This window comes from Prinia subflava, chromosome 4 (assembly GCF_021018805.1).
Source record: "Prinia subflava isolate CZ2003 ecotype Zambia chromosome 4, Cam_Psub_1.2, whole genome shotgun sequence".
Lineage (NCBI taxonomy): Eukaryota > Metazoa > Chordata > Aves > Passeriformes > Cisticolidae > Prinia > Prinia subflava.
The window spans coordinates 13,424,877-13,998,664 of record NC_086250.1 but is presented as its reverse complement, the minus strand read 5'-3'; the positions used below and the strand labels follow the sequence as shown (position 1 = coordinate 13,998,664).

The 573,788-nt window shown below is 43.2% G+C and overlaps 14 protein-coding genes and 1 long non-coding RNA gene across 31 annotated transcripts in view; 8 read left to right on the top strand and 7 right to left on the bottom strand.

Annotated features, from left to right (window-relative positions):
• Positions 1 to 182,942, bottom strand: part of LOC134549715 (transmembrane protein 178B) — a 273,157-nt gene extending 90,215 nt beyond the window's left edge. The window contains exons 1-2 of one of the 3 annotated variants that reach the window (XM_063395585.1): positions 182,413 to 182,942; positions 127,431 to 127,544 (exon numbers count right to left, since the gene is read on the bottom strand). In XM_063395585.1, coding sequence (XP_063251655.1) covers positions 127,431 to 127,544; positions 182,413 to 182,794 — 496 coding nt within the window. In that variant the 5' untranslated portion in view covers positions 182,795 to 182,942. Of the gene's footprint in view, positions 1 to 127,430; positions 127,545 to 180,793; positions 180,884 to 182,412 lie in introns of those variants that run through there. The other 2 variants (XM_063395588.1, XM_063395587.1) reach the window with 2 other exon arrangements.
• Positions 182,943 to 198,196: 15,254 nt separating this feature from the next.
• On the top strand, positions 198,197 to 203,158 carry MRPS33 (mitochondrial ribosomal protein S33). 2 transcript variants are annotated; one of them, XM_063395584.1, is made up of 3 exons: positions 198,197 to 198,337; positions 200,562 to 200,828; positions 202,821 to 203,158. In XM_063395584.1, exons 2-3 carry the CDS (start codon positions 200,614 to 200,616, stop codon positions 202,924 to 202,926), a joined length of 321 nt encoding a protein of 106 aa, XP_063251654.1. In that variant the 5' UTR covers positions 198,197 to 198,337; positions 200,562 to 200,613; the 3' UTR covers positions 202,927 to 203,158. The 2 variants fall into 2 exon arrangements, with proteins under 2 accessions (XP_063251654.1, XP_063251653.1); XM_063395583.1 differs by lacking the exon at positions 198,197 to 198,337 and adding an exon at positions 198,378 to 198,595.
• Positions 203,159 to 215,773: 12,615 nt separating this feature from the next.
• On the top strand, positions 215,774 to 298,842 carry BRAF (B-Raf proto-oncogene, serine/threonine kinase). Its single transcript, XM_063395571.1, has 19 exons — positions 215,774 to 216,140; positions 231,865 to 231,966; positions 242,945 to 243,208; positions 257,129 to 257,232; positions 257,935 to 258,037; positions 259,330 to 259,478; positions 260,533 to 260,652; positions 268,580 to 268,739; positions 270,351 to 270,387; positions 274,605 to 274,741; positions 275,446 to 275,563; positions 276,263 to 276,347; positions 277,825 to 278,001; positions 279,152 to 279,198; positions 279,774 to 279,892; positions 280,639 to 280,770; positions 283,387 to 283,521; positions 284,356 to 284,509; positions 290,106 to 298,842. Exons 1-19 carry the CDS (start codon positions 216,009 to 216,011, stop codon positions 290,126 to 290,128), a joined length of 2,298 nt encoding a protein of 765 aa, XP_063251641.1. The 5' UTR covers positions 215,774 to 216,008; the 3' UTR covers positions 290,129 to 298,842.
• A 540-nt stretch (positions 298,843 to 299,382) lies between these two features.
• On the bottom strand, positions 299,383 to 300,559 carry NDUFB2 (NADH:ubiquinone oxidoreductase subunit B2). Its single transcript, XM_063395582.1, has 4 exons — positions 300,400 to 300,559; positions 300,171 to 300,315; positions 300,010 to 300,094; positions 299,383 to 299,464 (listed from the first exon to the last, which is right to left on the bottom strand). Exons 1-3 carry the CDS (start codon positions 300,471 to 300,473, stop codon positions 300,020 to 300,022), a joined length of 294 nt encoding a protein of 97 aa, XP_063251652.1. The 5' UTR covers positions 300,474 to 300,559; the 3' UTR covers positions 299,383 to 299,464; positions 300,010 to 300,019.
• On the top strand, positions 300,539 to 317,564 carry LOC134549711 (trichohyalin-like). Of its 9 annotated transcripts, none has more exons than XR_010080159.1 (12): positions 300,704 to 301,428; positions 302,424 to 302,515; positions 302,696 to 302,867; positions 303,988 to 304,216; positions 304,756 to 305,330; positions 306,216 to 306,357; positions 307,465 to 307,703; positions 309,277 to 309,440; positions 309,866 to 310,115; positions 310,923 to 311,195; positions 316,597 to 317,286; positions 317,435 to 317,564. XR_010080159.1 is itself a non-coding variant. In XM_063395576.1 (11 exons), exons 2-11 carry the CDS (start codon positions 301,357 to 301,359, stop codon positions 311,145 to 311,147), a joined length of 2,160 nt encoding a protein of 719 aa, XP_063251646.1. In that variant the 5' UTR covers positions 300,539 to 300,618; positions 301,142 to 301,356; the 3' UTR covers positions 311,148 to 311,839. The 9 variants fall into 9 exon arrangements, 7 of the variants coding, with proteins under 7 accessions (XP_063251646.1, XP_063251644.1, XP_063251643.1 ...); XR_010080158.1 differs by having other exon boundaries at positions 316,597 to 316,758; positions 317,155 to 317,485; XM_063395576.1 differs by lacking the exons at positions 316,597 to 317,286; positions 317,435 to 317,564 and adding an exon at positions 300,539 to 300,618 and having other exon boundaries at positions 301,142 to 301,428; positions 310,923 to 311,839.
• On the bottom strand, positions 313,160 to 321,829 carry ADCK2 (aarF domain containing kinase 2). Its single transcript, XM_063395580.1, has 8 exons — positions 320,669 to 321,829; positions 319,889 to 320,035; positions 318,230 to 318,358; positions 317,492 to 317,587; positions 315,620 to 315,799; positions 314,690 to 314,818; positions 314,525 to 314,578; positions 313,160 to 313,953 (listed from the first exon to the last, which is right to left on the bottom strand). The coding sequence occupies exons 1-8, from the start codon at positions 321,827 to 321,829 to the stop codon at positions 313,810 to 313,812; spliced, it is 2,040 nt and encodes a 679-aa protein (XP_063251650.1). The 3' UTR covers positions 313,160 to 313,809.
• Positions 321,830 to 322,467: 638 nt separating this feature from the next.
• On the top strand, positions 322,468 to 379,710 carry DENND2A (DENN domain containing 2A). Its single transcript, XM_063395570.1, has 20 exons — positions 322,468 to 322,626; positions 345,110 to 345,208; positions 346,811 to 348,022; positions 349,028 to 349,155; positions 352,382 to 352,503; positions 354,846 to 355,043; positions 356,959 to 357,052; positions 358,328 to 358,378; positions 361,347 to 361,534; positions 362,231 to 362,340; positions 362,550 to 362,619; positions 363,271 to 363,348; positions 363,856 to 363,996; positions 366,258 to 366,406; positions 373,483 to 373,660; positions 374,439 to 374,480; positions 375,794 to 375,911; positions 377,096 to 377,335; positions 378,160 to 378,246; positions 379,018 to 379,710. The coding sequence occupies exons 2-20, from the start codon at positions 345,138 to 345,140 to the stop codon at positions 379,047 to 379,049; spliced, it is 3,309 nt and encodes a 1,102-aa protein (XP_063251640.1). The 5' UTR covers positions 322,468 to 322,626; positions 345,110 to 345,137; the 3' UTR covers positions 379,050 to 379,710.
• Positions 379,711 to 380,127: 417 nt separating this feature from the next.
• LOC134549706 (uncharacterized) lies at positions 380,128 to 384,310 on the bottom strand. Of its 2 annotated transcripts, XM_063395568.1 has the most exons (4): positions 384,115 to 384,310; positions 383,509 to 384,008; positions 382,420 to 382,546; positions 380,128 to 381,626 (listed from the first exon to the last, which is right to left on the bottom strand). In XM_063395568.1, exons 1-4 carry the CDS (start codon positions 384,209 to 384,211, stop codon positions 381,595 to 381,597), a joined length of 756 nt encoding a protein of 251 aa, XP_063251638.1. In that variant the 5' UTR covers positions 384,212 to 384,310; the 3' UTR covers positions 380,128 to 381,594. The 2 variants fall into 2 exon arrangements, with proteins under 2 accessions (XP_063251638.1, XP_063251639.1); XM_063395569.1 differs by having other exon boundaries at positions 383,509 to 384,272.
• Positions 384,311 to 384,646: 336 nt separating this feature from the next.
• Positions 384,647 to 409,329, bottom strand: LOC134549705 (uncharacterized). Of its 2 annotated transcripts, none has more exons than XM_063395566.1 (19): positions 409,207 to 409,329; positions 407,490 to 407,593; positions 406,850 to 406,964; positions 405,371 to 405,545; positions 404,616 to 404,727; positions 403,546 to 403,652; positions 402,619 to 402,745; positions 401,947 to 402,067; positions 401,588 to 401,673; positions 400,356 to 400,480; positions 399,132 to 399,191; positions 395,268 to 395,334; positions 394,058 to 394,152; positions 392,380 to 392,508; positions 390,798 to 390,912; positions 389,898 to 390,035; positions 389,058 to 389,224; positions 388,546 to 388,634; positions 384,647 to 385,606 (listed from the first exon to the last, which is right to left on the bottom strand). In XM_063395566.1, exons 2-19 carry the CDS (start codon positions 407,581 to 407,583, stop codon positions 385,411 to 385,413), a joined length of 2,118 nt encoding a protein of 705 aa, XP_063251636.1. In that variant the 5' UTR covers positions 407,584 to 407,593; positions 409,207 to 409,329; the 3' UTR covers positions 384,647 to 385,410. The 2 variants fall into 2 exon arrangements, with proteins under 2 accessions (XP_063251636.1, XP_063251637.1); XM_063395567.1 differs by having other exon boundaries at positions 384,648 to 385,606; positions 407,509 to 407,593; positions 409,207 to 409,276.
• On the top strand, positions 393,343 to 412,391 carry LOC134549708 (uncharacterized). Its single transcript, XR_010080157.1, has 3 exons — positions 393,343 to 393,593; positions 402,585 to 402,759; positions 411,795 to 412,391. It is a non-coding gene; the product is annotated as an uncharacterized LOC134549708 (long non-coding RNA).
• Positions 412,392 to 413,289: 898 nt separating this feature from the next.
• MKRN1 (makorin ring finger protein 1) lies at positions 413,290 to 434,003 on the top strand. 2 transcript variants are annotated; one of them, XM_063395560.1, is made up of 9 exons: positions 413,290 to 413,508; positions 420,398 to 420,526; positions 424,941 to 425,167; positions 427,753 to 427,893; positions 429,655 to 429,881; positions 430,366 to 430,580; positions 431,286 to 431,396; positions 431,838 to 431,952; positions 432,394 to 434,003. In XM_063395560.1, exons 1-9 carry the CDS (start codon positions 413,339 to 413,341, stop codon positions 432,604 to 432,606), a joined length of 1,548 nt encoding a protein of 515 aa, XP_063251630.1. In that variant the 5' UTR covers positions 413,290 to 413,338; the 3' UTR covers positions 432,607 to 434,003. The 2 variants fall into 2 exon arrangements, with proteins under 2 accessions (XP_063251630.1, XP_063251629.1); XM_063395559.1 differs by having other exon boundaries at positions 413,291 to 413,508; positions 431,838 to 431,976.
• Positions 434,004 to 438,318: 4,315 nt separating this feature from the next.
• On the bottom strand, positions 438,319 to 443,487 carry RAB19 (RAB19, member RAS oncogene family). Its single transcript, XM_063395565.1, has 3 exons — positions 443,153 to 443,487; positions 442,122 to 442,305; positions 438,319 to 440,111 (listed from the first exon to the last, which is right to left on the bottom strand). Exons 1-3 carry the CDS (start codon positions 443,345 to 443,347, stop codon positions 439,846 to 439,848), a joined length of 645 nt encoding a protein of 214 aa, XP_063251635.1. The 5' UTR covers positions 443,348 to 443,487; the 3' UTR covers positions 438,319 to 439,845.
• Positions 443,488 to 443,544: 57 nt separating this feature from the next.
• On the top strand, positions 443,545 to 474,575 carry SLC37A3 (solute carrier family 37 member 3). 2 transcript variants are annotated; one of them, XM_063395564.1, is made up of 15 exons: positions 443,545 to 443,632; positions 446,908 to 447,082; positions 447,185 to 447,299; positions 458,812 to 458,904; positions 459,345 to 459,428; positions 460,602 to 460,747; positions 461,377 to 461,473; positions 462,512 to 462,596; positions 463,636 to 463,820; positions 465,484 to 465,625; positions 466,847 to 466,948; positions 468,551 to 468,598; positions 469,415 to 469,566; positions 471,257 to 471,322; positions 472,112 to 474,575. In XM_063395564.1, the coding sequence occupies exons 2-15, from the start codon at positions 446,982 to 446,984 to the stop codon at positions 472,202 to 472,204; spliced, it is 1,509 nt and encodes a 502-aa protein (XP_063251634.1). In that variant the 5' UTR covers positions 443,545 to 443,632; positions 446,908 to 446,981; the 3' UTR covers positions 472,205 to 474,575. The 2 variants fall into 2 exon arrangements, with proteins under 2 accessions (XP_063251634.1, XP_063251633.1); XM_063395563.1 differs by lacking the exon at positions 443,545 to 443,632 and adding an exon at positions 443,692 to 444,058.
• LOC134549702 (uncharacterized) lies at positions 449,494 to 455,178 on the bottom strand. The gene is made up of 2 exons (XM_063395562.1): positions 455,081 to 455,178; positions 449,494 to 451,688 (listed from the first exon to the last, which is right to left on the bottom strand). Exon 2 carries the CDS (start codon positions 451,674 to 451,676, stop codon positions 450,165 to 450,167), a length of 1,512 nt encoding a protein of 503 aa, XP_063251632.1. The 5' UTR covers positions 451,677 to 451,688; positions 455,081 to 455,178; the 3' UTR covers positions 449,494 to 450,164.
• A 27,240-nt stretch (positions 474,576 to 501,815) lies between the features above and the next one.
• Positions 501,816 to 563,203, top strand: KDM7A (lysine demethylase 7A). Of its 2 annotated transcripts, none has more exons than XM_063395558.1 (20): positions 501,816 to 502,001; positions 527,518 to 527,603; positions 533,527 to 533,644; positions 534,467 to 534,627; positions 536,264 to 536,405; positions 536,662 to 536,848; positions 537,712 to 537,874; positions 540,534 to 540,621; positions 541,351 to 541,457; positions 544,088 to 544,179; positions 547,157 to 547,246; positions 548,150 to 548,359; positions 548,956 to 549,080; positions 549,588 to 549,745; positions 552,918 to 553,015; positions 555,279 to 555,424; positions 555,557 to 555,765; positions 556,104 to 556,189; positions 557,299 to 557,575; positions 558,200 to 563,203. In XM_063395558.1, exons 1-20 carry the CDS (start codon positions 501,886 to 501,888, stop codon positions 558,292 to 558,294), a joined length of 2,754 nt encoding a protein of 917 aa, XP_063251628.1. In that variant the 5' UTR covers positions 501,816 to 501,885; the 3' UTR covers positions 558,295 to 563,203. The 2 variants fall into 2 exon arrangements, with proteins under 2 accessions (XP_063251628.1, XP_063251627.1); XM_063395557.1 differs by having other exon boundaries at positions 555,276 to 555,424.
• Positions 563,204 to 573,788: the final 10,585 nt, after the last annotated feature.

The window sequence follows — 573,788 nt, the reverse complement described above, 5'->3', positions numbered from 1 at the left end:
TTCTCCACCATCTAGCAAACCAAACCTTTAGAAATGCAGCTACAAGGTGAAAGTAAGGAATGTATTACATTGCTTATTCCATAACCTATAGTACAGAAATTAGTTTTTAATGCTTTGCCTATATGTTTACTTGTTTCAATGATTCACTATGTGGGCACAGATGCCAACATCACTTGAGGGTGAAAATACAGTATTATCTTTCCACACATTTTTTAGAAACACCTTCTTCATCCCTTTTCCTTTTGAGTGTTGACTAAAAGCTACCAGTGAATATCTTCTCTTTGGGAGATTTTTCATATCTAGCACTGCTACAGGTACTGCTGCTGCAAGTAAAAGGCAGAGAATTCAATCCTGACTGAAAAGCAATGTGAATCATCAAGCAAGGAATACAGGTATCATGTTCGTGTAGGTTGGGAACAACAAACTTCTTGACTGACAACACTGGAGGAGGGACAAAGAATGGAGAAATCCAAATCCCATGTTGGAAGCTGAAATGGTAAAGCTGAAAGCCACAAGCTTTGTGAATCATGATGAAAAGAGAAACATTAGCATTTTAGACAATGTCCTTAAAATACACACAGTTTCTTATAAACCAACGTGCATTTCCTAAAAGCATTTTTGTTTTCTGCTGAGAATATTAACTCTATAGGCTTCCTGAAGATAAAGAAAGGCAGAGAAGCTGATTAAGAGTAATTTATTTCCAAGCAACATGTGATGGAAGGTTCTCTCTGTCAGTTTGCAAATGCCCCTGCCCTTCCTTTCACCCTGTTATCTGTCCATCTGTATTTGTTATGAGCAACAAAGTAATTCATGCTGGTTATCACATCGTGGAAGAAGTTTCACACCCCAGCAGCTGCAAACATAACATGTTCTGATTCAGCTTTGCTTTTTAAAAGTTGCAATATGCTTTTTTGACTTCTGACTTCCCTTTCCTGAAATTGCAGATCATCTTTCTAAAGCAAGGTCTCAGTCTTCCTGTTGATATCTATCTTCCTTTCCACAGAATTTTACAATACCTCCAAAAAACTAGAGATTGTTTTCCTCACAATACGTACAGGAAGGACTGTATGAGACTCTTCTGAAAGATGGGGAAACCAAGTCAAGAATAGTCAACACGCCCCCAGCTACATGAAAAGTTTGTGGAGAATGTATAATTAAATCTGTATTAGCAGGATTTCTGGACACCCCTTGAACCACACAGCACTTATTTTGCTTCAGATGTGCTTGTTCTCAAGTGTTTGCCAGCAAATCAAACTACAGTGCTTGTTGTCAGGACCTCAGAAAGTGCAATATTGCTGCAAACAGCATTTCAGATAGTCCATCTTACGTGTCCTCCTTCCTCCTCCCAACAGAGGAACGTCTGAATGGACTAAGCACCCTGAGGTCTATATCAAGAACATCTAGAACAGCTTAGAAAACATTCTGGGTATAACACAGTTCTTTCCTAAGGTGTCCCAACAAATGGGAAAATCAAAAAGGAAATCACAAATGCATTTCTGTGCCCGTCTAGGAACAGATGTCAGGATATAGTAATGTCACAAGTAGAAATAGACTGGGATGGCATAATTCTTTAGCATAATCCTTCATTGCAGGTCACTGTGATCTATACTGTCCTGTACTAAATTCCCTCTGATTTGTCTTTACCAGAGATAGAGAACATTTCTACTTGACATTCTACTTGAAAAGAGTCAAAATCTCTCCTTTTTCTTCCTTTTCCAAACAAATGTATGTATTGGAAATTGTTCAAGAACTGCACACAGCCCTAGAGCAGAATTTACCAGATTCCACTGAGCTTTGTTTAAATTACTTCTCTTATAAAGAATCAACAGCACAGAGATATCTTCCTCTGACATAATCCCTTCTCTTATCTCACCCTGAAACTTCAGTGGGGGCCAAGATAGAATTGGACAGACATGTCTTTTATTGAATGTCAGCCCCAGCAACTCCCAGGTACAATGAACCAGTGAGTGCTAATGCAGGTGATTTTGAGTGGCATCTTCTGGCTCTCACTATTCTCTCTGCAGAGCTTAAAACTGTATTTTGGATGAGGCTGGCAAATAGAGGGTGAGGGTTTTAATCTTTTCTTTGCGCTTCAGGTATGAAGAGATAAAAAAAGAAATACGTATTAGTCTACCTGGGACTCTGCTAAAATCTCTGAGTGCCTTTCACTGAATCATGTGGCAACCCAGTCTTCAGTTTAAAGATTACTCTAATGCAATCTCAGTGAGTACAACCCACTTCAACCAAAGTAACAGTAGATTATATTTACATGTGAGTATCTGCACCAGAGAGACTCAGAAATACACGTCACAAACGTACACTAAAACACAACTTTCTCAAAGCTGAGAGAGAGAACAGCAGAAGAGCCTCACCAATGCTTTCTGAAGGGAAATGAGCTCCATCAAGGATGAAGTGAGCCTTCATATCTCAAGAGGTACAATGGTCTTTATAAGACAAATGCATAATTTCTCCTAAACCACAAAATCCCATCACCTTCTGTTGACTAAAGATTGTTATTTGAGTGATAAATTGTTAAGAGTTTGATTGCCAGCAATGTCTGAATCCATCGATATGGAAAAGCTGATTGGAAGCTTTGCAGGCTGGCTGTGGTTTGTGCTAGTTAACGTGTCCCTCAGGATGAGGTGTATGGAGCGTGGACATCATGAGATTGATTTTCCTTGTCAGGACAGGCCACCTATATGGATTCCTCCACTGGAGTTCTTAAGTGTTCTTACAGTTATTTAAAACAGAAACAATCACAAAAGGAAGGTGCCAGCTCCGCACTGCTGGCACTTCAGTCTGCCTCCCTTCATAGGAAATCCCACCATTTCAGAGTCAGCTGAAGAGTTCATCAAGGGAGGAATGAAGTCATGTCTTCTGCAAAGGCTGACACCTTCAGGGATTTATGCTGGCAAATAGTAAACCCCAAATGACACTGCAAATTCTTATCTCTGGTTAACTGTCATAAAGAGGAAAGGGGCTCTCCCAGACCAGGTCACATACTGGTGTTACTGTCTGAAAGAAATTCCTCCACTGTCTGGGGACAATTACAGGAGCCTAAGAAATTCTGTGCTGGCTGAAAGCACAGTCTGGAGCTCAAATAACAAGTTCTGATTTTTATTCTTGCCTTTTCCTTATGTAGAGCAGAGAAGAGGCAAAAGAAAACCCCTAGACGATAAGGGAGGGATTTAAGGAGGCACTAGAGAAGGAGGGAAACAAGGCTTGTTTAAGTGCAAGGCAGATGAGAAAAAGTGTCTCATGAGGGTGAAAAGCTGGATTTTTCTTCAAGAAACTTTAGGATATGGATATTAGAGAGTTCAGTCCATAAAGGGGACATTTGTACAGCAGGAATTTAACACGTCTGAAGCCATTCTACTGTAGAAGGCACATGACTGCTGTCCTGGGAGAAAGATGGCTGTGAATACCATCCCATAGAAGAGTTCAGCCTTTTGCTCCAACCCTACCTTCCCTTACACTCAAAAAGAAACTTTGGCCAGAGAAGAAAAAGGATTTTTTTGCTATTTGTGTTGCTACTCAGCTCTAAGTGACAACAGAACTAGGAAGAAAAGAAAAGCTTTGCAAGCCTTACAACCCTTGCTATAGTGGGCCAGAGTAGCTGAGCCTACACCAAAGCATCGTTCAACTCAACATCACTCTACTCTACTCTGTCATACCCTATTCTACCTTACAGACTCCACACCATTCCCTCTCCTTCCCTGGTTCCAGTGAGGAGATTTTATTGGATAGTACCTGAAGCTGATAATTTATATTTCTTCAGTGATGTTCACGGGCTGATCTTAGAGAGTCTTTCTCTCTCCAGATTTACTATCTGTGATTTCAGCACTGCAACATATCATCATCTAGAAATATTTCCAAGCTTTGGTCCCAGCAGAGTACACTTGCAATTTTCCCAGTCAAACCTTTCATCCCTCTTTTCCCTCTTTCCTCAGAAACAGGGAAGTCTGAGGCACCTGTAATTTTGGCCACTCTTCTTATTCATAGCTTTAATCCTACCTGCTCCTGCTAGGTGAGGCCACACAAAGTAAGTATTTCTCAGTTGTGACCAAACTAAGAGGCTTTTCATTACACAGCTTCCATGGATTATGCAGGTGTTGAAAATTCTGAGGCATTTGAAATAAAATGACTTCTGCTCAATTTCAGTGAGGACTCCGGGACTTTATGACATCAAAGCTGTGCCTTTTTCATTTTCTTTCTTTCCTGTATTTTTGAAAAATCCAAGTAATACACACTTCTTCATGCTGGTCATCTCTTATTGGGAGTGACCTCCACCTGGAGCGACCAAAGTACAAGTATGGTCTTGATGAGGAGAAAGGACAACACAGTCCCTCAGCATCACATCAGCCTGACCAGAGGGATCCTTCCTGCAGGATGTGAGGTTCCCTCTCCCTGGTCCCAGCACCTCCACCCCTGGTGGGAGTGGGAGAGGCCAGGTGGAAAGCCCATTTCTAAATGGAACTTTCCCTGCATTCTCCAATGGTCTGGAAGAAATCTGTGATGGGCTCAGGGTTCAGGACAAAGGTGACTCCCTTCACTGTAAAGTGCTTTCAGTGCTGGTGAGAAATGCTGCTCTGGCACCTCCCAAACGGAATACTCTGTTTGTGCCCCCACAAGGTGCAGTGCACAGGAGCAATGCAAAGCAGGGCAGCAGGGCCAGCTTCACCACACAGCCCTGCTGCCAGGCTGTCACAGGCACCTAGAGATGCCTTGGGGGCAAGAGAGCATCAGTGAAGAGCCCAGTGACCTCTGCTGTCCCTGAAATCAGTAGCAGGGTTGGGTGCTCCAAAGCTTTCCTCTGAAAATCAGACTTTCTCCTGTCTCCCAAGGGGGCCATGGAAGCCAGTTTACCCCTTTTCTTCATAGGCATTCAAATAATAATGACATACAGTAACATTTGTATGAACATAATCTGGACAAAGACAGCCCTATAACCTATTTTCTATATTAGTTTATTATTTAGTTTAGAGAATTATCCTTCTGCTGTGAGCAGACTCTGACCTGTTACAGTCTGCTTTTTATATGCTGGTCACCATCAAAGTATCTACATATCCACTAATCACATGGAATTTTATTAAGATTTAATCTTCAGTTATTATCTCTTGAATCACTTCTTGTAAAGGTGGATAAGGCTCTTCAGGGCCAGAAAGAAGCAGAAGAAAACCAGAACCACTTTTTTTCTTTCCTATTTCTTTCAGTGAGGAAAGAAGAGTGAACAGAAACAAATGGATAGTTGACAAGAGCAATGAGAAAAATTAAAGAAAAGCTTGCATTAAAGATGAGAAATGGAGTGTGAGAAGAAGCAAAAAGATAGTTTTATGTAGAACCCCAGTATCAGACAGTGCTAAGTGTCTTTTGTAAAAAGCAGATTTACCCTAAGCTTGTCCCAAAGATAAATGAAGTTGGATATGTGCAGAAATGGAGCTGGAGGGGCAATACAGAAAGAGAGAGACTTGGTAACAGCACCTTTTTTTTATCTTCTTCCCTCTGCATTTGACTTCCCAGCACCAAAGCCTTGCTCACAATCAGGAGCAACTAAAATATTATGCTAAATGTTTTCCTTCTTTTTCACCCCCTGCCCCAACCACTGCCTGAGCCTGAGCACAAACGCAGCACAAAGCATTCAGAGCAACACGTTTGATAAATAACCAGCATGAAAAAGGCTGGAGGTGGAGGGATGGCATCTCTGCTTTATCAGTGCCCCAGCACTCTGCTCAAACACACTCATTCCACAGATCCCAGCATTAAACATTTCATTCAGGAACTCTGAAAGATGTATTCTTCTTTTTAAAAAGACTATTTAATGCAAGCGAGACTGGGCTGAGGTGTAGGAAGAAAGGAAGGAGGATGGAGCAGAAGGAGGGAATAAGTAGAGAAAGACATTTAGAGCTGTGAAAAAACACTGTCCTTTATGGAGAAATTTTGATTTTGAAGTTTACTCTTCTATTAACATTTAAATTGAAAGGCGTTTCTTCCAAGCTCCACATATGAAACCAGAAAATCTGCATTTAAATAGATACCATTTAAATGTGGGGGAAAATATATATCAGCATTGAATGCTTTCCCATTTGCCTGAAAAGAACTTTTCTTATAGATGATTATTAATTTTTTTCTTTTTTCTTTATGTGTGCTAAAAAGAGAAATTGGAAGTACATTAAAATTCTGCTTGGCACAAAGAAGAAGTGGGGGATGGTTGCTTGATTGACCAGACCCCTGATTCTGAGCTCAGATTTCCTCCAGGAGGGCTGCTGGAGCCTGCAGGAGACAGTCCAGCCTGCTGCCACGGTCAGGACCAAGAGGGGCCTCTCCTGCCTGGTCCTTGAGCTGTGGCACCCAGGACCATGGGGCTCCAACTCATACCACAATGCCCATCTCACTGGGGATGTCACCAGGTCCCCATTCCCAGCTGGAGAATCAAACTCTCTGTAGTTTTGTTAGACACCTCTGTGGCTTCAGGACACTATCTACAAAACAGGGACACACACCGCAAAAACCACGGAAAGTCAGGCTTTCTGTGTCTCCATTCTCATAAAGTGGAAAATTCTCACCTCACTAGGTCATTTTGAAGATTAATACATTAAAGACTGCCAGCTAGGTTCTCTGCAGTGGTGGAGAGATTAGAGGCCCTAAAAAGGCCTTGGACAGATAAAAACCTGCAGTATGGGTATTTTTTTCAGTGATGATTTTGTTCTGATAAAATCCAAAAAAAAGCACAGAGATGTAAATAAGCAAAACAGTAGCTGTCACCTAAATACAGGCATCTATAAACTTGAGGAGAGCAACTAGAAATCATGACTCTTACGGGGCCAGGCTGGTATCATGGAATAAAGAAACCACAATCTCCCACTTTGACACTGGGTTTTCATCAGACCCAATTTTTGCAGCATGATCCCATCTCTAGCCACTGGATTGGTGAAAACAAACATCTGTTGTCACTCAACACCCAAGTGAATTTGGCCCACTTGCCCCCATTGCCTCTCCATCTCCCTCTCCCAGCTTGCTGGAATCTCACAAAGAACAGCCTCATTCTCCATGGGGTCTGCAGCTGATTTTTCTCCCATGCAGATGGCAACCACTTCCTGAAAATATATATGTGACAAGAAGAAATATTTAGTAGAGAAAGCAGGTGCCTGGAAAATGGATTCCCATTTGTCCTTCCCTGCCCCTCTCCAAAACCCAATCATTTCTGTGTTAATAAGCTCACTGACTATAATGTGACACTAACCTTTCACAATTGATGCCAGTGACATTTTGACAGTTCCACATATGGGCCTGCCAAAAGCAGAAGGAAAATAAATTTGCAATTTGGTAAAATGCTGGGTGAGCAGCCAAAGCAGCTTGGGGAAGGAGAAGAAAACTGCCAGAGAGCCAAACAAAAGCCCACTGCACAGATGTTACACACAGCAAAAAGGAAAAGCACAACCACAGCTGGAGTACCCCAGCAAATATGTGCTTGGAAAAAAAGCCTTGGGCACCTATTAAGCCCAGTCTAGCTTGAGATGCCTCCCAATAAATTCTTTTCACATGGCAAATTTAGAAGTCTTTCCTAGCAGAAGGAAATGGGACACGGCCTTCAATCTATACAAACTATCTAGTTAACATCAGATATCACAGGACTCAGCAGTTGCTCTAAGAAGGAATCTTCAATATTTCCACCAATCTGATCAGCTGTAGGGAAACAACTATTTTCTAACACTGTTTTGTTGAGTGTCTTTGAATTTACTTTTCAAAGTATCACTGCACAAAACATCACTGTCAGTTCACAGACTGACTCAGCTCCTTGGTGTCTGTATCACACCCCATCTTCAAATTACATATATTGAATCTCATAACATTTGGCAAAAAAATAACTTCCAGAAAGAGGTCTAATCATCATGTGACAAGAAGAAGGAAAGAAGAACGTTGCACTCAGCAGTTTCTTCAGGTGGTTAATTAACCCCCAATTTGGAGATGCAATGTATTCTTTCAGCTGAATAGGTCCAGTTTCTGCAGCCAAGCAGTTACTGATAAGTGGTGAGGTAAGTGATGTTGTGATCACCCCCCTTCCTTCTGATTCCCATTTCAGCAACACTGAAATAACTTTTCTCCTGAAATTAGAGGACTATGGATTTTATGGTGGTGCACTGATGCCTCGGTGGAAAATGTGAAGGTCTGTTTGCTGTATTTGTGTATGTAAATAGTCATGTGTTGGAATGGTATAGTTGATGTACAAGGCTAACCAGAGAAGCAAAATTACTACTAAAAGATAATAGTTTATTGAATTTTCTTTAGGACATTGTACGTTTTCTCAGAACACCAGACAAAGAGGCATCCCAAAAGTCTAGACAAGCATACTGCAGCTTTCAACTGAGAGGAAATAGAGCATAATCTTTCCATATTCAGAAACACAGAGCCAAACGTGGAGCCCAAAGGAGCTCTAACAAACCCAAAGATACTCCCTAAGCAAGGGCAGGGGGATCCACTGGTGAGCAGTTGCTGGTGGAGGTGGGCTGATGCTGTGGAAGCACAACTTCAGAAAGCTGAGTCTAGGCACAGGGTGAGGACAGTAAGCTCAATGAAAATGTCAGATACATTATCTTCAAAACATTTTCCCTGAAGCATTATTGTGTTGAAGAAGTAACTGCAGGGCAGCTGCTGTATGGACCCCTATATTAACCATGCTCATAGGGAGTGTGAACTCTAAGACCTTTTCAAAGTAATGTCATTCGATAGGCAGGGGACTGCAGCCAAGGCTGGAGCACACGTGGGTGTTTGATGTGACTGCAGGACACAGGTGAGTGCTTCCAGTGTGACATTTATATGGGGTTACTACACCTGATGGGATTGGGAGAATGATGGAGGTCAGAAATGCAGAGTGTCCAGCAGTTGTGACAGAGAGCATGCTGGATTTCACTATGGTGAGCTTGATCTGAAGTCATTTACCTGCGAAACAGCATGGAGCTGCTTCCAAAGCTAGTATACATAGCTCTGACTGATTCTGGCAATACATTCCTTCACCTAAAATAGCTGGTAGGATACAGCTTGGCATGTGAGACTATCTGGCCTCATCAAATTAAAAAAAAAAAAAAGTGGAAACTCAGTCATTATTTGGCCACAGCCCTGCAAGCAGGTAGGGTTTCCACACATGGCATGGGACAGAGTGAGCCCTTACCTTGTTCTAGCAATGGTGCTGACACAGAACAGTCTGCAGGTGCTTAGCCAAAGTTTTCTCCTAAAGTCAGCTTGTTTTTTCAGTTTTGCAGAGGGCCTCCCTGTCCCAGCACCAGTTCCCACTCCCCAGAGAGCTTCATCTCCTTCCCTGACTTCCTGTGCTGCTATTCACGTTTTTTCAGGAAAGACCTATCCTTGCACAGGCTTCCCTGACGGCAGCACCAGTGGAAGCACTGATTAGCAGCAGATTTTTCTTTGGCTCATATCAGCAGTCCTGCTGCTGATATAATTTCACAAGCCCACACCAAGCTGGGGCAACTGTGGGAGATTTTCTGAGAAATGACCTCATGCTAATAGAAATTGTCCAGTCTGAACAGCCTCCATGCACTGACTGACAGGGTAGGAGGCTGAACATTCTTGGAGCTGTATGTGGTCTCACAGGACCTGTTCCCTTTTCATGGCAAGCACCCCTTGATCTTTGCTGAGGAGAGCAGTGAGTGGTGCTAATGCTGCAGCGCCCTGCTGGCAGTGCTCGGTCTGGCAGAGTTGTGTGAGGCCATGAGACGTGGCTTGAGGTCTCTGAAGGGACTGATACTTGCAAGACAAACAGGATGGAAGGGCCCACATTCCTGAGGATACCAGTATATATTCTATCTAATTATCTAAGATCACCTAAACCCAATAAACAATTGTCACAGTGAGGGTGGCTGTGACAAGTCTTTTGAGTTCCCCGACTTCAGGGCAGACGCAGCACAGAGAAAGGAGAGGGTACAATGGAGTGCCCAAAAAGAAAATTTACTTTAATGAGAAATAAAATACGGATGATGCCCAAAAGCCAAGAACAGTATAGGGACAAACTCCAAAGACCATGTAGCAATGTATCTGCGTAACAGGCCATTTTGATGCACCAGCCAAACTGTTTGTGAATAATCTTATCAAACCACCTGCAGTTTTGTTATTAGAGCCCTCAGGAATTCGTCAAGGTTACTGAGAAAAACAAGGCTAAAAATAAGAAAAGAAGAGCCTAAAAACTGACTACCAAAAATGATAAACCTAGGTAAAGGAGGCACAATGCGATGATGGGCGCTTGACCAATTAGATGTCCTGAAAGAGATGTGCCTGTGTCATGAATAAGGGACTTAGCCAACCCAGAGATGTGTGCCCACGTGGACTGTGGACTTAGAATCTATAACTGGCATGTAATCTAAACAATAAATGGCTTCTGGTGAAATAATATTGATTCGGCTATTCAGTTGCCCATTTTCCCCTGCAAGACCAGAAACAAGGGAGGAGTAACAATATATAGACTTGAGGGTGAATCATTCAAGAAACATTACCAAATATGGAACACAAGCAACCAAAAGGAGAACTGAACTCAGATTTATTAACACAGTAACCCCAAAGGCTCCTGGGAGGATATCTCCAGCTCACCCTGATTAGAATAATGCCTCCCAGGGCTTGAAGCCAAGGCCTGGCCTGCCACAAGTGAAGTCTGGCTGACCTTGCATCCCATCCAGGCCAACTCCCACAAACAATTCTCCCTCAACACCATCAACAGACCCTGGTGGTGTTTTCTCACATCATGTATTTTTTAACTATCATCCCAAATGGTGGTTATTGTTGTTGTCATATACTCAACACTCCCAAAACCAAAAGTCCCTGTGCACCTCTGTCTCTGAAGTGTGCAGAATGCACAGCAACGTGAGGACAAATGTGACCATCCCCCATCTACCTCATCAATCAGCCAGGAGCAGGGCTGATTATGTGTTTGGAGACAGGCACGAAGAGAGACAGGGAAAGTGGTGACAGTTATAAATGTTTTGCCACCTGAATGTGACATTAATGTATGTATGCAGTGTGTTCACAACGTTAGGTATTTGTGCACAACCGTAATAAATACCATGTTTGACAGCAGTTTCACAAAACCACTCAATGAGCAAGAGGAACATGCCATGAGACAGAGTTTCTAGTTTTACTGTGAAAAAAAGAGATATCCCTGTATTAGTCAAATCCTTGACTTAGTGGAAATCTAGAGCAATTCCAATGAGTTCCATATAAAGTTTAATTACTCAAAACCATATTGAAATGACCAGATAGATAAGTCATAAAAGCCTGCTCCATAAAACACATTTAATTTCTGTTCCCCAGAAGAGAGCCTTAGTTAAGCTTCTGAGTTAGAAAGACCACTGTAGGATGCATGACATTGCAACATCTTCATCTCTTTTTTTGGGGGGAAGGCACACTTGTCCTGTTTCTTCCACTGGATGATGATCTGATGGCTGCATTCCAAAGTCAGAAATTCATCATACTACATGACTTGCCTATAAGTTCACCTTAAAGGCCAATTCTGTGATACTGATGTAGTCAGAGGTATTTTTTAAAACAAGTTGGAAGCTGACTGGAAAACTACCCTGGCAATTTCCTCACACTGCCCAGGAGCTGTGGTGCTGCATGTGGACACATGTGGGCCTGGCTGGGTGCTGTCCTCTCTGAGGGACAGCCTCACATCTCCTTGTCAGCAGAGCACTCCAAAAGCAGTGACACATGTCTGTGCATTTATCTTCTTGATTCTGCCTTTCTATTCTTTTTGAGGTGTTACAGGAGAGGAAAAATTAGGTATCACTTAAAAATGTTGGTATACTCCATATAAAAACCCCAAAAGGTCTCATATGGGCATTTTCTTACAATAAAGCTTCTGATTTTTCATTTCAGACAGCCTTTTTTAAAATTGCACCTACCTTTAAAAGGAAAAAGATTTAAGTGTTAAGACAATCAAAGCAACTCAATTCAGCCAAAACTCCATTGGCTGCTTCAAAACAAACTGTTGTTCATTTCACTGAAAAACTTATAAAAGCCACCTGCAGCCCTGCCACCATGCTATTTTATTCATTTTGCCTTTCCAGCCAGAAAGCCCTTTTATTTCAATAGCCCTGTCCATCAGTGCAGCACCTGAGCAGTAGCAGAGGGCTAATAATATCCCTGGCAAGAAAGCTAAACTGGGAAGCCAAGCTTTGACAGCAGTGGTAAAACCAGAATTGATTCTCAAATATTTTGTTTTTGAGATGACATATGGTTCCATTTTCATGCCTCCACACGAGTGACTCAATTGATTTGGGATCTGAAATCCTTGTAGCACATTTTCTCACTTTTAAGAAGCTTCTTGGTTCATCTGTACTGGCTGGTTTGCTCACTTCCTAATGGGTCTCCCTAGATCTGATACAGCATTTGAAGCTATGCTGGGTACATATGTGAAGGAGGGGAAACAAATGGAGGCAAGGGCCCATTGTGCATTGCTAACAGTCACACATTTCCAAAAATCTGTGGTTAGGAGATCTCTAATTCACTTAACCTCTTTGATCTCATCATGCAGTATGAGATGCTGAAAGGGAAAGAAAAGATTGCAGGCAGCTCTGCTACGTTTGCACATCAAAACACACGCCTCAACCTAGTACAGAGCAGCAGACAGATATAGTAAACACACTCGTGAGAGATGGAAAAAACAGCTTTTGATTGGGAAAGAAGAGCTTTCTTCCTGGTTGTGTAGAGCTTGTGTATGTACAGTAAGAAAAGAAAACCAGAAAACTCAAATTCTTTCAGGAAGCTCTGCAGATGGAGGCCAGGATTCGCTTCCATTGCACTCCACCAGACTACAGGCAGGATTTATCTCCCTTTTTCCTTTGGTAATTAGCAGCACAGCACAAGGCAGGTAGTTGTGCCTCAGACAACAACGACCTGCACTGTAAAAGAGCCTATTCTGCCAAATGCTCAGGCACCAAAAGATGAGATGCATTTTATCAGGATCCAGAACCCCATTCCCTTTTCCTTTAACTGAGACCTGTCTGTCCAGAAAGCCGAGACACTAGTCCAGTGCATGCCAATATCTGTATTTTAAGAAAATAGAACACTTTTCCCTCCACAGCTGCCAACCTGCCCCCTCCAGCCATCTCCCCACCTTCCCTTCTATCTGTTCCTCCATCCCCATCTCCAGTGCAAACCTTCCTTTTCTCAACCTGCCCTTCTCTGTCTTCATTTTGCATTGTCTTTCTCCTTTCTTAACACACACCTCCCTTTCCTTCCTAACATCCCCCTATAATTTTCTCCCATCTCCTTTCTCTCTCTCACAAGGCTGACACCTCTTAACACCCTCCCTGTGACTTTCAAGACATGTGAAAAGCTGTAGTCGGGTATTAGATTCCTTATCAGGTCAAAAGAAAATATTAGGGAAGTCAGTGGACAGATGCAATGATTATGGTTCAGTGTGGACAAGAATGACATCAGTCTCTATGGTCTCAGATGGGATTTAAATTGTTGGTAAAATGCATCATCATTGATTTTCCACTTCCTCCTTTTGTGGCATCTCTCCAGGGCTAAGGTAAGAGAGTTTGGGTGCCTTATCTCTGCATTTCTTATCTCAATGCAGTTTCTTTCTCTTATATATGAAGTCAGCTATGAATATCCAGAATTTGTGCCGTTAGATACTGTCCTCTACTATCTTTATTGCTAAGTTACTGATACTCTGAACTGTAACAGCACTTGATGCTCTGCTTAGCAATTATTTTACTGTGCTTGCTTCTATTTTTTGTTTTTTAAATCACACCTAGTAAGGTATAAAAGAGCCCAAGAGAACCCTACTTTCTGATATTTCTGGTGGCTTGATATCCCAAAGTACTAATTTTATATCACTCCTCCTAATTTACTCCTTTTAGGACATGTTCACAGTGTTCCTGTGGTGTCACACACCCAAAGCACACCCGTGACTTTGGCTTTTCACCTCTGAACAGTGTTTTCATCCAGGGCCCTACACATGAGCCTCTCACTCAACAAGGGGTGCAGAGGATGCTCAGATGAGTCTCAGTGTCTCTGTGCAGGCTCTGTTCTCCCAGAGGCAGTGCTCCAGCCACAGGGAGCCATCCCCAAGGCACGGGGGTCTTCTGGTCCTGGCATGTCCCTGCCAATGGGATCTCCTCCTCCAGGGAAGGAACATCCCTGGTGCCTGCAGACCACTGTCCTGCTGTGTTGAACATGCCACAAGGGAAACACAGCAACAGCTTAGGCTCCTTTATCTGCAAATCCAAGTGACCCGAGTCTGGCACAGACCCTGATCACCAGAGCATCTAGACATCATTAACAACTTAGCTTAATTACATCCTAATTTCTTTACAAAGAACCTATGAGAAGAATTCAATTAATTTTAACTATATATAAGTTTAATGTGTCTCTATCATTCCATTACAATCATCTGGGACATGACAAAGATAAACATAGATGTTAACATTCTCTAAAGTAGGAGATACTTAATTAATTTTAACAAAAATTAATTATAAAGTTATTTATAAAATTCATAAAATTCATTTTGTACTCACAGAATGTACAGTCTGTACATTTGGAATAGGTTTGTTCTGTCTCAAACAAAACAGAGATTCTCAGCCCCTTTTGATCTAATCTGGTTTTACGATGGAGCATAATCAGCAATTCTTATTAAAAAGAGCTTTGGAACCCTCAAATAAAAAACCCATCTAAGTGTACAGTCCTGTTAATGTTTTCAGTGAACATTTTTATTATCATGTGAAGAGCAAAATAATGTTTGGCTCAGGCAGGAGTCTGTTTGTCTGAACCAGGAACTCATCTTTTTGGGAGTAACAGTGGGAAACACACCATGTCCTTAAAATGAAGTTCCTTTAATATCAAGCTCTGCTCTGGCCCAAACAAAGTCACCCCATTCCCAGGACAGGATTTGAAGCTCTACAGGCACATCATTAAGTAGGTGTTTTCAAGCAAAGAATTCTACAGGATAAATCAGAAGATGCATCACTCTGTGGAATAGGATGCGTCCTGAGTGGAGACTTTGGATTCATTTATTAAGAAGGCAGCTCAGCTTCGGAATTGGCAGGTCAGGGTTTGCTGGCCATTAAAGCTGCCCAGTTTGCTGGCTGTTAATTTTAAACATGACTGCATACGCTGCCAGGTTTCCTGGCCACAGAGCTGTCACTTGTAGAAACCCTCGGAGACTGGGGCTGGCGTCTTGAGGGTCCCACTCAGGGACAGCCATTCCCCACATTTGGGGCAGAGTCTGACTACTCTCACCTGCAAATACATTTATGAGGACATTTTTCAAGCTGTGGGCTTGTTTTTTAGTCCATCCCCTGCCCCCACAGATGATTTGGAAAAAGCCTAAGGGATTTGCTCCAGAGGAGCCAGACTTCTCTCTCTGGCACACGGCAAACACAGTTGTACCACTGGGCTTGGTGCACTGAGAAGCTCCAACCCTGAATCTCCTTCAATCCTCCCCAGACAGGCTCTGGGGTCAGAGGGGAGGTGCAGCCGTGCCAGCTGCCATCCCTATCATCAGGGCCATTAGCAGGTTGCCATGGAAGTTTCCTCCCCCTGGAGAAGGTGTCAGGGGAGACAGGAAATTAAAGAGGAGGAAGGGAAAATGCAGAAGACTGGTGGAAAAACACTGTCTGTTGAAACTCCCCCCAGAGCATTATTTCCTTGGCTAGAGCAGACCACACACTTTGTAGGCAGGAGTGTGTATTTTGTCTCCAGAGAAATGCTCGCCTTGGCATGACTAATACAACAAGCAAAGGCAGCACAGCAGAAATGTCACCAATGTCTCTCCCACACAGGACCTGTGATTACCATAAGTGAGTATTCTTAACCTGCTGCACCTTTAATGGATAGCTAAGAAAAGATTGGAAGGAGGAGAAAATTATGCTGAATTCTAGCATCTTCCTGGCTTCTCGGTAAAAAAAAAGAACTGGAAGCATCAGACAAGTCCAATTCCCTTTCTACTACTGATTCCCAGCTTAAAGAAACAGAGCAAATCCCTCACAAAACTGTATCTCCTGACTGGGAAGAGAGTGCGAACAAGACTGAGGGAGAGGTTTAATACCCAGCCCGCACCGACTGCTGCACCAGTGGGAAAAACAGCTGAGGAAAGAGACTGGGAACGAAAAGTCTTTAAATGGTTTTTGCTCTCCAGAGTCACAGGGGGTGAGAATCCATAGTCTAGGTAAATCTGGATGTAAAACAAGCAGGGACCCAGCTGGAATCAGTTTAGTGATATAAAGACACATAGTCTTAATTAAGAGAATTGTGATTTGCCAATGAAATCCCAGCAGGGCGTCTGTCTGCCTGATCAAAGACTCGACTTTCTGATGGAATCTTAAGTGCATGAGCCATGAAATTGCTTTTTGAAAAGGGAACATGCAGCACAAAGAGGCAGAGCGAGAGGGGAGGAGGTAGAGGGGAGAATGGAGGGAGGAAGGGAGGGATGGGGAGCAGATTGGAGCTCCAAGGGATGCTACTTGGAGCCTTCATTACCTCTCTCCAAACAAAGCTAGAGAGGGGCAGGCTGGGGAAAAAATTATGTCAAACTACCAGCAGAGTCAGCACCTAAAATCATTACCCAGCCCACTGAATAAAGACACATTCCTAACTTGTTTTTCTTTCATTTGTGTTTTGGGGTTAGTTTTTTGTTTGTTTTTTTGTTTTGCAGCAACACAACACATTTCCCTCCATTTTCTTGCAGAAGAATGAAACAATAAGAATATTTGTTCTGAAAGATATCAAGCTTTCCAGTATACATGGAAGATATTTTGGATCAAGTCCCAAAGCAGGAAAATCCTGCATGATCTGGAATTATAGTGCTGTGGAGCCCTAAAACACTGAAAGATCCATAAATCAAGACACAAAGCTGACAGAAGAGACGCAATCTACCAGTTTCATTTATCATGTCTGTACCACATAAGCATTCCCACAGCACTCCATAAACTTTCCAAATTCCATCCTCTCACGTAGCAGACTCAGTACACAGCTACATGGAATTAACCCTGAAAAGCCTCACCTCTGTTTATGAAAGTCTAGCAAGGTGTCCAGGGGATATGACATTTACAAACATCTTACACAAGTCTTCTCTGACATTTAAATGTGTATTTTTTTAAAGAAAAGCTCTCTCATCACCAGACTAAAATCCAATGTAGTGATTGCAGAAACTATTATATCAGAAAAAGTGAACTGTCACCTTGTCATACCATCTTCCTCAAAAATGACTGAAGCAAGGGCTTTATGCACCTGCTGTGCAGGGCAGGGCTCCATTTAATGGAAGAATAGTCCCAAGCAAGCACACTGGGCTGTATTACTGGTCAGGCAACAGCATGAACCTAATAAATCTCAATTGCCACACCGATGCCATGCCAGGATCTAAAGTAAAAGAGAAAATAAGGAATCAAGCCCTATGACTTTCTAGCTGCGTTCAAAATACCTGGAAGAAAGCAATGGACTTGGTAAAATAAAAAAATAAAATAAAGATGAAAGCAGTGAGAGAAAACACTCCATTTTCAAGCATCTCCAATCATTTGGGTAGCAAAAAGACTTCAGGTTTCTGACAAGTGGCTGCAGAGCACAGACAGCAGCTCTGATCCTAGCCTGGTGGAAGGAACATGGTGCCTCCACTGCTCCCCTGTTCACTTGGTCCTTAATGATGCTGTTAGACCTACAGGGAAAACAAATCTCAGCATCATTCCCCGAGTCAGCTCTAAAGCTCTGCTTAAGGACTGTACAGCCCTCAAGAAAAGCTGCAGGTTGAACAAATAAATAAGTGGATTAGAGAACTCAAACATTTACCTTAATTACCCTGTTTAGACTGTGGGTGTCTCCCTTCATGCCCCACTCAGAAAGCATGAGTCACCCCATTAACTGAGTAAGGTATGGTCAGCTAAGCAGCAGCTGCCAAACACCCACTTTTTGAGCCATATGGGAGCTGCCACAAACCAGAAGTGGACCTCCTGGTCATGGGTGCTTTGCTTGCACTGGTGGAAGAACTTCTGAAATTTGCATTGGTGACAGAAATATTTTCCTTGCTGCTTTTTGCCCAACAGCTGCTATCACAAGGCCCTTCTCGGCACAGCTTCAGCACTGTGGGATGAAAGAGCCTCCTTCACCACAGCTGTGGCCACCAGCTCCCTTTCACTCAACCAGCTTTTCTCACTTCTCAATCTTTTCAGAGTCCAGGGAAGTGAATTTTCTCTCTTGCCTTTTTTCCCTCTCACCTGCCACTCTTACTGTGTGCCAGCTGTTCCTGTACTTGAAAATTTTGAAGAGCAAATTGATATAAGAAATACAGCTCAAAGTATAAAAGAAGGTGTTTTCCAGGAGCATATAACAAAAAAAAAAAAGTTGGTTCTAAGGAGGATTAACAGTCATTTCACATCTGTACCTTCTTCAAAACACTTTCACTATTAGAACAGGCTTCACAGCAAAGCAGCAGTTTACAAGCTTGCGTTTTCGAAGCAGGTTCTGTGCTGCGCTTGAGGGGCTAATTAGAAGCACCAAAATACACTATTAATTTGTGCATCCTTAGTCATAAACTGCTGGCTCTGCTGTTCATCCCCAAGCATGCTTAAGATCTAGAGGAAAATATCCCAATATAACACCACCAAGTTCTCAGTTACTCACACTTCATTTTCCGAGCCAAAGAGCAGCGAGTGGCCACTCATGGTCAGGAGAAAATCTAAGCTTCTGGTTGCCTTGACAAGCAGAATTCTTTGTGCCTGGGACTTCATGTTTTCTCAAGGCTTCTGACTCAGGAGCAGGAGTGCCCAGAACCAGCTGTTGAGCCATCACTTACATCTGCATGTGTGTGTATGTGTATATGGGAACGGCACAGATATTGCTGTTTGATGCTAAAATATGCACACTGCACAGTCTTTGAAAGTTTCTTTGAAAGGCTTCCTTTAGGATACTCTTCTGTATTTCCTTGGAAAACGGAAGAGCCCAGAGTCTTGTAATGCCACACCAAGTGGAGGTCAGGAGGAGGACAGTTTTCTAGTCATAGCAAATTATGAATACCAAGGAGAGGTGAGTCCTGCTCCTGGACTTCAGCCCTCCACCCAGGAAAGTGCACATCCATCCTTCTTTTCTTCCCTCCATCCCATAGTATGAGTCTTGTCACCTTTTCAGATGCTACAGGTACATCACACCAAATGAAAACAGCAGGAATGAGGTGCTCCTGCTCTTCACAGACCATGGATTTTTCTGCTCTGCTTGTGATGTATTTCTGAGCACTTCTGCTTCCTCAGAAGAACTCTGTGAGTTCAGACAGCAATTTTTCCTTTAAAGAATAAGGGTTACTTCTAGAGAAGGTGTGATCAACAGTCACTCCCTGCGTGCAGGTTCCAGCTCTCTTGCAGTTCATACTTGTTTTGCTCATCAAGAGATTCCCTCTCCCTCCACTTTCTTATAAAATGAAAAAGCCCTAATCCCTCCCTCCCCACAAACACTTCTTAAAATCAGTGCTCATTGTAGTTGGTACTGAGATCTCAAAGGGCATTAATTGCTTTGGGCTTCACCTCAGAGCTGCTGAATACTGGTAATAACTGGTTTGCCTGGGCTTAAATAGCCCAGTGCAATTTAGTGCCTAAATAGCTGATAATTACAGCCCAAAAACAGCAAGGAGCATGCAGTCTTCCTGCCACAGCCGTCTGTCTATCTGGTTTGCTAGGCATCTGTCCACCTGTCTCTAGGCAATTGTTCCTATTTGTACTTGACTTTCTTCTCCATCTCGGTCATGTATTTTACTTTTCAGTCTCTCTATTTTATGGGATTTTTTTTCAGAGTTCTGACATCTTTGATCTCTTGTCGACAAAGAACACAGCTACAAGTTCAGAGATCCAAACATTGCATAACCCCCCCAGAAGCAGGGGTGATGTGCACACTCAGGATGTGTCAGGTGAAACGTCAGAAACAATTAGAGGAGGAGAGAGACTTTCCAGCCCCCAGGGGAGCCATCCTGTCTGCATTCTGCGCTTCACCTCCTGACTCTGCGGGAATTGGAGCATCCATCCAGAGACACTAATGGGAAAAGATACAAACATGCAGGGAAGATGTTAAAGGTTTGGGAGGATAAAGGGGTGTGTGTCCTGCAAGGGAAACCAGTGGGATCCTCATCTACCTTCCTCTTTAGCTGTGACAAGATGCAGTCACCCCTGTGCATCTGAGAAAAATGTGCCCCCAGCAGAGACAGTTTTCAAATAACCTCACTGTGTTACTGTGACCATCTGCTCCCCCATCCTTGCCAGACTCCCAGGGACCAAGAGGATCACCATACTGACCAGGGAGTCAGGCACTGAAATAGAAGCACAGTGCTACAAGCCAGAAGGGTGATGCAGAAATTTGGGTCATGCTGTAGCTCAGTGCTCTGGAAACACAGAAGGATAAAAAGAGCACAGAAGTCTACTGGTAATGTGGGCCAAACCCCAGGGTTGGCATATTGGTTTGCAGACCATGGTGGAAATCTGTGGAGCCTCTGTTGTCTCCAGAGCCTGCTAGGTACAGCGGAGAGAAGAAAGGGTTGCCATGCCTGCCACTCTGTCACACCATCTGAAGAGTCAGAGGCCACCTGGACTCCTGGGATTTGTGGTTTGCGCAACCCAGAGCTCCCCTGCTAGGACTGCCACGTGCTGAGGGCTTTTCTAGTAAAGGAGTTTACAGAACCTTTCCTCCCCACCTGGTTGCCTGAACAGTGTAGATGGGCAGCAGAAGGAGCCCTGGACACTGCTGTACACATCTTCCCACAACTCTAAAAAAGTTGTCATTTGAATCCTCTGAAAATTTAGGAAACTCCTGCCTTTGCCTCCCTCTCTCATGCACAGATTCTAAGCAAGTTGCTGTTGGGTCCTGGAAGGAGCAGCCTATCTCTGCCCTGAGGAATGATCTCACTCAGCTCCTCTCTTTCTCCTGTCAAATGTACAAAATGGTTTTCCTGCACTCTCTTCTTCCCTCTCTTTTCCTCCAAAAAGCTGATCCAGCAAACAGTCCTTTTCCTTCCTGACAAATAGCACCATTGCCTCTTGTGTTGTGCACCCTGCCAGATGGCAGGGGAAACAACTATCTGCACAAGGAAGAGTTCTGGCTCTCTGTGCACAGGAAACAGCCAAAAGGAAAGGGAAAAACACTTGCAGATGATTTGCCTCCTGACACAGACTGGTACCAATCCAGGAGACTGATAGTTAAGCCTCTTGCACTTGTCCTTCACTTCATTTTTTCTGTGCTTTGATCTGTGGGAATAAATGACTGCCAACCGCCAGAGGCTGGAGAAAAGTAAAAGTCCAGGCTCTTACAGATGCTGGCCTAGTGTTAGAGCTCCATGTCTTGGCTGCTGTTTTCCAGCCCATGGCTGTTCTCAAAAAAATGGATGGGGTAAGAGAAAGCCCTTCCAACTCCGACTTGATAGGCTTTCTCTCTAAGTCATGCATCCCTATCCAGAGGTGGGATAGAGGTTGCATTTGCCTGGATGATTGTTGCAACGTCACAGACAGTAATTCCTTGTTTGCTAACTTCAATCAGGATATCTGGGACATGAGAGATGTTTAATCATGTTTTTGTCGCACAACACTGTGGTTCTTTACTGAGGCTGTGATGACATGGATCATGTCTTCCAAGTCTTCCAGGGAAAACAGCCCCAGAGCCACCTGTATCTTCATCCAGCCTGACCTAAAGACTTCACCTCAGATTCAGACCTCAATCTGCACCTTGAGGGAACATGGATTTAACCTAATGCTGACGAATGCACATACAGCAGCACTACTGCTCTGGTCTAAGCAATCTCAATTATATCAATTATATCCTCCACTGTTCTGGTTTAATCAGCTCTCAGTCAGCCTATGGAAAATATTCCATATTTGAAAACTACCTTTAAAATGTGCGTGGTGTGTGTGTTCATACATGACTTTCCCCTGTTGTTATTGAAAGAAATTCAGTTTGAAAGGCTCCTTCAATTGACACTGTACCTAGGAGGACAAGGACAGGTTGCTTGGGAAGTGCAGATCTCTGTATTCCTAGGCCATCTGGAGAAGAAAACTGCCTGGCATCTTAAAATTTTGAATGATTCAACCTTTAATAGCAGTGAATGCAAAACAAAGCGAGCCTGACGCCATTTTCTCCAGTGATGTGCCATGGCTTATTAGGAAGGGGTTATAAGCTGCTTTCCAGTGAACTTGTTCTCAGACAGATAAGCTGACTAGTGGGAAATCAATCACTATGAATTTTGATAGCAGCGCCTGCTGAAGTAATTACTTCAAACATCAATAATGCTGCTCACCTGCCTGTGCAGTTTTCAGTCATGCTGAAGGTTAGATTAATGCCACAGAGCTCCTGGGGACTTTTGTTTGTTTTGTTTATGTTTTCCTTATCTTTTTCCATCTACTTCCTTAAATATTTTTATTAAACAGTGGTTTAATTGAAATGTCACTCTGTCCATTCCTCTCTTTCTCTGTCTTCTCGCCCAAGTTATCAACAAGAGTTTGCTCGTATCAGTGAAATTGTCTCTGCAATTCTGTGCTTATGGGAGCTGCTGCTGATCCCTCCTGGCAGACTGACTGAGCGTTGAAAGCTCACGTCACATCTCTCATCAGCTGTTTGTGCCTGTGTTTGAGTTAATATGTATTTAGAGAGAAGGTCAAAAACACTTTGGTGCCAAATGCTCTTAGAATCATGGAATAGTTTAGGTTGAGAAAGACCTCTAAGATCACTGAGCCCAACTCTTAGGCTAGCACCATCAAGCCCACCATTAAACCACGTCCTTAAGTGCCACCTTTACATAGCTCCAGGATTTGTGCCTCCATGGTTTCCCTGGGCAGCCTATGGCAGTGTTTGACAACTATTTTGGTAAAGACATTTTTCTTATATCCAATCCTAACCTCCCCTGGAACAACTTGAGACCATTTCCTCTTGTCCTAACACGTGTTCCTTGGGAGAAGAGCCCAGGCTCTGTGTTCCTTTCAGGCAGTGGTAGAGAGCAATAAGGCCCCCGTGAGCCTGCTACCTTTGGCCTCATCCCATCGATTCAGCCTGTCCAGATCTTTCTGCCCCCAGCCTTTCTACCCCCCAGCAGATCAACACACCCGTCCATCTTGCTGTCACCTGACTGAGGGAGCACTCATCCAGATAACTGATCATGATATTACACAGGCCTGGCCCCAGCTGAGCCCTGGGGAACACCGCTAGTGACCGGCCACCAGGTGGATGTAGCACCATTCACCACAACTCTCTAGGCCTGATCATCCAGACAGTTTTTACCCCCCCAAAATGTGCACCTGACCAAGCCATGAGCAGCTAATTTCTCCAGGAGAGGTTGTGGGAAGTGGCACCAAAAACTTTAATTGAAGTCTAGTAATCTACATCCACAGCCTTTTCTTCATTCACTAAATGAAGATTCTCACCCTGGCCTGCGTACAATGTGATTTTAGTTCCCACACAGATAAGCTTGTCAGTTCAGGTTTTGCCACACAGATTGAGTGTGCTGATAATTCATAACTTAAAGCATATCTTACTGAAGTGTTAAGGTGATAAAATATCACCTAATATGTCCCTGTCTCAAAATGAATTCCCTTTGGAAGCAACAAAAGAATGGTTGGTAAAACATGTGTGTGCATCTTTGTATGTTCAGCATATGGCAAATTAAAGAGGGTATTAGTCCACAGAGAAACTAATTATTTCATCCAGTTACTAAACACCATGATAAAATTATAACATTATCCAAATTGTGTATCATTTTAATTTTAAATACAATGAATGATCTGAGTTTTGGACTACTGTGCTTCACAGACTGCAACCTCCTCCATTTGCCACATCTTGAAAGCCCCTGGATATCTCCTGCTGCCTTATGCTAAATATCCTCCAGCTCTCCCACTGCTCCCACTTTTATATCCGAATTTCACGCAGCCCCAGAAGTTCTGCTCTCTCTGCTGGAGCAGCAATATATTTATTACCATATTATTATTGTATTTCAGCTTGCAGCTATAGCAAATTCCATCCTGCTGTAACCCCTACCTCCATCTACCATTAGACAGCCTGGGATTCCCACAGACTTGGCAAATTTGATAGATTTGTTTATCAGCTCATCAGAACTGATGCGTGCATGCACTTACTGCCTGACTGAAAGCGAAAGCTGGCAGAGATGTGCCGGGGGTACTTTTCTCACTTTCCTCTCCTTATCTTTCTCTATCCAGTGTGGAGAGCAAACAATAGTGATACTCCAGGAAGCTTTAATTTGCATCTGGGTTTCATTCCAATAAACAGCCCACTCCTCTCCAATTAAACATTCTGGAAACTCCTTTTACTGTCCATTATACTGAGCTAATATAGCCAATATTCCAGCTTATATAGACGTCCTTTGTTTATTGCAGTGATTGAATACACATCACAGATTTCAGCAGAGAAAGTCCTCCACAGACTCAATTTCAGATCCAAAAAGTGTCCTGCTGATGATTACACATATAAATCCAAGCAAGGAAGGAATGAAAACCGCGTGCTTTCCTGTCTGAATGACAATTTCCACTCCCAGCAGAGGATGACATCCATCACTTTAGTACCACTTAGCCGAACACCACAGACACAGTAGGAAGGGAAGAGCTGGGCAGGGAAGAATATTCAAAACAATGAGTAATCAGGATTTTTTCATGTAGGCTTCTTGCTTATCTCATAGCTGAAGGTAGCCAAAAACAAAAATAAAAGCTGCACCTTTATCTAAATTCTAGTCCCATTATCCTAATACAGCTTTTACTGAAGTCAGGTAACTGAGAACTGCATTTGGTCTGCATTGTCCATAATGACAAATCAATCTTTGCTGACCTTCTGTGAGAATATCCATTCATTTTATTAACAGGAAAGTGCTCTTAGTTAACCTGACACTGTTTATCCCATTGCTATCAAAACTCCTCCAAAATTAACTGTTGGGAGAAATGAGGACACCTCTGCAAAGAGGAACTTAAGTAGAAGAAAGAAGCTTTGGGTGGCTGAGAAGGGGATTTCAACACTACCCAGACGGGTAACAGCAGGTCACCAGAATGGTTCCTAACTCTGGATTTTAACAAAAATTTTACACAACTCCAAAAGACATTTGGGATCTTTAAAAAATTCTCCTCTGTCTTTGAAGTAGCAGGAAAATTGCATAATAAAAGATCTGAGATTTCTGGTATTTGTTTAGTACTTCACATAAACATGTTTAGAAGAGATCTATGAAAATGAATGAAGAGGGGGTAATTAAACCTCCAAACAATGCCATTTATTCATTTTGATCAAGAATGAAGAAGTCGATAAAGGCTTTCAGCTAAACCTGGTGAACCTGCGAATGAGCACAAAGACAAGAAATGAAACTTGGTGCTGAAAAATGTAAGGTGCCAGGAGGAATGATTTGAACTCACTGCACACATTACTGACTTCTAAATTATCTAGGAACTCTATGGACAGTTCAGAGTATGACAAAGGCAGTCTTCAGGACAAATTAAATATCAAGTTGCATGAAGAAAAGAGGAAAGAAGAACATTGAAATATGATGGTTTCTTTATAGTAATCCATGATATTCATGTAGGGAAAGAATTTAGTTTAAAAATTGGAAGGGTATGCCTGGAAGGAAAAAAATGAGGGAGTCAGTTACAGAAAGAGCAACTGTTACAAGTCTGGAAACACTGAGGGGAAAAAAGGCTATAATGACTGTTCAGAAGAGCAAACCCCATTCCGTAGGGAAGAATTGCATGAATACAAGAAATGGTGAAGAAAAGTTAAATTAAGAGATTCTATTTCTTTCTTCTTCCTATGAGAAGATAAATTAATCATTGGATTGAAAAATGACAGTTGCCTGGAAACCAACTATCACAACCAGATTACAATCAATAAGGGCAACAAAAGTTCAGCACCTGCAAGCAATACTTACCCATACCCACATGCATACAAAGTACACAGTTACCAACAAATACTCTTAAGGCTTCAAGAGAAGGTATTTGAAGAAAATCTGAGAGAAATTGAGAAGGGACCAAGATTAGAGAGGTAACACGACTGAAATGTAGAAGTACTTTGTATAAGAAGAGTTAATTAAAGAGTCAAAATACTGGTATCACAGTGAAAAGCTTACAAGACTGGATAAGGAAACAATGCTTGGTTTGATGGCAAATAAAGCAGCAATTAGAACTTAAAGCAACATATGGCAAAATGTAAGGCAGCAGTTACAGGTGGCAGTCAATATCAATGAAAATGGTAGGGTGTAAGTAACTGATGAGGGAAGCTGAACAAATTAGGGGAAAATGCCTGCCTGACAGAGGTAAGAATAACAAAATCATAGAATCATTAAGGCTGGAAACAACCTCCAAGGATACTGACTCCATCCCTTGACTGAATCCCTCCATACCAACTACACCACAGCTCTAAGTCCAGTTGTTTCACGAACACTTCTAGGGTTGATGATTGCAACACCTTCCTGTGCAGTCTGTTCCAATGCCTAACCATCCTAGCAGTGAATACTTTTTCCTGATGTCCAATCTAAAACTTCCCTGGTGCAGCTTGAAGCTATTTCCTCTTGTTCTGTCACTAGTTGCAAGGGAGAAGAGGCTGGCCTCAGTATTCCTTGGTCCTGGTTGGCCATCCTATTGCTGAACCAGGCCAGGATGCCTTCTTGGCCATCTGGGCACAAACTAGCTCTTATGCAGCCACTGCCACCAGCACTCGCAGATCCTTTTCCTTTGGGAAGCTTTCCAGCCACTCTTCCCCCAGCCTGGAGCACCCCAGGGCGTTGTTGTGACCCAAGGGCAGGACTTGGCCCCTGGCCTTGTTGAATCTCACACACTTGGCCTTGGCCCATGGATCCAGCCTCTCCTGATCTCTCTGCAGGGCCTTCCTACCCTCCAGCAGATCAGCACTCCCACCCAACTTGATGTCATCTGCAAACTGACTGGGTGAGCACTTGATCCCCTCATTCAGGTCATCGATAGAGATGTTAAACAGGACTGGCCCCAACACTGAGCCCAGTGACTGGCCACCAACAGGATATAACTCCATTCTCCATCATCTCACTCTAGGCCCAGCCATCCAGCCAGGTTTTCACCCCCAAAGAGTGCACCTGACCAAGCCACAGGCTGCCTGTTTCTCCAGGAGATTGCTGAGGGTATCTGAAAACACTCTTGCAACAAAAGAAATCTGCGGGTAAGTGGAAGTATGATACTGGATAAAAGTGGCAAAATTGTTAATGCTGAGTAACAAAATATCACATAACCATTACTGTGGCTGTTTAACAAACTATGTATATATTTAATATTTACTGATTTGGCAATAATTAATTACAACCATATTGGGAACCAGGGACAAGTTCTATAGGCCAAACGTGCAATACCCATAATTCTTGAAAGTCTGGCTTTCAAACATCCCTCAGCACCATTATGTTAATTTTTAATACACTGTAGAATGTTGAGGAATTTGGTAGGACTGGGGGAATCTTAATGTTGAGTCAACAGTCAAAAAGGGCAGAGGAAGAAGGGAGGGTTCTCAGCCTGACAATACTCCCAGGAAAGATCACAGAAATGCTGAGTCAGTGTTAAATATGTAAAACAGTATCAATAAAATTTATGCCAAGAAACACAGGATTATGGGGACGAAGTATTTTTAAAGCAATAGAGTTTCATACTCTAATTAAAGTACCAACCCCGTTGACAAAGGTAAGTGAATATCCTACAGAAATTTTGGCTTTTGTAGAGTTTGTGACTTTTTATCTCATAGTACTGTGATTTAAATTGCATTATACCTTGACAATAAAGTGTCTATTCAATGAATTGAGGGCTGTCTGAGGAATCTCAAAAAGGAACAAAGAACAGAATCATCATTCAGTAGGAGGATTTGGTGTGAGGTTCTGCATATATCATGAGTAAACGGAACGTGGTTTTACATCTCATCACCTATGTAGAAATAAATGCAAAATACTTGAGGTGAACTTTGCAAAGACTGGTAGAAAAGAAGAAATATTAAATAAAGTGGATCCCTTCTAAATTATACCTGTTCAAACAGAATACATTTTAGTTCAGCCAAACAGAGAGTAATATGTTAAGGACCAAGGAATGCAGATGATATCTACAAAGCAAGACACTGCAACTGGGAAAGCAAGGACCTTGAAGAAGATTAAGGTTCACTGTGGATAAGCAGAACTATAGAAAAATGGGTGAATGCAAGCCTGTAAAGTGAAACACCTTCAAATGAGAAATGAGGCACAAATTACACTGCAAATGTTTAACTACTGGAACAAACTACCAAGAGAGACAGTAACTTCTCCATCTCTCAGACTCCTCACATCAAGAGTTGATGCCTTTTTGGAAAATGTGCTTCCACAAAATACAAATTATCAGTCTCCATACAAATGGAAGTTGATGAAGTTAAATAGCCTGTGTTCTATAAAAGGTCCTACCATTACAATGTCTTGTATCTTCTGACCTTAAGGTCTTTGGCTTTGCAAAAGGAGGCTTTTTAAAGAACCAAAAAGACAGCAACATAAAAAATGCAAATAGCAGATATTTTCAAACCCAGAACACGGAAAGTTTTTTCCCCACCCTTTGCTGACTGACTATGTTATAAGCTGCTGCATTCTTGGTTTCAGCAAGGATGCTACCTTGCTGGTCTCTTTCTGGGCTTCCAAAAAATATGTTGGTCCTGTGCAAATCCTGACCCTCTGTAGCCTGCCGTGACTCAGGGCTGAGGTAAACTGAGCTTCCTTGCCACATCATAACAGAATTTGGGTTTGGTTGTTTTGTTTGGGCAAGAAAGGAGCACAGTGGGAAGGCACAGGAGAAGGACTGCCACTCTCATGACTGAGCCTGTGCCCTCACAGCTCTCTGGCCTTTGGAAAGGTGCTGAGACTGTGGGCCACCTAATGAAGTGGGAAACAGGAGCCATGGGGCTACTGGGAGAGCACATCTGTCCCACAGAAGACAGCTCAGGATGATGCCAGGCAGTCCCAGATCTAGAGGAACTAATGGACCCTGGCCAGTTGGGGTTGTACATCTCAGAGAAACTTTCCCAAACAGATCTGCTGATGTTCAAGGTTCCTGCAGGGGGTTCTCTGACCAATTTGGCCAAAGAGGTTCAGACTGAATTAAGAGGAAGAACTAGCTCTAACTTGTCCTCTCTTAGTGTTAGAATGTAAACTGTTTCCTTAGAAAACTACTAGAGTAGAAAAAATCCTACCTGCACTAAGCCCCCCAAAAATATAGTGGCCCAAGAGGGAGTAGAGTGGAGAACTGTAAATGCCTAGAAACAAGCTCCGTCAACATACAGTAAATACAATCATTCAAAACCAAATTAAGCTATTTATATGCAGTTTTGACACATGGAATTCAAGGTATAAGGCACTGAGACATGCAGACCTTTGGCATACATGCCAAAAGGATGTCTTGTTTGCCCTCACACCTGATGAGAGAGATAACAGAGCTACCTGTTGCTAGCTGTGAGAGCAAAGAGAAGGCAGTATGAAGAGGAGTGGCCAAGAGGGAGAGCTGGACTGCAGTGAGTGTCTGAGGCTGGTGTGGTTTGTCATGACAACTTGCACTGCCATATCCTGTCCCACTAGGTCCACTGGTATTGCACTCAGCAGCAGCAGACAGACAGAATTGAGGAGTCCTATCTCATGGTGTTAGTGGTGAAGTGAACCAAGCCATTCCCAGGACTCCATCCTGCCAAATCAGGGGCTGTTTCCAGCATGAAAAGAGTACTGTGAGAAGACACTGGAGAAATGTAATCATGTCTTTGAGTCTGAATCTTCCCATCAAAGTAAGCAGTTTGTCAACCACAGTAAGAATAATACCCAGGCTTTGTCTTAGGACCAAATTAACTTGTTCTGGTTTAGAATATTGTGCGTATATATATATATATACAAACATATGTATATATTTATACACATTTATATTATTGTCAGTGTGTACATATAAATAAATATACATGTAACAGTAGGACCTTGGTAATGCAGAACACCAGAAAAAGAACCTCTAATTTCTGGACAAGAAAGAAAAGTCCATGAAAAGAACCACATATTGGTAAGAAAGAGAAATGTGAAAGAGAAAAAGGGAGTAAGGGAAAAAGGGAGACACTGGTTATGTGTCAGAGAGCCTGAGAAAAGGAAGGAAGAATATGTAAGGAAAAAAGGTTTGGAAAGGGCTTTTGGCTGAAGCAGAACATGGGGAAATAGAGGCAAAAGAAAAGTACAGAAGGGGCCAAACATAATGAAATGCTAGAGACGTAAAATAACAAACATCAGAAGGGAACTCACAGATTAAAAGATAAGAAGGGAAGAGGACATTTTTCCCTCCATGCTCCCTGGTTATGCTTCTCCATCTCAAGTCTTTTATTCTATCTCATGCACTTTCTTTATTCTTACCAGTCCCTCATAGATGTTAGAAGCATTAATCTACACAGATTCCCTCACTGTACCCCTGGCCCTCCACTTCCCTCCATCCCCAGCACACAAGGATAATAAGAGAGAAGACCTCTCACCTCTGCTTCTCCCCACCGTGAGTTTTTGTCAGCTTACAAACCACTGCCAGGTACGTGATGCAAAGACAGGACAATTTATCATCAAACAGAAAGTCTCATTCTGACACACCCAAAGTTTGTTTCCATCAGAATATGTTCCCCTGGGGATGGAGTTTTACAAATCATTTGCAGTATAATACTAATTTTTGCATTTTACTTCAAGCTGACATGCTGTCTGTTAGGTAACTGTTTTTCCTAACAGGACTATTTCACTGCAAAAAAACCCAAAAAAACCTCTTAATAAGCATTTCTTTTGTACTCTGCCATGTTCCTGCTATCGTTCTCTTTCAGTCCCCCTCATATACTCACTCCATCTGCCATCCTCATCCTTTTCCCTGATTGTTGTAACCCACTTTCACCTTTCTTATTCCTACCTTTCTTATTTTTCTGCACTACTCTTTTTCCCTTCTTCTGTCCTACCTCTTTGCCCTGATTTTCCCGTTCTATACTTTCTTTTCGTTTTTCCTTATTTTTCTATTTTGCCAGTTTTGCTTACTCCCTTCTCCTGTCCCATTCCCCTGCACCCAGGAAATAATGTTCTAGGTACTTGTGCAGCCACAGAGCCATAAGAAGAGTCAGCCAGCCTATTTAGAAACCCAGCCAGTCAGCCCCATAGAGCCGTCAGCATCACATGCTGTTCTGTAAGCTGGTAATTTCAGCTCCCAGAGACATAAGGAAACCAGAATAAAACCCAGAACCCTCTGGAAGCAGGGTTTAGCATCTTTGGGAACTTAACTCTAGAATCTGACTGGGCCTGCGCAGTGCTACAGGCTTTGAGATGGATGTGCAGAGACTGCCCTTGAACTTCAGTAGTTGTCTTGTCTAACTCTGCTATATGGTGCTGTAAACAGTGGGAAGAGATGGGGGAACAGTTCCAAAGAGTTAATTATTCCATAATTCAGTTATTCCAATACATAGTTGTCTCGGGGTGTCTGTCAAGAAAGCCTCAAAACTAGCCTAAATTAATAGCCTAACTTTTAGACAATAAAAGCTATGTAACATGAAACACCTAAGACAGGGGAGAAAACAGAAAGGGAAGTCTGCATGAGGGTAGAAAACTGGTAGAAAGTAGAGGAAAATCAAGAAAGACGAGAAAGCTACCTTGCTTACTAGTGGACAGACTGAAAAAAAAGTCTTTGCTAAATCAGCAGTACATCGAGGGCCAGAGCTGCAGACAAGCTGAAGAGCTCCCATTGATTTCTCCCACATTTCAGCTGCTCAGCATCTCTAGAAGGCAGAACCCTAACACCTCTCCTGAGCTGGGGACTAATCTAAGAGACTTGCCTTTCACAGCTGCTGCTCTGGCCATGTCACCCCCAAAATGCTGACTTCATTACATTTTGCACGGAGCTGCTACTGTGGAGAACAGCGCAGTGAAAGAACAGAGAATGAATGCTAACGTGTCTCACAGAAAACTGGTCAATACTGAGAAATCTGTCTCAGGCTATTTCCCTCACACCCTTTTCCACAGTATAATTTAATCTCCTGACAGCACGGCCTGTCAAGCCCTGGAAGGGAGTGCATGTGGACACACAGGCTGCTGCGTCTGGCTGCTGAGGCAGCGGCAGCTCAGCTCTGTGGAGATGTACACGGCAAACTGCCTCTTGCCAAGACTGGGAAGCACACGGGCCTTTTCAGGGGGATAAAATCCCTGCTGCTTCTGCAGCTGGTGGGAATCGGCCATGTCGTGTGTTTATCCACTCTGTATGAAGACACGGGATTGAAATCATCAAACATGGAGTGCAGTGAGGCTCAGCCAGTGGTACTGTCTGCTCAGGTTCCTGTTCAAACTTCTCTGCAAGGCAGGTTACACAAAGAGCATGTAGAAGAATGGGTGAAAGGTAGGAGATGGAAATTTCAATGAAATTAAGCAAGGAGGAGGCAAACATAAACCTGCAGCATAGGCTAATAACAACTCTGTGAATAATCAAAGCTTTCTATGTGCAAGACATCCCAAACAAAAAATTGGTGGGTTTTATAGACGGCTTAGTCCCCAACCAGCACCCAGGATCTTCACTTGCTTTTTGGAATTAAGGAACCTAATACACTATAGAAGTAATGCAGTGTTAAAAGTGTTAACTCTGACTTAGACACAGCATAACTGCATGCTGACTGTATCAAGACTTCTGGTTATGCACAAATGTTTGTGGCCTACAGCCTCCAAAACTCCAGATCTTGGCTTGAGGATGGCTGGGAGGAGGGGTCAATGGAGAAAACTCTTTCAGCTGTTTCGGTCTACAGAGTATCTGCTGCACAGTACCTGGAGTGTTAAGAATCAAACCTCTTGTGAAGCAAAAAATGTATCTACAGAAAAAAAAAAAAAGCAAGCAATTTCCAGAATGCTTTCATAGACAAAAAAGGATATCAAATGGAATCTATAGTATAGAGTATTTTTTTACATTTCTGAATTGTTTAATGGGTTTTGGTTTTTTGTTTGTTTTCTGGTTTTTTGTGGGGTTTGTTTTGTTTTGTTTTTGTTTTTTTGTGGGTTTTTTTGGGGTTTTTTGTTGTTGTTGTTTTTTTGTTTGTTTGTTTTTGTTTTTGTTTTTGTTTTTGTTTACTTCGCTTGTGTAAAGCAGCTTCAAAATAGTCTGTGAGCTAGTAAATCAATTCCTTTGTCCAGGAATGCTTTTGGTTTTGTTCCCATGCTTAGTCTCTAAACTATGCTGCCTTTTCACTGGTCTCTGACAGGTGAGAACATTGTAACTTTTGAGCTGAGATTAGGACATCCTAACCCTCAGTCCTGGAGTTCATTTTCTTTGTTGGCCCTGGTCAACCTAAAATTGAAGAGCAGTCACATATATTATTGATAAGGAATTCTGGAAACCTGATTTTCCCTAATGAGAAGGTAGTTTCCACTTTCTAATACAAGCTAGTGTGTAGAACTGTGCTATTCCTACCTTAGCCTTCGTGATCAAAGACATAGGACTTTTCTGTAATTGTATATTAGCCTCATCCTGGGACTATTATCTTCTCACATTTTTTCCTGCCATAAAATAACTTGCACTGAAGAGGCTTCGGAAAACAAAACAATTGCACTGTTTAAGAGTCATGGATGCCTCTGCTCTATGGCCACATATCATCTATTAAGTTAACATGTAACCTTATATGTTACTGTTAACATTTGGAAGATTCATTTGGCATTTCTTTCTTTTACTTCAGTATTAATACGTTTAAATAGGAAATGTTAGTCTTGGTTAGGAAGAACCCGGGTTTGAAGGAAATGCGGTGTCTGGAAAATTCCCCAAAGGAAGGAATAAAGCTGGGACATTAAAGATTTGCCTAACAAGTAGGGGGCATGCACAGAAGCCAAGATACACACAGAGTCACAGAATAGATTGAGTAAGAAAAGACCTCTGAGATCATCAAGTCCAACCATTAACCCAGCACTGACAAGTCCACTGCTAAATCATGTCCCTAAGTACCACATCTACACGGCTTTTAAATACCTCAAGGGTTCCACCACTTCACTGGACATCTGTTCAAGTGCCTGACAACTCTTTGAGTGAAGAAATTTTTCCTAATATCCAATCTAAATCTCCCATGGTGCAACCTGAGGCTATTTGCTCTTGTCCTATCCCTTGTTACTTGTGAGAAGAGACCAATCCTCATCTCACTAGACCCTCCTTTCAGGCAGTTGTAGAGAGCAGCAGGGTCTTCTCTGAGCCTCCTTTTCTACAGGCTAAACAACCCGAGTTCCCTCAGCTCCTCCTAATACAATTTAAAATACATCTATTCCAATTTATATTGTATTTAACTTAATATGTATCTCAGAGGAAGTGATGAATACAAACAATAGCAGTGATTTCACCATTAAATATGGATTTCTGAAAAAAAAAAAAAACCAAACCAGGCACCACCTATGAGAAAGTATGAGCAGGAAGATGGAAAAAGAGATAGTGTTTGGGCTGGATCATTGCTGGGCGAAAGGAGACAAACCAGTGTGTGTATGGAATTTGGTGTTATGTGGCAAATTTTCCCCCTATTTTACCTTTTCTCTCTCCATTTTAAGATGAAGGGTAATGCTCCTCAAAGCTGTTATCAGTGGAGAGGTTGAGTAGACCAAAACCCCTTTGACTCTGGTTCCCACTGTACTTTTCCTTCCAATAAGAACCACTGGTGGTGGGGCATTTCTCAAGCCTCTTGTCACACATGTACTGACGTTGCTGAACAAGACCCCTGCCCACCCCTCATTCAGACCAAGGAGAGGAATGTGAGGAGACAGAAAGGGAAGGGATGACACTGAAAGTGGAGCAGAGATGGGAAGAAGGCATAGATAGAAAACAGGCCAGTAGAGTGACAAAGCTTTTATTCTCAGTTTTAGAGAACCTCACCTTCAGGAAATTAGGTAATTTGTGGCTTTTCAACAGAATGATTAAGGAAAGGCAAGATCTATTACCTAATATAATTTATTTTATACAGAAAACTGAAAAAGCTAAATAGGACAGCTAAATAGAAAAATCAAAAAGATATGTGCACAAGGTGTCCTTTGTACAGCTGGATCACAGAGGACACTAGTCCTGGAGCCCACTGCACAATATCATTATTATGGCTAAACTAAAAGAGGAGATATTTAGATTAGATTATCAGGAAGACTTTTTTTACTGTGAGAGTAGTGAGGCACTGAAATGTGTTGCCCAAAAAAGTTGTGGCTGTTTCATCCCTGGAAGTGCTCAAGGCCAGATTGGCTGGGGGCCTCAGTGAAAGGTGTCCCTGCCCACAGCAGAGGTGTTTGAACTAATTAATTTTTAAGATCCCCTCCAGCCCAAACCATCCTATGACTCTGATTGTGAGACACAGACCTCAAAATGCTCTACAGATAAGGTGCCCACCTAAAACTTACATAGGAAGTGCAAAAGGCAGGCAATCAGTGGTGGAGTATAAGAGAAATTCTCCAGATGGGATACAAGTGAGTGCACATCTATCTGCGTGAATTTTTTCTACCACATGTACTTAAGCAAATATTTAGGAACAATGGGATGAAAATTAGCATAATAAATAACAGAATGATTTCCATGGAAGCTGCTCTGATTCTGAAGACTGACTGACCCAGGCAAAAGCTCCCTTGCTTCCACATGAACATTTAAACGTGACTGAAGATTGTATTTGAGGAAACAATAGTGAATTATATTATCTAGGAAAGGGACATGCGAGGATCACTACACCTTAGAGAGGAACCTCTAAGCTCTTGCTAGTTCAGCTCCGGTTGGCACCATCTCCCTCTCCTCCTCCTTTCATACACAGGCTCATGAATGATGCTATTAATCAGCATCAAGTCCCCAGAGCACCTCCTGCTCTGGAATGCCACTGATGAGCAGATGGGATTTTTGGCAAGAAATGACCTGGCACGAAAACGAACAGAGGAGAAGAGTACTAGAGGGGAGGGGCAGCGGCCTGGAGCTCCTCATTTAAAAGAATGGAGGAAAAGAGATTTATCTTCTCTGCTGATACCACATTCCAATGTACAGTCATATAAGGAATCATCAGAAGCCACCTGTGCACATCAACACAGGCCAATTTCCTTCCTTAACGGTCTGGTATATCTATGTTTGTGTGGGTGTATCTAATGGGTAATGCTAGCAGCTACCTACAGTGGTTCAGTGCAGGTTAACTAAAAAATCTTGACTCAGCATCTTGGCTGTGCTCTGCAGCTCACACTGATGTCCAGATGCTGTGCTAAGAACCTACCTGGCCATTTTAAATGAGCAGGGCCACAACTGTCTGAACTGCAGCAATGTCAGCCTAGAAGAAAGGCCTGAACTAAAGTCTTTTGAAGCCTGCTCTTCATTGCTCTTCCAAATATCTTTTTGCTCAGCAAATAACAGACAGGCTTCCCCCTGACACCCATGAAATTCACATACAGGAGGTGTGAGCTCATATTCTTCAGTCAAAAAATGGGCAAAACATCTCAGGAAGTTTTTCCACATTAAGCACTACAGGAAATAGCATCCCTGTGAATGAAAAGAAGATCCAGATCTTACAGGTCAGGGAACACTCTGTTTTAATTCTCTAAATCTCACTGGTGGTAGTGGAAGCTGGGGAGATATGTCCCACGTTACAGTCTGCACCTTTAGAGTGCTACAATGCTGAAAATCACTGTTACATGTCTTGGATTAGAATATGAATATAATACTTAAAACAGAAAAAAAGACTACTTATTTCTGACATATTTTCCTTTCCATTCACCTTTTTTATCTTGTATCTTAAATCTTCTTGCATTTACTGAATTAAAAACACACAGCAGAACGCAGAGTTGTTCTGTCAACAAAGCAGTGTGTGTGCAGCCTAGTAGACAAGCACCTGCTCAGGGATCATTAGTAAATGGAGAGGGAAATTCTTCCCTGTCCCACGCTCTCACTTCTCACACACTTTGAAGAGACACGTGGTGCATCATCCGATGATGCACATGCACAGAAATGCTTCTTTCTACAGCTCATGCCATACAAGGCTCAAGAAACACTTTACAAACACTAACAAATGAAGCCCTGTTTCTGTAACATCAGGGTTATCACCTCTCTTGAATCTATCAAAAGTCTCTCAGCTTTACTTGTTCTACTCTATTTTATGTGAAGCCCTAACTCTCAGAAGTCAAAAGATGTGCAAGATCCATAGCTATATAATTGGGCGGCAGCTGGCAAAACTCAAGTCTTATGATTCAGAAATCTGAAAGTAATTGAAAAAGTTTCCACTTGAGGGGAAAATAAAGTCTTGCTTCTTAAGTAAATTCTCTTATTGCATGGCTGGCTTCTGATTTCTAATTCTTGGGCTGGTAAATTGGAGCACTTCTCCATTAATGGACAAGTACTCTTATCCCTAGCTGGCAGATCGGAAAATTACAAGGTGGCACTAAACCTGGCTACAGTATAAGTGAGTATTCAATGCAGCTAAATTCCTGTTACATACTGCAGCATTGAGCTGCACCTGTAAAAAGGGCAAAGGATGCATTTAAGAACAAAACATGAGCAAAGTCTGAAGCAAAATCCAACTGTCTTACTCTTAGCCCAGTGTTTCAACATCTAAGCATGCTTGTCTAAATTTAGAACTCAGGAAAAAACCCTCCCATTTTTAAATAAAAATCTGCAAGCCTCTCTGCAGAGATATTTGAGGAAAGAAAAACCTAGTAAAAACCACTGGAGTCACTCATACCTAATTAGGGACCTGAAGAGAAAAAGGAGTACATTTTTAAAAGATTTTGAATGTATTGCCTCCTGTTTTGATTGCAATAAATTAGGGATGATTTCCTAGCCCTAGCAACGGCAAGAACAACAGCAGCACTTCTAGACCCATTTGATGCAAACCAGCTCAAAAGACAGCAGACAACAACAGGATTAAGGACATTCCCAGGAGCTAAGGAGTTAAGCAGATTTCACTCCTATTCATTACACATCCTTAGGAAGTCATTACAGAGCCGTCTCTAGCATAGCTGGGACCCAGAGAGCTTTTGTTTGGCTTGCAGTGTGTGACCACTGAACAGAGTGATGGAGCTGTCTCATGCAGTGAGGAGCTTGCACATCATTCCCAGTGAGTACATTCCCAGGCTACTGACTTTTCACAGACAATACTTTGCTGTACAAACAAAACAAGAATCATGCATTCTCCTCTGACTTATCCTGCTGTCCCCCTCTGTTCCACTTTCCCCCTGGATGTGACTGAAGACTGGACACCTGGAGGAATAGAGCAAATGATTTACACCACCCAAATGTGAAGGAAAAGAAACAGCAAAATCAAAAATTAGGCAAATGCAAAAAGTAAATAAGCTCTCCCCTAAAAAGCTTCAAAAATAAAGAACCCTTTGCAGGCAGTTTAATTTCAACACCTGTCTAAAGGGAACAAGAGGAATGGATGGCGTTAAGGTCCATAAAGTAGGTTATAAACAGTTCCACAAGCACAACACCATATATTGCAACACTCAATTTTATAGAGGCCTTCCAATGAAAACAAAACCACTCGGTAGTTGGGGCTCTCTCACATGCCTACAAAAAGTCAGGAAAGAAGAGATGATACCAAGAATTGACAAACTGCAGAGGACAAAGAAAGCACCAGAGAAAAGGAGCTAATAAACATTTTATTTTAAAATATTCTTTTGTTCCAAAAATAATTTGGTGGGTCACTTCAATTTATTTCCAGGTTAAACAAACTGAGTAAGGCTTCTGTAAGCTCTCTTCAAGGCATAGCTGTTAAGTAATGGAAAACACTCCCTTGAGTAATAAGTAATCAAGCCAGGAAACAGGGAGGGATTTTAGGAAAAAATACCCTACACAAATTAGTAGCCATCTCTTAGATGTCTTCTGTCCTCTTTGTAACCCTGGGGAAGAGAAGGGGTGAAAGAGATAAAGAAAATAGAAACAAAATTAGAATAATGCTTTGCCCTTCCTTGCATCTGTCAGGATGAGAGTGAAAGCTTTTCTTGGAAGGTGAAGGTCAGGGGAGACAGATACAACACACAGGCGTGCATGTCCAGCAAACCTTCCCACGATGGAGGAGCTTGGCCTTGTGTACCCTGCATTGATCTGCTAGCACTTCCACACATAAAAATTGATCGGATTGAATCTATCCATGCTCACCCAAGGGATTCTGCCTCTAAGCCACTTCTGTTTGCTCCCAGACCAGCAGATCATGTGAGCAAACTTGTCAGAGCCACGTGGGCACTATGACAGAGCTCACTGCCATTGTGCCTTTTGAACTGGATGATGACAGCTCTCACCTCCTCACAAACCAGAGCTGACTCCGTGAGAAAAAGCACTGAGCTTACACCAGGTAAGGGGGACCTTCCTGATCTGTAAGAACCTTCACATATGAGCACAGAGTACCCCTCCCAAACAACCTATAGCTTCCTGGGATGTGACCATTATCACCAACAGCACACATACGGCCAACTGGAACATGTGGAGCTGGTTAATGAGGTGGCACAAGTCATCCATGCATGTAAAGAATAAAATCTGTCCTGAAAAGGAACTGTTTCACAATCTGAATCCCTTTCTGAGAAGGTAAGTTTATCTTTCCCACTTTCCACAATGGGAAACAATTATTTCTTCTTTTCTGTCTTTTTTTCAACGTCTCTTTTTTTCCCACAGTGGCTATTGTGTGTATTGTGAGCCACATTCCTGTCTACTGTAAAATCCTCTGAGTGCAAAACAGAAGGCTGCAGCAGAAGTACAACTGGCACTGAGTGCCAATTCCCTCATTTCCTCCTCTCTTTCTTTTTCTCCATAAGTTAAGCTCTTGCTCTCTGCTTCCACACATGCACAGAGCCTGGCACAGCACCCTTCTGTATGAAAGTAACATTTAGTTAAAGCAGCCTGAATTCTGAGTGAATTCCTACTCCAGCCTTTACCCTAACACTATTCTCTTGTCCTAAATCATGTAGCTTTCATGTAGCTTTTCCCTAGGTAGTTCCAAAATAACAACACTCCCTAACAGTACCATATGGCTGACAAGGGACAGCCAGCCATAGGTCACACTCAGACAAATTCCAGCAAAGGCTTATTCTCTGCAAAGAAACATTTGAGCACCTTTTATTAACACTGCTGTTTGCACTGAGCTATGAAGTCACCACCTCAAATAACAGGAAACATTTGCCAAGGAGACAAAGGAAAAAGCTAACAGCCTAGTTAAGTCCAAATCTCCTCTGTTTTATACTGGGTTCTGGTTTTGAAGTCTTCACTACCCTTTATAAACTACTTAGCTTTATATACCTAGAGGCCATACTACTAAGATTTCCTTTATTTACTTCTGACCACTTGGCTCAGTATTCCCAAATGCACTCTTGTAGGAAGAGGCAACTATGCAATTACAAACACATCCTTTTGTTGTTATTTCATCTTTCACAGATCCCAGTTCTCAATATCATATAGAAGGTAAATCATCATCCAGGAGTCCATATGAACAGACCCAAGAAGCTTATTCACTCCAGACCTTGTTTATCTCCTGTTCTGATGATTAACACTGTGAGCAAGGAGGGACTGATGCAATCTGGGTTAAAACCAATATTCATTAAGTGACAGTAATGACCCTCACGCCTCCAACAGAAGCAGACAGATGCTGTGGGTCAGGCTGTTGCTTTCCTCCCATCTTTTATTTCAAATGAGATAATGCTGTTAAAAAGCACTGTGCTATCAGCCTTAGAGGCAGAAGTTCACCATGTGCATAGACAGGCAACTCAGGAAAGCAGCAGCGGTGATCAAACATCTGAAAAACCTAACCAAGGGGGTCAGAGTTTGAGGGAAATTCAGGGTGTTTAGTCTCCAGGAAGCTGAAAAGAGGTACAGCAGTCTTGAGATGTATGAAAGGAAACTGTGGAAAGGCATGGAATAAGCGGCTCTCCTTCCTCGCAGGGAAGAGGTCAAGAAACAAGTTTAAATTGATTGTACTGAGAAAGACACAGGTTAGACCTTAGAAAACTGTCTCCAGTGGGGGTTCACCATGGCAGCAGACAGCCTAGGCTGACTGCAGAACTTCCAGGGCAGAACAAGCCAGTCAAACATCTGGCAGAACAGGTGTGAGTGTAGCTGGTTCTGCCTCCACTCAAGGCAATCCTGCCTGGCCAGCAGAGATGTGATTCAGGCCTTTTTCCAGTGACTCTCAGATGTCAGCATTATAACCTTTGCACTGCCAGTGTGTTTGTACTCTCGACTGGCGATGCCAACACCAAAGTTTACGGGCTGTCTCCCTGCCCATGCCATTCAGTGGATGGCTGTACTACTCAAAGTGCCAGCAGAAATGCTATGCAGTGCCATTGCACTTTAGTCTCGCTAGCATCAGTCTATCTGCAAAGGAGCTGAGATCAACTAGTGCAGAGTATTTCAAGTGATCATTAAAAAAAAAGACTGAAACAAACCAGAAGTAAAAGAAATCACTTCCAAAAATCTAAATAAACAATATCCACATTACAGTACTCCATGTCTTTCTGTGTTTTAAAGACCTGGTACAGACATGTCCATCAAAGAGACCAGAAACTAGCTCATGATGTAATAAGGGAGTGTTAAAGGACACCCAGGCCTCAGAGGCATGCACAGCACATGCACAGCTGAGAAACTTGCCATGAACTTCTCCACATATGTCTATGGCTTTATGATAATCCTGGCTACCCCAGATATCTCTGAACTGCACTTGGTGGCTATGGACCATAGCCCTTCCCTTTTGATTATGTCCCTTGTGCCTAAAATATGAGGCGGGAGTACCTAAAAGCCAGCAGCTTAACCTTATCCTAGTTATTTGGTTGCAAAAACTTGACGCCCCATCCTCTACAGAAGTAGTTGGAGAGATTGGGCAGTGGAAAAACTGGTACACCTACCCCTGCATTGTGGAGTGTGCAATGGAAGAAAATTAGGAGGACACCAAAAAACCAATTTATTATAGTTCCCATTTGATTCTAGAAAAGCTACATCAGTCTCAACAAACTGAAAAATGCCTCTGTTTTTACCAGTGTCACCACTGTCTCTGCTGTGATTGCCACTGGGACTCAATGCTCCTACAAGCAGAGTGGAATAATCTCTGTGATCTCTAGTCCAAATTCCTCTGGCTCTCAGACACCAGGTTCTGCCTTCTGAGCACAATGTGTTGGGAGAAGCAGGAGAAAAACAGAAAGATATTGGTGTCAGTGACAATGGTCTCCTTGCTGCAAATGATGAAAAATAAAGGTGGCATTGACACATCATGACTACGGTGATGATTATATTGCCTGGAGTTAAACAGGTGAGGGAATAAATCAGTCTTCTGTCACTGACAGGATGACAAAAGGAGTTTGTAAAGGATGTAAGTAGCACTCAATTTTCCATTTTGACTATTTCTCCTCTAAGTTCCCCCATCTCTGCAGTTGTGAATGCAAAGTGGTAACCATTGAAGGATACGCTGACCAAGCTAATTTGCTTGACTTGCTCCCAAATCCCTCATTCATCCACTATATCTTAAAAGGCAACTACTAAGCCACTGGTCTAACTAAGACATTATTGCTATTAAAGCAGGGTCTTTGGCATTGTGGTGCAAATTAGCATAACGGCATCACACCCTGTGGGGGCATTAAAACAACTGCTTTTATCATTTCAGTTTAGGTCTTCAGAGACTGAAGCCTCTGATTGTGAAATTGCTCTCAAAAGCCTCATTGAAGTCATCCTACTGTATCTTATTAGGATGAACCCAACTCCAAAGACCACATCCGTGATTTTCTTTAGATAATACTGAAAAGATCCAGCATGTCTTAGCTCTCATAAAACATCAACACATTTACAGCTACCTTGGTTTTCCAGTTATGTAAATACCTTTTACCTTTTATCACAAAATGATAATCTGGTTAGTTACGGTGACTTGCTCAGGGAAAAAGACAGTATAAAAGTGGTTGGTCCTGCACTTTGTAAACTGCCTAAAATGCAAACTGAAATTATTCTTGTAAACAACTGCAAGAGTAAGTTATAAATCAGCAATTTTTCAGTTGCTGAATAGCCATATGTTATGCCCGCACATGCCGTCATTAATTTTTTGCAAAGAAGAGGAATTCCCTCACCCTCATGCATGAATGTCAGCATCCCTGGTACCCCATGTTCCCTGCTTATAGAAGGAACCAACGCTATGGAAATGCCCTAACCACACCATACAACTGGGGCAGGAGTTCCAGCCCCTGCTCTTTCTGGTCCCCTTTAATTACCTGCAAGTAGACCTCGTGGTCTGTGAATAAACCAAACAGTGCAGAGACATCAGTTAGCTCTGTCTAGCTCTGTGTAGATCCAGGCAGGAGGGGTAACCACGACCCAACACATGGTCCTGCTTCCAGACCAAGAATATATGTGTATGCTCAGCATCCATTTATGTACACAGCTCAAAACAAGGTTTCTGCTGCCCTGTCAATTGTGTGGAGGACCCTCCTTTTCCACGCAGAACATGTTTCTGCTGGTGGAGCAGCCAAGAAATGTTTAAACACAGAAGTTCACTTTTCTGGGTGACACCAGTCCTAACTGCCTTCCCAAGACTCACTACACCATTTTAGGCCACTCTTCCAGCCTGGGAAGTCCTGCCCAGAGGTTGGATATCCACCAAGCACCTTCCTGTTTTCCTGGGTCTATGCAGCTCCAAGTACTGGCTCATCCCTGAGTAAGAGGTACTGGGCAGGACAGACCAACAAGCTTGGTCAAAGCACCCAAGCTAGTTCTGTAGTAGGTTTGCTTTTGAGAGTGGAAACTAATACAGTCTGTGGTTTTCCATACCTGAAATTGTCATTTAATCAAGTATCAGGGAGTTTTCAGTATACATTCAACATTGATAGATACATCAGTGCAATTAAAAGAGCAAGGTTTCAGTATTCTTCTCACGACTATTTCAGCTGTATGCACCTCAAAACAGCTGGTTCTTTTTCAGGCCAGACCAATACAAAAGAGAATCAGACCCTTCAGTGAAGGGATTTCTCTTGAAGTCTGGTCCTTGGATCTTGCTGAGTTTAAGCAGTTCAGAATAGCAGTCATTCCATTTCTGACTCTGGCCTGGGGACTCCCTTTGCACTGCAGTGCTCCACTTCTCAGTGCTGGAGTGAATATTGCTTCTGTTTCTGGCTTTTCAGTGAGTCTCCAAAATGAGTGAATTCCAGCTGTAACACTACTGTACAGGGTGGCAAACTCCGGCACACAGATTCTCCAGAGACGTGCCACAAACCATGTGTGTCTTGCTGAGCATCAGCTGTTTGTTTGTAAAGAGCTCCCTGATCATAGTTCCCCACCTAAAAATACATTACATACCCAATTAAAATTACTTTTTTCCTCAGTAGGCAGTTGCTGCTGCTGTCACAGGGAAATAATGTGTTTTTCAACATCTGGGGGTGTTTGTGCAAGATGGCAAATTGGAAGGAGAAGTGCACAAGCAACTCTTTTTATATTAAAATATGGTTTGCAGTTGTGAAGGAGACTGAAAAGACCTGTAGTGCAGTAGCTGAGAAGGGGTTGATGTTATGAATTGCACCTTGTCCAAGACAAATAACAAGTCCTGCAGTAGTCCAGCTGAAGTGAGCCACAACAGGATGTGTATTACATGTGTTGCCATTTCCACTCTGATTTGAGTGTCTGGATGAGAATATAACACTGGGTGCTTTCTGTGATGGTAGGTAGGTGATACAGTCACTTTCATGCTGCTTTCTGTGCTCTCCTCTTGCCTTCTGTTTATATAACTGAAATAAAATGTTTTCCTGTTTTGACTGTGCCAAAGAAACCATGAGCAGCTCTGTTTTGCACGCTCATCTTGCAACTCCAAGAACCAACCCCCAAAAGAGCCAAGGCAGAGAGGCAGTATGTCCTGCCCCTTCCTTCTGCCATCCTGAAGACACCCTGATCCCACCTGAGAAGCTTCCTTAAGGTTCTATAGCACAGAACAGCAGCAGGCCCACTGCCCAACACTGTTAACACACCTCTGCGACCTAAAATCCACAATGAAAACAGCAAATACTGGCCTGTGGTGTCAGCTCTCCAGCTACTGTGATGACAGCTCAGAATGAGCTGGCACCACACACAGCCTTGATATGAAGGTAGAATAAAATATGAGGCGGGAAGGGAGAATATCAAAAGGAAACATGAGAGGATGCTATGCAAGGCAAGGTTCTTTGAAAATATGCTGAAAGACTGAGGGTGAAATAAGAAAAGTTTTCAGCTTCCCACTGTGAGACTTCTCTGTTGTGTCCTGTGATGGGAGCTCAGTAGGGACTGACCCAAGCTGGGTAATTTCCATCCTATCACCTGCACAGCTCTCTCCTAGAGCCTGGAAAATGATCCTTATGATAGCCTTGAAAAAATAATGACAAACAACTGCAGCTCAGATGAAGCAGCAAAATTCTGAATTCCTGCAAAGTGTGGTGGGCAGCACTAACAGGGAAAAGGGATTTGCAAAAAGAAGGCAAACAGAGAAGACCACGGGTAGAGAGCTGAATGTGGCAGGTGACTCAGGTAGAAGTAGTGAAGGAAGGCATGTGGCATCTAAAAACGAAGAAAAAAAAAGAACTGGGTAGGAGGCAGGAGGAAAAGGGCAAGGCTGATGCAGCCACACAGATTGATTCATTCCAGTGGCAGCTACAGTGGCACAAACCTGAGCTGTAATGGAGCAGTGAGTCAGCCCCTTATAATTAGCCCTAATTGGCAACCTAGTGAAAGCAGGAGGGTAGAGAAATAGCAGAGCAAATTCTGTCCTAAATGCACTGATGCAAATCCATAATGCATAGTTCTAAAATTCATCTTATCAAAGTTTTGTTCAGAAAGACTAAATAAACCCAGTACTATATAGGCAAAGGGCTTTTTGAACAGCATAGAAAATCCTAAAAGTTTACCATTTTCCTTTTGCAGTGCAGTCATTTTCAGATCCTCAAGATTAATATCATGGGGGTTTCCATATTTCTAGTAGTTTTTCAGGAGACATCACAAGCAGAAAGGAAGTTATTTCTGATGGCACAACACAGCCACTAAAAAACAGCCTCTAACTATTTTTCATTCAATACAACCTATTTAGATGACAAATTAAATGTATCAATACAAGTTGAGAACTATATTTCTTTGAAGACAGAGTTTAGTGTGGAATTTTCATCAACAGCTATTTACAGAAAAGCCATGGTCCTGTGAGTCAGGACACTGGCCTCTGGGAATTCACATTTTAACTGAATACAGTAAGTTTGATAATTTAATTCTCAGCCAAAAAAACACCATCAATAAATTTCACAAACACACATCCTTATCCAATGTGAATGGCAACTTCTCCTCAAGATCCAGGAGTGGAGCACAGAAACAGTTACTGCAAGTAAAATTGCTTGGGAGGTTTAATGTATTTGCAATAGGGCCTTTCATCTGTCTACCATATGGTAGCATATCAGTGGTATCACCTCTGCTTCTGTGCTAGTTTAATGAGAACTAAATACAGTCATGATATATTTGCCATAAAGTAGAAGCCTTTCATCCCTAACTGGTGACAAGGGCACTCAATGTCTGTGAACCCTCAGGGAAATTTAACTACAGTCCATGTTCTACTATGAGAAGTAATGGGAGACAGGTTGGATTATGCCAGAGAGAGACTCTTCAGGCCTCCAAGTGTTGGCTGTATGTGGAGCCCAGTGGGTCTGAAGCTTCTAAAACCAGCTGGATCCACAGCTTTTCCATGTGGAATAACTCTCCTGATGGTGCTCCCTTCCCCACTACACAAGAATACCCCAGAGACCCAGGTGGCTGCACTCCAGGTGGAGGTGATGGGGCCCACACACAGCATCGTGCCTCACTTAATAACCCCTCTGGGTTCAGGCTGCCCCTACATCCAAATCATGGATAGCCAGCAAGCCAGGAAACACTTTTCTACATGTTCATGTGGCAATAGAGGCCAGGCAAGGCTCTCTCAGCCACTGAACCCACAAGGTAAAATGGGAGCCTTCCAAACTGCTCCACCCATGCCGACAGACCACAAATGACACCCGCCAACTGCAAAGCTAAGTCCAAACTTCTCTTAGAAGTGGAAGACCGGAGTAACATGACACTGAAGGAAAGGAGGAATTTATCCTGTGGAAACGGGAAAAAGTCAGCACAGAACAACGCGTTTGTTGGTGTCAAGCTGATCAGCACCAGAAAGGTAACTGTTCCATAGCTGCTTCAAAAGGCATTTATCGCAGTTATGAGTAAAACTCAGTAGCCTATCTTTGGATGAGTTTTTTACATTAAAAAAAAAATTTAAAAAAAAAAAGCCCCTCACCCTCATTCTAGAGAAAAGAAATGAACAAGAGAAACAGCAAAAAAGGCAAGTGAAGGTGCAAGGATAGAGCAGGGACTTACTGTTTCACTGACACACTTTCCATTTGGAAGGAAAAAAAGGTGGAGAGAAACTTTTTTAAAGAGTCTTCTGTCAATTATTCTTTCTGACTTAGAGCCTTCAAAAATCAAAAATCAAAAATCAAATGGGCTCAACGGTGCAGGACACCTGCTGAGCCAGAGACCATCATGCCAAACTGACCTCCAAATGCATAGGCTATTTACAAACTAATGGAGGCAGCAAGCAATTCCACTGCTGCAAGGGCTCTTTCCAGCAAGAGGCAGATCAGGAGACATCACAGGCTGATTTAATAGATCATCGAAGGCCAGTGATTGAATTTTCACATCAGACATCAATCTCGCTCCTAGGTCAGTCTTTATTACATAGAAACAGTTATAGAAGGACCTCTGTGAAAAAGCCAGAGAAAGACCTGCATTTCAAAGGATTGAGTGAGTCAAGGTGGAAAAATTATATCTGTGATTCACCAGAGAAGAAAACTGCTCATTTCAGTCAGGAGGAATTACTGACTAACTTAAGCAGGAGAGGCAGGAGATTGGGGTGGCAAGGGGATTAGTGTTTAACTGCTCTTTGGATTTTTATTGATGTATCAATAATTTCCTTTTACTTTACTAAAGGCTCATCGGTGTCTTTGGAAGGACTTACAATGGGATCTACTGCTGGACAAAAGGTAAACCTAATTCCATCTCAAACCAGTCTTCCTTCTTTCTAATTTTCCTCATTAAAACAAGAACAGATGTCAGCAACAAATTCATGTCTGTCTCTTGAAAATTACTTATTTCCTGCTTGGGCCCCAAGCCTGGGAGATAACAAATGTTCTCCACTGCTACCGGACAGTAAAGCTCAGAGGAAGGTCTTGGGGAGGATTAGACACCAAATGTCACTAGTCCTGATTATCTCTCCCCCACCAACTGCCACAGAGAGCTTCTGAGAAAAGATTGGGACTGGGATATTCCCAGCAGTGGGTAGGGAAAGGCAGAATAGCAATGCAAAGATGAAGATCTCAAACAGATCAAGGAAATCTTTCCTCAACCCTAATTTTGTTAGGGCTGGAGCTAGTCCCATCAAAACTGGTGAAAGAGGAAAATTACAATCATTTTAGGGAATGGTAAAAACAGCAAAATTTTGAAGACGTCTTTCTCTGACCTTCTATATTTCACCTTTGTGTACAGCAATTTTCTTCTCTCCTTGGTCTTTTAGAGCTAGGGCCTACAGAATGATTTAAACAATGTGTATTAATGCATCACTCACACTGTGTGCCATGAGTTATTGAAATAGTCTCTCACAGATGTGCAACTGTGGAGAGCAAAACAGGTATGGAGGTAGCATTTGGCTGAAGCCATGGGTGTGGAGCCTGGGCCTGGCTGTCAGCAAAGTGCAGCTTCAGGAGGGCTGCAGGCTGAGACTAGAGGTCCTTTTCTATGGGATGCTGTATGCTAAAGAAATGATGGCAGAGAGTGGTATCTGAGGGACCCTGGTCACAAGTCAGTAACTAGGTCTCTGCACCAAGAGCAAACCTGGAGTATTCCGTGGCAAAAGAGTAAACATAGAGAGGTCTAACAGTAGAGAAGCCTAAAAAACCCCCAAACCTATTTACAGAAGACTGAAAAGTCACTTTGCCGTTTTTTGTGTTGTTTTGCAACTCCTAGTTCCTCCTAACCCTGACAGGACAAAACAGAAGTATACACAAAAAACACGTGACTAAAAAAAACCAACCCAAACAACCTGAAACAAACTGAACACTTCTAGAAAATTTCTAGTTGGAAATCTAGAGAAAAGGATGAACCTGTTCTGCCTCCCTCCCTCCTCTTTCCCCAAACACATCCGACAAGAAGACACAGGTAACAGACATTGTCAGTTCCTGATCCACACATTCATTTTTGATGGAGAGAAATTAGAAATTCAGTTCTCACCCACCTCCACCCACCCACTGGAGCTGAAAACGATAGTTCAAATTAAAATGATGATATTTCCCTTTTAGTCTCCAGGGGAGAGGAGAGTTTTGGGGGTGGGAAGAGCAATTTTACATAGTCTTTTCATTATTTTTACTTTTTTCCTTTATCTTTCTTCTTTTTTTTTTTCTTTTGGTCCAAGTGTGAGACAAAAAAAAAAAAGTGTTGTATTTGTTTTGTTGAGTTATGAAAGGTGTGAAAATAACCATTCCATGAGATAAGTAAAGAGCTGCTTCCCCCCCTTCCATCAAAGCTACTACACCCACAGCCCACGAAGAGCAGAAACCAGTGAAAACTGGGATATGGGAGCACGAAGAGCAGGAATACCCTGTTTTTAATTCAGAAGTCGTCTCTGGCAGTCTTTTGCCTCTCTCTTGTCTCTGCTGGTCACCATGACAACAGCAGCCCAGCAGAAGCATCCTTCTCCTGCCGGCTCAAACGCAGATGAATTCAACCAGGGGTCAAAAGCAGCCCGGCTTTCAGGGAGGCAAGAAAATGTGCAGTCTTCCTTCCTTTCCACTGCCAGCCTCTTTTGTGATTGTTTTTTTCTCTTTTGTGCACTGGGGTGGGAGCTAACCTGTCACGCTTGTTTTTCCTCAGAAAACAACAGCAAGAAAAGTGTTTTCTTTTCAGTCGTCTCTCCATCAGACAGGCTGATCAGCCATACTGCATGTGGGTAGGGAAATTCGGGACACAGACATGCCAGCAGAAAGCCAGGCTGGGATAGAGGCCTCCAGCCCAGATGGTTGGACACACATGTCACGAGACATGCTGTGGGGGGCTGCTCAAGCAGCCTCCACACTGGATTGATGAATTAAAGCAGGGGCTGCACTGCTGAGCAATTTTAATAATTGCTGCATTGTTGGTTGTTGCCTTGTTCCTTCAATATCTTGTTTGAAAACCCAGGAAGCTCAACTGATATCATCCAAACTGACAAGAGAAATTTGTTACTCTCTACTCTCTCTCTGCATTTCTTCTACTGAAAATGTTTCAGATACCTGGTTAAAAAAGAAAAGCATCACCGGAAAACCTACTCCATGGACAACTCAGTTGTGCAGCAGAGAGCAGAGACCTTAATTGAGCAATAGTCCCACACTACTTGGACAATACTCAGAAAGAAAGCATCAGCCAAAATCAGAATCAGTTTGCTGAAAGAAATGAACCATTTTCACTAAATATTTTATCTGGAGCTAAAAATTCTCTCAATTATTTTTCTGATTTCTCTGGGTTTGACAATAAGCTTTGTGTAAGGCTACAGAGACATAAAGATAAATTGTTACATGGCTCAGTATTTCCTGAACACATCTGTTACCACAGGGTCCTGATGAATAAAAATACAAGGGAACAACATTAGTCCTACATGCAAAATACGTCACCCTGTGCTGAGTGGTGTTCAACATCTTGCTTAACCTGAAAGAGTCCTGGAAGAGAGGAGGGTAGCTAAAATGCACCCTTGCTTCTCCACCCCTTCCTTCTCACTTTGTCTTTTATAAACTCACCAGCCCTCTCAATTTCTACCACAGCCTCTTGCAAATTTTAGACGAGGTTAGCACCAGGAGATATGTCTAGGTCTGCCCTGGCTCCAAGGTCAAGCTGTTTGCTGTCCCACCCTCAATCCTTGCTTCTGTTGCAGGGGTGAGCAGGAGGAGCTGGTGTTGCTGCTGGGAGTCAGGAGCATTCGGGCCAACAAAGTGTCACCCATCTGCGTGATGGGGAACCACCCCTGGGCAGCAGGAGACTAAAAAATGAGACAAACACTTGAACACTGTCACCACACATGATGCTGTGTGAGGCCCTGCTGCCAAGTATGGTATCTGACTGTGTCCTGGGGTCTGGTTCCTTGCTGGAGAGCAAAGCATTGAAATGCTTCTGAAATGTCTTGTGTCCTCTCTCCAGGCTGGGAGGTGCCACCTGCTGCCTCTCTCCATCCTCTCATTACCTTCAGATGTGCCTCAGAGAGGACACTGCTCTCCAATGTCAGAAAGAGAAGAAAACTCTCAGAAGTACAAATATGGTCTTTAGGTGGCTGTGGGCCCTTCCCACTCTTACTCCATTCCCACTCATTCCACCCGCTCCGAAACTTGTTTTCACATGTCAGAACCACTCCTACTCTGCCTCCACAGGTCCCATGGAGTCTTCCTCAGCTTCCACCTGCCTCCCCCTTGCTTCCTTTCCATCTCCGCTCACTCGACCCACTCCTGTTCCACTTCCATGCCTCATTCCGCTGCTGGCATGGCGAAGGGTTGACAGCCTTAATGCTGAGCTATTACAGACTCCCCCCACTCCCTTCCCTTCTCTCTTCCAACCTTGCACCTATTTATATTAATGATAAACTTCCATCTCCCCTTCAGTACTCCCCTGATGGCCTAAAAAACATAACTACTAATTTTGATTACCCATCTGCTCTCTCTTTCACAAGCAACCCTCATGGCAGAGACTGCAAGAATATTTTGGGAAAATAGCCAATTAAAAAAGCCAATATTTCCTTAGCCCAGAGGTCACCACTGCATGAAGCCCTAGGGTTACCTTTACAGCATTAGACAGACAGCCCCAGAGCTAGCGTGGGGTTTAGGTTTGGGTAAGCACAGAGATGCTTCTTGAGAAAGTAAAACAGCTTTGTTTCCTCAAGATAACCAATATCAAACAAAGCGAAGGTGGGGTGAAAGGGAACACAAAGGATGAGAAAGACTGTGATCAGGACTTTATTCCTTCCGTATACAGCTACATTGAGGTACACTTTCTCACATCTGTGGATTTTGACTGACATCCAGCACACCAGTTAATAACCTCCAGAACAGCAAAGCCTTGGATATTTGGTCAGTAAAGCTTTCACTCAGAGGCATCCTCAAGCTATATTGGAAACAGATGTAAATTTACCTTGAGAGGTTTTATTGTAAGAGACACTTGAGATGTCCTGAGTGGGTCTACTGAAAGATAGGAATGCACACAAACACACACACTGCCACCTCCTACTTTTAAATAATCACAGTGGTACGGTGGAGGTATAAATCATCCTGCTGTTGAAGGGAGAGGTGCACTGACTGGAATGAGGTTGACCCAGGAGATGAATTTAGAATTAGAAGCCAAGAATAATATGTCCATTCTTCTGATTTTCGAAGTAGAAAACAAGGTGGAGAGTGAAGAGAGAGAGAGAGAGACTGGAAGAGGAGTACATAATTGCCTAATTAACAGGATTTTCTCCACTGATTATAATCACTTTCAAATTAAAGAGAGTTTAACTGCATCATAACTTTTTTTTTTTTTTTTTTTTTTTTTTTTTTTTTTTTTTTTTTTTTAATTAGAGAAATGCCAGCAGTGTCCAGAAGACCACTGCAAGGTTGGAGCTCCAGAGACAGAGCTCTCATTAGTGACCTGGGGCCAAATTTTCACAGCTGGCCTAACCTGGCATGACTCCAGTGAAGTCAGCAGATTAAATACAACCTCAAGACTCATTCGTCTACTGTACTGTAGAAGAGTGGAAATGCAAATCTTATCTGGGTTGTTTGGCAGTATCCAAGAATGTTCAATCAAACTGCAGAAAGGATTTCAGCAATTATTTTGAAAAAGATGCTCAGTAAGCCATATACTATCATGCTGTGAGATGGGAGAACAGGACATGCTCTGCAAGGCAACAGCTCAAACTCCATGAAATGAAAATTTCATGCTATGCTCTGAACTGCAGAATTTTCATGCATGTTTCTTTAGTGCTGTAGACTGATATTTGGGCATCCAAACTTTGGACTGCTTGCATATTTAGCCATCATTTATTTGTGTAAGTGAAACATGCTATAAATTTGCATTCATTACCTTTCAAGCTTAGTTTGCTATTTTTTTTTCCTTTTCAACCACAAACAGGCAATGGCAACAAACTCTTCAAAAGCATTGTCTTTGTGAAATTTCACCTTAGTTATGGCAAAGTTAAAAAATATTGCAAAAAAACAGCAGGATGTTGCACCAAATCTCTGAACATTTCTATCGAAGAGCACCCTTGGAGACACAGGATAACAAAAGTATGTAAAACACTTTTCTTGCCCTGGTTATTTTTTTTTCCTTCTGATAGCTGCAGAAAGATCCAGTGATAGCTCTTTTCCAACTGAGGAGAGGCACTGGGCACTTTAAATTATAATTTTTATGAGTGAAATGGTCTTTGATCACTTACATGTGGAATGACCTTATACTGCCAAATGAAGAGCCATCTTTAACTAACGAACGGATGGCTCCCTACAGAGAACATAATGCCATACCCTGCACTACACCGGATCTTCCTCTTCCTTTGAGGAACTGTCACAAACATTAGCAACTTCCCAGCAGAAAAGAAAATGACCTTAGGAAACTACACTTACATTTCTCTATATTTTACGATAAAAATACACCTGTATGCATAATTTATACAATAAATCCACAATATTCTTATATTTGAAAAACAAGAATACACAAAGACACACAAAGCATAGTGTAAATATGCAAATTTTACACACAAATTTTTACCTATAACTCAGCCATCTACAAGCACAGACTTGGGCATATCTAACATGCATTCCCACTTCTGAAACATACACCTTATTTTAGCAAGCGGTAAATAATGACAACAAAGGTTCACCGTGCTTATTCAGTAATACATTTTCACTCCTGCTTATTCCCCTGTGCACACACCTGTAGTACACTGTTGTGATCCCACAGATGTGAGTTAGCAACACACTGTGTGAGCCACAGCACATGCAGAAGGAACATTTCATTCCTATAATGCCATGCAAGGGTCCTGCACCCTGTGCTAAAACACGCACGGGCAAATAATCCCCAGGGAATCAAAGAAGGGCATTACAAATAAGAAACTTCTTCAGGTTACCTAACCATTCTCTGTTAGTATAGCATAACTCCCTTGAGATCACTTCTTATTTACATTGTAGATGACAAAGGCACACCTGACTGTACACAGAGCTGCAAAGCATTTCTGAGGAGCACTGAGGGCCCAAACACAGCAAAAACCCAAGCATACATATCAGTCTTCACGGAAGGCAACATACAGAAGTACAGCATGCATTGTCTCACATACAGCATTTCCCCTCAGAATAAAGAGATATGATGAATGTCTGACCCTGGTCTCCCTGGGGAGCTGAAATGACATCTCTAGCTGCCTGTTTATCACCTCCAGTCCTTGACAGTACTGGCAAGGCCATCCATATTGCTGACACTTTCCTCCGCCCTCACCTCACTGCCACCCTCGCTTGCTATGGCTGGGTAGTCCTGCTAATGTTGCCATTTACAAGAACAGCTGAGACAGTAGTGCTGATAAAGCATTCCTAAATTGCCATTATCGATTCAACAGGCGTACAGAAGGCTGGGGGGTGCTCACAATTTGTCTGTGTACTTGAAGGAGGGAGAGTTGCAGAGCGCAGAGCTGCCTCCCTCTGTGCCGATATGCCCGGCTCCCTGTGTCTCCCGAGCACACACCATCCCCAGGCTGGCCCTGGATGCTGAACACGTCTGCCAAACCCATCAGCAACTTGGCCCTTTGCCATAAATCAATAACTTCTCTTTAGAATTCTACCTTCCAAAAATATTTACTGTACATAATTTAATATAATACTCTCCTGGATAAAGAGCTGACATGTTTAATTACTGGCTTGAATGTTTTTCTTCTAGAGAATACTGTACATCCAGCCAGGAACATGGACAAACAAAGCAAATTTTTAATCTGTTGTGAGCTTGGGGAGGGAGAAATTTCAGCCTAGAGACTCTCCTCTGACAGTGTCCACCCCTCTTAGGGTGAGCTTGGGTTTGGCCTGAGGAGGGAGAAGCATCCTGGCCACACAGCTGGAACAGGCTCTGCCTTGCCAACACCTGAAGGATTTTCAGGAAGGCAAGAGGGGCTGAAAAAGCAGCTCATCTCTTAATCAGCTCAGCAGATCACTGTTGCCATTGATTTGATGGTATGACCACTTACCTGGAGAGACTTCTTGACTGAAAAGCACTGGCAGAGTTGTATATCACCCACTACTGCTTTGTAGTTTCAAATATCCAGGACCCCTGTTGATGGGCCAGCCTAATCACACAGAAGAAATCCACCATTTTTTCCTCACAAAAAACTCACTGTAGTTCTGCTTGAAAACATTTTTTACATTTAAACCCTCATTTTCCCTTTATCTTCCAACTGAGTATGTACATACTGCCATTTGTCAAACGTGGCATCCTTGTCAAATGCAATGCCTCCCCTCCCACACTCAAGATGCAAACCTAGAGACTACCACCAGCAACTGTGGCTTGGGTTTAGCCCTTCTGCAGTCTCCTTAAGAACAAGCAACCCAGCTGAGGAGCTTGAATTTCAAGATCAGGTTCTTTAATCACTTATCCCATGCTGCCTGCTCTAAATTGCATAATCTCAGTGAATCCACTTTGAAGGTGTGGTGGGAACCAGGTATGGACTGCTGAATACAGGCACAGGAAGAGAAGGTGGCTTGTGAGAACACTTGTAGGAGCCTCAACACACACAGTTCACACATACTTCTGCAGACTTTGACTTCTGAATATCCAAAAGCTCCAAAACTTTAGGAAACTCAGCAGTGCACACAGATATAAATTATCCCACACTCACTTTCATGGGAATGAAAATATCCCATTTTGCTTATGCTTGCTGACAAGTTCCTAGTGACCTCTGCCAACTGCTTCCCTTTGATGATCAGATGAAGTTACAGCTCTGCATCAAAAGCCAAAAGCAAAGCCAACTTTGTCCTAGTATGTTAAGAGAAGATGTCCTTTTTTTCCTGCATGATACATGTCAGCAAAGTTTACTTGGGAAATATGTATATCCCACTTCTCTCACATTTTCACAAGGAGGTCCAAGTGATCAAGGTCTGGCTTGATCACAGCTTCTCTTCATGTATAATTTTGTTATTAATATTGCTGTTGCTACTGTGCATTTCTTATTCCATTGCTGCTGTCTTTCAGTAAATTGTTATCTCAATCCATAGTCTGTGCCTTTGTCCCTCTCTTGCCAAAGGAGGTGGGGGGAAGAGGAGTGACTTATTTGGAGTTTAATTTCCGGCTGATGTTAATCCACCACAATCCCTTATCTGAAACAGAACCCAAATTTCATCTTGTTCTCAAAGGAATCCTTTGAACTAACTCTCAGTGACTTCTGATCACAGTTAAAGCTTGGTGATCATTTCCAAATGCAAATCAAAACATACTTCTAAAGCAGCAGACATGTACTTTGAGCAGAAAGGTATAAATTTAGACCCCAAATGTTTTCACGGTAGGAGCTTTATCAGATTTGCTGACAAATTTGCTTCCTCTCTCAACAACGCAGGTATATTCTCAACAAAGACTGATTTTTTGGTTGGTTGGTTGATTAAGGGGTTTTGGCACCAAGGCTGGACTTGGTTGGTCAGATTGGTCACTGGCTTGAACACAGCCTAAAGCAAATTGGGAGTACAAGTGCCCCTGCCTTCCTTCCTTGCCTCTGAGGAAAGCAGAGTGGCCTGGCACAGTGCTGTGGTGGATCTCACACCTTGTGTGCAGAGCTGATGTGGCTGCGTTGGGTGTAACGTTGTCACGCGTGACATCCCGTGGTGACGACAACACGCATGGCCACAGCTTGCAAAGCCTTGAACAGGATTCACTGCACAGCTCTGGAAATGCAAGGAATATGAAAGAATTTGGAAGCTCTTCTGCTGAAAACAATCTGAAACCTTCAGAACAGCATAGCTGCGGAATGGATAGAGAAGTTTATGTTACATGCACGATCCAGTCATGCACCATGCAATTTCTCTACATGTAATAACAGATCACTCTTGACAGTGCACCTCAGTCTTCATCTGCTGCGCTTTCTGCTTTCCTTGTCCCCAGACAGCCTCACGCAGAGGCTGCCTATCATGCCAAATTTACTGCTAGTGACAAACATCTCACATATAAAAATAGCCCTGAACCAAATATCTTTTTTATGGCCGATTCCACAGGGCTAAGAGAATACAAATTAAGAACAAACATTTGGATTTCACAGCTGAAGTTAAAAATCCTCCTAATCTGTGCACTGTATAACTCTGGTATTCTTATAAGCTACATTCAGACCTGTAGTGTCCAGATCACCTCTAATGACCAGTTCTAGAGAGAAACCACAGATTTTTTTCTTTTTGCTTGTGACTTAACAACAGTCACTGAAAGCAGAGCGGGGGTTTTGCTGTATTAAGAGGTCTGAATCAGACACTACATCAGCTTATGAAACAGATTTAAGATGCAGCCAGTGTATTTACCACTATATTTGTGTATCCTTGTCTCTGGGCCCTCTGGACTTTACTCTTCCAGAGGGCTTTACTCTTCCATAACACACTGCATACCAGCTCCCTGCTTTTCACACAGGCTAACTCCTACTCTCCCCAGGAATAGCTTATCAGAGTCTCCAGCATTGTTTAGCTGGCTATAAACCAGCAAGCAAGTTCTGTCTCCATGGTGAATGATTCTTTGTCATCTTTTCCTCAAAGCTTTCTAATTAGACATCCTGTAATTTGCAGCTTTTCTATAACATATTTGCAGTGGGGTGGGCGGCTGTGTGCGTAGAGAATAAAAATTAAACCATGGCAGTGAATTGGCAGTCTGTAAATAAATGCAATAAATAAACAAATTTTTAATTTTTTTGTTAATGAGACAGGGAATGCATCTTCCTTTCAGGCAAGCAGCTGGTCATTTTAGTCCTTCATCCTTAAATCCCCAAACCAATCTGTCATAACAAACAACAACACCAGTTTTCACCTATTCTCAACAGTATGGGATGACACATCCCATTTTGAAGGTCCATTCCATAATCTGGGGCTGAAGCAAAGAAAGTGAGACCACAATAAAATAATGTGCCATTTAATAAAACATTCACCTCCAATTTGGAGTTTCTTCTCTGTCTGATCAAAATTTGTTAGCATTTACCAGTCATCTAGCTGGCTTTTCCTTTGTGAAACGTGCTGCTGATTTCATCTGGTTCCCTTTGGACAGGCATTTACCTCACAAAAGCAATCTTTACAGTGGGTATTACTTATCAGGCCACAGAAACATGCCAAAAAAAAAAAAAAAAAAAAAAGGGAGCTATAAAAAAACCCCATGCTGAAAGGAGTGCAGGCAGGGGTAGTGGGACAGAGGAGAAAAAGGAAAAAACAGATCTAGTGATTCAAATGACTGCTTTTCCCACCAAAGATCTACACAGCTTAAATTCTTATGGCTGTGTCCCAGCCCTTCTCATGACCACTTGGCCACCCAGAACTGGAGTCCTGGATACAGTGCAGTCTCCTCTGAGAAGGCTCCTGGGCTGCAGCAAGGGAGTGAGGACTGCACTGTCTGGCAGACCTCCCTGGGAATCTCCAAGCATGGAGCTACTTCAAAACCTAACCTCCCCCATAGTGCATACTCGATCCTGACAGAACAATACTTCCTACTACCAATACTTTCTATTGGAGTATTCACTCCTTATTCAAGCAATGAATAAGCTCTCTACTGCCTTCTGACCTTCTAAAATAAATATTCATTTAAAAAATGTGGTTTTGCATGGTACATAGGCTTGCATGTACATCATACATGCTCTCTCAAGGGTTTTTGATATTGCTAGGAATACTGCAAAGAAAAACTGAAATTCTATGTATCTCACTCGTTCCCTGGCTGAACTTGTAAACCACTGCTTCTAATAATGCAATCAACTCCACAGAAATATATTGCATTGTCACAAAGACAGGCTTACGATTTCAATTTAGGAATAATTAGATGGAACAGATGTGAATGTCAAGAGTATCTGTGTCTGCAAATTCTTCCAATAATGCGTCTGATGACCACAAAATGTTTTATGAGGTTCAAGCCTCATCCACAGCTAATGGTTCCCAGTTAATAGAAGCAGTCAAAGGGCAAGGAAAGGAGAGGGGGCGTTCATGAATATTTATGAAGCAAAATAAGCAGCCAAGATATTCCCTTTTAACAGGCTTCATTACTTTTTTCACTCTCCTGAAGAAGTAAGAGTATTAAAATCCAGGCATTTGAGTGTTTCTCATCCACCATTCACAATCAGACTAATAAAATCATTTGACCATACATATATTTATATCTAAAAATGGAAACAAGAAAAATCAGATACAGTCTATTTTTTTAAACTATTTTGTTGCTTGAGGACAGGACCAGATTGACAGACAGCCTTCTTCTGTGCTTTGTTCTACAAGCTGCTGAGTGTCTCCTGAAAACACTGGAGCCTTCTCAGAGCTGTGAACAGAAGATGAGAGTCGAGCTTTCCTGAAAGACGTTCAGCAGTCGGCAGGATTACTTTCTTCATCCTCAAACCTGAGGCAGTCTGGGAAGGCTTCACCAACATGGTTTGTGTCTGTGCCCTCAGGCAGCATGGCTAACTTGTAACAGAAGGCTAATTTTCTATCAGCCTTGGTTACTCCTTAGCAGTTCTGGGGAGAAAACTGATGGGAATGGGCCTGTATGTCTATAGGCATGTAAAAACTTAGGGGGATCAAGGCCTAACAATCCTTATGACGTTTGCCTATCATTAGCAATGATTTACTACTCCAGGCAGGTTGGAATTGCCTGGAACCATACCAGCCTGCTTGTCTGAAGCAGTAGGCTAACACCAACAAGCAGTTCTACAGCTGGACTCTCTTAATCTGCTACAGTCCCTGAATGCCACAGGTTATGGGAGGACTCCCTTCACCTAGGTATGCTGCCAGGCAGCCATCAGCTTAGTGGAAGGCAGAAAGTGATGGATATAGGAGTAGATGGGCCCTCTGTGTGCTGGGTTTATTCACAGCACTGTCATAGTTCACCACAGACTGCTGGCAGAAACTGCAAACACATCAAACCAAGCATGAAGCTCTGAGTTCCTGCCCAGGGCTGTAGAACCCACACTGTCAGAGAAGTGTGCTTGCAGAAAGCACACTCCATGTACCACCACAAGATACAAAAATGTACCAAAATTCAAACCATGGCAGACAGAGGTGGGTTATGATTGTAACTGCAGTGGGTCTTGTCCTCTCTGCTGGTCCCAGCTGCACACTCAACACAGAAATGGCACTGCAAAAACAAAGTTTTGCAAAACCTCAAAGAATACTACTCAGACACACTAATCAGGACAACCTAATTGATACAGAGAACATTCCCTCAGGCTGAAGTTAATCCCAAGACCCTGGGATTAGATAAAGGCTCCAACCAGTCCTTCTCTGCCTCCCAAGCAGAGATCCTGAAAACCTGTGGGAGAGTGAGGGTAACACAAGCTCCGTATGCCCAGCTGTGTCCTTGCAAGCTCTAAGAGAGAACATTTAACAGTATTAAAAGCCTCTGTATCTTGAGCCTTGAAAATAAGTCTTAAGTTGGGTCTGATTCCAGGCTTTTAAATTTGAGAGTGTGCTGAGTTGGGTCTCAAACTAAGCCCCTTGATAGCAACCATATAAAATCCCCATATCCTGGCCTGACACTGTTGGTTAGTCCTACCAACCCTGTTCTATGAAAAAAGAAAAAAAGGAGGACAGAAAAGGGGACAAACACCATAGCATCTTCTCTCTGGTGTCTTTCAGTGTCTTGATTTCCATGATGAGGTCTAAGTGGGAATATTTATGCACATTTCCCCAGAGACTGCTGCCTAGACTGGTGTGTCAGTGATGCAGAAGGTTTGAGATGGCATCTTGAGAAGACACTGATTTTTTCAGAGCTTAGCAGCACATGCACACAGTCCACTGACACAGCCTGGGCAGCTCCTCCACACACCAAGCCTCCAGAAGTTCCCAAAACCATGGTTCCCATGGACACACTGCTCAGGTCAAGGCAGAGCTCCTCACTGACTTCTTTATCCTCCAAGCTCTTCAACCTTTCAGGGGGCTGAAACATGGTTTGCTTGGCTTTCTTTCCTATGGGTACTTCTAACTACAAAAAAAAATTAGATTCTTCTCATCAAAAACCTCTAGAAGTAATATAAACTTCTATGAGAAAATAAAAGTCTAAAAATTTTGGTTTGGATCAATTGCTTGTCTACATGTTCTAGATTTTGGCTAATGGTTTGTAAACAGAGATATAATCTTGTAAGAAAATGCTGAAAAACAAGAAAAAAGCACATAGTTTAGGCCAAAATTAAATTTCACATCAAGAAACCTCGTGGTAGGTAATTTTTCTACCCATCTCTACCCAAAATTGTATGCATCAGATATGCCATTTTGGCACTCCTTCCACATAAGGATAAAATGGTACATCTTTTTAGCACTTTCCAGGAGCAGCTTCTCAAGCAGCTTTCAACATCTACAGCCATATACCCTACTGTTCACACCTTCTGTTTGGAAATCTTTCAGTCTTGATTGCTTTCAAATTATCAATGTCTACACCTTGTCACAAATGTACCCAGTCTTTCTAACAGCCCTTGACCTCTTATCCTTACCTGTACATGTAAAACCATGTTAATTCAGGAGATTTTTAGCAAAGAGTAGACAGTTAATGGACATTCTAGAATTAAGTATGGATCAACCCATCTGTGGCATTTTAGCCCCCTGCTGTTAAATGTGCAATGCCTCAGCAAGACACATACTCTGAAAAATCTCATAGAAGCCTGTATGGTAGAACCAACTGTCCTTCTTGCAGTAGGAAAATGTTCCTTCTTTCTTTAAAACTCCCTTCACTACATTGTATTTGCTAAATGTATTTTTTTGTGTTTGAAACAATGAATTTTATCTTTGTCTTGCATTAGCATAATAAGCATGAGACTCCTATGATATCCGTGCAGTTATTTTTAATTTATTCAAACAGAAAGGCAACTAGGTTTTCATTCTGCACTTATTCTCATACACAAGAGATATTTTTCCACATATTCATCGCTCCTGAAAGCCAGTGCAATCCTGATAATCAGATTATATCACTTATTTGTCTAACATACAACTTTTTACCAAGATGAGAGGAATAAGCAACAACCTTTGGTTCAGTATAAATTGGGATAGATTTGGCATTCACGGCTCACATCTGTTACACTACAGTCAATACTGCAATATTGCAAAATGTACTTAAGTCATTAATGGATTCTGAAATATATATACACACACACTCTAAACTAGAGTCCATCCATAAAGTATTGTTCCCAATGCCTGGAAATATTTGGGGTCAAGGGAAGTTGAAGGCTATTAGTCACTTCTAAGCTCTTGATTCCAGTCTGCTCCCTCTGACACCTAGCTGCAAACAGTGGTGGCTTCTCAAGTACTCGTGCAATTTTCTGTTCGGGTCTCAAAACTGCCTAGAACCTTTTAATGTCCTTAATAAAGGTAAAAGTTTTGCTATATGTATTCAAATGGATGCTTTATAAATTTTCAACATACAAAGAAAAACTTAAATTTGCATTTAGACTTGCAGGGGCACAACATTTGGGTTTCATGTACTGAGTGCACTGGAGCTTATTAGGAAACAAATTCCTTCCCAGATTATTAGGATACTGGATGTCACACTGCTACAGTTTCATTTCTGAAGGATTTTTACAAATTCTGTTAGGCTCAAGCCTAACAGAATTGTTTCCATAGGGCTATATGTTAATTTAAAAAAGGAACAGAACAGTGGAGGAATTTTAAATACAAACTAACAGTCTGCTTTAGTGATTGCATCTGTGTGTTGGGGTTTAAAATATAAAATTGAAACTGAGCAGAAAGTTACTATATAGGCAAAAATGAAAACCACTAACACCTCATCAACAGAGAAAACTTGCATAGTGGTCAAAAAATATGAGTATTGAGAAATGAAAACTATCATTTTAATCTTCAGTTGTAATCTCCTAAGGTTATTTTAAGTATCAAAGTAAGTACATTTGTTTCATTATTACTTTTAAATACAAAGACAAATTATTTGCTGGAACAGCTCTGTGGTATAATAACTGCCCCATGATTTTTCCCTGATCAAACTCTTTTAACTGCTCTGTTTGTAAGGAAGTTACATCCTTGTTTTGACAGAGCCCGTTCTTGTCTTTAGCATGAAATTCTATGTGTTTTTGTGGGATTTTCTCTAGGACACAATTGAAGAAAACCTATTTGGAGATCCAGAAACTGTCTGTGGGAAACCTAAGGTCAAAAGTTTCTACTGGAGCTTTCTAGATGATGTATCAAAGATACAAATAGATGTTGGAGTTTCCTTTGAGAACACCTTAACTTTACTTTCCCATTAGCTCCTTTAGAAATCTGAGACATCTAGACAGAAGTGCAGGAGAAGCATTTCCCTCACAAATCCTTTTATAAGCCTGACGTGACACCTTTTGGCTCCAGAAGCTCAGAAGTGCCACTGCCAATAGCTGTTGTACTTCATGAAGAGGGTCCTGGCACCCGGAAGGGCTTCACAGCCCAGTGCAGAGGAGAGTGGCTGACCACAGTCACCATCTGTGACTTCTCCTAACCAGACAGGCATGGGGACTGAAGTAGAGATTGCTCCCAGCAGGAAGGAGAGCTACATGACTTATGAAGAATCTCACATTAACCATTAGACAGCTGTGTAACACAAATCACAGCGCACACTGGTGACCTCTCAAGCCACCAGCTTCCCTTTTCAAAGAGGTCAGCTGTGAACCTGGCACAAACCCAGACCCACGGCAGGGTGCTGGATGCTCTTCAGTGCCCTTTGGACCAAGGCACAGCATGAAGACAGGACCTGCTGCACACTGGGAGGAGGCACAGGCACAGTGTATCTCTGTTCCTCTAGTTTCAACTGTCCTGTAAGGTTGAGGTGTGCACAGGGACATTCTTGAAGCAGGGTATATTTAGTGAGATGATATCTTTTGTTTAGACTAACTGATACAGTTGGAAGAAACAGAGAGACCAGCTTTGATCTTGAAGAACCTTTTTGTTTTGCTTTCCAGCTATGCCAGTTGAGCTAATATACCATATTCTCTTCCTATAAAACTTGGCCTTACTAATGTGTTTTAGACAATCATGACTACAGAAATCCTACCACTGTTTACTTTAACCACTCTGAAATGGCCCAGGGTTCTTCCTCTTTGGTCTGAGAAGTTAATTCTTTCTTCAGCCTCCACAGACTGTGTGGGTGCATTCCTCCCCTACCCAAGTTGTTGGTGTTAGTGATAAAACCATACAGCACGCAAATTACTCCAGCATGTATTATCTTCCTTATAACCAAAATAAATAGCATTGTTCCCACATTTTTGAACATAGGCTTGCAGAAGGAAGGCAACATACCAAAGACCTCCCATTAACACAGCAAGTCATCTACCAACATGTTAATCCCACATGATCTCACAACCCACTGTCACAGCAGTCATCCTTGCCTTCCCCAGCCATCCATCCCCTTCATTGTCCCCTGATGGCAGGAGACAAGACTGCGAAGCAAACACAGATGCATTTAGCATATCTTAGGGTCACCAAACACCAAAATAATGGAGCCAGAAAGAATGGTACCTATAGCCATTTGGTGCTGTATGGATTACATGCCATCTCATCAGACATATCTGACTATTATGGTGCCATTATCCATGACGTCAATATTTGCCTGTGTCATGGTTAAATCCCAGCCAGCAGCTAAGCCCCATGCAGCCATTTACTCACTCCCTCTACTAGTGGGATTGGGAAGAGAATAGGAAGGATAAAAGCTGGAAAACACATGGGTTGAGATAAAAACATTTTAATAGGGAAAGCAAAAGTCGCACACACAAGTAATTAGTTCCTTGCTTTGCTTCCCATGGGCAGGCAGGAGTTCAGTCATCTCCAGGACAGCAGGGGTCCATCACATGTAATGGTGACTTGGGAAGACAAACACCATCACTCCCAATATCCCTCCCGCCCTCCTCCTTCTTCTCCTCCACTTTATATATTGAGCATAATGCCATATGGTATGGAATATCCCTTTGGTCAGTTTGGGTCACCTGTGCCAGCTGTGTCATCTCCCACCCTCCAACTTCCTCACCAGTGTGACCCTATGAAAAGCAGAAAAGGCCTTGGCTCTGGGTAAGCACTACTCAGCAATACCCAAAACATCTCTACATTATCAACCCTGAAGCACAAATCCAAAACAGATCCCCACACCAACCACTGGGAAGAAAATTACCTCTACCCCAGCCAAAACCTGCACGGGCTGTGACAATTAGTGGTGTTTAGTTATCCAGCCACATAATTAGAATAAGCTTCAGTGCATGCAAAATGAACCTGCTTACTTATTAATAGCCATGTCAGGTCATTGTACACATCAGAGACTCCTCATTAAGTCTGAGTCCATTTCAATTTCTCTGTCCTCCACTAAAGTTTTTTTTCCACAGTACTGACAGCAGCTACTCAAGGGACCTCACTGCAATCTTGAGGATAACAGTGCCACACCTACGCAATTACACCACTGAGTAGCAGCGGGAGGCTCACAGGATGCAACGTCTGCACACCAGAGCCATCGCTCACATATCTGTTAGAAGTGCAGGTCTGCCCACATTTAGAGCTGAACACAAACCACATCCTTGTTTGTGCCTGTCTCTCTACAGAACTGCAAGTTGTGCTTTCACCTGCTGCAATACACCAGATACATATGCATGTACATGCACAGTGGAATGGGAAAAAATTTTATTAATATTATTTCACATTTAATGCCTTAGCAAAAGTTCACACACTTGATGTATGAGGACATATAAGCATTCATGTGATAGCTTGATCAATCAACAGATCAATAGCTCAACTGATCACCTGTCACCATTAATTCTTTCAGGATTATATCTCAAGACAAAAGACACAGTTCTTTCAAATACCTTACAAAAAAGCAGAGGTATCAGCTGTTTCTCTGGACTATATCAGTATTAACAATCACAGGCTCCTTCTAAGCTTCTTCTTGTCTTCTGCACCTTTCAGTTTCTAGCAGCATTCAGTTGCTGTGTAGAAATAGGTGCATTTACATTGTTTGCTACAAATCAAGGATTTGAATGAAGTCACAGTTAGGTCCATGAATGATGCTTAACCCATGTTTCATTGTTTGTTATTGTAGGTCCTCTGATAAACTGAGTTCTTCAGCTAGATTATTGGACCCAAAAGCAATCACTGGTGCTTCCTCAACTGCCTCACATCACTCCAAACATGAGTCAGTCCGGCAGTCACAGGAACAGAGTCTGGAGTCTCAGGTCCTCCCCTTTTTTATGCAATTACTTGACACTGAACTTGGAAAACTATCCAGCCTTGCTCTGTCCCAATCACTCAGCTTACAGAATGGATGTGCTGTAGCACACTAGGCATGGCAGGCATTGCTAACCAGCATCAGTGAAGCTGCACATGAAAGCCTCACGTCTGGCTTGCAGGAGAAACTGAACAAGGGTCTTGCAAGTGCTCCAGGCACTAATCCTTCCAACATCAAGCAGACAAGAGGTTACCTACAGTGCTATCTGACCCAAAGGAGGCAGCACAGAGACAGAGTACAAGCCATATGTGCTGCCTGTGGCACAGAAAAGTCAAAGCTCCTACAGTCTTCTGTACCTATAAAGGGTCTTGGCTCTGGGAAACAGCAACATATGGAAGACAAAGCAAAAAGGACAATTTGAAGATCCCTTTCCAAAGGCAAGTCATGCTCTGGGGAAGCTCACAGAGTCAAGAAACCGGAGGATCTGCGGAGGGCAAGGGGTCAAAGCAGCAGGAGCTGTTATCACAGACAGTGATATATGATCCTTGATGCATGGTGAATGAAGAGTGCTTGGAGCAGAGGTTGGCACTTCTCCAGTGCCAGAAGAAAATTGAAACATGAAGAAGTGATGACAGGTCCATCCATCATATTTGGATTTCTAACCACCCCGTTCAGAGTGGAAGGTCCCTGCTAAAAGAGGCATAGCATGTTTCAAGTGAAAACATTCAATGACAAGGATCCTTACAACATAAACTGCTGATTCTTTAAGTTGGGATCTCATCTTGACACTAAGATCAGGCAGACAAGACACCACAGGAAAGAGTTAAAGTAGCGTGGTTCATTTCTAGGAAAGTTATCTTATGAACAGAGAACAGAAGGCATCCTCTCCAATGAAACTCTCCTACTGCCAAAACAGAGATAGGTTAGGTTTCTCAGGAATTAATTTAATCTGAATAAACTTAATGCAGAATTGACCAGATGCTTGAGTCAGCATAAATTGTTGCAGCTCTTCTGATTTCTGGATGCCAAAACTCAGCACAGGGTACACCCAAAGTGCCACACATTCATCATTACCAACAAAACACATCACTGCTCACGGAAGTAAAGGGTTTAGAGGTGCTTCAAGACCCACCCAGCTACAGTACATTTATCTTTCCTTTCCTGCTGTTCGGTTGTTCTCTGTGTCCTTGAAATTAATGTGCAGATTTGTTAAGCTATTGTTGTAGTAACGAACATTACTTTTACTTCCTTCTGGAAAAAGTTACACTTCTTTCATTTATCTCACAACACACACAGACACTCAGAGTGTATGCAATCAGTTTGTAAATGTCATGTGACCTAGCTGGCTGAAAGGTGCTCTATGAGTATCATAAATCATTCTTTATCGGCCTTGGCTCTTTTTATAAATATCACATCTTGGCTTTGTATGTCTTAAATGCTTTGGATCATTTCTTTTGTTTAGGTGGTAAAAACAGCGATAAGAATTTGTTTATGAACAGGAAAAAAAAGACAGGTATTAATATTTCTGTACTGTGGCTGAAAGCACAGTCCCAACTGGGGCTGAATATTCAATCTTTTATAAAAAAGCCATCAACAACCTTTTTCACTGGGCTACCTGGGATGTTGTTTAAAGCTCAACACACATGAGAAATTCCATGTAAATTATCCACCTGAGGGTATCAACATGGACCCATGATTATAATAGCAACATATTGACATAAAAAGGCTAATTAACTGCTTCCTTTCTGCCAGTTGCACACGGTGCACATCGTGCTCAGCACCTTCTGGGCTCCTGCAGACACACCACCAAACACCCTCCTTCCATAGAGCTCAGCACAACAACTGCTTAAAGGTCTGCACAGAAGCACAGAGGAACAGCAGTGTGAGGGGATGGGTGCTCCACAAGCAAAGGTGTAGAGAGTTCAAAGGGTATCCCTTTCCTTCATGTGGAGCAAAGCTCTCTTCATGCATGCATCATTTCTGGAAAATCAGAATCGGCTTCATGTTTTTATTCCTCAGTACAAAGTGCCACTGAACTGCTGTAGTCCTGTGCAGCGTGTTAGGGGCTGATAAGAATAACAGTGTGTGGGGAATTTAGTCCTTCATTTCTCACAGAGGAAGGCAGACTTTCTGGTATTTTCTCACTGAAAGACAACCCCAAAGAAGGCTGTGAACTCACAGCTTCTGGAAGTTAAAGTCAGGCAATTCATCCAGGAAGCTGCGCATTCTGATTAGAGGATCTTAAGGTGTTAAGTAAAAACCAGTATCCTTCCATGAAGCAACTGAAATAAACTGTTCTCAAGCCATATATGGGTTGATTGCCTTGTATAGTGATTTGCACCCCCTCACTGTGAGTATCAAAAGCAGGTGTAAAATGCCCGCAGTGGAGACACAGGGGATGCTGATTAAGGGCATTTTATACACACATTGTCCTGAACTTAGTAGGTATGAAAGCATACTACAAGGTAAAGAGGAAAAAAATTCAGTCCCCAGAACCCAAAATACACATCCTTTGTGGCTATAAAGCCCTTTACACTTGCGATTGTCCAGATATTAATGCTTATTCTTGCAATGCACTAGAGAAAAGTCCCTAACAAAATCTGTTCTAAGTCCCAGAAAGATCTGGACTACCTGAAGCCCATTTTCAGGCTTTCCTGTTCATTCCCAGTTTTGCAGTTTATAGTCTCTACAGTGTTCTTTGGCTTGCCTTTTTACTATGTTATGCAGCACAGAAGTTGAGCACCCCTTCAGTGTTTTCCCTCTAACAGTTCTGCATCCACAGCATCACCTTCCACCCAGAGATCCTTTATGTAGCCATGAAGGCGACATAAGAATGAGCAGCTGCACAGGTCAGGTCAGTGGCAGTGGGACAGTAAGCCTTTCATTCGGGGTCACCAGTAAGAATCCAAATCATCTCAACATAAAATCAAAGTTCTTCCCTTTAATGACTTCTTGGTCAACTCAAAAAGGATTTAGCAGTTTCACAACAGACTGAAATGTCATAGAAAATAAATAATACAATACATAAACAGAAAACAGTGCACTCATGTGACACCAACACTACCACACAAAAACAAAACCAGGTCTGAAAAACAAACTACTAACTTCTCACCTTTTATCTTCTAGGTGAGGATGCAGGTGCTCTGGTGGGAGGCAGAAACATGCATTTCTGTTGCCTCTGTTGTCCTTGTTCAGAAGTAAAGCACAGGACTCAGTGTCTGAGAATGTAAAGCCTATACTAAAGGCTTTACCACACAACAGGGGAAGAAATTATGGAAATGCAAGGCACCAGCAAGAGAGATTATATGCTTATTCTTTCCCCAGTTGCAGTCCAAGGAGAAGCAGAAAATGCTTCTCCGTAACATCAGGTCCTGCTGACTTAGCATTCAGATAGATGGACACAGTTCTAGGGTAAAGCTCTTTATGTGTCAGAGAGCACCAGAACCAAAAAGAGTAATTTGTAAGCAGCCAGCACCCCTGCAATGCTAGCTCATTTCACATTTTTATATTCTCCACACTCATCATAGAGATAACACTTTCCCCTCTGGCTAGAAATTAAAACATCTTTTTTCTCTTATTTCACTGGCTCTGAGAGCATGAGAAAGATAATGCTGTGGCAAATACACAGTGAAAATGCTAAGAGTTAACAAAAAAACCTGGCTAGGAATGGGAGATAAGGTTAAGGGCAGTGACCTTCTTTTTGCTCCTAAAAATGTAGAACAAAGGTTAGCTGTTCTACTAACCCTGCTCACTGTTATTTTTTGAGTCCTCATGGCCCAAAGAAGGCCCTGAAGCAAAAAAATTGCCTCAAATCTCATGGCCTATTTGAGGTGCATTCTTTGAGAATCTCTTTCTTTCATCAGATACAAAGCAGCCAATGAATGAAGACAGCTGTCCCCAAAGAAATGCGAGCACCCAGCCACACACTGGGTTCAAGGTGCTTGGGGCACTCTGGCAGCCATCGGCAAAAATTAGGGAATTTATTTCTCCTGTTACATCCCATCTCACTAACCACTGCATGCTCAGTTGGACTGCTGCAAAGAAGAGGGCCAGAGCTTAATTTCATTAGCCAGCACTGACTAAAATTCCAATAAAATAGGACAGGAGAATAATGCTGTAAGGCATACTGATCTGTCACTATCCTAACACAACCCACATTGTAGTTGACCGTAAAAAAGAAAAAATATCTCACACAGCAACTCCCCCTAGGCCTCCAGACTAATTCTGACTGCTGTGGCCATTCTGAATTGATTTTTTTATCTTATTAAAAAAGCAGCAGTGATATCTGCTTCCTCTGTGTCAGAACTCTGCTTGATATTGGAGACTTGCTTTCAAACTCCAAACAGCTTTTGTGCAAGAAGCTTGCTTGCCTCTTTTCTTCTTCGATGTCTGTCTTTAAATGAAATTGTAAGGTTGGCAGGACTGGATTGAAAAAAAGAACCATTAAAACTTGATAATTTTCTGGAAGAAGAAACAATTTAAGCCAAAATGACACTCAGATCAGAAAAAAAAATCCACTTTGATAAGCTGGTAATTAAACAGAAGCTGGTGAGACAGTGTGATCAGTCAACCATGCTGGCCAAGATGTAACTGTCAAGTAGGACAGCACGTTTTAAAGGCAAATTTTACTCATTAGCCTCTTAGAAGATGCCACAGGTACTCCAGTACTCCACTAGAGAGGAGAGGTCATGTACAGAAAAACAGGAAGGGTCCTGGTCTTACAAGAGAACCCCAAACACAAGGACCAATCCAATAGAACAAAAAAGCTGAAGCAGAGAAATTTTTTTAGTACTTTATTGATTTTTTCACATGTCTGGTGATGTGTGAGCTGAAGGATAAGTGACTTGGAATCCCTTAGACAGTGCATTAAGTATTTCAAATGTCCCAGGGCAATTAGCCAGAGCAATCACAAAGCTGAAGACTTGGGAAAGGATGGATTTACATGATATATTTTGTGAGGATCAGAACTGGCCCCAAAGACTTAGGACTTTTGGAAGTGATTATGTGCCAGAGGAGTGGAAGGAAGGACAGTACAGAAATCTATGCGGAGGAATGGGTCTGAAATCACATCAGCTCAGCCTATGGAAACTGAGCAAAGGCAGGTGGGACCGTTCACAAGATTTAGGCCTGTGAAAAGAACCAACTCACATGAATTAAGCTGTCAAACCTTGCAGAGCTTTTCCAACAAACTAGGTTTGCTAATGCTGCTGAAGCTGTTGCTACCAGTCCCTTTGTCTCCTTCCTCAGTGCCAGTCCCCAACATGAACAAGATACATGTGGGGAGCCTCTAGTCCAGGGCTGAATCCCCTGCTCGGGAAGGGGGCTCCTCTGGTCTCCACACAGGCCCTCATATCTGCCAGAGAGGAGAGTGGGACTAAGAGGTGCCACTCATTGGTGTTGTTTTGGCATGTTCAACCATGAAAGACGCAGCCACAGAGACCTAGTGGCACAATTGACAAAGAATACTGAAATCCAGCCTTACTCCATTTTTCCCTCTTTCCCTGCATGTCCAGCCCTTCCATGCCCAAAAGAGGTTTGGCATGCAAATCACTCATTAGTATGCACACCAGGGATTCCTCAGTCCTGGTAGATTTGAATGAAAAATAAATGCATGGCAACTGCAATGCCTGTGACATTACACGTGCAGTATGTGCCTGTCCAGATATCTCAGTTGTAACCTATCAGACTGAGAGAGAGATCAGGATTTTTTTAAAGTCAAAGAATTTTAAATGGCTCAAGCTAAAAATATAAAAATCCTATTCCTTGTAATAACATTAAGGCTTAAAAAGTCTATGTATGCAACGTAGACCTTCACAACTGGTCTATCCCCTATTTAACACAAAACACCAAGGGTACAGGAATGGTTTTCCATAATGCCCAAACAACAGAAAAATACAAAAAATCCACAGCAATCATTAACAAGATTAACCAATGATATTTGACATCACTAGAAATTGATATTGCCTCCAGTGGATACTGGATTAGACTTTTGGAGATCACTGATGGATTACAGGGAGTGAAAAATAGAGGGGGAACAGGAAAAAAAACCAAAAACCAAAAAAACAAAACAAAAGCAAACCAACAACAACAAGAAAAACCAAATGTGTAAGGTACTTCAAGGCTACAAGGTTCAAGTCAAGTTTCAGACCCTTCCAAATGCACAAGGATTTGAATCTCTAAAATTTAGCTGCAAATTCATAATCTAAACTTCTCCAAAACCTCCAAGAATTTTTTAATTTAAGGTTATTATTTAGTCAAATGAACATCAAAACTGATAGTTTCCTTCTTGCTCTAAATAGTCTGAAACATTAACCACCAATATTTTCATTATCACAAGGACAGTTTCTTTCAGAGCAGGGAGAGTTTCTCACTCTTTGCTCTTAGATAAGCCATGGAGTTTCTTGAGTGTTGGCTACTAAACAATTGATTATTATCCTGTGGGCTTTTGCCCTTCCCTTCTTTTATGTAGGCTCACTGTGTGCCTGCACACATGATAGGATGTATATTTTGCAGCGTGCTGTTTTAGCACATGGCTCAGCATGCAGAGCACACACTCTGCAGTCTGACTGTCAGTGTTCCCAGCATCAGGACATAGATAAATAGCTCTCAGGATAGGGCTTATTAGGCTCCACCAAATAGCCAAGAGGAGCAACAGATTCCATGAAGTGAAAGCATTCACCAGGTGGAAAATACTCGTCACTGGGTTTGGGCAAGGATACATGTTGCTCTTAAAATACTTCCTAGTAGCAATTAAAAAAAAAAAAAAAAAAAAAAAAAAAAAAAAAAAAAAAAAAGGTAGAAAACCACATTTGAATTAGTTCTCTCAGGCTTCATCTTCACTGAAGGGAAGGTGCATTCTGCAGCACACCATCAATTCCTGGGATCCACTTAAGTGGGGAAACCACTGCAGCCCTGTCATTCCCATCTGCCTGGGTTTAGTGTCCAAGGAAACTGGAACAAGCTGGGAAATGACATCTGCTCAAGCCCTACCCTGACAGACAGTTTTAACACCAAGAAAGTTCTTAGTGAAAACAGCTGTGAAGAACTCCCAATCCTACTGTTTAGATAAAAGGGGCCATATCCTATCATTTTTATATTGAGCTCTTTGTCTGTATCCCAGAGGCCTGAAAGTGGCCAAACTGCACATCTTCATTCCTAAGATGCACAGACAAACACTTGAGTTCACTGAGAACATTGGGAAGCAGAAGTGGAAAACAGAGGTGATGACCAGGCATTAGGGTACACCGTGGCAGTACAGCTCAGAGCTGCTTCCTGATGGAAAGCTATTTCCATGTCTTGATTTATACAGAGGAGTTCCCTGATACTTACACTGAATTTGAGAATCTCTCATGCTCCAGTAAGTAAATTTGCACGGCACAGAACTAACTCAGTACAAGAATTGTTCTACAGAATATTTTTTGTGTGTTTGTTGTTGTTTTGTTTTAAACTGTCTCAGGATTACTCTAACTAGACTGAGGGGGAACTTCTGCATCCAATAGTTCTCTGGACAGCCCATGTTTGCAGGGCAAGTGAGAGGCTAGAAATTTCATGCTGGAAGCATCTTCAGCACCAGGGACATGGGAGCTCAAGGAATTTGCCTTCAGAAAAAGCTCTACCCAAATAGAGCCAGAACAGAGAGCTGGCTCCTGAAGTGAGGAATGAGTAACAGCTTGGAGAGAGTGGAAGGAAACAGTGTCAGGTCAGCAAGTGAAAGCTGTGAGGAGACTGTAAAGTGACACAAAAGCTGCCAGGCCAGAGGCCATGTCATCATCACCTTCTGCCACACCCCTGCAGAGGGGCACTGCTGGTGCCCCGGCAGAGATGGCACCCTGCGTCCCCAGGGACAGGAACAGAGTGAGAGGGAGCCACCCCGCCTGCCCTCCTCCCTGCCCCAGTCCAGGGGGTGGTGTCAGGACCGCAAGCAGCCCTCTGACACCAGAGCTCAGTGAAGCGCTGCATTCCCAGAGGAGCCTTCGCCCTGCTGCTGCCAGTGCAGAGACAAGTTCATAACATGTTTGCTGAGACAGGGAACCATGGTTTCTACACTAACGCTGTCCCTGCTTTGGGCTTTTTGTCTTTTTACAGCTGATGCCTCCCCTTGCTGAGACTAGAAGTCCTGTATTTACATAAAAATGGTTTCATTTCAGAAAATATTAAGTGTGTTTAAATATTAAACAGTCAATAAATGCCAAAAAAGACAAATATTCATATAAGATGTAAATAGAAAAAAGGTTTCAAGTCAGTAAAAGCCTATGAGACATGAGATCTCACTCAGAAAAGGGCACAGGCCTGACAGCACCAGAACAGATGTCCCATCCCAGAAGAATTGTTTCAACTTCTGTTGGCACTTTAGGACTTCTTTATGGTTTTTGTTTTGATTGCAGCCCCAACTCCAAGTTTACCTTCTTTTAGGAAATAAAATAGTATTGGAATGGCACACATACAGAATGCATTTTAGCCTCCCAAGTCCTGAGGGGATTTAGAAATAGCACAGAAGTCATCCCAAGCCAAAATCTTTGAATGTCCAGTGTTTTGTGGATGCACAGGATGCAGCAGAGGAGCACTGAACTGGCCAGGTTTTGCCCCATCCCTGCCACTCCAGGTATGATGTGGCATGGCAAGAGGGCGCCTGCAGGCTGTGCTCAGCCTCTGCTACCTTGCAATGGATGCAGTCCATACCAGGCAGCACTGAATACTCACAGACCATGTGAAAGTGTTGCTGAGCACAGTATTCATTGCTGAAAGAAAAAGCAACACTTTCTCTATTGCTTTGCCTGTAGTGGCACCCTCACAGTGCCCACTTTCCACTGTTGCACTTATCAACATGGCAAAGCTACCAAGACCCTTTAAACTGCAACCAAGATTATTCATGCCTTACCTAGCACTCACCTGCAGCCTGGTTTCCTTGAGAAAGTATGGGAAGCCTAAAAGGGAAAGGTGCTATATAGAGAAGTTTCATGCCAGAGAGAACACATTATATAAAGGCAGTCCTCTCAGAAGAGGAATATGGCTAGCACACAACCTGAAAAAATTGCTGGAGATCCACAGCAAGACACAGGTCACAGCAGTTGGAACACAATGTTGGGGTTAGGAGCAGGTAAAAGGCATACAGGTGTGACTGAAACCCCAGAGGACTTAGGCTCAGGTTCTTGCATAGCAAATCCTCCTAAGGCTTGATTTCCACATCAGTGAGGTCTGCATGATTGTACATAGTTATGCTGAAGAGTGTATGAGTCACAACACCTGCAGAAGGTTCCTAGAGGTTCTCTCTTAGGTGTCTGTAAGGCACATATTTAAACTGCATTTCCTAAATCATAAACAAACACATAAGGCTTCCTGATTTACATTCAAGGTAGGTTTTTTTTTAACATGAAAGTCACCTTGAAAGCTGCAGTGCAAAGAGAGAACTCGTTTTATCTCTAGCATCACAGTCCTGCCTCTGCCTGCCATAGCAAAAGATCCTCATCACAGGATAAACTCATTTTAAACTCTTATTCAAAATTGACCTGCCACAGATTTTGAATATACAGCCATGACTCAAGAGCACCTGTCTGGCCACATCAAAGAGCTGTCTGGGTAGGAAAGTGATGGATCCCTGGGCGCTTTGCTTACTTTTGAAGTAACTTTTGAGAAGCAATATGGTTTTGGAGATAGGATGGTGGCTCTAGCAATCAGAAGACCTGGATTCTATTTCTGGCTCTGTCACTGACCTGATGAATGACTCAAGACAAATTACTTCCACGTATCTGCCAAGTTTCAGAGAGCAAGTGTGAGACTCACACTATCCCATTTTCCCCCAAGCTGTCCCTTCACAGTCCCAGCTTCCCACACCTTTGCAGCACAGTCACGACCTCTGTTATGCCTCATGATACCTTACACAAGCTTAGTAACCATCTCTTGACATGCCAGCCTGCTGTGCCTAGGGTGCAGAACCCCAGAGCGGAAGGGAAGGTTCAGTCCTCAAGTTAGTTTTAGCAAAAGCACTACTTCATCTCTCTCTCCATGAATTAAAGGCAGATACATCCAGGGAGGATTTATTCCTGGAACACAACTCATGGACTATCATCAGCTGTGCACATTCAGTGTTCTGCATACATCTCACAGAGATGTGGGAAGTCAAGAGGTCCATTTCCAATTACGTACCTCTATTTTTCCTTCTGCCACCTACATTGACATGAAAAATCCTTTGGCACAGGGATAACATTTTCATTTTCCATGGTCTGCACAGAAAAAAGAGGCTCCCGCCCTCCCAAGAACACCAAGTTCTTCCATACCTTCATGAGTACAGACTCATTTTCCCACCTGGTAGATCCTTCCTGCACAAAACCATCTCTGTAACCACTCAAGTACATCACTAGTGATCCCATTTCCAAGGGCTGGGACTGGTTATTTGCTGAAGGACATTTGAAAAGTATTTTACTGTTGGGGACTTATGCATCTTCTAACACATGTCTCAGTAAGAATATATCAGTAAGAAGGGAGTGCCATAATCTTTGACTGAAAAATCCTACTTGTGAACCACCTATTATCATTATCGTTAAATACTATGATTATTTCATCAGTTACTCCAACAGAGGAAAATGTGCACTATTACTAGGAATCACTATCACTAGGGAATTCTCTGCCCCACCTGATATCTGACTCTTGCCTGTAAACAAAGACTGCCTACCAAATATTAATTTTTGTTTACCTTTCAAACTTGAGAGGTAGAACTGTAATGTAGCCATTTCTTGATTTTTTTTGCACCAAAAAGTGCTACGAGGAAACATAACTAACTGTACAATTTAAATTAGACTTCCATGCATAAACGCATTAATGCTGCTTTTCATTCGGTACCACTAGAAATCAGCAGAATTCCTAGTGGTAGAAGGGGAATGGAGATTCTCTCTTGTTCCAAGGGCAGGAAGAGCCCACAGCAAGCAGCAAACGACCAGCCCTTCCTGAAAGCAATTTTAGTCTCTGTATACATGATGTAACACCGAAAGTGATACCTCTCCTTGTTAAAAATACACTTCAGTTCAAGTTACTTTATGCAAATTGTCCCCACAGCCCCTGGATGGTAACAAGAGAGGAAAACACACAGCATCAAGTCATCAGCACTATAAATGGCAAATACACAGGGGAAGAGAGGGGATAACAGAACAGATAACAGGTGGCAGGAAAAGAGAATCTCAAAGGGAACATCAACTGTCAGTGGAAAAACCCTCACAAGGTATCTGCTACCAGTACTTTTGTTCTACATGTAATAACAGAAATGCCAGCAAAGCAGAGGATATCACTGAATGGTCACCTTACATAGACAGTGATGACAGTGAGCCTGAACAGTCTAAAAACTACACGATAAAGAGACAGAATAGGGAAACAGAAGGAAAGAGGCATCTGACAGAAGAAATACTGGAGTTAAGAGATAACAAGTTCAACATCACAGAGGAAGCCTGTTTCAGAGGCAGGAGTTTGAGATCAAGGCAGTGCCCTCACCTGGACAGTGCCCCGACACAAGAAAAGCTGATTGTCTCTGAGTGTCCTTCAGCAGTGAGGAAGTAGGAAACTTGAACAGGCTGAGGAAAAGAGTTCACCTGGCTTGGCCCAAAAATGTCTGCATCCAGAAGGCAAATAGAGTGAGAATTTTCTTTCCTTTTAAGGAAGAACATAACTAAGCAAAACTCAAGAGTAAATACTTTGACAGGAAAGAGCCAAAGCCCTATAACTGAGAGGCTGGATTAACCACTCATACAGACTTCTCTTAAATCCTTGTTATGTGATTCTTACCTCTGAGAGGATATTAACTTTTTTCCACAGTTTTTATCAACCTAAATAGTATTTAGTATTTGAAAACTGGGAAACATGTAGTTCCTTTACCATGGCTTTAAAGTAGGGTCCACAAGAATACAGAACAGAGTACAGTACATTCATCCCACTAATCTTCATTCACAAGGAATCAAATAGCAAGAAAACACTCTATCCCAAGCTTTATTCCTCAGAATTGCTATGGGAGGACTGCTCAGTCCATGCTCCTGCCAGCCCAAGGAGCCAGGAGTTCCTCAAGGTTGGAGCTTGAGGTCCTCCCCAAGCTTACTCTGTGCAGGGAGAGGTTTGTGCCTCTGCCTGTGCAGTGTGTACCAGCATGGTTCCCACAGCTCGGTTTTACTGCTTCCTAATTCATGATCTTCTATTTTCGCAATGCTGCCAATCCCAACTCATTGCAGACTATCCTCAGCGGATTTGCAGATTTATCTGGAGAAGCTTCAGGCTCCTCAGTGTATGAATCCTAAACCCTGACCTTGGGCATGCAAAAAATTCCAATGGTAACTCTGTCAATATTCCAGGTCAATAACATAGCAGAGGTTGTGGTCTTCTGCAGAGCACAGCCACGGAGAAGTGAGCAAAGGCTTCCCTGGCTGGGTTATTTTGGAGGGTCTGGATATGCTTAACCCCCTACAAAGACCTGTAACCAGGTTAGCTGTGCATGCCAATGAGAAAAGGGAAGAGCAGCCTCCAAGATGTCAGAGCACTGTAGATCTTCCCCCAGAAAGGCAGCACTCCCCTCCAACAAGCTCAGGGCTTAAGATTCCTTACTTAGAGGCAAGTAAAACACAAGCACTGAAGAGATAGGCATGACAGAAAGGAGAATGGAGGATTACATGGCTCTAGCAAAGCCACAGGGAACCCATCCACATGAAAGTGAAATGAACAATTCACCAAAAAAATGTGCTGTGGATATAGGGTCTTGTTGTCATCCCCTTCACTGCTAGCTATTGATTTTACAGTATTTGTGAGATTTATTCCCTTTTATTTTCACCAGGGGAAATTAGGCTGTCAGGATCTGTTAACCCGAAACAAGCCATTATCCCTCTCATGATTATCACCTTCCAGGGCTGCCTGCAAAAGGCTCCCAGGCTCTGTATGACAGGCAATGAGGCTGCTGGCTTTTACACACCCCTCACAGCCACCCTGCCTGACCCACTCAGGGTGCAGCCCCATCCAGCTGACCAGCTGCAGAGGACAAAGCCAGAAACCTGTGCCTGAACTGACACACGTCCACCTTCTCCACTGGCACCCAAGGCCTTGCAAATGTGCCCTATAGTTCAGACAACCCCATGGAAAAGCATCCCTTTCTCATGCCCTTGTAGCAGACCAGGAGACCCCCAGGGCAAGCATGGACCAAAGACATGAGTACAGGCATGGCTTAAGACAATACTGGCACTCACACTCAAATGGAATATGGGTTTCTCCATTTACTTTTTTACAGGGTCTGTATCTGGTCACTTTATGAGAAAGAAGCAGAATATCAAAAGAGATACTCTCAAAGCCACAGGGATATAAAGCATCCAAAACCAGAGAAATTAGTTGGCTTAACACCAGAAAAGTGCTCTCACCAAATTTTGTTTGAGAAGTGTACAGACTCATTTAGTGGCAGTTTCTGAGGAGACTGGGGACTTGAGTCTGCATCTGACCCCAGCTGAGGCACTGCTGTGGAGAACAGCCATCCTCAGGGGCTGTGGTAATTCTCCTACTAAAATCTCTGCTCTACACATTCAGCTCAAGATTTTCAAAACCCCTTAAAGTGAGCAAATAAAAATTAGTCACCCTTGGACCAAGGCCCTGTGCTGTTCCCCAGTGGTGACAATTTCCATAACAAGCTGCATCTCTCAAATTCCAGCCTGCCCAGCACCAGTCACACTAAACAGGAGTTGTGAAGTACAGACCTGGAAATAGGATTCATGCCCTCTTGACTTCTAAGCTGAGTGCATTTCCCCAGGCAACAAGGGCATTTTGACTGGTGGAATAGCAGGCACTATGGGACACACTTTTCTTACCTTAAGTTTTTCAAGCCACATGAAAAACAGCCTGTGCTTTTAAAGCTCTTTTGAGGCCCACCCAGTTGACTGCAGAGTGAAGTTAATTCACTCACGTACAGTGCCTCATTTCTAAGAGGCACACTTAAGCCCAGGAAAAACACTCCACAGTACAGGCTCAGTATGTGATTTTCAGTGTTAATAGTGTGGTAAAATCAAACCCAATTTCCTTTGGAAAAAGGCCACACATCATTCTCCAGTGAGGAGCATTACTGCCTTAAATCACAACTTTCAAACATCTGCCATTACTGCTGAAAAACAGCTTAAGAAAATCATCACCACCTAAAAGGCATACCCTCCTCTTTTATTTTTCTCAGGAATTAATAACTAACTTTGCTCTTATTTGAAAGAATGGGATAGGAAAAAAAAAGAAAAAAATGAAGACTCTTTATTTCAGACCAGAAAGCAAGTATAACAAATCTTTGCCAAATGGAGAATGCCTCTCAGGCTCGCTCTAAAACTGGATTTCCAAATTTCAAGTACCTTGATAATCCTTAATGCAATACTAATTGCACCAGTTCCAGCTAAAAATACTCATTCTCTAGCATTTCTATCACTTAAAACTCCCAGTGGATATGGGAATATGAATGTGGGAAGTACACCAAGGCAGATGTGCATTGGTCATTGCTAAGTGAACAACAGCCAGCTTCCTCCTAACAGCAGGTTACCAGAGCTGGCACTGCAAGCAAGAGCCCAGCTTGGGACTCAACCATGGCAGCCAGGCCATAACTCCTTGGGAAAGGCTGAGCTGCACCATCTGGGGCTGGCTCATACCTTGCCACGGGGGCATCTGCATTCCTCTGATGTTCAGCCTCACTCTGCAGAGACACACACGCAAGAAGCAAAAATAGAGACTGTACATCCTGTGGATGTGGTTGGAGTTTTCCCTCCCGACAGCAAATGGAGATCAGCCCTCTAAGATCTGACCAAAGGCAGGTATGTTGCCAAGCAAGCCACCAAGATAGCATGGTTCCATGCCTGTGATACCAAGGGACAGAGAGACAGGAGTGAAAACAAACCTCATAGAGCAAGTTCTGATCATGTATTTGAGGCTCTATGAGATGTGAGCATTACAGCCATGCTCATGGATTGGAATTTGACTGCTCCTGCAAAGAAAATGGTGTCCTGGAGTCACTTGTAACGAGGCAATCCCAGAGCAGGCCTGATGGCACACAGAGTGTGTAAAAGCCCAGTGGGAACCCAAGGGCCAGCCAGCACCCCAAAGCCACTTTGTCTTCAGGATGTTTGAGCTAGGCCTAATATGTTGTGGAGCTTGTAAAGTGCTCTGGGGAGAAAGGAAAGGAACAGTCTCTGACACACCATTCCTCATTTAATTCCCTCAGGAGTGGGATGGTGCCAGAGCTGGCCAGAGTAATTAAGCACACCATCTGGGCCTCTGAATCTCATGTATGAATAGACTAAGCCTGTATCCAGTTAACCCTTCTGCAACCAGTCACACGCTGAGAGAAGTTACACATTAGCATGAACAAAAATTTGGAGTAGGCACAAGGGGTGCAGCTGCAGAGCCTTACACAGGTGCACTCAGCACCGCCAGGCTGAATTAGACACTCTTCAATCCAGCCATGGGAAGGAGTAAATGATCCAAGGATAGACAGAGCACCATCTGAAAATGATCAGCCACAACACTAAAAACAATGGTTGTGATCTTTCAGACTTGTCAGTGAAGGCAGTCAACCCTTTTCAGAGAGTGAAATTTTAAAAACCAACAAAAGTGACCCTGTCAGCAAGAGATGGGGACTAGCCAGATCACAGCTGCCTCTACTGAAGGATTTCCCAGGTTCAAATGTTGCAAGCCAGGAGAAGAGCCAGTGTCCAGATGGTGCACTGAAGATCAAAAGCAGCAGAAATCCTCACAAGGAAAACTCTGAGTAAAGGCAGCAAATGGGCCTCCTTGGACAGAGATCATCACCAAAAAAAAAAAAAACCCAAAAAAAAAGAAAAAAAAAACCCAAAAAACCAAAAAAGACCAACAAAAAAACCACCACACCTTGGGGGCTTCCGAAGACACTTTGAAAACTCTCACAGTATTTTGTTTCACTGTAGTCAGAGAAATAAAATTTGGTTTAATTATCTTAGGCAGAAATTAGGTTATTGCACATCATCTCTCAGTTTATTTTATTCTACTGACTTCCAATCCTCAAAAGTTCTAAATGGCCAAACTCCAGGCAGCCACAGAAGGAGCAGCATATCATCACCCAGGGAAGAGAGGTGGTCATCAGGAAAACCCCAGCTAGAGAGAAGATCAGAAGTGCTGAAAGATTTGTTTACTAAAACAAATACATTTGGCCACTGTGAGATTTTCCCAATGACTGGAAAGAAAGTAGAGCAGGCAGTCAGAGATATTGTATGTCTCAGATTATGCAGAGATTCATGACTGAGGATATGACATTGGTCATGTTAAGAGACTATGGAAAGACTAAATAATAGACAGGTAACATCCAGGATTGAGGAGAAAAGGATTAAGCTCTGGCATAAAACTAGAGAGTCCAATCTGTGATGTGAACTGACCTTCAATGTGCAAATACTGCAGTTCATTCCAGCAGTAACAGGCCAACCCAGTTTAAAAAACCACCCGTTTTAGCCCTGCCTGAACCAGAATAGTTTTAAGGCTTAAGGAACAACCCTTGCTGCAACTTCAAAAATGCTTCACTGAAAAGCACCTTGGCTCTACACAAAAACACAAGTATCCCTGTGGGAAATGAGACACATGATAAGCACAAAGAGTTCTGAACCAGCTGAGAAAGTTCATTGCCCTCTCTGCCCACCTTCAGACACGCAGCAATGGACAGGCAGAGAAAAGCAAACTGGCCAGTTCATAAACACACTCATGACATCTCCAGGCTATGTCATGCGACTTTCTGGCTAATCAAATATTCCTCAGTGATTCTGGAGAAGGTGTTGTAATAAAATACAGGATTTATGTTCTGATACCACACCATGCATTCAAGCAGCTTTGGAAGGCCAGGGAGCAGCTTCCTCCAAGGATCTCAAGGAACACAGCCACCATATGCCAAGGAAGGAGAGCAAGAGTACCATCTTGTTTCCTTTTACTGCCAGGGCATGCAAAAAATGCATTCCTTTATTTCAAGAAGCCATGAAGCTGCACCTTACTCCTTTACAGTCTTGTTCCTTAATATGTGCTCTGCAGTCTTTTACACGCTTGAGTGCCTTGATGAGAGCAAAGACGGAAAACATGGAGCCATGAGCAAGGGAACCAATAAATGATGTGCAGTGGCAGACTCTGCTATGGTTGCAAGGCAGAAGTACACCCCAATGGATAAAGCAAAAAAAGGCAGAAATGTACGTTCTCCATTTTGCTACTGGCTTCCAAAGTGGTTATGGATCATCTCATCATCTTCACTTGTTAAAGGGGAATAATGCTAACTTACCACAGGGAAGAATAAAGATGAGCTATCTCATGTCTTTGGAGAGTGCTTTGAGAAGTAGAAATGCAAGGTATTATAAAACACCATGCCATTGTTTTCCACAAAGGATCATACAGATGAATTTGAATGGGAATAAGTATCCCTGTACATTGTCTTCATGTGGTGCATCCAAAGAATGCAAGGATCTGTTTAGATCTGTTTTATTTCAGTAACATGAGAAGGGAGATTTAGTGGTAGCACAGGAGGAACAAATGAAATCCCAAGGCCTTTCTTCATTGCCAGATCTTCCTCTGAAAGTCCTATTTATTGCATTTTCCCTGCAGCAACAAAACCACAGCAGCGGTAGCTATTACTGTTTCCATATACAAACCATATTAGACAGAATTTACAATATTAGCTGTCAAATAATATCCTTCCCTCTACCACCCACTCCTTAATATACAGCCACTGATGTGAGAAAATGAAAATTTGGGTATTGGGAAGGGGGGCATGTCTTTCAGGCAGGGATATTATCTGCAGGGCATGCCAGGAAGAAACTCAGAATTGAAAAGGAAAGATAAAAGGGCAAAATATGAAGTATTTTCTGTGGAGATGACTGTGCTTGAATTTTTCTAAGGTACATGCTGTTACACTGCTACCAACTGCCTCTTTCAAGCGATGTGAAAAGCTGTGATCTTCATCTGTATTCCTGCAAGAAACTGATTGTTCAAACAATGCACAATTAAAGCAATTTTTTTTGTTTTTCAACAAAACTTAATAATACATTTTACTTTTACATTAGTGCTTTCACCTTGAGATCTCAAAATAATTTTGACTTTCATTATCATCATCACAGTACAGCAAAAAGCTGCAGTCCCTTTTTATCAACAGGATGGCTGAGGCACGAAGATTTGTGCGAGCAGGTTGTGGTCACAGAGGATGGTTGCAGGATTAGGAGTGGAATCCAAGAGGCCTGACTCACAGAGCCTAGAAAAAGTAAGACCTCATCCCTCATTCTCCGTGTGTGTTTAGCCTAAATCAATCCCATCCCCCAGCCCTGTCTGCTGTCACAAAAATGCCAGCTCCAGAGCAAGCACAGCTCACCTCGGACACGCACCTCAAAACAAGCACGAGACATCTGCCCTCCCTTGTGCACAAACACTTGCTGAGAACTTCCCTGGGACAAGTGAGACTCAAACAGCTCCACCGTCACCCGCAGCAAGGAGAGGGACAGGAACACCTCCGGCCTCCCAACAAAGATATCCTGTACCACACATCAAAAGGGAGACCAAGCTGAACTGATGGCCCCAGCAATCCTGGTGAAGATCTTACATGTACAGCACCATTCTAAAGCCGTTTATTTAAAATGGAACCCAGGTTGGTACCACACATACCCATTCACAAGGCCCTGCAGAATGCCACCAGGTCAAAATGGTGGCACTGTCAAGTCCCCTTTGCAGTGATGTACAGGACCATAGATGGCACAAGGCAGCAAGGGATCAGAATCTATCTATCCCCCAGCCATTTGCCCTGAATATAAATCTGCTAAATCTGCTGTCAGCCACTGAGAATCCTCTCACCTCTAAAGCTAGCAAAAGAAAAAAAAAAAAAAGTCTGGCCAGTGACTTGCAGTCCCTCTTTGCAGTCCTGTACATGTCCATCCTTTCACAAACACCAGATCACATGGACATACTTGGGAAGGGAAAAGCTGATAGCTTCAAAATGCAAAGCTTCTGTACATGAACACACACAGTGAAAGCACACCTCTGGTTGTGCTGACAGCTTTGACACTCTCCCAAATTGCTTCTGCAAATGCAATTGTTCATCTTCTGTCAAAACACAAGGAAATAAGTTTGCTCTTTGGTGGCAGTTTCTTAATGGGGAAGAGGAATTAGCATCAGCCTTCAATACAGAATGAAAGTCCACTTCATCATCACAGTCAGTTCCAGCCAGGACTGTGGGGTCTAAGCATCCACCTGCTCTCAACCAGTGATAAGGAACAAAGGAGGGAGGGAAGGACAGAACTATGTCTAGTGGACATTATTTCAAGGAACTCTCCCACTATGCTGGGATCATATCACTGCTGGTATTTCTACAGTAGACTGGACTACTGTTCTACTGTGGGAATAAAATAGAAAGTTTGGAGAACTAAAAGAGACAATCTAATATTTTGGATTTTAACCACACATCCAGATAACAGCAGTGGCAAGATTACTTTCATCTCAGGAATATTAAATTGGAAAGAACTTTGAGCACTAGATTCACATTAATGAAAGGTCAATATGTGATACTCCCTGTGTTCAAAACGTACAAATGTACACAGAAATAAGTGTTGTTAAAACTAAGGGAAGCTAACTTTTCTTTTTACTGATAATTCTTAACTGCCCTTAAAATAATTCCAAAAATAGATGCCAAGTTTTAAAAGGAAATTTTCACCTAGAAATTAGGTTTTCATTTAGAAATTAGAAATTTTCTTCAATATTTCTGTAGGGGGGAAAAAAGAAAACAAACCTCTTTAATTTACAAAGCAATGCTTACAGGAGTTTCTGTAACTAACTAACATATGATGCTATTAAACTTGCTTAATTTGCTAACCAAGGTGTCTGCTTATGGAGGTGCTTTGGGAGGTTGAGGGGGATGGGGGTTTGTTTGTCTGGGGTTTTTTTTGTATTTTGTTTTTTGAAGTTTTTTCCCTCAATCTGCAGGATGCTGTGGTGTGGGCAGAAGCAGCACCTTTAGTCACTGGAAAGTTGCTGCCTGTCCAAAAAGCCTTTGCATGAGCCAACCATCAGAGGGAAGTACTTTGCTTTAGGAATGAGCAGAATATGGCACTTTTCCCTGTTGAACTTCACCTGATTGGTGATTGCCAAGTCCCCTAATTTGTAAACGCCTCCCCTGCAGCACCTTCCTGATCTCCAGGGAGTCAGCAGCTCCTCCCAGTTTTGTATGCTTTGCAAACTTGCTCAGTATCTCTTCCAGTCTTGCATCCAAGTCGTGAATGAAGAGGTTGAAGAGCACAGGGCTGAGGATGGAGCCCTGCAGAGCCTCACTGGTGACAGGTCCCCAGTCTGATGTCACCTCAGTCACAGTAACCCCTGGTGTCTGACCCGTGAGCCAGTGCTCACCCATTCCATGGTGTTTATCCAGCTGGGTGCTCACACAGATCATCCAGCCACACAACAGGAGGGAGAACATGGCACAGCCTGGCCCAACCAGGTACTTACTCCCTCAGGCAACAAACCAAAATCTTCCCTCCATGCTGGAGACAACACCAGTATTTCTTTCACTCGAAGGAGAAGTGTCACAGGGGGAAGAGGATCCAGTATTAGCGTGCTCATCTCTGCAAAACAGGTAGGGATACCTGCCAGAGACACAGGAACTGGGGCCACAGGAAATTAAGCCATAAGGTGCAGTTATAAGCATGAGTATTGTGAGTATTACCTCACAGCATGAGTATTGCCCCAGCAATATAGTCCTAGGTCCCTCAGTTTTAAGTAGCTCTATTTCACATTTTCCTGAAAAGATTTTTTTTTACCTCTGTCCATTTCCCACAGTTACACAGCACTTTACATTGTAAGAAGCCAGCATAACAAGTGACACCAGCCCTCTTCCAGAAAGCATCCCTGATGTTTTTTACTCTATGTAGAGTCCCTGAATATCATAGTAATAAGTGCTTTGTAAAGGGCAATAAATAGAATCTACAGATTTTGACACCTGCTAGTGTAACAGGCACTTTTCAAAGATGAGGAACATCAAAATGTTCAGCAAATTGCCAGTGTCTCAAAACCTAATTCCCTAAAACAGAACCTGATGTAAGAAAGGCATATACTTTTGAGACCTATCATCACTCGCAAATCCCTTCTTTTGACCCAGGCAAAGATACTGAGCTAATGGATGTTTTATAAAATACATTTTCACTAAAAGGCTTTTTTGTGATAATTCCAAAGCCATTACAGGTGCAAAGCCCCTTACAGAAATTACTAGCCTAGACTGAAAGACTCAGTTCTTAAAGTGAATCATTAGTTAATTTTTTTAAGCATCACTCTCTATTTGTGTACTAACAAAAATGAAATTAAATGCTCTATAAGATATTCAAAGGCTAGGCTTGTAAAACCATACAATGAAGACATTTTGACTTAAGCAATGCTCAACATTGCTAAATGACAACAAAGTATTCATCCATAAAACATCAATAACATCTTGGGACAAACAAGCAGTGACATTTTCTCAGTCACAAAGTAGAATAATCTAACTTGGAACTAAATACTATGTAGTCAACACAACAAAGCAAAGCACCACCCACAAATTTTGCAGCTCTTGTAATTGCTTTCATCATTGTTCTGTCAGGCATCTCATGGGACAGTTTCAGAAACAGGACCAAAATTAAGGAATATTTAAAGCTGGCCTGTGTGTAGGAAAATTCTTCCCTAGAGTACCAGGTGATTCTGATATGCCAGCTGAAATAAACAACTTCCACTCCTCAGTGCAGAGGGAAAAAAAATGACAAAAAAGCATCTATATATTTACCCCTTTACTGCATCAACTGCAGACCACTGGTGCAGTGACTCCTGATGTTGCCACTGAAATTCAGGTAACCAGCCATCACGAGGACACCTCCTGACAGTCCACAAGCTGTGGCTGCATGGTTGCCTGTACACTCAGGTGGAAACTGATGACTCATTTTCATAATTTTCATCACAGATAGGAAGAACAGTGATTTCCTTTGAAAAAACCCAGGGTGTGAAACTGGAGAACAAATATGATCTGGTTCAATTCAAGCCCCAGGAAACAAATAGCTAAGGAGTTCATAAACTGCATTCTGCCCATGGAATAAACACCTTCTTTTAAGAGGGGAAAAGTACCTTTCATCACAGCTCAGAACCCCAAAGGTGACATATAAAGGGATAAGAACCTCAGTTTTGAGTTTTTTTATGCAATGAATAATTTTTTCATGAACTATGATTTTTTTTAAATGCATTTACATTTTACAAGGTATTTTCCTGCTGATTTCTTACATGTGAGGACTGGTAATTTTCTGGAAGACGTTACAATGACTTGAGAAAGTGTGAAAGGTTATTTATCATAAGTCTAAAGCCAGGGAAACTCTAAAAGTCATTAATGAATGGGATTGCAATCAGGCTATTAAAAAGTTTGGGGAATTAGGCAGTTGCAGTTATGCATGTGGGTTCAGTTGTGTGAAGAAGGTGGATTGTTTATTTTCTTACTTTCTAATATCAGCATTTGGAGGAGAGTAACACATTTCTAAAGATTCTGCCTCTTCAGTTGTATAAATCAGTTATAACCTGCTGCTGGCCCACTGGATCATGTACCTGCTCCTGACACAGGCTGAACTCTGGGCATGCACCAGTGTCCTTCAAGAAGATCAGCAGTTATATTTCTCATCTTTTCAGAACTGCTTTGAACTATCACAGGCAAGCTTGAACATTCTATTGACAGTAGACCCAAAAGGTTTGTAGGACAGTCAAAAAGCAGCACTGCGCAGGAGGGACACAGAATTGCCAACATCAAGAGATGCCAAAAGGCTAATATCACCCAAGATAACAGATATTACATTTTCTGCTGCAAAATTTGACCAGGTGATAAAAAATAGTATCTATGCTGCAACATAAGATTTAGGCTATCACTGGTTTCCAAAATCTTTATAATTGCTTCTTCATGAATGCCTGCATTTTGTCTGCAATGCAGGAAGCACTTTCTCAAGCCTTAAACCAATGGAAGGAAGCTTTTTGATTTGGATCTGTCTTGCTTTCCTAGCACTACAACCTAAGGCATTTGCAAAGCACAAGTTTAAATAACCTATATTTTTTCTGAGCTGCAGTTTGCTAATGAACTTGCTTTCCCAACCAAAGATCTTACACACAGTTCAACATTTAGTAGAGGCAGCAAGTCCATGAGCACAACTCTCTAAAAATCACATCTCTCTGATGAACTACAGACATGCAACACAACAGAAAGAAACATTTTGGGACATACAACAGGACAGAGCTTCTTTAAAGATTTTTTGCTTTGTAGGTAAAATGTATATTTCGAGCAGCAATTGAGAAAGTTTGGGTTTGGGGAGTGAGAAGTAGTGGGTACCAGAGCAATGAAGAAAGCTGGGAATGAGATGAAAGCTCTTTGGATATGGTGAAACAAAGGGCCAAGAGAGAAAAAAAGAGTTTTAGGAAGTCCCTTTATTTATATACATTCTGCTCTTCCTTGGCCCTCTCTCCCCATCCCCATCCTCCAGGACACAGCACATTTTTTAGTTCAACCTGAGACCCCTGACTTTCTGCTTCCAACCCACTTCTACCACAAAGTCTCCTCCCCCAACCCTTTTCCCCACACAAATCTCTTTTCACTCTCTCCTGCTAGAAGGGGCTTGAGAGGAGGAAATGGCAGGGCTGACCATGAGAGGAGGAAAGGGCAGGGCTGGTCATCATTGCACTCTTGCATATTGGGCAGAGAAAGGGCAGGATCAGGGAGGGCAGAGTCTCCAGGGGGCAGGGATTCTGCTCCACTCATGCCAGGAGTGAAGCAGTAGCAGAGGTGAGTGCTGTGATTTTTTGCTATTATAAGACATCTCAGAGCAGTTGTCATCCCAACTCCGCCTGTCCTGTTCCTGGCTTCCCAAACAGCCTGCCTGAACCAGCACAGCTCTGCTTATTGTAGTGGCCTCTCAGAGCAAAGGATCTGCTCTGCTTTGGGGCTGCTGGAGCAGACTGCCAGGAAGGGGACCAGCCTGGTGACAGAGGGCCAGAAGATGTCACTGGAATGAAGTATGGCAAGGCAGGGGCTGGAATTGCAAAGCCAGGAGGAACTTCTAAAAGGCCTTGCAAAGCAGAGGCAGGATGGAAGAGTTCCTTACCATTTCTCAAGAAAATCAGGCCAGCTGCCATCTCAGCCAGCCTGTCCTCTCCCTGGGTCACCTCTGGACAGCCTGGTTCACTATGGATTCATCACACTGGCTGTGAGGGAAATGCTGCTTCTGCAAAGCACCCCATGCTGCTGAGTGGGCCTAATGCCAAGCACAGATTGTCAGGTAAATTCCAACCACTGCGCTCAAGGAGTAACGTATCCTGAAAGAATGCCAAACCAGAGGTATCTCCTCAATGGGGACTACACAGCACAGGAGATAAATGGACAACATACTGAAACAGAATAAATCCAACAAACTGCAGCTGGACTACAAGGAACCTAATGGAAAACAGCTATTTACTGCTCTGATTGAGCCCAGCCAAACAGTTCCACAGTGCTGTGAAGCAAACCTGCCTGAGAAAAAGATACATAAACAGAGCTTGCTGTGAGGAATAAAAAGGCAAGAAAGGGTAGAAAGAATTCAGATAACTTTTCCAGAAGCTCTTCCAAGTTTTTTGTGTGTCCAGGGAGAACATATCAAGTGCCGTATTCCAGAACTGGGGGCTAGGGATCAACTGCCATCTTATCACAGAGTAGCTGGCACCAGCCATGCTGTCACATTAGTTCTTAACTGCTCCTTGTGGCTCTACAATTGGTTTATGAGATTCTGTGAAATGTCTAAACAATATGGGACTCAGTTTCCTTAGCTCCAAAATACAGCAGTTGTTTTTCTTCATTGGGGCTCTGAATTTCTGTCACTCTGTAGCCTGCTCTCCCAGCTTTATCCCATAAATACATGTGGCAGCCTAAGCCCTAGCTGCTACCCTCTGATGAAGGTTTAGACTTCTGTTCATGCTGCTACTGCCAGAACAGGAGGAGAGGGTGGAAAAAATCAGAGAAAGCAGATGTTCTCAAAGTGATCCAGTCTGTGAGATACTCCCACTGCTCATGGCCCCTGGGTGACCATCTTCATGAAAGGAGAACAGAAGTAGTGGAAGAGGAGAAGGAAACCAAAGATGAAGAGAAGACTTAAGACAGGTGTCAAGAGACATAAGAACCATAAAGAGATGAGGAAGATGGAACACAGGATAAAGAAAGACCGAAAACAACAAAACAAACAAACAAACAAAAAATGTAACAGAGAAGGGGGCGTTACCTGCTGAATTGAAGGTAAGAGTGTTGGCCATCCTACTTCATGTCAGTGCATTTACCATAAGCATCTATGAAGTGTGTGAGGGTCATTTTTAATATAGATGGTATTCCCCTTAAAGGGATACCTCTCTCAAAGGACTAAAAGGACTAAGCACAACACAAAGAGGATTCACAGTTTCAGTAAATCTGGATGCCCCTGAGCTAATCACATAACTTTTGTACTTCAACCTTTGCATCCTTTGCTGGAAATGAAGAAAATCTCATTATCCTCACAAGGGATTATTGAGTCCAAATTCAATCTTTTTTTTCCCCAGGAACATGGAGGCCAGTTCTTGGCTTTAAACTTGTTTCAGAACAGCAAAAATGAATTGACCTGTACTAGAAATCGAGAGACCTACTTTTTCCAGACTTAATACAGTCATACCATTAGATGGCCTGAAAATTAAACAGATTAGCCTTAGGTAGTACTAACAGATGGCATGGCAGGGCACACACATGGCAGAGCAGCAAGGCACCACTTGGACATCTCCCTGCTCTGCTGTTAAACTTGTGGTGCTCCAAAGTTGTATTCAGCAATGGGCATTGGCCCCAGTTTGCTCCACTGGCAAAGTCATCTTTGCTTGGGAACAGAACACAGACTGAAGCCCTGCACTTGTCAAGCAAAATAACACATCTCAAAAGCCAGCCTGGGACTCCTTGTTATGGTTCCTGCTAAAGGGACTGTAAAGTGAAATCAGTTCATACCAGAAGCAGCAAAGAAACTCAAAGAGACAAGGAACAATTAAAAATGCCTGTCAGAAAGAAGCAGAGAAGGAAAGAATAGCTTAAGTCATCATTAAAGTGTTGCAAAAACACAAAGAAAGGAGCATAAATCCCCATCAAAAGGGGACTGCAGACAATTTCCCAAAACACCTGTTGAGAAGATGATGTCTGTATGTTGCTGGGGCAGTCCTGGAACCAAGAGTGCTGAAGGAAGGGAGCACCTCCCCTCTAGCCAGGATGGCCTGGTGGCCCAGCAGTACAAGAAACAAAACTCAAAGCAAGCTTTGCCACCTCTCAGCTTCCCTCTGGAAACCCTGCCCTCCTCTCTACCTGTACCCCAGCAGAATAACAGAGCACAACAAGCCCTGCCAGGGGCAGATTCGTTACCAGCCTTCAGGCCCAGCAAGCTGATAGGTTTTCACTTTACTATGAAGCAGCAAAGCTGTGAGCATGGGGCACACAGGCAGTCCCCGTGAGTGAAGTGCACCGATTTTCCCTTCGAAAGAGGCTTTGCCTGCAGCAGAGCAAGTGCACTGCCATCTCGTGGTGCCTTGGAATGACTTATGCCAGGTAAAACGCCGGGCTAACAACAAAAGCCCGAAATGGGGCTCATCGTTGTATTTGTGCTGGGGTCGGAGCGGTCACACCCAGGACCGAGAGCAAAACTCCAGTGGGGGTGAACAGTAACACAAAATCCTTGCCTTTCCCATAAGCAGTGGCTCGAGCGTCCAAAAAGAACTGGTTCCCAAAAGATCTTATTCCTCCCTTTCAGACAATTCACCAGACATGTACCCAAGCAAACAGCTTCCATTTCACACAGAGATCCCCACAGGGACCAGGACAAATGACACGAATTTGGGCAACAACTTGAGGTGGAAATACTTGAAAACATAGGGCAGGCAGTGTTTATCCCAGATAGCAAGTGATGCTCTTCTCACTGCCCACCTGCCATAAAACCTTGTGCTGCAGTGTGGCACAGCATTAAAGGCATTTCTAATCAGTTCTGATTAAAGCCCGGGATCACATGCACAATCCAAAGCCCTAAAACTGCACATATACTGTGGAGAAACCTTTTCTTTTTTAAGGCCAGCACCTTTCTCATCTGAGATTGTGAAAATCCAGGGAGTTAATAGTAATCAGCAGCAAATGGGGAACAAAGACCTCGTGTCTAAATAGCTCATCAGTACATAGAAAGACAGCTATGCAAAAGCAAAAGGAAGCAGACTTGTACATCTTAGTAAACTTCATCCAGCAAAAGTAGTTTTAGAATACAGTGGTTCCAAAGATTTCACAGAACAACTTTTCCTCCTCAAGATGAACACTGAATGAATGGGTGCACATATGCTTTGGTTATGCATTGTTATTTCAAGCCAGTGGAATGGTACTAAATTCCAAATTAACACGGTCTTAGAGCCATTTTCCCTCCGTACAGAAACCTGTATTCTGTTTCACAATTAGCAAATGGAGCTCATTGCTGCCCCTGAGGTGAAAGCTTCACAAACCTTTACAGCCATGTGCAGTTCTGCTGCTGTGAAAACACACCTGCCTGCTCAGCACCAACCCTTCCAGCCTCTGCCTCCCTGTGGGCCAGCAGACCCCCCTACCAGAGAGCAAAGGTAACATGAACTCCAGTTAATGGAGTTAACCTTCACATTACCAGTGAAGGTAAAAACCAGCTCTCAAAAGCAGGAAAAGTTTTCTGTGCTTATCTGCGACTTGTTTATTATTCCTCCAGAAAACAAACAAACAAAAGATGAACTCTGTCCCCACCTTTCCTCCTTTACCTGCATATGCCTAAATAATATTTCCTAGGTAGATGCTACTTTCCCCTCGTGCCCCATGCTCAGCCCAAACATGGCTCCAAGAAGGCTTTAGGGACAGGAAGAGCGAGCCCACCTGACTCTACAAAAGGATGTATGAATGCACTGATTTTCTCTTGACCTCTTCATACAGGTTCTTCACTCAACTCTTTCATTAATGCACCGATATAGTTATTGTTTCATTGTCAAATATCCACATGCTAGTAAAACAATCAAAATCCGTAACTCAGATTTGAAAAATCTCAGAAGGACAATAAACATGAAATAACAGGCAGAACAGGTATACGCTTAAAAAGGAAAATCCTAAACTAACATTTTAAACTACCTTCTAAAGAAGCCATAAATATTTTTTGTCCCTTTTATAAAAGAGGCAGAGACAAGAGAAAGTGAGAAAGAATCCTAAAATGGATGGAGGAATGTGATTGACCAAATTTCCTCAGTGCATGCAGGAACTCACCTGCACTTCCATACACACTGTGTGAGGGATCTCCACATGATCTTGAGCTTATCAGATGGAAAAATCCTACACCAGCTCTCACATCAATAGATTTCTAGGGTAAGGATTCCCTACATTTTGGGAATTCTGCTGGGAAGAAATGCAAAGTCTCATGTGCCTCAAGTGTGCAAACTATCAGTAACAGGTTAGGAAAAAACCCCATACAGCCTCTGAGCCTCAACAGGTTTGCAGCCAGAGGAGGGAGAAGAGGAAGCTGTAATGACTTTTATTACAGTTTTTCTCCTCCTTACTCAAAGCTATAAATAGAACACCAAAGAGAGGATGATGATGGTGCCAAAGACTGCCAAGCTACTTACAACAGTTTTAGAAAGTGCCTAAATCAGGTTCAGGGCTTCAGCACCTCTCAGCAGTAGCTTAAAAATATATACAGTGCAGTAAATACAGAATATAGAGCAAATCCTCTTCTGGATGCACAATTTGATCTTTTATTGCACACTGTCCCTCCACTTATATTTGCATACACATTTGCCATATTAACAAATACAGATATGTACACAAATGTTTAATAGACACACATACACGTAACGCTGACACTATTTCAAAGCTTTAGTGACAAACACTGTAGACAGCAAGAATACTATGAAGTTAAATCAGGTAGAGCTTGTTTCAGTATCGCTCACCAGAGAAAAATAGTTCAGATGACTGCCAACAGAAAACAGCCAGTACAGAATATCTCCAGGTTTTGTCAGGAGCTTATCATAAGCACAACTCAGATGTATGGACCAAGTCTCCTGGTGACCTACAAGACATAGATTAGCTACTAATAACCCAGACACATGCAACATCTACGGAGTGGAGTTCCTGTTCTGCAACCTTCAACAGCCTCTGTGCTCATGGCACAGAGGAAGGATGTAATGCTGGACTGAAGGCAGTGCCTTGCCCTAAAAGGCTCTATGGCTTTGCCCCTTGTCAAGGTTGGAGGATATGGACTGGAAAACACCTCAAGTAAATATGTCCCTTCATATTTAATAGTCAAAAAGGGAAGTGTGGAACAGACATAGCTTCAAGAAGAAGATTAAATTAATTTGTCCGCCTGGCAGAGGTTACACAGATGGCTAAACTGATTTGTGTGTGTGTGTGTGTGTCCTACTGGCTTATAGGTATGAAAGTAAATGTCTTGGTTTAGGGGGAGTAAGTGGCTGTAATCCTTTACTGAAAGTGGTTCTGTTATGTGGGCTCAACATTTCACTTAATTTCAAACTGTCACATTCAGGTACAGGTCTTCATGTCTCTTCCCTTGTTCATCTGATTAGACATCCCAGGGAGAAACTGTGTGCAGAGATGGCAAAACACCAATTCAGACACCCACATGTATGAGCACACCTGCCTTGGCACAGCAGAGCCACTTCCCCTACTCCCACCCCACTGCCCCATTGCACATCACATGGGCTGTGGGCCTCTCCAATAATCTGGGCTAGAAAACTGATTCAGAAGAAAAAAAGCATTTTTTTTTTTCCCCTCTGTGGGTCCTTATGAAGGGGAATCAGATATCTGATCCAGGTGACTGTTCAGGCACCCAAAGTTTGGCCTGACAGCAGTGAGGAGATGGCAGAGAGGAAGGAAAAGTAGCAGGAAGCAGCACACTACAGATAGGAATATGCACATCACAGGAGTTCAAGTCACAACATCACAAACTGCAGTGTCTCTGCTCCATATGAAGTAGACTTCATAGACTACTTCCAAAACTTTATACTATCATATATTCTCTGTGTGCTCCATGATAAAAAAGGTCTTTTTAGAACAATACAAAGAGCTTTCTAAAGTGCTGCTAGAACTGTGTTACTCATATTTTCAGCACAAGCACCAGGTGCCTTAGTTACAACCACCCCAACCACAGAGCGCTCAGAGGGAGCTGTTAAAACTGGGGGAAAAGAAAATAAAAAAGGGACATAAAAATAGCTCTCATATCTAAAAATATCTTAAGTCTTATCTCAGACTTTCTGAAAGCTGTAGGAGAGAGTTTTTCCCACAGGAAAAAGAGGATGACTTCCCACACAAAACTCCCACCCCCAGCTTTGCATGGCTGCAAGTTACCTGACTTTCACCACATCCCATCATTTTGTCCAAAGGATCAAGCACAAAATGATGACCATTCTAGGCCATGTTTAACTACCTGGCAGAAAAAAAAATAACATAGTAGGAGAGGAAGCATTACTCTGCCAAGCTGATTATTTTTTATTTAGTGTTAATATTTAATTTTTTTAAGATGCTGGAATACTCTCAGAAAAAATAAATTACTGAACAGAAGCCAGCTGACACACGTATTTAATTGGTATCACATGACTTCTCAGTTTAATATCACCTCTACATCTGTGAGGGGACATTCATGTGCATCTAATCTACACCTGCTGCCAAGAAACGTTGCAAGAGTAATTTTCTCTGTTTATGTAGGTCCTATGTTGTGTTATCCTTTACCGCTCCAAAACAAGCAGAGGGAGCATCTGCTATCAGAAAAAAGACCACAAAACCAAACCAATTCCCAGGGCAGAGGAGACATTATCCAACATTGTGCAGGTGTTTCAAATCAGGTAATAAAGCCAGGTTAATTTTACACCTACTGGAAACAAAGAATTATGGAAAAATATTTTAAGTGACAGTCATATGATGTGTCTCCGTCACACATATACTTCATGGCATAAGGGCAAAGGATGGGAATGTTATATATATCCCTCAAGAAAGTTGACAAATATCAGAAAATATTTTTTAAAAAGCAAAACAAAAAGCAAAGTGAAATCTTAGTTTTCAGGCCAAAAATCTGGCTCCACTTATTAGCTCTTTCATAGTCATTTATACAGGTTTTTCCAAGTTCCCCTTACATCCAAAAGCCAGAATTTCACTAGGGCCCACAAAAGTTCTTCAGAGCTTTTCTCTTCAGCTGTCCAGCCATAATCCAAAATTCAGTCTCCAGTGTTTTTACCACCACTGTGTATTACATTCATCTAGGAAAGAAATCAGACTGAAGAATATGCTAGCAGTTTACCACTGGGATTAAGCTGACTCTTATTTTTGTTCTTTCAAGACTGTGTTACTTTTGGGGGAAAAACAAGCCAGCACTGCTGCCTCTGTTGGTTTTTCCTCCTTTGAACGGTTGACAAACACAGCTCTATTTCCCTGTTCTTCCAAAGCCTTAAACGCCAATGCAATTCCAGGTTGGTTTCTGCTCTGTCCATACACAAGTATTACTATCTGTCTGTTCCTCATACTTCCTGAAGTAACTGTGACAGTAGAAGAGCAATGAGAACTTCAATTAAAAAAAAATGCAGGTTTTTAATAGAGCAACTGATAGAAACACCAAGATGCAGGCAGGCACATAACCCCTTCCCCAAGAGAGACACGACCTCTTCCTAAAAACATCATCTCTTCTTGCCAGAGTTGATGCAATTATATCCTGAAACCATCATGCCTAAAATAACAGTATCACAAGTATTTGGGTGCTGTTCGTAGATCATACTCAGATCATGCTCACATTAGGACTGCCTATAGTTAAGCACTTGTTTCTGCCTTCACATTTACAGCTAGATTTTTCCAGCTTCCCTTTAGGGAAGTTTTCAGTGAAATGGCAGATCCTGCAGTGAAACATGAAAGCAGCAAAACTTGGATCTCTTCTTGGTGTGCCACTGGAAGCTTTCACAGAGGATGCTTCCCACTGTCACACTTCATGTGCTGCCTCTACACGATGGACTGTGTTTGTTTCTCACAGGGCCATAACTGAAGAGCTGCAGCTTTCTGCCATGCCCTGGCAGCCTTTGAGACCACAGAGCTTCCCCCTGCACACAGGACAAGGCTCATCACACCACTCGCCCGTTTCATAAGCACAGCTACAACTTCAACTGGAAGCTAGTGCAGTCCTGGAAACTAGAGAGTATTGAAGTCCTTCAGTCTTTGAGTTCCCTCAGCAGAAAAAAAGTGCATTATCACCAAATACTGTTTCTATTCAACAAAGTAAGAACAGACTTTTGATATGTTATTTTTACAAGTCTGCCACTATGAAAAAAATCTTAAGGAAAGGTAAATTGTTTAGGCACTTAGATATTTAAATAATTAGAGCAAATTTAGCTCTCCAGCTCCAGTTCTGACCAACATCCTAGAGAGCTGTGCTTATGTACCTGACAGCAGAATTTGGTCTCTACTATTCAGAAGCAGGCCTAGATCAAAACACAGAGTTAAGAGACAGGGTTTGAACCTAAGGCATGCTCTTAGAGACAGATTTCTTTGGCAATAATGTCAGAGAAATGTCAAATATCAGAAAATTTAACTGAACCAACTTCATAAATATTTAATAATATTAATACTAGAGATTTATTTCTAATCAACTAGCTCTGCTCAGAAAATAACTACAGTTTACAGACTTCCCCATATATATTCAGTCAGCAGACTGGAATTGTGCTTCAGGTTAAACTTCTTTTCATTCTACTCAGCCTTCCCCAGTTATGTTCATCTGCACTTCTGCATTATTTACAGGACCTTCATTTACATAGTATTTAAGTACCTTGTAATAACATCAATCAGGGAAGCAGCATTTATCCCAATTTTACAGAAAACATCTGAGGTGCTGCAGCTATGTGGATTGCACACAGCCACATCAGCAGGCATCAGTGATGAAATCTGCAACTCAAGACTAAAATCAAGCCTGCACACTGCCTCTCCTTCCAGCTCATTTCTAGGAGGTAATTCTTTATGATCCTGGTTCCCTGGTATCCTGATTGTCAGCAAGGTATGTTATCAGCATAGTTTAAAACAAGTGGATCTGATAGCACCAATATCTGTCCAGCTTATCAAGTGGTTGCAATTGACACCCATTACCTCAGGGTGGAACAGAAGCTAAAGCTCCTCATCCTTGAAAACTAAATACAATTACAGAACCAGCAGCTGGACCCTATGGCCAACACAATATTTCTGCTACACCACTCTCTCCATTCAACAAAGGTCACAGCCTATCCAACTGAAAAAGAAGGAACAGAAACCCACTTTCAGAATGTCCAGATTGCTGTACTGGTTTGCTGGACTGATGGAAGACAAAGGGAGGAGTCAGAGACTGACTTGCCAGTGCCAAACAAATGGGTTGGCAGAGGAATCAACCTTTTCTAATCCCATCATAAGGAATGGGCCAGGGACACAAGGAGTTGCAGTAGAAGTGGCTTCTGGGGATGAAAGAGATAAAATAACCCCAGAGCAGCTTCTAGGACTACTCTAACTCCTGCCAGGCTACCAAATCATTTTTCTCTGCTATTTTCTGGTTGAAGATTGTGTGCTGCACTCTTCCAAGTCACCAGTGACTTTGGTAGGAGTGGAGCTGGTCGCTGGCACTGCGCTGCCTACTTCCAGCAGTGGCAAACACAAGGACCACAGATGGCTGTGACAGCTCCAACAGGGACGTGGCAGTGCATGGTACCTCTCTTGCTGAGTGCTAATGAGCAGGAGAGGGAGCTGGGCTGCAGCACAGCAAAACGAGATTTTGTCCAGAGAATCCCCCAGGGCCCACAGGTGTCAGTGCTGAAGGAAGTAGCTCAGAGGCATGAACCCAACTCCTTATGCTGCCAGATGTTGCCTAAACAGAGATGTAATATGCAGCATGCAGGTTTTGGGGTTTTTTTAGTGAAGAGAACCGACTAATCAAGCAACCCTCTCCTAGGTGCTTCCTATGAGCACTTGCAGTGCTTGCTGTGCTGCCCTTTTTGGCATGGATAAGACCCCCTTTTAAACACTGCATGATACAAGCAGGGAGGTGATGGGCATGCTAGCAGCTCAGCTGTGAGAGAGAACCAGCAGAGAAGCAGGAACTGCTCCAGCACACAAGGCATGGGAGACAAGAGGGCTATCTCTCCTCAGAAATCATATTCATTTCCTTACCACTTTTTAAGCAGACTTGCATGAAGCAGGGTAATTGCTGTTTCACACGACTTTCAGTAATGTCAGATAAAAAGAGATAATAAACACATTTTCTTCCTCTCCTCTTTATTCCTGACTCACTCTTCCTTGCTGTCTCCTGCACTTTGACACTCCATCCTTTGCAACCAATTTTCACTCCCTTCACTGATTATTTTTAGCTTGTGCTACTGAACCTGTCCTTCCTTTTCTTTTTTGCACTATCCTTTCCCCTCTATCTCACTCTACATAGTCACTGGCTTCTTTTCTGTCCTTTGCTATCCTTCCCTCCTCTAATCTCTGCTTTACCCCTACACTGCACAGAAGTACAAGTCCTTTCCTCTCTCATGCTTCTACTGGCCCTTCTAGGAGCTATTTTTAAAAATGAAGGATGTACTCAATCATTTGAGCAGATGAAGAAAACCTAGGACCCTTTTGGCAGGTGCAGCTCTTGGGCAGAAGCTACCTCCTCTCATTCAGTAATGTGCTGAACGCTGCAGAGTGACCCAGATGTGGGAGACACTTCAAGGCCTGCCACTCTCCCACTATTTCATGTACATCCGTAATACCGTAAGACATCAGTTAATCCACCTGACTAGAAATCAGGGTCTTTACGGTGTTCTGGTAAAACTCTCCTTTGAAGCAAAAAGCAAGAATTTCATTCCTCTTTCAGAACATTTCTTGCTTTGCATTATTAATAACATTTGGCATGCTATAGCCCTTAGGTAACTAATCCTTACAACCACTTCTCGCCTCCAGCCTGTCAGGTAGGGAAGTGTTATCATTTCAATTTTAGCATTACAGACACCCAGAAATAGCAACTGAGCTGGTAAAAACCACTGGAAGAGCAAAGTCAGAGCCAGGGAAGAAGCCAGAAATGCCTATTTCCCAAAATCATTATTCTATCCTACTCTCTGGGGAAGAAGGTGGCACTAATAGCATCTTATTAGCATATGTGTTGGAAAGCTCAGTGGGAGGTATGGTTTGCTATACTCCCCTGGGGAAAGGCAAGAAGGTGACCTAGAAGAGGGATTTAAAGGCTCTGACAGGCCTGATATATGGCAATCTAGAAACAGCCTAATTGGAGAAGAAGGCTTAAGGGTAAATCCATCCCAGGGATACGGAGAAGCTGAAACTCACTATTAAACTCAGAAATAGAAACACTGGAGCATCATGCAGAGGAGGCAGAGGCAGCAGGGGACAGCCTTGCTCGGTTCCAAGTGTCTGGGAGCTCCTCAGTGCTGGCACGGTGCCTCAGGGAGGCATTTCTGCTGCCCTACGTGCAAGGTGAGGCTTCCACTGTGCTTGTCACTCCACTGTATCACGTGGCATGAACAGAATTTGTGTTGCTCAGGGGATCCCACACTGTACCCCACCATAAAATAAACACGTCATTCCACATTCAGGATAGTGCTGTATTATCTTGACCACCTCAGAACAAAAACCCTGAAAAAGGTACAAAAATAAATCTGAAATAAAATCTGTGCAGCCCCTGTCAGATCTTTAGAGCATCTGGTTGCTTATACATGCTATTACAGCTTGCTGAAAAGTATGTAAAAAAATTATGTTTTAAAGTGGGAAGCCTTTTAACTCAAAATTACTCAGAAATTATAAAAAAATTCTGTTGAAGCCTCTTTTAAAATAGATAATTAGATTTTTGACAAAAAACACGTGGAAAACATTCTCTTTCCTTGAGGAAAAAAAGGTTTTGTTGGAGAAAAAAATGCTGAAGACTTTTCAGTATCTATCTGAAGTTTGGGTGATTTTGGGAATCGGTAATTATAAAAGAGCAAGACACAAAAGAGTTTTGCCTGAACACTATAAAAGTATTGCTGGGAAATGCTAACAAGCTCTTTTTTTTTTCCAGGGCTTTTAATGAAAAAAACGCTCTCCATTCACTCTTATTATTCATAGCTGGAACAGTCATAACTTGATTCATTTAAACAAGCAGCTCCAGTTCATGCTTTCTCTTGTACATGATGTTATACTACCCACTTGTTTTATTCATGCAAACAAGTTCTGTTCTAGTACACTAACACAAAAATGAATAAACCGAATTCCGCCTTGCACATCAAAGCAACTATGAGCTAATCTATTTCTGATAACTTTCCTTCATATCTTCTGGCAAAAAGCACCCACCTTGTATTTCAGAACAAAGGTTTGATTTAAAGGATTTTGCAATTGGATTGTATTTTAAGTAAATTCAACAGGAAAACTAAAGCAGGTGGAGAACACTGCTGCTCTTTCCACAGATACTCTTCTGTCTACAGATTCCCTCTTTACAGCTCTTTTATTCCCTATCTCAATGCTAACCTGTGTGGAACTGAGGAACAATACCCTGGTATCAGATTGTTTTATGAATAATAAGGGTTTGTTTAAAAAAAGGTAATCTTGGAGGTGCATTTCACATAAAATCAGCTTAAATATGGAATTTAGAAAGCTGGGGCAGGAGGTTTTTTTGTGGTTTTTTTTGAAGTGTATTTATTAATAATTTTTTTTCTTCTCTTTGCTAATGTAGTGCTTCTGGAAGTTGCCAGATTGCAAGCTCTAGAGGCATAAGTCCTATTTATTCACAAAATAGGTCAAAAATAGTCACTGAAGCAAACACTTTCCCACACAGACATCTCAGCCAAGAATGCACTGGAGTTTGTGCAGATTCAGTGGTGCCAGTCTTCTGTGCTCAGCTGCTAGCAAAGATTTACTCTGCTTAATTGTGCTATGGACATTTCCCTCCTGTGAACTATATTTAAATGTCAAATCTTTAAAGAGGCATCACATTTTAAAAGCTTTTCATTAATTTTTGACCTGATTTACCTTGAGGTTTGACTTCCCCTATGAACATAAAGGTACCAGCCTTCTGCCCTTCAGAAATTCCAAAGCTGTCAGCAATTTCTGAGTTGCTGGGGTTTTTTACAAAAGAGGTGTACATAGAAAAAAAAAGATATCCTACTGCTCTTTCTGGCCCACACACCTTTAAAAATCAGAAGAAACAATATGGTCATCTAGGAACCCAAGTTTCTCTGTAAGAATTCTTAAGCATTAATAGCCTCCTCTGCAGTTGAAAACAAAGACAACCTTCTTTAGGAGATTCCATCAGTCCTCAAAACAAAACTGCTCTGCTCACCCAGCATTCCGCACATACCTGCTCAGTCTCTTTTATACACATATACTGACATTCAGTAACTATAAACTTGGCTTGGCTGTGAAATCACAGCAAGAAACATTGAAATGCATGAGGAAAGAATGCAGTTCTGTGTTTTAAAAAGCCTATCTGAAAGAAATATTCATAACAAAGAAATTGAAAGGGAAGTGATAACACACCAGAAATTGGCGCCTTCCTACAAGGAGTATGTGTGTCAAAACGGGACGCACCTTCTCTACAAAGATCATGTCAGTAACAAACAGCCTCATCTGTACCATGACAAAAATGCAAGGCCTTTCTGCCTTCTGTGAGACAACTTGGGCTTCAGCAAGCCGGCAGGGAGTGAGGCAGGGATTACAGAGCAGCACCAGACCACACTGTGCTGTTCTCCTCTCCTCCTTGGTGAGCTGTCAGTTTTTGAAGACTGGTGAAAAGCCAGAAAGATCTCTTATGTCATTATAAAGGCCCAGAAACAATTTACAAGGAACAGGCTTGAATAGGGCACATAATTTCATCTTTTAAAGTAATTCCATGAGCATGTCTTTTTCAACAGCACTAATCAGAGCACCTGCCCAAAACTTTCAGACAGATGAGATGCTTTCTAGTTGCAAACAAGTAAAAAGATGGATGGTGCCCTTCATGACACGACACCTTCATTCCTTAAGTAGTTCCTCCAGTACTGCTGACTCATAATTTAAAAGCCTCAAAGTGCAGCCATTCCAGGATCCTGCACCCAAGTACTCATGAGCCAAATCCAATATGCATGGCATAGTCATGCCCTTACCTGTTTCTACCAGCCAAACTGTATTTTACGAGATTTTAAAAGCAACAGGGAAGGAAAATAAATCTGTTTTTCATGAAACATTTTTAATATAATATACCCACACATGGCAGGTGCCTCATACCTGCCACTCAGGTGGTAAGAGTTCTATTACCAGTTCTCTTTCCCAGCTTGCTAAAAAACACTGCATAAAGTCACTCTTTTCTCCTGAAATCTGCTGATGAGAGGGCTAAAGCTGCAACATCATATAAAAATTCAGCTCCAGTCTGCTCTTTACATTTCAAGGAAAGACTCAGGAACCCTCTTCAGAACCCAGCTGCTGGGGTTTATTTATCTCAAGCAAAGGTATCCCAAGCCTACTCCCTCTCTCTCTCTCTATTAAAACTCTCCCCCTTTCACAAGCCAATAGAAACCAGATAACCTCCCCCAGTAGTGTAAACACTTGCAAAAAGTACAGGATGATGATGAAAAACATTGCCAAGTAACTGTTGTGTAGTTGAGCATGGGTGAAAATTTGCTGTACTGAAATCCCCAGTTTATTTACAGAGCAGAAAGAGCTCCCGGGCTGGCAGCTTGCAAGCACAGTTAAAATGAACAAGAACTCATCTCAGCTGTGACCAGGAGGGAGCTCACCTGCCAGACTGAGACCAGCAGAGTCCCCTGATTGATTCAGCTCTTGGCCTCTCTTCTCAGACTGCTACAAGGTGCCAACTGCATAGGTAGCTGTGTGAAACAGTTGGGAAACTCACGGAAAGAGCAGGGAGAGCGCCTGTCTCTCCACACGGAGGCACTTACTCTTCCTGTGTGAGCACAGGATAAAATTCACGTGTGTTCTCATCAACAGTGTTTTCTTAATGGGTATCTTGAGATATCAATCTCAAGATACCCATTAAGGGCACTACAGCTTGAGTAGGCATAGGGAAATTGTACAATGTGTCAGCACATGTGATGAGAGTTACAGATACCACCCAGCTCTCAGAATATTCACTTGCATTGGGTTCCCCAGTTCTCAGTGCAGAAAACAGTGTTTTTAGTTAGCATTAATAACAACCAAATGTTTATATTCATATCTTGCATACATGGGACTTACTGGCAACATGAGTTTGCCCTCAGTCCCATTTATATATACAAGTGTGTGTGCTAAAGCTATAAGGGAAAGAGTAAGCAAGGGTCACTGCAAAGAGACAGGTTCTGTCAGGAATGAAAACACAAGGCTGTAGTCCTTGGAGCAGGGGGCACATTTATTATCTATACTTCATCTTGGGCAATCAGATCATGTGGAAGGAAAAAGTTGGTGCCTTTGAGTTCTTGCTTGAAGCAGCAGAATAGCAGCAACAAAGTCCTGTAATGAGCAGAGCACTGAGGACCAAACATCAAGAATGCTCTTGGTATGGCTGTCATCTCTCACACTAGACAGGATTTCAGACTCAAGAGGATCTGCTATAGCAGAAGTGCAAGAAGAGAGGCAGCCTCATTCCGCATGGAACAGGATAAGTAAGTTCAGTGGGAAAAACAAAACCCTTATCCGGAAGATGGGACATGAACTGTGAGGAGAAAAACCTAAGTTACTATTCTTAGCTATCAGCATGGTTCTGTTCTCGCTGCCCTGTGAGAAACCATATGAAAATACTGGTAGGATAAAAAGGGAGTACTGAAGAACAAACGAAAGAGAAGTTCTCCTGCAGAATATTTATGGCATAGCAAAAGGTAGACAACTGCGACATAAGGAGATCACTGGGAACTGGACAAAGGTTTATCCAGACATTTTAAGGCTCTTGTCACTACCAGAGAGGCAACATAAGCCTGTGCCCAGAACCCCTGAGACTGTAGCTAAAAATTTCTGCCTGAATAGACTAGAAATGCCTCAGCCAGACTGTTTTTTAAGAACACTCAACCCCCACACAGACTCCCAAAATTGAACTGATATGTGTAGATAAGGAGCTATACTTCTAAATTTATCTCTAGCCACTTAACTAATTCCAAATAAAACACCTTTGATATTTTGTGCAAGCAGTCTGTTTAAATCAAGTGGCCTGAAGAAACTCCTGACTACAAGATTAATCCCGTGGGCACTCCCTGGCTACCAGTTGTTGGTTTTTATGCTTATGCATTCTTCATGGAATGTTAATGTAAAACAAGATCTGTCTTCATTTAACCAAAGGGTTAACAAAAATCTCAATAATTAAATTAGCAGCAATCAGCTAAGGAGCTCCCCAGTGCCAAGTCTAGCACACATCAATTCCTTTTCTCTTTCAGGATAATAGACCAGGCAAGAAAACTTCCAACTGCCCCCTGCAGGGCTGTGGCAGGCACAAATGTGTATGAGCACTGCACTTCTCTCTCCTTCCATCCACAGCTTGACTCCAGCTCCATGTGGCAGATACATCATTACATAAAATGGGCCAACTCTATTCTGATTTTCCTGCTTTCTCCAGGGCTGAATCTGGCCTAACAGGACAACAGCAACAAGTGGTTAAGAAAGTGAGACTTAAGGTGTTTTAAAGGATCCAAATACATACTTGTCCCAAAAAAACAGAAGATACATGTGAGGTCAGGAAAGCACCTAAAAAAGCTTTTGAAATCCTCCCAACCTCTCTGAAAAACACTTTCTTTCCAGCATTCCCAACAAATGAAATTGCTGGAGAAGGCTCTCTCCAATGGTCACTGTTCTTTCTAACCAAGAAGAGCATCCCTCCCCTCTTCATATCTTAAAATGATACTTAAGACCCTTGAGGTGGCAATAACCACAAGGCTAGAGCAGCCACAGAAGCTTCTCCTACACTCTTCAGATGATGGATAATCTGTCTTGTTCAGATTCTCATTAAAGGCATGTCATAAATTGGGAAACAGAGCTTTCAAGAGAGTCACATCCATGATGGAGAGACATTCCTGACAAGAACAGAGCACAGCACTTAGTGAATAACATCACCAAGATGTTCTTGGTCAACAATTAAGGGAATCGTGCTGCATCCTGAGCAATCATGCTGCCAGTCAAATATGCCAGAGTAGGATGCAGTCCCAGAGGAGCAGGGCAGATGCTTCTGTCCCTGGAGAAGGAAACACTTGGGGCTTTTTCCAACCAGAGATCCATTGCTCACTGCTGCTGAGGGCTTCCCAAAGACATACTGCATCAGCACATTCACCCACCAACTAGGTTCTGCTATTGCCCAAAATAGTCTGGTTTATTCACGAGCAGCCACAGCTAGAACCAGGGGCAAAGCTTGTGCCATTATGTCATAATCCTGGCAGTAAAAAGCATCCACGGTGATTATGAAAATAATTTGGGTTTGTGATGCACATTTATAAAGCACTGTACATGCTATTTGTAATGCACTAGTGAGTGTATGTTTGTTACTGAAATTATGAAGGTGAACAATTCTTTGCTGAATTCAGCATTTAAAACCTGATATAAATTTAATATCAAATGTTTATACTACAGGGATTTTGAAATTTGGAAGAATCAACAGCAATGATCAATACTAGCTGACAACATCCACCTTACCACATACTTAAAGCATGTTGAGAAAGTGAAGCCTTAAATTTGTCCCTGAGGGAGTGTGAGGTGACACATGACACAGTAACAGTCAATTAACTCAGTCTTTGTCATCAATATTTTTAATGTACACTGAAAAATACAAGCTTTTTTAATATTAACTGTATCAAAACAGTAGTGCAAGCACATAAAGAGTGAATTATCTGTGCATTACTATTAATAAATAAATTCTATGTACTGTTAATAAATACCCTAATAGCATTCAGCTATAATGCTGATATTCCTCAGATACTAGAACTGTGTGACAGCTGTGTCCGAACTTTATTGTGATCCAGCTAGAATAATAACTAACTAGTTATGTTCTTCTCTTTTGTAAGAAGAATGTAACAAGATAGCCCTGTGATAAAACTAAAACAAGGTTAAGGAAACAACATCAAAAGATTATAAAAGTAATTCTGGAATGCAGATAGCCCCCTCATTGCTAGGTTTTGCAGCAAGCACATTTCAAAAGCTCTCTACAGTCAACACGCCTCTAAAACTGAGGTTCATTAACCCAGACAAATTTTCCTAACTAAGAAATAATTTGAACAAAATTAGAATTCAAACCCTGGCTTGCTGTACCACCTGCTCTGTTGTGACACTGCAGTAGTGGAGTTTCTGCAGCTCTAAAGATAGAGTTGTGCAGTCAGAGCCTGAGAGCTGCCAAAGCAGCACAGGAAGCACCTGAGCAGCCCCAGGCAGGAGCGTGGACAGAGCAACTGCTGCCCACAGGATCCTGAGCCTGACAGCAAGGGAATGGGGCTGGCATTGCGTTGTGTGCCAGCACTTTTACACTTTTGTGTAAAAGTTTGTTACAAGAGTTTTTACAATTACATTCCTCATTCTGAATGAGATCTAATCAAATTGCTGAAGAACAAGCCTGCCACAGGAACTCAGCTGTTAAAAAAAAAAAAAACACACATAAGTCAAACTCTGCTGATTTTGGCTGGGATTGAGTTAATTTTCTCCATAGTAGCTATTATGATGCTTTGTTTTGGATTTGTGCTGGAAACAGCATTGATAACATGAGGATGTTTTAGTTACTGCTAAAAGGAGCTAAAATTGCTCTCCTTTTTTATTCCTCACTATACCTCACCAGTGAGTGGGCTGAGGGTGCACAAGAAGCTGGGAGGGCAGACAGACAGGACAGCTGACCCCAAGTGACCAAAGTCCTGTTCCCTCTCAGAGAAACCAGGGGCTCATGTTGGGCAAATGCACCGACAGAACGTCCTGAAAAATGCCCCAGCCCACATGGCAGTTATTAGCAGGTGTTATTGGCAAGGTGGAATCTGCCCTTCTACAGCAGAAATGGACATGGAGAGAGGACAGGATGGAAACAGAGCAAAGATGAGGTGTACAGACATGTTTCATCCACATAATATTAGTTCAAAAGAACTGCCTTATTACTGTTTCTAGTAGCAAATTGCTGACCCTGTGCCCCTCAGGAGAGACTTCCTTCAGTTCAAAAAATATCCTTATCTGATGGATAAATACCCAATACTCAAAATTTGGGTGATAAAACCAGTGAAAGCACAGGAACAGGGCTGTCAGGAAGCAGTAACAGAATTTAATAACCATATTGTCTCTTATAGGAAGCATCCATAATGACTTTTTAAGGGAAGGATTTTAGAGTCTGGCTGCTGTGACTTTTGCATGGTAACTTCTAAATCTTATTGAGCAGTTAGATAGGAATTTGTTTGTTTGTTTAATTGCTATGGGTTAGAAGTCAATAGTAGAAAAAAACTGAGCAATAGTTCATGCTAGAGCTTAGAGAAAAGACAACAGATGAGTATGGTTTCTTTGTAAATGCATAAATTTGAAAATTCAACTCATTGGAAGTATATGCTATTTTGTGTAATTACAATCCTCAATCTTCTTGTGAAAGACAAGCTGTTTTTCCTATGTTTGGTCTACAGGGAGTTCTGAAAATAAGCAGTCATCTTTTTCTAAAAATTCTAGATTATCCCAGCTTTCTCTAACATGCTCTCAAAAAAATAACTCGAGAATAACATTTTTGTACTCAATGATGACACTGTCAAACATTTTTCTAGGCACATAAAACATCTGTGCAAACTCAAGCCAGTAAAGTCTATGTTGCCTGAGTAAACAAGCCTTTGCCTGCAGTACAGTCATGTTCCATTTGTAGCTAAAGTGGAGTTCTGTATTACTCAGTTTGAAACAGGCCTCTGCTAGTAATCGTGGTGACCCGAAAGAGGCTGTTTCAGACTGAAAATGGGGAAAGGGGACAGTATTATATTGCATGGCCCAATAGGAAGTACGGAGTCGTGGCAAAGAGCTGATACCAGGCAGGCTGCTACCTGGAGTAGTAATTACACACTCCAGCAGCAGCTGCTCTCACCAAATGTTGTTCCCTGTCTCCCCACAAGCCTCACTACAGACCACCACAATACTGTAGATTCTTAGAATCATAGAACAGTTTGGGCTGGAAGACTGAAACTACCTTTGAAGGCCATTGAATCCAATCACCCTTCCACTACATCAGGTTGCTCAGAGCTCAAGCTCAACCCAGCCTTGAGAGTTTCCAGAGATAAGGCATCACCACGTTCTCTGGGCAAATCTGTGCCAGTGTTTTACCACTCACACTGTAAAAATCGGCCTTATAACTACACATAGTCTAAATTGACACTCCTGTAAAAGTTTGAAACCGTTGTCCCTCATGTCACCACAACAGGACCTGCTAAAAGGTTGTCACCTTCCTTATAAGCCCCCTTTAGGTACTCAAAGGCTGCAATAAGGTCTCTCCAAAGCCTTCTCCTCTCCAAGCTGAACAACCCCAGTTATCTCAGTCTTCACAGCTAAGGTGTTCCATGTCTTTAATATCTCTGTGGCCCTCTGGACTCACTCCAACAAGTCCTTCCTGTGCAGAGGAACCTGGAGCTGGATGCACTACTTCAGGCTGTCCCCATATCCCTCTGTGAGAGAGTCTAGCAAGCAAATACAGAAGGGGCCATGTGCTTCTGGTTGAACATTGTCTGCCCAGCTCCAGCTGGTAGTTTAAATGGTTTGTACCAAGGATTATGTTGAGATTTGTGCCCATTCAGCTCACTGAGAAGTCATCTTTGCCACCTCTCATCTCCCTCAGATCAAAGGAATCTCAATCCCTCCTCTATCTCTTTACAGTCACCATGGACAAAGGCAAGGAAGTGAATCCTCAATATGACATACTATTGTGCAAATAACTAAAATTCCTCTCATGTAGAGGTACCTGGCACTATCTTCATTATTATAAAAAAAAAAAAGAGGCAAAAAAATCAGCTGGGAAAAGTTCCCACAGGTACATAGAGAAAGAACAGGGATATGCATATCTCAATTTCAAGTTAGAAAGAATAAAATATTCATGCATTTGAGAAGGATGGGCAGGGGGGATAAAAGTAGGAAAGGTGAAAAAAACATTCAAAATACTTTTTGAAAGGTAGGAGGGAAAGGGAATTCTAACTAATGAATGACCCACTCTCCCAGATTGATACTCAGGCTCATGCTGCAAGATCATAATTTCAAATAACATTCCTGAAGGACTCAAGGTTTTGCAATGCAATATACAAATGTAGCTGTAATTATGACTGCTCGTCTCAAGGCAAACTTAGCATTCAGGAGATTCTTTGACTTATGTTGCCATTTGCCACAAGCCTCCCAAAGCTAGCTCCACCACTGGAATTGCTCAGAAAGTTTGCATCCATCATGTTTTGTGCTGGTTCATCTGCTCTGGGAACAAAACATGGAATTTTCAAGATTCATTTGTAGCTTTCAGGGTCATTTGGGATCCCAAGTAGCCCAATTCCTTTTAGAAATCAATACATTATGATAATTTATTTCAGAATCATAGTTCTCTTGCTTTTGGAACACCAGTATTCGTTGTATATGTGGAGGAATCTTTCCACAGCAAAAAGTACCCAGTACTATGGTGCAATTTTGCACACACCCTTTTCTCCATGAGTTGGTTCCCAACCAAAATTCTTTCCTCCACTGAGAAAGCAACATCTTCACTGGAAATCTCAGACCTAACTAGCACAGAAATAACAAATACAACCAAACCTGCCAGAGAGACACCTTTGCTGGATAACTGCCTATACTAGCAGGTAATGTTGCACATAACCACAACAAGATGCTGACCATCTTACTTGGTCTCCTGAGGAATGCTGAGCATTTCCCACTGACCATCAGGCCCTTTAAAGCATACTTAATGTCAGATACCTCAAATTCAGGTACCCCAATTCATTTCCCTCTGAAAAAGTCACCCTTTTATAAGTAACTATCTCATTGATGTCACAGCTGTGCTCAGAACTGCTTTCTATCAAAGCTGAGAGGCACAGCTTTCTCTGTTTGTTTTTCAATGGCTGCCTAAAGGTCATATTCTTCTCCACAGCTACTAATTCTGCATGTGCAACAGAGGGTATAAAATATGTTTATGAGGTTTTGGTCTCTTCTTCGTAAATATAGTCTGAATTTCTAGTACATGCACCAGCTCTTAGCACTGAAGAGCTCAAGGACATGGGAAAAATAACATCCTGCTCTCTTCCTACTTCAAGGCCCAGGGCTCACCAAAATGCAATGACTTAGAAATGGATGGAAAGCAATGCCACTGCCACAGACAAAAGGATTTACAAAAGAATTAATAAATGGCTATCACTTCTCTTGCCTCGGGACTTTTCTGGGTAAATTATTACTCTTTAAATCAGTGCACTGTGAGTAAGCTGCCTGACTCCCATTAACATCAGTAGCAATGGCATAGCATAAGCTTTATGTGCCAGTTCTGAGGACTAATCACAAAGTTGTATCTGTAGGGCACACGCTTTGAACTCAGCAAATCTGCAACTTTCCTCTGTCAGACTCTTCTTTGAAGAAAAAAATCACAAGGAAGTGGGTGGGCTGCCAGCTAAGCCACTTCTTAACCCACCAGAACTTCCCCCATAACTCCAACAAAACACTAAAGCAACAAGTAGCTCTCTTGCTGCATTTCCAGTAATGTTAGACAAGGTAGAGGAGCAAGCAGGGATAATTTTTTTTGAGCAGGAAGAAAAAAAGGATAAAAGAAATCACATAGAATTAATGCAGTAAATGCACCATCAAGATAAGACTGGGGGTTTTTTAATACAGGATGAAAGCTGGAACACTTGAGAATAATTTCCATGTATGGATTTGGAAGTCTAAAAATAACACCTAATTTAACACAGAAAAAAGACAGTAACTGACCCTAAAATAGATGGTGATGAATACATTCAACATCAAATTTTCTCTATTTTCTCTTCCCTTCTGTGCTTGCTGGCACCTTTTCCACAGCCCACCCCTTATCATTTCCCTAAAGAGGGAGAAGAGGCAATCATTTCTGAGCAGTCTCAGAGCAGCTTTAGCAGAGCAGGACAGCCACGACGGATAAGGCTTCACAGGAGAGCGGTTCCGTCAACTCGGGTCTTGTTATTGTTTGCCTGAGGTGCTGGGATTTTGTCTCAAGTCATGCTACAGTGACAAACATCCAGCTCTTTTGGTTTCCATGTGATGTTGCTCCAGCTTTCAGACCTCCCCTTTCTGCAGCTGTTCTCCCCTTAGCAGCAGTACATCTCCCTGGCACAGGCTTTTGGTTTAGTAAAACGCCCAAAATGACCCACACAGAGGCACCATCAGGGAAAAGGGGATACAGGAATAAAGCCAGCCCTGAAACTTCAGTCTTCCCATCCCAGGGGTAGGAGAACGGCCCAAGGCTCCTCCACACCACTGCAGCTGCACCTTCAGCCCATGGAAAGCCAAAACCACTGACTCTATGCTATTCTCCCTCTATTTCTCCCTCTTCAAAACTGAACAAGACCTCCTCCACAAAGCTCTTGCTCTCCAGTAAAATCTACTGGTGAAAAAAGTTCTTGGGATCATCTCTGTCAGGGCCAATTACAATACATTTGCATTAGGGGCCAAAGTGCTTCTAGACAGCTTTTAGATGAGAAGCACACAAATGCAGCACACAGACACCAAACCAGTAGCTGGCCAAAGCTGAGAACCTGAAGAACAGGGCTGTGAGTAGAACTCATACCTTACTTTCCAATGCTCAACTCCTCCAGCAAAGCACGGCACTGAAGCAAGGCACATTCTGACCTGAGCACAGCCCTGGGAGCCAAACTGCACGGCTGCAGCTGCCATGGTGCTGCATTTTGGGAATGGCAGGACAATACTGCAGGAGAAGGCTCAAGAGACAGCAGCAAAGCTGTCTAAAGTCAAGAGAGAGCTCTGCACCAGGAAGAGATCAGCTCTTGCTAGAGCAACTGTTTGTACACGGTGATTATGCACAGTGGTGTGGCTGTAAATGGGAAACATGCCCAGTAATTGCCTGCAGTATGCCTGGGTTTAGCTGGTGCTCTCAGGTCTCTTGCCTTCACAAGCAATATATCAGTTTGGCCTTCCCCCACACACACTCCCAAATAATGAGAAAACTCAACTCATTGCAGGAGCCAATGTTCTGTTCCTTTTGCCTGGCCCACCAGAGCAGCTATGTCCAAACACATCTCACTTACTGATGAAGCCAGAATTGTAGGAAGAGAAACAAAACCCAGTGAATTCAGGACAAATGAAATATCTGTTTTCTGCTCCTTCATAAAAAATACCCACAAGGATTCAACTGTCAGCTATTGATATTTACTAACAGCAGTATTTCACTTACACTACTTACTGTCCTGTGCCATTTGCTGCATATCCATCCCTGACATTCACATTCAGGTGGGTCTAAGACGGGTACATACAGTACTGTCCACAATAAAGTTTTTACAATTTGGTGCTCCAACTAGTCAGAACAATTACCAAAACAACTATTTTCTTGACCATTCTATGTACTGACTGACAGACATTTTAAAAATACTTCACCAAGACCTCTTTGTTGATAGTTGAATGCAACAGTGGGCAAGATTTTCATTACACAGCACCCAGACAATGAATCTCACTGCCCACAAACCATACCTGTAAGACTAGTTGGGGTAAATGCACCGGTGTGACAATATCCCACATAGTTGATCGAATGTTCTAATGACACCCAAATGAACTCATCATCCCAGGCACCTGTAAGTCAGGAAACCAGATGTGCTGTACTACTGAACAGCTACGTGTGATCTGGTACCACTGAACCCCATGGATGTTGACTAACACCAACATGTTGATAGCCTCATCTTCACATCACCTGCAGCTCTGCCCTGGATGCTGTGGCCTCAGACATGTGCCCACGGCTCTGTGGCACTGCAGCCAGGGTCATGGACTGGCCAATAACAAAATAACAAACCTAGCCCAAGCCAAATAGTTTGAATTTTCCACACTTATGCCTCAAGGCACATTTACCTGTTGTGTAATACTCAGGTCTGTACAAACAGACCCCATGGCTCTGATGGGGTCAGTATAAATAATGTGTGGGCAAGAGCTCTCTTCTATGTGTCTTGGTACTTTGGTTTTGGGAGCTGCCTGCTAGCTATCAGCTGGCAGGTGTTAAGGAAAAGTAAAAACACACTCTTAATAGCTGGTTTTGTTTTATCATTCAGTTGAAATTAAGAGATTGATCTCTATTGATCTGTGGAAAGGCTCCATCTTTCTGTTGCTTATCAGCGTTGTGCCAAGAGCTTGACACACACAAACACAAACAGAAGTAAATTTCAAAAAGTAGTGAGTGAAGAATGGCAAACTCATGCCAGTCTCATTCACCATCAGACTTTGCTGCAAAAGGAAAGTGACAGAGGCAACAGCTTCTGGTTATTGTCTCAGCACTGCCAGAGATGTCAGGAATTTGTTTGATTTTCACATAAATCTAATGCATCCACATCACTGAATTATAAACAGAGGAGAGAAATTCTCTCTATACACAGAAGAGCATCTAGGCATCACATTTTTATTTCCCCCAGCAACTTTTCCATTATGCTCTGTTTTCTCTTTTAGCTTCTCCCCAGGTATTTACACATATCACCTTAGCTCCCTTATTCCTATTCTTAAAGGCACCACTGAATGCTCATCCAATTGCATTCTCAGCTTTCGGAAAAACAAACCAAAAAACACACGCAGCCTCCCAGGCATACAAAGAGCTCCTCTCTGCACTCACCACTCCCCAAGGCTACAAGATTCCTGCTCCTACACCAGGGAGTGCTTTCTCTACTCATGCCTACAGCACAGGAATAAAAGACTTGGAAAGCAGCAGTATCCTTCCAACTGCCAACCATACCACTAAACAGCCACCACCAGATGTTTTTCCCTTTCTATCAATATCAAAATGAAGGCAGCTGTCAAAGCAGATGGCGTTCTGTCCCAAACTAGCTCCCCTCAATCCCGCTAAAATGAGATTGCTGTGCGGACCAGAACCCTCTGCAGATAACTTGGGCCACATCCTATCCATGTCCTCCTTGACTGATCTTCCTTCTGCCATCTTCTTAGACAGATTTGCAATTCCTACAGGCCATCACTGCATGGAGATTGCCTCTCCACAGCCCCTCTCTCAGCTAATGCATCTTCTGAGGACTGCACCAGCAGGTTTAGGAGCCTCCCAGACCTTACTACCAGGCCTTTGCCCTACAACAATACTGATTATAATTTCTCTAAGCACTTCTTTGGTACAGTAACAGATCAGCTCATCTGCTCTATGAGGAAAGGACAGCGAAACACTCATCATGAATCCAACAAGCCAGTGACAAATGGCCTCTCTTCACTGGCTTGTAAAATACTTAGGCTCCCCTAGTTATGATAAAAACCACAAATAACCTTACCTTGCACTTGTCATATGACTGTCAAAAAGTGGGGATTCCTTTACCCCTGGGACTCTGCTCTTGCTTGCATAGAGGATTGGTTCCCATTGAAAGCCAATGCCAGAACTGTTAATCAGGGAATCCTATGAACTAGCAGCCAAAGAGATACATCAAATGATCTAATCCATCCATGCATCACACAGATTTTCAAAGTGCTCCTGCCTGTGCAACCCTTCATCTTGTCAAAAAGCTTCACCTAGCAGAGCTGTCAATTCATCTCTTCAGAGAACTACTGATTCCTCACAGAAAACTGAGCAGACACACTGAAATACTAATCCTACTGCTATATCAAGGAGGGTTTTTTTGCATTTCTCTGCCTGGTTCCTTGTTACAAAAGCCTTTCATTCTCAGTTCCTTCCACATGAAATATCTGGTCCTCTGTGGAAGGGATGACACCACGGACTTTACTACTTCATCAGCTAAAGTCAGTACAGAGGAGTGGTGCCCCAGCAAAGGGTTAAGTATCACTTGTTTAATGACTAAAAATCCTGCTTTCATGTAAAGACCTAAACACCCATGAAATACAGCAGAAATAACCAACATGTAGGTCCTGTTACACTGGGTTCCATGAGAGATGAAGATATTCCTGAAACAAGCCAAAGACCAGTTCAGCCCAGGTTTACGTAGAACACATCACAGGTAGCTCTAATGCACCCTCTGGCAGCAGATGGTAACCACAGCCAGTAATCATGGTCAGGACTATCCTGGTCAATTAATCATTTCCTGACCCATGCCATTTTGGGAAGAGAAGCAGAGCTGGCTGTGGCCAATCTACCTGTCAAAGAAGATTTGTCACCCATAAAAGGTTCTGCCCAAGCCATATCAGGAAGGCCATTTTTAAAACATATGCCTATAGGTATCCTTTCAGTGGGCTTTTTTTCCAGATTCTCTGTAACAGGACTGATAATTACCATTTCTCAAAATGTACTGATTTGATTATTTTTCAAAGGAAATGATGGTTAAGATTACTTGCAGATAAAACTGAGTACCATTATGTCATTTGTGCTGTATCAATTGCTGTAAAATCAGCAAGGACATTGGTGTAGAATGCAACTTAGACATGGCAGAAAAACCCCAGCACCTACACACACTGTAATGGACAACCTTTGATCCTTGTTCCTCACTCTCATATCTCCAAGGACCTGGGATTTAGCAGGTTCTGAGGAACCCCCACTTTGTTGTATCTAATCCACTAGCAGCTTTTGAAGGTGGTTTTGCTATTTTTCTAGCCAAAAATGTGTACTTGGAAAATGTCTATTTCAATTCTGGCTTTGGCCACTGAATTCTGAAAATCTTAACTTTTTTAATATCTTTAGAAAAGAACTATTAGTGATATTTGCTTTTGCAAGGCTTTTCTAGGAGATAGGCTGCCTAGTCCCTGGCACTACAGGACACAGCATTGTCTAGCACTTGGAGCAGTGGGAATCTAAGGACCTGAGTTCTGTTTCTGGCTCTCCCACTCACTCTGACATTTAGCAAGTCACTTTATTTCTCTGTAACTCTTTCTGCGAAATGGGTGTGCTTGGGTTGTGTTCCTCCTTTGGCACTCTGTTTAACTCCAAAGGCTACGAAGGGAAAACCATTTCCTAAGTGTTTCAAGACACTCGAATGGAAGGTGCACTACACGCCATCAGCAACAGCATTAACAGAAAAGTTTAACTGTGGGATCTGTCCATTTTCATTGAAATGCCAAAAAGTCCCAGATCTCAAGGAGCCTTTTCTTTTCTTCATATTTTCCTCAATATTTAGCACCCAGATGCTGATTTTGCACCATTTTCATCTTAGAACATCTGTTCTTGTTTCAGTAGAATTATTATTTTGGTATGAATATAAGCCAAACCAAACTCTTAATCCCCAGCCTATAGCTCCCTTCTGAATAGGATCTTTCTCTGTAAGGATTCATGTCTCTACTGACTTCCTCAGTGGAAGAAAAAAGATTAAGCCTTGCCTTGGCAGTTTAACACTTTTCTTCCATTGGCAATACCATCAGGCATGAGAGTAACTTCTAAGGAAAGCATTACATCATGCTCAAATACATGATAATAACATGCTGCAAAATGGATTCTACAAGGAAGATTGATTTAGTGTGTGCCTCTGATGATGAGTAAAGACCAGCTGGTACTGAACTAATGCATTGCTGAAGATTGTATCAGATTAAGCCAGTAATTCAGCCACCTCCATGTCCTCTCCCATAAAATTTTAATAACCCCAATCTTATGGGAGGAAAGAAAAGACAGGGGCCCTACTGAATTATTTATAACCTTAGTTACGTACGGCAAAGGAGCCCCTCTTAGGTGAGCAACTGATATTCTTCCATTGATTTTCTTCTCTGAGAATATCTAGGTGGGAATCAAGTTCGGGGGGAAGGAAAAAACCACAAAACACACAAGGATGCAAAAGGCAAGCCAGAAAAGACTAAGTTGATGAAGGCAGAGAGGAGAGAGAATTTGTATTTATTAAAGAGATATTGATCAGTTGCACACACCAGTGGCAGACAGACTCAAATTATCTGTCATAACTCCAGTGATGCAGAGGGACATGCAGGCTCAAGCTCCATTAAGTATAACCTACATCCAGAGCAGCCAGATGAGATCTGCGAGACTGAACTCTGAATTCCCACAGGAGATACCTGCAGTTGATTTATATTCCTGATTTCTTATTCCCCCACCAACTGTGCAATCAGTTCCTGAAGGTGGGTTGGGAATAATTGAACAGCTAAACTGTGATTCACCCAGCCAATTAAGGAGTCTTGGGATGGGCCCTAGACAAATCCTTCAGCTTCACCTGGTCTTCTTGGACCGGAATTAGATTCAGCTCTGACAACACGGCCAAAACCACAATGACCCAGTTAACACTAAGAATCTGAAGATGTAAAGCTGCATTATGTTTTCTGCACATTAATATTGACACATTTTTTTATTTTTTAAAAGCAGGAGGATGTCCTGGATTGTACATGAGGATGAGGTTTATTCTGTAATTCAATGACCAAAAAGCATCACGGCAAAACAGTAATTAAAATGGCAACCACTTCCTAGTAGCTATTGACATATAAAACTCACCTTCGTCTTTCAGACTGTAGCTTGTGTCAGGTCAGAGCCAGGTTGCTTGATTCAAAGTTTCTTTCCCTCTCTCTCATGCTGGCTGCTATGATGTTTCCTTGGGGATGGTGCATGGCTTTGTGAACAAATCACACTAAGCTCATTTCCAAAATGTTCCACTTATGTCTATCTTCTTGCACTAAAGTAAGGAAGCACTTAACTCCTCATTAGTAGCTCTGTATGTGGCATGTAATCACCTTGAAATATTTAACTGCCAGGATTTCATCTCACTAACATTGTGGGGTGGGGCATCGGACCGAGGTATAAACAAACTGGGACATAAATCATCATAAACCAGGCACTAAATTGGTATATAAATCAAAAATTATACAAGTCAAATGGATGAGACCCATTAGAACCTCCTGTTTGTTCTTGCCTCTTCTTTCACCCTAAGAATGCACAAGGCATCATTCTTGATTAGCCAAGAGACAGAAAAACGCCCATCTCTCCCCCCTTGTGTCTCTCAAGAGGGAGAGAGGGAAACAGAGAGCTCTGTATGCATATTAATAAAGCTATATTTTGACTGTCTGAATGACTGGAAATCATTAGCAGTGGTATGTTTTACCTGCCAACATCTCCACATGGCAACAGGCAAAAAGTAATATTTCTTTGCAAAAAAATCACTAGTGGGACTGGAAGGGGTTTGCTCTCAATTTTCCTGCACTCAGAACAGCTCTGTAAATACCTTAAGACTCTCTTCAACAACAAAGATAAAATGTCTTCTTTTTTCCTGTGTAAGTGTGAGGCAATGCAAAACATCACCTTAGCCACAGTGAATCTAAGTGCTTGCACTTACAAATGTAACAAAACAAAAAACCCCAAAACCTATCAACATGAAGGTTACCAAGCCAAGTAAGCCAAATCTAGGAAATACAGAAATGGGGCCCTTTGAAAGGATCAGTGTGAAAGCTGAGAACACAAGAAACTCCTCAGCAAAGAGCAAGCAGAAGAGAGATCAGTCAGTTGGCCACACCTCCTCTTCCCTCTCACACAAGCACTTCCCTCCTCACTTACCCTAAAACTCCTTGGTGATGGGAAGACAGTCCAAGAAATTTCTTTAGAGGTGGTCCCTAGCTGTGTTTTCTTCATTTACTCCGACCCAGCGAGAGCTGGGTGGCCATTTGAGGTTTGGTTACATAGTCTGGATCTCTTAGAATTGCTCTGAAAGTCAGTGGGAGCTGTGCTCTGGAAATACGTAAAACTCGAGCTTGCCTTATATCCAACTGGATACCCAAAAAACCCAAAAAGTCATCTTTGGTTGTCAGGCCTAAAATGCAAGTTATAGCCAACCACAAGAGGTTATTAGATATTAACAAATTTATATTTGCATGCCTTTCTTCAAGACAATGACTAGAAACATGACAAAATCCATGAAGTGGTTAACTCCATCATAGGATCAAGAGTTGTGTAATCTGCAATTAAAAAGGCCAACAACCATACATTGAGCAATAAAAAGAAATCAAACAGAGGCATCATTGAATGGAAACAGAATATGTCAAATGTATGGAACAAGGCAAGAGTGTGTGATTACAGTTATTAAAGACTCAATAATGAGTGTGCTTAGAGGAGATAAATTAAGGCCGAGTATGCAGCCCAAGCTGGGTCATCTAACTTTACATGCTTCTATTTGCAACCTTAAAAATGCTCATTTGATTTTAAGTGAACTTTAAGCAAACAAACTGCAAACACAGAAATTTTAGTGTGGGAGTTTTTTACTGATACAGAAGAGTGGCTAGAGGGTCATCAGCAGAATCAGACTACCCTGATTCACCTGTGATCTCTATCAAGTGAGCTGCTGGCTAAGAGTGGAGGATGAGATCTCCCTGCTGCAGGTGTTTCCCAGCTGCACTAGCAGTAGATGTACAGTGAGACTTCTGGCTTGTGCAGTTTGAACAGGGCTTTGGAGGGGATCCTGTGCTTTTCTGTTTGTTCCCCTCTTCAACGCAAACAACAGATCATTTTTGCGCCTTCTCTCCAAAATTGTTCCACTCCAACCTTTTTCCGAATTGCAATGCTTAGTAATCCCTCATCTCACCTCTCCAGCACTGTTTTACCCCTTTCCTTGTCCTAATTTTCTCCCTTCCCAAATATTGTCCATATTTGCTATTCAGACACCCCTGTCAGGTCAGAACTGGAGAGTCTACTGATCCTCCCTTACTCCACCTCTGCTCTCCTGCCTGTAAGAAGCAAATAAAAAGTAGTATGCAGTTGGGAAGGTTATTCATCAGTGTAAGTATTAAGGTCACAGGCATATTAGCAGATCCTAAGATGAAGCCTAGCAAAAGCAATAAAATCCCTTACAGATCTCAAAATAGGTCTTAGGCTTCAATGCCAAAAAAAAAAAAGTATTATCTTAGCTTGAAATAGCAGGATATGAAGAAAACCCTACAGCAGAGAGAGAGGGAAATGAGAAGGTCTGTCACTACCACCTGGTCATTAGCTGTGGGAACAATGACTGCAATGAAGATCCAACAACACAAGACCTCCAGGCATGTGAGCACCTGCTGCCTGACTAACCTCTGGGATGGCTGCCCCGTGTGCTGTCATAACCAATGCACTGAGGAATGACATCATACTGTCAGCCAAATGGCACTGACCAGCAGGATGGGGCTGTACTTCAGAGTGCACTTCCATCTGGGGGCCCAGGTAGCTAATTAAAACTGAAGCAGGATTTCCTCGTAGAGGCACATACAGGAGAGAGTGAAAGAAAGGAGCAAGAAAAGTGGGATGCTGCCTATTTACTTCAAACACTGCTTTCAGTAGTACCCATGAAAAAAACAAAAGCAAACATTTTCTGGGGTCAGCCACTATTAAAAATGCAACAATTAAATATTTATTGTTGCTTATAACAGCAGATGGGGCCATGTCCATAAGCCTGCTGGTGTTACCAAGGCATTATCAAGCTATCAACTGAGCTTCTGTGCAATTCTCAACTTCATGTTCCATGGAATGAAAAGGCTTGGGATGTCCATAGATTAGAAGTCTACACATTACAGAAACTTGAAGTACAGACATTTCCCTGAGCATTAATTGTTACTGGATAATTTTCCAGTAGTTTTACTGGTTATATTAAAATATTACCACTCTGTACACCCTGTAGAAATTACTCATTTCCTCCAATACTTGCTCTTCTCATAATGTGCCAGGCTATTATTACTTTTGACTTTAGAATTCAGTTTTTATGCAAATGGCTTTTAGACCACCACATACACAGGAGTGCTGCAGCTCCAGAGTGCAGATGAATGTTACCATTCCAATACAAAGTGTTATGATTGTTGTTCTGACAATGCAGCTCTCTGCACAGATACTTTAAATTTAGAGCCCATGTCCTGTAGTCCTGCAGTATAAATGTGGGGGTAGAAGACAGGTAAAGGACATCCCACAGGCAAGGAGTATTTTCAAAAAGCCCAGGAAATTCTTAAACACTTGGGAAGCATCAGCTACCTGTTTATGAACAGGTTCACTCTAAAGCAGTCTGGTGACACAATTTCTTAGCTGTGCAGAAAAAAATCAGTTTCCATAGCAATTCCAGCCACTTCCTGCCCAGATGCAGCACTCTTCACATTCCTGGACACAAAACACAGCCGCTGTGGAAGACAGGCTGAGGAGGCAATGGCAAGCTGGAGAAGTACACACAAATTCCCTCTTTTGTGGCAGTGTTAAATCCAAAGTAAAAAAATCAGGTTTGTGACATACAGGGAGGAAGGAAAAATAAAAGGCTTCTAGGCCAAACTATCTACCTCACACAATAGGCTCTGTGAATCAGCAAAACAAGAGCTTTTAGAGACAAGGAAGAATTTTTTCTCTCTCTTCTGATGTAGAGACTTTTATGCATTATAACATAAGCCACTGGGAGCTCTGCCAAAGGCTGCAAGTGCCATGCAGAAATTGTCCCATTTTCAGCTACCAAGGCAGGAGAAAGGGAAAAGGGAGTCTTGTACTTGTTCTCTGAGTGAAAAACAAACCTCACTCTTCAAGAACACACACCAACAACTTGCTTGTTTGCAGCACTTTAAAGCCACAGTAGTGTCTTCATCTGCTGTGGAGAAAAGATGGCTCTTTTACATGAAACAGTTAATTCTCAGAGTGCAGCATAAGATGAATATAGAGCCTGGGTTGCCTATAGCCAAATAAAAATACAGAATAAAACAAACACACCCACACAAAGCCAAATAGGGATGAAAGCAAAATGACCTTACTACAGTCCTTCTGGTAGTTAAAAAAAACCAAACCAAAAACAAAAACATGTGTTTGTTGTTCTTCTAAGAGTAACATAGTAGACTGAACACTCCCTTGGCTTTGAGTGCCATATCCCTCAGTGGCTTTAAGGAACAGCTCTGTGGGCTCCTGGAAGATGCTGAACTGAATACAGCCCATCCCCTCGTCACTTTGGAGGTACTGCCATTTTCATTACAAACACAGTCTGCTTTGCCATAATGTACTAGATAACAGTTTCCTGAAGATTTTGGGACAAGCGAAAAAAATTAACATCAACATAGCCTCCCTTTTATTGTCAGCTTCCTTAAAGCACAAGCACCCAGTTGAAATGCTTATTCTATCATCTGAAAACACCTCTCACCCTTCCCAATTCCTCCACCATATTCTACAGCTCAAATCCCTGCCATGAGCACATTCCCATGTTTTGTGAACAAATCTGTAGCACAATGAAAGTGAACCTACAGGAACAGAATAAAATACATGGAACAATGTGTGAATAAATATGGACCTGCTCACATTTTCTTGGCTTTTTACTGTAATAATGTCTCCATTTCTAAGAGCATCAATGATGTTGGTCTCCTTTTTTCATTAAAAAAAAAAACCTACCATGGATCAGGTTTTGTACTCAAAGCCAGGGCCAAAGTGTGACAAGGTGAATGCCTAACAGTGACTCTGTCATATCAGTATGTCAGCATCTTCCATAAAGACAGTTACTTGTGCTCAAAGTTGTTGGACACAGCTTTCCTCTGCTTTCTCTTCCCCTCTCAGCTCATAAAAAGATTTGTTTTGTCTAATTAGATGAACATTCATCTCTTGACAGGCAAGAGCTGACAATACTACCATCATCCTTCCCTCCATGCCTGTTTAACCAGAGATAGTTGAGAGGAAGTGATTGCAGAAAAGACAAGTCCTATTTCCCCAGCTCATACTGCCATAGGCAATCAATATGGAGCAAAGATTCCATCTTGAAAATGTCAAAGAGAATGAAAAAAAGATAAAATCAAAAAGGGTAAAGTCAGCTCCAACCATTCCTCTAGGACCAGCTGCTCTCTTGTGTTCTTCTAGCACAGCTAACAGCATTGCTAGAAGAGTATCTGCTTTGTGTGCTGAATGGGGCCATGGGGTCCTCAGCCTCAAATGAGTTGTCTCTCACCCACTCCCACAATTCAAGAGAAACTGCTGGAACATCAGTCCTGCCACCCAGCAATCTGAAAAAAGCAGTTTGCAGTCCACGGTGGGAACCCTCTCTCCTCTGACCCCCAACCCACTGAATACGCAAAACAACAGATTTCTTTCACAGGCACCACAGTTGGCTGTCCATACACAAGAAAAAGAAAACACACAACTGAAATGCAAAACAGCAAATTATAACAGTGGCTTCAGCCTGGAAGAGGTATTTGGGTTTACTAGGGTAACCAACTATTCTGCTTTCCCCTTTCCATTTCCTCTGAAGTTCTCCAAGATGCCATGTGTTTCTCCAGGAAACACTTTTTCCCTCCCTGTCTCTTGCTACAGATCTGAAAAATAATCCATGGCAAGAGAAAGAAGATAGCCAGGCCCAGGTCCTTCTTTTGCTGCTTGTCACAACATTCACTAAAAGGAATAGGAAAATTTTCTGAGAAAAATAACGCCAGGTTGACTTGGGAATATCAGATTGACCAGTGCTGAAATAAAGTAGCTGTGCCCCAGGTGAAACTAGTCCAGAGGCATGGAACAGGGTCAGTTGCTAAGGCAGGGGCTAAAATCACACAGATTTTCTGAAGATTTACCCTACGTGGTCCAGTGTCTAAGCTGCACCTTTGGAGACTGACAAATGCCCAACACACAAAGCTCAGGAACTTGCTGATCCTACCAAGGAATGCACACAACCTTAGATGACCAGGTGTATCACCCTTTATTTGAGCCATTGTTGAGATAAAGATTAATTTTAGAAAAAAAAAACTTTAACAGTGAGATTCCCAGTAGATGGTTGCAGAAAAGTCATTGTTACCCACAAAACAAAACCACACATACACAAAAAGCATAAACCAAAACCCCTTCCTACTGCCCTATGAGCCCTAAGAGAAGATATCTTGGGTGGTGGGTGCACTTTTATTTATGCTCATAGATGAGCATTTTTACATTTAACAAGAAACTAACACAAGCAGAAGACAGGTGCCAGGAGAAACCCGAAGGGAACTGAACCTTCTGATCCTCTGATTTCTAATTAGCATGACACAGTATTTTGCAAGACCAGCCTCTTACAACCTGCAGAGAGGTATAAGTTCAATTATTCCTTTTCTTTGTCATGTCACAATAAAAATATGTATTTATCCACAAAGACACATTAAAAAAATCAACAGGCATTTAGCAAGACCCTCTAGAATGTTCTTGATTCTTTACCAGAGTAGACTAGGAAGGCCTACAAGCACCAATGAATCTCAAACCATGCTGGACCTCACCCCTGCAGGAAATTAATTATAACATTGAACCGTCTCCTCCTTAGAGCTTAAAAGGACCCTCTAAAAGGAAGGCAAGAGCCACGCAAGGGAGTAGTGAAACACACAGAGCTGTGGGAGGTGTCTCAACCACAATCAGTATTGCCTCAACCCTGCCACCTTCAAGGAGATTTAACTGCTTCCACCAAAATAGAGCTGCTCAGGATATTCATCAGTCCCCATGAAAATGTAGTAACAAGAGCAGTCGCAGTGGCATCCTGCCTTGTGAAATACTACCTCTTGTGTTTTATCAGTGAAATCTCTTTTCCATCTCCAGATGAGAAAGAGACAAGATTTCAGGTCAGCCAATACATCCCAAGGCAATTCCATCCCTGTCAGATCTTGTCACTTCAGCAAATGTTACAAGTTGGTGACCACTGGCTACAATTATCACTGAGGGCTAAGCTCCTTCCTTGTGCCTTAAAGGGTGCAGCAATTCTCTTTCAAGATCTTCAAAGGAGAGTGATGCCACACTCACACAGAAGCTGCTGGCAGTGGGACATATTCTGCAATAAAAGCCAGCAATGAATTCTCCTGGAAGCAGGAAACTCAGCAGCAGTAGCGGCATGAGAATGTGCTCACGTACAGAGCATTCCACTGAATTAAAAAATAGGGCATTGATTTTGTTATTCATTTCTGTATTTAACTCAATATTAATCTCTGCATACAAATGCCTTTTCCCCACCACCACATTCACGTGGCTCGGCAGAATTTCCAGTCAGCAGCAGAAACAGAGATGTAGGTCCTAAGAGCAAATCGATCCGTCTGCTACAAAGACAAACCGTATGTGAGATGAGGGCTCTGAGGGGCCTCACTCAAAGCCTGTGCTCTCGTTTACCAGGGAGCACTGCCCCCTGCACACGAGGAGAAGGGTGAAGAAAGGCAGCAACACTTACGCAAGGCGTGCCACTCGTCCTGCCGGATGGTCTTGGTGATGTTGTAGGTAAGGTTCTTGGGGATGGTGGCTGAGGAGTAGTGGTACTTGATGTAGGAGCACCGCTCAATTGCTCCTAGAAAAGGCAAAATGCAGAAAAGGGTGGTTAAAGGAATGTAATGTCCTGCCAGCTATAGGCCAGATGGGTTTGACAGCCCAAAGCAAAGCAATCCCTACCATCCCTGCCCGCTGTGACAACCAGCACTCTGTCTGGTCCATGACATGTTAGCTGAGATCCAAACCTATGATATAGGAAGTCTATCTCCCACACATTCCAGGCACCTTCCAGACTGGCCTGGAGTAGCTGCCAGTCCTTCTTTCACCATAAGATATCTGTGTGGCAAATCACCCCTCCTTTCATGTCTTCTCTGAACTATGAGCTAGCAACTGCCATGCAGTCAGTGTATAGAAACTATAAATTCAGGTCTTAGCTTTTTGTGTCATCATAGTCATGAATCAATGTCCATACTGCAGGAAATGCACAAAGCAAACACCTTTGATCTTTCCTTAAATAATAAAAAACAACACAAAAATTATACATATAGATAGTGAACAATTTCCTGACCCTTTCCACCCCACAGAGGAAGGACATGTGACAGGCTACACTGTCTCTTGAAGGTACCCAGACACTTTTACAGCAGGCTCAGAGACAGAATTCATTGGCATCTCTGAACAATAATGCTCAGATGGCAACACCAATGGTTGAAATGGGCAATTTTTTTTTCTCTGTATTTTCCTCAGGATTTCACCATGTTTCATGGAAAAAAGCACCATGTGCTGCTTCTGATGTCTTCTGATCACATCATTACACCTCCTTTTACAAATACTTTCCTTCCTGTACAATGATTGCCCCTCCAGGATCTGATCTCCTGGCATCTCTCTGCATAGTTAGTGTCCATAGAAGACATAAGAAGTCCATAGAAGTGTCTGGTGTAGTCTGATGCTTTCCATGAATTACAGCCTAGCCAAATTCCACATCTGATCAGAAACCTGTAACAGTATAACTGTTCTTGTATTGATGAAAGCCAGACTGGTTTCCTACATTGCTTTTGCCAGCATTCTCAACTAATACTATCTTTATTAGACCTTCTCACTAAGTTGTCAGAGTCAAAGCTCATGGAAGTAATTTTCCCACTAACATTATGTTATTTTGGCTCAGACCTCTGCTAACTAAATAGGTATCCTTAATGTGGCTGGCCACATTGTTTGCTACTAGCTACCCCTAGTCAGACGCAGATATGCTGGAAATGCTTTTATGTATTAAAAATACATTAAGATGAGCACTCAATAGAATAAATTAAATGAAGCAATGAATTATATAAATAATAAAGAGCACTATACACAAGGAGGCAGGTAGAGGACACTTACTGCCAGCCTGAACTGAAAAGGCAGAACCATTAGCCTTATATCGACAGTTCCACAGGGTAAAATATGGTTTTGAACCACTACAAATTTCTACTAAGGGTTTTAAGATACTACTTGGCATGAACTTAGATCATAGACCATGAATTCACAGCATGAAGAAGAAAACCTGTGAAACAAGTTATTAATTACATTACAGACTACCAGCATCTTCCAGAGTTAGTGCAGTATAAACATCTGAGGTCCTCATTGTTTGCTTCTCTTAAGTATTCTTCACATTCTGCCTTTGACAGCAATTAGATTAGACAAAGCCAAATATTATAGGGGGAAAAGGCAAAATATTTACATATGTATCCGCCTGCCCTGACAGCGTGATGGGCTTCTGTGTGAGTCTGCACCATCTGGGCACCAAACGTACGCCCAGAATTAAAGTTTCAAACTAAGAATAGTATTTAAATAAAAAGACAGATAGTGTGCAAAGAGCTTTTAAAAAATCCCCAAATCACAACCTTGCCTTCTTATAGGTTTTCCTATTCCCTTTTGCTCAGTTGCTTTCATAGATTAGAAGCATCAGCAAGAAAACAACAAATGCTTATTTGTCCAAAATTAATCTTTAAGTTACCAGATATCTGCCCAAACAAGAGATTTATATAGAATAGTAGAAAAGGACACTGAGCCAAGATACAAAATAAAAGCTTACAGAAGGAAGGGAGAAAAAAAATCCTGTTCTATTTGCAGGTTTTCTGGAACCAAAAAAGGCTAATTTCTAATAAGGTCCATCAGATATCTAATTCTGCAAAGACTTCTGGTGGTAATGCAGCAAGCTGTTCAATATCACTTTTATCACCAAAGTGTAAAGCAGAAAGATTATTGGCTGAATTCAGGTCATCCCTTGACCATATCCATAATTTTGGGTTTATGTTTACTTGCCCCTGCCTCTAATGGGACTTAAGCATACAAAAATAGCTTTGGGACCACTGTCAACCAGGGTGGGCAAATAGGCCATGGCACAGCACTTGGCACAGCAGTTCACAGAGGGCACTGAAGGCCTGCCAGCTCTACCAGGGAGCAATGGTATCCACTCAGCAGAAGCAGGCAGTATCATACTGAGAAACTCAAGATTTTCATGGCCCAAGATGACAATGTTTGGGATTGCTTGGCATTTAAATCATAAACCACTTATTTAAACCCACTCTCACAAGTGTAGGAGAGTGACTTTGCTGAGTTAATGCCACTACATCAGCCTATATCTAACTAGAGACAAGAATAAGATTTCAAACTTAAGAAAAAGGCTTTTGATTGCCTGGATCTGGCAATAAAAATTAGGAGAAGGGTGAGTTTATGAGTAATGATTTCATGCTTCTGATGTTTCTCTACTTGTTCCACGCAGAAGAGAGTAACGTTCAAGATGCACAAAGATCCAAGTCCTGGAGGTCCTTGTGAGCAAGAGCAGCAAGGATCAGAACTCCTGCTCTGCTAGAAAGCCTTCTCAGAAAAATGCTACAAAATCCTTGTCTTCAGAAGAATTACTAGCTATACTCACTCTAGTCTTTGGGGTAGGAACCAAAGCAAGCTTTCCTTTCCATATCCTCAACAGGGTAACTGCAATTTATGAGCATCTCCAGTCTTCAGCACAAACTCAGACCAAATGCAACTGCAGCTTTGCTCTGCACTTTGCTCTAATAACTGGAAACAGTATTTATAGAGCAAAGCAGTGAGTAGGGTTTTTTTTTAGCTAGGAGCCACCACAGCAAGAGTTATAGCTGGCCACAAGAAACACAAAAACCACCACAAAGCTGCTCCAGGGACAGATGCAGTACATCCTATATTTTTCTGACCAAAGGGAAATGCTTGCTTGAAAACCTAAAGAGAAGTAGCTGACATCTTCCAATAGAATGCTAAGAAAAGGATCAGCAGAAGGACATGACTAGAACCATGCAGAGCAAACCTCTGCCTCACCATCACAAGCACAGGTGCTCAGGGGATTCAGCAGCTGTTAACTGTGGCTGCCAACCCCCTGTTCCTGCAAAGGTCAGATGACAAACAAATTGGAGATAAGGAAACTAGAGACAGCTTCATCCCAAGCAGCTAAGCATTCACAGCATCAAACTTGCACCTCCTCTTACTGACTCACTTAGCTGGCTCAGTTTCCTTCCCATATCTGCTGATCATTGCGCCATACTATTACCTTATCATTCCATAATACTTCCTCTTCTACCCATTACAAGAAAAACTTTTAACCTAGACCACAGCACAAATATCACTTGAAAACACTGATGTTTTTTCTATTCAGTTCTCAGAACTTTACCAAATAATATCCTGATGTTAGTCCAGCTGCTAAAGAAACTCAGTTACCACTGCATTAATGAAGCTGTAAACACTATCCCAGTAAAGGCCTCAAACTCTTTGGTAATGCAGGGAGTGACCGAACCATTACCTCACTCTAAACAGAAGAGGGTTGAGGTCAATTAAGGTCATAGTGCTGGTGTCCAGACTCGATTTGTCTGACAGGTAAACACACAACTTTTTCAGAACTTTTGGACCAGTATATGTTCATCACCATCGTGCTCCCACCACTCCCCTAAATATAATATTTCAACTCTTTCAAACACCAAGCAACAGTTTTTACCATGGTAGATTGAAAGAATAGAATGGTAATTCAAAATGCCACCAAGGTATTGGTTACTTCTGTCCTAAATTTTGGACCTCAGAAGTACCCAGAGGAATTTGTCCTGGTCAGTTGACTTCTGCAAAGATGGTTGCCAAGTTTCACGAATTTACGATGCCCGTGTGACTGCATAGTTTAGTATCTGTATAATATAGACCAACACATCTGAGAGCTGGCAACAGCTTGACTTTGTCTTTCATCAAACTGGTAACCTGTGAGAGCAGTTAGGTGACTGTAGTATCACTTCAGATCCAGCCCAAGATGGCACAGAGTTATTTGCATGGGTTATCTGAGTACTCCCCTCCTGTCCTGAGGACTAGAATATTTCACACTTCCCTCCCATCTCAGCTTTCAGGGCTGCAGATTGTGGAACCATCCTTAAAGATTGGCTACAGATTAACCCAATGCCTGTGAATAAGTTACTTCTGGTGGCCAGAGGAGTTCCAGATAGAGAAAAATTTTTCTCCCACAATAAGATTCTTTGCAGCAGTCCCTGGGTTCGAGCAGTCAGCAATCTCAGATGCAGGGAGTCAGCAGCTCACCCATTCTGGATGAACTATGGTGTTCATCCAGATTCAAAATTCATTCCAGACTCCATAAGCTATGACTGAGAGTCATCCTGCATTCTGTAACACGCAGAGATCTGAACCAGAGGGTACCCATTCTTCTCTTATAGTATGCATATTGGTTTCTAAGAAGATCCAGCTGTAAAACTAGTGTTTGTTTTACTACAGTTCCTGTCAAAGCTTTTGATATTATGAGCTTCCCAAAAGATTGGTGTGGATATTCCGAGCCTTTGCTACCTCCAGGCAGCTTTTCCTTCTTCTGTGTTGCAGACACCTCTGGATGAACTGTTTTGTAGCAAGCAATTGCACAAAATTCACCCTTTGTGCTAGTTCTAATTTTCACAGATCTGTTTGAGAATTACTACACAAATATTTGCTAGTAAAAGGAATCCTAGCCTCTGGCTTGCAAACTGCACTTACTACATATATTTGCTCTTCATTATGAGAAACTGCCTTCAGTATGAGAGATTGCCTTCATCCCATGGTTTGGTTACTGTTCCCTCATCGAGTGACTATCCCCATAGCAAAGAAAAATGTAGATTGGTCATTTAGCCTCTAATTGTTTCACATTATCTTCAGAAATCTGTAAAGCAGAGGAACCCACAGTTCATAGTGGGTTGTTTTTCTTAGTACAGCATTTCAGTAAGGATTCCAGAGGCTATAATCACAGTTAGGACCAACATTTGGTTACAAAAAGCAATTCCATGAGGCATATGTATCTATTATTGTCTTAAAAGTCTTCTCTCACCTGGAAAAGTACCCTGTTCATTCGTGTTAGCATTTTTGCATCCTTCATACTAGCCCTGGTGATTCAGGCTGGTGCAATTTCAGAATTATCACCCTCAGAAGTATGTGCTGCCCTCAGTTACTTTAATCATTCCTTATGAGTCATCAAAACTCATCTGGAGGTACCTTAATATAGGCAAGACTCTTGCAGATACAGCATGAATTAACTGGTCAAATTAAACCTTGGATGAGGATAGGAGAAATTAAGTTCTACTTTGACCAGCTGCTATGACATAACTGTAATCAGATTGCAATCAGATTGCAATCAGATATGCTGACTAGATAATGAACTCAGGATGACTTTTTTAATGAAATCAGATACTTACTAGAAAATATTGTAACACCTTTAACAGGATAATTTTGTTATTTCTACTTGTTACAACCACAAAAGTACTGGTTACATATTTTTTTCCAGATCTATAAATAGATTAATACTAAAAATGTAGGAACACTGTTCTTCTGCCTTAACTGTAGTATTATTTATGTTAAAATGGTTCTCTAGATGTCCAATGCCCTGCTCAAAAGAGGCATAACTTCAAAGCTAAAATCAGATCTAAAGATAGTTCATGTTGCTTAGGACCTTGTCCAGTCAAGATTTAAATAGCTCCAAGAATGGAGGTGCACATCCTTGAGCACCTATTCCAACATCTGACCACCCCTAATACCTAATCAAAAACTCCATTGGTGCCACGTGAATATTTTGAATAATAGAATAGCTCAGAGTAAAGGGCTAAAAATCTAGGAAGAATATGCAAAGGAACACCACCTTAATCAACATGTTTGGTGAATATTCATTAACTTATATGCATAAATAGAAGCAAATGTTCTAATTGACTGAGCTCAACATAGATTTTCAGTTGCAGCATGGGCAAAACTATTAGAACAAGAGATGATGTCTTTTCCTAACTGGCCTGGCATCACCCTGCACTGAGGTTCAGCTGGATCTGCCAGTAGGGCTTGTTGCTACCTGTCCTAGATAGTGCAGCACCTCCTGGTGCTCATTGTTGCTTGCTGTGAGCTGCCAGGAAATTGGGCTGATGTGTCCCTTCAGGTGATGAGCTGGAGTTTGTCTGTTGGGTTTAAGTCTCAGTTGCCAGCCTCTGCAAGTGGACAGAGGTGCACAGTCAGGTTCTACTCACCTTCTGGACATCTGAGTAAAATCAGAGAGGGATCTGATCCAGTGCCCCGTCCCCATTCACAGACAGACCCAAGGGTTACGTATTGGGAGAGACAATGAACGTGTCTAGAGGAACATGTGATGTAGATCAGGAGGGCACTTTTGAAAATGCCGCGTGATCATGTCTAGTTATCGTGCTTTGGTTCAGAACACAACGTGCGAAGAGGTGATGCCCATTCTTCACAAATAAAGCTAAATCAGAAGATGTGCTGATGGAAATTCAACTAACTGTACAAGAGCAGAGCCAGTTTGAAGTAACATCCCCTTCTTGTAAATACAAGGTGAACACTAGGTCCTAAGCACAAAATGTTTCTTTTAAATTCAACCCCACCATACCACACCAGGAAAAAAAACAACCAAAATTTCAGGTCACCAGAAAGATTTTGTACAGCCACAGCTGCAAAACTGTATTGATCTGTAACTAACTTTGAAGTTGCCTTTAAAGAATAATTTTAAAACTGTATTTCAATTGAAAGCCTGAAAAACATACTTTGAAAATTCCACAGCATTTTTCTAAATTCCATAGGTTTTTTCAGCTGAAACAATCAGCAGAATTAGATGAAGTTTGATAAGTGGTTCTGCTCCCTTATATACTTTTTGATTCAGGAACAATCTTCTACATGAAAACGAACACCAATTTCCTAAATGTATTTAAGTGTAACTATAAATGTACTTACAAGCACATTATGCACCTATAGACTCCCTGTGGGGTAAAACGCAGAAAGTCTGCAGTGCAGCCTGTTAGGCTGCCAGTGGCAAATGGATATTTTAATATTCCATCTTATTTAAACTTGCTTTTTACATGTAGGTGCCTTTACTGACCACCAAAGACACAATGAACACAGAACTTCAGGAAAACATACTGAGAAGATTGCAGCACCCTCTGCTTTACCTGAAGGGAAAAAGCTTGCCTGTACCCACTGAGTTGGGAGCCACTGTAAGGATGAGACAGAAAATAAATATTTTGTCCACAAAATGGCATGTACCCAGCAAATACATTAACAGAATGCACAGTTTAAAGATTTTCTTTAGGAAAAAGAGTAAACATTTTTTTAAGAGTGAGAAGCAGCACCACGATGCTCTTTTTCCCTTCCATTTTTCTTCTAAGCTCATCTCACTTAACATCCAAATAAAGACTCTCTCAGAGCCTCTAGTTTAGTGAAACTTGCTAGGCAATGCTCAGCTGGTAAAGCAGTTTTGTAAAAACAACAGGGAGAGGGTTGAAAGGATCCAACAGTGTGCTAAACATACAGAAATGGGGTAATAGAAAACAGCATAACATTCCCATTTTTTCCAAGTCATCTGGGATGAAAATCTGCCAGCTCCCCTTCAGTACTGACCCACTAGATCTCTAAAGATACAGAAAAGTCAGACCCAACACACATGAAATGGAAGTCACCCCTATAGATAACTGATCTGCAGACACACAACAGCTTTGTTGTACATGGGCTTATGTGACCAGATTCCACAGAGCGACTTCCACCTACATGTCAATTTCTGTTTCCACATCAAAATAGCTAATTTTTCTTTTCTACACTGTGTGAGCAAAGACAGAGGTGCAGAAGACGTGTGCACATGTACTGTGTAGACGGCAACATTTTCAGAGTAGAGAAAAAATAAAGTGCTTGAGCAGCTTTTGCCAGCCCTGTTCCTCACATACTCTCTGGATAGCCCAGCAAATAGCAGCTTGTTTAAAGCCACCAGCTGGCAGAAGATAAATATTCCACCCATGATAAGAAAAGAATCCAAGTATGAGACCAAAAGCTGAATTTGCATTGGAAAGTGATGAGCTCACACTTTCTCTCCAGGGACCAAGGAAAGGGGGCTGGCAAGGAAGTAGGAGCAAGAAGAGGATTATGAAACACTTTTTTACTTCAGCTATTAATAACAGTCTCCAAGCCACAGGGCACTTCAGAGGAGGAAGGCATCTCCTTGCTTCTATTAATCTTTTTGTCCATCTATTTGGTTTGGGTTGGCCACAGGGGAGAGGGAAGCAGAGCACAAATGAAAAGTTAAGGAGGTTAAAAGGGCGGAAAAATATTTGCTCCTACATGTTTGGAGGCAGAAATTAAATGATCAATAAAAAGTCAGTGAGACAGCAATTACCAGTAAAAACTCACTGATGACCCAATAGCTCACGGAACAAAGCAATATCTCAGCATTGCTGTCAAGCCAAAGAAAAAGCACAGCAAATGCTATTCCATGGTCAGGTTTCTTCTATATCAATGTACACCCTAAGATTCTCATAGTAAGATGCTCCCGTGAAGCTTGGTGTTTAATAAACCAGCTTCAAAACCTATTTCAAAGGGATGTCTAAGAAACAAGGTTCCAGACTGCCAAGAAGAACATGAGGGTGGATCCACTGCTATCACTCATTCTGCTGAGTGTCTGATCACATGCAGTGAAGTCTAAGGGTGCCTATCCCTCTACCTTGGGAAGCTACTTTACATGTTGCTTGGCAATGTAAATGGGGCTTTCTGGACACATTTAGTCCTCTTCTTAAAGTGAAAGGAACATAAGCTCTGCTCTGTATCCTCTGTTAGTTTACAGCAAGCACCACAAATAGCTGAGCTGGAGAAAGCATTTAGCTGTCTTGTAGCACTTCAACCTCATGTTTAAACAGCAGAAATCACAACATGACAGAGCAAGTCAGATGCTTCCATGCAACACTGAGGAAATAAGGCTGAGACCTAACACAGACAAATTTCTCAGAAGGTCCCACTTACAGGGGATCTTACACTTCCATTCAGCACTACAGCATCTCTTGAAAAAAAATCCCTTCAACAAAAGGTCTTATATGAGCTATGCAACAACTTTATGATACCATTTTCATGTAGTCTTTGTCCTGCAACTAAGTCCAGGGGTCACAGGCAGAGTTTCACAACTTGAACTAGAAGATAGTAAGTTAAAGTGAGGAAAAAGGAGAAGAAAGAAAAAAAAATTGTTGCAGGAGTAATATGGTATGGATTTATAGAATTGAACTAAAGAGACAGTTTTTCCCTTCTAGTCAAAAGGCATTTTGCTTATAAGTAGAAAATTAAGAGGCATTTTTCTAACTCACACTTTATATATAAAAGGTGAATTGTCTTGCCTTAAGTTTGGGAAGTACACCCCTGTTAGCACAGACCCAGTTTTGCACATTTTAAATTAAAGGTAACTAGGAGAAATCACAGTATTTTAAATTATCTCAGTTCCAAAAGCAGAAATACCAGCAGGCAACTAGCCTATCAAAGAAATAAGTGAGGAAGAAATCCAGCATCAGCTTTGCAACCAGGCTGGGCTTTTTCCCCATGAGCAGACCCCAGCATGGATAGACCAGAAAGGAGACACCCTGCTATTCCCATAAACTGTTCTCTCTACATTCTGTGCTGATGAGACAGTATCTCCATCCACCAAGGACTCTGTTGAGACTTTAAAACTGCACAAACAGAAGACTTTGGACATATTCTCTCTTTGGTAGAAAGATTGCATTCTTAAATACATCCTTATATTCTACATTCTCTAAAATCCATTAATCTTCTTTATACTGTCCTTATTCTAGTTACTTCAGGAAAAAAAATTAGGGTACTGTGGTTGGAATAAAGAAATTTTCAAGACATCACTTCATACATAAGAAAGTACTTCCAAGACAAAGATCCCCTGCAGTTATTAAATGTATGTGCAGAGTAAAGCTAACAGATGAGTTCATCCCTAAGTGAGCAGAGTTCCTTCCTGCAAGTAGATAATGTCTCTTGCTTGAAACTCTACCAACTGAATAACTCCTTAGATCACATAGTCTGATGGACAAAAGCTACTAAAACTACCTTGAAATAAAAATTGAGATTTTTTTTTTTTCTGGTGAGTAGAGACCATTAAATTATACAAGCAGTACGTACAATGTCTCTCTGAAGTGAGAAACAGCTTCATGTTTGGCCATGCTCTTTCCCTGTAAAGTCCTTCCTTGGATTGTCCTTGTTCAAATTATTAACTGGTGAGCCACCATCACTAAATTGCAAAGATACTGCATCTTCCTTTGTAAAGGAGTACACATTCAGAGGGACAAAGGACTGCACAGCTCACTGCCCTTCCCTTGCAAGGCTGTTTGCTGCACTATTGTAACTGGACTTACTATTGTACACGAGGGCTTGAATCAAATAAAGGCCTTGAGAAATTGAATGTTATGTAGATATTTAAAAAGGTGTCCTTGAATAGTCAAACAAACTGAAATACAACTAGTAGGAAAAGGAAAAGAAGATAAAGATGGTGGTAAGAAGATCAGACAACTGTACTGTGAAATCCAAGATGAGCAAAAGCACAATTTGGTCATTCTAAAGCCCATGAACCACAGATATTGTTAATCTCTCTGCCACTGTCTGAAATCCTAAGTGGTTTCTTCTGCCAGAAAGAAAATTACTCTTGAAGAAGTATTTGAAATAGGAAAAGACAGTGGATGTGATCAAAAATTTTTTTTCCAATTGACTGGACTGTGCCCTTACTTATCCAGTGATGAGTTCTGCAATACCATCATATGCCCTTGTGTACAGAAGGCTTAGGCATTGAGCACCTCTTCACAAATGCCACACTAAACTCATTTCGGGTGCATCAAGTTCTTGCTGCACCCAAATGTACTTCAGTCAACACCTTTGGGCTAGAATCTCAACATTGCTGCAGCCACTCTGCACCAAACGACAACACGTTTCACAGCAGATGAAAATACTGGAAGGGTAAAGGCCCTTGCATGGGGTTAGAGGGAACCAGATTTTGAGACTGGACCGACTTCTCTCCTGCCCCAACCTTCCCTTTGCTCATTCCCAGTACAAATCTGCAAGAATCAGGGTATGCCAATACTGGCCAGCTACGGGAAAATTAGCAGTGATATGACCTGTCACCAACATGATCTTCAACATGGAATTAAGTTATTCTTGCCAAGTCCCAAAGTTATTTAGTATCCAAGCACTTTAGCTAAGATTCATTATATTTCTCTTAAGACATGCATATGATGTGCTTTAATGCAGAAATAAAAAACAGCAGAAGCCAGCCCAACTTAGGTAATAGAATAGAGTAGGGAAAATATAGGTCTAAAAGCATCTATTATTTTTTCCATGCCAAATAAAGTTTGATTGTTATAAAATCATGTGACCCCCTAGCTTAGGCCCAGAGCTGCTGTATATTTAAATGTATTAAGGTGTGAGATGAGAATTTCTCATCCCATCTACTGCTGGGCCAGTGCAAGCTGGAGGACAGATTGGAATTTGCCTTAGGAGGGTATTGTGACATGATGTTCCCTTGCCTGTAACATCCTCTTGTCTTTCAATAAATGTCATCTACCACTTCTTGCACCTTCCCATCTGAAATGTCAAATCAAATCAGAGGGTCACAATATGAAGATCTCCCATTCACTGCAATGTAAAATGTTCTGACCAGGACAAGCTGGACTAAATATTTCTGCTGCCTGTCAAGAAAGATGTATAGAAGGAAAGACACAATTCAAAGTGCACAGAGCAGCATTAGATAATAGAACTCCATGGATGGCAGCAATAAGCATTGTCTGAAAGGTCCACACTGTACATCTGAACACTTTTGTCACTACCCAAAGCATCCCACCAACCCTGTGCCTGCAATGCCAGCTAAATCCTTCTGGAGTTTATAGCCTGAAGTGTTATTCAGCCCTTTAAAATTCAAGAACCTGCTTTATGATCCTCATCCTGACAGAGGAGGAGGCAACCATATCCCACAAGATGCATCAAGATACATGGGACCAAAGAAGAGCTCTCTTCCAAGCACTTGAAAAGTGCAGAAAAGGCCTTTAACACAACACTGGTGAAACTCAGATTTAGAGAGAAGGGGCTACGGGAACAGGCATTTATTCAGACACTGTCAGCTCAGGAGTTTCCTTTTTTACTCCATACTCCTAGTCTGAACTTTAATAAAGGCTTGTGTCCCAGTACCCTCTGATAGCACCCAATGGGACAAAGGTTGTCTGATTACAGTGAACAGAATCTGCACCCTGAAAGACTTTTGCTGATCCTGTTCAGTATCTCCCCTGCGTTAATTTTGTATAATATATAAAGATAAGTCTTGAACTACAATGTTTGATTTTAGAAATTAAAAACTCCATGATTCAGCATCCTATGTGCTTTTGGACACAATTTTATCTGTACAATTATTTCTAAACCCAACTGTTATTCTATCTGTTGTATTCTATGAATGCTTCACTTTCTATTTTAGTTACTACTCTAAAAGTACCTTGCACAGTCTACTTCTCTATAATACCTGAAACTATTTACTAAAGACAGTATTGCTGCCCAGCATTAATTTACATACTATTCTCCTCCCAAAAGAGTAGGAGACTTCAGTTCATTGAGCGCAGGATGAGGTGAGAAAGATCCGGGATTATCCTAAACTTGCCTCCACTGGATTGTCAGCCACTCTGATGCAAAGGATGAAGACAACATGCCAACCTAACAGAAAACACATTCATTGGAAAACATCCAAACATTTAAGAAAACATGCCATTAGCTTAATATTCTTATCTCCTAGGGTTCTGCTAGATGATGTTTAATTACAGCAATGGTGACAAAAATCATAGTAGAGAGATACAGCTGCAAGCTTCTTTTGCCCAGAGATTCCATCCACCAGGGTAAGAGACAAATGCAGCACTAGAAAGATATTGCAGTACAAGCTCAATGAGTTGTACACCCAAATCAGTTTGATCAAAAATGTTTCCAAGTACAACCGACCTTGAAGAGAACAAGAGATTAAGGCAGACACAAGGCTGAGATTCAGGAGGCAGTCCCAGGACAAGGAGACTTGGGAAGGAAAAGTAAAATCCCCATCTCATACTGCAGTAGAAATACAGTAAGAGTGCACAAGTGCCAGACTCGCAGGCAGCACAGTCAATACCCCAAACTGAACAGCCAAGTCTGTTGGATGACTTTACAGGAATCACCTGAACATGACACTTACGTGTCCTCCTCAGGCAACTGACTGGTCTGATCATGCCTAGAGAAACCCAAGTTTAGATGTTAACAGAAGGGACTACAGAGCTTATACTCATAACTACACAACTGGGCAACAGGCATAAAACAAAGAAAAAGGGAGCTAGCAGCACAGAGTTCTAAAAGGAGTGGGAAATAAAAGACCAAAGAGTCCAGTTTCTGGAATTGATGCCATTATCATATATGTTTATATAACTCATTTGCAAATGTGATAGATTTTACACTTTAAGGATTAAACAGTTTTTCTGAACCTAGCCACAGCAGATGCAGGGTACGCAGAGAATCATTCTCAGTACAGGGACACAGTTCAAGTAAAATACTGCAATCCTGGAATATTAGTAAGTGAACAGCTCTCAAATGTGCAGGAATGCGACTTCATTCACACAAATGGGAAGCCTTTGCCAGGAGCACACACAAAGGCAAGACTGAATGTTGACACCTCACAATGGACTAAAGAGAAGCTACTTGGGAAAGAATCATAGAATAGGCTGGGTTGAAAAGGACCCTAAAGGCCACCTAATTCTAACCCCTTTGCCACAGGCAGGGACATCTTTCACTAGGATCAGGTTGCTCAAAGCTACATCCAACCTGTCTTCAAACTCATCCAGTTACAGAGCTTTAATATTTTTCTGAAATTTAATAAACATCTTTACAAAAGGAGAGCAAGTGATCTAGAATTGTACAGAATGGCAGAAATTTCTGGGTATTCTTTCCCACAGTCCAGCAAACATCTTTCCTACTAGAAAATAACCACGTCGTCTTAAGAAATGAAAATTACCTGTATTTATCTGTTACTCTATAGACTTTCAACTATGGAATAAAGATTTTACTATGCAATCACATGACAATAACTTACTTTAAAGAAGAACATGAAGTACTCTTGACATATAGATGACAATATTTAAGAACACTGAGGTTGTCTTGAAAAGGAGGGAGCTAAAGAAAATACCTTAGTTTTCTGTTTATATTTCCTACAGACTTGGTGGCATTTATTGTAATCCAGTAGTGCTGTGGCAATGGCCAGGAACTTCAGTTTTAGGCCAGGTTCCCATGAGCCCAGGCACTGTGTGATTGTGAAACTAATTTGTGAAATTAATGTGAAACTGTCCCAGACCAAATTTCTTCACCACTTGATAAAAATTTCAAGTGCTTCTGCACGTCTCCAATATCACACCTATAAGCTGATTTTGTACTGAGGTAGAGAAATGTACTTAAACAGTAAAAAATCATAGCTCAATATACTACTAAATATTCAAAATCCAAGAAAAGACATAACCAACTGGAATGATCTTATGATGCTCAAACTGTACATGTCACCCACAAGAGTCGTTACTTGAGGCCAAGTCCATAATTTTATTACTCATATTATATCAGGGAAGAAAACCAGTCTGAAATAGTCCTGATTGTTTAAAAGACTCAGAATCTCGTACCCCAAAGGAAAGCAAGAACACGTAGACTCTTGAGGTCCCACGAGGAAGTAAAAGTCACGTAAGCTGCACATTGCCTCCGTGGCAAATTTTAAACCTCAACTCATGCTTCTCTGATTTTGCCCAATTAGGATAATTTAAGCCTGAGGCTTTGATCATTCTGTAACCCTGATTCCATGCCATGAAGTACAAAAACACTAAAGAGGTTTACTTCAAACAGTTGCACACGACCCACGGCAGTAATACAACACTTGAATCACTTCAGCACTGGACAGCTCTGCAGCTTCTCACCACTGACACTGCAGAACCACAGAGGCAAATATGCTGACCTGGACATGAAGCTGAGCATGATTTCCCCTCAGCTTTTACTCCTAATCCTATAAGGTGAATCTGAGCAACACAATGTGGCTGTTGTGCACAGTAGTTGAAGGATGCCAGTCTCACTTTTAATAGGAGAAAAGCAGACTCACATCACCATAGATATTCCTACTAGGAGAATATTTCTGAGGAGATTTTAAAATCGTTTTTATGTTATGCTAGATATAATCATTACTTACCTCTGTCTGGAGAACACTGGTGCCTGTGGGATCCTCAGCCCAGAGTTAAAAAGAACAGGGATAATCACTCAAGTGCCTTGTCAGAAATGGGTACCATCATACTTGCAGCAACGTGCACACTTGCAGCTGTGCTGCGTCAGGGATGCAGTCAGGCATTGTGAACTGCACTGCTCTGCCACATCACTTAAAAGCATGATGGAAGGTTCTGACAGTGTCTTTCATTAGGGTTAGGGCTATGCTGCTCCCATCAGTCCCAAGGAAATGGAAGCACTGTCCTGCCAGAGTCCACGGCTTGTCTTGGCAAGCAGGCCCAGGCTCCTGTGTCAGGAACTACCTGGTTGGAAGAACTGCAGCTTGTTTCAATATTAAAAATAAACACCCCTTTCATTGGTTTAACCTTTACTCCCTGAACCCTGCAGCTCACCTCCATGATCTACAATCACAACTCATGAGTATTTAGCGAGGGACAGTAGCTTCTTGTTATTCCAGAAAAGGAAGAGTGAACTGCACTATTTACCATGAACCCACACCAGATGATAATGAAATGAATTAGTAATAAAAATTTATCTCATGTATAAAAACCTTTTAAAAGAGAAATAAGCCAGGCTCCAAATTACCATTAAAATTAACTTCCACTGATGCTCTGCCAGTGCTGCTGAACAAATGTTCTTTGCAAAAGCCGAGTGGATTGATGATTGAGTGGTATCAATTAACATGAACTGTTGTGCTAGTTGCTTCATCTGGAGATCAAAGCATTTAGTTTAAGGATAACAGAAAAATGCAGCACCACTAAGGTCCTTCTGCATTTCTCTCCATTTCCAATACCTAGTCTCTGGCATGAGCAGCATTCTTTCCCAAGCGTAACTCTCTGTATTTAAGTAAACATCAACCACAAAGTCAAAACAAAAATTCCATCTTCTAGGAATTAAAGCTCTAAAAAGAATGGCTCACAGACAACAGGCAACTGAAGTGTTGTATTACAAAGCTATCACACAACTAACTATGGCTGAGTGATGTTCAGGTGACTGGATGCAGCTTGTGCTGGTTTCTGTCCCTGGGCTGCCTGGCAAGATGACAAACCTCTGTTCAAGGCGGCTGCCTGTTTTTTCATACATTTTCAAGCAACACTACTGAGTCTTTCAGCCTTCTTCTTGTCAAATATCGATTTGATATTGAGAGTGTGATGTTTATATCTTTCTCACCTTATAAACCACCCGATTTTGTTGATCCATGCCCGTGAGCTGCAGCTGGAAGCATCTAAGCAGCGAGCGAGTTGTGACAATAGTGAAGGAGCATCAAGACGGGGAAAATTACATATTGAAAGAATTCTGACTGCCCCAGAAACTCACACACACTCTGTCAGGTCACTCAAAACACTCCCAATCAGCAGTCTAGACTGAAGCAAATGTCTGGGGAACAGTGCACAAACTATTTTGACTTTTGTGATTTGTGCCCAGTCATCATCTGAGTGTTTTGCCTTTGACCCAGGCAGGGAAGGACAGGTACAAAGGCTCTGGCTCAAGGCTCGGCCTCAGCAGAGTTTCTCTGTACTGACTGCAAGTCCCAATATGATAACCAAACTCAACTAAGTAGTCTGCCTGGATCTCAAAGCAGGCAAATTCACTACAACACACTCCAAATGTGGGATGTTAGCAAACACACCTGTTGGGAAACAGATTCACGAGATTTGTTAATATTAACATCTATATTAGCACAGGAGTTATGCCTGAAAGGAATGGACAGCTTAATACCTAAAGTACATCCATTGCTTCTCTTTACTCTTTAGGGGCAAAGAAGGATCTACTCCAGCAGCTCCAGCCAAACATGACTTCACTTGGCCCTAGCACACTGTCCCTGCTAAATCCCAAAATACCCTGTAGAGACAAATAAATAACAGCAGGTATGGGAAGGAGTTAAGGAACTGACAGAGGCCACATTCCCTTCTCAGTTTTGAGATGAGGTGGAAAGTCAGTGAAAAAAACCTTATGCTGATGGCAAGAACTGCAACAAAGAAAGAAAAGTCCATTCTGATGGCAAGAGCTGCAACAAAGACTCACATCAATGGGGCAAGACTATCAGCTGTGAGAAGGCAGAGATTAAGACCGTAATGGACAGTCACTCAAGAAAAAAGGGCCTAAATTTTGCTTCTTCATATGTATCTTAAGACATTTGTGGCTGGAATTATACATAGCAGTTGCTTGCAACAGCAGAAGACTACACTGATTCAGCAGCTCTCCCTAGCCCTGTACAGAGGTGTCAGAAGAAGTCAGTAAAAAATAATCTGTATTTCTTGGACATGAACAGGGAAAAAACACATGAGTAATTAGATATTTTCATTTTCCTCTCTCTGTTTTGCCACTATGACCTCACTACATTATTTGAAGTACTCTCTACCCAGCTAACATTTTTATTAAGAATAAACCACCTCTAGCCTCCATTCCACTTAACCACCATTACCTACCCATAAGACTTGCTCAGTACAGCCATTGAAAGTCCCCTGAACAGCATCAGAGCTATGCAGCCTCGTACAACAGAGCAGCAGGGAATACTCTAATTAGTGTTTTCCTCTGAAGGGTAAAAAATATTCTGAAATTACTTTGCCTGGTAACAAAATTCATCTTTCACACTATTGGAGAACTGAAGCCGATTCCTGCTTCATGTGCTTTCCTTAGTTTAATTTTTTTGTTGCTTTGTTTTACAGATTTGCTTCTATCACGAAAGCTACACAAAATATTACAAAAGGAATGGAGAAGGGAATGTCAATATTAAGGGAAATTAAGCTTTCACTTATCCTGCTAAAATAAGTTAGTCAAATAAGTTTTCCAACCCCAGTGGAAAAAGAAAACCTACAAACTACTTTATTTCTCCAAATTTCCTCTGCCCCCTTCACAGGGTGACTTGGTTCCTTGGCTCTGAACTCAAGAGTGAAACAGAGGTCACTTCTACTTTTCAAAGCAGGTATGGCTTGCACACACACACACCAGCACCAGAAGTCTTTACATGGGTCAGGTTCTGGAGACATTCCCCTGCCAAGCTGGGCATCCAGTCACCAGCAATTACAGAAACAATTAAACACATGTTCTGCTACTATGCAATGAAGTGCATTTCAATAACATGCTTGTGTATTTATTAAAATGTCTTCCACTGGAAGATCTCCAGAATGATAAACATTCATTAATCACCACAAAACTACATGAAAACTACATCAAATACGTGATCAAAGTCAGAGGCCATCTTATATTAGGTCACGCTGCTCTCCTGACACATAGCCCACTTGCTGTGAGCCATTCTGGCCCCAGAATTACCTTTCCTGCAAGAAAACACTTTGGCCAACACCACTCCTGCTTTTGTCAATCATCCCAAAAGCTTTGGCTGAGAAAAGAAAGGCAGATCCAGGCATCCATGAACTGATAATCCTCAACTTCACAGCTGAGCCAGACCACAGATTGCCAGCACAAGTGACCTTCAGGCACCTCTAAGGAAAGCTCGTGGGCCAGGGGGAGGAAGGAAGGGCATAGCCAGATCCCACATCTTCCCACAGGCCATGGAATCACAGATTTACAGCTCAGCTCGTTGAGTCACCCACACCTCAGGAAAAGATGACAGAAACCTTTGCCATGGCAGCAGGTGGCTCTCACTGCCCGCACCCGATACAAAAGGTTCTCAGTGAACAGCCCAGAGCATAAGACTTGACTGGAGTTAACAGAACCTCAGAACACACACTCAAGGGGGAGTCTGTATTAAAATAAGGTTTTTGACATGATTTTTTGCAATAAAGGTAAGATTTTTCCTGAAAAATCATACTAGCAGAAAATTCAGTACACTGTGTTACAAGCAAACCACTTGATACTAATATAGCTTGTTTTTGTTCCAGAACAGGAACAAGCTATTCTATTGGAAAAGCTGGAGTTGAAATAAGAAAACTTAGACACCAACATTTTTTACAATTAGAGCAATTGCTAACACATCACTAGGCTGTTTGAATTTCATACCCATGTAAAAGAAAAGACTTGAAACACAGTTTACAGAAAATTTGCACTGCAGAGTACTGCTGTCTCTGATGCTCAATCAGAAGAACATAGAAGTTTGGGTACTTTCATTTGTATACATGAGTATTTGTACATATGCATGTTTTAATTAAGCCTTATTAATGTACTTAGTCTATTTTCTCACACTAATTATACAGTTACGCAGAAAAACATTCAAAAGCCTAGATGACTCAGGAGTTTGACAGCAAGATATGAACTGCCAAATTTAGTCAACAGTACAAACCCAGCTTAAGTCAGTAATCTGGAGCAGACAGTCATTTAAATACAACTCTGACAAGTGTTATCCTTTTTTCTTTGTTAATTGTCACCCAACAGGCTGCAAATAAAATCTGAAATGTATTCATTATTCAAAATGATTCATGAATGTCTTCCCTGACTAACTCTCGGCCTACAAATATCTTAAGCTATGGCTGTCACAACTAAGTAAACAATTTGCAATTCATGGTGTAACTTATGTAATGAATTTCTTCACCTTATGTAACCAGCTTGAACAGTTTAAAGAGCTGACAAACACAGCATACATTTTTAATTGCACACTCCCAGCTAACAGTTGGGTGGTTAGAGGAATCACCCTCCCAGGAAACATACAGTGCCATATGATTTAGGTTGCAAATATCAAATCTTTTGCTTGAGAACTTGCTTTGAAACTCCCTTTCTTTGCCCACACCAAATGAAGTAGGAAAGCCTTCAAGCTATAAATGCTCTTCCACACATCCTTATGCTGTTGTAGTAGTAGTATTAAAAAGCTTCCAATTTAGGCATGATTTTATAAAATTCAGAAAAGGACTATTTATTCCATCTTCTCTGCAGTACTGCAAGATCTGGAAAATGCACATTTACATGGAAGCTACTGCATTCTTCCTAGTGACATAAAGTGTGCCTATAACCTCTCCATCAAGGGTTGGGATCACAATAACATGGGCCATGTGCTCCTCTGCTCTCTTCCCAATGCTGCACTCCACTTCAGGAGTTAAAAAACTAAATACCTAAAAGTACACTGCAGTAGATGGCTTAGCACAGTTCCTCAAACAAATTAAAAGCTTCAGGCAACTCAAGTTTACCATTTGTCTCAGAATCCAATTCCAACATTTATCACCACATTCAATTCTGTCTTGTACTAAACTAAAATTTTACATTTCAGTCCATTATTAATCGTTTTTTCTATACATTTCTCCAAACTCTGCTGTTACTAGAGCCACAGAGTTTTATAATCTCCAGTATTTCCATCCATTTTTTTGTGCCAAGGTACAAGCCAGATTTCTATACTATTAATAGGGCTCTTAGAACCCTTTTAATTGTGTGTTAAGTCAGGAGAAGGAAGGTGACTCCAATGGGGCTACTATTGAACATGAATAAAGCTCTGAAATCTGGCCCTCCTGATTTAGCTTTGAAAAAAAAAAATCAGCTCCTAAGCCAATCATCCCAGTGTCCCAGTTTTTAGCGTTCTTTGATTTCCCCCAGTATTACTTTGATAGAAAAGTGAAATATTTCTGTGCAGCCAGGCAATAGTTATCAACAGTTCTGGAGTACTCTGATGCTTTGCCCCACTTTTAACACACTTTAAAATCATGTCAGTTTAATATCCGTTCTCACACAGGTTACAACTCCTATTTTTTCACTAAAAGGAACTATTCCTAGACAGGACTCTGCCCAACAACAAGAGCTTTTCAAGAGCCCAGGCATGAAACAGCAAGGCCTCCCCATGAGGGCATTGGTATCACATCTGTGAAATATTTCTTGACAATGAGTATAGGTCAGTGGTGAATTGGATACCAGGAGAGGGGTATTAAATTAAAAAAAGCACTTTTCACAACCAAATAATCAAAGTCCTCCATGTTGTTTGGTTTGTTTTTTCTTAATTCTGCCAACTTCCACTAGTATACTTGTACAGAAACATTACTGAGAATTTCAATATAACAATTAGAAAAGAAGAATCTCATTGTAACAACTTTAAAGATTTTTAAAATGTCATTGACATTTAAGGGAGGAAAGACAAAAAAATGAGCTTATCTTGAACTATCAAAAAAACCCACCTATCTAAGAAGTCTGGTACTATCTTTGCACAACTATGTTCTCATTTTTCAGACAGCTCTCACCTCTGGGACTCTGTCTGTCCTCAAGATTTTCCTTTACCAGTGGTAACATGTTCCTGATGATTTCCCCTGGAGGTATGAACAGCCCTGTGTACCTCCCCTGTCAACACACACACATACTTGTATTTCCTTGCTTCCTGCCCATGTTCCACTGCTATTTTAGTCTACTTTTCTGTCTAGAAAAATTTTACAGCTATTCGTATTACTGGGCTTTCCTAATAAAAATACCCCTGTGCAATCTGCCATCACTGTGCTTGTGCCACTTAAGATAAATGTAAACACACAAAATAAAAGCTGAAAAGGCGCATGGGCCTCATATCTTTTGGATATACAGGAGTCACACAGATATGAAATCCGAAAGCAGTTATTGCAGTTCTTCACAGGAGGATTTATTAGACTGTTTTCTGAAGAAAACCCCCATAGCATAGATGATGTTCCTACCAACCCAAACTCTAGCAGTATATCCCAGGCAAATGATCCTTCTAGACAAGACTATAGCATTTACAAAGAGTAGCATCAAATTTTGCATTCTGAGCCAACTGCAGAGCTGTAACCTTTTGTATTTTACCAACACTTCCCACAGTATTTTATCTGTTAACACTCAGCTCCAAGAATGTAGTAATTAAACTCATGGAGGGCAGCTGAAAACCTACCCTGAATATCTGGGTATTGATCAATAACCAGAACAAAATTAAAATTAGGCCAATATTTGTCAATCACATATGTTTTATAAATTTTAATTTTTTTAGAGCTAAATTGATTTTTTTGCACATTTGGAATGGATATTGTCAAGCAATGCACAGAATAAAATTCAAATATCAATGAGAGTATTAAAATTTAGACCTTAGACATAAATCCTGCATGACAAAGAAGCCTTTACAGTACTTTTGCCATTTATAATATTCCTCTCAGCAACACCTGGCACATATCAGCAGTTATCCCCTAAAATCTCACACAATGTGATACATATCACAATAAAATTCATTTAATATAATCACTTCTAAAACATAAAATTTTCATTCAATTAGAGTGCCACCATTACAGCTTCATGGTAATAGTTTGCTCTAGGAAAGTGTGACCTAGTACTCTTCCTATTTGTTACTCCAGGGGAGAAAAAAGTGGTGATACTGCACTATGTAAGGGACCATCAGAAGGCAAGAAGGCTGTCAGAGCCACTGGTTTCAGCCTATTGAAACTCATGGACCTATAAAGCATCTCAAATGGAGGTATGGATCCCTGAATAATGAATTTAAGCCTAATGACAATAGCCTCACTTTTCTCATTATCTTTCACAAACCCATAGAAATAGTTCTTGGACCATTGGTCGAAGACCATTACTTCAGGGCAGAGAAGAATTACATGCTGACACTCACAGTACTGCTGACTGAGTCATCAGGTGAATAATCACACACTCTGCAGCAAACTCCTGGGGCTGGCCAGTCCAAGGCTCTGTGCCAGCACACAGGGACCTGTGTGAGCAACAGCTCCAGCGAGCAGAGTCAGTTCAAGAAAGGAAACCACACACAGGTGTTCAACTGCACACAGCAGTATTCACTGACTTGAAAAAGGCTGCAGCTTGAGAGCTTTTAACTACCATCCTCTCTTGCAAGTCATCAACCCCACACATTCAAAAACCCCAAACTGAAAACACAACACTAAAGAACAGGAAGAGTCCTATTACCTTAATTGAACCCATTTTTCTGATCCCTTTAGCCCCCAAACCTTTTGTGGGAAAGTGTTAATAAATTCTCTGTTGCTTAAGTCTATTTTCACTTACTCTTAAGTGAACGAGACCAAACATACCTGAAGCACTTTTCCCTTATTGCTCATTCACCAACTCCACAAGCTCAGTCACACCGAGTCCTGATCCCCTTCAGACCCACAAGCACAGAGCCATTGTGTCCTGCCAGGGCTGCAACAGCTTCAGGGGAAGCTCTCAGGCCCATGCAGACCCCAAGCTACAGCCTCCCTGGATTGAAAACAAAGTTGTTGAACATCCAGCCTGCATGGGGACAACCTCACAGGCCACCAGTTTTGTTACCAGGATCACACACAGCTGTTCTTGCAAGCCAAGTGAGGATCACCCAGCCCTAGCACTGGCACTCCCCAGGTGGATGTCACTACCTTATTGTGACTCAGGGAAGAAACCCCCCCAGCTCCTCCAAAGGAATGGCAATCCCCCAAATCAACAGCCAAGTCCCCCCAGACCAAGGGAAGAAACAGGAAAGAAAAGGATGCCACGTCATCCCACAACCAATGTGGTGCTTGTTTTCTCATCCTGCACAAGCCATGAAGACATGGGGGAGGTACCTACAGCACCAGCAGCAGGTGCCCTGTCACCTCCCAGACCAGGGAAGCGTCCCATCTGAGGGAGATGCCACTTCTGTGCCACAGAGCCACACAAGGGGCCTCAGCCAGCTGCTGCTTTTGCAAACACAATCTGCCTGCAAGAAGAGCTGTACCCAGTCCACGAGATCACCAAAGGCTACCCTCCTGGTCTGGATCACAGAGGCCACAGCACCTTGGTCCCCAGCCCACAGGGGCACCCCAGAACTGCTCCAAGCAGCCCCAGGAGGGTCTAGGTGCACAAAACCAGGCCCTGCCTGCACCCAGCCATGCACATACCTCGTTCAAATGGCGGGACGCTCCTCACAAGGGGCGCAGACCCACAAGACAGAGCATGGGGGCTGGTAATGGGTCCATCATCACAGCAATGAGCAAGCCAAGACCATGGCACCCCTCAAAGTGTAAATCATCACCTCACACCAGCGCTCAGGGAAGAGCAGGCCTCCTCAGGCTGAGCTGAAATGGCCCCGGGAGGGCTGTGGGGGCCCAGGTGGAGCCAGTTAGGGCCGTGAGGGGCCATGATCACTCCCAGCTGGCACGGCCTCTGCTGAGCCGCAGCTGCAGCCAGAACCTTGTGCCAAGAGGGGCTGTTTTCCCCACAGAGACACGGAGGAGCCATGCCCAGAGTGGAGCTGGGCATCGCTGCCTCAGTGGCTCCCACAGTGCGGGGCTGAGGGAACCCAGGGCTGAGGGAAGCCAGGGCTGAGGGATCGCAGCTCCCGCAAATGGCGTCCAGACAGGATCTGGCCCTGCGATGGCTGAGCTTGGGTGAAGTGTGGTGTTTCCTTTTCCCTCGAGAAAACTTCTAGCTGATAAAAGGCAAACAAATTCCCTCATAAATTTTCCTAGGATTATTTACAATGTTCTTTCAGAAGAAGCGATTAACAACTAGGGGCCTTATGTATCTCCCCTTCCAGCAGTAAACAGCTGCTGAAATAAATGAGTTGTCAAGAAAAGAACAAGAGAAAAGTGCACAAAATTTCCACCCCTGTACCAGTGCTTGGATGACACTTGTGCTTCTGTCTCTTACTTGCCTCACTCCTCCAGAAACCCCTGGCATGAGCATCCTTCTGCTCATGGTCTTGGATTTATTTCTGCACCTCACCCACAGTCCAGAGGCAGTGCCCAAGCAGGTGTTGTGCCTGCCAAAAATGACCTCTGGAAATATTTCACAAGCAAGGACCAAAGGTCTGATCTAGAGACTCTGTCTGTGGATGTAAACAGTCCATTGTGCTGCAGATGAACAAAATTAAAGCAATCTGAAGTTTACTTGGGGAGGAAAACAACATTACAGTAACACAATCTCATATCTGCATGTGTGGGGGCTACTGCTGCGGGCTACACTCTTAGAAGAGAAGCTGGGTCTCTGGCAGTGAAGAAATTTGTGAATCAGCACAATGGAAGAACAAAAAAACCAACCTTGGTTCTTCTTACCTGTGTGGCAAGGTACCTGATGGGTAAACTCACCAGATTTTCATGGGTTTAGACTAGATATTAAGATAACATATTTGAAAGATTGGGCTAAATTAACAAGATTCCTGGAAGTCGTACACTCACTGAGAGTCATAATATATAATATGGAAGTCATAATCATATAGAAATAGATTAATATGCAGATTCAATGTGTTGAGTTAGAAGAGATAATTTGAGTGACTGGTGCATTCACAAAGATTGTTTTGGAAGAAACAAAATGTGTGGTAGAGGAAAGCTGTCTCAGATAGGTGAACAGGTGATCTCCAGTTCACCTCTCTTCTAGAGCAGGCTGGCTCCATGCAGCACAGCCTCCCAAGTTTTGCCTCCAGGGCCTGTTACCTAGCTCTGTAGATACTTCACTGACAACACAGTACTATATGTTTTGACAGCAGAAGGTTCTTTGTAGTTTTCAGACTATTTTGTCACTTCCTTCTGTGTCATTTTTTATTATATACCCCTTTAAATCACACAAAGTAATTCTTCTCCTCTTAGCATTAACACCCACCAAATATTTGTAGTCTCTTCATGCACGCCCGCCCTCATCATCTCTTACTCACATTAAGTACACCTAATCTTTCAACCGAAATCAATCCTGAAGCCAACCTGACATTTTTTCTTGTTTTTCTCTGAACTCCTCTCAGTTTGTTGAGACACTGCTATTAAAGTTTTGTGCAAGGCTTTATGTGATAGTTTTAGATGTATATGCATCAGAAGTGTATAGAATTAATCTATTACCACCTTGAACTGCAACATAATGCTCCTGTATATGCAGTGCAAACACTGCTTTGCAGATTAATATAGAATGCCCTATCCAGAGTTTCTGAGCTGATCTCCAGGCTTTTGATTCTTTTCGAGAGTCATAAGTTCCAGATTATTTTCATATTTTGCTTTTTCCATTAGTAGACACACAGGTTCTGAAAAAACTCAATAGAAGGAGCATCAGAATACAGTAAAATAATCAGAAAAGAAGTTTTAAATGTATTTTTCAAAGTCTCCATGACATTTTGCCCTAATGAAAAAATTGGTTTGGCTGAATTCTTGTTTAGTCTCTGTGTGTACAGTGATTACTGCTGGGACAGCAAAGGACCACCAAATCCCACAATCACACAATCCTGACACCACTGCAGAGCATCATCCATCGCTATATACAGCTCTTATAGCCTTGGATTATGTGTGGCTGCATGCACATGGTGAAGAAAGCTCAGTGACAGGATCACAAGAAGACGTGGTACAAAGTCCTGCTGACAGATGGACAGGAGATTCAGAAGACAGTGAGAAAACAGTACTGGAGAAAGGGACTCAAAGTCACCCAACTGATGCATGGGACAAATGAACAAGTACACAGAAGAGGATCCCCCAGACACCTTTAAGAGGCCCAACCTTGCCTTGTTGATAAGGTGTGAGTCTCCTCTCTTACCTAGACTGATTGCTGCCCACTCACTGTGTTTTGCTCCCGAAAAAACCAGTTACCTGTGTGTTCCTGCTGCAAGAGGCCATGATTGCTGTGTGCTGGCCACCTCTGGTTTTTCAAAGACGAACAGAGAAAGTTGTGTACGAGTTATACAACTTGCATGGGAAGACACAGGGTCTATGCAAAAGAGGTAGGAGATGAAGACTAGAAATAACAGGTCAAGTTGGAAGGACAATACTAATAATAACAAAATGGGACTAAGGAAAGGCACAGTAAGAAAATGGAGCAGAGAAGGGCAGAGATCAAAGGAACAGGAAGAATGGTAGTGTGGAGACTGAGAAGAAAGATTGTGACAGCCGCAGACTGTGACAACCCAGGGCAGCAGACCGCATCAGGCCATTAAGAGCACAATTTTGTGTCACACACAACCATGATCCAAAGGAGGTCCTGGCAGCTTCCAAAGGGTCAACCTCTGCATTTCAAACACACAACAGGACCCCAGACGGAGCCACTAGTAGGTGAGCTGGTGTTTGAAGGCAATGACCAAGAGCCATTTCTGATGAGACAAAACCTGGCTACACATTTGTTTGAGAAGCCAACAAAGATCTCATATTTGCCCAGAGAGAAACTGAGTAATTCCATTAGCATTGTGACAGTAATATTCCTTTCTTTAATAGCACCCTCTTTATTAACAGATTTCAAATGCCTTACAAAGGAGGGATCTCCATTGCCACTAACAGGTTAGTTGGCTGAGGTGCAGGGGACGAAGTTGCTTTCTAAACTGGCCCAGCACAGATTAGGAAACAGACACTGGCCACGTTTCCTCTGCTCCCGTGTGCTACTTGCAAAGCAATGCGTCCTATAAGCATGATCTCTTTCTCTCTCTGCTTAAAGGGCATCACTCCTTCAAACTGATTATGCTTCCTCTGGTTTCTTACAGCTACCCTAGTGACAGGAAAAAAGCCAGGTGACATCCAATCTTCCCATTAACATTCATCATCAGACATGAGGTAGGGGTGGTTAAGGGGAAGGACCAGAGCTCTCCCAAGCAGAGAGATACCTCACTTACCCTGCACCCAGCCAGCTTCCCTCCCCTTGCCTGACTACTCAGCATGCTAAGTACATGACAAGTGGATTAAAATAACATTTAAGACAAGACCTAACACTCATTAAAAAGAGGGAAGATCCCAAAGCAAGATCAGACTGCATCATCACCTCAACCTAAAGTGATGGGAGATGGCAGCTTTTCGCACAGAACACTGGTGGTCTCTGTCAGGCTGGTGTCACGGGTCAGGCTGCCACACATGCACATTAAATACACACAACCCAGGGCAGCAGTCTGCATCGGGCCATTAAGAGCACAATTTTGTGTTACACACAGCTGTGATCCAAAGGAGGTCTTGGCAGCTTCCGAAGGGAAATGCACATGACACAAATGTACATGTCAACGAGCTCAGGAGGGTGTTTGGTATCATGTGCCATACTCCATGAGGTACCACGCTCAACAAGGAGAGCTATGGGGCTGGAAACCCCGAATCTGACTTTATGTTCCATTGACCAGCTGATCCCTTTGCAGAGCAGAGCCCCAGATATTCCTACCTTGTCCCGTCACCCCTATTCCCTCCCCTTTTTAATCCCATACACACATTTTGCTTTGGAAGATGGGCACAAAGATGAGGGGAAGGAAGGCAAAAGGGATTTCTCCCAGGCCTACTATCACAGGGGCTAACAAGTGGATTTGTCTGGGAAACACTTGGTTAAAATGAAATGCTTTTCTGGTGGAGAAAAGCATTGCATAAAACCAACTCCATATTAGGACATCTGCTATTTGGATCATCCTGTTCTGGCTTGCTTTACAGATAACACACATTAACCAGCTAATGATGAAGAGTCGGCCTAGCTCTGGATCAGTGGCTTGGATTAATCTCTTTTGTCTTGTGTATGATAAACACCAACTTGTCAGCTAAATCCTGTCTATAGAAACTTTATTAAGGATGATTATGCATGAGTCAGAAAGGACACAGCTTGACTTTCAGATCCCAATTTGAGTTTAAGGGCTGGCTGGTTAGAAACATCACCTTGAAAACCAAGTAAATTTGATCTGGATGCCACTGAAGAGAATAAATACCAAGTCTGGTGATGTCATTTTTCTCCAAAGTCACTTTTCTGTCTGCAGCAGAATTTTACCTTTATTTGAACAAAGACCTTTATTTTGACTTTTCTTATCTTTGTGCTTTATAAACTATGTAAGAAGAAAAAGAAAGCCAAAGACAAAAAAAAAGGAAAACATAATTGTCAGTTTGGGGCAATGACATTCTTAGCTGTGACACTATGTATAGCTGCAGAGGAGAGAAACCAATAAAAGTTATTTATAGGGATTTTAAGTTGAGTAGATAAAGGTCAAGATGTTTACCTGGCCCATTACTAGAGTCAATGGGCTGGAGGATGTTTTAAAAGAACCAAAGGGGGATGAAATATTTACATATCCATACTAAAGTTGCACATTATGAAAATTTAATGCATTTAATTTTCAACTTCTTTGTGCCTTTTTTCACATTCAAGTGCAAGTGCAAGATCAAGCTAGCAAAAGCTAAGATGCCTTTTTAGTAAAGAAAGATCCACCAGAAAGAGATGGGAAAATGTGAAAAATCAGGAAAACATTAAATTTGATTCAAGCAGAATAAAATTTTTAAGCTTTTTAGTGAAATGTTAATATAAAAAAAAATCATTTTAGGTCATCCCAGGATGTTTTGGCAAAACAATAAAGAAATGCTTTGATTTTTAACTGGATCAATTTTTCCTTGAGAAATAATCCCTAAAAAAATGGAAGTCTATTTTCAAAATATTAGAAATTGTCATAATTTTCACAATTATATCTGTCATGCTGAAAAAAATATTACTTTTTCACTGTCTTGTTTCCCTCGACCCTTCCTTGCCTTCTGACACTGCAGTGATTATGTCACTAGGCTTGACAAAAATTCACAAAACCCTTTGATTCTCTTCCACATTGGTAAGTTTACCATTTATGAAAAAAATTGGACCAGCTCTGCAATGGCAGTGATTCAACCATGTCATAGAGACATCATCCTTCTCTTTTCTGTATGTCTGATTACATTGACCTGAGGCTTTATTCAGAATCATAATACTGGAGACAAGAGTCTCCATTTCTCTTCATTCCCTAGGCAGACCATTACTAGAGCTATTCAGAAAGAAAGGAAGCTTTTATAGCTAAGGCATAAGACTAGGGGTCAAGAGTTTTGGACACATTTCCAGCTCTAGCTCAGATTTTTGTAAGATTGCAGACAAGGCACCTGAGTTTCTTGGCAAAAAAAGGAAAATGGAATATTTCAATAATTCTTTCACTGTTTAGATTTTACACTTTGAGGCAGTCTTTTTCCTCAGGACAGTAGTCAACTCAGATACACAGTCCTTAATCAAGGACTAGGCCTTCTGCTGGGCCCCTTGGTAGAAATCTCATCCTGAGGCTCAGCTTTAATATTTTGAGGTGAATTTTAATGCACCCATGACTGCAGGACTACACACAGAAGGCTCCTGCAGAAGGAGCCTGAGTGCAGGCATGGAGTAAAGCTTTCCCCCACTGCAGGGAAAGCCAGAAAGACATGATTTAATAACAGCAAAGAGTCGGCCTCTAAGAAGGCACTTCCCAGTGCTGTTTCCCTATAGCTGTGCAGAGAGACATTGCAAGCACGGTTCAGCTGCCACTGCTTGGGGAGAGGAGAGTGGGGAACAGAGGAAGCTCTGGGGCTTTAGCAGCAGGCAGTAGTCAACACGTGCTTACCGAGATAAATGAGTGAATAAAGCAAAATCAAAATTAAATATCTCAGTTACTAAAACAGGGGCTTTCAGCTGACTCAAATTAAATGTCTGCTTTGGTGTTTCAGTTCTGAGAAAAATCTGCTATTTTGAATTTCCGGATCAGTTCTTGCAAGCCTTTCCCAGATTGAAAATCTGCTGCCTGTAGCTTAAAGCAAAATGGACCAACTGTTCTCTCTCCTCCTGGGCCATGGCTCTGGCTCTGCATCTCACCCCATCTGTACCCCAACAAAGCTGAGTACCTCTGGGTAGTCACAGCAAGTCTGATGGTTCTCTGTGCTCACAAAGACATGGCAGAGGGCATCCCTATTTGTCCACAGTGTGATATTCTGTGCAAAGCAAGGCTGAATGTGTTGTATTGGCATGCTGGGTAAAAACTGATGTGCTGGGCACAGTCTGGGCTGCTAGTCTCTGCTCTGCCTCAGCAGAGGTGGGGGCAAAGGCTGCCAAAAGGCTTTCTGCAAAAGGGCTTTCTGCCACCTTGGTATCTTCTGAAGATAGGGTCTGTCTGGGGAGTGTGACTGTCCCATGTGTAAGTCAGAGCAACCTCAGAGACTGCTCTAATTTATGCAGACGTGAAATACCTTTTACAACAATTTTACAGCTTGTGTTATTCTCATTCTATTGAAAGTGAGTAAGCACAAAACTTAAAGTCTGTTTTCCTTGTGCTTTTGCTGAGGTTTCAGTCCAGCTGTACTGACCCTGCCTATGCTTGGGACTTCCCAAAAAAAGCACCATTTGGGATGGTGGTTTAATCATGCAGACAACTGTCTGCTTATAATTGACTGAGACCAATACATTTCACGTAAGCCACTTATGGTAATGACTTTTGGTCACTAGTGATGTGAGCAAGGTCAAGTTAAAACCCATGGGTGAGAGACTGCATAGTCCTTTTTGAGTCCCTGAGGACATCCATTCTCGAGTGATGATAACTGAAGTAGCAGGGTGGATTGCCGGGAAAACTTAATTTGCAAGCAAGAAAATATCTTGGAGCTTGTGCAGGGCTGTCAGCAAAGTGACTCTGCTGGGCTGGAAATATTCTGAGTGAATACGATAAGGTGAGACTGGCCAGCACCGAGGCCTTGGCAGCATGTCACTCCCAGAGCTCAATTTTAGGGATTTAAGAGAGATTTAAGTTGTGTAGAAAAGTTAATTTCTCCCCACAGACAGAAACTCTCTATCCCAAAAGCAAAACAAGCACAAAGTAATTTTAATTTCTTTTTTCCCTTTTACCTGCATCCCCTTCTTCTAACTATTTACATAACTCGCTTACTCTTCCAAAATGAAACAAGATCTGAACTGCATATTGCGCAATGCCAGTACAGTAGGAAGCAAAAACTGACCATCCATGACCTGAATCATAACCAACTCCAATCATAAAGCAAAAAGTTCAGCTCATCAGTGTTTGAGGGATTCTTCCCTCCCTTTCATTTCAAAGCAGAACCATGCATCTCCTCCAGAGGCCATCAGCTCCTCGAGCTGCAGCCCAGAACCTGCTCCTGGAAAGAAGGTGCCAAGGGCAGATGTAAGATCTCAGGAGCAAAATATGGGGCCCAAAAGTTCTTTTGTTGCTTGAGAGGGGCTGGGCAGTGAACACTTCTGAAGTTTTGGCCAGTAAGTGCAGATTCCCTGAAAACTGTATCCTGTGACTATCTGCAGGCTATGGAGAAAAAAATACAAATTGAGTTCTTGCTTTTTAATTGAAATACAGCAAATCTCTGGTTTTTAAATAGTCTGTTTTGGTATAGTCTGATGTGGTATAACATCTACCTAGCACTTTTTAAGTGACATGATGCAGCATGTTTGTGTTTAAAACAACAATAATAACAATCTTATCTCAAGCCCTCAGGATGCTGAGGGGTTCTGCATCGGGTGAAATGTCACCCTTGCAGAGGATAGGCTGAGGAATTTGTGTGCAGCAGTAGCTTGTGATCTGAGCACAGGGGTTTAGAAAAGGGCTGCATTTCATGACCTACAAAAGAGAAAAAAATGAGATTTACATTCCAAATGTGCTGAGCAGCCCTTTCCCTTTAGTTATTAGAGGCACTCGGCATAATTCATAATCGCCTGATGCCAGAGGGAGGGGGGAGGTGCCCGCCGCCATTCAACATCAAAATCCCTCCAGGAACAGCAGTAACGGGGTTCTGCTCTTATTTATATCGTGACAAAAAATGGCTGGCAGGAAGACACTAGCAAATATCAGAATAAATAATTCAGTAAGTGTAACAGAAGGTCACAAAGACTAACGAACGTTTCTGTTTCTTCTCCTTTTCTCTCTCCCCATCTTTTATGTACATGATCTTTCTCTATCCCTCTCAGATTTCCCTGGTTTTGTGCAACACTTCTCTCCCTTCTTTTCCTTATGAACACAAAATTAAGGCTTAAAATGAAGCTTTCCCATTTCTCTGCTTTCTAGCCTCCGTTGTGCTTCTGATGGTTTTCCTGCATCTGTCCTTCCTTTCTAAGTTTCCCTTTTGTTCTTTCCCTCTTTTACTGCTCCCCCCTGTCATCACCCTGCACATCCCTTCTTGTGGGACAACTAGTCATGCTGACTTGCGAGGGTAAAGTCAGTTCTGTTACAGTAAAATGTTGCTGATGTTGATAAAATTCTCTTGGCTTGATCTTGGAGCAGCAGCAGAACATGGCCTGGCATTAAGAGCACTCCTAGGCTGTATTGCTGTGGCACCAGAGCCACCCAAAGCTTTGAAGTGGGTGCATGGATGGCTTTGTGTACTTACACACATAAAATACTCCAAGTCTTGCTCTACATTCAGGAAAGCCAGAGAACCCTTTGACTGACAGGTAAAATGTGAACTCTTGGTACTCATTTTAAGTCAGGTACTCATTTTCCAGAGCCACAACTTCCATGTAATGTTCAATCATAAATTATGAGTGCAGAAGGCAGCTCTGTGATCACTCACTCAGATGCCCAGTAGAGGCCACGGGACTTCCAGAATTAATTTCTGTTTGAAAAACACAATCCAAGTTTTCAAGGTGTTTTCGATGGAGAATGTGCCACCTCCAAGAAGAAGCTTTCCTTGGGCTAACTAACTGGCCTTATATCTCATTTGAATTCAGCTGGTTTAGCCTCGGCTTTCCACCTCTGATGAACCCAGTATCTGCCTGCTAGATACAGAGTCCTCTCTGAGCAGGTTCTCTTTCCACATGCAGCTTTATAGCCTATGATGAAGCCATCCCTCAATCTTCTCTTTGTTAAGCTTGGCTGGTTGAGCTCCATAAGACTTGCATTACCAAGCGTGCTCTCCTCAACCATTTCCACAGAGCTACCTGGTTTGCATTATTATTTAGCACTCCCCAAACTATTATTAGTATACTTTATGGATCTCTCTGTCATGTTTTTCCCTAGTTCTTTAATAAAAATGATAGCTAGCCTAATGCAGAAAGCTGTTACCTATAACATCCTGTGAAATTTGTTTTATTTCTATAGAAAATTTCATTTTGAACTCCATAATTTACCCAGCTTTTAAATCTATTGAATGTGCAAAATGTTGATTTCTGTAGTTTATTAATAAAAATGTCATCTGGTACCCTGTCAAGTGTCTAAAAAAAGAGAAGGAATATTCAATCAATGCTAGCACCTTTAGCAACAAAAAATACTTTAATGAGATCTATTGTTATAAATCCATTTCGATTTGCATTAGTTAGTCTATCTATTTAATTCTTTTTTAATTTATTCATTAACTACATTAGCTTTTAGATACTGGTAAAGATACATTACTTTTCCTAGTATTGTTATATTTAGACTTTTCAAAAGTTTGAATAATATCAGCTTTCTTCTAGGTTGTTGATATTTCACCAGTATCCTAGCAAATTCTAAGAATCACCATTTATACGAATTAAGTCTGGACATTTCCTTAGTCAGGTCTTTCAAAATGCTTGGAATCTAATTATTCAGATCAATTAAATTAAAATGACTGAATTTATTAATGGTTTTGTCAGTCTAAATTACTGCTGGAGAAGAAAGTATTTTGTTGTCATCACATGATAAGACTATCTCATCTAGGATTTTCCCAAAAGAGAAATAAAAATTATTATTAATGAAACATTGTTAAAGATATCCTTGACTTCCACAGGTTTTCTTAATCATTTCCGTTTAGCAAAAGACAAATACTATTGTTAGCATTTCTATCATTAATATGCTTTGCTATTACAGAGCATATAATAATAATTTTCTTGGAGTGTCTGGGTTTTAATAGCTTTTGGAGCTTTGCTTCCTGTATCAACACAGCTACCTATAGTTTTCATTCTTGTGCTTCATCTCCTACCCATCTGTTATCGTTCCAAGGTTTTAATTTCCAGATATTTCAGTATGTTGCCCTTTCTTCTTCCTGTATGTGAGAAAAGGCCCATTCACAGTTTTTATTTCCTGCTATTTTTACTTCCCCTCATAGGAAAGCTTTTGTAGTTTTTAACAATACTGTCTTCTTTCTCAGATATAGCATTATGGTTTTTTGCAGACATGTAGTAGAATGTTGTCGCTAAGTTCCCAATTACCTGTCAAGATTGTTTAGATTTTATCTCCAAATTAATTCAGTCCTCCATTATTTTCAGCTTTGTGAAATTTTACACAGTTCTTTCTCCTTTTGCTTTTAGCCTTCAGGGCTTTATTTTGTTTAGTACACTTTGCAGTTCAGTGAGATCCATTTCTCAACAGGCAAATATCTACAACTCTTGGATATTTACCTGTCTCTGCAAACACAGGTGCAGACATGCAGAGCAGGGAGATGCTCATGCAGAAGGTGTAGAAAATGTGCTGGATCCACTCTTCCAATGCCAGATTTCACAGGCCCAAATCTGCCATCATGTCACCACACAACCTGACATCCCCTGTGCTGTTAGCACCATGCTGACCACAAGAGTCAGCAGTCTGGCTTTAGCTTCAGTTCCCTGGACACAACTACAGAGTCATCTAAGTGTACTGGAAGCTCTAAATCTGTGCTGAAAGGAACAATTTAAGTGAGTTAGGCAGCATGATTCAAGTCACCCCTCGATATGCAGGGCTCTGCTACCCAAGGGTAAAGCAGGCAACTTTTCTAAGCAAATCCTTTCCCAGCACAGGGGCTTAGTAATCAGTGAAAGCTGCTGGCTCGCTCCCATCCCAACTGTGGTTCAGCTGCTGCTCTGAGGTCAGCTCTGCAGGCACTTGATAAAGCTTCAATTAAGTGCTCTTCTTGCAGCACTCGCTGATTTACGCATCTTGTGCCTGCATCGGCCATTTTGCTGAATAAGCCCGCGTGACGGCGGGGACCGCACACGCACAAGTGCCCAACTTCCCCTGCTAAGCTCCACGGTTAAGCTCCTCAAGCTTGGGCATCACCCATAAAATAAATAACAATATTCAAAAAAGTGCTTAAAAGGATGGGGGGAATAGAGCTGCAGAGCCCATAGTACAAATATTACTACAGATGCTTCAGCTGGGTAATTAATAATACATGGCATATCTATTCCAGACAGTTTCTGAGCTGTTATTTCCTTGCAGAGTTATGCATGTCTGTGTTTAGATGCTACTGTGATGGGATGGTATAAAAATTTCAGTGACGTGAACATCATGGTGCGCCTCTCTAGCCTGTGTAATAGCCTGAAAGATCAGCATCCCCCCTAAAAGGTTACGGTGGAAAGGCCTGACCTTACCTGCTTGTAAATGGGAGTCACACTTATCTGCAGAGAGCAGCTTTTATCAAAGCCTCACACTCGTGTTCAATTGCTTAGGCTACAAGTCAAAATGGAAAGTGACTCATAATGATTGCAAATCCCTCTGGGAAAAATGGAAAAGTAACAAGCCTAAGACAATGGAAGTTGTTTGGTCGACACAATATGCATCAAGGAAGATCTGGGTTATTTATTTGTGAGTGAGACTGGTTGAAAGGAAACGTTTACATTTGCCACTTTCATGGAAGAAATGGGTTCTATAAGAGACCACAATCAGAGGTGTCCTGGATTATTCAACTAAAGACCTAACATTTTTATTTGTAAAGGAATTGATAATATGAATTGATATAAAGTCTTGGATTATTTTTCCCTGAACTTTTTTGGGGCAATTGTTCAGAGTAGCAACCTCAAAAATGCACTCAAATATTTATCACCCCCAGCACAAAATCTTCCTCTTTGCCAGGAGTGTAGTAAAGAAACAAATTAACACAATTTTACTCTCTCCTCAGGAAAAAAATACTTATCCCAGCCAAACAGGCAAATGGAATTTTGCAAGACTGAATTGTTGACATGCTTTTATTATACCAACAAATAAAACGTTAACTGCAAGAGTTACACGGCACTTGCCTTATATAGGTCATTTTCTCTAGGCAAACCTCCTGCTCCACTCAAAGTAATATTTCAGGGGACTCACATGGCAGTGAACCTATGCAAGAGGGAGTGATTAGTAAGTCCCTGGGAGGTTTGGTTTAGAAGGCCTTTCCCCATTTTTTCTTTAAGACTTTTCATAAGCAAAAATCAATGCTGGGCTGTATCTGTGTCCCACTGAAGTCAAAGGCATGCTTGCTTCCAACTTCAGCAAGGCTGACTTAGCTTCCCTGGACTTAAAAGCAGTTTTGCTTGAGCAAGAACAGAGTAAAAGCTATGTGTGATCTTCAGCACGTTGCCCTGGGCTAACTCCAGGGAACACAATCTTCTCAAAGCCCAGCTGCAGACATGAGAACTTATTTAAGACTACTTTAAAATGCAAATTACACTGGCATGCTCATCATATGCCTATGGATCCACTAACATGAAAATATGCACAGTCCAGAAATATCCATGATCTAACTTAACTCTCACCACCAGGATATTGTGAGTTAAGAGTGAAAATCCCATATAAGGGTCCATCCTGAACTTAGACAACATACAGTATATCAGCATGGATTTGCTCTGACTTTTCATGCTTTTCTGGGTTTAAGTCTGAACCCCTAACCTCATTTTAGTGCGGATTTTCTGCAGATTCACTGACAGAACAAATGACAGGCACCAATGAATTGCAAGGATATAAAAACTGTCCAAAGGCCGAAGCTCTGCGACCAGAGCTGATACAGTAAATGATTACTATCACCGATTACTTCTTGGCACTGCATTTGCAGAAGCAATCTGATCACTGATTATTCAAGGTAGCAAGGAAAAAAAATAAAATGGCACCACAATTATTCTCCATGATTCTGGCAACCTGAGTTTGTTTTGCCGTGTTGGTGCTACCCACAGCACCAGACCCATGGCAATGTCCCAAGGCTTACAGGCAGGACAGAGTTATCCAGGTCCCAAGGAAACAACCATCAGCAAAACAGGACCAGTTCCCCATGAGCAGTGGGAGCCCACACAGGTGTAGCATTGCAGGGAGTAACAGTGTGCACAAGGAGGGGGTGTGTGCCACGGGCCACGCAGAGGGGGACTGTCAAACCAGGCCTCCTCCACAAACCACCCCACAGCGAAGGCTGTGGAAGACCTGCTCATTGCCAAATATGAGCCTGCAAGGACCAGCTCAGCAAGGGGAGTTTGCCAGAGTTGGTGCTGCCTGGCATCTATGACCCATCTGTGATCTGTAACCCTCTCTCCTCTTCCCCTTCCCGTGCTTCTTGGTGCAAGGTGAAGCTGCAGAAACCGCAGACTCCTGGAGATTTTGTCCCCAGCCTGAACTGGTTTAAAGGGTTAATTCCAAAAGGCTCCTGCATCCTCTCACATACTCCTCTGTACACATGCTTCATGTTAGTCACAGCTTCCTCGCAAAGCTGTGTGCTCTGATTCAGGCTAGCCTCTTCCCATGACTGAAAAAGGGACCTGTTCAGTTATCTGTCTCAGTCCTGATGGAAACAAGCTGATGCCTGCTGTATTTCACGAGAGCTATGTCCCATCTAATTTTAAATGTCACTTGTAATAGCTGGTTTTTCTTCCCCAAATAACTTTTGCAGCCCTGCAGTTGAAGTCATCTGAAACCACAGGATTGGAGTTTGAATGGTCCCTGATATTATCAGTGAGCCGAGCCATTGCTCTGCACCTCAGCCACCATTTTCCCTTTCCACCCTTAACTGAGATGTACGTGCAAATCCAAAGGAACCATTCTGTCAAACGTGGTGAAGCTATCAAACACCCTGCTTCTCTTCCACAGCAGAAAAACCTGCCTAAGGCCAAGGAAATGTCTGGGTAACTGCAGCCAGTAGAGGGATTTAGGGCTTTCACAAGGCATGACAAAGCTGTCATTAAAGAAACAGAGCAGTCCTGGAATCTTGAAAAAATGCAAAGACAATAGTGTAAACAATGAGGAGGCCTTGTTTGATAACAAGTTATTCCCAGCATACCACAGTGTGCTCTTGAGCCTCCTGAATTCACTGCCATCTGCAATGCTTGTATCCCCTTGGAGGAACTGATGCACTATCCAGAAGCTCAATTACGCAAACTTATTCAGAGTCCCTTATGATGTTTGTGTTATAAGGCTCATGCTGTATATTGATTTGTCTTCTCCTCCTCCCTGCTCACCTCGGGGCCTCATTTCCCATTTTGTGTACATTGGTTTCCTGGATTGCAGAGGGAATTGTCTCAAGGTCATACCAAGATGCTTCAGTATGGCTCAGCTATGAAAAATGTATGTAGCCAAAAATATTGTTTAAAAGCAATAGACTGAATATATAATGCCTGTGGCTCGAAGGAGCCCTGATGTATTTAAGATACAGGGATATAGAGGCAGATTTTTAAAAACTGCCTGTACTTCACCAGTTAAAAGGAGGAGAACAAATGAGGCTGTGATCTGTCAAGTGATCCTTCATCACTCCCAGCACAGCCCCATAATCCTTCGGTTGTGATTATGCAAAAGAATATTACATTGATCCTGTAAAATATCTCTGATTGGATCAATGTTATTTTCTCTCGCATTGACAAGGTCTTACCAGAGAATGACTATAATTCCACTGCTAACACTGTCTTAGTGAAATCCCCCAATAAATCCTCCAAGCAGCACTGTTAGTAATACCTTTATTAGACTAACTAAACAAGATATTTATATGCAGGGCTTTCCAAAAGACTCTGGCTCCTGCTTGATTTTCTGGAGGAAAACTTGATCAAAAGTGCTCTGCTGGAAGAATTGCCCCCAAGGAGGCTCTGCAAGGGCAGAAATGGCAGGTGAAATTACCCTTCCAAGACAAAAAAGGTTGGTCACAGGTTTGCCCTTGCCCTGCCCCTGCTACAGTAAGGACCCAAATGCATCTTTGTCAGAAAAAATCTCTCCGTGAGTCTGGTTCACAGGCAGCACTGGAGTTCAGGTTCTTCCCACACATTCCACAAACATGCCTACAGTTTGCTACAGCCAAAGGGAAAACATGGTCTTTGTGTACCTTTTGTCACTTCAATATTTATTCAAGGACAGATCCTGGCCTTCAACAAACGGCCTGCTGTCCTGCTGTCTCTCCTTACCAGTGCTTCCACTCTCATACACTCTTCCCCTTCTCTCTTTGCATGTCTCCTCTAACTTTGCCACCATTTTCTTTTCTCCCCAACTCCAAGCTTTCAGTCCCAGTGGTTTTATTCTCACTCTGACCTCCCCTTCATTGGTGAATTTGAATTTTCACCTTCTGACTTGAAACACGATGTTCCAGTGAAATGACTGTGATCACCTTGCTAAGTCATTATTTTCCAGGCTGCCTGAGGGCTCAGGCACCCACTGCATCTCTGCTTTCCCTCGGTTCACTTCAATAAAGTTACTGTAATCCACGAGAGCTACAAATTTGTTTCAGACTTATCTTCCTAAACCTTTAATTAGAACCACAAGAATCATGAAAAAACAAAGTCGTTTTTCTAATATAAAGCTGGAGCACAGCTGAAAGACCAGTATATATAGCCATACATCAATTAGCAGATGAAAAAGCTACAAAGACAATATATCAACAGAAAAATATCAAACAAAAAACAGCATGGCAGACAACAGGCCTTCTTAAATCCTTTGAAACCAGATTGGCATCTGTGGTGGGTAAACTTTGATTCGTACATATTTCATGTGAAAAGTTTCTCCATATTTTTACAGTGATATACTGAAATGTCAGAGGAGTCACTTCTCAGCTCCCAGGCCCTCAGAAACAAAGGAATAATAATTGATATATTAATTTTGAAAAAGAACAGCCTGATGGTTGAAGAAACTGTTAAAGACCATAGAGAGAACTCCTGACCTATTTCTTCCACTCATATTCATTTTTTTACACATTTCTTCTATCTTTTGGTTCAAGTATGTGTGCACCAGATGCCTAAACCATGATGTCAGCTTTGAAGATCATTGCCATAAGTCTGATGGAGAGAGAAAGTTTGTCACATTAAAACTTAAACTCACGAGCACTGACCTGCATTTTAGCACAGACCAAAACCCTGGAAAGAAAGCATTGAAATGAATGGAGAAATATTCCTATTTGGTCCCCAAGTATTAGAACCAACCCTGCTGTAAATTGCCACCAGGATAGATTAAACTGGGGCAATTTGTGCCTTCTAAGAGCTAAACAGTTGGATCTCATTTCCAAACACAGATCCTAAAGACATGCAACAAAACATTATCACAAGCAGCCTGAAGAGCCTTAGTCCTCAGAGAAGGTATTTAAGTGCCTAACTCATGTGCCCAAGATGAACATTCAAACAACAATTTTCTAGGTGACAGGTACAGTGTACCATCCAACTATAGCAATCAACCATATCCAATCATGGCAGGTCACCTCAAATTTCAGGTTCAGGAACTCCCAAAATGCCAAGAATTACTTTCAAAGGAAGGAGAATCTTGGAAGAAGCCATGCACCTTCCAGTCACCTTAATGCCACCTGCCAAAAACTACACCCTGGTAACACAACCAAATGGACATCAAGGCCCCTCAGATGGAAGCAAGGCTGGCAGCATGTGAAGCACAGCTTGAGTTTGAAGATTTGCCCATACCTCAGGACTGTGGGCAGCTTTCCACTGAAGGAAGTTCTGCTTCTTTCCCCTTTCTCTCCTTTTGTACTTGTATCCTTAGGAGGACTTTGGTGCTGAAGAGTTCATCTGCTCCTGCTCCGGCTGCTTCCTCATTTAAAGGCATTGACAATGCAATTAGTTGCTGTGTCACAGGCCGGATGCTAACAATAACTGATGAACAAGAGGGGAAAGATGTGCCACAGGTTCTGGTACGGCACAGAATGCAGAGGACAGCAGTAAGAACAGCACAGGGGATGAGAAGGAAAGATTGGGGGAGCAGCAAAGGCAGCAAAGGCAGCAAAGGCCATCCCTGCATTGCCACTGCTGTCAGTGTGAGGGAGACCTTACACAGACATACATCCTTCCTTCTTCCAACCAATCAAGTAGCCTCTCCCTCCTTCCCTAGAAGACACTTAAACAAGCTGCCACACTCTTCCCAATGATACTTTCTGTTTAAAAAAAATGTTTGAAACAGGTCCCCATGCTTCCTCCAAATGGAATTTTCCAGGTCCAGAGGCCAAGACACTGTATAGGCCCATTCTGCAGCCACTTAGTCACTGATAAACGTGGACCATATGGAGTGGTCAATGAGATTTGGTCCTGCTCCCGTCCCCACAAAGCTGATGCCTTGGGAGTCTGTGACTACCTTTCCCATCAGGATCAATGAGTTAAAAGGAATAGCACTTGAAAACTGGAGGCTCCTCAGGATTCCTCTTTCCTCTTGGACATGAAATATTATTTCATGGAAAAAGGATGGCTTAAGTCTACACAAATAAGCCAAGAAAACCACTTATCTCTGCCCTTGTTCCAAACCCTTAGCAGTGTGTGGTGGCTTAGCATAGCTCACATTCATACGGCTCAGCACACAGGCACAGGACCTCACATCCAGCTGCTCCCACATATGTGACAAGCCTGTAGAGGCAATGCCACCAACCTCCAGCCCCTCCTCGCTTGGTCTCTGCCACCACCCTTTGCAGTTCACTCAAAGCAGAATGGGGCCTGTTCATCACACTGCAGTCATTCCTCAACAGAAATAGCAAACAGAAATCCCTTCTCTGATCCACCTTAGATCAGCCCTGCTTCTACAGGTGCTCAGGCAGAGGGCTGGGTAACAGTTCTTCCCAGTAATGCAGAAGGCAGCTTTGCTACTGGGAGTGTCAGACAAGGTTTTCTGAACTTCCAGACAGGAAGAACATATACACTTGTCTTGCTCTGTACTGATGCAATCATGCTGCCACCTTTCCTGGGAGCTGAACTATAGCCCCAAAACACTATCCACAATGATGCTTTCCTACCTTTAGTGCTGTGGAGCCTTTATGTTCTCTGTGAGACCTTGCCAAACACTTCTCTGAAGATTGTGGTCTCCTGCTTCACACACAAGTGAACAAGGCCCATAGTGGGTTGTTTAGTTCTCATATGGTGGTGGATCCTGTGCCAAAATCCATCCCAATATAAGGAAATTCACCCACCATCACCAGCCAAAGGGTTGAACATTTTGTGAACTGAAATACACAATTACCATCTCATGGTAATTTAAATATGTACAAAGAAGAGTTTAATTCTGCTCTTGCCAGCCATACTGAACATTTAAATATAGTACACAACTTCTCTTTTATTTTATATAAACTGTTTTAATGAAGAAGCTGAAGGCTCTGCACTCTCCTGGTTTATGAATATAAATAGCTAAAAATCTAACAGGCCTTTGTTGTTGTTGAACTAAGGCAATCTGAAATTAAAGCACATGAGGGAGCCAGGAAACAAAGGCCCTACTAACCATATTAGTTCAAGGAAAGGTGAAGTATCCATTAAGTGCTCAGAGTCCTCATCTCTAGTCCTTCCTGGCTGTGTGGGATGGCACAGGAACGAAACAAAGTGTGGCTCAGATCTCAGGGAGAGACAAAGCAGCTGGGATAGTGCAGCTGGATTTGCCTTAGATCCCTTTCCTCTCACCATACACCTGTGACTGGTGTCAGGCAGCTCAGTGACAAACACTCTTTCCATCAGGTCCTGCTTGATACAGACCTGAATATGCTCTTTCATAGGGAAAAAAAAAAAAAAGGCATTAACAGTAATAGCAAATGAATCCTTCTCAGTCCTATGGATGTTTCACAAGCACACAGTACTGGAAAGGATTCTGTTAATTTTTCTTGCATAGTTCATTTTTGTTGCATCTTTCTTGTATAGAATCATAGAAACATTTAAGTTAGAAAAGGCCTTTAAGGTCATCAAATCATTCTAATTGAGCTTTGGCCCTTCTAATTTCTTTCCTCCATAACCTCATTACATGCTTTGGTCCTCCTGAGCTGCCTGCCTCTTTCTCCAAAGGTCATAGTCTCTCCTTCCAACACACCACTAACTCTTGTATCTGTATTGCCATATGGATCACTAATCTCTACCAAACAGCAAACCAAAGGGCCTTGTAGCACACTGTCCCTAAAATATTGGCATGCCACCCTCAAGCTTATCTCTAGCAAGCCTGGCTTTATCTCTTTCCCCTTCAAATCTAGCTTAAAGTTCTTTCAATGAGCTCTGCTAACTTATGTGCAAAGATGCTACTGGCTCTGTACTTCAGGAATTCTACTGTTGCCTTCATCTTGATACTTCCCCTCTCAGTACTTTTTGCCTTCCCTTGGTCAGTTCCTTAAACACGCAGTAAATAGTGTACTAATTACCTTAACATTGCAACAAACCATTTCCTTAGGGGCAGAATATAAAATCCTTTACTAAAAATCCTGATAATTTAGATCTAAGGCATTTCCTTATCTTAAACCCCAGTTATCTTCCTAGAAAAACATATTAGGGTAGTTTGGCACACATCAAATAGGAAAACATATGTTGCATGTTTATTTCATTTTCCCCAGTGCATTTAATTAATCTCTCCTTTAGAACTTACTTTAAACACTGCTTGGTATTATTATGATCAAACTAAAAGGTCCACTGTGGCCCAGAGAACTTTTGCTCCTTTCTTTAAATATAGATTTGCTACTTTTCATTCCTAATGTACCACCCTAATTAGACAGATTTATTGAAAATCCTTTTTACTGGACTTGCAATGTCACATCTTTCAGAAGACTGAGATGGAAATTGTCCAACTTCCCAATTTGAGCCCATTAAGTTATTTGAGTTTTTCCATTTCCCCTGTTCCTGTTGGCTGGCTCCTTTGTCTCTCTGATCACGATAACATTCCTCCCTTTCTCTATAACCATTACAGAATATCATATGAACAAAACTGGACAGTCTTGGGAACTGGTAAATAGAAAGGGGATGAAATTCAACATAAAATATGTAATTAGGGATCAACAATGACGAATTTCTTTCCAGCGTGAACTGTTGTCCTGCAGAATTTTGCATTGTTGAGTAGCTGTCCTCTGTGTAAAACAGGGATAAATCCAGTCTTCAAATTCTTATATGTTTAAAACTCAGCAACAGTATTCAAATACTCTCTTAATAAGGGCCACTCAAGTACCTAAGACAAAGAAATGTAATTGGATCATCAGCTCCCATAAATCATTACCTCTTCAAAACCAATCTGACCCTAATCAACACCTGTAACATCTGAAAAAGTTTTTGTTTCTTTTGTTTGTGTTTGTTTCTGTTATAATATTTATGTCATTAAATGACCATTAGGCAGAAGGAAAAAATATATACGGTATAAAGTGTCTTTTGCATATTCAAAGATAGGCACTGATTAATACAGACAGAGACGCAGAGACAAGAATCATACATTCATATTGAGGCAGAAAGATCTTTTCAAATAGCTTTTGTTATCCAATAAAATTAGCATAACTGTTTCTTCCTATTAGAAAGTCTAGAAATACATTTAGGAAGCTTCGTTCAAAAGTCTGCTGTTAAAACTCAAAGCCAACAAAAGCTCTCAGAATTAAATAAGGGCTGCAATGAGAGACTTCATGTCTTTCACTTGATCTGGTGGGATATCTTAGCAGGTTACACATTGCTGTGCACACTGGACATCCTAGAACTCCTTTTCCTTAAATACCCACAGCTCTGCAAATACCGTTCTCCACACACACACCACTTTGTGGAAAATACCCTGAATTAATACTGGATATTTATTTATCTTTGAGGTTCAAGCTGAGAATGGAGTATTGGCTGTTAGAAGCACTGGACAAACTTGCTGAACTCTGCTGGGGGAGCCACGCTTATGCCTCTGTAAGGTTACACAGGATAAACTCACAGCAGGAAGGCAGAGCAAGTTATAGAAGAGTCAGTGGTAGAGACTTCTCTGCCCTTTAAGCTGTATGTTTTAGTGTCTCCTCTGTTCAGTGTACAACTCTGTTTGACCCAGTCAGTCACCAAAAAGGCAGGGCTTCATACTGAACCCTGTGTTTTCCCCCCATCCTTCTCCTCCACTTGGACAATCCCCAGGACTCTTTCAACAAGGACCAGGCACCTCTTCACACTAAGCTTTCTTGGCTTTTCTGTCACCTCAGATCATCAATATCAAGGACTTCTTGCCTGCCCTTATTCTTTTATCATCCACTTTATCTTTCCTTTCCTTTTATCTGTAGATGTTATCCATGCTGCATTCCTTCACTCACAGACCTGTTGCCTTGCATTCCCCTAGCTATTCCTGCCCTGTACCCCAAATGCCAGCTGGTCCATGCCAGCTGGTCTCTGCTGTGTGTCACACAGCATGGCATCTCTAATGTGACCCTTCCTGCCTGGCTAAATTTCTCCACTATAAAGGCATTGTTCCCCCATTCAGTTCTGCTCATTTCCTAGACTTACTACTCCAGCTCAGCACAGTTAAATCTCAGACTCACAGCCGAAATCACCTCTTTGCCACATTTGGCTCACTCCTCAGACCCTCCTGCCTCCTCCAGCCCCCACTTCAGCTGTCACACAGGATTTCACCTGGCTCTTCCATGAGAAAATGACAAACCATGATCTTCCTCTTCCAGCAGCTTTGCCTTCTGTTTCCTCTTCCCCTCCTACAACTCCTTCCCCATTCTTCTCTCCTATAGATAAAAAACCTCCTATGTGGCTCTCTTCCTTTCTTTTATTTGCCACTGAGCCAGTCTTACCCTACCTCCTGCCTTTCCTTATGGCTGCTCTTGTCTTCTTGTTCTCTCTTTGCCTTGACCTCTCACACCCCTCTGCCTCTTAACTCTCATAACACAAATACCATTCAGTCTCTTTCCTCTTAAAATATTCTCATCCTAAAACACTCTTTCATCTTAAAACATTTATTTTCCTCTATAAATATCCTGTCTTTTCCTCTCCTCCCTTCCTCACCAACCTCTCTGAATATGCCAGCTACAAACGCTGCCTGGGGTCCTCCCCACTAGTTCACTGCAGCTTCCTCTCCTTTGCAACCACTGCTAAAATCTTTACTTAACACACTGGGCAATCTTCAGCACAGTCTGAGCACTCTGTCCTCACCTGCTGCAGCACACTGGCTGCCTGCAGTAGTCTCTTGTGCTGTTTAAACCTGAAGAAGTGTCTCTCTTCAGCTACCGTGGTGTTACTCACTTCTACTGCACCACCTTTGAATGTGCTCCTTTTGCATGCCCTCCAGAAGACACTTTTCTGCTCCCACATCTGCTGGGGTTCATGGGGCTTTTCTGTTCCTATATTTCGCTCCTTGATAATTTCAAGTGCAAAGACAGATTCCGCTCTGGTCTCCAAGTAGCAATTTCCAGGCTCACTCCTCTAACACAAACTTGTCTCCCTAGGTCCCTACCCACAATATCTCTAATATTTCTTCAAGGACACACATATAACAAACTCAGTTTATTGTAATTAAAACAGAGTTCCTAATGGTCTTCTCCTTTACTATATGCTCTCTTCAGTAATTCTCCTCTAGAGGAGAATTTAAATGACTTGCATCATAACAGACAGTGCTGTTACTTTTCTTGTTGTTCTGGTCAAGAGCTGGAGCAACATTTTCATCTCACATCTCTCACCATTCATATAGATCTAGGTGATGTCTAAGGTTTGCCTATTCTTTCACCATCCAGGCTCTCATCACCTCGTGCCTTTATTACTACAATATTTCTTTTTCTGACCTTTACAAATGTGAACTTGCCCTCCGTGTATCCATTTAGGATGCTGCTAGAAGTGTAATTTTCCTAACACATCACTCTGACCACGTCATTTCTCTTAGCAGCTGTAGACTGCTGTCCCCATATCTATCTCATTAGTGTAATCTACTTGTCTTCATTAAGGAAATGTCAACTTCTTCCTACAGCCAACCGAAGAGGTCAGTCCCCATCACCTACTTATGAATATTTCAAGCAGACATCAGCCATGATTTTTCTGGTGCCATTCCTCAGTCTTTGGAAGACCATCCTGTAAACATCCGCACTTCTTATTCATTATCCTTCTTTCAACTCCTGTAGGATTCCCACATTTAGTGATGCCCACAGGAATGTGGTTTGCCTCCTGGTGTTCTAAAGCCACTGCTGCTCGCGCTGAACATAATTACTTTGTAGTCTCGTTGTACTCTCTCATAAGGCTGCATTCACTGCCAGTATTTAAAGTGCAGCCACATGTCAAAAGGACAGGGACATTTTTCTGATCCATGATTTCTGATCCATGATTAAGGCTCGTAAATCTGAGGGCAGAACACGAACTGGCATTAATAATAGTGAACGAAATCCCTATTATACTGCTACTGAGCTGAGGTATGAGAGATTTAGCCCCTTGCCTCAGGTCATAAAGAAAGACTATGGCAGAGCTTGGATTGAATCCTGGCTTTGTAAGCCCCTGCCCTAACTGCAGTACTACCTTTCTTTCATCTATTTTGGTACTTATCTACAAAGGATTATGATTTCAGCAGGCTCAGCTGGGCAGTTCTGAATATTTATTTATAAAAGAATTAGGCCTAATGAGAAAGAAAATGGATAAAATTCCATTTTTTTTACTCTGATTTCTCTCCTGCAGGGAAAATATGTTAGTTTATATTCTTTTCTTTTACATGGATTCTATTCTGAATTATCTGTTGAGGGAACTTGGATTCCAGAATCCACATTAATTATTTATTTATTCCATAAAAACTAAGAAACACCATCTTATTTCTTTCTTTTGGTCCTAAAGAGGTAAATGTGTAGTTAAGAGTGCCAGCAGCAGTTTGTAAGCAATGAGCCATTAAGTAACTCACATTATAAATGACTGTCATTATTTCTGCTAAACCTACAAAACATAAAGCCTTCTTATCTACTGGTTCTGCAATAGTTAATGAACTCATTCCCCTCTTGAAGCTTTTCTAAATGCACAGAAATACTTTTTTCAAAGAGAAAAGGCAATATTAATATGGATTTTTACTGTGGGAAATGACAAAATAGTTCAGACCATTTCATCTCTATTAAAGTAAAATTATCTTTCAAATTTTTATTTTACAGTGAATAGAACACAACTGTACTCATATTAAATCTTTCCTCCACAGCTTTTACAAATTTTTAGCAGTACGCAGAAAGGATAAAAATGCTGAGATTTCTCAAAAGGATTTGAATGTTCAATTAAATGAACAGGAATTAAACATGCAGTCCTGCAGGCAGCTCTGCAAATATCAGTTTCTCTTGAGAAGGGCAGGATCCCGTCATTTTTACTCAGGCAAAATTTCCATTTGTCTTCACTGGCAAATTTGTTTGAAAGCCAACAGCTTGATTGAAATTTGCCCTTTAAAAAGTCATTATTAAAACCAGTTGCTGTTCTGTTAAATTACATATATGTTCTTAATATTTTTAGCAGATATATATTATCAAACTAATTATCTCAGATGTGTCAGAGGAATGTGTCAGGTTCTTATTACTTGTGGCAAAGAAACTTTTTAATGAATTGCTATTTAAATTTGATGCAATTAAAATATTAAATTGCTTATTCAAAATATGATGGGCCAAATCCTCCTGGAACTCATACGCATGAACCAGTGATTTCATCCACTAAAGGATTTTAGAAAATCCCTGAACAAGAGGATGGCTTTGCTGTATCTCAGTTGTTTGACTTCCAGTCTTACATCAACAGACTAAGAATAATTTCAGCATCAAAAACTGGAAACTGAATACCTGGATAGCCTAAGATTGAACTCCAGTGCTGTCTAGTGCCTGGATTTAAGTGGATGCCTCCAGCAGAACTCCAGCTGTGACAGGAGGGAGCACAGACCTTGCGCTCGCCTTTCTACCCAGGGACAATTTTAACCTCAAAGGAAACACTAAAGGCCTGAACTTGCTGCATCACCATGTTCAATAAAACATTTACTATTGACTTCTCTAGGATCAGAATCAAGACTTCAATAAAGTCCCTTTTTTAATGAGTCCATTTGGAAAACAGTTGGGATTTCAAGCACAGATTTTAAACAAAGTGTTTGAGTCTTTCATGTATAAAGGATACATGAAAAAAAAGGATGTCCTAATTTACCTGTCAAAACCATTGCACTTTAAAAGTCAAATCTAGATCATTGCAAGGTATTGCAAGAATTTCTACAAAAATAAATAATTTTGCTCCTAGATATAGCTGCAAGTAGCCTCTCTTCAGCAGCCTCTTTTTCATTTGTGTATAAATAATCCCTAGTGATGGCTGGAGTAGTCCCGTTAAGCCTTTCTTCCTCAATTATGCTATACATCTGACAAACCAAACCATGCTTTCATTTCAGAAATCTTGAGTATTATTTCAGGTGGAGGTAGCACAGGAACCACTTAGGGGTTTTGTTTTGTTTTCAGTAGTGGCACGGGCTAAGTGTACTCACAATAAAATGTTTTAAAAATAGGATTTACTATGACTTCCACAGATCTCAGGGGAAGAAGGAAGGTAAAAGGAGGGTTGAAATAACAAGGTCATTGTAAATTCTGGGGTTTTAAAATAAAAATTGGATTCCAATAGCAGGCAGTAGAGCCCCATCCAGTCAGGTGTAACTGGCAGCCTTCCAAAGACGAGATGAAAGGTCCTCTGAGTAGTAATTGTCTAAATGGAACAGACTCTGGTTATTGTGCAACTTCTTCATCTACTTTATTGTACCTTTATAATTAAATGATGCAATTCCCTTTTTTCCTTTCTTGTTCTCCTCTCAACTACTGCAGGAAAGCATCTGAGCAACATTGCCATAGGATGCAAACAGACTCCGTGGCTCCTCATTTTTTTTTTTTGGCTCACTACAAGTTGTACACAAAGAGTTGTGAGCTGCTGGTTGCCAAAGCAGGACATAAACTCTGCCTTCTCCCGGACACTCACCTGCATTCCAGCTCTCTGCTTGCTTAGTGCTGGAGCTGGTTGGCTCACTCAGAGTTGTTGCCTGGGTGAGGCATTGCTGCTTTTGCCAGAAGCTCCATGGTAAACAGGCAAACAGTGGCTCTGATAGGACAGGGTGAACACTGCTCAAAGGGGCCTCCAGCAGCAAGGATACTCCATTTGGGGAGGAGAGGGGACAAACACCTGAGAATCAGAAGGATTTTCGAATATTTTGTTGAACAACCCCAGAGGCAGCATTTCCTGATTCTGCAAGGCTTTAGGGATCAGGAGTGAAACTCTGGTCCTGAGATGCTAAAAGGCTCAATCAGATGTGAAAGCAGAATGAGGCAAACAGCTCTGTTAGCTTTTCCTTTTCCACTGGTCCCTCTGTACCAGAGTGCTTTCCCTTAGCCCAAGTACTCCATTCCCAGAAATAGAGATTATTCAGCTGAGGAAAAGTTAGCAAGACTGAGACCTCAGTTTGCATGTTCAACTCCAATAATTTCTTTAGTGATTTTAATTTCTGTTGTTTCTGATTTGATTTTTTTTTGTTCATGATGACAAAGAGAAGAAATGAACTGCCTAATTTTGTTGCAGGTTTAGAATACTCTTCAGGTCTTTGGTCTCATGCTTGTCTGCCTCTCCCTGAGTATTCTTACTTGTGACAATCTCTTTTAATTCACAGCCTATTTACCTAATAGTATGATTTTGAAACATGCCCATGGGTTCTATGAAAATACAAAAAAAACCTATAGGATAAATAAAAATAGGACCAACTATTTTATATATGTATTACTATCTATTATATCTATATTATATTATATAAGAAACCTGAAGCAACAGAACTCCAGTTTTTCCAGCAAAATCCAACATAAAGGTCTTGATTTATTTCCCAGAAAGTAAAAATTAATAAATACAGAACAGAATTACAGAAGTGACCCAACCTATTCAGAAGCAGAACTGGTTTTTTAAATCTCAGGTATCAGAATATTGCCAAATACTATGGTTCATGATCCTGCCACAAGCCATTGCCTACAGCTTGTATTAATTTCAGCAGAGTTCATAAGCAGAATAACTGCGGGGTATTTGCAAAGCTAGTTAGGCTCTTAATGACCATTTTTTGTTATACTTTGATAGACAAATCTCAATAGACCATTTTCAATACTGGAAGTTTTGCCTAGGGAAAAATGTAGGATCTGTTTTAAACTAAATGGATCACAGATCCCGTCCAGCTTTAAGAACAAAGAAACAAAAAACCGAAACACTTAATAAAATTTACATTCAATTATATATAACATTACACACAATATTTGGGGCCAGAACCTGCATTAGTTTATCCACTTCTGGAAGAGTTGTATTACATTAAATTAACAGAGGCAATAGAGTTAAAGCTCTAACATCATCCTCTTTTATAAGGTATTTGCCCTGGATCGCCTAGAAGTGATTTCATCTGTGCAAGGATATGTGCCCCAGTCATGATATTTGAGCACTACACACAGAGAATATCTGCAGCCCCTCATACCTGCACACTACACACTCTGTCCACACACCCATCACTGCAACTCCTAGCTCCCAAAAAAGTATCTGTCATGGAAGTGAAAACTACTTTTAGTTTTTACTTTCGTGATAGATCCTGTTGGTATGAACCTGGAATACTTGCCTTGCTTTGAACTCACAGCTCTTCTCAACATTGGACAGCAATAACACTTACTTCACTTTCATCATATAAGTGAGGATCAAAAAGGAAACATCTCTATTTTTATTTCTGAGCAAGTCAAACACTTTACTTTATGGAATTGCCATTATACTTGCTTTTTTCTGTGTTTCAGTCTACAAGTGCCAAAGGAACACACACCTCTATAGCATTTATGGGTACCTCTTCATCATGGCTGAGAGCTATAGTATATACAGCTCCTTGCCCCAGAAAGGCCATCAGATGAACTAAAATGCTGCTGTTCAATGTCACGAGTCTCCCTCCTTTAGCACTTCTCTCATCCTACAATGAAGTTTGTTAGAAGTGTATCAGAACCCATTTAGAGCAGGCAAGGAATGACACACCCAGACATTTGCACACAGCTCCTTTATGTGCACAAGTTGCACTTCTGACCTGGGGGCAGTGATTTTGTGGGGTGGCTCTCTGGCCATCTGCAGACACACATATCCAGGAGTGTGTGAGCAGGGACACTCACTGCATCTGAGCCAGGGAATCCCTGGCTGCCAGCTGGGTGCTGCATGTTCAGAGTTAGTTCACGCACTCACACACACTCATTCACACACACACGAACACAAGCAGACTACAGCAGGATTTTTCAAAGGCCACCTTCTCCTGCACTTAACCACCTCCTTTGGTTCATCACATTTTCCCTATTGTTAACACTTAGCAGAGCTGCCATTACACATAACCCAGTGCCACACAATTTCAGCTGTTTCTGGCAGGAGAAATGGACATTCCTGAGCCCAGGACAAGGCAGGTGGAGAAAGAGGAAAGATTCTTACTTATTTCAGGATGCAAATCCTCTCTAATAACTGCAACTCCATTTGCAAAGGTGAGCTCTGTTGACATGTTTGCCCGCTGTCAAGGTTATATTTGTTTATGCCCCGAGCACAGTGAGCACACGTGGCAGAGCGATCCAGCTCACCACAGCCAGCCCAGCACACACCACCCTCACCTAGCTGGGGAACAGGAATCACTCCCTTGGCACTGAAACCAGCAGCAAGGAGGCTGTCTGGGTGCTGACAGCCTTTTGACATGTCCACTCGCCCTTTACAAATTAGGCTGAAGACACCAATCTATTTCCTAGGAGTTGTTAAATAGCAGCTGGATATGAAGGGTCCCCAGCAACACAGGCAGGAGCCCAAGCAGGGATCCAGGTAAACCACCTGTCTGGACAGTTTTGGTACCAGTACCTACCATGCCACTCACATCCAGTGCTCACTCGTAAAACACATGGAACAAAACATGTCCATGGGCAAGCGTGTGAGAGAACACCTCCCCTGAATAAGTAGCTTTAAGCAATAATTCCACTTGTAATGTCTGAGGAGGGAATTAAGGAAGGCTAATGAGAGTTTGGGATAGAGAACACTCTTGGAAGACAAGTATTTTGGAAGATGGCACTGTGTGAAAAGCAACAATTTCACTAGAGTGGAAATAAACCAATGAGGAATCTTCTGATTGCAACAGAAGAACCATGAGAAGGAAATGTTATGTTGTAGTACAGAGTAACCATGCTGTGGGCAGCAAAGATGCCCTCACCCTTTACTGAAACCGTCATGATCCTTCAGAAACATTCATCTTCTGTTTAGGTAGGGGTTTATGCATGTGGCCCCATCCTATACTTCAGATCAAAGAAATGTTTGGGGCAAAATGGCCATCACCTTGAACCACTACCCTGGGGGAAAAATTAAGACAAAGGACCAAAAGATAGACAAAAATAGCACTAAAATGCTACAGGTGAACAGATGCATCTCCACCCCAAGAGAAAATTATTCCTTTCTAATAAATTCATGAAATGTTTTGTAGATATTGAAAATATTCCAAAGCATAGCTCAGTGTAAACAGCAAGCTGGGTCTCCTCCTGCTCTTTAGCATGTCTCTTTGTTTACTCTCCATTTGAGGATAGAAAAAGCCTACATGTGAGCACTGCAAATGGTGTATTTCAGGATGGATGGGGCATTTGGAAAGGCAGTGATGAAACACAGACATATGTAGCCTCCTAATAAAATACTATGTACTTTGCCTGAGCCACCAGGGTCAAACAAATTAAAAAAACACAATAATTCCATTGTCTGCTTTATAAATACTTCCTATTGTGTATGGAAATAATCTGATACCATGGTGATGGGAAGACTAAATCAAGATTAGAGAGAGAAGCATGAAAAATATATTCTTCTTGCTCCCAAACCTCATGTCTCAGGAGTAGAGATCCTATGGGAAATTGCCCTGGCAGTACTTCTGGAAGCAATGCCCAGCCAGGCCAGTTCACCCATTGGAAGGAGAGGTACTTGGCTAGAGACGCCAGCTCCCATCTGTGAGCCCAAATGGCTCTGCTCAGCCCCTGCTCATCTCAGGAGAGGCTGGCATGTTCATCTGGTAAAAAAAAATAGCCCTTACTTACCTTTGGCAATCAGCTCCTCCAGCTCCTGGTCGAATCCTTGTCGGTGGCATTTCCTCCAGAGCCCCATATTGGTGGAGTTGTACTGTCTGTTGCACTCGTCAACTGCGCTCATAGCAAAGATCTGCCTCCTGTTTCTTGCCAAGAGGAGTTTCCCTTCCCAGCGGTCCAACCTAGACCTGCTGGCCCTGAGAGGCAGGTTGTTGTTGGAGTTATAAATGAAGCCAGGATCATTTCTCTTAGTGGTGATGCTCTTGCACCTCTCTCTGTGCTTCCTGGCATCAGTTTCGTACCAATGGTCAGAGCAGATTGCCACAGCCAGCATGCCAAGGGCACACAGAGCTAAAGAGAGGCCAGCATAGAGCAGTAACCTTCCAGCAGCCATGCCTCAGCTTCACAGAAACACCATGGACATCTTCACAACAGGCAAAGCCGTTGGGGGTGAGACCACACAAAAACCACCGGAGCAGTTGCTAGGTGTCACTTGGCACAGACCGCCTCAAACATCCCCAACTCCCGTGGCTCACATCCACGCTGCAGAGGGATGCTGAGAGCACTACAAAGTTCTGCTCTGGAGGCAGTCTTGGAGTCTCATCTGCCTCTTCTCCTCTGCAGAGGAGACCTGGTGAGGAGAAACACGGCCTTTCACCAGTGACCCCCTCACCACGAGCACCCGAATGACAGGGGCAGAAGGGATGAATCCCCCTAAAGAGACCTGACGGCTGATCAGTCCATTAATCTCTTTCAATCTGACCTGCTCAGAAGAGATGGCTTTCAGATCAGCGAGCTCACTAAAGCATCATTACAGGACAGAAAAGTTCAACAGCCTGACATCTCCCACTTGCAAGCAGCCAGTTGTCCCTGTTTCGGGAATGGGTGCCTTGCCTTTTCTTTGTCAGTGGCTCAGCAAGAGCATCATCCTCTGGATGGTCGGTCACTTGCTTGAGTTTAAAGCGGGGTCGAAAGGGAGGGAGCAAGAGGGGGGAGCAATCTGTTGTTGTTGCTGCTGCTGCCGCCGCTGCTGCTGCTGCTGCTGTTTGAAATCGTGGCTAAAACATCCCCTCCCCGGCTGGCTCCGGGAACGCGGGCACGCACGGCTCTCTCCCTCAGCAGACTCCGCTGACAGCCGCTGGCATCTTGGCTTCGGAGGCACCTCGGCTTCTCTCCGCCAGCCTCGCCATTCACTCTCCCGCTTTTGTCGTAGGCGCTGTCATCCAGGCAGCCGAACGCCGCGCTGCCTCCCTTCCCCGGCGCGCCCGGGCAGTCTCCGGCGCCGCGGCGGGCAGGGGCGGCGGGAGCTGCCGCAGCCCGGCAGGAGCGGCCCCGGCCGCGCACCGCCCGCTAGGCAGCGCGGGGGGCTGCCCCCGGGCCCGGCATCCTCCTTCCACACACACACGCTGGGCGCTGCTGCCCCCCCTTCCGCCGGCAGCTGAAAAAGCTTCCTCCGTCCCCGGCGCTGGGATGTGTTGTGCACAGTTTTCCTAACACGACGGCACGTTAGCCATCTGCAAGATGAAGGCAGGCAGGGCTACGGCTGGCGAGAGGATGCTGAGGAACGGGGAGGGGAGGGAGGTCGGGGGAAACCGAACCAAAACAAACCGGGGCGGAAGGGCGGAGGGGCGGAGGTGGGGGGGAGCTACACACCTTACACGGGGAAAGGGAAGCAGCCCCTAACTGTTGTCAACAGCTTTCGGGTTGCACCATTTCTCTGCCATATGGCCCGATCTCCTCGTCGGAACCGGGATTTTTTAGCTCAGCAGCTTCGTACGAATCGTATCCCCGGCATCCGTGGTTATATATTCAAGCATATTTTTTTTCTCCTTAAATGTTCACTCCCTTTCTCTTTAATGGGAATAACTCACCCATCTTGTAGAGATCAAGTGCAACAGAAGGCGAGCTGGAGTCCCCAAGCTTTAGAAATCTCATTTCACCGTTTTTAACCCAAATAATAGCAAATTCAATCTTCTGTACACCTGGGAATCTTTCCTTGTTCAAACACCGAGCCCTGCAGCTTTGGCCGAAGCCTACAGACCGAGCATACAGAGCGCTGAGCCAAAAGCCAGTGATGTCACCCATGCAACGTGAGACTCATTTCTTATTTCTCTATCCTCCTTAAAGATAAACTGCACCACTTCACAGGCAGGAAATGTCGAAGCCTTACTCTCTTAAGAGGGGTAAATGTAAAACCTGGATTTAACTGGATCCTGATCATTCTTGATCACAAGCCCTTACATTATGTCAACCAAATCCAAAACAAACAGAGCTGTTCTCACTGCACCAAAAAAATTCCCAACCTGCTGTGTAATAGAGAGAACGAGCTTGAAAGAAACCCTGGATTCTAGACCTTCTGTGATCCGGAAAGCTGAGGCCTCCAGACTCTGAACTGAACTGTTTAAAAAAGAAATACACATGGTCGTTTCCCTGGCACCAAAAAAGGGCTGGATGCTGGCACATCCTGATCTGCGAGCACCACAGCATCCTGGAGGTGACAGAGGAACCAAGGTAGCTCCATCCAATATTTGGCTCCCACTGACTCCACAGCATGAAAGGCAATCAATTCAGTTGTTGCCTACTGCACCAAAAAATCCACAGCCCAGTGCCTCCCCACAAAAATTTATATCCCTGCTGGATCCTCCCAGCTTTTGGCCCCTGAATCCCAAGCTGTATCATCTGAACTGAAAATATGCACAGGTTCTCTGGGGCTGGGGACAGCCCTTGGCCCCAAGAGGGGAGTCCTGGGATTTTGCTAGATTTTAACCCTGGCCACCCAAATTGTACTTGCTCTTTGTGTATCACAAATACATACCTGGGTTGTCTTGTAGAATACAGCTGCACCAGGAAAAAATTAACCCCATATGGCTGGATCATAACAGTTTTTGGCACCAAACCAAATTGTATTATTGAAAAAAACAAAACATTTCCCATTTTGCCTGGCAAAACCAGGGCCCATATCAACTAGGATTTGCAGCTATGGAAGAGTAAATTAAAGAGTAATTAAATGACATTAAAGATGTCATTAAACCATTTTTGGTGTTAAATGTACTGTATTCTCTAACCACCTTGCAGGATTACGAAACTGGCAAAGAAAAGTCAGTTATCCAAACCATAAAGGTTACAATCATCTGCATCTACTGAACCAAGTCTATGCCAATTTTTCAATGTTGTGTTATGAATATTCACTGTATCTGGAAAGCTCTAGGTAAAGTTTAGAGTTTTACTGAAAAAAGGGACTAGTTTAATTTTTTTTAGCAGTAACTTCCCTTTGTTGGTAATAATAACAGCCAATATTTAAGGCTCTCAGGAGTTTTTTAAATAGTTCAGCACAGATGGATCCACTTCTATAACTGGATTTTTCAAGTCACTACATGTCAGTAGATAAAAAGAATTAGATGTTACAGAGGGCCTGGAGCAGCCATACTTGTTGTCTGTTCAGAGATAAAATTTAGGGTTTGGTGGCTGAGAAGCTGTTGGTTCCTATAAGAAGATGACGAACAGGTTTCTCGTATCACACCCACACAGACATGAAAGTGCACCTGGATTTCTCTGCCAATTTTTAGCATCAAGCCCCAAGCTGAGGGATGAGAACAGGGAACACGCCTAATTTTACCAAGCATATTTTTTGGCTGATTGTTGGATTTTCTGTTTAAGCACAAGAATCTGCTATGTTTATTCTCTGTTCAGATTGAAGTGGAAAACAAAACTGTTTTTTTGTCTAAACATCCATTTGAGACAGAACTGGAAGACTGGGACTAAGAGCAGAGTGGAGGAGCCAGCTACTAGAACTGTTTTTTTCTCATTGTCCTGGCCAAAGATATGTCAAAGGATGGGAAAATCATATAATGGAATCACACCTACATTTCTTTCCTGTTAAACATTAGGATTACAGTCCAAAGAGCCAAGATTTGGTTGGACCCAGGGAGGCCCAGGTGCCAGGTTTTCCCATTACACTCCAAGACAGCAAGACAGTTTGGGGCAGGAGGACTTTTGTACCTGGTGAAGCCAGAATTGTTCTTTCTTCTCATTCTCAAGAATGGTTTTAAAAGCCAAAAATTGACATTCAATTCCAGGTTTTATATTTTTCTCTGAAACTGCATTTCAGTGGCAGTTTCTATGTTTTGTTCTTTTTTTCTTGGCTTGCATTTGTAGCTTTATCAGATGCAGTCTGTATCGTTCTGCAAGTCACCTTAAAAATATAACTGTAAGAGAAATTGTTGGATTTTAGCCCCTCTTTAACTCTTAGAATTAAACATTTTTCTCCTTCATCATCATCATTATTCCCTTTTTTATTTCACGAGGGGAGAATATTGCTTCCTGCAAGCATTAGGAGCCTTCTCTATGTCTCCAGCCGGGATTGTTACAGACAGCCCCTTCTCAGCACAAACAGATCATTATTAAATTCTCTTCCTCCCACCCCACCTCCGCCTCACCACAAGGGAAAAAAAAACAATCCTTGGCGATCTTCCGATGAATGTAAGCTGGGAGAAAGAAATTTTTTTAAAAAATCACAACCCCTCCACGCACACTTGGGCACACGACATGGAAACCGCTCCTGGCAGTGAATTAAGGGCATCTCAGCACAGGGAGCTAATTCAAGGGTTTGAAAGGAATCAGGGGGTGAAAATGCAGTTTCAGCGACGGATTGAAAGCTGAGGCTTTCTTTTCTGCGCGTTACGATTTCAGTGATGCAGAGGGAAAGCTAAAGCACACGGGTGCACAGGAAAAATGTCCGAAGGCGCGGGACAGAGGAGCGGAGCCCGGTGAGTCTGCTCCGAGGCGATTCCTTGTGCCGAGCCGTGCTCTGCCTGCTGACCCCAGCACGGACGGTGTGCCACAGCTAGGGCCGGGCTCCATCCCCTCCCGGCAGCGCTTCCCCTCCCGAGCATCCTCCGGCCACCATCGCCCACCGCCTCTGCAGACAGCTCCAGACACAAAAGCAGAGCCAGCGCCTGTGCGAAGGTACACAGAGGTGGGCTCGGGGCTAGGAGCGGGGAAGGGCAGAGGAAATGGACAGAGTAAATGCTCAGCCAATTGCAATTTGCTTTTCTTTGTCGGTTTTTTTTGGGGGGGGGAGGGGGGGGGGTCTTTTTTTTTTTTTTTTTTTTTTTTTTTTTTTTTTTTTGTGGCTCTTTTCTACATCAAAATGACCTCCACCATATTTTTCTTCCGCTTTTTTTTTTTTTCGTTTAAAGAAAAAGAATTCAGTGCCATCTAGTGGGGGAGGGGATCGAGCAAGTCAAGGTGCTGCCCATTCCCAGGGATCTATACTTCTAATTCAGTTATTCAACAGGGAGAGATGACCCTCAGTATGTCCCTGCTCTCTCTGTGATCTTCAGCTCCCCAGAGGTGGTGTTTAATTTACATGGGCTCCAGCCTTCATTCTTTGTAAAGAATCACTTACTGAAGTCAAAGGAACTCATCCTAGTGTTGTATTACCTGAAGCAGTACTGGCTCTGGGGGCAGTTCGCTGCCCTAATTACAGGATTTCAAACACAAGACAGTAATCAAACCAAACAGAGATATAACAAATTATGTCTACTAATATTTTTTATCATTCCAGTGCACCTTGAATACTGGTCTCTATGAATCCTCAGCATGTCAGCCCTTCTAATAACACAGCCTAAAAGATGCTACCATAAAAACATCTTATGATAACTCCCACAAACACTTGACCCATCATTCAAACAGATTTTGGCTGTTCAGGTGACTCAGAACTAAGCAGAGGCTCTATAAAGGAAGATCTGAACAACAAAACACCATATAAAAGTTTGTAATCTAAACCCCAGGCATTAACCAGTTGTAAATGTCTCTTCTATTTTTTTTTTTTAATAGAAAAAGAGTTTTTCAAAGGGAAGCATCAGCCAGCTGCATAAACACGGGCTAGCCACACCCACACAACAGAGACACAGAGAATAGGCACGCAGGTGTTTACACACTCGTGTAGCTGTGCACACACTGATATCTAGCTGCACACAACAGCATCTAGCTGGATGTCCTCTGCCCTCCCCACTGGCAACTCCCCAAAGAGATGAGTTTTGCTGGGTTTAAGGAGAAGAAAAAAAAAAAAAAAAAGGCATTTGGATTGCAAAGTTAAGCAAATTAGCGTGTACCAGATTTAAGATCACCTATGAAACATTAATTTGCCCAGCTTGCAAACACACTATGATACAATCTTTAATAACAGGATTTTTGTTTCCATGGGTCTCCCATTTTTTTACAGTGCAAAGGATGAATGTTGTTCACTTAATGAACACTATTCAAATTTTCTCCTATCCTTATCATCCAATGTGTGGTGCATGTACTATTTATTGCAGAGCATCCAGGTCTTGCATTGCATACACAATGATTAATTTCCTCATGGGCTTTTCTATAGTGGTGCTCTAATTGTAGAGTTGGAGGGCTGGGGTTTTTTTACAAACATCAAGGAACTTATCTTCACAGCTCCCTGCTGAGGGACAGAGATAAAAGGCAGTATTTTCAAACATGTCAGTGTATTTTGGGTACTCTATTAAAGGAACTTAGAACCTAAACTTCCAGAGTACTTAGCACTTTCCTTCCTCAGAGAACAGCTCACAGCCCCTTTTGCTCTAGGCACAGTGGGCAGTATTTCCACAAATTAGTCATGGGTGACTGATACTGGACACACAGAAAATGAGGACCACATGGACAGAATTTGGGAAGGATGTCATGTTTTTGAGTCACCAAGTTTTACAACAGTAACTCTCACAAAGTGTAAAACAAAATCCAATTTTCAATTTCAATTCAAATGCCCATGACCATGATTTTTCCTACCCATGAGCTGGGCTCACTACTCAGCCTCCAAACTGTCCAGCAAACAGCCACCATCTCAGGATGCAGAGTCCTGGTTTATCTATCATCTACCGGGAATGAAAACAGAATCTGGGCAGAAAGCAGGTTGTGAGCATGTGTTTTACCTCATGACCACAAGTCATAAGTGAATGGCAGTCCATGGGCAATATTTATTCTGGTGTTTTCTTAGAGTCTTGATTTACTGACCTGAGATTGTGATGAACAGGGGGAGCACACGGGAGCTGAGGGAGAATTGATCAGGGGTCAAGAGCTGAATGGAGTGTACCATCAAAAGAACAGATTTGGTTTTGGGGGAAGCAAAATTAATTGCTGGGCAGAAGGCAGGAGGACAGGTAGGTGAGAAGATCTAGATCATATTTTTCAATAAAGCAGAGGTAATGGCCATCACTAAATGGACTCACACTGAGACCAGTAAAAGACAGTATACGGATAAATAGAACCACAGTATAATGTTATTTTTCCAAAGACAAAATAAAACAAAAGGCTTTTGGCTTTTCACTAAAATTGCTTCCTCCTGTTAAAGCTTACTCTTCATTATTTAGCTGTCAACTGTCAAAACCACATCACTGTTAACAACCCAAGGCTGCACTGTGGACATGGCTATGTATAATAATCACTGCTCCTCAGGAGAACATCTCCAGGAATGCTTTTAAGCTCAGGCAAAACAAGGATAAACTACTTTAAACAAAACTTTTCCCCAAACTGCCCAGTATGGACAACATGCCTGGAAAATGTCAGTCCAAGCAGCTGAAGGTTAGCTGAGTTACAAGGTACTGAAAACAAGGCCAGGTAGGCAAACTCAGCCTACTGAAAACATGATCTCTGACCCTCTGCACCACCTCCACACAGCCTGAGTGTCTGTGGGCACTGTGGTAAACTGCAGAAGGACTGGGGAGATATCTCTTCACCTCTGAAGGTATTGCCACAGCTTTAGTTTTTTCAGGTGCTAGGATCTAAATGTAGATCATGCCACGTTTAACACATTGAGTTCTAAAGTAAAGTACTCGGGAAAGCCATTCCTGTCTCTTGAATCCTGGGTAAATCTTCAAGTGCTTCCAATCACAGGAGAAACAAGAATGTTTTAAAGAAAAAAGCCTAAATTGCACAGGTGTAAGCCTCTGTTAAAAGAGAAAGTTATGCTGGGAGACAACTCAGCTAAAGCTCAAGGGCAATATTTAGCCCTCAAGGCTCTTTCAAATTCATCTCCCTACAACAGAAAACAGATCTTAGCCCCAGCTTTCACAAGCAGAGATTCAGCTCCAATCTGCTGCTCTCTGAGATCACAGCAGACACTCAGATCTCACTTCTGCTTACTGTCTTGCCAGCTTGGTAGTCAACATCTTCATTTTCTACAGCTTCTTCTCCTCTGAGCTGGACAGGCTTCCACATGAACAGACCTGTTTCCCCAAAAGCCTTGCTATGAGGACTGCTGTTTCATTCAAGCCCATCTCTGCTTCCCCCTGTTTACCTTTTGGATATGTCAAGCCCAGCCTCCTACCCAAAATCCTGCTACAGGAAAAACCCATTGCCTGCTGCAGTGAGGAAGGTGACATTGCTCCGAATGCAGGAGTTGTACAGCAAGGTCACTTCCAGCCTAAAGCCAGCTGCAACAGCAAGATGGCTCTCAATATCATCACCACTGGGCTCAGCTGAACACAGGAGATATCACTTCATTAAAATTCATAGATCTTGTGACTCTTATAGAAATAGCAAGAAGAATCCAGGATGGCAGAGACGAGATATTAGGGCCAAAGAGTACTGACTGAGTGCAAAATCCCAGACTTCTGTCTGCCAAGAATAAGCATATTTGGTAAGAAGTGAGTTTTATTCTTAAAGTTATATATAACACATTGATCTTCAATATATTAAAGCCTGATTAATTCTGGGTTTTCTGTATTGCATCAATAGGTAGCTCATATAGGCAGCCTAATGTAAAGGTGCATCTGCAGTACTGTTAGTTTGCTTGACATGACAGGTCACACTGTACAACCTTCCCTAAACTTCTTTAGAATTTAGATTTAGATTTCTTTAGAAATTAGAATTTTAGATTTCAGAATACATTGATCATTCCTGGAGAGACTTTTTCTATCTGCACTGTTTTGGGAATAGCAATCCAGTGAAAGACCGTGCCACAGCCTTTGTAGATGGATAATGTGGTGTTTCATAGTGACTGCATCACATCTGTGATTGGCTCTCAGCTACAAATTAAATTCATTGCTTTTTTAGTCACAAAAGAAGAACAATGATTAATTATAAATCAGAATTCATAGATCATAAGGAACTATCACAGGAGCAACTGGAGAAGAAAACTAGTAAGCAAAACAAAAACCAGCACCTGCTTGGAAAAACTGTATTCTCTAAAAGCACTCCTTCACTTTGGAACAAGACTCAGGAGCAAGACTTCAGTCTTCATCTATTCTATTTGGCTGTGAAGTCCCAGGAGAGTGGATTCATTTAAATCATTTTTTTAAAAGGTGCATAAAAATATATTGTGTGCTGCTGTAAAAGCAGCTGACATCCAGGATGATAAACTCTCTGTTTAGACACAAGCATGCTGCCATCTTTGACAGTTTTGCATTTACTTCTCTTCATTTATTATCACCAAGCATATTTGCATCAAAATAAAGTAGTTGGTTCTTCAGAGTTCATCCATTTGTACAGTTCATTTCCCCACCCTGAGCTTCAGAACTGTGATATCACAATTACACCTTGTACTCTGAAGTTGTTCTACTGAGAACTGTTGGGACATGAAAGACAGACATTTATTCCCCTGTGCTGCAAAGGCCTCCAGTAAGTACCCACCAAACAAGAAACCATGGGGAGTAGCACCAAGTTTCAGTGACCACACCCTGTTTGCCCATGATAACGAAACTGGCCTGCAAGAATTTACTTGTTTCCAGAGAAATAATGTTTCCAGGACTAAGGAACAAAATTTCTGAAGGAAAAAAAAAAAAAGGACAAAACCCCAAAATCTGGGACTCATAGACATAAAATCTGAAGAAGGATTTTTTCTCAGAAAAAAGGGAACAAATGTCCAGAAAGTACGTGTAAGAGCACAACTTACTCCACCTGGGTACTAGCAAGGTCAGAGAGAAAGAACTGAACCAAAAAAAGCCTCTGCAGAATGCTTCTATAGGCTGAAGCAACTGATGTTGAGAAGTGCATGCAGGATTGATTATGATTCTCTAGACAGGCAAATTCTAAAACAGAGAGCAGCTCTGGTTACATAACTAACAGCAGCCTCATGTCACCCACCAGGACTGCAGCACAGAACTCCAAACTGAAACCAAAACTATTATCTGTTTCTATACCTCTGCCTTCAAAAGACTCTGTGAGGATCAACGATGTTTAGGTCTACAAAGAGCACCACTGAAATGACTGGGTACCTGGGAGTCCAGCCAGATCTTGGGAAAATCTGCTGACTTACAAATCAGGCAGCCAGAGTGGCTATTCAGAGTGCTCCCAACGATGGAACCATGTATCCTGTGATCAGCACTGGTCAAGATATCCTATGACAGGAAGGCACCTGAACCAGGAAAACATGGAGAGAAATCTGCATTGAAATGCACCATAGAGGTCAACAGGGATATACAAAATCAAAGTCTGCTGAATCTCAGGGGAGCCACCAGCTCACTAACCCAAGAGGTCTGGATCTGAGACAGTATCTTGAAAAGAGCTGAGCTTGAAGAAACAGAATGTGAACTCAAACAGACCCAACTAATCTCCCTAGATTTTATGTTTAAGAGATTGATGTATTCCTGAAAATTCTGTTGCTGGAACATTTTTATTCACTGTGTTTTCACACTTGGTCAAACAGAATTAGAGATTAACAGCTTTTTGACCCCATTTGAAAGCCTTGGTGGATGTCCTTTCAGATGAGTGTTGCAAGGAATGACGGAAGAGAAGCTACTAGAGCTTTTATCAGCAGTGAACCAGATGTCTCTATTATGTCTTCTCTTTTGCTGATTCTGACATTTTAATATTTTTTCTTTTTTTCCTCTCCTCTGCAATCCTCTGGTCCAGCCAAAAAAGATGTCTTTGTTACTGTTGCCATTAAAAGTTTTATGTGCATGTTGTTAGTAAAGTAACAACAACACGTCTATAGTATGTTTTTCACAAGGGGAAGATGAAGCATTTTCTAAGAATCAATTAATCTTCACAACCCATTTCCGAAGCAGACATTATTTTCCCCAGTTTACAGCTGGATGAAATGGCAGATAGGTTAATTAACTTGCTTAAGGTCATCCAGTGAGTTAGCTGTGGAGCTGCAAAAAACCCCAAGATTCAACAATTCCCATTCCCAAACCCTTCATCTAATCACAAAGAAACATCCCTCCTCTTCAGTCTGAAGTAGTTCATTGAAATCTATCACTGACCATTTTTTCTGACATATTGTTGAGCTACAAATTAGTCAGTCTGAATGACAAACATGGAAGTGTGTGGAGATCCACAGCATCCTTTGCCTGTTCAGCTCTGTGCAGCGTCCACTATGCCAAACAGCTCATCTTCCATTAAAAATGGATGTGTCACAGCTCTCCTGCAGAACTGCCAATATCATTTCAGGCATCACTCCTGCCTGAAATGCACTGCACAAAGGACAAACAGCACTGGCTCTCTTTCCCACGAGGAGGGAAGGCTGCCTCGACAGCCTGGCTGTTGGGGAAAGCAATAAACTCAAGATGCCAACTGGCTTTGAAAAATAATTTCTGTTTTTTCTCTTTTGCTGCATCTCCCTCCCAAGTGTTCCCAGTGTTAGAAAGCTGGAGTGGCAGTATTTAATAGTGACATCTTTGTGGATTCCATGCTGGCATTAGTTTGATAAGTTACTTTAGAGTCAAAATATCCTTCAAATGCCCACCCAAAGTCTCTCAGTCTCTTACCACTACACACTCCCTCCAGAGGGATTTGCAATTCAGATGTCTCCATGGCTCAGCACAAATTGCCGTGCAGCAAAATACAGTTGAAGTTTGCTAATTAATCATGAACACATAATAAATAACTAATGATTTCTAAACACGTATGTAGCCAATGCAGTTTTACCTTGCATGTAATACTCAGAGGGTCTTCTACTTACTCAGATGATTTTGTTCCCTTATGTCAGTATTTATAACAAGAAAATGTTGGAGATCATGTTACAGCACAATAGCTGCAAGCGTAAGACTTAGGAGTGAAGCTGATCACTGTCTTACAGGTACTGCTCAAAAGCCTCATTTCCAAGATCAAATGATACAAGTTCAGACTCTTCTTTCCTCTAAATGTCAATAAATAAGCACCAATGAGCAAACTGTTACCGTAATCTTTTTTTCTTTCTGGGTATGCTTTTGCCTTCTCAGGGCAAACAATAGATCAAGTGTTGCATTTTGTCAAAATTTTGCCTTAAAAAACTGTCATTCAGTTATAACTAAAATACATACACAAGATGAATTAACCAGATAAACAATTCCAGATCACTATTGATCAAATAATGTAACTCCAGACAAAAGTACTGCCAACTTTATTGTCCTTTATCATGAGGTCTCTTTCTCTGTTTTTTTTAGCTGCTTTGCATGTGTTCCATGAATCTCACCACTCCCTTCATTTCTTTCCTCCACAACAGTCCCTGTACAGAGAATGTCCATGTTGTCCTCTACCCCATGTCAACTCGCTCTCCTTTAACTCATTTCTAGGCTTTTCAGCTTTTTCATTCACCCATCTCCCACAGATTTTCTTGTAAATAAATGCTAACAAGTCTGAACACTTCACTTTGCTTGCAACAAAAAGCTGAGGAGGATCTAACGACATGTCCATCCAATTCAGCTCATCACAAACCCATCCATTCCTGCAGTCAGTCTCTGCTGCATCCTTCCATTCCCTTAGCATGCCAAGTCTCATTTGGATGTGAAGACCTCGGAGTGGGGCTGTTGAGTTTACACTCCCTGGCAGAATATAGGGAGACACAGCAGAGTGCCAGATAAGGTGAGCGAGACTTTTGGGTCCATGGACTGCAAACCAGATCGTTCTCTGTCTCTGCAGATTTGCAGATGTGTTGAGTGGTTGTTTTGTTGGCTGATGTGACCCTGATTTTCCATCCTGAGTGTCTCTGTGCTGCCTCACTGGCACGCTAACCCTGGCTGGGTGCTCTGCAAGCAACTCTCATAACCACAGCAACAACAGTGCTACAGTGACATAAATAGGCTCTTGTAAGTGCAGATTTTTACTGTGATTTAACAATAATAATAGTAAGGCTGACAGGAGAAACAACTGAGCAAAAAGGCAGAAAAATTTAACTAATGCAGACCTTTTCATATCTGTGCTTCCACTACACCAAAAAGGCCATGCAAGTATAGGCAGCAACAATACTTTGAGGCAAAGAGGAAAATGTTTCCCAGTGGTCAATATGCCAGTTTTTAGAGTGTGGCTAACATGTAAGTAAAATATTTTCATTGATGAGGAGGAATGAGATTGAACTGATGTAACTAGTGAATCAGGCAGGATGATTTACTAAAACTGACTCTTAAAATACTTTGCCCCAGTCCTTTAACATAAATAAAGAAATTTGAAGATTGAGAAGGTCAGAGTGTATATGAAACCATCATCATTTTAGAGACAGTAACTTGTTCCAACTAGCCCTGTTGAGGAGGGGTGGAATGCAGTGGGGGTGGCTGCAGAGAATCAGGCTGCTTGTCCCTGCAGTGTACCAGAGGTGTGCTCAGTTTGAAGCTGTGTGAGGAAAAAGCCCCAACAGTCAGAAGCCACAACTCATTTCATTTTCCAAAAACCTCCTTTCTATCATAGAAGTTATTCCAGTCTGCATGGAAGAAGCATTTTTGAACCCATAATGTTTAAACAACTTAATCACGGAACAAAAAGGGGGTGGTTGTTTAGGAGCCAGCAATCATAATTTGATTACAGCAAGGACAGTTGTTATAACAAGGACAAAAGACAGTCCCAGTCAGGGAAATTGTCTCTCTCTCTCTCTCCTCCCACCCCCCTCTCTCTCTCTCATACACACAGACAGCTTCAGAAAGACCTTCTCCATCAAGATGGGAGAAATGACGAGAAAATTGCAATTCAAAAATAGAGACAGAAATGCAAATGAGGATACTTATGATCTTACTCCATAAAGTCATGATTGCTTAATTAACAAAATGGCCAATTTTTGGCTGAAGGACAACTTTGTCTCAGCATCAGGGTGAAGGAAACACTCAGAAGTTAAAAGCATGGTATAGAACAACGTAGAAAGGCAAAATATAGGAAAAAATGTTCTGTTAAAATAAAAAATGAAGACTACAGAAAAAGCATAAATGGTGTGACTATAGACAGTAAAATGAGAGGTGCAACAATGCTGATGTGTATGTCTAGAGATGGTAAAATAGCACAGAAGGGGCAGAAGTGCTAAAAACATCTATTTCCTTCTTAGACAGAATAAGGAAGACATTTTTCTTATCTTGTAGGAAAAAAAAGAAAAAGGAAGCATTTTTCTGTCCATTAATCAGTAATGAAAGTGGTAGGCAAGATCTACTAGAGCAAACATTTTAAAATTCAGGTATCTAGAGAACTTTTATATGACAGTGTTTGAATAACCGGCTAAAGAAATTCCATGAATGTTAATTCTTAATAATCACAGAATCATACAAAGGCTCGGGTCAGAAGGGACCTTAAATATCACCTAGTTCCAACCCCTCTCTGCCATGGGCAGGGAAACCTTCCACTAGATCAGGAATATAAAGGAAATTAGAGGATCATGCTAATATTCAAAAAGGACAAGAAAGGGGGTTGGGTTGCCCAGGCCATGAGGCTGCTCTGCCTGTGACAAGCATGGAAAAGGTGACAGAAAATTAATCAAGGAAGAATGACAGAATAACAATTGGTTCAATGCTTGGCAGAATCTGCTTTTCTAGAAAACAGGGCAAGCCAGACAAACCCAATTTCCTCCTTCGATGGCATTACACGTTAGGCATATAAATGCAATCACATAATTGTCATTTACTCAGATGTTTGCACAGAGTCTGATTTAGCACCTCCTGGCACTGATTAAAAATTAGCATAAATCAAGCCCTGGGAAAGCTCATGTCTAGTGGGATTGGCAGTGGCCAGGGGAAGCATGGCAGGGTCAGGTGCCCATCCCCACAGCCCAGGGGCTCCACTGGGCACACATCCCACTCCAGCTGTGGTGCATGAAGTGACCAAGCCACTGCCATCACCAGGGTCAGGAGACCAAGAGGACACTTGTGCTGAAAGACTGAGATTGTGCAGGTAAACTCGCCAAGGCAGATATACTCATGCAGCCAAATAACCACCTTTGAAAACAAGCAGCAGGAGGGAAGCAAAAGTTATGAGGGTAAGGAGTGGCAAGGAGCACAAAAGAAAATACACCGTGAATTTGAAGTAGAGAAACAATCTCTCAAAGTGGTTTGGAAACAGAGTGAATGACAAACATTTGTAGCTCCCAAACTCTCACCTCCTTTCAGTAAAACTAGATTTTGACACTTGTTGCAGTTTGCAGCCTGGTCAAGGCCCTGAGTGAAGACACCCGGCTTTCAGCTCTTTATGTAAGCTCACGCCTTCTCCCAAGAGTAAACCCAGCTTGTTCCATTGACCTGAACATGTAGAGAGGCTGCTGACTGGACGTGTCAGTGTGGGCATCCCTGCCACCCTCCCCTGGCAAAACCAAGAATAAAGCTCTGTGTAGACTTGTCACCAGCTTTTAATGAGGATAACCGCATTTCTCATTTCATTATTAGATTAGGCATGTCACTCCAAAGCTGCCAACAACAGCTGAAGAGAGGAGGTTCCAATGAACACGTTCTTGAGCAGAAGGGTGTGACCCTCGCGGGGTGTGTGGCATTTGGGGTTGTGCTGTGCAGAGAGCTGGGCGCGATGGTCCCTGTGGGTCACTTCCAGCTCAGGATATTCTGTGGTTCCGTGAGCCCGTGGCCGCGGGGACAGCACCCGAGGAGCCGGCCCTGAGCGCGGGGCAGGAGGCCAGACAGCAGAGGGAGAACGAGGAGCGGGCAGATCCCTCCCCGGGCCGCCGGCCCGCCCCGCCCCGCCCCGCGCGTCACCGTGCGCGCCGCCTGCGCCGCCAGCGCCGCCGCTCCTGGGCCGCGGTCAGCGCGGGGTGAGCGGGGCCGAGCGGGGCCGAGCGGGGCCGAGCGGGGGGACCGGGCTCCGGGACCGGGCTCCGGGCTCCGGGACCGGGCGGGGCCGTGTCCCCGGGAGCCGCGGCCCTCGGGCCCGTCCCGGCGCTCCCGTCCCGCAGGGGAGCGGGGCCGGCGCGGCCTGAGGGTTGAGCTCCGTGGCGGCCTGGGCCTCCCCCTGTGCTGCGGGGAAAACCAGAAGGAACGCGGGGAAAGAGCGCTCTCCTGGCGTGTTCCGAGTGAGCAGGGAGCGGTCTGAGACAAGCTGGTGGATCGGGAATAAAAAATAACCCAGCCCGGGACGGGCACGCCTGGCCTTGGGTGGGAGCGGGGAGGCGGGAGCAGAGTGCGGCAGCGCTGAACACTGGGTTTGGCTTAGGTGTGCTGATTCCTGGTGATCCTGAAAAGGTCATTGCTGGAGGTGACAGTAACCAAAGTACTCGTTCATCTCACAATTAAACATCTCACGGAATCACCCTAGGACAGGCTGTGATAGCTCTGGCTCTTGGGAGCCTGCAGCCTTTGCTTTGCCTCTCTCTCAAGCTTCTTAGTTGGGCAAGGATTAATGGAGGTCTCCAGCCTTACCTTGGGCTGTTGTAATTCCTTTAGTGATTCAGAAGTGAAATTTTCATTTTAAGGATGCAGTACCTAGAAATTAAGCAAGTTGTGTGTTTGAATCTGGTGATAAAGACACATTTTTGGAGTCATGTGATGAAGAGTTTGGGGGACAATTTGTTGCTTTGTCCCTGAATGTAGGAGAGCTGGCTGTTCTGAAGCAGATGATTTAGCAAAACTTAGTGATTATTTCCCCCAGTTATAGATGCTCATCTTGAAGTGCTGCCCTGCAATCATTTAAGAGCTTCTGTCCTCTCACACTAGGCCTACTGCCTTAGATCAAGGTCTCTGATGGTTTGGCTTCCCTTTTATTACTTTTTCCATTATTCTCTCATATTATTTTCATGCTTGGTTTTTTTTCCTGTTTCCTTTAGAGTGCTTTGCTAACAGGAGTAAATCAAAGCAGGTCCTCCAGTGAGCAGATATGTGTACATGAGGTTATGAATACTTCAGATCTGTGTTATTAAACAACAGGCTCTGTGTAATCATGCTGAAGTGGACTTAGCACTGTCCTGATGATCACTCTTACCCATGATCTTTAATTTGTTATGCTCATATTCTGGAATTAGCTGTGCAATATTTTTTAAAACAAGTATTTTAAACTTTAACCTCAGTGTCATGTTCTTGAATGAACCTGCTTAATTTGTCTGAAGACTTATCACTCATTCAAAAAGGCAAAGTACAGACAAGGTACAACTTCAAATACAGGATTATGGGATTCTTGTTCTTGTCTACTACAACCCATTCTGCAAAGAAAGAGTAAAGAAGACTTGAAATGGGGAGGGTTGGAAAAGCTGAGAGAACAGCCCTCTCATGCTAGTTTAGTAAAGTTGTCTTGTGGCCTAACACCAATGGTTTTGTCTTCGGGGCATTTTTGTTACAGGGGTTTTACATAAGAAATTCCTAAAAGAGAATGGGAAGCTGCTGTTGGATTTCTCTTGGAAAAAAGAATCTGGCATAGGAAAACTACTTTTTTCCTCTCAAGAAGAAAGGGTATTGTGAGAGACTGAAAAGAAAATGGAGAAAAAGCTGATGGAGATGATCATGGGAAAGGAATTGAGATGGAAAGATCTGTGTGAATCATATAGAGAAAGATGATTTATTTAGCCCATTGTTACATGGATTGTAACAATGTTTTAAATAGGGTGAGAAACTTCCATGAGGAAAACCTTCCAGGTGGTTTTTTCTGTATGTTGAAGTGGTGCCTTACCTTGTGCTTGTGTGGCAGCCGCAGGTGCGATTTCTGGCAGGGCTGACGCTGTAATTGTTCCTGTGGCTGGAGTTCAGGGGTTGTCCTGAGCAGGCTGAGTGGTTCTGCTAATTAAATAAAATAAACCATGCTGGCCATGGTGAATCGTGGTGCAGTGGAGGTTCTTTTGTGGGTGGTATCGCTGTCTGTAGGCTGGGAGTTGTCCCTGAATTCATGTAGATGTTCTTCATATGCAGGATTACATGCTAAAGTATTAGACTGGTTTTATGCAAGAAATAAGGAGCGATCAATGCATGATACATTCCTTTGATTGCTGTAATTCTGGGATAGCTGTTCTGTCAGCCATTGTAAGGGCTGTGCCTCTCCTGTTCCCTCTGCAGGAAGGTCCCTCTGTCTGTCTGTGTGTGTGTGTGTGCCCACGTTCCTGGGGAGATGCCCAGCGTTTCCAGCTACGCGCTGCGCATGGCCCGCCTGAGCGCGCAGATCTTCGGCGATGTGGTGCGGCCCACGGATCGCCGGTCCATGAGGGTGGTGCAGCTGTTCAGCGAGCAGCCGCTGGCCAGGCGGGACGAGGTGCGCAACTGGTACCCCCCACACAACACCTACTACGCCCTCATGAGCAAACTGCGCTACTTCGGCCTCTACAGGTGCTCCCGGGCTCGGGCTGGCAGCAGGGCTGGAGTGGGAAAGGGCCGGCGGGAGTCTGGGTGGAGCTGTTTTCCTCAAGGGAAGGAGGGGAAATGTTGAGTTCTGAACACGGCACTTGATTGTTGCACTGAGGGCAAGGAGAGCAAAGTGACTGCTGTGTAACTTCACCACAATTGGAACCTTCTGTGACAAGGACAGGAGTGTAGCTGTGGGCAAGCAGTTACCTGTTGCCCTGGTTTTTCTGAGATTTTTTTAAAGCCTTCTACTTGCTTATAAGATGGAGTCAGTTCTTTAGTTACTGTACAATATTAAGGGTCAGTTTTTCACTTTCTCACACTTTGGAACATAAACAACCTTTCTTGTTTTTGTTCACTGTCCTTTGCTTACATATTTCCAGCCTGAAAATAATGTTGGTTGACAGCTGGTCTGGCCAGTGGGGCGAAGGGGTAGTAACCCCAGAAGCCAATCTGCTACCAGGCCCACAAAAATTATAAAAGGAAAAGAAATTAACAGGCTGGCCCCTTTTTTGGTGGGGAGCAGCTTTTCACTGAAGACCTCTGCCTCCATGTTGTTGATATTGCGTTCCGGGCAACAGTTACCTAAGAACTAGCTCCTGCTTTTGCCTTGTGGGGAAGAGAAGAAAGCTTTCTGATAGACAAGAGATGGGGCTGTAGTTCTGAATATGGCAGATGAATGTGCTACAGAGAGGTGATGTTAACACCAGACTCACCATGTATTTCTCAGTCATTCAACAGCTAATAAGTGAAATGTAGAAGAGACAGAAAGTCTCTGTTAGGCCAGAGGGCCTTTTTATTCTTCAAAATAAATTAAATTAAATTCAAATGTGATTTAAATAGCCTTGTTCATTCCAGCTTCATCCAAACAGTTGTCTAATTTCTAAATTGACTTCCACAGTCTGTATCAGGGAGAATTTGATATGTACTGCTGAAGATCATCAGCAGGAGTCCAATGCAGTTCTTTTACTTCAATCAGGTAGCAATAAAAAATCTTCAAAAGTGAGGCTGCAAACCCTGTATAGCCAAAACAGATTACCTGTTGCTAATATGACAATACTAACCATCAAGAATTGATGCTGTTGATTTAGCATCATTTTCTAGACTGGCTGTTAGTTCACTCAGAGAGCCTCAATGTGATGCTAATGTACTTTACTCTTCTCCTTCCCCTATTAAGTTCCTTCTCTGGCTGCTCTGTAAACAGAGTTGGTAGAAGAAAAAAAAATGTATAATGAAGAATCATAGACTAATGGGGCTGGTAATAAATCACAAGCTTTTTGCTTCTATTTAGAGAAGTTGTGTTTAAAAATAGCAGTGCAGCAATCTTAGGCCACATAGGATGCCGTTACGACTTTTGAAAATAACTTTGCATTACAAAAACACTGCTAAAAAATGCAGGGCCAGATTAATAGAACGTAATAGAAAATGATTGAGGATTAATTATCTCTGCCAGCCCCTTCATCCTCCTTCCTGCTTTATTCTCTTATTAAGATTCTACCAGTGCTGATGCCATCTCCATAACTCATTCCTGAAGTCACTGAGAGCGGTGCCATGTGCTGTAATTACTGCTCAGCATGGCCCTGTTTCCCTGGGAGCTAATGACCTGAACACAGGAACACAACGTGCTGTGGCTGCACTGCTGAGCTGGATAACAAGGGGGGAGATCTTACTTTTGTCTCTTGCTGATTTTGGCATTTTACTGCTCATTTAAACGAAGGGGATCAATAAATGCAACTGAAATAATACATATGTGCACACACCCTTTGTTGCTGGAAAGGACAGCCCTGCTAGTTCTGACAGTATCAGAGGAAATCTCTCATGTTGCTATTCATTGATACTGCCAGCAAAAACAGTATGGACTTCATGGTTAAAAAAAAGTTCTGATTTTTGTTTTCATTAGCATATTGTTCAAAGAACTATTCGTATCTCTGCATCCCAAGAAAAAAAGGTAAACTTTATTCCTTCTTCCCCATCTAGGGATGAGCATCAGGACTTCAGGGAGGAGATGAGGCGAATGAAAAAGCTCCGTGGGAAGGAAAAACCAAAGAAAGGGGAAGGAAAGAGAGCTCTCAAGAAGAAATAATGCTGTTTGAACAATGTACCTGACCACTCTGGAAATGCTGGGGAATGGCTGGAGAGGGCTTGGCATGTGAGCTGCGTGTGGGGCACAAGAAGCACTGTGAAATAGTGGACTCCACCTTGGGAATGCCCTTGGGTCTTTGAAGTTTTACTGCTTTTGAATTTCTGTACTTCAAATATACTGTATATTGCAGCACAGTAATAAAAAAAAGTGCTCAGTGTTTTTCTTGAAACCACCTGTAGCTGTTTCAGTTTTGCTTGATCTGGAATTGTTTGCTTTTCATTGTCTGTTTCACTTGTATTAATATCAACACTCTTTTGCATGTGGCCAACCAAGGATTCCTGCTTCTGCCGCTGCTTGTCAGTCTTAACTGTTATAATTAGTTTCATTTCAGGTAGCTCTAGTGCTATTTTTTTCAAGTTTTTTTAAGTTCTTAAGGTTTTAAGTTGCTGTTACACTCTGGTGTTCTGTGTCTTTCACTGGACAGTACTTCCCAGACCACTGCCTGCCCACAGCACTCTCACTGTACCCTAAACTTTTAGATACTACAACAGAAGAGGCTGAAATACAAACTAAATCCATATAATAATGGACTATCATATGCAAAAATGAAATTTTAAATAAGTTTTTTACAGTACACTTATTCTGACTGCCTGGAAGACGTGTATGACACACTACCTAAGATGATGAACATTTTTGTTGGCATTCAGTAGGGGTTTTATCACTAGGCTCCTTTGGTTGCTAATATTAATGATGGGTGGATCTACCTAAATTTGTAACAGCTCAACAGCTCTACCTCACCAAGGTTATTAGTTGAAGAGGTGCTGGTTGTGTTAAAAAGTGTTTCTGGTGAGCTGCATAGCTCTTGCTCAGTGTCCTGACTTCATGTTACCTGTTTTTCTAAGCTCTTAAGAAAAGCTGATTTTTAAGAAATCTGCAGTGTTGTGGGAGAAGCACCTGAGTTCTTACCACAGTCAAAAAAAATGCTGTAGAAGTTAATATTTTATATGCACTGCTCTGTACTGCAGTGGTTTCTCTCTTATTCTAATTTAAATTCCTTTCAGTAACTTAGAACTTTTGCTCAGTTGTAACGTGCTTAAGGCATCTTTGTGTTCCATGTGTTGTCTGGGGGTTGTGGCCTGTCTGGTACTGAACCCAGAGCCTGTGATGGGCCCCCCAAGAAGTTCTTGGTTCCTGGGACACATGAATGCAGGTGAGGGGAAGGGTCTGGTTCCCTTGAATTCACCTTTGGGAAGAAGGGCAGCATGGACTCACATACTGGGCAGGAAAGAGAATTATCCAAGTGGAAAGGCTGCTGCTGCCTGACACTTTCTGGCTATGAGTGTGAGGGGTGAAGCTGTTGTTTGCTTTGGTGAAGAGAAAGACCCATTCTGAACCTCTTCAGCAGAGCTACTGCAGCAGCTCTTGATGCCTTCTCAACTTAGATCCAAGATAAATAAAAATGTTTTCCTGGCTATTTAAGTTGAAAAATCAAGGCCATCTCTTCTGGTGCTGTGAAAATCTTAAAGCTTTCACAGTATAAAGACCCAAGGGATCAAAATTGTGCATCAAAAAGGGAATTGTGGTTCTGTAAAGGAAGTAGGAATGGCCTTAAACTTTGTGTGTGGGGCCAGGCTTGGTTATGAGTACACTGATAGCAATATATAAAATACTTGTACAGCATGATGAAACTGATGGAAGTGCCTATGAAGTAGATGTGAGACAAATGGACTGAATTGTTGATTTTCACCTTTTTTTTTTGTTGTGTAGCATTTACAAAAACAAATGGATGGAGGAAAAAAAAAGCCACTTTCTGAAGAAGTATAAGTACAAGAGAGGTTGCCCTGCATAATTTTTCATGCTTTTTTCTTCTGTAGTACGCATTTGCTAGAACTTGGTCTTTTCAAAAATGGCTGTTTCCCTTCCCCTAAGTCTTTTAATTTATATTTTTTTATATTTTAATATCCTAAAATAATGATGTCTCAGCCAGTATTGGAGCATATCCTAGTGTTAGTATAGTCCATTGCTTGCTGGGACCATTAGCATAACTATTTTGTTCCAGAAAATACAGGCTTCTCCTTTCCGTAGCTGGGATAGAAATAGGCACATTCCTGCCTCCCTTCTAACCTGTGCTCTGTCATTTTGGAATAGGCATGGCCTGAGGAAGGCTGCATTTTGTGAATCATGGGCACTAGACAGATGGGAGTCAATCCTGAAGCCTCACATGAGGGATTCATGCAGTCAGGAGTATTTAGGAGAGTTCCAGCCACGTTCTGAAGGATAAGGATAGGAACACTTATGTTTTATATAGCTATTGGTGTAATGGTGTTTTATGTACATGCATTTTATGTACAAATTACCAAGTTTACTAGATCTTTATTTTCAGTTTTCCCCTTAAAATGATTTTTTCACCATTGAAACTGCTGTGTCTTGTTACAAAATCCACTCTTTTCCTGAGGATATAAACTGACTGCCCTCAGAAGATGCATGTTTTAATTCTTGATCGGAATAAACCTGGCTAGCTGACCTCCAAGGGACTAACTGAGAGTAAAAACCAACCTCTTCCCAATCCTGAGCAGCTTATAAAGTGCCACTGTTTCTTTATTTTGCAGTGCTTTAGCTATGCCTGTCTTTAATTAGGCTCTGGTATGATGTATTCATAGCTGCTGAGCACTGCTGTGATAATCACAAGCTATTTTGTAAACAGGCTGACCCAGTTGCTGTATATATCCTATAGGGAGTGCAGTATTGCCAGAACCTCTTACTCTTGCAAGCCCTGCAGACAGGCAGGAGCTCACTTGAGTGTGACTGTACTTTGCAATGGTGGAAGGAAAAAAAGCCTCAGTCTTGCTTTCTGGCAGAGCTACCAGAGTGTTAAAATACCTGTGCTCTGCTCAGAAGAGTAATAATCTGAACAAAGTTTCTCCTAATGTGGAAAGAGTCTTTTCTACTTATTAAAACAGCAGGCTGAGTTTACACAGGCAGTGAAATGCACCTGAGTTACTCTGAGGTTTTAGGTAAATGCTTTGTCTGGCTTGCTTTGCTTCCCCAAGAGTAAAATTAGAATAATGATCACTTAGTGAATGGCATCACGAGGTTAAGCTGCTTCGAGGATGGGAGTTTACCCCAGGAGAACCCTGCAAAGGGCACCTTAGTCTGGCTGTGGTAGGACCTGTGGCCCTGTGTGTTCCAGGGAGATGCCTGAATGCAACAGCCGAGGAGATTTTTAACACATAAAAATAACACATACAGCTGTGGTATGTTACTTTGTTTGCTGTTCTGCTTTAGATGTTTAAAAGATCAAATTATGAAAAAATCTTGATTTGGTCAGAAAGAATAAATAAATTTTTAAAAATCACAGTTCTTTAACTATTTTTGAAAATTTGAAGTATCTGTGTACGTCTTCCTCTACCGCTTTGAGTTTGAAGGCTATTTTAGGATAATTTAAAAAACAACAATTAATAAAGACTATGTTTTTGAAAGGATTCAAAGTTTGAATGGCTGCTTTGATGAAGGAATGACTGTGTTTTGTGTTCTTTCTTGCTTTTAAGGCAGAAAGGGTAATATGCGAGGAAAACAAATGCTATGGGGATCTCAGATCAATTTCCTTCAACTCAGTTCTCCTCAGTAACTGATTGTGGAACTTCTCATCCAATCCCTTGGCAGTAGATTATGAAGAGAAAATCCTTCAAGGGGACATTCTCTGTTCATTATCTTGATATTGAGAGAGCGGAAACCCTTCCTGCTTAACCTCCTGTAGGGGCAGCATCATTTCTCTAAACTGTCCAAACAACAGTGGAAAACTCAAAGGTTCTAATAAAAATTTAAGAGAAAAAAGATTGTATGAGGCAAGTACGAGAAAGCAGAAATGAAAACAATACCCTTATCATAAATCCTAGAGGTAAAACTTGAATTATGTGTGTAGGCCTGCTATTTAGAATGGATCTTTCTGTGCCTGCACTACTGGGGTAGCATGAAAAAAGGTGGGTTTGTCTTTTCACTTCTTCCTTCTTTCTTTTCCTTGTCCTTTTCCTCAAGTGTAATAATAATAATAACAACAATAACAATAATAATGATGTCTTGAATACAAAGAGGAAGGAACAGACAGGAAAACATTAAAAGAATTTCTTGTGAAGGTGCAATCACAGCAGAGCACAGCAATAATGTGTTCAAATGGGGAGGAGCATAACTGTAGACAGATGTTAGAGGGACATCATCACCACACTGGCTAGGAAGTTATTTAGGGTTGTCTAACAGGATAAATATGCAGTCAACAGCATCATGATGATGATGACATCAAAGTGTCTTTATACATGCTCTGTTGAAATTTTCTGGGTGGAATACTGGGGAAAATTCCTCAAAGTGAAATATTTAGAAAAATGGCAAAGATTCCCAAGAAATGGGTGTGGTTTAATGTCTGAGTCAGGCAGAAATGGGCTGAGCCAAGTATAAAATACAGCACTGGGACCACTTCTCTCCTGGAACAGGAGGAGGCAGACTGGATGACCTAATACATTTTCTCATATCATAGCTAGGTCTTTGAAAACAAGTCTCACCAAGAGCTAAAAAAGGATTTTTATATCCATTAGGTTTTCTATCTCTGCTTGAAAGTACTTCACTTCATCCCAGGGCTCCTAAAGCTGTTTGTAAATATTTCATGGAGTTCAGAGGGTCTCTCTCACTTCAGTTGTTGTTTCTATGTGTCTGATGTTTGCCTCATGGGCTGCTTCAGTAAATAGGCTTTTAATGGTATTAAGAGCAAAAGCACCTGAGCTCCAAAAATTCTAAAAGCCATCCTACTGCCACACACACTGGTGTGCTGCTGCAAGTATGTAATTGCGAATGCATCACATTCCTCAGTTTCCACTACAGTCTTGACTGGATAAAAGTGAGTGGGGTCATTTGACTCCCACCTTTCACAAGCAGATCTCTAAGATGTGATTCCAGGTTAAAACATCTCCAGAAGTGGCCTCACTTTAGAAGCTGTGTAACTATTGAGTATCTCCAACTGAATCAATGGGATTTGGCTCTGTGTAAGAGTAAATCAATGCCAGCCTTTGGCTGGTAGTGGTCTCTCCAAGGTAGTGCTTGTGAAACCTCATCTCTCCAGAGACTCTGTCATGTCTGTGCAGGCCAAAGGCTCTTCCCTAGGGATATTCCAGCTGGACTCAGTGATCACTGGGGGTTCCTTCCAGCTCAGCATATTGTGATTCAGTGTTCAGAGTAATGTCAGCCTCTCTGGGTGCCAGGCATTGGTTTCTGCAGAGAACAGAGCTTCAGTGGCTCCGGGAGAGCCTCATCCCTGAGAGCCTGTGCTGGCACCTGGGCGATGTGACTTATTTACAACCAGCAACCACCGTGGACAAGGTGAGACATTTGTAATTTCTGTACTTGCATGCAAAGGAACCTGTGTGCAACAGGCAGCATCAAGCTGGTGCTCAGAGTATTTCTGAAGGAGCCACAAGCACTGAGGGTATTGCATTCAGTATTGAACTGCTAGGTTAACAGGGAAGCTGGCTGTAATTTTTTAATTATTTCTAAGATGTCAGAGTTTACGCTGGTTTTATATTTAAGTAAATGAGATATGACTGATGTGTCAGCTGATGTTACTTAGCATTGTGTTTAGTTTGTCGGCACAGGAGCATTTAAGTGAAGGCTCCAAGTTAAAACGGTCTCAGCGTGCTGGTCCAAAGCAGCACATTTACATCAGAGAGGAGCCTGGGGATGAGGCAGTGCAGATGCCACCAGACAGGGACATTTCTGGTGTGAGTGGATGCCAGGCAGTCGATGCCCAGGCTGCATGTGAGGCAGCATGTGGTATTGCTCAGGTATGGTCTGTCCTGTCCTGTCCTGCTTGCTGCAAGTGATGTGCAGGCACGCGGTGTTTATGAGCTCTAAACCTCACAAATGCTTTCTGAATCAACAACATAAACAGAAAAGTGAAAATTAGGCTACAGAATGTCAGAGGTGTTACTGGCAACTAGCAAGTAACACTGTAGCCTCTTTATTTTTCTTCTTGTGCACTTAGTTCTGCTTATGTGCTGTGATGTTTGCCAAAACACTGCTCTGTCACCTGACACCAATAAAGCCAACAGCGTGATCTGTCTCTGCATTTTCAAACTCAACTGGTTTGATAGCATCTTCAAGTTAATTAATAAATATTATTGCCCTCTGAGGACAGACAGTAGTCTATTGACTAGGCATGCAAACCACTTACAAATCAGCTGAATCTAAGATGGAGTCACTGTCGTGGTTTCACCCTAGCTGGCAGCCAAGCCCCACACAGCTGCTCACTCTCATTCCCAGCAGCGGGATCAGGGGGAGAACTGGAAGGATAAAAGGCAGAAAACTCGTGGGCTGGGATAAAGACAGTTTAATAGAGAAAGCAAAAAGCTGCTCACACAAGAAAAGAAAAACAAGGAATTAATTCACTGCTTCCCATGGACAGGCCATCTCCAGGAGAGCAGGACCCCATCATATGTAACAGTGACTTGGGAACAGAAATGCCATCACTCCAAATATGATCCTTTCTCCTTCCTCCTTCCCCCATCTTCCTTCTTTCCCCCACCTTTATATACTGAGCATGATGTTACATGGTCTGGAACATCTCTTTGTTTAGCTGGAGTCACCTGTCCTGGCTGTGTCTCCTCCCAGCCTCCCAGTCACCCCAGTTTCCTCACCAGCCTCAAAAAGCAAAAAAGGCCTTGGGTCTGTGTCAGCCCTGCTCAGCAATAACAAAAACATCTCTCTATTATCAACCCTGTGTTCAGCACAAATCCAAAACACAGCCCCATACCAGCCACTGTGAAGAAAATTAATCCTCCCCTAGCCAAATCCAGCACAGTCATGTAGAACACCCCAGAGGGAAGGAACAGAATTTGTGTTCATTTACCAAAACAAATGTGTCTTGCAGAGAAAGAGGTCTCGTTATATCAAAAAGGGATAACCCCATTCAAGAGCCTTCAGCATAATTGAAAGCTTCAAATAATCCACAGCATCGAAGACATTGAGAAGCCACTGGTCACTGCACCAGAAATTTTGCTTTTGGCCAAGGGCATACTCACAGGAATGAGGCTAGAGCAATGTGGTTAGGAGACTGTCCTAATTCCCTCTTCCTTGGTGAGCAGCTTTTTTCTGTAGGAGAGACTAAATGTCTGTGAGGCTTGTGTTGTCTTGGTGGTAGAGAGGATTAAAAGACAAGGATGGATTATGAATGGTGATACTGACTCTGTCAGCAAAGGACACTGATGTTTTAACACATAAGACATGCATATGTGTATTACAATGTAGGCATTCATTTAAAGAGGTTATCCATCCTATCTGACCTATCCCTGAAGAACAAGAACTCTTAAAACTCCAGCAACGTGGAATATTGCCCTGAGAAACATATGTCACCATTTTTTCGCTCTCCCACCTCAAAGCTACAGTTTCTGTATTTGATTCCTGTTATTGATTTAGATTTTTTTAAACTCTTAAAATAGCCTTTCTTCAGACCAATACCAACCCTAATGGACTCTTTCTGCTTAGAGAAGAGGCTAGAAACTGAAAGGTGCAAGTTAGTATCTAAACTTTTATTAGATCAGAGATGTAGATAGTCCCCAGCATGTCTATAAAGTGCTAGAGAATCAAATAACAGCAGGTATTCAGGCCAGGGGAAGCTCAGCTACCCTGGATATTATGAAGGAAAATCCTAAGACTGGAACATAATTGAACAGTCATTTTCTGAACAGTGAAATGATTTGATTGAGGTGGTATCCTTTCCTGCCTTTTCTTGGAACACATTCAATCACATTCGTGAGGGGTTTTTTGCCTAAACAGGATGATTTTGAGTTGTAAAATGTGATTATTCACACTGGAATAATAATGTGAGGCATATAAATCTGTTTAGTCCTTAAAGCTGATCAGCTTATCAGTGTCCAGCACAAAGGACTCAGAAAGCAGATATCCGAACAAGCTCAATGTGTTACAGCGGTGACCAGGGATGCTATGGGAACAGGGGGACCTGGACCAATCTTTGCAAACATGAGATGTGGTCCCAGTTTTAGTAAAGTACATCAAGCAGGAAAACCAGTGTTCCCTGCTCCTTTGTTTCCCTGTTTTCATCTGCTTCTTGTTTCCTAGGAGAGCCGCATCTTCTTTTCCAGCGCCTGCTTCGACTACATTCTCCCTCCATCTGATCTTTCACCCCATCCCTCCCCTTCCTTTTCTGCTGGCTGCCACTTCTGTTCCCTTAACAGTGGTTCCATGCTGTCCCTGGAGGGTCCCCAAGTGCCACACAGGTCGGTATTTACACTGCTTTTGATTAAATGTTGTTTATTTCAGCTTCCCCCACGAGTGAGGGCGGGAAGCACCAGGGAGAGCAGCGGAGCCCTGCGAGGCAGCGCTCACATCACAGACCCCAAAGGCACCACTCACATGGGGAAGGGCAGCACTGGCTCCTGGTGACACCAAACAGCGAGCAGGGGACACAGGGGGCCTAGAGGAAAAGGCACTCCCATGTCCTAGTCCCATCACCTTTCCTGCCTCCCACATGTCTCCAAAGGAAAATATTTTGCTTTTTGCTTTCGGAGGGTTTGGGCTGGGGTTCAGGGAGAGAAGAGCAACAGCTTTATAAATAATGACTGAAATAAATTACACTTGAAGCAAATGAAATATTCCGAAGATTACTACAAGAAAATGTAGAATAGGTTATTATTTGTATATAAAATAAAGCTTGTTAGGTCAATGTTGCTTTTAATGGTAGAATGAAAACTGAGTTAAAAATCTGGTGGATTCACATTTTTTCTTGTTTTCCTATTCCTGTTTTACTGGCAGTCTCCACCCATCCTCATCACTTCTGCTCATGTATTTAACTCAGAGGTAAAGAGCTATGAAATCTCCATCAGCTGAGAAAATCACAGATAAGAGTATTCAGCAGCAAAGTTCAAATCACCATCTGCATATTCTCTAATTTCACACTGAATGTATGAATGTCTCAGGTTTAGCAGGGTCACAGAATGGTAAATGTCCTGAACTAGCTCTCAGGAATTTCCAAAGGAAACAATACATATGCTCTGTACTGGAATAGTTTAAAGCAAAGGAAAAAAAAAAAAGTAAAAAGCAGCTTTGTTTTTAATATTGCCTCACAGTGGCTCAATCAGACAGCAATTCCCAGAAATATGAAAATATGAATAGTGTATCTTAAGAGTAGGAGAGATAATGAACTGCTCTAGGTGCTAAAGAGATGAAAAGAAAAATATTATTTGGGTTACATCTTTAAAAATATCTCCTACATTTCTTTCCTGGAAAGCAAAGTAATTTTCTTAAGTGTGTATTATTCAGACTAGTAATCAGAAAATGACTGAACTCTGGACAACAGCCTAATTTTTGTTCTGTTTCACCTATTCTGTCCAAGGTAACAGGGAGCACAACAGGTGCCATTAGAATCCGTGTTTTTATAAATCATCCAGAACTGTATTTCTGCTGTTATGGCTGAGAATTTAAACCAACACTTTAAAATGTGCATTGGCCAAGCACAAATGCTCCATTTTACAGGACAAATACTGTCTCTTCAGTCTGTGAAAAGGCTGAGCAGGTTTTGAATTTTGGATAAATTTTAAGGGCACTTCAGACATCCTGAATTGAATGTGTATCAAATTCTCACACCACTTAAAAATCATATCTATTACCACACCAATATGCAAATCTTGTAGTTGTTTTGATTAAGAAAGTGGAAGGCTGGGGTTTTGTGGAGATACTGTCTTCCATTGAAAGAATATTATACAGGAGACCAAGATTAAGTTTCATCTAATATCTCTTTTGGATATTCACATTTTGGAGCATCTCATAAAGATCTCATAAAATTTTGGTGTTTTGTTGGGATCTGTTTGGAAAATTTTGGTGTTTTGGATCTGTTTGTTTGGGTTTGGGGTTCTTTTTGTTGTTTTTTCTTTGGTAGCGGTTTTCTGTTTGTTCGTTTGCTTGCTTGGTCAGGTTATGGGGATTTTTTGGTGTTGGTTCCTTGGTGGGTGTTTGTTTGTTTGCTCTGGTTTTTGTGTGTTTTTCTTTTTTTTTCAAGAAGAGATGAAGTGTTCAAATGCTCACAATGAGACAGCTGCTCTCAGGTAATCACATATATTTTCTTACTGACTCCCTAAAACATTGTTCTCTGAAAGTGCAGGTGTTGATTAGATTAGACAAATGTTCTGGTGGTGGGCAACCCAGGCAGAGAGTCTTGGTCTTCTAACAGCTGGATTTGTTTCCTCATCCAAATTCAAATTAATTCAAAAAATTCTGAGGAGGATCAAACCCCAGTGCATAACCAGGAGTTTGGTGGGAGATGGCAGGTTTTACATTTACAAGTTTGCATTACCTGCTGCAATACCAGATAAACTGGCTGTGCTGCATTGCAGGAGTCAGCCAGCCAGTGGCCCACAGATTTGATAGCAGAAACCTGCCTTTCACATCTAGGTTGTAATTTGATTTTGACCATCTTGATCATGAAAGCTGGTCTCTGTAAAGGTGTTGTAGATAGGATTTCATATCACAGAGAAATAGCTACAGTTATTAATCATTTGTCTTTCATCATGATGGATCAAGCAGAGAGACCAGGTAGCCACCATGTGAAGGAGTACAAAATTCCATTTATCACTAGGTGTGGAATCCCCCTATCAAAAGAAAAGTATAGTATGCAGAGTGGAATTTGTCTCCTTTCTACACAACAATCTTTTAAAGTAGTTCTCAAGTAGGTTTGGTTTTTTTGGTTTTTTTTTTTTAATCTCATGTATTTCAGGAGGTGACTGCTGTGTTTCCAGCATTGGACATTACTTCTCAGTATCAGAACTGCAGCTCTTCAGTGGAACATCAAATGTGATAAGAAAGTCTAGCAGAATTCTAAGTGAATGAAAATCTTCTGGAAACAATCAGAACCTCAGAAGAAAGAGACCCAACACTACTAAAAGCAATGGGAAAGGTATTGCAAGTTAACAGATTGATATTAGTCTACTAATTCTACTGCTAGGGTTATGCCCTGGACATAAATTGCTTGGGGAATAAAACAAGGCTATGACTATATTCTGGACATGGAACCTAAATTATCCCTTGGTATAAATTTCATGGAAATGAATGGACTTACTCTGTTAATTAACCTCTGTTACTCTGCTGGCTTTTCCTCAACACGCTGTGTGCTGGGAGAGCCATCTCCGATTACCTCTGCTGCCTTTTCCTTCAGAGATCAGAGATTTGTCCCCTGTCCAGTCCTCAGCATGGGTGTTATTTTCCAGAGTTTGTGTGCATTTTGTCACTACTGTTACACATTCCTGCCACATAGCAGGAATTCCTGATAATTATCCTCTTCATTAATGTGGATATTAGAGAGAAATTTCTAAACTTGGCCAACTGCTTAGTCTGTGCATGTGATTCTTATGTACTTATGTAGCCTTTCTGGTGACTGCACTGCAGGGCTCCAGTCCCAGGAAACCCCAGGCTCCTCTCTTAGCAAGCGTAGCCTGTAAAAAAATCAATTAGAATCCACTGAAATATTAAAAGGAAATTGCATTTATTTACCAGTTGCAACACTGCCTGTATTGAGCTGCATTTGAAATGCTATTCTACAGCAGTGGCCCACAGTGTAAAAGGTGAAATATAAACCTCATTTCTCTCAGCAGCATTATTATGTTGAGGTTGTGCGCTTACATGTTCACAGCTGGAGTGAAACAAAGATAAGGATCTTGCACTTGCAGGTTTCAACCTAGTGTATTTTAGCTGGCTACCAAAAATATATCAGGCTGTGTTAGAGCAGCCTTTCTCTGGAGTCCTGCTGCCTTTCTGCTTCAGCAGCTTCTCTTTGTAACACACTCAAATACCGCTGCCATTTTTGAATTTATAATAAAGACTTTTTCAGCAAGAAAGCAGCTTAAACCAACTGATTGAGCAGGTGTTTTGTGTGTGTCAGCAGCATTTCAATGGGTACGGCACACAGGGATTAGCCACGGGAGAGGGGTTTGCTTTTAGATGGGAACACAGGGGCACTTTGGGGAAAGCTGGCGCTGGGCACCAGGCGGGGAGCGGCTCTGGGGTCAGCAGCTCTGGGGCCAGCAGCGGTGTTCCCGAGGGCTGGAAGGGTCCCGATGTCCTCTGAGCAGCTCTGGGGTCAGCAGTGGTGTTCCCGAGGGCTGGAAGGGTCCCGATGTCCTCTGAGCAGCTCTGGGGCCAGCAGTGGTGTTCCCGAGGATGGGAGGATCCTGATGTCCTCTGAGCAGCTCTGGGGTCAGCAGTGGTGTTCCCGAGGGCTGGAAGGGTCCCGATGTCTGCTGAGCCAGCCCCGGCCCTTCCCGAGCTTGGAGCATCCTGTGTGAACACAGCACAGCCCGGGCAGCCAAGGCCTGGAGGGCTGGCAGCGGGAAAAGCACGGAGATTTATCGATCCTGGCGATTGTTTATTTTAGTTATCACTAGAGGTGCGCCAGCAGGTTAACAAGGGAGCTTTGGAGCGTGTCTGTCTCTGCCGCACGGTTCGTGTTTGCGAGGATTCACCCCACAGCCGCAGCGCCGCTCTTTGCCGGGGGATGCTCGGCGTCCCATTCGTTCCTCGCTTGGATTCCGCCGGCACCGCGGGTTTCCCCGCTGCCGAGAAGGGCCCGCAGACCGCCCGGCAGAGGTGTTCAGCCCGATCGCGCAGCCGGGTGTGTTCCCCGTTCCCGGTTCCTCGTTCCCGGTTCCCTATTTCCCGGTTCCCGCTCCCGGGCCGGCCCGGGGGGGCGGTGCCGCCAAGGCGCTCCCGCGCCGCCAGGGGGCGCTGCGGCGGCGTGGGCGGGGCCGCGGGGAGGGGGCGGGGCCCGAGCTCACGTCCGAGTTCCCAGGGCGACGGGGCGGTCGCGCCGTGACGTCACGGTGCTTCCCGATGACGTCAGGCGGGCCCATGCGCCGTGGCCGCGGCGGTTCTGTGTGACGTCACGAGGCCGGCCGTGACGCGCCGGCGGCGCTGGGAGCGGGCCGGGACCGCGCTCGCCGCCCGCCCCTCGCACTACGGGTCGCGGCTGGGGCCGCCCCGGCGGCGGGGACGCGGCCGCCCCCGGCCCCGCCCTCGCCCCGGCGCTCCGGCCCAAGATGGCGGCGCTGAGCAGCGGCGGCAGCGCCGAGGGGGCCTCGCTCTTCAACGGGGACATGGAGCCCGAGCCGCCCGCGCTCGGCGCCGGCTACGCGGGGGGCGGCAGCGGGGACCCGGCCGTCCCGGAGGAGGTGAGGCCACGCGGCGGCCGCTCGCCCCCGGGCGCGGGCCCGGCCGTGCCGGCGGGGGCCGGGAGCGGGGGCCGCGGCGGGGAGGGTGCGCGTCCCGGCCGGGTTGCGGAGGAGCCGGCTCGGTGCCGCTGCGGCCGCGGGTGCCCTGGCCGGCGAAGGTGTGAGTGGGGGCTTGCCATCGGTTTCCCCCGATGGTTTTGAAACACCCCAAATGCGTTTTAAAGCCAAGGTTGGGTTCGGCTCGCTGCGTGGACGTGCCTTTTGTGGACGTGTTTTGCACAAAGCGTCTTACTGGAAATGTTAAGGGCCAGGGCACCGTGGAAGCAGCGAGGATGGCAGGCCTCGGGTCGGTGTCTTTTCTTACATACTTCCTGTGTTTTCGGGGCTCATTTCTTAGCTCCCCAATCCCACGGGGAGCGAGCGGTACTACCTGTTTTGCTGGGGCTGCAGCGTGAGTTGCGAACGCGTCTGAAATGTTTTGGGAGGGAGAATAAACTGTGCGATAACAACACAAGGTGCTTCGCAGATTCACTGTAGGCATCCAAGGCAGCCCAACCTGCCAGATGCCATGCCTCGAGTCTGTTCTGCTGGTAAATACAGATGCCAGACGCTCTGCTGTTTTGTTCTCAGCGTTACCGGCTGAGTTTCAGCTCAGCTTTCCCCCGTGTGTCTGTGCGGTTGGTGCGAGACCTCTCATCTCTGAGCAGCCCTGCCCGCCTGGGAGCCTCTCCTTTGTAGCCTCCTGCAGGGAACATGAGCTGGCTTGGACCAGCTGCTCTCAGAGGGGACCAATTTGATTCCCGACTCCCCAAAGACTGGGGTTGTATCCATTTTTTTATTAACAGAATACTGGATTATAGTGCAATTAGTGAATTGAGAAGTTGGAGAAATGATGGAGCTCATGCTGGGTAGATGGCCAGAAAGGAGAAGTAGGGAAAGAGCCTGTCCCTATGGATGTATGCAAGACGTGAGTTTGATTCCTTCACCTTAAGGAGTTCCTGACTTGCTTATTTGTTGAAGGCAGGCAGAACTCGGCAGTACACATCTATTTTACACCTACCCAGCATGGTGATTAAACACCTTGAGTAATGCCAGTCCAGTCTGAACTTTCCTGAGTAAGGAGAAACTCTCAGCTGGTTGGGAAACCCAAACACCCGAGGAGTGGGGTTTAACAAATGCACGCTTTTAGCAGCAAAGTGAGGTTAAAAAGCTTCTGCATTTCTCTGTTATTTCTGTCATTAAAAAGAAATCTATGGAATTAATCCAATAGCTGGACCTTAAAACAGTAACATCGATACAGCTGAGCTGCTTAAACTGAAGTGTAGGAGAAAAGAGAGGGAATAGCACTAGCAGAAGGTAAGAATATTTTAAAAAACAATTTTCGTACTGAAGGGGGTGTTTTTGAAACTGCTCTAAGTCACTTGAACTTCAAAAATGTTTTAGACTGCCAGTCACTAGATTTGATTCCAAATGGTAAATGGCATAGTGTGGCTGCTTCTGCTTCCATCCTGAATATCTTCCCTGGATGAGGCAGAGGAGGGACAAGTGGGCCAGCATGTGGAGCACCTGCTGAGCAGAAACGTTGATACATTGTCGGTATGGGTGTGAGTATTTAGGAAAGTGTGGGGGACAGTCTTGGATCAGTTCAAAGCAAACTTCTACACTGGAAATACTGAAACACATGGGTCTCAAGGTAGAGCTGGTGGTAGAGTTTTTATTTTCTGGTGTGGTTTTATTCTGTAGTTAGCTAGTTCTTCCTCAAGTTGTAGGTAATTAAGTTTTGTTTACTGTATAAGTACACCTATTACTTCACTTAAACCTGTACCTTAATGAAGTTCAAGCCCAAAAAATTGCTGACACAGTTAAAATAGAAACTATCCTTAATACTAAGACAAGCCAACCTAAAGTGTAATTCCAGTTCAAAGGGACATAAGTCAGAAAAATACTGGAGTGCTTGTAACTGACTCATGGCTGTAATGTAAGTACATGTTCTAGTGTTTTGTTTAATTGCTTCAAGACAAGGTAAATCCAGGCTTTAAAAGTAACCTTGCTGTAGAAGCCTGTCAAGGAGCATGACCTTACTTATTTAAGGTGATACCTGAAAAGGTTTCAGTTCCTGTAGTCTGCAGGGAAATGCAGCCCTGATTGCCAGAAGGCAGACCTTCAGTCCTGCACTCAGTTTCTACTTTTAAAAGGGGAGTAGACAAGAAGAATTTCTGACAGATGTTGAAGTCATCTTACACACACTTACTTGTATGTTAGAACCCTCTGGTGAACGAGATATTCTGTATTGAGATTGTAATCGAGTGCTCTGTGTTGCTTACAGCTACATCACTGTCCCTTATGAATTCTCAAGGGTTGGGGCTTTGAAAAACAATTTTAAGCCGTATTGTTCAACTCATGACCAGTTCTTAATCAAATAGTGAATTTATGCCTTTAAAAGTTGCTTTGGTAGCCTAAGTGCTGTTACTATAGATCTTCTAATAACGAGTATTATAATTCTTGTAATAAGTAATATAATAATTGCTAAATCTTTTTTCCCCCGTGCTAAAATTCAGAGTTGGTAAGGATAGTTGTCCATGCGGTCATAGAAGAGGTACAGAAAATGGCCACTTCTGGGGACAGAAGGATTTGGAAAGGGTAGGGGCAAGTGCACGTAGAAGAAATCTGTTCCTGTTCCACTGCCTGTTTGGTTGCTGGTGCTGGGAGGCCTCGGATGCAAGCTGGCTTCTCCCCCAGCATGAATTCTCGGGACAAGAGATTGTTTGGATTGAAGGTTTTCAGAGCATTACAGGGTTGTTGATATAGTAAGGAGTGTGTGACAGCTGGGAGGAAAGGTTCTGCTCTTGTTGCTAGAGATTATTTACACCAATATTAAATAATTCAAATGGGATTTTCTGTACTCGGAGCTTTGTGCCCTAAACTGCTCTTTGTGAGACAAAAATTACTTTGAAAGCTGTGAAGTGAGGGCCTGGGCTGCTGGATGGTCGTTTTCTAGGCAGCAATGCCTTAATTTATCCTGCATGAATATTAGTTATAAATTTAGAAACCTTAATCCTATGAAACAGATTTAAGGGTAAAATGGAGAATGGATGAAAAGATACATAAAATGAAAATAGAGTGAAGAGGCACCTCTATCCTTACAATTTTAAGTAAGTGATGGGTTCTCATAACATAATGTAGATACATGAAGTAAAAGTGGAGTTGATTTTGTTGCAGTAACATTTAGGGAATCTATGATGCTGGGTATTAGAACAGCTTTCCTTTAGAGTATCTATTTCTCTAAAGAGTTGGCTATTAAACATGCTACTTATTTGGAAACTTGAAACCATATGAGTGGTTTTTTACTTCATTGCTTTTGTAGTTTTGGGAATACATTTTATATTCAGTCTCAGTTACATTTCCTTGCATTTGTATTCAGTGATTGAGCTAACTTCATAGTCTGTGAATGACATCCTATTTAATTGTGAGGACAAGTTAAAGTGGAGCTGGATGTGAAGCATCTTGTAGCTAATATTCTGCAGTAGCCTATCTCAAAAGATAAGTGAAATAATTGTTTCTTTTACATAGCATGGGAAAAGCCAAGGTTGAATACTGTCTGACTTTGGGTCACAGCATCAAGAAATGCATGCTCTGGCTGAGGGAAGTCTAGAGCACAATACTAGCAGTGATGTAAAATCTGGAAAGTCGGAGCTTTGAAGAAAGACTCAGTAAAAGCTGAAGTTGTTGAAAAAATAAATGGAAATTATCAAATCTGATGCAAAGAAGAATGCAAATAACTCCTTTGCCAGGCTTGTGGTGATGACTGCCAGAAGTAGTGCGTTTAAGTGGTAGCAGAGGAGATGGTTCCATGTTACTATGAGATGTTTTTCTTTATGGCTAGGAACAGTGAAGCATGATTATAGACTTTCTGAACTTACTTATAAGCTGTTCATTAATAAACTGTCACCTCAACAGGCAAACATATGTCAGGAGTGATGGAGAAAGTTGATCCAGGTGTAAAAAAAAGACCATGACTTGGGTAACCTCTCATCTTTTTTTTTCCTTAGGGTTTTTATGATTTATTTCTGGCAAGGTGGATCAAACATTAGAACACAACCTTTAAAATACATAGGTTTAGTGGGGATAGTAGAGATTTCTGCTTATGATGTTTTTCCCAGAAGGGAATAGGATTAACAGCTCTGTCCTGTGGTAGCTTGTTTGATTACACAAAACTTGCTTAATAGAGTGGTGGCTCCTTCTGGAAAGTTGTGATGTCTTGGGAGGCTTATTTCTTATCTCTGTGGATATCCACAAACTGGTTGGGTACAAAATGTTTTGTACTGATTTTTTTTTCCCCTGACTTGTGGTCTTGCTTCTTAATTCCCATTTGTATTTTGTTGTAGTTGTTAAAGATCTCTTATTTTTAAGGCTGTTCTAATAATACCCTTCTTGACACTTGTTTAGCCAGGATTGGCAACTCTTTTGTTGCATGAAGTTAAAAATACTGTAGACCAAAGGCATTTTGGGTTTTGGTTGTGTTTTGTTGTTTTTTTTTAATGCGGATATCTTTTGATGGTAGCTATCTTTTAACGTAAACTGGTAGCCCCCAAGTTTCCTTAAGGCTGCAATATTCCACTTTTTAACAAATCTGTAGTTTAGTTTAATTAATTGTTACATCTGTCAAAAAATTTGAATGTGTGAAATATTTTGGAGGGAATTTGATTTAGAAAGAAATCTAATTTTATTTGTGCTTACAAGGGGAATAAAAGAAGGTTTTGATTGATCATGGAATTGCTAATTCTCTTCTAGTCCAGCCTTCCAAGGAAGGCGTTTCAGGTTTAACGGAGGGGGTTTTTTGAAACACCCTTTTGCCCAAGTGTAAGTTTTATTTTGAGTTTGAACCACTGGCTTCTGAAGGGTGGTGAAATGTACAGTGCATCAGAAATGCCCTGTCATAATTGTAGTCCCTACGGTGTCTGCTGCTCCCTGTCACTGCAGTTAGAGCCAAATCAATCAAGTGGTGCTCTGACACCCAGAGCTGGAGGTTTTGCCCTTTGCTGTGCCCATATCACAGCTCTCAGCCAGACCTACTCCCTTGTGCCCACTTGGTACCACACAGGTCCTGTCCTGAATTGACTCCACTCACTGATCCTGAAGGAAATCAGCATTGCTTTGCTGGATTGGTTTTCTGCAAACTTAGGGAGTGGAATCTTCTCGACATGAGGAGCACCCAGTGAGTTCCAAAACACTTGGACACTAAAGGAGTGTGGTTAGGGGGGGTAGTGGTAGTACGGTGTGTGTATCCCCCTTTTCTGTTTGGTTGTTATAAATAATCTTTGTCCCATAAAACTCCATTGGAGCCTTAATTTTTTATATTTGAATGGGAAGCTGTGCTCAGATGAGACTGCCTTAGCTGGACTTGCCAGGTTTAGGTCCTGACAATGTAGACGTTATAGTCCTGACCTTCCCTTGCCAGGTTGTAACAATCTTCCTTGGTCTCTGGAGCCCTTCTGAGCATGCCTTCTACAGGAACAGGACTGCATGCCATAGCTTTGCTGGTGTGCCAGGGATGTGAAGGTGTCTGTGAGCTTCTTGTGTAACAAGTGTGCGTTTCCAACAGCCTTGACCACGTGAGAGCTCTGGGTGCAGTCTTTCGTTTTGTGAGGTGTGAGATGGTTTTCATCATTTTCAACCGTTCACACATCTGTGTGTGAACACAGCTACTTTCTCACAGCTAGTGCAGGATACAGAAGTCAGCATGCAATATACACGTGCCTTTGCTTCAGCTTCTTTATTCCGGTTGCTCTTGAGCTTTCGGGGTGTACAGTGGAATCCTCCTAATCCTCCCTCCTGTGCACAGCTTCTTTCAAAAATGTTGAAATATGTATTCATTCAGCTGATTCTTCCTTCTGTGACCGGTGCTGAAGGAGGCTGGTTGATGCAGACCTACATGCCTTTTCCTTTTCTTCTCCTGCTTAAGCCTCTTGCTGCAAGTGTTGGGTTACTTGCACCTTTTTAGCATTTTTGAGTTTTGAAAGGAGCAGCAACAGTGTCTTTCTTTATTCTGTTTGTGATGATGTTTTAGGAATGTGGACCCTAGCAAAAAAGAGTAGAACAAGCAAAAGCCTAATTTGTAACCCTTCCCTTTGACTGAAGGCGCTGCCAGTTCAGGCAGGAGTTTTGAGGGAGCAGTGCTGCCAGTTACCGTCCCACCATGACGCTGCCCAACCAGCATGAGCATTTCAAATCAGAAAACAGAACTTCTCTTTAAAGTGAGGCTTGTTGAGCAGTGCCACATACAGTGCTCAGTATCAAATGAATTTTCAACACTATCTGTATTAAATTCAGGAGATCATATGAGTGTGTTTGAGCACTGAAGGGCACTTTTATTTTTCTGAGGTTCTGATCTAGTGAAATATTTTTGTGGGTTCCCCCAGTATACCTGCACGAAGCTTAGCATGAAGAGGCAATTCGATTTCTACATGAAACATACCAACTTTGTTTAACATCTTTTTGCTGGGAGGCAAGCAGAAAAGCCTGTTAATAAATGCTTGAACTTAGTTTAAAAATATGTTGCATAACTAAGTGCAAGAAATTTTTTTACCCTGGAAAGGGGGATACCAGCTCTAATGTCTTGATCTGTTACACAGTGAGGCCTCTTAAACAGTATCATTATTGGTAAAGCAGTTGTTAAAACAGCTAACTAACTTTGTTAAAAGTTATTAAATGCACTGCTAAGTAATTAATACTCTTCAAATGAGGTATGTTGTGTTCAGGGAACATTTCCTGACACTTGGAGCACAGACACAGTCACTTAATTGTTTTTCTTCACTTTATCCCAGATAAAGGGTTTGTTTTGAAGGTAGACATTTCGGAGTCAGAATAGTATGTCTAGTTTTTCTCTTTGTAGTCAAATTATTCCCTAATGATGTTTGAAAAGCACTATAAAATCAACCTGAAATAAAACACTTCATTATGACTAAGAAGTTGGTACTATCTCGATATTTGGAACTGGATGGTTGTATATTGGTGCCACAATGTTTGATGTGGTTTTGAAAATTTATTCATTAAACTTAATAGGTGAAATATTCTCTATAATAGGTTTAAGTAATGTAGATTTAAATGTGAATCTTCAATATCATCTGAGGTAGTTTTCAGAAAAGATTTCTTTAAGTGTTCTATAATTCTGCTAGAATACAGTTTGTACTGTCTCTTGTGACATTTTTAAGCCTATGTAAATCATTGAAATTGATGTAACTTTTTCCAGATTCTAGGTTAAGTAGTTAGTGTATTTTTTTTAAACTCTCCTAATTCTACAATGGATGGCAAGGAGCCAATTCTACCTTTTAAATGATTTCATTTTCTAAGGTGGTGCTGGGGTTGCTAAGACAGGGTGGTCTGCTGGTAGAACACAGAGTGCTGCTTAGGAGAATGTGGTTTCTGTGGCAGTTCCTATTTGACTGTTTCCCTTGACTGGGAGCACATTACTTGTGTTTTAAAAATAAAAAGAAAAAAACAAGTACATTTGCTCTGTTTCAGCTTTTGAGATTTGTTTGTTCTAAAAATAGGATACCTTAATTTCTTTATTGGATCATAGCTATTTCTAAACAAGCAGAGTATATTTGTACTTGACCAACAATTCCAGCTGTCTTTTACGTTTTCTAAACAGTTGGTAGGAAACTATGCACAGTAGTCCCTATGTAGTAACAGTTCAGTGGTGGAATATTGCAAAGTTTATAACAACTTATTTTACGGATTGATGGTACGAACTTTTAAATAGGTGCTGATTGTCTTGTCTGCATAGTCTAATTAATTGTGTACTCTGGCAACAAGAGAGAAGAATTAGGTTCTGTAGTTCAGCTGAAACTGAGTTTATTTGTTTTGTCATTTTAATTAATGTGACCCAACCTGTGTAAGAGCTCTGCTGGACAAGCATTTGCTCCTTATAGGCAATTATTGTAATTAGCTGGCTGGCTGCTTACTTTCCATCACAAATGTGGCTTTTCAACTTAAGGTGTGCAGAATCTGGTGTCTTCATGATAGTCTTTCTTAAATGTCACCAGTGCATTTACCTAGTGTTACTGGGATTCTGTGGTAGTTACCTGGCTAAAGCAAAATGTCCTTCTCAAATGGGTTAGAAAATCTAGATAGTTTATTTCCTCTTTTATTTTTTTTAAACCTGTTCCTGTCTAGAGAGAAGTTGTTGAATTCATGAATGTGAATACAGTGAATTGTTCCCGAGCTCGGTCTGTGCGTGATTCTCGTGACTGCTGAATTAGTATCAAAGTGAATAAGAGGGACTAGTAGTACTCCAACACAAAAGCCATGAAAAATATGGAATTAAAGATTTAGCTGTGCAACTGGTGGTTAATGATTTAAATGAGGGATACAGGCAGTTCTTATTTTTCCAAACACTGCTGTTCTGCTGTGGTAAAGAACATTTGTTAACTTTCCTTTTTATAGTGCTTGGAGGCAAATTCTACTTAGCAGCAAGCAGCAAAGATGGCAGGTGATGGAAAAAGTGGGAGAAGGAAAGAGAATTGAAACCTAGACAGGAAGGCTGCTGGTTCAAGGTAGCCTGAATCCATCTAACTGTGAGCTATAGGGAGGAAAGGTGACTTTTTCACCAGCTGAGATGATCCCTGGGTCCTTTGCCAAGCTGTTTTAGGCACAGTAGACTGGCAGAAAGCTAACCTTGACAAATAAAACAATTTTTCACTTGTTTAGCGTACCGAAAGGGTTCAGCCAAAGGCTTATGTTATGGAGAAGGAGTAAGGAAGAGAGCAGGGGTAAACAGCCAAGGATAATATGATAACTGCACCCATCATCTTGGCTGGTGTGAGCTGCAAAGCCTTCAGTGCCTGTGCTCTTGGTGGCTTCATTCTTACACAGAAACTGCGTGGTTCTGTTACAAGGGTAGTCTTGTTCACTGAGCTTTATCATTTACAATTATTGAATTTATTTAAAAATATATTTTAAACACTTGTTAGGAGCATTTGAAGTCTGAATTCCTTTGTTAAAGTGGAGGCAACTTAAGGGGCAAGGGCCTGTCCAACTGAAAGGCTGTTTATTCAGCTTTAAGAGTAGAGCTGAGTGATGAGCAGTTGAGTTTGTGTATAGAATTAATGAAAGCAAAAGACATAGATGACTCTCAGTTGCAACTTATGGTTTGCCAAGAAATGAGTGCTAGTTTCTGCTGTGAACTCTTCAGAAATGGTATTTTGATACTTGAGTGTTAACTTAGATGTTTCCTAGTTTTTTGGAGAAGGGTGGAAGTTGTTGGGTGTTTGGTTTTGGTGGGATGGTTTTGTTCAACAGGAGCAGTGTCAGATGCAGCTGGAACCTGAACTGCTAGTTTCAAGTTAGTCTTTCCTTCATAAAAATTGTTGCCTGTTAAACGGAAAATAGATTTTCATTTTGAAGCCTTTTAAATATTTAATTAACTGCTGTGCTTACAGCAGATGCTCACTGATCACATTACTGTATTAATTGACCTAGTTATGATCCTACTTGTCAGACAGGATGGTACCAAAAATGTTGTACGTCTTCTTGAGGATTTTCCTTCCTAAACATAGTCTTGTGCATCTTCCCTAAGGCCATTCGTCATGAGTCTAGAAAGATATGCTCATGGGCTTTTGTGGAAAAAGAGATAACAGATCCTTTTTCTCTTGGCTACAGTCACTGCTGTAGGTATTGGTGTCTGTAACTTGTTTACTAGTCTGTGGTTGTAAATTTTACAGACTCATTTTGAGCTGCCTACTTACAGACTTCGGCAGTTTTACGTTGTTGGCTATCTCAGACATTTTAAAGGACCTATAGATAAAAATGATAAAAATTATTCATTGAGATTAGTAAAAAGTTGGGAAATATGAACTAGGAAAGGCAAGCTTGATGTTGACCTTCATGTCAGCTGTGTAAAATCTCATGTGAAAGCCTTTGCAAGCTGGTTTTCAATTCAGTGAAGTTTTTCAGCTGTTGGTATTTGTCACATTTGTTTAATAAAAACTTTAACTGCACTGTTGAAAATGTGGTAAGCATGAAGAGCCAGGAGAGTAGGGAAAGTTGGAAAATTAATATTTTTGGATGCACAACTTGCAAGAAGCTTCCACAGAGAAATGGAGAGGAGCGATAGCCTGGAGTACTGGAAGAAGGCAAGGACTCTCCATCCCACTGTCTTTGCTTGTTCCAGCACATGCCTGCAGAAAATGAGAAGCAAGCTTAGATAAGAAGAGGAAGAGTTAAGAAGAGAACTGGGACCAAGATGAATGGGGCAGGTGGGGGGAAGTACCAGAAGAAGGGACCAAAGTGCAAGAAAGTGGTTGTCAGCATAGAAACTCAGGCCCACATATTCTGCATCATGCCATGCAAATGGTATGGTGGGCTGCTCTGGTACTAATCCCATTCCTATGTCCTCTTGCCTTTCACGCATCTCACTTTCAAGTTAGGTGATATATTAATCCAGCTAAAGACAATCTCATACATGACAGCTCTCTTAAGTGTTTTCTGGCAAAGTGGATCCTTGCTCAGGGAACCAAACAATTGAATTGATCGTGTAAGAAAGAAGCCTGAAAGGTCTGATTGGAATAGTATTGGGTAGGTATTGATGATTTTGTCCTCTGTATAAAGCAGTTTCCAAATGAAATGCTTAATTTTGGATTGGTTTATTCTTGAATTACATTGTAAACTCTGAGTGTTCTCTGTCATCACTAAGTGTGATAATCCAAATGCAGTGCATACTGTTCCTGGACAAATAATGCAGTTTTTTTCTTACAGAATAGGTTTGAACTTTCAGTGTCTTCTACCAAGTATGAGTCATACAGCTTAGAGTTGGGATGCACTGCAAGATTTGAGTGGTGATGCCAGGTGCAGAAAGTACGAAAGATACGTTTGCTTTGTGATGTCTCAGGCAGTTCACATTTTGACAAGCAGCAAGGGATGTGAAGATAACTTTGTGGCTTAACCTTGTGTGTACCTGAAATTATTGTCCAAAGGCTTCTTGAGCTCTCTCAGGCTTGGTGCTGTGTTCACTTCCCTGGGGGGCACTGGAACAGGCTCCTGGTGTGACTCCTGGGGATGGTCCTACGCAGGGCTGGGAGCTGGACTCGATGATTGTTGTGGGCACCTTCCAGTTGAACATATTCTGTGATTTGTGCAGCCATGGTTTTCCCTGAATAGAATGGATTCAGACTTCCACTGTATCTGACTTGCGTCTGGCTTGAAATAGGTCATTGTCTTTATTGCATTGTAAGGGAGTGCTTATTTGCAAAATTAATGGACAATTATCCACAATAGGCAGATTTAAGTTGATATATTCCAGTATATCTGGAATATTTCCAGTTGTCTGGCTGCCTGTGTCTATGTTAGCCTGCGTCAGCTTCCTTGTGTCAGCAGCACTAAAAGGAGAATCAAATCTAATCTCTTGTGATAGAGAATAACCTTAACCTAATGCTACAAGATAGGCCAGAAACATTTCTTTGATGCTTTTTTTGGAAAAATGATATGGTTATCCAAGCTGTAAAGGATTCATTACTTTGTCATGGAACTACACTTTAAACAGTGTCTCAAATCGCCGTTCTGTTTCCTATGGAAAGGGATCAAACTTGCATGTATTCAGGCAGTGCTGGATGCACTGCAGGTTTACTTTAGCATGCTTTAAGATTTCCAGCAACTGTCTCTGAGGCTGGCATCAATTTTTGTATTTCTGTAAGATACTTGACAATTGTGGTTTTATGGTTTCCTAAAGGTGTGGGTTTCATAAATATAGTGGAGTGCTCATAAGAATATGAAAGGAATAGGTCTGTTCTTTCTTAATAACTTTCAGGCAGTTTTCTTTTACTTCTAAAAAAATGTGAATAAAGAGTAGATAAAGGGTTTACTTAATTCTTTAAAAACTTGGGTTTATTTTGTGGTGTAAGAAAAAGGTCTTTGGACCTGAAGTGATTGATAAAAGGATTCCATATGCTGTGTTTTTGGTGTCTCTGTTAGGCAGTTCTTTGCTGCTGCCCTGGAATTTATGTGCTTATGGGCAATGAGACCCTTGCTGGGCCATTTTTGCACATTTGGGTTTTATTTGGACAGTTTAAAGAAACCTGTATATCTGTGAGTGCTGCTGAACTCCAGAGACGTAAGAACTCGGTGTTTTGCAGACCAGAGATGGGGCTCTATCTTGGCTCAAGGCCTGCAAGGCTGGGCTGTGCTTTTGACACAAACTGAGTTGTCTGAACAAGCAAGCCTGCAAGGTGGAAAGATGGGCTGAAGTTGCTGCCTCTTCTGGCTGTGAAAATGGAAGAGGGATGGTGGAATTTTTGTGAGGCAAAAGCTGTGGGTGCTGTGGTGGGCAGCAGCAGATTCTGAGTCCCGTGAGGTCACTTGTTCTGGGTTCCAGTAAGGAAAAGACTTGAGTTCCTTCCATTGACTTGAAGTAGCAGTAGATTGTGCATAGTAGGATGCAGTACACCTGCACAAAGGTTCATTCTCAAGCCAGCTACTTAAAGATTGCTCTGGACCATGAAGAAACTCTTAGTGTATTCACAGATGCAGGAAGCCAGAAGGTGCATTTGCTCTAAGTAAATAGAAGTACAAGTTGCCACTTAAAAGGAAATTGTGAAGCTTGGAAATTTGTTATGGCATATGTGTTCTTGTGCTAGAATATGTGTTCTTGGGCTAGAATATGCTAGTCAATACTAGATTTGTGAAAGTTCTCATCTTGTCAGAAGACTTGATGAATATGGCACACAAAATAGCTTTTCCATTTCTGTGAGCAATAAGTAATTATTTGTTGCTATGGCTGACTTTGATAAATTTCTTTCTGCCTTCAGTGTACATTTAACTGTATGAGGAGCCTTTCTAAGATTATAAAAATCCATATTAAGTTTGCCTGTAAGGTTCAGTTGTGGAAAGGCTCTTGGTTTACTGCACAGATATATACTAGGTAATTCAGGCCAATGTTTTTGGTTCCTCTGAGAAATTTTGTCTTCCATTAGACTGTAATTTCAGCTTCTTCAGGTGAAGATATTTTTATTGCAGGCTGGCAGCAAGTTTAAAATGTTTTTCATCAATCATAGAATCAGAGAATAGTTTGGGTTGGAAGGGACCTTAAAGATCATCTTGCTTCAACTGCCCTGTCATGGATGGGCAACCTTTCACTAGATCACGTTGCTCAAAGCCCTGTCCAACCTGGCCTTTAACATTGTCAGGGAAGGGGCACCCACAATTTTGCTAGGCAGCCTAAATGCATCAGATTCCGCTTGTCATGATACTAACTTAGTTGGAAGATCTCTACCCCTTCTGGCGGGCTTCCATTGTGCAAATTGCTGGTGGTGTTATATTTGTTATTTGGTATCTTTATTGTAAGAGAAGAGAGAAGCAAGGTTCTAGTTATGGACACAAAATAGAAAAGAACATGAGCCGGGAAGTTACTCATTATTGATGTTGAAAAAAAAGCATTTGGAAACCCATGTGGCAGTGGGTCATTGTTCCTGGCACTGGTGAGGAGTGCTGGCACTGGAGTGCTGTGTCCACTTAGGGCTCCCCAGTACAAGATAAAGGTGGCTGTACTGGAGGGAAGAGCTGTGCTGTCTAGACTGTCCAGGGAAGAGCTACAAAGTTGATGGGCAAATGGAAAATGGAGCCAGACTGACCAGCAGTGCCCAGTGACAGGACCAGAGGCAGTGGACACAAAAGGAAACACAAGAAGTTCCTTCTGAATATCAGGGAACGTTTTTACTGTGAGGATGACTGAGCACTGGCACAGCCTTACGGAGGCTGTGGGCTCTCCATCCTTGGAGATACTCAAAAACCAACTGGACATGGTCCTGGGCATCCTCCTTGAGGAGGAACTTGGACTGGATGATGTAAAGAGTTCCCTTCCAATCTCAAATCCTTCTGCCATTCTGTGTTGCTTTGTCAGTAAGAATCTTCCCTCTTCACCTTCCTCATTGCCAGGCAGTTAAGTGTAGTAAATTGTTCACTTTGATGAGGAAAACCTTTTCTGGGTAAAATTGCCAGAATAACCAAATAATAGACATTTTCTTAAGTACTAATAAACCTATTTCTGAAAGTAATCCTGAGATAATTCCTAAGATTGCCAGGAATTCTCAGTACATGCAGCCCAGGTTAACAGCATGTTACCAATGGTAAACAAACATCCCGAGCCCTATATTGAACAGGTCAATCAATCTGGTGTTGATTCATGCTTATTCTTTTCACCAAGCATACAACTAGTCCTTGCCATCTTTGGAAAAACTAACCAAATGCAGAAAACCTTCTCTTTGCTGCTGGTTGGCAGTCCTAGGTTCACTGATAAATGCTTGCTAGCTGAGAAGCAAGTTTGACTCCCACCATTGCCTCAGGGGAATTTACATACAGAATACTTGAGTAGCACATTCTTTCGTATCCCCCCACTCTCACTCTTTGTAGTTTGGTTTGCTTCTTCCTGAGCAAACTATTTTTGCACAACTGCAGCTTCTTGATGAAGTCTTTGTTCTGGTATCTGTTCCAAAAATTGGGCTAGAAATGAATCAATCGTTAGTTTAGTTCAGGAAATTGCTGGCAGATAACTGATATCCAGAAATAAAATGGGTAAATAAGGTGATGTGCAAAGTGCAAGTCCAGTATTTTAGATTTGTTTGTGAACTTCTCAATTTACATATTAAAACTTGTTTTGATCCATCTTGGATTGCATCTTATTATTGGTGCCTACTTCAGAATATGAAATTATTGGCAGGGGTTTTTTTGCAAAGGGAGGTTGTCACAATTTGTACATCAAGACCTGATCTTGAGACTATGTATTATGTATTATAATCCATGAAGCAGAAAAGAGATGAACTGGAAAAGTTAACAGGAATCTCTAAACTGTCTTTGGAAGAAGCACCCTGGGATGCTTTTTAGAGCATCCTGGCTCTAAAAACTCGCTTGAATAATTTTTTCTGAATAACAATATGTACGAAGGAGCAATTCTCCTCTCCTCCTCCCTCGTCCTCTGCTATAAATTTCTGATTTTGCTTGGACTTGCATCTTACATCAGTGTAGCATTATTGCTTTAAGGTTCAGTTTTGTGCTTTGCTGCCTTTTTTAGGTATAAATTCAGATTTGTAATACTGTTCACCTACAATAGTGTCCAAGACCTAAAGTGATCTCTTTCCAGGTGTGAAGAATGAGTAGCAACATGAGTGGTTTCACAGTACAATGATGTAGGTCGTCTCTGTGCACAGGAGGTAATTTTTGAGGTCATGCCCAAGGTCTGTAGCTTGCAGGGTAGACTGAATATGGAAGCTGAGACATAGAAGATGGTCTGTAAAATCAAGACATTCTGTTATCATGTAAATAGAACTCTAGGTTTTGGGTTGTGAGTATTAACACAATAGTCAGTAGGTTTAACACAATAGTAGGTTTAATAGAAGAACTCCTTCACTATATTTTGTAGTACTGGAGAAGTTGGTTTGCAAAGTCTTGCAAGGAAATACTCAGTATGATTGATTAACAAGAAAAGCAAGCTGTTCTTAGAAGTTGTTTATTCAATGGGTCCTGAATTTTAAAACCAAATATAATTTTTTTCTGTTTATTTCAGAAGCAAACTGTTACCATCACTGGATAAACAGGATAGCCTTTTGCACTCATTTATGGATAATTAAAAATTTTATTATGGACTTCTCTTACTAAATATTGAGAGATTCTTGTTTTGTTCTAGGACAGGTTCTGTAGGCTTCCTTTGATGATTAAAAATTTTAATTTTCTGTTCTAGGTGTGGAACATCAAACAGATGATTAAATTGACACAAGAACATATAGAAGCACTGCTAGACAAATTTGGAGGAGAGCATAACCCACCATCAATATATTTAGAGGTAAGTTTACATTCAAACAAATGTGGTTAGATTAATGTTGTGTTATCTTAATCTTATGTGAAGTGTCTGAGGTTAAAACTGAGAATACCTGTTGTAAAAGGGAATATTCTCCTTCTGCATTACAAACTGAACTGTCTTCTAAGAGGTGGAAAGGAACTGTAGGGGATTCCTGGGATTCAGTAGGGGAGGATCAGTGGCATGGTGTAATAATGTTGGTGCAACAAAAATGTCAAGCCTCTTGGTAGGGGCCTGGGGAGAGAAGAATATGTTTATAACAGAGAAGGGCATGCTCTGTTAAAAGCTAATATATACACACAAAAACATTTTGCAAGACTAACTTTGCCTTTAAAGCATTTGACTTCCCTTTTTTTGTCTTTGAAAAATGATCATGTATAATCCAAAAAACTGCATTAGTAGAAGGAGACTTCTTGCAGAAATACATAAAATTGCGGGGTGGGGTAAAATTTTTAAGACATTTTTAATTTACAAACTAACTACAAATTCAGTGTCTGTTTCTTTCATCACTCCAGACTGATACAGTTGTATTGACATAGAACCATTAAGAACTTAAAGAGCTGCATTCAAAAGTTACCTCTGTTAGGAATTGAACGGGCATGATGTGCTTCAAATCTGCCCTTTTCGTGCTTCTCTCAAGTATTGAAATAACTGGAGGTCAACCAGATTTCTTTTGTAGTCCTTTTATTTGTAATTGCTGCCTTAAGGTACTGGGTAATTAAAAATAAAGATCTCATTATTTGAGGTACTTCTGCCTTTATCTTAATATGCCAGAGCAGGGCACTAGGTTGATTATACAAATGTTGACATTACGTCCTTAACAGTGAAGGTCAAATGAGGCCCTCGGTGGTTGCTTCACTTATTGCTAATGTAAAATGGGAATATTGAATCAGTGCTATCACTGTTTTATCCACTCTGCTGTATTTAAGCACACCTCTCTTTTCACAAGGACTGGTTCATTCCATATGTCTGGATTTATTATTGCCACATGCAAGTGGGTTTTATTAGATTGTGTACCAAACTGCAATAATAATTAACTTAGTCTATACAAAGTCTGGATTTAAGGTAGGGAAGTTGTTAGTTCATCACGGCTATTTGTCACTTGCTTTTATTGGAGCTAAAACCTGGAAGCTCTGTGTTTGTTCTGTAGGTCATTGGTAGGGAAAAGAGCATGTGCAGTCATAAGTAGGTATTGGGAAATGATTATGACAGCATGAAGAGTAAGTCTGAAATAGTTGGTGACCACAAATCATGAAGCTGAAAGCAGATTTGCAAGTTCAGTGAGTCCGTGTGCCACTGAGATGAAGCTCCATCTCTGGCTCCTCAGTGTGGTAGGGCAGCCCATGAGGCAGAGCAGTGTTCTGCAGCTGCAGTGAGTGCCACTGGATCATGAGCACATTTTGGGGAAAGCAGTGCTGGTACTGCATAGGGAGCCACAAGCTATTGGGAGGAAGGTGAAGGGGGCTGACACTGTGCTTTTGCAGCTGTTATCCCATGAGACAGTCCTGTGGAAAGGCCCACCGTGGTTAAATAAAAAGCTTGTTCTTCTCAGCTCTTTGCTATGCGGTTCCTCCGCTTCCTTTGGGCAGGCATTTGCAGTTCTAAGCCACTACTACAGCCACTAACCTGTAAGGAAAATATCCTGATTTTGTTGGATTACTTGACTATCCAGGTAGTAGTTTAAACCTGATCACAGTGAAGCCCCAAAACTGCGGTTAAGATTAGGGAAAGGAAAAAGTTTGTAGCTGTGAGCCAAGGACTAGAAGATGGTGTGAGAGAGGAAAGGAACTTTTTATTTGGATGGTCACTAGCATAGATTAGATCATCCTCAGATGCATTTATCAAGGTGAACAGAATTAAATGCTGCAGACCTGTAATTTGTTTAGTGTGTAGACTTCCTGTGGTAGAACTGAAGTGTGAAAGAAGGAAAAAAAAAAAAAGGAAGAAATCTCTTACTGGGTGCTAGATACAGTTAGAAGCAAGATTACCTTTGACTTGGACTTCAATCCAGCAGCAGTTGTCTAGTGTGTCCTTTCTGTGCCTTTGCCACATTTTGGTTTGGTCAAGACAGGGCTTGCTTTGTGTTCTCAGCATTTACTTGGCAGCAATTTATCTGAATCTAACCTGTCACTGCTAGAGCTCATGTTTTGACTTCCTGTATTCCATCACTTGTCAGAGAAAGGGACAGAAAAAATCTGGTTGGAGCATAGAAAGACAAAGTTCTATGTAAAAAGTTTTGGATGTAGTGTGATAAAGTGTGAAAGAACATGTTTGCCTCTAGGAAATTCAGAACTAAGAAACATAGTATTTTTGATATAAATAAAAAGATGTATGTCTGATGTGTTAGAAATAGCAAATGTCCCGTGTACAGAGTTAGTGTGTGGTGTTGGATCTGAGTGTCGTCACAGACCTCTGTGGAGGGCTCCTCTTTCCCCTTAAGCTCTTCCCTGTAGTCTGTGTCTTGGTCTTGGTGTAGATTTGGTACTCTCACCAGAACACTTGGGTGGAAAGGTAATGGAACTTTGACTGTGTCTATCATCTTCTGGTATTTCTGTTTTTATTGCTTTGCAAAAAACTTGTTTCTGGCTGTAATACAGTCCTGCTTTTACTCAGAATGTGTATGGATAATTTTGCTAGTGTGTTACTTGAACTGCATTACCCTTCCCTTGGTTGCCTTACATTCACAGAATGGGTCGGGTTGGAAAGAATCTTTAAAGGTCATCCAGTTTAACCCCTCCTGAAATGAGCAGGGGCATCTTCAACTAGATTAGGTTGCTCAGAGCCCCATCCAGTCTGGCCTTGAACATTTCCAGGGATGGAGAATCCACCACATCTCTGGACAACCTGTGCCGGTGCTTTACCATCCTCATCATAAAAGTTGTCTTCCTCATGTCTAGTCTGGATCTACCCTCTTCTAGTTTAAAACCATCAGGCCTTGTCCTGTAACAGCAGGCCCTGCTAAAAAGTCTGTCCCCATCTTTCTGATAGATTGTTTTAAATATCAAAAGGCTCTTTAACTATTACAGGCTGAACAACCCCAGCTCTCTCAGCCTGTCTTCAAAGGAGAGGTGCTCCAGTCCTCTCATCATCTTTGTCGCCTTCCTTTGTACCCTCTCCAGCAGGTCAATGTCCTTACGCTGGGAGCCCAGAGCTGCATGCAGCACTCCAGTGGGCATCACAAGAGGGGCATCACCTCCCTTGACCAGCTGGCCACCCTGCTTTTGATACAGCCCAAGATATGGTTGGTTTTCTGGGCTGTGAGTGCCAACTCGTGGCCAGCTGTTGACAGCTCTTGTCCAACTTCCCATTCACCAGTACCTGTTCTGCAGGGTTGCCCTCAATCCCTTCATTCCTCAGCCTGTATTGATGCTGATTTTGAAATCCTTCTGCTGCTCTGACCTCTTTGCATCTTCCATAAAACCTGACTGACTCTTAGGGACTCCTTAAGAGAGCAGATTGTGCCTCTTGATCACCTCTTGAGGTTGCTATCAGCAAACATGTTGTCTTCTTTTAGCAAAAGTTGAAATTAGCCAAAACTAAATGTTAGGTAAGCGTTTGCTAATGAACAGTTCTGCTTTAACCCATATTGCCTTTCACTAGTTGTAAACATCTAGTTTTATTGTAATGCTTCCTGCACAACCATGGCTATTTTTATTCTTCTGACCAGTTTGACAGCTATCCGTCCATCTTCCAGTGTGCAGAGTTTCAGCATCATGGGTTTTGTTTGGTTCTTTTGTACTCCTGCCTGGCTTTACATCTTTAATTTACTACACTTCTGACTATCTGCTCGTGTTCACAGAACTTGCAGCACTTTGTGCATTGGCTCCTGGCCTGTGCTGGAGCTGCCTCTGAAGACCTGTCAAGTGAAGTTGTGGTTGAACCTGGTGACAACATTGCCTTTCAGTAAGAAGTGAAAGGAGGGGTTGAGGGGAGCAGAGGCTTATGAGAAAGCTGAAGAATTCAACAAGAAAATAATTCTGAAAATTGAGAATTCTAAGGTTATAGTAAAATTATTTGTGCATTGAATATAAAATGTACATCTCATTTAAAAATAAAAAGGAATTTATGCCTTAGTTACAGTTGCTCAAGAAATAGAAGCTTTTGTTTCTGTGTTCATCTGAGAGCGAAGACAAAATTTTCACCCCCCCTCAGATTTTTTTTCCCCAATTCAGGAGAGGGTGTCAATGCATGTTACGTCAAAAGAACTTTAAAACTGACAGCTGTTGTTGCAGCCATCATTTCAGGTTTCATCAACTGACTATGAAAAAGGAATGCTTTTCTGTAAATATTGGAAATGATTGACTTGTGCTGTGTTGAGTTCAGCGTGTATTTAATTATTCCTGCAAGAGGGGATACTCAGATTTAGGGATATCTCCTTGCCTTGATCCCTCACTCCTCAGTGATGGTCTTATGAAGGTGAGTGTGCAGCAGGGAGAGTAGAGCAGAGCGTGCAAGCCTCTGGTGGAAATGTAGTGTGAAGCTGGGGGGCAGCAAGTTGCTTGTCTTGGTCCTCCTGGGCAGGAAAATGAGGGCTCAGGAGGGAGACCAGAGCTGCAGAGAGACTTCTCTGAGTATATGTTTAAGGTACAGGGGGAGGAAACAACATGTGCTGAAGAAAGAAAAGAATATTTGTTATTAACCACATAATTTTCTTCTAATCATCATAATTAATGATAGCTTTGGAAATCTTGATATTCTCTAATATGATGGTAAGAAAGATATTTCTGTTTGTTCTGTCTGGAAGAAAGAACAAATCTAGTAAGCAATGACTGTATTAAAATCCAAAAATAGCTTGTAGCCAAATTTCCTTTTTATGTAATCTTGGCTTTTAACTTCTCCCATTCACTGTGTGACCTCAGCTCAAACAGACCCCTGGAAATCACTGTCAGACCACGGGATGGTTTGGGTTGGAAGTGACCCTAAAGATCATCAAGTTCCAATCTCTCCTGCTGTGGGCTCGGAACCTTTCAGTAGAGCAACTTGCTCAAAGCCCCATCCAGCCTGGCCTAGAACAGGGATGGGGTGTCCTCAGTTTCTCTGGGAAACCTGTTCTATGCATCACCACCCTCACAGTTTCCTCCTAATACCTAATATAAACATGCCCTCTTTCAATTTAAAGCTATTCCCCCTTGGCCTGTGACTACATGCCCCTGTAAAAAGCCCCCCTCCAGTTTTCCTGTAGGGTCCCTTTAGGTGCTGTAAGGTCCCTCTGGAGCCTTCTCCAAGCTGAGGAACCCAAACTCTGTCACCCTGTCTTCATAGGAGAGATGCTCCAAATATTTGAAATAACTGCTTGACTCAGTAGATATAGAAATATTATTAATTGTATTTTTATTTTCTTCTGGTAAAGAAGCTGCAGGAGCATCTCAGTAGTTTTTGCCACACTTTTTGGAAGCACTCTGTATGTCAGTAGCTGAAAACATCAATGATTTTCATCTTCCCACATAATTTCTTACTGCGTTATATCAGTCCTTGAAGTGCTGTTTCCCAAAATACATCATTTGTGACTCACCATGGAAAAACCCTTTTCCTAAGGGTTTGTCTAAGCATTGTAAATATTGGAAATATTTACTGCAAAGAAGGCTGCTGGTATGATACTGGGAAAGCCTGGGATTGACTTAGCAAAAATGGTTAAAATATGCAGTTGTGTATTCTTTAGGGCATCCATCAAAATTTATATTTCTTTTATCTCTACCAACAAAATAGTGCTGAAAAGGATAAGCTGGGTTAGGGAAAGGAGTGTAAAGGCCTGTACATTGCTAATAAATGCTGTGTACAAACTGGAATGGGTTGCACAGACCCAGGCTGGCCAAAAGCACTCAGTTCAAAGGTACAAGGGAGGGATCGTGCTTAAATGATTTAATCAGATTTGCTAGCCTTTGTAGACTCCTAATGACTGTTCAGGGAGGCCTTACCTATTTCAACTTCCCAACTCCTGAGTGTCCTTTTTGCCCCATGGTCATGTGTACAGTATTAGACACCAGCACTTAGCTATGAGAACTGAAGCAGCATTGGCCCATTCACATGTGAGTTGTCTGGGGTGGGGCTGCCTTCTGGACCTGTTGGTTACTTAGTTAACAGTCCAAGACTAAGCCTTTGGGGTTGGTTTGGTTTGATTTTTTTTAATTTGGGCTCTACTCAAAATGAAACAGTATGCAAATAGGTAGAATACAGTGGTATCAAAATAAGTTTTATAACTCGGTCAGCTTTGTAATGCTGTCTTGAAGGAATAATTTTCTTTCTTACTCCTACTCTTGGAAGCAATTTAAAATGAGAATTGTGGGGGTAGAGGTATGTTTGCCCCCAGCTACCGTGATTTTTATTTTTTTCCTAGCTTTCTCTTTGCCTGGACGTGTTTTATTCAGAGGTGTTGCTGTTGTCAGTTTTGAGAGTTTGGCTGTTGAACGTCAGGAGAGTATTTGATTTTTTATTCCTGTATATCTGAAGAATCTATGCAGGAGGTCAAATTAGTTAATTAAAGAAGATTACCTCTTCGCTGATCTGAAGTATGCTTATTGCAACAGCATGCAGATACAGTCTAAAATAGATCTTGGTGATGAATCTCAGATTGTTCCAGACTGTGGGATTCCAGGAAAACGCTAACGCTGCATATAGACACTGGGAAACCTGGTGGCCCTGTGGGGGAATTTCAGATTGGTTTTTACCAGCCTCTGAACAGATGCTGTTCAAATATGTTGGACCAAAACTGGAGTGTCTAAAGTTAGACTAAGTACAGATTTAGGAGTCTTACTAAATGAAGAAATCGTGACGTATGTTACTGTCTATCTTCAGCTCCCATTTAACTTAGTGGGATTTGCATTTGATCAACAGCCTAAAAGGTCAGACATTTTTTTAAATAGAAACACAGTCTCAGTTTCAAAGACCAGGAACCTGTAGTTTAGGCTTTTGAGTCTTGCAGTGTGTGGATATTATCTAAAGTTGATGGAGGAAGAGAGAGAGAGCCCGGCAAAAGCAGTTACCTGCTTGAGTTTGGACTGGTGTTCTAACGGGGTGTAGTAGGGGGCAGAGAGAAGAAGAAATCGTATTTTGCTACTTGGGTTTCTCACAGATTAATTAAAAGAACTTAACTTGTTGCTTTTTATTTCCGTAGATGGTTTTACTAGAATGTATAGCCTGGTCATGGCCCAAGAAAACAAATTTCAAATATAATATAAATGAAATGTAAGAAAAAAACCCTGCGTATTTTTGAGAAAATCCTTTGTCCTCATCAACAGAACTCTTCTGGCACATCTGTGTAACATCTCTCAAATTCTGTTGACTTCTGAGGTCAGTTTTATTTTGTCAGTAGGTTGACAAAATTTAAGAAATAACTTAAAAGCTGTTGCTCCTGAGTATATACAACAGTTAAAACTGCAGAATATATACAGCAGAATAAGAAAGCAGTTGTATTTTGGCATGTTTGCACATTGAATATAAACATGCCATTTTGTAATGCTTTAGCTGGACTTTGCAGCTTATCAGGTCTTAATGCCTTTTACTTAGCTGAAATCTCAAATGTGTTCTTACATGTATGAGACTGTTATATGATGTGTAAATACACTCATATGTAATATGATAAAAATTCACTTTTTATTCTGTTTTTGATAGCCATAGGTTTATGTGTAGATTGACAAGTTGTGCTGATTTTTATCTAATTTTCAACTTTTCAAATCTATACTTTGTGAAATGAAACTGTAAATTCATACCACGTTGGGAGCAGTCTGAGCTGTCAGTGACCCACCCTCATGACAGCAGCAGCAAACTGCACACTGGGCTGCAGCAGCACATGAAGAGGCCCCCATCCACTCATTACTGGTGTGGCTGCTTTGGGGTGGGGTTCAGCGTGGGGAAGAGAAGCTTCAGGAGGAATCTCTAAGTTCTTTCAGCCTAAAGAGTGAACCAGACTCTTCCCAGACCTGCACAGCAAACAGGGAAGGGGCAGTGTCAGAGCTGGTGAGCATCAAATTCATTTCCTAAGAGACAGTTCTTCATGGTGAGTGTGGGGTTTGAGCTCTGGGACTGGCTGCCCAGAGCTTGTGGGCTCTTCATCTTCCAAGACTTGCAAAGCTTGTTTTGGCAAGGCCCTGAGCAACCTCACTGGACTTAAAAATAATTTCTGTGCTAAATATGTGTTAGGACGAGATGACCTCTGCAGATATCTTCCAACCCTTTTTTTCTCTCTTGTGATTCTTTATCAAGTAAGATTTAAGTTTTATGTAGAACATTAGTCACTTCTTAATGGGAATATGTAAACTGCATGGATTGCAGTCTAGATTTCGTGAACTCTTCCTTCTGAAATGCCTTAAAAATCCTTGAATTAATGATTAGTTTATATTCGTCTTAATATTTTTCATGTTGTTGATCCTGTACAGACGTAACTTTAATCATTTTAGATTGTTTTTGAAAAACACTGTCAGAAATCAACCTCATAGTTGACCCAGAGGGCTCGCCCTTGACTGACTTGAAGGTTTGTGGAGCTGTTGATGCCTGTCTGCAAAGGTGGCTGTGCTACTGCAGGTCAGTTTAGCAGACAGGCCGAATCTGCAACATGATCTTTCTTTTAGTTAGAAATACTTGCCACGGGTCAGCTTTGCTGATGTGACAATCTTTGAATTTACCTCTATAGAATAATTCTTGACTTGGTGCTGTTGTCTTTGTAAGGTGTATTGGTGCTAATCGTCAGATGAAACTTGGTTTCCCCAAAGTACTTAACCTTTGTGAAATGAAATTTTATTGGAAGTATTCTGTTTCTGCTGCATGTACTGTAGCTCCTTTTAGATAAAAAGAATTATATATTTTTAAGAGAAAAATGTATTTAAAATCTAGCAATGCATTTCTAGTTCCTTTGTTTTACTGTGGGATCTTCTGCTATTACACCAAATAACCATATTGTACTTGAGAGCTTTTGTTCTCAGAAAAAATACAGAGCTTTTTGCAGAAATCTATGGTGTAGAACCCAAAGCCAGCTGCAGCTCCCAGCTTTCCATACTCATTGTTTATTCTCTTAAGATAAATCATTTGACTTGGAGTTTGCATTAGTGACAGATTAAGCTGCCAGTGTAAACATTGTAGAATTGAGTATTTTGAAAGTTGTGTGTAATTTTGTGAAGGAACTAAACCCACAAGTGTCCGGAAGCAATGTGATGTTGCGTGTGTTGGAATAATATTTTGCAATGTTCATGAGAAAGGGAAGTAAGTATTTAGAACAGTATTGGTGAAATGGTAACAGTTTATCTTTCCTAATTTTTGTTTACTGAAAATAATTCTTGACACATGAAGCTTTTACTCAAGTTTCCATGCAAAGTTGATCCTGGAAGTAGGAGAGACACATGTGTTACTGTACAGCTAAAAAATGCCATTATTTATAGTTGGGTAATCTTTGAATTTACTTTTAACAATACAGTTGGGTTAGAGTGAAAATGTTCTGGTTTTAAGTCTCAGAGTTTGGGGTCTATTTGTGAAATGCTAGGCATCTTCAGTTTTTAAAAGAAATATTAAATAGTTCTCAGTTTCTTGCAACTAATGTATGTTTATTAGAAGTGGAACCCATAAAATTTAGAATTTGCGACTATGATGTTCACCACCATTCTTTAAAATGCTTTTTCTTTCTTAGGCCTCACTGCCAAATGATGATTTTCTGTGTTAACAGTGTGAGGATGATGACACACTTTGAACGTAGGTCCATCCTCAGAGGATGCTCAGCTTTCTTAAAAAGGGAGTGATGAACCACTGTTACACAGCAAGAGCAGTTTGGATTAGATGAGACTGCACATTTAAGCTGGAGAAATAAATTTCTAATAAAATGTAGTACTGGTGGCAGCACTACTAAATGTTGGTGGTTTTTTCAATTTATTTTTCTTTCTCCACATGTAAATGCTGCAGACTTTTTGGTCAGTTCATTTCTCCTGTAACTTTAATTAGCAACAGTTATAAACAAAAAAGTGGGAAAGCAAGTAAAATAACTAATTTTAAAGAAAGAGAACCAGGAAGTGTTTTTCTTTTGTATAAATATACTTGAAAATATCTTTGTTTTGCTATAGAGAAAGTAGAAAATTCCATTCACAACTGCTTACATGTTTGACAGATCTTTGTTTCTTTGTTTCTGTAAAGGTCTAAACATGTCAGTTAAGACTGGTATGCTTCTGTAGTATGAAACCCAGGTTGCTTTTCTTGTTACAAAGTTGTGGGTAACAAACTTTGAAGAAAAATATATACTGATTAGGTATTTGTTTTATACATCTTGGCAATAATGTGACACTTGACAACGTTTAATAATGACTTAATGGACAAATTTAATATTACTAATTTTTGTGTTTGTTTAAGAAATTTGATCTGTATAATCAGGTTTTACATAAATATGCTGAAAAGTTGTTAAAAAACTTTTGAAGGATCACTTTTACATGTTTATGGATGGCTTTGAAACAAGACAAACTGTGTTGTTCTAACAAAAAGGTTTTTCGTACTCTTTGGTATCAAAGAACAGTGCCAGAGGTGAAGGGTGGTGAACACTGAGCTGGTGAGGTGTCAGATACAGATGATAAAAACCAGATTTAACCTTTCTCTTAGTTACTGCATTAGGAGTATTTAACTGTCATTTCAAGAGAATGATAAATTTATCTGGTGCACAGTAATTCAGCAATGAAGCTGGCAATATTAGTTAAAGAGTTCTTTTTTTGAATGGTTGTGAATTAGAGTCTTCAGTGCAGGTGCTTTGAAACTGTAACTTATGATTTCTTTGATCCTTTTCCTCATTTAATTTATTAAAGCATTACTTGTTGGTTCAGAAGGTGTAACATGATGTTCTTCATTGTATCCTGAAAAATTTGACCAGACCATTTTGCTCACATTCCTGGGAAACTTATATTAGTTTAGGAAGTGTTTTGTTGCACGTTTGTTCCAAATTTAGATTTCTGGTTTTGTCTGAGGCTACTGCATGATTAAAAGAGGTGCTGTTCCTTCACAGGCCTATGAAGAGTACACCAGCAAGCTTGATGCCCTACAGCAGAGAGAACAGCAGCTACTGGAATCCATGGGTAATGGAACTGATTTCTCTGTCTCCAGTTCAGCTTCAACAGACACAGTTGCATCATCCTCCTCCTCTAGTCTCTCTGCAGCACCTTCATCCCTTTCAGTTTATCAAAACCCTGCTGATATGTCACGGAATAACCCTAAGTCTCCACAGAAGCCTATTGTTAGAGTCTTCCTGCCCAACAAGCAAAGGACTGTGGTGAGTCAGTTTCTGTTCACATACTTGTAACCTCAAAATTTCCTGTATCTCTTTCCCTCTGTATGCAAAAGTTAATTTAAGAGCTGAAGAAATACCTGGGTGGAGGTCAGAAGTGTCATGATCACTGTGCTCTGCCACACTCAGTTGTTTTGATCTGTTTTGACAGGACTAACTCAAAAAAATGTCCATTATCGCAATAATACAGAATACAGAACTTTCAGGAGTTTTGTAACTATGAAGATACCTCAAGAAATATTTTTCTCAAATCAGCTTTATCAGATAAATAGTAATTTACCATTTTACAATAGTTAGGAAGGGACAATTAGCTCTATTTCTTGTATAATACAAAACTATTGATTAGCTTAACAGGGCAAGATGGAGGAAATATGTTCTATGTTGTCAGAGTTACTAAAAGCATTGAATGCTTTAGAGCAAGAACCAGCCTCTTGCAGCTAAGAAGGGCTGTGCAGGATTGCTTGGGGTTTTTCTTTTATTTTTTCCTCCCTACTCAGCATGGTGAGCATTTGTGTGGAGACTAAGATGCTTTCAGGCCTTGTGTAGAGAACTGGCTAGGGGAGGAACATAGGTGCAATTAGAGGGGTCAAGAAGTGTTGCCCACAAACTGATTGGAACCTGGTGTTTATCAGTTTTGACATTACAGTGATTCCTGATGTCATGGAAGAGTAGTTCACTTTTTGCTGCTAGAGAAGGGATTCTTTTGTCAGTTAAGAGCTGCCAACTGAAGAGCCTTGCTATGTCCTGTAGAACAATACACTGCAAACTGTGATACATGAAATTATTGACAAGCCATAGCCTAGGCTCTGTTTGGCAAGGTGGTGCATAATCTACACTTAGCACCGGAGCAGTGTTTCCAGAGAAGGTGGGAAATGAATGGAGAAGTGCCCATGTCAAACCAGGACGTTTTGCAGCGGTCAGTCAGGTGTCAGCTGTCTCTGGATTGTTGCTGTCTGCTGAATTTGAGGTGCTGGTAGAGATAAGAAAACATCAACTGAGTAGTGCTGGGCATTGGAACATGTCCTCACCCCTTCCCTATCACTTTCCTTTCATCCTTCCCCCACTTCACTGAACTTAAGACTTATAGTGGGAAAAACATTGGAGGGCATTATTTTCACCTGACTTTTTTTTTTTTTGTAAATGTTGCTTGATTGTTCAAGATATTGCTGAAGATGGAAAGTAATATTTGTGTTTTGACCTAGAGAATGGGAGTTTAATGTTGACTGTGACCAATGTGCAGAATGTACAGTGTGAAGCCAGGTTGAGGAAAGTCTAAGCACACAGTACTACCCAGAGTGAATTCTGGAGAGAAGATTTTGGAGGGACTCTGGTTTCTTCATGTGTTCTGTCCCACCCTGTTTGGCTATTTGCAGCCCCTGTCATGAGGCTCATAATTTGGTTTTGTTTCTTTCCTGTAAAGGATCACAGCATATCACTTCCTGCACTGTTCTGTGCATTACCTTTTTTGTCTGTCCTATGTGTTCTCCTGTCCTCTAACCCACATAGTGCAATTCTACTCTTGCTCTTTTCCCCTCATCTGCAATACTCTTGTTCTCCTTCTTGGTCTCTCCCTTTTTACCTCTTCCTCAATCCTGTTTTATTTTTTACAGCACTAAAACTGTAGTTTTATTTACTTTTATTTTTTACAGCTCTTTCTAGGGGTTTTTATGGGCTATGGGAGGCAAGCATGGTTTAACTTGGTTGTAGTCAGGGAGAGTCTCTTGCTTCTGTCCCCACTTTTCTAGTGGAGGCTGAACACTATTTTCCTTACAGGTCCAGCTCTGCAGCTAATTTCCAGCTTGCTTTGTTTTTTATTTCAGTTTTACACACTGCTTGGATCAAATTGTGTTACTAAGTTGAACTTTTTTTCTTACTTTCTTTTCATACACTACTAAAGTATCTCTGGTTTAGAGCTAAGAAATGGTGCTTGTAGGAGCTCTGGAGTGTGCGTGTTATTGGCCTTGGAGCTGAAGTTAATTTCTCTGAAACTTGAACCGGTGCTCATTTTATTGAGAAAGTCAGGAATTTCTTGTATGGCGACTCCTAATGTAATTACTTTGTTTTCAGTATTTATTGATCCTACATGTAGTCTGTTGGAAACTAAGGAAATGCCAGGAGCAACCACAATCCTTGAAGGAACTGCAGCATTACTGAATCCTGGCGGGGCCTCAAGCACAGCATTACTGACTAGTTGGGAGAGGTGATTCTCCTCCTCTACTCTCAAGTGTGGCCTCCCCTTGAGCACTGTGTGCAGTTTTGGGTGCCACAATATAAGATTCTGTGATTCACAGTGCAGTTTGAATGGCCAGCAGTCAGATGATGCATTGCTAAGCTAAAAAAGCATCGAGCATTTTTCAGGGAGCACTGAGACTGCTTCCCTCATTCTCTCAGTGGATTGAGAAGTGTTGCACACATTTGTCTGCTTTCATAACCTCTGGCTTCTAAAGCAGACTGGCTGTGTCTCACTTGTGCCCATTAACTGAGCCATTTGCTTATGTAGCTGTGATGGTAGCTCAACATGTTCAAGTACACAGGTTAACTTGTGATGGGTTGAAGCAGGAAGGAGTTTCCTTGTGAAAGTATGTGATACTTGCTATTAGAGCCTTGCCCCTGCCCTAGTTCCCATTCCATATGGCTGTTAAAGCAAGGGTGATGTGTTCTACAATCAAGCAGGTGGCTGGGAGAGATACTGTTGAAGTTGCAATGTTGCAGCAATCTCCTCCCCACCTCAATCTCAATTGCTTTCAATTCATATCTACTTCTGAAAAAATATTGTTAATATCACAATAATAATTTCAGTCTTTATTTCCAATTCACTTCAGGAGGGGAGAAATGTCAGATCCTAAGTAGTCTATTTTTGTCTGGGAATACCGTGACATTTCTTAAACTGACTTAAAGTGACTGGAATGGAGTTGGTAATGGAGAGCCAACCTTGTTATTTATCTTTGATCACTCTGAAGCAGCCCCAAGTACTACAACAGCCTTCTGCTATTTGTTTAGAGCTGCTAAAAATGCAGGAAATGGGGGGGAGTTGCTCACATATCTTACATTTTTGACTAGCAACTGCCTTGTTAGTTGAGAGTGCTCTATGTGTTACTGTTGGTGTAGGATCAAGCAAATACATCTGTTGGAGCTGACTCAAAATATAATTTAAGGAAACTGGTGGAGTACAAAGAAATGAGACCACGGTGTTCAGTCTAAGTCATGGTGGTGCTGAGGCAGTGTAGCTGGGAAGTTTTTTTGTGTGTGTCATCGTAAAGGCAGAGCATTGGACAAACCTTTTCCTAATGGAGGACAGGGTGTGAAGGTGCTTGCCTGAAGGCCTGATGGATCTGTGGCAGAGCCCACTGCTGCTGATGGTTTGAAGTCAGCATTTTGATTCAGCTGGCTACAGGACAGGGTTCAAAAGGAACTCCTTTTTGGAAGCAAAACCAAATAGCTGGCTTGGTTAGCTGGAAGGGAATCAGTGAATAAGTAGTGTCAGAAATAAAAAATTGTTTTCCTTGGCCTTGGCCTGGAAAAGGATGAAGAGAAGTTTCTCTGAACAATCTCCTAGAAGAAACAACAGATTATTTTTTCCTCTTTGTGCTGGGGTAATTTTATCCCCTATAATGCAGAGAGAGACACATGTATACTTCTTTCCTTAGTGGCTTTGTTCAACTGGCAAATCACACGTCCTTTGGAAAAGCATTCCACGCAAATGTGACCCGGCTAAGTCTGTGACAGTGGGTCTGTTCCATTTTGTTCTAGGCCAGAGAGAAGGATGCTGAAAGCATAAAAATGTAAGGTAGTGCAAGTCTACCTGAGATGACAAGTTGTTTTTTAGAACAAGTTGATGAGGCTTATTCAAGCAGTGGCAAAATTCAGGGAAATATTAGTTGAAAGCTTGTTTCAGTTAGGAATCTAAATGTCTGTGGTGTGCATAGTAACAAAGATGGTAATTAAGGGAGAGCTTTAGGAGGTGGAAGGAAAGTTTAAAAACTCTGACCTCCTGCTGGTTGCTAGAAGTCTGAGAGATTGTTACATGCTAGGACTTGGTTTTGGTGGAAGGGAGGTAGTCTTGAATGGAAGTAGATGTTAGTGTGTTGGCATAAAAGCAAGTTAGATTATTTACTGGTGAGATGTCTGAGAGAATGCATGGAGCTGGCAGGGAACACAGCCTTGGGCATTCTTAGCTGTGGTGTGGATTAGGATTTTTTTCCCAAATTTTACAATAAAATGTGCATGCAAAGAAAGGAGACAGAAGACAGTGCTCATGCAAATGAATAGAAATAGACACCTACCTGGGTGTTGAGAAGGGACAGTAATTCAAGGAGAATGGTGATTATCAACTGATGCTAAGAGGTATGGGACAAATAGGATTAATTTCAGGTTTATGTAAGAGGAAGAAGACATGGAAAAGTTAAAAATTACCTGAAAAAGTTTGGGCAATGAGCATAAAAAGCTTCCTATGAGTGTAAAGAATACAGGAATATGGTACTTGCATGTCGGGCAAGATTCAGGCATTTTGTGGGATTCCTTCGAGTTGTGTGATATTTAAAATTTTTTTTCCTAATTTTTTTCTTTGAGGGTTGGGGGAATCTTTTTTGAAGACCATGGTAAAGCATCAATTTTTAACTGATAGGTTTGGAATAAGGAAAAAAAACTCCATTTCCAATTTAAAAACCAGTTCCAATTTTTGCTCTGTGAAAGCTGACAAAATAGTTAAAATTTAGGGATTTCTCCATTTAGATTGCTTGCTCACTGTAAACCTTAAGGTACTAACAAGAATTTTTAGACAGTTTTCCTGTGGCCCATCATGTGAGGCTGGTTTCCTCTCTTGGAGGAAAGTTCTCTGAAACCTGTAATAGAGTAAACATTTTGTGGACATATCTGGAGTGTGTCTCTGTCACAGTGAAAAAGCACAAGAATAAGTCAGGCATGTATGATATTTTCCATGCATTGTCTTCCAAATTTGAGCTATTTGTCACTCAGGAATTTTATGAGTTTAAGTGTTTTCTGTTTGGAAACCCTCTGTTCAGCCTCCAATAAATGTATGCTGCAGATACTAGAAATTTGTGTCTTGTGGTTGGGAATTCCTTGGGCGTGGTTATGTGTAGTGTGAGTAACTATGTTCTGTGTTCATCTTTACATCTGCCACATGCTACTTTGCACTGAGTGAAGTAAAGGCTTCTGAGAAAAGCCATTAAACACAAGGGCTGCCATAAAAACAAGTAGCTAAAACTCATCATAACTGCAGAGGAACAATATTAGGAGGTTTTTGATGTTGTAGTGAAGTCCTAGTAAAAGGAAGGGAGGAGTGAATTCTAGGAAAGAAGAGAATGCAGTAAGAGGGCTTCTAACTCAAGTACTTCATGAACAAGATCATACAACTTGATGAATAGCAGCTCTGAATGATTTTAATTACCCAAGAAATCCCTTCTGGACAAATAGAGTAGGGGAAAAAACAGTCTGAAAGCAAATGAGCTCTCCTGAACGATGATCTGGAGCATGGAAAGTTACAGGAAAACAGTGTTTAAGTGTAAGGAATGATGGCCATTTGAAGGGCATCAGGTGGTGATAGGTCTTGTCCTTCATCTCTGTGGTCTGTTGCTGCCTCCTGCAAATTTCTTACCAGCTTCCAGAGGAAATGTTCTCCTCACGTCTGCTGGGTGGAGCAGCTGTGAGGGTGGTAAGGAGTCTGCACTGCTCTCCCCAGCTGCATTTATAAAGGATCCTCTCCCAGCTGCAGTGCCCTCTCTCTTTCTGTCAGCATGAGCAAGGAGTGGATTTGGTCAGTTTGAATTCTATTTCTGTCTGTAGTGGTCTTAGTAGGGGCAGTGAAGCAAGGGGGAACAAAAAAACCCCAACAAAACAGATGCTGTGCATGCTTTGGGAAAGCTTGGTGGCCTCCAAATATTTCAGCTGCCTGCAGATTCTTGATGCGATCAAATCATTGTGTGTTATCACCCACCACAAGGTCAAAAAATTTCCATGGTAGCTTCTAAACTGAAAGTAATACTTCAGGTAACAAAAAAAGTTACCCTTTCTTCTATGTTCAACTGTAGAATATTGTGTGGGTTCTAAAATATTTTGGTTGGTGGTTTTGTTGTTTTTTTTTTGCTTTATTTTGAAATTTAAGAGTAATTAGAGGTGCTTTGTGTAAAAACTCAGCATAAATCTGGGCCAGTAAAGTTTTTCCACTTGTGTTTGTGTTGGTATGCTTCACATGCATCTCATAGTTACATATATATTGGAAAGCTAATGGGAGTTCTCAAAATATGAATCTGAGATGAGTTTCTAAAAGTGCCAATTTGTATGTTCAAGAGTTAAAGAAACTAAACAGGACTGAGAATGCTGTGCATGGGGACAATTCTTGAGTGTCTCACTCTTGTCACACCTTGGTTTATTAGTACATCTGCCTTTTAATTAGGCAGGCAATCATGTGATCTTCTCTGCAGTCATGAAGACTAGAAGAATAAGCTATTTTTATTTTATGTAAATTCTTAGCATAAATTAATTCATCATGCATGCACAACTGGGATCCTTCAAATATTCTGTTTTTAAATCTGATACTCGATTCTTTTGAGTTCAGTTTTGCATCTTGCTTTCTGTAGTTTATGCTGTGAGTTTTTGCCTTAAGCTTGCAGAGTAGTAAGCACTGGATTTCTGCAGGCATTTAAGCTGCCCTACCAGTTACACCTGTCAAGTATGAGGAAAATTCAGAGAAGGGATGTTCAGGCACCTGAATAAACCAGTTTTGTGCTTTTAATTACACACCTGGTTTGACATGATTAGGTTTTTCTAATCAAAAATACAATTAAAACCTCCCATGATGTATCAAACATGAAGCAGAAATTGAGTTTATTTTTAGCCTATGCCACTGGCTGGCGCTGAATGTATCTGAATGCTTTGGAATTTTATGCATCTTATTAACTGTCTGGTGACATGGAGTTCACTTTCAAGTAAACTTCACTTGATACTTCTGTATCACTAGGAAAATTTATTCCATCACTGATTAAATTGTCTTTCATCTTTGCTCTGGAGTTTTCTTTCTTTTGTCTTTTTAATTCTCTTCTCCCCTCCCATTGAGGAGGGAGTGAGCAACCAGCTGGGTGGTGCTTGGCTCCTTGGCAGGGTAACTCACCACAAGCTACCCTCAAATGCTGGATAAATTCAAAGGCATATGTGTTGAAAAGAGAATAATCTACAGTTTTATTGACACACTGTCTTAGATCACAAAGTGAAACAATATTGAAAACTTGCCATTATAAAACTGACTTGTCATTTGGAATGCCATGTGCAACGTTGATCACTGGTTTTTACTCAAGTAAAAGAGTGTTTAGTGATTCCTTATGAGATGGAAAGTCTGGCTGTATAAAGTAATGAATGCTAGAAAAATAGAGTTTCAGCATGCTTGCTTTGCTTGTTAATGTGCTAGGCAGGCACTCAGTGAAATGGAATGCAAGTCACAAATCTGAAAATGATCATAATAAATGTTTTAATTCCATGTCTAGTAAGTAATACTTAAATTTATGCTTCTTGTGTTGTTTAAGCGAACTAGTCAACAAGAGTTTTAACACTTGTAGAGAATATGTGTACTACCTGAAGATGGAAGTATCCATTTGATTTAGGATCAGTTGCAACAGTTTAGAGCAGGATGTGAATTTTAGCCCTTCTGCTATAGTTTCTTGCCCCCACACTGCTTGTAAAGCAGTTGGAGTGTGATCAGCTGAGACAGGACTCTACAAAAGTGAACTCTGGGTCTGACCTATTACAAAGATTTATTTAAACTATTTTGTACCTTAAATTTCTAATGCGTATCAGTTTTGGATTGGAGAGCAGCCAGCTGACTTTTCTGTGTCTTGAACAGAAAGCCACAAGGTCCTAGAGTTTCATGCCCATGTAGTGGCTACAGATACTTTTCTAGATGAGCATTTCTCCCAAGTCTGAAGTCTAAAGCCATATTTTGCAAACTATTTTACTAGTAGTTCCTTGTCAGCCTTCACAGTTTCTGCCACTGGTATTCACCCTAACTAAAATTTGAAGATGGTGATCTGCTCTCTACTGTCCCCTTTAAAATGATCAGTGCTCTTCTGAATACAGTTTGGGAGCTCTCTCTCAAAAGCTTGAAAAATATGTAGAGGCCATTGATTAGGCACAACAGGTTTCATCCAGTGGGGTTGAATGATGATGTGTTCTTGAAAACATTTCTGCACTGACATAAATCAGTCTGTTGTGTTCTACAAGTTCTACATTTAATTGCATTGGAGGTGCCAATGGGTGCTGGTAACCCATGTCTCTGCAAATTAAATAGAATGCTTTTGATTGAATGGTAACAGCTTTGTAAAATGGGTAAATTCTGTTGAATTTCCCTTGGAAACAAGCTTTAATGCAGTGAAACTGCCTCTCATTTGTCTCACTAATATGCTTCATTAAGAATGTATTTTCTTGCTGCTTTCTCCTGGAGGTTGGACAGAGCTTCATGTCCTGATATCCAGAACAGCTGTTTCTGAAAGCTGTGTTCTTTGTTTTCTAGAGGATGTGATGTTCAGTGCCATCTTATGTCCTTTTTGCCACAAAGGAGGGTAATTTTATCAGTTAGTGCTGTAAGAAGTAGCTGACTGGTTTGGTGAAATATTTGTCCCCTGTCAGTAAGATGAGAAATTAAATGTGAATCTCATGTTTGGATTTTACCAGAAAACCTGACATGTTGGAAGGCCCAACTAATTATTTGGCAAAAGTATAGTTTAGCCTAATTTTCTCCCAACACGTTTAATTCTGTGAACATGTGGCTGAAATTTTTTAGTCCTAGGTATCAGGTATGGGGAGGAAAAAGGTGTGATCTGTAAGGGATGTTGTGGTAAACAAATAAATACTTGGAAGTGACATTTCAAATCCATTCTACTTGGCATGTTTCCACTATTGCACCCAGTAGTTTGCTTGATTGTTTGGAATTGCTCTGAAGCTCTAAGGTATGTTACAGATACCTTACATACCATACATACATTACACTTCATTACAGTGACCTGAACAACAGTGCCAGGCCGAGGGAAAAACAAAGCCAACAACTGGTTTTGAGAAGTGTGATACTAGATATTTAGGGCTGACCGGCCTCTCCACTTTCAGAGAATACCTTTGCATTGCTTCTTCGGAGTGCTTCTCAGGCTCTTTATTGCTCTAAAACATTGGAAACTAGAGTGGTGTAAGGAAGCATTTTTAACTTACTGAGACTATGCCAGTTTCTAGTCTGATGTTAGAAAAGTGATGTAAGAGTTATTTAGGGACGTAGCCCTGAATTTCTTACTGAATCAGGAATGACCTGATTTACAGAAATAAATGATTTATTATGCATTCCTTAAATGCTTGTGGCTGCAGTACTAAATATATATCAATAATATTGTTCAAATACTTACTGTTCCTAGAAATAGTTCAGGTGAGAAAAAGAAATGAGGACATTAAGGGGTACAGTTCTGTTTAATCTGTCTAGGTAGTAAGACTGCTTTGAGAATTTCTGCAATCTGGAGTAATTTTCCTTGGGGTTTAACACTTGCAGACTTGAGCATGTGTTTTGGTGTCTCCCTGAATTGCTACTCACCCAATTTAAGATGCTCAAGTAAACTATCTTCTGTGGTATATTGTTAATCTACACACTGAACACACCTTGCAGTCTGTGTTGGCAGCTTCTGTACTGTTCCTTAGTGTTATATAGTCCACACTTTCGTACTCTTCACTTTAGAAAGTTACTTGGTGAATCAACTTTCTAATTCCTGTGAAAACCTAAGCCTTTTCTGATCTACAAATCTTACGTATACAAGTAACCTAAAAAGAAAGCCCTTAACAATCACAATTTGAAAGTACATCCCCTAGCTTAGTGACATGAGTTTCTAGGTGGTAATGGTTGTGAAAAATTTGGATTTTCTTAGTTATAAAATAGGGATCAGGAGATAATGGATCAGTGCAAACCAAATGGATTTAAAATAATATTAAACATTCTATGTTTCAATAAAATACCAACTTTGTTCAGTCTATTGGGTTGCAGGCGTTAAGAGTGCTGTGTATTTTGGAAGAGATGAGAAATTTTCTCCCGGAGAACTGACTTTGTTAACAAATGCTGATGTGATTCAGTTAAAATGCTCTGTAGGAATCCTGGCAAAACTCTTGCTGGAGCTGATAAACCCTCCTGGGTGCCTTCCTGCCATGCTGGAGCTGCCCCACGCGGGGCTGCTGCTCCCTGCTCTGCTCCCCAGCTCTGAGGCCACACTCCCTCCCTCTGCCTGGGGCTGAGAGAAAAGATCTTCCAAAACTCCTGCTGTGCATCAGCAGGACTCTGTTAGCCAGCAGAAAGAACCAGTTCTGGTTCTTGTTTTTCTAAAGGCTGAGTTGGTCTCCAAATCACTTTCTTGGAAACAGCTTTTTCTTTAACTTTGCCATAATGTGGGGTGAAAAGAAGCCTCGGGCAAAAAGGGGTTTCAGAGGGAATGCTTTGCAGGGTGAGATTTCTGCTTTACAGCAGGCACTACTAGGGACTGAAGGAGGGAGCTGAAGGGCTACATGCACAGATGGTGATAGACCGTGCTGTACCAGTCTGGGAAAATGATTAATCAATATTACAGGGACTTATTCTAGTACTAAGTTCTTTTAATTTGCCCTTATGTTTCTCTGCTCAGGACTTCTGTTAAGAGAATGTTCTAAATGTGATGCTGATTCAGGATCATGATGGTCTTTGAAAGTAATAAAAAAATTGTTTGAGTTTTAGCTAGATTTTGATGCAAATGGCAGTGAAGAGAACAAATGTTCTACCCATGTTTCTAATTGCAAGTTGCATAAATATGGCTTGGATTTTTGTGAAGGGGGTTTGGGATAATAGAACTGAGGAATAGCAAATGATCGGTGAGCAGAATGTTTAATGCATATTTTTCATAGTCCTACAGCACTTGTGTTGCTGTAGGTACCCTTCATTCTGATACTTCTCAAATTTTGAGAGTTTGCATTTTCAACTGTACTGATCTCTTAAAAGAAACCCTCTAACTTCATAAATCATGTTTTTGACAAAATTAAAAGGAAAAATATTACACCAGTGTAATTAATTAATATAATTTGAACTTTGAGGTTCCTGATGCATTTCTTTGCTTCGTGAGTTACTGGAGGATGTTGTCATCATTTATGGAGGATCAGTGCTGGAGAAAGAAAATGTTTTCCTGTGACCACAAGACTGCTTATCTCTAATGTTAGTCATCGTCCTACTGCTTGACTTTTCCTCCTTGTCTTGCTCCACTCCTCACATAGGTCAAGATTTTACTAACCTGGTTTCTTTCAATATTTCAGTCTGTTGGAGTTTTCTGCCTAATCTAGAACCTCTTCCTACTCTGTGCTGGGTTCTCTTGCTGCTCTTAGGCATTTCCTTCCCCCTGATGATCCCTGTCCAAAACAAGCCACCTTTTCTACCAGTCACAGCTTGGAAGCTTCCTCTTCAGCACGTACTTCCAATACTTCCCTGGGTGCTGGCAAACAGTTCTCCCTGCAAGGTGGTTCATCACATCTTTTTTTCCTGCCTTCAGCCTCAGCTCTTCAGTCTGTCCTCCCTCTGTGTTACTTGTTTGATTCCCACCAACCTGCTGGTCACAATTCCCTCTTGCAGTATACACATGCTTCCCCTGCATGTTCAGTTCTTGAAGTTTGTCCTGACCCTCTCCTCCCATTTCTTCTTCATGCCCAACCTCATTCCTGGCTTTTTTCATTCCATTTTTTGTCCCCATCATCTGTCTTCCACCTTTGCAGTATTTAAGTTTCTTCTGCCACTGTGGGTATCAGTGGTGAAGGGACTGAGGTTGCTGGAAAGGTAGACCTGAATTGTCTGTGGGGACTCAACCTCAGTCCAGCAGGAAAAACAGCCTTGAGCTGAAGAACACTTGCTTCCTCCATGGAAATGGCTCGTGATTGGATCTAATGTGTGGGAGGTTGGAGCACACCTGAAATCCTCTGAGATTTTAGTCAGATTCTTAAAAATATTTACTCTCTATTTTTAAATATATATGTTGGAAGCACGGAGAACGACACTGAGGGGACAGGTTCTTTTATGGATCTTTGGCAGAATGATGATGGCATTAAATCATAGGGACAATTAAAGAGTTCTTTTCTTAACAAGATATTATGATTAGTATAGAACAAAATTGATTATTAGAATGGCACATGAGTTCTACAAGCAGAATCAATACAGTGCAATTTATAAGTAACATAATACAGAATTTATTATAGAACTTCACTTAAAATTTCTAACCACCTTTGTAGATCAAGACAAATCTCTAACACATATTTTGCTGTATCAATACAACAATCATAATTTAGACTCAATATTTGTATGAAAGAATATGAGTCATATCGTCCATCCTTAGAGAAAGGAGAGGAGTTCCTTATTAAGGAGTAAGCTTAGAGTAATGAAAAGATGCATTAAAAAAGAATGCAATGTGTAAACCAAAGTCACCTAAGACTGAATATCAAGACTGTAATGTAGTATGTTATAGGATGTTTTTTTCAAGGAATTAAGAAAAACTATTTTTTTAAAATGTTTGTGTTGACCAGATGAAATTCACAAAATCCTGTAAAGAGGCACTCTCATGTTAATAGGAGGAGGATGGTAAAGCAAAATATTCCTTTTTGTCTTCTGAAAGCGCATATATTTGAGTTGTAGAAATGTAACATACAGTGTAACCTCAAGTGATGTTGACAAAGCTTCTTGAAGTAAGTAGGCTGCTACTTTGCACTGTCATGCTTAAGGAGGACACAGAGCCCCTAAATACCCATGGAAACTTAAATGCAGGGAACAAAAACTAGGCTGCGATCCAAAGCCAGTTGAAGCTGATTAAAAGACTCCTTTTGGCTACTGAGTGCTCTGGCTTAAGCCAATTGCAAGCTAGATTTGAGTTTCAGGTGTTCAGGCAGACTTGTCAGGTAGGTTAAGTTTGTGGTTTTTTCTTCTGGTATGTGTTCAAGGCACTGTCCATGATTATAGGAGATATCCCAGTGTGTACAGTGCCTGAAGCCTTACAAATTTTCACTACTGAGTTCGAAAAGTAGTTAGTAGATAATATTAAATACCTTAACCACACTTAATCACCAGATCATGTATTCGTGTTTATTGCTTGACACTATACACTGTTAAATCACAGGTATACCTAGAGATGATCTACTTGTGTACCATATGCCCACACTTAGAATAGAGGTGAGGAAAATACCTTTACACAGTATGCAGTTCTTGATTTGGCTAGTTTTAATGTGCTCCTTATTTTTCCCATCCTGTTAGTTATCTAAACTTTTCAAGCCAGGAAACAGAAGAGAGCAGTATGTTTTTCATACAAGACATATCTCTAGAGTTACAAATATAGGTTAAAGTGAGAGGTGATGGTCTCCTGACTCCAATGACTGTTTTGTTTCACTTGTTTGCATGCTTATCTTCTGTTTTAGAAATAGAAAATAAAATATTTACATTTTATCGTTAGGTTTTTTTGAGTGCAGTCCAAGTTAGTTCCTTCACTTAATTTCACTTGGCGTATTTCCCCACTTAGGTTCAGGCCAGCCTTTAGAATTAAAACTGAATGTCGTTATTAGTTATCTATGTGCTATGTCTCCAGTTTCTTCCAGCTGAGAAAGTTGGAAATTCACTTTCGGAGTTGAGTGAAGATTGTGTTCCAAATGTTAATAGAAGTGTAGAGGTTGTCATCTCTTCTAGCTGAGCCCTTTTCCTCATATACTATTCAGCAAAAAATTTTTCCTCGGGACAAAAAAGGTTTTGGAAAACTGACGTACAATTCTGTAAAGCATCCTGAAGAGCAGGTTTTAGCACTTGAGGGTCAAAACGTTTGCAATCAGTTTGGGGGGATAAATTGGAAATCGTTTTAACTCGTTTGTTTTGTATTTGACCTCTAGGTTCCAGCAAGATGTGGAGTTACAGTCCGAGACAGCCTAAAAAAAGCGCTGATGATGAGAGGTCTTATTCCAGAATGTTGTGCTGTTTACAGAATACAAGATGGGTATGGCTTGTGTGGGATGCTTTTTTGCTCTTAGAATCTCTTACTGGAGCTCCCAATGGCCACTTCTATCTAGAATTTGTTTACAAAGTTCAAAATTTTATGACACTTTGCCCTAAACAATTTGCACATTGCAGACATGTTGAAAAGAATGTCTAACTCCTCAGAAATGGCTCAGGCATAATCCTGAGTAATATGAGATTATGGCAAAAGATGATTAATTAAACTCATGCTAACCAATCAAGTATTAAATAAGTTGTGTTAACTTCTTGGTTTTGTTTCATTTGGCTATAATGCATTCTTAACTAAAGACAGGGTTACCTTGGGAGGAAAAAAAAGAGTTTTCAGCCCTAAAAATTTATATATTATCTTCATGTACACAATTAGCCATCTCTGTGGAACTCTTACACAACAGGTACCTTCACAAACACTTTATTTGATCAAAAAGCCATCTGCCATGTAGGAAACAAGGAATTGGCCACTACTGGAGCTGGTTGAAAAAGTCCATTTCCTTCCTGCAGTTTGTGCAGGGAAGGTGTGCTTTGTTTGCTATACTGAGCCTAAGGTCTTGCTTCTGAAGTTTCCTGTGATTAGACTGGGTCGCAGCCCCCCACAGTGTGACTTTTTAGCTGATCTCACAACTTTGGCAAGAGACATGCAAGGGCTTGTGTGCCAATGCTAATGAGAGGCTCATTTGCACTTTAGAGAGAAGAAGCCAATTGGCTGGGACACAGACATTTCCTGGCTCACGGGAGAGGAGTTGCATGTGGAAGTTTTGGAGAACGTGCCACTCACGACACACAATTTCGTATGTACTGAGTTTTGTGAGGTGTTGAGTGGGGGTTACATCAACTTTGTACTTTCAAATTGGAATATTTTGCATCTGTGGGATGTGGTGGGAGTTACAAAAGAAGTTTTTAATCACAGTAGCTCAAGTGAATTAGAATTGTGTTTGAAATAAGTGATGCTAGAGTACTTGATCACCCTTAAAACTTTCATGTTTTGTTGGAATACACCCTCTAAAATCTATAAATGTAGGGGGTTTATATCAGCACTGCATTGCAGAGCTGTAATAATAATCTACTATTTTTGTATTGCTGTATCTATAAAATGTATTCTGGGCCTCCCTGCTGGCTCTGCAGCAGCAATTAACTAATGAACTAACTATTCCCAGAGCAGTGCTGACATCATCAGTGATGCAGTGCACAAATATGTTTTGACCTGATAAGGCACGAAGTAAATGGAAGCTGCTAAACAGAATCTGTCTAAATGTTTCCAGCTACATACAAAATCCTGAAAATAATGTTTGTCACGTTGGGAAGAAAGACCTTCTATTTCAGCTGAAAACATAGCAAAATTCCATCTGCAAGCTGATTCAACCTACTTAGCTCAAACAAGCTGTTTGGGTTATGGCTAGTTAGGTGAACTCTAGTAGGCTTAACATTTTTCTATATCCCTCTGAAATTCTGATTATTACATCTAATAATAGAACTGAGAATGTGTTTTTATGCTAGGGATTGCTAAATTTGGAGATTAACTAAATCATTGCCCCCCTGTAATTTGGGGAGAATGTGTGATCACCCTTTTGTGACTCTCAATGTTTCTGAGGTTCAGTAGTCAAAATTACAACTGTATGTGTAATCATACATTGAAGCCCTATTTTTATATATATATATATGTATATGCCAGTGTGTATTTCCAGTCCTGTGAATATTAGATGGAAATATTCTTTGGCTTCTGGAAAAGTTAGAATATGAAATACTATTTTAGCAGTTTTGTTTTTATAGGTTGGGTCCAAATAAATTCTCAATGTTTGCGTCTGGAACGATAGTAGTGAAGTTTTGCTCCAGGTTTTTTACTCTTATTCTTGGTGCTAGTGAAGTGAAGCATTAATTCCAAGAAACAGTTGAAAGAAAGTTTTAATGCATGAAAACTTATTTCAAAAAGGAGAGCATCCTCCATGTAAATCTGTTTGATACGTAAAACTGTAGCTCCAGCATCACAAAAGAGGCCTGTAAGTGCACTTGAGGGAAAGCAAATAGCCTATCCTGGGCTTGCAGAAGGACTCTAGGTAATTGTGGCTGTTTTTGAACAATGTAGGTACGAAAAACATTCTTCACGTTAGCGTTCTGCGACTTCTGTCGGAAGCTGCTCTTCCAGGGGTTCCGCTGCCAGACCTGTGGCTACAAATTCCACCAGCGCTGTAGTACAGAAGTGCCACTGATGTGTGTTAATTATGACCAACTCGAGTAAGTAATCACAATTGATTTTCAACTTGAGCCTTTTAATGAGTGTACAGCTGTCAGTGATTTCTTGTGTTAAATCTGTAATTCAGGAAGTCAGAGGAGGTGCCTGAAAAAAAAATAGGAACTGTTCTTTTGCGACTGCTTGATTCATACTCTTTCTGTGCTAGCTCAGACAACCAGTTCATATTTCTTTGCTGGTCTATGAAGTGCTTTTTTTGAATCATGAATAGGGTTGCTGAGCACTTGACTGTATCAGACAGACTTCTCGTTGTTCACAGTTGTTATTATTAATCAAAACTGGTTCTTTATTGTGTGATCACTAGGGCCCTGTTAAGAATTTAGCTGTGGGTTTATTCTCTTCAACCTCAAAAAAATGTTAAGAGACATTAGTTGATTATAGTGAAATTGCAGTTGATTTTACAATAATTGAAAATAAATCTGCTAGCAAGATTAATGCCTAGGTAAGAAACATAAAAGAGAATGACCCTAACAGTCCAGTGTTCTTGGATTGAGTTCCTGATCTATTTGTGTTAGTCTTTGATCTAGATTTAGGATCTGGTGTAAACTGGCTCTGTTCTATTTGATTAGTTTCAGCAGGGGCTATTAAGTCTATTTAAAAGACTTTCATATAACGAATAATTTAAAATGCTATTTTTCTCCCCAAGAATGAATTTAATTTCAGTTTATTTTGGTATTTGTAACTGTTTCCTTTGGCATCTCTGGAGTTTGTGCTCAGAGTGTAAGTTTATGCACTCAGATATAAGTTGCACATTCTTGAAGAACCAGATGTTTGCAATTCCAGCTAAAAGATTTAAAAATTAATTTCCACAAAGCTTATATTTAAGGCATGATCTTTTTATCCTCGGTAAAGTAAATAATACTTTTAACCAGTTTTGCAGATTTAATGTGTTAGTGTAATCTCTGTTGAAAAATTTAGAATTTAATCAATGAGATTCCTGGGGTTTGGGGTCTTTTTTTGTAATCTTTGAGTATTATATTGTGAAACCTCTGGGTTTTGCACAAGTTAGGTTGTTTTTGTTTTGTTCTTGCCTCACAGTTTGCTGTTTGTCTCCAAGTTCTTTGAACATCACCCCATACCAGCGGAGGAGGCCTCCTTAGGAGAGACCACCCCAGCATCTGGATCATACCCCTCAGTGCCCCCCTCAGATTCTGTTGGGTATGAACTTATTCCTGCTGTTTAATAACATAACATTTCAGTACTATGCTAAGAAACACTCAAAATACTGCTTGGCAGCTCTGTATTCTTGTAATCTGGCTTCTCATGCAAGTATATCCACCTATGCTTGACTTAAAAGAAGTGAATGTCTTCATTCACACAAATTCTGTAAATTAGTAATGAGCCTAGGTTAAACGTGTGTGTAACTGTCTGTAGAGTTGGGACATTACCTTTTAAACTGATTTCTTCTGCATGATAGCTTAGACCTGGTCTAAACTGGAAAGATTTTATACTTAAAATTAATATAAACCAAAGTTATATCCTCACAGCTCCTTTTATTTGATTATCAAACTACAGTTTATATGCCTTGAAGTGACATACCTTAGTTTCAGAATAAACCACATTACTGTAAGGCTGATGTGAACAGGTGCCAGTTCCAGGTCCATGATAGTACTTTAGTAGCTTTTCCACATACACTGCTTTAGTATCCTCCAGACCAGCTGTCTTCTTCCTGTTCATGTTGCAGTATTCCAATGGCATCTGTTTGATGCAGCTCTAGGTTTTGTAAAAGTAGATCTCTAAAACTGACCATCCCCCTGTATTTCCAACAAAGATTCTGGACCCTTTCTCCATGAAGAGATAAGAGAACATATTTAAATTGTGTTCCCAGTAGCAAAAAGATCAGTGGCACCATCCACCATTAGGTAGTTGAATAAATGTCCAGGAAGAGTAACTCAGAGGTTTATATCACACTCAAGAAATCTAGTGCGTGTTTATTAAGAACACCAAATACAGAAGCCTTCAGAAAACCATTCCCAGGACATGTGTGCTGTGGAGTTGAGCTGAATGTGACAGAGAGACTCTCTTGGATTAGTGAAAACTGTGCCTAGAGTAAAGCAGAAAAACACTGGAAGCTACGCAGGCACTCTGGACTCTTAACTAGAAGATAAATTCTCTGGACAGCCGAGACTCTTATGGAAGACCAAATAAAATGCCTCCCAGGAAAACAGATTGACAATCCTGCAGAGGGAACCTCACTTGGTAAGTACAGAGATTATGTTCTTACTTGTACTGCTTTGTGCAGATTCAAGTGAATTCAGAAGTATTCTTCATGGTAGTGCATGTTGTCTTTAGAGCCCGTGGATATTAGTGCAGCAGATTGTGGGCAAGGCTGCTTGTCAAGTGTTTGTCATGGTACAGCCAAAATTGTAACTGGGCTGGAACTATTAATTCATGAAGAAACTTGGTCATACTAATTGTGTTAAAATACTAGTGGATGTCAAAGGCATTGCCCTAATCCTAATAGTCTAAATTGTCCTGCTTTTCAACTGCCTTTGCCTCACATTGGTCCATTCTTGACAGCTTGTGAGGTTACAACAATACGGATTATCTTGATAAATGCAAGAAAAGAGAAAACCTGAGACCAAAGCTGGTTAATGCCATGTGATCTTTAACTTCACGTACATAAAAATGTTAACACTTAAATGTATTTGCTAGTTGCTGTTCAGCAGCTTTTCTCAAGTGTTGCATCTATAAATATTTGTAATTGTAGAAGATGTAAAAGGTTTCTAGCTTTTCTCCTTTCTGCTTTTTTGCTTTGTTGTACACTTTATTGTTAAACAAAAAAGGGCATACATCATGCTTGCAAATTTCTGTTCATTTTGAAAATGGTTTATGATTATCAGATGGTGTTCATATGTAATGTGCTTGTTAGTCATCCAGTGTTCCCTTAGCATGTGTGTATGTAGTATTTCCTTTTTAGAAGTAACTCAGGTGTTACTGGATGAGCATATAGCACTGTCCATAGCTTTTTCCAGTTGCCTTTCTTGCCTTTCTTTTGTAATACTTCTCTGCTTTTCAAGAACATAATTGTGGAAATATTAATGTAGCTGAATTTAAAAAGCTGGCCTTTTCTATGAAAACATGTACTCACTTGTGGTTTTATTAAAGAGGACTAATATTTTATTTAATATGGGATAGTAGCTCAACTGGAATAAAAAAAAGGCTGACATTTGAGCTTATCTTGTCTGGGAGGGAGGAGAATATGGGATTGAAATTTGAGAACTGAACAATGGGATGGAAAATATGAGGAACTAGCGCTTTAATAACACTTCCTAGACTAATAATTGTTCCTTGGATTTCTCTGTTCTCCTAGCATCTTGCATGAAACAGCTCACAGAGGAAGGGGTGTTATTAATCGTTTGGTTGAGGCAAGAGGAGGCAGCCATCCTTCTTCATCTCTGGCCTTGTGAGGGGATCCCAGCGGCAGGCAAATACCCACAAGAAGGAAGTGTGTGTTGCAAGACAAGTTTGAGAGCAAAGGCCTGTGTGACGTGCTGAGACACTGTCAAGGGAGCCAATGGAAACGTTTGCAAGAGAAAGGGACATGAAGGACAAGACTATTGGACATGATGCAAAAGCTGCTAAACATGCTGGAGAACTGTTTCACTTTGCTCATGTGTAACATCCTAAAGCAGTCCAGGCCTGTTGCCTTTCATTCTTCCAGCTGTGAGCCACAGGCAGTCCCTCCAGGTTTTCCACCCCAAGATGAGGGAGCACAGATGGTCCCATTTCATGTTTATGAACTCCTTATAAAACTGTGTCCAGCTTCCACATGAGGTTTTGTGTCCCATTTTAGTTCTTTCCATTTGCACTATCCTGTTATGCCAAAACAACCATTTTAGTTACAAACTGCAGTTAACTGAAAAGAAAAGCCTAGGTCTCCCTGCTGAGAGCCATTTGTAATAAAATTGAAGTAAGGAAACTGTATATCATACATTGTATTTGTTTCATTCATTGCACTGTCATGAAGTTTCTTCTCCATCTTGGCTCGTAAAATAATGAGCACAGGATTTCTGTGAACCCAGTTCCCTCAGTCTCAGATACATGAAAAAGAGAGAAATAAGCAAGTTGGCAACATCTTGGTTCTTTGAAAAACAACATTTCCCAATATGCTTCGTCTTCTAAGTTGGAGGAAGAAAAGAGGAATGTCTGGTGCACCGTTCTTGGAAGCTTGCCAGTCCTTGCCTTTGAGCAGGCTCCAGCTTGTGATTAAACACCTCTGCTTTCCTTTCTGTCTTCCAAATGTTCACTGATCATTCTGCTTCAGCCAGAGATACTTGAATGTCTAGAAAAGCTTCTGAAAAGCCAAGGAAGCAAAGATGCACTCGTACAATATTACATTTTATGCTACAATGCCATTTAAATCCTGTGGTGTGTAAGTGAGCAAAAGCTTTGTGTTTTAATTCATAAAACAATGAACTTTCTCCCTAAAAGTGTCAGAATCTTTAAATCAGAACCAGAAAACTCTGTCAGTTCATAGAACAGGTGAGGGAAACCTCTTGCTCTCCAAAACTTTATTTTCAAAAACCTGCTAGTGAAGTGGACCTGGTTTGGAGGACTAGGAGTGACAGTGTGGTTCTCTGGATAACCCCTGGTATAAGAAACTCTCAGGAATTTCAGGCTCATCAGCTTTGATTTGGGCCCAAAGGCCATTGTAAATGAGTGCACACCATTGTGATAATCCTGGCAGTTGTTTTTCACTTATAAGCCAACGTGGATGAAAACAAGTTATCATGGTATAAAAAACTGCACTAATTTGTGTGGGGCAATGACTGTTATAGGATCTGTCCCATAATGCTTCTAGCCTGACTTCACAGGGTGCTAAAAGGAAGTTTTTTGGCTTGTAGTTACAAACTGATGCTGCTGTCCTTTCCTCCAAATCCGCATTTGATTTGGGTTTATTGAGTATTTCCAGACTGCAGGGATGAGGAAAGAAAAAAATACTGTTTTCTGGCAATGTGTATGGAGTACCACGATAATTAAATCAGAACCTATTTGGCCTTCACAGTTTACCTGCTTGCTACTATAGCTGCAATACCATTGTATCCCAGATCCTTGGAAACTGCTTGGAACTGGAAGTGCACTGTGTTCTTGATTAACAGCAGATCCAGTCTGGTGTTAACACTGGTGTAAACAAAAAAAATTCAAAAGAGAGCCTTGATACACATTTTAGCTTGCAGTAGGTTTTGTTTGGATATGAGTGTGCAGCCTTACAGGTAATCAGTGTGTGCAACACTGAGCCCAGTGGCTAAACTGAGATGGACTTGCTCAGGGTGTGAGGAGGAGAAAGAAAACCTCAGTCCAGGAGAGATGCTGTCATTTTAAAAAGGAACTGGTGCGCACCTTATAATTGAAGATAGGTGAATGTGAATTTCCAGTTCAAGCATTTGCTAAACTACAGCAAAATAAAAATACAGTCAACAAAAACTTGAAGCCCAAATACACCTATCATAAGAAAAATTCCAAGAAAAATCTTTCCTGCGTAGACCAGCTCTTAAACACTTATGAAACATCACATTGGTGAGTAAAGGACATTAAGGAAAATCTGTATTTAAATTTTCTTTTGCTTTTTTAAAGTGAACTAATTTATATCATATTTACATCAAATTCTAAAACCCAATAGACATACTGTATATGACGTTATAAAACTATTTCTTTATATGTAGCGTAACATGTGCAGACATTTTTCTGAGTTATCTTACTCTTTCTTGTGGACCTTGGGCACATTTTGTGCTTGGTAAAGGGTATAAAAAATTTACATCTTATCAGTTATTCCTGTTTCCTGATAAAACATCTTTCTGTTTTGCCTGATAAAAAGGGAGGGAACAATATGCTAATCCCAAACATATGGTCCAAGGTAAAAGCATGTCCTGTCATATTGCCAGGAAAGGTTATAATATATTAGATTGAGATTTGACAGCTATCAGCTTGTTGCTTCAGAAGCCAAGAATCATTTGTTGAAAAAGAGTGCCCACATCTAGGAGACTGGGAGAAAGTGATTTATCTGCTTACTTGTAGAAGATCTCCTTTAGCAAGATGGCTGTAAACTGTTCACAAAGGCCACAGGAGAAACAGAAACTCAGATCCTGATATTCAAACTGCCTATTCCTTTGAGCCTCAGCCTGTTATTTTGGATCAGGGGTTTTTTTTGGTGTTTGGTTTGTTGGTGGGGGAGTTTGTTTGTTTTTTGGGAGGTTTTTTTGCAGTGTGTTTTTTCCACACTATGCTTCTGTAGCCTAAGAACTAGTTTTGGAACTGACCTGGAATAGACAGTGTCACCCTTTTCCAAATGATGATATCTGGCCCTTTTAGCTCCAATGTCACTTCTACTCTTCTCAAGTAATTCCAATGTAGGAATACTTGAGGCAGAAGCTGGTGGTAATATTTTCTGAGCTTGTGATCTCAGTAGACTGTCTTTGCTAGCAAAGACCCCTCATCTCTTTTACTTCACTAGTTACCTTTTTCAAGAAAAACTTCCATTTAGCAGAAATAACCTACTTTTTTCAAAGTGTCTCAAGGACACCCCTTAATAAAATCAGAATGGAGCACATGGCTGACTGCTTATGAGGTTCCCATCTCTGGATTCTTTGTTGTCTAAAGCCCAGAGATCCTCCAATTAATAGCTTAGAGACTATTAAAAAATATATCATTCTTTATCAGCCTGCAATTATTTTCTAAAGATCTGGACTTTCCCCAGTAAGAATTTAATGAGTAGAAAAAGCTGTTCAAGTTGTTTTCAAACATGGTATGATGTAGCATGTATCTGTGTTAGCAGTGTGATGGCCATGATGACCTGTGACCAGAAATACAGAAGCAGCAGATGACCATTTATGACTCAAAGGAGGATGTAATTGAAACAATATTGCCTCAATCTGGTTTTCTCTCCCTTGGCTTACTCACAATCACAGAAAATCTGATTGCTTCTGTTTTTGTCATGTGGCAGAGCTCAGATGGTGTGTCACAGTCAGTCCTGGTGCAATGTTCTGATGCATGTTGAGATATATTTCCCTTAATTTCCTTATTACCTGAGAACTCTCAGGAAGTTCAAGCAGGAGTCAGCTATCCCACCAGTGACAATACTGGACTGCTTGAGACACCTTTTAGACTTCTGATACTGCAGCACTTGACATGCTTGCCTTAACATGAAAATAGGGTGCCTTTAAATGTCAGTCAGGTCCTGCATTTGGATCTGTGCAGTGTCCCAATCTCCTGATGTGTGTTCGAGTTGCATAATTTACAAATACATTCAGGACTTCAAAACTTCCTCATCTGCAATATTATACCTGAAGGCACTTGGGTAGCAGTGAATGAAAAGTTCAGCTTATTGTATATACAACAACTGCATTTAAAAAAGAGTTCTGAAATTATAAACAACTTGTGGAATGCTGGGTTTTTCAAGGCCCTTTCTCAGGGATTTGACTATTGCTAGTTTTAGTTCATCATTTCCCAGTATCTTCCCAATATCTGTGTTCTGTCATGTGACAGTAGGTAACTGCTTTTTTTTAGAGTTAACCAGGGTTAACTCCCCTTGCCTCTTCTTCTCCTGCCCCACTTCCCAAACATACTCAGGTATTTCATTGGAAAACTTACTAATTGTGACTTGAAAGAATTCACAAGCACTTGGTCTTGCCATTTTCAATTGTGAGATTATTGGCCAGAAGGAAAAGATGACAGGTTCTTAGGATACAGATAGCACAGAGTTCTGGGAGCAGTGCCAAACTGGATAAATTTCTTAATGAAAGGTAGGATAGTAGGCTGTAAAGCAGACCTGTTTCTGACAAAATGCCAAGATGTCCTGTTGAAAATGTTAGTTTTCCCAAAGGTTTTTGAGGAGGCCAAGGAGCATTGCTTACAGGAGGTGATATCAGGACCTGTTGCTGCTATATGCTGCTGTCTGTTTTATTTTTGAGGCTTCTCCCTGTGGACATCGCCTTTGTGGGCATAATAATTAATCCATGAGTCACTGAATGGCTGGAGGACTCCACTGCTCTTTTAGAACTTACAAAAAGAAGCCAACTCTTAAAAACCTTGTTGTCAGATACCATGTATGTTTTAACAAAGTTTTCTTTGACAAAGGCGGCAAATGTTTTCATTAGCCTTTTGCCTTATATCCATTAGATTGAATCATTAGGCTGAACAGTGACTGACCTTGACTAGAATAAGACATAATTATTGCCAGTTTATTGCACTTTAACAAAATTAATGGATAACCAAAGAGAAGTGACTTTCTGCCTTTTTACAAACAAAAACCCTAAGTGTTTAGTTGTTTCATCTTTTAAATATTCATTGTACCATAATTAAAGACTATCTATATTTATGACTGTCAGTGTTTGCATTTCTTCAGGAAACTTGTTTGTGTATTCTGAACACTTATCTTTTCAGTCAAACCTATTGCATTGTAGCACTGTAAATAACATTTGAAATGTTGTGCTATTCAAAGTTGTTTCTTAAAGGTTGAGGTTAAAAGGTGATAAGTTTATTTTTAGTATCAACGATATATTGGCCATATATCATGTTATTTTTAGTATCAATAATACATTACTATTAATCAATTTGGTTGAATGACCACATGTAATTTCACTCTTTCTTTGCCAAAAAATAATCCCATCCATACATTTTGGTTTATGACATTTTCTGACTGTAACATTAATATGAGATGTTAAGCAGTTTTAGTTCTCAATTGGTTACCATTAAAATGAGCGTATTGCATTGACTCAGAGGTGAGGAAACCGCAGAGTATCTTGCTGTCTGCAGTGCATGTTGGGCAGCATGAGTTTTTCAGATCAGGATTTAGTATTATTAGTTTGCTATGGTATGGTAGAGTTTTCTTTTTGTTTTAACTCAGAACACTTCACAGCCATATGATTAGGAAGTTGATGCAACAGAAAGTTGTTGCAATTAATCGTAGGGGAGTAGAGACCATTCAATATAAATTGTTTTTATTTAGGGCTTTAGATCAGTTTCTTTGTTATGTATTATTAATATTATAACAAATAATAATGAAAAGGACTTACCACACCCACTATGCAGTGTTTGAAGCCATTTGTAGACCTAAATCCTCTTTTTCCTTGACTTTGTTTCTCAGACCACCAATTCTCCCTAGTCCTTCTCCTTCAAAATCCATTCCAATCCCACAGCCCCTCCGACCAGCAGATGAAGACCATCGGAATCAATTTGGGCAACGCGACCGATCCTCTTCAGCTCCCAATGTCCACATCAATACAATTGAGCCAGTCAATATTGATGTGAGTATTGCTGACAATCAGATCAGGAACAGTAGATTTGATGTGTTCCTTGTGAATATCAGTGTGTGAAATGCATGCTGTACACACAAATGCTGTTTCTAAGATAATCCTCAGTGGTCTGTCAGAATCTTCAGAGATCATGCATTTTTCATTTTTTTAATAGATTATTTTTTGCTGTTGAGAGCTATAAGAACACAAATAATCCATTCTCCAAAAGCAGAACTGCCTTTTGACAGTCCTGTCCTTTTAATTTTCAAAGAAACATTCTGCCCAAAAAAACTGCTTTTTCTTTTTTTCTGTCAGTTAGTCCCAAGGCATGTGCTGTTAGCTTGAAGCCAGTAACCACTCTTGCAAATCATTCTGTGTTAAACAGATTGTTATGCAAGATAGAAACTTTTTAGTATTTATATTCCAAGTAATATGTTTGGCATTGAGGGAAACTAAGTAATTAAATTAAGCTGGGTTCACCTATTCTTGTAGTTCCTTAGGAGTTTAGGAGCTCAGCATACTTTGTTCTGAGCATTCCTTTGGAGTGTTCAGAAACTGCTACACTTAAAGTTTTTCCACAGTTTTGGAATCTCTGGGTGGTGAAATGTAACTAATAATAATGGTTGGTATTAACATAAGGATAGTTGGGACCTTTTGAGATGTTGCCTTTTGCTAATTTTGCTGACATACACAGTCCATATTTTACCCTTAAGTCTGCTCTCTAGAAATCAGTCATTTGTCAGGTGAGCAGTCTCGAAATCTGCCTGGACACTGAGGCACAAAATCTGTTTTGTATGTGAGCTGAGTGAAAGGTGAAATATTAATTTTAAGAGTGTGACTGTATAGACATTTGCATGTGGTAAATGGCAGTGGTGCAGCTGAGGCATAGCCAGTGCTTTTGGCAAAACACAGGTATGTAAGGGAACAAATATAATTATGGAACAAGAAGGGAATAAATACAATAGTGTAACAAAAAAAAAAAGCTTTATTATAAAAATGGACAAACAGAAGGAAACTGCTAGCATTTTCTACTTCTAATGGCTAGCATTTTCTACTTCTAACTGCTAGCATTTTCTACTTCTGTTTATAAGATCCTTAGTGCAATTTGCTTTCAGTCTGGACATGTTGAAAGAGGTAGTTCACGGAGGATTACAAGTGAAGAAAGCCTTCTACAGTTAGTCATTTCTGAGAAGAACAGTGTGCCTGGCTATGCAAATGAGGTTGTTGTTACAAGAAAAAAACGAAGCAGGATTCATTTGACTGATGTACCTCAGTACAGAAAATTGATGTCCCAGGTTCTGATATGACAATTCGAATCATTTGTGTTACTGTAACAGGAACATTTGACTCAATATTTCTTCTTATGTTTTGACCAACTTCATTTTTAAATCAATATTTTCTTGTCAGCATCTCTTTTGGGTGGTGTACATTTCATTTTACTCCTGAGAGATGCTGTTTTAAAGCAACTTAATTTTGAGAAGTGTGAAGTGTAGTAGTACTTTGGAGTCATTGCTATTAGTATGTCAGGGTAGGAAACTACTTTTATTTCATGGGCATTGTATGTCACTGTGAATTCTCAAACTTATCAGTCTAAATTAAACAAAGCTTTTTAATTTTTTATAGGACTTGATTAGAGACCAGAGTTTACGAGGAGAGGGAGGTAAGTAGTGTTTAGCCTAACTATTGTTACATTTAATTACACAAGTGCTTTGTCCCTTCCTGTTACCCTACTTCCTTCTACAAAACACAGCCACAATGCAAAATATGACTAGAACAAAAAAGTGAATTTACATTTGCTTCTCCATGAACTTAGTATTTGTTTCGCAAAGATTTGAGTCATTTGCTGGTCATTCTGGGAGTGGGGGAGACAGAAGGAGAACAAGTTTTTAAGTAGTGTCTAGTTTTTTTAGTTTTAAAATTACTTTCCATTTTCACATTTTTTACTCTCTCACACGCACACACACACACAAACACAAACACACACCTCTTCACTCACATGGCTGCACACAGATACACTACAACTTCCCAAAGATTTTTATGCCTGTTGCTGCCTTTTCACCCATGGAAACAACAGAGGTTTTCAGTGAAAACCATTGTGGTAGATGGGCCTTCCTTATAAACTGCTGCATCCTAAAGCAGCTTGAAATACTCCGGTTCTTCTCCCCCTCTGCCCCTGCTGAAGTTGCTGCTTTGCTGTACTGCATGCCTGTGCTACTCTTGGAAGCAGATTGTTAGGATCTTACACAAAAGCCAGGTCTTTTTATGTTTCCTTCAGTAACTCAGTGCCCTAATTCACAGTTAAGTCAGGACTAGTGACAGGAGGTTTATTTTTCTTCACGTGTTGTGCACGGGCCTCTTAAGTCACTTCTCCCACTGGTTGCCAAGGTCCTGAAGTGGGCTTCTTATGTGCTGTATTTATTCCTATGAATATAAGAATAAAGCAGAAATATTGGAAATAGAGAAATACTAAGTAGGGCAGGCATATGACAGTTTTTCCAACTCCAAATCAGTGACACAGTTGTCTCCTACTAATTGTAACTTGCTTCAGCCATGAGTATGGGTCTGAATTACCCTAGTGCACCCTTTCCTGATCTCAAAGGTTTTGTACTGTGGGCTTTCACTGGCTTTGTTTCTCCCATGCAAATTTGGTATTTGGTAGGATGTGTTGTGTTTAATGGAACTGTCTTTAATAATGCCAGCAATAGGCACTTTTAAAAAAGAAATTTCCTTTAACCCTGCAAGCTACTAATTGAAAGGTGCCAGTTCTAGCTATTTTTGTATGTGCTAATAGGTGTGGCTCTTCAGAGTTTTGCCCATTTTGTCCAACATTTAAATGTTGTGCGATCATGTTGGTTTTAACTTTTGATCATAAACTGTCTGCTTGGCATCTGAAAACAATTGGCTATTTCCAGTCCTGAAACTGTGCTCTTGGGAATTGACTTTTTTCCTTCAAAGTACAGAAGCAATCTATGATTAGGAGTCAAAGCATCCTAGTTATTTCCCATGACTTCTTTCATTTCTTCTGTGTGTCTGTCTTTCTGTCTCTGCCTGCCCGTCTCTTTCTCTCTAACAGCCCCTTTGAACCAGCTGATGCGCTGTCTTCGGAAATACCAATCCCGGACTCCCAGTCCCCTCCTTCATTCTGTCCCCAGTGAAATAGTGTTTGATTTTGAGCCTGGCCCAGTGTTCAGAGGTAGTTGGGCTCTTCTTTCTTGTTTTCACCCAAACAAAATAAGTAAAACCACAGATGCTGTTTGTGCTTCACCCTCACACCGTGTGTATGTAAGTGTGTGAGTTTATCAAAACACCTCTGTTTTTTGCTTGGCCTGGCTGGAATGCTTTGAATGTGCTTTTCACACATACTCACCTTCACCTTGACACGCTTGAAAATGATTATAACTGAAGTCTGACTTAAATCTTCAGAAGCAAGGAATTTTATAGTTGAGGTTTTTCTGTGGACCTTAACATAATTTTTCTAAACAAAGGTCATTGGATTGCATTGCAGTGATTTTAACAATAAAATGATGTCCTTAACTTAGAATTTCCTTGACTGTTCAATTTAAGTCAGTTCAGTGCTGTAACAGTCTTCTATATTTAATATTCTTTGTTTTGAGAAGTGATGTAGGAAATCAAATGTGAATTACAAACATTTCCATTGATATCTTGGTAGGTCTCAAGATTTTCAAGTAACATGTCATGTCAGCTTTCAACAAATACTTCATTTTGACAATGTGCTATTGACACCACATCGAGGCTCTAGATGGTTTTAGTAGTTCTTATTTAGTTAGTAAATTTGACTGAAGCAGAATGTCTGTCCTATACTGTGTGAGATGAGACACCTAGATTTTCATGTCATTGACCGTGGGGGTAATTCAGGCCTTAAGCTGTCAATGGATCTGTTGTATTGCACAAAATCCCAAAAAACCTCTGTGGGATTTCGTATGCTGGAGAAACCAACTACTGAGTAATAGCATGAAATGTTTATACCTGTGTCTCTACATAATACATGTAGAAATGGTTAGTTCAGTGCATGTAGTGTGGTATTCAAATGCTACCATCTTGGCTGTTTCAAAGACTTTTGTTTCAGAATATATCAAAAGCAGTTCACCTTTTGAACTTATAAAGATCTTCCAGAACTCTTTGTAAGAAGACAGGTGTTCCCAACAAGCAAACTGGCTGCAGAATGGGATATCTTATGCTTCAGAGTCCAAGCTATTGACTTAAATCCAGCATTATCTGAAGTATTCTACTCTAATAACTTGGAGAACAGGCCATCTGGTATTGTTATGAACAGATTAACTACACTGTTCTGCCATGTGCTGTAAGCGTTTTTGGTGAAGGGTGAATATTGTGCTAGTGTTCCCATATTGCAGTATTAAAAATTAAATAGGAGATTTTAGTTACCTCAAAGAAAATGCATCCCAGATCTTTGCTATTGCAGAAAAAAACTGTAACGCAGTAAACTTTCAGAAAATTGCTCATGTTCTGGGAACATCATACCTTTAATTCCATGTATGTTTGATTTCAAATGAATCAGAAAATAAATAAATGACAGTATAGTGGCTGTAACATGAACACAAGTCAATCCTTCAGGTCACTGGCTTCCAGCTGCTTATAAACGTAGTTAGGATGCCCAATATGCATCATTCTTGTTTTTTTAGTACAGAGTTTACAGGTGTCCCATTTTGGATCTGTTGGTATGTTATTTTGTGCATCCACTTCCAAGTGTACAGCTTTTAGCTTACTGAGTCTAGTGATGGATACATATAGTCTGATAAACTAGCATGCACTGAGTGACTGAATTTAGGCAACAGTTTTAAATGCCACAAAGTCAGATTTTGAGCTCTAGTTGCCATTAGGAGACACTTTTTGCTTAAGAGGGGAACTTCTAAGGGGGATATGAGGAGGAGTATTGTCTTCCACCACTTCCCAGAGCACTGATGTGAGAGAAGGCAGTGGAGTGTTAGAGGTCTTGTTCAATGACATACATTGTTTAGCAAAGCAGCATGAATTTAATTAACAGTTGACCCTATTTTATGTCCTTTGCATTGGAAGGGTCAGCATAACCTTGTTAGGAATAATTGTGATGTATTTTAAAAAGCAGTGTCTAGGTGAAGTGCTCTATTTGAAAAGGGCCACTGGGGCTCTGAAACAGCTCTCTTAGTAACATTTTCCTGCATAGATTTGTTTAGATAACCTACAGGCTACAGACATACTGTTCTTTTTGTGTTTCCTAGAATATGCTTCAAATAGCTAACTAAAGTACTTTTCTTTTTTAATCCTTTCTAAGGTCTTAGAAAGACTATTAGTCTTTCTATACAACTTAGTCTATTTATTTTTAAATAATAGTTCTCTGCTAACAGATAGCTTTAAAACAGCCAAGTGATTTTGAGGTGGCACTTGGAGACTCAACCAGAAAACATTTCAATTATTTGCATTTAGTCTATTTTGATTCCAAAGTACAGAAGTTCAGCTTTCTGTTGGGTTCCTAAAAGCTTAGCTACAAAAATATCAGAGGTAGATGTTGCTAACTAAAATGCTACTGTTCTTCTTAGAGAAACTGATGGAATTTAAAAAATACATTTTTAAGTATTTTTTTCTTACTTAAAAAGATGTTGTCCTTTTGTTAATTCATGAACAAGAGACTGGGGACTATCTATACAGGGATGTTTACTATAGACTTGTCTCTTCCTGAAATCTGAGACTTGAGCACTAATTTAATATCAGGACAATATTCCTGTATATGTTTGTTCTCTCTTAACATTCACATTGATGTTTAGAGATATTGAATCTTAAACACAATTCTTGCACCTAATATCAACACATTCTTGTAAGCTGGGTTCTTACAGATAAAACTCTGCTCTTTCTGAAATTCAGGCTCAGCTGCAGGCTTGTCTGCAACACCTCCCGCATCTTTGCCCGGGTCTCTAACCAATGTGAAAGCGTTACAGAAATCACCAGGACCCCAACGGGAAAGGAAATCATCCTCATCCTCAGAAGACAGAAATAGAATGGTAAGGGAAAGATCAGCTGTTTTCTTTTGTAGAAATATTACACAACCATAGTCCTCTCACTTTTCTTTCATCCAAGTTCCCTAAATTATTTTGAAGATGATTATGGCAATGATCAAGGACTTGAAGCCAATAAATAATAGAGTGGGATAACCACTTGAAAATCACTTTAAACCAGTAATTAATTGTGGGACTGATATATAAATAATTTAAAAAATTGACTAAATTCACATTTACTGGTGTACCTTATATTGTAATGCCACTTTCCCTTCATACAGCACCTTAACTTTTCCCACCGTGATTCTTAAACTTTAAAAGTAACAAATGTATGTAACAAATTTTTATGTAATGATACATGAAAATATAAGAACATCCTTTTTTTAATTCACAGTTTAGTAATATGATTAAGAATTTAAAATCAAATGCTACTTTCTTTTTTGTAAGCATTTCTCCACGTTTTCTGGTTTTAACACTGCCAGAAAGCTGTTGCAAATGTTTCTTGCCAGATAATAATTTGGCATATCTGTGTCCTGAGGTTTTGTTAGAGCTAACTTTAAAAGTCAAAAGACAACATCTGAAAAAGAGCATCTTTTTTAGGGTATTAATGATGGGAAATGCTGGTGAGAAATTTTTAACAAAGGAGCTGTTTTCAGAGACATTAATGCACTTGTTTCCTTCCTTTTTATTATTTCTACACATATATAAAGAAAACTCTTGGTCGACGAGATTCAAGCGACGATTGGGAGATACCAGATGGACAGATCACAGTTGGACAGAGGATAGGATCTGGATCCTTTGGAACAGTCTACAAAGGAAAGTGGCATGGTATGTGGCCTTCATGGCAAGCAGGAGGTCCCAGTGCCTGCCAGGGCACGCCCAGCTGGCAGCAGCTTCCCAGAAACACACCTGGCATTCCGCTGGGCACCAGGCTGAGGGGACAGCAGCGTGCCACAGAGAGGGAGGGTGGGCTCCTGGGCTGCAGTAGGCATTGCCAGGAGGTTCAGGGAGGCAGTCCTTCTCCTCAGCACTGGGGAGGCCACACCTGGAGTGCTGGGCCCTGTTCTGGGCTCCTCAGAACAAGAGAGGTGTGGACATAATGGGGAGAGTGCAGTGAATGACAGTAAATACGACTTCTAAAGTAATAAGTAGTGTGCTAAATAACTAGTGTAAGAACTCACTATTGCTTAGAAACTCGTCTTCCATGTTCTTCTGAACTGAGAAATTATTAGGGTAAAGGTGAAACATTAGAAAGGCAGAAATATCCATCTTGATGAATGAGGATTTCAAATGTGTATTTTCAGTAGCTTTCGCCTGGCTATGATTTCTCAGAGTAAAGTAAGAATAGTATTTCTACAATTTACTGAATATTGACTTTTTTAAAATTGTAAAGTAAAGTAAAAAGTGATTTGTTTCATGTAAGCTAAAAAAACCCAGTATATTCCAAAATTTCTGATGCTCTGTATAGCATTTTCTCAAGAGAGGAATATGTATCAATGGCACTTACTAAAAATTGCTGTTTTACAGGTGATGTGGCAGTGAAAATGTTGAATGTTACAGCACCCACACCTCAACAGTTACAGGCTTTCAAAAATGAAGTAGGAGTGCTCAGGTAAGAATATTTTTAGTGGTGTGAAATAACATGTATAGATTTGTGCTTCATTAATCACTGAATTTTAGATATCCATTTTTGGTCTCACTCCTACAGGATGATACTTCAGGCAGAAAAAATAACCATTTAAAAATATTTCTTTGTACCCACTGTATGTGTTTGTCTGCACACCTATGTTGTCAATACCTATATGTCCAAACACTCAGAACTAGTTTTTGCTGATGTACTACCCCCAGAGCACCATCAAGCCTAAGTGTGAGCTGTAGGCCTTTCTCTCCTCTCATTGACATTTTGAAATTGGAGGAGAGCATGACTAATGGTTGGGTTTTCAGCTACAGTCCTGCCCACCCATATTATCTGTTGTTTATTAGTTTCTGTTCAGTAACATTGATTTCTCTGAGGTTTTTGGTTGGTATTGGGTTTTTTTTGTTTTGTTTTGTTGTTTTTTGGGTTTTTTTAATGTAATTCTCATGAAGTCACTTCTTGGTTTCCTTTTCTCATATCTACTGCTTCTACTATCTCAGAGGAGATATTTGGTTTGGGTTCCGCTCTTAAAAGAAGATCCATCAGCATGATATGATAGAATATATATTGTGAAGAAACATTACATCAAAGTACAGTCTTGAGAAGTCAAACATAATTCTGTTTTAAGAAACAAAATAGCAAGAAGTTTTTTGTCCCTGGAAATCTGATGTGTTCAGCTGAGCACCTGTGCTACAGAAACATCCCAAATGAGCTATATGGTGAAAGGAAATGGTCAGCCTTTTACCCTAGGAAAATGTTAGTTCCAAAACCTGTAAGCTCATATTTCTGGAAGTAGAGGCTTTGTGGGCTGTGCTACTTTGGGTATCACTTGATCTTCTTGACAGAATTCTGCCAAAACTTAATGAAACCAAACATCTTAGTCCAGCTTTCTGCTGCTAGTCCCATAGATGGAGCCCAGGCTGTTTGTTTGGTTTTTTTCAGAACATACGTAGTCACTTGTTCTATCCTTTGACCCACACAAGGCAGATTTACCTGTAGTTGTCCCTTCTTCATTATGGTTCATCATTACTTACCTTTGTGGTAGGATTTGCAATAAACTGCTTATTTTTGGTTTCCTCAGCAGTTACTCTCAGCTTCACTTGAGAAATTCTTGAACCTGAAAAAGGCACAGTCACATAGCATCTAAATGTCCTAGTCCACATTGCTGCAAGGACAAAGGCTCACATGCTGGATCCATGTTAATTTTTTAATAGAAATAAAAATAAAAGAGTTCTGACATGTTACCCCAGAGCAGTTATTCCATGTCAGTATGATAAGAGGGGCTAGCTTCAGGAATAATTCATTAAATTAATCTAGCAAGAGGTTATCATGGTATTGTAGTAAAAGAAGCACCTTCTGTTTGGGAATATATTTGTAGACTGTGATAGATCTGCCTGGATTTCCCTGATTTCCTGATCTGATTTCCTCCTGGCTCTTATTTTTTTGTAAACAGGAAAACACGACATGTGAATATCCTGCTTTTCATGGGTTATTCAACAAAACCCCAGTTGGCTATTGTTACACAATGGTGTGAAGGGTCCAGTTTGTATCACCATCTACACATCATTGAGACCAAATTTGAAATGATCAAGCTAATTGATATTGCACGACAGACTGCTCAAGGCATGGAGTAAGTATTGAATTACTTGTGTGCAAACGAGCACTGGGGCAATGTTTACTTATCCCCTTCACACTCTGGCTGACACTGGCAAATAAGGCCAGCTCTCTGCTCGCTTGGCTGAGGCCAGGGTCCTATTTCAATCATCAAAGCATTTGGTGAAAGTATCAGAGCTCTCCCAGTAACACATTTCAACATCTGAAGAGAGCATACCTATTTTGTTCTAAGGATTGTAAATAATCCTTACTCCCACAGAGGGCCATTGAGTTAGAATTTACCAAACCAGCCAAATATTGTGTGTTAAAATCATAACACTGTAAGACCAGAGAGATCACACTTGAGCTGAGAAACCACTATGATTATTGCAGCTCATTGGGCCATTTTTCTACTCAGTATTCCATTACATTTTCAGTCAAGAGGCGTGGAGGTGTTTGCAGCAACCAGCCTTAGCCTTCTGTTAGCCTGTGCATCTCCCCAGGCTCCATCTGTAGGTAGGGGAGATGCAGAAGCTGTTTTGTGAACACGATTCAAAGCAGAGACACAAATTGGAGCTTTTCCAGCAGGTTTGTGCCAATCTCATTGGCTAAACAAAGAGCCATGGGAGACTAATTCAGGCTGTATCTGCTGTGGGGCAAGTACTTTGCTCTGTGTTCCCTGCCATCTGTTTATCCAGGCTGCAATCAGGGGATCTTTTTTCCACTCCTCTACTCAAAAGCAGTCAGTGTGCCTGAGTACACCCTGAGCCTGGGAAGCACATTTAGCTCCTGCAGTTTAGAAACACCTTATCTAAAGCTCTGACTAGCTCACAAAGTCTTGAACAGTCCCCATTAAGGCTGGGAGGCGGAACTTTCAGCATGGAATTGCATGAAAAGAATTATTGAAGTTCTTTTTACAGTGAATATTGAGTTAGAATTGAAAAGCAGAAGCTGGAGTATAATTGTTATTCGTCAGTAGCATCAGATTTGAGCTGAAAATCTAAGCTTTATTTTATTTTTTCCTGTGAATATTGCAGAAACTATCATGGATAACTGAAGTTTTACTGCCTGCAGAAATGTGCAGTTTGAATGTCGACAGAATTTATGTTTCAGTAGTACAGTGAATTTTCAGTTGTTGATTGGTGAAGTATTATCTAACCCACCTAATCTGTGATATTTCTTTTCAGTTATTTGCATGCCAAGTCAATCATCCACAGAGACCTCAAGAGTAATAGTATCCTTTCCCAGAGATGTAATTTTGGAAAGTGAAAGTACTCCTGTTTTTGGGGGGTTTTATTTTTTTTGTTTTGTTTTGTTTTTCTGCCAGAAATTAACTTACTGATATGAAAAGCTATTTATGTGTGAATATTTGCCAAATAAAAATCTCAGTGAGAAGGGGTAGTATCACTAATAACAAAATAGGAGATGCTTACTCTATCTTTTGATTTGATTGTAATAACATAGGGAGTTCTAGTTGATATCACAAAGGATTTTTTTGCATCCTTTGGTTTCTTCACATAATGAAAGATTATGTGAGTTGGCTCATGGAGTATTTTTAGCTTTTCTCATACTTGGCACTTCATGAAAGCCACCTGGCCATGGTCTGTTCAGCACTGGCCCGGTCATTACTTACATAACCCTTACAAACCATAATTCACCGTGCTGGCTGCTTAAAACCTGAGTGATGTGAAAACTTTCAGTGCTGATGAATGGTTAAAACTGTCATGTTCATGTTGCAAATGTGTAGCTGTTTTTGTTCTTTTAGGGCCAGCACTGCTTGTCTGTTTTCCCTTAACATTCACCCCTTAGATATTTTTCTTCATGAAGACCTCACAGTAAAAATAGGTGATTTTGGTCTAGCTACAGTGAAATCACGATGGAGTGGGTCCCAGCAGTTTGAACAGTTGTCTGGTTCCATTCTATGGATGGTAAGCAAGGGGCAAGTGGTGAGCTTGTTTCAACAAATTTATTTACCTTTGGCCAAACTTCCTGCTCCTATCCCTCTGGCACACTGACATATAAAAGCTGGCTTAAGCTGGAAAATACAAGCAGTGATAACAAAGTAGTAAATGAATGGTTTTCAATTCTTCTTTAAGCATGTGTTTTCCAGTAGTCAGCAGAAAAACTTTAGTGTCTCCATCTTTTATTCTGAGGTTTATACTGAAATGAAAATGGTGGCAAAGGAAAATGGGTATCATTAATCTAGGGTTGAGGAGAGGATGAAAAAAGCCTTGCAAAATGTCCTGCAAAAGAGTAGAGGAACTAACTCAGCAAAAAGTAAGGTGCTCTTAAGTTTGAAGGATTCAAGAAGAGTTGCTTCATACTGCAGTCTCACATGCAGCTCCACTTCCTCCTTTTCTCCCTGGAAAAACTTAAAGCTCTGTAGCTGGCATTATTTTCAGTGTTGTTAGAATTCTGGTTTCCAAATGGCTTTTCAGCCTGGGCAAGGTCATTTTGCTCTGTCATAGAGGAATAAAAGGGATCACCAAGCTGAAATGAAGCAATAAATTTTGAGATTCATGTCAGCATCCACCCTGTATTAGCACCCAGTCACACCTGAAGGCAAGAGTGGGCCTTGCACCTGTACCTTGGGCAAGTCCATGTTTTGTTCCTGGTAGGTGAGGTGCAGCACCATGAGAGAAATAAAAACTAATTCTTGCCTTTTCTGATACAGGCACCAGAAGTTATTAGGATGCAAGATAAAAACCCGTATAGTTTTCAGTCGGATGTGTATGCGTTTGGGATTGTTCTCTATGAGTTGATGACTGGACAGTTGCCATACTCCAACATCAACAACAGGGACCAGGTAAGGGGAGGCACCAACTTCAGTCAACTCTCTGAAACAGAGATGGATTCAGTCTTGAGTTGTCATGTTCTGTGTGTTTGATGTTTCTGATTCTGATGCTGTGAGATGACATTTCTGAATTTTCTAGATCTGCCGTAGCCACATAGCAACAATTTACTTAGCTCTCTTGAGGTATTTTTTGTGTTATTTTATTTTAAATATAGATTTTCAGCTTCTATACTGGTTGCCAGGATACTTATTAGGGAGAGAGCAGATTACTTAATAGTGATCTAGTTTAGAACAGTTCTGCAAAGGCAAAATGATCCCCCATATGTGAGTTCAATTATTATTCTTGTTCCCCCCGCCCCTCCACTTGCAGTGAATAATAAATAGTTCAACTACAGGAGTGACAAAACAGAAGAGCAGTCATCTCACAGAATGTTTTATATTCACTTTAACTTTGAGAGAGCATGCACCATCTAACTGAATTGCAGAATATCAGCATTTCTCAAGTCCTGCTTGTTGGACTGTGTAACTTCCCAGGGTCTGGGGATCCTGTAAGAAGATTACTTAATTGTGAACAAATATTCCTGAAGTCTTCATGATCCCACAGACTGTAATATATCTCCATGGGATAGGCACCTTTGGGAAGGCATGCCTGATTCATTATTTCTGTCTAACCTGAAAATAGTATCTGTGCATCAAGATCTTTGGTGTAAACTATTCTGTGTCTGAGCAGTGATGTATTTGTTGCATCTGCATCCTCATCCCTTGTGTTTTCGCTGTCAGTACTTGAGAACTGAAACCATAGCAACGTTCTTCTGTGAATGCCATTTCATGAGGCTGCTTCCATATCTGCCAGAACACTTCATCCCAATTCATCAAATTTGGAGTGACTCCTTTTTCGTTTTCTTTTCTTTTTTGAAGTTTTGGTTTTGCCTTCTTGAAGAAGGGAAGTGTCTGGATTCCTGGCCAGCCTTCTAAAAACAGTATTTGACCTTGTTTAGCTTTTGCCTTTTGAGGTCTGAAAGATGATCCCTGTGATGTGGGTGCTTACAATGAAGTGCTGCAACCAATTTTAAAAGCAAGTGAAGCCAACATATGTGATCTAATGTCTTGAGTTTTGTCACTCCTTGTCTGTTATGTGAAAAGTTGTAAATATCCTTCACTCTCTGGTGCATCTACGTCAGCTACTATGACACAACCAAGATTCTTAGTGAGCAAAGTGTCATTCTTGTCATACCTCAGAGTGTTTCTCTCACTTTAACAGATTTTTCTAGACTGTTCTTGTAGTGATACTTGCTTTTCTCTAGTCTAAAATAAAAGATTAGCACCTTTATTATTTTTAATTGAACTGTTGGAAACATAGAAAGTAATGAATTTTGAATAATTTCAACTTGTGCCATAAATTAGAAAATACCAACTGCTAGATAATGGTCTGATTGCAGCAGAGGTAAGGGATGCAGTACACAAGTCTCTACTAGGAAATCCTGCTCTGGCACATGGGGATTTCTAAAGAAACCATATGGCAGTTTTCTGTTCTTCCTTGATGCCAACACAGATGTGACTGAAGCAGAAAGTTAAAAAAGGACCAGGATTGTGTTAGTATAAATAACATGTATAGCATGCTTGAGATGTGAGAGTTTTCTGTTGGGTTTTTTTCCCCGGTGTCAAGCTAGGAAATAGTTACACTTCATTAGAGAGAAGGTGTGATACACCTCTGGATGTCTGAGTACTCAGCAAAGGCAGTGATTGCTGCTGCAGCATGAATGGGTCTTTGATTAGCTGGTTTGGAAGGGCTTTTTAGTGTCAGTGCTACTGCAGTACTCAAACCACGTTGCAATTGACCTTGACTTGAAATGATGATGTTTGGTGGTTTTTTATATATACAAGAGATGATATAACCATATTTATGTTTTGTTTTCCTGCTTCCTATCAGTTTACTTTGATTTATGCTTAAGTTTTATCCTTAGAGGAAAAGAAGCCTTCTATGTTGAAAGAATTACTGTAAAAATACTAAGACTGTCTGTCTCCTCTTCTACAGAAAAGAGGCAGTTTCTCTTTCTTTTGAGGGCTTTTTTCTTTTTTTTTCTTTTTTTTTTTTTTTTTTGTGAGAGTGGTGGAGGTGGTCAGATGTCAAGAATAAGCTTTGGTGTTGGGGAAGTATATAATGGAATAAATTCTCAGAAGGTAAAGGGCTTTAATATTCAAAGTCCATGTGTTTCTTAAACTACCTTTCAATGTGAAGTTGTTGTTGATTTGTAATATAAAACAGAATATTTATTTTTAGACATTCTGTTTCTGCCACAGGGTTGCTTGTTCTTGTTTTTGTCAGTTTTTGACACGGAAAAACCATTTCTTAGATGGTTATTGCTATAAATGGTAACCATTTACTGGTGTTCAGGTTTCACAGAAATCTCTCTGAGGAGGAGGAAAGATCTCATTTTTTCTCTGTACTGAAGAGGTTAGCAAGCATTACTTTGAGAAATTTGTCAATTCCAATACCAGATGTTTCTTGGGAGCAGAGAGCTTGCTGCTGCAACCAAAATAGTCTAGCAAAATATTCACCTTTTGTTACTGTTGATTTTATCAACTCAGCTTCTTTCTGTTTCATCTTTTTTTCCCCCTTAAATAAAGATAATTTTCATGGTGGGACGAGGATACCTATCTCCAGACCTCAGCAAAGTACGGAGCAACTGTCCAAAAGCTATGAAGAGACTAATGGCAGAATGCTTAAAAAAGAAAAGAGATGAGAGACCCCTTTTTCCACAGGTGGGCAGTGCTCCTCTTTAGCTCTCAACAGACTTGACAATTCAAAGTTGTGAACTCACTGGCCAGTTCCAAATTTTTTTGATTAGTGCTATGGCAGGAGTTTGTAAGAGACCTGGTTCAGTACCTGATTAGTTCGGTTTAATTAGAAATGCTCATTTAGTTTCAGAACTCAGGTATTAAAATGACCTGTGTATTTGGAAAAGTATTTACATGTTGGAGAAAGTTTCAGCTGGGAGATAATGAAAGTAACAGTCACAGTTAGACACACAAATTAGTGCTTGGTCTGTGTGCTCAGAAATGTTCACACTGCCCTCCTTGCTCTCCCTCAGCTTTGTGAAGGGAAACTATCAGATAGTTTTGTCACAGAACTGGATTTGTGTCATGCCTGTTCAGGAAGGTTTGGGTTCAAAAAGCTTGAGGGGGAGGAGAGAAAAAATCAGTTTTTCTGGTTTGAATGTAACCAAATTGTTTTCAAAAGGTAAGGAGCTCCCCCTGCTGACTTTTTGGTAAATGTTAAGCAAAATGCTGGCAGAGCTAGGTTTGCAGCCATGCAGGTATGGGTACTATGGCATAGACGAGAAGCCCAATAAAAAGCAAGTGTTTTCACTGTGCTTAGAGGGAATCAATGTGCCTTTAAAAAGGGGGAAATTCCCCAACTGTCCTTTTCAACTTCCTTAGGATGTAAACATCATGAGTGCAGTCCAATAAGCTATATTTTAAAAATCCTTTTCTTAAATATATGTTTAAATATTTTTCTGTAATTAATTGATGTAGTGCCTTTGGTTTTAAGAGAGCTTTGGAAACAGATTTGATCCCTTATTTTCTGTGTTTTAGATTCTTGCCTCCATTGAGCTTCTGGCCCGGTCATTGCCAAAAATTCACCGCAGTGCATCTGAGCCCTCGTTGAACCGGGCTGGCTTCCAGACAGAGGATTTTAGTCTCTATGCTTGTGCTTCTCCAAAAACACCCATCCAAGCAGGGGGATACGGTGGGTTTCCAGTGCACTGAAACAGAATGTGAAGGCATGTGCCTGTGTGTCTGTGTGCTGGTGTGTCCTGTGAGTGCAAGGTGTTTGTTCTCAGTTCCTACCAGCTCCAGTTGTAAGGTTTACTGAGGGAACAAGGACTCACTTATCATACTGGGCATTGACTGCTCCCAGCACAGAGTCTGTGTTGGTAACTACTGCCCTGGGAACAGCTGGCACAAGAAGGACTGTAATGTCACCTAAGAGACATGGGAAAAGTCACTTCAAAACAAGCAAAAATCTTAAGGTCACCGGGTGTCATTTTTGCCTAGTTTATTGATTGGAATTAGTTACTCAGGAGTGTATTTGATTTGAATCTACTCAAGCTGTGGTGGTCTGTTGTTTTGGGGGCTTTGGGTTTTTTTACTTCATTTGAGGTCATTGTATTTGAGCAATAAGCTTTAGATTCTTCATTTAGTAATGCTATTCATGTGGGAAACACTTGGAAAGGTAAACTTAGCTTCAAGGCTGAACACAGTCAAAACTTTGTGGTCAGCAGTAGTGAGCAGATACAACACAGAATCCAAAGAAAGCCCTGAATAACATGTGACTCTTGTCTTGAAAGTGCAAGTTTAAATTAGTACTGTTTAGGGAACATCTCTTCCTACAGAGGAGTGGTGAATGGGTTGGGGTTTTTTTGTGTTACATTTTTCTCTAAATATTTTGACCTGATAGAGTTTACACCATCTCCAAATGTTCTGTTAACAATGCAACACAGAAGAAATTCTGAATCTGCTTTTGCTAAGCTGCAAGGCTGTTACTGGTAATGGTGCCTGTATCCTTCAATTAGTATGGATTTCAAAATTTCTGAAAACATTTTACATCTCAAGCATGACCAAGTGCTTTAAGGGGAGAAATGCTGCTAACACCTGTAATAGGAAAAGAACATTTGAAAAAGCAGTTTTGTTCATGGAAATCAGTGTTATACCACGAATTTTGTTAAGATCAAAGGTGCTAATTATTTTAATATTGTTAAGAATACACTGAACATGCTTCTCTTGAAGTGACAAATTAATTTTTTCACTTCCATGTTAAAGCTGCTAGTTTGACTAGGCAGAAATGAATCAGTTGGACTAAATGTCTAACTGAGAAAGTTAGACACCATACTGAAATCCTGCTAGCTCATTTTGGAAACTGTATTTTTCTCTGGAGCGTTGCTCTGGAACAAGGGCATCAGAATAGTGGTTCAGGTTATATCAGTCTTTAATGTCAGATACGAAAAAAAAGGTGTACAGACAGTGTTCTTTCATTTTTGAGGTGAGTTAGGTGGTTTTACTTGGTTTAAACTGCTGAACTGTTAGTTTTCACAGATTACTCTGCATTGGAAACAAGCTGTTGCTGCTCTTGTTAGGACTTCAAGGGCCAGGAGTTCCTAGTGGCTCCTGATTTACATACTCACAAAGAATTTCGCCTGTTGCTAGCAATACATTTTTGAAATAGAACAGGAATTCCAAAATGTTTTGGTTTACTGCTGTCTGGCAACTGAGCCTTTTAAAATGGGAAGCAGATTTAGAGAGCTTCAAGACATAGAGGCAATTTTTACGTTTTCTGAATGGATTATAATTGTCCTTTTGGCTGCTGCTGTTAGAATAGTTGAAAACTAACTTTTCTCCTTTTCTTAGTCAAGAAAATTTAGCTGTTGAACTCTCTATGGGAATAGTTACAGAGGACAGAAGTTGTTACTGTTTTAGAAAATCTGTTTCCCATCTTCCTGGTAGCTTCATCTCATTTTTGGTAGGCTTATCTTAAAATGAAAACAGGACTTAAGTGTTGTTTTCCTCTCTCGTTCTTTATTTTATATCTGTTCTAGCAGTGATGAGGAATATTTCCAAAGAGGTGGGGTATGGCATTCAGTACAGAGCAAGAGGATGCTGCTGGGTCTCCTGCAGAATCTAGAAATGAGGCATCTCACACAGAAAAGTCCTAGCCACACAGGGAGTTGCAGAGAGTGCAGAACCTCTGCACCATTGCCCTGCCCAAGCTTACTCAGGTCTGCCAGATTAGTTCAAACCAGTTATTCCTTGGAGCAGTGTTACCCTTCTTGTTGTTCAGCTTGTTCATCTGTGCTGTCAGAGCTACAGTTCTGAGGGGAGAAGTGCTGCCATCCTTAGACACATCTGGCCCCATTTCCTGCTGTATGGTCAGTGCATTTTTCCTGTGTCACCTGTTCTTACTGAGCATTTGGGGTTCTATGGCCATCAAGTGAGTTTAGCTTCTCACTAAACATTTTATGAAGCCTAAAAGGAGGCTGTTTTGTGGATCATTAAATTTATCTGACAGAGAGGCATTTAGAGGTGTCATTTCTGTAAGTTCTAATTGGTGCTTCAATGAGATTTAGGAGTATCTGTGGGGTGAGGGTGCCTAACTGCACCTGCAGATTTGGATCAGCGTTCTCAAAGGTGCAGCTCAGCTATATTGTTTAGAAACAGATACCTGTTGGTTCAGAAAACATGCCTGTAGGATCCTAGGTGTTTCTGGAGGAGTAATTTATACTAGGTGGGATTTCTTTTTATTTTACTTCCCTACATATCAGTACAGAAACAAAATCTGTCTTGGTGCCGTTAAACTGTTCCAAATTTTTACTTACCCAGTTGATAGTATCCATACAAAAGATCAGCACAAGATCCAACAGGAAACTACCTCTTTTTTTTCTGTCTGTGAATGTAAACCAGGCAAGGTGTTGGAATCTGGTGTTACCCTACGATAAATCATTCAGTCTCTACTTCTGGCACAGGCCTGGAAGGGAACCATTCTTCCCCTTATGATTCCTCTGAGAAACTTGGCATCTACCCCAGGATAAGAAGAACAGTTAAGATGATTTGTGTACACCTCAGTAACCTCATGAATTCAGGTAGCTTACAAGTCTGTGAGAGTACAGAATGGTAGCTGCATCTTAAATCCTCCCAGGAAATGGGGACAGCACATTCATTCAGAACATAACTTTGTAATACATTGTTTGGAAGCAACATGAAAGATCTTGATCATCTTTTTAGTACAGATTTTTTGGAAGTGTGCATTTAAAATAGTTTCCACTTGCTCTGCATGAGAAGAGCATGAAAAGACTAGTAGCTGACTTGAAAGGGGTTTGTAGGAAGTGTATATTTTCAATGCTCTCCATCCTTTGGAAAGAAATTGTTTTGCTACCAGTCAAACAAACATCTGCAGTTCTGCTTGATAAAAAAGCACCTCAGATGTCTGGCTCACAATGAATATAAATACCTGGTTTTTTTTCTTGTAGCAAGTTGCTGAGCATGTGGTTTCATAGCTTGGTGTAGATAGGTGTAGCCATGTACATACCTCACCTAGGGAAAGCTGTTACTGGCAACTGCATTTTATACATGTTTAACCAACATAATCCCCTTATTAGATAACCATGTTACCTATTTTGGTCTATTGATTTGTGATCAGATTAACACTGGAATTTTGAAAAGGGGGATTTAGCATTAGCTTGTCAAAAAAAATGTGTTTGCTGAGGTTTTGTTTAAATGGCAAGAAAGTCTGAAAATTACCTTTTTAAAGCTACCATTCTATCTCAAATAATTCTTTACTTCTGGTCCTGTTTTTCCATTGCCCTTTCCCAATCAAAGGGGTTTTTTTTTTTAATGAAATCCCTATATGACTATTAAAATCTGAATTATTACCAGAAATAGGCAGAACGACAAGATGAGTAATGAGGGAGCAATCTCTTTTTTATAAATTGATCTTTAATCACCACTTTAGAAAGGCAGACTGAAAAATAAATTAAATAGAGCATGTTTTGAAAGGGTAGCTAAGCATAAATGTCACTTAAAAATTGGCCTCACAGGCAGTACTTGTTGACTTCCTTCTCCTAAAAGAAAACATGTACAGAACTTGCAGTCTTTCTAGAAGATACTGTGAAGAGAGTGAGAGGTCAATGAAATGTAGTAGAAAAAAGCAAGACAAAAATTACCCAATATTTAGAGTATTTAAAGCAAGAGTTTCATCTGGTGGTAGAATTAGTAAATTAGGCAATTAGATCCATCATGAAGCTTTTATTCTATTGTTATAACTTAAACCTGCCACCACAGTCTGTAAAGACACCCAGAGCTTGAGACCTGTCACAACTCCCTGTGACACCCTTACTTTGGACTTCAGGTGTGCTCCCCTCTCATTTCCTAAGAGACACAGAGCCCTTTCTCTGCTTTCTTCAGGTTCCCTTAGAACTGGGTCAGCTGTTCCTCACAGGCCTTTTCAATGCCTTTTCTTTCCCCCCTGCCCTTGTGCAGACAGCTGACAACTCTTCTTGGTTCTTCCTTTTGTGGAGCAGGACATTCCACAGAATTAAGGGTATAAGCCTAGAATTTTGTTGGGGGGATGTTTCTGCTTTGTTTCAAGTATTTAGAATAAGAATCCTGAGGAAAAAACCAGGCAAACAATACAGTCACTCATGAGAAGATGGAAGGACACCAGATAGAGAGCAGTTGTTTGAATGTAATGGCATTCAAAAGATTTCTGTTGAACAGAACAAAGGCTCTCTTGTGCCTGCTTATCACTCCTTCAGTATTAGGAAAGCTCTGAGAAGTGCTGTCAAAAAGCAGTGTAAACTAACCCAAAATGCATATGAAACTCATTGTGGGGAAGTTATATGTATGTTTCTTTGCTCTTTCTCCTGAGTCCTTTTTATTATGCTTAGTTAAATACCCCTCACTAAAAATCCTATAGAATATATTTTCTTTGTGGGTGGCAGGGAAATTTTTTTTGCTACAGTATAGGATTAAGAGGATTAATATCTTAGACTCAGCTTCTATTCAGTCTCCTATCAAACTCCTGAAAGACTTTGGGCAGCAATCTTAGTCTGTGCCATAGTTGCATCCCCTCAGAAGTGGGACTACAAGTCTGTCTCACGGCATGGTGACACTAAATAAATTATGTAGGATTTCAGGACCTAATCACATGTGTAAGCACTGCATGTAATTATTCTTTATTCAGTAATTCTGAAGGAAGCATAGAGTTGTTTTATTTGTTATGCTCCCTGTGAGACCTAATTTCTGGTCTGGGACTGAGTAGACAATCTCTCCATTCTTACACTTCTGTCAGTGGATTGCTATGTTTGGTCTCTAAAACAAATCCTAGCATTTTGTAACACTGGTTTTCCATTCAGGCACTTTACTGTATATAGTCTTTAAAGGGTAATGGATGTCTCACATAGTTCATTGTTATTAAACTAGTTTTACAGCAGAACAGAACTGGTTTGCAGTTGGATGCATGTATTGAAACTGGTGCTTCTCAGGAGGACATATGTGCAATAAGGAATTTAAAGTAAAATTAAGCTGACACGTGTAATTTTCAAATGCATGATGAATTAGATTTTGCTTGAACTTTCACCTTCTTGGGAAGAATGGGTACGGCTTGCTTTCAAGAAATCCTTGGTTGGTTAAATATGCTGGGTCTATATTCAATGTTCTCTCACTGTGTATTCTCTTGTGCTTTAATTTTAACAGTTTGCATTTTTAACATCTTTTATGTTCAGCCTGATGTTCAACTAAGTCTAGTAACTGAAATCATCTTCTTAAACCAAGCTCTTGTCCTCCCTCTACAGGAGAATTTGCAGCGTTCAAGTAGCCACAGCACCATGGCAGCACCCACTCTGTTATTTAAGTCTTGTGTTCCTACAGTTTCTTAACATCAAAACTCCATTCTGCTCCGCAAAACCTAAAGTAATTTAGAAAAGATATCCATAAGCTTAAAAGTGGAGCAGAATGGAAACACCATTCCAACACAATGGGGAAAAGTACCTTTTTGGGAACCAGAGTCCTCTGCTGCCAGTGTTTCTCCTTGGACACAAACCAGCACGTGCATTCGGAGACCTGCAGTGGCTGCCTGTGCCGTTGGCATCATTCCCAGGAGAGAGGAGAGGGCGCTCGTGGTGGGACTGTGGTGCTCGGGCGTGCGGGGATGGAGCTGCTGCTGCTGCTGCAACTTAGGAGACTTGCTTTGGATGGTGTGCAGGCCAGCTTTCTCCCTCTAACAGCGTAACCATCAGAGGCTGAACTTCTGATGAGTGCTAATTTCAAAGAATCGTTTTCCCTTCTGATCCTTTTTTTTCCTGGTGTACTTACTGATTTATGGACAGCGCAGTATCCCCTTTTCACTGTATTACAGTGTCAAACACCTCAATCTGTCTATATTACTGGGGTTTATTCTTTTAAAAGTGTGGGGAAGTGGGAGCTGGATATGTTATTTTGAAGGCAGAGAGATTGATCTGAAGGAAAAGGGGATGCTGCTACACCTTTTTTTCAGATTTACTTTACCACTTCTTGAAAAGAACAAACAACAACCATCATCCTTAACCTTTTTCCTTTTCCAGTATTTTCTTGGTGTGTGCATATACAACATCTCTTTGAAGGATTAAGTCAATCCTTCTTTTGTTGGTCCAGCAACAAACTGAAGTTTAAAAAAATGTAGCGAGATTGTCCTCTCTTTTATTTTTTTTGTATCATATGATACAATGTATTTATCAAAGATGCTACTGCAGCATCTAAAGTCTGTAGAAATCCTGATACAGACTGTGAACGGTGTATGTACCTACTTTAAAAGTTTTATTTTAAACGAGGGTGCAGGTTAATGCCAGGTACCTTACCAATATGTAATGTTTTCATAAATGAGGAAAAAAGTTCTCAGGTTGAATTGAACACAAATACAATCTCCCCCTAGAATTAGACATTCCAAAAATTATGTTTTGGTACTTTCAAGAGCTTTTTTTAACGGATTTTTATCCTGTTAACTAAACGTCCTCTGATAAGTGTGTGTGTAAATGTGGAGCATCTTGTCCTAATGGCAAGTTGTTAGATCAAAACAAAACGGTACTTGCTGGATCCACGCTGACTCCTCCTCCTCTCATTGCTTTCCTCCCTGTCATCCCTTCCCTTCTGTTTGTCTTTCCCTTCTGTACACTTTGCAAACTAGGATGAAGGTGGCGGTATCTCCATTAGAGTGCTTTGTTTTCCTGTCCTCCAGTCCTGGTTTTCAAATGGTTAGTAGCTTTTTTGACAAGTTACCCAATCAGGGAAAACAACAACTCATAAAGTTCTGCACATCATTTATTTACCTCTAGTAGAATATCTCGTGATGTGATCTGCTTGCAGAGTTCTCTGGTATGTGGTATTACCTGTAAATTATTTGTACAGAGGCAAGGCAGACCACATTGGAAAGAAACTCAAGCTCAGACAGAAGTTTCCAGAATTTGATTCGTATCAGCCCTGCACCACTCCAGGTGAGGCAGGAGAGCTGACCCTCCTCTAGCAGGGAGGTTCTTGTCAGGAGGAGGTGGGGAGTGTTTAACAAAACCACGACGAATAAATGAAGGAGTTAAATGTGTGTGAATGTGGTGTCCATGCTAAACGTGGATGTACCGAGTGAGGGTGCTGTCCTTCCCTCCCTAGGGAAAGTTGGACTGTTCCTGTCTGCAGAAGGTTGCTCCCAGATGAAGGGAGAAAAGCACATCAGAAGTAGAAGGCGCTGTTAATACCCTGGAATTTTGCAGTGTTGCTGGTAGTCTGTTACATTTGTCAGTAAATATTTACTGGGGCTGTAGGGACCGGACTGATCTGAAGTGGGAATTAAAACTGAAATACTGTGTATTCATATTAATTCCACAAACATTAGCAAGATAGCAATAGTGAATGACTTAATAGTCACTACAAGAATGAAGTGATTCATGTTGGTACATGAACAGAATTGATTTTGTGTATGGGACACGTTGTAAAAACGAAGGAAAAACAAAAGCACAATTTTTTTTCTTGTCTGCTGTGGGTCTTCAGACGCTGTAAAGTTTTTCCCTTAGTGAGACTGGCAGGAATTAAAGAAGTAGCAATAGCCACTTTGCAGTGTGGAGAAGCTGATGCAGAGCAGTGTGTGCAGATGGTGCAGTCAGAGTGCTCCCTGGTGATCATCTGAGGCCAGTACTGAGAGTGGAGGGAGCCTGGAGCCCTGTGGCAGCAGGCAGGTGAGAGCCTTTACCAGATACAGGCTCCCAGAGGGGGAAGGAGTCACTGCTTCTCCTTTCACCCTGTGCCTGGCTCCAGCCCCTTTATGGACTGTGGCCCCCTTTGTACGTGTCAGGGATACTGAGGTAAAGGTTCTCTCAAAAGAAGCTGTTAACAGAGCAAGTATGGACAGGTGGTGGTTCAACACTCATTTGTTTTACAGAGCTTGTTAAACACTCTCATTTCCTTCCACAAAGTCATGCTGGCAGAATTTAGAAACTTCATTCTATCTTTGCTTAAAATGAACTTATTTTGGTGAAGATTTGTTACCCATTAGCCTACAATATGCTTCTTGAGCCCATAGGAAAAGCACAAGGAAAATTGCTATCCTTGTCCATGCAAAGCACTTTATAAGTAACACATGATCTCTGGGGGGTTTTTTATTGGGGTTTGTTTGTTTGTAGTTTTGTTTTCCTTTTTTGTTTCTGGTTTTATTTTTTTTTTCCCTGAGGAATGTGCAAGTTGTTTGGCTGCTGTTTAGAGAAGTCCTTTCAGGATGCATTTCTACTGGTTTTCTTGTTTGTTTGTTTCCCACCAGATAGCTGTAGTAATGTGTGTTTGTCTCTAAGAGTTCCCAGGTAATGCTCATGCAAAACTTTGGAAGAAATGTGGTTTGTAAATAATTGGGTTTATTTTTGGTTTTATCTTTTCCTTCAGGAGTTTTTCTGGATGTCTTGCATGCCATCAGAACCAGTCTTAAAGATGTTTAGTGGATGGGGAAACCAGAATAGATGAGAAATGAGTGCCCTCTGTAGCATGGGGTGAAGGAAGTAAATGGCAATGACCGATACATTCATGCCATTCACCCCAAATTCCTTAAGCTGCTTCGTGGTGTCCCAGCCACAGCCACATGCCATAGTGTGGAGATGTGAGTACATACTTCATGTGCACGTGTTGGGACAAACACCTAGAGAGTCATACTGCTTCTTTCAGCTCTGTAGTATCTTGTAGGTTATGATCATTTGCAAAAGTGCTGGTATCCAGTCCCAGCTAATTATGTCCTTATTAACCAGGCACAGACCTTCCCCTCTACCTTTCCTTTTCCATGCAGGTAACAGAGGCCTGTTACACCTTCCTGCTCAGTACATGGTTGTTTCCCCTGGTACATTTGCCAGAACTGCAACACTGTGGTGGAGCTGAAACCAAATGGCAGGAGTATAGAGGCCAGGTTACTTTGAAAGTAATTTCTGTGTCAGTTAAGTCCTACCTAGCCCCAGAGGCAATTAGCCCAGTCATTTCTGTTTTTTTGAAACTCATGCAGGTCATGAAATGAATCCACTTCTTTTTATGCTTACCCAAAATCATCTTTTCTTGTACTTGAATGCTCTAGCAGCTGATGATGATGCAAAATGTTTGAGAATACATGCTGCCGTTTTACCATGGCATCTTAGCATTACTTGGATTGGTATGTGCTCATTGGAGGCAGAATTTAGCCTTTGTGACCAAAATGAGTGAAATTCTGATTGTTGATCAATACATTTCTTTCCATAAATGCCCAAACTGGGGGAAAAGTACCCTGAAGATCACAAATAGTTTTTCTTCGGTGTTTGCCTGGTGGTGTAAATGCATCCAGCATTTTACAGAAGGCTGAGGGAAGCCAGATCCCCAGACATGTCACAAACTAATTGAAGCTTTGATATCTGGAGGGGCTAAATTTAGAGAAGAAGCATGTAGAGATTTCACACTTTTGCAGCCTCTAGATTTTATTTCCTTCTTGACTGTCAGTGCAGTGTGTGTGTAGCACAAACTCTTCATAGTACTGTAGACAAGGTGTCCTCTATTGATAAAATGTATCACCAGTAGCACAGTGGGACAGCAAAGCTTCTAGGTACAGACAAGTTAAAAAGCAGCTGCAGGAGTGGACTCTTAGGGCATCACTCTGAAGGTGCTGAGTGTTCTGGTTTTCTGTAATGCATTTTGTGTAGAAGTTTATGAAACAAACTTTGTTTACTGCAGCCTTCTTACTGTGCATTTGCACTTGGTGTTTGTTTTGGCATGCATTTGGAATAGCTTTCTTCACTGCTTCATGGCTTCATACCAGCTTCATACCCACCATGTGAAGTTTAGCCAGGGCAAGTACTGGATTCTGCACTGGGTGGGTAACCCTGGTTGTGTGTACAGACTGGGGATGAGAGGCTGGAGAGCACAGAGGGGCCTGGGGCCCTGGTTGATGGCAAGTTGAACACGAGTCAGCAGTGCCCTGGCAGCCAGGAGGGACATCCCTGTCCTGGGACACATCAGGCACAGCATCACAGCCAGGCAAGGGAGGGGATTGTCCTGCTCTGCTCTGACCTGGGGCAGCCTCACCTCCAGTGCTGGGGGCAGTTCTGGGTGCCACAGTGTGAGAAAGGTTATTGCTATTAGACTATTAGTGATAAACTGTTAGAGAGTGTCCAGAGGAGGCCCATGAGGATGGTGAAGGGCATTGAGGAGAAGCTGTGTGAGCAGCAGCTGAGGTCTCTTGGTGTGCTCAGCCTGGAGGAGACTGAGGGGAGACCTCGCTGCAGTTACAGCTTCCTCATGAGGGGAAGAGGAGGGACAGGCACTGATCTCTGCTCTCTGGTGACCAGGGACAGGACCAAGGGAATGGCCTGAAGCTGCATCAGGGCGTGTTTAGGTTGGATATCAGGGAAAGGTTCTTCATCCAGGGGGTGGTCAGACACTGGAACAGGCTCCCCACGGCAGTGGTAGCAGCACCGAGCCTGACAGAGTTTAAGAAGTGTTTGGACAATGCTCTCAGGCACATGGGATGATTCTTGGGGTGTCCTGTGCAGAGCCAGGAGCTGGACTTTGATGACCCTTGTGGGTCCCTTCCAACTCAGCATATTCTATGATGCTGTGATTCTTACCTAATAAACTATCAGAGAAATAGAGCCAGGTTGTTAAAACGAAAAAGTTTGCATTTAAGTTTCAAGGATGCTAACACAGAAGCTATTAAATCAGCACCATGACAGCAGTAACTGTCTAGTAACTATGAACTTGTGGAAGGAGGAAGCTTTAAAAGCTGCAGAATACAGAGTACACCAAGAGTGAATTCAGATGAAAACTAAATTCTCTCTTTAGTTTAGAAAAGAGAGCTACCAAGACTCTCTGTTCAATGGTTTACATAGGGATCCCCCAAAACAGTTTTTGTAGTTTGCCAAATGATCATGTGCCTTTGCAACCTTAAAAAGTACAACGGAATGTAAACCAGGTGCTTTGTAACTAGAGCAGTGTCTTTGGTTTACATCTGCTGCAGTAGTTTTGTATATAGCTATCCCTGTAGGTAGGTAGTGTGGAGTTGGTCAACTCCTGTAAAGGAACAAGAGGGCAGAGAGCATTCCCCAAAATACCTATTAGCATTTCAAAGCTAAGAATTGAAGGATACTGAATTTTCTTACAGTAAACCTGCTGCTTGAAATCTGCTCTATCAAGAGGTAATGAGGTTCATTTAACTTAAAAACAAGTAAGCCCTCCTCCCCTTCCAAAGACACAGATCTTGTTAAGGAAAGCTCTGAAGAGGCCCCAAGTTACACTCTCACAGCATCTTGGGATGAGATGGTAGATGAAGAATGAGATGAGGAGAAACCGATGGCTAGCACTCATGTAATCAAGGTTCACATAGATCAGACCCTACAATTAGTTCCTTGTCCCAGAAAAGGCAGTAAATTTTGTTTCTGGGATGCCAGCAGGTTTCCTCACTTCTTCCCTGGGCCTCTTGCAGTTGCTGTTGAGTGTTCACATCCTGTTATTGCACATGAACTGTGGGAGATCGTAGGTGTCTTGTCAGCTGAGGGACAACCAGTAGGTGGGAATTTGATTTGTACAAATTTCAGACTGGTTACGTAGACTTCTGGCAGTACCTACATATCAGTGTCATATTTAACCCACTTGTCCATGAAGGACAAAATAATGGGTTTGGATATTAGTGCTTTTTCAGATCTTTTCCCTTTCTTCCTTGGGGCAGGACTTTTGGCATAGCTGTAACTTAGGAAATTAATGTCTAAATGCACAATTCATATGAAATATCAGACCAATTTTAATTTGGGTTTGTTCTTTTTAGAAAACAAGGTGTAAAAATGTTTTACATATGTTCCAGGAAGTATCTGGAATCCTTCTACCTACCCCAAATGCACTAAAAGTACACGTGATGGTTTTGTCTTTTTCTTCTTCTTTTTTTTTTTTTTTTTTTTTTTTTTTTTTTTTTTTTTTTTTGAGGATATTTTTGTTGTTTTGTGGGGTTTTTTTGGGTTTTGTTTTGTTTAGGAACTTCTAAACTACCTACTATTTGCTTCATAGCATCCAGCAGCAGTGTGTTCAGCTCACCCAGCCTCCTCAAGAGCCAACAGTGGCCTGTCTGGTCATTTTGTCTCGTTTGTCATGTTTGCAGCAACTGTACTTTAGAATAAGCCTTGTGTGACACTTACTTTTGAGCAAGTAAACCACAAAAATAACTGTTTTCTTTTTTTGTTGTTTATTTGGGTTTGGAAAATGGTCAGGTTTTGTTTTGATAAATGTCATTCTGTGTTGCATTTGTGTATTCACCCTTGTTGAAGAGAAAATCCATCTGTGTGTTTGGGAGTTCAGTGGAACATCAGGGGAAGAAATGAAGCCCATCATCTGGTCATGGATGTTGGGTTTAGGGAAAAATGGACCAAACTTGGGTGTTGAGTTATTTGGGGATGGTGGGGGGTTGTGAGGGCATAATTTAAATTAACTCTGTCTAAAATAAAGTGTAAGTGCAATAAATGTGCTTTTTTATTCAAAGCTGTGAACCTTTAGAAAAAAAAAAACCACACAGGAAAAAAAGCAACCAAAAGAAAAAGCACATCATTCTTTCATGAGCCTTGTGTCCTCCCTGCCTCCCCTTCCTCCTCCTCTCCACATTTCTCAACTGACAGAAACCTGACTGTGGCCAACTTGCATGTGTTGGCAACCCAAATTAACATTGTTGTTCTAATCTCATTGCTGGCGTTGGGGAAAGTCCTGTCCCGTGCTTCTTTTCCACTCTTGGGATCAGTACTGCCCTGTACCTCCGGAGCAGGGTCTGCAGTACCAGGGGTGCACCAGCCAGCCCCTCTGCTCTGTGCTCATCCTGACTCCAGGTGCAGAGCTGCTCCTGGCCCTCCGTTCTCCCGTGTAACCTCCTCCCCGCCTCACTCGGGGTGTCGTGGAGGCTCCCCGGGCTGGGCAGGGAAGTTATTCTCGAGCAATTGCAGAAGGACTCAGCCATCAGCTGCCTCACGGATCCCTTTGTCCCTGCCCCGCACACGTGGCCCCTGCTGCCTTCTGTGACCCTGCCTGTTTGGCAGCAGGGGTCGGTGTGTGTACCCGGTGTGCGTTACTGGCACTGGCTCTTCCTTGAGCACAGGCTGCTTTTCCTGCTTTGGGAAAGGGTCTCCTGGGCTTCCCAGGAAAGCACGATGCAGTGAGCAGTGAGGGAAGGGGTGGCACTCACTGGTTGGACCCTCTGGGGGAGTAAGAGAGGACTGGCTTGTTTAAGTTTATAGATATTCCAGATCTGTATCCTTTAAACTTTATTATTTTTATATATAGTCAAGACAATGGCATTACCTCATAATACAGAGGCTTGTTTATGAGAGGCAAAGTATGTAGTAAGGAGAGGAAAGGGAAATTTATATATAGATTTGGTTTCTTTTGTTTGTTTATTCCTTAGTGCAATGAAATGTATGTCCCACCACTTTAAACTCTCTGCTAACACATTCCTTTCAGCTGTTTTCTGTATTCTTTTTTCTTTTTTTATTTTTTTGACCACCAGAGGTTTGCAAGGGGCTTATGACTGCAAAGTAGAAGGTCCAGTCTGGTTACTTAAAAAAACCAAACCCATTGTGTTAGTAGATTTCCATAGCTGCTTTTTAAAATCTACAATGGAGTAATTGTTTTGAAAACTTGTATTTATTTTTTAATTCATAACAAAATGTTTATTTTTGGTTTCCTGTTATGTAGGTCATGGCAACTCCCCTTCGTTCCTTCTCAAGTTTCCCCTGTAATTGCCAATACAACTTACTTTTCTTGTTTGTTCCTTCTCCCTTTACTTTTGTTGTCCCTTCATTTGTACTTTGGAGTTTTTCTCATGTAAATTTGTACAATGGGAAATATTGTCCAGTTTGGTTAGAGAGCATGGAGACTTAAAACATATTAAAATTTGATAGCTGAATTCAGATTGAAGAAAACTATTTCAGTGTAAAGTTATTTAAAGAACTCTGTATTATATGAAAGGCAAGAAGTTCTATGTACTTGATGTGAATATGAGAATACTGCTATAATAAAGATTGACTGCATGGAAAAGTCTGAAGGAGATTGTTGATTGTGTCATGCATGGCTCCTCTCCATGAAGTTGGAGGGGTGCAACTCAGGTGGGTGAGGGGAGTGAAAAAGTTACTTTAGGGTGTAAGTCTGGAAGGGAAAGAAATGGGGAAAAAAAATAAACCACCCTCCCTTCATCTTCCTAAGCTGGATCACTGCCTCCCTGACTGCTGTGCTGAGCCCTGAGGCATTTTTACCTTTACCATTCTGAACTTTTATATACCCAAGGAGAATTCTCCTTCATCCTGGGAAAAGCCTGGCACCAGCTGCTCTGGGTTCTCTTCTGGGCAGAGTCTCCTGCTTCTATGGCAATGTCCCCTGACCTCTTCACTGGTTATTTGGCAGAGCCTTTATTGATAAGACTCTTACCTGCCGTGCACCCATGGACCTTATTTCCTGGGGCAAACACATTCTCTATCAAGCAGGCATTACAGAAGCTCATGGGTACTCAAGTACCACAGCTTTAGAGCTGTCATAGTAATTGTCCAGAAAATCTACTTAAAATAGAAAACAATACAGTTCAGCTTAGACTTTGTTGCAGTTTTATTGACATAAGGACCCAGGAGCCAAATATTTAGTTCCAGGGGCCTCAATTAGTTCCAGGAACCTGAAAGTAACAGAAGAAAGACCTGAGAACCTTTACGCTCATCCTTTTCCCACCACGCAGAGCAGAAGGACCTCCTCAGTGCTGCCTTTAGCAGTAGTTGAAGCTTTTGGTTTAGAGCTGTAATGTGTGACACTACAGCTTAAAAAAGACTAGGTAATTAAAGAACTAGAAACAAGCAAAAGCCTCAAAGGTTTAAGGGGACATTTGGACACATCTCTCTAGAAACAGAGCACATCTTTGAAGTTAGATAATGCTGGCTCTACAGAGCAGCATGAAGAAAATGATTTAGAACTGATGCCAGGTAAGCTGCAACTCATAACAAAGCCGGTTGTTGCAGTGCAGGCTTACACTGCCAAAACAGGGCTACATGGTCTAAGGCCCCCGAGACACGCGTGTGAAGGCAGTGAGCCGTGGGACACTGCCTCCTGTACCGCAGAGGCTGGGCAGGTTCCCCTGGGCAGCGCACGGACCCCTGCCCAGAGCAGGGCCCCTGCAGCGGTACCGCCGCACCGGGGCCGTGCGAGGAGGGGCCCCGGGAGCCGTACCGGTGTGCTGCTACTCCTCATCGTCCGGGGGGATGCCGAGCTCCTCGTCCGTCCACGCCGAAGCGTCGGGATACGGAAAGTGTCCCTGGGGGAGAGGCCCGTCAGAGCGCGGCCGGGGCCCGGCCCACGTCCCCCGCCCGCGGCCGCCGCGCCGGCCTCACCAGCACCATGTCCGAGCTGTGCCAGAAGTGCCACAGGATCCAGAACCACATGAAGCCGCTGAGCACCTCGCCGCGAATCACCTGCGCCCGCGTCAGCTCCGGGAACTGCCGGTACCGCGGCGGGATGTGCACCCCGCCGCCCGCGCTGCAACACAGCACGGCCCCGCCTCACTCCGGGCCCCGCCGGCCCCGGCCCGGCCCGCCCCGCCGCCCGGCCCGCCCCGCTCACCGCCGCCGCCCGGGCACGGCGGCCCCGGCCCGCAGCAGCCGCCCCGCCGCCCGGCCCAGCGCCGCCACCACCATGGCCGAGCCCAATGTCACCCGCACCGCCCAGCAACAGCCCCGCCGATTGGCGCGGCCGCCGCCTTCCGGGGCGGGGACGGCCCCGGCGCCGGGGGATCCCGGGAGCGGAGGGAGGCCGGGATACGGAGCTGTCCAGGGAGCGCAGGTGGCCCGGGACACGGGGACAGCTCGGGACACGGGGACAGCTCGGGGCACGGAAATGTCCCGGGGCACGGCCCCCGCCCGTCTCCCCCTCACTCCCCACTGCACGCGGGAGGCCGGGGCGGCACCAAGGGCGGGCTCTCCGTGAGTTCTCCCAAAGTTGGCGGGGCGAGCTCCCCAGCCAAGCCGCTCCTTTGTGGAGGGGCGGGGAGAGGAGACGGCTCCGCCTGCCGGTGTTTAAGGAAGGGGCGAAAGCAGCAGCAGTCCCTGTGTCTAAGCCCGGCACCCAGCGCACGCAGTCCGGTTGCGGGGCAGCGGGGCCGGACGCGGGACTGGCCCTCGGCCGGGCTGTCGCGGAGGAAGCGGCCGGCGCGGAGCCTCTGCCCGCTCCCGGGGCCGGCTGCCGGCGCCTCTGCATAGAAATACCCGGCACAGAATTCCCACCTGAGCAACCGAGAGAGTTTCGTTCTCTCTCGTTTTCCCTCTCCCGCAGGTGTTAACAGCGGTGCGGCTTATTGCTCTCTCAGCAGTGTTCCAGGAGCTGCAGCCTGGTTTCAGTCCCGACTCTTGAGGATGATGGAAAAGCCATCCTGCCTGTGCGTGGATCTGTGCACCGGTACCTGCCAGAGCAAGGGTCGGAGGAATTCTGCCGGCTGCCTCTGGAGAGCCAGCTGTGTGCAGTAGTGCATATGGTGTGCTTCTGGGACACTGAGGTGATCACGAAAGGAGCAAGCAAAAAATAATGGAGAAAGTAGCCAGACTATCAGGGGAGTCCTTTCAAGGAATCCAACACTCCCCTCCTCCTCCTGACAAGGTACGATGCTAATGGAAGATTAATCCACACTTGTAGTTCCTCCTGAATCTTTGTTGGATAACATTCCACAAAGAACCGGAGAAGAGTTTCTGTGACCCTCCTAAAATCCTAAAGGGATTTTAGATAACTAATAATAATCTTCTCCATCTGTTAACACCCCAAACACCTGACATCCTCAGCTGAAACAGCAGTGGATAGCCTTGCAGTTAAGGAATTTTAATTTCCCTGCTCATCTGAGCCTTGTAGCATCCCTAATGCATTTTCAGCAGCAGTTTGCAGGGAAGAGCAGCAAACTTTTCAACCACTGTTTTTACTTACCATGTGCAACGTGTTGCAACCTTGCAGAGTGCTCCATACTGAGTTTATGTTTTTCCATAAAAGCTGAATGCTTTGATACAAACTTAATAATTTTATTGCCACTTCTGCCTTCCAACTGCCTTGTATTTTGTCTTTCTGCCTTCTTGCAGTCCCTGGCATTCCCTGTGTCCTTGCTCTCAAGCATCTCACGTTTCCCATCTTGCTCAGGCCGGATGTCTCCACTGCTAGCTTTGACCTGCAGAGGCAACTTTGTCCCCTGAGACTGAATGCCCACTTTCTTTGCTTTTCCTTGACTTCAGGTCCTTTCACTGACCTTTCAGCTTTGCTTGCCAGGGGAGCTTGGAAACTGTGTAAGCAGCAGCAGCAGAAGTGCACATGTGGCCACTGGCTCCCCAGCCCTGCTATGCACCTGGCAGCTGAAGAGAAACCAGGTGCAAGTAGTTCTTAGGGGTTTTTTTAGTATTCCTTCTTTTCAAACTTGATTTTTCAAAATCAAAGCCATTTGTGATGAATTTACAGATAGCAGCATAGTACCACAAGATATGGTGGAAGAATTATGAAGAGGAGTAATAAACTGAAAGTAAATTCAACTTTGCAGACAATATTCCTGTTTAAGGATTTTAGTGTCCAAAAATCATGCTCATTTTCTGCTTCTATCTCCTCCTTCCCCCTTCCAGGTAAGCTCCACACCCATCTCGCATGTCCAGTGCTGCCACACAGCTAATAAAGATTCCTGTAGCTCTCTGTTGCCAAGATGTCCAGTAACACAGTAAGCTCATAATCTGTAGGTGGGTCACTGGAAAAGCAGGGAAGAAAAAGGTGGGAGACACAGACAGTTATTGCAGGGTGGGGGTTTTGTTCCATGTTTTTTAGTTTGTTTGCACTGCAGTAAGTTGCAGAGTATCTGCTGCCGAGCCTTTTGTTACTTCTTGTTTTTTGTTTTCCACAGCTGTGCTGTTTGTGCATGGAGCCCAGCTCCCTGCTGCACGTCCTTGATCCCCCCAGCCAAAAGGAATTTCACTGGTCCCTCCTCGGAGGCTTCCCGTGTCCTGAGGGGGGCTCGTGTGCTGGCAAGGAGAGAAGCTGATGGCTGTTACTACCTGGGGCACGTTGTCCAGGAGGTGAAGTAACTGTTTGTTGGGAACTTGGCTGTGAGAGCATGTGTGGTTTTCCCTCTGTTCTTCCCATCCCTCACCAGTCCCAAGCCCTTGCTGTGGGGTGGCCCTCAGGTGTTAGAGTGCACTTCACAGCCACTGGTGCCTCCCCACACCTTGTCTTCATCTGTTACCTGCTGCTGTCTGCCTGTTTGCTGTGAGGAGCCCTGCAAGTAAGAGCAGCCTGGAGATCAATCTGTTTTTGTAGTTATAATGAGTTTTTATTCAGAGACAGACAAAATAGGTCCCTTAGCCCTGTTGTCTACTTTTGCCCAGCCTAACAGTAGAGTTGGTTAGCAGCAAGCAGTAATCCAAAATGTTTGTCTTCAGGGTCCACTTTCTCTTTACCAAACTGAGAGCTTTCCTCATTTTTTCTCATGTTCCTGGGAATTGTGAGATGATTTTGGATGCCACATGGAAAATCCCCCCTGCTGGTTTTCTTTTAAAATCCAGTTCCTTTTGCAGGTTAGTTAAATAAATTTTGCTGCTGGTATAGGGGAGGATGTCTGTAAGCTTCTGTGTGGGATAGAACAGAGTGGGACAGCTGTAGGCACGAGTGGCATCAGCTGGAGTAGGAGCTGGCAGTATTGTTTGTGTAAGTGCACTCAAAGATCTGCAGAGAAGGCTGAGCTTCTGCCAGTAGCTCTTGCCCTCCCTCACTGCTGAAGGCTTCAATTAAAGTATTTAAATTTATGACAGTTGTGACTTTTTTACGGCTTTATTACCCTTCTGATTGCTGAAGGATTGTTTGTTATCCTTCTGACTGTAGTGAACTGCATCATATACAATTTCTTTTGGCTGCTCTTTTTCTGGTGGGAGGCTTTCCTGGTACAGTGCTGCCTTAGCCTGCTGACTGTGTTCTTACTAAAATCTAACTCCAAAGTGAAAGGAAGAAAAAATCTGTCAGCTTTTAACCCCCAGATTTACTTTTAAAGTGGTATGGATACAGTACAGTGAAACTCTGGTAGAAGAGGCAAGCTGCATTTCCAGATCACGTTCCACTTCTTGGGCTTTCTGCCACTTCCCTCTTAGCACTTAAGCTGGGCTGTTAATTGGACCTTGCAAACCACTTGTTTTACTCTTGCAGGGCTCCAGGGAAGGCTTTTTAATTGAGTTTGACCAAAGTTGTGCTCCGAAGGGCAAGGTCCAACTTGGCCGGCAGGAGACGCCTCTCTATGACCTTGTGCATTATGAAGACGCCCGGCGGCAGCCGCTTGCTCCAGGGGACAGGGTCTTGGCACCATGGGAGGCTGCAGCCAAACGTTTTGGCCCTGGCACTGTGCTAAGGGTTGTGGAGAACACAGAGGCACCTTTAGGTACCTGCTTTGGGTGTTCTGGTTTTTTTAGCAGCCACTGCAGGGAAGAGAACAGGCTCCAGCATGGAGAATTCACCTGCTGCTGCTTGTGTTCTCGTCATCGTGTTTTTATTGTTGGCACTAAGCCACTTTTTCAGGGTCAGAATTAATGCAGCTCACAGAATTTGCCTTTGCTTTGTTCTGTGGGTGAAAACTTGCTAAAAAGTTTGGGGTTGGGGGCAGCATCCTCCCAACACAAGGCACAAAACATTCTTGACCCTCCTGAGGGTCACCTGATTATCTGTTAGTCTACTTTCAGGTATTTCAGAGTAAAATCCCACCTGCTGTGGCAAGTGAGATTTTTTTATATCTGCTGTCTCCTCACAGGAAATTCAGAAGAAGGTCAAGTTTTCAACCTGTAAAGAATAAAATCATGGAAGTTGGTACAGAATTGTCTGAAACACAAGTCATTACTTTTACTTCCTGCTCTCTAGGAGATAAATCACACAGAGTGACATGCTGCTAATACATTACTTGCCCTTTTTCTTTCTCCCCAACAGGCACAGCGCACAAAGAAAGGAGAGTGCTTGTGAATTTCTGGAATGGGCAGACTAAGGAGGTGCCTTCTGTCCAAGCTCTGCGGATTCCCCTGGCCCTGAGCGAACGCATCATCCTGGAGCTGCAGATGCCTTTGGCAGCCAGGCAGATGGTGGTGGATTCAAGCTTGGATTACCCATACCTTGTGGCACCAGGTTACAGAGCCTCAGGGCACTGCAGACAGGCCCACGTGGAGCTGGGTTGCTGCCCAGGGGCTCTGTATTGCCCCCATCCCTGTGCAGAGTGCAGCTGGGGGTGTACCTCGCCTCCCCAGGGCTGCCTTGCAGCCTGGGATCCCACACGGCCTGCAGAGTGCAGAGTGCAGCAGGAAAACGCCTTCATCCCGGGGGCAAGCTTGACTGAAGACAAGCTCAGCAAGAAAATAGAACAGGAGCTGTCTGAATTGAGGATTGCATCTTCAGAAAGTGTTTCTAGAGAGGAAGAGAAAACGGAAGAGAAGATACTGGAGACAGACAACATTCTGAAAGATGTTAGGTCTTGTTTGGAAGAGGACCGTGAGGTTATAGAAACTGAGAAGGTAAAAAGTGCTTCATCCTGGTTCTTCTGTTAATATATGGTCTGTTATTTGTATAAATATCTGCTTTGTTACTTCAAGTTTACTACTTTTGGTACCAAGCAATTACTAGAGGTTTAAGGCCTGGTCCTTATGCCTGCCTGCTAAAGAATGGAGAGTCTTTGCACTGTCTTCCTTTGACTGGGGTAAGAGCTATAATCTGTCATTGTCCCTGGCTGGAGCAGGCTTCTGAAACCTCTTCCACAGATGCAGAATATGAGAAGTGTTGTATAGCCCAGTCCCTCTACGTTCTACTTCTGTGTGAAGGAGGTAAAGGCAAAAAAAAGGAAAAAGTGTCAGAAGACTTGACACTGGATAAGGATTACAGTAGGGATTGCTCCATACCAAGGCAGTCTCTTGCGTGATTCTTTTAGCATACTTCTCCACCCTGGTAGAGGTGGCCCCTCTCACAAGAGACTCACGTAGTCCTCAGCAGCTGATTTGGTGCTTGTGAGCAGGGCACTGGGTGAGGGTCAGTAAGGAGGAGGTTCATGTGCACCAGCTCCTGCCACTCTTCTCTCCATTGCTCTGCAAGGGTTAGAATCCAAAATCTGCCAGAAGCATGGGCTGTCTTTCAGCCAGAGCTCCTCTGGCCTCATCTCTGTACCAGTTTGGACTCTTTCTGGCAAAAGTACTTTAGCTCATTTGGAGACACAGGAAAACTCAGGAAGTGATCAGAAATTACCTGTGAGTTGTTTCTTTAGTACAGAACTCCCCCAGCATTTGTTCTTTTTCATTCTCTCTTAAACTTCAGTTACAACTTAAGATCTTACACTGTAAATTCATTAAATAAACCTATTCTTTTCCTTATCAGGCCTGGATTAGGATTGCATTTCTTGTCATTTCTAGGGCCCTCAGAGGGAGATGGCTCGTGCTGTGGTTGATGCTGCTGTCAACACAGACAGCTGGCTAATGGAGACAGATCACAAGGAAGAAGCAGAGAGCAGACAGCAGGATGCTGAAACTGAAGCTAATTTTGCACATGAGCATGGTATTGGAACTGTAGCTCTTTTACCCAACATAAGACTTAGCACATAGTATCGGTGCAGGATGGCATCATGTGTAAGATCTGTCACCATAATTCTTGGTGCTTCACAAGAAAATACCATGATGCCATCTTCATATATAGGTATTAATGGTGCTGTGGGTTGAGAAGTTATTGGTCTTCTCTCAAGGTGAAAGCATTTTCAGATGAAAATTGAGATTTTGCAGCCATTGCAGTAGCAGCTTTGGGGTTTTTCAACCTATATCATACAGCTCAGTATAAACAAAAATTTCCTTACTTTAAAAATTAATATGCAGCATTAACTGTGACTGTGTATAGCGACAAGATTTCATCAGGACTATTCTGCAGAACAATCCTCTTATCTGTGCTGAAAATTATTGCTTTATAATGTAACTGAGTAAATTTTTGTTCCCTGAACAGGCAAAAGGGGCTGGATCATGATTTTGATAATTTTGTTGCTGTTCTCAGCTTTGTGACAATTGCAGGTATCTAGGAGAGGATTCTGAAAGCCTAAAGCTTTCTCTGTTACTGCCCTGTGACACTGCTGGAAGAGGGAGAATGAAAAGTCAGACAGGAGTGCAGATTTCCTCCCAGCTGATGTTCCAGCATCACTCCATGCAACAGCTGTCACTCAGGTCTGCCCTGTCCTTAGCAGAAAGGTGTGGGCAAACTCTGCTCATGTTCTCAGTCACCCAAAAGCTGTCTTAGCAGGGTTGTGCCCATGCCAGTGTCTCCTGTCTCTCAGCAAGATGTAGAGCTCAGGCTTTGCCCTGTCAAAAGATCCATCATTTTTACACATCTCAGAGCAGCTCATGCCTGTCTGTGACATACCATGTAAACAATCCTTTAGCCTGAGTGGCTGTAAGAAGGGTCAGGCAAAACTCTTGCCTAAACGCAGTGTCAAGCTTGTTTCTGAGAAGCTGGAACCTCTTTTGTGGAGACTAAAATCTGTCCCACTTCCTCAGAGGAAAATGTTATAAAATCCTTGCTTGAATATGTTTCATATGAGCAGACCTTTTGTGGTTTTTTAATTTGCTTTCTTTTATAAGCTTCCTATATTCTCATATGTCCTTGCTGTAATTTATTTGAAAGACCTTTCTGAGCGCAGAGTGGCAGGAGTTCCAGTCCAGCATTCCCACAGGAGCCCTGCCCTGGGAAGGAGTGCTTTGGTTCCTTTCAGGCACCAGAGCTTCTTTGCCCAAGTGCACCAAGCCCTGGAGAAAGACAGCCTGAGCATCAGATCAGCCCTTGGTGTGCAGAGGGCACACAGCCCCACCAACCCTGCGAGATCCACACATCTCCCAAACCTTCTGAAAGACAAGAGCATCACAGTGAGTATTTGGTCCAAGCCAGGTTTAGTTCTTAGGAGGAGGAGATTTGTTTATGTCATGTGAGAATGTTCTGTCCTTTGATCTCTCACAAGTGTTTTTGCTGCACAAAAATGAAGCCTGTGTAGAATAATGGTTATGCATCATTAGAAACTTAAGGACTCCACTTGGGAACCCACGTTGTGCAGGATAGGGCACATGTGGTGGTTTTGCTCATCAGTTTTGACAGAATGTTTTTGTTAGATCTAATCTCTTCTAAATAAGCTTCTCAGCCAGCTCTACTAGATAACAAAAAAAAAATCCTCTTTTACAGATATTGAAAGCAAAAAGGAGAAAGTTTAGGCAGTCATGTGAGGCCCACAGCAAAGAGTGCATGTAAGGGCAGGGGTGGAACTAGAAAACTTCTGATCCTTAGGCTGGTACTTTACCTGCTGGAAAACATTTGTTCACCTCCCACCTATAAAACACCTTTGATTCTTTCTTTGATCTCTCCTTGTACGTGTCATTAAACACAAAAAGCCACAAGGTACATTTTTTTTTTGCTAAGAATAGCACTACACTGGAGAACAAAGCTGTTTACAGCCCCTGGGAAGCCAGACAGATCAATGTGTTAAGAGAAACCATTCAAAATGCTATGTAAGACTGGCAGGAACATTGTTTGAAAGTCCTGTAGAGTTTTCCAGCTTGTGGTATTCGAGTTGTCCCCAGGAAAGCACTGGAAGGAGACAATCTGTTTGCAGAGGAGCAGCTGACAGCAAGAGCTTGCCAACTGCACCTGGGAATAGGAGAAAGGAGGATGCATTTGACAGAGGAGGATATTTTGGGGGAACTCTGTTCCAGCCCCAAACAGCTCTAGCAATGTAAACTGGAATAAGTCTAAAGGTTTGATGGTGTTTACTTGCACTTCCCTCACAAAGGGCACTGTAAGGAGTACAAAAACAAATAAGTGTTTTGCTATGGCTGTGAAAAGAGGCCTTGTAGGTGCTTCTTCATCTCTGTACATGGCACAGTGCATTTAAAAACACAAATGGGGAACACTACAGCACTGAAATGAAGCTACTACTGAAGAAAACACAAAGACTACTTGAGCATGGGTAGAAATCTGAGACAATGAGGGGTGAAGGCTTGGAATACCTGCAGAGAAATCCAGGAATGTTCTGGGTTTGGCCAGAGGGGGACAGGTATTTCTCTTGGTAATAAAATCTGGGAAGGAATATATAATATTGTGGTCAGAACCTGGGTTTTCCATCCAGTCCAGAAGTTGACCCAAAGACTGGGGAGTTTTAAGCATTGGCTTAACACCAGAACAGCACAGCTTACTGACCTCTGGAGAACTCATAAGACTGGATTTTCAGACACCTCTTTGTTGATTAAGCCTAATGTTTTCTACAGGTTTTAGCATCATCCTCTGTGTTTTCATGGATGGGAATCAACACTACAGTATTTGTGAGCCTTTGTAGCTTCTAGGCCTCAGGAGTGACATTAAAACTGGGCTGTTCTGGTTTTGTGTGTTTACAGTTTGCATTAGAAAAATACACTGTTGGGACTAAGGGTTCAGTTTGCTTTTTTCTCTTAGAAATCAGTCCTTAGTGGTGCATCTCAGGAGAGGTGGAAAGAGCTGGACTTCAACAGAGCCAAGATTGAGCACAAAAGGTGGCAAGAGGAACAGAGGCAGCTGAAGAGAAAGCAGCAGCAAGAGGCAGAGGGCACCCGCCGGCAGCAGCACAGGGACAGCCAGAGGTGATGCTGGGAACTGACTGCTTTTTGTGCTAAATGGTGGGAGGTTGGTAACATCTGCTCCCTGCTGTTCTCCTCAGTCCCTGCACATCCCATGGCGTGCTTTTTGCTGGATTCTGTGGAGGGGTCCCAGTGTTCCCTGCTGGAATAGAACTGGTGCTCGAGGTGTAAGGGAGTGGGTTCACAGCATTGTCTCCAAATTCCCTTCAATCCTCTTCTCAGACCAACAGTGCTGACGTCAGGCACCAGCCCATTTGGGGCTTTTGGCACTTCTGGACACAGGTTTAATCCTCAAAAGCTAACAAAGAGTCCTGGAATATTAACTGAACACGGATTGCCAAAATATCTGCTTTGTGTCTTATGCACTGTCTTTCTTTTTTATTGCTCTTTCTTTATGAGAAATTTGAAAAATTTTGTTTTGGAAACAGGCAGCGATTGCATCAGAGAACATTGCAAGAGCTGGAGAAACAGCTGGAGCACAAAGAGAGAGCTTTGCAGCACGTGGCACTGCTCCAGGCTGCTGGGGCTGAGAGGAGCAGGAAGGAATCCTCCTTTCGAGAGGAGGAGGAGAGGAAGGCAAAGCAGAGGCTTCAGTTCTTAAAGACACAGCGTTTGAGGAGAGAGGAGCTGCAGGCAGAAAGCAACAAAAGGAGCTGTGAACAGGAGAAAGAAAGGCTGGTAAGGGAATTCCAGAAGTTATTTTCCTCTTCTGCCATGTTTCCAGCAGTGTCAGTATCTGGAATATTTGTACATTTCACCTCGTTTACATCCAATATAACTATATCATTTAGCGATAAAAAAGGGTAACTTTTTTTTTGGCATGCGTATAAAGATGAAAGGTGGAAAGTTAAATTCCCTATCTCTGCTATAAAAGCGGTCTTCCTGGATGCAAGGAACTAATTTCCATAGATTATATCCATTTCTGACCTCTACTAGTGAGAATCATAGTGCTGTAGGATGATTTGGATTGGATTCATCTAGCCCTGACCCCTGGTCAGGAAGAGCAAGGGACACCTTCCACTAGACCAGGACCCCCTGTCCAGCCTGCCAGGGATGGGGCATCCACAGCTTCTCTGGGCTGGGCCAGTGCCTCTCCACCTTCACAGAAAAGAATTTCTTCCTGAAAGCTGATGTAAGCCCACTCTTTTTTCAGTTTAAAGCCATCCCCCCTAGTCCTGTCACTCCACACCCTTGTAGAAAGTCCCTTTCTAGCTCTTGTAGTGCCTCTCTCTTCTTGGCACTGGAAGGTGCTCTGAGGTCTGCCCAGAGCCCTCTCTTCTCCAGCCTGAACAAGCCCAGCTCTCTCAGCCTGGCTCCATAGTAGAGGTGCTCAGCCCACTGAGCATCTTCATCATCCTCCCCTGGACTCCTCCAGCAGGTCCATGTCCTCCTTGTGCTGGGGGCCCCAGAGTTAGACAGAGATGAAAAGTGAGGATGGAATTTGGCATGAAGGCTGACTGTCCAGGTTTGAATGTCTTTATGTAGGAGCTTCTGAGGAGCAGAGTGCAGTCACGGCAGGAAGTGCTGGAACAAGAATCCCAGTGGCAGGACAAACAGCAAAACCAGCACCAGGCTGCCAAAGTGAGAATGTTCCAGAGGAGAGAGAGTTCTCGTCTGAAGATGGAAAAAGAAGGCCAAAGACTCCGTGCCCTCCAGCAGTACCTCAGGGAACAGAACCTGCTGCTGCTCCGGGCATCCCTGCTCGCCTGAGGAGCTGCACAGCGGTGAGCAGGGCCTGGAGCCCTCCACAGACCTGCTGTGAGTCCGTGTGCCAGGGCAGAGCTGGGACAGGGGGCATCAGGACTCCTGGAGATGCCTTTAGTCTCCCTTTCACTGCAGCCAGAGTGCTGGGCGTTTCTTCCTGGGGTCACTGGCTTCCCCCTCCCTTGGGAGGGAGCCTCTAGAGGCACTTATGTGTATCAGAAAGGAGGGGTTTATGGTGCATTGCACTGTGGTGAGTGGAAGTGCCAAAGGAGAGGAGGAAGAGGAGGTTAAGCTTCTCACATCCTGAAGTGCTCCCTCTTCCTCACATCACCTGAGGTACAAAATTCCCTATGGCTGTGCCAAAGGAAATCACTGATCAGCTCTGGGTAAACAGAAATTTCAGATGGGTATTTAGCAAAGGAGATGGCACAATTTATTTGCTGAAGCAGTGAGAGCTATATAGAAATATCTTTATTTTACACTGAATTATGCTAAAATGAATACAATATATGTGATACCTTGTTTCAAGTAATGCCTAGAACCAAACTAGATACAAAATTTAAATTCATCCTGACATTCTGTGTACACTTAGAAACATGATACACAGTTTCTGGCACATTATAAAAAATTATGCCTCCTACTAGAATACAGCACCAGTGATAATGGTAGTTTCTTAAAAAAAAAAAAAAAAAAGAAAAGAATTAAAATTAAGAAAACTTGTAAAAGCGAGCTCTTTTGAAATCCTGCCAAATCTTCTGAATGGCCAGCAGCTTCCTAGCAGTGTCAGACTGCATTCCTGCAGGGAAATGGAGAGGCTGTGCCTTCAGCTTTTCCCTAAAAAGACAAAGTTAAGTCTCTCATCCAGATGTTTACAAACTACTCTGAGACCTTAATAGCTAAAATGGGTATTTTTAAACTTTAGGATCCATGATGTGCATGAACCATCCTCAGATTTTTGCCTAAAGAACAAAAAAGAGGGAGAAGGAAAGGCTGAACTTAAATAGAAGGTGAAGGCTTTAACAAAAAAAGTCAAAGTTAAGGTCTGAAGAAAATATAATTTGCTTCAGATTATGGAAACTACATGTGAGGCACAGTTTGCATTTTAGACATGAAATCCCATCCTTTGGAACAGTTTCCACTCTGTTGAGTGTCTGGAGAAGGTGGCTGGAATTTGCTCAGCAAGAACAGGGATGGTTGTGCCCCACCCCTGGCACACACCCTGCTGAGGGAACACGGTGCTGGTGGCACATGGGGATTTTCCTTAGGGGAATGTTTGGGGGTTGCTGGCTTCTCTTCCTGTTTGAGTTCTCTTTTACATAAAATACTGTGCTAGTTAGGACACTGCTCTGCCTGCTTATGACTTCAATTAGACTTAAAGAAACAAGCCTAAAACTTACAAGGTGTTAAACTCCATTCCTGCTTTTATCCTTATGCACTTGGAAATGGAATATGCAGTGATTAAAGGAAAGTACATGAAATATACTGAGCTGAACCTGAACTTATTTTTCAGACTTCATTTATATGCTATTAATCATTACTTTATAATCACCATAAACCAGTAGATTGTCTGCTAATGCACTTTCTCTTCATTGCTTAACCACCTGAGAACAGACCACTGCAGAGACCCTGCTCTACTGCTGTTTCCCACAGGGTCTGTCTGGGAATATATTCAGTACCCCACATTCATGGACTGTATTTCTCACTATTAAAATGCAGCCATAAAATCATTTTAATGCTGCTATTAAAATAACTGACTGTAAATGCTAAGTGTAATCCAGCTCTTCTGTTGGCTTTATTTGATTTTAAACATTCACAATGTGGTTTTGATCCATCAGGAAAATGCTTGGACTCTGGTTTGAAACCTGCTGGAAAAAAAACCCTAAGTATCTGTATATCAGTTAAAGTTTGGAGTAGAGTGAAACCAGGGGAGCACCAGGGAGGGTAGTAGAGAAAATCATACAGAGCAGAAAAAAAATCCTCTTAAGTTTCAGAAACAGAAAAATTAAGAACAGGACAAATACTCCCAGAAGTTTTTTATTGTGGAATTAGGTTTTTCTGCATAGGTAAATATTTTATTATGCTGTTTATAATCCAAACTCCTATCACAATGTACTAGAGTACAGGAGTTTGAAAAAAATTGAAATAGTCTGTTTTTGTCATCCAAAATGACTACGAACAGACCTCTCTACATGCAGGTTGTTAGGACACTTCTACAATAAAAGTAGAAGTTAAAAGTACAGAAGACAAACTTAGTGGCTTTTTTCAGCCTGAATGTCTTGCTTAGGTGATGCTAGAATATCATTTCTCATTCCACAGTGACAGGTGAGTCAGTAAATGAAATATTTAACCTGATATATTTTAAAACAGACTTGATCAATGAACATCTTTTTGAAGACGTTTTTAAAAACTACCAGAGCACAGTAGCTCTCAGAACTGTGCAATGAGTGGGAAATGTCCAATTGTGCAAATTCTTCCTGCTTTCTGGAACAGACCTTCTGATCATCCCATGCCTGGTGCTTGGCTGAAGTGGCTGAAGGCAGCATTAGTGGAGAGCAGCCCATGCACCACATCCCTGGGGTGCTCTGACTCCCCACCTTCAGCTTCGCTCTGCGGCAGCTCTCAGGCAGCACAGGTAACCCCACAGGGAGAGGGCAGCAGCCACGGGAGTCTATTTGAGGGCAGAAGCTGCAGTTTTGATGAGCAGTGGCTTAGCTGCCTCCAGGATGTCCAGTTCAGGGTCCAGTGAACGCCCCAGTCCTTCCAGAACCATGATGGCAAAGATGATGGAAGCAAAATTGCTCTCGAGCTTCACCTGAAACCACAACAGACTGAATGGACTCAGTGGACACGATTTTCTTCTGTACCTCTTCAACCAAGGTACCAGCTCTGCCTAAGCTGAGAGGGAATGGAAGAGGCTGAGGAGAGCATTTGCACACCTGGAACTACAATGGAACTTCACCAGCTGGACTGTGCAGCGCTGTGGCTGACAACCCTAGTTGGACCCACCACAGCTCTTTTGATTTCCAAAGCTGTTTGCAGCTGTGGAAACTTGTCTCCCAAATAATCAGTTATAAGGAGATATCTCTAGTCTAAGGGACTATAAAAAAGGTAGGAAAAACTGTATGTTAGAAAAATACTCCTTTTAGTAAACAATATCAACCATGAAATGAAGTATTGAGACAGAAAAAAAAAATTGGCTTGGCAGAGTGTGTGTAAGACCTGAGAAACAGCATGCCTGCAACACTTGGATGCATTCCTGCAGTTCCCCTCCTAGCAGTTGGTTTCAGAAATCAGTCCCCCTCCTCGTTAGCCCCTCATGTTGCCAGTTCTCCCTGCCCACATGAACTTCCACCTATTAAAGGCAGACAGGGACAGGACCTCACCTTATGGGTCATCAATAGTTTGAAGACACTTGAGAGGAGATTTCCCACTTGAAGCTGCAATACAGAAGGAAAATTTAACAGCTGATCAAAAAACCTTTTTGTGTCAGTTTTCAGTGCCAGGTTGCACTGAATTTCAGGTAGGTGAGACTGACAAGGTGCACTTGCCTTTCCCAAGGCAATGGTGTTTCCCCGGGCCTTGGTCACGAGCTCTGCCATCTCAGCCTTGAAGCGCTCGATGTCCTGGCACTGGTTGGCACGGGCGTGGTGGAGGATCAGCTCTGCCACCCTCTCCCCCTGAGAAACAAGTTGAACAGCAATCAGAACCTGATCACGGGTGACCTGCAACCAGATGCTTGCAGTTCTTGTTTTTAGTAGCTGAGAAGTGTCCCTGGCAGCACAGGATGGGCCTGGATGCAGGGTTTAGCATGGATTCTTTAGCATGCCTCAGCAGACCGAGATAAAACGTGTCCCTCTTGAGGTGTGTTAGTGAGCCCTTCACCCTGCAGCTGAGAGACAGCAACAGGCAAGTCAGAGCACAATGCTTGTTCTCAGAATGAACAGGAGACACCAGCACAGGGTGCTCTAGTCCATCTAACAGTGAGAGTTTCAGGGGGAAGGAGGATAATGTAGTTCCCCTCACATGGAGGAGCCTAGCAGAGGTCAGACCCCCCCCCACACACCAGTTTTCCTTCCTCTCCTCTATAGCTGCTGACACAACAGCAAAATGGAGGAAGGCATATGGGCCTTCCAGCAGCATGGCTGCAGAGGGGAACATGTGTGGCAGATCAAGATGTTAACCCATTCCCTCTTCTTCTCCAGCAAAACCGACAGATTCTGCACCAGTGGCTCCCGGGCAGTCCTGACTTGCAGCAGAAGCACTCCTAACCAGGAAGGGACAGCCAATACTTCCCATTTAGCCCCTTCTACTTCCTGGGGCCCTGAAATTGCTCCGCTCTGGCAGCTTCCCTGCTGCAGCTGAACAACTTATCCTGTGTTTGGGGACAGGGTGCTAGCAAGGCTCCTCACCCCTGTTGGCATTTTAAGGGGAGATAGAAAACTCAGATTCCACAGCCGCATCCCTGCCCGGGGCCTCACCTGTCCCTGGACCACGGCGGTGAAGACGGCGCGGAAGTTGCGCATGTCGGCGCCGCGCAGCTCGGCCACGATGCCCGCGTCCAGCAGCACCAGGCGCAGCTGCGGCGCCGCCCGCGCCCTGCCCTGCACCAGGATGTTCCCGGGGTGCAGGTCGGCGTGCACAAAGTTGTCCACAAAGATCTGCGGGACAGGCAAGCGTGAGAGAGGCTCGTTCCAGGCGAACCTGGCGGCGCCGAAGCCCCCAGACAAACAGCAGAGGGCTGTTCGTGGTCTGTTCTGTTATTACCAGTGAGGGACATCACCTTTCACAGCGCCACGGCAGGGTGGCTTCCGCTGGAGACCAGCTGTAATCGGCAGAGCTCTGTGAAGCAACCCAGTGTTTGCTGCAGGTGAGGAGGGACAGCCAGGAGTCCCAGCAGGGAATGGCAGAATTGCCCTTTGGCAATTGGCTCTAAATTGGGGTACGCTGGTGGGCCTTAGCAAAGAGTAATGCAGTAGGAAGAGACCACTTGCCATTCAGTGGCAAAGGTTACAGTGAATGGTTAAGTTTGTTTAGTGCAGGACAACAACCCACATTGCAAGGAAAACAAAAGAGGAAATAAATCTGTGTAGCTCTTCCCTGACTATGCTAGCAGTTAGCACCAGAAAGGGAACAACAAAAAGAGGAAAGAGGCAAGAGGAAAGAACAAAACATTACCTCCCCCCTTAACCCTCCTGGCCACCTGGGACTGCAGGACTTCCTGCCTCACGGAGATTATCTTTGTATTTCATGGATTTCTCCTATGAATTTGCTCAACTGCCATGCAAATATTCAGAGCTGTGTGAAAAAATATGGTTTTGGTGTCACCTGAAAAAATTACTTATGCTAATTTTATGTCCTCCTTATTGAGAAACCCTACACAATAGATCCATATTCATTCTCGTGCACTCATGACTGCATAATCTCTGTATAAGATACTCATCTTTCTGTTTTCCAGAGTTAAGAGTCCAAATTATTTCACCATTCTGGTATGGAAGCCATTCCACATGAGTAATCATCCTATCTGCCTTCCTCTGCACCTCTTCTAGTTCTGCTACAGCCCTGAAATGGAGGGTCCTGGACAGCAAGGGACTAGAACTGCAGAGTACTCAAGAAAGAGGTATTCGTTTTACTTACAGACATAATGTTGTTTCTTCAATTTCTTTCTAGTCCTAAAATTTGAAACCTATCTTAGCATAAAACTATTCTGGTTCCAACATTGCCTTTCTGAGTGGTAAAGCTATTTCAGAGCCTGTCATACTACCTGGAGCAGAACAGGAGGTTCACTATTGCCCCAGCACAATGCTGCAGTCAGCAGCAGCAGCGTTTCATCTCACACGCGCTGCCCACACACTCAGCACTGCCAGGAGCTTTGCAGCTCTTCCCTGCTGGTTCTCATGGCTCCTCACAAGACACTTGTACCACCCTCTTAACCCTCCAGATTATCTGGGATTATTTCAGCTACAGAAGAACTAGATAGCCAGAAGCTGAATCCAGTTTGTTGTCTTTTCTCCAGATACAGTTCTCCCAAAAAAGGCAATTTCAGAGGAGTTGATAAGTGAAGAAACCAGCTCATTGTTTTCCCTCTGAGTCACATCCACAATCTCTGCAGAGCACATGACATTTGCTAATGATGGTGCACTTTAAGGTACCTGGGCAATATGTGGGTATTTGTTGAATGGATCAGTGGGTGTCAGGGCCCAAGCAGGAGCGTGTCCAGCCCAGGCCTTCCCCAGACCAGGTACAGGTAGGAAGCAAATGGGTTCTCTCTTCAGTCACACTGTCTTATTACCCAGACTGAAGAGCTTCTGCAGGAAAGCAACCTTCACTTGCAGCCCCAGCCAAGTGCCTACCATCTTCAGCAGCATGTCCATGCCCATCCTGGCCAGCCTCTGCCGCAGCTCCGTGCCGATCTCCACGTGCAGGTAGCGTGAAATGGGCTCACTCTCCTGAAACAGAGCTGGAGTCAAACACCCCTGCAGCCCCCTTCAAACACACCTTTACCTGGGTGCCACAAGTGGGGGGAAGGTGATGGTTATACCCCAGAAAGGGCTTGGCAGAAAGAGCCTGAACCTAGTGTGATGGAGAACATGAGAGAACCAAGGGTTTGCTCCTTGGAAAGACAGGTGGTATTCCAGGGACAGAAACGCCCTTGCCAGGGTCACATGCAGGAAAACCAAGCCTGAGACTAGCTCTGGTCTGTGACTCAAACATCCACAAGGGAAGTGAGGCAAGGATCAGAAAGTGTCAGATTGCTGAGCTCCTTGCTTTGACCCACCACAGAGGAGAGGTGAAGCGTGGTGTTGGTTTGCAAAGCACAGGGTGGCTGGACACGCTGCTGGTCTGCTTGGTTTCAGGCCAAGGGTTCACTGCCATATGGAGCTGTCTGCTACCTGTCTTCAGGGATGCACTGCTTGCAAACAAAAACAGTGGGAGAGACCCTAAGAAAGGACATCAATCTCCTCAAGCAAACAAGAAAAAAGCATCCTTCTGCCTCCAATCCCTCCTTCTCAAAAAGAAACACCTCCTTGTCATGTTCTCCTTGGGGCCTTCTCAATGCTACCACCGCAGCCAGACCCTGCAATTCTTACCTCAAATGTTTCCACTAGAACATCTGCTGTCACCAAGGGCCAAAGGGGAGTTGGAAACTTCACAAAATCGACATCTAGGAAGTTTTGTCGGAAGCGCTCCAGATTTCTGGCTTCATAGCGTAAGTCAATCTCAAGGGAGAAACAGAAAAGCAGGTTAGAAATTAGACTCAACTAGGATTAGATCTTCAGATTCTGTGCGAGTTGCAATACTCAATACCAACAAAACTAGTCAGAAAGCCACAACAGAAACAAAGTAAGGGTGGTGCTTTTTACAGGCTCATAGCCTTCCCTGATGGAAGAGGAGCAGACCGGGTAATGGACAGTCCACAGCCCAACACCTTCAAACATGGGGGCCTTGCTAGAGCCATGGTGTCTCAAAATAGGCCAGGACCACGTTATATTCAAAAATATGACAAGATCCTAAACTGAATCCTATCCTGAACTGAAGCTTGCTGTCCAAATAGCAAGGCAGGCAGACAGGACAGAAGAACTGCAGCCCCAGCCTCACTTGACAGACACAGCCATAGCAGGAAGAAATTAATTGTAATGCATACAAAAGAATCCACTGTGCCAAGGCCAGGCCCTGATTCTTCAGAGACCCAGTGTATCAACACAAGGGTATCTCTCCTACTGTGTGCTACTGCTCAAGGAGACAGGATAACCTTGCCTCACCTCCCTTGTCTGGCAATGGAGAATATCCCAGGAATACTTCCTCTTTGTTCCAAGGGAAAAAGCTACAATGAGCCTCCTAGATGTTCTCCTACCCCTCAGCCTTCTGCACATCCACCCAAGCTCTGCTGAACTGGTACAAATGACCTCGAGTCACATCTGACCACAGTCAACAGTTCCCAGCATGCATTTACTGTGCAGAGGTTTTGGAATTGTAGAAAGTAATTAAGGGTTTCAAAAGCTAGTTACAGATTTCAGACTCTGCAATCTAGACACAAAAATGAAATTAGCAGATAATGGCTCATTTTATAGAAACACAAGCCTAATTAAGCCTGCAGTGAGATCTTTGTAAATTTGATAGTAGTAATGCTTCAGCATTGTATCTTTAGAAGACATTAATAAATAAGGATCTGTTTGCAAAACTTTACTGACACTGTGAGTCTGATGATAATACAAAGTAGAATGTGTTATTAACTTCTGTGGAAATGTTATTTATGCCTATCTATCTATCATCTATCTGTCTCAGTGCTAACAAACATGACTAGTAAGTACAGACTGCAAACATATATGTAGAATTATAAAAAAATCCCCACATGCCTGAGTACTTGCCTGGAGAGATTCTTTCCTAAGGAGAGGTGTCTCACCAGTGTTCACCTTTCACAATGCTGCAAAAAGGACTCTGACTATGGCTAGCTAGCTGTTCAGGCTGTCCACTAGAAAACACATTCAAAGTCTAAACATTATTTTCAAAGTCTAAAAAATAATTTTAGGTCTAATAAAAACAGTTTTCATTGCTTTTCTACTTTGTGAGCATATAAGCTTTCCTACAGTAATGATATGTGATTTGATTAGAGTAAAGAACAGAAGTAAATAACTCAGCCTTCATCTAACCATTTAAAATGCAGTGGTGTGAACAATGTTAGAGCCAGCCAGTAGCAAGACAAAGGGCAGTTTTGTTTCAGTAGCTGGGGACCACAGCCTGGCACATACCTGCTGCATCATCAGCTTCTCAAACTCCTCCACAATCTCTGTCAGACTGAGCCACTTGAACCCAGGGAGAAGTCCAATGATGCGGCTGCCCAACTTCATGAGGAACAGATCCATCTGGACTTGGTGGACCAGCCCAGGGTGCAGAACCTGCACACGAATGAGCAGTGGCAACATCAGCCCCCCAGACACTCCATTTCCATGAGCTCGAGTGATGCATTTCAAATATACAGAACCCAGCTTATTAGAATGGGAGGCAACCAGCTTCCTTGGCTAGTCCTAAGAAAAATTCACAATTTGCCATTGACTCGGTTATAAAGAAACATTGTATCATTGTCAAATTCAGTGTATCTGTGCCGAGACTACAGTCTCATCCACAGACATTTTCCACCACTTTCAATCCTGCCCTGTCACTGATTAGCATTTGAAGATGCTCAGACATAAGGTTTCTTTAAATAAACTTTGCTGGAACACACTTTTATATGTTCCAGATTTCTTCATGTGAGCAGAGAAGGAGGTCTGCTCTCTGGAAGGTGCAACCAACCTTAATACGAATTCTTTTAATGTAAATTTGGCCCTTGGAGCCATTCCTAGTACCCACCACTGCAAGTGTGGATTGTGGCCGGCTGGAACAAAAGCACTGAGGACGGACACCAAGAGACAGCATCCCTTCTTGTTCTACCTGGCCTAGGGAGCTGCCCCTCTCCACGGGAGTTAAAATCTGATGGGCCTCATCCAGCACGCTCTATTTTCACACACCTACCATTCAGGCACAGGACTTACTTTAATGGCTACAGGCATGAGATGTCTGGCCGATGAGAGATTTGAGTTCAGGAGTGGCTCGGCCCTCTGCTCCACAAGGGACATCCCACTCACGGGACTTCCCTGGGAGCAGTCTGCAGAACTCAGTTCCTCCCTGCTCTCGTCCCGTCCCTCCTTGCTCTTCCTCCTCCTCAGCCACCCGAGGAGGCCTCTAAAGCCTGACACTTCCCACGCTTCCAAGGCAGACCTGAGCTCCGAGCGCTGCTGCAGCTCCTTGGCGCGGGAGCCGGCGATGGCAGCGAGGTCCGCATAGGCTTTATACACCTGGGCAACGCAGCCCGAGCCCACCGGCTCCCGGCTCGGGAACTTGAGGATGCCCGTCCAGTCCTCACCGAAGGCCTTCCTCAAGAGCTCGTCGGTGTGGCCCCACGGGTGCGGGCTCACCTCGACGTGCAGCTTGGAAAACTCATCACAGAAGGCCTCCGAGAAGAGGTCCCTGCGGGTGCTGGCCCACTGGCCCAGCTTGACACACGTGGGGCCGGCGGCCTCGGCCGCCCTGCGCAGCAGCCGCAGCCACCGCGCCCCCACGCCGGGCCACAGGCGGCTCAGCGGGTAGAGCAGCAGCAGCGGCCCGAAGCGCAGCAGGAGCCCGCAGGCGCGGACGCCCAGCCGCAGCACCAGCGCCAAGCGCCGCAGCAGCCCCCGGGGCGGCCGCTCCGCGCCGCGCTCCGCCGCCCACGCCGGGCCGCGCTGCCCCGGCCTCTCCTTCCAGGCGCTGCCGGCGGGCGCGGCCGCGGGCACGGCCACGGCCAGGGCGCCCCAGCGGGCGGCGCGCAGCCCCGAGCGCCCCGCGCGCGCCTGCCCGGGCAGCGCGGGCACGAGCCTGGCCGCGGCGGCGCGCGCGAGCAGCGGGAGCGGGAGCAGCCGCGCGGCGCCCCCCGCCACCATCGCGCGCGCGCCCGCCGCCGCCGCCGCGCGCGCGCCCGCCGCCCGCGCCCGCCCCGCCGGGGGCAGGGGGCGGGAGGGGGGCGAGCCCAGCCAATCAGCGCCCCGGAGAGCGGCCACGCCCCGCCCCTTAAAGGGCCAGCAGCGAGAGCCTGGCGGGAGCGAGCACCGCCAGCGAGGCGCGTTCCCGAGCTGTCCCCTCCGCAGCGGGAGTGTCCCCTCGGGATCGGGCTGCATGGGCGGGGACGGGCGGGACCGGGCCGCCCTTGGGCCGGGGGCCTTCACACCTCCACCTCTTTTGAATCATAGGAACGCTGAGTGTCCCGAGCTGGCAGGGCCCCGCCGGGATCATGGAGCCCAGCTCCCGGCCCTGCACCGGGCACCCCAAGAGTCGCACCACGTGCCTGAGAGCGTTGTCCAAACCTTTCCTGAGCTCTGTCAGGCTCGGTGCTGTGACCACGGCCCTGGGGAGCCTGTTCCAGTACCTGACCACCCCCCGGGCGAAGAACCTTTCCCCCATACCCAGTCTCAGATCAGGGGATAGAAATCGCAGGTTTGAAGCACTCCTGGCCAGCTGCTCTCCCGCGATGAGCCTGTGTCCCGATCGGCCGCGGGAAGCCGTGCCAGTGACAGCTACTGGGTTAACAGCAACTCAGGACTTTCTACGTTTCCCCCGAAATCTTTCAGTGTGCAACGAGAACGGCGGCTTTTCACTCAGCTCCGGCTTGCCCTGCTGGCCTCGACGCCGGCACCCGCATCGCTTCCCCCGGGCATCCCCGTTCCCCCGGGCGGGCAGCACAGGACGCTCCGAGCCCGGAGCGAGGGGCGGGCGCGGCTGCCTCGGCGGGGCGGGGCGGGCCGGGCCGGGGCGGGACGGGGCGGCGCTCCCGCCGGAGGGCGGCCGGGGCCGGGGCCGGTGGTGGCGGCGGGGGCGGGCGCGGAGCCCCCAGCCGCGGGTCCGCAGCCGCCAGCCGGGCGCCGCCGCCGTCATGTCGCGACACGGCCCCCCCGCTCCGCTGCCGCCGCCGAGGAAGGTAGGGGGGCGCCGAGGGGACGCGAGCGCGGGAGAGCGCGCAGAGGTGCCGCTGCAAAAAACCTCCCGTTCCCTCTTCCCTTCCGCCCCAAACTGGCTTTTCCTCATCCCGGCTGCAGAGGGGGAAAGTGGGGCCGAATCCCCCGCGCTCCCGGCAGCGCCGCTTTCCCGCCGGGACCGGGGGCTGCTGCTCCTGCCGGGCGCGGGAGGGCCGGGCCCGCTGCCGGAGCGGGGCTCGGCGGGGGAGAGGGGCAGGGGGGCCCGGGGGCCGCTGAGAAGCCGACCCGAGCGGGGCGGGGGCGGAGGAGCGGCGGCAGCCCCGCCACCCAGCACGGGGCCCCTGAGTGAACTCCACTCTGCCTCGGTCTGCAGCACAAAACAGTGGAGGAAACGCTAAACACATTCTTTGGGGGAAGTCCGGGCCCTGCTGGAGCAAACAGCCGGAGTTCTCGGTTCGGCAAAACCCTGAATCCCCCAGTGATACTAGCCGTGCACTTCTCTGCTCTGGACAGCCTGCTTTCCTCTTCCCTTGCCTTCTGCTGGAAGGAACGGCAGCGGCTGTGTGCAGCCTGTGCCTTATCAGGGGGCATTTCTGACTCCCGGTGGTGATCGCTGGGAGCATTCACCTGTCCTGGCGAGAAAAACGCTTTCCTGCCTTCCCGCTCTTGTACCCAGGGATAATGGGCGCTAATGGGTTAGGGATGGAGTTGGTGGAGGGGAAAGTTGTTTGGGGAGGGAACAAGGAAGTTACAGCTGGCTGCTGCCGTGGTCCCAAGGTGTCAAATGCAAGCTGGGACGTAAAACCATGCCAGCTGTGTTTGGGACACCTTCAGAGGTTTTGGCTTTTTGAGTGTCCAGTAAGCATCTTGATGCTTGGTGCTGGAAAAGTGATGGTCGCGGGGGAGTGAGGCTTTCTGACTGCTGGGGTCTGCACTGGAGCCCCCTCACAGGGGCAGGGTCTAAGGGCTGAACCTGGGCCCTTAATTCTGCTCTTTACAAGAACACAGCTTGTTTCCAAGACAGGTCAGCCAGTTGTTCCTGACCCTGAGTTATTCCCAGCCACCTTTACTATTGCCATTTAAGTAGTTTAAGTTTGTTGCTTTTAGAGAAGAGCATCTCCAGCCTGGAACTCAGCTGGAAGGATAAAGAGATGACCAGAGGGATTTGCATGGGGCTTTTATTTGCTCCTCTGAGGGGAGCTGCTGGTGTTGATGGTGGATTAAAAAGCTGTTTTCTGTGTTGGCTGCCACCTTACTGACCGCTGGTTCTTGGTGTGTGGTAGTGAGGTCCAATAATGTGTACTGGCTCTGTTTTCTGAACCACCAAAAAGGGAGCTGTTATTGCCTCCTGGCAGAGGAAAGGAATGCATTTCCTCCACCCTTGTGCTGTGTTCTGAATTGTTGTCATTTGGGGTAGTGTTTATGGGGTTTGGTGCACGTTGGGCTGTTGTTTGGGTTTTCAAAATAATCCAGGCAGCGTTTCAGCCTGTGGAAATGGATCACTGTTATGCTGGGTCAGGCTTGGAAGCAACTGAAAACGCTAAGTATGGAAATGAGAGAAAAGCCACAGGGTTTCCCAGGGTAAGAGAGCGCCTTTTTGAGAAACGGAAGAGAAAGCTCTGAAAACAAAGGGCGCTGGAGTGGCCAGGGATGCAAAAAGCAGAGTAAAGATTTATGGCCCTGCTGGGACCTCTCTCTGCCTGCGTGGGTGAGAAGGTTGTGTGCTGAAGCCTGGCTTGGCCTTCAGCACATCCATGTCCTAGCAGTCCACGCAGAAGATCCTCCCTGCTCAGCAGCTCAGATCCAAGGTATTCCTTGTGGACCACAAGTGCATGTGGAGTGTCCCAAAGTGCTGCTTTGGGTACTGCCCCCAGCTCGCTGCCTTGGGAAAGCTTTTAGGACGTTTTGTCTGCAAAGACAACCTTTGTGTGTGCTTTCTGTTCTCCAGAGACAAGAAGAGCATTTAGATCCTTTGTCAGACAATTGCAATAGTGTCTGACACTACACTTACAAAGGTCTTTCTCCCATGCCTGGTGTATTTGCGTGTTAGAAATATTCATTTTGACAAGGAGGTAATAAATGAAGACCACATAAGCTGTGTTTTTCAGAGATGATCTTAGTCCAGGAGTAGCTTTTCCAACGCGTTATTCTTAATATCAGCCATAACAACTTATTCATATGGATAGGACTTAAAATCTGTATTTTGCTGGGCACTCTGGGAGCACAGGCGCAAACTCAATCCTTCCCCAAATTTAAGAAATTTGCCAATGAAATCGTCACACAACAAAGGCAGTTTCTGAAAGATGGAGAGATGCTGGGCATTTCAGAAGTGTCTGATAAGTGCCGTGTTCTTTTGGATCCCCTGAACGCATCATTCAAAGCAGCTGGTTCTCCCTTCCTTTTGTAACACCTGACATTTATTTCCTGACTGGAACCGCGTGGAAGCTGCTCCTTCCTAAGTGGAGGCCAGACCAAGGGGAGAAAAGGCTATGTAGTGTGCCATCAAGGCCATGAGAGTGGAGAAGAACCTCCCTTAAACTCCTGCTGAAGCTGGTTAATTGTGATGATCTTGGGCCTTCAGAACTGGGGTGTGAGTTGTTTTTTAGCGGAAGGATTTAAGTACTAGTGGCTGCTATGTCTGTTGGCAGGATCCCAAGAGCTGGCTGGAAGAGCCCTCGACTGTGGAAGAAATGCTGAAATAGGACTTTTAATGCACTTGCATAGCAGTTCCTTACAGGCTGAGAAGACTCTCTGGAGGGAAGGAGGGAGTGGGATGGAGCTGGAAAGAAATTGCTTGTTTCATTCAAGTCTGGAGAGTAAATAAGTGACCCTGGCTTTGCTTAGATACAGCTCGAATAACATTTCGTCTGAGGTATCTGTAAGCACTCTTCTACAGCTCAAAGCAGGAAAAGAGACTGTGTTTCCTTTACTGTAGCTCTGAAGTGCAATGGAAAGGGCAATACCACATTGATCTTGATTTTGGGATTTTTTTTTTCTGATCTTCACCTTGGAGATGCTTTATCAGCTCCTGGAAATTGAAACAAAGCTGAAATGTGAAGATGTGCATGGTATTTGGGGGTGGCTTCAGCCCAGGTTTTAGTGAAGATGACGGTATGACTGAACTCCCTTCACTTTGTGAAGGCTGTGCTTTTGAAATGTAGCTTCTGCAGGGGTCCTGGGTGACCTTGAAGTGAGTTCCTAAGACAATCTGGAGTCCCTGGAGCCTCTGAGCTCTACAGGCTGGGATTTCAACTGAGGCCTGTGTCCTTTGGTGGAAGCCCAGCACAGAGCAGGCTGAGGATCAGTTCCTCAATTCAAGGTCTCTCTACATAAAGCACTAAAAGGCATCATCAGTGTCTTACATAAATAAATACATAAGGTCCTACAGGCTGGGCCTATTCAAGGTCTCTCCCAGCCTTTACATGGTTCATCACTCTGTTGGGTCCAGGTGCTCTGTGTCTGTGGGCATGGGACTGATGAGGTGAAAGTGATAATTCCCCAGGCCTTTCCTGATCACAGCAGTGCATACTTACCTGCACCCATGTGAGTTTTCACCAGTTTGTGTCTTTCAGTGAGCTGAAGCTCACTGGGAACTCTTGCTCATGACAGCAAGACACCTTTGGGTCTCTGCCATCATCTGCCAGACAGCTCTGAGCAGCTCTGTGTGTGATTCTAGTCATCCTTGCAGTTTCTCACAGAGCTTGTGCTCTTGGGATAATCCTGGCATGATGGCTGGGGCGATCCTGTGCTGAATCCCCCGGGTTTGTGCTGCTCTGAGGAGAATACTTTGCCTCAACATTGTCTGGGCATAAGTGGGGTCCTGTGTGTGTGCAACAACAACCCCAAAAGGAGGCTCAGGGAATTCTTCCTTGCAAGAAGTTTGAAACACTGTGACTGCTTTCTTTTATAGATAACATGTACTGAGGACATAATTGCTGTCTTTTCTGAAAATAGTACTGTCCCCTGGTTGAGAAGGAAGTCAAGCATTGTTGGAAGGGCAGAGGCTTGAAAGAGTAATGTCCTGCTGGAATGAATGCTGTGGGTGCTGGTATAATCTCCATTCTTTGCTTCAGTGCTTGTTCCCCTCCCCAGGTTAGGGAAACCAGCTGGAGCTGGCATACTTTTACTTTCAAGGATTTAGCAAAGCAGATGCAAGAGTTAGCAGTGATTTAAGGTCAGTTTTTACTGACTAAACCTGTTAGGAGCTAGTAGAGCTTTGAGGCCTTCTTAGAGCAGGATTGTCATCCCAGAGCTGGGGCACTGCCAGTCAGGTTTGCCTGGGGTCTTCTGGTTTTCTTGTTTTAATGGCTGGCACAAACAAGAATTTGGCTTGACTGTTACCTGTTACCTGCACATGCTGTTACACAAGACCTTTGCTGAATGTGAGATGCATCTGTGTCTGCCTTCTAACAGGCAATTCCTTGGCTGGGGTCAGGGCTCAGGCTGCTCACTGCGAGCAGAGGGGCTGAGAGAGGAGATGTTTGCACTGCAGCCAAGCCGCCGTGTCCAGCCCGGGCAGGAGATGCTGGTCCTCAGTCCCCCCGCACTGCAGGCAGCCTCTGGCTCAGCCCTGTGCTCCTGGCTGAGAACTGGCAGTGTTTATGTGATGAAAGGGAGCAGAAGATGGCTTTTCCTGAGCTCTGCCTTTGCCCACTCATGTGCTGGCCCAGGGCCAGGATGGAAACTCTGTCCTCACGAGCGGAGAGAGGGAGATGGGAGGAGCGAGAGATGAAGAGGGGCCCAGAAGCAGAGGGAGTTAAAATAAAAACACCAACTCACAGAGAGAAAAGCCCGTAACAGATGGCCCTGGCCATCCCATGGGCTCTTCATGCAGCTGACTCCGTGTGCAGTGCTGACAAGATCTCATCTAGAAGGGTGAGTAAGGGGCCTGGGCCATTTTGGGATGTGTGATGGAAGATCAGAGTGAAAGGCAAAAGGAAGGAAGCTGGACAGGTCAGCCAGCTGTGGTTCAGCCCTCTCTGTGATGCCTGGAGGGCCTTACTGCTGCTGCTGCTGTGCCATGGTGAGGCAGGTGGTGCCACGTGAGCCATTGCAGGAGCACTGCTTTGTTTTCAGGTGTGGCATCCTTTAACTGTGGCCAGTGTTGCCTCCTCTGTCAAACAGCATTGCTAATGCTGGTGGAGGTTTGTTCCACTGCTCTCATCCCCTCTGGAAGATGTACAGCAGAGAGGTGTTGATGTGAATGGAGCCTAGTGTCAATGTACATTATGCATGACTCCTGGTTCTGCCAGGAGGTGCTGGCAGCTGCATTTTCAGTGCCCATCTCCTCATCAGGCATCATGGTCAGCAATCAGATTGGCTGAACAGGGCAGCGGGTGGGTGCTGACCTTGCCTGGAGAGGCTTTGCCTTGGTGGGATATCTGTGCAGGAGACTGTGCCTGGCAGAAAAGCTGGTCTTGGAGAGGCACTCACAAAAGCTTTGCTCTGAGCTCATTTGAAAATCTGGCCCAGACACTTAAAATGCCAAGAGCTGGTGAGGGTTAGGGGCAGCTTGAGTGGGGAAAGGTGCCACCTCACTTGGAAGTGGTTGAAAGAGTTCTGGGTGAGACCTGCCAGACCCTGAGACTCCTGATCCTACAGACCCCAGAGAGCAGATGGCTCCTGACCAAATTCAGGCACATAGGTTGTGCTTCCAGAAACTTACTGAATCCACTGGAGACACTGTATCAGGGAGCAAGGACTTGCTGTTCTTTGTAACCAGAATAACTTTAAAAGGCTAGATGCTCTGTGTTTTAATTAGTTTTCCCTTTGGGAATAGAAGTGGTGAAGTGTTTCTGCAATCCTGCTGCATTTAAATGTTCTGTACTGTGCCCCTAGTCTGGCAAATCGTTCAGGCAGACGTGTGGGTCACAGTGCTTGCTTCAACCCCCCCATCCCAGTGCTCCGGCTCCCAGTGCAGTGCATCATTCCTGCTCTGGGAAGCTGGGAACTGCAGTTCAGGCTGACTGAAGATTGTGATATGCTTTGAGCAGAGACTTAAAATTAAGCATGTGCTTGGGTGTTTTCGTCGTCACGAGTGGTCTCTCACTCGCCCACTTGTATTCTGTAGGATCATATTATATTAGCAGCGCCCTTGAAGATGGATTTTCTCTTCCTGTCCTGCAAGGCCTCTTGCCAAGCGCTTGCTGATAAGCAGTCCAGGTGAGATGCTGTCACAGGCCTGGTATTTTGGAAGCACTGTGGACAGGCATGCATGTGTGAATGATTAAATCAACCCATCGGGGTGTCATCTGGAGAGGAACAAATGCTGAGCTTGCTTTGCGGGCGGGGGGAGGATGAGATCCCCCTCCAGCCTTTGCTGAAAGCCTTTCCCCTCTGCAGATGTGCAGCTGCTGCAGTTCCCTGCCAAAAGGCGCCGTGGCTTTGGGAGCGGGGAGCGTGCACACATCTGTGTGCAGAGGGGAGCAGCTCAGGGGCTCGGGGCTCCTGCACCAGGGGATTTGTGCTCGTGACAGATAGTGCTGCCTGTCATGGGGGAAATGGCAAATTCCACGGGACACTGAGAGGGCACTCCATAAATATGAGTTTGCTTGCCAGCGTCAGCCAAACACCACCTTTCTGAATTAAAAAGGAAAGAGCTCCCAGAGACTTTTCAGACTATCGGAGTTTTCTCTTTAAAAACATTAAGGCCCCACAGAAGATGTGTGTTTTCTGCATACAGAAATATGATGTGTTTCAGCTGCAAAGGATGCTGTGATCCCAAAGGCTTCACAGGGCTTTTGGTAAGAGTTGAGTCTGGGGTTATCCAGAGCTCAGAGTGGCTTGGTAGCAAAGGGAAATAAATGCCCCTTACTAAAACTGAGAAGGAAGTCTCTGCACCAAAAATCTACATCTGGCCAAAAACAGGCCCTGGACCATCCTCCACAATCTACTGGTCCATGAGAGCTTTTTTCTTGAATTCAGGGACCTTGGGAATAAGTAACTGAGAATGTGGTTTTCCCTGCCTTGACATGCTGGGCTGCATGTACAGCAATCCCTAGTCAAATTCTACAAGACAATTTGTTACTATAAAGAAATGTGTAAGATATTGAGCTTTTTCCAGATGATGTCAGAAGCCCTGATCTATCTGGTTCTTGTTTCTCAGCTTTGTCAAACTCTGAGAGAAGCCTGAGAGGTTTCCTACAGGGAAACAAACACATGGTAACTGTTTTTGCATCAGATTTCTGCTCTGTCCCCTGAGATTACTGTGAGTGACTCCAAGTTGAAGTTTGGCCATGGTGTCACCTCTCACGTAACAGTCCTGTAGTTGTGGTGGTGAAGGATGCTGACAGCTATTGCTGCTTAGTCTGTGCTAACCCTTGCCCCATCTGTATCCTCTGGTTTGCACAGCAGGAAACTTTCCTTATAGAATCATTTAGCTTACTCAAATTCAGTGGGAAACCAAGGGTTTTTCCCCTGTTAAATTCATAAATTCCTCCACTAGTCAAAGACAATTCTAGGTATGTTTCAAGGAAAATTAGGATCACCTCTAAAAGGCACAAATTTCATAAAACATTGTCAGAATTTGATGAGGTGGTTTTTTGGTTGCTTGCGGTTTTTTAGTAGCTTATTCTGACATGTAATATATTGCTTCAGTTCCACTTGCTTAATGTTTGTTTGCATGGGGTAAAATCATTTTTCTCATCCAAAGCAATCTGGAAATATTATCAGAAACAGAAACTTGGTGTTTTAGAGCAGTGAAGGACTTCAGCTGACCAGCAACCACTGCAGGAATACAGATTCTTTCTTTTTCTACCCTTCAAACCAGAGTTCCCAGATATCTAACTGTGTCCCTCTTGCCATTCATATTCAAAGCAGTCTTTCATTAGAATTTTATTATTATTACTATTATTTTATTATTCATAGAATGAACTAGATTAGATTGATTTTGGAAGGGGCTCACAGTGATCATCTTGCCCAGCTGCCTGACCACTTCAGGGCAAAAGTTAAAGCATGTTATTTAGGCCATGGACCAAATGCCTTTTGCACACTGACAGACATGGAGCACTGACCACCTCTCTAGGAAATCTGTTCTGATGTTTGCCCACGCTCTTGGTAGAGAATTGCCTCCAAATGTCCAGTCTGAACCTGCCCTGCTGCAGCTTTGAACCATTCCCATGTGTACCATCCCTGGGTAGCAGGGAGAAGGGCTGAGCTTCTCCCTCTGCACTTCCCCTCCTCAGGAAGCTGTGGAGAGCCATGAGGGGTGTTTTATTTTTACTTCAGGCTCCTGATCAGGATCTACTTTCTGAAAAATCAAGCCTGACCCTGGATTACCCATTGAGTTTGTTTTCTCTCTCCCCTCTCTCTCTCTCCCCTCTCTCTCTCTCCCCTCTCTCTCTCTCCCCTCTCTCTCTCTCCCCTCTCTCTCTCTCCCCTCTCTCTCTCTCCCCTCTCTCTCCCCTCTCTCTCTCCCCTCTCTCTCCCCTCTCTCTCTCTCCCCTCTCTCTCTCCCCTCTCTTTTCCTGGAACCAGGTAATCACCAATCCATTCTTTTTTCCTGACAGACTTCAGCAGTTCAGCTGTTTCATTGTCTCTGTTGCACATGTAACTTTTTCTTTTTCACCATATAAACAATGGGGTGTTTTTCATGTCGAAGATTTTGGTACTATTTGCTGTGAACTCCTTGAATGCAGAATGAAGCAGAAGAATGTGTAATGCACCTTTCCTTAAGCAGTATTTTCACAGAGTCTGCATGGCTTGGTGATACAGTGGTGAAGCCCAGTGTGTGGGTGAGGTTACCCAGAAGGACAGGGGGATGTCACTGTCATTGCTCCAGTCACTTAAGCTGAGCAATGACCTCAGAGTGAGGTTAGGAGGTTCTTGGTGCTTTGGAAGAAATTTCGTGGTATTGGTTTTTCAGTTTCATGACTAAATAAGAAAAAATACAACTAACTACTTGGAGAAAGGTGGCAGGGTAGCCTCATCTATTTTCTTCCCTCCATTTTTCCCTTCAATAAAATAAATAGGAAGGAGAAAAAGCCTGAAGAGTGTTTCAGCTCCTTGTAAAGGGAGGGTTTAACACACACCCCCTCAATTTAGCTAAATTTTGGTTAAGAAATGTCATTTCACAGTAAAGAACCTCACTCTTGTAAGCTTCCTTCAGATTACCTCAAATGTTTTCTTGAAAATTTCTCCCTGTTGGGTTTGGGGTTTTTTGTGGGCATACTGAATTTAGATCAAACTTGGCAATAATTATTTAAGTTAGTCAGAAACCATAAGCAATTTACTAATCCAGCAACACTCAAGCCTGTTTGTGATTCATGCAAATTGAATTGCTGAGACCATGCAGCTGCATTTCAGGTATGTGAGTGCATTTTGACCAGGTAAGTTATTGTCTGGAGCATTTCTGATCAGAAAAGAGAAACAGGCACTTTTACAGTGTGGTTCAGTATTTGTGAGATGCTACTTCAGGAAGACAGAGTATTTTAGAGCACAAATCGCCTCTTGAGAGTATTCTTAGTTTTATATTATATCTGTATTTGCAAACACTTTGCATCTCTAATATTCTTTTTGCTTGGGAAGGTGTATAAGCAACGATAACTTCTTGCTAACCTATTTTCAGGGCTGAAATTTCTCCTGTATCTTACATATCAATTTGATATGAATGCAGTGAACCCACTTAGGCAAGATTTTTATTAAGTAGATGCTATGCAGCCTGAACATTTCAGTTATTACATGCAGAAGAGATGGGAAGAAGAATGCCTACTTGAATGCCAAACATTTTTCTTACCAACCAAGAAGTAAATCAAGTATAGCATTACTTAAGCTCTTCTTGTTCCTCTTCTAATAGAAGAAAATGTTTGGGGAATTTCCCCTAAAGGATCAAGTTTAGGTTTAGTTTTCCAGTTATGTCTGTAGACATTCTCTTTTCAGTAAAGAAAGTACAGTTGTTATCAAATATCCATTGTGTTTAACTGCAGATAACTGAGCATTGGGCAGCTTCTACCTTTGTATAAAGAACATGGTTCTGGTGACGAATATCTATAAAAACATAATCTAAAAGATGGGAGATTTAGATTAAATGTTAGGAGGAATTTCCTTATTGTGAGGCTGGTGAGGCACTGCAACAGGATGCCCTGTCCCTGGATGCTGTGGATGCCCCGTGCCTGGAGATGTTCAAGGCCAGGCTGGAGGGGGCTTTAGGCAGCCTGATCTAGTGAAAGTTGTCCCTGTCCATGGCTGAGGGGTTGGAACCAGATGGTCCTTAGGGTTCCTTCCAACCAAAAGCATTCTGTGATTTAACTGGCCTGTTGATAGAGCATTTAATCTATTGAAAAGGGGCATTTGCTGCAATTGCCATCTTCTACAGAGGGGAAAAATCCAGAGAGCCTCTTTCCTGAGCCAGATCTTCAAAGCTGAGTGTGTAACGCCGATGCCTTTGGGACAGCGGGGATGGGAATTTCACAGAGGAACTTGCAAATCATCAGGGTGTTACACCAGGTGGGTCACTCTAGTGCTGGGCCTCTGCTGTGGGAGACCTCTTGCCCTGCAGAAAACCCTTCTCTTCTTTTAACATCACTTGAGAACCTGTAAAGAGTTGTCCCATCCCATCCAAAGAGGTTTTATGGACTTCAGCAGAGGGGGCTGTGCTTGTTTCTGTCGGTACATCTGTGTTGGGGCTGAGCAGAAATGAGCTGAATGTGGAGGGTGAAATGGAAGCCACACCATAATCACTGCAGTCACCTTCAGTGCAGCTGGGATTTCCCCTTGCATTGGACTGGAAATGGCATCTTTATGAGCATTTAAGATGAAAGGGGATGATGTTTATTGAATAGTTCAGGGGGCAGGGCTTCTGCAAAAGGTTTAACTTCAGAAGGTTCCTACTTTGATATTTTTTCTGGGTCCTGTAAAACGTGCCCTGGTGAAACGCAGTCAGTGCTGGCTGCTTTGTAGTAATGAGCTTTTCCTGTGCACAATAAACAGAGTCAGGGCCCAGTCCAGCACAACATCCCAACATCTTGGGTGGAGTATGCCCTAGTGGCTGCCCTGGAGTACAAAACTTGGATGCACATTCTCTGGCTTGGAAGCTTATGTACAAACAGCTCTGCTTCAGTTGTGAGATAAGGGCTGATGGAGACAATTGTACTCGGGTGCTCTGCTTTTGCTCCATTATCCAGCACTGTGATGTATGTGAAAGAAAGTAAACAATGGAAATTGAAGTCCTTTATGTATGTATTGGCTTTAGCACATCCCTTGGAAGAGAGCAGTGAACAATATGTGCTTGTTTGATAACTCTCCAATTTCTAGGTTTTCTGCTGCAAGAAGCCCAAAGGAACACTTGAGCAAAGGAAAAAACCAAATCCCCCAAATAAATGCTTTCAGTATTTCTCACTTTTGTTTAGTAGTTGGTTGGCTGGTTAGTTTTTAATTTAGTTATGAAGTAACTTTAAGCTTTTCAAAAAAGTGTACCCTGATCTCTCTGAAAGTGTAGTGAACTTGGGAAGAAAATATTTTTTAATAGTGAAAATTTACAGCACTCATCACTATTTGCCAAGGCAGCATTATTGGTGGATTCATGGCCTCCCTAATAGCTTCCATGGAGATGTTGAAGTTTTTTAGGCACTGCAGAATGACTAGGGACAAACGACAGTGGAAATGTATTAGGGATAGCATAATTATATATCTTGTTTTGGCAGCTGTTTTTTTACTGTTTCCTTGCTGATCAGTTGGAGGAAGGCAAAAAAGTATCACTTAGGGAGGAAAACGTCTAGTAATACTGTTTTGAAAGGGATTTCTTGTTGTTATTTTCCACAGAGAAAATTAGAGTGCTTACTTTCACAGTAATTAATGATCTGTTATCATAGGATCATCCAGGTTTGGAGGGATTACGGGAGGCTTTACTCCACCCTCCTTCTCAAATAGGTTCAGGTCTGAGCTCAGACCAGATTGCTCAGGGCTTTGGCTGGGTCTTGAAAACCTCCAGTGATGGAGGCAGCAGGGCTGTTCCAGAGCTCTGTTTTATTCATGGTGAAAAGAGCTCTTTTATCCTCATAGTGAAAAAAGCCTTTTCCTTATATCAAGTCTCTATGTTCCCTCTCACCTTGTCTCTCATCCCACCAAGAGAGAAACAGCCAAGGAATTTGCTTCAGGTTCACTGTGCTACACCAATGGTTTTATTTTTATGAGGCAAAAAATGATTAAAAAGTCACAACAGAATGTGGAAACCTGTGTCATGTCTCTGAAAGGGACCAGGCACACAGGTGTCAGTTCAGATCTGACCTGGACACGCTTACATTTATAGCATCACTGTGTCAGTCTGTCCTCCAGGCTGCCAGATGTGAGGAAGCTCTATAGACATATGGGGATTAATTATTTCTTCTGCAAGTTCCCTTTTCAGGACTGTGATGTGTTATTTGAGACATCTCCCACATTAGCCAGCTCTACCAGCTCTGTGGAGCTGGATCTGGCGCCTGGTGAGCAGCAGAGTTTGCGTAGGCGCAGGAGGTGCAGAGAAATGTGCTCTTGATTTTCCCAGCCATACCTAGACCTGTCTCCTGTTGCAGTCAGCGAAAAAGGAATGTGTGCTTACAATTCTTTGAAAATGTTAGCTGCTTCTACGGTCACGAAATCATTTAGTTTGGCAGAGACCTCCAAGATCATGGAGTCCCACCACTAACCAAAAGCTGCCAAGTCCGCCACCACACCATGTCCCTGAGAGCCACATGAGTACAATGTGGAGCTAATCCACTCAAAGCTGGGACTTACTGGGGAGTTAAAACAGCGAGGTGGAATTGCAAGTATAAGTGCAAGCCTAGTAGGAATGTTTGTTTAAAAAAAAATCTGATCCTCGGTTGTGAAAATGGGTCTTTAAACTTCAAAGTCATGCAGTCACTTTTGAAAATTTTGCCCTTCTCTGTTTTATTTCTTTCCTTCCCTGGGGCTTTTCTACCACAAAAAGTGGCAGAAGAATGTGCCACCAAGCCATCATGATGTTTTGCCAGCATTTTTGCTTTGACAGGACTGGGAGATCAGATCTTTTCTCCCCTCTTACAGAGTTTTATGCTCAGGAGCCGTACTGAAGCCCTGGGGCAGAATGCACGGATGGTCACCTCAAGAGCCACGCTCCTCATGCTCTGCCCTTTGCTGAGCTTCTGCTGGGGAGCCTTGTAAGAGCCAAGGGTCGTTCCCCGCCTTGTTTCGTGCTCAGATTGCCAAATTCCTGGTTATGGAGGGGGTGTGGGCGGTGCAGTGATGTGAGTTGGTTTTCTCTTGTGTGGTTTCTCGTCCGGGCTGCGGGTGCCGGTGCAGCCTTGCGCTGGTTTCCCGGGCCACTGCCCTCGCAGCCCAGCTCTCAGATGCGAGAAAGCATCAGACCGCATGCGAGAGGGTGGAGGAGGAAGAGCAGCCTTTCCCTAGGATTTGGGGGTTTTGGTAGGGCTTTTTTCCCCGCTTTTATTGGCCGTGAGTGCAATGACCGCTTAACCACAGGGAGCGGGCTGGCTCCCTCCCCCACGCTTCCTCTCCCTGGCGAGGCGAAGTCGCTCAGATTTCCTCCCAGCACGGGCGGATGGCGGCTCCCAGCTACATTCCTCTCAATACAAAAGGAAAGGAAAAACTGCTCTCCGCACGGGCAGATGGCCGAGTGTTTCCTGGCAGCTCCGCTCCGCTGTCCTTTTTCCCATTGTCCTGACACAAACACACGCACACATGCACGCACACACCCACCGAGAGCAGCTCTCCTCCTGGAAAAATAAATAAATGCGAGCCCTCTCTGCGGAGGTTTATTCCTCCTTGGAGCTGGGTGAGCTTCCTCCTGGCGGTGGCCAAAGCTTGGGCAGCTCACGTGTGCTGCTCGGGAGGGCTGAGCGAGGGGTGATGGGCTGGGCTGTGGCTGGAAGATTTCCATAAAGAATAAGGTCTGCAGTGAACAGATCCTGCCTTTGTGATGGCCAAGATACGGGGGAGAGGGAGGGTGGGAGCAAAGACGAGGTTGAAGGAGGCAGAGGGAAGCGGGGTCTCCTGAACCAAAAAGCAATCTGGGGGTGACTTTTTGCTTGCGCTCAGAAGGTGATGCTTGATAGAGACAGGCTGTAGTGGAAGGTCGTGGACTTGCAGTGGGTACAGGAAGGTCTCATGGAGCATGCAGACGGTGCCCCAAGGTTGTGGTGATGGACACTGCAGGAAGCTGTGCCTAAATCTGCATCAGGAGGGACAAGAGTCAGCATCCTGCAGGGTGAAGGCCACCGAAGGAGAGATTTGCTGAGGCTCCATTTGTCTCTCTGATGATAACTTATTTTGGAAGAAGTCGAGGTTCTTCATTTTAATGCTCTCATTTCCTTTCTGAATGTGAGACAATTTGTCTTCCTGCCAGGAAACTCTTTGCAGAGTTGCTCCTCGAAGGGACCTCTTTGGGTCCCATTTATGTTAGAATAGCAGAGATTATCTCACCACATCAAAAATGAATTCCAGTGTGGTTCATGAGCTGAACACTATTTTTTAGTGACAGGTTGTTTCCTATGCTGTCAAATGTTTGGGTTTCTTATAAGCATAATAACTCTGAATTCTTTCCAGTTCTTTTACACTATAAGTGATTTACTCATGTAGTAGGACTGGTATGTTTGCAACACAGCACTGTATTAGAGGAAGGAAAAGCACATCAGCTAGCTGCACTGGTAGAAATGAGTATTGGCCAATTTTTTTTTACTTTGTTGGCACCTTAAGCCAGTTTCACTTCATCTGCTGGAATCCTGTTTCTCCATGTGGCTGATAAACAATTCTGCTGGCAGAAGCGTGTTTCTATGAATCTGATCCATATTTCTTTTGTTTTATTCTGTATTCACCACAGTCGTCTTCTCTGTGGGCAGTTTCAAAGCCAAACAAACCAGGTATGGATCACCATCTCCACTGATGTAATCTGCAGGCAAGGATACACCACCAGTGTCTTCTGTAGCCTTAACTTCAAGTGACTGAATTTTCATTTATTAGGCTGCAAAGCCAAAGCAAATATTATCACCCCTTCAAAGGGGATGAGCAACCTCACTGTGAGCACCCATACGCTCACACAAGACCTTAAACACAGGGAGATGATCTAGTAATGCCAGGAACTGTCCCAGAAGGGTTGTCCTCTACTACTGCCCTCACTTCCCAGGGTCTTGGTTTCCTCATCTGAAATTACAGTTTTTTTCCAATCATTTTTTCATTACTTCCTTGTAGAAAGCATAGCCCGAAACACATAATTCCATTAAGCATTGCAATCATTCTAGCAGCCAGATTGGAAAATACTGAATCATTCTCTTGCTTTCCATGTGCATTTTTTCTTACTATTTGCTAACCTACCTGCAGGAGTTCAGGCTCATCATGTCTCTAAGCAGTCATACAAACCATACTTGGCACCAGGATGAAAAGCAGTGTTTACTTTCTATGCGTGCAGGACTAAATCTGTGACTGGGGCAGTGAATTAAAGAAAGAGTGTTTCTGTTTGGTTTTTTTTGACAGGGACATGGAGCATCCCACTGGTAACCCTGCAAATGCTGTGTTTTTCAGCTGAGGGTGTGCCTGCCTGAAGGAAACTGAAGAAATGTAGAATACCCTTTGAGTTGGTTTTTTTTTTCTGTTTGTTATGTGTTTAGAGGGAGGAACAAAGAGAAAATAAGACAATGGGAAATGTGGGACAAGCTCAATAATAGTGAGTGCAACGAGCCCCACCTTTAACAGAAGACAATTCATATCGTGAGACCCTGTTTTTGATTACTGTCTTCAGGTCAAGATTTTATTTTTTTTCAGTCTGCACTTTTCCATGCTGAGCATTGCCTCTGGCTGAATTACTTTTGAAAGCCTTCAGCCAAAATGGTTCAGCTGTTTCAGTGTGAAGCCCGGGGAGAAAATTGTTGCTGCTTCCCCTGTGTTTGAAAAGAAAATCAGGCTTTTCTTTTGCTAAAACTTAACTTGTGCTTTGAAGCAGAAGTGCTGTTTGTATCAGGAATTTGTCCTTTGCCATTCCTGAGTCATCTCTACGCTAACTTTTCCAGGGCCCTGTGGGAAGAAAGTTTCAGCTGGCACATGGTCAGCAGAGTTTTTTAGAGCTACCTTGTTCCCAGATGTGCTGTCCTTCCAGCTCCCCCTGTCAGGCAGGTCATGCTGGTGATTTCCCTGTGGAGTTTCACCTACAACCTTCAGCAAGTGGCTGGTGGAGGGAAGTAATGGACAAGAGGTGAGAGTAGTTTCTCAAGGGTCCATCTGCTTTAGTACAGAATAAGGATGGTCTCAGGATGAAATTGAGACCTGGGGTGACCCCCTAATACTGCCCACAGCAGGTCCTGGCTCCCTCTTCTCACTGCTGAGGGTTAACTTCTTTACAAGCAGAATCTTGTTGCCAGCCCTGGCAAGGGGGATTGGAATTCAGTGATCTTCAAGGCTCCTCCCAGCCCAGATCATTCTGTGATTCCTTCCATGTGCTTCAGTGCTCATTAGTATTTCCCAGACAGGTGACTGATGTTGCTATCTGAGCAAAAAACTTTTTGCTTCCCCCTCTTTTTTTTCTTTGCTGGTTTAGGGTGTTGAACGAGGCAGCCTGTGAGCCCATCCTAGCTTGAAAGGGCTTTACAAACATTGGAGCTGATACAAAGCAAAAGCAAGAAGGGAGGAAAAAGGTAGGCACACCCTTAGTCAATGGCAACGATCAGATGTGATCAGGCATGTCTTTCACCAAGGGCAGGGATGGGACCACCTTGCTGGCAGCCAAGGGAGGAGCAGGGCAGGCCCTTGAACCGTAGTAATCCTTTCAGTCAGGTTAAAGACATCTAAGCAGGCAGAGTTTGTTCTGTGTGCTCAGAGAGGGAGAAGGTCAGTAGATGGAATTATATCATAAAATTAAAGGGATGTCATAACAGCCAGCACAGCTTTGCTGGACACGGCGAGTTCCTGCATTCCTCGCGTTGCAGCGGTGCTCCCCTGACGTGGGTGCTTGCACAAAGGCAGAGGCTGTGGTTCATTGATTCCACTTGGGGTTTTTGAAAATACAGTTTGTTTTGACACATGGGATTCTCCTGACCTCCTTATAAGCCCTGTGATGGAAGATATGTTAGATTAAAGGGAAAAGTTAGGACGGAGTGGGGTGAGGGGAGGAGGCTGTGTGGGATCTGGCTCTAAAAGATACTGTAGGAGCATGTCACTTCCCAGTCATTGGTCCTTCATTGATATATTTTGTTTATCCTGCTTTTTTCTCTTTAACAAAGGGCTTGGCCCTGATTATCTAGAATTATCTACAGTTAGGATCCCATTACGAGTGGGATGAATTGAACAATCCTGCTGTTGGTGTCTTCAGTCTTCATGAGATTCACGGAACCGGGACAGTCAGTGTCTGCCAAAGACAAAGGTGACAAAGAGGTCACCCTGCCCTAAACTGTGCCCAGTGCAGGATGGCAGAGTAGCTGAGGTGGGGAGGCACCTCTGGAGATGGCAAGTACAGCCCCATGCTCAGAGTGTGATCATGCAGAGCAGCTTGTTTGAGACATTGTCCAGCTGGGTACTGGCTGTCTCCAAGGGCAGAGCCTCCCCTCCAGGAGCATCTCTCTGGTCTTGGTAAAAAGGTTTTTCCTCATGAGTAAGCTGATTGCTGCTTTCACGGGATGCACTGAGAAGCCTTGCTGTGTGGAGGTGGCCCATGTGCAGGACTGACCAGGAGAGCAAAGAAGTGGACTTTGTGTAAGTTGTCTGAGGAGAAGCTGTTGGGGCTGTCAGCTGGGGAAGGCTCATGTCACGTGTTGTGGAGCTCAAGTTTGAGAAAACCCATGCCTTGCTGCTGGGTTGGTGTTGGATACCTCGAGTCACAAACTCCTCCACTGTGAGCATCCTGTTTCACCCAGGGAGCCTCTCCTGGGTCCTGTTGCCCTTCTCAGCTCTGGCTGCAGCCCTGCTTGGCTCATGTCCTCCCTGCTGAGCAGGGGCTCGCTCCTGAGGTTACGCTCTGCCAGTGACCTCTGAAGGCAGGGTTTGTGCTGGGAACAGGGACACTGCCCAGTGCTGGGGCTGTGCACAGGGGCCCAGACAGTGCCTCTGTGTGTGTGAACACAGGCACGCATCCTCATGCCTGCTTCTTCCCCCAAAGGAAAACAGGCTCCAAACAGAGCAGGGGCTGGGGGAGGGAGCCTTGAAGGCTTTAACTGTTGGCTTCCCCTTAGTCATGTTTTTCCTGTTAGTGTTTTGTCTTCTTGGCATCCTTCCTGTTCTTTATATGTGTATATATGTTATATATTGTTGCCTCCTTGTTGCTGTCTTTATGCTGAACCCTTTGTTGTGTAAAGCACCAGAGCAGGGAGGCATGACTTGTAGGCTTTGGCTGCTCAGAGTTACTCAGGTTTTGAGCACTGAGGAGAAACACAAGTCTTTTTATCTTCTTGGAGGAGAGTTGGACCAGCTGCAAGTTGCTCCTGTTGCTGTGAAGCCTTGCTGTTCCTATGCACCAGCAGTGTGGCTAGCATCCACTTGTGGATGTGGATGAAATTTTTGGGAGGTGCAGAGTAAACAGAGCAAAGGAAACCTTGAGAAATGGCCTCCAGCATGCAGCAAGGGTAATGCACATCCCCAAACCACCTTTGAGATGTGCTCAGTTTATCCCCCACAAACAAAACTGCAAAGAAAGGAGGCCTGGGAGGCTTGCTGCCACTGCTGCCTGACCTTCTCAGAGACAGGGCTCCCCTGTGTGCTGGCTCTGCATTTCCCATAACGTGGACTGCAGGGCCTTTGCGCTCCCCTGGCTTGTGTCGTCGTCTGGTGGCTGCACCAAGTGCAGCGGGCAAAGCTGGTGTCATCCTCTCCCTGGAGGTGTTCCTCTGGAAGCCTTCCCTGCCCTTGGAGGGTGGGAGTGTGCCTCTTTTTTGTTCACTGGTTGCTCTGGAAACACCGCGTAGCATCCCGTGCCCCGAGCCAGATGTGCGTACTCCAAAAGCGTTTGGATCGGAAGTGGGGAAGAGGGCACTGGGGAAGGGGGGCGGGAGGAAAACTTAAATTAGAAGAAAGCCAAACAGCTATTGCTGGAGACAGATGATTACAGCTCATGTCAAGGCTGTTTCCTGCATGCCAGTGATAGATCAGTAAACAAACGCCTCTTTGCGAACACAAAGCAGGCAGGAACTCTGTTTGGAAGAGAGAGGTCGGGGTAGGTCTCCCTTCACTGGGCAGCAGGAAGCCCCTATCACATGGTCCTGGGAATTGTGAGGCTGGGTGCATGTGGGAGATACGCCGAGAGGCTTCTGCTGGGAGACTTCACATCCTTCCCAGGGCCCAGCCAGCAGGTTTGAGAGCTCCCTCCCCTCTCTCTTTCCTCCCACCTCCTCCCCTGTCCTTCCTTTCTCGGTTTAATTTTGCAAAGCTATCAGATGACTGCTTTGTTCCCCCAAACAATGACAGGGAATACATTGCAGTGCAAGGTTCTCCAAGTGGTGCTCAGTATCTTCTCTTCCCTTTCATGGCCTCGATGTCCTGCTCCAGGATGTATGTGCCAGGAGCAGTGGCCTCAGGCTCAGGTTCTGCGGGGCTGTGCCTCCCATTGCTGGTAGAAAGTTCTTGTGTGGATTTTAGAGAAAGCAGCAACCTGTCGAGAAGTACCAGCTTGATGGGTGTGTGTACGTCCATCCCGGGTCTCCTGCTAACTGAACTCAGCCCTGCTTGTTTCTTCTAGGCACTTTGGAGGGCCCTGATCACATTGCTCAGGAAAGCAAAGCATTTCAGACAATGCTTCTCAGCCTCTGGCAGGTCTCCCTTCCCCAGCCTTATACATGGTCCTCTGTGCTCTCTCTCCACTGCTCTCCGTCTTCCCCTCCTGTGCACACAACCTCGTTACCTCCCTTGTAACATATTTGGTTTGTGTTGGACTTCTCCATGTACTGCTTTGTCAAAAACTCTCAGTGAGCTGTAGCAGGTCACAGGGATGCTCCAAAGGGCCTGAGGCAGCACACAGGGTAGTGTGCAGTTGTTTGTAGGAGAGGTGTGGGCAGTCAGGAGGGGCAAGAGTTCCCTTTGCCTTTCACAGTGAACTGTCGTGTTAGCTCTGGGTGCCTTGTGGAGCCAAAACTTGGAAAACAAAAGTAAATGTTCTCTGTCTACTGGAGACAATTTTGCATCATTGCCATCAGAATTCCTTTGGTCAGGTGTTGGCAATGCCTGTGCGTCAGGCCTGTGAGTTATTTCTAGTGATCTTACAATTGGAAGAGATGATCATATCACCTCTGAAGCTCATCTAAGCTTGTGCTTGGCCCCAGGAAATTATTTGGCTGTTGGACTTATTGATAGGTACCTTATTATTTTCTGCTGTTTTATTCTAGACGTGACTCTTTTTCCCCTCGTGTCTTTTCCCCTCACGTCTTCTGGTGTGTTTGGATATTTACTCTTTTGAGCAGAACCAGCTAAGTTGCTGCAGTACTCCTCCAGGTGATGCTGAGGGCACCATGTGTGCCCTCCTGCTCAGAGAGGAGGCACAGCTGCCCGTGTATCTCCTAGGGATGACTTTACTCCCTCAGCAGTGTGTGTTGTCAGTGGGGGTGTTAGTAGGTACCTGGCTGTTGTCACGGCTTTGGAAGCTCCTGGATCACTCTTTAATCTGCCTAGTCTGAGGGTGTTGCTTTGGTTACTCCAGCCACACTTGTGCCTGGAAGGGACAGATGTCCCTCTGCCCTTGGTTCCAAGTCATGCTGATGTGCAGCTTGCAGTGGTGCTCCTTCCCCATGAGATTCTTGCAGCAGTCAGCAGCTGCTTTGTGGCTCACTTCTGCAAATCAAGGCTGGTGGAGTCTGTCCCATCCGCCACAGATGAAGAAACAAGTGCACCTCTTACTCTGTGTCATCTTCTCTTTGGCCTGTCCCACAGGAGGCCTGCCAGGGAGCTGACAGTGCTGAGCATCAGCACACATCTGCTGGTACCCAGATGTTCGTCTTCAAGGCAGGGTTTGTTAGCGGCTGTTGGAAAAGGCTGAAAAGAGATGGAGTTTCCTGATGGGGAAACTGGGTGATCTTATGAAGACAGAGAAGCACATCCGATGCTTCAGCAGAGCCACAGGGATTGTGTGTGTGGACACAAAAAATGTTGTGTTTCTCACTGCCAAAGGCAGTGACAGGGAGGTGCAAAGCACCAAATGAGTGCTGAGTGAAGAGACTGTCCCTGCTCCAGGGATGTTGAAAACCAAGCGCAGAGCGGACTCTGTTTGCAGGCATCTGCTTTGGCTGCCTGGGTGAGTCATTCTTTGGCCAAGGCCACAAGTATGGTTAGTTTTTCTTTATTTTCAATCCATAGCAGTTAACGGATGGATGAATAGATTTTTTTCCTTGGGCTGGTAAATTTTCTTGACAGTGTTGCAGGGCTGCTCTGTGTCTAGAAGTGAAGTGGGTGCTTGTTCCAGTTACTAATGAGGGAGAGAAGCCAAGGGAGTTTATTGTCTGGGAAAAGAGAGTCTGCTAAATGGTTAGCAGTGAGCTGCCCTGAGTGTGTACACATTGAGTTGACCCAGAGTTCACTCCTTGCCTCAGGAACATTGCCAGTGTGGAATAAAAGGAGGGAGAGAAAACTGTGAACAAACAAAACTGATTTCCCACCCCCCTTTTTCCTTTCTCTGCTCAAAAACTTGAGCAGTGGAAATGAGAGATCCCTTTGTTCTTTACTGTTTCTGGTGTGGTGGGCTATATTTTTTTTAATGATAAGAGGCACTTGGTCTTGTCAAATGCCAGGCATGGCAGGGCAGCTTCTGGCAGACCAGTGGAGAGATCTGAGAGACTTTTCCAAGTGTTGCCTACAAGATGGTGAGCCTGATGTCATTGCAATGCTTTAGAGCAGGCAGACCACCCTGATAAGTGAGCAGAGATGGTGCTGCAGAGTAACAGAACAATTCTTCTATTTTCTATTTAATGAGAAAGAGTATTGCAGTACAATAACACAGAGATGGAGTCTCTTGCATTGAGTGGGTAGCAGTGGCACTCAAAGACAGGGACAGTCATTGCAAGAGTGCTAGAAATCATGAGGCACACAGAATGACTCATTTTTGTGAATGATTTATCTTACCCCACGAGGAGTTGCCCTCTGAAATGAGATCAGTAGCAAGCTAACATGTCCCACCAGAGAGAAGACCAGTGGTTGCAGTGCAGTGTCTCTTCAGGCTAAAATGTTTTCTTATCTCAAGCTTCGAGTGTTGTGACAGTGTTATATGCCCAGCAACCACTTCAGACTTGTGGCCTTAAAACAGGTTGTTAGAATATTTTTTTCGGTTTAGTCTTCTGCAAGGGGAAAAAAAATCTAAATCTGATGAGATTTTGACAGCAATAAAAGCCTTCTTGAAATGTGCTCCATATTTAATTCAAGGTGCAGCAATTGATGCTGAGTCAAAGACAATTTTTCTTCCCGTTTTGCAGGGGAGGAAGCCTGGGCTGTCCTCAGAAAGCTGTCAGGTCTTGCTTCAGCTCCTCTCCTGGACTTCAAGGAGAAACATCTGTGTTTGTAGATGGAAAAGAGAAGGGTGCTGAGCAGAGAGCAATGCTTGTTCCTTGTGTCTGTCTGCAGGTGACCTGCTGCCCTGCTGTGTGCTGACATGATGACAGCGAGCAAGGCGGCCGATGTGAGCAGCAAGTCTGGGGGTGCTGTCTGCAAGTCTCTTGAGAGGTGAGAGCTTTCCATGTGCCAGTACCAGTGTGCTTTATTGTTATTATCCCCAACACAAAGAAAACCAAAGGAGGGAAACCTCTCTGCTGGGCACTGTCCCTCTCTCCTCCCACATTGAAACACACCCCATAGGTCCCATCTTGCAATTCTGTATATTAAATCATGCAGTCAGACTTCAGATATTCCAGACTCACTGCAAAAGGTCTGTCCCAAGGCAAGACCACTTGTGCTGATGATATCTGTGTCAGTGTTTGCCCTGCCTGCACCTGAAGTCTTCAGCCCTGGAGTCTCCTCAGAAGAGCCCCACTGTCCCCACCCATGGCAGGGTGGCTTCTGCTCTGGGGTCCAACCACCAGTGGCACTGGGATGCCCAGCTTGGGAGAGAGCGTGGTGTGCATAGTGCCAGCTCTTAACCAAAGCACAGTGTCACTGCCACAGCCAGGAGTTAAATATCTCTGAGGCTGAGGAAGAACAGGTGTGGCTCAGGTCCTGTTTCCTCTCAGAAGCCTATCCCAGCCTCAGTTTGCACCACTGCCAGCATTGCTTAGCTCCAGGACAAAGCTCCAGGCCTGACAGCACACAGGGTATCCCCACAGATGCTCTTACAAGACTGCCAAGTTCTGGAAGAGGCACAAGTGACACATTTAAGTTAATGGAGACATTTCCCAAGTTTAATTTTAATGTTGGGATTGTGGTTAAACGGGACTAATGATATGGGTTTGCATCCCAGTAATTACCTTTTGTTGTCTTGGGGCTCTTTCCCAAGCCCAGGCAAATTTCAAAGATGTGGCCAAGTGCTTCAGTTCAGAAACTTTTTGTGTTGGGATAGCTGCCTGTTCAGCAGGATATTGGTAAAGTATCACAGTATTGATACTGTGATATCACACACTTGGAAGTCTCTAGACTAAATATATTTGGATTTTTTGTTGCACTTTGGACCCAAACAGTGAAGATGTTTCATCTGAGAGTGTTGAATCTGGTTTCTGGGTGCTGTGGGAGTATGCCTGGGTGCATGGGGGCCTAAGTGCACGTGTGGACTGGGATGGTAGAGCCCATAGAAATGTAATAATAAATGTGCAGTCCTTGGCCATCAGTGTGCACTTGGGGATATTAGGATGGACTGAGAGAGATCCTCTGGGCAGGCACTACAGGAATGCCAGCTGTTCCATATGCTTTCTCCTCTGTGTAACAGCAGCAATTTTGCTGTTGTTTGCAAGTGGTCCATTTTGCATTTGTTTGCTTAGTGCCTGGTGATGTCCAAAGCTCTGCTGCACTTCTGCACACACACACACATGCATTGGTGAAGCTCTCACTGGTATCAGCATGTCTGATGAACAAAAAGTACCTCTCTCACCTGTAGCCTACTTCTGCCACAGAAGAAGGCTCCATTTCAAACCTCATCTTGGTTTTAGTGAGAGAAGGACAGTATGTTCTGCCTAGAAGGACCTTTCCCTGAGCATCCTCCTCTCTAAGCCCCTGTCAAGTGCTTGGTTTGAGCATCCTTTGCCATCAGCTTTATGAGTAAAGCTTGAGGAGCTGATGAACTAAACCAAGGATGAGCAATGGCAGTGAATGTTTCTTTCCTTTTTCTTTGATTTTCAGGATCAAGCTTGCAGATCAAAAAAATACAGCAGCTGTGAAGGAATTAGAAGAACCTTTGTGTGGATTTTTGAGTGAGAAATGTTCTGAAGGTTCCTCTGTTGCCCTGGGTTTAACACCTGAAGCTGAACCAATTTCTTCTGTGGTGAAGAACCCGCTGGGAGCCTTGGAGAACTTGATGCTGGATCCAAGGCTTGACTGCTTTCAGCAGAACATGCTTAGTCCTAAAATGATCATCAGTGACCCATCTGTGGATCTGAATGTCAAAGAAAACAATAAAATCATCAGAAAACAGATAGGAGGCACTCAGAATATACGGTCACCTGGAAAAATTGGCTTAAGGAATAAGTCCTTCAGCATCAAGGACAAAATTTCAGAATGGGAAGGGAAAAAGGAAACGCAGCCTGCTCCTCGCAGAGAGGAGGAGCCGGGAGTCCAAGAGGAGCACAAGATGCCCTGTGTAGCTGAGAAGATGAGTGGGGAAGCAGTGGGGACTCGGAAGGCAGAGACCAAGAGACTTATGAGCTGGGAGCTGGAGTGCAAAGGGGCAGGCAAAGAGAATGAGCGGAGAGCAGGAACTCAGAAAGGCACAGGGCAAGCAGCAGAGCGCAAAGGGGAAGCGCAGAAGGATGAGGAAGTGGAGTCCAGCCCTGGAAAATGCAAGGAGCTGAAAGGTGGGAAGTGGGAGGTCCAGAAGGAGAATCTTTCAGTGCTTAGTCAGGTCAAGAAGCTAGAGCAGGCTTTGAAAGATGGCTCAGCAGAGCTGCAGCCGCAGTTGCCTGGTACTTACTATTCCCCACAGTGCTTGCAGGAGAAGGCAGCACAAGGGCACACGGCTCCTGAGGGCCATGAGGGCATGGGTGGGGCTGAGCTCAACAAAAGGCTTCTTGGCGTGGACTCTGAAATCAGTGAGCCGATTTTTGGGACTCTAGAAGAGATAAGAACTCCTCACGTGAAATCCAAGCACTGCACAGTGGAGAACGTGTACACAGAGCCAGGGGTGCCAGAGAAGAAACCCTTCATCAACCCACTGCCCAAGCCCCGGCGGACTTTCAAACACGAGGGGGAAGAGGACTGGGTGCCAGCAGTTAGGAATAAAAGAAACTTACCCCCTCTGCCATCCATTCCTCCCCCTCCCCTGCCCTCCTCTCCTCCCCCATCAGCTGTCAGCAGGAGGCTCTGGAGCGGGAAGCACAAGAACAACGCTGACCACAGGTATTGGTTTTGTGAAGCTGTTGGTCTTCATGGTGGAGTCCCACCTTCCCATCTTTCTCTGAGAGACACAAATCTTTTCTTTTTGCTCAGACTGTCCAGCATAATCAGCGCTCAGTCATCTCTCCAAGAATGTGTGAGTGGCCAGCACTGCTCCACAGGGTAACTTTGGAGGGATAAGTCATGGCAGATTTAAGATCACTGTATTACATGGCTTAACCTTCAAGCCCAAATTGAGGGATTTGGGGTTTTGTTTTGGTTTTCTTAGCAGAAACTCTATTTAATTACAAAATGACCACAGCTGGTCTGGAACAGTGTTTGGAATGATAATCTCTAGTCTCTGCTGCAGCATTTTCACTGTCCATAGTAAACCTCAGTGAATCTGATGTGTATATATTCTTCTGGAGTGCTTGCTTACTTTTTATCCCCTCCCACATAAGTGTCACACATTTTTGGGGTACGGAACATAAAATACACAGCTTTTTTAATGCCCTCTGGATAAGTTGTCACTTGAAATTCCAGGCTCTGTTGCAGAAAGGAAATCAAAACTTGGTAGGTTTGCTCATGGAGGGCAGAGTTTTATCCTTTCTACCATTCTGCAAGCAAGTTTTGTTTTTCTGTGCTGCTCAGAGAGCTGATTTTGGGGCCCCCTTATGCTTTTCACGGGTGGGATCTGTGCTGTAAATGGGACCTCTCATGTCCTAAGGTTCTGTGCAGTGTTCCAGGATGTGCCACTTAACACTTGCATCTTCACAGTGTGCTATTGCCATGACAACCCAGATTATCTGTGGCACCCCAAATGCCTTTATTTGTGTGGCTGATAAAACCAGCCTGTCTCAGTATTGCTTTTTCATGCTGTATATGGGACGAGGCGGTGAAACGTGCTCGGTAATTTATTTCGCCAGCTGCGCCGCATGTTGGAGAAGTGAATTAGCTGTAATTTGGTTATAAATGCTGCTTAACTGCATCAGTCTCCTCTCTGCTCCTCCTCCCCCCTCCGTGGTGCAGGAAATCGTATGAGTTTGAAGACTTGCTGCAGTCGTCATCCGAGCACGGCCGCGTGGATTGGTACGCGCAGACCAAGCTGGCCCTCACACGCACTTTATCCGAGGAGAACGTCTACGAAGACATCCTGGGTAGGAGCTCTGCACAGGGAAAGGAGCTGGCTGCTGGTCCTGTGTGGGCAGCAGGCATTCAGCAGAGGTGCTATTGGATAAAGTTTATTGTCCAAATGTAAACCAGGACACGTTTTGCGCATATTATTGGCAAGTAATGAGAAAAAATGTACGAGGTACTTCAAAGCTCATCAGGTTCAAAGATAAACCTGAGGCATATGGGAAGCAGCTTTTATTTTTTGCTGGCATATCTCCTCTGCCTTCCTTTTGTCCTGTGGATTAATTCTCGCAGTCCTGATCTGTGCATTGTGGTGGTTTTGTCAGTGCTGAGATAATGTGAACAGTCTGAAAACAACCTTGCAGTCAGTTCCACAGCTCAGGAATAGAACTGTGTGTGGCCTCAGGTACCACTGAGATTAAGAAACTGGGTCCCACAGTCTTTGAAATTTTTTATTTAGTTCTCTAACTTCAGTGTCAGATCAATGCCATTTTGAAGATTATTTCCTGTAACTCTCCCAATTTATATTGTGTTTTTTAATATTGTGAGTTAGGTGGCCTTTGACAGAACATAGACTAGAAGTGTCCCCCTTGAAAAAGCCTTAATGAGTTTTAGCAGCTATAGGCTGGTGCTGCATAAATCTCTTGGCCGAGGTCAGCAGATTAGGAATGAAATAGCTGCATAAGCCCCTGCCATGGCTCTTGCCATGCTGCTGTAATCCTACAAAGCTGCTCTGTGTTGTTTGGTGTAGGAGGAGCTGCACTTTCTCAGGAGCAGGCCAGGCTCCATATTGTAGTTTTGATATGAATAAAATCTGATCATACATGATGAGAAAGGACTCTTGAAGGAATCCTGTTCCTTTGGGACTGAGGGCAGACAAGGCAATTCTAATCCATGCTTTCTGACATTTTTGAAGCTGTCAGCCTCATTTGTGGAGCTATGGGCCTTCTGTTTGCTTTTTTTCTTCTCTTTACTTGGGGGGCCAAAGGAACAGGCAGTGTCTAAGCAGCTGCTGTGGGGTTTTTGTGTTGGGGCATGATGGGAGGTCTCAGCAACCACTGAGTAAGGGTCACCTTGTCAGCTGGAATAACATGGATAGCATTACAGGCTGGCTGTGAAGGCAAATCCATCTATTCAAACACAAGCACACACCCATGTCCCAAGTGTGCAGGGAACTCAAATATCAGCCTGAAGTTCCTCTACCCTCCAGCTTTTAGTTGCAAAGATTAGAAGAGGACAAAGTTATAGGTAATAGTCAGCTAATAGAGCATGTTTGGTTTTTTGTTTTCTTGCCGCATGTTAAGGCTTTTCCTGGAGTCAGTGATCTTTAATTGGTTCCTGCAATCCTGGTGGTGTTACCAGGGGAGCTTGGAAAGAGGGGTGGACAGGGATAACTGGAAATAACAAGCTGCAGTTTTGCTTTTCAAAAGACCACAGACAAGTTTAATCCACAACACAAACAACATGTGAAAACCTCACCAGGGGAGGGGGGACCAAGACTTCAGCCACAGGACACTGCTTCTGGCCCACGGACAGCCACGTGTGCCCATCAGGACGTGCAAGCACACACACACTCATAGGTGTGACTTGGGGGGGTTCAGCTGCCAGTAGGATAATGATTCCAGTTCCCAGCAAGTCACACAGATTTCCTTCATGCACCCATTTTTCCCCTGTTCGCCATTGCTTACCTGGAATATTGGAAGCTGGGCAACAGATAGCAAGGTTTATTTGTAAAACAGAGGGAAATTATGTTCTTTTTTCTAGACTGAAACTTACTGAACTTGTTTAGCAGTTTGAGGATGGGACAATGGGAATCCAAGCTTGTTCCTTTTTTCTCCAATCTTCCCAGTTGCTGACAACTGAAGTATATTTTCAATACTGAAGAGACCATTGAAATTAGGAAGTGGACCCAGTTTCAGGGACAGGAGAATGTTTGCTGACCAGGTGTTGGTGCAGCCTTGCTTTGCTGGTGTCACACCCACTTGCCTCCTCTGTGGTGAATTTGGATTCCCTGCTGGAGTGCTGCGTGTCACCAGCTAATATAGAGGACGGTGCTGGGAAAGACATGGGTTTCTGTCCTTGTCTGAAGAGTTCAGCTGCAGTCCTGCCCCAGCTGGGCAGGCAGGTGGGAGTGCACTGGTTAGACAGATCCCACAGCCATTACTGGTCCTGCTGCAGAGACTTGCAGCACTGTGACTTCCAGTCTTTACTCTCAGCCAAGCATTATGTGACAGTAAGAGAAGGGCAGTTGCTTTGGGTCTCAGCTGTCCACTGGGATATGGATGAAATGAGGGCAGTGAAGAGACAAGGCTCATAACATCATTTGCCTGTGCAGATGCTTGGGCTAAGCCTTTGTCAGTGGTTTCTTAGATGCTTGGGTGGAGATGCCACAACCTGCTTTGTCAGAGTTGTGCTCTTTTTGAACACACTTAGGCTTCCCTAGTGCTGCTGAAGAGGGGGATATAAGAAGTTCATTACATGTGATTTTGGGTGTTTAAAACTCAAATTAGTTGTGTGCCTCATATCCTGAATTACTGGGAAGAAAGGAACCTGCATCTACTTCAGAGCTGTGCATTGTGTCCTCATCCCTTCCCCCCCATCCTCTAGGGCAAGAGCATCCTGACTTTGAGTGGATTAATCCTGCCCTTTCTAAAGTACAGCGTGTGAAATTGAGGTCTCCATGATTGGTAGATGTGTTTGAAATCCTGGATTGTGTGACAGACATCCATGTTCAGAGTGTGGATTCAATCTTCCTGCAGTCAGCCCAAGGGCAGGGCATCACTTCAGCCCCAAGTAAGGGATGACCAGACCTCATCCCCCTAAATGTGGGGCTTAAACAGAGAGAGGACCGCCATGCTAGGCTTCAGCTCTCAGTTTCATGGAGCAACTGCAAGCAGAGGACTGGAAAAAAGGAAATATAGTTATGAACTAATGTGCATGAGAACATCACAGCTCTTCTGGACACAGGAAAATGAACTTGAGAGCTGGCAGGGTCTTTTCCATCTGTAGTATCTGTGATGTGTTTCTGTGGTTTCATTTGTCTGTGTCAGGGTTTGGACACTGTCCAGCAAGCAGCTGGACTTCTAGGGCTATGGTGAGAATGAAGCAATGGCAGGAATGCTTGAGAACAGGTCTTTATGTCTGATGTGGGAGGTGGGAGAAGACCAGCAGATCCCCAAATGGATTTTTATTGCAAACCTCAGAGATTTTCTGCACTTAGAATCTTTTGCTTTTGTCTTTTTGCTGCAGATCCGCCATCGAAGGAAAACCCTTATGAAGACATCGAGACCAACAGCCGCTGTTTGGGGAAGAAATGTGTCCTGACCTTCCCAGCATCGCCCACCTCCTCTGTGCCTGGGACTCCCACAAAGGTACTGGGATTCCAGTGGCCACCTCTTCTGCCCCAGAAAGTTTTTTGGTGAAATCCAGCTCCTCTGTAGAAAAAGTGGACACCTTCATCATGATAGGGATTTTTCCTTTATGTCTTTTGCCACAAAATACAGTGTGATAAGAGGGGATTTACTGCCCTTCAGCAAGGTAGAAAAACAAACCAGCATTCCCTTACGTAAATGGTCTGCTTGCTTTCACTTTTTTTCACTCCAGGATTGCCTTCCCTGGTGGTGTGGGAAGACCTTCCTCCCCTCAAAGAGGGCATGGAAGTGTTTGGGTAATCAAGGCCTGCAGTAGCCTTGTCTCAGTGTCTGTGGGCAGTGCAGTCTGCCCATGCTGGTGCCCAGGTGCCTCTGCAGCCCCCCCAGAGCCTTTTTTGCTCTCTCCATGAGACAATTTGCTGGTAAATAAAGCAGTGCCAGTCCTCTGGGTGGAGAGCTAGTGCTGGAAGGGCATTCCCACCACAGCCCAGCTCACAGCTTGGTGCCTTTTTCTCCTGTCCATGGAACCCAGGTAAAACTTTGGTTGGCACCTCTTGCTCAGAGCTTAGGGTCTACCAAGGCCAGCCCTGCTCTCAGCCTCCCAAGCTGCTTTGGTTGATTCATGCTGCCTGTTTAGATAATCCAAGCCTGGGGCAGCAGGGGCAGCACGACAGCCAAAGTCATCTTGGCAATAAATGGGTTTGGAGTGGATAGCAGGGATCTAAACACAGCTTTCCTGACCAGAGGGTTTTCTCGTGCTTTCCAATTACTATTATTATTATTCAGCATTTTCAGAACTCTTATGTGCAGCATTCCTTGATGTGCTGCTCTTTTCCAACCAGCTCAATCAGCAACTAAGGTGCCTTTCAATAATTTATCTCTTTAAAGTGAAAATTGTTCTGTGGTTCTCAATCCATTCTCCTTGTTGCTAGCTAGGGCTAGAGCAGCAAGGGGCCATGTGTGAGTGTTGGGATGAGGCTGATCTCCCTCAGAGAGATTTGCAGTCACCCGTGCATCCAGATTTCCCACGTGTGCTATCGAAAGGGGGCTGCAGTGCTGCACAGGAGTGCCTTTCTCCTGAAATACTGTTCCCAGCAGGAGGCTGAGCAGCAGTAATTCTGTTATCCACAGTGCTTTGGCGTCTAAAAGCCGTGATCCACATCAGTCAGAGCAGAAATGCTGCAGCTCTCTTGGCAGCTAATGGGTTTGCAACTGCAGCATTCATCCTGCTGGAGAGCCTGGCCAGGCTGCAGTGATGGGGAATGGGTCTGGACAGACTTTCATGACTACTGTATGAGGAGTAGCTCATATCCCTGGTGCAGAATGAGATTCTTCAGTGCCAATTCTCCTTACAACCTCATTTTTACATGACCTCTGTAGGTGGCAAATGTTTTTGTGACCTGAGCATCTTCTGCTGAATCTAGAAACCTGAATGAATTAATGGATTAACATGAATGGATTAATTGGTCTGACTAGTAACTGCTGAAGGAGGCAGATGGTGGTGCTGCCTAAGCTACAGTCACGGTGCTGCTGTGAATTGTTCAGAACTAGGCTGGATAACTCTCCCCCACACTTCTTAGTGCCAGATATGTCTTCTGGCAGTGCAGATACTGTTCCCACAAAAGGTGCAATTTACCTTGTCATAACTGCTGGGAAATTCTGTAGGAGAAGATAAAAAGTGTTCTTATTGAGCATCTTTCTGGTGAGAAGTAGTTTGCCCCTCTTTATCTGGAGCTGAGCTTTCTACTTCTCTGATGCTATTTTTGGTCAGGGACTTTAGGAACTCTACTGTGCTTCTTAAACATCTTCTGTTGTACTCCCATCAAACTTGCTAATGAGTTTAGGAGAAAAGCAGTCTCCATAATTGTCTAACAGCATCTCTTGTACCCTTTGAAATATCTGATTCTGGCTCCTGTCGAAGGCAGCCATACTGACAGTGCTTTTTGCCTGCTCTCACTGCTTTTCTGTACCTCCTGGCTAGCTGTTCCTTACCCGAAATGTTTGTGGTTGGTTGGTCAGTCTTGTCCTGTTTACAATCCCAGCCTCTGGATTACCCAAATCCTGGGAGATTTTTTGCCACACTTGAGCGAGGCCTTCTTGGCCAACCCCTGAGCTTGTGTCCTGTTCTGGAATGAAAATGGGATGGTTGAATTGCTGGTCAGGATGTAGCCTGGCAGCTGCATGAGTTTCTTGCATGTGCAGAAATCTGTGGGCACTCTCAGGCTGCTTTGACAACTGAGTGCTGTGGCTGCCCCACTGCATTTACTGATATGACAGTGTAAGCAGTGGAGTAAGGATACTCGAGGTACTGTGGTCATTCATTCCCTCTCCTTCATTTCCAGTTGCTTTCCAAGCCCATGTTTTTCCGGCAAAACTCCGAGCGGCGGAGTTTCAAACTGCCAGACATACGGAAACTGAGCCGTGATGGGACAGGGTCACCATCCAAAATCAGCCCTCCCTCAACCCCCAGCAGTCCAGATGACACCTTCTTCTCCCTGGGAGATTCTCAGAATGGAAAGAGGAGAAGGAAGATTCCCAAGGTAAATCTAGGCCTTTGTCCTTTTTGTTTGGCTTCTTCCAGGCAGGAATGTGGGACCAGGTTTTCTTTAGTTTCCAGTGTGTGGCATCCCTGCAAGGCAGCTGCTGTCCTGGCTGTTGACTTGACTTGTGTTTAACTCCCTTTCTGCCTGAAGGAGAAGGCACACGAACATGTCTGCACCTTTCAAAGAAGTTATTTTTCCATCTGAGATTTCATAATAAGAAAAGAAAAAAAAAGCATTATAATTTTTGGATAGAAGTTGAAGTATGTAAGAGGGGGGGAAAAAGCAGTTCCTATTTTGCAGAAGATGTGCCCCATCATATTTCCTTCTGTGCTTCCTGGGTGGGACAGTCAGAAATTGTCTGTGTGTTATGTGTTTGTTTCTTCATGGAAATCTGTTGTTCTTTGCTCATTCTGATTTCTGCACTGGCTGTTTATAATTTAAGGGAAGGTGTGATTGTAGGTGAGCAATGAACATAATGACAATCGGGTGACAAAAAGGACTTGTCTGCAGTTGTGAGCATTTTCTGCAGCAACATTTCCTATTTCTTACTTGGATATAGCAATACTCCATTTAAATTTTATTTTCTTTCAGATCTGGCAGGATGTGTATTCAGTCCAAATGAGGTTTGGCAGCAGTCTATCTATTGAATGTTTCAAAAACACAGTTACAAAAACACAGTTGCTTATCCCTTTGCAGGACAAGCAGAGGCTACCAGGGACAGTCTGTGGTGATTTTTTTCCATGCCCACAGTTTGCATTTGGGGAAGAAGGGATGTGTTTGTGTATCTTCTTTGTTTCCTGGTTGCCAGATCTGTGTTCATGTTTGCATATCTGATTTTTGAATGCCCTCCCTGTGTGCCTCAGCCTTTCAGGAATGAGCCAAAGACTGCAAATGTTTATGGTTTCTTTCCCAGTATGTCTTCACATCTGTGCATGGGCTTGAGCTCTGTCAGTGTGTTCACACATACTTTTATGTCAATTGAAGAGAGGATTCCAAGTATTTATTTACCGCACAGTGCCACTGGGCAGTCTTGTAGGGCCAGCCCAGAACTGAGGTTTGCTGTGTCAAGGGCAGCATCACCTGAGGCTTGAGCTGGGCATCTGGGTGAAGGCTGCTCTTCCACATCAGAGCATGCTGCCTCCCACTTAAATATTTGTGTTCAGAGTTGCCTGACCAAGTAGGTGCTGGGCCTGTCTTACCTTGAGCTCATAAGACGTGTGGAAGTAAACCTGGATTCAAAATTTCAATTATTCATGGGATAGATCTGAATGTTGTGGCCATATCCTGCTGCTTCTGCCTGGGACCTTGAGAAGGAGGCAGGTCTGCTCAAGCAGGAGGCCTGGCATGGCTCTGCTGCAATTCCTCTCCCCTTCAGGAGTGGACAGGGAGAGCAGAGGCACTGAATGAGCCACTGAGCATTGCCCAACACTGAAATGTCCTTCCTCTTGGTCAGCTGGGAGCACAGGGATTACAGGATTTGCAAAGGAAACCACCGGTGTAAAATATTTCAGTATCACTGGCCTCCACCCTTCTCAGTTTCTTCAGCTGTCCTCCAGCCAGTTCCGTGCTTCCAAACCTGCAGAGCAGGGCAGGTTGCCAAGGGACCCTCTGGTGCTCCCTGGAGTGTGGATCATGCTATGGAGAGATGGACTCTGTCAAGCTAATGCAGCTGCACAGAGTGGAAATGCATTAAGGTGCACCTTTCATCAGGGTTTGTTGCCCTGGGCTCTGCTGTCCCACAGTGAGCGTGGCAGTACAGCAGAGATCCTGGGAGCTGTGCATCCTGCACCATCAAGGGGAGAGTTTCAGTGTGGCCAAGGCTGGGATAAAGAGCACTTTGCTTGAAATTCTAGCTTAATTTCTTGCCTGGAGAAGAAATTAACCGTGTTTGCTTTGTGTGTTTGTTGAGCAGCTTGTGTTGAAAATCAATGCCATTTACGAGGCCCGGAGGGGAAAGAAACGTGTCAAGAGACTGTCACAGTCTACAGAGAGCAATTCAGGGAAAGGTAAAGGAGCTTCAGATCATCATACATCTCAGACTTTCTGAGGTCTTGCCTTGGACTTTAGACTGCCTTAGTGGTTTATGTGACACTTTCTAGCACTTCTTCCAGTCCAGACTAAGGCTGACTTGGGGTTTCCACTCTTTTTTTTTGATAAGATAAGCGCTGTTCCTCTGCCCAAAGGACTTTGGTTAAGATGGAAGCTTTCTGTTTTTCTTGCTTCATTTTCATTCCATGGCTTTGCATGATAACCTTATAGGCCATACCAAACATGTCCCCTCTTTTTGATGTTTATTTCTGGAACATGATGGAAGCTATGGAGAGGAATGTTCTGTCCAAAAGCTCTGATTTGTTGAGATCAAAATGTTTTGTGGGAATGTGTGACTTGAGTGAACTGTCCAATGGACGATGGAGATTTTGGAACAGCCCTGGTTCTTTCATCCCAGTAAACAAAAAGCCTCAGTTGGGAATCAGGGTTTCTACAACTGACTGTAGGACCATCTTCATCATAGCAGGATTGAGACTTTCAGCCTCCCACTGTCAGTTAACAACTTGCCCAAAGCATTCAGACACTTCAGAGCAATTACTTTTAAGCATCTCGTCTCTGTAAAAATTAGGATTGTGTCTGTCCAACACAGGATTTTTTTCAAAACACTTTAATTTCCAGCAAAAGATGATCACCTCTATTTGTTTGTCACAATTATTTGTTACTGTTTATCCTATTTCATAAAGCCATAGACAGCCACAGGGTGGATGAGTATGTTAATATGAACTTTCAGGGGAAGCATACCAGACTTTTTATACCCCTCCCTAAAGCATCATTCAGAGAAATAGATCATTGAACCTTATAGACCTTTAATCTGATTCAGTCTGACAATTTTTTTTTCTTTCTTTCTTTCTTTCTTTCTTTTCTTGGTTTTATCCCATATCCCACAAACTACTGCATATTAATGAGTATTTTGCCTTGGTGTTGTGCTTATACAGACTTGGATAAAATACCATTCTGGCATTTTATTCTTTATGCAACTCTTCTGGCTGTGCAAAATTGATTTTGTTGTTGTTTGTTTGGGTGGTTTTTTTCCCTGAACGAATGAGAAGAATGAGGTTTGGTAACTGAATATCTGTGGGTATGTGCACCCTTGAAAGGAACGAGGCCCTTGGGACCTAAACTGCTTCCCCCTGAAGTTGGCAGGTCCAGCTTTCTCATGCCAGTGGTAAGAAATGCACAGCTATAAACAGACTTTGCTTAATTCCTCTTCCTCTTTCTTTTTTTTTTCCTAGTTACAGATGAAAACAGTGAATCAGACAGTGACACTGAAGAGAAGCTGAAAGGTAAGGCAAACATGTGGAGGGAGAAAATGGCTCCTGATAAACTCTGCTCTGAGCTCCTAGGACAAGATCCCTCCTCTGTGTTCTACCTTTGGAGAAGGACCTGGTTTCTGGATAGAACACAGCGAGAAGACAAAGATCTCAATACTGCAGGAGAAAATCCATGGGCAGAGGGCTGTAGGAGCCCAAAACAAGCATCTCTTCAACTCCCATCCAAGCTCCTTGTTGACTGACTTTCCCAGGAGGAGTACTGGACGCTGAGGAAATACAGTGAGATTTCTCTAATTGCAGAGTCAGAAATGTGTGGCCAGACTGGCAGAAGCAGCATTGCATGGCATTGGGTGTCCAGACACCTCACCACATGCTTACTGTGGGAGAAAAGCCACCAGCCAGACTGGCAGGCTGTGGAAGCAGAGTTGCACTATGTGATTTGTTGCTGGTTAAACTCTCCTGCATTGGCTGGGTTGGGATAAAGCCCTGCGTTTCTTTGTTCACTCTTGTAGGATTATTTGGTGTACTGGTCTCCAAAATACTCTCCTGAAACCTTGTACTGGTAATTAGCCCCTGGACATTCTGGGGACATTTCCGTCTTTTGGGAATTTGTGTGGCAAATTCAAAGTCCTGGTAGAGTTAGAATGCAAGGTGGAAGCTCCCTCACGTTCCAAAGTTTACTGACTCACATGCACATCAGATCTGGATAGCAGGTCAGTTCAGTTCCAAGCTGAAAAGGACAGGCATGAGCAGCAGCTGGGCTGTGTGTCAGCCACAGTGCACTGTGAGTGGGAGTGCTCGTTCTCACCCTCTTCCAGGTTTCTAGAAGTGAAAGCTCAGACTGAGTTCCCTCTTGTGAGCACAGCTTCCACCCAAGAAGTCTTCCACTAAAAGTCTTTTATGTGTATTGCTGTGTTAGCAACATCAAGCTGAAAATTACTGGCGCTGCCTGCCTTTTGACAGGTTCTAAGGCTAGCCTGGAGACAGGAGAGAGGGTTTGCACCAGGAGAGTGCAGAAATCACATTCACAACCCTCCTGAAATGTGGTGTTGTGAAATACAGACCATGTTCAGATCTAGCTGAGAAAGACAGTGTAGATGTGGCCAGGAAGACTTGATCTCTTGTCTGCTGCTGGTTGCCATAGTGAATCATGTGCATTATCCTGTGTGTCTCTGTAGCTCAGAACTCCCTAGAGAGAGGATGATGGAAATCATATGAAGTCACCTCAAATCCAACAGTACTGGGCTGTTGGATCCAGACCAATCCAGACCTTGGGCTGAGTGACTATGCAAGTCTACATAGGTGTGAACAGGAGCTCTGGCACTTGCTGTTTCCTCTAACTACACCTGTATTTTGCATAATGCCTTGTTGAACTGTTGACTTCCCTATTTTTAAATAGGAAAGTGAGATGATTTAGCAAGTGTCTTGTATTTGGGACTTTGTACGTTTTGTGTAACACATAAATCACACCAGCCAGCTACCTGTGCTTGCAAGTCACTGTACATCATCTGAGACACAATAAGTCATAAGGCTGTATGTCAGAGCTGGAAGTGCAGACCCTCAGAAAGGAACAGTCTTGGAAGACAAACTCTGCCATAATGACAGCAGTAAAATTCTGGTATCTTTAGAATATAAGCAGTGCAGATCTTGAACAAGTTTTTCAGAAGCATTGCTGTGACCCTGCCCCTTCTGAAGTCTCTAGTGAAACAGAGACCACTTCTGAAAGCTTCAGAGCCCTAGAGCAAATTACATAGTAGGTGACTATGTTATTTGCATAGAGAAAGGAGTCTCAGCCATCTTTCCAGGGCTTTAACTGTCCAGGGTTTGTAACAATTTCTGATTGGAGAGGCACCTCAAGATTGCTTTAAATTGTCTGGAGTAGTCCATGAGTGGCACAACTTTTCCAGACAAAAGATCAACGTGTATATACCATCTCTCAGGAAGTCCTGTCTCCCAAGCAGATATCTTATGTATTGGAGTTCCTATAGTGTCTCTGTGGTTGTTATTTGCATCAAAAAGTTGCATTGCCACGCTCCTTCCCAGAAGGCAAAGCTGTGAGAATGTGCTGTAGTCTCTGCTTGTAGTTAATTCTTTCTTTCTTTCGTAGCAGGGATAAGGGAGACATCATGGAGATTTAATTTGGAATGCCACTGTAAAACGAAGCAGGGGAGTGGTCTCAGGGAATCTCATCTGGTCTCTTCTCAGCAGGCAACTTTTCATTACTTTCCGTGCTGGAATGTTTATTGTCCCATGGCTCATGTGTGTTTTGCAGTTACAGCTTGCTTGGCAATTTCTCTTGTTTTCCCATTGTCTTGGGTGAACTTGCAGAGGCATGGCACTGAGAGATTAGTTTTAGGCACAGGAAGAACTGGCATGAGCCAGCATTTTTCACTGGCACCTCCTTTCACGTGTTTTTTGTTGTTGGCCTCCAGCCCAGCCTGTGTGCTGGAGCTGGGAGTCCCCAGCGTTACTCAGACAGCAGAGCCCTGCCTGACCCAAGTGCTGATCTTGTAAAACCTTGAGGACTGCTGCCCACAGCCTCCTGTGAGCAAAGAGGGTCAATCACCTCTCTCTGCTGGCTTTGAAAAATGCATAAGTGAGTGCTGGGATGAATGCCTGGACATTACCTATTATACTGTGTCCTTATGGATCTCAGCTTGGGCTGTTTCAGCTGTAAAAGCTGTCTGTGAAATCCCTCTGCTGCCCAAGGTCTTCAGGGTGATGGCACAAGATTACAGCCCATCTCTGTCAATATTTGTAGTGCAGTTCCCAAATGGTTCCTCCTCTTAGCCACTGACACCGCCACTGCCGTGAGGTGATTCCAGGTGTGTCCCTCAGCACTGCTGGTGCTCTGTGCAGAGGGCCAGGCTGAGGCAGGACCTCTCCCTTGCCGTGAGGTGATTCCAGGTGTGTCCCTCAGCACTGCTGGTGCTCTGTGCAGAGGGCCAGGCTGAGGCAGGACCTGTCCTTGTCTCCATAGCTCACAGCCAGCGCCTGGTGCACGTGAAGTCGCGGCTGAAGCAGACGCCGCGGTACCAGACCCTGGAGCGGGACCTGCTCGAGTACCAGGAGAGGCAGCTCTTCGAGTACTTCGTGGTGGTGTCGCTGCACAAGAAGCAGGCTGGGGCTGCCTACATCCCTGAGGTCACCCAGCAGTTCCCACTGAAGGTCTGCCTGACCTGTCCTGGGTTGTGGGGTGCACTTGGATAGCTGGGGGAGCTGCAGCTTCTCTTGACCACGTGTTGTATCAGGGACCCCTCTGCTGTGTCAGTATTAAGGGAGATGAAGAGAGTGGGAGGGCTTCAGTCACAGCCTGAGAATTGTCATGGTATTGCTCACTCTGGGAAGAGCAGCTGATTTAGATCTTTTGCTGCTGCACTTGGCTATGATTTTTATGTAGCTATTCCCTTTCTCCCCTTTTCCTCTTTAAAGAAAACTGATGGGAGAAGATACGTGTTCTGAACGGGAAGGAACAGCTTTTGGTGATAGCCTAGCTCAAAATGGCGATGGAGGAATGGGAGAAACACAGAGCCAGTGTGACAGAGTGTTTGTAAATGGGATGTGACTCATAGAGCTCCCCTCAGACTTCAGTTCTCTTGCCCCTTGCTGGAAGTTGTGTCCCAGATTAGAGGTACAATCTAGCAGAGGCAGGTGATGCAGAGACAGGGCTTAGTGGAATTGGGAGCACAGAGTTACCTTGAGATAGCTAAAGATTAGGTGAGCCAGAATCACAGAAATTTTAATATCTTCCAGGCAGAAGCTTAGCCTCTGTCATCACCTCTTCATTTGTCACAGGAAAAATATTTGAAGTCATTCCATCCCCACATGACTAATTGAAAACATTCCTTCTCTCTATTCTGCTAGCTGGAGCGCTCGTTCAAATTCATGCGTGAGGCAGAAGATCAGTTGAAAGCTATTCCCCAGTTCTGCTTCCCTGATGCAAAGGACTGGGCCCCCATCCATCAGTTTGCCAGGTATGTACTGTACTTTGTATCCTGATTCATGAGAAACAGGTTTCTGTGTCAAGCTAATTAAGTACAAGAGCTGTTATGGTGCAAGATTGGGCAGAGCTCTGAAAGGGGTGTGGGAAATGCAGAAATATTGGGGGTTTCTTGGATTTGTGTGTCTGAGACTGGTAATGTGGCTGATGGGTCTCTTCTCATTCTGGTTTCTCTTTCTACAGTGAGACATTCTCGTTTGTCCTGACGGGGGAAGATGGAAGCAGGCGATTTGGGTATTGTAGGAGGCTGCTGGTGATTATCCCTGATTTTTTTTTCTTTTCCTGGTGGTGCCGCCTTCTGTGGGGTTGGGGTTACTGGCACCCATTCTGGAAAGTGGAAAGCTGCTGCTCATCTCTTTCAGTGTGGAATGAAAAGAGCAGCAGTGGAGCAGCTTTGCTCTCTTCTGTTCAGTGCCAAGGCCCCTCTCTGTGTCCCATCCTCCACTCCAGACATAACTCTCTTGCCTTTTCCTTGCACCTGCACTTTACCCTGTGCTGTTATTTCACCACTAAGCTGAAGACAGGGTTTATCTTCTTTGGGTTTGGATACCTATTAAACACTTGTCTAAACCTGTGCTGGTCCTGTGGGTTCAGAGTTGTCTCTGTAGATCAGTCTGCTCTGCCTTTGTGGATGGATTTAGGTAAGCTGGGACCATGCTGTGGATGTGCCCATTTCTCCTCACTGTTTCTGATGTGCCAGGGTTCAAGCCAGGTTGTCATTGTCACCATACTGACAAATGCCTGCCACTTTCTGAGCCAGCCAGTGAGATGCACAGCTAAGAGACCAGTCACTCTATCTTTGCAGTAATTGTAACTCTGACATTCCTTGGTAGTTTTTTTGGTTATCTTTGCAGTAGTTGTAACTCTGACATTCCTTGGTGTGTGTTTGTGTTTGTCTTGAAAGCCCAGTGGAAAAGGGAAGCGTCTCCCAGAAGTTTACTGCATTGTGAGTCGCCTTGGATGCTTCAATCTCTTCTCTAAGGTGAGGAGGCAGAAAGAGAGGGAATTTGTGCTGTAGGTCAAGAGGGACCTGAAAGTGAAACCAGCACCTGGGTGAATGAGGGTCAGGGAAGCCAACAGCTAAAGAAAGGATCTGAAATGGTGTTGGTGAGGCAACCACATGCTAATTCCAGAACCTAGCAAAAGCACAGTTCACAGGAAAACTAGATTGTCAGCTCTTGCCTTCTTCCTTCAGCAGAACTCCTAGAATGCAAGAGAGGTTAAAAGGTGGAGTCCTGACTTTGAGTGTAGTGGGGAGTTTGCAAATTTTCAGCTTTACAGTGACCTCCCTGGGGTTGTGTTTCTCCTGATAAAAGAAATCAAGGTCTTCGGTTGCACCTTTTGCCTTCTTTCTTTTGAGACAAAGCTCCATGTCAATACTGGATTAAGGACAGGACATAGACAGATGCTGGTAGATAGATACACTTCATTCCTGCTGTTATCTCATCCCTGATTTGCATGTTTTTGTGTCTTAATGCCTTTATTTCAGATCTTGGATGAGGTTGAGAAGAGACGGGGCATTTCTCCAGCCCTGGTCCAGCCCCTCATGAGGAGTGTCATGGAGGCACCTTTCCCAGCTCTGGGCAGGACAATCACAGTCAAGAACTTTTTGCCAGGCTCAGGGACAGAGGTAAGGACACTTCCTAGAGAGAGCAAAACAGGCCAGCAAATGGTGCAGGACTGGCAATTTGAAGTTGGGTCCATGGCATAGCGCTGGGGATCTTCAAGAGCAGATGATCTGTCAGTGGTGGGGGGAAGCTGGGGAGTAAAACAGAGAGCCAAAGGGGATGGAATGGAGACTTCAGTGACCTCAGAATCAAAGTGGAAATCCTATAGTAAAAATGAATGTAGGCACACAGCCTAGTATTGCAAAAGGAAACAGGACATTGGCCTTGAGACCAAGAGGCACAGACAGCAGGTCCTGTGCTGCCCAGCGTACGACCTTGGATCTGCTCAAGGACACCACACTTAACTTCCTAATGACAGCTTTGTACAATGTGCTCCAGCACCCTTAATACAGAACCTCTGTTTGTGTGGATCAGGTCAAAAATCCTTGAAACCACATGAGGCTGATGTTGCATCCTTTGAGAATGGCTTTTTCTCAGTGTGGAGGTGAGGATCTCTGTTGCATCTCACACGATGCGGTGTGAGGACAGCAAGAGGGTTTTAAGAGTGCAGAGCTTTAGGGCTTAGCATTGAAGGACTGTGGGAGGATGGAGGGAGACAAATTGAATGTAGTTTGGCCATACTTGCTGCAGGGCATGGTATGCCTTGAAAGTGAGAGGGAGGAAAGTGAGCGAGTTGATAAAGTTGTGTCTGTGGGCTTTCAGCAGAGCACTACATGATGACATTCCCCTCAACCCAACTGAAAACAGTCCCAACTAAATGACATTACTGCAGAGAACGTGCAAAACTGGTTAAAATGTGTGCTGGAGGAGCAAAGTCCCAGTGGTGTCCTGTGAGAATGCTGTGGCTGGTTTGTGTCTGGGATTCTGTTCATTAATTATCTGATTGATGGCATGAACTCTGGATTTACACAGGACAGCACTGAGATAGGGGCAGGCACTTTGGAGAGGAAGGGATTAAAAGTCAAAGTGTCCCACGCCCCTAAATTCAAGAAACACATTCAAGTGTTCAAGAAATGACTGGATGTGGCACTGTGGTCTAGTCATGGTGGTGATCAGTTGGACTCAATGATCTTAGGGATCTTTTCCAGCCTAAATGATTCTGTGATTCTGTAAATTGATGATTTGGTGTGAAAATCAATATGGACAAGAGCAAAATGCTGGGAGGAAGAAAGGAGTAGTCTAATACAACATGAAAGTAACTAAGTCAGCAATGGTACTTCAGAATGGGCCATAAAGTGAGCAAAAATAAAAGTGTGGTATTATTTAGACAAAATCCTTCATTGTGAAAGCAAGTGAGGGGATAAATAATAAAGGAAAGCAATTTTTCTGCTTTCCAGAACTGCTGTAATTTTATTTATAGTATCACTTTCCAAAACATGCAACCACTAGGACAAAGCCCCAGAAGGGCAGTTCTGCTTACTAAGTGGTCTAGAAAATACAGGCAAAGCTTGAGAAAATTGTTTACTTAAAACAGAGAACAAAAGACAAAGGAAGACACGTGATAACCTTTCAATACACAAGAAGTTTCCTACAGAGAGGAATGTGACCAGTTGTTCTAAGTGTGTACTGAGAGCAAGACAACAAGTAATTGAAGTAATTTGCCATTGACGTTTTTCAGCTGCAGGTTTGATGTTGGTGAGGGTAGTTCAGAACTAGAGTAATTTTCTTGTGGGATTTATGAAATGTGTGGTGTTGGAGGCTTTCAAAAACAATTTAGATAGACATTTGTCTAAGATAAGGAGTATGAAGTGCTAAGGTGCTATGAAAGGCATTATTTAAGTTGATATTAACAAAGAAAACTACCCACAGGCTGCTCTTGTCTGTAACTGATATTAAAAAATTATGGTCAGGAGCTTAGGCATCCAGATTCTTGCAGTAAAAAAAATAAATGGTAATTGTAAAAGTCAGAGTGTAGATTTGAAAGACTTCATGATGTTCTGCTGCTTGAATACCAGAAAGCCTGAAAACCACTCCTAGCTGGACACAAACTAGTTTTCCTCCTTATGAAGAGCTCCCTGTCCTCAGTCCAGGGGGAAGAACTTGTGGCTGATCTCATGCTGTGCCTCTTGGAGTGGACTCTGGATCGTCCTCATCTGGAGGAAGGATTTATGGGAGGCCTTTGGAAGGCTGTGTTTGAGGGCTGACTGCTGTGTGGAGCTCCCCAGCAGCCAGTGAGGGCTGCCAGCTGTGAAAATCCCTGCTGGCTTTTTGCTTGGCACACTGGGCTGGCAGCAGAGCTCACCTGGCTCTTTTTGCCCCACAGGTCATCGAGCTGCGGCGGCCCCTTGACTCGCGCCTGGAGCACGTTGACTTCGAGTCCTTGTTCGCCTCGCTCAGCGTGCGGCACCTGAGCAGGGTCTTTGCCTCCCTGCTGCTGGAAAGGAGGGTGATCTTCATCGCAGACAAGCTCAGGTACCCTCCTGCATTTCCCTAAAGAGGGGAGGCTGGGAAGGATGCAGTGACAGATCTCTCTGCTTTGCTTTTTCTTCTCTGCCCTTTTCCAACCTCGTAACAACGTGAACAGAGCTGTTCTTCCCAGGAATGGGGAACTTAGGCCATGAACTGTAATTTCATTTTGCAGCTTGCAAAAAGTGCTGCTTCTCATCCCCAAGGAGAATGAAATTCCATTTCCTCCAGGCAATTTCAGAGCAGATCCCTGGTGCTAAGGAAGCAAAACCCCTCCTTTTGCTCCATGATGCTGCAGTGTTCCCTGCCGAGCTGTGCTTGGGTTTCCAGGGATCAAACCTTGTGCAGAGGTCACTGTCCTTTCTGAGCTCTTCCTTTATGTCACAAAATCTTCCTAATTTTTCAGCTTGTATTTTCATATTGGTTTCTAAAGACTTCTTTTTTCTTATGGGGGTGAAAGTAAAGGACGCAGCAAAGGGAAATGAGACAGAGGACTTCCCCCTTCTATTCTGAATCTGCTCAATTTGCTCTTTTAAAAATGTATTTGTTTGCTCTCCTAAATTATGAAAATGGGTGCGGGTTTCTTTAAGATCTTGTGCAGCTGGTGGCTGGCAGCTCTCCAGGCCTTGAAGCACTTGAGGATTCAGGGAGGAAAGTTCGCCAAGGCTGGGGAAAAAAAAGCTGCCTGGATGAGTAATGACACTGAGGAGCATGCTCAGGTTTCAGGAGTGCACAATGCCCCTAAGCTGTCTGTTTTCACAACTTTCAGGCAGCAGCCTGCAGCTCTGGGACTGAGCACTGGGGTAAAGAATGGAGAGGCCCCTTCTAGAGGAAAATAAAGGGGAAAATTCTTCCTACATGGATCCGGGGCTCTCTGTGGCAGAGCTCAGGCAGTCTCATCACAGGAATAGAAAGGCTGGGGAGAGGGAAGCTGTAGCACTGTCTGCTTGCAGGTTTTGGCAGCTGTCTTGGTTCAGAAAGGGGAAAATTTGCCTCTTTGTAATCACTGATACACTATGTGTGTAGAGACTTGGTATTCTGGATACTTAAACCACACATTTCGTGCAGAGCATTTAGATTTGTATTGAAAGTGAGAGAACTCATCAAACACTAGATTTCTATTCAATGTATATGATTTATGACATAATCTATAATCACAGGCTCTCAAATATTTTTCTCTTCCTCTCTGGGATAAATTTTGCTTTCTGAGAAAAAAATTTAAGGACACAGATTAACATTGTAATCTCTACATGAGAGCTGGGTGGCATCAGGAAATGGCAGGGGACTTTTGGGGGGGCTTGAGACATCACTTTAGAATGAACATTTATTTGACAAATCTTTTCCTATCACATCTTTACATGACAGCACAACACCATGTATTCTGAGTATGGGGTGTGATATCTCTAATTGAAAGCACCTTGATAGGTTTTGCTGTTCTTTTCCCACCCCTGCATCTTTTATCAGGACATCTAGGGTCCTTAGGAATGAATCCAGCTGTACAAGCCTGTAAAGAGAGTGGGAGAGAGCTATAGAATCATAGTTTCTAGAATCTCTAAATATTTCATAACCAGCTTTTTTTTATTCCTATGAAAAAGGAATTGTTGTGTTTAAAAGACCCAGGGTCTGTTGGACCACAGGTCCCAGATTCAAATATTTGCCATAGATTTGCCAGCTCTCTATGAGACTGTTAATATTTGATGTTTCTGAGAAGCCCTTGCTCTGAGCAATTTCAGGAGAGTCTTTTTCTTTTCCTCTTACAAAATACAAAGATTCTCTGGCTCATTTTTATGGAGCAAAAGCTTGGAAATTATCCCAAAGGACTGTAAAGGCGTGAAATGCAGAAAACAAAGAAAATGGGCCTCAAAATTAAATAACTACTGTATTTTAATCCAGTTCAGTGACTTGAGTGGACTGGCTTTGTGAGCCTTTCCTAAGGTGAACAGTCTCTTCAACTCATAGGTAGACCTTCCATGTTTTGAAAGCTGATGCTATTGTAGATACAGGATCTCCTGTCCTAATTATATTTTTCCTGGGACAGGAGCACATTGAACTCAATGAGTATTAAGTAGTGTTCAATCTAGGAGGGAAAATGCCGATTTGAGAGGAAAGAAAAGAAACACATTTTGGAAGTAGCTGAAGAGAAGGAAAAAAAACTATAAAAGCAGCTGTTGGAAACTGCTCAGAGGTTAGGAATGCTAGAAATAATCCATCTGAGATGGATTAATGGGAAGAGTGCAGGTGACACAGTGAAAGATGCACAATGAATTATGTTTATCTTTCATCTCTGCAGTTTTTCATGTGGGCACTATCAATAACTATCTGTCCATGTTTGAAAAGGTGTGTCTGGGTGCAAGTGACAGAGAAATTATGTGTACAGTTTATTTACGTCCTTTAATTGCTATAAAATCAGTCTGTGGGAAAAGAAGGCTGAAAGGTCTCCTGCCAAATACTGCATGAACTGTGAAATGTTTTCAAGCTGAGCCAAAAAATGCATCTAACAAGTGTACAGCAAGTGAAATACTTTGTCTTTTCCATCTTTAGAATGAGCCTTGAGTGTTTAAATACCTGTCAATCCACAGCTTGGCAGCGGAAAAGGAAAGAATTTGGTTTATTAGTTTTTGAGCGAGTTTTTTTCTCTGTCACTATGGATACTGGAGTATACATTGCCTTACAACCCAGAAAAATGACTTTGTTAAAACTGTGTTGGGCTGTGTAGCCTTCCCCCAGCTTTTGTTCATTCCTGCACTGTTAACTTCAGTCCTGGGGCAGTGGAGACCATAGCACGGGTTAGACACTGCAACATGAGAGCTGCTTTTGTTTCAAAGGGATGTTGCCTGGCATACAGCTCCAGGCACTGCCAACCAACCTTTTAGAAGGCATTTTTCAGCTAAAATCACCTGATGTCACAAGCTACCTCGAGCTGGGCAGTTTTCAGTGGCTGAGCATGAGATCTTTGTGATTCAGAAGGCTTTTTAAAAAGAAAAGCTTGCATGGGCTTAAAATCAACGCCTCCTTTTTCCAGATCTCAAAAGCTTGTTGTGGATATGACCAACTCAAGCAATTGCCTCTGTCTCTGCCAGAAACCACAGCTGTATCAACAACACAAAGTGGTCATTGTTATCAAAGGCAGATCTGAAAGAATTAGAGTCGACACTTTAAATGTGGTCATCCCCAGCAAAAGGTAATTAATCATCAGGAAGAGCCCTTTACCACGTGCTACAGAAACAAATCTGGGACTGCAAATATCAGCCTCGCAGCTTTCTCCTTTTTGCCCTGTGGTTAGGGAGGAGAAGAAGAAACCCAAGGGTGAAGTTTGGATGTCAGATAATAGTTCTGTCTCTTCAGATCATCTTAATACTCGTTTCTGCACCTGCACAAACCTGCCATATTGGTGGAGTCAGTGAGGGTCCCCAGAGAGCTGGTGGAACTTGGCATCCTCCTGGTGGGATTTGCAGCAGTGCTGTGTGAAGTCATGGGACAGTGTTTGGAAGCTCCTGTGCCTGCTAAATGTTGTAAACCAGATCTGTAATCCGTCATAAGTAAATCCAGATGTGACACAGTGTCAGAAATCTGAAGGTGTTTGTAAAACAAATCCTGCTGTGGCGGAGCTTATAAAAAAATTTAAAATATACATATTCAAACAGTCTTAAATTGCCAAATGCCAGCATATTTTGAGTAGTTTGGTTAGTGCAGGGATCACAGGACTTCCTGGCATTAAACTACAGCAGGATGTTTGATTCAATGGTGTTTTCAGAAATCGTGCAGTATCCTAAACCCAAAGAGGGAGTCAGCTTTGGGGGCTTTTTATCACATATGCATGCCTTTGGAGTGGAAAGCAACCAGGCTGAACAGCCAGTGTCCCTCCGTGGAAGCTGTTGCAACTTGCCAAGGTGTCTTTTAGAGCAAGTCAAGCTAGTCTTGGAGCAAGTTTCCCCAGGAGAGGAAGAAGGGTTTCTGTGTTGTTATAGCTGTTGTGTTCAGTTTCTGTATTGGCCACCTGTGTTCAAGGTGGCTACCAAGGAGCAGCAGCTCCCCAGGGTGCTGTGAGGTGGGTTTGTGCCCAGGGTGCTGTGTGGTGGGAAGGCCTCTTGTTCCAGCAAACAAATGTCACAGGTTGCTGCAACATCATTGTTCTGACCAAGGGAATGCCTACCCAGAGAGATCTGTGTGCCAGTCCCTATCCAGGTCAGCCTTTTGGGAGGGGTCTGAGGGTTCTTGTGTGCCTCAGTACTTTTTAGCCTCTGTACTATTGACAGCTCAGTCTCGACTGTGAGCAGCAGGCAGCTCAACCATGTTCCCTGCAGACGGCTGAATGAACCCATGAAAAATGTGCTCAGCATCTTGAGAGCGTTCTTCAAAGACCTGCAGCATTTTCAAGATGACTCACAGAACCCAAAGGCCCACCAAGTGGTGTCTGTGTCCCTTTGGAACAGCTGGGCCTGTGTGGCCCGAGCGTGGCGCGAGTCGCTCCCCAGAGCACGCCGCAGTCACGGGGCTGCTGCCCGGAGAGCACAGCCACACAGGTGGCAGAAAAGGGATTTATCAAGCTGGATTCTTCTGCAAGGCTCAGCAGCCTGGTGTGAATCAGCAGTCCCTTAGTGCTTGTTGCAGTGCCAAATGCAAGAGAAGGAGAAAGCTTAGGCTTGAGTCACTCCAGAAGGCCGCGGTTCTCCTGGGCTCCTGGCAACCTGCAGCTCCCTGAGACTACCTGCAGAGCAAGTGTGGCTTGTGAAAAAGATACCTCAGTGATACCTCCTCTGTGTCCATCCCTGAACTGCTCTGCCTACAAAGGAGGCTCACAGACCTCAACCCTGCCAGTATTGTTCCCTGGAAAGGTCTTCCACAGTGAGAAATGTTTGGGAGCCCTGGGTTTCACCCTGGAGGGGATGAGTCATGCACAGATGGAAGGGTGGAAGGGGAAGTTATCTTTACTTCCCACTGCCTGGTGTGTACAATTTCAGACTTAACACAGCTCTGCCTTTGACTTCCACTCGCTGGAGCTCAGCCATCTCTCCTCCCACTCAATCTCTCACGTACCATGTGTGCTCGCTGGGACTGGAGAGCTGGGCTGAGGGAAGAACAAGCCACCATAAATATAGTAGGAGACAGCTTGCCATAATATCTCACCATGCCATAAATAACCACTTGCTTCAGCTGCTCCCTGTTCCTCTGTGGAGCTACCTGGACTCAGAGATGTTTTCCATAGGTTTTCACATGCTGTCTATAAATTCAGGTCCCACGTTTAGGCAGAAAATCTGGATACACCTTCAAAATAGAGGATTGGTGCAAATATAAAACTTCTAACACTCCCACGTTCATCCTCTCCTCAAAGAAGAGTAACGGTGGTGGTAATGCCCCACTGCTGTGCACAGGTGATGAAAGGTGCAATTCTTTCAGCTTTCACTATGCTGCTGCTTCTATTACCAGATCTATTATCAGTCAGAAATTGAGGAGTGGAAAATATGCTCTGCAGTAATGGAGAGGAAGAGAAGCCCCTTCTTTTGTATCTGCTAACATGACCTGAAATGTATGAGTAGCACAGCTTTGAAGGAGATGGTTTTTAAAGGATCTTATTAGCTTGGAGTGCACTTCTAAGATGACACATTCACTTTTGTTGCAGTTCCTTTCAAGATTAGCTTGTACAAAAGATACAACAAAAATCATCTACTTTGACATTATTCCCACATTTTTTCTTTTTTTTTTTTTTTTTTTTAATGTTTCTGTTTCTTGCTAGCTCCGTGTTTTCTCATTATTTTAATTTTGCTTCTCTCAGATTCGTTATCTACCTTGCATTTGTGATAGGCACAGCACGGTGTGGGCTTGCTGATGATGGCAGGCACAGCTGGAGAGCTGCAACAGAGAGGCAGCCTGGAGGAGTGAATGCAGGCAGGGGGATACACTCACACTTTCCCAAACAAGGATGTGGAACTGAAGGATTTTTCCCATTTAAAGGCTTAAAGCTACCAGTCTGTAACATAGCTTTTGAAGGGTCTTCTTCTGTTTTTACAGAGTATCCCCTTAAAAAAGACAGTCCCGTGGGAGTGAAGGGAGAGGAAACTGTCCCCATTTGGTGAAGAGACTTTCTCAGAACACACATCCCAGGCATCTTTCCCAAGTGCCAATTCCCAACCTGTTGCAGTCCCAGATAAAATTTTCAAGTTAAGCAGATTCCAGCCTCTCTCCTGGAATCTCCTTATCTCCAAAAATTGTCATGTGTTTAACAATGTTTTCTGCCTGATTACTTTGTATTGTCACACTGCTGTCCCAGCAACTACAATTTTGTTCTCTAACCTGAGCTTACATGATGGGAGCCAGCCAGCTGTCCCCCAGCCACACCACTCTGCTCAGTGTGCCCTAGTGGTACAGCACAGGGATGCACATCCACCAAACTAACCTGGAGTGGGGAGGGAAAGCAGGCTTCACTTTGCAGAGCAAGCTCAAGTCCACACCCGTCAAACCCCTTCCCTCTCAAGTCAGCAATAAACCCAGCATGGTAAATGTAAATTCTCCCATGGAGTGTAATGGGAGCCAGCTGGGCATCCTTCTCTATCCACATGACTCCTCCATGCTGCACCACTCTCCTTCCTCTCCCTCTTCTCCTTTAATAGATGCTGGTAAAATGAAATGATGTTCTATATACAGGATTTATAGCAGCTAGCATCCCCCTCTCTTGACACATAAAAATGCTTCCAGACCCAGAACAGATGAATAACTGGTGCCCTGTGGCAAGCTCTGCCGTGGTTAACTGGATATCCTGCCTGACTCCTACCAGAGAGCTGTGGAGAATGAATTCATTTCTTTAAGGAAAGGCAGTGGCATAGAAGATGCCGTGTTTGTTGGATGTTTTCCATCAGGACACTGCAGCAGCAGACCTCTGGTTCAGTGGAACCATCTCTTGTCATAAGAGTATGGGCTGGGGTCATCCTTCAGCAGTTATTGCTTCTGAAGCTGAAAAATGGGGTCAGAAATGTGGGAAAGCGCCTAGTAATTACAGAGATCAATCAGGGAACAGCTGATTTCTAAGAAGCACCCCTCATTCCACACTGACCAGCCACTGTCCTTGCTTGTGTTTTGTCTCCCAGCACTCTCTCCAAGTGTTGCCATGCCACGGTGGCCCTGCTGTACCCCTTCACCTGGCAGCACACCTACATCCCCGTGCTGCCACCCTCCATGATCGACATTGTGTGCTCGCCCACGCCCTTCCTCATCGGCCTGCTCTCCAGCTCCCTGCCCCGCCTGAAGGAGCTGCCCGTGGAGGAGGTGAGTCCTACACCCACACCCTGCCCTACTCGAGGTTGTTTCCTGTGGGCTGAGCTGTTTTCTGTCAGCTGGCAGTGCCAGGGAGCAGAGCTCTCATCCTCTGGCTGCCGTGCATGTGGGGCAAGGGCAGAGGTGGATGTTCCTCCAGGCAGACAAAGGTCTGTGCTCTGCCCTGGACACAGCTTGGGAAGGCAGGGGCCTGGAATCTCCCACTGTGAGAGGGAGAGAGGGTAGGAGATGGTTCTGTTAAAGTTTGTACTGGTTTCTGCATAGTGCTGTCAAGGGGCTGCATGCAAATCCTGTCAGTTAAGTGTGATGCTACAGCCTGGCCAGGATCGCTGCCCCTCAGGTTAGCACAGGTGCCTCATGATAGCAGCAAATAATCAAGAGCTGGATTCCTGGTGCACCAGGGTGAGCACAGCAAGGCTGAACGTGGTCAGGGAGGGATTTCCTTCCCTGCCTCCCAGGAGACAGGGGCACAGCACACAGGGAGAAAGGATGAAGCTCTGACCCCGCTGTGCGGTGAGGAGCAGTGGGCCAGCCCTGGAGCAGCCTCCTGCTGTCCAAGCTGTGCTGTGGTGTGCAGTGACATCCCCAGAAAGCCACAACAAGGGCTCTGCTCCTGGGTCGTGCTGGGTGCCTCCTCCAGCTGCAGTGATGGATAGGAGGAGCAGGGACAGGGCTGAAGTGTTTTCCTCCAGAGCAGTTACAGATTAAGATAAACTCTGATGATGGAAATAATTACTCTCCCTCTTAATTCTTGCTCTTTCATTCTTAGGTCCTCGTCGTTGACCTTGTAAATAATCGGTTTCTGAGACAGGTGAGCAGAGCTAGTTCACATCCTTTTCTCCTCTTTCCTCCATAACTTACCTCCATCTGTGTTTGCTGACCTGTCTGTCTGGATGGATCACTTTCACTCCACTCAAAAACCGTGGCAGGGCTTGTGGTTGGCAGCGTTATAGGAGTTGCTGTGTACATATGTAACAGCACCCCAAAACACAGCTGTTGAGGACTAAATCATTAGAATTACCTCTTTCTCCTTTTTTTAAGGGAAAATGGTGGCACTTGAGCACTATGGGTCTTTAAGTGTCATCCTGTAAGGCAGCAGACAGAGCTGTAAGGCAGAGGTTCAGCACTGTCTGCTGGGGAGCAGTGTGGGTTCTTCCAGCCTGTGTCTGCCAGTCCATCTCCCATCACATACTCTGCTCTGAGTGGGAAGGGAGCCTTGATGATTTTTTGATATTCTCACTGCCTCGGGACCTTGTGGTTCCTTGTGCTGGATGTGTCAGAAGCAGGAAGGTGGTACATGGGAGCCTGTGTGCTGCTCTGCAGGCAAGACTGCCTGCTGGTTTTCACTTCCCTTTGTGGTGTAGAGGAGGAGTGGGAAGGGGAGGAGGAAGGGAAGAGGATAAATGAGCAAACACCCTCGTGGCCCAGGAAGCTCTCTTTTCCCAGAGCTCTTTGGCAGGTTGCTGAGCAGCGCTGGCAGCGCCGGCGTGTGCCGTGCCTCAGCCCCATGACTAAGATGGGATGAGTGCTCCTCCTGCTGCAGGGAGCAGCGTGTGGGGGAAGGCCAAGCCCTCCCACCGGCCTCGCTTGCCAGCTGCCTCAGCTCTGGGGTTATGCTTTACCTTGCACCTCTCTTCTGGAGGCTAAGCTGAATCAGCCGGCTCAGCCGGCTGCCAGGAGCTCTGCGCAGTCACTGGCAGTTCCTTGGCTCCCTTGCTCCCTGGGAATTCCTTACACCTGTGGGAGAGGGTTGGTGCCTGAGCAGGGGCTCTGTTCACCTGGCCACCTGCCAGCATTGTTCACACTCCTCCTCTTTGTGGCGGGGCCAGTGCTCATGGGTAGATGGTGGGGCCACGGGTGAGCCCTGCCTAGTAGCCTCTCACATCAGATGTGTAAAATTCCTCCAGAATAGAGGAATATTTAGGAAAAGACACCCTCCTTTCTCCTTCCTCTTGTGCTTCTTGACAGTACTGCACTGGGTGGTGCTGGGAATGTGCCAAACATATTATGCCTTCTCTCTCTCCTCATGGTTCATTTCTAGTGTTCCCCCTGCTGTGCTGGGGACAGGGTGGGAGATGTTTTTGTCCCAGCCCCAGTCCCTGAGGAGGTGGCTCTGTCTTACAGATGGAAGATGAGGACTCCATCCTGCCCCGCAAGCTGCAGGCTGCCCTAGAACACATTTTGGAGCAGAGGAATGAACTGGCAAGCGACAAGGAGGAGGGCCCTGTCAATGGCAAGCAGGGTAAAGCACAGTGCCTTTCAGCTTAAAACTGTGTCTTTTCCTGCCTCTTTTCTCTCTGTCACTTCTTAGAAGAGAGCTAGGCTTGTACTGAATTTAACACCACAGGTATTGGAGGTGGATCAGGATTTTGGTTAAGCTATATGAGATATCTACTACAGGGGGCAGTTCTCTGTGTGAAGAGCAACAGTACTTATCTCTTCCCAGCTCTGCCCATCCTTCCCTTACAATTCCAGAGAACACCTGTACATTTCAGAGGGGTCTCATAGGCTTCTCTCTGCTGCTTGCCATGAGTGATGCAGGCTCCTCCAGGGGACAGTCACCTGCAGAGCTGCAGACTCGGTGATGGCCATGTAGCTCATGGGTGACTGGACTGAGACAGCTCTCCTGGGGGACAGTATGGGCATCTCCTTGGTGCAGAGGAGCCTGGAGAATGTGCTGGTTTTGGCTAGGACAGAGTTAATTTTGTCCATAGCTGGTATGGGGCTGTGTTTTGGATTTGTGCTGGAAATGGTTTTGATAACACAGGGATGTTTTAGCTGTTGCTGAGCAGAGCTCACACTGAGCCAACATCTTTCTGCCTTCCTCCCACCCCACCAGTGAGAGGGCTGAGGGCCCACAGAGAGTGGGGAGGGGACACAGCCAGGACAGCTGACCCCAGATGACCAAAGGGATGTTCCACATGAAGTGATGTTCATGGAGTCATGCTCAGCCTATAAAGCTGCAGGAAGGAGGAGGAAGTAGGAGGACATTTGGAAGTGGGGTATTTTGTCATCCCAAGGCACATGTACTGGATCCCTGTTTTCCTGGGGAGGGCTGAACACCTGCCTGCCCATGGGAGCTGCTGAATAAATCAATTATTTTGCTTTGCTTGCATGAACAGTTTTAGATTCATCCATTAAATTCTCTTTATTTTAGCCATAAGTTTTCTCACTTTTACTCTTTGGATTCTCTCCCTCATCCCACCAGAGAGAAGTGAGCACCAAAATGAAGCTTGGTATCTTTCAAAGTAGTAGCAATTTGGTTTACTTTCATGACAAGTGCTTCCTAGAATGCTGTCTCCTTTGAGCTTTTTCTTCTCAGGCTGGATCTGAAAAAAAAAAAAACAGGGAATTTTTACCCAGAGATTTTCCTAGCACATTCTTGCAGCACTTGTCCTCACCACTGCCTCTTTATTTTTCCCTTAGAAACCAGCCCTTTGAACGAGGTGGTGTCCGAGGCCTTTGTCCGTTTCTTTGTGGAGATTGTGGGCCACTATTCCCTCTTCCTGACCCCCACAGAGCGAGAGGAGCGGACCCTGCAGCGTGAGGCCTTCCGCAAATCCGTCTCCTCCAAGAGCCTCCGACGCTTCCTGGAGGTCTTCATGGAGACACAGATGTTCGGGGGCTTCATTCAGGAGCGGGAGCTGCGGAAGCAGGGGGTCAGAGGTGAGGGGCTCTGGCTGGGCTGTGGTGGAAACTGCTGTACAGGAGCAGGGAGATGCTCCCCAGCCACCACCTCTGTGCCCAGCTCCGTGGCTCAAGGCTGCAGTGTCTGTACAGGAGCACCAGAAGGGATTCTGCTGGTTTCCTGATGGGGTTGGGATTACAGGCACCTTCCACCCTTGCAGTATCCTCCACATGTGTGCCTCTTCCATTCCCCATTGAATTCTGCTGCTGGAATGACGTTTATTCTTGCAGTTCCTCACGTCCTCTTCTTGTGTCTAGAGGAAAAATGGGCTGGATTGGTCGTGGTTCTTTTGTCTAGTAGAAAGCTTGGATGCTCATCTCCTTCCCAGAGCTGCTTCTGTGGTTTCACTCCTGTTATCCCACAGTCTCAAGGGCTCTACTGGCAGCTGAAATTTCTTATCCCTGCTGCTACTCAGTGCTGGCTTAGCAACTTCCTCCTGAGCATTAATAAGCAGGGGATGCTTGGATAGGTGGCTGAGTAAAAGAGGTAAATTCTGCATGATGATTCCCCAGATGATGTCACTCCCTGGGTTTAGCTGTGTTCATAGCAGGATGAAGGGAGGTACATTCTGTACCCTGAGTGAGGTACAGCAGCTCAGTCAGCCTTGCAGTGGGGAGGGAGGGGGCAGACCAAAGCTTCTGTGCCAAATCTGGCCCCAGCTGATGGAGGAGGTGGGGTGAGTTGTTCTCTCTCCTGTGCAATAGTGTGTGGGTAAGCTGAGACAGTATACTTTCAGGTGGGCATTCTTACTTGGATTTATAGAGACACAAAAGAGAAGCTGTTGATTTCTGTCTTTCTGCAGGTCTGTTTGAGGTACGGGCTCAGGAGTACCTGGAAACACTTCCCAGTGGGGAGCAGAGTGGAGTCAACAGGTTCCTGAAAGGCCTAGGTAAGGAACCAGCCAAACCCTTGGCTTCTCAGGAGGGCTGGGCTTCAGGCTGGGCAGCACAGAAGCTGCCCAAGGGTGACAGGGCCAGTGACTATGTGTGGCATCCAGTGCCTGGCCCTGTATCCCTGTGCTGGCATGCTGTTGGCTCTGGCCCTGGTCACTCTCCTAGTGGAGAATCAAAGATTGGCCCATGAGCTGTCTTCTAAAGGAGACAGGTGGGCATTGGAGCAACCTGTGCTTGGCGATGGTGGATGCAGGTCCTGGTGGGGGGATTGACACAGTTTTCATTGCCTTCGGGTTTGCCCTTGGGGATCAGCAGTGGGAACTGCCAGGAGTATTCCAAGATTGAATCTATTTTCCGCCGTAAGGGGAACTAGCCAAGAGCTCCAGACTGAGGCTAGAAGTCCTTGATAAGTCATTGGACACTGTGGCTGAGTTTGATCAGGTGTTAAGATCACATCCCTCGTCCTCTTGTCTGTTCTTGGCCATTTTTTAAAGAGCAGCAGGGCCTGAGGGGCTGGTGTGTCCTGGACAGATGGGCTCTGGAGGGTGTGCCTGGGATCTTGCAAAGTCCCAGCCTGCAGCACTACTCCCAGGGAATGGGCAGAGCTCTGCAGGCCCCTGCTTCAGCTTTGCAGAGCAGCTGGCTGTGGAAAAAGAGCCAGGGATGGCAGCAGGGCCAGTACACTGCATTGGGCAGAGGTGGTGGGAAATGACACTTGTTTTGCCTGTCACTTCGGTGAGTCCGTTCTTTTTCCTCTGTCTTTTCAGGCAGCAAAATGAAATTCCTCCACAAAAAGTAAGAGCGAAGTACATCCTCATTCCACAGAAGAGAATGGCTTTACCACTTAGCAGCAATAAATCAGACTTACTGACCATTCCCATCCAGCCTGCTCCCAGGGGCCTGCAGCCTTGGGCACGCTGCACAGACCTGGGCGCTGCGGGAGGACAGGCTGGCTGCCGGGACAGGTTTCTGGATGTCTACAGTAGCAAGCACTGGACCAAGCACTCTCTCTGGACTCTGCACTAGCACGTTGCAGGCATCCCGGCGGATTGGATCTCTTAGCTAGTCAATTCTTTATTTGGTTGTGTTTTTCTATTTATATTGAGGTTAGAACAGTTATTAACTGATGGCTCTTGCCCTGCCTCCTCTCTGCCTGGCGCTGCAGGAGGCCGAAGCAGGACTCCCATGGGACTGAGCAGGCAAAGCTCAGGCGGGGAGGGGAAGAACAGAGACGTGTGAAAATAGGTCTCTGCAAAGCAAGGACGCTGAGGGCTGCAGGGGTGATATGGACTGACCAGGAGGAGCTTCCAAGCAAGGGAAAAGGGTGAGGGGGAACCACTAAACCTACTTGAGGACTTGATGGGCCAGCCAGCTCCCTGGGTGGCTGTACCAGGGAGTCTTGGCACAACGAGAGGCCTTTCCTCATGCAGTGTAATTAAAAGCGAGTTGTGTAAAAGGCATGTGGATCCATGGTGTTTTTGTGGAAAGGGATGAGCTGTGTCTTCCCACCATCCCACCTAGTGCCAAGCATGAGCCAGAGAGGACATCAAGGAGCTGGAATCATGGCTTGGCCAGGCCCTCAGCTTCCCTGTGAGTCTCAGGTGGCCTCGGTCCCTCACCTGGCAAATTGACAGGGGAGCCCAAGGTGGAGCTCAGCTGCAGGATCTTGTCTGGGAGACCTGCTTCCCAAAGGTCAGATGGGCTCTCTTCTGCTATCATGGATGCTGCTGCTGGGAAGCACAGTAGCAAACAGGCAAGGGCAGTGTGTCTGCTGCTGCCTTCTGTGCTCCTGCCTGGGCAGGAGGTAGGGCCTGCTGCTCACCTCTCCTCTGTCTGTGGTGACCTCCTTCAGTGAGGAGGTGTCAGGGAAGGCGAGTGGAGGTTGAGGCAGGGTGAGGACGTTTTTCCAGCTGGTGTGAAAGCTGTGACACTTGCACTGCTTGTGAGGTGAGAGCACCTGGAGCATCCCTGAATCTGCTCTGTGGAGGGCAGTCTCTTTCCCAGCTGCTGTGGGGTTGCAGGGTGAGACCTGCATATGGATGGCTTTGCTGCAGCTGTGCTGTGCTGGGCTGCACAGGACTCCCAGAGGCTTTGAAAATGATCCCTGTGGTCTGTGGGCTTTGCTAGGTGAGAGGACCTTTCTGACCAGCAGTGGGGTTCACCTCCATTCCACACCAGAGCAGAGCAGTGGGCCCAGTGCTGCTCAGTGAATCTCTTGCATCCATGCAACCAGGTAGGTTGGGCAAATGGCTCTGGGTGGCCCTGCCCGAGCGGGGCATGGCCCAGGTGACCTCCATAGGTCCTTTCCCACCTGAACCTCTCTGTGGTTCTGTGGTGAGCACAGTAAATGCTGGACAGCCATGGGGTCACAGCAGGCAGGAGGAAGGCAGGCACCACCTGCAGCTCTGTGCCCCCCAGCTGCTGTGCAGGGACAGAGAAAATAACAATAGAGGGGCTCAGAGAAGCCAGCAGCATTTACTCCCCACCCCCACACAGGCTCAGGCTCTCTCAGGGGTGACCAGGAGGAGGAGGGCTGCCCCTTGGGTGTGCTGAGCAAAATTGGTGCCACTTGAGTCACAGGAGGTGGTGGTGGCTCAATGAAGGGAACTGCAGTGGGGCTTGAGGGGAATCAAATGCTGTGCTTTGGTTCTCGTTTTAGAAGGAGCTTTTAATGTAGACATCATGAAGCTTTGCAAAGCTGGGGTTACCCCCACAAGTGTAAAGGTGGCCAGGATGCCTGCAAAGCTCTGTGGGATGTTAAGGAAAGCTGATCTGTGGCTCGGCTCCAGCCTTCAGAAGCAAGTCTCCTACATGGTCCCACACTGCCAGCCTGCTCCTGGGGACTCCACATTGCTCTCCTTAAGAGTGATGTTTTCAGTGGCGTGGGACTTGGCCTTCCTTGGCAGGAGCTGTGGTGAGGAGCGGGGAGGGATCCCAGGTTGCCCAACGCTTAGCTCAGCTTGAATTGGTGAGTGAGCATGCTGAGATACTGGCAGCTTTTACTACAATACTCTAAAGGCTCAAATTAAAAAGGGTTGTGAAATAGCCCTGTTTGCCTCATTGGGGAGCTCCAAGGGGGCTCTGCCAGCGCAGGGCTCCATGACCACTCAGTGCATTTATTGGCCACTCTCAGGAAAATGGGAATCAAGCCTACATAGTGTACAAAATCCAAAGGGGGAATTAAAAAGCAGCAGCATGAGAAGTACAATGAAAGAAACATTTACAACTGCATCATTAAGGATTTAAAATGAAACTTGGACAGGAAGTGTTGATCTCCATCTGCAGGGCAATCTCTTCAGCTTTAGTTTGAGCTGTGCTGTTCCAAGATGAGCTTGACTCTCCATCTAAGGTCTCTGTATGCTCTGGAGGAAGCCACCTGTAAGGAAAAGCCTTAAGACCATCTGTGCTGGGTCTGACCATGGGCCTATGTGTCCTTCCATGGAGGCTGCCAGCAGCAGGTGATCACAGAAGACTATGAACAGAGCACATACACTGGGGGTGCCCTATATGCTGTACACACACAGACTGTACTGTACACAAGCATTAGACTTGCCTACTCTGCCTGCCAGGGGTTTCCTGCACCAGAGCTGGGTCTCTGTGTTCAGTAGCATTGGATGAGTTTCTATTCCAAGACCATGGTGTAGGAAAACATGTTGAGGCAAGAGGCCAACTGGGGGGCGGTATGGATTTACCAAAGGGTACTGCAGATTCAGGACACTGGTTAAGCATTAAAAGCTGTGATCTCTGCTCCCTGACAGTTCCTGCCTAACTAAACAGCTCTCACACACCAATGTGAGCAGCTCTGCAGGTCCTGTGATGTGCAGGACTGCCCTTGCTGAACTCCCAAGCTGCTGGCTAAATCCCAAGCTCTGTACTCCTCCTTGGGTTTTCCAGCACAGGCTTTTGGTGTCCTGCGATAGCTCAGGACACCTATGAAATCCCAGCCCTCCCAGAAACTTTTGGGAATGTCCCATCCACCATGCAGTTGTTCATTCTGTAGCTGCTGCTGGCAGGACAGCCAGCCAGCCCTGGGCAGTCAAAGAGACCAGACCCAGCCCTGCACGGGGCAGTCAGACTTTAGCTTGGAGTGTTGCAGGCACAGGAGTGTGCTTGCACTTTGCTGCACGTGGGGATCCCTGGTGCCAGTTGCCAGGAGACTTAGAACTCACCTCTCTGCCTGGAGACAGATTTCAGGTTGCAGGTGGCAGCAGGCAGCTTGCAGGTATAGAGCCCCAGGCAGCCACTGCAGTCAGAGGGCTTCTGGCAGGGCCGGGACTGGATGCTGTGGCAGGAGTGCTGCAGAGGGAAGGAAGGAGTGGTGGCTGCAATGCCCGTGGCAGCCAGGACCAGCCCAGCCACAGCTGCAGCATCACTGCAGCAGCCAGATAAGCAGCTCACCAGGGTCCAGCAGCTTCCTTGCAAGGAGCTGGAAAGCTGGGGCCCAAGGAGATGTTTCCAGGGGCAGTTCATTACTGGTTTTGGCTGCAAGCACTCTAAGCTGGCCTCACAGCCACAACACACCCCTGCAGTGCCTCTGCTCTTTTGCTGTGGTGGCACCCACCCCAGCTGAGTGGCATCTGGCACCGTGTCACCCAGCACTCTGTGGTTAAGGCAAGGTCTACTTGTGTGCCACCAAAGTGCAGTTTGGGTTTGATAAAGGAGAAGTTGGTTATTTGTGGAATGCTGTGCTGAGCCTGTGGAGAGGATTTAGCACAGGCAGAGAAAGGCTGTGCCTCCCTCAGGGCAGTGCTGAGAGGAGCAGTGCCCATCGGGGCACCAGGGCACGGTGCCCACATTGCAGAACTGGGAGAGCTTTGTTAGCACTGCAGGGAGTGAACACGAGGCTGGAGAGCACTGCAGGAACTGGGGCCGGAGCAGGACTGTCCCTGCAGCTCTGAGGGCAGCACTGGGGGACATCTGCAGCCAGACCTGCACTGTCCTCACCCACTGCCTGCGCTCACAGCCCTCGGCTCTGCTCCGAGCCTCGCCAGGGACCCGCCGGGGATCTGGGGGTGTCACTGCCCAATGCCCTCTCAGCACCCACACTCCTACGCTCTCCTGTGAGGCCGTGTTGTGGCTGGCACCTTTACACATGTCTTACGAGGCCTCATAACACCTTTTCTGCCTGATGTTTGCAGGATCATGGCACGTTCAGCACCTGCTCCTGCTGTCCTCAGCCCTGTCCGACCCTGGCTGGTCACCCCTCACCCTGCAGCCCCCCAGCACAAACCCCTTGTCCAAGGACAGGCTGTGCTCACCGTGTCACTGTTGAAGCGCCCGTAGTCCTTCAGGTGGTGGCTCCGCCTGGCAGTCCTGCTGCGGGAGGGCAGCGCTGGCAGCCTCCAGGGCCTGCCGGGGGGAAGCTGCTCCCCGCTGCCCGGGAGCGCTCTGGCCGCGGCCTTGCTGGGGGAGCCCGAGCCGGGCTGTGCCTCCCTCAGCGCTTTCCATGCGTCGGCCAGAGGGTGGCTCCTCTCTGAGCCCTGCCCAGGCAGCTTGTCCCCTCCATCTCCAGGTGGCCAAGGGGCTTTTTCAGGGCCCCCAGCCCCTGCCTGCCTCCCCAGGTTGCCAGCCTGGCTCCCCAGTGCCCCAGACGGTGCTGGGGCTGAGCAGAACAGCACCAGGAGGAGCGTGGGGATTGTCAGTGCCTGGACACTCATCCTCAGGTCCTGCCTTTGCTCAGGGTCCTCCTGCCTGGACAAGGCTGTTGGAGTCAGTAGCAGAGGTGGAAGCTGCTTTTCCCCCCTGACTCTGGATCCAGCTGCAGTAATTTTTATAGTGCAGAGACATACCTTGGGGGCACAGCCCTTTTCCCCCGCCCCTGCTGTGTCCCACCTCCCAGCTTGCCAGCAAACCCAGCTGCTTACCTGGGCCCCAATTCCCCTCGCTGGTGTTCCCAAACATCCCAGCACCCTTCTGCCACAGACTGTCCCTGCTCAATGCACACACGTGGGGGTGTGGCATCTGAGCACAGAATCTTCCAGCTGAACCACAGTGGCAAGCAAGGTCTTGGTAAAGGGAGAGCTGATGTTGAATGTTGGTGTGTCTGATGGAAAGGTGATGGGCTCAGAGGGAAGGAAGTGCTACGAGCCTGGTGGAAGTAGTCTCAGGTAGAGGAAAGGCACCCAGTTAATGCCTCTATCAATTGCAGTGGGACCTCACTCATTAAACAGCAGAGCCCTCCCAGGAGAGTGGTGTTAGAGCTGCCATGATCAAGCTTTGGTTGACCCCAGTGCTGTGTCAGACACCAGGGATCTGCTCCTCAGCCAAGGGGCCTCACTGACAGAGGTCTCTGGATGAAGCAGAGGGTGAGTCTGTACTCCAGGTTTACTACCAGTCAGGTTCAAGAACCAGCCAGCACCACAACCCAACTCTACTAGAAATCAGTTTTAATGAGTTTCAGTGTTCACCAATCTGTTGGCACCTGCAGTTGCATCCTGTGCACATTACAGGCTTAGAGAGAGAAGGTGACTTTTCCTCACTGCTTCCATGGGAGATGGCTTGGCTCCCTCTGATCCCTTTTGCTCCAGACTTGATACCTGGGACTAAAGAAGGAAGGAAGCCCCAAGTTCAGCGGAAGGCATGTGGAACAAGGGGCTGTCATCTTTTAAAGGCCACCAGCTGGTCCCTGGTCACTCTTCTTTACTTCCTCCAGGGGCATTGCACTTCAGAAGAAGATGGTGTGGTGTGTGCTGGCTGGCTTGGGAAGATGGACGAGGTTATCCTACCGTGTTACGTTCCTGACAGCTATACCTGCCACAGGTTGTGATCCATGGGACCTCTTGGTTAGGAAAGAGTAAGCAGCAAGAGCAGATGTTGCTGCTGGGCCCAGCTGAAGAGACATGGTTCTGAAGATCCAGGAGTCAAGGACAGAGGAGCTACCGTGATAATGGACAACAGTGACACAAGGTAGAGGAAGAGAAAATTCCCTCCATAGACAATAGACAATCCAGAAGGCCTGGAGGTCAGAAAACCAGGAGGTCTGAAAGACCAGAAATCAGCTTTTCATTCCACAGAAGTTCCCTGGGCTGGGGCCTCCTTTCCTGAGGGGTTACTCAGGACCAGAGCAGATGACTGTTCTCAAAGCTCAAAACACAGTCCAGTTCCTGAAAATAGGAATGCTGCGAGTGCAATGAGGTGATAGATGAGAAAGCCACGGTGTCCTAGTCCATCTTCCACACCTTTGCCTCTGGCCAGCTCCTGCTCTTGACTTGCTCCTGGCTGACACTGGAAGTGCTGATTTCTGGGGAAATGGGCTCATAGGAACGGAGAGACAAACTGGCAGCCAGCAGACCCATCCGGACACACGTGCCTGTGTCATGTTTAGCGAGCATCCCTGCAAGGATTCCTGCCATTAAACTGTGGAGGGAAAGAAAGGTGGTTTTGAAAAGGAGGGAACTTTGAACCCAGCTTTGAACCCAGGAATGTGGCTGTTCGTTTGTAAGAGCTTTCATTTGGACCCCAACCAGCACTTACAGCAGCAGAATATGTCACACAGAAAGGCTGAGGTTACAATGAATGGCTTTTGCCTTTTTCTATCTCTATTTTTAGAGTACTAGATAGTGTCTTTTATTTGCATTTTTTGTTCTTCTCATCTGAGAAATTGAGGTACTTCCTCTTGTACCGTGTTTTCTATTCCCCTCAGTTTTCCAGATGAGGCAGGAGCAAAAAGACGAGCCTAGGAAGGGAAGAATTCAATTTTCCCCTGCTCTCTATTTATTTTGTCACTTCCCTGCTCTTTGTTGGTTATATTGGTGCCTCCTCCCCACAAAGGGTTAGATGGGGTGAGAGATAAAGTTTGTGTATCTATATGAGAGGGACAACAGGAACAGCTGGAAAAAGAAATCCAAAGATGAAATTACATTAGAAAGCCGAATTTTTGGGAAACTTTTGCTATGGTTTTTCATTTGAGATTTCCCAGTAAAAATGATGTGAGTGCAGTGTTTGGGATAGATTGGGAGCAACCACTGTATTCACAGCAACTACTGCAACAAGAAGCTAGGAGAGGACAAAGGAGAAGGAAAAAGAATGGAGAAGACAATCACATTTTAGAGGAAGAAGCAAGGACGGGAAAATGTGATGGCTGGGAGGATTAGTAAGCACATCTATGGGGAAGGTAAAAGGCACTCCACCTAATTACATCAACGTCTTTTTATCCATAACAAAGGCACAGAAGATTATGACTTCCACAAAGTGTTCAATCTCTCAACAGCTCCAGGAGTGGAGAGTAAATATTTGGGGGAGCATCCCCTAGCAATGCCATGTGTGAGCATGTGGTGTTACGTTGTCATGGCAGCTGGGGGCAAGGAGCAAACAGACCCTGCACACGTGCTCAGCTCTGGGGCTGGAGAAGAGCCACAGGGTGGAGGGGAGGCATGGACTGCCCTGGGTCGCTGTTTCTGGGTTGCATTGTCCCCTGACCAGTGCTTTTAGAGCATGAAGGTTCACAGGGGCTAAGCTGGGAAAGTGTTACATTTTAGACATTAGAAAAGAATTCTTTACAATGAGAATGGTGAAACATGAACAGTTTGCCCTGAGAGGTGGTGAATGCCCCATCCCTAGTTGGGTGGGGCTCTGAGCAACCCGATCTTGTTGAAGATGTCCCTGCTCACTGCAGAAGGGTTCAAACTAGATGACCACTAAAGGTCCCTTCCAACCCAAACCATCCTGTGATTCTACAATAGTCCATTGAAAGTGGCACCAGGCTGGGCTTGGGACACACAACCAGTTTATACGCTGTGGAGATGGCCTGTGTGGCACTGCAGTGTCCTGGCATTTCCAGTCTGCTTCGGCACTCTTACTCTGTACAACAGGGATTTCCAGAGTTCAGGGGAGCAGTTGGGATTATTAGGAAAAAAAAAATCCTGGATGAACAAGGTGACTATGAACATTCCCCCACATGGCCTTGGGAACTCCGGGGAGAGGAATTTCCAGACCAATGTTACTTCAGGAATGGGAGCAGTAATGAGTCCCAAGTTTTCAGATTGGTTTGGAACAAAAAAGCTTCCAAGTTGCTCAGTATAACTCAGTGGAGGTGGTTGGCAGCGGTGCATTTTATCTCACCTTTGGTCTTCCCTTGAATTTTAGAAAGGGAAAGGAACCCCTAAGAAAGACGTTTCGTTTACATTAGCCCCTAGGAAAAAAACTTGTCCTGCAGTAAAGAGTATTTGTGTTTTGAGCAGATGGTGCAGAGGGGAAGCTGTGTCCCTGGAGAGGCTGGCTGGGGACACCTGCCCAAAGCAGTGGGCAAAGCTGAGCTTTCCTTAGGCCAGGCTGACCCCACAATGCTCCTCCAGCCCCCATTCCTCTGCTGTTTTTACACCTATTGCTCCAAACAACCATTTGGTCTTCTTTGGGGAAGACCAGCTTGCTGTTGCAGTCAGCTCATCTCAGAGGTGATCTGGGACACAAACAGCATGTCCTGGTGTTAAGCGGGCTCATCAGCTTGGCAAGAAGTTGATTGGTTTTATGTAAAATATTGAGGACTCTCTATGTTTAAAAAACAAAAAACCAAACCACACAAACCTTTCATTCGACACACTGATCAGAGAAAAAAGAAGTGTTGCTATGTGGAGTTATTAGGTAAGAGTAGAAAGGGAAAAGGAAATATCTGTCACATACAGACTTTTGGTTGAGCCCAAGGCAATGAAAGGACAGAATCAATTACTGCAAGAAGAAAAAAACAACCTGACTGCTACATATAGTTTGTCAAGTTAACAAGGAGCATAATAAAATATTACTCTGACAGACTGAGAATTGATCACTGGGGCTAGGAATAATAGCTGTCATTTCCCACTTCTATGTATGGCACTGTGTGAACAGCCAGGCGAATTATACAGCAGACTCTTTTGAAGCAAGAGCTTCAAAATTGCCAGAGGCAAATGCAGAACCTGATGAAATGCTTTTACAGGGCCATTTTAGCTCTTGAGTGGCAGTTCCACTTCCATTGGAGAAGTGTGGAAGTAAGGCAGTTAGTTAGTAAGACAGCTTTGATGTAAGGTGGTTTACTTTGCTTTTAGCAGCTCAGCCCGGAGTAATTCAGAATTCTTAGATTGCCAGGAAAGGCTTGGATCTTGAAGAAAAGCAAAACTAATAATGGCAAGCCTGGCTTCCAAGATGCTTCGGGGGACATTTCTAGCAAGCTTTGCAAGGAATCACTGTAACCAGTCCTGTTCTCATATCCTTCCTGTCTCTTCCTCAAGCAGCAGGGTGCATTGCTTTTCCAGTGGAATTTCAAAGGAATCCGATTACAGCCCTTTCACATGCAGCTGGGGAGGACAAAGCAGCGAGGGATGTACCTGTCACCAGCTCCAGAGACGTTGACTATCTCCTCCCTGCTGATGGGGATGGCGGGGTAGTGGGCAGCACAGAGCCTGGCAGCAGCATTCTGTGGGAGGAGGGAAGGGAAGTTAGTGGGAATTGCCCAGGTTGGTAAGGCCTGATGCGCCTGATGCCAGATCCCCATGGATGGCAAAAAAAGAAAAGGCAGAAAAAAAAGCAATAATCTTTTTTCACACTTTGATCATTTAAATGGAGCTTCCTGCAAATGAAGCTCGCACTCATGAATATTCACATAAGCACATTCAGTTCAAGCTGACTCTAAACACTGCTGCTAGGAGCCAGCAGTATATGGACAGACAATCTGATTTTCTTTCAGAGCTGTGTATTCCACCCCCCCAAACACATACATTTTCCAGCAGTGATGCTATATTTCCCAGGACTGCTGCCATGACACCAGAAATAGCAACAGTGCCATATGGTCCAAGAAAGAAGCAACTGAGAGCTCAGAGTTGGTTTTCCATGCCCTTACCTGTTCCTGAGCTCCTGGATAGAGGGAGATGCTCCCTCCCAGGCTCCTGCCACACAGGAGGACACCGTGGGCACCGAGGGTCACCACCACGCAGTGCAGGTGGGCCAGCAAAGGGCAGGCCAGGGCCACCGCAGCCTGGACAACATCCTCCAACCTGGATGGCAGCTCTTCAGAGAGAGGGGAGGGAAAAACGTGCCTGACTGTAAAGGTCCTCAACCAGCCTTTCTGTGGGCTGACACAGCCTATTTATAAGCACTTCTACTACTATTTATGGGCACTTCTGAAATGTGGTTAGTACTTTTTTTTTTTTTTTTTTCTTTATGTTATGGGAAACATGGAATTCTCCAGAGTTAGACTTCCACACTGTACTTCTGTGCTGAGGAACCCAACTCTCAAGGGACTAAGCATGTCTGTGGAGATCAAAAAGCTGTCTCGAAGCATGGCTTCCTTGCTTCAGTGCTGTTGGATTTCCATCTGCATTTGGTGGGGTGTGTCATTTCTGCAAAGGGTGGTGCTGCTGGGACAGGTGTCCTCTGATCATCGTGCCTCAGGGACACGTTGACAAACCAGATATTACTCCTGTTTAGGTGATGAAGTGAGGCAAATGGCACCTCTGGTTTTGGGCAAGGAGCCATCCCAGGCCTACTGTGGGCTCTGATAGGTCATCAGCCCATACAGCCCAGACAGAGATGGCAGTAAGGTGCAAGATACCATGAGCACTTATGAATCCCCACTATATTATATCCCAGTTTGCCTGTATTAGAGGCTGAAGCAGAAAATTCTCTTCTCCAGGATCTAGGTTATGTAAAAGTCTGGCTGACCCTTCTGAGTATTCCATACCTGCTGGCAGAGGGTTCCCCAGGGTCCGATTGATTGCTCTCAGCTCTTGCAGGTTGGGGGAAATGTACGTGAGTGCTTTCCAGCTGTCTGAGAGGAAGGGCTTAGAGGCCTTGTTCTCATCTGTTGGCTCATAGCACACTTCAAAACAACAATGCAATTGGTTGGTTAATTAATGAATTAGTGGTTCATCTCTGTGTCAGAGCAGGATGCAGTGTAGAACACTTAGCATAATCTGCACAACTAGAGTTGTACCTTTAAATTATGAGACACTTAAATATTATTTCCCCCAAACTTGGGACAAGGTCTCCCAAGGTTTCCTTCTCAGTGTTCAGCAATGAGACAGCTGCTTCTAGCTCTGGATGATATAACCAGACCACACCTTTGTTACTCCAATTAGCCTCTGCCAGGTTTTTAGATCATTGTGTGCTTCTTTGGGATTTTTTTTTATAAAAGAAGGTGTAACTCCAAAGGTTCAGGAAGCCTTGTGAAAGGTCCCCAGCATACCAGTGGAGGGGGGCATTTATTTTTCTGGAATGGAAAAGAATTCCTCTCAAAAGATGCTTTAGCATTTTTTTCTGAGAAGCAATCTGTATTGCTGCTCAAACTGGGAGAAGTGCTCAAATTGCCGCTCGCATTGAGATTAAAGGGCTCAGAGAGCAGCATTCCCTGGCCTTCTGGCAGTGCCCAAGGGCTTTACCAACTATGCCTCAGGAAATGTGGTTCAGCTGCACAAAGAGGAAAACTCCAGAGAAATTTGAAAAGTTTTATCCATTTGCAGCAGAGTACAGAAAGAGGCGCTGAATAACCCGGCATGTCAGACAGTGAGTGGGCATCTCCAGCAAGCAGCAGGGATATGTCTGGACTGTTGGCACACATGCTGTGAGGGCAGGTTCTCCTTACCTGCTAGCTGGTGCTCTCTGGCTAGCTGGCAGACGTACTCAATAGTGGAGAGAGGCACATTTCCATCAATGCAGACAAGCGGGGCCTGACACAGGTTCTCCTTGAACTGGGACACCTAGTTAAAATCCAGGACACACAGGAGAGACAGCCTGAGTCATTGCAGAGGGACAGAATCATTGCTAGTCAGACTTGGTGTAGGGCTTTGACTTGTATTCCAGCCTTTAGGTGCAGGCATGAACCTGAAAGAGTGATTCCCTAAGGAAAATTGATTTTTCCATTTGTCTCATCTTCTCCTCCTCTCCTTCCCCTGCTTCTGGCCATTAAGAGCTGGACTCAATGGGCAGGGCCCCTCCAGCAGAGAAAGATAATTGCTGGTCCCCTCTGGACCACTACAGGGAAATGGAATGCTGCTGTTTAATGGTACTCTAGGATTCCCTGGGCCATGCCTGACCAGCTCCACCTTTGCTGGCTGTGCATGTCATTTGGATGTCCTCTCTGCACAGTGTCTCCTAAGACAGGCTGTTCAGCAGAGTATTTTTCTCCTGAGCCCCACTAAATCCCATAGGATGGGGTACAGTGGAGCAGTGGAGTAGAGAGCTGCTGTGCTCTCCTTTGGCTCACTGAGGTTGCACAACCACTTGCTGGGATGCCAGGCCAGTGCAGTGGGCACTCCAGCAGCATCCCTCCATGTCTCTGCCAGCCCTGGTGGAAAGAGGAGCTGCCAAAATGCACTCTGCAGCCAAGGCTGCTTCAGAATTTCCACTGATCACAGCTGCTTTGTAAAGCTCAGGAGAATGAATCCCTCATGTAATGGTTTTCTGTGCCAAGGCTTGGGGGAGGCAGGGTGGGGATGGAAGTGGGAGTAATGACCAGATTTTCCCTAGGAAGGCTCCACCTCATGGAGATGCCACTGGTAAGTAAATTGCACTTAACTTCCATGTTGCTGTCAGTCATGAAGCACAGGCTTTTGTTCTGTTAATAAAAGATTGAGTAGGAAAGGAGGGTACAGTTATGGGGCTTTCACTGAATCACTCCTTAATCACTGCTGCCATTATGCTTCCCTGATGTTTTTGAATGTTTGGATGTGCTGAGCAACAGTTTCTGTTGATACAACTCAGCATGTAGAAACAACAGGGATGGCAGGGAGGGGATGGAACAGGAACACTTGCTTTAACCAGTGTTCTGTCCACTTTTTTACTGCTTTTCCCTAAAGGAAAAAATATGGGTTAGGGTTATAATCAGGTTGATTTCTTGCTGGCTTTAAGATGTGAAATTATAAGTGCACTTGGACAAGTTAATGAAGAGGATTCTGGCCTACATATCATGTATGATGGTAGTGGTGATATTTATAAACCAGAAACAGACAGAAACTCCATCTGGGTCAGCAGTAATAGAGGGTTCTGGTGGCTTGTTATGCTGCTGTGCCAGTGCCAGTGTCCAGGGTTAACCTTAGCATCTCCCATGCCCTCTGCACACCCATTCCCTCCAGGTACAAACGTCACAAACGGTACAAAGGGGCCTTTTCTCACAGACCCACTCTCCTTCCCACAAGAAAAGCTCACAAATCCGAGGGAGTGCATACATATTGCTCTGTTATCTGCTGGTGGATGTCCATGTCTCCCAAGCCAACGCTGAGGTCCCCAGCACTGGTGATCACGGCACAGTACGTGGCTGTGCTCTTCCCCTCCAGCTGAAGGACGCCGCTCATGTCCTGAAACAGGGAGGACAGTCACACACTGAGCACCTTTCTCTTCCCTGCCACACTCAGCTCACTCTTGCTGTGCCCACCTGGTCCTCAGCCCAGCTCACTGCTCTCTCTTGGGATAAGCAGCCTGTCAGGGGCATCTCAGTCTAGACAATGCTGGATCCTGGCTATTTGTTAATATTTGCAATGCAACAAATGCTGTAGGTTAAAGCAATCCTTTAGTAAATGAGTGGCAGGTCTCTGCCGTGCAGTTCCACAGGTTGTGTCCCTTGTAACAGAGGAGTGGTGTGCAGCCCTGCCTGCTCCAGTCACCTGTTCTCATGGCTTGTGTGGGACAGCATCTCTTGGTGGCACCCTGCAGCCAGCAGTGACTTATGCTGGCAGCCTCACTGCTGCCCAGCCTGATCTGAGCTCAGTCTGGAGCCATTTCTACAGCAGTGAGGCAGAGAGCTGTGGGGTGTCCCTCCTTTGTGGTTCCTTTGTGGGAATGAGCTGCTTAGGGAACCCAGGGCACATCTTGGAAAGGACATGTGGATGGAGAAACTTATCTATCTCAGGAGCTGACAGGGAAGCTGGAGTTTTTAGGGAAAGGTTACTCTCCAGCACTGGTGGGAATGTAATTTGTTACAGGCAAGGATTGCTTGGTGGCTGGCCAGCAAGTCCACCTTCCCTGGCAGGACTGCTCACTTGGATGGCACAAACTGTGCTGGGTAGAGAAGAGATTATAGACCAGCCATGGTGAAGCTTTTATAACCCAAAGTAGAGTTTGTTTCCTTATTTCCTCCTTTGCCAAGTTGCCCAGGTAGCCAGAACCAAGGCCCCATGGGCTCTCTTTGATCCTAGGGTCATGAGGGCACTAATAATAGTCAGCAACCCTGACCAGCCTCACCTGGGGGCTGCACTCACACCTTGCCTTCAGTTCTGCCTTTTCTCTATGGAGTTGCCTGGTGGCCTAGGTTAGAGCTGCCCTTCTGGCTTTTTTTTGCTCCCTACTGAGGTGGTGATATTGCTGTCCTGGGGAACTCCTGCTGCTCCAGCTCCCTGACCTGTGGACAAGCTGCTGCTGAAGTCAAGTATTCCCCAGTGCACAGGTAAGCAGTGTATGCAGCTCTGTAGAGGCTCCTGCTCCTCTGAGCTTGGGAGTGGTCCTACCTGCAATTCCAGTTTCATGTTTTGTCTGTCTTGGGCCTTAACTAAACCAGGTTGATTTTGGCAATGCTTTGTGTGTCCTTGGGTTCAAGGTTTGTGTATTTCTCACTATGTTTAGCCTTCACTAGAACTGTACCTGGCTGCTCCTGATTTACCTCTGTCTTCTCCAAGCTCCACTATCTGGAGCTGAATTCAGAGCCCATGGTTCAGACCCGAAAATACACCTAGCCTGTGTTTTGGATGTGGTTCCTTGCCTTCTAATTGTCTGTAGCTAAAGGAGCATTGAATTATTCCTACTCCTGGCCTGATGGAAGGTGGCTCTGACATCTGCCAGGGTTGGGAAGAATTTTCCCTCTGTCATGTCATCTCTTCCATGTTTCTGAGGTGCCACTTCTGTGCAACGTACCATGTGGTGGCAGTAGTGCAGGACAGACCCTAAATGTTCATCCTTGCCCACAGCTGATAAAAGGAGAGGAGCTTGTCCAAGACGGCTTAAACAGTCTAAAAAGCAAATGGAAACAAGAGCTATTAACAAATCCACCAGAGTACTGTGAACACAGGGACAGCCGGTGCAGCATGGGTGTTTCTAAAGAAGCCCTCTCCTGAAAAACTTAATGCTCATAAGTCCTTGCCTAGAAAGATGTTCAAGATGAAATTAAGCTGTAGCTGCTGCATATGACTGCTCAGGGCAGAGTGAGGTGTCCTACAGAGACCTGAACCAGCACCCTGAAATTTATTTGGAACATCTGTGAGTGGAGGAAAAGAAGGGGAAGCAAATTCTGCTCTTTTCTGGCATCATCTCCTTTACCATCACAGGCATGTGGGTTTTCCCATGCTGCTTTTGAGGACGGCATTTTCTGGTGCTGGCTCTCCCACCATGATAGAACCACTGAATCTGAATGTATTAATGGGAAACCCTTCCTTCTCTCCTTTCAAGTTACCATAAATTGTACCTCCATGGGTGGTGTGGGGATTTTGGGGGATTTTTTCCACTCAAGCTTCTTCATTAGTGATCTGAAGTGACAGTAGATATGTGTTAGGAGATTGGGAAATGTCTAAAAGCTGGAATAATCCTAAAATCTTTCTGTAATCTGTCCCTGTTAACTTCAGTAAAAGAATACTGGTCTGCTGCTGCTTGTGGTGGAGCCACAGGTACTGTGTGCTCCTTTCCCATTGACAGGACTGCAGTCTTTCTTCTACAGTAACTCCTGTACCCCTGTTCCTTTTGTCCATAGTATGTGGTTTATCAGTTGGAACTATGATTATTCCTTTCCACTTCTTGCTCTAAGCATATTTCTATTCTATATCCTGGCATTAATTAAATCTGAGGCTGCTCAGTAATCATTGGAGATACTGATGCTTATTTACTTTGATTCAGGGTTGCTGCACCATGTGCTAGTTAACTTCACATATGTGGACCTTCCTTTTCCTGATCCCAACTCTCTCCCCTCTTATTTCTTGGAAAGAGCCCTGCCTTTTCCAGGCAGTCTGCCCACTAGTATATTGCCTCATGTGTCCCAAATCTTGTCAACATTCACCCTCTCCTGCTGCTGAAGGAATCCCAAAGGACAAATCACAGCTGGCATGCACCCCCAAGCAAACCCAAGCACCAGCACCTGCCAAGTTCCTTCCAACACCGCCAAAGGTTCGTCTCACTCTTCCAGCATTTGTCTGCCCACCGCCCTGGAAGAAAGAACTGTCAGCTGGCAAAACTGGGAGGGCTGCTTGGCATCGTTGCTACATCTCCATCACCATGTGAAGCTGATACTGCTGAAACATTGATCAGCAGTCAGAGGGAGAAGAGGACATCCAGCTCACAGATTGAGGCCAGGACAAACTTCTAGAGCCATCTATTGACTTCAGCTTCCATGACAAAGGCCTGCTTTCAAGGAGGGGAGACCCACTTGATCTACCCATGAATTGCTAATTTGGTCTTACTTTCTAAAACCTTCTAGAATGGCTATGGAGGGTTTCAGTCAGCGTGAGCAACCCTCTGAATTCCCCTGCTCACAACAACCTGGGACTCCAAAGTTGCTGGGGCTCTGCCTTCCAGGCCACTTAGCTCCCACCTTAAGCAGTTTGTAGGATTTTATTTATTTATTTATTTATTTATTTATTTCCCTCTTTGAATGTAAAATACGATTTGTTATCTTTGCCTGTATTGCCTCTGCACCTCATCCATGGAAAGATCTCACTGCTTTTCATTTTCACCCATTGCTTCCCAAACATATCCTGCATTAAAAATACCCTTCTTTTCCAAACATGTGGCTGCCAAATTCTTTTCTCTTGACTCTGCCTTCCACTCCTCTGTCCATCTGCCTCTCTGTCACAGACAAATTGTCAGAACACAGGCAGTCACTCACCCATCTCATTCTAATTCTTCTGCCAGAAGAATTACATCAGTAAGTGCTCAGATCAATTTGGTCTTCATCTGTCTATCAAGTGGTTTTAGAGCTCTCATTTCACAAAATCCTGGAAACTATTTTCTATCTCTGAAGTCACCTTGCCACTGGCAGTCCTAATGCCTGTAAGCAGAAGCTCCTGTCCCAGTCCCTCTGCCCTCACCAACCCAGTTGCACAAGAACACCACTGCACATAACATTTTCCTTGCTTGTAAACAGCACTATCTATCTAACCAAGAAAAGGTCTTGCCATCTCACTGGAAGGAATATTCTGCCCCCAACCCATCCCTGTGCTTGGGCATTCTCAAAATTCATTCTGAAGCTCCCCAAGGATTTTTCTTCCCCTGCGTGAAGCTGCACGTCTGTCCTTTGCACACAATGCTTTCTCCTGCATCCAGCCCTGTGAGAGGCTGCCCTCCCATCTAAATGTGATCTTTTATTTCTCTCATCTGACCTTTAGGCTCTCTTGCATGACTCTGACTCTCCCCAGTTCTGTAGTCTGCAGGATTTGGTGCTAATTTTTGATACCTTTGCTTTTCTGTCTGGCAGTTCTCCAAGCCCTAAACTGTTCAGGCCACCTGAGCAGAACTGCCTGTATATAACCCACCCATGGCCTTTGTTCATCTTTGCACTGCTTGTCACTCCTCATTTTCACAAATGCTCCTCCCTTGCCTTTGCTTGTGTTCCCTGGGAATTGCCACTAGTACTGTTGGGAATGAGGATATTTCCACCTGCAACTGTGTCCTGTTGAGAGCTGCAGATTTCAAAAGCAAAGTGAGTTTGGCTGTTTTAATTCTGAAGCTCTCTCTCCGTATTACAGGCAGCCAAGGGGAAAAAACCTCAAACCCCAACACCCCAAAATACAAAGCAAGGGTGCTTTTTTAGGCAAGTCAAACAACATGGCTTTGAACACTGGCCCCTATTTCAGTCTTAAAAGAGGGTGCTAGCTGCCATCAGCAATAAGCACCAACTGTGGTTCATGTCATTCCATTATCTGTGTTTTAAAACTGATGCCTGCAGGAATGGTGAAAATACTTATCAGCTCCTTTTGCTGCCTGGCACGCTGAGCCTCTCTTTTAGTTCCCTATCCATCCCAGAGGCAGAGTTTCTGGGTCTGTTTTTATGCCAAGCCTTGCCTTAGAGCAGATGTAGCAGCCTCCTGCTCAGGGATCCAGCTGTGGGTGACCTCTCCTGTTGTACAACCCCACAGGGCCTAAAAAAATTAAGATGCTAAATCTCTCTTTAAAGTAGCAGGTGGGTACAGTGAGAGAGAAACCAGCAGCTGCCTTTTAAAGAAAAAAAAGTGAGCAGCTCTCATCACACCTTGCCAACTCAGTTGTAACTCCAAGCCTGAGTGGTATTCAAATCTCTTCTTGGGTCTGGGTGGGGCTGGCTCAGATTAAAGAATTTAGGTGAAAATGGGCTTACTAAAATGATCTGAAATGAGGCTGGGCTGATGCTTTCTGGCAAAGTTTCAGAGAGTTGAGGAAGTTTCAGGAACCTTCCTCCATGTCCTAAGAGGTCTGAATTCTTAATGTAAAAATGAGACTCGGCTCAACTTCTGGGTATCCTGAGAGAATGATAACCATAATTATTTTTCCAGCAACTTCCTCTGAGCAAAATTGTTCATCCTTCTCAGCAGGTCAGATAGTTACATATTAAGCATTTGGCTTCTGGGTAGCCTTGAAAGCCATGTGGGAATTACAACCAGGTCAGAACACAGCTGCTGTCCTGCTGAGACAGCACGAGCAGTGAGTGGTACCCAGTGCTCTGCAACAGATCCAGCAGGCATAAAGGTGAGATCTGCTGGGTGTTGAGCTCTTCAAAAAAAAAAAATCTGTCTTTAAAAAGCCAAAGCAATTATATTGACAGGGCCTTTTCCTCTGTGCCTAGCCACAGTAGGTGTCAGCAGGAGCCTTCTGGGTGGCAGTTCCCAATTCCTCCTGTGGCTTGGCATTTGGGTACAGCCACAATACACCATGAACTCTAGGGCTCACTCAGAAGGGCAGCTGATGACTCACGTTTTAATGCAACATTAAAAGCCCCCTTTCTCCCTTGTCAGCTGTTCCCAGCAGGACCTACACTGGTCCTTGGCCCCCTCACCATGCTACAGGGGGTCCAGGGATCTGCCTTCATGTCTGACATGCCACAGAGTGCCATCCTTCCTTGGACACAGCTCAGCTCCTTGTCCTGATGGCTGAGTACAGGCCATGTATGGTATTGGTTACATCACAGTTGAAGCAGCTGAACTTTTGCTTTTGCAAGCTTTCATAACTGATGCCACAGCATATTTCACCCTTGACCATTATAACATTATTTGGCCCCTGTGTCATTAAATGGCCAAATTCCTTACAGACAGCTTCCCCAGCACATCTTCCCTATCTCACTGAGAGGTTTCACAGGCTGTCCCATCTGATGGCAGAAGCTTCCTGCCTTGGCTATCATGACAGAGTAATTTGAGACACCAAACAATTTTTGAGCAAGCTTCACCACCTCCATCTGTAGTACAGCTGAACAAAAATGGTACAGGCCATACAGATAGCTGTCATTTGCATGGGGGAGTCCCAGGTTTGGTCCACTTTAGCTTCTTCTTTGCTTCTTGTTCAACCCAACTTGAGACAAAGGGAGTCTGGTAACATTTAAAATGTTCTATTCTTTAAAGCCATCTTTTTTTCCCTTTTCCTTCGTGTGAGACTCAGATCCTTCATGAGTACTCTGCACAGAGGCTCTTGCTCCTGTTTGTGCTGCTTTCCATAGTTAAGGCAGTCTCAGACAGCCAGAGATGGCTCTCACCTGGGGATTTCCCCCTGTGGGGAGATTGCTTTGTCCCTCTCTTGAGTGTCAGGGATGGTGATTTTCACTGTGGGGACAGAGTAGGTCGGTATGTATCACTCCATTATCCATCTAAACAACACACCAAATACGCAACACTCCACCTCCCAAGTGTGTGCATGCACATGTGGGTATCACACATGGACAACACCTTTCCCCCCAACCCCTTTGGCTTGGCACGTCTGGAAAAAAGTAAAAGTAGTGGGAATTACATTGGTGCTAAGAAAGCTGCTGCAAATACAGTACCAGGATGTCAGGGTTCTGTGCCTTGGCTATAAAGTCAACGTTGATACCGCCAATCACCACCTTGAAGAGGGAAGAAAGAGGTAAAAAGTGGTTGGAAGGACTTCAGAAAAAAGTTTCCAAGTCTTCTTTGCTTTGCCTAGTCACTTCTCCCACCCTCTTGAAAGCTGTCTCATTTACAGTGTAAGGGCCAGTGCTTATTTTGAATAGTTAGATACAGGTCTGTGCAATCCCAATCAGAAAGGATCAAAATCTCTTCTCTTTGTTGCTTTGTGAATTATGCCTGCTGGCAGCCACCCCCAGTGTGGCAGGTGGGATATTACACTGGACATACAGGAATGCTGATGGTTTCTCTGTGTGATATACCAGGCCTCAGAAACATTCAAGCACTGGGGTGTAAAAAAGCAAAGAAAAATGGGAAAAAATGGGCAGAAAAATGCAGTAATTTCTTGCAAGCTCCCAGGAGAAATTGCCATACCCAGTGATACTTTACAGATCACTTCTTTTATTGTCCTACAAAGCCAGAATAAGCAGTTCAGCTCCACAAACAGGAAGTTTCCAGATTCTTTGGGGACATACAGCTGTTTTTTCTCATCAAATGCTGGGTTATTGCCTGTGGAGTCACCACCCTCTTTTATGTTGACAAATCTTGTTGCAAATGGGTTTTAGAAAATCTTTCATGTCTCTAAAGACCACCTAAAATAGATTTCCTGCAAAACACATGGCACAGACAAAATCCAAGAGAGTGAATAGAGTATTAGGGTTATAGTAGATATTGTTCAGGATGTGTTGGAACTCTTGTGATTTTGTCAATCATGAGCAGGAGGCCAACAAAAAGATATATTCATAAACATATATGGCTGTGCTCAAAATATCTCTCCTTACCCTCTTCCAGGTCTACTTCTGTAGTCACAAGTTCCTTGGTACTAAGAGCTATAGAGCTGAAGCTGTACATAAGGGCACAGTAAAAGGTGAAAAAGTGATTAAAGTTTTAATGGCCTTGATGGTCTACGACTTAATGAGATTAGACCATTGTCAGTGTCTATTCCTTGTAAATGTGGGTAGGGGGGAGGAGGAGAAGACACTTATCTTTCAAGAATAACAAGGGAAACTAAAGGGAGAATGATTGGTCCCTGGCTGAGTCATCTTTTACTTTTGGGAACAGATATAAATTTATCTCGTGCTGTCAGCAGAGAGGCCTCCTATGGAGGCTGGCAGAGGACTCACTGGTTGGGGTGTGGTCATGTCCTCTCGCCCAGGCTGGCTCCCCTTCCTTCTGGCTTTCTGTAGTTTATTCAGGGCCACTGCAATGCAGCTGCCCACTCTGGCATTGTTCTGGATCAGTGCAAGGTCTGTTTGGCGTTTATTTGAGGAAAATTAAAAATATTAGCAAGTCTGACCTGTTAGAAGCTCATGCAGGAACTGTTTAGAGGGAGAAAGCAGGAAATACATGCTGGGACTTGATAGATTTGATCCCCTTTACCATAATCCTCTGGGGACAAGTAGAGCGGGTTACAGTGCTGCATGAAAACTCTGATTTTGTTGTTTTTGTTGTCGTTGTTGTTGTTTGGGGTTTTTTTTGTTTGTTCACCTTCCTCCCCCAGTGTCCACAGAGAGGAAACCTGCCTTTGACAGGTGAGGGATAGAAGCAAAAGCTTCATAGAGAAAAGAGAAGGTGAACTACTTAAATTACAGCAGAGAGCCGCAAGACCTTAGAGGATCTTGGTCAGCTTTTCCAGAAAGAGGTACCTACTGAGATTTTGCCAAGTCACTATGAGCAATTTTTTTAGCAAATTGCACTGGGAGCAGAGTATCAGAGGCTTTGAAAGCCCTACTTTGTGGCTGCATATAGTTCTCATATATATATCCAAAAATGCCTTTACCATTCTGCCCTGATTAGTCAGGTCTCCTAGAGGGCTGGCAGCAGAGCCTGAATGTGAATCTGGCTCTCCCAGATCCTACACTGGCACCCCAGCCAGTCCTCTGCTTTCTCTTGCCTGTGCAGCAGAATTCCTGCACACTCAGAGCAGTTTGTCCTCCAAGTCCCTCTCTCTCTGTACCCACAGGGAATATTGGATAAGGCAGTGTGATATACAGCCCAGTGCTCTGGGAAGCCCAGGGACCTTCCAGTGTGCAATCCCAGCACAAACAACAGTATCCAGAGAATCCATCACAGAGCAGGCAGGCTCCAGGGTCAGATGTGAGGGGTTTCTTTGGGCTCTGGAACACCTGCCATCTGTGCTGCCTTCCAATTTTTGGTGTAAAAGGGGATGAAGGCAGTAAGGGTGTTCCTGAAAAATCAGGATGCAGGTGCTAAACTCATCTGTTTGCAGATGCTGAAGTGTTTGCTCCTTGCTAGACCATCAATAAAGTGATGGTGTTTCCTACCAGGCACTATCAGAAGACATAGGAAATACACTGGAGTACTGTCTTTTTTCCCCAGTTTAGTAAGAGGATACTGGAGTCCAATGATTTCCCATCAGTTAATTCTGTGAGCTTCTGTAACAAAAAGGGGGTCACTTCTTTGCCTGTGATTCCTTTGGACCTGCAAATATAAAGAAAATGCCCACAGATGACCTGAAATGGCACCAGAGGAGAAGCACTGTTGCCAGCAGATACTTTATCTCCATAACCACGTACCATAACAAGTGCTGTAAACAAGCTTTGGGTTAGATAAAGGTACAGCTGAAAGTAAGCTCAGGGCTCACCCATGCCCAAGGTTAGGCTGTGCTGTGGCTCCTGCAGCAGCGTCCCTCAATTTGTTTACTCCCCCAAGCCCATGGGCTGAGCAAAGGCTGGGGCTGGGGCTGCTCCTCACCTGGCCTGGCTGAGCGCTTGCTGGATGGCCTCCTCCATGGCCTGGCCCTCGGCCGCTCGCTCCTGGGGACAGGGCACGGCGATCAGCACCCCGCTGCTCAGGCCCAGCCCCAGAGCACTGTCTGGAGAGGATGGGAGTGTTGTTAGTGGCTCTCCTTGCAGAAGGCAGGTGCTGAAGGAAAAGGACAGAGGAGAGCGGGCACGAGGTATAGGAAGCCTCAGAGCTCAAGCTCCAGTTCCTAGCTGACCCAAGATCAGGATCTTTTCCAGCTATCAACCAATTCACATCTGCCTATTTCTTTTGAGTCTGTCTATACAGGAAAAGGCGCAAAGCTTTTTATTTCTTTTTTAAACTATTTCCTCTTCTAAAGGCCCAGAAGCTGTTTTTGTCAAACATATTATTATATATTGCCTCCACTTCACCAGGTGGAATAAAACATGAATGAGCATGCCAAGCTGGCTGCAGCTGGCTTGCAGTTTTACCTGCTGTAAAGACTGGACTTCTCTGCTACTGTATTTTCAAAGCACATTTGGTACAGGAATGGGGGAGGTGAGATGGCATATTTTTCAGGGCAAATTTTCCTGCAGACTTAAAGAAAGTGCCTCATCCAGGGTAATTCTTGTGTCCCTCCTTTCCAGGACCTTACATGGGCCTTTGCCATCAGAAACACACCAATGAGTTTAGCTGCCTCCTCTTCATCCCGGACATGATACGGTGCTTGGAAGCCACTCTGGCGTGAGAAGAAGGCTGGGAACTCTCTTGATTCTCCAAAGGCAGCCACACACACCCCCTGAGTCTCCTGCAGCAGTGGAGGTGAGACAAGCAGGTGATCAGTGGAGGGAAAGGGGAGCCAGCTAAAGAACGGGACTTTTTCCTTCTACCAGAAAGAAACTGCCTTTCTTTGGCACAGGTCGTGGTTATTTTTGTACATCCCATTCTATTCTATCCTCTCACCAAGAGCCTGATGTGGTAAGTGGCTAGATCAGATCTGGCTCACCGAGGCAGAGGATGTGCATCTTTGTGTGTGCTCAGGGCTGATCCAAAGCCATGCAGCTGTCATTGGCACCATCCTGAGTCCAAGATAACACCCTGGGATCTGAAGACATGCCATGAACTGACAGGATACAAACGAGTTCTGCTTGTGATTGTGAAATATCAATGTTGGCTGTCACCTGAAGTGCTGGCCCTGGTGGTTTCCAACATGTCAAACCTTAAAAGGTGACTACCTAAAAGCATCTGGATTCCTTTTTTAATTCTGATTTTATTATAGTGTTTGATGGATCTAGCTTTCCTGATCTGTCAGTTTCTGGGAGCATCATCCCAGAAAAGGAAATCCAATGCCAAAGAAAAAGGACATGGCTAGCACTACCTTTGACCTCATTTGGAGCAGCTGCTGGAACAGCCCTTTGGACATGGATAGATTTATGTTAGGGAGCAGCCAAGTGCCTGTACAACCCCAGGACTACAAAACTGTAAATATGGCTTCACATCCTTTCAGCAGCAATTTAGGAAAATCTTTGGCTTAGGACCCATCCCAATGCCACTGGGCACTCTGTGCACAAGGAAATGCTTTCAGACACCACAGCCCATGCTACCTACCAGATATTCCAGTGTCCTGCCAATATCAAGGATGGACTTGGCTCCTGCACATACCACAGCGACCGGAGTTCGTCCGAGCTCTGTCAAGTCAGCACTCACATCCAGAGCTGTCAAGGGACAAGCAGCATTGTGTTGGTGATTGTGTTGTACTCCAAGCTGATGAGATCTGGCCTCCCAAAAAGCCACATATGCCCAGGATGCCACTGCCTGACTTTATAACTGGCTAGATCCACAAGCAAATATTAAAGGTTTAGATCATAACTTCAGGTATTGGGAGTGAAAGAGGTATTGATGAAAAGAACTCACATGGCAAAGGGCAGATGTGCAGCCTTGTATTCTATCTCTTGGCTCTTTGATCACATTGATAAAGAGCATGCAAATATTTGGTAGAAAAGAAAGAAAAGGATTATGTACAGCACGGATGAGGTTCAAGGAGATGCAATATCATCTAAGTAGATTTTGAGTTTGGAACTGATAATGCTTGCAAAAAAAGCAAGTCCCACAGGAGCTGACCTCAGGAAACTCCCTGGTCTGGAATTTACATCGCATCTGAAAGGCATGGCATCCAACAGGGTACTGCACTTGGGCTGTGCTGGAAATGTATATGGCTGAGGAGGAAGCACTTAAAAGCTACAAACTCTGCAGCCAAGACCAGGCTATTTTCCAGAAAGGAGAACACTCTTTTGTGGCAAGGCTCTTCTCCTCAGCTGAGAGAGCTGATAACAACGCTGTGCTTGGCAGCCAGGATCAGGTTATCCAGCCGTTACCAAGAGGGAGAGGTGCACTCAGCTCCTGTTGCTCCAGCAAACTATATCAACATAACCCCGTGTAAGCAAAGGATAAAGAGAAACCTCCACCCCTTTAACAACTGTCCAGGGCTCAAGAGGAATATTTTGAAGCTTCTGGAAAGGGGATATCAGGGAGAAAGCAACCATAGTTTGATCAAGAAGAATGTTAACTTTATTCTTCTGAACGAACACTTACTGTAGCACAGGCTGGGAAAAGGGAAAAAGAAGGAATTGAACAGAACTGTAACAAGAGTGAAAAGTAGAATGTATTGATGTTCTTACTGTTCTCCCCATGCCGATGGACACCTCCTATGCCACCTGTCACAAACACAGGAATTCCTGCCTTGTGTGCCACGATCATTGTTCCAGACACGGTAGTGCCACCGGACAAGCCCTGTGGGGAACGAGCAGTCACAGTCAGCACCCAGGGTGACAGGGAGAGGCAGCTACAGCTGTGGTCTGCCACACACCAGGGTGAGCAGCTGACCATAAAATTCTAACACAAATGTTCCTTTAGCCAAAAACCAGAGAAATTCACTTAGGAGCTGGGCTCTCTAATCCTTGTGGGTCCCTTCCACCTCAGAATATTCTGTGAATCATCTGTTGTCTCTGCCATATAAGTTGTTCTTGCCCTGATAGCAGAAGACTTTGTTGTCTAGGGTGTTCCAGGGCAGCTAGTGGCCCCTGTAGCTGTCACTTTAAGCCTGGGATGGCCTAAGTGTCACGTAGTTTACATGCAATGTGATAATGTCCTATCATGCCAATAAGAATATTCTTAGCCAAGTGCCCATGGCTTGCCAGCACAACCAGAACGACTTTTCAGGAGCCCTGTTTCACGTTTGTCATTCCCTTACTCTGTTTTATTTTTGATTCTAGTTAGGGCCACTTTTGTGCTTACCGATAAGACACCATTTTCCATGATATTTTTGAGAGGTTTAAAAGCCACCTGGCTTGAAGCTGGAGAGCACTATACTGTTGCTAGAAAAGCAACCATACTTTACTAGGAAAGACCACACTAGAAAATTTGTACACCATACCTGGCTGAGGACGAAAGGAAAATCTCTGCGAGACACTTTAACTGCATTTTTACTGCTTGCCAAGAACTCAAGTTCTGCATCTGTGAGTCCCACGTGGATTTGGCCCCTTAAAATACCTACAGTGGCTGGCACTGCTCCATTTCTTCTTACAATTTCTTCCACCTCTCTGGCCATGCTGAAATAAGATAAGACAATAATCCCAAAATTAGGGATGGAAACAATCAGACCAGAAAACTGTCACATTAATGGCTATCATTCACTGTTCTACAGGTCTTGTGATTTCAGCTGCTTCCTGTTCTCTTGTACCGGCATCATGGCAGAAATCTTTGCACTTGAACTTGCAGAAGGGAAGAGCTCCCGTTTCCAAGGATGGCAATGTCCAAGCGCTGTTTCATTTTTGAGAAAAATCATTTGGTTTACAAGCAAATCTGGTTGTACAATTTACAACTGAAAATAGGGATCTTCTCAAAATAGGAGTTTTCTATATCTTTTACCTGTTATTTCTCTAACGTCATAGAGAATGTTATTTCTCTAATATCTAACCTTCACAGAAAGCCCAGGTAGTTCAAGGCCTGCTCAAATGACCAGGATATATTTTTCAGAATACAGTAAGTGAGATATAGAGCAACGAGAGTGCCAAAAATCTGCTGCCTTAGGGTACTCCAGGGCTGCAGACTAAGCCTAAGTTTAGCAGATTTTGTACTTGATCATTCATACACTATCTTTTTCAGGAGCAGCCTCTTCTCAGTTTCTGAGCTATCTGGACATATGCTTGGCAATCTTTAACTACGGAAACTACCTCTTCCCCAAAATCGAGTTTTTAGAGGTTCAATTTAAGACAGAATGTCAGGCAGAATAATGGCCAGGTAAAAAGCAAGATGGAAAATCAATACCAAAACGTTTCTGTGCATTCTGGAAGCAAGGATGGAGGGGAGAGTGCAACGATTTCTGGCACTGTAACTCAATGAAACACGAGTCTACTGAAAAATGATAGATAAAGAGTAGATGTGGGGGGTTCCATGCAGGGTACAGAAGACAGTGAGAAGGGACCAGGAACTCTCACAGTAGCTGCTCTGAGTGGGCTAAGGAACAGATTTAACTATTGTGTTCCAGTCCTTTTTTGCATTACAAAAGATACAGGAAAAGAAAGTGCAGAGTGTTTTCAACTCTGTACAAACTATGCAGCTGAAAAGGCTGATATCTCTCTTTTAGAGCAAGTGGTGACGTTATCTTCTGCTCCATTTTAAAGGAAGCCAGAAATTTAAGGTGATGGATAAGAAGATAACTCTCATATTTGTCCTTACAAGTCCAAATACTATTGTTTTACACTTGAGCTCACAGTCTGCATGCCTAAAAATCTGGCATTTCCATTTGCTCTTGCAACAGCTCTGGCTTGACCAAGAACACTGATATCAATCCAGTAAGTTATATGCTTCGTTCTTACGACTTCACTGAACGAGGAACATCAAAATCCACTACCTCAAATTCAGAGGGTAGGCCATGCCATGTGTAATGATGGTGCTTTCCAAGGCTACCACAGGTCTGCCCTCCACCAGAGCCTCCTGTACAGAGGGATGAATCCTGACATGACCACCTGGGGATAAACACAGAGGAGTGAGTTGTGTGGGTATTTGCAGTAACCACTGAGCTGTTTTATAAAAAGCAAATTGTCGTCATCACAACAAATTTATCCCCCTCTTCAGCTGTTCTTTGGGGTGAATTTACAAATAACTTTAAGAAGACTAGAGCTGTGTTTTATGTAAGTGAAATGTGTGCAAAATATCTCTACTGTTAATATGAATTATAATCCTCATCACCATCACTGAAGGATCTTCTGCCACCATTTTTGCAGTTGTATGGTTACTGGCTCCAGCAACACTACTTGAACATTATTGTGAACAAACTGAGCCCTGCAACCATGCCTAAAGATGGAAATCTGTTTTAAAAGAGTAGAAGCACCAAGGATACCATAGTAACTCAATATATTTTAAGACTACCATACACCAAGACTACTGAGGCTCTTTGCTGTGCTCCAAGAGCACTGCCAGCAAGGTCTCTGCTGAATTCAGATGAGGAAAATGCTCTCCACCCAGGAGCTGTTTCAGAACGCACTACTCACCATGCAGAAGTCTTCTCACCTGGGTGCTCCCACTCGCCATGTGGGGCATGTGTCTTCCCAGGCTGAAGGTTATCTTCCTAATCATCTTGTGCATATGGATGGTCCTGAGATAACAGGTGAAAGGAAAGATGTAACTTGGCAATGATGTGACCCTGAGAAGCTAAACATACCAGTTCTTGCCCTGCCCTTGGAAGGTAGACAGGCCTTGCCAAGGAGATTGCCTGGAATCTCCTGGTGTTCCAAGCATGAGCCAGGGCGTCAAAACAAAATGTTAAGCTGCAGAAATGGAGTTGGAAGGGGTCACCTAGCCCATTGTCAGTGCTGGGCTGAAATCGTGATGGAGCACAAGAAAGGATGAGTAGTAACAAACTAGGGAGAATTCTGAAGCAGAAAACCTTTTAAATTCCAAAGTGACCTGCTCTTGATAGAGGTCAGGCCCAGCCACTGCCACCCCCAACGTGAAAGGTCACAAGGAGGAATCTACAAGTGCTAAAGGGGTATGAACCCATTTTTTGCCGGTGTCTAGGAGAAAATAAGCAGCTCAAAAAGGAGCTGAGAACTGACAAACCAGACTGGAATTGCAAGGAGGAGAGAGCAGCTTTCCCAAGAGCCCAGAGTGCTTTATGCAGGCTCATGTTACATCATCCTTCTTAGCACAGTGCCTTGGAAGCAGAGAAGCAATTCAGCCCCAGCAACAAACTCCAGAACTCCTCTGGTCTCTTAGCAACTCCTTTTCACTCTAATTAAATTCATTCCCAAACAGAGAAAGAGGGGGAGAGAGCTGTAAATGTTAAGAGAGTGGTCTGGTATGGGCCTCAAGGCAGTTTCACTCAATGCCTGGCTGCTTCACATACTTTTCCTGGGCTTTTGGCCATATCTCTCCAGTTTCCCTGTTCCTCACCCCTTCACTAGGAGGAAAGGATTCCCTTTCTCAGTCCTTTGTGCCTATTGTTAATTCAGATGGCAAATTAATTAAAATACAGTACTGTGTTCATGTTGCACTTATCAGAACATAGCTCTCTTCTCAGTACAGTGTGTGGCATTTCAGCTAGACAGAAAATTCTTATACCCAGGGAGAGTGTATTTACCCAAATGTAAAGACTTCAACTATACAGGACAGCTTGGGCTGTGCTATTTAAGAAATGTGGGACTGGATTAACTAGATACAATGCACACCTGACTGAAACACTAAGATTTTCCACTTTCCAAATCCTTTTTGTGCTAAGCTCAGCAGCTTGAGCTGTTTGTGGGTTCATGCAAACGTTCTGGTATGGCTGTGTGTGTGCCTACACACCCCTCGCTCTCTGGGGCAAAGTCAGCTTCGGAATAAACTCATTAAGCCAACAGGGTCACGCCAGGGATCGGTTGAGCTGCTCGAGTTGTGCTCTGAATTTTAACAACCCCCAGACTCTGAAGCACAACACCAAGGAGTGCCCAAGCTGTATTGGCCAGTGGATAAAAACCAGCTGGTTGCCACCTGAAACCCAGCAGGGCTGAGCTGATCTTCACAGGAAGCTCGGCCAACATTCAGCCTGAGCTGGCTCAAAAGATTTTTTAAAGTTTGGCAAGTTTTGCTGCAAGACCCCTACGACCTTTTGCCTCGCAACCAAACTTTGCACATCCACAGTGCAGGTTTCAGGCAGGTTCAGCACGGACCTGCTCTCCTCCCGCCTCCCCTGTGACCCAGCTCGTGGAGCAATGGCCTGGTGTCTCTTACCTCTGAGTGTCTGTCTCATGCAGGGAGGCTGGGTGGGCACTGGAGCCGTGCCTGGCAGCCCTGGGAGGAGGCAGAGGAGGGGGTGTGCTGGCCAGAACTCCCGGCCAAGAGAGTCTATTTATTATTAACCACAGGCACAGCTGAGCTCCACAACTGCTCCCTGCCCAGGGTGCCGAGGGCCACTTCTCGGCAGGGCCAGGAAAGCTTCTGTGATTATTTTTGTTCATGCAGAGCCAGATTTTCCCCTTGCTCTTTAAAGGACTTTTCTCATTTTTCAGATTCCTTTCCTATTAGATTTTTTTAAAATCAGTGAATTACTTGCTTGCCAAAACAATGCCCTTGCAGACTGAGTCCCTTTGTACTTATTCCTAAAAAGCAGAGGAATCACATTCATGCCTCCCCCACAACTTTGCCAAATGCAGCTGTTAAAGCTCTTTCTTCCCAGGGCGAGAGCTCTGCCCAGCTCTTGGCCTCTCCAGCAAGGAAAGCTGTAGGTCTAAAGACAGTTGTGGCCACGTTTTTTACGATGCAGATACCTGGCTACACCTAGAACACGAGTGGAGTTCACAGCAAAAAACTATCCTAGTCTCCTCCTATAAAGACAATCCATTCTAGCAGTTCAAAGGCAGTTTTGAATAAGGACTGTCCCCTCCTAAAAAACCATGATATTTTGATATCTAATGCACTGGTACTGTACATGTTTCAATTTTATATTCTGCAGAAAATATCAGAGTTGAGAGTTAGATGGCTATGAAGGAACTGATTTACAGGTTAAAAGACAGACATGGTTCTGTGCAGCTTACATGCACAACTTAAAACTAGCTGAAGTAATTACTAATGTATTGCTGAAGTAATCAGTGTCAGGGAACTGATTTTACTGCAATCCATTAATCAGGAAGTTGTAAAACATAGGTTGTTAAAACAGTACTTGCACTTTACACTCGTCCCTTTCAAAAGAAATTTCTTGCAACTTTTGTTTAACCCAGCAGTAACAAATTGTGTCTTACTTTCTATATCCTTCCAATCTCTTCAACTAATCCCATCCAAGGAAACTTCAAACAAAGCTTGGTGAGTTACAAAGACAATCTGCCTCTGACTTCTGCTACCCAGTCTGGAGGGAATTCAATTGCAGGAATGATAGATTGCATCCTCAGATACCATAAATGGATGCTGAAGATTTTGTGAACAGCATGTTTTTCCTGGGAGGATGGGTAGCCAGATGTATTGACAAGAAAATGTGTAGGTAAAATAACATTTTTTAAAAATACACACAAATTACAATGACATAGTTTTTATTTTCCATTAAATCTATTTGGAAAGACTGCAGTATTGTAGGAATCTATCTGGACCATCATGTTTTTGACATACTCTCAGGCAAGATGGCTTAGTAACCAAGTCAGTTTCTTGGTCACTCAGTTTCCAATTTCAACCTCATCTCAAGGTGATCTTATGCAGTGGGCACCAAAGTCCAGCCTGTCGTATTAGGTAAGGGGTAGGGATGTTTTGCTTGATTTGTCCTTTTTTTTTCTTAAATCCAGTAGAAAATCATCCTGTTGGATTTTTAGCTCAGCTTTCCAGCATGAGCCTGTAGGTCTCTGGGACAAAATGGGGCAGGTGAAACAGGTCTCTGAGGGCACTGCTGCAGTCTTGTGCACATCCCAGCTCTGGAATTGCTCCCAGCAGGCCTCTGCAGTGTGATATACGGCTGACAATAGTGACTGTGGGCTTTGGAAGCAGCCAGTAGGTGACTGGCAGGAGAAAAAGCCCTGGAGAAGAGCTGGAGACAGGTTTGTATGAAAGTGTGGGGCAGTGTATAACTCACTCCTCTGCCTGCTGCAGTGTTAGCTGCCTTTCCAGTCCTGTCTGCCTGCCTGTGACCCAGAGCTGGCTGCTGGTACTTCCCTCTCCGGGCCTCAGAAGTAGAAGTTAATATTAAACAGGTTCCTGAGTAAAATGGGAGTGGCTGGGAACAAAGGAATTGCCATGGCGAATTCCTACTGCTGGGAGCTGGGCCCTACGGCCACCTTGGCATTTTTCTTTCTGAGTGATTCCTAGAATTAACATCTCCCTCAAAACCTTTCCTCTCTCAGGGATGTCACTGCCTGAGGCATTAAGAAAATGGGAAACTCCACATTACTTCTGTCACTCTGTCATGCCCACTGTGGGGGACAGTATTTTCCTTTCCATGTGTACCTGATTTCTAAGAGTCTATTTACAGTTGTTAGGCTGGGATTTGCTCATTGGTGTTTCTGTTTTTGAAGCTTGCTTCTAGGCTGCCAACATCCAGGAGACCTCCCAGGGACATGCAGAACCATACAGAACACATGTAACCATTCACTTGTTTTACCTTAGTGGGAACTATGGTGCCTGGAACTCTCTGTCTTGTCAAGGCAACAATCTAACCAATACAAAGCTCTGACAAAGCTCCTCTCTAGTGATTTAACCTCTTTAACTGTCTTGACATTCTTCCACTTTTATCAGCACATTTTCATGATCATTCTAATGGATCCAAAATAACTTCCTAGATTATCTTAATGGCTTAAAAGTATTTGATTTTTTCCCTAATATGAAGTATTTTTTCCCTCCAGCTGTTTCTAACAGAATGCAAGACTGAAGATACACACCTGGAAGTTTTTGAACCTTTACTTCAGTGCTGAAAATTGCATGAGAAATGCTCTGTGATGGAACCAGGTGCAGAAAATAAGTTTCTTCTTTTGGGTATTAAAAAAGGTCTTTCCAATTCTCATGGGACAGTTTTGAATTGAACATCCAGGCTTTCTCATAACCACGGGAAGGGACTTGAAGAACTGAATTTATGAACTATTTGGCATTGATCATTGTGCTGATAATATCAGGAGGAGTCTGATATTATCATAGAGATAATATAGATAGAGAGCCTGGATCAAGGTCTTTATTTGGGTGCTCCATGTCCTGGATGAAGGTTGGTCTTACACAATCATTGAAAGAAGTTGCTCATTCCAAGACTGTTGGAGTTCAAAGTTCACTCCAAGTGTTTTGTGCATACCTGTACCTTGTTTTGTAGCCTCTTAAAATTGGTAGGTGTATTCAGAGCTGTGTTCGCCCAGGTCTGGATTGTGCATATTCCAGAAAATGCCAGCAAGCATTCCCATTGCCTCGGTCCTTAGTTTGAGGGCACTGAAATCATTGTATAATGGAAACCTGAAAAGAGATTTACCTATTCTTTCCTGTCTAGGAGAGAATGCTCTTCCTAAAGTCCAGCATCTGAGGGTACTGCCCTGCTGCCTATGTTCAGAGCAAAGGCTTCATTTCAGTATTTTCTGGAGTGACTGATGACTTGGACACGTTTGATTAATAATCTCTTCTCAAGGACAGAGGCAAAATATCAGTACCGCTGCACTGACAGGCTTCTCCCTTCACCCTGCCCCTGCACCCCAGCTTGTCTCTGTCTTTCAGGGATGTGTTTAGGACTTGGCTCAAGGTTCTCGGCAGTAGGCAGCCAAGGGCACCACGCGGACCATGCAAACAGTAGTTTCACAACCAGGATTTATTACAGAACCACAGAATAGGTCGGGTTGGTGGGACCACAATCTGGCCCAACCTCCCGGCTCAGGCAGGGTCGTCCTAGGGCACACGACGCGGGATTGCGCCCAGAGAGTTCCGGAATATCTGCACTGAGGATTCATTGCAGCAGAAGGACGCGCTGTTTCTCACCCCATCAGCGCAGCCCTGCGTGGCTCAGTGCCAGCTATCGGGCCGGGCCTTTGCGGCGCCACTGTCCCGTTCTGCTCCCCGTCCCCGGCCGGCGCCACGTCGCCGTTCCGTGTCGTTCCCTCCTGGAAATGCCCTTTCCCGCCGCCGCCTGATCCCGGCACGGCGAGCCGGGCCCCATGCCCGGGCGCGGGGCTGCGCCGGGCGCGCTCCCGGCGGCGCCACGGGGGCGCGCACGGGCCGCGCGCTCTCTGCGGCCGCGCGAGGGCAGCACCGGCGCGGCCCCGCCCCCGGCGCCTTCGCGCGCGCCCGTCCCGCTCGGCCAATGGGAGCCGGTGCTGGGCCGGGGGGGCGGGGCCGAGGCCGCGCTCCGCCCCGCGCGGCCGGAAGGATCCGCTCCCGGAAGTTCCGGCGCTGCCGCCGCTTTGCGGGATAAACAGTAATGGCGGAGGCGGTGGCGGCGCTGGAGACAACGGCGGGCGCGGCGGCCGCGGCCCTGGGGTCGCCCACGGCGGCCGCGGGAGCGGCGGCCGTCGCCTTCGATTTCGCGGCCGTGCCGCCGCCCTCCGCGGGGCCGGGGGGAGGCGGCTGGACCAAGCAGGTCACCTGCAGGTACGCGCCGTCCGCGGCGGGTGGGGAGGGGGAGGGAAGCGGGCGGGCGCGGCCGCCCTTCCCTGTCCTTCTTTTCCTTTCCCTTCCCTTCTCTCCGCACTGCCCCCCCCCCCCCGGGGCCTTTTCCCTCACCGCCGCCGCCCCCCCGCCCCTCCCCCCACGGTCACGTACGCGCCGCGCGCGCCCGCCCGCGGCGCGCGCCGGGCCCCGCCCCGCGCGCGTCCCCGGGGGCGGCGAACGGCCCCGGGCCCGGGCGGGAGCGGCCCCGGGCGGGGCTACCGGAGGAGGCGGCGCGGCCGCGGCGCCGCCAGCCGGGCCCGCCGGTGGGGGCGGTGCGGCCCGCGGCCTTGCTGCGGCCGCGGCCTCGTGCGAGGGTGCTCCGTGCGGCCTGGCGCCCGCGGCGGGCCGGCGGGAGCGCGCCCGCCTCTCGCCACAGGCCGCGGGCCGCTCCTCATTGTGCGGAGCGGGCCCGCAGTGCCCGGCGCCAAGGGCGCCGTGTGAAAGGAAGTCCTGCAGCCGCGCTCCGCAAAGCGCGACACAGCAGGAAATGCGACGTCATTTAAATTCTCGTGCGTTTCAATCGAAATTTAAAATTGGGGATTAACTCGCGATTGAGATAGCGAAAAGCGTTTATTAAACCGGAGAACAGGAGTAGGTCGTGACATGTTGCAGAATGTGCGAAGTGGCCCTGCCTGTGTCACATCGAGGTTCTGTGTGCTGCGTCATTTCCTATCCGCGTTTTCCTTTAAACTATATTTCTGATAGATCTTCTCTCTGGGGTTATGCAAGCCGTATTGCGTGTTTTAAAGCTTGCCAGATGGACTATTTTTAAACCTATACTGCTGGTCGGTTGGCAGGCAGAAAGGAATTTAAAACAGTTTTGTGAACATCGACAGATATTAGTTAATATAAAAGCAAGTGATAATCCAAGATTAACATCGATGAGCGTCTCCTGATTTTTAAAAAATTATCTATTTAAATAAATAAATTTAATTGCATTTTAGCGTGTTTATGGGCAAATAAATTTCAAGTCACTTGGAAACAAAAAGGGCCATCCCTTGGTTAGGAAGGAGGAGGCTCTATATTTTGGTTGAGGTTTTTTTATATCTCTTCTCCTTGCTTTTTCCCCATTTGTTCCAACGGCGGATTGCAGCAGCAGCACGAGGAGCCGCTGCTCGGAGCTGCCTCGCTGTGCCTGTTTCTCGTGCCCTGCAGGGTTTAGAGCGTCCCTGCTCGTTCCACATCTATTTTATAATGCCCGGCTGATTCCTTCCCTTCGGGCAGCGCTCTCGGGGCGCTGCTGCGGGCAGAGGGCTTTGCCTGCCCATCCCCGGGTTAATGTTTGATGCCGGTGAGGAGGAAATGACCGCGAACCGTGCTTAGCTCAGCTTTAAGTGAGACACAAGGTCAGTGCTCCCTCTATTTAAGTTTGCCTCGTAATTTCTGAAGATCGAAAGGCTCAATTAGGCAAATTGGATTCGTGAGACAGCTATAGTATAAGTATAGATGCAGGATCGATTTGTTCGACTGCCATAGTACAGAAGCAGTCAAGTTCATCAGTGTCCTGCAGTGCAGAGAGTCTAGGGAGTATATTTATTTGCAAACACTCAGGCCGAGTGGGAAGCTAAAGCTGCTCTTTTGTAATGGTTAATGTGGTTTAATTTGAGCTTAAGCAATGGGATCTCGGCCTTGGATCTAATGAACGTCTCCATTCTTTGTTCTCTTTGGCTAATCCTGCTAGTTATCCCATTGCTTGCCGTATTAATTTTTGTGAGACCATTCAAGTTGGAGGGAGAGTAGCTTTACTTAGGCTTTAAAGTGAGATTAGCTATTTTGACTTGCCCTTCTGGGCAATTTTGGATTTCTAGGTTTGGTTTCAATAAGATATATTCATATTTAGGAAAATATGTTTCTTACTATTAAATTTGTTTTTACCTTTATAAATGAGCTGGAGGATTTAACACTGAGGTGAAGGAGTTAAATTTCAAAAAGCAGATTTTTAGTGTAGGAGGTAGAGCAGTTTTTGTTTGAGTAACACTGCACAATTCTTTTTGTTCACAGGCTTTTTTAGTTGAATCATCATGCGGGTGACAGTAAATGCTGCCTGAAAAACTTTTGGGAGACAGTCCCTTCAGTATAAGGAGCTAGCACATGATGGCTGGTGCAAAAATACTGTTGTTTTATGGGAAGGCTTAAAATTGGTATCATAAGTTCTTTCTGCTCCTTTGAATATCTGATATGATAAATAGGTTGCTTAATTGAGTTTTAATATACCGGTGTGATATCTTTGGAATGGACGATTAATATCTCAGAGTGAGAGATGCAGTGACTAAGATGAAGGACTTTGATTTCTCCTACACATACAGTTCTGCTGATGTTACACTTCTGCTTTTCTTGCAGCTAAAGTTTAGAAGTCTCAGGGTGAAATACAGGAAATCATGTTTCCTAACAGATGATGTAAAAAGGGGGTTTTTATTTCTGTGATTTAGCAGTTTACAAGGCTTGTGTTTTGTAAAAATTTATAGTATCTTAATCTGGAATAAATCACAGGGGAACAAAGCTAATTCAGAACTTGTTTAATATTATGATCTTTTTCTTATTGATATGTTTGAAATAAAAAAAAAGAACTGTTGTCTTTACCAGGTTCCTCGTCCTTCCAGTTCAGATGGCTACATGGTTTTATTGAGCAGTGCCATAGCCAATCTCGTTTTCCAAAGGCTTGACACTGTTTGTTCCTGCTTGTGTTTTCCAGATGTCATGCGACATTAAAAGTCATCAAGTTGACGTAAACAAATTACATTTCACTTGTTTATTTAAGAACAGAGTGTAAATAAAACCCATAGCAACTAAGTGGTGTACTTTGAGAGCTGTCTGTGTGTTTGTACCTTAGCTGTCCTTCCTGAAAGCCTGGGTCAGGTATTTTTTTCCCTTTTCATGTGAAGAGCATCAGTAAAGTAAGGCCTGCTCATTTCAGTGCAGCGCCAGGGATGAGGTGCAGGGCACAAACCTCCTGACAGCCTGCCTGAATTGCCCCTTTCATGGCTGCTCTGCATCCTCTGACGGCTTCTGAAGGAGCTTATGGAGAGGGGACAACGAGCTAAATGCTGCTAAGATCAACATTTTTCCCCCCTTTTACTAACTCCAGCAGAATTTCATTAGCCAGTAATGTGGCTGAACACACAGGAGCTGTGCTAGAGCAGCGTGCTTAGCCTCTTTCCTTCTTCCCAGGAATTCTCGGTCTCTGTGGCACCTGAAGAAGCAATGACTGTTATCCCCAGCTTCCCCATCTGCCAGTCATGCCACTATCTTGGCTTTTGAAGGAAATTTGCTGTTGGCTGTAACATTCTAATTTAGCTGAACCAGTAGTTGGATAAAACAAATTAGCATTACCTGAAAGCAGAAACCTGAAGAACAGAATACATCTGAATAAGGAAACGTATTGCAAGCTTCCAAAGCTGTAGAAGGAAGCATTGCCTATTGAGAAATACCCATGAAAATCAGGATATGCTGTTTTGATCAAAGCATTCATAACTAGGGATGTGTTGAACTTTTTTCATTAATAAAATGCCAGTGCAGGCAATTATGAATTTTATCTGGTTTTTCCATGTGTTGTGTCACTCATGTTTTGTACAATCATGCAGTGAACTGAACAGGGGAAATTATTTGGACTTGGACCCTGATGACTTCTCTGGTCTGGCTCCCCAAGCAGCTTAACCAAATTACACTCATGTATTTGAATTGGAAGGACAGAGAGAATGCCAGAATATGTGCTTTTTTGGATGATAGCATCACAGAGGCTCAGAGAAAATCCAGTTACGTATGTGTCTTGATCTAGTTTCATTTTTTCAGATGAAATTACATGTGTTCTCTGACTACCTGACCAAATGGAAATTTCGGATGTCCTTCTACATGTCAGTGTATAAGATAACTCCTATATTTCTCACTTTTAAGGATGCTTTTTTTCAGTAACCAGAGTGAAGAGGCTGGTATCGCTGTTGCGTAGGGTTAAATTGAATACTCTGTGTGAGTAAAGATACTCTCCAAAATAAATTTCATTATCTTACCCCAAAAATAATGCACTGTTTATTTTCTTGACTTGGCCGAAGTATGTTTTAGCCAAACACTGCAATTTGATATGTAAAGTGTTACATTCTTTGTGACCTTAAGGTAAAAATGTTGCCTCGCAGTGAGGGAGAGGATTGTGGAAGAAGTTGGAGTGTTATCCTAAGAGAAATGCCCTTTTTTCCCCTCCCACTTCAGCCTTGTTAGAATAGTGCTGTGTTTGCTGCATAGGATTGAAGGCCTTTAAAAGTGATGTATGAATTAGAGCCTGGGAGTGGTTTGTGTTTATTTTTTTTCCCTTTATAGCCTACCATTTCAGTATAATAAATTGTGACAACTTCCAGAATTACACAGAATCTGCATTTGCAGAGAATTTTCTGACATAGACTGGGAAGGAAGGAAGGGGATTTGGAGCTTCATTTTCCCTGTCACCCAGTGGGAGAATCTAATTTCAGTGCTTAGGTACTTAACATAAGTCATGTTGACCAAATGGTTTCTATCAGGTGTCCTTATGTCAGGCAGGAGCTTTTCTGTCAGTCACTTATTTCAGCTGTAGTGGTGTCCCAGCCCTTCACTGGCTCAAGGAGCAGAGGGGCTGTGCAGGGTGGTTGGGCAGTGATCTGATCCACATTAAAAATAACCGTGGGGGCACTAGAAGGAATGTCAGGTTCCATTGCAGCCATTTCCTGCTCTGTGCCAGCCGCTGCCTGTGAAGCTGCTGCCCCAGCACACGGGGGAAGCAGTGCTGTGTGGAAATAGGCAAAGGGTGGAGATAACACTTGGTAAAGAACAAATGTTAAACAGCCTGAAATCTTTTTTTACCCTATCGGTGTGACTCCCATTTCTTAAAAGCAATCAAGCTAGAAATTCCAGTTATAATCTAGTTCCATGACTTCATGGGTGGTTGGGTTTGTTTTTGTTTTGTTTTAGGGGGTTTTTTTTCATTTGTTTGGAGAAGAGGGCAGGTTAAGTAGGGTTTTTTTTGTTGGGTTTTGGTTTTGTTGGTTGGGTTTTTTTTCCTTTAGAGGTGGGTCTTTGTAGGTGGGTTGTGCTGTTGGGTAGGTGGGTGTGACTTTTAGGGGGTTTTGTGTGGTTTTTGTTCACGGTGGAGAGTGCTGTTGTATAGCAGGGTTGGGTCTCGTTCTGGTTTTGCAACACCCTATTCCTGCTGCCATTGCTGTTTGTGCCTCCACCTGACCCTGCAGAGCCTCATCTGGGTCTTGTACTGCCTGTTTTTTATGTAGGATCACATTTCTTACCTGGTTCATTTGTCTACAGGGTACAGACAAGGGATTTGGAGTGTGAATTTGAGTGTTTTGAGTGTGAATTGCAGCCTGATGGCAAGTGTCAGCTTGTGGCCTGTAAAGCCAGTTGAGATTTATACTTTATTCTTAGTATGTGGAATAGGCCAGTGGTATTGCACACGGAGGGTTATCAGCTCTCACTCAACCTCAGGTTTTAATATTGCCATAAAACTGGATTGCAGATGTAGCTCTACTTATGTCATTTAGTGTGTTGTTCACTGGCTTTATCTGACTTATTTAAAATACAATAGACTAAATAGCTATGTAGAAGTGGAAGCAGTTTAGCATCTTACCACCTTTCCTGGCCAGGAGTATAAATTTGAATGTTTTGTGAAGTGCTGTCCTAATTTTAGTTGTGGCTGCTGAAAGATGATCCCTGTCTCTTGTGCTGGCTGTGAGGCTGCACCCAGCTGCTTGGAGGGCCTGGTTCTGCTGGCTGTGCCGAGTGCTGCTGTAAGTGTGCAACAGGAGTGGGCTTAGATGGGTATAATCTGCTTCTCAAGTGGTGTTTTGTACGAGACCTAAATCCTCACAAATTTTCTTGTCTACTAGGTCTTCATATTTCCAGTGAGTTTAGAGTTTGCAGCTTGTTATCTGGAGGCAGTGCGGCTTCTTTCTAAACTGAAGTGTTGGTAAACTCTTATGGAATTAGTTTTTACACAGATTTTTCTTTCATTTTTTCCTTTTTTTTTCTTGGCTGATACTTTAATGTGGATTGGGAAAGGTGTACTTGAACTTTTCAGTTGTAGTTTTGAACATACTGAATCTGAACAGTTATGGTGTGTTAAATTTCTAGAAGCTTGTTCTAAGTGAAAATTGAAAAAATCTTGAAAACCACTCAAGTTCTCTTGAATAACTGAATTGAAGATGCTAAATTAAGCTTGTGCTATTTGACATGCTAAAATTGATCAAACTGTCCTCAAAAGCTTTGAAACTGTACAAATTTTTCAAGACAAGCAGCACAGTATTGAAGCAGGGTTCTTTGATTTATTTGGCTTGTATCATAGGAACTAATGTGTGTTTTGTCAGATGTCATTGTCCATCACAAACATGTTTTTCATTCTTGGAGAGGAAATCACATTTGATTGAATTATTTATGAATCCAGAATAAATTTAAAACCTTGGGTGATTTAGGGTGTGTCTGGATTTGATTCTTGTACCACTGGTGAGTTTCTGTAAGATTTTTGCTTGTGTCGGGACACAGGAGGTTAAACTTACTGTCAATCTACTTGGTCCAAGACTCTTTCCTCTTAGTGTCAGAGCCCAGGTTAACTTTACTTTTACAGGTTTGGTTTTTTCCCCCAGATTTTTGTAAAATCAAGTCCCTAAATGTGCACCACAGTTCACTGGAGTAGCTGAGGCTTCACCTTTCCTCAGATGTTATTTTTATGCTTATACTGGGGCAGGGTCTCATTAGTGCTGTTCTTAATGCAGCATACCTTGATTTACAGAATAACAAGATTGTCCAAACACTTTTGCAGCTTCAGTGCTTCTCCTTAACTCACCATTGTTGTCTCTTGCAGGTACTTCATGCATGGAGTCTGCAAGGAAGGAGACAACTGCCGCTACTCCCATGACCTCTCCACCAGTCAGTCTGCCATGGTGTGCAGGTACTACCAGCGAGGATGCTGTGCTTATGGAGATCACTGCAGGTAAAGAAGTGCCCCTGGCTGTCCTGCAGCCAGCTTTTCACTCTGGAATCCCTGAGCAGAGAGCTCAGGGAAAGACAGTAAATCCTAGTGCTTTCCTTTTTCCTTGCAACTTCAGATATTTATAAAAATAGCTTTTCACTGACTGTCTTGTCTTGCTAAATACCAGTGTTTGCTGTGCAAGTAAATGGGCAAAGGCAAGGTGATAACTGGTTTTCATAAAAATGATAGTTGTCAGCACTGGGAGTTTTCTTATTTTTTATTAATAACATGAGTAGATTAATTGAAATCTGAGACTACATTCAGACTGTCTGAATAGATTGAACTGAATTACACTATTTAAGTGATCATAAAAGTCTGAAGAGGTAAGGATTTTTTTTCTTTGTGTTGTCTCTTGAGGGATTGGTACTCTGACACTGGAACTACCATTTTGGAAAAGTAACTTGCATTTGTCATATAAGTTCTAAAATGTTGCCTGTACAAATAGCTTTAGTTTATGATAATATACTGTGAATTGATCTATACCTCTGAAATGATAAAAAATAAATAGTGAAGAAAAAACCCAGATACTTTCCTAGTGGAGCAAAGCTTTACAAAGGTTTAGGAATGTTTCATCATTCATTTTATTAAAACTTACCAGAAGTTTTAACATTCTGTCTTATTGCAGCTGTAATTCATGAGTAAATGTTTGCATTGTGATTTTATATGGTAGCTCATAGTTAGCTTTGCTTTCATGTTTAATAAAGGGGTAATATATGTAAGAAAAGTAACAAAGAAAACCTCTATGTAGTCTTCTATCTGCCAGTGTTGGGGGTTTTTTTGATAATATAGATAGTGCTCTTCCAGCTTTGGATCATGCACCCCATCAGTTCAATGTCTTTGAGCTCCCACCAACATGCACATTTATTTGTAGTTTATATGTACATATCTACATCTACTATTGTACTAATGTTATGTACATTATAAAACATAACCCAAAACCAGAATTTTAAAAAGGTGTATTGAAGGTAAAATGAAAAATACTTAAATATTTTATGAACAGTCCAAAGCAATTTTTACTGTCACTAAAAGCCTTATTAGTAATAATGGTTTTTTACTGACAGTAATGTTGATTCAATGGGCTTTCTTATTATTTAAAATCTCAGTGTAACATTTTGTTATACAGTTATTTGAAGGTCTCATTTGAAGTTCAGTTTATTTCAGTCCTAGATTTTAATGGCAGTCTGAAAAGATCTCTCACAAAGATATGCAGATCCAAAAGGAAGTGTATTGTTGGCTGCATGTACTAATGTGTGATAAATTTAGCTACTAAGTTTCCACCTTCCCTGATGTCAATCAGCTGTTAGTGCAGATTAACTGGAAGGTGTTGCATTTTTACATTTTTAGCAAATGCGTCCAAAATACACTGGAATTGTGAATTTGAAAGATTTTTAAACATGTTGGAGAAATCACTTTCCAAGTTTTTTAAGTGTACAAGATATGAAAGGTTTTTTGTAGTTGACACACTTGGGTAATTTTTGGCAATAAAATCACATAATGGTGGAAATACTTAATTTTCAAAGTGTTGTCTCCATACCACAAATTTCCTTCAAAAAGCAGTTATCTGTCCATGGAGTGACTTTATCTTGAAGGGGCAGTTTGAATATGGTTGAGTTTGGTTGGTTTGGATTTGTTGTTGTTTTTTTTTTAATATCTGCTCAGCAGCATACTGCTGGCACTGACTTGTCATCACAGAAAAGGGCAGCAAATTTAGAGCACTTATCTTTGTGAAATAAACATGCATAACTCATCCGTGACAATTTTTAAGTGCTTTACCATCAGATAATCAGCAAACCATCTGTGTGGTACAGAAGATTGTCATGGTAGCTCTCCACCTCATAACTGAGGTAGGCATTTGACTATTTAAAAGTGTATATTGATGACTTTCTCTAGTGTCACTTGGATGCTTCTGGATCCATCTTTGCTACAAAATCTTGCCTGTGAATGACGCAGTGATTAATTTCTGGTGGGGTGCTATCCCTGTAACCTTACCCTGGAATCTCCTGTTGTGGTCAGAGCAGCTCCTGCTTCAGTGGTTTTGCTTGCACAGTTCTTCTGTAAAGCGTTGTTTTTATTAAAGTAATTGTCTACTATTGAGAAGATATCTCCTCCAGAGAATCTTTTTGTCTTTGTTAAAGAAGTAATTTGTTGAGAATGTTTCTCTACAGGTACATCTTTTCTTTGGTGTCTCACAAAAAGTAGTTCATTATTGAAACAGAATCTAGCAAGTACCATCAGCTGAGACATGTGAAAAACATCTGTGCTTTTTCCTTCTGCCATACAGAAAACTTCCCACACTACAAAATTTGTTCTACTGTTTGTTTCTTCAAATCTCTAGCAGTGTTTTCTGTGAGTTTCCCAGCAATATTTGCTGACAAAGCAATGGGGTTTACTTCGTCACTATGTTGTTTTCCATGAGTTATTTCAGTCATTTTTACCACAGCAAGAAGAAAAAGTGGTCCAGTGGCATGTGGCTTTTTGTCTTTCATTGTTATGTAACAAACCTCAAAAGAGGTTTCTAAACCCTTATTGTGAAGTTCTGCAAAGAACTGGATTGAGTAGCACATGGCCTGAAACATCTTGGAAAAAATTGTGGAGGTTTGTGTTCTGGATGTTTTAATTTTCAGTGCCTTGCTAATTGAGATGGCTTCATCCTTTCTGTAGCTAATATTCAAGGTACAGTATTCACCAAGAGCAGAGTTCTTCATTAGTAATAGTGAATGTAAATCCATATTTGAGATTGCCTTCTTGGTCATCTTGATCTCCTCTGTGTTTTTCCTCCCCCAGAGTCCAAGAGCTGATTAGGTTGGCATTGTTTTGCTTCATAGCCTGGCTGAGGAAGAGCTCGTAGTAGGAGTACAAGTGTTAGCTCTGACATTTTCTTGTTGGCTTTTGCTCACATTATTAGTGTTCTTGTCAGCCCACAGTTGCAGGCATCTTTTCAAGCCACTTGTTCTCTTTGTCAGGGTTGGTTTAGGTTAAACAAGATCAGATAATTTGTTGATTCATTAAGTGGGCACTAGCAAAGTGCACTATGTCAAAATATGGTGAAAGTGAACAGACAAGGGGGGTGCCACTGTCAACCCACTTCCTTCAGGGCACCTCACATGTACATGGGCCCTCTGACGCATGGACTGTGAGGACACTGCCATCAACATGTATCTTAATAATAATACTAATTTGTTATATTTTTTTAAGGGGGAGAAACCCAGTAAGTTCTAGTATTTTGTTCCTGCACCCCATTGTGTTGCCTTGGGCACCTTGTATGATGCACATGCCTTGGAGGCCAAATGTAGAGATCTGAAGGCTTGAATTTTGGATTTGTGCCTCATAGGACTAGGATTTGCAAGCTGACATTTGGTTAGGAGCACCTCTTTAATATGCAAGAACTGTGACTCTTCCTTGTGTTTAATCTGACAGAAGCTAAATGAATCACAATCACGTCAAATTTCTGTATGATGTCAAAAAATTCCCTCCTGTTCTCCTTGAAATTAGCCAGCAAATATCTAAGACTACAGCAGCATATTTGTCATTTATTTTCCTCACGTAGTTTTCTAGTTGCTGGAAGACAGATTTTTGAGGGAAATGGTGTCTTCCTGTTTATTGTGGGTGATAGGGCTGAAAGCGTTCTGATTATCATTTTCTGCAATGAGCTGAAAGAGGCAATAGAAGTAACAGCTCACATTCAGTGTAAATTCTGCATGAGGCAAGATGCTTAGACACAGGAAAAAAATCATTCATGTTGTTGGGGATCTCTGAATTTGTGCCAGCTGAGGCCAGGTTCCCCGATGCATTGTCCCGTCAAGTTTTGAGTATATGCAAGCATGAAGATTGTGCACCCATTCTAGTGTTTAACTGCTCTTAAAGCATTTTTTTCCTGATAATTCATAACCGTAACTTCCCATAATATTTTGGACTGGTGCCTACTGACTGTCATCCTATCACTGCACCTCTTAGAAGACTCTGGCTGATTGGCTTCCTGTGAGGCATTTGGAGACTGTGTGTATACTTGGTCTTCTCTTTATAAAGCTGAATGAATTAATTTTTCTCATTCAGCAGTAGTACACGTGTGTAATGGGTAAGTGACCAGTTTGGGACATATTTGAAGATTATTCTGTGTAAGTAAAGTAAGAACTGTGCTCTTTTTTCTCCAAAATCTCAGAGTACCTCATGTTTTCTTGAGCAATGCTGACAGATTGCACAAGTGGAAGCATTTCTTTATAAGGGGTCATCAGTGACTTTCTCTTCCTAGGCATTTCTGGGTCCTCCTTCCAGATAGCCTGTTCACATCTTCATTAGTTTATTTTCAATACATGGGGCTGCTGTCTGGAGGTATTTTTTTGTGGAAAGTTGACATGATGTGTTTCAACTTTTTTAGATATGAACATACCAAGCCACTAATACAGGACGAAGTGACTGATGTGAATCCAGAGGCAGAAATCTATCCATCAGTGTCCTCAGAGTTCGCATCGCTCCCTGAAACAGTTGAAGAATTTATTGCTGAGATAGAAGATGAAAATACAGATCTGGCAGCAGCAGGAGTAGGGGCTGAAGACTGGGTGAATGCAGTGGAGTTTGTCCCTGGGCAGCCATACTGTGGACGTGGTAAGCTCATCGTGGGGTAACAGGGAATTTCCATCGTGGCTCAACAGTTTCTGTGTAGTGCATTTCTTTCAGTGCTTTTGAGCACAGCTATTCATATTTATTGATCAGTTCAAGTGAGCCTGGGTTTTCCAACATGAGAAGTCAGACTGACTTTTCTGAAACCAGATATATTTCAAGTCAGTCTGCATGACTGGCTTTCTCTTGCTATGTTTCTGAATGACTTGAGAATCTCCTTTGAAGTTTAGTTTGCATATGGGATGGGAGAGGAAATTACTGGTGATAAAATTAATATTGCTACTCTGGAGAGATAATCTGCTGCCTTTGTGGTTTCGGTTGGTTATTTTGGTTTGGGGTGATTTTGCAGTTTTTGAAAGGTTTTTTCTTCCTGTAGAAGGAATTGAAGCTGAATGCTTACTCTTGTGAATCCCATGGCCAGAGGCTGAAAATAATTTATTCTAGCCAGCTTTCTGGAATTCAGCTTTTGTGATAGCTCACGATGAGAATGAGGCTGAAGAAGTTCATCATATGGGACCAGACTATTTGAGTAGCATACTTGTAATCTGGTTTTCCTGCCAAAATAGAGCAGTCTTCAAATTTAAGTGAAAAGTAGGCTGAAGGTGTTCATTTGAACATAATTTCTAATATTTGTCTTTCTAAGGCTTGAGGAGGCTATGAGTACTTAAATAAATGTTTGAATTCAAAATGGACACCCTGCACCCAGAGGAGATTGAAGAGTGCTCAGATTATACTACTTTGCACTGCTCAGATTCTCAGATTTGGGAAGAGAATGACCTTCTCAGTGTTACAGGGTGCTGCTTGGAGCCTCTTGCCAACCAGTTGGAGGAGGGTTAAGAGGAATGGTCAAGTGACACGAACAGTTTGCTGGTGTTGTTGAGAAGTTTGATTATGGAATTGCACAACAAATTAGTGACTTGAGTGTATTCCAAAGGAGTGAAAACTTGACCACTACCTGTTAATGTGCCACTTTACTGTCAGGAAAGATCCAGCTTCTGTGCTTGTTGAGACAAAGGATTTTTTAAAATAGTTTAATCAGAATATAATATTTAGATAGGAAGGAACCTCTGGATTTCATCTAGTTCATTCCCTGCTTAAAGTCTCCAGGGGCTTTGTTTAGTTGAATCTCTGTCCTCAGAGATGTGCAAAGGTCCATAACCTCTGGGTATCCTTTGTGGTGTTCAACTTCTTTTACAAAGGAAGCCTCTTTCCTAGTATGTAATTGGATTTTTCCCTGCCTCCGCTTGCCTTCTGTCTCTTGTCATTTGCACATCTGAGAAGAGTCAGTCTCTTTTCTTGGGTGTCAGCCCAAATAATGACTGAGTGGCCCTCCGCTGGAATCAATTCATTGCTAGTTTGAACAGCCACAGATCTCTTAAATACACACAGTCCTTACAAAACAGCTGGTGCTTCTTTCTGAAGCCTTAAGTCATTACACTGTTAATTTAGTTTTACTAAAGCATTTTTTTTTCTAGGGGTTAGGCTTACTTTTCATGCAAACTTGTGCCAGATTAAGTTAAATAGTGTTCTCTTGTGTGAATCTTCTTGCAAATCTGTTTTATAGCCTTTGAAACTTGATGTATTTTAATGTACAAACATACTCATATGTTTCTGTTCTGAACAGTGCTACATGATGCTAATTCCCATGGTGACTTAAAAAAACTCTTTACTTTTCTGAAGCAACTGTCTTTATTAAACTACAGAAATAAAAACGTGCAGTGTGTTCCGTAGTGTATGCCTTAAAGCAGATTATTCTGGTCAAATCGCTGGAGGAATGTACAGATACTTGGAAACTTCAAAATGAAACTTATTTCTAGAATCCTGTGTATTTAAATTTCTCTTAAAAATTATAAGGATTCAAGGTTGGCAGTTTAACCATGCATAGCTGGGGCTATGATGCTCACCTTTAACCACGATTCTCTGATTTGGGACTAAACCTGGCATCTTGAAGATGACTTCAGGGCCTAGCATAGGAAATAGTGATGGTTCTTCAGGTATTCACTTGTTAGTTGTACAGATGTGACACATTTCCATACTTGTTCTGCATAATTGAGTAGGAAGGCAGAAATAAAAGAAACACTAAATTTGGTATCAGTTTACTGTTACTAAAAGATTAAAATGTTTAATGCTACAAAGTGTGTCCTGAAGTGCAAGTAGGTGGTGTGTGGATTCAAAACAAGCTGGTTTTTCCTTGAGTGTGAATGTAACCCTGTTGACTGAGCAATGAGAAGGTGGGGATTGAGTCCACCTACTGGTGAGCAGAGATTGGGAAAACAGCAAACAATCATAGAGAACAAATGTTACTCTCAGGGATATTGGATTTGTAACTGCTGAGACAGTCAAGTCTGAATTTTTCTAATTGTGGTTTCAAAGAGAAAGTAAAACTGTAGCTGCTACAGTGCAGTAGATACAGAAGATAGGAATGCTGTTCCAGCCTCACAGTAAAGAGTTTCTTCTGAATATCTAATCTAAATCCACTCTCTTTCAGGTTGAATTGTCATTTGAAACCGTTACCCCTTGTCTGACTACTACATGCCTTTGTAAAAAGTCCCTCTTCATCTTTCTTGTAGGTCCCCTTCAGGTCCTGGAAGGCTGCAGTAAGGTCACCCCGGAGCCTTCTCTTCTCCAGGCCGAACAACCCGAGCTCTCTGAGCCTTTCCTCTTAGGGGAGGTGTTCCATCCCTCTAACCATCTTCATGGCCCTCAACTAGGTAAAAAAATCTGTGGCAACACTGACTCAGGAAAACACTGGCAAATGCAACAGTTGAGGGACTAGAAGCTGAAGGGTAGTTGTGATTTTTGTTATTTCTCATGGAAGTGGGGACCATGGGTTTCAAATGAGAGGGCAAGTGGGATTTCCATAAGTAAGTACATATTTTCATGTTATGCTGAGCTACTCGGGAGAGAATGTAGAGCCTAGTACGGGGTTTCTTGTCACTTTTCTTGGTGCTGGTTCACTAAAACTCAAGGGGAAGAAGAGCTAATGAACATACTTTGTTTGAGAATCTCTGAAAACGAGCAGGTTGCCAGGTGACTTGTTACTCAGTTACTCACTTGCTTTGAAAAGTATGTTTCTAACAAACAGACTGCTCAGATCACTGTGAGTGACCACTGCTGTCAGAGATGGTTCAACAAGCAGACTTGATCTTGAGAGCTAATATTTTTCTACACTAATCTTCAGTATTTGCTTATTCCTCAAAACTGAAGTTGCAGGGGCCTGCATTTTTTTTTCTTTGTCCTAAAACTAACAGACTGATACATGCCTGTTATATCTTTGCTCCATGGACATGAAAACTGTGCAAGTATGATTAATTTTGAGAATGAGTCTTTCCTTTGCTTTAACTGATCCAAGTATGCCTTTGGTAGTTCTTGGCTTGCTTCTCCAAATCTATTGCTCAAACACCTTCTAAAAGTTACACTTTCTTATAGCATAGATGACTTTTGTAACAGTTTTGTAAATAAACTCTAGCTGCTGTCCTTCCTGGTGTTTACTCTGAATGTTGTAATGCTTTATATTTATTCCATCTTCAGTTTCTCACTGTCTGCTGTTGTCTCCTAATTCAGTCATCATCCTACTTATGTCACAATCTCAAAAGGCTGACTTGTGGTGAGGCAGGGAAGCATGTGTTTGAGGTACAGGGAGAAGTGTTCTATAGTAGCTGTGTAAAGGGGAAAGAGAAACAATACAGATTTCAGTCCAGTTTAGAATTAGGTAAGGGAATTCACTTAAGATTTTGCAAAACTGATGGCTAGCTTAGAATGCAGTGAAAACAGCCTGAATTTCAGTTTCTTAGTTCATGTGTCTGGCTAATTGACCACATACCTGTTTAGGACAGGCTTTTTGGCAAATGGAGTTAGTTTGAGAGATGTGGATACCACTTTTCTATCAATCTAAGAGATGCATGGGAATCCAGAAATGAAAGTTTGTTCAGGCTCAAGAACAGTGTGCTAATTAGCCTGCACATAAGGAATTGCTGATGTGGTATTGCCATATTAGCATTTTATTGAGCTGGATACACCTTTGTTACTTCAGCTGTGTAATTTCTGGGGAAAAAACTGTTAACTTTAGCTGATGTGAAAATGTTAGCTGAAGTAAAATTGATTCCAAAAGCAATTAGTTTTGAGAGGTTTGTAGCCTTATTTAGTGGTTGCTGAACCAGAGTCTGTATAACAGTGTATTTAAGCTGCTGAGGACTAGTGCAATTTTTCTAGCTGTACTTAGCCTGTGAATGGATATTCCCTGACCACTGAAACTTTGATAGCTTTAATCTTGTTTGGGTTGAAGGATGAATAAATTGGTCTTGACGTTATTTGAGTGGGGAAAATAATTTAGTTCAGGTTAAGGGTGTGTGAACTTGGACTGAAATGAACCTAGGTTGTTCCTAGTACTCTGTTTGGGGAACCCTGAGTGTTCTTACTCCCTGTTCTCAAAATCTGACTGTGCTGCTTGCTGTTCTTAATTCTGTTCCCAGCTGCTCCTTTCTGTGCTGAAGCACCCTTGCAGGAAATGGTGATTGAAGAAGAATACGAGAAGCAGCAGGCAGATGTGGAGATGAAGAAGGAGCTGTGCCCCTACGCCGCATTAGGAGAATGTCGTTACGGAGAAAACTGCGTGTATATCCATGGGGATGTGTGTGATATGTGTGGCCTGCAGGTCTTGCATCCCATTGATGCTGCACAGAGATCTCAGCACATAAAGGTAAGCAAACAACTGTCTGGTGTTTAACAGCTGTAAGTTATTGCTTCCTAGCTCCCCTCAATCACTTGTTACTAATTCCCTTTCATTTGAAGGTGTGTGCAGGTCAGGCAGTGAATGAAATTCCGGTTGTAAACTAGACTGTTTCCTGCCAGGGCCATACTCAAAAGCAGCTGGATTTCCTTATCTGTGTTGGGAGAACAGTCTGCTTAAAGATACTGAAGCTTTGTTCTTTGCCTAGTCAAAGTGGATGGTCTTTTAGATGGCCTTTTCATGTTTAAAAGTAGTGTCTGAAGGAAGGAATTTGAACTCTGAATTGATTGTTCCCCAGTACTTGAACAAATCTTTTTTTAAGGATCAAGGGTTTTTTTAGCTTAATCACACTTCATGCACTACGCAAAACAGCAAACTGGGTTTAAAAACCTGCTTAGAGCTCCCCAGGTGACCAGTCGTGTCTGCAGTCGTTTTCTTTGTGTCTCCCTTTCAGTCTTGCATTGAAGCTCACGAGAAGGACATGGAGCTGTCCTTTGCCGTCCAGCGCAGCAAAGACATGGTGTGCGGGATCTGCATGGAGGTGGTGTACGAGAAGGCCAATCCCAGCGAGCGCCGCTTCGGCATCCTGTCCAACTGCAGCCACACTTACTGTCTCAAGTGCATCCGCAAGTGGAGGAGTGCTAAACAATTTGAAAGCAAGATTATAAAGTGAGGCACTTTTCATTTCGATTCTGCTTTGTTACTGTGGAAGAACTTAGTAACTTGTGACACCTTGCAACAGACTTCCAGATGCAGACAGCACAGAGACTGTATTTAATGAATACTAACTTCTGGTTTAGGAGTGAAATAATTGTTAGGGATAACATTTACGCTCTGATTTGGTTAATGTGGGTTACGTTTGCAAAACTCAATGGTAGTAAGTAACTGTTGTTTATTTAGTAGTATGTTGTCCAGTAGTTATTGTTTATGTCTTGGACAGCCAGGCAAGAATCTGGAAACAGATTAACCAGTTCAAAATGTGTGCTGCTGCTTAATTCATTACTGCCTTAGAGCATTACTCAGTTGGCAAAACATTTTTCCATTTAAGGCTGTTCTAGAAAATACAAAGTTCCAATCAAATAAATATAGGAAAAATACCAAAATAAATTTATTTAATTCTAAAGAAAAAGGAGTCTGTGTGAAGTGTTTTTTCAAGCTTTTCTGAGACAAGCTGACCAGCTGCCATTGCCATTGAGTTCTTGAAGAAGAGTTTAGGTTATCTTCATATATAAGAGAGTCTAGATTGAAAAGGTTGTGCAGCAAGTATTTGAGCACAGTACCTCTTCAAAGATGGATATATGGCATGACTTGTTGTGTAGGAGAGAGGGCGCCCTGTAATGTGGAATTTTGCAGCACAGTCTGTTCGTTTCCCAGGTCCTGCCCAGAATGTCGGATCACATCTAACTTTGTCATTCCAAGTGAGTACTGGGTGGAGGAGAAGGAAGAGAAGCAGAAACTCATTCAGAAATACAAGGAGGCAATGAGGTATGAGCAATGCAGCCTTTTATCGAATTAAGCCTGCAGAGATAAAGGCACACATGGAGAAGGGTGTTGACGTAAAGCCCCTTTTCACACCTCCTTTCCACCACCAGGTGTGAAGTTCTTCTTTGCCCATCTGCCCATAGATGCATGCACACCATCCCAAAGCTATTCCTGTGTTCTTTGACATCAGTCTTTCCTTTCTCTACACAAAACACTGGTGGTGTAGCCATAAGGCAGTCCAAACTCATGCACTGCACACCATTGGTGTCCCTCTGCATGCATCAGTCCACACGGAGTGTAATAAATCATTTCTGCATGTAGATCTTTTCTCACAGAATGCCTTCTGCTCTGTGAGTTCCTTGTAGGATTACCTGCAGGTGAATGCACTTCTGCAGTCTGATGGGGGTGTGCTGTCAGTAAGGGTTGCGATATTTTCCTTTCCAGCAACAAGCCGTGCAGGTATTTCGATGAAGGCCGTGGGAGCTGTCCATTTGGAGGGAACTGTTTTTACAAGCATGAATATCCTGATGGCCGCCAAGAGGAGCCACAAAGACCCAAAGTAGGAACCTCAAGTAGATACCGGGTTAGTGCTGCTGATTAATCGCCCTTTCAATAGACAGAGAGCACAAGAGGGGTGTGCATTATGTCTTCTGCCTTCAGCAGAGGATAGGGAAATATTGACTTCTTTTTTTTCCACTTCTGATAGACCTCTGTAATGGTGAATTTGAAGGAAGCGGTGCTGTAAAGTTTGTGAATGCTGGAGGCCAAGATGGAAAGACTAAATTTAAAAAACTTTCCTACAACATATTGAAGTAGAAATGTTGAGTAGCATTAATAGGGGTGTGTAAGGGTAAATTCTCCTGGAGGTCAGTATCTCCCTGAAAGAGCGATGTGATTTCTTGCATGTACAGAAAGTACACCAGGGGCGTGTCAGCCTCTGGAAGGGCTCCTGCTTTGTACCACTTGGTCACCTGAGGAAATCCTTGTTTTCCATTTGCAGGCCCAGCGGAGGAATCGGTTCTGGGAGTTCATCGAGGAGCGAGAGAATGGGGATCCCTTTGAAACCGACGAGGATGAGGTGGTGACCTTTGAGCTTGGTGAGATGTTGCTTATGCTCTTGGCAGCTGGAGGTGATGATGAGCTAACGGATTCCGAGGATGAGTGGGACTTATTTCATGATGAGCTGGAAGATTACTATGATTTGGATCTATAGCACCTGTCAGTGGAGTGTGGACTGTTGTCTTGGCTTCAGGCAGTAGCTATTACCTGTGGTGTTGTGGCAGTGCCTGTGTTTCTCCTAGGCAGGCCGATCAATTCCAGGTGCTGTTGTAATAACTTTTACCCAGGGTCTGTCTCTTCCCTTCCCCTCCTCTCCCACCCCAGGAGTGTTGTTTTTCCTCTGTTTCAACAAATAACAAGAAATAAATCTTTAAAATGTTAGTTTTTGTAAAAATGAATTTAACTGTCAAACAGTTAGCTTAGGTTTGTTGCTTCATCTGTGTACCCAACAGAGTTCACCCAGTTCCAGGGTTAAAGTGTTTACAGGACTTCCACACTCATTTTGAAGAGCCCAGATACAAAAATGAGCAGTGGCCATGCAGTGGGGATGTAAATTGGCTGATGGCCTTTATTCTGTCTTTGTACCAATATTTCTGATTTCAGGCCAGATACAAAATTCTTTCTGGAATCAGCTCCGTTCCAGCCCCCTCATGTACACGTCTTCATTTGTGACTTTTGGTCTCTGTTTACTTGCACATTACTATTACTACTGTGTAACCAGAACCAGGTGTGAACGTTCTGGATTTTTACTGTGTTTAGCATGAAAGGAAAATGTCTTTGTGAAAGGAGAACTCTCTATGTGTATATACAGATAAATGTAGAGTTGGACCTCAAGGATGGGGAGACTCTGTGTAAGTTAAAAATAACAAAACCATCTTTCACCCCCTCTTGGTGCATGAAGTCTTGCCTCCAATTGGACACGAAACTGGTCTAGTGGTCTCAGCCCAGACTGGGAAACGATCCTGACAATTGCTTAACTCGATAGATGGCACTCCCTAATACACCAGCTCTCTTTCATGTGTATGATTAGGGTTGTCCAGGAGCAGAAACCCGGTTAGCCAAGGTGGGGTCAGAGGAACACCAGAGAGGACCCTTTAGCTTTATCGCTCTGTAAGTTTTAGAACTTCATGTAAACACTTAAGCCGTGAGCTTTGCTAGAAACTCGCTGTGCCTCCCAGCTGCTTTGAGGTACTTGTGCCTCTCTGCAGCTGAGCTGGACAGGTTGCCTGGTAAAGCTGTTCAGTTTATGTGAGTTACTGCTTACAAAGGCAGTCGTGCAGTTTCTGGCTGTAATTTGCATTGAGAAATTACTTCGCCACCAAAGCCCCAGCACAGGAATTTTAACCTTGCATTACATTATTGCTGTTTTTTATTGACTTGTGGATGCCCCGTGATCTGTTCTCCTGCTGCTCTTGTCCCCTAGACTGCCTCTCCTTTCACTTTTAAATGGAATGAGAAATTGTTCTGAGGTCTATAACGTATTGTTTTGCAGCTGCCTTTTGTAAGAAGCACTTTTCCCAAATAAAAAATGTAAAAAAAAAAATTAAACAAGAAGTCAGTTTGTTCTTTTAAATTCAAAGCTTCTGGGTTTTGACTTGATTATTTTCATGTGTTTCTGTAAATATAAAGGCATTTATGTCACTTATTCTTAACTCCTGCAGAACTGTGTTATGCTTAATACAGAATTCCAGCATTGTTAGAGCCTTTCCAGCAAAGAGCTTGTAATGTGAGGGACACATTCCAAACAGACATCTGATATAGTAAAGGAATATCTGGGGCCATGAGTAAGCACTGACATGTCTTGCTTTCTCAGAAGTCAGTCCTCCCCTACTCTGTTAATTTTATTTGCACTGGACAAAGCTGCAGGACATACTCTTATCCATAGTTTCCTGTCATAATGCTGTTTGGACAGCAATCCAAGCACTGCTACAGGCCACTTCCTGAGACTCACATGCTTGCAGCCTGTGTGTGTTCAGATGGAAGCATTTTTCTGCAGAAATACACAAAGTTGGAAGTAAACTGCTGGAAGCATATTCAGATGCTGGGGGATAAGATTTTAAAAAAGTTTAAGTGAACAGAGTAAAGCCATTTCTGGTTTGTTCAGGTTGTTGGTTTTTTTTTCTCAGGGGCTGAGTAGCCGAGGGAGGAAAGGAATGTACTTTGAGCAAGTGACACTTTAAACTGATAAAAGGGAGAAAAGAGCAAAAAATTCAAGCCTCCCTTTCCTACATGGTGAACTTACATTGTAACATCTTATTGGAAAGCTTCATTCAAATGTGAGTTTGTAACAGAGCTGTGTGCTGATAAGATGGAAAAAGGTAATGAACTTAGCAGCCAGAGCACACACAAGTGAGCTTGCTTTCATAAGGAGTGGTGTGCTTTACTCCCTGCCGGGGTGCACTAGAGCTTCCTCTGTGCATGTCACAGAGGAGACTGAGAACACCCAGATGAGTGGTTTGCTTTGGTGGAGGCTGGTGGGTGCAGCTACTCTGATGTGTTCACATGCAGCATGACAAGTGGTTCCTCTTGCTTTGAACTGTGTTGTGGTTCCTGTTGTGCAGGTTCAGGAACCGCCTGTATTTGTCCCCAAGCCAGCACTGCTGGGTGCCACTTCCCTTCTGAACCGTGCTGGGCGAGGCTGGTTTCTAAACTGGCTCCACCAGCCTCAGACTGCGACAGCTGAAAACAGTAGGGCCTCTGAAATAAATATGTTAGGCTGCTATGTTTTTTCTGTGTGAGAACAGGAATAGATTCAGTAGAATTAAGCTTATAATGTAAGAAGATGGAGGGTGACAACTTCGGCTGTGCTACATTCTCTTCAAGGAAATACTTAAGGTACAGAAGCTGAAGAGGCCAATGAGAGCAGTATCAAGATGAAAAAGGTATAAAGTCCATAAACTTCCACCAGCAGAATCTTAATTCCAAACCAAAAATCTTTAGGAAAAGATTGACATTCATTTGAGGTGCCTTGACTTTACTCCCTAGGCCAGAATATACACATTTGGTTTGATACACACTTTTGCCTCTTGTGGAAAGTGCAGAGTAAGTGTGCTACTTGTTCTCACTGCTCTGAACATAATCATACAAGGTAAGAGCACCTGTTACAACTTCTGCTGCTTCAGTTCAAATGGTGGTAGCACAGCTGGCCTTTGTGGCCCAAAGTGGATTGTAATCTTTGAGGAAATACCTGGTTCATCTAATGAAATGCAAAGTAACTTTCCTGTTACTGCAGGTATAGAGAAGACTTGTATTTGGAGGGCACCATGAGCTATGGAGCTTTGTTCATGTTTGGAACAAAACTGGTGCAGATGAAATTATTAATGCTTGCAGCAGCTTAAAACGGGGGAATTCACATGTAATCCTTTAGGATTGAGACACAATACAGGACTGTGCTGCAGGGATCAAGTAGCTACAGTCAATTTAATTGCTAGCATTAGAAAGGCACTGAACTGTAGTTGTGGAGGTTAGCAAAACTAGACTTGGGAGTGAAAACGGTATAAGCAGTGATGTTCATGGACACAGCAGTAGCAAGGAAATGCAGGATTGCAAATAGGCTGAACTCTGGTTATCCATGGACGTGTGCTGTTTGTCACTCACTGTCAAGCCAGTCAGCCCCTGCTTGGCAACAGCTTGATGAGACTGCATTGACAGGAGCTGTGCAGACAGCTGTGTGAAGGTTCATTTACAACAGCAGCATTGAGAAAAAGGGCTTTAAATAGATTTTTGAAAGCCCTGCCCATCTGAAACTGAATTCCTATTTCAAGGTGAAGTACTCGAGGACAAAGGGGCTCTTGGCCTGTCTAGAACTATTCTCAAAAGAGTGCGATATCCCAGCACTGCCTGTTGGTGTAGTTCCACTTAACACATAGGCTTAAACTTCAGGAGCCAGTTTGCTGGACAATGACTGTTTGGGCTCCTCACAAACCTGCAGGCAAGCGTGGGGTCCTGGGAGCTGAGCCAGGAAAATGCCTGCTGGCACCCACAGGGGCAGGGGCACCTGGAACAGCGCTGCCCTTGGAGCACTCACCTGCCTGGGGGAAGCTTCACTTCCAGTTCCTTGTCCAAAACCACAGGCATGCATCTTCTTCCAGAAAGAAGGCTCCAGCACAGAGTGTTCCACCTCTGTTCAGCATCTGAAAATTGTCTCCCTTCCAACTATAGTTACACATTAACTGGAATGATTAGATAAGAACCTCAGCATTTACCTCTCAGTAAATGAGAGCCTGTCTCCTGCATAAAATGCAGAGCTGTATCACATAGGCAGTACTGTGTGCCTTCCACATCACTGGGCTGCTGTTGTGTTGGCTTTTAACTAGTCAGCTTCCAGGGGGTGCCAGTTTGGTACATTTTAAAATATTTCTAATTATTTTTATTACCCTGTTCCACCAATAGGTAATGCTTCTTCTCATCTGGCCTGGCTGTGACACCAGTAATGCAAGTAATGTGCCACAGCAAAGACTCAAATACTTCTCAGTATTCCCAGATACTTCCCAGTATTCCCAAATACTTCAAGCTGAATGTGCAGCTCTTAAAACTGAAACCTGTGGGGCACGGATAGTTTTTAAAACAGTGTTGTAGACAACCTTATAACCCTTTGTACAAATGCATTAATGATGTTGTCAAGAAGCACTTGGAATTTGGCATATGATGCTGGGGTGTACAGACCATTAACAGAAGGCTCCATAGCAGTTACTTCTACTTTGCCTTGTCATAGCTGGGTGTTTCCATCTGCTCTCTAATGGGGAAAGGCAGAACAACTGAGATTATGCTGATCTTCTATTTTAATTTAGTGGTTATCACCAGATTATAGTCTAGAATATGCTAGGTATAGCCTAGAATAGCAGGCTATACTAAGGGGATTTTTTAAAAGTTCATAGCTTGTATTCTCTCGTGAGTAACAGCATTACCAATATACTCTGAAGAACCTTATTAGCAAGTGCTGCTCTTTACTCATGCAAGGACAGCTGGAAAAGCAACTCTGGAAACCATTCAGTGTAACTGCCCAAAGGCCTCATGGAAAATGCCAAACAGAACCAACCAAAAGAGGTCACGCTCCTGGTTTAGCTACACAATGGGTAGGTGTCCAAGACTAAGCTTCTTGGAGGAGCAGGAAGCCTGTTAGACCTGTTAAAGGAAAGGGAACAGTCGCAAGCCTGTTCTCCCTGATCCTGTGTTGCACAGCTTCCTGCCAAAAAGGCCTTGCTTTGCCAGGAGCTCCACACGTGTGGGGAGAGAACAGCAAGAGCCCTGTGACCTGGCGGTGCTGGGCACTCAGGATCACATTAGCCTGCACAAGTCTCCATACTGAGGGTAAGTAAAATAACTTCATACAGCAGTGGCTAGTTAAGATGGTAAACACAATGAACCATGCAAAGTTAACAGCTGGTACCATCCTTCCTCTAATTCTTGACCAATGAAAGATTGTAACTGGACATGAAACCAGTAGTTTTTTCTATTGCAGTCTTCTGGAAGATACTACCAAAGAAAGTAAAAATTATGGATTACAAACTACTACTAGGAATAGAAATATTAAGCTTACATTTGACTGCTCTTGTAGTGTCAAGAGCTGTAGAAACTTGTTTGGAAGCTGGCTTGCCACTTTGAAAGGCTATAGTATTTGCTGTTGCTTAAATGTGCAAACCAAAATGCAACTACTGGGCTAGTAAAAATGAAGGAGGATTAAAGATTTAAAAAGTAAACATGAGAAGGAGGATGCTTGAAGATGAAGCTTTCTCCACAGCAGGCTAGAGCATGTAAGATTACTCCTTCAGCTTACAGAGCTGAATTAATCCTTGCTCTTTCCATGTAATAGCAAAGAACCTGGCCAGAGAAAGCATTAAGAATATTAGAAATATTTCCCAGACTATTATTCAATGATTCATTCTTCTTTATTTTTTGTGCTTCTAAGACAAGATTTTCCAGCAGTGCTTGCTACATGTTTTTCCTTATTTTCAAGGACTTAGGAAACAGGGGCAGCCAGCCATTGGGTAAGCTGGCAACACTCCAGCCTTCCCAAGGCTGCTTTGCATGTAACACAAACTGTGTTTTACCATTATAGAGTTTGAGTTGCAGTTTATAGCTTAACAGTAACTAAGGGATACACCTTGGTACATGTGGACTGCTGTCAAAAAAACTTCCTCTGATATTTCTTTCCTCCTCCTCCTTCCCTGTTTCCATCTACTGGGAAAAAAAAAACCCTTGCAAATAACAGAAAAAGAAAAAACCTCAAAACCCTCACCAAAACAAAACAAAATAAACCCAGCCCAAACCCTTCATTCAGTTCAGGTATACAGGGAAGTGAGCCCCAAGTAGCAGAGCTTGCAATTGGGAGGAGCAATCCAAGACCTTCCATTGCTCCCACCATGTTCAGTCTCCACAGCAGCAGCAGATCTACTCACCTAGGGCAGCTCTCTGGTGCAGCCTATACCATTGCCTCACTGGTCTAACACACTTTAATTTTTTTTTTTTTTACCTAATTTAAACCATCTCACCCTTTGCTGAGTTTAACAGGAGCTTGCATCCATCCTTCACACTCCTTTGAAAACCTACAGGGATACTCTCAAGTTGCCATTGGACCATCACACAAGCTACAGGAGGCTTTTGGTTAAAATCAACACATCAAAAGCAAATGAGGTTAGCAGGGAGGAATGAAAAAAAAGTCCTTTGACTGGAAGCTTTGCTGCTCCCAGCAAGTCCATGTAGCATGATGGAGATCAGTGCTGGAAACAATCCTGACTATTACAAAGCAAAGTGGAAGGCAACTTTTCTCACCCCAGGAAGAAGTGTATCATATTCTGCCTGCTATGGCAGCCCAGAGATGTCTCCAGGTTTGTCTGGTGAGGAACTCAGGGCAGATGTGAAATGCTGTACTCTTCCACAAACGATATTAAGCTCCTTGGGATTGGTGGCTACCTGCCTGACATCAGGAGAGCTCCTAAATTAAAGTTTAGGCAGGAGTGGGTTAGTGCTGTCCAAGCGTGTGTCAGACTTTTTACAGCTACTGGCAGAGAGCAAAGTGCTTGTACTTAAAACCAGCAACACAGCTTAGAAGGGTCAGTGCAGAACTCTGGTGCAAATTTATCTTCTGACAAAGCCAGAAAGACATGTAAGGAAGTAATTAAAGGTAGTATTTTTTATAGTTCTCTTTGGTTAAGGCAAGGGCTGGGTGCTTCCTGAGTCTTCTCATCTCAGAAGTTCACATTGCTATGTTCAAAGCAACCTGTGCTACCAACAGCAACAACAATCTCTGAAAATACTCACAAGCCAAACTGCAAGGTAGAAACATCAAGAGAGATGGCTTGAGGCCACATAGAACACTCTCATCAACTGAACACAACTGAACCAAACAGCCTCAGAAGAATGGCAGTTTCTAAGTTCTCCCTGAAGTCTCTCTTCAACAGGAGCACTGGGTCTTCTCCACACTTGGACTCGCAATCACTGGCCTGGAGTCAAGACTGAAGCTGTTTGGAGGGTTCTCCCCATGAAGCTGTAAGGTATTTCGGGCTATCAGCTCCTTAGCCATTAATATGAACACCTCTTCTATGTTTTGAGCTTCTTTTGCTGATGTTTCCAGCACAGCTAAGAGCCCGTGCTTCTCTGCCAGGGTGCAGGCATCTTCAAACAGCACTTGGCGCTTGTCCAGAGAATCCGATTTGTTCCCTTAAAACAAGGCAGAGAGAAGCTTCAATCACTTAGTCTTTCAAAAATTTATTTTTAAATGCGATGCATGAATTCAATTTTGTTAAACACCAGATTTATGTTAGTAGGAGTAAGAGTTACTGGATGGAACAAGATGTGAGTACATCAGAGCCACAAATATAGACTGTGGTTTAAAACTGCAGCAAATCATATGATAGCAAATGAGATGAAATCCAAGAAAAAACTAAAAACCTGTGTTCATCTAAATACTTTGTTGGAGGTAAAGGATGATTTGGAAGCGACTGCTGGTCCTGTTCCCTAGTGGTTTTAAATGTTAAGTAGTGTTTAAGTTGAATACTTTTTTACAAAAATCTTTTAGGATGATGTAAAAAGAAAGGCAAGAATTCAGATCAGCTATCTTAATGCCTAAAATATATACTTGTTTCTGCATGTATAAACTTGCAGCACTTCAGTAAAAATCTATCATGAAACACCTCAGATGAAATACTTTGTATATTTAGGCAGTTGCAGAACATGTGGATTTATCAGTTCTAGCAGCTGACTGAAATTTATATTTGTAATTTCAAGACAATGCTTCATCAAATTAATATCTTGAATATATATAAACTAACTACCCTCCCAAAAAGTCCCTTTTAGTATTTCTAAAAACAAATAAAAACAAAACCAACTACCACAAAAAAAAAAAAAACCCAAACAAACAAAAACCAACAAAACAACCCCCCCAAACCCAAATAAATAACAACAACAAAAAAAAACCCCAACAACCCAAAACCCCCCAAAAAACAGCCAAAAAAACCCCCCAGCTTGAGGGTTATTTGCCTTCTTAAAAGCAACCAACCCACTTTTTCCTCCTTCAGTTCCTTCAGATAGGAAAGTGAGGTTTCTTAACCTTAACCTCCTGCTAGAAAGGTGTATAACATGACTAAGCGGAATTAAATGTACAACAACTTCTGCCAATGTAAATAAAGCAAACAGCACCAGCTTTGGAAGAAAGCACCAAGCTGGACCCTTAACAAATGCTTTATTTTTAATAATTTCCGAACTTATCTCTAAAAAAAACCCCAACAACCGCCACCACCCCCACCACACAGAGATAAGTCTCGTTCTTTAGATTTATGACAGAAGTTAGAAAAACCCGGCCAAAGTACAGTGATTTACACCTCCCCTGCCCCCAGTTCCGAGCACTGCATTAGACGCAGGTCAGAATTTATGGTTTGCTTTTTCCAGAGGAAAGAGAGGAGCAAGCTCCGGAGCACAAGCACGGAGGGTGCCGCAGCAGAGGCTGCCCCAGCCCCGCTGCTGAGCCACGGCAGTGGAAATGAAGGCAATAAAGGCTCTGGCGTTCACCACACCACGGCTCTCATTTGCAGCCGCTTCCTTGGGGGAAGGAAGAGCAATAATAACCACGAAACCCAAGGGAAAGGAACGGCGGCTTCCTACCAGCTCCATTCCCGGCAATTCCCAGCCAATGCTTTCCTCAAAGAGGCAGTTTCCTGAGCGCCAGCGGAATGCAAGCAGACTACACCTCTGCAAAAGCCTTCTCCCCATCGATTGTCTTACCTGCTCGGAATCCCATTACAGAGCAATGCATATCAAGAGAACAGAGAGGAAAGATGAGAACCAGGAGTCTGTGCATTCCCCTTCAGCTTGAATTATTGAGCTCCTACATTCCCGTGCATCAGGAGTATAGCGCCAGGCTCACAGCGATTCTAACCTCGACAGGGTGGTCCCTGCCTCCAGCCCGGCAGCAAAGCTTGTGGTGTTATTCCAGCAACTGAAAAAAGATTTTACTGTCCCCAGTGGGTTCCGTCCTGTTAGGACCAGGCTATGACTTTCCTCGTGTTTTAAAGCTTAGGCTGAATTGACACACTTTGTGATCTATTTTAATTAGAGTTGAATTCTTCCTTAATGCATAGTGTATAGATGCCTCAAGTAGTGGTAGGAAACGAGGGAGATTTTATATTCTTATTAAAAATCTACGTAACAGAATATTTAAAACTAAAATCCTACCAATTAACATCATGACCAAGTTTGCAGCACCATACTTTTCAATTTCATGAATCCAGTGAGGAATGGATTCAAATGTGGACCTCCTAGTAAGGTCATAGGCCAGGATGGCCCCATGGGCACTCCTGTAATAAGACTGGGTTATTGTCCGGAAGCGCTCTTGACCGGCTGTGTCCCACACTTGGATCTGTAAGAGAAAGGACAGCAGGTGTAAAGACCAGGGAATACCACTTTCCTGGGTGCTTGCCCTCAGCATTTGAAGCCCTTTGTCTAGAAGGCAGCCAGACCTGTCCCAGCACACTCTACTACACCAGTGCTTTCCCCTCTCGAGGTCTGAAAAGCCATTTACAAGCCTGTAGAGTCAATCTACACAGACCAAAGAGAAAGCTACAAGGGTAAACTCAGCTTTGCAAGGAAGCCAAGAAATCCATTTTCAACAACTGTAGTAAAAGATAAAGAATATTACAGCTTTTTAATAGCAGAAGAAGAGCAAAGAACCCTAATACAGGACTGGGCAGAGCAAATCTGTATAAAGGCCAGGCATCCTAACTTTCATCTGCACACAGAGGGAAGTTCTAGCTGACAATTTCTGCTGGTGTTTGTCTTGGAAACCTTCTTCCATCAAATTAAGCACACATCAAAGTGGAGCCTTTGCAAACTTTGGGGGTTTCCCTTCCTTGGTGTCCCAAACCCCCACAGCTCTGGAGGGAAGAGACACCCTCTCCAAACTATAGCCGTCTTCCAAAGAACTCTCTGCAGGCAAAGCACAAGCCGTCTCCTCAAGCAGAGGCAGAGAAGTCACGAGAGCATGTACCCAAATTAGGGTGACTGCTTCCCTCGGGGCATCTTCCCGAGAGAAAGCTCCCCTGGGAAGCAAACAGCCCTGGTTGGACAGGCAGTCAGCTTCTGCCAGCTGCCGCCGGCAGGGCCGAGCAGGAGGTGCTGTCCGTCCCGCCGCCTCCTGGCGCCCGCACGGGAGGGTGGCACGGCCGAGGTGTGCTCGCCACGAGGCTCGCCTCGCCCCCGCCACCGACCTTGACTTTCTTGCCGTCGATGTCCATGGAGCGCACGGTGAAGTCGACGCCGATGGTGTTCTGCTGCTTCTCGTGGTACTGCCCCGTCTTGAAGCGGTGCACCACGCACGTCTTCCCCACGTTGGAGTCGCCGATCAGGATGATCTTGAAGAGGTAGTCGAAGGCATCGTCCGCGCCGGAGCCGGGGAACGGCATCGCGGCGAGGCGGGCGGGAGGAGGAGCCGCAGGCCCGAGGAAGGAGCCCCGCGCCGGGCGCTCACCTGCGGCGCTGCCCTGCCGGGACAGGTAGCGCCGCCCTGGCCCGCCCCGCCGCGGGGCCGGCGGGAGCTGTAGTCCGCCCCCTCCTTTCCCTTCCCCGCCCGCCCCGGGCTCGCCCCCGCCCCGCTCAGCCCGGACTACAGCTCCCGCCGCCCCGCGGGGCCGCCCGGAAGAGCCGCCCCGCCCGCCGACTTCCTCCGGCCGCGCCGGGCGCCGCGCACGGTACGCGGGGCCGGGCGCTCCCGGGGCTGGGGCGGCGGTGCGGGGCGGGGGTGCGGGGCCGGGGCTGTGGCGGAGCCGGGCCCTGCCCTGCCCTGCCCTGCCCTGCCCTGCGCTGCCCGCCCGGCTCCGCTCCCCGCCCCGCCGAGGACGGGGCCCCAGCGCCGGGAGGGAGCCGCGTCCTCCCCCTCGCCCCCTCCTCGGGCCGGGCGCGGAGCGGCGGGGCCGGGCCGGGCTGGGCCGGGCTGGGCTGGGCTGGGCTGGGTTGTGCTGGGCTGGGCCGGGCGGCCGTGCCCGGGCCTCCCCGGCAGCCCGGATCGCTCTCGGAGCATTGGGGTGCTCGGGCAGCCCCTTGTGCTCCTCCCGGACAGCATCCGGCCGGGCATCCGCGGTGACAGATCTGCTTGTGCTGGCTGCGGAGGGCCCTGGGTGGGTCCGGGGTTGTACCACTGCTCTGTCCGCTTGGAAAAATGCATAGGAGTCTGCGAGTTTGTTTGGGGTTTGATGGGGTTTTCTTTGTTTGTTTGTTTTTTTAAATTATTGCTGTTTTAAAGAAAAAAATCCTTCGTTTGTTTTGCACTTTGGAATGTTAAGGCTGTGCTTTCCTGCCGGCTTTGGAGGGCAGTAGGGTAGCATTAAGTGTGTTTATTTTGAACTTAAGGTGTCTTATTTTGGCTTTAAGTGAAAGGATAAGGTAGAACACTAAGGAGAGCTTAACAAATAAGGGTGAAAGCCTATCAAAAGCTTACTCAAAATAGCAGCTGGCTGAAGGTAAATAGTGCTAAATAGTTAGACGAGGCAGTCTAACACTCTAGAAGCATTGCTCTTCCTTTCTTAAAGGCATGTGCTTGACTGTCTTGAGTTCTGTGGGTCATCCTGCTGCTGAGCTTTTGCTCCTCCTCCACAAAGTCACCGCGGCGTTCTCACAATAATTAGAGGACTAATTTTAAAGAAGAAACTGGTTGCAGACTTTTCTAGCCTAGGAAGAATGCCAGTTTTGAATGTAGAAAGGGCAGGATGAAGAAAGAGGGAAAATAAAATCTTTCGTGGTTATCTCTACACTGTGGAAATGTCCTGTGCCAGAAGATTTTCTAGAGAGCTAGTTGAGATTGGGAAGCTCTGAGGAACAGATTGATTCAATAGTAAATGCTGTTAAAAAAATAGGTGACTTTAAGGTCAAACCAGGTCTTAGCTTTAAAAGGACTCAGTATCTTGGGCAAATAAGATCTACATTTGCGTAATATTGACATGAAGCAAGTAGTAAATCTTGTGCTTTGGGCCACAAACTGATTAGCCAAGGAAGGAACTTTTCCCCACAGCGTTGCACAACTGGCTGTGTCTGGCTTTCCTCGGGCTTTCCTTACCTCTGTTTTCTGCCTGGTGGGAGGGGAGGGAGAGTCAAGGAAGTGTTGTGAGAAGGAAGTGTTGTGTTTGACCAGCAGACCGTGTGGCTCACAGGCCTGGAAGGATATGGAGCTGGGAAACTGGAGTGCCTCGGCTTCCCTTCTCTGTGCAGCCCTGAGCTGCAGGGTTCCTGCTGCCTGCCAGGGAGTAGCACTGTGTGATACTGGTGTGGGTGCTGAGTCTTCATTCACTGATGCTGAGAAATGGTCGGGGACCTCAGGTGAAGGTAGCATCTGGACTACTTGCAAAGTTGCCTCTTCAAGGGCTGGTCTTGCCTTCTCCCAGCTCCAGGTGTAGGCACTCTTTTACCCTGTGTGAAGCCAAGCAGGGTGGGTACGTGTCCCTCCAAGGAGGTGCAGGCACACTGAGGTGCAGTGTGCCAGCTGGAGCAGTGGCAGTGTGCCTCAAGAGCTCCTGGGCTGTGTGGAGACAGATGGTGTCAGGGCTTGTACAGACTCACTGCATTTGTCCTGGATGAGAATGGAGGTGTTCGGGTGTGCTGCAGGATAAATGTGACTCCAGTGTCTCAAAGCTGTCATAGCTGTGTCTGTTACTCAGAGGAGCTCCATGCCACACTCTGTTTTGGAGGTCAGATGTGATGTCCGTTTCCAGGATGGTTCATGTATCCAGGAGTAGCTGAATATTGCTGTTGGTCAGGCATGTGTCATTGAGAGAACAGGGAGGGGAGACAGCCTGCAGTGAAAGGTGTCTTGATGAGACCTTTAAAAGGAGTAGAAAGTGTGTGAAATAAAGGGTTTTCAGCAGCAGAAATCTGGATGAGAGACTGTCTGGGCAATGACTTCTGCTTTCTCCAAGTGAAGTTATGAAGCCGATCTTGAAAAATCTTCTGTCAGATGTGCAAATAATTACATACAGCACCTGTGGATAAAAAAGCACACAAAGACATTATATTCTGTCTTATTTCAGTGCTGATCCTTCGGGGGAACAGGGGTGGTGCTTTATTTTACCTCTCCTCAGCATGCCGAGTGTTTGTGGTGTTGACATATCTTTTTAAGTGTGTGGAGAGAAATTGAACCCCTCTGCCCGGTGGGGCTGTTTCCCAAAATCTGTTAGCAGACACTGTCCCTTGGCCACGCCAGCACAGCTGGGGGATTGGAGTGGTGTGATGTGGAGCAGCAGGAGGAAACTGTGTCTTAGTGGTCTTCCCTCAGGACTGAGAGTTTCTGATTGTCTCGGGGTTGAGGCAGGTGTCACCCGTGCCCTGGGAGGGACAGGAAGGTGTGACTTGTTGTGTGCTCTACTGTGTTTGGGACAGATGCAGCTGTAATGTCAGGCTTGAGAATAAAGAGGCAAGGATTCCAGCTGTTGGATTTCAGCACTGCCCTCACAGTTACTTCCCTTTTTCCATCTATGCAAGTGCACTCTTGGGTATATTCCTCCAACAGCAGCTTAATGAGGCAGTCAGATCCCAAACCCTTCCCCACCCATAGTCAAATGCTGCTCCTGTGGCTTCATCACCTGCCTGTGTCCAGGCAGGTGCAGCAGAAAGCTCTTATTTATGGTCACTCTGTAGTGCCCCATGTGTGTAAATGGTGCACAATGGTCTTAATTGGGACAGTGCTGGAAATTGGTAGATCCAGGGGGTTCTCCTTTGGTCCTGGGTGCTGAAGAGGCCTCTGAAACAAAAAAGTGCCATGAGGGTACTGGGAGAATGGGAATTACAAGGCACCTTAAGCCGTAGAAGTTACTGAGGAATATACAACTGATGAGATGGGTAGTGGTGGGAAACAAGTTGGACAGGCATGGCATAGAGTTATTCTGTCTGAATTCAAACTGTTTGAGGGGCAGAGCTGTACTTCATACACGTGTTTTAATTCAAATATGTTTTCCCTTCTCACCTTCTTCTGTTTCAGTGAGCAGAAAAATGACTTAATCACCATCCAGCCCTCGTGGCCAGGGCAGGAGCAGGGGTAGGGCTGCCAGGAGCATGGCTGTGCCTGGAAGCTTACGGAGGCAGCCTGCCAACAGAGGCCTTGTGTCCCACTGCACCCACCATCATATTGTTGTGTTCCTGCTGACTTTCTTCAGGTAGTTGGAGTGTACCTCTGCTCAGAGATTTGTATTTCCACCCTTTCCCCCTTGACCTCCAGAGGAGATTGAGCCAACCCGTGTCTGTATGTTTTCTGGCAGTTATTCCCTGCTCCATGCCTCCAGAAAGACGTTCAGTAATGTCAAAGTCAGCATTTCCAACCAATGGACTCCTTCCTGCCGAAACAGCACGGCCCCCGAGCTCCAGCCGTATGAGGTAAGGACACAAGGGAGAAGGAGGTGCTGGGGAAGGTGAGCTGAGCTTGTGGGCTGAAGAGCACTCCTTTAGGTGTTCCTCTCTTCTCAGAATGCGAGTGGAAACTTTAGGTGTTGGCACTGTAGTTCTGTGGATCACCAGGCGGTGCTGAAATCTTCCCTGGTGGTGCCCAGAGAGAAACTCCTCAGGAAGCTGCAGTGTTCCAGTTCCAGTGTTCCAGTGGAAATGGGGGCCCCAGAAGAGGCTGCAGTAGCCAGCACCATGGAGGAGGGGGAAGAGGGACTCTTCCTCTGAAGTGTTGGAGGCAATAAACCAAAGCAGTTAATGGGCTTACAGAGAGTTCTGTGAAATCCTGGCTGTGCTTTCTCTGTGGCAGTGGTGCTGCTGCCACCCTCCTAAAAGGACAGCCAAACTAGGAGAGAAGAGGGCTGTCTGACAATGCTAGCTATTTATCTTAAATTGATAATGAAGAATGACATTTTATCTTGTATCTGATAGGCCTCATTTCCATGCTGAGCATCCAGTACCCCTTGTCTGTAAAGTCCTGGTTTCAGTTAAAGCAGTGGGTGTGTTTTGGTAGTGCTTGCTTGCAGGAAAGGAAGTTTTAAACTGCTTGGTTCTCACAAATGGGAATGCAGTAACAACCTCCTGGTTCCTGCCATGAGGATTTTAGGGCCATGCTTGTTTTTAGTAATGCTCTGTCCAGATGCTTTTGAGAAGTGGAAGAAATCTCACATTAAAAGCTTGGTCACAGGCCATGAGATCTATTAGAGCTGGGAGTTCCAAGTCAGCTGCTGGAGCATTGCCTGCATTAGAAATCGTTGGTTATTTGAATGTTTGACAGAAGGAACAGAAGGATGATAAATGCTGACTTCTTGTGATAAGTGAAAACAGTAAGTTTGGCTTGTAATGTGTTCAGGATTTTACAGTATGGCCAAAAGGAGTGAGCATCTCAGGGATGCTAAAAGGAAGTGCCAGGTGTTTGTATTTAGTTCTTTAACAGACATTCAAACTACTAGTATATTTTGGAAGCTATTTTGATTTTTTTTTTTCAATATATAGGTGATTGGGTGTTTGCTGGATGTTGAGATGCATGTGTCTGATCAAGAGAAATGGTCAGACTGGTCCCTTAGGTATCAATTTAAGTTAGATCTGTTAAACTAAGTGGATGTATGATAAGTGTTGTCTGTAGAAGATATTTTCCTGGAGAGGTAGAATCAAGCTGAAACTAATGATATTTCAGTTAGGCACATCTATAGGCTGGGCTTGGGTTGGGTTTGTTTGTATTCTAATGGAGGGGAGGGATGGTGGGAAGGAAAAAAATACTTGGTTCTGATTAACTTCATTAATTCTTCAAGTTTTCCTCAAAGCTTGCTATTTTTTTCACCTGATGTCACTAATCTTTCTTTGGGGGACAAGTGAGACTTTTTCCCTTTTTTTTTGATCATACTGAAACTAAAGTAAAACTCAGAGTAAGCACAAAACCAACAACATTAGTGATTGGAGTTTGTTGTTAATAGTTTCCAACCAGTCTATTTCTTCCCCTCGTTTCTTTTGTGCTGTTTCTTTTCTGTTTGTTGTCTGTCATTTCTTATTTTGGCTGCTGCCACAAATACTTTAGGGAATTATTCATTTAGTGAAGACAGCAAGAGAAGTACAGAAGAGATGCTGCACATAAAACAGAATATGCCTTTATTGTATTATTCATTAAAATGCTCATCAGTGTTTCAGAGTAAGGAGCTGTCTAACAGTTGCATGCTTGTTAGAAGTAGGGTTTGTTGTGCCACTCATTTGTCTTGATCCAGGTGAAAGGAGCATTTCTCACTTGTGGTTTGCTAGCTTGCATTTTAGAAGTGAAGCCAAGTGTAAGTGGACATTTTCTGCCAGAAGATAATGCCAGAATTGTTCTTGATTTGATAACTGAAGTGTTGGAGAAATGGGAGCTTGCTAGGGCCAGATGGTGTTCTGCTTTGGAGCTGGGGTTTCCATTGAAAAAGAGTAGTGTCGCGGTGCCGTTACTAAACCCCTTGGCTTCACCCCGAGCCAGCCCAGGCACCGGAGCAAGCGGAATCCGAGCCGCCCCTCAGCGGAACGAAGGGGTCAGCCCTGTGGGTTCTTGACCCTGGGAGAGACCTGAACGGCAGTAGGATAACTGAAGCGACGCGCTAAGAGCGAGAAAGGAGGATCCAGCCAGCCAGAGAAACCACAACTTTAATCCAACATAGCACTGTCCAGACCGAAGTGGAACCAGGCTGAACTGGATACCGAACAAAGAAATGCACCAGCTTATATGCTTTCGGGGTAGGGGAGGAGAAATGGGAGTCCCTCTTTGCGGCAACCAATGGAACCTTGACACTTGGGAGATAAGGGGAAGGGTTGCAAGCCTTGAACCAGTTAGGGGATAGGGGAGGGATAACACAGTGGCGGGAAGAGGGGAAAAGGTAACATGTGACCAAGGGGAACTTATGAATTTCAATTAAGGGGGGGTGTACAGAACATACAACATTGTGCAGAACATACAATATAGGACCCACCAGCCTTTCATCTTTTCCACATATCTAAATCCTTCCTACTTGGTAAACCACCCATATATCTTTCAACCTCTCTCTGCCTCAAAACCCTCTTTCCTATATCCTTCTTTCAGCACCCTCTCCTTCTTCCTTAAGTCTCTCTCTTTAAATCCTCTCCCTCGTCTGTCCTTCTTTTCCTTGTCACAGTCCTTCACTGCACCTGCTTGTTCCTGCTTACACTGTCCCAACTTTCTTTGTGGAGTCCAACTGAGGTTTAACATACTGAAATGGGGAAAGTCCAACCATCCACACCACCACATCTCCCCCTTTTCTTTTATTTTTGACCCTGTGAGTTCTATCTCAGATATCCGAATTGAGGGGGGTCCACCAGGTATTCAGAACGTGGGTATGATTCTGCAAACCACTGCTGTTGAGTAGGCCATTGTTCTCGAGGAAAGCTGCGCACTTCTTCCACGATGATTTCAAGCTGTTCAGCCTGCTCGTCCTCATCAACGAAGCTTTCCTCCTCCTCCTTGAACACTTCTGGGCCTACTTCAACGGCTACTCGGTGGACTTCAGCTTTGAGTGGTGATGTGGAGGAAGAAATCAAATTCTGCAACATCTTTTTCATTAGTCCAAGGCTGGCAATAGCAACAAAAAGCACAAAAACAATTAACAGAACAGTTCTAAGAATCGATCCCGTCCAACCCGAGATCCCCCATCCCTTGAACAAATTACTGAGCCAGTCCCCGTATTCTTGCTTGATGTCTCCTATCATGTTTTCCATTTGTTTGAGTGCCTCGCGAGTCCCCTTGGCCCTAGATGTCAAATTAAAGCAGCAGAGCCCCTCAAACTCCTCACACGAGTGACCGTGGAGGAGCAGGAGGTAATCGATGGCTGCACGATTCTGGAGGGTTGCCTGCCTCGTAATTTCCTCATCTTTCAGGAGGTTTGATAGGGCCCTAGAAGTCAAACGGGATTGCTTAGCTACCCAACATTCCAAATGGCCTAATTCTCCGAGGGTCTTAGCAATGGCGACCCACGGCGCAAATACTGTGATTGCGATGCCTTTAGATCTGCTCCAATGGATAATTTCCTCATCGCAATCGTCTGCCAATTTTTTGAGAGAGTAGTCTTCTCTCTTCTTTCTAGAGTGTGCCAATAGATGTGCACCATTTGTAGAATTTTGTGTAACCCAATCCAAAATTTGTGATTTGTTGGGTGAAAACAATCCGAGGGTCCCAAAGGTGCACGGGCCTCCGGAGAGGTGAGAGGGGATACCTGCCCATGCGTGGTCTCCGCAAATCAAGAATGTTCCCCTGGGAAGTTGGCGGGGATGGGCAAAGACTTGGGCTGATTTTTGGGGAGGGATTGGAGGATAACTAAAGGACACAGCGTTACACCAATGAGTATTAAAATGGGCTTTGGAGGAGACAAAATGGCGGTGGTGACGCTGGACGTGGTCGTTGCGGATATGAAAACAAGATTCGGCTCTGGCGGAACCTAGAAGCTCCAGCTCCTGAGGCTCGTTTTCTAACTTTGGAAGACTTTTAATGTAATTGTACCACGCGACGATGTAATGGGCATGCTTTAGGTTATGCTCCATTTTAGCAGCTTCTTGTCTAAGTTTTTGAGCATAACCTAGAAGCATCTTGGGCATCTCACGATCTTTAAATGGGATCCCCACGAGGCAGGATGCCATGGGATTCGCGGCACTCGCTTGGTTGAGACATATGTGGTCTTGGCCCAGTGATTTGGCCAAGACAGCCCAGACGTTCTGTTGCGGCTGGGGGACGAGCCACGCCTGGGCGATGGTCAGGAGACTGGCGAAGAGGACGGCTGAACTGATGGCAGTCTTGGCGCTCATGGTTGGACGGATCTAAACAGAAACTCAGAAAAACAAATCGTTACAAAGTGGGAAATCACAGAAAAAGGGGTCCTCCCAGCCTTCTGACTGCTCCTCCTCTTCCTCTGAGTCACTGGACTCACGCCTTCTGCGGCGGAGAGCCGCGGAGGCGACTTGAGGCTTTTCGTTTTCTCGGACTTTTGTTTTTCTTTCGATATAAGGCTTTACCCATCTGGAGGGTATCCACTTCGGCCCGGCATCAGTGGAGACGCAGGCGTACCCGCGCCCCCACGTCAAAAGCGTCAGTGGACCCTCCACTTTCCCTGTTTCGGGAAACCTTACGGTCACCGGCGGATGCTGCTCACTCAGGTCCCAGTCGCGGTTGCTATTGAAATGCCGCACAACGGGCGGATCTGGTTTTTCATAAGAACAATTTAGGAAATTTAACACATAAAGTGCCCTTGCCAATCTGATTGATGGAGTTTCAACCTTCAGGACTGGTCTTTGCTGTTGAAGGACCCGTTTGACGTTCTGATGGGTCCTTTCAACAATGGCCTGACCCGTGGGGGAGTGAGGGATGCCCGTTTTATGCTCAACTCCCCATTGCTGCAGGAAATCTGCAAGCTCCCTGGAAGTATACGCAGGGCCATTATCTGTTTTAATTTCCTTGGGGATGCCCATGAAAGAGAAGGCCTGAATGAGGTGTTGGATGACGTGGGAGGCCTTCTCCCCTGCGTGTGCGGAGGCATAGACTACACCCGAGAAGGTATCAACGGACACATGCACGTACCGGAGCCTCCCGAACGCCGCCACATGGGTGACGTCGGTCTGCCAGATTTCACAACTTCCCAGCCCTCTGGGATTGACTCCGGCGTGCATGGTCGGCACGGAGTGGGATTGACACGATGGGCACGAAGCCACAATCGCCCTGGCCTGTTGCCGGGTGATACGAAATCGGCGGACCAGGGCTGGTGCATTCTGATGGAACAAGGCATGGCTGAGCTGTGCCTGTTGAAATATGTCAGGCAGTGGGGTCTTTGTCACAGGTGCAGCGAGAGCATCTGCTCTCCTGTTGCCCTCTGCAACAAACCCTGGCAAATCGGTGTGCGACCTTGTGTGCATCACGTAGAAGGGGTGCTCTCGGTGGGACACAAGCTTTATAAGCTTCGAGAGCTGCGCATAAAGCGCGTCGTTGGAAACCTGCTGTAATACCGCCTGATCAGCTCTGGACACTACCCCTGTAACATAGGCAGAGTCGGTAACTATGTTTAGTGGTCCGGGAAATCTCTCTAATGCCCTGACGACTGCGGCCAACTCAGCGACTTGAGGCGAACCCTCAACGATTTCAACATCACTGTCCCACTGCTGAGTTTCGGGATCCTCCCAGGTCATCACTGACCTGTGAGAAGCCCCGGACGCGTCTGTAAAAACGGTCAAGGCCTGGAGTGGTTTTGCACTTCGGACACTCCTCAATGCCAATTCAAAATTTCCATCCAGATTGAACAATTTGTGGGCCGGCCGATGAATTGAAATTTGGCCCGTAAAAGAGTCCAGAGCGAATTGTAGAGCTTCATTATTTTGAAGCAGAGTTTCCAACATGGGTTTGGTGATCTGGCCCGAGGATAATTTGATGGGGAGATGGATGCACTCAAAGTCACAACCGGCCAACTCGCAAAGGCGCGTACGTGCCTTGCGGATCAGCTCAGCCATGATTTCTTGTGGCCTCGTAAGTCTCTTGGGCCGGTGGTGGCTAAGAAAGACCCACTCTATGATCAGCAGTGGATCTCTCCCACCGTGGCCCTTGGTGTCATGTTGTGTGGTGTTCGAATCCCACTGAAAAATGACCCCAAAAAGATGCGGGAGCTTACCCAGCACCACAAACCGAAAGGGTAAGCCGGGGTCACATCTGTGCGCCTGGCGTGATGACAACGCCTGTTGTACCTTCTCCAGTGCTTTCCTTGCCTCCGCGGTGAGCGCCCTGGGAGAGCTAAGCTCATCTCCCCCCTTCAATAAATCGAAGAGGGGTGCTAGATCCTCCGTGGAGAGACCCAGCCAGGGCCTCACCCAATTCAACTCTCCGCAGAGTCGATGGACATCCGCAAGGGTCCGGACTGATGTCCGGATAGCCAATTTTTGGGGAACAATGGTCCGCCGTCCGATTTCCAGCCCCAGGTATTTCCAGGGTGGCATCCGCTGAATTTTCTCTGCTTGCAGCTCAAACCCTGCAGCAACTAACAAATCTGTTACGCGTGTGAGGACTCTATCCAGTTCGCTTGTTGTTGGGGCGCAAATGAGGATATCATCCATGTAATGGTGGATGATAACCTCCTCCGCGGCTGCGCGCACAGGACGCAGCAAGGAAGAGACGTACAGCTGGCACATCACCGGGGAGTTCTTCATACCTTGGGGAAGAGCCCTCCAGTGATACCTCTTCCTTGGGGCCGCTCGGTTGATGGTAGGCACCGAGAAGGCAAAACGCGGTGCGTCATCCGGATGTAAGGGAATTTGGAAGAAGCAATCCTTCAGATCAATAACTGCCAGATTCCAATTTCGGGGCAGCATGGCAGGGGATGGCATTCCTGGTTGGAGGGATCCCATGTCCTCTATAACGTTATTAATTTGTCGAAGGTCGTGAAGGAGGCGCCAGCGCCTTCCGTCACTCTTTCGAATGACGAAGACGGGCGAGTTCCAGGGGGAATTCGTTTCCACGATATTACCCTTCTGTAACTGCTCCTCCACGAGCTCCTCGAGCGCCTTTAATTTCTCCTTGGATAGCGGCCACTGGTCAACCCACACTGGATTATCCGTTTTCCAATTCAGTTTGAGGATTGGGCGCTCCTCAGTGACCGCTAGGCAAAAAACCTGAGGGGGGTCTGGGATACTAATTGTGACCCCCCATTGGGACATGAGCTCCCTACCAAGCAGGGGCCGTTCATATTTGCAAACGAAAGGGCGCGTATATGCCAATTGCCCTTTCGGCCCCGTGAATTTCACCATGCGCGCTGATCTCTTAGCCGATTGAAAACCCCCTACTCCGGAGATATTCGCCGGCGCGTCCTCCAAGGCCCAATGTGACGGCCACTCCCGGGTGGGAATGACCGTGACATCCGCTCCTGTGTCAAAAAGAAGACCTTTATTAACGGACTCATCCCCAATGGACATCGTGCATTGTATTATAGGTTTTTCTTCTGTGATCCGATGCACTGCGTTGACTGAAAGTGGCCTTTCCTCAGGGTAAACCTGATACTGATCTGGCCTGGTGTGTGGAATTGCCTGGGCCACTATTTGTCCCTTTGGGTGGAAAGCTGGGGGATGAGTGGAACGCAGCCAGACATTGAGGAACCTGGGGTCACCCTTATAGGTTCCCGGGTATACCTCAATGTCTTGCGGAGTGTATTTACAGTCCCCAACAACAATGAACTTACCTTTCCTTTGAAACGGCCAGTCCAGAAGGTCTTCGCAATCCACGCGAACTGGGTACCAGCTGGTATCTCTGAGGTGCGCACTGTGAGTGAGCCTCAACCTGTAAGGTTTACAAAATGGTGTTAACGTCAAGTCCGGGAAAATTCCCTCCTGGGAAGGGTAAAGGAAATTCCAGTCCGAGATAGTTGTCTTGGTCCAGTGACCCCCGAAGGCGTTGACTGCCTTCTCTTCTGCACTGCCCACCCTGTTGGGGTCATCATGCCGGGTGGGCCCGCACTCCCCCCCTAGTTTTTTGAATTGTGTTCGGAGTCCTCCTGCTGCGGCCGAGGCTTTGCCAGCAAGTTATGCGGGCATTGGCTCACAAAATGCCCTTTTTCATGGCAGAGGTAGCACTCGACCCGTGCTCTGGCTGGGTTCGACGCTGCCAGCTTGCGAGCCTGTGGGCGACGAAGAGTCGCATCTTCCGCAGCATGCACCTGCCGAGTTCCCTGCTTGCTTGTGGTGGTCATATGTTGAAGCAGGAAAGGGACCTTTTGCTGGCAAACTTGCAGCATCACCTGTAGAGTCCGTGGGGGTTCTGGAGGGAGACTTAAAATCGCTTGTTTGCACACATTATTAGCATTAGCAAAAACAATCTCCTCCAAAATTCTCTTACGGGCAAGCCCGTCCGTTACTTGTATTTCTAAAGCCCTAGTCATCTTGTCCACGAAATCTACAAATGATTCTGTGTCCCCTTGCCTAATCTGGGTGAATGGCGGCAGGGGTGCACGAGGCTGCATCGTGAAAAAGGCTTTGCAGGCCAGGTCTCGCACCCTAGGCAAAACTGCTGGTGGAATGAGCAGTGCCTGAATTTGAGGGGACTCGAAGGAACCTTCTCCTCCCAGCAATTCAACAGTAAGGGGATTACCTCCCTCATCAATTGCTGGGAGTGGCAGGTGCGGCAGCTCTTCCCGCAGGGCTTGCCTAAATGCAGCAAGCCATAATTCAAATTCAGCCGGTGTCATCAGGCAAGAAAATAATTGCTTTAAGTCTGCAGGAAGGGTTGTCGCAGCTGCTAGGTCTGCCTGAAGGAGGCCGCGGAAGTACGGGCTCTCTCTCCCAAACTCTTTGTGCGCCTTACATAAATCTCGAATTATAGTTTGTGAAAATGGCTGCCAATTCGGTTTAGGGTCGCCACCCCCGCGAGCCCTTCGGTAGGTGACAGGTGCAGCTGAGAGATGCACTTCCTGGTTTCCATCGCTGTTGTCTTCCGGTTCCCTACCGTGGGAACCGGAAGAGGCAGCGTGGGAACTACCATTCCAAGATGGCCTCCTTCCGGGGTGGGGAGAAGTGCCTGGCTCCGCCCCTAGGGCGGGCCAGGGGGCAGGAGTGGGAGGAGTGTCAGCGTGGGAAAAGGGAGGGACCGAAGGCGGGGTTTGGGCGGCCACAAAGGGAGGAGACATCGGGTATGTGGGAGGAGCCATGGGTGGAGCAAGGGAGGGAACAGAGGGGGCGGGTGTGGGAGGGACCAAGGGGTAAAATGGGTTGGGCAGACAAAAGGGGTTGGGCGGGTATGAAGGGGTTGGGTCAAGGAAGGGATTGAATTTCGGGGGAGGGGGACGCGGGGGAGGGGTAGGAGAACGGCGCGAACGGGCGCCATCTTGTGTGTCGCAGGCGCCATCTTGTGGCTCCTGTGACGCAGCAAGATTAAATCTAACTTTTGGTCTATAACGTGGGGAGACAGGGGAAGGGCTGCGTCCCCGGGCCGCTTGTCCAGGGCGACCCGAGGATTCCTCAGCAGTCCGGACAAGACTGCTGAGGCTGGGGGACCGGGAGTTCTGGCGAGAGCCTGGGCTGGCAGACCTAGGGTCTGCGGCTCTCCTCAGAATTCCCTTCCGAGGAACACGGGGATTGGGAGAAGGGGAACGGGAAACTGGGGCGGGCGGTCGCGTTGGCTTTTCATGCAGGGGAGAGCTGTTAGCGATCGTTTTAAATTTGACAATCAAAAACATAAAATCTTGGGGACATTTATCCGAATTGGCCGCCTTTTTTTCGATCGCCTCCCAGTAACGGGGGTTCCTTACAAGCTCCTCAGACGTGTTACTGAACTGCACGGAAAGCCACCGCACCAGCCTTTTTAACGAACCGCGGGAGAACTGAACCTTGTTCTCCTCCAAAACTCTAACAAGAACATAATAAACTCCTTTCTGGGTGGTCGAAAGCGAGGCACCCATCTCGCCGGTGTTGAAAAACCACCCTCACCCAAGACCGGACCAACTAAATCTCAAACAGAAAACCGTAACTGCCGCAACTTAAAAACCGGGCAACCCTGCACTCGCTAAAGCCACCGATCCTCCCGGCGCGCGGCACACGCAACGTCCCCAAAAACCCGACTCTCCCCCAGCTCCGAGCCTCCCTCGAGAGCTGGCAGGAGCACTCGAACGAAACAAACCCGAACGAAAAGAACTAAAAACCGCCTGGGCACGACCAAACCGGGAGCGAAAACGAAAGCGTTAACCCCCCGGTCCTGCGCAGACTTCTCCTCGGAGCCCTCCCCCGTGGCTTGGAGAGGGGGTCCTGATCGCGTGCCCCCGACGGAGGGTACTTACCTGCGGTCTTGGGGAACCCTCAGCGCACAGAAGACTTCGCCGGGAGTGCTGCCGACGAAGCTGCCTCCTGGATCTGCGAGGAGCGCTCCTCCGAAGAGGCTGCTCGACTCGCAGCGGTGGGACCGCCCTGGATCTGAAACTCTTCGGTGCTCGCGCCTGGTGCAAGCACCGCCAATCCTTCCGGGGACCACAAAGAGGGAAGACAAGAGCCTCCACGGAAACTCAAGGCTTCTCCTCAGGGTCCCATCTGGGGTGCCAGCCACCTGTCGCGGTGCCGTTACTAAACCCCTTGGCTTCACCCCGAGCCAGCCCAGGCACCGGAGCAAGCGGAATCCGAGCCGCCCCTCAGCGGAACGAAGGGGTCAGCCCTGTGGGTTCTTGACCCTGGGAGAGACCTGAACGGCAGTAGGATAACTGAAGCGACGCGCTAAGAGCGAGAAAGGAGGATCCAGCCAGCCAGAGAAACCACAACTTTAATCCAACATAGCACTGTCCAGACCGAAGTGGAACCAGGCTGAACTGGATACCGAACAAAGAAATGCACCAGCTTATATGCTTTCGGGGTAGGGGAGGAGAAATGGGAGTCCCTCTTTGCGGCAACCAATGGAACCTTGACACTTGGGAGATAAGGGGAAGGGTTGCAAGCCTTGAACCAGTTAGGGGATAGGGGAGGGATAACACAGTGGCGGGAAGAGGGGAAAAGGTAACATGTGACCAAGGGGAACTTATGAATTTCAATTAAGGGGGGGTGTACAGAACATACAACATTGTGCAGAACATACAATATAGGACCCACCAGCCTTTCATCTTTTCCACATATCTAAATCCTTCCTACTTGGTAAACCACCCATATATCTTTCAACCTCTCTCTGCCTCAAAACCCTCTTTCCTATATCCTTCTTTCAGCACCCTCTCCTTCTTCCTTAAGTCTCTCTCTTTAAATCCTCTCCCTCGTCTGTCCTTCTTTTCCTTGTCACAGTCCTTCACTGCACCTGCTTGTTCCTGCTTACACTGTCCCAACTTTCTTTGTGGAGTCCAACTGAGGTTTAACATACTGAAATGGGGAAAGTCCAACCATCCACACCACCACAAGTAGAATGAGCTGTGCTTCTCCCTGTTTACCTGTCAAATTTTTCCCTCTGTAGCTCTGGAACAGCAGCCATTTATTTCCAAATGCAGAAGAAGCAACTCTCTTCCTGGGGACATTGGACACCATCTTTTTATTTTCCTATGCTGTGGTGAGTAAAATTAAGGCCAAGCTGCCCAGTTTTGGTTGATTCTTATTGGGAAGATCACACCCACAGAGTAAAGCTTAGTTCAGAGGCAAACCCTCTCTCTTTCAGTTTCTGTTAGTTCTGCCTGTGCCTGTCACCGTGTGAAGATGCTTGTTAACAAACACAAGGGAAATACTATCACTTCAGAATTTCTTACACCCCTGTCACTGGGGAGGACTAGTTCTGTCTCTCCAAGAGTTCTCAGCTGAGTTCTTTTGAACCAGAAATGTAATGAGCAGCTACAAGCAGGGTTTCTTTGGTGGCTGGAGAAGTGGTTAGAATCAAGTTGTAAATTGGTATAACTTCAGTGTTTGGATTAGTTTGGCCTTTCTACATAATTTTATTTCTTACAGCTCTAAGGTGCAATTCCTCTGGCTTTATTTAATGCTGTGTTTTGTTCTCAGGGTCTCTTTGTCAGTGGCATCGTTGGGGACCGCCTGAATTTACGCTGGGTTTTGTCTTTTGGCATGTGTTCCTCTGCTCTGGTGGTAAGTTGGAACACAGTAGTGGGATTTAAAAGTCTGCCTGAGGGTTTCTGGGTAGGGTTTTGCTGTAGGGGGGAAGAGGCTTTGTTTCTGTGTGAGTCTGCTCATGAGCTGTAGCTGTACCTCAGGGGTCTCAAAGCCTGCAGGTCTAACTTGGTGCTGGGTGCGTGTACTGCACTGTCTAAAGCATTGAGCAGAGGTGACTCTCCCCTTTGTCAAATGTGCTCTGGACACCGTGTCAGAAAGAAATTCCTAAGCTTGAGACACTGGCTAGAGGCTTGATGAACAGCTTTTGTTCAAGATTGGTGTATTTGGGCTTTTGGGGACTGTTTTGTAGTGTAACTTAATCTCTTAGACCACGTATGTTGTTATTGAAGCTTTTGCTTCCAAACATGATCTTTGCTCTGTTCTTTAAAGGACTTCCTAACAATACCAGGCACTCATTTACTTATTTTATATAACTGCTAGGAGGGTATGTGTCAAAAAAGAATGTCTGCTGAAAACAAAAGGTGTTTTGTGTTCAAGTTCAAGCTGCTTCAGATAAGTGTAAATCAGTTTTATCTCATGGTTATTAAAGTAGCCATAAAATGTGTGGAGTGTGTTTTGTTTACCCAGTGGCTGCAAACCCCACTGTGTTATTGGGCTCTGCAGACACATGACTACAAGTGTGCATCCTGTGCACCTGTGCCACAGTGTGTGTTTATTTTGGGTTAGAGCACTTAGTAATTTGAGACCTGGCTGCAGTATTTGTGTTAAATTTGGTGAAGATACCTGACCTGTGAGGATTCTGTTTGCAGAGAGCCTCACGGATTAGGATGTCAGTACAACAGCAGATCAAGAGGCTGCTGTGGTTTTAGTGTTGTCATTGACACTATTTGTGTCTTCCTTCTCCTCTCCTGTTATGATTGTGCTGTTTGGGGAGGCAGAAGTGTTTTGGAGAGGAAGTGCCCTGACACACGTTTGTCTCTGGAGTCCGAGCTGTGCTGGCTCAGCAGAGGGTGCTGTGAGCCCTGTGCTGTGTCTCAAACAATGCCAGCCTGGCCTCTGCCCTGGCCCTGCATAGCTCCCTTGCATTGCTCCCTGCAAGCTTGTTCCCTTTTTTAGGACCCCACTCCTGCCTGTCTTTCAGCACTAGCCTCAGGGTGTCTTCTCTGTTTTCCCCCTGCTCTCCTCTAGGTATTCTCCTTTGGCACACTCACAGAATGGTTGCATTTCTACAACAAGTGGTTTTACTGCTGTCTCTGGGTTGTGAATGGCTTGCTGCAGTCCACTGGCTGGCCCTGTGTGGTTGCTGTCATGGGAAATTGGTTTGGAAAAGCTGGGTAGGTTGAGTTTTCTTCAATGACTCACTTATCTGACTTGAATTTCAGATTGAGCTGAAATTCTCAAACCAGAAAGGCCAATTGTTAGATCATAATTGAAATTAGGTAGGATGAAATATGCCTTACTTGTTACATTCTCTCTAGCTCTCTTTCACTTTTTTCTGGAGCCACACAACAGCCTGGTGTGAACACAACTGTGTGTATTAAAAGCAGAGGTTCAAACTTCAAAAATCACATAGTGTAGAGTGATTGAATTTTAATTTTCATACCACTGAAAAACTGATTTCTGTCTACTTAGCAATAAAGAGAGCAAATGGTAACTGAGTCATCGTAAGTTCTACTCTCCCTGTGGGGTACTGCAGATGAGTTCTAGTCACAGTTTGTAACCTTGCTGTCAGCTCACTCTGCATTAACACAGATGTTTCAGGGTTCCTGGCTTATCTGTTTGGCATCTCCAAGTTATTATGTTTTTTGTTTTAAATGAACTTTGATTCTCTTTAAAGTGGTCAGGGAAAATGGTGTAACTTTATTCATAAGTTAAAGTTTACTTCAATATTTTGCCTTTTGTCTTGTTCTTAGTGTCATGTGTTCTTGCATTGCCTGCTTCAAATCTTTTTGCCCTTCTGCAGGAGAGGTTTTGTATTTGGACTCTGGAGTGCCTGTGCATCTGTGGGAAATATCCTTGGGGCATTCCTGGCCTCCTGTGTTCTCAAATATGGCTATGAGGTAGGTATTGCTGCCTGGCTTGTAGCTACACTTGCATGTCTGAATGGACTATGAGACACTGCTTTCCTATCCTATCTTTGAGAGATAACAGCCTCACGTGTCCAATCCCATCTTCCTGAATTCTGTGGAGGTAAGCAGCAGGCAGAATAGAAAGGCTGTTCCTTTCCTGACTCTTTCAAGCTGGGAGAAATGAGCCCAGGACCCCTCTGTAAATGGGATTGATGTTATTGAGGAGTTCTGATGTCACATTGTACCTTTTTCTGATTTGGGTGGCTTCAAGTGTTCTTCAGAGTCATCTGTCACAGGTTCTGATTGTCTGGAGTCCCTGGAGCTGGAGGGCAGGGAGGCACAGCTGCTGTGATGGGAAGAGGCTGGGCTGGCGTGTGGCAGTGGAGAACTGAGCAAGGGAATGGGAGGGACCCAGCACATCTCATGGCATGGGGCTGGCAGAGCTGAGCTGCTCACTCTGGACTTGAGGAGGCTTAGAGTACCAAGAGCAGCCTTCCAAAGCCTGGGGGAAGACTGCTGAGAAATCAGAGCCACAGTTTTTCCAGGACTGCACTGTGAGAGAGCAAAAATCCGTGGGTATAAAGCGAAGCAGGGCTTGTTCAATTTGGATGTTTAGAAAATCATTTTCCTATGATGTATGTTAAGCAATGGAACAAGGGGGCAGAGCTTGGAGGATCTGTCTTAGGAGGATTTCAAGAGTCTGATTGACCAAAGCTCTGAGCAACCTCGTCTGAATTGGTGCTTGACCCTTCTTTGAGCAGTCCCATCCAATAGAGCTGGATCTCTGGTTGTGTTGGCTCAGCTCCTTCCTCCCTGCTGTCCCCTCAGTACAGATAGGCCTAGAAAGGACCAGGTCTGCTCAGGAGATGCAGAGATCACTTGTTTCCCAGTGTCAGGGATGCAGTCTGGATTCTTGTAGCAGTGTTTGCTCTCTCATGAAGCTGGAATGTAAAGAAACCCTCATTAGAGAGGGAGGTGTATGTGACTGAAAGTGCTTTAAAGAGGAATGCTTTATTTATTTCTCCTCAGTATGCTTTCTTGGTGACTGCCTCAGTGCAGTTTGCTGGAGGAGTCGTCGTGTTCTTCGGGCTCCTGACGTCGCCGAAGGAAGTGGGTGAGTGGAGGAGCTGTGCTATTTCAGTCCCTTCGTGGAAAGCAGATCTGCAGCTTTCCATGGAGTACTACTCATTCTGACAGCATTTATCCTCAGGGCTTTTATCAAATGGTGCTGCACCTTAGTGCATTTAATGGAGCAAATGGCTTTACTTGCCAGGATCACACTAAATGCTACCGTGCATCACGTGAATAGGCTCTGGATATTTTTTAAAGCAAAATAGAACAGCCTGGCTCTAACACCTCCACTAGGATATACCTGATTATCATCAGTATTTGTTACTGAAACATCAGTATTTGTTAAACAAACAGCAGGCAACTGGCTGTTGTAGGAGAAAACTATGGCAAGCCTTAAGTGTGCTGTGGGAAGGGAAAGTAGTTTTGGTGTGCAGGTCTCCCACAGCCAGATAAATAACTTTTGGGTTGCACGTTTCTTCTCTGAGAAGGTGGCAGGCAAGTGCAGCAGGAAAACAAAAGAACTCTGGGGCTTTGACAGGGCCGTGGAGGAGGTTTCCCAGGTGCCTGCAAAGGCTGTAAAGCTGGGAGCTCTAAAGCTGCCATAAAGTGTGCTCGTAAGAGTGCTCTGCATCCCAGGAAGCACAATGCAGTTCCCAGGCCCCCATTCCATCAGGGGCATTAGCAGGCAGCAGGTGTCCCAGTCCCTGCTGCTGCTCGCAGCCTCCACGCTCCAGGGAGGCACCCAGGAGCCAGGGCTGAGGATCCCAGCCCCTCAGTGAGGGGGGAAATGCACTAATTTGTTGTGTCTTCCAACTAATGGCCAGACACTCAGAGCAGACAAAGCCGACGCCAGGATCACACAATACTTTCAAGAGCCCTAGAAGACAAAGGGTAGAAACTGGCGGCACTGCAGAACACCATCTAGAAGAGTTTCTAAGCCAAAGGAGGATGGAGGTATGGGAGAGCAAGGGCATTGCTAGAAGGTAGAATTGCTTAAAAGAAGGGAGCATAGCTTTAGAGTGGGGAGAGGGTGAACAGGCTGTGGTCTGTTTTTGCTGTTGCTTATTCCTTGTAAAACTTAGGCCTCCCGGAGCTTGGAGCAGATGAAGATGAAGTCAGTGTGGAAGAAGATGCCAACAGACCCCTAATGGGCAGTGATGATGTAGATGAAGATGACCGGAATTACTCCATTCAAGCAACTGACAGTGACAACCAGCCCAAGGCCATTGGCTTTTTCCAGGCTTGTTGCCTTCCTGGTGTAGTGCTGGTGAGGACACAGATTCTTAAGAGCTGACTTATCTGTTGAACATAAAGCTGGCTTTCTGTGTTGTCAGGATTTGTTCACATCGTGGTTGATATGTTGACCGTATGTTGTAGCGGTTGTCAGTATGTCGAGTACAGGACAACCACGGTCCTGCTGTTAAGGCCTCAGTTGAGGGATGGCAAAAGAGAGCAAACCCATCTTGAGTTCTTTCCTACTCTGGCTAAATACCTCACACAAAATGTTAGGGATGGTGTCTGCCTCATTGATGTGTGACTTTTTTCACTGGCCTGAGCAAAAGGAGATGGCAGCAACTGTGGTTGCTGGCTTTGAACTTTGGATTTTGGGGACACGTTCCACACCCTAATCTGGCAACCTGAACACCTCTGAGTTTTATCTGATGTCAGCTTAGTGCCCAGCCAAACAGGGCTACCATAGTCCCCATATCAGATTGGTGAGAGACTAAACACTGAGAGAATCTCCAAAGCCTTGTCCAGATTCTACAAAGAATTTATTTGACGTATTTTTTCTATAGCTCCTCTCATCTCCTGCTGAGTGATACGATGGAAGAGTTTTAGTACAGACAGCTTTCCCCTGAGCCTCTAAGAATTCAATGTTTAATCATTCAGACAATCTGGTAGACAGTTTCTTAGTGGGTTGTAATAAATATGACTTTATACAGTGCACTTTTCACACCCAGAGGCAGGAGAACCCTACCAAACATCCCCATGTCTTCCATGGATGGCAGAAATTAGTTTGTGTCCTGTAAGAGTGAAAAAGCATTAATAATACAGCTAAGAAGTCTGTGCCTATTAAAATATTATAAATGCAGAAGAGATGATTTTTGTGCAGTGTAATGTATAAAAATACCTGCTTTTTGAAATTCAGAGTTTAGTGCCCATATGCACAGAGCCTCAAAGGCTGTGCTTTAACATCTTCATCCTTGTTTGCCTCTTCCAGTGGGTTTCCTGAACTGCTCTCTTTACTGAAATAGGGTGACCTGTCCCTCTGCATGCTGGGCCAGCAGTCCCTGAGAACTAATCTTTGCCACACACAGGAAGGCTTTGGAGGAGATCTGCTAGCTAAGGACAAATTGAGCCCAGCAGCCAAAAGAAGGTTGTCTCAGCTGTTTGGTTTGGAAGCCTGTGCTGAGCTTTGGCCAAACCTTTCATCCCATGTTCTGGAATACCTGCCTGGGGATTATGAGTGAAGCTCTCTCTTGTGGTGCTGTAAGCAGATAACCCCTCTGAGCAGCACAAGGTAGCACAGAGGAACCGCTTCACAGAGCCTTTCTCAGCATGATGCACAGATGACTAAATCTCAAACTTGTTTTGTGTCATGTGGCTGGTTCCCTTCTCTTCAGAAGGTGAATTAAATTTTCTTCATTTTTTTGAAGCCTGGTGTCATATCCTCTCAAGATTACACTTAAAGTGTTTTAACCCATTGCATTCAGTGATAAAAAAATAACCTTCTTGACAGTGATTTTTGTATTCCTGGGCTCCCTTTGATGTTCAGCATTAAACTTTCATGATGCTGCCTTCTTAACATGAAATTCAGAAGTGCTTTTTCCTGAAAGCTTTAGCTGGATCCAGAGCTTTATGGGAATAAGCAGAAATGCTGTTTGCATTTCTCAAGTGCTAACTGCTCGCTGGCCCTCTCTTTATTCCAGTACTCCTTGGCCTATGCCTGCTTGAAGATGGTGAATTACTCATTCTTCTTCTGGCTGCCCTTCTACCTCAGCAACAACTTTGGATGGAAAGAAGCAGAAGCTGACCAGCTCTCCATCTGGTATGATGTGGGAGGAATCATAGGTGAGTGACATCTTCTTGCAGCTGCCTCCTTAGTGTTTGAGAATGAGAGACAGTGAATGCAGCCAGAGCAGCTGAGTTCGGTGGGATCTAGCTGTTCACTGAATGTGGGAAAAGTCTAGCTTTGTATGTGGCTGCTTGGCTGTTTTTCCTTAAACACAAAGTATATGACCTCCTAAAATACCTTCCCTTAAGCATAAAGTATATGACCCCCTAAAATATAACTGAAGGGCACTGTCATACTCTGGAAAATTACCCCAGCTGGCATTTTTCTTCACTGACTAGGACTTCTTGAAAAATGCTGTGTGCAAAATGGGACGCCTGCTTGCTGCTTTCTTTCTGACAGGTACCCTTGGGGAAGATTTAGATCTGGATTTCCTGGGTTCTATACTGTCCCATCTGTCATGTGTCCCAAGGACAGACTCATTGCAGATCTCAGCAGAGCAGGCACCAACTCTGTTATGTTCAGAAATTAAACATCACTCCTCTTACTTTGGCTGGCTGCAAAACTTGACCTGGTTCTTCCAGAATAAAGAATATATTATTATATGTGTTTAGACTTCCACTCTCCTGTGCTCAGGTTCTAGCTTTATTCCCTTGTCCAGTTAGCTTTTCTATAACAGACGTCCTTGTTTGGGTCCATTCAGGGTCTGGTTTTGCCTCTGGCCTTTTCAGCATTCTGGCTTTTACCAGCAGAGCAGTTGCTGCAGAGGTACCAGTGGTACATAAGGTGATTTTTCCTGGCCTTTGGCATTTGATGCATTCAGTTGCACATGCCCTAAGTAGGTGAGACAGCAGGGAATGCGAGGCCCCTGTTGTGATTACATTTTCCCTGTGAGAAAGAGCTGCCTTTTCTTGCTCTTTCAGTTAAGGGAACCAGCCACAGTGCTCAGTTTGCTTAGTCCAGGGTGGTGGTGGTGGTCGTAGAGCTGTGATGCTCCTGTAGGGGAAGAGAAAGGAAAGTAGGAGCATTGGCTAGTGGCATGCCAGAAAGAAAGAAGTCATAAATTCCCAGTAAAGCAGTACGAGTACTTCCCTCTGCTTTATCTGAGACACTTAAATTTACTGTTGTCTCTGTGTCTGGGGCAGTAAGGGCCAGAGCTTAGCTCTCAGGATTTTACAGGGAATGTGTATTGATGAGGAGGCCACTGCACTCAGTGAAACAAGCTTTGTTCAAGGTATCAGCATCCTGAGCCTGACAGGGATTTTTTGTTTTTTAAACAGGTGGGACTATCCAGGGCTTGATTTCTGATGTGCTGCAGAAGAGAGCCCCTGTGCTAGCAGTGAGCCTGCTCTGTGCCGTGGGCTCTCTCTTTGGATACAGCCGTGAGTACGCGTGTGCTGCAGGGATAAGAGGTTCATTCAGTGCCTCCTGGAGACAACCAGAGCACAGCCTGTTCTCATTACACTTTCTGGTCTTAAAACTGCTTCTGGATCAGAATGGTGCCTTTTGGTCTATTTTGCTCAAGTGTGGCACTGCACAGAAAGAAATCTGTTCTCTGGTTAATGGGGTGGAAATGAATCCTTTAAGTGGCTGGATTTCTCTGTAGTGGTGAGTTATTTACTGATCCAGCTCCAGTGTCATTGGAGGTTTTTGGCATTGTCATTGTGTCAGCACCATAACTGGCAGAGCAGGAAATCTCAGGTGCTTTGCTGTATTATGAGAAAAGAGAAATCTGTGGACAGATCTGTGCTGGAGTAGATATTTACATTACTCAGAGGCAGGAAAAGCTCTTAGACTTCAGTACTTACACTTCTGAAAATGGTGAAATTGGAGAGCTTCTGCCTCTTTTATGATAGATATAGTTCTTGGTGTCCGACTTTTGAAAGGAATCTTGGGAAAACAGAGTGTGAGGAGATAAGATGTAATTTCTGTGAAACATCTGTGAAGCATTTCTAGGGGTGACAGATTTGTGTCTTCAGACAATGTCCCGTGGCACAGAGTGATTTAACTCACTGGGTTGCCATTTCACTCCTCTGTGTGATCCTCCAGAATGGGGTGGTCGTCCAGACAGACTTTTATAGAGCACTTTCAGATCTGTGGGTAGAAATCTGTGCTGGATCTGGACATGAAATTGTGGCTTTTGGAAGCATGCAGGCTTACTCAGAGGGTCTCGAAGTAAGGTCAGTAAGTTATTATCATTGAATAGCAAGGATTGGGTTTGGTGGAGTTTTTGTAGGCTCTTGTGCTAACTTATTGCTTTAAAAAGTGAATTGGAAGTAAACATGAAATTATTGCTGATGAGATTTGAAGTTTGTGGCTAGGTAGCAGAACAGCCAGAGCCCCAGGTGCCTTCTGCTTAACTCAAAATGTGCTACTGTCCAGGCAGATACAGAAATCTTAGGTAATCCAAAGTTCCTGCAGTGTGGTAATTCAGCTTCCATCAGCCAAAACAGGAAACCTTATTGTGCCCATAGTGTGTTGCACATAAGGGTGATAATGGCCTGGGAATATGTGAAGAGGGTGCACCTTGCCTTGTGCAGTAACTCCGTGTGTGGACCCTGAGGGGAAGGGAGTGAGGAACTCAGGTGATGCCTGGAAGTGAGATACCAGGGAAAAGTGTCTGAAAGGCACTGAGGGGCTGTAATGGAAAACGAGCTGCATGTACATGTGCTGCTTGAAAGGCAAGGGGAACCTGTAGATGTTCACACATGGCTTTGTAAGGAGGAATTGGGATATGGGGGTTTGCATGTTTTGCTTTATTGTGCAGCATTGTTTGGGAATTTGCTGGGTTACTACCTCCAGGTCCCATCTCTATACTTAAAAAAATGTTTTGGAAAATGGAGAAAGAGTGAAAGGGCTGATTGAAGTGCTGAGTACTTTATGATGAGAGAGTTTGAGCTGAGTCTGACTTCCCCAGAGAGGTCGAGGAAGGATTCTCTTGGTGTTCAAATTTTATTTACACTCTCCTGGTCTTTCTCTTGCAGGTTCCCCAAACAGCAAACCTATCAATGCTGTGATCATGGCAATTACAGGTAACTTCTCAAAATCCACTGTTGTGCTGGTAGACATCTAAATCCATTGCAGAACAATCAGTAACACGAGCTAGATGGTGGTAAGGTGTTTGTGTGTGCTGCCATCTCTGCTGGTTTTGCACAAAGGGTGAAAACTGGGCCCCAGTTTCTGTTACCTTTGGAAAACAGCTGTAGAAAAACAGCCTTAGAGGGAGGTATAGAATATAGACTGTATAGAACAATGGCCTGGAGCTGAGGGGCTCTGCCTTGGCTCAGTAAGATGCAGGTGGATTTGTGCAGTGGGTATAGGGCAGAGTCACGAACTGCAGCTCAAACTTGAGGGTGTTTGTCAGAATCCAAAATACCCTGTGTGTGCTGTGAGAGGTCACAGGCTTTTTGTGCTACCACACATACTGTGCTGTGTTATGGAATTAAGCCTGCATGAATAGAGCCTTTCTTTCCAAACACTCTTATTTCAGAACTCTCTGTCCTGTTATTGTGGGTCTTTTTTTTTTTTTTTTTTTTTTTGCCTGCCATCTCCTCCATGAACCCTTGGAGACTGAGGCCGTAGCATGGGCATATGCTGCTCCAAACTAACTAAAATATTCTTGTTGGCTATTTCTGTGTGACTACTCCAGATAGTCAGGGTGTTCCATAACTGTGTGTTTCAAATTTACCCCTTTACCTGCAGTCAGTCTCTGAGCACTCTTCCTAGACTTAATTACTTAATTCTTGTCCTGAGCTTTCATGGTAGAAAATCTGCGTTTTGAAGATGTTTTGTTGAGAATCTGTGTGAGTATTTGTATTGCACCAAGGCTGTTTTCTTGTCGCTTTCAGGATTTTTCATCGGAGGCCCTTCCAACATGATAAGTTCTGCAATTTCTGCTGACCTGGGCCGTCAGGATCTGGTGAAAGGCAGCAGCGAGGCTCTGGCAACAGTCACAGGGATTGTGGATGGAACAGGCAGTATTGGTGCTGCCCTGGGCCAGGTGAGGCTACCAGAGGAAAAGAGGGCAAAGGAAGGAGGAAAAGTGTCTGTTCTGGCTACAGATGTTAGTGCATTCCTCAATACAAAGTTGTGTGAGGAGAGAAAGGGAGGGTTGGGGTTTTTTTAAAAAAATAATTACATAAGAACCAACCAAGGGAACCTGTCTGTTCTAACAAAGTTTCCAGTGGAAACAATGTAATTAAGAACTAAACAAAGTATTCATAGTGCTAACGTTAAGGCACTTTGGTAATTGAAGGGAATTTTACAGACTTTCATATCCTGAACTTCAAAAATCTTTGCAAAGAGTGAAAAAATACTTTGAAGTTTGAGATATTTTTGTTTTGAGGTAATAGGAAAACTTTTTCTTACAGAAAAATGCATCTCTTTGAGTAAAATTGGAATACCTACTATGAATGTTACAGTGTTTATGAAGTGATTTAGAATTTGCTCTTATTTGTACTTTCTCTTTTTATCTGTGGATGTCTTCTATACCTTGTAAATCTCGCCCCACTTGCTTCAGTGGTCCTTACAGTCTGCTGCCAGAGGTCTGGGGAGTAGAGTGTTGCAGAGGAGGAAGCTGACAGTGTGCCCACTGGGGATGTTCTCTTCTCAAATACGAGGGTTAGCTAGATGAAAGAGCACAGTGGTGCTTTGGGGAGGATTCAGTAGAGAGATTTGAGACAGTTCTCCTCCAGGCATCCTCCAGTGGTAGCAAAATACCAAGGATGCAGGCGAGGCGTGCGAGTTCCTTTTCTAGAAAGAGATTTGGGGTTGTGCCTGGCATTGATTGCCTGATAAATACAATCATTCAGTTACTGTTTTGTGGCATAGATGCTGCTTACCTCCTCTGAACATGGAAAATTACAAGTGCTTTGAGGACAAATATCAGTGCACTGTTACACTCAGCGTTCTTTTGGCATTGTCTCAGTGGTTTTGTCTTCCCACACACATACCATCCAAACTCACGTCATTGTAAAAAGTGGGTCTTTGGTTCTGAGAGATTCCACCTGCCTCCCCTTCCAACACTGCATTTATTCCAGCAGAGACAGCCCCCACGTCATTCCGGGGGTGTGTGAATAACAGCACAGTGAGCGTGTTAGAAATTCAGATCCTGTTTTGATAGACCCAGTAGTGAAGAAGGGAGGCCCTTGTGCAGCATCTGAATATAAATCTGCTCATAAGGGATACATTTTCTTGTGTGGCCTGGGCTGCCCAACTGGGCCAGGGTGCAGCTCAGAACATACTATAATCTTAAGTGTCTTGCCTAGATGAAGGGTTAAGTAGTTAGTGGTTGCACAGCTTTGAAAATGTGTCCTGTGTAATTTATAAGCCATTCTGGAGCTTTTAGTTCTTCTGAGAGTATTTACATCCACTTATGTCCCAGTGTTCCGTGCAAAGACCTCGTATTCAATTTGTCACCCTTTGAAACTCCAGTTCTGTCTTTGTGCTGTTCTGAGTTACTGTAAAGCTTCAGGATGGTGTCTCTGCTTTGCTGAAACTCTGGGTTTCATACAGAAAAAGGCCGCTGTCCTGAGTCATCTCTTCTGACAGGAAAAGATCAGTGGGAAGATTTTGTGATCAACTCTGTGTGGAGTGCCAACAACCCACAAAGTCTAGAAAATGAAAGTGCCATGCCTGAAAGTCATGCTTATCTCCCCAGTTTGAATAATATTTTTTTCATTTCTGTTTAGTATCTAGTGTCCTTGATCCAGGATAACCTGAAATGGATGTGGGTTTTCTATTTCTTCATTCTAATGGTAAGAAATCACCTTTTTAAAAAATTCTTTGTCAAAGCTCAATTTACCATAGGATGTTTTTGTGGAAACCTGAGAATTGTGACTTCTGATACCATTCTCAAAGTGGCCTGTGGTGTGGCTTTGCCTCAGGTTATCTAAGTCAAATGGGTTAATTTTGGATCCCTTAAAGTCATGTTACCCAACAGGAACTGAGATTGTAGCAGAGACACAGAAATACTTGCCCAAAAATACCTGTATGCATTTCCTAAAGCTCACACCACCTGACTTCCAAGGCAGGACTTCTCCCTCCTTCATCTCTGTGATATGTAGTTTCTAATATTTTCAGAGAGTGAAGTTAAGCTGCTTGTTTGTTAGGTCTTGGAGATTAGTGGAAAGAGTGATGAGGGTATTAAAAGTAAACTGAAAATGCCTTGGCCCTGTTTTGCTGCTGGGGCCCTGATGTCCTCAGCATCACCACAGTGGTGAACACTGCACAGTTTATTTGGTCTTCCCTGCTGGAAGTGCCAGGAGATGTCTTTGCATCTGTGCTGACAAGGTAGAAGGCTGCTTTGGTAGCCAGCAGAGGTGTGAGGAGGAAGGTCACTGAGGAGCTGGAGAGCTCATCTTTATGAAAAGGTGATCAAGACAGCTGAAACTTTATGGCTTTCGTGCAAGCTCAGTCCTTCCTCTGCTGTGCCCCTCTGGCATTGCTTCTCCTAGCCTGTGTCTTCCTGGGATGGTATTGGATGCACACTGGAGCAGGGCTCTGGCTGCTCTGTGCTAATTGTGCTGATTTGCTTCTCTCCCCAGACGAGTTCAACCATCGTGTTCATTTCTCCGCTGATAGTGCGGGAGGTGCGGCTGCTGCTGCACGAGCGGCGCCTGCGCCTGCTGGCAGAGTGACCTGTGCTCCCTCTGCACGGGCTGCTCTGTGGAACTGACACCTGGGACACTCCTCACAGCTCTGGGACACTGGGGTGTTACATCCTCCAGGTTGGGACTGATTCAAAACAACTCCACAAGCCTTGATTGACTCCCCTTAGGCGAGCTCAGTCGTGAAGCACTGAATACTTGTCCTGAGACCATGTGTGTCACAGAGCTGCTGACCCAAGCCAGACAATCCGTGGGACTGATGGATTGTTCCAGGCTCCCAGACTCTTCCAGCAGTCACACCAGGGTCTTCTGTTGAGTGTCTCATTCCTATACCTTTTCTTATTTATTTCTGGATGTGCTGACCACAGTCAGCTGTTTGAAACTGACGGTTTTTGGGAGGCTGTCCTGCAATGTATCTTGATGCTCTTTTGTGCTGATGAAATCATACAGTGCAGTTCATGGATAGTCCTAAATTTCAGATCACCTTAGCTTTTAGAAAGGGCAGAAGTAATTATTTGGGATTTACGCTCTCCAGTTGTTTAAAAACTGCTGATGCTAAATCTCTGCACAGATGGACCTCTGCTATCCCCTATCTATTAACTGTTACATATCCCAGTAGAATCACATGAAGAAGTTACCTCTGTATTTGTTTTTAACATTTTTTAATAATGTTACTAATCTCTGAGAAATGAGATTTCATTTTTTTAAACTATTGAAGCAGACAGATAATGTGCAATACTTTACTGTAATCTCTGAAATAAGCCTTAATAGGTCCTTTGTGTCTAAAGGATCCTTGAATGGCTTCAGGGATCAGTAATGGGACACAAATACTTCCACTACTTTGTTTATTGAACTTGACCAATACTGACCAAAATGGGTGTGAGGTGACCTTCTGAAGGAAGCTGGTGTCACTGACTTCATCCTCCTTGGGCAATTGCTCATTTCTAGCAAAGAAGGATCAGAATGGAATTAAAGGAATTTAAGGGACCTGGCTGCTCTCAGACAGGGGCTTGCAGACAGGGGCTGCAGCGTACTCGAGGAGTGGCATTAATGAGCAACTGCTGCTGTCTCCCCTCATGCTCCTGTGGTTATGGCTGCAGGGGGACCAAACCCCCTCCAGGGTTTGGAAGCTTGAGTTGTACCTTGAAGGGAAAGGTAGATGCAAGTCTACCTGCAAGCACCAAAAACAAGTGGGTGCACTTGGTGTGATGGTGTTTGAGTGCTTTGCAGTACTGTGGTGAGTGGGGTGACCGACTGACACCCCTAATGTTTGTTAGCAATCTTAACGGGATCACTGAGTAACTTCACAAAAAATGGTTTTGTGATTATGCCTTGGGATGTTTCATTGTAATAGGTCTGTGTTAACCTGCAGAACTTGTGAGCAAACACTCCATCTAACTAGTCAGCAATGCCTGGATGGAGGTGGGGAGCAGCAGAAGTGTTGGAGCTGAGAATTTGAAACTTCTTAAATGGGAACAGTTGCCTTTTCAATATGTACATTGATTTTATTTTATTTTTTAATTGATGAATGTCAATTTCTAGTCATGTGTTGATTGTAACGAGTGGAACATCATTAGTGCCTTATGGTTTTACAGTTTTGAACGGTTGCTTGGTGATTGCTGCTTCTGTAGTTATGTCTCCATGCATAGCTTTGCTTAATGTGGAACTCAGTTGCTCCATTTTATACTTTTTTTGATTCTTTGGGTGGAGGTGATTGTTGCATATTTTTGTTAACCCTCAAAATATTTCAATGCTTGGGAAAATCATGCCATTAAGCTGATATGGAACCTGAGTCCTGTTCTTGACTCCTCTCATTCCCATTCCAATTTTTGCCTGTATAATTAGAGCAGGAGACTGAGAATCCATCATCCTGTTCTCAGAATTATGCCCTGGGGTTAGTGTTCACATCCCAAGCTACTCATTAGCCCCTGTACAAATAGAATGAAAACTCCCTGAAATTTAGTTCTAAAATTGATGGTGGCACCGTTTGCCCCAGCCGCGGCGTCTGAGAATCTCTGGTTTCAAATTCCAACCTGGATGAACTTCTTGGCCGCCTCTCTGGGCAGCAGATAAGCTTCTGATGAAAGGTGGGGTGGGAAAGGGACATTGCTGGGGTCAGGGGGAGGAGAGGCCAGCCCCTGTAACAAATGGCTTCCTGTGAACAGTTCTGTCCCTCTTGAGAAGTGTCAGAAGTGATGGAGTGCCAAGGCCAGGCCGCCCAGTTAGTGGCTTTGGGGCCACCCCAGTTAGTGAGGCGTGCCTGAGGCCTCAGGATTGCTGCTGCCCTGGTTGTCCTGGGTTTTCAGTCCTGTGCATTTTGCCAGGGTGCTCTGAGGGAGAAAGGTGTTCAGTCTGGTCATGTCTGAACTGACCTCACATGAATAAACATACTTTGACTTGATCCAGGCTGGTTCTTCCGTGTGCTTTATTCCACTCACCCCGGTGCGGTTCTGCTGAGCATCGTCCTCTTCCTCCTCCTCACAGGTCTGGCTCTAGCAGCTGCTTTTCACTCAGCTGCTGTGGGGACCTGAGCCCTGACTAGTGCTGAAACCAAACATTCATCCCAGCCTAAAAGGGGCCATGTTCCCAGGGCTGCAGTTTGGCCCTCTTCCTGATCAGGCTCACAAGAAGTTTTGTGAAAGTTCCCTAACAGAGATGCCCCTAATGGTGCAATTAATGGTCTTAAATAAAGGAACCAGACCGTATACTTGGTTTTATTAATTTAATTCTTTGTTGATCTGCATGTAGAAGTCAAGTGTGCTTCCCCTGGAATTAAATGTGCCCTCTCTCCCATGGCTCGCTCCATTAAACATGAACCCACATCTTTGCTTAGGTGTGTTTAAATGGACACAGTGGGGAACATGGTAATGGTGTTTGTGTTTTACAGTTGGTAATAAATTCTGAGTCAAGCACAATACCAGACCACTGGAGAAACTTCTGTGCCTGTAAGTTCTGGTCTCTCAACCCCAAGTAGTTTGGTGGTGCTATATGCTATTCCTCAGGGAAACTAATAGTTCATGTTTTCACCTCTTTTCTGTCACTTTTTTTCCCCACCTACTCATCAGAAACTTCCCTGCCTACTCTGGAAGTACTCTGAGGAGTAGAGCTTTGCTTGAGTATCTGAAAATGCTGACAGTAGCAAACCCCATCACCACCACCGTGACTGTGACCTCCAGAGCAGAATGCGTGGGCAAGCAAAAGAAGAGGAATCGCTGAACTTCAGAAGGGCAAAGGAAATGCATAAGGAACTGATCTCTGTTTCAGACACCAGGATGTGACAGACTGACCAAACTGAAAGAAAAGGTGTGCTTCAGCCCCATGACACTTGCCTGTGTCAAGGAAGGGCCTTACAATAAATGCCCTACAAGCAATGCTGCGTGTCCTGGTTCTCTTGGAAGTCTGGAACCCCAAAGGTATGGGTGTCTGCCTAGTAGGTGCCACGGTGCTCTGCAAAGCAGGGAGAATTGAGCTTCTGCTCCAAGTGCTGGGCAGCCTTACAGAGCATGTGAGCTGCTTGTCCTCACCAAACCCAGGAGAGCAGCTTTCCCTTCGGCAGGAAAGTGGGAGGAGAAGCAGCAGCGTGCTTTAGGGCTTGTTTTCTCTCAGAGATGGAAGGAGAAAATATTTTGAGATAGTCCCACAGACCTCTCCAGTACAAGCAGGGGCTGCTCAGGCATGTTTTGGACACTGCTCTTTGGTTACCCTTCTGTCATTTAACCCTCTACCCAGCTGTGGCCAAAGTGCTCTGCCAAACCTGTTCAAAATTTCTCCCCTCTTCTTTTTTAGGTTCTTTTCTAACTGGAATTGCCTACAGGGGTGTTTTGGGTTCTTTATTGCAAAAGTTTTCTAAGGCACAGCATGCCCACCTTCCTGCATCTTTGTCAAGCCTTATCTAATCCTTTTAGTAAACAGCTTCCCACTCACAGGAGCCTGTAAACACAAGCTCTTAGGACGTTGTGTGAGGCTGGACTGGGGCTCCCTGTGCTCTGTACATGCCCATGAAAGAATCTCCCATCCCTAGAAGTGTTTAAGCCCAGGTTGGACAGGATCTGAGCAACCTGGTCTAGTGGAAAGTGTCCCTGCTTACAGAAGTGGGGGTTGGAACTTGGTGAGCATTATGGTCCTTTCTAACTCAAACCATTCTGTGATTCTATTAAAGCCTCTCTAAATGAGAGTTGCTGAGAAGAGTATTTAGTACAAAGGTGAATTTAGGCAATTACTGAGGATATTTCTTCTGGTTCCCCTGCACTGGTGATGGTATTTCTGTACATTTGGATCCTGGGAGTTTCTCTTGGAATGTCTCCTTTGACCAGGGCTACAACAGCACACAGGTGCAATAGGCAAGTTGGAATCTACTCCTGGAGCAGAGGACAAGCTTTGTTACTCTCTTGTAAAGTCTAAGAGTACTGCCAGGAGAAGAAAGACTGCTGCTGAGAGTAGAGAAGTCCAGGTAAGCTATTTGGGGGTGGTCTATTTTGTTTGGGAATAGATTTTGAAGTGGCAGGTGGCTGTTGGTGAACTTCTAGGTGAGTTGGTGAAGTCTCTGTCATTTTGGTCTTCTTCCCCCGTTGTGAAGCAAAGGAAATCCATACAACACCACCTCTTGTCCTTGAGGGCCACATAAGTAGCAATAGAATTCAGAGTGTACCAGTGGAATGACATCGCTAAGGAGGAGATTACTTGCATGGGCTAATTAAATCTTCTTCCTTTATAATGCAGTTAGCAAAGTGTTGGGGATTTAGGATGGGTTGATTTCTCTGGGCTCCTGGATTCCAACACTAGCTCAGAGAGCTCCTACACCAGGACACATTACAGAAGGACACCTGTGTCCTCACTCTTCCTCCTGTTTGCCAGGTGGGGCCATTTCTAGGAACTCTCTCATCTGCTCGGGTGTGCATGGCAGAGAAAAGGATGTTGGGCTGACAAAAGCTGGTGCTTGCCTACAGCAAGTGCCAAAAATGACAAAGCAATTGGGTTTCAGCCCACTGCACTATCCAGCTGGCAGGGTGGGAGTGTTTGAGAGGCAGCAGTTTCACTAGGACTGGCTCAACTACCCATTTACCTCTTCTTCAGCCTCCCTGCTCTCTGCTGTAACTCCTGCATTCTGGGAACAGTAAGGCCTCAGTTCTTCCAGTCTATAGCAGGTTCATCCCAGGGCTGATAGTCAAGTCATGGCAACAAGTAGCTGTGCTTGTTCCTGTTGAATGCAAAGGAGCTGTTCCATGGGGATGGACACAGAGAGGGGAGCCCTGCCTGTGAGAGCAGTCCTGTGTCAGCATCAGCGACACCCCACACCCCAAAACATCCAGGCAATGCCTGTGCAGGGCTGGGACAGCCTCTGCTGGAGAGAGCTTTCTCTCTGTGTGTATCTCTGAAGCTCACAGGCCCATTTTAAACCCCTGGTTTGGTCCTACGTGCTCAGGTGGCACTGGGGCTGGTTTTCCTGAGGGAAGGAGAAAGGGGAACACGGAGGCTCAGCAAGCTGGGTGCCAGCCTGGCTAGGAGGGAATCTGGCCTTTGCTCCCAGATGGCAAAATCCCAACTGCCTTATGCACCTGGTTCCACAGTACTTAGTCCCTGCTTTGGCCACTGTTCTGCCCTCAGCTGGATGAGGATCTCTGCCTGTCTTCTCCAACTTTATTGTGGAAAAGTTTCTCAACTGCCTTCACTTCTTTCACAGAAAGAGAGCAGGGAATCATTTTGGAGGGTTTACTGTAAGACAAGGACCGGGGTTGCTGACCCTTCTTTGCTCTTCTCTTCCTAATTCCACTATTTCACCTCAGTTTACCTGATTAATCTTGGATGTACAGGGCCATTTTTTCTGTCCTTGGTCTTTTCTTTGCTCCAGCCTTTGTGGTAGCTTGTCCCCTGGATCAGAGAAGGAGACACTATTTTCTGTACTAACAAAGTGAGCATTGTTGTAATGCTGTTGTGGAGTGGGTGGATGTGATTGCCGACAGATGTATTCCTTCTGCTAGGGTGTGGATTAAGGCTCAAGGTGACTTTGCTCCTTCATAAATTCACCAGCTTTCCCTAGGGAACTGAAGGGGCAGGACTGGGAGGGGAGAGCTATGATAAATGAGAGTGTGGGAAGGAAATGCACTTACACAGGCCATGCTACCTAAGAACAAATGTGTGCTCTGTGAGGAGCTCTCACCATTGCTTAAGGTACCACTCAGTGGGTTAAAAAACCCGGGAGGATGTTTAGCTGAGAAGTTGAGCCTGGCTCCCTGCAGGCTGCTCTCCCAGTGTAATTGCCTGGTAAGTGGATTAGCGAGCAGCAGCGTGGCTTGTCGGGGTTAGGCAGGCTCTGAGGGAGCCAGCAGAGCCCTGTCCCTCACAAGAGGACAAGATGCAGGCAGCGCTTGCAGCAGGAAGCAGCATTGCTCCCTTCCAGGCAGACCTGTTTGAAAAGCTGTGCCTGGTGGTTGTCATTGTGGGGGCTTGCTGGGAAGGGTCCCATGGAAACAGTTCCTTTCAGAGCTATCACTTGTCTTATCTGCCACAAGGTGGGTATGGTGACAGCAAATCACATCTTGGGACACTTCCTTGCCTTTGTTGCCATGGGAATCGGTGTCTTCCACAGCTTTGTCTTCTGTGGAAAAAAAAAAAGAGTATTGTTACCTCCCCTGGCTTGCCCACCAAAACATGCCGAGGATGAGGGGGGGTTGTGGTCAGCCACAGAGTGCCAGGAGAAAACCTCAGTGCTGGGGCAGGCTGCAAGGTCACTTTGTTTAACCCCTCACCCGGTCGTGCAGGTCCCTCTGCAGTGGCTGCCACACCTGCGCCGTGTGACACAGAGCACAAAGGGAGGCACAGAGCAGGCCCAGGTGGCCCTGCTCCACCAGCCCCGGGTGTCAGATCCTATCAGACCTCGCCAGAGTAACAGGGCTGGCACCTGCCCTTGCATCTGCTCTGTGATTAGGTAGAAGAATCTGGGTCGTGTGTGACGTGCCAAAACATGGCATTGGTTCAAAAGCCTGGCGTGGCCCAGAGATTCAAACATGGGAACTCAGGTGCAGTCACCTGCCTTTGTGGGAGTTGCAGGGCATGGACAGAGGTGTACCAGATTTGTAGGAAAGCTGCTGTGTTTTGTTCCCCTTCCTGGGTGACTGAGTAGCCCCAGCAGGGACGTGGGAGCCGTGCAGCTGGTGCTTCTTTCACAACCAGGCACTGCAGAGCCACTGAGGGGACCCAAGGATTTGCCACAGAGCAGGACCCCAGCTGGGTTCTGAACCCGGGATCTGCATCTCTCCTGTGCTGCAGTTCATGATCAAGCCCTTCTGAATGTGGTAGGGAGCTCCCCGTGTTTGTACCATACATCTCATCCCTTCTTCCCAGCCCACGCTTGTGTCATTTCTTCAGAATTGCAACTGATCTTTATTTTAGTTACACTTCTAGTGTGGATTCCAATACTCATTTAAAAGGTGTCTATCTACCCAAAACTCCTACGTAATACAGTGGAGGTGTTATTTCCCCTGTACTGAGGAACTGAGTCAGAGGAAGGCTAAATGACACATCTGAGGTTACCCAAAGGGGCTGAGCCCTGCTGGGAACTACATCTGGAAGTTCCTCTCACTGCTGCCAGAGCCCTCACCCTTTTCTTACGTGGCAGTGGATGTGGGGCACTGCCCTGCTCTGCCCCCAGCCTTTCATCACAGCCTGGGCCCTTGGACTCTGAAGCGAGCCGTAAATACAATCAACCCCTTTCAAGGAGAAGGAGTGATTTATCCAAGCTCTAAACTTTTGGCAGTGGAATTAAAAGTAGAATTTGAACTAGTCTGTGCAAAAAAAATAAAAAACCACAATCACAGTCCAGTGTTTTTGCTTAGACACTGATGTTTGTGCTGCTTCATGCTATGCAAAGATACTTTTTAATGTTCAGCCATTCAAACTAGAAGTGGTTAAACAAAGAAATATAGATAAGAACTGTGGAAGTTCTAGAGCAGCAAGAAAATACCAGAGGAGTTTAACCTGGGATGGAAAGGAAACTTAGAATTTTTGCCAAAGTATGTGCAAGTGCTATGTTTTTAAATATATATGTTAAAAAATACCTGTGTAATAAGGTGGCTTAAGGGAGTAGTTCAAAAACGCAGGAAGTTTCACTTTCTAGTCTAAGAGATGCATGTTTCTGTATTTATCCTTTTGCATATGTATGAGTATATAAACATGTATAAATACATGAAATGCTCACACTGTTGTAGCTCAGTTTTTCTATATTTTTGTCTCTTCAAATGCTGTTGATTATTCTCTGAGAATATTCATTCCAAAACTCACTTTAACAGAAATGAGCTTCACTTACAACTCGAAGCTGTTTTTGTTGCCTTTGACCTTTGCTTGTGAAAGGGCTTTCTTAGAAACAGTCAAGAATATTGAAACAAAATGACGGGATAAAAACAATGAATAATAGAGGGTGGGCAACTACTGAGTCACCATGAAATACTGCCAATGGAGCCTGCTGAGCTCCAGCTCAGCTTGGTCTGGCTACCTATGTCTCATTGCTGAGTTCTTCAAAATGTGCCACTACAGACAGCTGAGGCAGCCAGCTAACCACAGGGAAATGGTACAGCTTCAAAGCTCTGGGAATAATAAAAGTCATGTCTGCCACTGCCTGCTTACTCACCCTTGAAACGAGCTGGTATGAAAGCAGCAGAGAGCAGTTTAGGCTCACAAACAGAATGACTCGTAGGCTGTGAGGTGTTAGAAATTAGTCATGTTTCAGCCTGTGTTTCTGATTTTGCTCAGCAGTTGTCTGCAGTGCCTTGGTCTCTGCCTGCTGTCCTGGACACTGGGCAAGACAGGAGAGGTAAGGAGTGCTGAGGACAAAGGGAGGCCTCTGGAAAGGAAAACCAAGCCCTCTGCTCTGCCCCACCAAGCGTGGGGAGCGTACAGACCAGCGCTGGCAAACAGCCCTCCATGCCAGCATGGCCAGGGATTTGCACAGCAAGGGGTCAGAGTTCCTGGTGCTGCCAGCAGACAGCAATGATGGAGGCTGGGAAGTGCACGGATGTGGCATTTGAAGGCACAAGGGGATGTGTTATTGGCACGGGGCCTCTTGTTCACTGCCTGCCCCAGTGTGGAAACCTCCACAAGGTCTTTTACCTTTGCCAGAAGAAAGGAAGGGAAGGTTGCTCCATTGTTCTCAGGCTTCAAACCAGCTTCCCCTCCCTGAAAGTGTGGGGCCAGTGGGGGGCTGCTTTGGTGGTGTTTTTCTTTCATGAGTCTGAAGTGGCTTAGCTTGGTTTTCAAACACCTTCCTGCAGCCTTTCCTTATTGTACAGCCATATACTTCTGCTGGCAGGCAGTAAACCAGCAGTTAAACCCAAATCCCTTTCCGGCGGCCGGTGTGAGCCCCCTGTCCCCCCTCCCACTGCCAGGGCTCAGCCCTGCTGTGCTGCTTTTGAAGACAGGCATACAGAGGTGCACCCCATTCAGGGCTTGCTGGAGGTGGGTTCTTGCTGGCTGCTGTGCCCAGAGCCCTGCTTACCCCAGAGCACTGCAGACACCAAGGGACAAAGCCAAACCCTTTCCTCCCCTTGTTGTGTCCCAGGAGCACATGAAGGCTGCTGGCATTTCCACTTGCTGTCCACGTGAGTGGAGACCCCATGTGGACCCACCACATATGGGATACCAGCACTGAGGCAAAGTGCACTGAGAAGCAGAGGAGGAAAATGAAGCCAGGGTGGTACCTCATTGTCCTCACCCTGCAAAACGTGGTCTCCAGTGCTCAGGGAGGGAACAGTGTTGTGGTACTGCTGGTGCCACACGGGGAATGTGAAGGGCCTGAGCAGTGGGTGGTCTGATTTGAGGGATGTTCAGTGCTGAATTTCCCATGCACTATGGGTGTCCTGGGTTGTAAAGCCTGCTGAGACAGATGGGTGCTGCTGGAGCCCAGTCCTTATCGAATGTTTTTTCTTTCTGCCCAGTAGCAGGTGGCAGGGGACACAACCAGAGCCATGGCACAGCAGCAGAGGGGATGCCCACCCACCTGGCGTGTTCCCCTGGCACACCCACCAACAGATGTGGTGCTGCACGATCCCACCTGCAGCTCGCAGCTGGCACGGAAAGCAAACCTGGCTTGCAAATAAGAGCTGAGCAACGCTGACAGACCTGAGCAGAAGGACAGGCCTGGTGCAGGGGCTGTGTTTAATCCATAAGAGGCCACCTCGCAGGTGGGAGCAGCTCCCTGCAGTGGGAGCCTGCAAAGGGACCCCCACCCCAGGGGGGCAGTGCTGCTGGCACAGCCCAGAGCCCCGTGCTGGCACTGCTGTAATGTTTAACAGGCACGGTGCAGCTGTGCAGAACAGGCGCTGCACAGGAGGTGGTGGCAGGCAGGAGGGGGCTCTACAGCCCGTGCTGGAGGCGCTTTCTGAAGTGTTCATGTCACATCATCTTGCTTCTACTTTTCTGAAATGGTAAAGCCCAACTCAAGTAAAAATCTTCCACTGGAGCTAATGAGAGCTGCACATGTCAGTTCTTTTCAGCAGACAGGAATTAATACAGAATATTTTATCCTTTAAAATGCTGGGCAAACATTAACTAATCCTCTCAACACCCTTCTGGAATAGGTAAATATTACTCTCTCCCAGGTGCAGAAACTAAAGAGGAAAAGTTCTGTGATTTGCTTAAAGCCACAAAGGGAATCAGGTGGGGGTAGAGACGGGGGGAGGTTTTAATAGCTTGTGCTTGGGCTCATTATAGGTGCTGCCTCTCAGACAGTGTTCTTTTATAAGCTCAGCTGTAGTGGAGGGGGAACATGCTGGTGTCCCCTTAGCACTACAAGAAGTGAACCAGCTGATGCATGAGCACCCAGGGTGTGTGAGGAGCATGGGCAAAAGGAAGGGCTTTTGGGGACAGGGATTCCAGGGAGCACATGGCCATGTAAAAGCCCTCTCACTGTGAAGTCAGTTACGTTTCAGCCCATCACCTTCAAGGCAGGACTTAAAACTTGTTTCTTCCAGGCTAAGTTTGCCATGGATGGGGAGTGCCCCTCAAGGGCTTAGTCCCAAGCCGCCTGTCTTTAAAGTGGGTGATAAATGTTGTCTGTAGAGCTGGGCTCGTTATCTTTGGGATTTACATCCCAGATAGGGTGGCGGGAAAGCCCCGTGTTTGCAGACCTGGGAGGAAGGCTGAGCGCTCATCCCAAGGACGGGGCTGCTGCCTGGGCTCAGCCTTCCCGCAGTGCCTGCTGCTGCCTTCGGGTCAGGGCAGGGGTGTCTGTGGGGCAGCAGTGCCTGGTGCTCCACAGAACCACAGGACGCATCCCTCCTTTTCTTAGCGGGATTTTTAATTGCCTTGGAGCGAGGGGCTTCTCTTCTTGTGCTTAATTGCACCGCACTAGCCTCTCCCTATTCCTATTCCCAGGGTGGGTTGGATCATCTCCTCCTTGCTTCTTTTCTCATCTGTGACCTGGCCAGGGCTTTAGTTTACAGGTGATGGACAAAATTCCATGGAAATGTTTGTGTGCGAAGCCGCTCTCTCCTGCAAAGGCAAAGGTCACTTCTGCACCTCCAAACAGTGCTGGGGTTTACCGAGGCTTTGCCCATCCCACGGCCACCACGGCCACTTCAGGGCACTCGCCATCCACGGGAAAGCCCTTGTTTGTTATCCCTGATCCTGCTCCAGATGCAGTCTGAGGCAAGGCCATGTAGCTGGGGATCTGTGTCTGTGTGATGGGTTGCCAGAGAAGGCTCCTGTCTCTACTGCCTTGTGCCTGGGCTATTTTAATTAGAGACACATGGTTCATTATTTAAAAGAATATGCTTTGCTGGTTGTTCGTTAGGATCTTGTATCTGAGAGTGCTGCAGCTTGTGAGCCTTAAATTAAGCTGTAGGAAGGACACTGAGCACCTGGGGAAGGGGCTGCTGCAGAACTGGAGCCTATTGTTCTCCTCTTGAATTGTGGGGAAGCTCTTTCCCCATGCTGGCTCTTTTACTTGGGAGCCAACTACTACACACGGCGGTTTGTTTCTCTCTCCATCTGTTCCAACTTCAGTTTATTCATGGCTCTGTAGGTATTGTACATTCAGCTGCTTTTTCTCTTTTTTTTTTTTTTTTGGATGGGAGAGAGCCTCCCCTTTTCATGGTTCACTTACTCATTTTGAAGGTCTCTGGCTTCCTTGTCAAGATTTCTTTTTTGTTGTATTAATTGGTCTTAAATCTATAGTCAGGTGCTGCACGCATGCTTCCCGTGTACACCTTAACCATCTGCCGGGTTTCATCTCCATGGCACCCAGGCCAAATTCCAGCTCTGGCAATGACAACCTGCCTGCCTGCATTTTTCCTGGGCTTTTAATTGGCTTTAGCTCACTTCTTTTTTGTTTTCTTCTTCCCCTGTCCTAACGTGCCTCTCCACTCGGTGGCAAGGGGAGTGGTCTGGGGTGGTGAGGGGCTCCAGGCTGCCAGCACCCACCTGGAGCCAGGATGTCCAGCATGGAGGAGCAGCCGTGACACAACATGATGGCTGGAGAGTGAAACGGAGAAAACACTGCACTGGAAACAAGATGCACATTTTCAGCACTGAAAGCAAGTGCATGATTTTCAGAGGCACACAGTGAATTTTGCATCTCCCCAAAGTTCTTTCAGGGAGAGGATAGGCAGCTTTCTGGAACTGGTGCTGCTTCTTCTTGCTGGCCCTTCTGTCTGAACAGATCAGCAGTAGTCCCTGTGGGAGGGCAGAACAACAACTGATAATGTTTACCCTGGCCTTAACACTCCTAGATTCCGATACTTTCAGGATAAAAGCTGATGTGTCCCAGTGATCCCAGGACGTATTGAAGCTCCAGGAGTCTGGCTGGTGCTGTCGCCTGGCTTATCTGGCACTTTAATAGCACAGCAGTTGTTAGCTTTACAGCTGGGTTTGGGGAGGACCAGACTGGTGTCTGTGTTTGGGAATTGCTCTGTGTAGCAACATGGTTTTCTGGGAGACAGCAGGTTCTTGATACTCTTCCCCCCTCCCCCCCTTTTTAAAAAATACTCCACTCTCATTATTATTGAAAAGATTCTCTAATGCTTAAAACTCGCTTAAAAGCATGGCCTGAACTTCTCATTCACTTTGTCTATTTCTTCCTAGCCTGGAAGCTTTCTCTTCTCTCTGCTAATCCTGTTACTTCCAGTGACAGCCCCAGCCACGGGGGTGAGCCACTGGCAGGGCCCTGCCTCGCCTGTGCTCTCCCACTGGGAGTCCTTACTGTCACAGCCTGGCTCCAGTTGTCACCCTGAGTATGGACAGCTGTGGGCAGCCAGACAGTGGGATGGACGGATGGATGGACGGATGGATGGACGGATGGATGGACGGACGGACGGATGGATGGATGGATGGATGGATGGGGTGGTGCACAGCCCAGAGCTGCCGGCACTCATGGAGAGGGTGGTTCCCTGCTGAGGATGGCAGAAATACCTGCCTCTTATCCAGCCTTTTATAGCAGGTAAAATCTTACTGGTCAAGGGCACAACAGTGGTAGAGACTGGATTGCAGGCAGGGCAATGATGAGCACCATTTTTTGCTTCAGTAGGCAAAACATCCATGGGACTTCAAATTCCTGGTGGAGGCTTCTACTGCTTTGGAAATACCAAAGGAAGCATTGGCATTTTGGGAGTATTCAAGGGAGTATTGCCACAAGAAGTTACATCACGTTCTGCCCTTATGTGAGCCAGTGGAAGGGCTTGTCCTTGCAGAAGTCCTCTTACCTGCCACAGACCTTCACCTGAAGGAGCATTAAGCTGCAATACTCTTAGAATCACAGAATTGTTTAGGTTGGAAAAGACCTTTAATATCATCAAGTGCAACCATAAACCTAGCACTGCCAAGTGGATAAAGAACCTGTACCAAAGTCTGCCCTAGCAAAGCAGCGTTGAGCACGGAGGAAGAAAGACCAGTTCTTATCAATGAGCAAAGCAGTTCAGCTGGCAATAAATCCAGGCTCACTGAAGAACCCTGCAAGTCCCAGTCCAAGAGTCCTTGCAATATTACATATTATTATTGTCTTGTGAGGTCTTTGTGAAGATGATGACCTGCTCAGCAGTGTTAGAGATGCACATTTGTGCATGTAGGAAAGTGTCAGTCCTGAAGCAGAGTCCAAGTCATTGAGGCAGGGGGCAGGGGCAGGAGAAAGGAAGGGCTGTGGATCCCATTTCCCTGAGAGGGCATAGGCTGACTACAGTTGGGATTTTAACAGTATTTGGAAGCACAGAGATGTGGCAAGGAGGATTCCCTGAATGCTGCTTGCTGGAATGCTTCATAGCATGACCTTGGGTGCACCTCTGAGTGAATAAATGTCTTTAGGGATTTGGTCTTTTACTTGTGAGACCTGGGGCTTCAGCACCAACTTTCCAACTCTGAAATGGACCTTTAACCATCGCAGCATCCTTAATTTGCCACAAGATAAGGCTTCTACGCTGGGTCAGATTTGATTGTTTCAGATGTGTGGGCTGGTTTACCAGTGTAGCGTGTCAGTACTTTGCTTGTGTGTGTCCTGACACCCTGTAGCTCTGTAGTGATGGAACACCTTGTGAATCCTAGTGGATCTATCACTGCTCCTGTGAGAGACAGAACTGGGTTTTCAATTTTTACAAGGAGGTGGTGTAGCATAGAAGAAATTGGGCTTTTAAACTTGGTGTCAGAGCAGAAGGAGTTGGCAGGGTTGTGAGCATTGCCTCAGGTGGGCAGCATCCTGCCTTCCCCGTGGGGATAGTTACAGCAGGGTGCAGAGGTCCCTCCTGGTTAATGAATCTGTCAGTGCTCCCTTCTCCTGCCTCTTTCCCTGTTCCCACAGATCAGATCAGCCCTCTGTGCCACAGCCTGTCATCTGATTTATGGGAGCCATAAACTGCAGAGCAGAAAGAAATAAAAATACTAAACACTTAGTTTTTTAAAAGGCCAAGAGTGCATTGAAGTCTTGGTGATAATTTGCTCATAAAGAAATATTATGCTTCAGATCATAATCCCAGGCTGCAGATGGAGGCTGAGGTCTGGCCTGAGTCTCTCACACTTATGCTGTAAAAGGAAGGCAATGGGATGAATAAAACCACATAACATGTGGGGATTAGGCTCTGCTGTCTTGCTGTCCATCACCTCCGGTGCCTGGGAGGTCTTGTGGAGAAGTGATGAAGTTCTTCAGAAAAAAAATCTGTCCCGTGTTAGAAGGACAGCGGGCTCATGGAGGGATAAGAGGCAAGAAGGGAGGGGAGAATAATAATCTATGAGCAGCAGTCAAACAGCTGAGATTTATAGGCTGCGTGCAAGTGCCCAGGTGGTGAGGTGGGGCCTGTTCCCCTTGGACTGACTGGGGGACTCATCTACATTATCTGTAGTATTCTATCAGCAAGGCCAGCCAAATGCTTGTTGGTGCTGCTCGGGCAGCAGTTGCCTTTAACAAGTGTTGTTGAACACTGATTTTTGGTCAGTGCAGATGGATATCTCGGTTCCAGGAGGTGAAAACCAGCCCTGTGCCAATAAGAGCAGAGAATCAGTAGATACATGAGCAGGTGAGACCTTCACTGGTGTCAGTGAGTGCCAGAGAGGTCTCACAGCTGCCCCAGGCAGGGGCCTATTCTGGGTGGATAAAATTCCTTTCTGGTTTGGTTTCCTGCTACAAACACTGTCTGTGTCTGTTTGCCTACTGGGCTTGCACTGGGGACAGGCACCTGGAGGTTAAAAGCAACGCATTTCTTCAAAGGAGATCAAGGATTGCACAGCCACTTCAGTGCAGACGTGTTTTCCCCTATCTGATCCTCTACACCTTACCCTGTGAAAACCACCTATTTGTGCACTGCCATCTCAAAAGAATCTTGCTGTGATGCTGGTAGGGTTGCAGGAGAGCAGGGAGGTTGTCAACCATGGTTTTTATTTTTTGTTTTTTTCCTTCTATCCTTTCCTTATGTTCTGATAGCAGAAAGTCTACTGGCAGTACTGTCTTGTGTCCTGGACAACACAGAGCTTAGTAGCCTTTCTCAACTCTTCTTCCTACAACAAACCCTCCTTCAAAAGGAAAACTTTCTTTCTCAGATACACATCCTAAACTTGGTGATGTAGGGCCACTTATAAAGACATGGGAACTGTCAGGAAATAGTAACTTATGGGCTTTTTGTTAGGTTTTTTTTCCTCTAATAATAAAAACGAACAGATATTCTAGGAATTCTAGGAACTCTTTTCTGGGATTCATAACATTCATGAAGCTTGCTGTTTCAGCTCTGTTCAGATGCAGTCTTAGCAGTGTTGAATTGTGCCCTCCCCAAGGCCTGCTGGCCATGCTGCCCCTGACACTACCTGCTGTGCAGTTTGGGTTTGCAGTGAGAGCACACAGCTAACTCCTAAACTGCTTGGCAAGCCTGTAACTCCCAGCTTCCTTTTCACTGGGCAATTACTTGGCCAGCCTGTTCCCAGTCCATGTGGATGCCTCTTGTTACTCCTCCCTGGGCAGAGCTTTGTACTCCTGTTCCTGTGCATCATGAGGCTGCTGTTGACCGAAAAGCCGAATTTCTCAGGGTTGTTTTGTAGTCTCAGTTTGCTGAGAGTATGATCATTCTTCCAGGCTACATTTAAAATGTTTTCATAATTCCTTGAGAACTACTGAGTTCAGCCTTGCTGCATCTCAAAGGCTTGCTGGCGGTCTCAGCAGACACATGGTAATGGTAACCAAAGGGGCAGGGTACTGCTTTTCAACAAGTACTTTCTTAATTAAAATAAGAAGGCTTTAACAAAAACAGATCCAAAGCATAAGTGGCCTGGTTGAAAAGGGAATCTGAATTATTTAACTTCCCCCACAAAGATGGCACTCAGGCAGTTCTGGGGTGGTCCTGGGCTGAGCAATGCCTGTGCTCCAGTGGCAGGAGCTCCTGCTCTCCTCGTGCAAGCAGGAAGGTTTCAAACACACTTCATCAAGGGCATGAGTCTAGTTTAACTCTCCCTGGGGAAAAAAAAGAGTCATTTTTGCCTTGTAAATTAATCCTGTCAAGAGTGTTCCCTCCTCTGCAGCTCTTTACAGTATGGAGTACTGTAGGAGAAACTTCTCCAGGAGAGAGGGCTCACAAGACATTTCTTCTCTAGTTAGAATAGGCAGTTTATTTTCTTGGGGAAATCAAAACTTTCAAAACTTCTGGCTGCCCCCGTCTTTCCCATAATGTTTCCTGAAATGTTTAACAGCATCCTCTTTGCCTGTTTCCCAAAGACTGAGTTCCTCTTTGTGGTCAAGGTTTCTCTTCCCTCCTCCTTAGTCACTGAGAAGCAAGGGGCTTGTTAATATGTCTTTGCAGGGAAAACAGATTATCCTGATGGTCAGAACGCATCATTTCTTCTGGTAAGTGGCTGCAGAAGTGGAATTTCTTTCCTTTCTGCAAATATATTTGCTTGAGGGAGAAGGGATGACTTCTCCCACCAGACAAAAGGTCCATTTGTAAGTGTGGTGAGTGTTTAGTGATGCCTTGTAATAGCACACAGAAAGGAATCATCTCTGCACTTCCTTCCCACCAGGCCCTGCCTTTGGTTGGAGATGACAGGTGATGTGTCTGTGCAGGTTTGGCACTAGGCACTGGTGCCATGCAAACAGCAATGAACATCTTGCTTCTAATAGGGCTGAAACAGTGGCCCTTTATGGGTCACAATAAGCAATAGCAGAATGTTCTCAACTGGTGCCAGAAGTGGTTGATAAATCACTGATTGCTCTGACAAAATGCTTAAAAATGAAGAATGCTTCCAGGAACTTTACTTGGGTGTTTATAACTCTGACCTTCACAGGGCACAAGTATTTACAAAGAACAATCCACAGATACTGTTCATTATAAAGCATAGACATAAACCCCCTTTAAACAATAGAACTTTCTGGACATGTGCAGGTTTGGATAAGCACACCTGTGCATCATCCTGCAATTCCTTGCAGCTTTGTGTGTTGACAGTCAGGCCCCTTGCTGTTACCCACACTGGTTTGGGCAGTAGCTGCCCAGCCAATGAAACCTGTTTGGCTTTTTACTTGTGAACCTGCAGGGGAGCCGAGGATCTTTGGTTGCTCTGCTGGTGGGGAGGGACCTATAATTGCTGTGTAACCTCTTCTCACTGGGTAACTTGATCACTGCAACAGACATATGCCAGGGTAAGTAGTGGTGATCTCAGGGCAGGCAGGATTCAAAGCATGCCACCTGCTTAGAAACTCCTGATTTGATTTTGTTTCTGGGGCCATCCTGCCCAGTGATACCTTTGAAAGACTGCACTCAGCTCCATCCATCAATGCTTCTCTTCCAGGTTTGATTAGCAGTGAGCTCTCACCTTCCTTTCCATTGTGTCCTTCTTGCAGGTCCTTTATGTGTACCCTCACTGCATTCAGTGGGGTGACCATGCTCCACATCTGCCAGGGTCACTCCTCCCTCCAAAGGAAAGGCCTTACAGGAGCAGCAGATAGAAAACCAGCCCTGGGAACTCCGCACTTTTTTGGAGGTGAGCTGGCTTACCTGGTGTGGGCTTAACAGCTTGATAAGAGGCTGGTTATGGGAACCACAGCAGTCCCCCTCACACAACTCCAGTGCTGGGAGATACAGCCCCATTGCTCTCATCTGACTCTGCTCTGCCACACTGACTCCACAACCCAGCTCTGCTTGTCCAGTGGCACAGTGATTAATTTTTCAAGTGACATCATATATTGAACACTTTAAGTTGGAGCGCTGGAGGTGTAATTAGATTAAGGTACAATTCCAGCTGCAGGGGAGACACTTAAAACATGCAGTGTAATCTGCCTTCTTGACAAATTTCCTCCTAAACCTGGGAACCCTTTCAGGCATCACTTGGGTGCAAAACTGTTTTGTCACAAGAGGAGGCAGGAGCTTGATGGAGAGGGGTGCCGTAGGTGAGCAGAGGTAGCTCCTCAGGCACAAGGTGCTGAAGGAAGCCTGTCTCATGACCCAAAGTGGTGCAGTGGATGTCTCTGAGCAGATGGGCAGTGGATGCTTTCTCTGCATGTCTCTTCTATTCCTAGGAAACCTGCACAATATGCTTTTCAAGTCTGCTGTTCCAGAAGAGCAACTGAACACGTGCTGAACTTTGATCCTGTGAGTGTTGGTGTTAATAAGTTACAAACTGACCTGAATGCTTTGCAGGAGCCAAAAGCAGCCTGGGGGAAGTTCTCTGCTTTTCAGTAAGAGGCACCTTGTTATACCTCTTCCCAATCCCATCAGCTTCTTTAACTTGGGCAGCGCCTCCAAGCTGGTATTTCAAAATGGTTCTTGTATTAGTTCAGCTCTGGGCTAATATAGCCAGTTCTCCAGCTGCTGAAATGCCCCTCTGCAGGAACACCAGCTTGGTGCTGGCTTGGGGGAAGAGAGCTGATGTGTCCCTTTTTGCCTGGGGAAACAGCAAGGGGGCATGGAGCAGACAGGGAGAGGCCAGGAGCTCTGCCACCAATCTGCTGCCCAGCAGGTCTTTCCCCTTTCTTTCCCAGGTATTTCCCCTATACCCCAGTTCTTCCCCTTTCTCTGACTTTTGAAGATGAAGGTCTTTTGCTTCTGTCTGGCTTTTTGCTTTATCTGCTGTCACAGTCTTCTCTTATTTGGTGGCCTTGGGAACAGCTGCTTTGCTTCTGCAAATTAGATGTTGCTGAGAATCTCTTGTCCATTGAACCCAGTATGATTCCTGCATGTAAAGCACAAATATACTTTACAAGATCTGCTGAGGCTTCACTGTGAAGCAGGAAAACTCAAAGAAGGAAGTGATGCTGTTGAGATTCAAGGTTTCTACCTTTTGTTTAAAAATAGAATTTTAGAGTTTTCTTTAGGAAAAATGTATTCCTGAACAAAGTTTGTCTGGAGACCTCCCTGTTGGTGGCCATAGAAGATTGGGGGTTTTTTGCAAGAATTTATTTAGAATTTATTTAAAATATACCAAATACAACGAAGAAAATAGGAAGAGAAACTGCACTTTGAACCAGAAATGTCAGAAACTGTTTTCCCAGAACAAGACTGAGAAATGGGCTTTGTGGTTGCATGTTGCCTCCTCCCCATCCCCATCCCTTGTGGACACCCTCGGGCTCCACTAGCAGCTCCCCTACAGTAAGTGTCTTGGTTTTTGTTGCCGGACCCTGTTGCTCTCTGTGCCAGAGCTCTCAGCACTGCTGTCCCGGGAGCAGAGCAGGGATGTGCTGGGGCTCCTCTGTGGTCCTGGGTGCTGTCCCTGAGGAACATGCTTTTCCCTCCGTTTGGACCTTTTCTCTCTTTCTTTGCTTATGTTCTATGGCCATATTGTTGGAATGACACCCAGATCATTGCAGGGATTTCTGTGCGTGGCTAGGATTGGTTGTGTGAGCAGTGCCAGTGGAGAGGAGCGAGACAGCTGAGGGTGGCCAGGGCAGGCACTGCACAAGCGAGAGGGCTGAGTCCAGGGGAGCCATGCCTCTATGGGGTTCCCTTGCTGGAGCTGATCCACGTGCTACAGCTGCCATGGGACCAGGGAGCGCTTCATCCTTTGGGCAGTGACATGGGCACGATGGGGACACCCTGCTCCCTGCACTGGAGAGACCTGGCTTTCCCCTTCCCTCTGTGCTGGTCATCCCAATGCCAGCGTGCAGTGGCAGTGGGAGGAGAGCTGCCAGTGTGCTGCAGCTGGGGACTGACCCCTCGGGAGCGCTTGGCAATTACAGCTCTGGCCTGAGACAAGACAATCTGGATCCTGCCACCAGCCCTGCAGGACCTGGGGAGTTGCAATGCTGCAGCCACAGACGTGGCTCGCACAAGGGATGCCACAGCTACTGCTTGACAAAGTAGTGGAAGTTTGGCAGAGGTGTGTGCTGCTCCTAAGGCTGGGAGAGAGATAGGTGGCGTGGTGGGTGCTCAGCGCATCCCAAAGTCCGTGCTCCCAGATCTGCTCCCTCATTGCCCCCTCTAGCCAGCGGCACCAGCCCTCGATCAGCGATGGGGGTTAGGGCAGCCCTCACACTCCCTTCTGCAGGACCTGGTGACCATTCCCCATCTCCCAAAAGGCATCACAGGGTCAGTCTCTGGAGAGAGAAAAAGGTGCTCAGGAAGAGGCCGCCGAGTGCCCCATGTGCGCGGAGAACCACCCGTGCCCGCCCGTCTGTCTGCGGCCCCTGCGGCCCCTGCGGCCCCTGCGGCCCCTGTGGCCCCTGCAGCCTCTGCTCCCTACCTGCCCGGTGGGGCAGGAGCGGCGTGTGCCAGACGGGCACGTACGGCAGGGCCAGGGCAGGGAACCTTCCGCACTCCAGGGCTCCCTTCAACAAAGCCGTGTCTGTCCTGCTCCCACTGTTCCTGCCCGTGCGGTTGGGGACCGAGGTCTGGAGGCGCACAAAGGAGCCCAGACAATGGGGCGAGCGGGAGAACTCCTCACACCCATGGCGGCAGGGACGCGGCTTTGTCTGCAGCCGCTGCCTCCCTGCGCGGCGGGGGCCGGCGCTGCCGTCCGCCCCGCGCCGCTCCTTTGTTCCCTCGCTGCCTGCCAGGGGTGAGACAGGCAGGTGAGCGCCGCGCCAGGCAGGGGGCTGGCGGCGTGCGGCGGCGGGCGCATATTAATGCATCTCTCCAGCCTGTCGCTGGATGTTCGCCGTGATTCATGAGCCTCCCCCGTCGGATGCGGCCGGCAGGGAGAGCGAGCAGGGAGACAGCTATTGTCTGCCGGGCCTGGGGCCCTGCCGGTGCTGCTCCGGCGGCTGCCGCAGCCCCAAAAGCGCTTCGCACCTTTGCCCCGCCGTCCTTCCTGCCCGGGGTGTCCGTCTGTCCGGGCTGTTGCGCGGTGCGACTGTCTGGGACAGCCCACGCGTGTCCCCGCGGCGCGGAGCTGAGCTGGGGAGAGCGCAGGTGGGCGGCAGGCAGCTCCCCAAACACCTGGGAGTGCAAGGTGGGCAGTGCCCAGGCAGCCAAGGAGGGCTTGTGCAACTAAAACCACTTCCATCCAGTGCCTTAGTGACACCAGAAAAATGCTTTTGATTTTTTTTGTTGGTTTTTTGTTTGTTTGTTGTTTTTTTTTTAATTTTTTTTAATGGCTGCTGTAGATGTCAAGTCACATTTTATAATTGGCTATAATTTTTAAACAAAGCAAATAGGCAGCTGGTGGACAGGTATTAACCAGGCAGCAGTCAGGCTGTCTTGAAAAGGCTGATTCAGGTACAGCATTTGATAATGCTCATGTGGGAAGGGCGTGGATGATAATCCCAGAGAAGAAAACAAACTGGACAGAGTGCACTCCATCATGCTGACAAAGGCCTGAATTGTACATGCTGGGGTGCAAATAGGATTGTTTGCATATTCAGCTGACTGGCTCTTCTCTTTTCCCCATCTCTGAACATAGGTGGTGCCTGAGCTCCCTGGGGAGCTGTTTGAGTTGGGGGGACAACTGTGTATGGGGGAGGGGAGTAAAGGAGCATGTGGAGGAAGAATGAGAGCAGAGAGGGTGCTGATTTCAGGGGCTACAATAGAAAGGGCCTAGCTAGTGGGGAAAACGCTCTGGGGATAGGGTTTATCGGACTGAATATAGAAAGCTACAGATAAGCTTGTCTGACAGGCTTCCTTTTATATCCCTGACATGCAGTTTATCCCACTCTGAACTAGACATTGGCTCTCCAGAGCAAAATAAAGGTCCAAGGTTTGATTTCTTTTTTCCCCTTTTCTTTCTTTTTCTCAGCTGTCAAGGAATAAAGCTGAACTGATAGGGAAAGAAGCATTTATTCCCAGAGAGTAAAGAGAGGAAGGCTGAAATGAAGGATTTTCTCCTATGATAGCACTCCCTGAGCAGCAAACCCCACCTCTGAGTTTCCAGTAAATCTATTGGGAGTACAAAGCAAACCAATCAAGAAATGTCAAGGTGTATTTACTGTCCTATTAACCTGGTGCCTCATTCCCTCTCTGGCACAAGCTGGCAGCACACAAAGGTGCATCTCAGTGCTGTGTGCTGGGGAGGGAGCATGGCTGTGAGCCCAGCTGGGACAAGGTGACCAAATGGCTCCTGACTCCCGCTTTCCAGCCATCACACACGGAAAGGGGGTGCTGGAGGTGAGCCTATTCTGGGAACAGTGGTGCTTGGGGGCTGTGCCAGTCCTTTGTGCTGTCTGCTCTCAACGAGGCAGAAATTTAATTGTAACAAGGAACTCGCACACGCTTAACTGCAGCTGAAGCCAAAGCAGTTTCTGTTAGAGATCACCTAGACTTGACTGCTGTCAAATACTGGCTGCAAGTGAGACAGGTTTCCTGAATGCCATATTTTACTTGGTGACACATCTAGAACTTTTGGAAAGGGGTTTTTAGAATAAGCTTGTCTTTAAGGTTTTTGCAGGTGTCTTTTTTCTTTTCTTTCTTTTTTTTTTTTTCCTTGTGAAGAGAACTAGGCAATCACAGAATTTTGATGAAAGTTTCCTCTTAGTCTCTTTCTTCATAGCCCATGGCCATCCTGAAGAATAAAGGAAATGCTGATAAATTGGGTATATTCCCCATCTAATGTTCCTCTATGCTGTCCTCAGAGCATGTCCTGCTCCTAGTTCTCTGTTAACTTGTCTCTGCTTATAACACTCGGTACATAAAACACAACTGGGCGCTTTTCGCTCTGATTAAAATCATGCTGTGCAATAGGAAATACAAATTAGCTCTGGCCTTTGGGCTCCTGACAAGTTTCCAGCGCTGCTTTCAACACCACAGAGATTGTGTAACTCCATCTGTGTGTGCTCTGTGTAGTGACGTCTCCCCCTCCGTCATGAGCTGGGCTGGCTGCCACTCATCTAGGTTCAGCTGCTAATACTTCAAGCAGCTTTTAGAACTGAAGGAGGAAGAGATGTTGCCAGCAGCTGGGTGAAATGCAGAAACCAGCTTTTCCTTGCCAGAGGACTATGTGGGAAAGGTTAAAAGGAGGACTGCCCAGGTGATTCTCCCAGTCTTAATGTTTCTGCAAATACCTCCCTTTTGAATGAATGACTGGGGAGTTCGGCACAGGAGAGCCAATGCTTCAGTACAAGATTAACCCCTGAAGGAGGAGCACAGTAGCCTCTTATTCAAACTACAGCTTAAGTTCGTGTTGCCATGAAGCGCACAGCACTTTCCTGCCTCCTCCAGAGGTTCAAGCCAGGGACGCTGTGTTACATCATTTCAGCATTGCTCACAGAAGGGCTGAGGCTCCAGCTATCGGATCACGTTTTCAGAAGAAACCTTTTAAGTCTCGGCGACTTCCTCTGAGGATGCTGAAGCAAACAGTGCCCAGACCTGTGAGTGAACAAGTTGCAAATGACATCGCCGGTTTGAAACGCTGCGTGGGCACGACGTGGGCGAATGTTCCCTGCACTGAGTGCTTTCTAAAGGTCTCTGAAGCATGAGGCATGACTGAATGACTTCTGTTTTCTTTAAATGATGAGTGGGAGAATTCTGAATCGTTGGTCTGCTTTTATTTTTGTTAAATGTGTGTGGGCTGACAACATGACTCAGTATTTTCTCTGCAGATGCAAAGATCATACTGCCAATTCTGGGTATATTTCAGACAGTTTCCTGCGGAGAACTGGAACAATTTTTCAGTCCAGCTTTGCTTTTCAGCAGCCTTAAGCCTGTTGATGTGAAAATAAGTGATTTTAAAAATGAGTGTTTTGCCAAAATGCATATAAATACACTGAAGAAATGACCAAACTTGGGGAAAGTCCCTCTACCCCCATATTTTCCCAACAGTTTATCTGATTGTTTCATGGCTATCGATGTCTGATTTTTCTTTCTGATTCTCCCTAGTCTGAGCTGCTGCTGGGGCATCTCTTTTCCTGCTAGATATTATCTCTGGTGTTTATTTGGCCATCCATGTCCTGCTGGGTGACAGCCACCATCCTGTGACTGATGGTTGTGAGTTCTCTCCTCCTCCCAAGAGACAAGTAGGCATATTTGTGTGGACCTGGATGTGGTTCAGCCAGAAGTACTGGAAAACTCCCCTTTCTCCCTTCTGGCAACCTCCCTGCCCTGCTCTCCCTTCTTTATCCTCCCTCTATGCCATGTACAGTATATGGCATGTGCTCTGGGAGATACACAAAGCCAGGCATGAGCTTTGAATGCTGTTATTGTGCAACAATGAGCGCCCTCTTCTCCCATGCCCTCTTCTCTACAGTGTGCTGGTGGTTATGTCTTTGATAAGAATAGGTTCCTTGCTAAGACCTTCACCTGTTGTCATAAGTCATAAGCATTCTAGAGCTACCAATAAATCACTTTTCCCTGCTAATGGCAGCTCTGAGTCCTGTGGACCTCGCTGAAGGTCTGTGAATGGCTAGAGAATAACACACTAGTGGATGAAGGATGTTGCACAGCAAAGGTTGTCTGTGAAGACAATGTGTCTCTAGATTCATTCTCTAGAGCATGCAGAGCAAAATGAATTCCATACACTCTGCTTATTTGATTGCTAACTTCAGCAATGGAAGAATTCCCACACTCCCTAGCAATGGCCTAATGTGACCTGTACTTAGCACCATGACCCAAACCCCACTATGATGCTGACTCCATACTGGCCCATACAACAGTACCTGACCCAAATTTGCACAAGCATGTATTACAGTACTAGGCATTTGTATCATTTTCCTATCATTCTAGTCCTTCAGTCCTAAGATCTTCTTCCTATTCCTGGCATTTTCTCTACCTTCCACTGTCTACCCATGGCAATATTTCACCACAAACTTAAGCCCAGCATGTCCATCATCCCTACAGACCTCACTGGAAACCACTTGATGTGGTTGACTCAAGTGCCTTTGCAGGTTCATCTCATAATGACAAGAAGTGGGCAGCAGGCCTTATAATATCTCCACAATCTTCACATTATTCAGGAAGAATCCTGCACTTTAAGCCCTTTTTACCTCACAGCCTGATTCCAGCCTTAAGGATAAACTATCAGCCAGCATTCCTCCAATCACAAGCAGAAGCATTGTGCCTTACTGAGTACCAGCACTCAGGCTTGTCCTGAAGAGCAAGCAAAGAAATGGTGCTCCTCACTCCTTGGTGCCCCAGTCTCTAACCCTGACTTTAGTTTCTGAAGATCAGTGTAAGTAACAATGCTTGTTCCTTACAGTCCTGTACCTCTGGGTGCCAGAGCCCCTCACCCCTGCCAGCCCCAGCCCAATGATTATGTTTCTAATGTTTTTACTGGAATCCAGGCACAGAGACGGAGGCAGCCACTGGGACCTGTTTAGTGTACAAGCTGTAAGTTGTGTTTTTCAGAGGTTGGGCTTGATGGGGCTGAGCATGTTTTTGGTGGATTTAGGGTGGAAAGATTACATTTGGGCATTGATTGAAGGACTAACTGGCTTGCTCAGCTGCTGAGGAGATGGTAGGCTGGGTACAAGATGGGGCATGGGGGAGTGGGACAGTGTCTGTACATCACTGAATGAGCAGAGAGTCATGGTCTGTGGCAGTGATCACTCTCCTTTCCTAAAACAAACTTCATTGTTCTCATCTACTTAATTCTCACTGCCCTTCCACTGGTTCTTCATCACTGTCTCCATCCTTTTTACTCCAGCTTTTGGATTTCCAGAGTTACCAGCTGCTCTAGAGCTGGTTCTTCGGCCCTCCCCAGCCTTCTGTCATTGCTGCCTTGTCTGTTCTTGGCAGGCAGAGCTCAGCAAGAGGCCAAGCATATGAACCCTTTGTTGCCTATTAGAAGGTGGTCTGCACACTACATTTCACATTGGTGTGTCTTGTTGGTTGGGAGACAAGAATGGAGAGTCCTACGGCCTCAGGTTTCTCCAAATATTGTGTAGCTGTGAATAATGAGCTTGCTTCTGAAGTTTTTTTGAGATTGGCCTTTAAACTTGCTTCACTTAATTATTTATGCTGAAGGTAGGTGTAGCATTTTTTGTTTCTGAACTGTGTTTAGTAAGATTGTCATAGAAAAGCTCTCCACTTTTCTGGAAAGAATACTTATTAAAAGGGGTTTGGTAATGCTATGATGTGTGGTCTTCAGCTTTTCTGAACTTTTGCTATCTTACATTCAAGTACAGTCTACTGTTGTTTGAAAGACAGCTTGGAAAGAGAAAAGCTGACAGTAGGTCAAACTGAGGGAGGTGGAACTGGTTTATGCCACTTTTTTTTTTGCAACAGATGAAGTTGGTATTCCCCACCTGGTTAAGGTGCAGCAGGCTGAATCACTAACACACCTTGTTCTGAAATAAACCACAGTGGCAAAAAGACATTGCTTGTGGCAGTAGGCAAAGCGCTTATTAAACAGCAAGCATTACTTTGCATGCTTAAGATCATAACTACTCTCTTAAAAAAAACCCAACAAAAGCCAAAAAGCAAATATTTTTTTCCCATAAGCAAGGCAAGTGAACGGCAGGTCCCACAGGGTGCAGAGACCAGCCTGCTTCCTCATTCTTTGCACTCTCACTGATGGGTTGCTTTCTTCTGTGTCAACTGAAAACTTCCTCACCCAACCCAGTGGCGCTGGACTTGCCCTGAGCCTGGCCAGGTCTCCTCTCCATGAAGCACACGTCAGGCAGCCTCACCCCTTCTCTCCCGGGAATAGCCACCCTCTCCCTGTGTGCCTCACCAAGTTTGTCATTTGCCTCACCAGCCAGTTTGTCATTTGCAGACACTTCCTGATACACAACGTGTACGCATTTTTTATGGCCAATTTGATTAAAGACATCACTCCAGCTGGTAACTGTGGCTTCCAGATAAGACTGAACTTGTAAAAATGTAGGAAACACCCAAGTAAGGAGCAAGGAGTTGTCCATTTTCAGACTCCAGAGTGGCTACATCTACCAACACTTTGTTGCACAAACAACTCTAACTGGAACAGTTCTCTTGGTAGTTGTTACATTATCTATACTTGATTCTGCCAGACTTTGCAGGCCCTACCATTAAAAAGCAACTTCCTGCATGTGTCTTTAAATCAGACTAATAAAGGGAAACAGTATTTTTAATGACAGACCCTCTTGGTATTATTTCCTGAAACTCTGAAATTGTCATTTGTTGCCTTACTGATTTTCTTACCCTTAATTAATTTTACATCAGCTTTTTAGAAGACTGATGTGTCTATGGCCCCATTTTGAGTTGCTGAAATCCTGAGGTGTGTTGGAAAAGTAAAGAGTATTGAAACCCACAAACAACGTCCTGCAGGTCAGAACCTTGGGCGCTTTCTAAATAGGTCAGGGTTTGGTTCAAGAATCTGGTCTTTCTTGAAGATATCCTTTACACTTCCTTTATTTCTCTGTCTCATTCTCCATTCAGTCACAGAGCCTGCATGCTGGATTTATTTGTTTTACATTTCTTTGCTGTCCATTTTGCTGCCAAATCATCATCTCAAGTTGCTTGTCTTCTATAAATGTTAACATTAGCAAGCTTCACAATAACAGTCTGGAAAGGAAACATTTACTTCTGAGCTTCCCTCTGCCAAACAAACCTACAGCGTTTGCTTTTTTGTGGCTACTGGTGGTTAAGGCCATGGCTTGTAAAATTATAATGCTGTAGGCAGTGTCTATTACAGTTATGATCACTGTAACATGCACTTCAGCGTATTTATTGTTTAGCTTTTAAATTGGTACATTGTGGAGGACATGGCTCTCCAGTCCCTCGTACAATATAATCTCCACAGGTCCTTCAAAGACTGCAGGAAAAAAACAACTGTTTTATAATCTACTGTTTTGTTCTCGATGACACATAATGAAAGCATCAGTGTTACTTTTGTGTCCTGAAAGAAGGGGTGATGGCATAGAACAGAACAGTGATGCACGCGTAGGCAGAGAGCTTGTCAAGAAATAAACAGAAATAAATTATTGCAACCCCCAGCTGGGCAGCAAGGAAGCACTGGCCTGTCCAGGCTTCCTAAAATCAGACGTGCCTCGGGGAGAAAGCACAACTGCACGTCCCCGAGCCTTCCGTGTGTGGAATTCGCTTTGTGAAAACAGAAACCGCAGCAAACGAATGCTACGTCACTGTCTGTGCCCCGTGGCTGGGTCTTCAGGTGCTGAACCGCACAAGCAGAGTTCGGCAGGGACCCAAGGACACCTGCACGGGCCGGCGGGGCGAGCTGCCGGGCTGAGGCAGGACCCTCGCTCCGAGGGCGCTCCGCCGGCCCCTCAGCGGGCTCATCCGCCCGGCACAGCGCGGCCCGGGCCGCTCCGGGCGCCGCCGCCGCGCTCGTTACATAACTGAGGGGGGGGGCCCGGCGCGCGCCGCTCCCCGCGCCCGCCTCCTCCCGTGTCCTCGCGGCACCCCCGCCCCGCCCCCTCCCCGCGTGACTCCGCGGGGGGGCGGGGCCCAGCGCGTGCCACACCGCGGCCCGCCCACCCGGGAGGGGCGGCACGTGCGCGCCCCGCCCCGCCCCGCGCGCTCCACGGGGAAAATCGCTCCTTCCTCTGCCGGCCCGCCCGCGCACGCTCAGTCCCCGCCGCTTCGGGCGGCGCGGGGCGGGGCGCGGGCCGTTCTGCGGGGCGCAGGCGCGGCGGGGACGGTCGCCGGGCGGGGCGGGCGGGGCGGTGCTTCCCCCCACCCCCCTCCCATCGCCGTCCCCATCCTCCTCCTCCTCCCGCCTCCACGGGGGCCGGGTGACGCACGTGCGCGCGCCCCCGCGCGCTGTTGTCCGCTCGCTCCCGTGCCGCCCGCCCCGTGCGCGTGCCAGCCGGCGGCGGGGGGCGCGCGCGGCGTGCGGGGCCGGCACGCGCGCTGTTGTTATTGGCGGCGCCGCCGCGGCCGCGGCGGAGGGAGCGGGGCGGGGGGGAACGGGACGGGACGGGGAGGAGCGGAGCCGGGCGGGCGGCTCAGTCAGGGAGTTCTTTAAAGATGGCCGGAGCGACGGCCGCCGCCGCGACCCCCGTGTACTGCGTGTGCCGCGAACCCTACGACGTGAGCCGCTTCATGATCGAGTGCGACATCTGCAAGGACTGGTTCCACGGCAGGTAAGGCGCCGGGAGCCGCGCCGGGGCCGGGCGGTGCGGCGGGGCAGCCGCCGGGCGGCACCGGGCACAGGCGGTGGCAGTCGCCTTCCCCCCTCCCCCCGGGGGGGACAATGGCTGTGCGGCGGCGGCACGGGGGGAGCGTCTAGCGCTCGCCCGGGCCGGCTCCCCCCCCCGCCTCCGCCGCGGGGACGGTGCCGGCGCCGGCGGCCGTCCCCGGGCACATGGGTCCGCGGCTGTGAGGGGGCGGACGGGCCGGGCCAAGCGGGGGGTGCTGGTTACGAAAGAGCAACAGATGCGGGGCTGCCGGGGCCGGGGCCACCCCGAAGTTGTGCCGACTGTGCGGAGGCGTCGCGTGTCCCCCCGCGCCCCCGGGGTTTCTCTCCCGGGACAGGGCGGTCTCCCGGCGGAGAAGTGCGGGCGCCGGCGCCGTCCCCGGCCGGGTGCGAGCGCCGGGCTGTCCGTGCGTTTTGTTCGGGGGGCGGCGGAGGAGGAGAAAGAGGGTCTCCCCGCACCTCTCGCCTCTTTGACGTTTCCAGCCTGGTCCCGAGCGGCCGCCGCCGCCGCGCGTGTGTTTTGCGAGCTGAGCGTGTGAATAATAAAAGGCCCGTCGGCAGCCGCTGCGAGCCGGAGCAAGCGGCGGCGGCGGTGGGGATTCACGGGCAGTTAAACAAAGGAGCAAGTTGGGGGCCCGCGTCGGTGGCGGCGGCGGCTCGGCCGGGCCGGGGCTGCGGGGCCGCTCGGTGCCGCCCCCGCCGTGCGGGGAGCGCCGGGGAGCGCGCGGCGCCCGTGATTGACAGGCCGGCGTTTAAATACCCCGAGCGGCAACAACAACAGCGGCGGCCGCCCGCGCCGCGCCCCCTGCCGGCCAGGGCCCGCAGCGCCGCCCCCGAGCCGGCCCGCCGGGCCCGGCCGAGCCGCGCAGCAGCGGGGGCCGTGTGCGGGGTCGGAGTTGTTTGCGTTTGGTTTTCCTTTATTTGTTTTCCTGTTTCTTCCCCTCAAACGGCGAAAGGCAAACGCCGGCAAAAAGTAGGTTGCGTCTCTAGGTGTTACTTAACAGTGATTGTTACACGCTGGTGTTTTCTTGCCACGTTTTCGGACGAAAGGAAGGCTCGCAGCATTTCAAGATGTTTACTTGTGTGTACGTGGAGTGATTTGTTCTTTGTACGTGGGCTTCTCCTGGCTCAAACTGCAGTATAACAGAAAGTGCGAAAAGGGCTCCGTAAACCATAAAAACTGGCAAAGCAGGATTGTTGTACCTTGAAAACGACCTCTCATTAATGTTTTTAACTAGACTGCCACTACTCTCACCAGTACTGTTGTTCAGAGCGAGACACACAACAGCTTTTAAGGTTACAGCAGCTTAATACAAGTTTATCAGAACTCAGTCACTGCCTGCAGTAAAGGTGCAGGCGTCGCCTGAAGTGTTTGTACAGTTACAGGTTCTTTCTCATCCAAGTCTTTTTCTGCATTTGTGTAGTTGCTCTTTCAGAATGTCCTGGCAATTGCTCAGGTTCCATCCAGGCTTAACTTAAATGCCAGCCTTGTGCGTCAGTGTTGCTGGGGCATGGGTGGACTAAATTTCTGAAATTGTTCTGAGGAGGAAAGCATTGCCTGATCCCAAGGTGGGACAGACTACTTGGTAGCTGTCTTGGATCTGCAAAAAGCTCCACATGGGTTCCTGTGGTTGAGCTCTGTCATGTAGTGGTTAGAAAAAGCCTGCTAGCATTGAACTGCCTTGATAGTCTGAAACCCTGAGAGTGGAAAATGAGCAAGCAGGCCAGCAAGAGCTGGCAACAGCCATGCTGCTTTGGGATTTAGTTGCATGCTGACCCGGTCTCATGACTAAGGGGCAGGTTTTTGGGAGATGTGTTGCCCCCTGCCAGCTGTGGTCTGCTCTGGGAGTGCCTTTCCCCTCGCTTTAAGACTGTCTAAAGACTGTTACACAGCTTGGGAAAGAATACATGCACTCCCAAATCTTGAAAATTTTGGTGAACTTCTTCGTTTCGTGTTTTCTTGATTTATTTTTTTTCCCCTGGCTGGTAGAATGGACCTGATGAGCTTCTATCTTAAGAGACATATAAACCCAGGCTGTGGTGTGCTAGCATGATACCTAGCGCATGTTATTAGATTAAGGACTCTTTGCTGCCTTCCTGTGTATAGTCAAGAGAGTGCGTGAACAGTACAGTGGAGTCTGTACAAAGTCTGTTCTGACAGATTGTTACTTAGTCCCTTTAATTTTTTATGTGATTTTTTTTCTGTGTGTTCTTCTTGCACTCACTGTCTTCAAATGATTTATACTTTGGTTTGCTGTTATCAATATATTAGCATTATGGGATACGCATTTTATTACTTCTGGCAAATATTTGTGTTAAAGCAAATGTTTTGTTGTGCCTGGCAAGGCTGTGAACCTGCATTGTGGGTTTCAGTTACTCTCTGAGTGGGTCTAACATCCAGCCACAGTCTGGTGTAATTACCCCTTGTGAACAAAAGAGCGTAACGCGGGTGCCTGTGCGCTGCTTGAGGCTTCGTCGCCTTCCTGAATGGCTTGCAAGAGTGCAGAGACTACAGAGCTTTAGATGTGACAAACTGTCAAAGCTTTCAGATGGGCAAATCCATTTATATTTTAGACAATTTTTGTGTTTTTCCCATCTTTTTATCTGCTTTAAATGAAAACGTCACATTAAGCTGATTCTCGCTTTCTGACTTGTCTAGAATCTACTCCAGCTAGAATGTAGCATAAAAAGTCCTTTATGCTGCTCTATATATTCAACTTTTTCTTGAATCTGTTCCATAGCTTTTGAAATCTCTTTAATTTCTTGGTTTCATCTTCAAATGATATGTATCATTCTGTGATACTTCTTGTGCTGTCTCTGCCTTCCTTCGTTTTTTGATGCTTTGCCTCAGTTATTAGGTTAACGACATGCTGTCATCTGTTCTTGTTTGTGTTTTTTGCTGTGATATATTCTGTGTGTAAGTTACATATCTTTTTTTTTAAACTGATCTTGCAGTCACCTCTTTTCTTGAAATATGCTTGTGAAGCTTGCACAAGTCCTGTTGAAATTTTTGTCCTTTTTTCTGTCCATGATAGATGTACTCAATTAGATTGATATGCATTGCGTAGATGGGACTTATTCCTGTAGACTAGATCTCAGATCAGAACAAACCGCAGTTTAAGCATATAATTCACTTTTTGTCTGCACAGTGTAATGTTGTTAGTGATATTTCAGGAGTAAACTACTGTAGCATTGGCCTTTTGAGGTTGACTTGGTAAAGCTGCACTGGTACTGTACTAGTTGTAAAGGAGTGTGGAGAAGTCATCAGGTAAACTGAGAATTAAAAATGCAGGTGGCCCTATGAAGTCTTCTCTGTTGCACTTTTCTGGGGATGTTTTGTTTCTCAATAAACATACAGTGAACTTCTAACATGTCTCAATGATGAATAGGTTAAGAAATTATCAAATGTGTGCATGTCATTTTCAGATCTCTGCCTTTTGAAACGCCTGCAATCTTTAAAATGTATTTTTTACATTACAAAAAGGGGTTTTTTATATTAAACAAAGGAAATGTTTTACTCTTTAAAGTTAGAGCAATGGGGCATAAGAGAGGGAAAGCATCCTTTTTTGTTGTTCAAAATCAGCAGTTTACCTGAAAATTTCATAATAGTGTCAACTTTGGTGTCTTTGCCCTCAAGGAGAGAATTTTTTATGTTTACAGAAATAAATACTTAATTTGAGCAGCTTAGAGAGCAGTCAGGGAAATACAGCACTAATCTGTATGTAGTGTACATATGTACATGCTTCTGTTGCAAAGCAAAGTCAAATTGATTAAATTTAAATGGAATTGTTTTTAAATTGATAGCTCTTGCTCTCAGGATTAATTCTGTATTTTGTATAGTCTTGAAAGGATTAACTTTGCCCTTTCCTACAGCAGTTCATTGGTGGTATTTTGCCATTAGGTGTTTGATGTTTTTTACAGCTTTGTCATTATTAGAAAACATTTAATAACATCATTTGAAAAGAAAGGTGATTCGTGTACTGTTTGAAGATTATCATTTAAACTGCAGATGCCTTGAGGCCTTTTTTCCTCACTTGGAAGAAAAATTTCAGTGCTAAAGTCACATCTGAGAGTAGTTCACGTAGAACATTTTTTTTCTGATATTGTATAGATTTGAACGTGTCTTTGTTTGGTCTCTGAAGAAACACAAGACTTCTCATCCACTCCTTAATATGATCTCGATGTGAAATCGTGGTTTCCGTCTTACAGCTGTTAGGTTATGTGGTACAGGTCTGTCTGATTTGTACTCTGAAGGCAGGCTTTTTCCTTAAGAAAAGAAGGAAATGCATGTGCTATAGTGACTACTTTTCCTGAATTGGTTCTTTGTTTTGGAGCTTTATACATGAGGTTCTGCTCGATGGGCTTTGCCAACTCTTTGCTGCTGAAAGAGGCTGTCCCGCTCCTGGCTGCATGCTACTATAACTCCTCTTGTGCTGGTTCAGTGCTTGCCTGATTGGTAAATCAACTCTGTGCAGAAAACTGACAGAACCCATTCTCTTGCTGGGTTAGCTTTTTGTTGGGCTACTGAGCTGAGTGGGCTTGTCAAAGGCTAGGATGAGTCCCAGAGTGCTGCAAAACGCTTGAAGGAATGTGTTGTTGGGGATGATACTGGTGGGAAAAGACAGAAGAGTTGCTTCTTTTTCTACCTCACTGCCCACTTTGGGATTGATAGCTCACTTGGTTTTGTAGAGCCATGTTTTTGTGTCTCAGTCACCATGTGTGATTTGCCCAGACCCAGTTGCTCATCCAGTGAGGTCCAAGGCAATGCAGGCATTTCCAGTGCAGCTGCAGGAGCCCAACGCCACAACATCATCTGTTTGCAGGGGTAGGTGAAGCTCTGGTATTTGTCTTGGAGTTGGAGGACAAGGCATGGGGATGCTCGTGTCACGGAACGTGGAGATTGCAAAGAGACTGTTAAAAATGTTTTCTGGTCTGTAAAGACCTTCTCTTTACAGAAAATCAAGACCTTGTAGTTAGAAACATTCAAGGACTTGAACTGAATCAACAAATCCTTGTCTGGTCAACAGAGCTTTGGTCTGGCACCAGAGAACTTTCAGGCTGACTTTCTGGCTCTTGTGCTGTGTAAGGCTTCCATCCTTCATGTGGCAATTTGGTGGATCTTAGGGAAGTGCTTTAGACCTCAAGGGAGAGGTAATGTGTTTAATCTTACTTTTCCTTGGCTTAGCCATGTTTCCTCAGAAGTAGGATGGAAGTCTCAACCTCAGTCCAATGAGCTGTGTACCCTCTGCCAAAGAATTAAGTAACTTGAAGTGACTTCAAGCTCTTCCAACAATACAAAAGCTGAAACAGTTTTGGTTAAACTGAAAAGGAACTACTTATAATGAGGATGCTAGACAAGCACTTGTGTAACTGAGTGTCTGTTTCCAATCCTTTTATATTCTTCATTTGGACAAAACCATTTTTTTTTCCTCTTGGTTCCCATCTGTGAAGTGGGAAGACTTATTAATATATATTAAAGTTTGATGTGTTCTCCCATAATAAGCACTGAAGAGTTGCAAGTATTCAAATTGCTTCAATTTTTGAATCTGTGTAATAACATGTAGAATTGTGTGCAAGTTTTTCTCTTTTAGTTTTCTTGAAGAACTGGCTTTATTAGAAGGAGGTATACTTTGAAAGTCAACGCTCCTTTCCTTGAGAGCTGTAATTTTTTTTCATTTGTTCTGGAATAAAACAGTAGATGTTTAGCTTATGCCTTCTGATAAAGAAACTAGGACAAGAAAAACTGAGAGAGTGAGAGAACTGAATGTTACACAATTCAGCTTTTTAAATTAGAGTCAAACAAGATTCTAGTGAGTTTCTAAACAGTTATTAAATGGTAATAGTTCTCATTTCTAAAGCACAAATTAATTATTACCGTTTCAGTGTTAGTTAAAAGATAGAGGTTCAGATTTAGTCGTTTAAACACTACCTCTAATTTTCTGTAATATTATAGTTGACCTGTATTTTTGGTATAATTGTTTTTGTTTTGGCCATTCTTGACTGTGCAAATGAAGGCAATGTAAATATTTGTGTAATTTAAATGTGAATTTTTTATTAGCTAGTTAATTTATGATGATTTTAGATTCCAAAATGTCATTCGTTGATGCTCCTGAAGCACTTCAGGATCTTCCTTTCCCTTTGTTATGTTTAATACATAAATGATTTGAGGAATTCAGATGTTTTCAGAAGGCTTTGTTTTGTGACTTCTGTATGTAAAAACTAGAGAGGTGAGAGGAGTCTGATTGGGGGGACTGCTGCTTGGTACATCTAATTTCTGTATATACCTCTTGGGTGCTACAATGCAGAACATGAAATATATTCTTTTTATTTTAAACTTACCTTGATCTGTTGATAATGATGAGTTCTCTTAGAGCAACACATTGGCAGTAAAATGACTTAAGCCTTAGAGTGGAGTATCACTCTGTTAACTGCCAGTGGGCAAAATCACATTAATTTTGTTTTCATTCTTCATTTGTGGTTTCTAGCTTTTCTTTTTGTGGATAGTTTTCGTATTCATTAGCAGATTTTTTTTTTATGATCAGTGCAGTTTCTGTGCACTTTCTGCATCTTTTGAAAGATTATGCAATAATACAGTGTCGCCATTCTGGTCACGTGACAGTTTGCACGAGTTGAGCCAATACTCCTCATGTAACTATTTGTACTTTCCCTACATCATTATAAAATAAAACACCATTGTCTCAAAACAACTCTGAGTAATCAGTAAAGATTTCCGTAGGTACAATACTTGAAACCATTAACATGCTCAAATTTTACCTTTGTCTCATTGCTCAAGTATGAAGATTCAATATTGCTTTATTATAAACATATGAGAAGTATTTTAGTGAAATATACAGTTTTTTAAAAAGCTAAGCTATTTTTCATTTTGTCAGTCTTTTCTAATGTATTATAATGTTAGCTCATGAATACACAGAACTAACAATCTATGGAGTATGAATCGTCTTGAGATGTCTGCTGTGTGGTGGTAATATGGATTTATGTGGCTGGTAACCCTCCTCAGGTCAATTCTGCTTTTGAATGGAATTAATATTTAATACTGTTTCCTCCATTACTTCAGCATTAACTAAAGTAGACTTCAAGACTGGTGTTTCTTTTTGAAAATACTGAGTTCATTGTTGCTCAGGCAGGCATACATGCTGATGTTTGCCACAAAAGCAAGAAAGCTTTTCTTTCTTAAAGCCTCCTACATTATTCTGTCTTAAAAGCCAATTGGAGTAAGTATGATTGTTCTAGATTTTTAATACATTGTGGTCTGAAGTCTATTTATTTTCATATGAAACTGTCAGCTGACATTGCAGCTAGGATGGGAAATTAATTTCATAAATTTAATTGTGTTTGTTCCATTTACATTAATACTTTATTCACTTAAAGGCTCTTAAAGCACTTTTTGTGAAAATGAGTGCAAGGAAAGGTGACTCTGAGAAATGGAATCTTTGATATTGAAGATATGTGGTTGCTCTGATCTGTCATTCTTGCCACTTATCAGGCAGTATTTTTTAAAGAGTGTGACATTTTTCTTTTGGAATATTGATGTTTGCCAATAAACTAAGTCCAAATCAGATAAATGAAGAGCAGCCAAAGAAATTGCTGTGTCTTATTACCCAATAGTACGTGTAAAACCTCTGGTCGTCTTGCTCAACATACAGATTTTTAGTTTTGTTTCAATAGCAAAGACATTTGGATCTTTTCACTAAAGGATTACATCATGCTGTTGACTTGCAAAACTTGGTGTTAAGAACAAGCAGAACAAGAGAAATGAGGTGTTGCGTGTCAGCACAGGGCTTTCAGGGGTACTGCTGGGCACCTCTCTGAGGTGCAGAGTGCTGTACGGAGCAGTCAAGGAACAGTACCAAAAGCAAGGTACCTGTGCTAATGGGGCACTGTGCTCAGGGAAATATTAACAGGCTGCCCCCTCAGCACAGTGTTATCCCTTATTTCATGAAGGTGTGCTGTGTTGGCATATCACAGCCTCAAGCCCACTCTGTCCTAGATGTTTCTCTGTGCTTCTATTGCTTGTATAACAGAGGACCAAAATCATGTCAAGAAAACATGTAGTCTCTTAAATCTCAAGCTATGTTCTGACTACAGTGTTTGTCTGCCCAGAGGATGCATCAGTGTGAGGCAAAGGTGAGCAGTGGCTTGCTGCCTCTGGTGCTGTGCTCTGCTGTGAACAGCTAGGACATCTCAGGGTGTCCCTTTGCATCTCCTAACACTGCAGTAAAATGTGCTGCCCTGATGGAATGAGTATCACTGAAGTAGTTTAGAGTGCTGTTCTTATTCTCACTAAGAACGAATGGGACAGCTGTAGTATTGAGTGATTGGACTGATGTCCTTGCTGAAAAGTGCTTATTTAGCACTTAGAACTGAGTGAAAGCAGATGCCTTGGCTGTACCTTACACTTCCAGCATGGTCAGCTGGCTTGTGCTTGAAGCATCATGAAACTGAAGGCTTTAGCTATGAACTGGGGTTAGGAGTATCGTCTGAGTAGATCAGAAATTGCGGAAGCAAAGGTGCAGCTTTGGTCTTAAGACCTTCTGCAAATGTTACCTCCTGACTTTTATATTTTACCAGTAAAGGCAGATTCCAATTTCCCTTCGGTTTTTGGAACTGATGGCTCAACTAGCATTGCCGGTGAGAATATACTGTGCATTCTAATTCCCAGTCCTTATTTGTGGAAATAAAGTTATTGTGTAATGAAAAACCACAAACCCTCCACTTCAGAGAAAAATAAACCTTTTTACTCCTGATCAGTTCTGATACTGAATGGATTTTTCACTGTAAGAGAGAACAAAATCTTGTATATTGGTGGACGAAAATATCACTGGTACCAGTGTTCAGCCTCTCAATGTCAGGTGCTGTTACTTGCTTCCTATGAGGATGCCTTGCAAAGTGGTCTTTTCCTGACGGCTGTTCTTTACATTAAGGAAGAGATCTGACATTTCTCTACAACCCTGTTTGCTTATTGCACGTTAGTGCTCTTGTGCCTGTTTTCTTACCCCAGCATATGAATGTCAATGCTTGTGTCTAGTTGGTTGGATCTTTGTTTTTCATAGGGTTGAACTGTGTCTAATTCTCTTTTTTTCTTTGATGTCTGAAACAGTGATGCTGTGTGGGGACTGGGACAAGGAAATGAGCCAATATCATGAAAAAGTGGTAAAACATGAGAAAGTAAAGCTTTAGCCTTTCATTATGATCAACAAAATGATTTTGAGCAAACATCTTGTTTGTCTGGACTAAATTTACACGAAACAGGCATGGGTACGTTTACACTGTGTGATTAAGAGTGAACTTAATGGATGCAATGCATTCCTTACTGCTTTTGATACATGTGTGCTGAGAAGGGAAGTGAATGCATCCCTGCAGTGTGTGATGGCAGTTCGTGATGCTAGCTACATGGAAAATTCCCAGGGAGTTGTTGGTGGACCACAGAGAGCTTGAAGCAGTAAAGCCTCTATTTGCAGTTTTCCACTTCATTCCAGGGCAACAATAGGAAAATTTAACATGATTTTCATGACACATTATTAAATGCTTCGAATAGTCTGTTTTTCTGAGGTGTTCCCCTTTTTCTTTTGTTCCTTTACCACTAATAAGGCATTTGCAGATAGAAGTAGCATAGAAATGTCTTGGTTAACCTAGTAAGGTCAAATTCTGTTTCTGACGCCAGCCTGAGGAAGCTGGACAAGCATCTTCCTGGTTTGAACATATGCATTGCTCTGAGCCCATCAGCTTTCTATGAAGCTTGTGCACCATGATGCTTTGGAACAAGTTTTTTACTAGGAAATGTGCTCTATCCCCTTAATATGCTTGCCATGTGTTTAGAAGAAAAACTGTAAATCTCTAAATGATCACTGTTGGAAACATACTGACTATATGCCAAGAGGATGGGAATGCCAAGAGGATGGGAGTAAAGTAGATACTTCCTTTTAAAAACTGTACCAGACACAAAATAATTGAATGAGACTTATGGTTTTCAGGTGTCTGAAAAACTGGAACTGAGATCAGAAGATTTTTCTGTTCACATGGTGTATCTACAGAGGGGGTAAACAGCCTTGTGTAGAAGAGTCTTGTAGGTGCAAAGCTGGATGGAGAGAGATCAAGAAAGTAAAGACAATGCAGAAGAGAACTTAGCAAAACAAAGAATACATGGAGAATGTTAACTTGTACTGCAAGAGTGTGAAGTTTTAGATTTGAACATTAAGTTGTGACTGAAAAAAGCCTCTGTACTAAATTGTCTGCTGCAGTGACCAGTCACTCTGAAGTGATGTGAGGAAGATCCAAGTTCTAAAACAGCCAGTGGGATTGCTGGTACTTGTTGATACAAATGCATGGTTGAGTTTTTGATTGGATGGAAATTACTTTTTGGTGTGCAGAACATACGGAGTGATGATCAACACTGATAAGAATTTAAAATGTAACTTTCAGTATCTTTCTCTGAATGGAATCTAACCTGAATCAGCTGCACCAAGTCTAATTTTAATTACTGCATTTTCTGAAGATAAATACATAGTTTGAAGTTGTCTTATGTAACACTGTGTCTTGAATTGCTAAAGTGGAAAAGATATCTTTAAAGAAAGCTGACTCTGGGTGTATTGAAATTGATGTACTACAAATTACATTGTAAGGTTGGAGAATTTTCATTCTTCAAACAGCTTTATTTTCTTTTTTAGTATTTTTAGTTTCAGTTGCTTTCAAAGCCAGTGCTATGTAATATAAACAAACTGATAAATAAACTTTTCTTCTCTAATTGAATTCTAAGAAAATAGTTCACATTCAGCAAGATATCAAAAAGCCTTTCATAAAAGGCTCTTTAGAGATCATTGACCTCTAAATCTTTATCTAGGAAACACTTCTGGTAAAAGATTATTCTTCTGTCAAGTATTTTCTACTTTTTGCTAATTATCAAAGAGGAACCTCTTTGGCATTTTCACATTGTTAGTGGAAGTTGTAAAGAAAAGCAAAGCAGCAGCATCACTTTCAAGCCAGAAAAGCAGCACCTATTAAGTGTTACTTATACGCCAAAAAGCCTGGCAGGTATGAGGCAGGTCTTAGGCAAATTTCAAGTCTTTGCCAGTTCCTGAAATATTTGGAAAAATGGACAGTTCTGCCTTTTTAAAAAGGAGAACAGGTGCATTCCTAGTCCAGGGCATAGACTACTATATTTCTGTAGGAAGCGCTATTAAATCTGAAGACTAAAGAAAAATATTAGTATGTCTTAAGACTTGGAAAAGGTTTTGCTGTAATCCATGCTCACTTTATCTATTTATTCACTAATATCAGGAGCAGGGACCAGAACTTAAGATAATCTTGTCAGTGTCTGAGGGTTTTAACCAGACCCTTGTGCTTGTGTCATGTTACATTCTGTTCAGGGGCTGTAATTCTTGGATCCTCTTCTGGAGAGTAAGAGGTGCTAAGTGGGGGAGATAAAGAGTGTCTTTACATGAAAACTGAGCTGGAGGTGAACATCCCCTGAGATGTGTGGGCTTGAGCTCTTATAACCTGAATAAGCACTGCTGCCATCTCAGTTGGAAAAACAAAGTAACTTCTCCATAACAACTTTTTATTGCTCAGCACTTTGACAGTATGGCTTGGACACCAGGTAGTGTGGCACATGCTGGGTGGGAGCACAGAGTGAGCACAATAGGGGGTGCTTCTGGAATTTTTGGGTGAAGTGGTGAGGTGCTAGCTCAGTATAGCTACCTCTGAGGTTAGCTTTCTTCTGAATTGAAGTAGGCTTTAGGGACCAGCATTTTTAACTGGATATTACCCTAATAGCCATACATGCATGAATAATTTCTTCTGTGTTTTTGCAATTTTTTTTCCTCCTGTGAGAGGGATTTAATTTGCTTTAATCTGTGGCCATTCGTATTTGTCCTGTCATTGGGCATTACTGAGCAATGTCTGTTAGCTTTCCCCTTCCATCAGGGCAATTTTCACACATTGGTATTTACACACATTGGTAAAGTTGGAAATTTTCTGCCAAAGAATTAATTTTGTATTTTTCACAATAAGTGAACCATAATGTCTCCTGTAATTTTTACAGGAATAGTAAATCAGTATTCATCTCCGGGGGACCTTTTGCAATAGGCCCTCTGCTACCTGCTTCATATTTTTCTGTGCATTTCTTTAAACATTCTTGTTGGAGTCATGGGAATTTTGTCCACTATGAAAAAGAAGGTATTTTAAGAGATGCATATATGCACACTATACATACACTGATATATGGATAAAAATCTTCTTTTTTTCCCATATAAAAGCACTGAAGTTGAGTAGCACAGGCTGTAAAGTCACGGTTACCTCTAAAAGCATTTGTGTGTAAAATTTAGATTAAAACATGTGGATTTGTGCTTTTGCAAATACTTTAGAATACTCTAAACAGCATACGATAGATCAAAAATGATTTTGGTAACCTGGATCTGAACTCATAAGAATTTTAGATTAAAATCAGTATGTCAAATTGTATCCAGAATAAAAATAATGGATGCAGATAGAATTCAGTGCTGATATAACTCAACCCTCAATCTCTTTTTAGCTTTGTTCTTCACTATTTGAAGTTTCCACATGGTCTGGAAATTACTGTGCTTCATTAATTCCATCTGAAGAGGATTGAAGTTAGATTTCTGTAGCTAGATTAATGTGTAAAAGTAACTTCTTGGTATCTTATGGACTGCATGGGTGCAGTTTTGACCAGCATTGCCCTCTGGACCTCTATGAGCAGCTGAGAGTCCAATAAAGATCTCTAAATTATAGGTATTATCTAGTTGATTGAAGGAGCTTTTTCTACTTACTGCTTTGCCAGCCAGCCAATGTAACATCTGATATTTAGACTCATTATCTGTGTATCTGAAACAGTTTGCTTGTATCATAGCTTAAATAGAAGTTAATGTAATCAGATACTCCATCTGCTTTTGAAATGAGCATGGTGAGCTAGAGATGAGCCAGTTTGCTCTCAGATTTCTTCAGAAATGAAGCATCTGTCTCTACTTGCTATTGACTGCAAATCTATTTGCCTTATACAAGTAAGGTATTTCAAAGCTATAGGAGCCATTGTGTATTTTTTTGTGTTGTGATTAGAAGAATCAGACATTATTCAGCTTAATAAAAAGCTTGTTAAAAAAGTTCCTAGCAATGTCTGAAAAATATTGCAGGCTGGAGGAAGAATGACTCAGTTAAGAAGAAGATGAATTGAAAAATGTCCTTAATTTATATTTTTCATTTCTTATTTTTCTTAAAGGAGAACTATTTCATGAGTTGAATTTTGAAGGCAAAAGAAGCTTTATTTCATGTACAGCTGTAGAGTCTCTGCTATTGTGAGTGTTAAGTTACTTAGTAGATGGCTCCTTTAAAACCAATCTGGGTAAGAAATATTTTAGTTAGGTGGTGAATTGTTTTTGGTGTAAGGAGCCAATTTAAAGGTGTTTAAAGCAGGCTGAAGCCAAGTTTACTGTTGCTGCAGTCTATAAAAGAAGCAAACAGATACACAGTAACCCAAGAATAAGAGATTTGCAGCAATGGAGTTTTAAGGCTGTGCTAACACTGGCTGCTGGTGCTACGATGTGGGAGACAGAAGAATGTGCCTCCTAATGTTGTTAGCAAAAAGTCCTATTTTCAAATCATTCCTGACATCATTTTTCAGTTGAAGTGGCACAGTTTAAAAACAATCATTAGTGTCCTAATCAGTGCCCTCAAGCAAGGAAGTCATTGTGGGTTTGTTGATGTTCGCCTCCAAATCTTCTTTTTATCACTGGAGATACTTGACAACAAGACAGATCTGATGGTGTCTACTGCCAGTGTTACTCAGGATGTCGTAAGCTTTGCAGACTGTGTATTGCATAAAATAACAGTGCTGATAGTACTTGTCAGGCTTCACAATCTTTTTAAACAGCTCATCTTTATTAGGCAATATGGTCTTTCTAAACAGCTCATGTTTATTAGACAACCGGAATAACCAGCTTGTACTCTCTCTGTAGGAGTCTGCAGTCCCTGCACTTTGTAGATGAGGAGCATTCAACACTTCTAGCTGTTGAGAAGGAGATGGAGCTGCTGAACACATACCAAAATTCCCAAATGGATTAAAAAGTGCTTAGAGTGCAGATTGCCTAAAAGAGGTGGTTGAACTAATATTAGAGACACTTGTTACATAAAAATGATATAATAAATGGGGTTTTTGTGAGACTTGGGTGTAGGTAATTATGGAATTTAGAAACTGCTGAGAGTATGCAAATCAGTGAGCATGCAAGAACCATTGGTGACATATTGTTTGATCAGTCTCTAAAAGCACAAGTATCTTCTGACTTCAGAGTGGTCCTCATGTGTCTCTAAAACTAGAAGGTGGGAATTTAGCTGAAGGTTTGTCCTTTAGATCCTCTCCTGCTTTACGGAAGACCGTGTATTATGTGGTTTAGAAATGTAGCTTCCAAACTGTTTGGATTATTTGTTTTATAGTTTCTGTTGTACTTCAGTGTATTACTGGAAACAGTGTAATTTTTGGATTGGTGGCAACTAATCTATTGGTAGAGGCATAATGTCATCCACCTGATGGGTACTTGCCTCAGCTACTCTGGTGGCTGGAGCTAGCGATAACAGGTCTCAAGGAACTGCTTAGATAATTCATCAGAGAAAGACTGGGAAGAAGCCAGACTAAGACCATTGTGCTAAGAAACCTTGGTTCATATATGACATCTAGTGCCAATGCATGTCTCTCTTGGACTCAATAATGCCACTCTTGATGCAGGGTGTGGGGTTAAAGCTGAGGAGGTTTTTCAGTTGTAGGCAGGGATGATCCCTGCAATCTCATTGGTACACTATAGGCAATTTATCTGTTACGCCACCCTAGTTCTGAGTCTTAGTGAATAATGAAGTCCCAACAGTAGATCTGGCCAGGTCCAGTGACTTTCACTAAGAGGAGCAGTCCTACTCCCCATGTCCCTCACTCCAGCTTATATCGTCCTCTTCCCTCTCTCATGGATTGCCTGTGACAGTTGCCCAACTGTGCTGTAATCTGACTTGATAAACAGGCAAAAGACTGGCTAGGTTAGTTTCTGTCAGATCAGTGAATAAAAACAGGTTGCCTTGTAACCAGGCAAGTGTCAGGGCCATTGCAGAGAAGGTGAGTGGGAGTGCTTGCTTGGAACGGAAAGGGTAACCTGCCTCTTCCAGTGGCTGCAAGCCATTGAATCAGTGCCAGCTATGTCATGTAATTGCTTCCTAAGATTTGTTTGTCATTTTGGATTGAACCTCAATTTCCCTTCACAGGATGTGTTTTTATAATTCTATTAATTTCTATCTTTTTTTTCTTCCCTTCCAGTGCCCTCTCTCTTTGAAACAAGTGCCTAATATGTCTTTTCTGTGTATAAAAGGCCCTTACTCTACATGGTAGGAAACTACACTGGAAATGGAACTGAAATTCCTGTTGATGAAGTCAAAAGAGTTGGTTGGGATGCAAGTTGGGATGCAAGTTAAAACCATACAATATGCAGTACTTCATTGAGATGGCTAGTGAGAATTGACAGGATTCTGTGCACAAGTAGGAGCTAAGGAAGATTGGGACAAAAAGCTAAGAATCTAGAAGTTGAGGAAGGCAAGTGAGTGTAGACTGTATATCAGAATTGTTAAGGTCAGAAAAGACCTTGTAAGATCATTTGAGTCTAGCCATCAAACTATCACTGTCATGATCACCACTAATCCATGTCTCCAAGAGCCACATCCATGTTTTTTGAACACTAAGAGGTGGTGATTTCATTTTCTATATATATGTATATACACACACATATGTATACACACACAGACATATATAATTAGGGACATGTAATAAGCAGCTTTAATTTGCTGTGCTAATGTTGTCATGGTTGCTTCACTCCTGAATGAGTGAACATTTAATTAACTTGTATACTGATTTCTCTTTTTCACTCTTTTGTTACCTCAAGCTTGGGATATTTCTTCCTTGTTTCTATTGGGGAAATAATGGTAGCAATTTTGGGTAGTAGTTTGTTCTTCAGCAGAATACAAGCACATGGAGGTGCTCAGGTAAGATGTCTGTTTCAAGATGGGTATGGAGGCAGCTTCAAATGGTTGAAGATTTTGTAGTGTGATTGGGGTTTTTTTGTAGTTGCTGGTTTTTTGTTTTATAGAATTGAGACAAGAATGTTAATTCTGCCTTTAAACCCTCTGATTTGAAGGTATTATTTAAAGTACTTAATTTTTTGCCTATTTTATGTTCAGGTTGTTGGGGTTTTTTGGGGTTTTTTTTGGTTGTTTTTTTTTTGTTTGTTTGTTTGTTTGTTTTGTTTTGTTTGTTTGTGTGTGTGGTTTTGCTTTTTTTTTTTTTTTAAATAAGCATAATTAGAATAATCCTCTCTGGGAATTGAAATAAGCCAAATTACCTAAATAAGATGTCGTTATGTGTCAGGGCGGTTTACTAGGTTCTGTTTTATCTTAGAGGGGAAGAGGTTAACTGTTGACTTGGAGCCTTGAGGAGGAGATAAAAATACATAATTGAAGAACTTTCTTAGTCACCTAGAAAACCATTGTCACTAGTATATAGAGAAGCAGTTATCCTCTCTTTTTGATTTGCCCTTTCAGTGCCCTCTTCCTCTAAACCAGATCACTAATATGTGTTTTCTTCTGTGTGTTTAGGGCCCATAGTACTTAATGCTGCTGTCACAGACTGTGCATTATAACCAGGACTGAAATTCATGCTGGCTGTGGTCAGATAAATCGGGACTCCAGAGTTCCTAGAATTAATTGAAATCCAATGTTAATCCTTTTTCCTGCATCAGTCGTGGGAAGGACAGGATAGTTCTCATTTATTTCAACAGGCTTCAAGCTGTTGCAACTTCACTAAGACAGTGCCTGAAGTCAGATTGGACTATTGTTCCTTCTCTTTGGTGTCAGTCTGGCCATGCTGCGAAAATGAATGGAGAAAGAGGAGTCTGAACTGCTGTAGAGACTCTTTCTGCATTCCTGAGCAGTGTGCTTTGCTTCATATATGTAGGGTTACACAGATTACTGGTTTTGAAGTGCTAAGAAGAATTTCTTCATGTCAGATCAATGTATATTTTTTCTTTCTTTCCTACAAATCTTGTGTCATGATTCACTTCCTGGTATCATCTTTGTTTTTCTCAATAGTTTCACACTGAAGTAAGGCCTTCAGCTATCACAGCTGCTTTTAAAATGCCTTTTTTCCCCCCTCTGCTCTCACTGACAAGTTGTTTAGTTTTGAGGTCTGCTGCAATTTTCTTAAATGTTATGTATTTGATTGGCTTGAGGCAGCTTATTTTGCCAGAATCTACACTAGAAGATTCAGGTTTCTTCAGACCTTCATGTCTGTAAAACACTGTTTTTAAAATGACCCAAACAGAATTAATTGTAAATACTGTTTTAAAGCAGCTTGATTCAATCAGTCTGGTTGGGAAGAATAAGTAGAAATCTCATTTGGCATAGGAAGGATGAAGAATTTGCTATATGCTTAATAGGCAATACTAAACAGAAGGAGTACATCAAAAGTACTTCAGTAATGTTAACTTGGCTCTATCAGGAAACTGTCAGTAGGAAAAGTAACTTCTCATAAAGCCACTACACATAATACATGATGGTGGCTGCCATTATGGATTAACCTGGACCGTGTGTCTTCCTAGAAGTCATGCATTGTAGTGAAAAGGTTGTTTGACCTCAGTGTGTATTTTTGCAGATAAAGCTGTTTGGATTTTCTAAGCATGCAATCATTTGACTTCGGTTTAAACTGTCATTTGACTTGATTTTGCTTAAATTCCTGATAGTTACATAAAATGCTTGTGTAGAAAATCAGCTTTCCACACAATCTTTTCACCAATAATTAGAAATAAGAACATGTTGATTATGCCAAATATTCAGTTGTCAAAGTATTTTCTAAGTAATGACTCTCTTACCTTCATTCTAGCAATTTAAATGAATTAAACTCACTGTACTGAAAAAGCAGATCTTGGAAAAAAAAGTGTTGAGTTTCAAAACCATACAAGTTTGTTTTCAGACTAGACTGGAATGGAAGAGTCCATTGTGGAATGGAAGCGTTGGTTACAAATAATCACTGTTTTTTCTCTGAGAGTTGAGGTAACATGATTATTATGTTGACTATGTGGCTGCTTTCTCAATGCAGTAAGAGGGTTTGTTGTATTTGTAACTGAATCTATTTCATTATGTAACTTGATAGCTTTGTTCCATTGACCATAATTTTCCTATTAGGTTTCTAAAAATGGATTTTACATTTCAAAATCCATTCTTTAGAATTAAGCTTTCCTTGACAAGATGGCGTATACTGGTTTTTTTTTTTATTTTAATCTCTGTGCTGTGAGGGAATGTAAAACACTGTTACTTGAGAAGGAAATTATGTATACTGATTTTCTTTCTCAATGGAAAAATGTGCAAGAGTATTGCCATTAAATTGCCATTGTCTGAAAGGACACTAGCATCACTATCAAACTTTAAGTTTTATTTCAGAAGGTGCAGGAAGTCTGAGCCATTGGAAGGTCCTTTGGAATTCAAAATAGATCATATACCTGTCTGCATGTTTGTTTTACTGCAATACCTCATTTCAGAGAAACATTACATAATTTAAAAGCAGTAGAGTTGAATTACATTAGGGAAGTCTAAACCTATGTAATGAACATTAACGTTTTTAATGTGCTATTTGATGGTTAATCATAAGTAGACCAAGGCCTCCTAGGACTTTGGAAGTATCAGAACAGATGTGTCTGAGCAATCAAAGGTCAGGGTCTCATGGATATTATTGCATGCAGCATTGTTGTTCTTGGGATTCTTATCTGTGTTGAAGGATGATGCAATATTTAATAAGTTTGTATATTTTTAGGTGTTTTGAGAATTTGCCCTACATGTCATTTTTCTGTCCTTTACAACTTTGTGGAATGTGTGTGAGTGAATGTGTACAAAAGCTATGTAAGCTGTTGGGCCAACATGCATATATTCTATATCTATCTTAAAAACATTGTGGGTTTGTTGGTTGATTGGATTTTTTTTTTCCTGGAGAAAATAGGTAACTTTGAGAGAGGACAAAGTTTGCTACAGATAGTGAAACAGAGTAACTGCAGTTAGGCAGTTCTTTGGCTTGTGTTTATATCAGTTTCTTCCTTTTAAAAGGTATTTTGTTTTGCAAAGTGAATATGGCAAAAGCAAAACCTCATATATTTTTATACTGAGTATGTTTTGTTTTGTAATTTAAGGCAGTAATTCAGTATCTAGTGTATAGAAGTTTGTCACTTTTCAGAAATTATTTAATTTCTGAAGTAAATCCTTCTAAGTTTGTTGTGATTCCAAAACTGTTACCATTCTTATCATGGTAAGATGAAGAGATAGTGGAAGGAAACACCAGATTTTTCATGTTGTTTTGTGGTTTCTTTTGGTCTGTTTTATTTTCTTTGGTGTAACTGCATGCATTTTGAAGGATGGGGCTGAAGGGGAAATCTGTCTAGCCTAAGGTCCAGATCTTAAAAGCTCACAACACTTATTTTAAGTTTTAATTTCTTCTTCAAATAAATTTCATTTTTTCATCTGTTCTTGTGCTCTGGGATGGTAGGGAGTCTGCCAATAGTATTGTCACAGTGACTTTGTCTTTCTATTCCTAATTAAACATTTTAATATTGTCCCATAACAAGTGGCAGATGTGGCTGTTTGGTTTTGGCAGTGGCATCTTTAGTACTTCCATTGTTCCAACCTGTAAATATTGCCTATTTGGCATCCTTTTCCCACTTGGAAAGCATAGGCTTAAATTAAATGACTAACCAGAATTCCGTAAAATCTGCCACACAGACTTCCTACCTTATACTTTTATTTGCATTCGTGGGATGGAGTAGGAGAAGCTATTCTTTGCATAACTTGCAAGCTCACTACCTAATTTTGGCAATAATTACAATAGCTTTTTGGGTTTGTTATGCTCAAACAAATTAGGATTGAAAGCAGCAACTGCAGACCTTGTTACAGGTAAAATGAAAAGTTTGCTATAGTACTTGCCTCCTGCTTATTTGCTCACTATATTAATAGAAATAGCTCTCATCCTTGGTGATTTGAAATTCAGTATTAAAGCTTGATAGTAAAAAGTATATTATCAACATATGATTGCTAAACTGTCATCTTATTGTTTAGCAATCATTTTAGACAAAGTAGAGATGAAGTAACAGAATATTTTTATTTCTTCTTTATGGAATCTTACCATTAAGGTTTCTAAAACCTATCTAAAAAGTGAGTTGAGTAGCAGTTTTTTTTCTTTTGGATCAGCTTATGGAACTCACTTGTCATGTGGCTGCCTGATGGCTTAGATCTGGTGAGAGGAACAGTGGAAGCCCATGGTCAGGCAGTGGGAGGAAGGAGGGTGGGACCTTTTTTTCAGCAGCAACAGCTATGCACAGTTTAATGCTATGAGAAACTGGACTCTTCGGTAGTGACTTCAGTTTGGGGACAATTAAGGCTGTCCTGTTACTAAAGAGTCTTTGCCACCTCCAGCATTGCCTTGTTCCTGTCCTCATCACTGTTAAGATACAGCAGAGGCTCACTATCTATGTATCTTGGCTGGTCTGTGGGTGACTGGAAATTGAAAAAGGGTTTTGGCAATCTGCTCTGTCAGATAATAGGAAACATGCCTATACCCCTAGTAATTGTCTATAGTTCTGTATTCTTGGTAACAGGCAACATGTTTTAATACTCCCAGTATTTTTCCACTCTTGCAGGGTTTTTGTTCTTTTTTTGCCTACTGAATGTCAATACTTGTGCTTTTTTCCTCCTTTTACGGATTAAGCCTGCAGTGCTCACTGAGGCATATCAGGGAAAGGTTGTGGATGATGTGGAGGCAAAGGTGGACATGAAGAGCATGTGCTGAGTGCTTGCTCAGAAACAGCATGGTAGAGAAAGAAGGAGGTTGTCCACAGTGTTTATTCAGGGAGAATATAATGGCACCTTACAAAATGTAATTTTTAGTAATTTTGTAGCTTGGAAAAGATACAAGGTTTTGTGTTTAACTAATCATACTAGCAAGAGCCTCTAACCTGCATTTTTGCCGCACAGTGACGACAAAAAAGTCAGACTGTTCAGGTCAGACACTGGCAAACCAAGAGATCTTGGGTCCTGAACTTCATGTGTCCCAGTAATAAATAAGAAACTTTTAAAAACTGGCTTAGTTTTGAGCTGTAAATCAACATCTAATTGTAAAATAACTTCTATCCAACAATATCTGTTGAAGAAGTATTAGATATGCCTGTGATGGCCTGTCCTGTTTCCTCATCTGCTGGGTGAAGGTTAATAGGTTCAAGGTATTGTGCTGGTGTGGAGAGAAATGGAAGCTATTGTGGGAGACATCCTAAAAAGTCTAAGTGCACCTAGAAAGATGAGCCTGTTAGATTTGCACATGCTGCTGAAAGAGCTGGAAAAGGACCTTATGGAATTGAAGCAGTAGGGGGAAGGAACAGAAGAGGGGATCCAAGAGGATGATGTCCCATGTACAACCTAGCTTCTTGACAAATTAGCTCTTTTCTCTGTTGATGGTGATTCATCTGTTTTCTGTCGTCTGTTTATTAGATCATTGAGAATTGCTTGCATCTCTCAATTTTCAATATTTTGTTCTCAATATGCCTCATATACAGGAAATCTCGGAAGTTTCCTAGTAGAAATATCTTCTTGGTTTAATCTAGGAATTAAAGTGGGAAAATAGGCATCCACACTTCACTCATTTCTTAACTTTTGTAGTGCTTTTTTTGTGTAAACATGTCCTTTTACATCGGGAATATTGTATAATGATAGGGTACATATACTACTTGTTTTAATAAATTAGTTTTTAAAGTAGTCATATACCCTTAAGAACACTGAAAATAAGACCTTCGATCAAGAGTGCTTTGGATTTTTTTTTTTCTTAAACTGGGATTCTTTCAGTCATGCCACCAAAGGCAGTTAAGCAATCTCTAAAATGTTGTGGTTGTGCTTGATAATATCAGAAGCAGGGAAGAGAAAAGCCAGGCTGGATTGAGAGCAAGCAGGTATTAGATGCAGAAGGTGCAGCAGCCTCTGTGGTGACTGACATGGATCCAATATTTATTCACACTGCTGCTGTAGGAGAGATGTGCCAGGTGCCTTTGTTGGCTTACGATATACAGCCATGCAGTCTCTGGGGATAATACTTCCTGTGACTGTCTTGGACTAATGCAAACTCCTTGTACAAGACATTCCAGCATAACTGTGAAACAGTTGTTTAATCTGTCATTCTGAATTATGGGTACTCATCTCTTAAAATCTAAATTAATAACAATACTGAGGAGGAGAACAGCCTCTGCAGGACTTCCCCCTGTGCTGTGAAAGAAGCCTTATTTTCCCTTTACCAAAAAGCAGAGGTCTACTGGTAGTTGTCAGAAGGTGAAGTTCTCTTCCGATTGTTTTTTGTTTACACTTGCTACTTTTACATAGCTACAAATGTAATGATCAAATGGAAAGCTGATACTAAATCAAAAACATGCACACACACCTTCTAATGAGACCTAAGTTGGGAGAATGGGTTCCTCAAAGTTGTTGTAGCAAGGGATTTCTTCAGATACTGGGGATGGGCATGTTCTTGTGTGTGAAAAAACTTAGCACTTCCCAAATCTTCTGCTACCTCTTGTTCACTTTCCCTTGATGATACCGTGGGAAGTTTGGAGTGTCTGACCACGCCAAGACTGATTTAATGGAATCTATTTTTAACTAACTTTTTTCTACTTTGCTCCTTCTAGAGCATTGCATGTGAAATTTGGCCTGGTTAGCCTTTCCACCTTCACGAACAGAATTAAAGGTGTATTTTTGCATAGTCTTGTACCACTGATTTTTTTTTTAATTAGTATTATTTTATTTTATTGTCTAATACTGTAAACTCTCCACTATTCCTGGGGATTAGTGTGTGACCTCCCTGTAGGAGATGAGCAATTCAGAAACAGGTAATATATACTCAAGACATTTCAACCCAAATGGATTGGGTTGATTGCAAGGTGAAGGGTAATAATATTTCATACAGGAAAACATCAGTGGATTGGGAGTGTTGCAGTGTTTGAGTATGTTAATGTTTTCCAGGCTCTCTGCTACCTCTTGGTGACCTTGTTTTGACGCTTGAGGTCTGAAGTTGCATTTACCACAGTGATTGATTGCTTGCTTGTAGCCAGAGTGATTAATGTCAGGTTCATCTGTGTATGTTGAAGAAAGGGACGCAGGGAAGCGACTTGTAATGGTGCTGTGTGTGATTGATGTGCTCCGTGGCATCCTTGGCAATGCTTGTTCGTGCAGGTGCTGGCACCTCGTTTGCCCTTTGCTTCAGTCAGGCATCTGCTGCTGGATTCGCTTCCATAATCTCCAGTTAGTGTTTTGTGTTTCCAGTGCTGAGTTTACAGGATAAATAGTAGACTGAAAATGTTTGCTTCCCTTATTGAGTGGATATTCCAGACACTATAATACCATACAAAATCCCATGTGCCTTCATGAAAGGTTATGGAGTTAATCGTTAGTATTAAGCCTGAAAATTAAGCTGAAATTCAGTTATCTGTAACATTCTGTAAGAGACAATAGAATTAAGATTCTTAAATGGAATAGGACAAGTAGTTGTCAGAGCTATTTTTACTATATTTTTATGCAAAGTTCTTACTGTTAGCAAGATAATCTAATTGGAATGATGATGAATGTATCAGATAAACAGCAAGAAAAAGGGAAGGGAATAAATGAAGTGCAAACTTGATCAAGATACAGTTCAACATAAATATCTTTAGCTGTTTAAAATTAGGAATTTGGCTAAAATAATGAGATTGCTAAAGATGTATAAAACCAGCCTTCTGATTTGAGGCTTTTAGAGTGTACATTTTTAAATGATTTTCTTATAATGCATAGGATTATGAGTCATTCATCTATTCTATAAAAAGAGAGAGAACACAAGCAGAAGGAAATGGGACATGCATTTTTAAAGACTGCTTCTGCCTTCCTTTTTGTTTATATGTCAGCTGGATTTTCATGTAATAATGATTCTTGTAGCTGTGGTCTTAAAGCAGATGCTAAATATTGCAAGAATTGCGATGAACTATGGCAGCTGAGTTTTGTATTTAGATTTTAAAATAGTATGCATATAAGAAAAGCTAATTTCTGGATTTCGTGTGGTATGTAGGGAGTGGGGAGGTAGAACTAGATGAGTGTTTAGAGGGAACTCAGAATGCACTTCCCGTTGATAATGTGGAGATGCTCTTCAGTTTGAGATTGGATTTGCTCATTGTGCTTTCAGTGCTAGACTGTTTCTTGTATTGTTTTGGCAGCATGTACTGACACTTGCTGGAGCGTGTCAGCAGTTTTGGCACAAGGCTGCTGAGGAAAAGACTTTGTGTAGCTGGATCATTTCAAAGCTGCAGTGTTTAAGTACTGATTGCACTTGATATGAAATGGGTTACGTGACTGGGCTGCTGTTCCAGTTCTTACATTGCTAGAATGCACTGAGTGTACATACCTAATTTTAGTGTAAATGTTCAGGGTTGTAGTCTTTTTTTCTGTATTAACTGGAAAGTCAGCAATTTTGTAAGTGTCAGTGAACTTTTCAGAGGACGAAGAACTCTGCCAGGATTTAGACCAGCAAGCAGGGATTACTTGTTTTTTTCCTTAAGAACTTTGTGCAAAAGTACATGTTCTCCAATTAACCTCTAGTGTTTCAGCTTCTAAGAAAATGTACTTCATTGACTTTAGAATTGTATTGTTAAGGTATCAGTAGAGCAGATACCTTGTCCTGACTCTTGTAAAGATTTTGCTTTTAATCACATTTTGACTGTTTTAGCTGGAAAAAAATATGCACTGAGAAAACATTACATCTCTCAAGTGCTCTTTAAAATAACTTGCTGCTATTTTAAACCAAGAACAGTTCTACTAATTTATTTCTGTGCTCACTTGTGTAGCTTACGAAGCCAGTTCTATTGTAAAGATTTCAAGAATAGCACCAAAGTATTCTTCATTAATTTGTCTTGGGGAGTAGGGGTCAGTTATGTGCATTTGCAGAAAGAAAAAGAAAGACACGGAAAATATCTGTTATCTCTTCTGTAAATTAACAGTACATAAGCCTCAGATGTTTTTTTTAGCTTATAGCTTCTGTGAGGAAATTGCTTGAATGATTTTGTATAAACTGTTTCCTGTAATTAGGATCAAGGTTTTGGGGGGTAATGATGTATGTATTAGGGATTTGCTCATTTTTAAAGGAATTTGATTCTTGTTTCCTGTCCATGATTTTTTTAAATGGCATTCTGTGTTCAGTGATAAATTATGACTCCAAATTTATGTGGCAGCCCAGTAGTTGAGATAATCTGGTATCTCATTATCATTTTGTAGAGTAAGCACGTTTTAATAAAACCCTAAGATTTAATTATTTTTTAGCTTGAAAAGTAAACCCTGTGTGCATTCTCATTAACATGTAAAAAATATTTTTCCAGCTGTGTTGGGGTAGAGGAGCACCATGCTGTTGACATTGATCTATACCATTGTCCCAACTGTGCAATTCTCCATGGACCTTCTCTAAGTAAGTATGGGTTATTCAAATTTCATCTTACATGTTTGGACTGTTTTCTTGCCATGTTCAACTGCAAAGGACTGTTCAGAAGAATATTCCAGATGAGTTTGATTATTTGGAAGGTACTGGTTCTACATGACTAACTCTGAGCTGATTAAAAACCTGCAAAACAAACAAACCATCTTGAAAGATTCCCTGATGTGGAGATGCAGATGGAATAAAATATAAGACACAGCTATAGATTGGAGAAATCAAAGTGCACAGAGTTATTAGAAAACAATCTGGACTTGACAGAGAGTGAGAGAATAAAAACGAGGGAATCATCATTAAAAAAAAAAAGGAAAACACAAAAGGTGGTTGCAAGGTTCCTGTGTTTTAATTACCAAAGTTCTGATAAATACCTAGGAAGGCAACTTTGAAAAAGTGTACAAGTTAGGCATCTTCCCGTTTGTGATGGTTGTAGGTTACATGCCACAGTAGTCAAACACAACTTTTCAATAGTGGCAGCAGAATATGAATATCCTGTGAGTGGTGTTTGTTTGTGCTTTTTTGTTGGTGGTTTTTGATTTTGGTGTTCGCCCCCACCATTTATGTTCTTGAAAGTTACACAATTCCAAATCTCAGGTTTCTAATTTGTAAACAAGGTTCCACCAAGGTCAAAATGAGTTGCTTGTTGCTCTGTACCAGACTCTTCCAGCGACATCTCTTCGATTCTCCTTTCAGTAGATAAATTTGCTGTAGAGATCTGCAGTGAAAAGAAGAAACATTATTTTGGTAACTATTAAAAGGATACTGCTTTATCCAACTCTCCAGATTTTCCCCCCATCTCCCCTTCTCAAATTGAAAACAGGGTTGTTTTCAATGTAAAAATAAATTTCACTTTCCCAACCATGAATTAAATTTCTATGTTCAGACCTGATAAGTATTTATAAGCAATGTGTCTTTACCCTCCAAGCACTGAGCATTTGTGTTTTCTAATGCAGGTTTAGTTGTGGGTTTTGTTGTTGATTTTGTTTGTTGTGGGGGGTTTTTGGTGGTATGTTGTTGTTGTTGTTGTTGTTTGTTTCTTTTGTTGTTGTTGTTGTTTTGGGGGTTTTTGGGGGGTTTTCTCCCTGAAGACACCACATAATGTTTTTATAGTCAGTGTTGACTTAAATAATGTTTTTAAATCTGAATTTACTTTACATTTAGAAATAAATTTAAAACCACCCTCAGTGATAGTTTTGTGGACTATGCACAAAGTGATTAAGCGTCAATTACTAATTTAATTAATACATGTTGCATGATATGTAGCTTCAGTAATATGTGAGTTATGGTCTGTCAGCCAAAAGGTAAGATCAGTGCTGGTTTATGTGCTTGTAGTTTTTAGTACTCCAGTGGTCATTTTCAGTTCAAAATCTGCATGTTTGTCTTATAAATCAGAATAAAACAACACCCATTTTTTTTCCTTAACTTTCTGTCTCTTTTTTCCTGTGTAATAGAGGGACTAGGAAGAGGAGTAGACAAGAGATCATATCAGACTTTTCAAAATAATAAACTAGTAAATTTAAAACTTCTTTTCTTTTCTTGATTAGTGAGAACTAGTCTGCTTCACCCTTATACCTGTAAATAACCTTTCTTGTAAGTGCTGTCTCACCTGCAGCAATTAGACAGTGAGATAGAGGGATTTTGGTTTTGGAAGTCTTTTCAAAAAGACAAGAATCTGTGGTAAAAATTATCCTTGTTATTTCATATCGCCTCAAGTGTGTAGATCGTGTAGATTTAGTAGAAGCTTCAGACATGTCAGTTACCAACCCAAAGAGAGGTGATATAATTAAATATGTCTTCAAATTGGGTTTCATTAATTGTTCTCAGCTGTCAGAATCAAATCTATGGTAGTTTGTGGTTTGGGCCCTACTTCCTTCATTTTTTGAAGAGGGTGATAATGTCTCATGACTTCAGGTATTGCAGAAATGTTCCAGAGTACTTCAGTCATGTGAAATTATGTATGTAAGTTAAAAAAGCATTTTAATTTACAGCTTCATATTCTAAAATCACTTGGTCTAAGAGTTTTCAAAGAGACAAAAATTCAACTGTTGAAGAGGGCAAGTATATCTGTGGTTTCAACAGAGTACGTAATCAGATGAGGTAGTGCAAAAAATTTATTTAAAATATACAAGAAACACATACTTTACAGTACAAGTGGGTGGTTTCTTGCAGCATCCTACTAAATTAATTGTGTAAAAGTCCTACAAAAAATTGCGTAAAAAAGTAAAAATTGTGTGAAAGCTACAGCATAGTTAGACGAAAATATGAAATTAACAAATTTGAAAGAACAAATTTACAAGACCTTTAGTAAGCAGCAGTGTGTATAAAATGCAAAATAATGAATCCTAAAATCATAAGTACTTTGAAAAGAGAACAATTAAAAATTAGTAATATGCTGTGGAGGGGTTTTTTTTTAGATTATTTGATTTAGGGTATTCATATTCATTTTGTTAGTTTCAAAGTTTTCTCAGTGATCCTTCAGTCTGAAAATGCTCTGTTTGCACGAATGCTGTGAGTCAGATGTGTCACCAGCTTGTAGTGTCCAGAGCTCTGAGAAAGCACAGCGTTCAGTAAATGCTAATAAGACTGTAGTTGTCAGGAAGTTTCTTTCTTTATCTGGTTTGCCCTTCTCAGTTCTGAAACTGTCCTCCAACCAGTATCTTTCTGTTTGGTATTCGTGCCCATGCTTGCTCTGAGCTGACAATGAGATGTGTACCAGGACTTAGCAAGGTATTCTGTGAGCGCTGTGTGCTCCTTAAAATTTTGCACTTTTCCTGTGCCAGCATTTCTCTTGCCTTTTTGGGCACTGGGAATCTCCAGTACCTCCTCCAAGACTTGGGGCCTCATTGTACACGTGTGCACCTCTTGATGGTCTCCATTTGGAGCCTAGCAGGTGGTGGTCTCTCAGGGAAATGGTCTGTTTGCCTAAGTAGAGACAGTTATTGGCCCCTTGTTTTGAGTGTAGGAGGAATGTAAATTAAAAAAAAACAGAAAAGTAATCTTTCCACTTAATTTTCATGAAAACTTCCAGCACACTCTTCTTTTTCTCACCCTCCCTGCTACTGTCTTGTATAGTTCTTAGTGTTGTCACAGCAGATTTTACCTCAATTCTTAGAAACACCAAGGGTGAACACTGGTTCCTTCCTTAATTTGAGCATTAGGATCCATTCAGTTGAAATGTTCATTTTTTGCAATTGTTTCTGTAATGTCTTAAGGGATTAATAAAGCTCTACAATTAAGGGATGTGTAAGCAGAGGAAGTTTTCATTACTTTTAGTGTTCTCTTATAAAAGGATGATGCTTTGTACATTGCCAAGTACAAGCAAAAGAATGATTTTATTTTCTGATTTCCAAGTGTTGGAAAGACAGACTTTAAAAAGTGTCTCTGCTATAAAATCTCTTAAGCAGCTGTATCATCTTACAATTTTAATGAGCTGTGGTAACAGCAGTGAATTTATGGGAAACTACTCTTTTGAAAATTAGTATTAGCCACTAATTTCTTGTATTATTATTTATGACTGAGAAAATAGCTTTGAAAACTTAATAAACCTGTCTTCATTATTTATGAAGTTTTACAGTATTTGGATAGTTGGCTCATTAAGCAGCACTAGTTTTCAGGTTAGCAAAGATCTATAAATGTCAGTTTATTCTCTTAAAAGTCTTCTAAAGGGTCCATGTTGTCATGTCTGTGGGAAACAGCACATCAATAGGAATTATTCTCTCTTATGTATAATGACTGTGAGATGTCCACTATTCCTGTATAACCAACTGTTTTTTCTGGAGAAGCAGCAATTTTTTTTTCTTTTTTAGAAACTATTTTCCCACTCCTCATACATCCTCAGCTTCCTATTACAGTGAGCTATGTTTTCAGTATTGCTAGTGCTTTTTTACATTTTGGGTGCATCATGACTTGGGTGAATTTAAGAATGAGCTCTTCCATGAAGCTCAAATTTGTATTAATGCAGTGATTTTGCTGGATGTTGTATTTCAGGCTGTGTGGCAGACAACTGTAAAACACTATTTGTGTTGACAAATAACATTAGCTTTTTCCTCTTCTGCGTTTCCTCAGCATATGTGACTAAATTTCTGTTTAATATTAGTGGTTAAATTACAGATCTGGTGTCAGTAAATCTTCTTGGGGCAATCTTCCAGTAGCAGCTGTCTGGCTGTGGAGCAGAGTTTGGTTTTTTTAGGAAAAACTGAAATGCAGCCATAAAATTACTGGACCCTTAGTGTCTTTCTTAGTACAGTAAGTGATAAAGGTAGGAAGTTCAGCACTCTTGGAATTTGTTTCCCAAATGGTGAGATGGTGAGCCCTTTCATAGAGGCACCTCTTGATGATTTAATAGAGCGTCTCAGCGTGTTGAGAGTTTGAGGATGAGAAATACAGGTTTATTTGTATAGAGAAGTGCTCCAAAGAGCAGTTTACTAACAAACAGATGATACAGCCAAGGGCTTCTGTTCAAGGCTGTAAGCTTGTGTTCTGTATAAATGAAGATGGAAAATGTGCAGTTGAGGAAGCTGAATCAATGGAATATCCATTATGAAATGATTTGTTGTGAAATTATGAAAATTGGAAGACAGGCAGTTAAGTTAACCACAATATCATAAGTCACTTTGTCCTCTCCTTCACTCAAGGTCAAAAAATTCAAATAGGAAGCTTTTGTATATAAGCTACATACAGCTTACAATGTTTTATAGAACATTTTCTGATATGTAAAGGGGGCTTGTAAGAAATAAGATGACTTTGTACTCAGATCTTCAGTGATAGGACAATGGATGATGGCTTTAAACTGAAAGAGAGTAGGTTTAGATTAAAGAAGAAATTCTTTACTGTGAGACTGGTGAAACACTGGCACAGGTTACCCAGAGAAGTGGTGGATGTCTCATCTTGGAAATGTTCAAGGCCAGGTCAGATGGCGCTTTGAGCAATCTGGATAGTGGAAGGTGTCCCTGTTCCTGCCAGGATGTTATAACAAGATGATCTTTAATGTCCCTTCCATCCCTAACCATTCTATGATTCTGTAAATGTACATACACTTTTTTTACACATACATTTTTTTCATTTGGGTATCTGACATTTGTCATGGGGAGATCAGCACAACAAATTTTTATGACAATGTCTAGTGTTTCAATTTCCTTGGCCCTTTAAGTATAAGAAATGGTTAGAAATGCAGTTTTGCTACTACTGAACTATGAGTTCCAGATTCCCAAAATTGTAATAGAGCTTTAATTTCTCCTTTCTTGTTTATTAAAATGCTGTAGCAGTGCATTAAAGCTTCAAACTGTTAAGAAGTTGTATGTCTTGGAGTGCAGTGGTTTTGTTACATGCAGTGTAAAGATCACACCTGCCCAAACAGTTTGCACACAAAACTGTAATGGAGACATAAGCAGTGGAAATGGTAGTGAATAGCAGTAATATTATCAGATCTGGATGTGGGCGTGCTTGTTGGATGTGATAGCACAGTGGGATTAAGTCTTGTTAACCTTGTGTGAATATGTAAAATGAATTCTCTGGCTATTCAAGAGGTGTGATTCTTTTGTTTATTAAAAAAAAAGTCTGATCTTTAAGAAATTAAAGTTTGTTTTGTAGCTGACTTTTTGGGTTTATATAGCTTTCAGGCTGCACCTGTTTAGTTGTGTTGGACTGTATATGGAGTCTTAAATTGTGTATAGTGTGCACTGAGATTTTCATATAGAAGGAGCTGTAAAAGTACAGAGAGTCCCTGTGTCTTGCATATTTCATTTGTTGGAAATAGGTAGAGTATCACCCGATTAAAAAAAAAATAAGGATTGTTAATCACAGTAATGTGATTGAAGCATGTCTGTCTCACTGATGGGGATAACTGCAAATTTGAGCTATCTGGTTTGACTAATACCATGTTTAATCCTTCTGAAACTTGTAGTGAAGAAGAGGAGAAACTGGCACAGACATGACTACACAGAGCCAGATGATGGCTCCAAACCAGTGCAGGCTGGAACACGGACCTTTGTTAAACAGCTGCGGGCTCGCTCTTTCCCAAGGTACAGCACCTTCCTTACATATTTTGGTGGGAAAACACAGTGAAATGTCATCTGAGTGTGTCTTAGAGGAAGTGACTAACATTTCTCTGCTTCACATAGTGAAGGTTGAGGATGACTTCCTCCTTCTTCAGAATTCTTCCCAGCACAGCCCTGTCTCAGATGGATACATTTGCCTTTCATGCAGTGGCTTCCTCTTTTCAGTTTGGCACTGGAATGGGTTGACTCTTGAGACTGCTGCTGGGTGGTCTAAGAGGTTTTGAATTTTAGGTTGGGGTTTTTGTTTTGTTTGTTTGGTGTTTGTGCTCTTACAGTCAGAATATTGTCTGTCTATTCCTGTAGTTCAGGAATAGTTCTCAGTTTCATTCCAAGTAACACAGAGTATTCACATGAGCTGGTATCTCCCCATTCTTGCATGCTTTAGAATAAATGGAGAAACGTGATTATGCTTTGATCCTGAGCTTGGCTGGCTATCTCACTGAAACATAATGACTTAAAATTCTTTAGAGCGTGGTGGTTCTTGTTAGCAAAATGTACTTTGATGCCTTCTCTGAGAATTCCTTATCCCCATCCTTTTAAGTTACTCTCTTCAGTCATACAGAAGGAGTATGAGTTTCAAGAGAATGCATTACAGTACAAGTTTCTTTTCTTCTTGAGGTTGTTTTCTTGGTCTTTTAGTTAAATGCTGAATAAAACAGTACTGTGTGTTTCTTTTGGATTCAGATGTAGCCATTCCCATCTGTCCTCCCCCAAACTGAGACTTTTTATTTCAATAGTGCTTGGAGGGTGCTTTTCTGCTAATACTCCATCCTTTCTTTCCACCAGTGCTGATGAAGTAATTTTGAAAATGCATGGAAGCCAGTTAACACAAAGATATCTGGAGAAGCATGGGTTTGATGTTCCCATTATGGTTCCTAAATTAGACGGTCTGGGACTCAGACTTCCTCCACCAACTTTCTCTGTTTTAGATGTGGAACGCTATGTAGGTAAGAGTCACTCTGGAGTATTTGTTAAAATTACTCTGTCTGTAAGTTAAAATAAATATTTGCATGATTATAAGAGCTTCCAGACTGCTAAATATTTATTCTAAATTCAAGACTAACAGAGAGTAAAATCAAAGCTATGGTTTGGAGTGGTTTTTTCTTCCTCCTTTTTTTATGTGTGTGTGTGTGTCTGTTTGGTACATGTATGATAAGACTACAGCCTTATGTCTTAACTTTCAAACCTATTAATTTCAGTGCAGGCTTTATGTAAAGTGCTGGGGTTTTTTTGTGCTGCATGTAAACCAAGGATAATGGGAATTGAATGAATCACTCCTAGGATTAAGAAGTTTAGTCATTGGTTAGACTATGACAAAACTTAATGTTTTGGACTCGGTAAATTGGCCTTTCTGAATTAAATCTTGCTGAAAAATTTCCTACCTTGACATCCTTTGCCAGGAGAGGCTTCTCAAGAATCAGTTCATTCTTATCAGATCTCTTAGCAGTCTGTAATTGTGCCAGCCTGATGTAAGTGTGCAGTACAGACACTGAGCCAACTGCAGCAGGACATTTCCTGTAACACATGTACAGAAGTCTGAGTGTGTTCTCATGATCAGCTAATGTAATGATGTCTGCTGAAAGCAGGTTTTCTGTTCATCAATATTCACCAGAATATGCAGTGTTGTCACCATTGTGATGATAAATGGTTATGTGTGTTCTGCCTTAAAGATTAATTATCATGGTGATATTTCTGAATCTTTTCTTCTGGATTACAGCCTCTTTGGATTCAGATAAAAACTTGATTGTCTCATCCTTGTACATACATTTTGACCTGCCAAGTTTTCCAGTTCAGGGAAAAAATTGGAATGCCACAGATTTACCTTCCTATTATTGAAATCAAAAGTAAGAAAACTGAATAAGTAGTGTCTCAGCTGGAATTTATCGAGACGATACAAACCTACAGTTTTAAAGTGAATATGTTTATAATATCCATCCAGGCGTGTTTCCAGCATTCCAAAATTACGTGTCAAATTTGGCCATTGTATATCTAAAAGGACATAAACCAGTTGCTGTTATAGTGGTGGTGTTAGTCCTTTCTCTTGGCTTGTCTAGTTCTCTAAATCTATCACTTCAGAACACATGGTGTGTAACCCCTTCTTTATTGTCATCAGAAATGAAACACACCCATGATTATTATTCAGTGAAATTACTGTGTGCTTGCAACTTGTGCATGTATGTAAGGAAGGTGGAGGTTTGGTAATGATTGATAGGAAAAATGAAAGAGATCTGCCTTGATAACTTCCTCTATGCTACTCTTGGCAATTGCAGCCATAAACCCAATTTTTTTTTTCTAACAGAAGCAGTCATTCTATACTACTCTTTCTTTTTGGTTAACCACAGGAAAGAGTATTTATTTTTAGAGTGTTTTCAGTTCTGTCCTTAGCTGATTATAGTAATTAAAGTTAAACCTAATAAAAAGTTGGTTTATACTGATCTGTCCCTCTTCCAAGAGAGTAATAACAGTAGTGGAGTTTTTCTGCAGAAATGTTTTGATAAAGACTGAAAAAAAGTTAATTTTCTCTTAGTACCTGAAATGTCTTTTATCTGTGATAGCCTTAAGAAAGTCATCCTGTTTTCACAGGTGGTGACAAGGTGATAGATGTCATAGATGTAGCAAGACAAGCAGACAGTAAAATGAAGCTCCATAATTACATTAAATACTTCACAAATCCTGACCGACCCAAAGTATTGAATGTGATCAGCCTGGAATTCTCGGACACAAAGTGAGTATTGACTTCAATTCCTTGAATATAGGAAGTGGTTTTCACTAAGCTGAACAATATGTGTAGGAATACAATGCCTGTAGTGGGAAAGACAGGAGGAGGTGTGTTTTATGTAGGCAGCCACTGTCATGTAATGTAGATATAAAACATATTTATTAGTTCATAACTAATGTCTTTGTAGGAAGCTGTCATTTAAAAAGAGGTGTACTTACTCCTGCTTGTATTAACAGTTCTTTGTTTGTTTGTTTTTTTAAAGGATGTCTGAATTAGTGGAAGTACCAGACATTGCCAGAAAGCTTTCGTGGGTGGAAAATTATTGGCCAGATGATTCTGTCTTCCCTAAGCCTTTTGTTCAGAAGTATTGCTTAATGGGTGTCCAGGACAGCTATACAGATTTTCATATTGATTTTGGAGGAACATCAGTTTGGTACCACGTTCTCTGGGTACGAATGCTTCTTAATTTACAGAATCACAGAATATGCTGTGTTGGAAGGAACCCATCAGGATCATCAAGTCCCACTCTTGGCCCTGCCCTGGACATGCCAAGAGTCACACCATGTGCCTGAGAGCACTGTCCAAATTCTTCTGGAGCTCTGTCAGGCTTGATGCTGTGACTGCTTTTCCAGGGAGCCTGTTCCAGTGCCCAGCCACCCCTTGGATGTCTATGACTGTGTGAAACAAAAGTTACTCAGTGTGCAGCCCTCTGTTCTGGCATTATCACCTGCATGAAATCTCGTGCTTGCAGCACTAAGGGAGGACCTTGAAAGTGAATTACTGATCTCTGGTGCTGCATTTTTATGCTTTTATTTTAGCAAGCCGTTGGTGACTTCTAGACAGTAATTGGTTGATCACTTTAGTAGACTTGTGGGGGATGTAATGAGGTTTTAGTAGGAAAAAATAATTGAATGAAAATCATTGACATACTCAACTTTTTGTCACAAATTTGACCATGTGAACATTGTAGAAGAGGCAAAGTGGTTTCATCTTCCATTTTCTCCTTTGGTAGGTGTGTGCATATCCATGAATTATTTATAAAAACTGGATTATTTTGTTTCCATTGAAAAGTTCTGGTTGATTTCTTTGCTTGCTTTAAATCACAAGACACCACCTGGTTAATGTGCCATATCTAAGCTCTTGGTGGATTGCATTTGTGAGACACTGGGCTGGGAAGCCTGAATATGCCATAGTGGGAAGATGGAATACTTGACATTTAGGTCAATCTGTTACTTCATTAGAAGTGACTCAGAGGTTGTAGTGTAACTCTAGGAAAACATTAATTCATTTATTTGGTATATTTTTCTAATAGGGTGAGAAGATATTCTATTTGATCAAACCCACTGATGAAAATTTGGCTCTCTATGAGTCCTGGAGTTCATCTGTCACCCAGAGTGAAGTATATTTTGGGGACAAGGTTGACAAGTGTTACAAGTGTGTTGTGAAGCAAGGACACACTTTATTTGTTCCAACAGGTAAGATTTTACTCTTGCTCTTGGGACTTAGCATGCTTAATCACCAGGAATTAGGAGTATTGTAAAATAATTGCATTGTCAACATTTGGTATCCTCTAAAATTGTGGAGAAGAGAGAATAATAAAAAAATTGAAATTTAGATTTTTCAAAACAAGTAATTAGCTTTGAAGACTGGCTGACAATCATAACAATTATCACAGAGTGAAACGGTATTTGTTACCCAGTTAGAAGACGACAAATTGAGTTGAATTTGATTATCAGGGAAGTAGTTCTAATTAATAGAGCACAGATTTTTCCCTACTTGAGAAGTGTTCAGACTAAATTTTTACACTAATTTTATACTGCAGTTTTATTTTTATGGATTTCTGTATTGCATGGCCTACTAGGCCAAATTATTACAAAACCATCACATAAACTTCTTATGCTGTAGGCTAGAGTTTTAAGAATACAAGTTGGGTGGGTTTTTTGGTTTGCATTTGTTATGAGAAATGCCTCAAACAATTCAACTTCTTTAATAAAAACAGAAAAATGCTTCAAACAAAATACCTCATCTTACCCCAAATCCCAAATACCATAAGCTTACAAGTCTTTAATAAATGAAACCATATTTTGCCAATAAAGTGACTGCCAGGTTTTGGTATTTTTGCTTATTCAACTTATCCCTATAAATGCTTTTTATTAATTTATTATTAAAAATTTGTACTGGGTGTTTTTGGCAGGGAAGAGAAAGCTTTAAATACATGGAGCAGGAAAATGGTTTACAATTCTACTTCTGGGAGAAGCCTTGAAGATTATGATCTGTACATTATTCTATCCTGCACTTCCTACACTACTTCATTTTTCTCATAGCTCAGTTCTGTACCTCTGGGGTTCAGTGTTTACTGTTCTAGTTCACAGCTTGTGCAGAATAAGTACACCTGATGAGGCCCTCTACGTGCCCTTGACATTCCTGAAAAGCCAGAGCTTTTAAAACCATGTACTTCTGGCTTAGAGATAGCAGTAATTGTCCATGTAAGTTCATGTATCTCTGAACAGAGAAAGCAGAATTACAGAATTAAGAACTTTATTGTGACTCACAGAAAATAGTTACTGCATTCTAAGTAATATCTGAGCTATCATTGTAATGTGGCCACAAACAAAAGTATCATCAGATGATAATTTCTTATGTGTACATGTATTTCAATGTGTGTACACATAGAAAGATACTTTCAAATATAGATGTGTGTCTACACATGTGCATGTATTTATATACACACATACTCACTCATACGTATGATGGAGTACAGTGGAAGAACCCGTAAATTAAACCAGCTTTTATGACAGGTGTTTAAAAAATGGGAAATAAAGGAGTCTTCCTGATCTCTGGTGAAAACCACTTGCTGTTTCTGCTTGCACTGATGCTAGTGGGTGTCATAATTATTTTATAATCTTGGAAATATGTTGAGAGTAGTTTTCTGATCTAAAACTAATCTTGCATGTAGGTGAATAACATCTACTAGCAGGCTTTTTAGAGTTATTTAAGTATTATTCAAGATATTCTGTGTGGTCTACACCAGATTTTCATTCCTTGTTCTGTAGACCTTGATCAAAACTGTAGCATAAAAATAGCAAGCAGGCATGTAAAAAAATTCAAATCCTAAGTTGATGCGGGTATGCCACAAAACTGCTCATTTATTAGCTGAATTAAGGCATGGATTTAATGCTAGTTTATAATATGTAGTTTGTGATTTGGTCTGGTCTTTCCTCAGACTGGGAAGCTTCTTTGTTTGTCCATCTTGTCTACACTCAGTGAAACCATGAAGTCTGCATGCAAATGTCTGGCCAACCCATCTTGTGTCAAAGATCATCTGTAGGCATGCAGAATCAGAAAAAAAATCTTGACAGAGAAAGTCTACTTGTAGTTTACTTATCTCAAAGCTCCACAGTATAAATTTCATGGATAACTATTTTTAATCAGGAAGCTCATGTAATGTGTTCATTTGTGTACGTAGTTGAAATTATCCAGTAGTAATTAGCTAGATTGATAGCATAATGTTGGCCATGCTTTGCCATGTTGAATAGTGGATTTCATAAGGACAATATTTCAATTATGTGACAAACTTTATAGCGTGTCTAGACTGGGTTTTAAACTGATCATAATTTCACTTGCCTTAGAATTACTGTTTTTAGAATAATTTATGGGACCACTTCTGAATTCCTATTTGCGAAACCTCAGTTTTGCTAAATGAATTTGTGTTGTGCAAACAACCCAGTTACTGTAAGCAACATGTAAATATTGAAAGACATATAATTTTGATTTATTTTTATGACTTGGTCTTTTGTTCAGTATATTTTTCCCCTCCTGGGTTGTTTATATTTGTGGATTAGAGTGAAAACCTTTGGAATTTTTACTTGAAAAGTTGGTTTTGCATCCTTACTACCCCCTCCCAGTGATAAATGTTTTAAGCTTAATTATTTCAGAAAACTACAGTTCCATTAGATTTCTGAAAAACTGTAGTTTACTTGTTGTTAAAATTTAGGTTACTTGTTCACAGCACAGAATATAAATCTGTTTGCTTTTTTTTCTTTCAGGAGCAGCATTTTTACCTATATGTGTGTGTAAAAACAGTCTTAGCATAATTCAAAATTATGTATTGAGTTTCACAATCTGTCATTTCAGGCTGGATTCACGCTGTGCTCACATCTCAGGATTGTATGGCTTTTGGAGGAAATTTTTTGCACAACCTCAACATTGGCATGCAGCTCAGGTTAGTCTCAGCTCTTCCTGTACTTGTTCCCCAGTAAGTAGGATATTCTTTTCGTAGAGATTTTCCTTCCTGTGCTTAACCAGGATCAAATTGGTACAGGCTCTCTAACAGACAATAGTGGCATTTTCAGTTAGAATGTATCAAGCACATTCTCTTAATTTGCCAAGTTTGTTTCAAAAGGAAAATGAAGTCTGTGCAAGAATTTAAGTGACTAAAAGGAGGAAAAAAAAAGAAAAAATTCTGCTTTGGAGGTTAGTGTAAGTCAGTAAAACAAAACTAAGCAAGCCCAGGTGTGCGACACTGAGTTGAAATGAGCATCCTCAAGTCAGCATTGCTCTAAGGGCAGCTGTATTTAGTTTTTGTCCAAGATTTAGAGCTGTCTTCTAAACATATTGTTTTTATTTATTACAGTGGAATCCCGATAAAATTCCATCTGTTAAAAGATCACACATTGGGTTTGTATCCTAGTTTTATGAAGTCCAACTTTATTCTTAGAAGTGCCGCAGTCAAACTTGATAAGGTCAGAGCCTGAATGAGACCAGAGTTCAATCTTGTCTGTGGTCTTGTTGGGGTTTAACTATGTGGTACTTGACTTCTTTTATTTATCATGGCCATGGTTATTTTATTTCATTTTATTTTGGACATTGTGTCAATTTGAATGGTTACATAGTTGAACAATGAATTTGATAATTAAAGCATTCATGTTTTGTAATATTTGCATTTATTCAGGTGTTATGAAATGGAGAAGAGGCTAAAAACCCCGGATCTTTTCAAATTTCCTTTCTTTGAAGCCATCTGTTGGTTTGTGGCCAAAAACTTACTGGAAACATTGAAAGGTAATTCTTGTTTCATTTTAAGAGATGCACATGTATCTGCTTTTATAATTCTTTTTCTCTTAAGTGATAATGGACCATAGCATCAGTTTTTTCTACCAGGCTTTTTTCATATCATTTAAGATCTTTAAATGTCCTTTGATAGCCTTTACTTTGAGCAAATAGTTCAATAAAATGATCCCACTAATTTATATCTGTGGGTTTCCTCTTGGTGGCTTCACAGCTGAACTAAGAAATTTTCTTGCATTTCTACAATTTTCTTTGAGCTTTCCAGACATGGTGCCTGTTGTCCTCTGCTCTTGGTTGTCAAAAGAAAGATGTCTGTGAGGGCTTTTGTAGGAAAGATGCGTTGATTCCTACAAGCTGTGTTAAATCACATCACTGCTTATCCAAGAGGTGTCTAACAGCCTCCAGCTCTTAATAGTTGCTCTTCTTCTCCAAACTTCCTCATCCATTCCTTAATTGCTATATTTGTACCCATGTATATTTGTATATTTGATAGAGTGCCTATCTGACTTCACCTGCTTTTGTCAAGTATCTTGCCCTCTGCCTGCTCTGTTTAATCTTAGTAATATGATGTATTTCAAAGGACAGAAAGTCAACCTTCAGAGGAGGCTGCTGAATTAAACTTGGGTTTTGGAAGAAATCAGAATTCCATGTAACTTTTTCCAATGTGGAAACAGTTACAAGTTATTGAAAATTCTCTTCTCCTTTCAACAAATTAAAGCATTGAACAACACTTGATTCCTAAATGAGCATTTAAAGTCTCGGGGTGACCCTGGAGCAACTCAGAAATCTTAACAAACAGAACAAACTTGCAGAAAACTTTTCCTTCCAAAAGAAGCACTTTTATCTTGAAAGCTTGCTTTGGTTTGCCTCATTCATGCATATTTAATGTTTACAAGCGTGTCAGAAGCTGTAGGAACTGTGTTCCTGCTGGAAAAGCAGTGGAACATGGATGTTTCTGTAAGATCTAGCTTACTATGAGTTGTGTCTGTTCACCCCACTCTTCCCTCTCCCCTTTTTTGCCCACGAGTCCATGGGCCAGGAGCCTCCTGTGGCTTGTGTCTTAGGGAAGGGTTGTGAAGTTTATTCATTCTCAAGTTATGTTTCATCTTTGGTTTAGCAGATGTTTTGTCACTGAACAATGCTATGACCTATAAACACCATGAAAAATAAAAATTTGTTTCCATGGCTAAGGTGAAGTTTATATTGGATTTTGGCATCAAGACTCGTATGAATTATGTGTTTGCTGGTCAGAATCCATTGTTTTATAAATAAAGGATGGTACCAGTTCAGTTTTGTGGGCTAATGGTGATGTCCAACTGTTAGCAGTACTTTTAATGAAATTCAGGTCAGTAAGCAAAATCAACACAGCATGCCTTTCTGCTTCTTTTTATAAATCGGTAACAGGGTCACAAACATTTTGATTTTGACTTTCTGTTGGCAGAAAGTATTTCATGATACATATTATTGCATTCACCTAAATATTTTTATTAATTCTTGGGATTTCAAAATAGGCAATGTGTGCTGTTGTTCATGTATGCTGTACTCATTAATTTTAATTACTTTTAGTTCATGCAATTGTTTCTATGGCATCTAGAAAATTCAGCCTGTGGTACTTCATTGTGTTCTTAAAATTTTATCAACTGAGTCAGCCAATGGGTAGGAAGATTGCTGCTGCCAGTACCTCTCATACCTTTTAACAAGTAGGAGGCCTTTGAGAGAAAAACAGCTGTTTACTCACAGAACCTTCCTTTTTCTGCCATCCTCCTAATACATTATCCGTAAGAATGGTGTTTTATTAGTGTATTCTTTTAAAAGAATAAAATGATCCAAATGGTTCTAGTGTTGATCCATTTGCAATTGACAAGTGGAAATATTTGTAAGGAACATAAGGAGAGGTTTTAATCTACTTTTGACTGTTTAAGGAGGATCTGTCTTTTCCCTTCTTTTTTTACCCCTATGAAGCAAAAGAGAGAATGAAAAAGAATTGCAATCAGTAGAGAACACCAAGAATTTCTTCCCTAAGAAGAGAAGATTCTGAATCAGAGTGGTTTCCACCCACTGTCCCTTTGATTTTGGGAGTAAAAATTATGTAAACCGTATGAGGGAGAACTGTGATAATTGGATGGGTGACAAAAAATGTTTGGGAAGTGGAAGTGCGCTAGTGTGAGCCATTTGCATATGCATGGGGATAAGCAATGCAAATTCTAATTTAGAGATACATCCCACATCCTGCTGGTCCCCTTTGACTAAAATATTTCTCAATGAAATAAAAGTGATTTCTTTTTTCAAATATGTTATTTTTTGTTCTGTGTTTTAGATCTTGGTTATTTGTCCCTAAATGACCTTTAGTATGTTGTAAACTAACCCTAATTCATACAAAATTAAGTTTAGAAAAGAAGGTTCTATGTAGAATCACTTTAGGGTTGGATTTTCTTTATTTTTTCGTGGTCGTTCTTGTTGTTACAGTATGCACATAAATGCAGGATGCCATTTTTCATTTGCTTGCACAATTTTTCCTTTACTGTGCTGTTGCACAATGGCAACTGTGTTGGCTGAAGGGTAGGTATCATTCTATTGTTTTCTCTCTTGATGTGTTTCTAAATTGGTTTCTGTATCCTTTGTAGAACTGAGGGAAGATGGTTTCCAGCCTCCAAGCTATTTAGTGCAAGGAGTGAAGGCTTTACTTACTGCTTTAAAATTATGGATGAAAAAAGAAGTGAGTATAAGTGATTTCATTTGCTATTTTGGTGAGCTCTGTCTTGATGTAGAACTAAGTGAGGGTCTGTGCCCTTTTCAAGTTTAAGATTATTTCTATTTGTTAATGAGTACTGAAGAAGTCTATTGAAAGTATATACTGCTGATTTGGGGAAGAATCATAATGACAATTTTACATTCCATGATGCTAATGAAGTCTGTTAGACAATTTAATAAGCTCAAATACTGTAGCTGATGGAAGTAGAATCTTGCTGTACTTCAGGGTGGGACAAGAATGCCAGAGGATAAGGTGATAAGGTGGGGCTTTTTCTAAGCAATGTGTATATATAGTAAACTAATTGTACTCTGAGGCAGTGGAGGGGTGGAATGCCATGGTGTTTAGCATTTTCCATGCATATCAGTGGTGTGGAAAGCACATTTCAGCTGGACCTGCTGAAGAGTTGGTTTAGATTCAGATTGAGGAATATTAACTTCACCTGAATACTGTCCTTGCTCAACATTGATTGACCTTTATAAAATCATGAGTATGCCATCAGTGCTGGCTTTCCTGGTGCTCTTCTCTCCAGGAAAGCTTGTTTGTCATGGCATAGAACTGGGTCTGGTCTAACTCCATGTGTTTTTTCATGTGCCTGTGCTGAAAAGCCCTCTTGGAACCAGTGCTCCTGGGAAGTGCTGTTCACTGACAGGCAGTTTGGTTCTGACTGAGGGTGTTAATTCTAGTTTGTTGCTGCCTGTGATACTGCCTTGTTGCAAGCCAGACTTGAACTGACACTTGGAGAGCTTTGTTCTCTTTCTGCTCTCTTCTAAGAGAACTTCCTATGCAACACGTATGATAATTGCACAATGCTGCATCCAACAGTACGAGCTCCCTGGAAGTGAACGTGAGGTGCAAATGCAGAAGTGATTTTTGTGTGTGGAATGTGCTGGGGTCCAGCCTGTGTAGCAGTACTGATCCCAGATGAGGCTCTGCTGGCCCTCTGAGTTGGTTCTCCAGTGTCTCTTGGTCTCTGCTGTTCTGGATGAACACTTGTTAGCAAGCAACATTGCAGTGTTTACAGGATGTTGGGCCTAAGCTGTTAAACTATATGTGAATCCAAGCCATCTCTGCATCTGTGGCATGGGTAATAAGCAAGCCAAGTGTTCAGGCTATTGAACTGAGATCAAATATACCCCATATAAATCCTTATTTTGATTTGAAATTTGATTCAAGTTCCTTTTTTCTAGATTGCTGTAGTATAGCATTGTAGCATTTGTGTACTTTCTAGTAGGTCATTAAGTATTTTGATTCATGTGGCATATGATAAGTTTTCTACTTCTCTGGGGAAGAAAAATCAATTGCACTTGCTGCATTCTGAATGCTTATTAATGAGACCTGTGAGTATTCCCAAACCACTGGATGAGCAGACACACCCATTGTGAGGGAAGGGCAGAGCATCAGTGATTTCGCCTCAGTGTTGTCTGCTCTCCACCAGCTATCATGTTTCATGCCTTGCCTCTGTCTTTTCTGGCTACTGCTTCATCCTTGAGCCAGTCTTGCTGTGCAGCAGGCCACCAGTGTGGTAGGTTTGGAGTTGTAGGCAGGTGAGGACAGGAGGAGCTTTGTACATTGCTGCTTGATCTGCTCGTGCTGAGGATTTCAGAGAGCCCCTGAAAAACGGCAAATGCGTGCTCCTCAAATGAGAACCCCTCTCATGAGCTTTCACATTTGTCATGGAGTATGTCTTGTCAAGGTGAATTATCTTAGAAGATTGTTTTGTGCCAGTTTCTAGAGAATTTGAAATTCAGCTTCTTTAGAGAGGGGAAAGTAGGAAGGGTTGAATGGTCCTAAAATGACCAATAACTTGATGGAAAAATTACACAGTTTAATGACAGAGCTGCTGTTTTCTCCAGACTGAATGTGTAGAGGTGTGATACATTAAAAGAATGACCAATGGTAAATAATAGCAGCTGATTTAATCTTCGCTTTAGAATTAAGGGCACTGAAATGTGTAATCATACCATGATTATATGTTGGTGTTGGGGTTTTTTTGGAAGGGGGAGAAAACATTTGTTTTAATGACTGAGAGGAAGCCAGGTTCAATGAAATGCACATACAGTATTGAATTGCTTCTAGCAATCATTTTGCTGCTGATCCTCATTTTAGAAATGTGGGTAGCTGAAAGCATTTGGGATGTTTTTCCATTTAAATAGTTGATTACAGGAATTCATGTCAGTCATTCTGGCCTATGTGTTAAGTGATGTTTTATCTGTTTAATTCTAACTAAAAGTGTTCTGAGGGACATTTAAACTACATACGAAATATTTTTTGCTAAATCTAACTGTAGAGTGTTTCTGTTGTGTGTGCATATGTATGAAATCTGTCTCTGATGTGGTTTCAGAGGATTAAAGGAAACATAAACTCTTATGGCTTTCTACATTTTTTATAAGGTATAGAGTTTTTTTCTGAGTTGCATTTTCAAACCTGCTAGATTTTAAATAAGCTAATAAGGTAATTTTTAAGAATTGGATGTCAGGAAGATGTTTGAAAATCTGCATCTTGGTTACTCATGATTATTCTTGATTTGCTCTTGAGATTAAATTTTTATCAGGGTGAAATTCCCTTATCTTAAGGTGTTTTTAGTCATGATTCTAATGAATGTCAGAAGTATTGCTCTGTACTGACCATGGTAAAGGGAAAAAAGGTGATTACTGTACTGAGGGTAATAAAAAATTAGGTGGTTGTCAGTATGGCTTTGTGTTATCTCTTCTTTGGATTCTTGGAGACAGTGAAATATCTGCTCACTACTAAAGCTTGGATGGGAAGCTACCGTGCGTGTGTATCAGTCCAGGCAGTGTGTGGTCATGATTACAGAAATGAATCTGGTTTTTCTGTAATTTATTTTTTCCCTTGTAGCTTTGTGTATTTCATGTTATTTCTGCTTTTATCTGGAAAGAAAAAAAACCCAAGTAAATATCCTTTCTTCCTCCTTTGTATACAGCTTGTAACAGAACATGCCTTTGAAATTCCAGACAACATTAGGCCTGGGCATCTCATCAAAGAGCTCTCTAAAGTGATTCGTTCTGTAGAGGTAAGAACAGAGGCAACCCTACATAAGCTTTCAGGAAATAAATCTTTGAATCAGGGAACTCATCACAGTTATGCTTCTGATTGACCATAGTCACCTTTTAATTGATTTACCACTGATTTAATAATAGAACATCAAGAGGAGAACTGCTTGGAATACTAAGCTATAGGTATTTCATATAAAGAAAATGGATAGTGAGTGCTTTACATATTTCTTGTTAATTTTTAGATTTTTATGGTGAAATTATTTGTAGGTTAGTATTTCTAAGATGTAGTTACTTATAACTATGTAAAATAATTATTTTCATGTGTTCTTAAAGACTTTAATTTGATATTCTGTGCATATTCCATTCTCCTATGTACTTGTTAGTTAGTTCTGGTCCAATTGTCATCTCTTTTGCTCACTCTACTGTTTTGTGGCTGTGTATTATATAGCAGTGGGGGAGGGTTTCCCTTTCTTCTTTTTTTTTTTTGCTTTTCTTTTTTTTTTTTTTTTTTTTTTTTTTTTTTTTTTTTTTTTGCTTTCTCATACCAGTGTTTTGCCCCTTTATTCTTCAGTGGTTGTTGATTCTTGAAAAATTCTCACATTTCCATGTGAAGAGAATGGATCTGAGGGGATGTGATCTGTTGTGTACAATACATGTCTGCCCTGTGCTGCCTTCCTGAATAAAATCATGTGTTTTGGTGGCACTACTCTTGTGGAATAGCATAAAAGCCTTAAATGAGAAAGAGGTGTAATAGAACTAAACTTTGTACATCAAATTCAAATGAAACATGTATTTATTTCTCTAAAAGGTTTAACAATTTTCCTTACATAACTTATATTTAATTAGATGAATAAGAAGCAGCACTTAAATATGTGGATTTATTCATCTGAGACTATTCTGAAAAGTGCTTTTAATTACAGGAGGAAAACAGCAAATTAGTTAAAACTCAGGGAATTCTTGGTGTGTCTCCAACATCACGATCTTCACATGAAACATCCTCCCCTCACCACTCCAGACGAAGGGTGAGGAAGCTGCGAGACCATGCTACCAAAACTCCTTCTAATCTGGACATCCTGGAACTCCACACTAGGGAGGTGCTGAAAAGGCTGGAGATGTCACCCTGGGAAGAGGCAAGTATTGAGTTACGTGCAAGGAAAAACAAAACCAGAGTGGTTTTGTAATCTCTGCTGAAAAGAAAATGATTTTAAGATGCGTAAGAATACAGACTTGAGCTCTTTGTCATATGAGATATAGTTAGATTGTTTCAGAATGTATGTCAGATGTAAAATGCTTTGAGCTAGCAAAGTTCTGCTTAAGGAGGGTTACTTTCTATTATTGATGTTTTGCTGTCCTTAAATCAGTTCTGAGATCCTGATATCAGGGAGCACAGACCCAATCCAGGAGTTGCAGTTGCAGTTCCAAGCTCAGCTTTTGGCTTGCCTGAAATACCTGTTGGTATTTCTCCAAGGGAAACATGAAAGCAGTAGTACAGAAAAGTTGTATTTGTTTTAGGTGCTTCAGGAGAGTATAGATGATTCAAGGAAGGAGTAGGTGCAGTTGTCTCCTGAAGTTCTTTACATCCAAACATGTTTTGTCTGAACTTTTTTCAGTTGGTTATCCAGGTGGTAACCATCCTAATAGTGTATTTAGTCTTTTATGGAGTGCAGAAAAAACCAATTGAGTTCATAGGAATAAATAATAAACAGAATTGCTTTTACTTCTTTAGGATATCTCAAGCTCAAAACTGAACGGGAGATTTAACAAGCCCTTTCAGCCCTCTTCTACAGTACCTGAATGGAGAACAAAAGACAATGATCTTCGCCTTCTGCTGTCAAATGGAAGAATAATTAGGTATAAAGGATTGCTTGTGGATACTTTTTCCTGGTCATTATGGTCTGGAGTATGCTAATTGTTAATATTTCTATTTGTGGAGCTCTTCAGCTCTTACCAGTAAGAGTCATGTTAGGAATACAGAAGGAATGTCTGTGTCTGCTGTCCCCTAGTGGAGCCACAGTTAGGGAGTGAAGAGGAAGGGATTCTTTGCACGTTCCTTTGTTATAGCATTTCATTCACATGCTCAATAGGGTCTGCACTGAAGGGAATGCTTCAAAGCAGAAAAAGTTATTTTGTATCTATCTGTAAGAGTGCTACTCATTAAAAGTACTCTGCTGTTAAACTTTGTACCTTTATGGAAATGACACTTGTATAGGAAGTAAATGGGAATACCTACAATGAAGAGATGAGCATAAGAGAATATTGCTGTTATATCTTGAGAGTGTGTTGTAAATAATGAAAGGAAAACAGTTGCTTCAGGTTTTTAAGAGTGAAAACTGACTTCTTTTTTCTTCCTGTGAGAAGAGATGAGAGACGTCCATTTACAGATCGAAGTCTTTACACAGCAGACAGTGAAGATGAAGATGACAGGACAAGGTCGAAAAAGACAGCTGTTAAAGAAGAAGTGCAGCCCTCAGGATTTGAAGGAGAAGGGAATGCAGATGCCCAGAAGCCACTGAACAGTAAGATTGTTTTCAAGTCCTACCAGTTGAATATTTTGATGGTCTCAATGCGGGCCTAACTACCGTTTATAGTATTTCAGTCAGACTAACTAAGTATAAAGAGGATAAAGAAATAAATCAGAGGAGTAATATTAGAAATTAGACAAAACATTTCTTAAATATTATCTGTCTACTGAAGAAGCTAGCAGGATAGAGATGAAAAGTAAAACTCCCCTTTTTGTCTTAGTGCTGTCTTGAATGCTATGGACGGCATTTTTCACAGTGGAGATTTAATTGGTATTCTAGATGAGTATTTGTTGCTCTAGATCTACTTCATAATGTAAGAATGCTTATTTGATTTTGTTTTTAAAACCAAAATACCTCATTGTGAAAAGCTCATCACATCATTTCACTGTAGAGAATGAAAGATCATAATAGGTAGCTAATTTTAAATCTTATATTTTACTTTTCCTGTTCAATTTGCCAATTTCATAGTTGATCATACAAGTTCATATGTTTTACTAATGAATTGCTTTATTCCATACAAGTAAAAAGACATAATTTAAAGTTAATCAAATCTTACACATTCAACCTTTGTAATCTGCAAGGTGAGCAAAGAACCTAGGTAATCTGTAAAACATTTTAACTCTACTTTCCAGTGCTTTAAATGACCCTTCACTAGGAACTAATCTTTTTTGGTCTTTTGGTAGCCTCAAGCCCTCCTGCCAAGTGTTCAGCAGTGATGATCACACAGTGTATTGTAAAATGTCAATACTGAATGCCTGTTGCCAATGCCTATTTCAATAGCACTATCTGTGTGCAGATAGAATTACCCTGACATAGCTGTTCAGCTCTCGGCTTAATTATAAGTCACATCCTTTCACAGTACATCTTAAAAGGGCTCAGGAGGTGTGTGCTAGGAAGCTGAAGTCAACACTTGAAAGGGGATAAGACTCGTCTGGAGACTTGCAGTTCCCCGAGTTTCCTGCACAACAGTCCATAACATTTGACTCTGCTGTCAGCCTGAATAAAATATTTAATTACTTTCGTTAATCAAGCAAACTGTAATCCCTGTTGACTGTGCTTCCAGATGTCACAGAGGACAGTATTAAAAAACCTGCACATCAAAGAAATCTCTCTTGGGTATTCTTGGAACAGGACAAACAGCTTCTTGAGTGAAGGCTTACTGTAGTGGTTTTCCACTTCCAAAATTAAACTAAGTAAACCAAACTAAATTTTACACTTGAATCAAAGATGAAATTATACAAGAAAATGGTAACTTTTCTTCAAAATTATTGCTCTTATTTGATACAGAATGAATATGGCATTGAGAATCTACATGTATTAAATGTACTTAAAACTAGAAGTGAATGTTGATGCTGTTCTTCCAAAAATTGAGCGCTCAGGACTTTTGCTGATATTTTTAAATAGACATTGAGCATCTTCAGACTTCCCTGTTACTTATGTGTGATTATTTTACCTTAACTGAGACTCTAGAGAGAGAGGGGAAGGACATTATCTGCAGAGAATTCCAGTGGAGGAACTACCTGTTCCTGTAACAGCTGCCAGCTTCTGTTGTTCTTGCTGGGACTGAGGCCAAAAGGAATGTCCACAGACAGATGCCTTTAAACAGATCAAGCTCTGTCCAGCCTTGTGTGTCATGCCAAGATCCTGGTTCTAAATGGTGACCCAGTGTTAGCAGAGGGACAAAGATCAAGTGCTGTCCTTAATTGAGCAAGATACTTTGTGTGGGTAAAGGGAAGGTGATTTGAGATTTTTCTTAATTCACAGTGTCTTAGCCTGGTCTCACAGATAATGACTACTCTCATTCACCCAATTTTGGGAATATTCCTCCTTGTCTCTGGAGGCATACAGAGCCATGTATTTTCTAGGAAAAGACAGTAGTCTAAAGGAAATTTTTTTTGATCTCTAAAATTATGTTTTCTGTATTGTTCATGGTATTGCTTATCCTAGAATCTTAATTGCCTTTTTGAAATGAGCCACAGGCATGAGTTATCATCAGAAATCCCTTGGGTTATTTTGAGCTGCAGTAATTAAAAAATATTAATTTTATTTTTATATGTTGAGCATTGCTTTATATAGCTTAATTTCCTATACAGTGGTGTTGCTTACTTCATGTGCTTGGATATTCCTCATGGTTCTTTCTAATACTATCTTAAGTTTAGTTTGTCTTCTCTAGTTTTTGGTCACAGCTGCTCAATTTATTCACTTTCTGATGACAAGTCTCCCGTTAGCTTTTTTCTGACTCTAAAAGTAATGATCACTCTGCAGTGTTTAGAAATCAATAATAACCCTTGAAATACACTTGGTGCCTAATTGTGATCTTTGCCACAGTCTTCAGTAGAAGCAAACCTCAACTAGAATTGCAGTGTATACAAAGTTACAGGTATATCCTTTATTCTTGCATAATTATAGATAGGAAGAATTATGTTCTTCTTTGTGATTTCATATAAAGCTATGCTGAAAACAAACCAAGATTTCAATTTTACTTGTCTTCATTCTAGAGTTAATTTCTGGTTTGTGCAGCTTTGCTTTCAGAATTGTTTTGTATGAAACTATAAATACTTCTAAAGTGACGTTTCTTTCTTTAGACCCTATTTTCTTGACACACAGTTATCATTTTTTTACCCCATTTTTCTTTTCTCCAAAAAACTTGTGCTACCTGCACATTGTCCTCTGTAACAAATTTGTACTTAATGAAGATTTTTGCCAGCAGCTTTCACACAAGTATGCATACAGCTCACTGGCCTTGAGCCTTGGAATCCAAACACTTAGAAATGTGTTCCCTGCTTGTGGTTCTTTGGGACAAATGCAGCCTTGAAGGGTACATGCTGCTGAGAACTGCTCTGACCCTAGCCTGGACAAAACAGCACAAACTGCCCAAGGTGCCATCTCTGCAGTGGGTGCTCTATGGGAAGAAATAGAAACTCCTGCTGCATCTGATTTCTCTTCCTGTCTTGACCTGCTCAATTGCTTGAGGAGTCCATTGGTCAGCAGTAGACAACTCATCGTCATCCTAAGCAAACTTGTGAACCCGATCAGTGTGTGCATTTGCCTTTGTTTACAGACTGTTAAAATGAAATGTGTGTTTCTTGGGTTTTGCTTCAAAAATAATTGTTAAATATTAACATAGTAAATGTTGTGTCTTATATTTTAATTCTTTTCTCTGCAGTGTTCTTTGAAAGTGTGAAATCAGAACTCAGGAATGGATCCTCAGAGTACTCTGATATTTCTGATTCAGAAGAATCTGAGCCTGATTGCACTACACAGGTACATCTAGAAAAAAGATGAAATTTCTGCATCTCAGAAATTAGTGAAGTAATTAAGTGTAATTTTGCTCACGTACTCCAGATTTATCTGGTCAAAGTTTGTGTAAAAGCAGCAATAACAAAGTATTTAATTCTTGTTCAGATTAATATCTGAAACAATGTGCTACGTTATTCTTCATTTATTCTAGTGTTGAGAAAAAAGATAAGATATGCTATCTTGCCAAATTTTATCTTCTTTGTCATTGAGGTGGGGTTGGCAGAGGATGAGCCCTGTTCTGGAACAAGCAAAGTCTGAGAAAAATCACATCCTAGTTGCTTTATTTATTTCTTTAATAGCAAGTCTAAATTTCATCTTTTGAATTATGAGCATCTACCACACAGTTTCATTTTAGAGCATGGTGAATAGGAAACAAGCTTACAAGTACTCAGTTTTATAAACAACCTGAAGTGGCTAAATCCTATTCAGGGATTTTAGACTCTTGGAAATAAATGGGAATCCTCTGTTTGAGGGTCCAGATTGTAGTGATTTCTTCAGAATTAAATATGAATGCACACATATGTATAGATATTTATAAATGTATTTGTAATACAACTTCTAGAATTTAGAAATGTGTGTATGTGTCTATAAATACTTCAATTCTTTTTTCATTTGTAAATAGAGTTTGTACTTAGCAATTAAAATTTTTATTGGTTAGCAGTAAGCTGAAGTGATTACCTCACATTTTTGTTTCATGCTTCTGGAAGGCTAATGCCTTGGTCTTTCAGTTGTCTGCCTATTATATGATTTCAGAAGAAGTCCTCAAACTTTTTTCATGATGATAAAGTTTGGATTTTTTTTTTTTGATACTTGCTGTCTTTTATCATTAACTAACCTAGATGTTTGAGTAAGTGATAGGAGCCTTCATGGTGTGGTTTCTTCTGGTTTCTTAAACTGCATTGCCAGCAACTTTGGCTCAGAAGGTTTCCTTTTCTAAGACACAGACTCAGTAGTTTCTCAAAAGTGATATATTTCATCTTCACAGGAGAATATAGCCAGTTTTGTATGACTCTGTAAATGGGTGAATGTTGTATATTTATGCTGTACTTACTTTCTTAGTTCTTTCCATATTCTCCTGCTTTTTAATTTCTAATAGTATCTAATGGAATAACTTTTCTGCATGTTGAAGTTTGTCTTTTGTAATGACATATCCAAAATTAATTCTCTCACTAGCACCTGTAAATCCTTTAAATGTTTTTATATTGTACTGAAGAGAACTTTACCAAAATAATACCTTCATTACTAACACTGAATCATAATTTAATTGTCCATTTGTGTCACTTGCTAAGGGTCAAAGATTAGGAAGCTGCTCATGTGAATGAAACTATTGTATAAAAATACCTCTTAGTGATAAAATGCACTTTATTCCTTCCAGTTCTGGTTTTGATGATGGGGATAATGGTGTGTCAGTCTTTTAAGGACTGACTTCTCCATGTTCTGAGCTTCTGTTTTCAAAACCTCTGAGTGTCACATATATTCCTTGGCTTGAAAAAAATTTGTGATGTTCTCTGTACTTGTTGAAAATAGATTAGTCTGAGTTACCAAGATGGAACATATGTACTGCAGCCCTTGCTTCCTGTAAAGGCAGATTGAGTCACATATGGTTGCTCCACCTTTGAGAAGCTCCTGCCCATAGAAGCTGTAATCTCAGCAGGAGCTGAAAAGCTCTTTCATTCATGAAATGAGGCTGTGCCTCTGTAAGAGAGACAACAGCTGTTGTGTCTCTGTTCCTGCTGTCTTCTGGATTTACCTGAGAGCATCTGTCATTCATCAGAGATGGTGCTGTTGAAAGTTATATTTTGTGAGAGCAGGGACCAGAAGCATTTTTCTGGGGCAGAATGTGTCCTGTTATACGTTATAGGCATCAATTCTGTCTGGTGCTTGGAACCATACTTCTGTATTTTTCCCCGTGGTTTGAATACTGAAGATGAGAATAATTAATGCTCTCATTAAAGAGAATGCAGTGATTGATGTGTGTGGTGCTTTGTAAAAAATGGGTTTTGGAGATGCTTTATGTTGTGGAACATGTACTTACGTGTGTTAAAAAATTTGAGTGTATAGCATCTCAGCTGCTATATTCAGATTAACTGCATTCTGGATATTATGAGTATTAAAAAAGTTGTTGGACCTAGGAGCTTTTGAATTCTTCCTTTGGCATAAACTAAGGTAGAATCTCCACTTGGGAGGTCTGGTGATCATTCTGCATATTTTCCTCTCGTTTCAGCAGAAGGATTCCTCCACAGAGGAGTCAGAAAGCTCAGGTGATGAAGAGAAGCAGGAAGTAACATCAAATTTCAAAGAGGAATCTAGGGTCACAAGAGACCTTTGTCAAAATACCCAGAAGCCATCCAGAAATGAAACTCCCAGTAAAAAGTAAGCACTTTGTGGCACTTCTTATAAACTGTTAGACCTTTTAGCATGTATTTATTGCTTTATAGCAATGTAAAAATCAGTCATTCAAAAGGTTCTGTTTTGAACTGTTTACTACTCCCTTGATTTTCCTAGGGAATGTCCTACCTCGACAAGTACAGAAGAAGAAGCTATTCAGGGCATGCTTTCTATGGCAGGATTGCACTATACTACATGTTTACCAGGTCATACTCAAAGCACAGACTGCACAAATAAAAGAACCTCTCTTCAGGAACACAGAAGCTACCCCAGGAGTCGGCATAAAGACAGGCAGCCATCTCAGAGCCACAAAATCATAGAATGTGGTAGGTATCCAAACTAAGCACACTGCAGCTCCCTGCTTTTGGGCACAGTGCTCAGAATAATCACTCAAAGTTATAGTTTTACACTTGTAGTTATTAGAGTAGTAGCTTTTAAATAAATCAGACTGACATTTAAAAAGGTGTATTCTGTGGTTTTGCTTTGTTGTTTTTTTCTATAAAAAGTAAATGTTACTTCTGGAAACTGGGGCAAACTTAGCTTGTCATCAGAATACCCCTTCTAAATATTTCCATCTAAAAATTTTGTGACATCCTTACAAGAATGGGAAAGTTATGGCTAGATTGAAAGTATTAAAATTTAAGTTTGTTGAACTTTTCTTTAGGTGGGTCTGTGAAGGAAGAGGAAGGAGACTTGGGAACTTCAGCATGGACTAGACACCTGAATGAAGCTTCGAGGATTACCCCTCAGGTAAAGTAATACTTAAAACATATTGAACACATTTTTATAGGAGACGAGATCATGAAATGGTAAGTACAGAAGGCATGGTGGACAGGTCTTTACACACTGTGAATCTGATAGGTACTTCTGGTTCTGGGTTATTTTTGTTATGCCTGTTTTTTACTGTTGTTGCTTTGGGTTTTTTCCTTTCAAATTCTTTTTTTTCTAAGTGCTTAATATTAAGGTGTTCATGGCAATATCTTGAAAAATAAAAAAAACTGCATTAAAAATGTGTGAATTTATATTCATTCTAACTGGGGAAGCACTTTGTTGTTTATTCATTGTTATTCCTGAGCAGAACATCAGAACAAGTGGAACATGCTGATAGTATATATAGTAAAGATACTTGCTTAGGAAATTGGTACTGCTAAAGTGATAGCTTTCAACAGCTAGCAGGTAGGAATATTTTTGTTTTCTAACTCCAGATGGAGTCCAGCAAGGAATGAAAAGTTGTGTGTCTTACACTTTGAGCTTTTCTACACTGTAAACTATTTTGATATTTCTGAATTTGTCTGTATTACAAGTATTAGAATAATGAGTTAACTAGAACAACTAAAGTTGCAAAATTGCAGCCATTAAATAGCAGTGCTTTTAACTGCAATTTTTGTAGTGTTTGCTTTGTAAAAATATCTGACTACGCGGTACTCCTTCACAGTTTGTAATTCCCAATTTAGGATTTATTCTTTCATCGGCTGAATATTGAAAACAAATTACCCATTAAAGTAGTCAGTGATTATGATGTGGCTCATTAGAGTGGCTGGTTTAATCAAGAACAGTTGCATTTGTTTTGGTCACTGCAAACTGAAAACAAAAAGTAGAGGAATTGAGTACGTTAGTATGTGTACTTGAACTGTAGCATTGCCCTTGGGTGCATATGGAAAAGCTTGCACAGAGACTGTGTTGTATGTTATCTCTAAGAGGTATCTATTCTAAAAGAACTGATGGATCAGAAAATGGCCAGATTCTGGTGGAACTGAAATACTGTTTCAAAGACACAGTAGTATAACTGGAAAAATTGGAGTGAACCTGTAGCCAGAAGCTACTAACTTGTACATCTTTTCTTCTCATTTCCATTCTAGGATGCAAATAAAACTCAAAAATATATCAAGAAGGAGGGTGCATCAGAAGGCAGTCTTAAGGTTCAGGAAAACAGAGGCATAGTCCACAGCAACAGCTTGAGTTTTCAGCATGGCAAATACACCCGAGACTCCAGCCTGATGCAAGTAGATTGTCAGCTGAGTGATGGCAGCCTTAGCCCTGACAGGCCTTACGGGGAAACGTCCTTGTCTGTGCCACTGCACCCAACAAAGAGGCCAGCATCAAATCCACCCCCCATTAGCAACCAGGCAACAAAAGGTAATGCTCATCTCCATCCCCTTGCCAGAGCGGGGCAGAGGAGGGAAGTAAAAGATTAAATGCAGAAACTAGATAAAGGACAGGATTAGAGCTTGAGGAAAATACACAGTGGGCATACTGTGGACACTCAGATCTTGGCACAGAATATGGGGAGGTGGAATTCTGAGAGATCTAACTGGCTTGAATGAGATTTGCTTATTGAGATGGAGGTTTAGAAAATCTAACACTTCAGAAATAGTGTGATGAGCATACTATGTAGGTTTTAGTTTCTGGTTTGTATTCTGTAATTTACTTAAGGGACTTAAGTTTACTTAATTTACTTTTACTTGAGTAAAATTCAGGAAGCTCAGTTTAAGTTCTCCCCTACTAGACCCACTGCCCTACATAGACTGGAAATATTTGTAAATAGTATACTCATTTTATTTGTGATAATTCTAGCCAGAGTTCAGGGAAAACAGTTCTTGGGGGTGTGTTTTAACTATTCTGGTTCCCTATTTGTTTTTAAAACTGATTCCAGTGAAATTTTTGCCTGCTTCAGCTTGAAGGCTAGGTTTCACCATTGGTCTAGAATGACTAAAATTCATTCTGAAATTGCTGACCGAAGTCCTTGCGTGGGTTTTTCAGGCAAACGTCCAAAGAAAGGAATGGCAACTGCGAAACAGCGCCTTGGGAAGATCCTGAAGCTGAACCGGAATGGCCATGCACGCTTCTTTGTCTAACGTAGCTGCTACTTGTACTACTGCTGTCTTTCCTACACAGACCAGTATTGAGGGCAACAGAGCCTGGAGCTGCTGTTGTTCCTCTGCTTGAAGCAGACTTGCATGTACCATAGAAAACACTGCCTGATGAACGAAAGAAAGAAAAAAGAAAAAAAAAAAAAGAAAAAAGAAAACACACAAAAAAACCCAACCCAATGCTGCATTTTCACTGTGCCACACCTGCTCAGCAATAACCATACGGGAACGGGGAGATCTTCAGAGAGACGTGGACTGTGAGAAATAGTCTCTCATCAGGGCTTGAATATCATTTGTTGCTGGTAGTTTCTGACCTAAATTAATGAGGGGAGGATGATGAAGGTGGTTTATCAATAATTTATTTCTGATAGATTTTTCACAACTTTAAAATTCATTTAAGAAACTATTTATTTGGAAGACTTTTTCTGTGGGGGGTTATTAATTTAGATTTAATAATGTGAAAGTTTTAAATTGTTTTGATAACGTGTGTTTGGTGCAGTGGAGAGCCACATTAATTGTGATTAGTCTGGACTCCTAAATTTGATATTCAGGTTATAGTCTTAAATAGGGTGAGATGCATTATTAATTATTTTTTAAATTAAGGCATAAGGAATCTTTTTATTTTTTTTCTGCTTTTTGTAAGCTATTGGCTGGGCTTCTGTTGACTTGCAAGTTGCTTATTCTCTGCCAGCTTGATTATTTTTTGACCTGTCCTTTTTAATATCAGATTTATTTATTTAATGGACTAGAAGAGACTCCTAAAGACAAGAATTTACTTATGTCAGTCCAGTAGCTAACTTGTTTTAAACTGCACCTCTTTCCTCCAAATCTGAGTACATATTTTCCTCCTGATGATGTCTGTGATGATTTTCTTCTGTAAAAAGACTCCCTGAAATTGTGTTGTACAAGTTGTTTAAGAGTTGGTACAAAGGAGGAAGACCCAATATATCTCTCGGAGGAACGGGGGCATCAGTTAAGAGTTTCTTCAGAACAGTTGCTCTCAAATAACTTAAAAGATATACATTGCAGTCATAAGATTTGGCATTTTACTTAACGTAGCATGGAAGAAGCATTAAAGTGTTGTTATTGCACATTAAACACATTTTACTGAAGAGTCATGGAAGCAGGAGAACATGTGTTGCTTTCAAAGCTGGGCGAGACAGCAAATTAAAAGTCTTAACTGGTCCATATATATAAGCATTTAAGTAGCTTACTGGTATCAGAATGATCATTTGTGTCAGGCTTCATACAGAGCTGATAGCAAATGCCAATTCTGAATTATTGTAAATAATTTTGATTTAAAATTTGTATTTTTCTGTAATATAAAATTAAATATTTAACTTTTGAGGGACGGGGATGAAGGCAGAAAGGGGAATACTTTTACTTGATTCTGGAAAAGGGCATTTTGCAGGGTCCAGCCAAAAGTAAACATTAATATGCTAGTGACAACAATATTGTTGGTTGGTTGGGTTTGTTTTGGTTTGTTTTTTTTTAATTGGTAAGAGTAAAAATACTCCTGCATAGCTGTCCAAGTCATCAAATTGATTTTAATTTTCCACACCAGTTTTCCTTCCTCCATATCCTATACTGGAATAATTTTCTCTTGTGGTTTAGAAACAAAGTCAGTTTTATTTTCCAGAATCTTTGTGGAGAGTTATTTTTATTTAGGCTAGATTATTAATGCCTTTAGAAACTTGTGGAAGTAGTTCTGATGTCAGATGTTTTTTATTGCTGCAGGATCAGAACCAGTTAGCACTATGTCATCCTGTTTTTAAGTGGAGAAACATCAAAATACAGTGCCACTGCAAAAAAGTCAGGTAGCTTTCATAGCTTTACTTTGTCTGGAGCTTGAAAATTACAGTTTAGGAGTGTTTAATGCAACCCTACTTTTACATTGTGATGACTTGTCTTGTTTTGTGACTTGTATGGGTGAATTTTTAAACTTAATTTTTGTTTGCTAATTATTGTTTCACAAAACTAAGTTTTTAGTCTTTTTAGTTTTTTTAATTTAACACAAGTTATCAAACTTTAGAGTATTGGGAATGGAGGTAGTCAAAGATTTCTAAAAAGCAGAAAATAAGCTAAGAAGTATTCTGCAGGTGCTGAAAATGACTATAAGGACTTGCTGTTCTCAGGTGCTATGTTTTCTAGATGGAAATAGTTAAAAGAGAATATTTTAACTATCCTCTAATATATTCTCACCAAAGTAAGTCAAGGAAATAAACTATTTTGTCCATATTAGTTAAAATTATATACCCATATGAATTTTCTCTTCATTTAAGCTTGAGCAAATGGTTTAATGCCTGCCAGGCTTTGGAAAGTGTTTTAGCTTTAGCATATTGAACCAAACTGTTTCCTTCCTGCTGGCTGTACAATTTCTAGTGATAGAAAATTCCAGTTTAGGGCAGCAATCAGATTCAGAGCAGAATAAAGATTGAGTTCTCTCTCCTTAAAGACAGATTTTTGTCTTATGTAAAAGTATGCCAGAATAGAATCTGGAGTAAGGAATTTTAAAATACAGAGTATGCTTTCTTGTAGATGTGATTGATCTGTACAAAGTCCCTTTTCTGACCATCCACGCTATTTATCTGTATCTTACTGGTGAAACATAGATATGGCTGGACCCATATATATTATTTCTTCTTGGTTTTATCCTTTCTTTTACTCTAATTTTCTAGCTTTTTTTCCCCAAGTGGCTCTCCACTGTCATGAATTTATGTAATAGACTCTTCACAGGCTGTCAACAGGCAGAGGTTCATTCCCATTTTCTTCAAATATCCATGCTTCCAGCAGAAATTAAATCTGATGTTCCAACTCAGAACAAGTAATTCAAAAGAAATTGCCATGTTGAGCAGTATTAAAAAAAAAAAAAAAAAGAAAAAAGAGAAACAACAAAGGGGAAAAAAGAAATCTCCTGGTAGCTCATGAAGAGGATGTGGTGACCTCACTTGTTTTATGTACTTGTATGTAGAGATATATTTATTGTATTCTAGCTGATATCACTTCTGCACCAATCTTTCTGTAGATGGACTGAACCTTGTGTTGTTGTAGTGGAGAGAAAAAGCCCAGTTTTTTCCTTGCTGTCTCACTTGGGGTGGAAGAGGGAGGGAGTAGGGAACACTGTCTGGACAACAGCAAATTACGCCTGCTATGGTAACCTGTTTTCAAAGGATAGTCTTTTTTGAAAAGTCAGAACTCACATTTGGCATAAAAGTCTTTTTTTTTGTTTTTTGTAGGCAGAACAATAGGAAATGAAATATTGTAGGGGTTTTCCCACTCTTAAGTTCTCATGTTCCTACAATTGCAAAAAAAGAAACAAACATGAAAATGGGAAGACCACCTAGAAACTATATCAAAGACTCTTCCAGCAACTTTCCCTTTTCTTCTCCTACTATACTTGCTAATAAACCCTGGCTACAGGGTAGCCTTTGTTGACCTCTGAGGTAGATTACCTATGCAACCCATAATACTCTACATGAATTCATTCTTAAAGAGAATTTTGGAAGGGTTAGATGTTGAGAGTTAAAATTGTTTTCTCATCACATGGGGGCTTTTGGGCTTTTGATTTTTTTTTTATTTTATGTGGTTGAAGTGCTTGTGTCACCTTTGGTAGAGATGTGAGAGAGCACAGAGTCATGACCACATTTTAGATGCTTCAGCTTTCCCTGGGCTTTGCTCTAAGGCAGAAGCTACCTTCACTCACAAGACCATAAAGTTGCAAGTGTTGAAAATTTTTGCAGGATTTCAAAGCCAGAGCTGGTGAGAATCTTGCTACCCCCTATTGGTAGCTGTGGAGACTAAGCAGAACTGGAACTAGAATGACCCAGTGACTGGTGTCCTCTTTAGGCTCCGCACGCCCACCTGTCCCTTCACACGCCCACCACGACCCCCAAGCCTCGTGTCTTTCCACAGTGTCATTCACATAATACTTCCAGACCATTAAAAGCTGTTGGTAGTTCTGGGGCTGAGTGAGCCCAGCACTACTGTTTGACAGAAGAAATATAAATGGAACCAAGGGCCTTACTGTTTATTGTTAAACAAGATGAAAAGCTGCAACATCCATTTTCCAAAAAATAAACCCAACAAAAAAACACCCTGGTAACCCTCTTTGTGGGAGAGTATGAATGATAAGTCATGCAGTGGATGGGAAATGAAAGTAGCACTGATACAGAGATGCATGTTCTTCATAGGCTGCATTTCTGTTTGGAAAAAAAAGGACTTTTTCTACTTTTAATATAAATTAAGCCATAAGATTTTCATGCTGTGGGAAGGGAATGAAAGGGATCACTTTAAGAGATTATATTGATATGTATTGTCACTTCTGCTGGGAAATGTCTATTGCTGCCAATGCTTTGGTGAATCTTTTTTTTTAAAAAAAACAAACATGGAATTTGAAAAAAAAAAAAAGCAAAACGGGGCTAGTTCTTGGCTATATTTACTAGTTTTGTAGTAATGTTTTGCTGGCCCATTTGTCTTTTCCTCCTTTTTCTACTCTCGTAGCCTAATTTCTATCTTTCCTTCTTAATGTTTCTGAAAATATTAGCTTGTCTGCTCAGTAGGGGTCGGTGTATGTTTGTCTTCCTTTTTACAGAAACGCACTACTGTGTTAAGTATTTGGCTGGGAAATGGGATGCTGCAGCTTTAAGAGCATTTTTTTCAATTCATAACAGTATTTCCCATCCTATTTTGCCTGCAGGCAGGGAAAGTGTATGTACAGTATTTATTTTGTTTTGATTTTACTTTAAATTTGTAAGTTTCTATAAGTAGTTCACATTGATTATTCTAGGGGAGAACAAGTGGCTTTGTTTAAATTTGTATTTGATATTCATAGTTTCCACTTTCTGTACTTTAAAATACTGAAATTAAAAAATTGTATGCTTATGTTTTGATTTTAGCACTCGGAAGTGTTTAATTTCTTCAGACTTCTGCTCATTTACTTCAGTGTAAATACAGTAAAGTGTACAGAATATCGTCAGGAGAAAAATGCTTTTCTAAGTCCAATCTCTGTGCCCTTTGCTTGTCGCATTTTAAAGAAGAAATTCTGTGTAGAAATGTGAGGGAATATTCTCATACCTTTTTTTTTAATTACTATTTTTTCGAAGTGCAAATTTCATTTCAACCCACTTATATGACAACTAAATGCATTTTGTGAAGATGTGTATATTCTTTTTGAATCCTAATGTAAAAAGGAGATGCAAGTGTTTGTGATTCATCGTATTATCAGTTCTAGATCTGTAAGAAGGTGTTTTTGTATTCTTGCTCTTGGTTTTTGTTCAGGTTTGTCTCACGCTGCTGATGGCTGACTCAGCTTTTGATTTATTGGTTGTTTTGTTTTTCTTTTTCCTTGAAGTGTGTGCAGTTTCTGGAAGAAGAGCTTTCTCTTTCACACTTACATATGCTTAGCCATCCTTGCTTTTGTCCTGGAGCACTTGCCTGCTGCTTTTCCCCTCCAGACATCATCATCTGGTTTGCAGCTGCCAGTGCTCCCTGCTTTGGCTCCTGTGGCAGTGTTTGAATGTGGATGCTCTCCAAGGGGATGATGCAAGCGTTGCTGCCCCACCCTGCAGCTTGGTGGAAAAGCCTTTCCCTTTGCCCCACTGAGCTGCTGCAGTGCTGTGCTGAGGGTCATGCATGGGAGCCTGAGATAAATGATGCACCAATGGCACTGGAAGACTTAGGTGGCAAAAGGGTTTGATATCAGCATCCTGTTCAGCTGTTCAGGTTTGCTTCTTAGCCTGGCTTCTGGTTTACAGAGAATTTATGGTTGGCTACAATGACTGGGAGATCTGTTTGTTGACTTAATTGTGCCAGGTGCTTCACAGAAAAAGAACAAGAATGCTGACCTCATCAAACCATGCACTGCTAATGGAACAGTTAAAAATGCATGACAGACTGGGAAGGTTTGTGGCCTAAGTTTAAAACATGATAGTGTTGCAGATTTGGGGAGCAGATACTTCTATGCTGTTTCAAAAACAAATTTCATTTGAGTGGAGGGGAAAATCATGTGTCAGGTGCAGGGGTTGATGATGAAATATTTATATATCCAGATATCTGCTCCCATTGTGTTTTGACATGCCTTTATATCTTTTCAATTAATGTGTTAAAACTGATTTTAAATTTGGTTAGCCCAAGATTTGCCAAAGATCTGAAAGAGCTGTTTGTCTGTCAGAACAACTGCATATTTTGAAAAGGTCTTAATCACTGTGATTGAAGAGCAATGCTACAACCTATGCATTTCCATCAAGCACTCATCTGGATTTTCACACTCAGCTCACTGCTCATAGTAATATTTTGGTCTTAAAGTGATACACTTAAGAGAGCTCCTCAGTGGGCCACAAATACAAGTTTCATACCCATATAAAAACCTACACAAGCAACTTTAGTATTTCCCCTTTTGTTTTTTGCCAGCTACACTGCAGAGATATTTTTTGTCTGTCTCAGCTGTTTAGTGGATGACAGGATAATACACTGGAAAACATGTGAAATATCTCAAGTGCTGCTTTAAATGCTACTGGATAGCCTTCAGCACCTGGAGCCATATTTTCAGTAGAAGTCAGAGTTTCTGGTATTCTGCTTTTCTGTTTGCAGAGGATGGGGAAATACTTACCTGGATTGTTCTTTCCTGAGGGACAGATGGATTTTAAAGATTTCAAGGCTACCAAATCCAGCAAAAGAAATGAATTTCTCAAGTCAGGGAATGAACAAGATACCCTTCTTGGTATCTGAAGACTAAAGTTACTGATTTTGGTTTTTAATGAACAGTATTCTGCTGTGTTTGAGGTGAAGTACCCACTTGTGAAGTGCCTACAGACTGGCTTTTAATTTCTGTACATTTAGTAATGTTCAGCTTTGTCCAGAGAGTTTGTCCTGACCTGTTAAGTTGTGAAGCTTTTGTGGTGGCAGCTCATTAGTTAACACATTCAACCAAACCTTTTCTAGTTCATTTTGTTTAGGTGGAACTTTGGGTTGATGATTGAAACCTGACTAATGGCAGGAATATGGTGAAGTCAATCATGCTCAGTGTTAGTTTCTGTAGAAAGTTAGTTTTTTCTTTGTATAGAAGTATTTGTCCTAGGAGCCCTTGAAATTACACTTTCAGTGCTGGTAAGTAATGTCAGCTGTCTCAAGCCAAAAGTTAATGAGGACTGAAACTGTAAAACCAGATTGTTATTGTTACTCCTTCTGATACAGCCAGGATTGTTAAACACCTTGGTTTCCACAATGGTAGTGACTGAAATTTTTACCTGCAAAAAAACCCCAGCTGGTGATCAAGACAGTGAATAAAATCTGTCATTGCCAGAGCTCATAGTATTCCACGTAACAGCTGGCTAATAGCACAGTTTGCTTTGTCTAGACTAAGGTCTGATTTCTTGAAAGCAAATTATATTCAGTCTTTAGAATAACTACTGCAAATTTTCAAAGAATTGTGTTTGGCTTAATAGATCTATTTATCTGTACTGCTTCTGCTGTATTTGCCTTGGTCTTGGGAAAAATACTCTACTTTGGAACATAAGTCAACTAAAAAAAAACAGTATACAAAGAGTCTGCTTGTTTGTGATGCTTTGCCCCAAAGTTTATTCCTTGTAAGAAAGTTTTGCTGCAATGAGTGTGAGTAAAGTTCCCGTCCATACTTGGAGAATGTGATATCTGTCTGGAAGGAACATTTGCCCATGAATCATACACCTTGGTGGAAAGTTATAAAGACACAAGTTGGCTTTTTGTTCTGGTTCAGCTAAAAGCCAGCAGAACTCCAGAAACTGCTGCTCTGGTCTCCTCAAATAGGACATGGGCTGTGGAAATTTTGGTTTAACTTTGCAGCAGTTTCAGCTGAGTATTAATTTGAAGAAGATACTAAATCGTGTGCTTCATTCTTACATTGATTTCTAGTTACAAAGGGGTTTTAACTTTTTTACAAAAGGTCTTTGAATTGCTCTGTTGCGGTTCTGGCCCACTACAAATTTTTCTGTAATCAACCAGCCCTTGTAGAAAAGGTTTTAAATTCCATCATGATATTGTTACTGAACAGAGCTGTTCCCATGGGTTAAGGCATTGCACCTCTTGAAGGAGAGCATTCGAAGCGTATTTGCCATGCCAGCTGTTCTAAAAGTCATGTCAGGACTGGTTTTTCAGGTGAGGTTTATCCTTGAGAGGAACCACTTTGCTTCCAAGTCTGTTCATACTCAACCCAGGTCTGCTGGGAGTGGGGAGAAGAAAAACCTGTGAGCTGTGCAGTGCACTACTGCAAAATGGGTTGGTCATATTATAAAGACTGCTGGAAAACTGTGCCTGTCATTAAGCACCACAAGTGATGCTGAACTGTAATCTTGGGAGGGAGACCAAGCATTAAATGGGACAGGGCATGTGAAGGATGCCTGTTTCCCCAGGTTTTGCAGCAGGTCAGAAAAGAGGAATTGGTGAGATGCTTTGCAAAAACTCAAAAACACTGTATAACATGACTCTTCTGGTTCTACAGGAAGTTATTTTAGACACTGCTTCTGTTAGTGCATTTTCTTTGCTGTTAAGAGGATTTCCCTTTAAGAAGTTCAGTTTGTACAGAACATGAAAGATACTTTGTGTTATACATCCCAGTTCCCTTAGGAATGAGGTTTGTAAGTGGAAGTGATCTGTATTGGAACAACTGTAGTGTTTGGAGAGTGGGAATTCCTGTGTAGCACTCATGGTTCTGATGTAAGACATTTCCTCCATACAAACCTTATGTACTCACAGTACAGGGCCACTGCTATGCCCCTATAGCTTATAGACTGCTTTCAGTAATGTTGCCATTATTTTTCTCTTGCCTCTAATCTCAAAGAATTCTGAATGGCATAAAATGTCAGCTGTCAAACTTTTGTAATATTAGTTACGATTAAAGGAATGTCTTCAGTAATCATTTTATTACACATTTCATTAGACACCAAAATAGTGCTGTCAATGCTCTTAAAATGCTTAAATTCTTTTCCCCTTGGTTGAGACGTTCAGCCATTTCTGTATTTTTTTTTCTGCACTGATGTGAACTCTCACTATATTTTGCAGTTCATGCCTTGAAGAAAAAGCAAAGTTACTATTCTGTGCTGCACTGTTGTGGTTCACTGAAAAGGACTAAAAGATGGGAACAACACAAAAAAGAAATCATTGATCTGTTAAACATTCTGTTGAGCCCATACCTCCAGGCATTAGCTGAAGCACTAGAGCACAGGTTGTGATATAACTTGATATCTTAAAGATGTCATGTTGATTATTCAGATCAAAATGTACATAGTGGTAAAGAATAGAAAGAAAACCATATATATGAAATAAAGTAATTTTTAATTAATTACAGGAATACTAGATTTTTCCCTCTCACCTGCATGAAGCAGTTGAACTGAACAGACCTAATACCTGAAATACTTGACTAAGTCTATAATACTTGAGTAAGTTGACAGAAATCACTGTAAGTAACAGGGCCAAAATAGGGTTGGTTTCTGACTAGAAGCAGGGGGTTTTTAGGGAAGATGTTTGCTTAGGTTTGCACACCTTGCCTACCCTTTATTTCTAACCAGTTCATATCCTGAACATGCATATGGTAATTCTGATGAGATTAGTACCAATGCCTCAGCTGATACAGTGACATATCTTTAAATATATAGCTTAAATATGTATGTAAATATGTTCTTCTAAGCGTTTTCAGGTGATGCTGCGGTTTGGTCGTTTGGGGTCCTTGGTCAAGACTTAGGATGATTTAGAACTCCCAGTGCTCTTCTGGAAAAAAGTGATCTTGCTGCATCCTAGCTTGTAGGAAGGAGGCCAGATGACCCTCTCTGCTGCCTGGGAGTTTGTTTCTCCTATGCAGGAATTCTTTGAAGGGGAAGGCTTTGGATTGTGCTGCTGAATCAAAACTTTTGTTTTGCTAATGTGAGGAGGGCCTCAGGGATGCACTGGTGAGGGAAGGGGTCAGAGGAATCGCAAGTCAGCAGAGTATTCCGACCCTGCCAGCCCCTGTGGTGCAGAGCATGGAAAGGGTGGGACCCTGAAAGCCATCCCTGCCTTCCCCTGTGCAGGGACATGAGCAACAGCCAGACCCAGACTGAGCAGCCTCACCAGGGTCATGGGAGAGGATGGCTCCCATCCCCATCCCTGCCTGCTGGGGACTGTGCCCACGTGGGGAAGGGTTTGTGATCCTTGAGTGGCCTCCTCTTGTCCTTTTCCTGGATGTCAGGTCTGCAGAGGTTAAGCACATTCTTGTGATAAACATGACAAAAACCAATCTGGAGTTACCCAAGCTGTACCTGGAATGGTGTGGGCTTTCTTATAAATGCAACCTCTGAGGTCAGCTTGGGTTTTGAGCATTCTGAAGTGTTACTGATCTCTTACTTTTCCAAACCAGTTTTTCACTTACACTACCAGCGTAATATGAATTGAACTTCTCCATTTTGCAGTTTTGGAAAGTTCTTTCTAAACTGTTGCCATTTTGGTTTGTTTCATTCTTCATTTGTTACTTTGAGTGGAATGTAGCTTGGTCTGATGTTCCAGTCATGTAATAATGTAGCAGCTTTGCCTGGAAAGCCCTGTTAATGGCACCGAATCATCAGCGTTTCTGTTCCTGCAGTAACAGGGTGGAAGGAGATTGAACAGACACATTTTGCTTTTGTATAAAAACATCTAAACTAAGTACCTCTTGGAGACTTGTTTAAAAACTTTTCATCCCTCTGTTTGAATCTCTTTATCAGCTGCCAAGAAGGTTGGGCTATAACCAGATTCTGGCTGGTTTTGCAAAGGATCTGAACTGGAGGATACTTACTAACTCTAATTTTTTTTTTTCTATTTAATTTCTCATGTTTTGACTTGTATACTGTTGCAACCAAATTTGGAACAAGTTAAAAATCAAAAGTCTGATAAATCTTAAATGGATTATTTCTATATATTTTTAGTTTTTGTAGCTGGAAGCTACCGAATCTCAATGAGCATTTGAAAGATCCACATTGATTTTTACTTAATTCTCCACCTAATTTTTTTGGCTATACTTTGCAGTGTTTCTGCAGTGAAGTACTGAGTCCTTTCCATTTACGTGATTCTGATATGTAAACAAAGACATCTCTGGCCTTCCCTTCTACAATATTCAAATTCTGCAGATCTTTGGGGATGTTTCTGAGTGCAACTCTTGCAAGTTGATTTTCTTGACTCCTCAAATGTTACTGATATTTTAGGGTGCTAATTAATCACTCACACAGGTCTGCACACCTGTGAATAGCCAGTAAAACTCAACAGCCCAAAGAACTTTCAAATCAACACCATCAAATCATCATCAATAACATCAATACCTGAGAAATCTAAGAAGTGTAACAGTAAAATTTAGAAAAAGGTTTTTCTCTCGTGGAGATGTTGTGGCAAGGGATTTTAAATCACTTTCTAACATAGAACCTGCGTCATTCTTATTCTGCAAGAAACCTTAGAGGTGTGCAGAAGAAAAATGCGTATTTGTGTCCATGTGTATGCAGCACATTTAATCTATGCTTTTCCCACAAGTAGAGATTGACTTCTCAGGTAAATTTCTGTTTACACAGAAATACAGTTGGACACGGGGGCAGGCTGTGCCTCTGATCCGTGGTGTAATCCACTTTTCTCTCTCTTTCTCTCTTGCTGTGACAGAACCTGAGCAAAATCTAGGTTTTGGAAGTCCATGATTTGCACCTCCTATATGAAATAAGGGACAGTGATCATGTAGAAGCAACAAAGGAAAAAAAAAGGGATGCTGAAGATTGCGGGGAAAATGAACCCTCTGATATTACTTAGGTCAGCTGTTGAACAATTCTGTGCCAAGTTATCAGAAGGATGTCCTGTACAAAACATTTCTGAAAAGGAGCCTTTCTAGTGCAAAATGCTGGGTTTAATAGCTCTGATGTGAGGCGTCTTGGGTGTGTACAGAAAATCAGCAGGATTAGCAACAGTTTCTACTGAAGAAAATGCCTGATGCCTCCTTCTGAAATTTCCCAATAGGTGAAGTTGGTTTTTGATGGCAAGGCTCTGAGCAAAGGCAGATGTGGTGCCAAGGTTATGTTTCTGCTACCCAGCTGGTAGAGTGTGTATAATAAATTAATATGAATTCATTTATACATGTATTCACATGTTCATATATTTAAATATCTTTATAAAGAAATCAGAAGGTGTTCTGCAGTGCTATAATGTCGTATTCCAATGGCCAGCCAGAAAGGGAGACCATTGCTATTGACAGTCTTTGCAAAAACTCTTATATTGTTTTCTTTTCTCCCTCTTGTTTCACTTGGGCGTTCCTGCTTGTCCTTAGTGACATATCCTTTCTGGGATGGCACTGCTGGATGCTTGTGCAGTGCCTAACAAAGAGATTTAAGGATTAGTTATAATTCAACTGACTGTAATACTTTTACCCATGCTATTTGAGTAGAATAGCATTTCCCATTCTATCCATTCCATTCCAGTCTCAGAAGATGGAAGGGATAACTCCTTTCTCTTTCCCTCCTGCAGACTCAGCATGGAGAATGCTTCAACAGATAGAAATATTTAGGAAGGATGTATTTCCTCGGCTGTGTATCATACAAGACTGGAAAGCACAGCAAATGAAATCAATCCTTCTGCTCAAAACAAAATGTGATACTTGTGATTTTTACAAAAAAATACCCCAAATATAAGGGGTAAGGATGTGTTCATCCTTTAGCCACATGTGCAAGCAGTGAGGAATGAAAGCCTTTACATCACTCCTAGAATATGTGGCTCCTTTCACATTTCCGCTTTATGCATTATTTGAGCACAGAAGAGAAGAATAGTAGAAAGCCGTTTTTTATTCGAAAGCTGTATTTTTATCCTTGAGCTCTTAACGCGGGGAAATTAATCCAGTGTTCCTGACCACCAGGAGGAGCTCATGACACAGCCTGCAGCGTTCGCCTCCTGCCTCCGTGCCTGTCAGAATTTCTCCAAACAGGGAACTCCGAGTCCGGTGCAGGGGCAGCCATCCATCCCCTTGATGCTCTCAGTGCTGGCATTTGGCGTAGGAGTGCACAAAATAAAACTGCACCTGGAAAAGTTAAAACGAACCAAACCCGACGGCAGGTGGGACAAGGTGCCATGTGCAGATGCTGGGAAGTAAGAGAAAGTGATTATCCATCATACTGTGAGTGGCTTTGTTTATACAGAGAATCCTGGCCTCAAACTTTACTTCCAAAATCTGTCTTTTTCCCCCTTGGTAAAAAAATAAGGCAAGGTGGCATAAAGACCAGCTGGCAGCCAGAAGAGAGGAATGTTCCCATGGTACAGTGCTTTATAAAGTTTTAGTAAAGCTCTTTATAGGCAAGTCAGTAATGCCCCTCTGTTCAGTAATGTGAATGTTCCCAGTTGTCCAGGGGTGGCAGAACAAATTTGTAAGTTAAAGCCTGGTAGTTTTTATTGTGGAAATGATGCTTGATTTCACAAAGCACAGAGCTTCACTTTGCAGCTGCTAGTTTTCCTCTGTCTGTGACAAAGCAGGACAGAGCCACCAGCATTGAAATTGATTTAGAAATTATTTTAACAACTTTCTGCAAAACTGCAGGATGAATGAGAAGAACCCACTGTCTGTCACATCTGTTCTGCTCTCTGTCTATTTTTGTATTTGTTTCAAAATCTAGTATTCAACATTACCTCAAGACTAAGTTGCCCCAAGTCCCCTTTTCACTGAGGCAAGAGACTAATGTCTGTAACCCAGTGACTGTGGGTACCTTTCTTCTTGCTGAAAGAAATTAGCACTGAACAGTCTCTTTTTATCATAGCCATGCTCTTATCAGCCCATCTCCCTTTATATTGCTTCCTTCCCAGCCATTGTGGAAACAGACATCCTGCCCAAGGCATCGAAATCTGCAATCTGCTGCTTCTTCTGTGGAGCCTCTGGATTTTTGCCAGCAGCCCCTTGAGGTGGTCCCAGATGTGATTGCTTTTTCTGTGCTACCCTGAAAATATCCGGTAAAAACAAAGGGCTGCACTCACCCCAGTTACTGCCTCGGAGGCCAGCACTTCCTCTGCTCCCAGGGATGTACAGTGGGAGATGTTAGGCATGTGGTACCCCAGAGAAACCGTGACTAAAATGGCAGGGTCACTGTCAAAGGGATATTCCTACAATAGGATAAAGCCAATCTTTTTATTGCGTCTCTCAGCTGGTCCTCAAGTTTACCTCCAGTTCCCATGAACTCAGGAGATGTGTTTGGGATGTCTTTCCCGCAGCATTCTTCAAGGGGAAAATGCAAATTCCTTGCACCTATGTTAAGTGTGAAAGGAGATTAGGGTTTAATACTGCTTTCCTTCAGTGGGAAAAAAAAAGGTAAACAATTCTATTTTTATTTCAAAGTAACTTGGGCTTAAAATAGCCACTGCCTCAAAATGAAACCAAATTTTTTTTTTTTTTTTGATTCAGTAACTTTTTGGGGGGAGAAGGCTGGGAGAGAAAGGAGGGAAGTGGAACTACTAATTCATTATAGTTTTTGTGGCTTGAATCTGTGGGGACTGTGGGCTGTTCTGATAGGCTTGGAGTTTTCAGTAGCCCTGTCTATCAGAAAACCAACATTGTAGTCCTGACTGTTGTGTCAGTGGTTGAAGATACCCATGTGAAGGCAGAGCAAATGCATCTTCCTGCTGGGTTTCCTTGTGTAATGTGTTACAACCTTTTATTTTTTACTCAGTTCTTTGATCATCCCTGCAGCTTCCCTGCCCCAGGTTGCCTAACAGAGCTCCCATAGCCTACTTCACTCCATAGGTGTTTGTGCATGCAGTAAAACATTCAGAAGGATTTGAGACCTGTAATTAATTTTTAGGCATTCAGTCCTTGAGGAAGCATGCAGGAGAATCCAATGTGATCCTTTCTGCAGGTTTGTGGTTGTTGGTTAAAGTAAGTGTTGAGTGTCAGAGCAAAGAAAGAAAAACTTCAAGTACCTCTTTACTGGGATCCATCTTGCAATATATTTGTCACTAAAATGAAAAGATTAGAGAGAATTCAAAAAAAGAGAAGACAAAAAATGGTTCCAAATGAAATCTACATATGCCACATCTCAACAGTTCTAGCAAGCCATGTGTTGTTCAGCTGAGCTGAGGAATTGTTACCACTGAAGGCACTTCATTGCTACTTTAAACTATGGAAAACATTTGCTCTGCAACTTGGTTTTCTACCTGAAAGGACTTGGAGGAAGTTGATGTTGCACTTGTCCCTCAGGATTTGCAGTGTCTTTTGGAAGAATGTTTATGTAGACCCTGGAATTACTACAGTTTTTCAGGATTGCAACTTACTGAGTTATTCTCACTCATGTCTCCTTACCAGTCTGCAGATAAACCCAGCCAGCTTTCTGAGATCCAGCTGTGGCTGTCCTTGGGGCCATGTGCTTAGTTTGTCTTGTTGGGGATGGGAGAGCATGTCCAGTATGGCCTTCAGGTTTATTTCCAGAAACAGAAGTGTATCTCTGTGGCATCTGTTCTGTTAAATATTGACTTTCTATCAGAAGCGTTAGAGG

Coding starts and splice junctions, on each gene's coding strand:
- RAB19 (XM_063395565.1), bottom strand. CDS start 443,347: ATGCCGTTCCCCGGCTCCGGCGCGGACGATGCCTTCGACTACCTCTTC. Junction 442,306..443,152: donor TCGACGGCAAGAAAGTCAAG/GTCGGTGGCGGG, acceptor TTTCTCTTACAG/ATCCAAGTGTGGGACACAGC. Junction 440,112..442,121: donor CTTGGTCATGATGTTAATTG/GTAGGATTTTAG, acceptor CCTTGTTTTAAG/GGAACAAATCGGATTCTCTG.
- LOC134549702 (XM_063395562.1), bottom strand. CDS start 451,676: ATGAGCGCCAAGACTGCCATCAGTTCAGCCGTCCTCTTCGCCAGTCTC.
- LOC134549705 (XM_063395566.1), bottom strand. CDS start 407,583: ATGCACAAGATGATTAGGAAGATAACCTTCAGCCTGGGAAGACACATG. Junction 402,746..403,545: donor GCAGGACACTGGAATATCTG/GTAGGTAGCATG, acceptor CCACTGCTGCAG/GAGACTCAGGGGGTGTGTGT. Junction 388,635..389,057: donor ATCCAGGAGCTCAGGAACAG/GTAAGGGCATGG, acceptor CTCCTCCCACAG/AATGCTGCTGCCAGGCTCTG.
- DENND2A (XM_063395570.1), top strand. CDS start 345,138: ATGATGACAGCGAGCAAGGCGGCCGATGTGAGCAGCAAGTCTGGGGGT. Junction 363,349..363,855: donor GCTTCAATCTCTTCTCTAAG/GTGAGGAGGCAG, acceptor CCTTTATTTCAG/ATCTTGGATGAGGTTGAGAA. Junction 378,247..379,017: donor CAGGTTCCTGAAAGGCCTAG/GTAAGGAACCAG, acceptor CTGTCTTTTCAG/GCAGCAAAATGAAATTCCTC.
- KDM7A (XM_063395557.1), top strand. CDS start 501,886: ATGGCCGGAGCGACGGCCGCCGCCGCGACCCCCGTGTACTGCGTGTGC. Junction 537,875..540,533: donor CACTTTATTTGTTCCAACAG/GTAAGATTTTAC, acceptor CTGTCATTTCAG/GCTGGATTCACGCTGTGCTC. Junction 540,622..541,350: donor AACATTGGCATGCAGCTCAG/GTTAGTCTCAGC, acceptor GCATTTATTCAG/GTGTTATGAAATGGAGAAGA.
- MKRN1 (XM_063395559.1), top strand. CDS start 413,339: ATGGCGGAGGCGGTGGCGGCGCTGGAGACAACGGCGGGCGCGGCGGCC. Junction 413,509..420,397: donor ACCAAGCAGGTCACCTGCAG/GTACGCGCCGTC, acceptor TGTCTCTTGCAG/GTACTTCATGCATGGAGTCT. Junction 425,168..427,752: donor GCAGCCATACTGTGGACGTG/GTAAGCTCATCG, acceptor TCTTTCTTGTAG/GTCCCCTTCAGGTCCTGGAA.
- LOC134549706 (XM_063395568.1), bottom strand. CDS start 384,211: ATGCCACACCCCCACGTGTGTGCATTGAGCAGGGACAGTCTGTGGCAG. Junction 384,009..384,114: donor CGAGGGGAATTGGGGCCCAG/GTAAGCAGCTGG, acceptor AAATTACTGCAG/CTGGATCCAGAGTCAGGGGG. Junction 381,627..382,419: donor ATCTGTCTCCAGGCAGAGAG/GTGAGTTCTAAG, acceptor TTTTCCTTACAG/GTGGCTTCCTCCAGAGCATA.
- LOC134549711 (XM_063395573.1), top strand. CDS start 301,357: ATGGAGAAAGTAGCCAGACTATCAGGGGAGTCCTTTCAAGGAATCCAA. Junction 302,868..303,987: donor TGGGGCACGTTGTCCAGGAG/GTGAAGTAACTG, acceptor TTACTCTTGCAG/GGCTCCAGGGAAGGCTTTTT. Junction 304,217..304,755: donor GAACACAGAGGCACCTTTAG/GTACCTGCTTTG, acceptor TCTCCCCAACAG/GCACAGCGCACAAAGAAAGG.
- ADCK2 (XM_063395580.1), bottom strand. CDS start 321,829: ATGCAGCCCGATCCCGAGGGGACACTCCCGCTGCGGAGGGGACAGCTC. Junction 314,579..314,689: donor ACACCATTGCCTTGGGAAAG/GCAAGTGCACCT, acceptor TCTGTATTGCAG/CTTCAAGTGGGAAATCTCCT. Junction 313,954..314,524: donor AACTATTGATGACCCATAAG/GTGAGGTCCTGT, acceptor TTGTGGTTTCAG/GTGAAGCTCGAGAGCAATTT.
- NDUFB2 (XM_063395582.1), bottom strand. CDS start 300,473: ATGGTGGTGGCGGCGCTGGGCCGGGCGGCGGGGCGGCTGCTGCGGGCC. Junction 300,316..300,399: donor GCCGTGCCCGGGCGGCGGCG/GTGAGCGGGGCG, acceptor GCTGTGTTGCAG/CGCGGGCGGCGGGGTGCACA. Junction 300,095..300,170: donor ACAGCTCGGACATGGTGCTG/GTGAGGCCGGCG, acceptor CCTCTCCCCCAG/GGACACTTTCCGTATCCCGA.
- MRPS33 (XM_063395584.1), top strand. CDS start 200,614: ATGCCCAGCGTTTCCAGCTACGCGCTGCGCATGGCCCGCCTGAGCGCG. Junction 200,829..202,820: donor CGCTACTTCGGCCTCTACAG/GTGCTCCCGGGC, acceptor TTCCCCATCTAG/GGATGAGCATCAGGACTTCA.
- BRAF (XM_063395571.1), top strand. CDS start 216,009: ATGGCGGCGCTGAGCAGCGGCGGCAGCGCCGAGGGGGCCTCGCTCTTC. Junction 260,653..268,579: donor CCCCCCTCAGATTCTGTTGG/GTATGAACTTAT, acceptor TTTGTTTCTCAG/ACCACCAATTCTCCCTAGTC. Junction 279,893..280,638: donor CTGGTTCCATTCTATGGATG/GTAAGCAAGGGG, acceptor TTTCTGATACAG/GCACCAGAAGTTATTAGGAT.
- SLC37A3 (XM_063395564.1), top strand. CDS start 446,982: ATGGCTGTGCCTGGAAGCTTACGGAGGCAGCCTGCCAACAGAGGCCTT. Junction 447,300..458,811: donor CCGAGCTCCAGCCGTATGAG/GTAAGGACACAA, acceptor TTCCCTCTGTAG/CTCTGGAACAGCAGCCATTT. Junction 468,599..469,414: donor TGTGATCATGGCAATTACAG/GTAACTTCTCAA, acceptor TGTCGCTTTCAG/GATTTTTCATCGGAGGCCCT.